At 38.0% G+C, this 435,420-nt stretch overlaps 22 protein-coding genes and 4 long non-coding RNA genes across 102 annotated transcripts; 11 read left to right on the top strand and 15 right to left on the bottom strand.

The window, feature by feature from the left end:
* Nucleotides 1-3,350: 3,350 nt before the first annotated feature.
* Nucleotides 3,351-22,275, top strand: LOC127971054 (spondin-2-like). The gene is made up of 6 exons (XM_052573815.1): nt 3,351-3,447; nt 7,644-7,848; nt 11,372-11,592; nt 17,115-17,306; nt 18,394-18,556; nt 19,837-22,275. Exons 2-6 carry the CDS (start codon nt 7,644-7,646, stop codon nt 20,022-20,024), a joined length of 969 nt encoding a protein of 322 aa, XP_052429775.1. The 5' UTR covers nt 3,351-3,447; the 3' UTR covers nt 20,025-22,275.
* Nucleotides 22,276-23,438: 1,163 nt separating this feature from the next.
* LOC127971971 (uncharacterized) lies at nt 23,439-26,645 on the top strand. Its single transcript, XR_008156980.1, has 5 exons — nt 23,439-23,581; nt 23,755-24,054; nt 25,775-25,934; nt 26,062-26,151; nt 26,325-26,645. It is a non-coding gene; the product is annotated as an uncharacterized LOC127971971 (long non-coding RNA).
* A 4,766-nt stretch (nt 26,646-31,411) lies between these two features.
* On the bottom strand, nt 31,412-34,589 carry LOC127971254 (uncharacterized). Its single transcript, XM_052574150.1, has 6 exons — nt 33,840-34,589; nt 33,030-33,314; nt 32,303-32,918; nt 31,928-32,196; nt 31,568-31,805; nt 31,412-31,433 (listed from the first exon to the last, which is right to left on the bottom strand). Exons 1-6 carry the CDS (start codon nt 34,279-34,281, stop codon nt 31,412-31,414), a joined length of 1,872 nt encoding a protein of 623 aa, XP_052430110.1. The 5' UTR covers nt 34,282-34,589.
* Nucleotides 34,590-37,217: 2,628 nt separating this feature from the next.
* LOC127971255 (uncharacterized) lies at nt 37,218-40,406 on the bottom strand. The gene is made up of 5 exons (XM_052574151.1): nt 39,709-40,406; nt 38,899-39,183; nt 38,172-38,787; nt 37,797-38,065; nt 37,218-37,674 (listed from the first exon to the last, which is right to left on the bottom strand). The coding sequence occupies exons 1-5, from the start codon at nt 40,148-40,150 to the stop codon at nt 37,376-37,378; spliced, it is 1,911 nt and encodes a 636-aa protein (XP_052430111.1). The 5' UTR covers nt 40,151-40,406; the 3' UTR covers nt 37,218-37,375.
* Nucleotides 40,407-43,146: 2,740 nt separating this feature from the next.
* Nucleotides 43,147-52,126, bottom strand: LOC127971256 (uncharacterized). The gene is made up of 6 exons (XM_052574152.1): nt 51,429-52,126; nt 50,619-50,903; nt 44,043-44,658; nt 43,668-43,936; nt 43,343-43,541; nt 43,147-43,168 (listed from the first exon to the last, which is right to left on the bottom strand). Exons 1-6 carry the CDS (start codon nt 51,868-51,870, stop codon nt 43,147-43,149), a joined length of 1,833 nt encoding a protein of 610 aa, XP_052430112.1. The 5' UTR covers nt 51,871-52,126.
* A 2,734-nt stretch (nt 52,127-54,860) lies between these two features.
* On the bottom strand, nt 54,861-63,869 carry LOC127971257 (uncharacterized). Its single transcript, XM_052574154.1, has 5 exons — nt 63,130-63,869; nt 62,322-62,606; nt 55,753-56,368; nt 55,378-55,646; nt 54,861-55,261 (listed from the first exon to the last, which is right to left on the bottom strand). Exons 1-5 carry the CDS (start codon nt 63,569-63,571, stop codon nt 54,963-54,965), a joined length of 1,911 nt encoding a protein of 636 aa, XP_052430114.1. The 5' UTR covers nt 63,572-63,869; the 3' UTR covers nt 54,861-54,962.
* A 2,615-nt stretch (nt 63,870-66,484) lies between these two features.
* Nucleotides 66,485-90,544, bottom strand: LOC127971352 (uncharacterized). 4 transcript variants are annotated; one of them, XM_052574278.1, is made up of 5 exons: nt 89,805-90,544; nt 88,997-89,281; nt 82,408-83,023; nt 67,080-67,348; nt 66,485-66,971 (listed from the first exon to the last, which is right to left on the bottom strand). In XM_052574278.1, the coding sequence occupies exons 1-5, from the start codon at nt 90,244-90,246 to the stop codon at nt 66,673-66,675; spliced, it is 1,911 nt and encodes a 636-aa protein (XP_052430238.1). In that variant the 5' UTR covers nt 90,247-90,544; the 3' UTR covers nt 66,485-66,672. The 4 variants fall into 4 exon arrangements, with proteins under 4 accessions (XP_052430238.1, XP_052430239.1, XP_052430240.1 ...); XM_052574279.1 differs by lacking the exon at nt 67,080-67,348 and adding an exon at nt 76,171-76,439; XM_052574280.1 differs by lacking the exons at nt 66,485-66,971; nt 67,080-67,348 and adding exons at nt 75,659-76,058; nt 76,171-76,439.
* LOC127971354 (structural maintenance of chromosomes protein 5-like) lies at nt 70,685-100,615 on the top strand. Of its 48 annotated transcripts, none has more exons than XR_008156816.1 (12): nt 70,700-70,731; nt 71,002-71,116; nt 71,212-71,294; nt 71,387-71,503; nt 71,621-71,668; nt 71,757-71,836; nt 71,924-72,013; nt 72,475-72,526; nt 72,637-72,690; nt 99,611-99,675; nt 99,742-99,808; nt 100,041-100,615. XR_008156816.1 is itself a non-coding variant. In XM_052574288.1 (9 exons), exons 4-9 carry the CDS (start codon nt 71,484-71,486, stop codon nt 73,644-73,646), a joined length of 543 nt encoding a protein of 180 aa, XP_052430248.1. In that variant the 5' UTR covers nt 70,713-70,731; nt 71,002-71,116; nt 71,212-71,294; nt 71,387-71,483; the 3' UTR covers nt 73,647-73,936. The 48 variants fall into 48 exon arrangements, 11 of the variants coding, with proteins under 11 accessions (XP_052430254.1, XP_052430248.1, XP_052430252.1 ...); XR_008156802.1 differs by lacking the exon at nt 72,637-72,690 and adding an exon at nt 99,316-99,369; XR_008156794.1 differs by lacking the exons at nt 72,475-72,526; nt 72,637-72,690 and adding exons at nt 99,154-99,205; nt 99,316-99,369.
* On the bottom strand, nt 93,160-140,655 carry LOC127971350 (uncharacterized). 16 transcript variants are annotated; one of them, XM_052574271.1, is made up of 6 exons: nt 134,678-134,803; nt 127,259-127,908; nt 114,744-115,028; nt 103,226-103,841; nt 93,759-94,027; nt 93,160-93,646 (listed from the first exon to the last, which is right to left on the bottom strand). In XM_052574271.1, the coding sequence occupies exons 2-6, from the start codon at nt 127,698-127,700 to the stop codon at nt 93,348-93,350; spliced, it is 1,911 nt and encodes a 636-aa protein (XP_052430231.1). In that variant the 5' UTR covers nt 127,701-127,908; nt 134,678-134,803; the 3' UTR covers nt 93,160-93,347. The 16 variants fall into 16 exon arrangements, with proteins under 16 accessions (XP_052430231.1, XP_052430226.1, XP_052430228.1 ...); XM_052574266.1 differs by lacking the exons at nt 103,226-103,841; nt 114,744-115,028 and adding exons at nt 109,097-109,712; nt 120,588-120,872; XM_052574268.1 differs by lacking the exons at nt 93,759-94,027; nt 103,226-103,841; nt 114,744-115,028 and adding exons at nt 102,851-103,119; nt 109,097-109,712; nt 120,588-120,872.
* LOC127971258 (uncharacterized) lies at nt 118,495-133,428 on the bottom strand. Its single transcript, XM_052574155.1, has 5 exons — nt 133,218-133,428; nt 132,491-133,106; nt 132,116-132,384; nt 131,395-132,003; nt 118,495-118,750 (listed from the first exon to the last, which is right to left on the bottom strand). The coding sequence occupies exons 1-4, from the start codon at nt 133,426-133,428 to the stop codon at nt 131,705-131,707; spliced, it is 1,395 nt and encodes a 464-aa protein (XP_052430115.1). The 3' UTR covers nt 118,495-118,750; nt 131,395-131,704.
* LOC127971259 (uncharacterized) lies at nt 136,986-146,827 on the bottom strand. The gene is made up of 5 exons (XM_052574156.1): nt 146,398-146,827; nt 145,589-145,873; nt 138,344-138,959; nt 137,969-138,237; nt 136,986-137,858 (listed from the first exon to the last, which is right to left on the bottom strand). Exons 1-5 carry the CDS (start codon nt 146,825-146,827, stop codon nt 137,560-137,562), a joined length of 1,899 nt encoding a protein of 632 aa, XP_052430116.1. The 3' UTR covers nt 136,986-137,559.
* Nucleotides 146,828-149,851: 3,024 nt separating this feature from the next.
* Nucleotides 149,852-152,454, bottom strand: LOC127971356 (transmembrane protein 109). Of its 2 annotated transcripts, none has more exons than XM_052574298.1 (2): nt 152,233-152,454; nt 149,852-150,474 (listed from the first exon to the last, which is right to left on the bottom strand). In XM_052574298.1, the coding sequence occupies exons 1-2, from the start codon at nt 152,281-152,283 to the stop codon at nt 150,121-150,123; spliced, it is 405 nt and encodes a 134-aa protein (XP_052430258.1). In that variant the 5' UTR covers nt 152,284-152,454; the 3' UTR covers nt 149,852-150,120. The 2 variants fall into 2 exon arrangements, with proteins under 2 accessions (XP_052430258.1, XP_052430257.1); XM_052574297.1 differs by having other exon boundaries at nt 149,852-150,479; nt 152,233-152,437.
* Nucleotides 152,455-153,358: 904 nt separating this feature from the next.
* LOC127971353 (uncharacterized) lies at nt 153,359-164,227 on the top strand. Its single transcript, XM_052574283.1, has 9 exons — nt 153,359-153,597; nt 156,508-156,551; nt 159,569-159,756; nt 160,064-160,175; nt 160,325-160,443; nt 160,737-160,907; nt 161,029-161,252; nt 161,389-161,548; nt 164,025-164,227. Exons 3-9 carry the CDS (start codon nt 159,570-159,572, stop codon nt 164,171-164,173), a joined length of 1,122 nt encoding a protein of 373 aa, XP_052430243.1. The 5' UTR covers nt 153,359-153,597; nt 156,508-156,551; nt 159,569; the 3' UTR covers nt 164,174-164,227.
* A 5,197-nt stretch (nt 164,228-169,424) lies between these two features.
* Nucleotides 169,425-181,630, bottom strand: rnf20 (ring finger protein 20, E3 ubiquitin protein ligase). Of its 2 annotated transcripts, none has more exons than XM_052574872.1 (22): nt 181,451-181,630; nt 178,813-178,985; nt 178,511-178,579; nt 177,591-177,689; nt 177,352-177,499; nt 176,832-177,017; nt 176,632-176,747; nt 176,396-176,542; nt 176,083-176,157; nt 175,666-175,785; nt 174,611-174,790; nt 174,337-174,472; nt 174,117-174,238; nt 173,879-174,035; nt 173,051-173,327; nt 172,854-172,971; nt 172,586-172,735; nt 172,296-172,508; nt 171,712-171,837; nt 171,215-171,355; nt 170,187-170,291; nt 169,425-170,098 (listed from the first exon to the last, which is right to left on the bottom strand). In XM_052574872.1, the coding sequence occupies exons 2-22, from the start codon at nt 178,972-178,974 to the stop codon at nt 169,922-169,924; spliced, it is 3,024 nt and encodes a 1,007-aa protein (XP_052430832.1). In that variant the 5' UTR covers nt 178,975-178,985; nt 181,451-181,630; the 3' UTR covers nt 169,425-169,921. The 2 variants fall into 2 exon arrangements, with proteins under 2 accessions (XP_052430832.1, XP_052430831.1); XM_052574871.1 differs by having other exon boundaries at nt 174,117-174,259; nt 181,451-181,615.
* Nucleotides 181,631-185,092: 3,462 nt separating this feature from the next.
* On the top strand, nt 185,093-188,932 carry aldob (aldolase b, fructose-bisphosphate). The gene is made up of 9 exons (XM_052575233.1): nt 185,093-185,259; nt 185,909-186,021; nt 186,272-186,483; nt 186,689-186,743; nt 187,571-187,731; nt 187,850-187,933; nt 188,020-188,194; nt 188,273-188,472; nt 188,618-188,932. Exons 2-9 carry the CDS (start codon nt 185,910-185,912, stop codon nt 188,711-188,713), a joined length of 1,095 nt encoding a protein of 364 aa, XP_052431193.1. The 5' UTR covers nt 185,093-185,259; nt 185,909; the 3' UTR covers nt 188,714-188,932.
* A 4,640-nt stretch (nt 188,933-193,572) lies between these two features.
* maea (macrophage erythroblast attacher, E3 ubiquitin ligase) lies at nt 193,573-202,093 on the bottom strand. Of its 2 annotated transcripts, none has more exons than XM_052575016.1 (9): nt 201,927-202,093; nt 199,844-200,026; nt 199,546-199,749; nt 199,358-199,480; nt 199,091-199,167; nt 198,855-198,963; nt 198,573-198,706; nt 197,124-197,319; nt 193,573-195,138 (listed from the first exon to the last, which is right to left on the bottom strand). In XM_052575016.1, the coding sequence occupies exons 1-9, from the start codon at nt 201,993-201,995 to the stop codon at nt 195,043-195,045; spliced, it is 1,191 nt and encodes a 396-aa protein (XP_052430976.1). In that variant the 5' UTR covers nt 201,996-202,093; the 3' UTR covers nt 193,573-195,042. The 2 variants fall into 2 exon arrangements, with proteins under 2 accessions (XP_052430976.1, XP_052430977.1); XM_052575017.1 differs by lacking the exon at nt 201,927-202,093 and adding an exon at nt 200,983-201,204.
* Nucleotides 202,094-204,977: 2,884 nt separating this feature from the next.
* On the top strand, nt 204,978-233,835 carry ctbp1 (C-terminal binding protein 1). 6 transcript variants are annotated; one of them, XM_052574210.1, is made up of 10 exons: nt 204,978-205,090; nt 205,199-205,315; nt 217,975-218,129; nt 224,759-224,903; nt 225,026-225,232; nt 227,086-227,300; nt 227,392-227,522; nt 228,896-229,023; nt 229,204-229,318; nt 232,642-233,835. In XM_052574210.1, exons 3-10 carry the CDS (start codon nt 217,992-217,994, stop codon nt 232,826-232,828), a joined length of 1,266 nt encoding a protein of 421 aa, XP_052430170.1. In that variant the 5' UTR covers nt 204,978-205,090; nt 205,199-205,315; nt 217,975-217,991; the 3' UTR covers nt 232,829-233,835. The 6 variants fall into 6 exon arrangements, with proteins under 6 accessions (XP_052430170.1, XP_052430168.1, XP_052430169.1 ...); XM_052574208.1 differs by having other exon boundaries at nt 205,199-205,311; XM_052574211.1 differs by lacking the exons at nt 204,978-205,090; nt 205,199-205,315 and adding exons at nt 213,245-213,755; nt 230,830-230,880 and having other exon boundaries at nt 232,642-232,790.
* Nucleotides 233,836-233,883: 48 nt separating this feature from the next.
* LOC127971312 (serine/threonine-protein phosphatase 2A 55 kDa regulatory subunit B beta isoform-like) lies at nt 233,884-241,892 on the bottom strand. 2 transcript variants are annotated; one of them, XM_052574204.1, is made up of 10 exons: nt 241,483-241,892; nt 240,932-241,028; nt 240,156-240,253; nt 239,271-239,412; nt 239,073-239,185; nt 238,821-238,998; nt 237,530-237,694; nt 237,049-237,218; nt 235,906-235,997; nt 233,884-235,813 (listed from the first exon to the last, which is right to left on the bottom strand). In XM_052574204.1, the coding sequence occupies exons 2-10, from the start codon at nt 240,987-240,989 to the stop codon at nt 235,456-235,458; spliced, it is 1,374 nt and encodes a 457-aa protein (XP_052430164.1). In that variant the 5' UTR covers nt 240,990-241,028; nt 241,483-241,892; the 3' UTR covers nt 233,884-235,455. The 2 variants fall into 2 exon arrangements, with proteins under 2 accessions (XP_052430164.1, XP_052430165.1); XM_052574205.1 differs by lacking the exon at nt 241,483-241,892 and adding an exon at nt 241,128-241,292.
* Nucleotides 241,893-245,591: 3,699 nt separating this feature from the next.
* LOC127971315 (uncharacterized) lies at nt 245,592-251,465 on the top strand. 2 transcript variants are annotated; one of them, XM_052574212.1, is made up of 8 exons: nt 245,592-245,788; nt 246,936-247,079; nt 248,177-248,260; nt 248,339-248,395; nt 248,496-248,576; nt 250,635-250,742; nt 250,829-251,083; nt 251,237-251,465. In XM_052574212.1, the coding sequence occupies exons 2-8, from the start codon at nt 246,981-246,983 to the stop codon at nt 251,261-251,263; spliced, it is 711 nt and encodes a 236-aa protein (XP_052430172.1). In that variant the 5' UTR covers nt 245,592-245,788; nt 246,936-246,980; the 3' UTR covers nt 251,264-251,465. The 2 variants fall into 2 exon arrangements, with proteins under 2 accessions (XP_052430172.1, XP_052430173.1); XM_052574213.1 differs by having other exon boundaries at nt 245,760-246,189.
* A 3,635-nt stretch (nt 251,466-255,100) lies between these two features.
* LOC127970898 (uncharacterized) lies at nt 255,101-258,158 on the top strand. Of its 2 annotated transcripts, XM_052573603.1 has the most exons (7): nt 255,101-255,350; nt 255,438-255,521; nt 255,600-255,656; nt 255,746-255,826; nt 256,050-256,148; nt 257,626-257,868; nt 258,024-258,158. In XM_052573603.1, the coding sequence occupies exons 1-7, from the start codon at nt 255,252-255,254 to the stop codon at nt 258,048-258,050; spliced, it is 690 nt and encodes a 229-aa protein (XP_052429563.1). In that variant the 5' UTR covers nt 255,101-255,251; the 3' UTR covers nt 258,051-258,158. The 2 variants fall into 2 exon arrangements, with proteins under 2 accessions (XP_052429563.1, XP_052429562.1); XM_052573602.1 differs by having other exon boundaries at nt 255,252-255,521.
* On the bottom strand, nt 255,225-256,403 carry LOC127970900 (uncharacterized). The gene is made up of 2 exons (XR_008156688.1): nt 255,463-256,403; nt 255,225-255,344 (listed from the first exon to the last, which is right to left on the bottom strand). It is a non-coding gene; the product is annotated as an uncharacterized LOC127970900 (long non-coding RNA).
* Nucleotides 258,159-258,242: 84 nt separating the features above from the next.
* si:ch211-175m2.5 (uncharacterized protein LOC568697 homolog) lies at nt 258,243-260,762 on the bottom strand. Its single transcript, XM_052573604.1, has 5 exons — nt 260,606-260,762; nt 260,189-260,353; nt 260,009-260,108; nt 259,648-259,778; nt 258,243-259,547 (listed from the first exon to the last, which is right to left on the bottom strand). Exons 1-5 carry the CDS (start codon nt 260,657-260,659, stop codon nt 259,254-259,256), a joined length of 744 nt encoding a protein of 247 aa, XP_052429564.1. The 5' UTR covers nt 260,660-260,762; the 3' UTR covers nt 258,243-259,253.
* A 585-nt stretch (nt 260,763-261,347) lies between these two features.
* LOC127970965 (small integral membrane protein 19) lies at nt 261,348-263,620 on the top strand. The gene is made up of 3 exons (XM_052573680.1): nt 261,348-261,618; nt 261,729-261,853; nt 263,115-263,620. The coding sequence occupies exons 1-3, from the start codon at nt 261,488-261,490 to the stop codon at nt 263,174-263,176; spliced, it is 318 nt and encodes a 105-aa protein (XP_052429640.1). The 5' UTR covers nt 261,348-261,487; the 3' UTR covers nt 263,177-263,620.
* A 42,854-nt stretch (nt 263,621-306,474) lies between these two features.
* egr1 (early growth response 1) lies at nt 306,475-310,353 on the bottom strand. Its single transcript, XM_052574865.1, has 2 exons — nt 309,721-310,353; nt 306,475-308,996 (listed from the first exon to the last, which is right to left on the bottom strand). The coding sequence occupies exons 1-2, from the start codon at nt 309,929-309,931 to the stop codon at nt 307,675-307,677; spliced, it is 1,533 nt and encodes a 510-aa protein (XP_052430825.1). The 5' UTR covers nt 309,932-310,353; the 3' UTR covers nt 306,475-307,674.
* A 22,600-nt stretch (nt 310,354-332,953) lies between these two features.
* Nucleotides 332,954-334,176, top strand: LOC127971780 (uncharacterized). Its single transcript, XR_008156917.1, has 3 exons — nt 332,954-333,193; nt 333,645-333,917; nt 334,081-334,176. It is a non-coding gene; the product is annotated as an uncharacterized LOC127971780 (long non-coding RNA).
* Nucleotides 334,177-334,257: 81 nt separating this feature from the next.
* Nucleotides 334,258-335,812, top strand: LOC127971779 (uncharacterized). The gene is made up of 3 exons (XR_008156916.1): nt 334,258-334,308; nt 334,437-334,501; nt 335,208-335,812. It is a non-coding gene; the product is annotated as an uncharacterized LOC127971779 (long non-coding RNA).
* Nucleotides 335,813-435,420: the final 99,608 nt, after the last annotated feature.

Genomic DNA, 435,420 nt, shown 5'->3' on the forward strand with positions numbered 1-435,420 from the left:
AGTACACTTTCTCCATGCAGTGGTAATACATACCCTCCCATCTCCCAGTAGTAAACAATCTCTGGTATAATCCACAAGTAATCCTCCTGACTCCAGTCCATCAATTAACGCCTTGTGAGGTGAAAAGTTGCATGTTTAAACAAATCCCTGAGCTAGATATTTTAACTTAACTGTTGCTACTGGCCATTTTAACTTCATGAGTTTTTTATTTCATAATGAGCAAATTTGCTTGTCCTCATTCATCACAATTACATTTTAATGGGTTACATTTCTTAAAATGATCACATGTTACCCATGTTTCCCCCCACATTAAGCCTTGATTTCAGTGGCCTTTAAGTGGAAACTCCTATTCTGCAATGCAGTAAGTGTGTGTTTGTGTGCCAGTGACCCAGAGGATTACAGACGAGATGCTGTATCGTATGTCTGCGCTGCACCTCCAGATGAGAAGGTGACCATCTATTATGTCTAAAACTGTTTCCCTCAGACAAGACGTAAAAGTAGGTTCCACTGTTTATGGGAGTCGCTCAGCAGAGAATGACTGTTTATGCTGCACTCTGTCCCCATGTAAATGTTTTCTCTGTAGATGTTCATCTCAGAGTCATTGCCAGTGTACTTGACATGGATTCAACGCATCTACATTTAATCCCATAAAATGATGTCATGCGCCCCGTGTCCCACTGACAAGTTGGCCGGGAAAAAGTGAGCTGTTGAAGGAGCAGACAGCCGTGCTTGAAATACTGAGCAGAAACGACCTTTTTGGATACTAAATTTGTTTTATTGTGCTTAGATGACTGAGCATGAGCTCATTTACCTTGCGTCACCCTTTACCCGAAATGACCCAAAATCGGTCAAATTTTTGGATTACAAAACTTTATGTTGGCTGTTTTGAAACACCAGTTTTTCAAAATGAACAAACAAGTCAATAAATCTTAGCAAAGAATTTCTCTGTGTACTACTGAAATATTGGCAAACAGATCGCCAAGTGTTAGCTGCATTGGGAAGCACTTTGCAACAATTGTGGAAATGCTACACAAACCCAGACACCCTGTTAAGTTTCTAGTAAATTCTTGGTCTCATCGGGCTATCCATTGAAGGATTTATTAAAGTATTTTGTCCAAGAGTGTTTCACATTAAGGTCACTGTGCTCATAACACTCATTGAGACAGAAACCAATCACTTTCTGGGGTCTGATCCCATCTGCGTCAATGCAAACGAATCGATGTTGAGTCTGGCCTCTGATGAAGTGATGGCTATCTTCGCCCTGACGCAGTAAACATTACCTAATTTGATGAATAGATGCTTTTACATGGGTCTTTTCCTGTAAATGCTAGCCTTGATTTATAGTGACTGGTAAAACCTTTCGGCTTTCAGCTGTATTACCGTTAGTGTCTTTTCTTGACGGGCAATCGGTGACAAATGTCTCTTATATTGGACTGACGTGAGCTCTCATAGGGACTGACTGCTTTCTAACCAGATAATTCCCAGATGTCATTCCCTTCTATGAGTGTGTTATTATGAAAGCCATTCTTCCTGTGCTAAAGCTTCTTGTGCGAGTGTGTGAGCTGCTGTAGATCAGCAATATCAGGGCTGTATTTATAAAACATCTTTTGTTATTGTTTGAATATTACACCTAAGTATTGAATGTCATGTCCCAGACTGTTCGTACTATTGATATGGTAAATGGAATTAATTTTGTGGCTCTCAAAATAAATATGGACTGTTTTCTAAGCAGCTTGCTGCTCACCGAAACTGAAGGAAAACTCTGGCATTGTGTTGGTAAGTTTTGCATAGTGCCGGATGGGCTAACCTATAAACTGAAGTAGTGGGAAGGTGTTAGATACGGTACTTCAGTCCAGAGGTTGTACTGCCAAATTCTAAATCCTGAGTACCAATAACGTCCATGCCATTTTTGCATTTTTATGTGTTAAAGGTTAGGATTTTGTATTTGTCAGTTTTCATATTTCAAAGTCAAAGCAATGCCTTTTAAAAATGAAGTCAATATTAAGTCATTTGTAGGCTGATTTCCATACTCTGGTGCTATTGAAACTGTTTATTTGAGAAGCTTGGCATAACAATAATTGCTTAACCAATGGCGTGAGTTTGGGGCAGAGCTCTAGTTTTTCTGGTCAATGGCAAATGGAGGAAGTGTTGGGGAAACCTGTTTGGAAACAAAATTGTGTTTAATGTATAAAAACAAATCATGACTTTCTTGCTGTTTTTAGTCGGCAGTAAATGCTATTAGAGGGAGAGACATTCTCATTTTAAAGAAAATTTGAATAATTGGACACATTTGGTTATACTTCCGAGATGACTAAGCCATTTTAAAGGAAGAGAAAGACTACAGTATAGATCTTAAAAGCATATGTCTGACACAAAAACTGATTATCAACTTTCACGGATTGGAATGAAAAGGATTGTGGGAGATCATAGGCAGTGAAGGATACGTCTGTGTTGCCTTCAAAAATCGTTAAAATAAGGCATCTCAGTAGACAGGATGTGACACGATCACTGGATTCGGATGTGTCTTGTTGCCTGCCTACAAAGGAGGCATTTTTCATTATTTACATGCAGCCTGTATATGAATCGTTTATTTGCACAGTATGTAAAGCTTTGAAGGTTTTGTGTGTAATATCTACGCAGTTATATGTAGTATAAATTTGTGTAATATTAAGCTTTAAGAATCTCGTTGAAAGTATTAGGTCAAACAGATACTTTTCAGATACTTTAATAAAATACTGTGAATTTGGACATGCTCTTTTCACATATCATTTTTAGCATATTTGTATGCATATTTGAATGCATCTGATGACTGTTTTCAGACAGGTTTCCCAAACACTCCCACTCCTTTACCATTGGTAGAACAAACAGAGAGCCCCGCCCCAAACTCACGCCATTGGCTGAGCTGTTGCTGTGTCAGTGTGGCAGCACAAACATAGAGAAATGTTTACACTTTCCAGGAGAAGCAACTTACAAATGAATTGCTTGTGTTACAATGTTAGACGGGGGCAGGAGAAAGTATTTTCACATGAAACAGTTCTGTTTGTAACTGCGTACTTAAGGGATGTTATGAAGGTAATAAATATGAAGATACTTAACAATAACATAGATGAAGTTCCCAGCTACAAACAGAAACCCACGGCTCACAAACTGCTATATGAGTTCCTTAAGGATAGAGTTATTCATATATGAACACATCAACTTCCAGAAAAGAGATAAAAGGAGAGGATTGGAAAAAGAGCAAGACTGAGAGTGTGTGTGTGTGTGTGTGTGTGTGTGTGTGTGTGTGTGTGTGTGTGTTCCCATACACGGAGAGGTGGGGGTGAAGAATGGGAGGAGAGAGAGGAAAGAAAAAAAGAAAGGAGGGGAAAGAGAGCATGAAAGTGAAGTGTCTTGATCTGTAGTGCACATCTCCACAAGCCCTGTCCTGCTGTCTACCATCACAGCCCGGTAAGAGTGAGCCGTTCACTAGCATGTGATCCACTGTCTGTGTGTGTGCGCCTGTGTGTGTGTCCTGCTCTTATGCTGGCTGCTGTGGCAAAGGTTAAGACAAGGGTTGGTTTCTGTTTCTCCACTTTCCTGCTCTGCCTCTATACCGCAACCTTCCCACACTCCTCTTCTGCAGGTTTGACGTCTCTTTGAAGAACAATGCTGCTGTGTTTAAGTATTTTAACACATGTGATACTCTTTACAGTTATTTAACTATCCCCCCACTCTTCTCATTCATTTCTAAACTCTGCCCGTGTGGTTTTTGCGTTTGCATGCAACTGAAATGCAAGGATCCTGACCTCTTTCTGCAGTACAAGCTCACTGCGGCTTCATAATTGCTCTTCCTAAGTGTAAGCTTAAGTGGCAAAAAAAGCCGCAAGCTCTTTTCTTTGGCACTTTTCAGTCGCCCCTGGTTTTATTGTGTCTCATTCGTGCTGGGAGTGGAGATTTGCCGTGTCTTTTGGATGTTTGAGAAATGTGTGTCTTTTGACACTGCGCTGAAGAGGGCAAACACAGGGAGCTTTGCTCTAGGTCAGTGTCGTGCAGCATCTGCAACCACTGGCAAGTACACTTTGTACAAGAACTTTGTGCAAGGTTTGATTTAATTTCACAGTCCAAGACAGAGATAATGTGGAAAACATGGGAATTTGCATTTGCACGTGTACAAAATGAGATCACAATATTTATGAAGTTTTAATAGTCAGCGGATGATGTTTGGGAATGATGACTCCACTGGACAGACAAAGCATTGTTTCTTCAATGCTTTACAGGGTCTCACACGAACAAACAGATCTGTTTGTATTGAGGACAAACAAACTGGCCAATTACCTTTTTCTGGAAAATGCCACATCTGCTGTTCACACAGATTTCCCCAGCTATTTTTTTTTGGGTCCCGTTCACACATCGGCACCATCAGCGCCGTTAAATCTCTGTGATGTAATTTGGTGGAAATGGCTTTTAAACAGCTACGCCACGAATCTAGTATCGCAGACTGTTCCAGGATCATTGGATCAATTCCTTCGTCTACTCAGATGGAGAAAAGCTCTTTTGTTTCAATGTTTGTACGATTTGACAAAATTTCTTTCCAAAATGTAGATAATGGTTTTCATGTGGTGCTACCAACATGCATGAAAAAACTAAGCGTAAAACAGAAATAGATATCATGGAGACCCTTGTGAGTGAGCCCATGTCAATAAGTCTCTTAAAATACCTGATTATTTAACGTTATTTTATGAGAGGGAAAGATTAGTTCAGGCTGTAAATGTCATTGAGTGCAACTCCCCAAAAGACTAATAAGTTATTAATTTAAAAGAAAACATTTTAGCTTAAAAATGATTTTTTAAACTAAGGATTGAAATGTGTACATTCCTGGTTAATTGCGTATTACTTTTATTAATATTACATTTTACCTGATGGTTACACCACATGACAGTTGTAGACTCATTATGGCAATACTTCTTTACTTACCAACATACTTTCCCAGTTGATTAATCCCGGTACATTTGTACATTTGACAGTTCAATTTTCACAGGTTTTCTGAAATGTTGTTTAAATATGCAATTGAAGCATTATCTAATTAAGTATGCACACATTTGCATACATTTCCAGAACATAAATCGCAACATTTGAGTCAACATTTGATAGGTTCAAACTTCTCATTTCCTTTTGTTGACATATAAGAGATTTCGAGAAGTCTGAAAATACTGTCAACAGCCAGAAAGAAAATGTACAAATGATATATGAACAAGCACCTCTATAAAAACCTTCAGAATATAGATTGGAATAAAATGGTGTGTGTAAGTTCTGCTGAAGTGGAGATTATTGGCTCGTTGCAGGAGGAAAAATACTAATTTTGAGAAAACTTTAAACACGTGTTGTAAAAATGTTTATTTTGAATGTTTTCTTCCACACGCCTGAAAGAAGTCAAGTAATGGAAAAAAAGCAGAAAAATCCTCAAATTGACCAATGCATGAAAGGTGTAAATAAGTTTCCAAAACCATCTGAAACCAACATAAACACATTGCATCTGCACCTTTACAAATAGTTTTTTTTATTTTTTTATTTCAGAGCTCCTCAAACTCATAAAAACTCAAGCCATTAATGCTATGGGTTTTTCTCACAAATAGCATCAATATGGAGATGCCTTGGCAAACAAGGCTGATTTGCCGGCATTTCTAATCACACACCGCTCACCTCTAAAGGAAAAAATGCAGTTGGAAAAGGTTGCATTTGTGAAAGTGCTGTGACACTTCAGAGTTTCCAAAAGATGCGGAAACCTGATCTGTTAAATATAGGAGAAAGAGACTGTGAGTTCTGAAGAAAAGGAAAGGAAACCACAAAAGGAGTGCACATTCAGTCCTCGCTCCTAAGATTTGATCCATGTCCCATTGAACCTGCGGTCTAGCCGGCTTTAAAACAAGGAGCGCTTTAGCTGCTTTCTCACTCCAGAACTATGTCCATGAGGTCATTTCTGGTGACTTAAGACCTCTCTCCTCATGAATCCTAATATATCTGTTCATCATGAGCTCTGTTATAACCCAGTCCGCTGCTTCCCCTCAATAACATCAGAGACACCCTCTCAAAAATATGAGCTACGAGTCCAACCTAAACCTACATTATTGACTCCAAACTTTAACAGGCGAGCATAAAAATACCAGAAGCAGGGACGCGGCGAGCCTGTGTCTGTGATCTGCTGGTCTGTCATATGATCGTGGCTGGTTATAAACTATGGGGATCCAGTGGACGGGGCGAGAGCAATACTGAACTTCTGCCCTTTGTCACTTGGGCTCTTTATTAAGAGGCAGTGGCAGACGGTGCAGTATCTCATGCGGTCACGCTCTAAACCTTCTGCCGGGGTCTAAGCTGCTCTTGCGTAATACGCTCAACACTCAATCACAGGCTATGAGGGATGAAAATAACTCAGTCACAACCCTGCTGCTGTGTTATTTTAATTTAGTTGGGAATAAACTGCAAGCCTATGGTTGTTGTGACTGTGGGATTCTTGGTAAATCTGTACCGTGGTGATGTTGAGTTCATCATATATGCCTTCAGCAGCTGTTAACTATGTTTTATTTAAAGCATCTAAAGTCTAGAGTTTTATTAAACTGGCTTTGCAGACTGTTTGACTGTCTGGCTTTGAAGGGATACGGTTCACACAAAAATGTACCTTCACTCTAACGGTGCTCCAGACTAAGTCTAACTTTTAAGAAAAACACATGAGATATATTGAATGTGTACTTATTTTAATTCAATGAATATAAAGCTGGAGTGGAGGCTCTCAGGGTTCCTAAATCACACACAAAAAAAAAAGATCCATAAAATATCATGTATGTTCATGAATTTAAAAGTTTCCATATTTCATCATTTTACTTTTGGGGTCTGCTAGAACTCATTTACATGAGTTACAGTTAACAATATTGTTTTTCTCATACTATACAATGCAGCAGCACTTTTTTATCCCTTTGCCTGAAACGCTCTTTGTCAGTTCTTGTCTTTTTAAAGCCGTTTTCTGAAAAGCCAAGTCTGCTCTGATTGGTCAGCAGGCTCAGTATGTTGTGATGTAACAACTTTAGCACAATCAGATTTCAGCATCTTCATGAGCATCTGTAAACAGCATTACATCTATGGTAACTATGACTTAGGTAGTAAAAGTCCGTTAAATATTTTCTCCTTCAAAGCGAAAAAAAAATAAATAAAAAATGTAATCTCCTCGACACAATGGGTGCCTGTTAAACATGGCACATCAAGACACGTCCCACCTCGGTTTAATGACATTCACTGTCAACTGGTTTACGCATGTCGCAGTATTTTCATATTTGGGTGAGCTATTGTCATCCTCAGATATCCTCATAAGGGTTTCATTGTAAGATCAGCTGGTGAGAGTCTTGGAATCATGCAGTCTTGTCGGAGCAAGCTGCAAATCTCAGATGCCTCCATTGACAGAGGATTAAGGTGTCAGGAACCAAAGTTATGTAATTTCCTCTTTCAATACATATTTGCTGCATGAGTGGATCAGTGTTCATGACAAGGAACTGAAATGGCAAATTATATTATTTCTACACAGCCGTTTCACTAATATTAACAATAGAAAGGAAACAAGCTGTGTTTTCCCTCAACTTGGTTGATGAGTTTTCCTGCTCTGTTTTTCCCTGACACAGATGATGTCATCAGAGGTCTTTGTCCCTGGTTGGCTGCAGCAGCTGCTGGTCGTGCTGCTCAGGTTTGCTCTGACCAATGGGGCGGAGTGCAGCGCTCGAGGACCCGCCTCTTACATCCTGGTGTTCACCGGCCACTGGAGTCCACAGACCTTCCCCAAACAGTATCCCTTATTCCGACCACCTGCGCAGTGGTCAAAACTCATGGGTAAGACATCAAACTTTTGCATAGCTATGACACTGGCACAGTTAGGTAACACTTTATTTAAGGTGTCCTTTTACACCCTAAGCCAAATCCTAATCCAAACCGTATAGTAAGTACACATAGTTAATTAACATTACTCAGTACTTAAATGTAAAATAAGGACACATTAAAATAAAGTAAAACCAGTAGTTAATTTATTTTGTAATTAAATTATGTAATCACTGTGTGCTGGATTTTCTGAGGATGTGCTCTTTGGGGTGTCTATACAGTCCAGCCAAAACATGTACAAGCCAGAGATCCTCAGAGTTCAGACTGTGGATTTGAAGCACTGAGACGATGTCTGTGTGGTTTCTCCTGCCTCCTGGATGGCTTTCCGGCTCTCTCTTTATCCATTTATCACTGTTGTATCGCACTTATGTTCAGAAACCGCACATTTTTGCATGTAATCAAAAGGATTCTTCGTGCATATGAACTCCACATTTGAAGGATGGGACTATTAGAGGAGAGACGGAGATGGAGAGATAAAAGCGCTGGAGATGGTTGCGGTTTGTGGTTTAGCTGATTGAGGTCAGGTCTCTTCAATTTTTCTGTCCAGACGTGTAGCATGGAGAGACTAGACGTGTCAGCGTGCCAGACGTGCTGCCTGCCTTCCTCTCATTCTCACTTATATCTTTTTCTCTCATTCTCCTGCGCTCTCGCTCCCAGCTCCGCGTCTGCCAGACCAAAATGGTTTGTAGTTATGAAGAACGCAGTGGGACGTTAAATAGAGGCTGAAATCATTTCAGAAACATCATCTTAGCTCCTTCCACTTTCAAACCTCTGTCGTGATATCAAGCGCTAATAGCTGAATTATCAAACTAGGCACGTTTAGTTTTGAAACAAAAAATTATAATAATCTGTCTGTATTTAAAGGATTAGTTCACTTCCAGAATAAACATTTCCTGATAATTTACTCAACCCAATGCTATCCAAGATGTTCATGTCTTTCTTTCTTCAGTTAAAAAGAAATTAAGGTTTTGAGGAAAGCATTGCAGGATGTTTCTCTATATAGTGGACTTCAATGGGGATCAATGAGTTTGCAGTTTCAGTGCAACTACAAAGGACTCTACTGGGCAATAAGGGACTAATCTAGTGGAAAGATTGGTCAATTTCTCACAAAAACAAAAAAAAGTATAAACTTTTTAACCACAGCTCGTCTTGCACTAGCTCTGTGATGCGCTTGCGTTACTTCACACAAGATGCATTGATGTTGGAAAAGTCACGTCTGGATAGTTTTTCATCTGTGTACTGTGTACCATCTCATTTTCTCCTCCAACTTAAAAATCATCCAACATTGTTGTTTTAACTTTTTTATAAAGACTTTCTTTGCACGTTTTTGTATAAACTAGGTTGGTACTTCTGTCTACGTCACGTGTGACCTTTACAATGTGACTGTTATTGTGTGATACTGAGCTACTGCAAGATGAGCATTTGTGGCTAAAAAAAAACACATTTATAAAAAAAAGCTGATCATTTTGCTAGAGAAGACCATTATTCATATGTTGGGATTGTGTAGAGCCCTTTGAAGCTGCACTGAATTGGCAATTTGGAACTTCAACCCATTGGCTCCCATTGTTTTCGACTGAAGAAAGAAAGACATGAACGGACATGGATGACATGGGAGTAAATTATCAGGAAATGTTTATTCTGGAAGTGAACAAATCCTTTAAAAATTCTTATGTAGTTCCAAACATTCTGTGTTCTGTGGGAACACAGGAGTAGATATTCGATTTGTTTTTGACCTTTACACTTGCGTCTTTTGCAGCATCTTTCAAAGACAGAGTTGTAAAAGAACAGTGTTCAAGTTAAAAGAAGTTTCTAGACCTCGCAGTTTTTCATTTGGTAAAGATCACACAGAACAGGTTTTCTCCAGTACATTGAACTGTTTCAATGGTTTTTCTGTTTCAACGCACTAGATGGATGTGTTTTACCATTAACCTTTAACAAAAGAAATTCATCAAAGACTTGAGAAAGCAATTTGTCTTGTAACTATAATAAACTTTATAGCAAGATTCCAGTAACCTATCAAACCACCTTTGCATTGACTGCTACTACAACCTTTCAAATCTAGGTGGCAAGTTTTACACAGGCAAGAAAATGTAAAAATCAGAAAATGTAACTCTAGCCTGGTTACACATGACATTCTGGTTTTTGAGAGCAGTTGAACAGATTCCTATTAAAGAAGAGAACGTCACTTTTGGAAAAGAAGTTAAGTCATAAGGTATGATCATATTGGCAAATGTTGTGAAAAAGGTCCATTGTCTATTGTCAATAGTGTAGCGATGCATGAAGCACAGTTCGCTCAGCAGTCTCTTTCAAACTGAGCAACTTTCTGTTGGTAAGTGCTACGAAGCTAAGTGATAAATTGGACCTGCTGCAAAATCTGCACAGATTTCTATTGAACTGACTGGATTTCACCCATGAAGTTCTGCCGAGCGACAGTAAACTCTTAAAAATAAAGCTGCTTCACGATGCTAAGAACCTTTTTTTGTTTAAATGGCTCCATTAAGAACCTTTAATATCCGAAGAACCTTTCTGTTTCACAAAGTTCTGTGTGTTGAAAGAAGGTTCTTCAGATTGTAAAAGGATAAGAAAGAGATGGTTCTTTAAAGAATCTTTGACTCATTTGTTTTTGGCGGGGGAAAGGCTCTTCTACGGCATCGCTTTACTTTTAATAAGCACCTTTATTTTAAAGAGTAAATATGACTGCGCTTGAATTTGTGGTCAGTTATGGAGAGAGATGATAGTTTTTGCTAAGAAATCACAGAAAGCTACACGCAAAGCCAAAAGTAAAAAACCTGAGTGTTTTCCCATCTAACTACTTAAGATTTAAGTTTGTCGAACCCCCTTTGATTGACATGGATGTTTAGCATTTGAAATGCCATGTGACATTTAGTGAACACACTACATCTTTAAATCATAAAAACAGTTTGTGATTGGTCTTCTTGGTGTCTGTTTGCATACCTAAATGGGATTTGTCTTTTTTTTCTGTGCAAATATTTAACCACTTCTTTTTTTAAAGAAATGCAATTGCAATTAACTGAAAATATAATGCGCTGAGTGTCATGACAAAGTCAAAGCAGCTCTGAAACCGTCAATAAATTGACACACTTAAACCTTAAAACATGAAAATCTACTTTAATATATTACATAACAGTCTCGGTCACCCCTGAACTTTAGGTGCACACTAGTAGGTCTGGTTTTTCTCACTGAAGGTTTTGTTTTTAGGTGTTTATTCTCTTGGCATTGGAGGCTTCTGCATGTCTTTATACCACAGCTCCAGGTGTGTAGAGCACACAGAAGGTGGCAGAGCTGTATCTGTGTTTTGTGAAATCTGATGAGCAATAAGAACTCATGGATTGGTAGTAATGTTCGACAGACCACTGCAGAACGTGCCCGAGGAATCACGAGGCCTGAAAGCATGAGCCGTTTAAATGTTTTCTCTGAGTTTACCCTTCACTCATTGGCTGCTGTTACTTCTGTGCAGCCGTGACCCATAATGAGCAGTACCGGCTGTGGCAGGAGGGGGCGCCGGCGAGCGAGGGCATGAAGAGCTTCGCTGAGCAGGGACTCACGGTGGATCTGGTGAAGGATGCCAAGGAGGCGAGGAAGAGGCGAGTGGTGGGGTCCATGTACCGCACAGCCGGGATCCCCTCAGGCTTCGGCCACAGCTCCACAGAGCTGCTCCTGACGCCCAGGTCCCCGCTGGTAAGTTCGACATAACCAAAAAACAGCCCATTGTTTTATAAGTAGACTGCTGCAGTGACGTATTTTGGTAGGCAAACCCAGAAGTCAGCATCACTCTGGTTCCCTTGACAAAAACCCAATAGGATTTTTCTATTGGCTGTTGGATTATCGTGGAAAATAAGATCTGTGACCAGCAAAATATAAATATAATCAAGTACACCACGGTTGCAATACTTAAAAACACCACAATTAAGCTTATTTTGTTTCTTTCAAGGCAAAAGTTTGAGTTAGTATAATATGCAAGAGTTTGATTATAAACACACCGAGGCTGTGAAATTGACAAAAAAATACATTTAATGTCCCCAACAAATTTAGCCACTTAAAAAAGTAAATACATTTATTTCATACTAAGTCTAGTTCAAATCTATTAACAAATTTACTGACATATCACTAAAGACTTATTGGCATAAAAATTATAATGACACTTTGTTTGAAGTACTTGTGCAGAATGCACGTTTCTTTATATTAAGTCTAAAATGTGTTTTAATGTCACTATTGATGAGGATCATATGATATTTGAATAATATTGGTCTTTAAATCCAAGATATTTAAAGTGTAGTATACTTGCAATAGTTCCACTTTAGCACAATCAAATATACTTCAGTATATCTTTGCACTTCTTCCGCACAATTAAAATGCATTAAGTACAAAAGTAGTTTAGCAGACTTCAAGTATAACAGTTTACTATACGAAAATGTGTAAACTGCAATGTGCAATGTGTTTGCAATGTGTTTTTTTAAGTACATGTAAATGTATTTGTAGTATATTAGCATGAAATAAATGTATTTCTAATATATTTAAGTATATTTATGTTTCACTAGGGTTAGCAACTGACTTTTTCAATGCAAGTAAAAGCACAGAATAGAATAGAATAGAATAGAACATGAAAATATCTTGAGTTTGTTTTAAACACAGACCTTATTTCAGACATTTACCCAAAAACTCATTAAAAACCCTATTGATTTCTGGTCAATTGAACCAGAAGCACTGGTCCTTACTCATGTCTAGGTTTAGGCCTAAAAACTCATTGGGAATGCCAATTCATGCATTAATGAAAGAGCTTAGATGTAAAACAGTTTCGGTACAAATAAGGATTGGTTTCATCTGTCCAGTAGAGAAGCAGGTAAATCTGCTTGTGTCAAGGATATGCTGACTTTACATTGGAATCGAAATGAAAACAGTTATTTAGAAATAATGATTTTCTGGATGGCAAGTCAGAAGGGGAAATTCCCCGAAGACATTTCCCATTCCACGGTTTGGACTGCCTCGTTTCAGACATTTTCACTGCACTAAGGTAAAGCCATCAAATTAATAGAGCATTAAACAACCTGAATAAAGACTAGGCCCTGGAAGACAAAACGGAAGTAGCAATGAATGTTTTCTTCTGTATTGTGACGTACATCCGAAAGTTTATTTTAAGGACCAGTTCTCTCTATAAACCAGCGTGCTGATTAATAGCATACAGGCTGTTTTGTAGTACTTACAAAGCACACCTTGTTCTGCATCTTCATTTTAGATCATTAAATCCTACCCCATACCTAAACTTAACAACTACCTTACTTACTATTAAGAAGTGAGCATTGTACCTAGTGTGAGGGATGTGGGATGTGTTTCATTCCATGAGGTCCAAATATGCTTTTAAAAAAATAAAGCACATGCAAACAGATGAATTATTCCCAATAGAATGCATTCAGAAAGGATGAAATTTCACTTCAGACTCACTTTAATGATACAATATACTTATATATTGCACAAAGACAGACTTCACCAGAGCGCAGGACTCCAAAACCACATCCAGAGTCCCAGGACCTCCAGACCACAGCCCTCTCTCCCTCACTTCCGGCTCCTGCACCCACCAGACCTTCAGACAGCGAGAGGCTGGAACCTTTCCTTCTCCCTTTCTGGAATATTTATTTTCCTGTTAGCCACGAGACCGTTGGTTACAGGGTCTAAAGGCAGCGCTGGTGCTGCTGGTGACCTACATATCTTTTTTTGCCAAAGTCTGGAATATAAAGGAGACCTATTAAAAACGGCAGCCACCCTCAGATGCGCCTGGCATTCACTGTTGCTGTTACTGAACCACAGCATGGAGGGACGTCTGCTGTTTTTAGATCCGCATAGCAGTGAGGTTTGACTGGGAGTATGACTGTGGCCTTGGGACGTGTGTGTGTGTGAGAGAGAGAGAAAGAGAGAGAGAGAATCACTTATTATTGATGTTCGGATTGTTTAGGCCTTATAGTATTAAACATATGTATAGTATTAAACTTTGGTGAGTAACTTGTTCTGCAAGACATGAATGATGCCTCAAGTTATGTGGCTTATTGAGGAGAGATGAACAATGACTTAAAAATAAATGATCAATGATTTAAAAATCCCATAAACGTACATTGAAGCAATGTAAAAAAACGCTACTGCAGATTGTTGTAACCGGTATTGGGGAAAGTTACTTTTAAATGTAATGCATTACAATATTGCGTTACTCCCTAACAAAGTAACTAATTATGTTACTTTTTATGGACAGTAACTGGTGTTACTTATTTGAAAACGTAACTTGGATATTTCCTTCTAAATTAAAAAGTAATGCATTGCTTTACTAGTTACTTAATAAAGTAATCTGATTACGTAACTCGCATTACCCCCAATACTGGTTATAACAACATAAAACTTGATGAGATAACTTAAATATCCAACTTAACTACGTTAACTAAACTTATAATTTGAAGTAAATCATTAACACTTACTTCTTAAGTTGAAACAATGCATCATTATTTATTTTAATGCTGGCTTTTAAGTTTTGATTACTATTCACAGCAATCTTTTTTTTTTTTTTTTTTTTTTTAAGTGGGGGACCCAAGATATATCAAAAGCAACTGAAAATGCTGTTTTGACATGCAATTTAAAATCAGAAAACCATTGAACCCGCATTAGCAGTGCAATAAAAACACTGCACAACTCGTGTGCTCTTCAGAAAACGTAAAACTCAGTTTCTTGTTTATCTACTAAATAACATTTTTACCAAAGGATTGTAGGTTTGAAGGCGTCTCGGTAGACAAGCTGTTATACAAACACTGGATTAAACGTGCCTTGATGCCTTCTTACCTCTGTATACTGCCTGTGAAAGCAGCATTTATCATCCTTCTGTGTCATTTTCAAAGACACTTCCTAAATATACTGTTGGGCTACAATTGCAATGTGTTTGATTAAGATCTCTAAAAAACAGACACGGTGTAAAATCTCAGATTCCCACAAATGCATGACCAACACCCTCAAATCAACAGGAAAATAAGTCGATCATAAACAGCAAAGCGCTGGCCGAAATCAAGGTTCTTTTGCATTTAATAAGATCCAGACAGCAGCAGCGATGTGGATTTCTACAAAGACTGAGCTATGTAAGAAACCAGGGCACGTTCCAGCTGTGCATGCCGACAGACAGAGGAATAGATGAGCTGTGTATTATTTTTCAAACCGGGGCATTGGTTTGGCAAATGTGTTCGTGTGACTCTGTGCCCTGAAGAGAGATTGAGCTCTATTAGTGCAGGGCCGGAACAGACAGCAGAGGGATGAGACATCGCTCGCCTCTCACGCCAGAGAAATTGATATAGCAGGAGGTATTCCTGGAAAAGCCACAGAATGAGAAGAGACGAGGGAGAGACAAGAGTAAATCCAGTCTGGGGAAAAGTCAGCTGTAGACTGGATGTTGTCATAAGGTAACAAAACTGGCCCAAATATGGAGGCAAAGAGCAGACTACAAATATCTCTTTTCGGCTTTTAATGTTTGCTTTAGGAATGACCTATTGTGAGGAGTTCACACTAATATATGAGACCTGCAGTCCTAAAAATAAAGGTTCTTTCCCAAGAAGAACCTTCAGTATCCATTGAAACTTACCATTGAACAAAACATTCTTAATTGATCTTTAGAATAAAACCTTCTTCACATTAAAAGAGAAAATGTTCTTTTAAGAACTGGTCAGTGGAAGGTTCTTTGAGGACCCAAAGTGGCTTTGTTTTTAAGAGTGTGATTCTGATGTAATGAGTCTGTATGCTCTTCCGTGGCTCAAGAGGCTTCATGTAGGGATGCTCAAACGTTTTGACTCCCAAGCTCTCATAGAATAAAATAATTAATGGGGATTAATGTTAATCCAGAAGTTTCAAGGTATTCTTAAGGAAAAATAACAGCTGTTGAGAGACAAATAAAAATGAAATGTAGTTTCCTAGCCGAAGAAAATGGTTTTGGGGAGTTTTAACATTTGTTATATCAAATATTTTTAAACATTTTTGACCTTCTGGTTTAGAATGGCAGACTTGATGTATTTTTTTAATTATGCTTTAAGTGTGAATCACTTTGCCTTGAGTGATTCTCTTATAAATTCCTATGAGATATTAAAATACTTTACAGATTACAGAACAATAAAATGGTGGATGTGTTTTTTATTACAGATATTCGGATTGAGACATTTTTAAGATTTCTACTCAAACTCTGGAGAGAGAGACAAAACTAACCAAGCAGGACATTTCATAAAATCTCATTCTCTCTATATTTAATCTAATTGCTGTCTGAGAAAAACAGTTTAGGTATTAAAGAGATTTTTAAGGGATTTTGACACTATTTAACCCAGGGTTATCATTATAAATGCAAGTATAAATGCTGTTTTTAAACTCAGGTAATTTAGACGTTTCACACTTGTAATTTAGAAACGATGTTAGCGCTGCAGGGTTATGAAACTCCTCCAGTTACTGTCAAATATGAATGTTAAGTTTATGAATATACAGTGTGAAACATCTGTTTATTAATACCCAGGATTAAAGTTTAACCCTTGGTAAAGTATAACCAGTGCAAAAAACATTTAGAATAACAAAGGGTTAACTAATTAAGAAAGGCAATAGCCCCAGATGGTAAATCAATGATTCATCCATTCATTCAGTCAATCAAGTGTGCAAAGCCCTAATGTTTTGTGCTAGTAAGCAGCTACCCAGAACACACTTGCTGAGTTTTGCACTTATAGTTTGTTCAGTAGATTTGAACATCTATGTGATTTGGCGAGGTTTGACAGATATACCTTATGTGAACCCGAGCAGACAGGATCTGTTAGGATTTATTGCATGTCTGATGAATCATCGTTGGCTGAATATCAGGCTTGCGCTGGTCCTAAAATAGGCGACGTCGCCCCATGGCTGGTTTCTCTCTGCGATTGCAGGGTGAGGCCATTCCCTCGTCCTGCTCTGACCCAAGGGCTCTTCCTGAATGAGGTCATATTCATAAAGGAAACATTCATCACCATTGAGAGAAGAAAAAAAAAACCAGATGGTCTAACCTAACATACACAGGAAGGAGTGGAAAATACTGGAAATGGCAAGAAAGAAAAGTTACAGATGTGACTTATGAAGCCAATTATGTTAGCAGAGCATGCTGGGAAAAGCAAGTGCAAAGGCATTGGGTAAATCAGCGCTGATGATGACTGATCGTGTTGTGTTTTCTCTCACAGCTGTCTCTGATCGTGAAAGTGATCCCCAGTCCAGACTGGTTCGTGGGGGTGGACAGTCTGAACCTGTGTGAGGGTGGGCAATGGAAACAGGAAGTGACCTTTGACTTGCACCCATTTGATGCTGGCACTGATAGCGGCTTCACTTTCTCCTCGCCAAACTTTCCAACAATACCCCCAGAAAATATCACCATGGTAAGATACGCTTCCCATGATCCAGCTATACACGAGCCTTTAAAAGGTTGGGCGCTGTAAGAAGAAATCAATGCTTTTACGTTAAATTAAAGACACATGTAGTGTTTAGCATATTATAATGATTTCTGAAGGATCATGTGACACTGCAGCAATGATGCTGAAAGTTCAGCTTTGATCACAGGAATAAATTACATTTTAAAAGAATTATTTAGAATATTTGACTGTATTTTTTACTTAATTGAAACATTACAAAACTTTTTTCCAGAAGTGAGAGGACCAATCAAATGTTGCTTGTTCAAAAAAATATATATATGATTTTAAGTAACTGTAAAAGGCTCTGGCATTTTTGGCCAAAGCATTTTTATGGCTTTACCTTTTGTTCATGGTGACTGGATAAGGCTTTTAACAGATTGTAAGATTTCATCAGGTACCAGTGTCTGTAATAAGACAATCATTCTTTGAGATTTTAATCTATTTCAGGGGAGTTTTACATGAATGTATTGGTAACACTTTATTTTAAGAACCTATTCTCGCTATTAACTAGTCATTTATTAACATACATATTACTACTGTTTTGCTGTTTAACACACATATACATTTATTTTTCTGCATGACCATATTTTAGATCCCTTAATTCAAACCCATATCTAAACTGTATCACCTTACGGACTATAAATAAGCAACAAATGAGGAGTTTATTGAGGCAGAACTCTTAACTCATAATGAATGTGTTCCCTAATCTGAAGTGTTACCAATGTATTCACTATCGAAATTTCCATAACTTTTAAAAGATTAGTTTACCCCAAAATGAATGTTTTTCTCACCCTCCTGAAATTTCAAGTCAATATGGAACACAAAAGGAGAAATTTAGAAGAATGTTCACGCTGCTCTCTTCCATATAATTAGAGTGGATGAGGGACCAGGAGCTGTCAAACTCAAAATAGACAAAAAAAAAACTAAATACATTTTAAAAAGCATCATAAAAACGTTTTGTTTTCTAGATTTACATTTAGAAATCAATGTCTTACATTTTGGCTGATGCAAATCCCCACTCTACTGCATCAGCATCTGTTTTCTTCTTATTCAGATCACCTCTCAGAAGCCAAACCACCCGGCAAATTCCTTCTATTACCCTCGGCTAACCGAACTCCCACCTCTGGCCACTATTTGGGTGAAGCGACAGGGCCGCACACAGAACCGAGTGTCCAATCACATCCTGCCGGACACAACCAAACCCCACAGATTCTCAGGTAGAGCTGCACATGTTTGACATTCAGCCGCAGAGTTTTCTGTCTATGGATTGTATTCTTTCAAAAAAGAAGTGCTACGTGCTTCTTGTAGATGTTTTGGTTTACCGCAGCATTGTGCACGATTTCATGTGTTGCAGTGTTTTTTTTTGGGGGGGGTGGGGGGGGGGGGTTAAACAATTGAAATTTGGTGAACCCTAATGCACACCACATGTGGTAAACACTTTTTATTTGCTTCCACAAAATAAATTTTAAGCATGTGTTGTTCCACTAACTTGAACTAAGTTCCACTAAATTTCCATGACTCATTGCTAGTATCACACATGAATTGAGACTTTCAAACTGAATGCATAGGAGTCATTCTATAATTTAGAGTACATAAAAAATATATATATTTTAATGCATTTAGCAGACGCTTTTATCAAAAGCAACTTACATTGCATTCAAGCTAACAATTTTTTCCTAACGTGTTCCTTGGGATTTGAACCCCCAACCTAGCACTTGTTAAGGCAATGCTTTACCACTTGAGCTACAGGAGCACTATATTACATACTGTTGGATTTAATTTATATATTTTTGTGTATAATAAATGTAACTTATCTGCTAGTTGCCAAACTTAGTCATTAAACATGGTTTTGATATTACAAAGAAAAAGATGTTTTGAGTTTTCAGCTATGTTATGGACAAATAGTACGGATTGACAGGTTACAGTCGACACTTTCACCATTTTAGCTTCTTGTTTGGCTATACAGATGTTCTCTCGATTAGATTACAATCATAAAAAATATTGCAAACCATAACTATGTACCCAATATAGGCAGGCGATTAATATACTCCTTGACAATAGGTAATCAGAGATCAACTTTAATAAAATAAATAAATATATATATAAAAAAAACAAGTAAATTGAAATATTTAAAAGAAACGTTAAATCTCAACTACATCAGTTTTTTTAAATAAGGTTTAAGTTGTAGAAATAAATTTTAAACAGATAATATAAACTTAAAAATATCTATTTATAATTTTAAATTTCATTCAAAAAGTGGACATTGCAAAAAAAACCTGAAATTTAAGCAAATTAGACACTGACCCACTAACCTGCTATAAAATAAACATTTGTTGAATTATTTGGTTTATCGGAGCCCCTCAGCCCAAGTACACCAGTGGTCTGTTTTTCTTTAATTGACAATGTATAAACATGCACATAAACATAATCTCCTGACGGATTGATTCCAGACAGCTTTTTTGGCCACTGATCCTCATGATTCCTGCATGTCTTGCAGAAACGCCGCTGGACTGCGAGGTGTCGATGTGGTCGTCCTGGGGCCTGTGTCTGAGGCCGTGCTCTCGGGGAGGCCTGCGCCATCGCACCCGTTACATCCTGCTCAAACCGGCCAACAGTGGCACGCCGTGCCCCGAGCTGGAGGAGCAGGAGGAGTGCACGCCGCACAACTGCCTGGCGTATCAGTGATGCCGGTCACACCGCTGGCATAGACACTTTGACGCTGTCCAAGCGGAGAGCCGAGTTTAACCAATGCTGAGTCACTGCTGCAGAATGTGGGAGAGCCGCCCGACAGGACGTCCCATGAGCTGCATTGGCTCCTCTCCTCACTGGAAAAGAACGGCTCGTATTCTGTTAATAGAGACTTTGATTATGGCTGCTGTATTTGCAGTAATCTCTGTGTATCTTTGCGTAATCGCACACTATTTTGCCAATATAGATTTGTTGAACAGACGACTTGCAGTTGCCCGACCACTGATTTTAACATAACTACATGAATTAACATAAGCTTTCCAATTGAATTCACAACAGTAGCAGCGGTTTTGGGTGATTTGACAGATCACGATCAGGAAGTTGGCCGTAGAAGTCATCTAGTAGTCCATTAGTAGTAGACTTGGAGACGTCCCAGCTCCTGTCTCATACAAGCCTAAATATGTCCAGAGTGCAGTATGCATACACTATCTGGTGAGGAGTCACACAAAACTAAATGTCATGAGTCATTTATCAAAAAAAGTGAAGATGTTCCCGGTCAAGAAAAAGTCACTTATGCACACCAGTTTGATCAAAAGTATAGTAAAACAGAAATCCTGTGAATTATTATTATTATTACATTTGAATGTGTTCTATTTGAGTATATTGTAAAACTTAACTTATTTCTGATACAAAGCTGAATTTTCTGCATCATTTCTCCAAGTCTTCAGTGCCGCATGATCCTTCAGAAATCATTTTAATACGCTGATTTGCAGTTCAATAAACATTGAAAACTGTAGTCTGCTTAATGCATTTGACTCTTTGAAAAACAGCATTCATAGACAGAAATATATTTTGACATTTGTCTCTATTGTCACTTTTTATCAGAGTAATGCATCCTTGTTCAATAGAAGTATTCATTTATTTTCTTTCTTTTGTTTATAATCTGAATTACCCAACCTTTTAATTATAACGCTCTCCACAATAATATTAAACATCACAACTTTTCTCAGTAATGATGCTGAAAATTCAGTTTTTCCGTCACAGGAATAGGGAATTGTCTTATTGATTAAATGAACGCATCCTCGGTGAGAGCAAAATCATAACATCATAATAATTCCAGACTTTTGACCAGTAGTGTATATGTTGCATTCTCTCTTAAATCATCTCCTCCTTGTTGTGTCTTTATGGTAGAATTTCACAATCATTTTCCTTCATAGTATATACATTATTATTAGTAATAAATGACCTGAAACATCATGCTGGATAACATGAATCATCTGATTTCGTGAAGTTAAGACAGCTAAACTTTTAACAGTTATGCTGATCATATAAAGTGGTATTAAATTAGAAAAGAACGACAAATAGGAGCGTTTTCTCTAGTGCTGTTACACATCTGAACTCCAACTCAGATTTTATAATTAGATCTACTACATCCCACATGTTAATGGCATAACACTGTGTGGTTGATTTCCCCTTCATACTATGGTGATGTACTAAATAAAAAGAGTTATAATAATATCACATGGTACATTTATAACAAATCTATTCAGAGACAACTCACAGCTGGGGCAGATGACAACACAAACTCATTTAAAAACATTAGCTGCTCTTATAAATATGATTTGAGTTGATGATCGACCACTGATGTGCTCATGAACTTCATTACTTATTGATGCATATGTCCTTATCTCCTTCCTCTGAACAAAGCAGAATTAGATGGACAGATGATTCAAGGTTTTGGTGGTTATTAACATCTCATCATTTAATTATTTTGGAAAGAACCATGTAACAATGTTATTAAACCAGCTTGATTGTGTTGAAATGCTGTCATCTATTGGAGGAAACAGATTTCACAGTTTCTGGAGATGCTGTATTACCAAATATGAAAAACAAGGGCACGGTTTCTTTAACTTGTCATTCACAGCAAAATGTTAAAACAAACGAAGAAATTGTCCTTTTTTAACACTTTTTATTTTGGTCCTCAACAAACAACTTGTTTTATTACTATAACCTGATGTTCTGATGCACTCAAATCACTATCATCAATACTTTATGAAATAGGTACAGATTTTTCTCTCCATCTTTCAAAAATGTACCTAAAACAATACAGTACCTAATAATGCCAGCTACACTAAATATGAATCTCATGATAAGACTTTGTCTGTTATGACTGACGCTCAGATTTGTTGGTCTTCGAGTTGTTGTTTTGATAAAAGTTCAATAAAATAATAAAATACTTTAGAAAACAGATATGGATGTAGTACAATGATATTTTACATCCACGTGACCTGGCATGTGCTAATGTCTCCATTAATGATTGGTTACCAAAAATGAAGCACATGGCTAATACATTTTACATTTACTGGTTGTAAGGGGACATTAGACAGCCCTAAAATACATTTTGAGTGGCTAAATATTAATATTCAAATTTCTTAGCGTAATTTATAGAGGGATAACATTTCAAGAGTCTCAGTTTAGTTTGAGCTCTTATGATTCAGAAGGTGTCGCGAGAGGAATATATAAAGCGCGGGACTCATCTGTTCACTTCGCGGGAAGTAAGGAGTGTGTTATCAACAGTTTACCGTGAGTTTAGTTGTTGATAGGGTTTTATCGTGCTGCTTATGGGACGGAGGGACAACACTGACACCCACCGACCACACGGAGCCATCTTCTCCTGAGGAGACGCCTGTAGCTGTCGGTGAAGAGGAGAAAAGACGAGAAGAAGAGGCATAAAAAGAGCAGGTTTCTTCTGTTGTTCCTCTCCCCACAAATCCACCAAAGCTCAGAGAGAGCAGGACACTGATGTGTCTCCATCCAGGAGCTGGACTGATGCTAAATCAACATGAACATCTGAGAGTCTGTTCATTGTTCACACACCACCATCACATTATACAAATGCAGTTAAGTGAGTTTTTCCACTACATGTGATACATGTTATATTTCAAGATTGAAGTAACCGAAAGTAACTCCTGAATGAAGAATGAATACGAGGATTGAATGTTTTACTGATATTAGTAGATTAAAGCAAGCTTTTGGTTGATATAGCGGTGTTTAGATCAGACTTCTCTGGTGTTGACTTCTGTAGAGGACACTGATCCTCAGGGGTCTCCTTCCAGTGCTCCTGAAGACCCCTCACTGCAGAGGAGCACATGCGGGACGTCCAGCCTTAAGATCAGGACAGTCCAGTCAGTCCTTCACATCCGAGACATCTGGACTGTGAATGAGGGTGAGTTTACTGTCATAACTAAATATAACACAGCCTCTTCTTTCATTTATTTTAGGGTGTGTATTTATTTAGGAAAATGTATGCTTTAAATAATGTTTTTCTAACTGCAGTTAATTTTTTTTTTAGGTTTTTTTAATTACCATTTGCTTTTTTTCCTTCTTTTTACAGTTCATTTAGTACTGCTGTGTGAACTTAAAAAAAAAAAAAACTTTTACAAATCTTGTAATAGACCTCATTTGGTGGACGTATGCCATCGTTGAGGAGTTGAAGTCTTCAGGTGGCTGTGAAATTCACATCGAAGACAGAAATCTAGTCATATCTCAGCCTTGTGAGTGGTCTGTGTTCTCTCTTTCATTCCTTAATCTGTCATTCACTGTTTGCAATTTACAAGATCTTGGATTCACGTAAAACAGAGTACAGATATTTCAACAGACAAACAGACTGAGCTAAATCCTGAGAAACTACTTCCATCTGACCATCATAAAACAATCTTTCTTCTAGCCTGACCATCCCAGTACAGTTCCTCCAGAGCTGGCTTTGACAGTCACGACCAATCAAGACCCCGCTGTCTCCACATCATAGAGCTGCTGGACTGCAGGAGCATCCCGACCAGCCCTCGTCCTGCATGGACATCACGGCAAGCTCTTCAGTGAGCAGGTGATTGACGCTGATGTCGTTTGCTCTTCCATAGGGACATTAAGATGTACAACCTTGTGTTCAACACAGAGACCATGGAGGTCAAACTGTTCGATTTCAGTGCTGGGGACCTTCTGAAGAGCACGCCTCAAATCTCCTTCAGTGGTATGTACAGGTGCTGGTCATATAATTAGAATATCATCAAAAAGTTGATTTATTTCACTAATTCCATTCAAAAAGTGAAACTTGTATATTATATTCATACATTACACACAGACATATTATATTTATATTGCCTGATATATTTCAAATGTTTATTTCTTTTAATTTTGATGATTATAACTGACAACTAAGGAAAATCCCAAATTCAGTATCTCAAGAAAATTAGAAAATAACTTAAGACCAATACAAAGAAAGTATTTTTAGAAATCTTGGCCAACTGAAGAGTATGAACATGAAAAGTAAGAGCATGTATAGCACTCAATACTTAGTTTTGGCTCCTTTTGCCTGAATTACTGCAGCAATGTGGCGTGGTATGGAGCCGATCAGTCTGTGGCACTGCTCAGGTGTTATGAGAGCACAGGTTGCTCTGATAGTGGCCTTCAGCTCTTCTGCATTGTTGGGTCTGGCATGTCACATCTTCCTCTTCACAATACCCCATAGATTTTCTATGGGGTTAAGGTCAGGCGAGTTTGCTGGCCAATTAAGAACAGCGATACCATGGTCCCTAAACCAGGTACTGGAAGCTTTGGCACGGTATGCAGGTGCCAAGTCCTGTTGGAAATTTAAATCTTCATCTCCATAAAGTAGGTCAGAAGCAGGAAGCATGAAGTGCTCTAAAACTTCCTAGTATACTATGTTGACCTTGGACCTCAGAAAACAAAGTGGACCAACACCAGCAGATGACATGACACCGCAAACCATCACTGACTGTGGAAACTTTACACTGAACCTCAAGCAACATCAATTGTGTGCCTCTCCTCTCTTCCTCCAGACTCAGGGACCCTGATATCCAAAGGAATTTCAAAATGTACTTTCATCGGAGAACATAACTTTGGACTACTCCACAGCAGTCCAGTCCTTTTTGAAGCGAGACGCTTCTGACGCTGTCTATTGTTCAAGAGTGGCTTGACACAAGGAATGCGAAGCTGAAACCCATGTCTTGCATACGTCTGTGTGTAGTGGTTCTTGAAGCACTGACTCCAGCTGCAGTCCACTCTTTGTGAACCTTCCCCACATTTTTGAATGGGTTTTGTTTCACAATCCTCTCCAGGGTACGGTTATCCCGTGACAGCCAGCCTCTTTTGCAATGACCTTTTGTGTCTTGCCCTCCTTGTGCAAGGTGTCATTGGTTGTCTTTTGGACAACTGTCAAGTCAGCAGTCTTCCCCATGATTGTGTAGCCTACAGAACTAGACTGAGAGACCATTTAAAGGCTTTGCAGGTGTTTTGAGTTAATTAGCTGATTAGAGTGTGGCACCAGGTGTCTCCAATATTGAACCTTTTCACAATATTCTAATTTTCTGAGATACTGCATTTGGGATTTTCCTTAGTTGTCAGTTATAATTATCAAAATTAAATGAAATAAACATTTGAAATATATCAATTTGTGTGTAATGAATTTATATAATATACAAGTTTAACTTTTTGAATGGAATAAGTGAAATCAACTTTTTGATGATATTCTAATTATATGACCTGTATTCTCTATCAAACATGTATTTTGGATTTGAACTCTAGTGACCAGTTACAGCATGTCTCAATTAGACGAGGCACAGCCAAATATTAACAAAGCGCTAACAACATTCTCAGAAGAAGAAAAGACAAGAGTAAAGTTTGAAATGTAGTGAAGCAAACTTAGACATTTGACAAACTTTTTCCTCCAGGGACAGCAAATTTCTGTCCTCCTGAGTACTTTGAGAAGTATGAGTACAGCGGGAAGCTGTGTGTGCTGCTGTTTAGCACAATGACCAACCGTTATCTGTACAGCAGCGATATAAAAATGATGCGCCGCTGATGTCTGGATCGAACCCAGCTTCTCAGATGGTGAGATCTTAATCTTAAGGTTAATTATGAAAACAGCAGCTTTATAAGTAATGGCCTCATAGATAATGGAGGAATCTCGCAGAAGTTGAAGGAAATAATCAGAAATTTCTCTCATTTTTCTGCACAGAATGCTGCCGTTTTTTCTTGTGGTTGCCCAAGGAGCATCCCGGAGCAGAGGGTTCATCTGGAGGAGATAGGCTCACATGACTGGTTCAAGGTAAGTCTACACTAGCTAAAATGATTGATTATTTATTTCAATTTGGTTTAATCAGAATCCCTTCTGCAACTGTTCTATAGGCAATCCATATACACTACACAGATATCAAGATATATTTTTATACCTTGTGAAGTATGTTTGTGTATTTTGTATAATTTCTAATTGTGTTTTAGGTCCTGTAGGTCGTGGTGAAGAGGGACAGTCTTGTGTCTGGAGGACATGCCCGTCCTATCCACCATAAAGGCTCCTCTCATGATGGTAAAGAACAATAAAATTGTTCCAGCAAAGTCGTTCCCAGTGTTTGCAGTCACAGCTTCAGTTGGTGTTCAAGGCTGCTCGAGTCCCAGAGCTCCTCTCTCAACCTCCCTGCTCTGAGGTTCCTGCTAAAGCAGCTCTAGTCCAAGAGGATCCTATCAATGCCCCAGTGTTTCCTCTCACTGCTGTGATTCCTCCATAAAGATACTAGACCTGTGAGCAACATTAAAAGAAGACTGATTGTGAAAATTCACAAAAATGTGTCGTATTAATAAGAAAACAATAATCTGGAAAAAAAATAATTGTTACTAATTGGATGCAGTAAAGTAGGTGTTTCATTCAGAAATGGAGGCAGATTTGAACCACATACTGTGACCCGTAGGTTTCTTAAGAGCATTTTTGAAGCTCAAAGTGGGCACACCCAGCCGTCGCAATCTTGGAAGTGCGTCACTCCCGGATAATCACAATATTTGAAAAAAAGTCGGGAGCTGGTTGCTGTAGCCATGCCCACCTAACTCAACACAAGTAGTGGCAATCCACCTGTCGCTCAAGTGGCCACGCCCTTAATTATGCAGATCTTTAGGGCTTAATATAATTTGAATGGATGAGTTATAAAAAAAAATCACCCCCTCACAGTTGTCATGAAGGGTAAAATTTGCTATATAGACCAAAACCACATTTCGCACCATGCTGTAAACATTTTATTTTCTGCTGTAAAGTTTTTACATGGGGCATTTTAACATGGGGAGTCTATGGGACTGACTAGTTTTTAGAGAGAGCCCTTTAGCAGCCAGTCGAAGAATTGCAGTTTTAGTTACTTGTTGGTTTCATGAGAGAGAGCGGGAGGTTGTCGCTTGATTTGAACGCAAGTTTGCAGTCAGAAGAATTGGGAAACTATGATGTCACTTTGTAGATGGATTGGCTGTTAGCATCGAACTGGTTCTCGGCAAAAAGCCAATAGGATTTTTTCATAGGGTTTTGGATTATTGCAAAGAATAAGCTCTGCGTTCAATCATAGATCATGAAACTTCCACATTTTGTCCATCAAGATAAATCTTCACAAAATATAACTTTTATGAAATTTGAAGCCAAAATAAAAGCACCAGAACTTTTAAGCTAAACTTAAGCTATAAGCAAACTACGGCACCTCGGTCGTGCCCCTTCAACATTACCACCACCATGCTTCCTACAACTTTTAAACTTTTTAGCACATTCAGTTAAAAGGATTTAGTCTGTATATGAATTTTAAATCATGCTACATGAACCTTTTCATATAAACTGGAATAAATACAAAACTAGATCCAAACTAAAACTAAATTGAGATTAGTAATAAATAGTATAGTAAACAAGAGAAATAATGAAAACCAATGGACATGAAATTCCAAATCGAACTGAATCATTTTAAACGGATCGCGTCTCCAATACGCATTAATCCACAAATGACTTAAGCTGTTAACTTTTTTAATGTGGCTAACACTCCCTCTGAGTTCAAACAAACCAATATCCCGGAGTAATTCATGTACTCAAACAGTACACTGACTGAACTGCTGTGAAGAGAGAACTGAAGATGAACACAGAGTCGAGAGATAACTAACAACAGACTGACTCATTCACGAGTCAAGAACAGTTTCTGTCAGACGCGTCCGATTCGAGAACCGAGGAACTGATGATACTGCGCATGTGTGATTCAGCGTGAAGCAGACTGACACACAGAGCGTCTGAACCGAACTGATTCTTTTGGTGATTGATTCTGAACTGATTGCTAATGTTATGAGCACGGGTAAACCGAAGGCTTGAATCAAGGGCAATCATCGCCAATGACGCCATTACGTCAAGCGCAAAAGAACCGGTGAACTGTTTTCTTCAACTGGTTTATTGAATCGAACTGTCCGAAAGAAGTACTTGTGATCCGAAAACCGATGCAACCAGTTCTTGACTCGTGAACGAGTCATTATCTGGCTCGGCTCGGTGTTCATCTTCAGTTCTCTCTTCACAGCAGTTAAGTCAGTGTACTGTTTGAGTAAATGAATTACTCCGGGATATCGGTAAATATTCTGATTAATTATCTCCCTCGACTTTATGCCTCCACATCCCCCCGATAGCCTCATAGACAGTAACATATTGCCCGCGAGCTTCTCCTCCTGTCCATACGGTAATTTCTCTACTGTGTGACAGAGAGTCGCTGGTTATGACGCAATCGTTATCCAATTTTTTTTTACAAAAACTGCTTCTACGGGACCATAACGTAAGATACAAGGTAATGGAGCCTTTATACATTTTCGTGTTTCTTTAGAAATAATTAATGGACAAATGGAGTCTTTAAACGCCACAGATGTAAAGTTATTCGCTGTCAAAGTGACGCCAAAATGAATGGGAGTCAATGGAATGCTAACAGCAGGTGGGGGTCCGCTAGCCAATGGCGGCTCCCAGGGGTACTTCAAAAAAAATATGAAACCCTACCCCCCTGGCACAGACTCAAACTGAGCTTGATGACATAGATGTCACGTGAGCAACCTGTCTGACAATTGTAAATCTTCTAATAGCTGTGCCAAGAGAAATATGAATCACTCACCAAATCTTGCAGACGTTGTTGAATAATTTTGTCCCGTTTCTTTTATGGACTCTCTATGGGCTTATGCCTTCCACGTCTTCCCGATAGCCTCATAGACAGTAAAAGATTTCCCGCGAGCTTCTCCTCCTGTCCATGCGGTAATGTCTCTACTGTGTGATTTGCAGGTAATGACGCAATCGTTAACCTATTTTTACAAAAAATGCTTCTACGGGGCCACAACGTAAGATACAATGGGGCCTTTTTATACATTTTCGTGTTTCTTTAAAAATAATGAATGGGCAAATGGAGTCTTTAAACTATTTGCTGTCAAAATGACAGGGTTTCATATTTTTTTGAAGTACCCCAAGACGCCGCCATTGGCTAGCGTACCCCCACCTGCTGTTAGCATTGCATAGACTCCCATTCATTTTGGCATCACTTTGACAGCACAACAGCAAAAGTAATGCAAAAATGTATATATATATATATATATCGTACAGACCAAAAGTTTGGAAACATTACTATTTATAATGTTTTTGAAAGAAGTTTCTTATTCTCATCAAGTTTGCATTTATTTGATCAAAAATACAGAAAAATTTGTAATATTGTGAAATATTATTAAAACTTAAAATAATAATTTTATATTTGAATATACTTAAAAAAAAAAATTATTCCTGTGATGCAAACCTGAATTTTCAGTATCATTACTCCAGCCTTCAGTGTCACATGTAACATCCAGTCTATCACATGATCATTTAGAAATGGAAATAGGAAACAGTTCTGCTGTCTAATATATATGATGAATAAAAGGTTAAAAAGAACTGCATTTATTCAAAATAAAAATCTAATAATATATACTCTAATCATATATTTTCTTTACTATCACTTTTTATCAATTTAACACATCCTTTCTGAATAAAAGTATTGATTTTATTTAAAAAATAAAATCCCAGTAGTGTATATTGTTATTACAAAATATTATATTTTAAAAACAGTTTCTTTTTTTTCTTTTTTTACTTTTTATTCATCAAAGTATCCTACAAAAGTATCACAGCAGAACTGTTTCCAACTTTGATAATGAATCATCATATTAGAATGATTTCTAAAAGATCATGTGATAATGATCCTAAAGATTCAGCTTTGCATCACAGAAATAAATGATAATTTAAAGTATAATACATTTAAAAACAAATATTTTAAATTGAAATAATATATCACAATATTACATTTTTTTCTGTATTTTTGATCAAATAAATGCAGGTTTGATGAGTAAAAGAAACTTCTTTCAAAAACATTAAAAATAGTCTCCAAACTTTTGGTCTGTACTGTGTGTATATATATATATATATATATATATATATATATAAATAAACAAAAATAGTGCACACATATATTTATTTTAGGGTGACATTTCTTGATGTTTTTTTTTTTTTTTTTTTTTTTTGAGATTCAACCAGAAGATGTGTAGATCCAAAAAAGATTGTCTGCTGTAATAACTATTTTAAGTGAAATACTGTTAATGAGTTAAAAGAGTATTTTCTTGTTTTGTTTTTTTTTCAAGTTTATGTGGATGATCCTGAAAAAGTGGACTGGAATGGGAAGTTAATCTCATATTCTTTATCACATCACTTCACTGACAGGCGACATAATAGGGACCTGAATTCAGCAGAGAGACGAGTGTTTTACAGACTTAACTACAAAGGTCAAGAGTTCACTTGACTCTTATAGATTTTTACATTCTACAGCAGCAGCTTGCAATCAACAGTTTAGTGTTTCTATTGCTTTTCAATACAACACACGATAAAACAGACTTATTCAAACTTGTGCCTTGTGCGTGAAACGTGGTTCTAAAAACCCGTCATCAAAGTAAAATAATTTAAACTTTAAAAAAATGTGTCAAACAGTTGATGGGAGAAAATAACCTACAAAACTTTGAATCAACTGAACCAATTTCTTCACAAAATGATTAACTTTTTAGAAGAGCTCAAAACGCCACATGTAGGGAACGCCTAGGGTTTTTCAAGAGCGATATAATGATACGAAGGAAACTGGTATTTATTTTATTTTAATGTATTCTCGTAACACCAAATACTTGTTTTTAGCGCAAACACATCCACCATTTTCTGCACTTTATTTTCTGTTATTTACGTAAATCGGCAAATGAACCGGAAATCCCACACCTTCACGGAAAATAACTTCCACACTGCAAAAATAAAGTGGATAAATTAAAGTTCCTTAGTCAAAAAAGTTATCTAACTATTTCAACTACTTTATTAAAGTAATGTAACTGATTACATTTGATCACTTTTCTAAATTTCCAATGAATGTTTTCAGCAGTTAATCATTTTCAAACATTTAAACCAGACAGGGTTAACCTTACGTACTGTACTCAGCACAGACTACTGTACATAAATAAAATATATAAAATACAATGCTGATAGGATTTTGATTCTATCAGTGCAGATATTCATTTACACTGTAAAGAATAAATACATTACAAGACAAAGCATCTCATTATCAGGACATTATCCATTCATTTTATTGACATTTCTAGATGTGAACATTTTCTTTTATATCTTTTAGTATATTTCTACACTTTTTTTTAGCTGCCATTTTCTCCTCTTTTTGCCTTTTTTTATGTCCTCTAACTTTAGTTTTCGCTTGTTCACAAGGTCAGCATTGAGGAGCATCAGCTTCTTCAGGAAGTCTCTGGAGGGCTGGATGCGTCTCGACTGTATGGCGTGATCAATGGCATCCTCCACCATCATGTCATGGCAGATCATCAGATATGCCAGAAACAGAGTCGCAGAGTGGTCGACACCCTGCTTGCAGCAAATCAACACCTTACCTGAGGAAACAAAAAAGAATTATGGTCAAAAAACTCATTAATAGACTATAACACACTTGATAGTAGACAATATATGGAGTGTGTGTGTGTGTGTGTGTGTGTGTGTGTGTGTCAGCCCTTACTCCCTGGTTTATTCACGGCCTTGTCAATGAATTTTGCAGCTGGCATGAAGCACTTGCTGATGTCAGAACAGTGTCTGTCCGTTGTAGGCAAGCTGTAATAATTGATGTGCAAGCCTCTGTAATATCTGGACCCTGTATTGACTGTTCCTTCTAGATCTTCAACATAAGATGTTCCCAAGAAGTAGTTCAAGTCCTTTTTGGGCGCTGCAGCGTTCAGAATGTGAGTGATGCACATCTCCTGCAGCATATCTCGGTCTGTTGCGGCCTCTCTGCACAAGGACACAAAAGCCTTGGTTAGTCTTTTATAGAAAACTATTTACATTGTAGAATAAATGACAGAACAATGAGAGAAATACAATTGTGTTGCAGACTTACTCGTCTCCGATGAAGACCCTGGGCCAGACATTGGTGACATGTCTTTGTTTGAGCAGTGTACACTGCTTCAAACGATCCTCTAGTTGGAGCATGGTTAAAGGGACGTAGTTTTCCAAACTTGCAAGTTCAGATAACACTGTTGACTCTGGCTCAAGAACGCTTGGACTTGGTGCACCCAAATCCACTGGAGTAGCCAGATCCCATTCAGGTCGTGGCTTGAGAACGCTTGGACCCGGGAGGTACAGTTCCACTGAATCAACCAAATCCTCTTCAGGGTCTGGCTCAGGGACACTTGAACCCGGGGCATATAATTCCATCGAGTCCTTATCCCATTCACGTTCAAGAGGATCATCCAGATCCTTCTCAGAGTCCGGCTCAGGAACGCTAGGACTCGTGGTGTACAGTTCCACTGCATCAACCAGATCCCATTTAGGAGGAGCAACCAAATCCTCAATAGGTTTTGGTTCACCAACATTCAGATCCATCTCAGGCAATGCTGAGTTCGATCTGTCGTTCTGGAGGAAGGTTTTTTTCGTATTCCTCACTGTAGCATATCCTACTCTCTTGGTTACAACGAAGCCATGAACTTTCTTATTCTTCACGGCTTTGGTAGTTTCTGACAAAAGAAGAAAAACATACAATGTGTAATTAGAAACATCTCTCACCAGATTAAACATGATTAATTAGTCCGAATTTTAAGAAGACGTTTCTATTTGCATCTTTTCACCTTTTGGGCTGGCACGTGATTCCTCCGGATCAACCAGATCCAGTTTAGGTTCAGAAGGAACAACAAGATCCACTTCTGGTTCAGGGATACACGATTGCTCTGTATCTAACAGATCCAATTCAGGTTCTGGCTTGGGAGCACTTGGATCTGGAACAAACGATTCCTTTGGATCGAGAAGATCCACTTCAGGTTGCCCGACAGTTTCTGGCATTTTTGTCTGGAAAACTGCCCAAATTTGCTGGAAGATTGCCCCCATTTTCTTGGTTATCTCCCCAACAGTGAGTCCTGAAAAAAAGAAGAAAACAAACTAGATAAGTCTTGTCTGAGAGTTAAATTAAAAAAAAAAACTTTTAAAAGCTTGAAAGTTTGAAAAACATTTCAAACCCCATTAAACATCATAATTAACTTCATAACAATTAAAAACCAATCGGACCTTTACAAACAACTACGAGTCCTCTGCTAGTTGTTGCTAGCATCTATCCAACTATTTTTAGCAGATAGATCGAGAGAGTGGAACAACTCTAAACAGGGCATTACTTTGAAAAGTTTTCAGCTCTAAATGGAAATCTAACAGCGTTTGGAAGTCGGCTACAGGAATTCCATGAATCAGATCATTTAGAAAAAATATAGCAACCAAAATTCAAATCAGCATAAAGGTCGCTGACAAATTTGGCGGTTGTAGCTCGAGAGCTCAACAAGGTGTAGGAAAACAGTATTAGGTCTTTGTCACAGCCAACATATAATAATTTACTATTAGAAACATCTCTAACAACACAAATAAACATGAATAAGACATTTGCATGTCTTCACCTGTTGGACTCTTCTCAGCATCCAGGACACCCTGATCATTGGCCTCTTCCACTGAAGGTCCTGCTGGGTCGCTCAGATCTTCAGAGACCAGCGTAGGACTCTTCAGCTCTGAGATGCTGCCGTTCCTGTTCATCTCCAGCTGCAAATCTTTCACTTCACAGACCGAGATGTTGTCACAAGCATTAACCTCCAGCTGCACACGCATCTCTCCTGGACTGCAGTATCTGCCTGAGACATGATCCACCGTCACAACCTCCAGCTGCACATCTAGCTCTCGAGATGCACTGATAAGGTCGTAGATGTCATCGGTGATCTCAAACTCCAGCTGAACATCTTTATCATCTGATGCCCAGTAGCTGTCACCGAAGTAGAAGGCGTCGTTGACGTACACCTCCAGGAGCACCTCTCTCATGTCTTTGGACATTGTGTCTGTGGTTCTCATACTGACAGATAAGTAATCCGTATCTGGTAATGTCAGTTTGAACTTTAACGTTATCTGATACACACTGTCTGTACAGATAAAATATATCTCGATCTATACGGACTGGCGTTTGTACAAGTGTTGCTAGGTTTGTTTTCGCAGACTTCACTCAGACTAACGTCTCTGTTGCGAACATCGCTCAACTAAAGAGATTCTGCCAGGGCGAGACCTTTTATACTGACTGGGTCTGTGACGTCATGAAACAGTGACGCGTCTTGTTCCAGTTGCCATGGAAACGGATTGTTTACCAACAGCAGCATTTTCGCTGATTGGCTCATTAGGTCAGAAAATAAAGAATTATTTTTAATAGCGTTTTTCAACACTATTTCATATCGCGTTTATGTCCGCGTTTGCTGCGATCCATCTCCAGCAACACGGCATGAAAAAATCACATTTAACATTACTATGTTTGAGTGCAGTTTTACCATCAAAAAAATTATTCGTTTAAGTTAAACAGTTAATTTTCATGCTTCATGATCGCATGGTTTGAATCTGAATCAGTCGGAGGAATCCTTCACTGAATGAACTTGTAAGGCTACTGTAAGTACAAGTATGTTTAGATATTAAGCCATTTTTTGTGTACTGAAGACTCGCGATACTCCACTTATGGTCATTTCTGACTAACTTTACCTTAATTGGGACTGATTTGTTCGATAACAAATACATTTTGAAACAAAGTAATTTTTAATGATTGTAATCATTTTTGTTTGAAGTACGTTAATTTAATTTATAACATTTTTAATAAACGTAAATGCATAATAAAGGGTCATTCCCACAGAACGCGTTTTTGATATCGATCTTGAACGCATTAGCGCGCTCACGCACAAACGCTCTCTCTTACACGCACACACGCGCGCGCGCACACACACACACCAGAGTAGGCTATTTTCATTTCAAGTGATCCCTAAATCTTCTGTTCAAGACAGTATTGTGTGACTGTTTATAGTGGATCCTTTTCATATTTAACGTTATGTTATGAACTTGCAGCGGTCAAACGCATCTGTCAAGCGCAATGCAACAAAAACTCAGGCCAAACATGCATTGAACAATCTTGCAAATGTTTTATTCAAACATGTTTTATTACTAAAATGTTCTTATTCTATTTTTATCTTTTTCTGGGGGAAAACTGGTATGTCAGACTAACTGAGACTTGTCTACTGTTGCCCTCCTATTGGTTTAAATTGATTTTATTTGCTCTTCTCATCTGTAAGTGGCTTTGGATAAAAGCGTCTGCTAAATGATTAAATGTTCATGTTAAATTAATATCTATTAAATGCAATAAGCCAATCATCTAATGCCATGAATATGTAAATGTGTTATTATTTGTTTTCGAGCTTATTTTGTATTAAATAGCTTTGTCTAGAGAGTATTCTTCCTTTTTATTACGTGTCATTAACAATGTCTACAAATTTTCCTAGTGGTGAACAACTGATATTTCGAAGGCTACATAAACCTAAATTACGAAACTTCTACTGAAACCACTGACTCTGGCTGTTTGATTGGGTTTGATACACGATTCTAATCACTGATTCAAAACAAGTGATTCGTAAAGGTTCACGAAGCAGTGTGTTTCTAAAGCGCCAGTCACTGTACCGTTCAGACAGAGAAACTTGCTTAGAAAAACGCGAGCTTTGGAGCGAGAAAACACGCAAGGTTTAAGCTTTTTTAAAAGTTTACCTCCATTTAATTGGAGGAATGACCTCCCCAACTCAATCCGAGCAGCTGAGTCCTTAGCCATCCTCAAGAATCGGCTTAAAACACATCTCTTCCATCTTTATTTGACCCTCTAACTTTAACACTCAGTATTCTAATTCTATTCTTAAAAAATGCAAACACATCTACCATTTTCTGCACTTTATTTTCTGTTATTTACGTAAAGCAGTAAAACAGTTGAGAAACAAATGGGATGTGTAGCCTATTATATTGGATGCATTCATTGTCTCTTAAAGTGACCGCGCTTAATTTAGCTGCTAGCTGCGGTAATGTTAATCCAAGAAAATGAAAGACGGAAAATCACTCACTGCTCTTGACTGAATTACTTCGTAGTTTTAACAAGAATGAGTGCACAGTCAAACCAAACTTTTTTTTTTTTTTTTACATTTTAATAGTAGGTGCAGGACACTATAATTAATGTAAGTGAGTATAGCAAAATAAAGCGAGCTGTGACATACCCCAAAAATCTTCATACAGAGGAGTACTAGTGAAATTGATAGATAAAAATGGGAGCAAAAATTTTTCAGACACTTTGACCCGACCATGTTTTGCTTACGTGTTTTTTTTTCCTGAATTGCTAATGCAACCTTTTCACACCACAGACTGAACAAAATTAAACATTGCTTGGTAATTGTTCAACAAAGTATTGATAGTTGTGTAAATATTGTCATACTAACAACTGTCTGAAGTTTTGGTTGATTGTAATCGATTACACACCTTTCTATCAAAGTTATCTGACATTTTCAAGATGAATTTGTTCTGACACAGTTTAACTCTTGAGATCTTGTCATATTTTATTACCATTTTATAAACTAGAGCAAATAAACTGTGATAATGTAAGAAATGTTGAAGGTGTCTGAATACATTTTGGTTTGACTGTTAATTAAACGTATACAGTGAAGACTATGCAGTGCTATTTTATATTTAATTCTTTGTTTTCTGTACCTGGACACCTACACACCTGAGACAACTTAAACATGAACATATAAATTAAACAATTTCAATCAGGGCCCACTGGTACAACCTTCACCGGGGCCCCGCTGACCCCAGCTACGGCCCTGGCTATGATACTGAAAGATTTTTTTTAATCAAATCTTTGCATAGAAATTATATCACGAAACACTGGCATCTAACAATGCCTCTATTTATTTTTTATCTGTGCACTTATTCATTTGCACTGTAAGCAATTCATTAAAGTACATACATAAAATACATCAAATACAATGCTGATAGGATTTTGATTCGATCAGTGCAGAAATTCATTTGCACTGTAAAAAATAAATATATTACAAAACAAAGCAGCTCATTATCAGGACATTATCCATTCATTTTATTGACATTTCTAGATGTGAACATTTTCTTGTATATCTTTTAGTATATTTCTACACTTTTTTTTTAGCTGCCATTTTCTCCTCTTTTTGCCTTTTTTTATGTCCTCTAACTTTAGTTTTCGCTTGTTCACAAGGTCAGCATTGAGGAGCATCAGCTTCTTCAGGAAGTCTCTGGAGGGCTGGATGCGTCTCGACTGTATGGCGTGATCAATGGCATCCTCCACCATCATGTCATGGCAGATCATCAGATATGCCAGAAACAGAGTCGCAGAGTGGTCGACACCCTGCTTGCAGCAAATCAACACCTTACCTGAGGAAACAAAAAAGAATTATGGTCAAAAAACTCATTAATAGACTATAACACACTTGATAGTAGACAATATATGGAGTGTGTGTGTGTGTGTGTGTGTGTGTGTGTGTGTCAGCCCTTACTCCCTGGTTTATTCACGGCCTTGTCAATGAATTTTGCAGCTGGCATGAAGCACTTGCTGATGTCAGAACAGTGTCTGTCCGTTGTAGGCAAGCTGTAATAATTGATGTGCAAGCCTCTGTAATATCTGGACCCTGTATTGACTGTTCCTTCTAGATCTTCAACATAAGATGTTCCCAAGAAGTAGTTCAAGTCCTTTTTGGGCGCTGCAGCGTTCAGAATGTGAGTGATGCACATCTCCTGCAGCATATCTCGGTCTGTTGCGGCCTCTCTGCACAAGGACACAAAAGCCTTGGTTAGTCTTTTATAGAAAACTATTTACATTGTAGAATAAATGACAGAACAATGAGAGAAATACAATTGTGTTGCAGACTTACTCGTCTCCGATGAAGACCCTGGGCCAGACATTGGTGACATGTCTTTGTTTGAGCAGTGTACACTGCTTCAAACGATCCTCTAGTTGGAGCATGGTTAAAGGGACGTAGTTTTCCAAACTTGCAAGTTCAGATAACACTGTTGACTCTGGCTCAAGAACGCTTGGACTTGGTGCACCCAAATCCACTGGAGTAGCCAGATCCCATTCAGGTCGTGGCTTGAGAACGCTTGGACCCGGGAGGTACAGTTCCACTGAATCAACCAAATCCTCTTCAGGGTCTGGCTCAGGGACACTTGAACCCGGGGCATATAATTCCATCGAGTCCTTATCCCATTCACGTTCAAGAGGATCATCCAGATCCTCCTCAGAGTCCGGCTCAGGAACGCTAGGACTCGTGGTGTACAGTTCCACTGCATCAACCAGATCCCATTTAGGAGGAGCAACCAAATCCTCAATAGGTTTTGGTTCACCAACATTCAGATCCATCTCAGGCCATGCTGAGTTCGATCTGTCGTTCTGGAGGAAGGTTTTTTTCGTATTCCTCACTGTAGCATATCCTACTCTCTTGGTTACAACGAAGCCATGAACTTTCTTATTCTTCACGGCTTTGGTAGTTTCTGACAAAAGAAGAAAAACATACAATGTGTAATTAGAAACATCTCTCACCAGATTAAACATGATTAATTAGTCCGAATTTTAAGAAGACGTTTCTATTTGCATCTTTTCACCTTTTGGGCTGGCACGTGATTCCTCCGGATCAACCAGATCCAGTTTAGGTTCAGAAGGAACAACAAGATCCACTTCTGGTTCAGGGATACACGATTGCTCTGTATCTAACAGATCCAATTCAGGTTCTGGCTTGGGAGCACTTGGATCTGGAACAAACGATTCCTTTGGATCGAGAAGATCCACTTCAGGTTGCCCGACAGTTTCTGGCATTTTTGTCTGGAAAACTGCCCAAATTTGCTGGAAGATTGCCCCCATTTTCTTGGTTATCTCCCCAACAGTGAGTCCTGGAAAAAAGAAGAAAACAAACTAGATAAGTCTTGTCTGAGAGTTAAATTAAAAAAAAAAACTTTTAAAAGCTTGAAAGTTTGAAAAACATTTCAAACCCCATTAAACATCATAATTAACTTCATAACAATTAAAAACCAATCGGACCTTTACAAACAACTACGAGTCCTCTGCTAGTTGTTGCTAGCATCTATCCAACTATTTTTAGCAGATAGATCGAGAGAGTGGAACAACTCTAAACAGGGCATTACTTTGAAAAGTTTTCAGCTCTAAATGGAAATCTAACAGCGTTTGGAAGTCGGCTACAGGAATTCCATGAATCAGATCATTTAGAAAAAATATAGCAACCAAAATTCAAATCAGCATAAAGGTCGCTGACAAATTTGGCGGTTGTAGCTCGAGAGCTCAACAAGGTGTAGGAAAACAGTATTAGGTCTTTGTCACAGCCAACATATAATAATTTACTATTAGAAACATCTCTAACAACACAAATAAACATGAATAAGACATTTGCATGTCTTCACCTGTTGGACTGTTCTCAGCATCCAGGACACCCTGATCATTGGCCTCTTCCACTGAAGGTCCTGCTGGGTCGCTCAGATCTTCAGAGACCAGCGTAGGACTCTTCAGCTCTGAGATGCTGCCGTTCCTGTTCATCTCCAGCTGCAAATCTTTCACTTCACAGACCGAGATGTTGTCACAAGCATTAACCTCCAGCTGCACACGCATCTCTCCTGGACTGCAGTATCTGCCTGAGACATGATCCACCGTCACAACCTCCAGCTGCACATCTAGCTCTCGAGATGCACTGATAAGGTCGTAGATGTCATCGGTGATCTCAAACTCCAGCTGAACATCTTTATCATCTGATGCCCAGTAGCTGTCACCGAAGTAGAAGGCGTCGTTGACGTACACCTCCAGGAGCACCTCTCTCATGTCTTTGGACATTGTGTCTGTGGTTCTCATACTGACAGATAAGTAATCCGTATCTGGTAATGTCAGTTTGAACTTTAACGTTATCTGATACACACTGTCTGTACAGATAAAATATATCTCGATCTATACGGACTGGCGTTTGTACAAGTGTTGCTAGGTTTGTTTTCGCAGACTTCACTCAGACTAACGTCTCTGTTGCGAACATCGCTCAACTAAAGAGATTCTGCCAGGGCGAGACCTTTTATACTGACTGGGTCTGTGACGTCATGAAACAGTGACGCGTCTTGTTCCAGTTGCCATGGAAACGGATTGTTTACCAACGGCAGCATTTTCGCTGATTGGCTCATTAGGTCAGAAAATAAAGAATTATTTTTAATAGCGTTTTTCAACACTATTTCATATCGCGTTTATGTCCGCGTTTGCTGCGATCCATCTCCAGCAACACGGCATGAAAAAATCACATTTAACGTTACTATGTTTGAGTGCAGTTTTACCATCAAAAAAATTATTCGTTTAAGTTAAACAGTTAATTTTCATGCTTCATGATCGCATGGTTTGAATCTGAATCAGTCGGAGGAATCCTTCACTGAATGAACTTGTAAGGCTACTGTAAGTACAAGTATGTTTAGATATTAAGCCATTTTTTGTGTACTGAAGACTCGCGATACTCCACTTATGGTCATTTCTGACTAACTTTACCTTAATTGGGACTGATTTGTTCGATAACAAATACATTTTGAAACAAAGTAATTTTTAATGATTGTAATCATTTTTGTTTGAAGTACGTTAATTTAATTTATAACATTTTTAATAAACGTAAATGCATAATAAAGGGTCATTCCCACAGAACGCGTTTTTGATATCGATCTTGAACGCATTAGCGCGCTCACGCACAAACGCTCTCTCTTACACGCACACACGCGCGCGCGCACACACACACACCAGAGTAGGCTATTTTCATTTCAAGTGATCCCTAAATCTTCTGTTCAAGACAGTATTGTGTGACTGTTTATAGTGGATCCTTTTCATATTTAACGTTATGTTATGAACTTGCAGCGGTCAAACGCATCTGTCAAGCGCAATGCAACAAAAACTCAGGCCAAACATGCATTGAACAATCTTGCAAATGTTTTATTCAAACATGTTTTATTACTAAAATGTTCTTATTCTATTTTTATCTTTTTCTGGGGGAAAACTGGTATGTCAGACTAACTGAGACTTGTCTACTGTTGCCCTCCTATTGGTTTAAATTGATTTTATTTGCTCTTCTCATCTGTAAGTGGCTTTGGATAAAAGCGTCTGCTAAATGATTAAATGTTCATGTTAAATTAATATCTATTAAATGCAATAAGCCAATCATCTAATGCCATGAATATGTAAATGTGTTATTATTTGTTTTCGAGCTTATTTTGTATTAAATAGCTTTGTCTAGAGAGTATTCTTCCTTTTTATTACGTGTCATTAACAATGTCTACAAATTTTCCTAGTGGTGAACAACTGATATTTCGAAGGCTACATAAACCTAAATTACGAAACTTCTACTGAAACCACTGACTCTGGCTGTTTGATTGGGTTTGATACACGATTCTAATCACTGATTCAAAACAAGTGATTCGTAAAGGTTCACGAAGCAGTGCGTTTCTAAAGCGCCAGTCACTGTACCGTTCAGACAGAGAAACTTGCTTAGAAAAACGCGAGCTTTGGAGCGAGAAAACACGCAAGGTTTAAGCTTTTTTAAAAGTTTACCTCCATTTAATTGGAGGAATGACCTCCCCAACTCAATCCGAGCAGCTGAGTCCTTAGCAATCCTCAAGAATCGGCTTAAAACACATCTCTTCCATCTTTATTTGACCCTCTAACTTTAACACTCAGTATTCTAATTCTATTCTTAAAAAATGCAAACACATCTACCATTTTCTGCACTTTATTTTCTGTTATTTACGTAAAGCAGTAAAACAGTTGAGAAACAAATGGGATGTGTAGCCTATTATATTGGATGCATTCATTGTCTCTTAAAGTGACCGCGCTTAATTTAGCTGCTAGCTGGTAATGTTAATCCAAGAAAATGAAAGACGGAAAATCACTCACTGCTCTTGACTGAATTACTTCGTAGTTTTAACAAGAATGAGTGCACAGTCAAACCAAACTTTTTTTTTTTTTTTTACATTTTAATAGTAGGTGCAGGACACTATAATTAATGTAAGTGAGTATAGCAAAATAAAGCGAGCTGTGACATACCCCAAAAATCTTCATACAGAGGAGTACTAGTGAAATTGATAGATAAAAATGGGAGCAAAAATTTTTCAGACACTTTGACCCGACCATGTTTTGCTTACGTGTTTTTTTTTCCTGAATTGCTAATGCAACCTTTTCACACCACAGACTGAACAAAATTAAACATTGCTTGGTAATTGTTCAACAAAGTATTGATAGTTGTGTAAATATTGTCATACTAACAACTGTCTGAAGTTTTGGTTGATTGTAATCGATTACACACCTTTCTATCAAAGTTATCTGACATTTTCAAGATGAATTTGTTCTGACACAGTTTAACTCTTGAGATCTTGTCATATTTTATTACCATTTTATAAACTAGAGCAAATAAACTGTGATAATGTAAGAAATGTTGAAGGTGTCTGAATACATTTTGGTTTGACTGTTAATTAAACGTATACAGTGAAGACTATGCAGTGCTATTTTATATTTAATTCTTTGTTTTCTGTACCTGGACACCTACACACCTGAGACAACTTAAACATGAACATATAAATTAAACAATTTCAAACAGGGCCCACTGGTACAACCTTCACCGGGGCCCCGCTGACCCCAGCTACGGCCCTGGCTATGATACTGAAAGATTTTTTTTAATCAAATCTTTGCATAGAAATTATATCACGAAACACTGGCATCTAACAATGCCTCTATTTATTTTTTATCTGTGCACTTATTCATTTGCACTGTAAGCAATTCATTAAAGTACATACATAAAATACATAAAATACAATGCTGATAGGATTTTGATTCGATCAGTGCAGAAATTCATTTGCACTGTAAAAAATAAATATATTACAAAACAAAGCAGCTCATTATCAGGACATTATCCATTCATTTTATTGACATTTCTAGATGTGAACATTTTCTTGTATATCTTTTAGTATATTTCTACACTTTTTTTTTAGCTGCCATTTTCTCCTCTTTTTGCCTTTTTTTATGTCCTCTAACTTTAGTTTTCGCTTGTTCACAAGGTCAGCATTGAGGAGCATCAGCTTCTTCAGGAAGTCTCTGGAGGGCTGGATGCGTCTCGACTGTATGGCGTGATCAATGGCATCCTCCACCATCATGTCATGGCAGATCATCAGATATGCCAGAAACAGAGTCGCAGAGTGGTCGACACCCTGCTTGCAGCAAATCAACACCTTACCTGAGGAAACAAAAAAGAATTATGGTCAAAAAACTCATTAATAGACTATAACACACTTGATAGTAGACAATATATGGAGTGTGTGTGTGTGTGTGTGTGTGTGTGTGTGTGTGTGTCAGCCCTTACTCCCTGGTTTATTCACGGCCTTGTCAATGAATTTTGCAGCTGGCATGAAGCACTTGCTGATGTCAGAACAGTGTCTGTCCGTTGTAGGCAAGCTGTAATAATTGATGTGCAAGCCTCTGTAATATCTGGACCCTGTATTGACTGTTCCTTCTAGATCTTCAACATAAGATGTTCCCAAGAAGTAGTTCAAGTCCTTTTTGGGCGCTGCAGCGTTCAGAATGTGAGTGATGCACATCTCCTGCAGCATATCTCGGTCTGTTGCGGCCTCTCTGCACAAGGACACAAAAGCCTTGGTTAGTCTTTTATAGAAAACTATTTACATTGTAGAATAAATGACAGAACAATGAGAGAAATACAATTGTGTTGCAGACTTACTCGTCTCCGATGAAGACCCTGGGCCAGACATTGGTGACATGTCTTTGTTTGAGCAGTGTGCACTGCTTCAAACGATCCTCTAGTTGGAGCATGGTTAAAGGGACGTAGTTTTCCAAACTTGCAAGTTCAGATAACACTGTTGACTCTGGCTCAAGAACGCTTGGACTTGGTGCACCCAAATCCACTGGAGTAGCCAGATCCCATTCAGGTCGTGGCATGAGAACGCTTGGACCCGGGAGGTACAGTTCCACTGAATCAACCAAATCCTCTTCAGGGTCTGGCTCAGGGACACTTGAACCCGGGGCATATAATTCCATCGAGTCCTTATCCCATTCACGTTCAAGAGGATCATCCAGATCCTCCTCAGAGTCCGGCTCAGGAACGCTAGGACTCGTGGTGTACAGTTCCACCGCATCAACCAGATCCCATTTAGGAGGAGCAACCAAATCCTCAATAGGTTTTGGTTCACGAACATTCAGATCCATCTCAGGCCATGCTGAGTTCGATCTGTCGTTCTGGAGGAAGGTTTTTTTCGTATTCCTCACTGTAGCATATCCTACTCTCTTGGTTACAACGAAGCCATGAACTTTCTTATTCTTCACGGCTTTGGTAGTTTCTGACAAAAGAAGAAAAACATACAATGTGTAATTAGAAACATCTCTCACCAGATTAAACATGATTAATTAGTCCGAATTTTAAGAAGACGTTTCTATTTGCATCTTTTCACCTTTTGGGCTGGCACGTGATTCCTCCGGATCAACCAGATCCAGTTTAGGTTCAGAAGGAACAACAAGATCCACTTCTGGTTCAGGGATACACGATTGCTCTGTATCTAACAGATCCAATTCAGGTTCTGGCTTGGGAGCACTTGGATCTGGAACAAACGATTCCTTTGGATCGAGAAGATCCACTTCAGGTTGCCCGACAGTTTCTGGCATTTTTGTTTGGAAAACTGCCCAAATTTGCTGGAAGATTGCCCCCATTTTCTTGGTTATCTCCCCAACAGTGAGTCCTGGAAAAAAGAAGAAAACAAACTAGATAAGTCTTGTCTGAGAGTTAAATTAAAAAAAAAAACTTTTAAAAGCTTGAAAGTTTGAAAAACATTTCAAACCCCATTAAACATCATAATTAACTTCATAACAATTAAAAACCAATCGGACCTTTACAAACAACTACGAGTCCTCTGCTAGTTGTTGCTAGCATCTATCCAACTATTTTTAGCAGATAGATCGAGAGAGTGGATCAACTCTAAACAGGGCATTACTTTGAAAAGTTTTCAGCTCTAAATGGAAATCTAACAGCGTTTGGAAGTCGGCTACAGGAATTCCATGAATCAGATCATTTAGAAAAAATATAGCAACCAAAATTCAAATCAGCATAAAGGTCGCTGACAAATTTGGCGGTTGTAGCTCGAGAGCTCAACAAGGTGTAGGAAAACAGTATTAGGTCTTTGTCACAGCCAACATATAATAATTTACTATTAGAAACATCTCTAACAACACAAATAAACATGAATAAGACATTTGCATGTCTTCACCTGTTGGACTGTTCTCAGCATCCAGGACACCCTGATCATTGGCCTCTTCCACTGAAGGTCCTGCTGGGTCGCTCAGATCTTCAGAGACCAGCGTAGGACTCTTCAGCTCTGAGATGCTGTCGTTCCTGTTCATCTCCAGCTGCAAATCTTTCACTTCACAGACCGAGATGTTGTCACAAGCATTAACCTCCAGCTGCACACGCATCTCTCCTGGACTGCAGTATCTGCCTGAGACATGATCCACCGTCACAACCTCCAGCTGCACATCTAGCTCTCGAGATGCACTGATAAGGTCGTAGATGTCATCGGTGATCTCAAACTCCAGCTGAACATCTTTATCATCTGATGCCCAGTAGCTGTCACCGAAGTAGAAGGCGTCGTTGACGTACACCTCCAGGAGCACCTCTCTCATGTCTTTGGACATTGTGTCTGTGGTTCTCATACTGACAGATAAGTAATCCGTATCTGGTAATGTCAGTTTGAACTTTAACGTTATCTGATACACACTGTCTGTACAGATAAAATATATCTCGATCTATACGGACTGGCGTTTGTACAAGTGTTGCTAGGTTTGTTTTCGCAGACTTCACTCAGACGAACGTCTCTGTTGCGAACATCGCTCAACTAAAGAGATTCTGCCAGGGCGAGACCTTTTATACTGACTGGGTCTGTGACGTCATGAAACAGTGACGCGTCTTGTTCCAGTTGCCATGGAAACGGATTGTTTACCAACAGCAGCATTTTCGCTGATTGGCTCATTAGGTCAGAAAATAAAGAATTATTTTTAATAGCGTTTTTCAACACTATTTCATATCGCGTTTATGTCCGCGTTTGCTGCGATCCATCTCCAGCAACACGGCATGAAAAAATCACATTTAACGTTACTATGTTTGAGTGCAGTTTTACCATCAAAAAAATTATTCGTTTAAGTTAAACAGTTAATTTTCATGCTTCATGATCGCATGGTTTGAATCTGAATCAGTCGGAGGAATCCTTCACTGAATGAACTTGTAAGGCTACTGTAAGTACAAGTATGTTTAGATATTAAGCCATTTTTTGTGTACTGAAGACTCGTGATACTCCACTTATGGTCATTTCTGACTAACTTTACCTTAATTGGGACTGATTTGTTCGATAACAAATACATTTTGAAACAAAGTAATTTTTAATGATTGTAATCATTTTTGTTTGAAGTACGTTAATTTAATTTATAACATTTTTAATAAACATAAATGCATAATAAAGGGTCATTCCCACAGAACGCGTTTTTGATATCGATCTTGAACGCATTAGCGCGCTCACGCACAAACGCTCTCTCTTACACACACACACACCAGAGTAGGCTATTTTCATTTCAAGTGATCCCTAAATCTTCTGTTCAAGACAGTATTGTGTGACTGTTTATAGTGGATCCTTTTCATATTTAACGTTATGTTATGAACTTGCAGCGGTCAAACGCATCTGTCAAGCGCAATGCAACAAAAACTCAGGCCAAACATGCATTGAACAATCTTGCAAATGTTTTATTCAAACATGTTTTATTACTAAAATGTTCTTATTCTATTTTTATCTTTTTCTGGGGGAAAACTGGTATGTCAGACTAACTGAGACTTGTCTACTGTTGCCCTCCTATTGGTTTAAATTGATTTTATTTGCTCTTCTCATCTGTAAGTGGCTTTGGATAAAAGCGTCTGCTAAATGATTAAATGTTCATGTTAAATTAATATCTATTAAATGCAATAAGCCAATCATCTAATGCCATGAATATGTAAATGTGTTATTATTTGTTTTCGAGCTTATTTTGTATTAAATAGCTTTGTCTAGAGAGTATTCTTCCTTTTTATTACGTGTCATTAACAATGTCTACAAATTTTCCTAGTGGTGAACAACTGATATTTCGAAGGCTACATAAACCTAAATTACGAAACTTCTACTGAAACCACTGACTCTGGCTGTTTGATTGGGTTTGATACACGATTCTAATCACTGATTCAAAACAAGTGATTCGTAAAGGTTCACGAAGCAGTGTGTTTCTAAAGCGCCAGTCACTGTACCGTTCAGACAGAGAAACTTGCTTAGAAAAACGCGAGCTTTGGAGCGAGAAAACACGCAAGGTTTAAGCTTTTTTAAAAGTTTACCTCCATTTAATTGGAGGAATGACCTCCCCAACTCAATCCGAGCAGCTGAGTCCTTAGCCATCCTCAAGAATCGGCTTAAAACACATCTCTTCCATCTTTATTTGACCCTCTAACTTTAACACTCAGTATTCTAATTCTATTCTTAAAAAATGCAAACACATCTACCATTTTCTGCACTTTATTTTCTGTTATTTACGTAAAGCAGTAAAACAGTTGAGAAACAAATGGGATGTGTAGCCTATTATATTGGATGCATTCATTGTCTCTTAAAGTGACCGCGCTTAATTTAGCTGCTAGCTGCGGTAATGTTAATCCAAGAAAATGAAAGACGGAAAATCACTCACTGCTCTTGACTGAATTACTTCGTAGTTTTAACAAGAATGAGTGCACAGTCAAACCAAACTTTTTTTTTTTTTTTTACATTTTAATAGTAGGTGCAGGACACTATAATTAATGTAAGTGAGTATAGCAAAATAAAGCGAGCTGTGACATACCCCAAAAATCTTCATACAGAGGAGTACTAGTGAAATTGATAGATAAAAATGGGAGCAAAAATTTTTCAGACACTTTGACCCGACCATGTTTTGCTTACGTGTTTTTTTTTCCTGAATTGCTAATGCAACCTTTTCACACCACAGACTGAACAAAATTAAACATTGCTTGGTAATTGTTCAACAAAGTATTGATAGTTGTGTAAATATTGTCATACTAACAACTGTCTGAAGTTTTGGTTGATTGTAATCGATTACACACCTTTCTATCAAAGTTATCTGACATTTTCAAGATGAATTTGTTCTGACACAGTTTAACTCTTGAGATCTTGTCATATTTTATTACCATTTTATAAACTAGAGCAAATAAACTGTGATAATGTAAGAAATGTTGAAGGTGTCTGAATACATTTTGGTTTGACTGTTAATTAAACGTATACAGTGAAGACTATGCAGTGCTATTTTATATTTAATTCTTTGTTTTCTGTACCTGGACACCTACACACCTGAGACAACTTAAACATGAACATATAAATTAAACAATTTCAAACAGGGCCCACTGGTACAACCTTCACCGGGGCCCCGCTGACCCCAGCTACGGCCCTGGCTATGATACTGAAAGATTTTTTTTAATCAAATCTTTGCATAGAAATTATATCACGAAACACTGGCATCTAACAATGCCTCTATTTATTTTTTATCTGTGCACTTATTCATTTGCACTGTAAGCAATTCATTAAAGTACATACATAAAATACATCAAATACAATGCTGATAGGATTTTGATTCGATCAGTGCAGAAATTCATTTGCACTGTAAAAAATAAATATATTACAAAACAAAGCAGCTCATTATCAGGACATTATCCATTCATTTTATTGACATTTCTAGATGTGAACATTTTCTTGTATATCTTTTAGTATATTTCTACACTTTTTTTTTAGCTGCCATTTTCTCCTCTTTTTGCCTTTTTTTATGTCCTCTAACTTTAGTTTTCGCTTGTTCACAAGGTCAGCATTGAGGAGCATCAGCTTCTTCAGGAAGTCTCTGGAGGGCTGGATGCGTCTCGACTGTATGGCGTGATCAATGGCATCCTCCACCATCATGTCATGGCAGATCATCAGATATGCCAGAAACAGAGTCGCAGAGTGGTCGACACCCTGCTTGCAGCAAATCAACACCTTACCTGAGGAAACAAAAAAGAATTATGGTCAAAAAACTCATTAATAGACTATAACACACTTGATAGTAGACAATATATGGAGTGTGTGTGTGTGTGTGTGTGTGTGTGTGTGTGTCAGCCCTTACTCCCTGGTTTATTCACGGCCTTGTCAATGAATTTTGCAGCTGGCATGAAGCACTTGCTGATGTCAGAACAGTGTCTGTCCGTTGTAGGCAAGCTGTAATAATTGATGTGCAAGCCTCTGTAATATCTGGACCCTGTATTGACTGTTCCTTCTAGATCTTCAACATAAGATGTTCCCAAGAAGTAGTTCAAGTCCTTTTTGGGCGCTGCAGCGTTCAGAATGTGAGTGATGCACATCTCCTGCAGCATATCTCGGTCTGTTGCGGCCTCTCTGCACAAGGACACAAAAGCCTTGGTTAGTCTTTTATAGAAAACTATTTACATTGTAGAATAAATGACAGAACAATGAGAGAAATACAATTGTGTTGCAGACTTACTCGTCTCCGATGAAGACCCTGGGCCAGACATTGGTGACATGTCTTTGTTTGAGCAGTGTACACTGCTTCAAACGATCCTCTAGTTGGAGCATGGTTAAAGGGACGTAGTTTTCCAAACTTGCAAGTTCAGATAACACTGTTGACTCTGGCTCAAGAACGCTTGGACTTGGTGCACCCAAATCCACTGGAGTAGCCAGATCCCATTCAGGTCGTGGCTTGAGAACGCTTGGACCCGGGAGGTACAGTTCCACTGAATCAACCAAATCCTCTTCAGGGTCTGGCTCAGGGACACTTGAACCCGGGGCATATAATTCCATCGAGTCCTTATCCCATTCACGTTCAAGAGGATCATCCAGATCCTCCTCAGAGTCCGGCTCAGGAACGCTAGGACTCGTGGTGTACAGTTCCACTGCATCAACCAGATCCCATTTAGGAGGAGCAACCAAATCCTCAATAGGTTTTGGTTCACCAACATTCAGATCCATCTCAGGCCATGCTGAGTTCGATCTGTCGTTCTGGAGGAAGGTTTTTTTCGTATTCCTCACTGTAGCATATCCTACTCTCTTGGTTACAACGAAGCCATGAACTTTCTTATTCTTCACGGCTTTGGTAGTTTCTGACAAAAGAAGAAAAACATACAATGTGTAATTAGAAACATCTCTCACCAGATTAAACATGATTAATTAGTCCGAATTTTAAGAAGACGTTTCTATTTGCATCTTTTCACCTTTTGGGCTGGCACGTGATTCCTCCGGATCAACCAGATCCAGTTTAGGTTCAGAAGGAACAACAAGATCCACTTCTGGTTCAGGGATACACGATTGCTCTGTATCTAACAGATCCAATTCAGGTTCTGGCTTGGGAGCACTTGGATCTGGAACAAACGATTCCTTTGGATCGAGAAGATCCACTTCAGGTTGCCCGACAGTTTCTGGCATTTTTGTCTGGAAAACTGCCCAAATTTGCTGGAAGATTGCCCCCATTTTCTTGGTTATCTCCCCAACAGTGAGTCCTGGAAAAAAGAAGAAAACAAACTAGATAAGTCTTGTCTGAGAGTTAAATTAAAAAAAAAAACTTTTAAAAGCTTGAAAGTTTGAAAAACATTTCAAACCCCATTAAACATCATAATTAACTTCATAACAATTAAAAACCAATCGGACCTTTACAAACAACTACGAGTCCTCTGCTAGTTGTTGCTAGCATCTATCCAACTATTTTTAGCAGATAGATCGAGAGAGTGGAACAACTCTAAACAGGGCATTACTTTGAAAAGTTTTCAGCTCTAAATGGAAATCTAACAGCGTTTGGAAGTCGGCTACAGGAATTCCATGAATCAGATCATTTAGAAAAAATATAGCAACCAAAATTCAAATCAGCATAAAGGTCGCTGACAAATTTGGCGGTTGTAGCTCGAGAGCTCAACAAGGTGTAGGAAAACAGTATTAGGTCTTTGTCACAGCCAACATATAATAATTTACTATTAGAAACATCTCTAACAACACAAATAAACATGAATAAGACATTTGCATGTCTTCACCTGTTGGACTGTTCTCAGCATCCAGGACACCCTGATCATTGGCCTCTTCCACTGAAGGTCCTGCTGGGTCGCTCAGATCTTCAGAGACCAGCGTAGGACTCTTCAGCTCTGAGATGCTGCCGTTCCTGTTCATCTCCAGCTGCAAATCTTTCACTTCACAGACCGAGATGTTGTCACAAGCATTAACCTCCAGCTGCACACGCATCTCTCCTGGACTGCAGTATCTGCCTGAGACATGATCCACCGTCACAACCTCCAGCTGCACATCTAGCTCTCGAGATGCACTGATAAGGTCGTAGATGTCATCGGTGATCTCAAACTCCAGCTGAACATCTTTATCATCTGATGCCCAGTAGCTGTCACCGAAGTAGAAGGCGTCGTTGACGTACACCTCCAGGAGCACCTCTCTCATGTCTTTGGACATTGTGTCTGTGGTTCTCATACTGACAGATAAGTAATCCGTATCTGGTAATGTCAGTTTGAACTTTAACGTTATCTGATACACACTGTCTGTACAGATAAAATATATCTCGATCTATACGGACTGGCGTTTGTACAAGTGTTGCTAGGTTTGTTTTCGCAGACTTCACTCAGACTAACGTCTCTGTTGCGAACATCGCTCAACTAAAGAGATTCTGCCAGGGCGAGACCTTTTATACTGACTGGGTCTGTGACGTCATGAAACAGTGACGCGTCTTGTTCCAGTTGCCATGGAAACGGATTGTTTACCAACGGCAGCATTTTCGCTGATTGGCTCATTAGGTCAGAAAATAAAGAATTATTTTTAATAGCGTTTTTCAACACTATTTCATATCGCGTTTATGTCCGCGTTTGCTGCGATCCATCTCCAGCAACACGGCATGAAAAAATCACATTTAACGTTACTATGTTTGAGTGCAGTTTTACCATCAAAAAAATTATTCGTTTAAGTTAAACAGTTAATTTTCATGCTTCATGATCGCATGGTTTGAATCTGAATCAGTCGGAGGAATCCTTCACTGAATGAACTTGTAAGGCTACTGTAAGTACAAGTATGTTTAGATATTAAGCCATTTTTTGTGTACTGAAGACTCGCGATACTCCACTTATGGTCATTTCTGACTAACTTTACCTTAATTGGGACTGATTTGTTCGATAACAAATACATTTTGAAACAAAGTAATTTTTAATGATTGTAATCATTTTTGTTTGAAGTACGTTAATTTAATTTATAACATTTTTAATAAACGTAAATGCATAATAAAGGGTCATTCCCACAGAACGCGTTTTTGATATCGATCTTGAACGCATTAGCGCGCTCACGCACAAACGCTCTCTCTTACACGCACACACGCGCGCGCGCACACACACACACCAGAGTAGGCTATTTTCATTTCAAGTGATCCCTAAATCTTCTGTTCAAGACAGTATTGTGTGACTGTTTATAGTGGATCCTTTTCATATTTAACGTTATGTTATGAACTTGCAGCGGTCAAACGCATCTGTCAAGCGCAATGCAACAAAAACTCAGGCCAAACATGCATTGAACAATCTTGCAAATGTTTTATTCAAACATGTTTTATTACTAAAATGTTCTTATTCTATTTTTATCTTTTTCTGGGGGAAAACTGGTATGTCAGACTAACTGAGACTTGTCTACTGTTGCCCTCCTATTGGTTTAAATTGATTTTATTTGCTCTTCTCATCTGTAAGTGGCTTTGGATAAAAGCGTCTGCTAAATGATTAAATGTTCATGTTAAATTAATATCTATTAAATGCAATAAGCCAATCATCTAATGCCATGAATATGTAAATGTGTTATTATTTGTTTTCGAGCTTATTTTGTATTAAATAGCTTTGTCTAGAGAGTATTCTTCCTTTTTATTACGTGTCATTAACAATGTCTACAAATTTTCCTAGTGGTGAACAACTGATATTTCGAAGGCTACATAAACCTAAATTACGAAACTTCTACTGAAACCACTGACTCTGGCTGTTTGATTGGGTTTGATACACGATTCTAATCACTGATTCAAAACAAGTGATTCGTAAAGGTTCACGAAGCAGTGCGTTTCTAAAGCGCCAGTCACTGTACCGTTCAGACAGAGAAACTTGCTTAGAAAAACGCGAGCTTTGGAGCGAGAAAACACGCAAGGTTTAAGCTTTTTTAAAAGTTTACCTCCATTTAATTGGAGGAATGACCTCCCCAACTCAATCCGAGCAGCTGAGTCCTTAGCAATCCTCAAGAATCGGCTTAAAACACATCTCTTCCATCTTTATTTGACCCTCTAACTTTAACACTCAGTATTCTAATTCTATTCTTAAAAAATGCAAACACATCTACCATTTTCTGCACTTTATTTTCTGTTATTTACGTAAAGCAGTAAAACAGTTGAGAAACAAATGGGATGTGTAGCCTATTATATTGGATGCATTCATTGTCTCTTAAAGTGACCGCGCTTAATTTAGCTGCTAGCTGGTAATGTTAATCCAAGAAAATGAAAGACGGAAAATCACTCACTGCTCTTGACTGAATTACTTCGTAGTTTTAACAAGAATGAGTGCACAGTCAAACCAAACTTTTTTTTTTTTTTTTACATTTTAATAGTAGGTGCAGGACACTATAATTAATGTAAGTGAGTATAGCAAAATAAAGCGAGCTGTGACATACCCCAAAAATCTTCATACAGAGGAGTACTAGTGAAATTGATAGATAAAAATGGGAGCAAAAATTTTTCAGACACTTTGACCCGACCATGTTTTGCTTACGTGTTTTTTTTTCCTGAATTGCTAATGCAACCTTTTCACACCACAGACTGAACAAAATTAAACATTGCTTGGTAATTGTTCAACAAAGTATTGATAGTTGTGTAAATATTGTCATACTAACAACTGTCTGAAGTTTTGGTTGATTGTAATCGATTACACACCTTTCTATCAAAGTTATCTGACATTTTCAAGATGAATTTGTTCTGACACAGTTTAACTCTTGAGATCTTGTCATATTTTATTACCATTTTATAAACTAGAGCAAATAAACTGTGATAATGTAAGAAATGTTGAAGGTGTCTGAATACATTTTGGTTTGACTGTTAATTAAACGTATACAGTGAAGACTATGCAGTGCTATTTTATATTTAATTCTTTGTTTTCTGTACCTGGACACCTACACACCTGAGACAACTTAAACATGAACATATAAATTAAACAATTTCAAACAGGGCCCACCGGTACAACCTTCACCGGGGCCCCGCTGACCCCAGCTACGGCCCTGGCTATGATACTGAAAGATTTTTTTTAATCAAATCTTTGCATAGAAATTATATCACGAAACACTGGCATCTAACAATGCCTCTATTTATTTTTTATCTGTGCACTTATTCATTTGCACTGTAAGCAATTCATTAAAGTACATACATAAAATACATAAAATACAATGCTGATAGGATTTTGATTCGATCAGTGCAGAAATTCATTTGCACTGTAAAAAATAAATATATTACAAAACAAAGCAGCTCATTATCAGGACATTATCCATTCATTTTATTGACATTTCTAGATGTGAACATTTTCTTGTATATCTTTTAGTATATTTCTACACTTTTTTTTTAGCTGCCATTTTCTCCTCTTTTTGCCTTTTTTTATGTCCTCTAACTTTAGTTTTCGCTTGTTCACAAGGTCAGCATTGAGGAGCATCAGCTTCTTCAGGAAGTCTCTGGAGGGCTGGATGCGTCTCGACTGTATGGCGTGATCAATGGCATCCTCCACCATCATGTCATGGCAGATCATCAGATATGCCAGAAACAGAGTCGCAGAGTGGTCGACACCCTGCTTGCAGCAAATCAACACCTTACCTGAGGAAACAAAAAAGAATTATGGTCAAAAAACTCATTAATAGACTATAACACACTTGATAGTAGACAATATATGGAGTGTGTGTGTGTGTGTGTGTGTGTGTGTCAGCCCTTACTCCCTGGTTTATTCACGGCCTTGTCAATGAATTTTGCAGCTGGCATGAAGCACTTGCTGATGTCAGAACAGTGTCTGTCCGTTGTAGGCAAGCTGTAATAATTGATGTGCAAGCCTCTGTAATATCTGGACCCTGTATTGACTGTTCCTTCTAGATCTTCAACATAAGATGTTCCCAAGAAGTAGTTCAAGTCCTTTTTGGGCGCTGCAGCGTTCAGAATGTGAGTGATGCACATCTCCTGCAGCATATCTCGGTCTGTTGCGGCCTCTCTGCACAAGGACACAAAAGCCTTGGTTAGTCTTTTATAGAAAACTATTTACATTGTAGAATAAATGACAGAACAATGAGAGAAATACAATTGTGTTGCAGACTTACTCGTCTCCGATGAAGACCCTGGGCCAGACATTGGTGACATGTCTTTGTTTGAGCAGTGTGCACTGCTTCAAACGATCCTCTAGTTGGAGCATGGTTAAAGGGACGTAGTTTTCCAAACTTGCAAGTTCAGATAACACTGTTGACTCTGGCTCAAGAACGCTTGGACTTGGTGCACCCAAATCCACTGGAGTAGCCAGATCCCATTCAGGTCGTGGCATGAGAACGCTTGGACCCGGGAGGTACAGTTCCACTGAATCAACCAAATCCTCTTCAGGGTCTGGCTCAGGGACACTTGAACCCGGGGCATATAATTCCATCGAGTCCTTATCCCATTCACGTTCAAGAGGATCATCCAGATCCTCCTCAGAGTCCGGCTCAGGAACGCTAGGACTCGTGGTGTACAGTTCCACCGCATCAACCAGATCCCATTTAGGAGGAGCAACCAAATCCTCAATAGGTTTTGGTTCACGAACATTCAGATCCATCTCAGGCCATGCTGAGTTCGATCTGTCGTTCTGGAGGAAGGTTTTTTTCGTATTCCTCACTGTAGCATATCCTACTCTCTTGGTTACAACGAAGCCATGAACTTTCTTATTCTTCACGGCTTTGGTAGTTTCTGACAAAAGAAGAAAAACATACAATGTGTAATTAGAAACATCTCTCACCAGATTAAACATGATTAATTAGTCCGAATTTTAAGAAGACGTTTCTATTTGCATCTTTTCACCTTTTGGGCTGGCACGTGATTCCTCCGGATCAACCAGATCCAGTTTAGGTTCAGAAGGAACAACAAGATCCACTTCTGGTTCAGGGATACACGATTGCTCTGTATCTAACAGATCCAATTCAGGTTCTGGCTTGGGAGCACTTGGATCTGGAACAAACGATTCCTTTGGATCGAGAAGATCCACTTCAGGTTGCCCGACAGTTTCTGGCATTTTTGTTTGGAAAACTGCCCAAATTTGCTGGAAGATTGCCCCCATTTTCTTGGTTATCTCCCCAACAGTGAGTCCTGGAAAAAAGAAGAAAACAAACTAGATAAGTCTTGTCTGAGAGTTAAATTAAAAAAAAAAACTTTTAAAAGCTTGAAAGTTTGAAAAACATTTCAAACCCCATTAAACATCATAATTAACTTCATAACAATTAAAAACCAATCGGACCTTTACAAACAACTACGAGTCCTCTGCTAGTTGTTGCTAGCATCTATCCAACTATTTTTAGCAGATAGATCGAGAGAGTGGATCAACTCTAAACAGGGCATTACTTTGAAAAGTTTTCAGCTCTAAATGGAAATCTAACAGCGTTTGGAAGTCGGCTACAGGAATTCCATGAATCAGATCATTTAGAAAAAATATAGCAACCAAAATTCAAATCAGCATAAAGGTCGCTGACAAATTTGGCGGTTGTAGCTCGAGAGCTCAACAAGGTGTAGGAAAACAGTATTAGGTCTTTGTCACAGCCAACATATAATAATTTACTATTAGAAACATCTCTAACAACACAAATAAACATGAATAAGACATTTGCATGTCTTCACCTGTTGGACTGTTCTCAGCATCCAGGACACCCTGATCATTGGCCTCTTCCACTGAAGGTCCTGCTGGGTCGCTCAGATCTTCAGAGACCAGCGTAGGACTCTTCAGCTCTGAGATGCTGTCGTTCCTGTTCATCTCCAGCTGCAAATCTTTCACTTCACAGACCGAGATGTTGTCACAAGCATTAACCTCCAGCTGCACACGCATCTCTCCTGGACTGCAGTATCTGCCTGAGACATGATCCACCGTCACAACCTCCAGCTGCACATCTAGCTCTCGAGATGCACTGATAAGGTCGTAGATGTCATCGGTGATCTCAAACTCCAGCTGAACATCTTTATCATCTGATGCCCAGTAGCTGTCACCGAAGTAGAAGGCGTCGTTGACGTACACCTCCAGGAGCACCTCTCTCATGTCTTTGGACATTGTGTCTGTGGTTCTCATACTGACAGATAAGTAATCCGTATCTGGTAATGTCAGTTTGAACTTTAACGTTATCTGATACACACTGTCTGTACAGATAAAATATATCTCGATCTATACGGACTGGCGTTTGTACAAGTGTTGCTAGGTTTGTTTTCGCAGACTTCACTCAGACGAACGTCTCTGTTGCGAACATCGCTCAACTAAAGAGATTCTGCCAGGGCGAGACCTTTTATACTGACTGGGTCTGTGACGTCATGAAACAGTGACGCGTCTTGTTCCAGTTGCCATGGAAACGGATTGTTTACCAACAGCAGCATTTTCGCTGATTGGCTCATTAGGTCAGAAAATAAAGAATTATTTTTAATAGCGTTTTTCAACACTATTTCATATCGCGTTTATGTCCGCGTTTGCTGCGATCCATCTCCAGCAACACGGCATGAAAAAATCACATTTAACGTTACTATGTTTGAGTGCAGTTTTACCATCAAAAAAATTATTCGTTTAAGTTAAACAGTTAATTTTCATGCTTCATGATCGCATGGTTTGAATCTGAATCAGTCGGAGGAATCCTTCACTGAATGAACTTGTAAGGCTACTGTAAGTACAAGTATGTTTAGATATTAAGCCATTTTTTGTGTACTGAAGACTCGTGATACTCCACTTATGGTCATTTCTGACTAACTTTACCTTAATTGGGACTGATTTGTTCGATAACAAATACATTTTGAAACAAAGTAATTTTTAATGATTGTAATCATTTTTGTTTGAAGTACGTTAATTTAATTTATAACATTTTTAATAAACATAAATGCATAATAAAGGGTCATTCCCACAGAACGCGTTTTTGATATCGATCTTGAACGCATTAGCGCGCTCACGCACAAACGCTCTCTCTTACACACACACACACCAGAGTAGGCTATTTTCATTTCAAGTGATCCCTAAATCTTCTGTTCAAGACAGTATTGTGTGACTGTTTATAGTGGATCCTTTTCATATTTAACGTTATGTTATGAACTTGCAGCGGTCAAACGCATCTGTCAAGCGCAATGCAACAAAAACTCAGGCCAAACATGCATTGAACAATCTTGCAAATGTTTTATTCAAACATGTTTTATTACTAAAATGTTCTTATTCTATTTTTATCTTTTTCTGGGGGAAAACTGGTATGTCAGACTAACTGAGACTTGTCTACTGTTGCCCTCCTATTGGTTTAAATTGATTTTATTTGCTCTTCTCATCTGTAAGTGGCTTTGGATAAAAGCGTCTGCTAAATGATTAAATGTTCATGTTAAATTAATATCTATTAAATGCAATAAGCCAATCATCTAATGCCATGAATATGTAAATGTGTTATTATTTGTTTTCGAGCTTATTTTGTATTAAATAGCTTTGTCTAGAGAGTATTCTTCCTTTTTATTACGTGTCATTAACAATGTCTACAAATTTTCCTAGTGGTGAACAACTGATATTTCGAAGGCTACATAAACCTAAATTACGAAACTTCTACTGAAACCACTGACTCTGGCTGTTTGATTGGGTTTGATACACGATTCTAATCACTGATTCAAAACAAGTGATTCGTAAAGGTTCACGAAGCAGTGCGTTTCTAAAGCGCCAGTCACTGTACCGTTCAGACAGAGAAACTTGCTTAGAAAAACGCGAGCTTTGGAGCGAGAAAACACGCAAGGTTTAAGCTTTTTTAAAAGTTTACCTCCATTTAATTGGAGGAATGACCTCCCCAACTCAATCCGAGCAGCTGAGTCCTTAGCCATCCTCAAGAATCGGCTTAAAACACATCTCTTCCATCTTTATTTGACCCTCTAACTTTAACACTCAGTATTCTAATTCTATTCTTAAAAAATGCAAACACATCTACCATTTTCTGCACTTTATTTTCTGTTATTTACGTAAAGCAGTAAAACAGTTGAGAAACAAATGGGATGTGTAGCCTATTATATTGGATGCATTCATTGTCTCTTAAAGTGACCGCGCTTAATTTAGCTGCTAGCTGGTAATGTTAATCCAAGAAAATGAAAGACGGAAAATCACTCACTGCTCTTGACTGAATTACTTCGTAGTTTTAACAAGAATGAGTGCACAGTCAAACCAAACTTTTTTTTTTTTTTTACATTTTAATAGTAGGTGCAGGACACTATAATTAATGTAAGTGAGTATAGCAAAATAAAGCGAGCTGTGACATACCCCAAAAATCTTCATACAGAGGAGTACTAGTGAAATTGATAGATAAAAATGGGAGCAAAAATTTTTCAGACACTTTGACCCGACCATGTTTTGCTTACGTGTTTTTTTTTCCTGAATTGCTAATGCAACCTTTTCACACCACAGACTGAACAAAATTAAACATTGCTTGGTAATTGTTCAACAAAGTATTGATAGTTGTGTAAATATTGTCATACTAACAACTGTCTGAAGTTTTGGTTGATTGTAATCGATTACACACCTTTCTATCAAAGTTATCTGACATTTTCAAGATGAATTTGTTCTGACACAGTTTAACTCTTGAGATCTTGTCATATTTTATTACCATTTTATAAACTAGAGCAAATAAACTGTGATAATGTAAGAAATGTTGAAGGTGTCTGAATACATTTTGGTTTGACTGTTAATTAAACGTATACAGTGAAGACTATGCAGTGCTATTTTATATTTAATTCTTTGTTTTCTGTACCTGGACACCTACACACCTGAGACAACTTAAACATGAACATATAAATTAAACAATTTCAAACAGGGCCCACTGGTACAACCTTCACCGGGGACCCGCTGACCCCAGCTATGGCCCTGGCTATGATACTGAAAGATTTTTTTTAATCAAATCTTTGCATAGAAATTATATCACGAAACACTGGCATCTAACAATGCCTCTATTTATTTTTTATCTGTGCACTTATTCATTTGCACTGTAAGCAATTCATTAAAGTACATACATAAAATACATCAAATACAATGATGATAGGATTTTGATTCGATCAGTGCAGAAATTCATTTGCACTGTAAAAAATAAATATATTACAAAACAAAGCAGCTCATTATCAGGACATTATCCATTCATTTTATTGACATTTCTAGATGTGAACATTTTCTTTTATATCTTTTAGTATATTTCTACACTTTTTTTTTAGCTGCCATTTTCTCCTCTTTTTGCCTTTTTTTATGTCCTCTAACTTTAGTTTTCGCTTGTTCACAAGGTCAGCATTGAGGAGCATCAGCTTCTTCAGGAAGTCTCTGGAGGGCTGGATGCGTCTCGACTGTATGGCGTGATCAATGGCATCCTCCACCATCATGTCATGGCAGATCATCAGATATGCCAGAAACAGAGTCGCAGAGTGGTCGACACCCTGCTTGCAGCAAATCAACACCTTACCTGAGGAAACAAAAAAGAATTATGGTCAAAAAACTCATTAATAGACTATAACACACTTGATAGTAGACAATATATGGAGTGTGTGTGTGTGTGTGTGTGTGTGTGTGTCAGCCCTTACTCCCTGGTTTATTCACGGCCTTGTCAATGAATTTTGCAGCTGGCATGAAGCACTTGCTGATGTCAGAACAGTGTCTGTCCATTGTAGGCAAGCTGTAATAATTGATGTGCAAGCCTCTGTAATATCTGGACCCTGTATTGACTGTTCCTTCTAGATCTTCAACATAAGATGTTCCCAAGAAGTAGTTCAAGTCCTTTTTGGGCGCTGCAGCGTTCAGAATGTGAGTGATGCACATCTCCTGCAGCATATCTCGGTCTGTTGCGGCCTCTCTGCACAAGGACACAAAAGCCTTGGTTAGTCTTTTATAGAAAACTATTTACATTGTAGAATAAATGACAGAACAATGAGAGAAATACAATTGTGTTGCAGACTTACTCGTCTCCGATGAAGACCCTGGGCCAGACATTGGTGACATGTCTTTGTTTGAGCAGTGTGCACTGCTTCAAACGATCCTCTAGTTGGAGCATGGTTAAAGGGACGTAGTTTTCCAAACTTGCAAGTTCAGATAACACCGTTGACTCTGGCTCAAGAACGCTTGGACTTGGTGCACCCAAATCCACTGGAGTAGCCAGATCCCATTCAGGTCGTGGCTTGAGAACGCTTGGACCCGGGAGGTACAGTTCCACTGAATCAACCAAATCCTCTTCAGGGTCTGGCTCAGGGACACTTGAACCCGGGGCATATAATTCCATCGAGTCCTTTTCCCATTCACGTTCAAGAGGATCATCCAGATCCTCCTCAGAGTCCGGCTCAGGAACGCTAGGACTCGTGGTGTACAGTTCCACCGCATCAACCAGATCCCATTTAGGAGGAGCAACCAAATCCTCAATAGGTTTTGGTTCACGAACATTCAGATCCATCTCAGGCCATGCTGAGTTCGATCTGTCGTTCTGGAGGAAGGTTTTTTTCGTATTCCTCACTGTAGCATATCCTACTCTCTTGGTTACAACGAAGCCATGAACTTTCTTATTCTTCACGGCTTTGGTAGTTTCTGACAAAAGAAGAAAAACATACAATGTGTTATTAGAAACATCTCTCACCAGATTAAACATGATTAATTAGTCCAAATTTTAAGAAGACGTTTCTATTTGCATCTTTTCACCTTTTGGGCTGGCACGTGATTCCTCCGGATCAACCAGATCCAGTTTAGGTTCAGAAGGAACAACAAGATCCACTTCTGGTTCAGGGATACACGATTGCTCTGTATCTAACAGATCCAATTCAGGTTCTGGCTTGGGAGCACTTGGATCTGGAACAAACGATTCCTTTGGATCGAGAAGATCCACTTCAGGTTGCCCGACAGTTTCTGGCATTTTTGTCTGGAAAACTGCCCAAATTTGCTGGAAGATTGCCCCCATTTTCTTGGTTATCTCCCCAACAGTGAGTCCTGAAAAAAAGAAGAAAACAAACTAGATAAGTCTTTTCTGAGAGTTAAATTTAAAAAAAAACTTTTAAAAGCTTGAAAGTTTGAAAAACATTTCAAACCCCATTAAACATCATAATTAACTTCATAACAATTAAAAACCAATCGGACCTTTACAAACAACTACGAGTCCTCTGCTATTTGTTGCTAGCATCTATCCAACTATTTTTAGCAGATAGATCGAGAGAGTGGATCAACTCTAAACAGGGCATTACTTTGAAAAGTTTTCAGCTCTAAATGGAAATCTAACAGCGTTTGGAAGTCGGCTACAGGAATTCCATGAATCAGATAATTTAGAAAAATATAGCAACCAAAATTCAAATCCGCATAAAGGTCACTGACAAATTTGGCGGTTGTAGCTCGAGAGCTCAACAAGGTGTAGGAAAACAGTATTAGGTCTTTGTCACAGCCAACATATAATAATTTACTATTAGAAACATCTCTAACAACACAAATAAACATGAATAAGACATATAAATGTCTTCACCTGTTGGACTGTTCTCAGCATCCAGGACACCCTGATCATTGGCCTCTTCCACTGAAGGTCCTGCTGGGTCGCTCAGATCTTCAGAGACCAGCGTAGGACTCTTCAGCTCTGAGATGCTGTCGTTCCTGTTCATCTCCAGCTGCAAATCTTTCACTTCACAGACCGAGATGTTGTCACAAGCATTAACCTCCAGCTGCACACGCATCTCTCCTGGACTGCAGTATCTGCCTGAGACATGATCCACCGTCACAACCTCCAGCTGCACATCTAGCTCTCGAGATGCACTGATAAGGTCGTAGATGTCATCGGTGATCTCAAACTCCAGCTGAACATCTTTATCATCTGATGCCCAGTAGCTGTCACCGAAGTAGAAGGCGTCGTTGACGTACACCTCCAGGAGCACCTCTCTCATGTCTTTGGACATTGTGTCTGTGGTTCTCATACTGACAGATAAGTAATCCGTATCTGGTAATGTCAGTTTGAACTTTAACGTTATCTGATACACACTGTCTGTACAGATAAAATATATCTCGATCTATACGGACTGGCGTTTGTACAAGTGTTGCTAGGTTTGTTTTCGCAGACTTCACTCAGACGAACGTCTCTGTTGCGAACATCGCTCAACTAAAAAGATTCTGCCAGGGCGAGACCTTTTATACTGACTGGGTCTGTGACGTCATGAAACAGTGACGCGTCTCGTTCCAGTTGTCATGGAAACGGATTGTTTACCAACAGCAGCATTTTCGCTGATTGGCTCATTAGGTCAGAAAATAAAGAATTATTTTTTAATAGCGTTTTTCAACACTATTTCATATCGCGTTTATGTCCGCGTTTGCTGCGATCCATCTCCAGCAACACGGCATGAAAAAAATCACATTTAACATTACTATGTTTGAGTGCAGTTTTACCATCAAAAAAATTATTCGTTTAAGTTAAACAGTTCATTTTCATGCTTCATGATCGCATGGTTTGAATCTGAATCAGTCGGATGAATCCTTCACTGAATGGACTTGTAAGGCTACTGTAAGTACAAGTATGTTTAGATATTAAGCCATTTTTTGTGTACTGAAGACTCGTGATACTCCACTTATGGTCATTTCTGTCTAACTTTACCTTAATTGGGACTGATTTGTTCGATAACAAATACATTTTGAAACAAAGTAATTTTTAATGATTGTAATCATTTTTGTTTGAAGTAATTTAATTTATAAAATTTGTAATAAACGTAAATGCATAATGAAGGGTCATTCTCACAGAACGCGTTTTTGATATCGATCTTGAACGCATTAGCGCGCTCACGCACAAACGCTCTCTCTTACACACACACACGCGCGCGCGCACACACACACACACACACACCAGAGTAGGCTATTTTCATTTCAAGTGATCCCTAAATCTTCTGTTCAAGACAGTATTGTGTGACTGTTTATAGTGGATCCTTTTCATATTTAACGTTATGTTATGAACTTGCAGCGGTCAAACGCATCTGTCAAGCGCAATGCAACAAAAACTCAGGCCAAACATGCATTGAAAAATCTTGCAAATGTTTTATTCAAACATGTTTTATTACTGAAATGTTCTTATTCTATTCGTATCTTTTTCTGGGGGAAAACTGGTATGTCAGACTAACTGAGACTTGTCTACTGTTGCCCTCCTATTGGTTTAAATTGATTTTATTTGCTCTTCTCATCTGTAAGTGGCTTTGGATAAAAGCGTCTGCTAAATGATTAAATGTTCATGTTAAATTAATATCTATTAAATGCAATACGCCAATCATCTAATGCCATGAATATGTAAATGTGTTATTATTTGTTTTCGAGCTTATTTTGTATTAAATAGCTTTGTCTAGAGAGTATTCTTCCTTTTTATTACGTGTCATTAACAATGTCTACAAATTTTCCTAGTGGTGAACAACTGATATTTCGAAGGCTACATAAACCTAAATTACGAAACTTCTACTGAAACCACTGACTCTGGCTGTTTGATTGGGTTTGATACACGATTCTAATCACTGATTCAAAACAAGTGATTCGTAAAGGTTCACGAAGCAGTGTGTTTCTAAAGCGCCAGTCACTGTACCGTTCAGACAGAAAAACTTGCTTAGAAAAACGCGAGCTTTGGAGCGAGAAAACACGCAAGGTTTAAACTTTTTTAAAAGTTTACCTCCATTTAATTGGAGGAATGACCTCCCCAACTCAATCCGAGCAGCTGAGTCCTTAGCAATCCTCAAGAATCGGCTTAAAACACAGCTCTTCAATCTTTATTTGACCCTCTAACTTTAACACTCAGTATTCTAATTCTATTCCTAAAAAATGCAAACACATCTACCATTTTCTGCACTTTATTTTCTGTTATTTACTTAAAGCAGTAAAACAGTTGAGAAACAAATGGGATGTGTAGCCTATTATATTGGATGCATTCATTGTCTCTTAAAGTGACCGCGCTTAATTTAGCTACTAGCTGCGGTAATGTTAATCCAAGAAAATGAAAGACAGAAAATCACTCAGTGCTCTTGACTGAATTACTTCGTAGTTTTAACAAGAATGAGTGCACAGTCAAACCAAATTTTTTTTTTTTTTTTTTACATTTTAATAGTAGGTGCAGGACACTATAATTAATGTAAGTGAGTATAGCAAAATAAAGCGAGCTGTGACATACCCCAAAAATCTTCATACAGAGGAGTACTAGTGAAATTGATAGAAAAAAATGGGTGCAAAAATTTTTCAGACACTTTGACCCGACCATGTTTTGCTTACGTGTTTTTTTTTTCCTGAATTGCTAATGCAACCTTTTCACACCACAGACTGAACAAAATTAAACATTGCTTGGTAATTGCTCAACAAAGTATTGATAGTTGTGTAAATATTGTCATACTAACAACTGTCTGAAGTTTTGGTTGATTGTAATCGATTACACACCTTTCTATCAAAGTTATCTGACATTTTCAAGATGAATTTGTTCTGACACAGTTTAACTCTTGAGATCTTGTCATATTTTATTACCATTTTATAAACTAGAGCAAATAAACTGTGATAATGTAAGAAATGTTGAAGGTGTCTGAATACATTTTGGTTCGACTGTTAATTAAATGTATACAGTGAAGACTATGCAGTGCTATTTTATATTTAATTCTTTGTTTTCTGTACCTGGACACCTACACACCTGAGACAACTTAAACATGAACATATAAATTAAACAATTTCAAACAGGGCCCACTGGTACAACCTTCACCGGGGCCCCGCTGACCCCAGCTATGGCCCTGGCTACGATACTGAAAGATTTTTTTTAATCAAATCTTTGCATAGAAATTATATCACGAAACACTGGCATCTAACAATGCCTCTATTTATTTTTTATCTGTGCACTTATTCATTTGCACTGTAAGCAATTCATTAAAGTACATACATAAAATACATCAAATACAATGCTGATAGGATTTTGATTCGATCAGTGCAGAAATTCATTTGCACTGTAAAAAATAAATATATTACAAAACAAAGCAGCTCATTATCAGGACATTATCCATTCATTTTATTGACATTTCTAGATGTGAACATTTTCTTGTATATCTTTTAGTATATTTCTACACTTTTTTTTTAGCTGCCATTTTCTCCTCTTTTTGCCTTTTTTTATGTCCTCTAACTTTAGTTTTCGCTTGTTCACAAGGTCAGCATTGAGGAGCATCAGCTTCTTCAGGAAGTCTCTGGAGGGCTGGATGCGTCTCGACTGTATGGCGTGATCAATGGCATCCTCCACCATCATGTCATGGCAGATCATCAGATATGCCAGAAACAGAGTCGCAGAGTGGTCGACACCCTGCTTGCAGCAAATCAACACCTTACCTGAGGAAACAAAAAAGAATTATGGTCAAAAAACTCATTAATAGACTATAACACACTTGATAGTAGACAATATATGGAGTGTGTGTGTGTGTGTGTGTCAGCCCTTACTCCCTGGTTTATTCACGGCCTTGTCAATGAATTTTGCAGCTGGCATGAAGCACTTGCTGATGTCAGAACAGTGTCTGTCCGTTGTAGGCAAGCTGTAATAATTGATGTGCAAGCCTCTGTAATATCTGGACCCTGTATTGACTGTTCCTTCTAGATCTTCAACATAAGATGTTCCCAAGAAGTAGTTCAAGTCCTTTTTGGGCGCTGCAGCGTTCAGAATGTGAGTGATGCACATCTCCTGCAGCATATCTCGGTCTGTTGCGGCCTCTCTGCACAAGGACACAAAAGCCTTGGTTAGTCTTTTATAGAAAACTATTTACATTGTAGAATAAATGACAGAACAATGAGAGAAATACAATTGTGTTGCAGACTTACTCGTCTCCGATGAAGACCCTGGGCCAGACATTGGTGACATGTCTTTGTTTGAGCAGTGTGCACTGCTTCAAACGATCCTCTAGTTGGAGCATGGTTAAAGGGACGTAGTTTTCCAAACTTGCAAGTTCAGATAACACTGTTGACTCTGGCTCAAGAACGCTTGGACTTGGTGCACCCAAATCCACTGGAGTAGCCAGATCCCATTCAGGTCGTGGCTTGAGAACGCTTGGACCCGGGAGGTACAGTTCCACTGAATCAACCAAATCCTCTTCAGGGTCTGGCTCAGGGACACTTGAACCCGGGGCATATAATTCCATCGAGTCCTTATCCCATTCACGTTCAAGAGGATCATCCAGATCCTCCTCAGAGTCCGGCTCAGGAACGCTAGGACTCGTGGTGTACAGTTCCACCGCATCAACCAGATCCCATTTAGGAGGAGCAACCAAATCCTCAATAGGTTTTGGTTCACGAACATTCAGATCCATCTCAGGCCATGCTGAGTTCGATCTGTCGTTCTGGAGGAAGGTTTTTTTCGTATTCCTCACTGTAGCATATCCTACTCTCTTGGTTACAACGAAGCCATGAACTTTCTTATTCTTCACGGCTTTGGTAGTTTCTGACAAAAGAAGAAAAACATACAATGTGTTATTAGAAACATCTCTCACCAGATTAAACATGATTAATTAGTCCAAATTTTAAGAAGACGTTTCTATTTGCATCTTTTCACCTTTTGGGCTGGCACGTGATTCCTCCGGATCAACCAGATCCAGTTTAGGTTCAGAAGGAACAACAAGATCCACTTCTGGTTCAGGGATACACGATTGCTCTGTATCTAACAGATCCAATTCAGGTTCTGGCTTGGGAGCACTTGGATCTGGAACAAACGATTCCTTTGGATCGAGAAGATCCACTTCAGGTTGCCCAACAGTTTCTGGCATTTTTGTCTGGAAAACTGCCCAAATTTGCTGGAAGATTGCCCCCATTTTCTTAGTTATCTCCCCAACAGTGAGTCCTGAAAAAAAGAAGAAAACAAACTAGATAAGTCTTGTCTGAGAGTTAAATAAAAAAAAAAACTTTTAAAAGCTTGAAAGTTTGAAAAACATTCCGAACCCCATTAAACATCATAATTAACTTCATAACAATTAAAAACCAATCGGACCTTTACAAACAACTACGAGTCCTCTGCTAGTTGTTGCTAGCATCTATCCAACTATTTTTAGCAGATAGATCGAGAGAGTGGATCAACTCTAAACAGGGCATTACTTTGAAAAGTTTTCAGCTCTAAATGGAAATCTAACAGCGTTTGGAAGTCGGCTACAGGAATTCCATGAATCAGATAATTTAGAAAAAATATAGCAACCAAAATTCAAATCAGCATAAAGGTCACTGACAAATTTGGCGGTTGTAGCTCGAGAGCTCAACAAGGTGTAGGAAAACAGTATTAGGTCTTTGTCACAGCCAACATATAATAATTTACTATTAGAAACATCTCTAACAACACAAATAAACATGAATAAGACATATGCATGTCTTCACCTGTTGGACTGTTCTCAGCATCCAGGACACCCTGATCATTGGCCTCTTCCACTGAAGGTCCTGCTGGGTCGCTCAGATCTTCAGAGACCAGCGTAGGACTCTTCAGCTCTGAGATGCTGTTGTTCCTGTTCATCTCCAGCTGCAAATCTTTCACTTCACAGACCGAGATGTTGTCACAAGCATTAACCTCCAGCTGCACACGCATCTCTCCTGGACTGCAGTATCTGCCTGAGACATGATCCACCGTCACAACCTCCAGCTGCACATCTAGCTCTCGAGATGCACTGATAAGGTCGTAGATGTCATCGGTGATCTCAAACTCCAGCTGAACATCTTTATCATCTGATGCCCAGTAGCTGTCACCGAAGTAGAAGGCGTCGTTGACGTACACCTCCAGGAGCACCTCTCTCATGTCTTTGGACATTGTGTCTGTGGTTCTCATACTGACAGATAAGTAATCCGTATCTGGTAATGTCAGTTTGAACTTTAACGTTATCTGATACACACTGTCTGTACAGATAAAATATATCTCCAGCAACACGGCATGTAAAAAATCACATTTAACATTACTATGTTTGAGTGCAGTTTTACCATCAAAAAAATTATTCGTTTAAGTTAAACAGTTCATTTTCATGCTTCATGATCGCATGGTTTGAATCTGAATCAGTCGGAGGAATCCTTCACTGAATGAACTTGTAAGGCTACTGTAAGTACAAGTATGTTTAGATATTAAGCCATTTTTTGTGTACTGAAGACTCGCGATACTCCACTTATGGTCATTTCTGACTAACTTTACCTTAATTGGGACTGATTTGTTCGATAACAAATACATTTTGAAACAAAGTAATTTTTAATGATTGTAATCATTTTTGTTTGAAGTAATTTAATTTATAAAATTTGTAATAAACGTAAATGCATAATGAAGGGTCATTCTCACAGAACGCGTTTTTGATATCGATCTTGAACGCATTAGCGCGCTCACGCACAAACGCTCTCTCTTACACACACACGCGCGCGCACACACACACACACACACACACACCAGAGTAGGCTATTTTCATTTCAAGTGATCCCTAAATCTTCTGTTCAAGACAGTATTGTGTGACTGTTTATAGTGGATCCTTTTCATATTTAACGTTATGTTATGAACTTGCAGCGGTCAAACGCATCTGTCAAGCGCAATGCAACAAAAACTCAGGCCAAACATGCATTGAAAAATCTTGCAAATGTTTTATTCAAACATGTTTTATTACTAAAATGTTCTTATTCTATTTGTATCTTTTTCTGGGGGAAAACTGGTATGTCAGACTAACTGAGACTTGTCTACTGTTGCCCTCCTATTGGTTTAAATTGATTTTATTTGCTCTTCTCATCTGTAAGTGGCTTTGGATAAAAGCGTCTGCTAAATGATTAAATGTTCATGTTAAATTAATATCTATTAAATGCAATAAGCCAATCATCTAATGCCATGAATATGTAAATGTGTTATTATTTGTTTTCGAGCTTATTTTGTATTAAATAGCTTTGTCTAGAGAGTATTCTTCCTTTTTATTGCGTGTCATTAACAATGTCTACAAATTTTCCTAGTGGTGAACAACTGATATTTCGAAGGCTACATAAGCCTAAATTACGAAACTTCTACTGAAACCACTGACTCTGGCTGTTTGATTCAATAATAACCAACTGCGGTTTAACTATGGCGGAGCACACTGTAGAACAAGGAAAAGAAGAAGAGAAAGAAGTAAAAAGAAGTTATATATTTGATAGATGCAACATACTTAACATTATAACGTTACGCTTATACAAGACAGCTCTGTACTGATATATACATATTTTTTTAAAGGAATAATTTTGTAAGTTAGGCTAATATTTAGCAATATCACAGTATCACTTTGTTGGGTTACATATTCATGGTTTGTGATTTAATTTGTTGTTGGCGTTGTATTTTACAGCATTTGTTAAATTTTCTGACCATGAGAATTGCATTAATTGTATTTTATTTCACCTATAGAAGCACATATCGATTCAGAGAGGGTCAGCGCCTTGTTTCTACCATGAGGAAGCAGGTGGAACTGATGTTGTGATGGAGGACAGTACCCCGGCTGCTTCAATGGTTACAACAGGTGGTGAGTGTTTTCATTCATGGGTTAAATGGTGGTAACATACTTTAGAAACTGTGTGGTGTATTTTATTCTGTGTATAATTTATGTCTTCACTGCAGCAGGAATGGTTTGTGACATTAAACAGTTGTCTGCCAGTAGAAGTTGTTGGGATTTCCAGCCAAGTGATTGGCAGTCATCATTGGTAAAATTGTTTGTTTTTATCACACTTTTATTAACACATTTTATGTTTACTGAATGTAATTCTGGTCTCTTTATCTTAATCTGTGGTAAAAGCTTAACCAGATTTTGAGTAAAAATGACAGAGATGAGACAATTGCTCAAGTTGGAAGCATTAAACTGCAGCAGAAAGATTTCTTGACCTTGGGCCTCAATGCAGCGCTTGAGGCAACAGTAAGTGGACAAATAATGATTTTTAAAATAGAAAAATTTACCATACAGCTAATATATTTTTTGTTAGTAATTAACTAATGTTATTATATAACTAATATATAATATATTTAAAAACAGATTGCAAACAGCTGTCTTGATGTGATCGTCATGGTGGCTAAGGAAAAGGTATTTTTGCCTACAACTGTATAACTCATGATCACCTGGAGACGTAATTGTGTTTTGTAATGGATGTGCAAATGAATGTTATGCTTAGGCAACAGATGTGTTTGCAGCAAATTCCTTGTAGTTACCTGGCTACCACCACTTGAATTGGACCCATTTTTATCATTTCCAGTAAGTCCATCAATTTGTATTTTATCTAAAACTGGAACAGTTATAAATTCAGTTACAACAAATGAATGGATCTTATGTTCACCCAAGGATAACATAGGATCCAAGGATTACATTCTGCTCCCTGCTTGGATGCCAGGACACTGAATGCTATGTGTATGTTGTTCCCTTCATTTTTGGGTGAACTAACTCTTTAAGATTATATGGTGATATTAGGATTCAATATACTAACAACTGTATTTCACAGGTTCTTAAGCCTAAAAACAAGGCTATGTATTTTTTTGATTCAACTCACCCCTACGGGATTGGTGATGTAAAATATGTGACTGTCTTCAGGTTGCATTACATATATAAATATTATGTTCAGAGTTCGCAGTTCAAGGTTTGCTGTTCAAAGTTCGTTGTTCGAAAGTTTGCTCTTCATTGATGTTCACTGCTGATTATTCTGTGCATGATGTTCATTTGCATGATGATCTGCATGCTGCATGTTTTTATATTCTAAATTTTAAATGTTGTTTTTGCAATTCAGTCATGGGTAATTTTTTTTTTTTTTTTTGCTTTTGAGTAAATATACTTTGCTTTTTTTGTCCAATTTTTCTGGTTATAATATATTAAAATATTTCTGTTTGATTTTGTTGCAGTAAATTGACAAACAGAATCGCTCCAGGACCATGGAAGCTGATCAAGAACAAGGTTAGTTTTATTAGGCTTTCAAAAAACATAAGCTACTTATATAGATTGTGTTTTTATATGTTTGTCACATCCTTTACAGGGATAACTTAATGATAATTGCATTGTTTTAGAATGTTCCACAACAGCTGACTGGCTCTGTGGACTGTGGGATCTTCATGCTGATGGTGAGGGAAAAAAGGGAAAGTAAAAAAAAAAAAGTTAGATAAATCATAAGAATGAAACCGTTATATGGTTGCCTGAACTTGACTGAATTCCTTTTTGGGGGGGAATTTCAGTATGCTCTGCACATGGTCTTTGAGGCACCCTTTGATTTTACAGCTATAAGTCTTTGTTAAAAATATATATTTTAACTAGATTATATAATCCATTAAGTTGACCTGTTAACACTTTCTCCCCTTATGCAAGTCGGATTTTCCTCTTATTCGAAAATGGTGGTGCCTTATTCTCATGGAGAATTTTGCCATTGAAAGGTAACTCTCCTGCTTTCTCAAGTTTTTCTCTGTCTATAAATTTACTTAAAAATGTATTTGTTACAGGAAACATGCTGCCGTTGATGTGCAGGAGCCACCTAAAGCACAAGAAGACACCGAAACCGGCGACATGGTATGTTTTTATTGTCTCAAACGGGCACATGAAAGAGCATAATTTCAAAACATTACTTTACATGCATCCTGATTAAACCACAATGTATTGTTGAGGACACTTCCAATCTCCCCAGGGACAACAGATGGAAATGAGCTAGCAGCCAAATGTGGTGCATCTCTTCTCTTGTGAGAATAATTCTTTTAAATGAATTAATTATTTCATTATTTTTTTGAACTCTTCTCTCATGAAGGAACCACAGATGGTCAAAGACCTCAGGACCGCAGTTGGATGGCTGCGGGACAACTGCCACTCCTTCAGAGGTTCTGTGCAAGAGCCGTCATATCTGGACCTAAAGAAGGAAGACCAGGAAGAGGCCCTTCTTAAACTTGATCGGGCGGAAAGAAAAGATGATCTGGAACTGGCCAAAAAGCCTTTCATGTTTCAGTTCCAGTTTCAACAGGACATGGAAGTTTTTCTTTTCGAATGTCACGACGAAAGGCACCTCAGAATAAACTCCATGTTTATGGAGTTTTAATTTGTTATTTATTTTTCTCTTGAGAATTATTGATGTAAAATTTGTGCCTGTATAACTTTTATAAGATTTATTTTCTTTGGTTTAATTTGTTTTATATAATTTATTTATCTAGTTTGATTTTGTAATTTTATTTAATTAGAAAACAGCTAGTGTGTGATTTTATTTAAAACTCATTTTATTTAAATTAATGTTTTTTTTGTTTTCAGTCCATTATATTATTGTGTATGGTGGTCTATGTTGTTTGAGTATTTAAAGTTATTTTCAACTGAATAAAATGTTCAAACTCTCAAGCTCTGTTTTCATTGGATTATTTATTTTTAATTTTATGCTTTGTCTAATGTATAATATTGTTAATCAGTCTTAAATATACATTTTCAAATAAATCGTTTAAAACAAAGTCTTAATAATAACAACATTGTTTTAAACTTTAAAAGTTCCAAAACACGGAAGTAGCGTAATTCCTTGCCCCGCCCACTTCCAGTCGGGCTGGCGCTGTCGTCCTCAGACTGTTGTGACGTAATGGTTCTGCGGTTCTGCAGTCAGACCTATCTCGTTTGATTGGGTTTGATACACGATTCTAATCACTGATTCAAAACAAGTGATTCGTAAAGGTTCACGAAGCAGTGCGTTTCTAAAGCGCCAGTCACTGTACCGTTCAGACAGAAAAACTTGCTTAGAAAAACGCGAGCTTTGGAGCGAGAAAACACGCAAGGTTTAAGCTTTTTTAAAAGTTTACCTCCATTTAATTGGAGGAATGACCTCCCCAACTCAATCCGAGCAGCTGAGTCCTTAGCCATCCTCAAGAATCGGCTTAAAACACATCTCTTCCATCTTTATTTGACCCTCTAACTTTAACACTCAGTATTCTAATTCTATTCCTAAAAAATGCAAACACATCTACCATTTTCTGCACTTTATTTTCTGTTATTTACTTAAAGCAGTAGAACAGTTGAGAAACAAATGGGATGTGTAGCCTATTATATTGGATGCATTCATTGTCTCTTAAAGTGACCGCGCTTAATTTAGCTACTAGCTGCGGTAATGTTAATCCAAGAAAATGAAAGACGGAAAATCACTCACTGCTCTTGACTGAATTACTTCCTAGTTTTAACAAGAATGAGTGCACAGTCAAACCAAACTTTTTTTTTTTTTTTTACATTTTAATAGTAGGTGCAGGACACTATAATTAATGTAAGTGAGTATAGCAAAATAAAGCGAGCTGTGACATACCCCAAAAATCTTCATACAGAGGAGTACTAGTGAAATTGATAGATAAAAATGGGAGCAAAAATTTTTCAGACACTTTGACCCGACCATGTTTTGCTTACGTGTTTTTTTTTCCTGAATTGCTAATGCAACCTTTTCACACCACAGACTGAACAAAATTAAACATTGCTTGGTAATTGTTCAACAAAGTATTGATAGTTGTGTAAATATTGTCATACTAACAACTGTCTGAAGTTTTGGTTGATTGTAATCGATTACACACCTTTCTATCAAAGTTATCTGACATTTTCAAGATGAATTTGTTCTGACACAGTTTAACTCTTGAGATCTTGTCATATTTTATTACCATTTTATAAACTAGAGCAAATAAACTGTGATAATGTAAGAAATGTTGAAGGTGTCTGAATACATTTTGGTTTGACTGTTAATTAAACGTATACAGTGAAGACTATGCAGTGCTATTTTATATTTAATTCTTTGTTTTCTGTACCTGGACACCTACACACCTGAGACAACTTAAACATGAACATATAAATTAAACAATTTCAAACAGGGCCCACTGGTACAACCTTCACCGGGGCCCCGCTGACCCCAGCTATGGCCCTGGCTATGATAGTGAAAGATTTTTTTTAATCAAATCTTTGCATAGAAATTATATCACGAAACACTGGCATCTAACAATGCCTCTATTTATTTTTTATCTGTGCACTTATTCATTTGCACTGTAAGCAATTCATTAAAGTACATACATAAAATACATAAAATACAATGCTGATAGGATTTTGATTCGATCAGTGCAGAAATTCATTTGCACTGTAAAAAATAAATATATTACAAAACAAAGCAGCTCATTATCAGGACATTATCCATTCATTTTATTGACATTTCTAGATGTGAACATTTTCTTGTATATCTTTTAGTATATTTCTACACTTTTTTTTTAGCTGCCATTTCTCCTCTTTTTGCCTTTTTTTATGTCCTCTAACTTTAGTTTTCGCTTGTTCACAAGGTCAGCATTGAGGAGCATCAGCTTCTTCAGGAAGTCTCTGGAGGGCTGGATGCGTCTCGACTGTATGGCGTGATCAATGGCATCCTCCACCATCATGTCATGGCAGATCATCAGATATGCCAGAAACAGAGTCGCAGAGTGGTCGACACCCTGCTTGCAGCAAATCAACACCTTACCTGAGGAAACAAAAAAGAATTATGGTCAAAAAACTCATTAATAGACTATAACACACTTGATAGTAGACAATATATGGTGTGTGTGTGTGTGTGTGTGTGTGTCAGCCCTTACTCCCTGGTTTATTCACGGCCTTGTCAATGAATTTTGCAGCTGGCATGAAGCACTTGCTGATGTCAGAACAGTGTCTGTCCGTTGTAGGCAAGCTGTAATAATTGATGTGCAAGCCTCTGTAATATCTGGACCCTGTATTGACTGTTCCTTCTAGATCTTCAACATAAGATGTTCCCAAGAAGTAGTTCAAGTCCTTTTTGGGCGCTGCAGCGTTCAGAATGTGAGTGATGCACATCTCCTGCAGCATATCTCGGTCTGTTGCGGCCTCTCTGCACAAGGACACAAAAGCCTTGATTAGTCTTTTATAGAAAACTATTTACATTGTAGAATAAATGACAGAACAATGAAAGAAATACAATTGTGTTGCAGACTTACTCGTCTCCGATGAAGACCCTGGGCCAGACATTGGTGACATGTCTTTGTTTGAGCAGTGTACACTGCTTCAAACGATCCTCTAGTTGGAGCATGGTTAAAGGGACGTAGTTTTCCAAACTTGCAAGTTCAGATAACACCGTTGACTCTGGCTCAAGAACGCTTGGACTTGGTGCACCCAAATCCACTGGAGTAGCCAGATCCCATTCAGGTCGTGGCTTGAGAACGCTTGGACCCGGGAGGTACAGTTCCACTGAATCAACCAAATCCTCTTCAGGGTCTGGCTCAGGGACACTTGAACCCGGGGCATATAATTCCATCGAGTCCTTATCCCATTCACGTTCAAGAGGATCATCCAGATCCTCCTCAGAGTCCGGCTCAGGAACGCTAGGACTCGTGGTGTACAGTTCCACCGCATCAACCAGATCCCATTTAGGAGGAGCAACCAAATCCTCAATAGGTTTTGGTTCACGAACATTCAGATCCATCTCAGGCCATGCTGAGTTCGATCTGTCGTTCTGGAGGAAGGTTTTTTTCGTATTCCTCACTGTAGCATATCCTACTCTCTTGGTTACAACGAAGCCATGAACTTTCTTATTCTTCACGGCTTTGGTAGTTTCTGACAAAAGAAGAAAAACATACAATGTGTTATTAGAAACATCTCTCACCAGATTAAACATGATTAATTAGTCCGAATTTTAAGAAGACGTTTCTATTTGCATCTTTTCACCTTTTGGGCTGGCAAGTGATTCCTCCGGATCAACCAGATCCAGTTTAGGTTCAGAAGGAACAACAAGATCCACTTCTGGTTCAGGGATACACGATTGCTCTGTATCTAACAGATCCAATTCAGGTTCTGGCTTGGGAGCACTTGGATCTGGAACAAACGATTCCTTTGGATCGAGAAGATCCACTTCAGGTTGCCCGACAGTTTCTGGCATTTTTGTCTGGAAAACTGCCCAAATTTGCTGGAAGATTGCCCCCATTTTCTTGGTTATCTCCCCAACAGTGAGTCCTGAAAAAAAGAAGAAAACAAACTAGATAAGTCTTGTCTGAGAGTTAAATTAAAAAAAAAAACTTTTAAAAGTTTGAAAGTTTGAAAAACATTTCAAACCCCATTAAACATCATAATTAACTTCATAACAATTAAAAACCAATCGGACCTTTACAAACAACTACGAGTCCTCTGCTAGTTGTTGCTAGCATCTATCCAACTATTTTTAGCAGATAGATCGAGAGAGTGGATCAACTCTAAACAGGGCATTACTTTGAAAAGTTTTCAGCTCTAAATGGAAATCTAACAGCGTTTGGAAGTCGGCTACAGGAATTCCATGAATCAGATAATTTAGAAAAAATATAGCAACCAAAATTCAAATCCGCATAAAGGTCACTGACAAATTTGGCGGTTGTAGCTCGAGAGCTCAACAAGGTGTAGGAATACAGTATTAGGTCTTTGTCACAGCCAACATATAATAATTTACTATTAGAAACATCTCTAACAACACAAATAAACATGAATAAGACATTTGCATGTCTTCACCTGTTGGACTCTTCTCAGCATCCAGGACACCCTGATCATTGGCCTCTTCCACTGAAGGTCCTGCTGGGTCGCTCAGATCTTCAGAGACCAGCGTAGGACTCTTCAGCTCTGAGATGCTGTCGTTCCTGTTCATCTCCAGCTGCAAATCTTTCACTTCACAGACCGAGATGTTGTCACAAGCATTAACCTCCAGCTGCACACGCATCTCTCCTGGACTGCAGTATCTGCCTGAGACATGATCCACCGTCACAACCTCCAGCTGCACATCTAGCTCTCGAGATGCACTGATAAGGTCGTAGATGTCATCGGTGATCTCAAACTCCAGCTGAACATCTTTATCATCTGATGCCCAGTAGCTGTCACCGAAGTAGAAGGCGTCGTTGACGTACACCTCCAGGAGCACCTCTCTCATGTCTTTGGACATTGTGTCTGTGGTTCTCATACTGACAGATAAGTAATCCGTATCTGGTAATGTCAGTTTGAACTTTAACGTTATCTGATACACACTGTCTGTACAGATAAAATATATCTCGATCTATACGGACTGGCGTTTGTACAAGTGTTGCTAGGTTTGTTTTCGCAGACTTCACTCAGACGAACGTCTCTGTTGCGAACATCGCTCAACTAAAGAGATTCTGCCAGGGCGAGACGTTTTATACTGACTGGGTCTGTGACGTCATGAAACAGTGACGCGTCTTGTTCCAGTTGCCATGGAAACGGATTGTTTACCAACAGCAGCATTTTCGCTGATTGGCTCATTAGGTCAGAAAATAAAGAATTATTTTTAATAGCGTTTTTCAACACTATTTCATATCGCGTTTATGTCCGCGTTTGCTGCGATCCATCTCCAGCAACACGGCATGAAAAAATCACATTTAACATTACTATGTTTGAGTGCAGTTTTACCATCAAAAAAATTATTCGTTTAAGTTAAACAGTTCATTTTCATGCTTCATGATCGCATGGTTTGAATCTGAATCAGTCGGAGGAATCCTTCACTGAATGAACTTGTAAGGCTACTGTAAGTACAAGTATGTTTAGATATTAAGCCATTTTTTGTGTACTGAAGACTCGCGATACTCCACTTATGGTCATTTCTGACTAACTTTACCTTAATTGGGACTGATTTGTTCGATAACAAATACATTTTGAAACAAAGTAATTTTTAATGATTGTAATCATTTTTGTTTGAAGTACGTTAATTTAATTTATAACATTTTTAATAAACATAAATGCATAATAAAGGGTCATTCCCACAGAACGCGTTTTTGATATCGATCTTGAACGCATTAGCGCGCTCACGCACAAACGCTCTCTCTTACACACACACACGCGCGCGCGCACACACACACACCAGAGTAGGCTATTTTCATTTCAAGTGATCCCTAAATCTTCTGTTCAAGACAGTATTGTGTGACTGTTTATAGTGGATCCTTTTCATATTTAACGTTATGTTATGAACTTGCAGCGGTCAAACGCATCTGTCAAGCGCAATGCAACAAAAACTCAGGCCAAACATGCATTGAACAATCTTGCAAATGTTTTATTCAAACATGTTTTATTACTAAAATGTTCTTATTCTATTTTTATCTTTTTCTGGGGGAAAACTGGTATGTCAGACTAACTGAGACTTGTCTACTGTTGCCCTCCTATTGGTTTAAATTGATTTTATTTGCTCTTCTCATCTGTAAGTGGCTTTGGATAAAAGCGTCTGCTAAATGATTAAATGTTCATGTTAAATTAATATCTATTAAATGCAATAAGCCAATCATCTAATGCCATGAATATGTAAATGTGTTATTATTTGTTTTCGAGCTTATTTTGTATTAAATAGCTTTGTCTAGAGAGTATTCTTCCTTTTTATTACGTGTCATTAACAATGTCTACAAATTTTCCTAGTGGTGAACAACTGATATTTCGAAGGCTACATAAACCTAAATTACGAAACTTCTACTGAAACCACTGACTCTGGCTGTTTGATTGGGTTTGATACACGATTCTAATCACTGATTCAAAACAAGTGATTCGTAAAGGTTCACGAAGCAGTGCGTTTCTAAAGCGCCAGTCACTGTACCGTTCAGACAGAGAAACTTGCTTAGAAAAACGCGAGCTTTGGAGCGAGAAAACACGCAAGGTTTAAGCTTTTTTAAAAGTTTACCTCCATTTAATTGGAGGAATGACCTCCCCAACTCAATCCGAGCAGCTGAGTCCTTAGCCATCCTCAAGAATCGGCTTAAAACACATCTCTTCCATCTTTATTTGACCCTCTAACTTTAACACTCAGTATTCTAATTCTATTCTTAAAAAATGCAAACACATCTACCATTTTCTGCACTTTATTTTCTGTTATTTACGTAAAGCAGTAAAACAGTTGAGAAACAAATGGGATGTGTAGCCTATTATATTGGATGCATTCATTGTCTCTTAAAGTGACCGCGCTTAATTTAGCTGCTAGCTGGTAATGTTAATCCAAGAAAATGAAAGACGGAAAATCACTCACTGCTCTTGACTGAATTACTTCGTAGTTTTAACAAGAATGAGTGCACAGTCAAACCAAACTTTTTTTTTTTTTTTACATTTTAATAGTAGGTGCAGGACACTATAATTAATGTAAGTGAGTATAGCAAAATAAAGCGAGCTGTGACATACCCCAAAAATCTTCATACAGAGGAGTACTAGTGAAATTGATAGATAAAAATGGGAGCAAAAATTTTTCAGACACTTTGACCCGACCATGTTTTGCTTACGTGTTTTTTTTTCCTGAATTGCTAATGCAACCTTTTCACACCACAGACTGAACAAAATTAAACATTGCTTGGTAATTGTTCAACAAAGTATTGATAGTTGTGTAAATATTGTCATACTAACAACTGTCTGAAGTTTTGGTTGATTGTAATCGATTACACACCTTTCTATCAAAGTTATCTGACATTTTCAAGATGAATTTGTTCTGACACAGTTTAACTCTTGAGATCTTGTCATATTTTATTACCATTTTATAAACTAGAGCAAATAAACTGTGATAATGTAAGAAATGTTGAAGGTGTCTGAATACATTTTGGTTTGACTGTTAATTAAACGTATACAGTGAAGACTATGCAGTGCTATTTTATATTTAATTCTTTGTTTTCTGTACCTGGACACCTACACACCTGAGACAACTTAAACATGAACATATAAATTAAACAATTTCAAACAGGGCCCACTGGTACAACCTTCACCGGGGACCCGCTGACCCCAGCTATGGCCCTGGCTATGATACTGAAAGATTTTTTTTAATCAAATCTTTGCATAGAAATTATATCACGAAACACTGGCATCTAACAATGCCTCTATTTATTTTTTATCTGTGCACTTATTCATTTGCACTGTAAGCAATTCATTAAAGTACATACATAAAATACATCAAATACAATGATGATAGGATTTTGATTCGATCAGTGCAGAAATTCATTTGCACTGTAAAAAATAAATATATTACAAAACAAAGCAGCTCATTATCAGGACATTATCCATTCATTTTATTGACATTTCTAGATGTGAACATTTTCTTTTATATCTTTTAGTATATTTCTACACTTTTTTTTTAGCTGCCATTTTCTCCTCTTTTTGCCTTTTTTTATGTCCTCTAACTTTAGTTTTCGCTTGTTCACAAGGTCAGCATTGAGGAGCATCAGCTTCTTCAGGAAGTCTCTGGAGGGCTGGATGCGTCTCGACTGTATGGCGTGATCAATGGCATCCTCCACCATCATGTCATGGCAGATCATCAGATATGCCAGAAACAGAGTCGCAGAGTGGTCGACACCCTGCTTGCAGCAAATCAACACCTTACCTGAGGAAACAAAAAAGAATTATGGTCAAAAAACTCATTAATAGACTATAACACACTTGATAGTAGACAATATATGGAGTGTGTGTGTGTGTGTGTGTGTGTGTGTGTCAGCCCTTACTCCCTGGTTTATTCACGGCCTTGTCAATGAATTTTGCAGCTGGCATGAAGCACTTGCTGATGTCAGAACAGTGTCTGTCCATTGTAGGCAAGCTGTAATAATTGATGTGCAAGCCTCTGTAATATCTGGACCCTGTATTGACTGTTCCTTCTAGATCTTCAACATAAGATGTTCCCAAGAAGTAGTTCAAGTCCTTTTTGGGCGCTGCAGCGTTCAGAATGTGAGTGATGCACATCTCCTGCAGCATATCTCGGTCTGTTGCGGCCTCTCTGCACAAGGACACAAAAGCCTTGATTAGTCTTTTATAGAAAACTATTTACATTGTAGAATAAATGACAGAACAATGAAAGAAATACAATTGTGTTGCAGACTTACTCGTCTCCGATGAAGACCCTGGGCCAGACATTGGTGACATGTCTTTGTTTGAGCAGTGTACACTGCTTCAAACGATCCTCTAGTTGGAGCATGGTTAAAGGGACGTAGTTTTCCAAACTTGCAAGTTCAGATAACACCGTTGACTCTGGCTCAAGAACGCTTGGACTTGGTGCACCCAAATCCACTGGAGTAGCCAGATCCCATTCAGGTCGTGGCTTGAGAACGCTTGGACCCGGGAGGTACAGTTCCACTGAATCAACCAAATCCTCTTCAGGGTCTGGCTCAGGGACACTTGAACCCGGGGCATATAATTCCATCGAGTCCTTATCCCATTCACGTTCAAGAGGATCATCCAGATCCTCCTCAGAGTCCGGCTCAGGAACGCTAGGACTCGTGGTGTACAGTTCCACCGCATCAACCAGATCCCATTTAGGAGGAGCAACCAAATCCTCAATAGGTTTTGGTTCACGAACATTCAGATCCATCTCAGGCCATGCTGAGTTCGATCTGTCGTTCTGGAGGAAGGTTTTTTTCGTATTCCTCACTGTAGCATATCCTACTCTCTTGGTTACAACGAAGCCATGAACTTTCTTATTCTTCACGGCTTTGGTAGTTTCTGACAAAAGAAGAAAAACATACAATGTGTTATTAGAAACATCTCTCACCAGATTAAACATGATTAATTAGTCCGAATTTTAAGAAGACGTTTCTATTTGCATCTTTTCACCTTTTGGGCTGGCAAGTGATTCCTCCGGATCAACCAGATCCAGTTTAGGTTCAGAAGGAACAACAAGATCCACTTCTGGTTCAGGGATACACGATTGCTCTGTATCTAACAGATCCAATTCAGGTTCTGGCTTGGGAGCACTTGGATCTGGAACAAACGATTCCTTTGGATCGAGAAGATCCACTTCAGGTTGCCCGACAGTTTCTGGCATTTTTGTCTGGAAAACTGCCCAAATTTGCTGGAAGATTGCCCCCATTTTCTTGGTTATCTCCCCAACAGTGAGTCCTGAAAAAAAGAAGAAAACAAACTAGATAAGTCTTGTCTGAGAGTTAAATTAAAAAAAAAAACTTTTAAAAGCTTGAAAGTTTGAAAAACATTTCAAACCCCATTAAACATCATAATTAACTTCATAACAATTAAAAACCAATCGGACCTTTACAAACAACTACGAGTCCTCTGCTAGTTGTTGCTAGCATCTATCCAACTATTTTTAGCAGATAGATCGAGAGAGTGGATCAACTCTAAACAGGGCATTACTTTGAAAAGTTTTCAGCTCTAAATGGAAATCTAACAGCGTTTGGAAGTCGGCTACAGGAATTCCATGAATCAGATAATTTAGAAAAAATATAGCAACCAAAATTCAAATCCGCATAAAGGTCACTGACAAATTTGGCGGTTGTAGCTCGAGAGCTCAACAAGGTGTAGGAATACAGTATTAGGTCTTTGTCACAGCCAACATATAATAATTTACTATTAGAAACATCTCTAACAACACAAATAAACATGAATAAGACATTTGCATGTCTTCACCTGTTGGACTCTTCTCAGCATCCAGGACACCCTGATCATTGGCCTCTTCCACTGAAGGTCCTGCTGGGTCGCTCAGATCTTCAGAGACCAGCGTAGGACTCTTCAGCTCTGAGATGCTGTCGTTCCTGTTCATCTCCAGCTGCAAATCTTTCACTTCACAGACCGAGATGTTGTCACAAGCATTAACCTCCAGCTGCACACGCATCTCTCCTGGACTGCAGTATCTGCCTGAGACATGATCCACCGTCACAACCTCCAGCTGCACATCTAGCTCTCGAGATGCACTGATAAGGTCGTAGATGTCATCGGTGATCTCAAACTCCAGCTGAACATCTTTATCATCTGATGCCCAGTAGCTGTCACCGAAGTAGAAGGCGTCGTTGACATACACCTCCAGGAGCACCTCTCTCATGTCTTTGGACATTGTGTCTGTGGTTCTCATACTGACAGATAAGTAATCCGTATCTGGTAATGTCAGTTTGAACTTTAACGTTATCTGATACACACTGTCTGTACAGATAAAATATATCTCGATCTATACGGACTGGCGTTTGTACAAGTGTTGCTAGGTTTGTTTTCGCAGACTTCACTCAGACGAACGTCTCTGTTGCGAACATCGCTCAACTAAAGAGATTCTGCCAGGGCGAGACGTTTTATACTGACTGGGTCTGTGACGTCATGAAACAGTGACGCGTCTTGTTCCAGTTGCCATGGAAACGGATTGTTTACCAACAGCAGCATTTTCGCTGATTGGCTCATTAGGTCAGAAAATAAAGAATTATTTTTAATAGCGTTTTTCAACACTATTTCATATCGCGTTTATGTCCGCGTTTGCTGCGATCCATCTCCAGCAACACGGCATGAAAAAATCACATTTAACATTACTATGTTTGAGTGCAGTTTTACCATCAAAAAAATTATTCGTTTAAGTTAAACAGTTCATTTTCATGCTTCATGATCGCATGGTTTGAATCTGAATCAGTCGGAGGAATCCTTCACTGAATGAACTTGTAAGGCTACTGTAAGTACAAGTATGTTTAGATATTAAGCCATTTTTTGTGTACTGAAGACTCGCGATACTCCACTTATGGTCATTTCTGACTAACTTTACCTTAATTGGGACTGATTTGTTCGATAACAAATACATTTTGAAACAAAGTAATTTTTAATGATTGTAATCATTTTTGTTTGAAGTACGTTAATTTAATTTATAACATTTTTAATAAACATAAATGCATAATAAAGGGTCATTCCCACAGAACGCGTTTTTGATATCGATCTTGAACGCATTAGCGCGCTCACGCACAAACGCTCTCTCTTACACACACACACGCGCGCGCGCACACACACACACCAGAGTAGGCTATTTTCATTTCAAGTGATCCCTAAATCTTCTGTTCAAGACAGTATTGTGTGACTGTTTATAGTGGATCCTTTTCATATTTAACGTTATGTTATGAACTTGCAGCGGTCAAACGCATCTGTCAAGCGCAATGCAACAAAAACTCAGGCCAAACATGCATTGAACAATCTTGCAAATGTTTTATTCAAACATGTTTTATTACTAAAATGTTCTTATTCTATTTTTATCTTTTTCTGGGGGAAAACTGGTATGTCAGACTAACTGAGACTTGTCTACTGTTGCCCTCCTATTGGTTTAAATTGATTTTATTTGCTCTTCTCATCTGTAAGTGGCTTTGGATAAAAGCGTCTGCTAAATGATTAAATGTTCATGTTAAATTAATATCTATTAAATGCAATAAGCCAATCATCTAATGCCATGAATATGTAAATGTGTTATTATTTGTTTTCGAGCTTATTTTGTATTAAATAGCTTTGTCTAGAGAGTATTCTTCCTTTTTATTACGTGTCATTAACAATGTCTACAAATTTTCCTAGTGGTGAACAACTGATATTTCGAAGGCTACATAAACCTAAATTACGAAACTTCTACTGAAACCACTGACTCTGGCTGTTTGATTGGGTTTGATACACGATTCTAATCACTGATTCAAAACAAGTGATTCGTAAAGGTTCACGAAGCAGTGCGTTTCTAAAGCGCCAGTCACTGTACCGTTCAGACAGAGAAACTTGCTTAGAAAAACGCGAGCTTTGGAGCGAGAAAACACGCAAGGTTTAAGCTTTTTTAAAAGTTTACCTCCATTTAATTGGAGGAATGACCTCCCCAACTCAATCCGAGCAGCTGAGTCCTTAGCCATCCTCAAGAATCGGCTTAAAACACATCTCTTCCATCTTTATTTGACCCTCTAACTTTAACACTCAGTATTCTAATTCTATTCTTAAAAAATGCAAACACATCTACCATTTTCTGCACTTTATTTTCTGTTATTTACGTAAAGCAGTAAAACAGTTGAGAAACAAATGGGATGTGTAGCCTATTATATTGGATGCATTCATTGTCTCTTAAAGTGACCGCGCTTAATTTAGCTGCTAGCTGGTAATGTTAATCCAAGAAAATGAAAGACGGAAAATCACTCACTGCTCTTGACTGAATTACTTCGTAGTTTTAACAAGAATGAGTGCACAGTCAAACCAAACTTTTTTTTTTTTTTTACATTTTAATAGTAGGTGCAGGACACTATAATTAATGTAAGTGAGTATAGCAAAATAAAGCGAGCTGTGACATACCCCAAAAATCTTCATACAGAGGAGTACTAGTGAAATTGATAGATAAAAATGGGAGCAAAAATTTTTCAGACACTTTGACCCGACCATGTTTTGCTTACGTGTTTTTTTTTCCTGAATTGCTAATGCAACCTTTTCACACCACAGACTGAACAAAATTAAACATTGCTTGGTAATTGTTCAACAAAGTATTGATAGTTGTGTAAATATTGTCATACTAACAACTGTCTGAAGTTTTGGTTGATTGTAATCGATTACACACCTTTCTATCAAAGTTATCTGACATTTTCAAGATGAATTTGTTCTGACACAGTTTAACTCTTGAGATCTTGTCATATTTTATTACCATTTTATAAACTAGAGCAAATAAACTGTGATAATGTAAGAAATGTTGAAGGTGTCTGAATACATTTTGGTTTGACTGTTAATTAAACGTATACAGTGAAGACTATGCAGTGCTATTTTATATTTAATTCTTTGTTTTCTGTACCTGGACACCTACACACCTGAGACAACTTAAACATGAACATATAAATTAAACAATTTCAAACAGGGCCCACTGGTACAACCTTCACCGGGGACCCGCTGACCCCAGCTATGGCCCTGGCTATGATACTGAAAGATTTTTTTTAATCAAATCTTTGCATAGAAATTATATCACGAAACACTGGCATCTAACAATGCCTCTATTTATTTTTTATCTGTGCACTTATTCATTTGCACTGTAAGCAATTCATTAAAGTACATACATAAAATACATCAAATACAATGATGATAGGATTTTGATTCGATCAGTGCAGAAATTCATTTGCACTGTAAAAAATAAATATATTACAAAACAAAGCAGCTCATTATCAGGACATTATCCATTCATTTTATTGACATTTCTAGATGTGAACATTTTCTTTTATATCTTTTAGTATATTTCTACACTTTTTTTTTAGCTGCCATTTTCTCCTCTTTTTGCCTTTTTTTATGTCCTCTAACTTTAGTTTTCGCTTGTTCACAAGGTCAGCATTGAGGAGCATCAGCTTCTTCAGGAAGTCTCTGGAGGGCTGGATGCGTCTCGACTGTATGGCGTGATCAATGGCATCCTCCACCATCATGTCATGGCAGATCATCAGATATGCCAGAAACAGAGTCGCAGAGTGGTCGACACCCTGCTTGCAGCAAATCAACACCTTACCTGAGGAAACAAAAAAGAATTATGGTCAAAAAACTCATTAATAGACTATAACACACTTGATAGTAGACAATATATGGAGTGTGTGTGTGTGTGTGTGTGTGTGTGTGTCAGCCCTTACTCCCTGGTTTATTCACGGCCTTGTCAATGAATTTTGCAGCTGGCATGAAGCACTTGCTGATGTCAGAACAGTGTCTGTCCATTGTAGGCAAGCTGTAATAATTGATGTGCAAGCCTCTGTAATATCTGGACCCTGTATTGACTGTTCCTTCTAGATCTTCAACATAAGATGTTCCCAAGAAGTAGTTCAAGTCCTTTTTGGGCGCTGCAGCGTTCAGAATGTGAGTGATGCACATCTCCTGCAGCATATCTCGGTCTGTTGCGGCCTCTCTGCACAAGGACACAAAAGCCTTGGTTAGTCTTTTATAGAAAACTATTTACATTGTAGAATAAATGACAGAACAATGAGAGAAATACAATTGTGTTGCAGACTTACTCGTCTCCGATGAAGACCCTGGGCCAGACATTGGTGACATGTCTTTGTTTGAGCAGTGTGCACTGCTTCAAACGATCCTCTAGTTGGAGCATGGTTAAAGGGACGTAGTTTTCCAAACTTGCAAGTTCAGATAACACCGTTGACTCTGGCTCAAGAACGCTTGGACTTGGTGCACCCAAATCCACTGGAGTAGCCAGATCCCATTCAGGTCGTGGCTTGAGAACGCTTGGACCCGGGAGGTACAGTTCCACTGAATCAACCAAATCCTCTTCAGGGTCTGGCTCAGGGACACTTGAACCCGGGGCATATAATTCCATCGAGTCCTTTTCCCATTCACGTTCAAGAGGATCATCCAGATCCTCCTCAGAGTCCGGCTCAGGAACGCTAGGACTCGTGGTGTACAGTTCCACCGCATCAACCAGATCCCATTTAGGAGGAGCAACCAAATCCTCAATAGGTTTTGGTTCACGAACATTCAGATCCATCTCAGGCCATGCTGAGTTCGATCTGTCGTTCTGGAGGAAGGTTTTTTTCGTATTCCTCACTGTAGCATATCCTACTCTCTTGGTTACAACGAAGCCATGAACTTTCTTATTCTTCACGGCTTTGGTAGTTTCTGACAAAAGAAGAAAAACATACAATGTGTTATTAGAAACATCTCTCACCAGATTAAACATGATTAATTAGTCCGAATTTTAAGAAGACGTTTCTATTTGCATCTTTTCACCTTTTGGGCTGGCACGTGATTCCTCCGGATCAACCAGATCCAGTTTAGGTTCAGAAGGAACAACAAGATCCACTTCTGGTTCAGGGATACACGATTGCTCTGTATCTAACAGATCCAATTCAGGTTCTGGCTTGGGAGCACTTGGATCTGGAACAAACGATTCCTTTGGATCGAGAAGATCCACTTCAGGTTGCCCGACAGTTTCTGGCATTTTTGTCTGGAAAACTGCCCAAATTTGCTGGAAGATTGCCCCCATTTTCTTGGTTATCTCCCCAACAGTGAGTCCTGAAAAAAAGAAGAAAACAAACTAGATAAGTCTTTTCTGAGAGTTAAATTTAAAAAAAAACTTTTAAAAGCTTGAAAGTTTGAAAAACATTTCAAACCCCATTAAACATCATAATTAACTTCATAACAATTAAAAACCAATCGGACCTTTACAAACAACTACGAGTCCTCTGCTATTTGTTGCTAGCATCTATCCAACTATTTTTAGCAGATAGATCGAGAGAGTGGATCAACTCTAAACAGGGCATTACTTTGAAAAGTTTTCAGCTCTAAATGGAAATCTAACAGCGTTTGGAAGTCGGCTACAGGAATTCCATGAATCAGATAATTTAGAAAAATATAGCAACCAAAATTCAAATCCGCATAAAGGTCACTGACAAATTTGGCGGTTGTAGCTCGAGAGCTCAACAAGGTGTAGGAAAACAGTATTAGGTCTTTGTCACAGCCAACATATAATAATTTACTATTAGAAACATCTCTAACAACACAAATAAACATGAATAAGACATATAAATGTCTTCACCTGTTGGACTGTTCTCAGCATCCAGGACACCCTGATCATTGGCCTCTTCCACTGAAGGTCCTGCTGGGTCGCTCAGATCTTCAGAGACCAGCGTAGGACTCTTCAGCTCTGAGATGCTGTCGTTCCTGTTCATCTCCAGCTGCAAATCTTTCACTTCACAGACCGAGATGTTGTCACAAGCATTAACCTCCAGCTGCACACGCATCTCTCCTGGACTGCAGTATCTGCCTGAGACATGATCCACCGTCACAACCTCCAGCTGCACATCTAGCTCTCGAGATGCACTGATAAGGTCGTAGATGTCATCGGTGATCTCAAACTCCAGCTGAACATCTTTATCATCTGATGCCCAGTAGCTGTCACCGAAGTAGAAGGCGTCGTTGACGTACACCTCCAGGAGCACCTCTCTCATGTCTTTGGACATTGTGTCTGTGGTTCTCATACTGACAGATAAGTAATCCGTATCTGGTAATGTCAGTTTGAACTTTAACGTTATCTGATACACACTGTCTGTACAGATAAAATATATCTCGATCTATACGGACTGGCGTTTGTACAAGTGTTGCTAGGTTTGTTTTCGCAGACTTCACTCAGACGAACGTCTCTGTTGCGAACATCGCTCAACTAAAAAGATTCTGCCAGGGCGAGACCTTTTATACTGACTGGGTCTGTGACGTCATGAAACAGTGACGCGTCTCGTTCCAGTTGTCATGGAAACGGATTGTTTACCAACAGCAGCATTTTCGCTGATTGGCTCATTAGGTCAGAAAATAAAGAATTATTTTTTAATAGCGTTTTTCAACACTATTTCATATCGCGTTTATGTCCGCGTTTGCTGCGATCCATCTCCAGCAACACGGCATGAAAAAAATCACATTTAACATTACTATGTTTGAGTGCAGTTTTACCATCAAAAAAATTATTCGTTTAAGTTAAACAGTTCATTTTCATGCTTCATGATCGCATGGTTTGAATCTGAATCAGTCGGATGAATCCTTCACTGAATGGACTTGTAAGGCTACTGTAAGTACAAGTATGTTTAGATATTAAGCCATTTTTTGTGTACTGAAGACTCGTGATACTCCACTTATGGTCATTTCTGTCTAACTTTACCTTAATTGGGACTGATTTGTTCGATAACAAATACATTTTGAAACAAAGTAATTTTTAATGATTGTAATCATTTTTGTTTGAAGTAATTTAATTTATAAAATTTGTAATAAACGTAAATGCATAATGAAGGGTCATTCTCACAGAACGCGTTTTTGATATCGATCTTGAACGCATTAGCGCGCTCACGCACAAACGCTCTCTCTTACACACACACACGCGCGCGCGCACACACACACACACACACACCAGAGTAGGCTATTTTCATTTCAAGTGATCCCTAAATCTTCTGTTCAAGACAGTATTGTGTGACTGTTTATAGTGGATCCTTTTCATATTTAACGTTATGTTATGAACTTGCAGCGGTCAAACGCATCTGTCAAGCGCAATGCAACAAAAACTCAGGCCAAACATGCATTGAAAAATCTTGCAAATGTTTTATTCAAACATGTTTTATTACTGAAATGTTCTTATTCTATTCGTATCTTTTTCTGGGGGAAAACTGGTATGTCAGACTAACTGAGACTTGTCTACTGTTGCCCTCCTATTGGTTTAAATTGATTTTATTTGCTCTTCTCATCTGTAAGTGGCTTTGGATAAAAGCGTCTGCTAAATGATTAAATGTTCATGTTAAATTAATATCTATTAAATGCAATACGCCAATCATCTAATGCCATGAATATGTAAATGTGTTATTATTTGTTTTCGAGCTTATTTTGTATTAAATAGCTTTGTCTAGAGAGTATTCTTCCTTTTTATTACGTGTCATTAACAATGTCTACAAATTTTCCTAGTGGTGAACAACTGATATTTCGAAGGCTACATAAACCTAAATTACGAAACTTCTACTGAAACCACTGACTCTGGCTGTTTGATTGGGTTTGATACACGATTCTAATCACTGATTCAAAACAAGTGATTCGTAAAGGTTCACGAAGCAGTGTGTTTCTAAAGCGCCAGTCACTGTACCGTTCAGACAGAAAAACTTGCTTAGAAAAACGCGAGCTTTGGAGCGAGAAAACACGCAAGGTTTAAGCTTTTTTAAAAGTTTACCTCCATTTAATTGGAGGAATGACCTCCCCAACTCAATCCGAGCAGCTGAGTCCTTAGCAATCCTCAAGAATCGGCTTAAAACACAGCTCTTCAATCTTTATTTGACCCTCTAACTTTAACACTCAGTATTCTAATTCTATTCCTAAAAAATGCAAACACATCTACCATTTTCTGCACTTTATTTTCTGTTATTTACTTAAAGCAGTAAAACAGTTGAGAAACAAATGGGATGTGTAGCCTATTATATTGGATGCATTCATTGTCTCTTAAAGTGACCGCGCTTAATTTAGCTACTAGCTGCGGTAATGTTAATCCAAGAAAATGAAAGACAGAAAATCACTCAGTGCTCTTGACTGAATTACTTCGTAGTTTTAACAAGAATGAGTGCACAGTCAAACCAAATTTTTTTTTTTTTTTTTTACATTTTAATAGTAGGTGCAGGACACTATAATTAATGTAAGTGAGTATAGCAAAATAAAGCGAGCTGTGACATACCCCAAAAATCTTCATACAGAGGAGTACTAGTGAAATTGATAGAAAAAAATGGGTGCAAAAATTTTTCAGACACTTTGACCCGACCATGTTTTGCTTACGTGTTTTTTTTTTCCTGAATTGCTAATGCAACCTTTTCACACCACAGACTGAACAAAATTAAACATTGCTTGGTAATTGCTCAACAAAGTATTGATAGTTGTGTAAATATTGTCATACTAACAACTGTCTGAAGTTTTGGTTGATTGTAATCGATTACACACCTTTCTATCAAAGTTATCTGACATTTTCAAGATGAATTTGTTCTGACACAGTTTAACTCTTGAGATCTTGTCATATTTTATTACCATTTTATAAACTAGAGCAAATAAACTGTGATAATGTAAGAAATGTTGAAGGTGTCTGAATACATTTTGGTTCGACTGTTAATTAAATGTATACAGTGAAGACTATGCAGTGCTATTTTATATTTAATTCTTTGTTTTCTGTACCTGGACACCTACACACCTGAGACAACTTAAACATGAACATATAAATTAAACAATTTCAAACAGGGCCCACTGGTACAACCTTCACCGGGGCCCCGCTGACCCCAGCTATGGCCCTGGCTACGATACTGAAAGATTTTTTTTAATCAAATCTTTGCATAGAAATTATATCACGAAACACTGGCATCTAACAATGCCTCTATTTATTTTTTATCTGTGCACTTATTCATTTGCACTGTAAGCAATTCATTAAAGTACATACATAAAATACATCAAATACAATGCTGATAGGATTTTGATTCGATCAGTGCAGAAATTCATTTGCACTGTAAAAAATAAATATATTACAAAACAAAGCAGCTCATTATCAGGACATTATCCATTCATTTTATTGACATTTCTAGATGTGAACATTTTCTTGTATATCTTTTAGTATATTTCTACACTTTTTTTTTAGCTGCCATTTTCTCCTCTTTTTGCCTTTTTTTATGTCCTCTAACTTTAGTTTTCGCTTGTTCACAAGGTCAGCATTGAGGAGCATCAGCTTCTTCAGGAAGTCTCTGGAGGGCTGGATGCGTCTCGACTGTATGGCGTGATCAATGGCATCCTCCACCATCATGTCATGGCAGATCATCAGATATGCCAGAAACAGAGTCGCAGAGTGGTCGACACCCTGCTTGCAGCAAATCAACACCTTACCTGAGGAAACAAAAAAGAATTATGGTCAAAAAACTCATTAATAGACTATAACACACTTGATAGTAGACAATATATGGTGTGTGTGTGTGTGTGTGTGTGTGTCAGCCCTTACTCCCTGGTTTATTCACGGCCTTGTCAATGAATTTTGCAGCTGGCATGAAGCACTTGCTGATGTCAGAACAGTGTCTGTCCGTTGTAGGCAAGCTGTAATAATTGATGTGCAAGCCTCTGTAATATCTGGACCCTGTATTGACTGTTCCTTCTAGATCTTCAACATAAGATGTTCCCAAGAAGTAGTTCAAGTCCTTTTTGGGCGCTGCAGCGTTCAGAATGTGAGTGATGCACATCTCCTGCAGCATATCTCGGTCTGTTGCGGCCTCTCTGCACAAGGACACAAAAGCCTTGGTTAGTCTTTTATAGAAAACTATTTACATTGTAGAATAAATGACAGAACAATGAGAGAAATACAATTGTGTTGCAGACTTACTCGTCTCCGATGAAGACCCTGGGCCAGACATTGGTGACATGTCTTTGTTTGAGCAGTGTGCACTGCTTCAAACGATCCTCTAGTTGGAGCATGGTTAAAGGGACGTAGTTTTCCAAACTTGCAAGTTCAGATAACACTGTTGACTCTGGCTCAAGAACGCTTGGACTTGGTGCACCCAAATCCACTGGAGTAGCCAGATCCCATTCAGGTCGTGGCTTGAGAACGCTTGGACCCGGGAGGTACAGTTCCACTGAATCAACCAAATCCTCTTCAGGGTCTGGCTCAGGGACACTTGAACCCGGGGCATATAATTCCATCGAGTCCTTATCCCATTCACGTTCAAGAGGATCATCCAGATCCTCCTCAGAGTCCGGCTCAGGAACGCTAGGACTCGTGGTGTACAGTTCCACCGCATCAACCAGATCCCATTTAGGAGGAGCAACCAAATCCTCAATAGGTTTTGGTTCACGAACATTCAGATCCATCTCAGGCCATGCTGAGTTCGATCTGTCGTTCTGGAGGAAGGTTTTTTTCGTATTCCTCACTGTAGCATATCCTACTCTCTTGGTTACAACGAAGCCATGAACTTTCTTATTCTTCACGGCTTTGGTAGTTTCTGACAAAAGAAGAAAAACATACAATGTGTTATTAGAAACATCTCTCACCAGATTAAACATGATTAATTAGTCCAAATTTTAAGAAGACGTTTCTATTTGCATCTTTTCACCTTTTGGGCTGGCACGTGATTCCTCCGGATCAACCAGATCCAGTTTAGGTTCAGAAGGAACAACAAGATCCACTTCTGGTTCAGGGATACACGATTGCTCTGTATCTAACAGATCCAATTCAGGTTCTGGCTTGGGAGCACTTGGATCTGGAACAAACGATTCCTTTGGATCGAGAAGATCCACTTCAGGTTGCCCAACAGTTTCTGGCATTTTTGTCTGGAAAACTGCCCAAATTTGCTGGAAGATTGCCCCCATTTTCTTAGTTATCTCCCCAACAGTGAGTCCTGAAAAAAAGAAGAAAACAAACTAGATAAGTCTTGTCTGAGAGTTAAATAAAAAAAAAAACTTTTAAAAGCTTGAAAGTTTGAAAAACATTCCGAACCCCATTAAACATCATAATTAACTTCATAACAATTAAAAACCAATCGGACCTTTACAAACAACTACGAGTCCTCTGCTAGTTGTTGCTAGCATCTATCCAACTATTTTTAGCAGATAGATCGAGAGAGTGGATCAACTCTAAACAGGGCATTACTTTGAAAAGTTTTCAGCTCTAAATGGAAATCTAACAGCGTTTGGAAGTCGGCTACAGGAATTCCATGAATCAGATAATTTAGAAAAAATATAGCAACCAAAATTCAAATCAGCATAAAGGTCACTGACAAATTTGGCGGTTGTAGCTCGAGAGCTCAACAAGGTGTAGGAAAACAGTATTAGGTCTTTGTCACAGCCAACATATAATAATTTACTATTAGAAACATCTCTAACAACACAAATAAACATGAATAAGACATATGCATGTCTTCACCTGTTGGACTGTTCTCAGCATCCAGGACACCCTGATCATTGGCCTCTTCCACTGAAGGTCCTGCTGGGTCGCTCAGATCTTCAGAGACCAGCGTAGGACTCTTCAGCTCTGAGATGCTGTTGTTCCTGTTCATCTCCAGCTGCAAATCTTTCACTTCACAGACCGAGATGTTGTCACAAGCATTAACCTCCAGCTGCACACGCATCTCTCCTGGACTGCAGTATCTGCCTGAGACATGATCCACCGTCACAACCTCCAGCTGCACATCTAGCTCTCGAGATGCACTGATAAGGTCGTAGATGTCATCGGTGATCTCAAACTCCAGCTGAACATCTTTATCATCTGATGCCCAGTAGCTGTCACCGAAGTAGAAGGCGTCGTTGACGTACACCTCCAGGAGCACCTCTCTCATGTCTTTGGACATTGTGTCTGTGGTTCTCATACTGACAGATAAGTAATCCGTATCTGGTAATGTCAGTTTGAACTTTAACGTTATCTGATACACACTGTCTGTACAGATAAAATATATCTCCAGCAACACGGCATGTAAAAAATCACATTTAACATTACTATGTTTGAGTGCAGTTTTACCATCAAAAAAATTATTCGTTTAAGTTAAACAGTTCATTTTCATGCTTCATGATCGCATGGTTTGAATCTGAATCAGTCGGAGGAATCCTTCACTGAATGAACTTGTAAGGCTACTGTAAGTACAAGTATGTTTAGATATTAAGCCATTTTTTGTGTACTGAAGACTCGCGATACTCCACTTATGGTCATTTCTGACTAACTTTACCTTAATTGGGACTGATTTGTTCGATAACAAATACATTTTGAAACAAAGTAATTTTTAATGATTGTAATCATTTTTGTTTGAAGTAATTTAATTTATAAAATTTGTAATAAACGTAAATGCATAATGAAGGGTCATTCTCACAGAACGCGTTTTTGATATCGATCTTGAACGCATTAGCGCGCTCACGCACAAACGCTCTCTCTTACACACACACGCGCGCGCACACACACACACACACACACACACCAGAGTAGGCTATTTTCATTTCAAGTGATCCCTAAATCTTCTGTTCAAGACAGTATTGTGTGACTGTTTATAGTGGATCCTTTTCATATTTAACGTTATGTTATGAACTTGCAGCGGTCAAACGCATCTGTCAAGCGCAATGCAACAAAAACTCAGGCCAAACATGCATTGAAAAATCTTGCAAATGTTTTATTCAAACATGTTTTATTACTAAAATGTTCTTATTCTATTTGTATCTTTTTCTGGGGGAAAACTGGTATGTCAGACTAACTGAGACTTGTCTACTGTTGCCCTCCTATTGGTTTAAATTGATTTTATTTGCTCTTCTCATCTGTAAGTGGCTTTGGATAAAAGCGTCTGCTAAATGATTAAATGTTCATGTTAAATTAATATCTATTAAATGCAATACGCCAATCATCTAATGCCATGAATATGTAAATGTGTTATTATTTGTTTTCGAGCTTATTTTGTATTAAATAGCTTTGTCTAGAGAGTATTCTTCCTTTTTATTGCGTGTCATTAACAATGTCTACAAATTTTCCTAGTGGTGAACAACTGATATTTCGAAGGCTACATAAGCCTAAATTACGAAACTTCTACTGAAACCACTGACTCTGGCTGTTTGATTCAATAATAACCAACTGCGGTTTAACTATGGCGGAGCACACTGTAGAACAAGGAAAAGAAGAAGAGAAAGAAGTAAAAAGAAGTTATATATTTGATAGATGCAACATACTTAACATTATAACGTTACGCTTATACAAGACAGCTCTGTACTGATATATACATATTTTTTTAAAGGAATAATTTTGTAAGTTAGGCTAATATTTAGCAATATCACAGTATCACTTTGTTGGGTTACATATTCATGGTTTGTGATTTAATTTGTTGTTGGCGTTGTATTTTACAGCATTTGTTAAATTTTCTGACCATGAGAATTGCATTAATTGTATTTTATTTCACCTATAGAAGCACATATCGATTCAGAGAGGGTCAGCGCCTTGTTTCTACCATGAGGAAGCAGGTGGAACTGATGTTGTGATGGAGGACAGTACCCCGGCTGCTTCAATGGTTACAACAGGTGGTGAGTGTTTTCATTCATGGGTTAAATGGTGGTAACATACTTTAGAAACTGTGTGGTGTATTTTATTCTGTGTATAATTTATGTCTTCACTGCAGCAGGAATGGTTTGTGACATTAAACAGTTGTCTGCCAGTAGAAGTTGTTGGGATTTCCAGCCAAGTGATTGGCAGTCATCATTGGTAAAATTGTTTGTTTTTATCACACTTTTATTAACACATTTTATGTTTACTGAATGTAATTCTGGTCTCTTTATCTTAATCTGTGGTAAAAGCTTAACCAGATTTTGAGTAAAAATGACAGAGATGAGACAATTGCTCAAGTTGGAAGCATTAAACTGCAGCAGAAAGATTTCTTGACCTTGGGCCTCAATGCAGCGCTTGAGGCAACAGTAAGTGGACAAATAATGATTTTTAAAATAGAAAAATTTACCATACAGCTAATATATTTTTTGTTAGTAATTAACTAATGTTATTATATAACTAATATATAATATATTTAAAAACAGATTGCAAACAGCTGTCTTGATGTGATCGTCATGGTGGCTAAGGAAAAGGTATTTTTGCCTACAACTGTATAACTCATGATCACCTGGAGACGTAATTGTGTTTTGTAATGGATGTGCAAATGAATGTTATGCTTAGGCAACAGATGTGTTTGCAGCAAATTCCTTGTAGTTACCTGGCTACCACCACTTGAATTGGACCCATTTTTATCATTTCCAGTAAGTCCATCAATTTGTATTTTATCTAAAACTGGAACAGTTATAAATTCAGTTACAACAAATGAATGGATCTTATGTTCACCCAAGGATAACATAGGATCCAAGGATTACATTCTGCTCCCTGCTTGGATGCCAGGACACTGAATGCTATGTGTATGTTGTTCCCTTCATTTTTGGGTGAACTAACTCTTTAAGATTATATGGTGATATTAGGATTCAATATACTAACAACTGTATTTCACAGGTTCTTAAGCCTAAAAACAAGGCTATGTATTTTTTTGATTCAACTCACCCCTACGGGATTGGTGATGTAAAATATGTGACTGTCTTCAGGTTGCATTACATATATAAATATTATGTTCAGAGTTCGCAGTTCAAGGTTTGCTGTTCAAAGTTCGTTGTTCGAAAGTTTGCTCTTCATTGATGTTCACTGCTGATTATTCTGTGCATGATGTTCATTTGCATGATGATCTGCATGCTGCATGTTTTTATATTCTAAATTTTAAATGTTGTTTTTGCAATTCAGTCATGGGTAATTTTTTTTTTTTTTTTTGCTTTTGAGTAAATATACTTTGCTTTTTTTGTCCAATTTTTCTGGTTATAATATATTAAAATATTTCTGTTTGATTTTGTTGCAGTAAATTGACAAACAGAATCGCTCCAGGACCATGGAAGCTGATCAAGAACAAGGTTAGTTTTATTAGGCTTTCAAAAAACATAAGCTACTTATATAGATTGTGTTTTTATATGTTTGTCACATCCTTTACAGGGATAACTTAATGATAATTGCATTGTTTTAGAATGTTCCACAACAGCTGACTGGCTCTGTGGACTGTGGGATCTTCATGCTGATGGTGAGGGAAAAAAGGGAAAGTAAAAAAAAAAAAGTTAGATAAATCATAAGAATGAAACCGTTATATGGTTGCCTGAACTTGACTGAATTCCTTTTTGGGGGGGAATTTCAGTATGCTCTGCACATGGTCTTTGAGGCACCCTTTGATTTTACAGCTATAAGTCTTTGTTAAAAATATATATTTTAACTAGATTATATAATCCATTAAGTTGACCTGTTAACACTTTCTCCCCTTATGCAAGTCGGATTTTCCTCTTATTCGAAAATGGTGGTGCCTTATTCTCATGGAGAATTTTGCCATTGAAAGGTAACTCTCCTGCTTTCTCAAGTTTTTCTCTGTCTATAAATTTACTTAAAAATGTATTTGTTACAGGAAACATGCTGCCGTTGATGTGCAGGAGCCACCTAAAGCACAAGAAGACACCGAAACCGGCGACATGGTATGTTTTTATTGTCTCAAACGGGCACATGAAAGAGCATAATTTCAAAACATTACTTTACATGCATCCTGATTAAACCACAATGTATTGTTGAGGACACTTCCAATCTCCCCAGGGACAACAGATGGAAATGAGCTAGCAGCCAAATGTGGTGCATCTCTTCTCTTGTGAGAATAATTCTTTTAAATGAATTAATTATTTCATTATTTTTTTGAACTCTTCTCTCATGAAGGAACCACAGATGGTCAAAGACCTCAGGACCGCAGTTGGATGGCTGCGGGACAACTGCCACTCCTTCAGAGGTTCTGTGCAAGAGCCGTCATATCTGGACCTAAAGAAGGAAGACCAGGAAGAGGCCCTTCTTAAACTTGATCGGGCGGAAAGAAAAGATGATCTGGAACTGGCCAAAAAGCCTTTCATGTTTCAGTTCCAGTTTCAACAGGACATGGAAGTTTTTCTTTTCGAATGTCACGACGAAAGGCACCTCAGAATAAACTCCATGTTTATGGAGTTTTAATTTGTTATTTATTTTTCTCTTGAGAATTATTGATGTAAAATTTGTGCCTGTATAACTTTTATAAGATTTATTTTCTTTGGTTTAATTTGTTTTATATAATTTATTTATCTAGTTTGATTTTGTAATTTTATTTAATTAGAAAACAGCTAGTGTGTGATTTTATTTAAAACTCATTTTATTTAAATTAATGTTTTTTTTGTTTTCAGTCCATTATATTATTGTGTATGGTGGTCTATGTTGTTTGAGTATTTAAAGTTATTTTCAACTGAATAAAATGTTCAAACTCTCAAGCTCTGTTTTCATTGGATTATTTATTTTTAATTTTATGCTTTGTCTAATGTATAATATTGTTAATCAGTCTTAAATATACATTTTCAAATAAATCGTTTAAAACAAAGTCTTAATAATAACAACATTGTTTTAAACTTTAAAAGTTCCAAAACACGGAAGTAGCGTAATTCCTTGCCCCGCCCACTTCCAGTCGGGCTGGCGCTGTCGTCCTCAGACTGTTGTGACGTAATGGTTCTGCGGTTCTGCAGTCAGACCTATCTCGTTTGATTGGGTTTGATACACGATTCTAATCACTGATTCAAAACAAGTGATTCGTAAAGGTTCACGAAGCAGTGCGTTTCTAAAGCGCCAGTCACTGTACCGTTCAGACAGAAAAACTTGCTTAGAAAAACGCGAGCTTTGGAGCGAGAAAACACGCAAGGTTTAAGCTTTTTTAAAAGTTTACCTCCATTTAATTGGAGGAATGACCTCCCCAACTCAATCCGAGCAGCTGAGTCCTTAGCCATCCTCAAGAATCGGCTTAAAACACATCTCTTCCATCTTTATTTGACCCTCTAACTTTAACACTCAGTATTCTAATTCTATTCCTAAAAAATGCAAACACATCTACCATTTTCTGCACTTTATTTTCTGTTATTTACTTAAAGCAGTAGAACAGTTGAGAAACAAATGGGATGTGTAGCCTATTATATTGGATGCATTCATTGTCTCTTAAAGTGACCGCGCTTAATTTAGCTACTAGCTGCGGTAATGTTAATCCAAGAAAATGAAAGACGGAAAATCACTCACTGCTCTTGACTGAATTACTTCGTAGTTTTAACAAGAATGAGTGCACAGTCAAACCAAACTTTTTTTTTTTTTTTTTACATTTTAATAGTAGGTGCAGGACACTATAATTAATGTAAGTGAGTATAGCAAAATAAAGCGAGCTGTGACATACCCCAAAAATCTTCATACAGAGGAGTACTAGTGAAATTGATAGATAAAAATGGGAGCAAAAATTTTTCAGACACTTTGACCCGACCATGTTTTGCTTACGTGTTTTTTTTTCCTGAATTGCTAATGCAACCTTTTCACACCACAGACTGAACAAAATTAAACATTGCTTGGTAATTGTTCAACAAAGTATTGATAGTTGTGTAAATATTGTCATACTAACAACTGTCTGAAGTTTTGGTTGATTGTAATCGATTACACACCTTTCTATCAAAGTTATCTGACATTTTCAAGATGAATTTGTTCTGACACAGTTTAACTCTTGAGATCTTGTCATATTTTATTACCATTTTATAAACTAGAGCAAATAAACTGTGATAATGTAAGAAATGTTGAAGGTGTCTGAATACATTTTGGTTTGACTGTTAATTAAACGTATACAGTGAAGACTATGCAGTGCTATTTTATATTTAATTCTTTGTTTTCTGTACCTGGACACCTACACACCTGAGACAACTTAAACATGAACATATAAATTAAACAATTTCAAACAGGGCCCACTGGTACAACCTTCACCGGGGCCCCGCTGACCCCAGCTATGGCCCTGGCTATGATAGTGAAAGATTTTTTTTAATCAAATCTTTGCATAGAAATTATATCACGAAACACTGGCATCTAACAATGCCTCTATTTATTTTTTATCTGTGCACTTATTCATTTGCACTGTAAGCAATTCATTAAAGTACATACATAAAATACATAAAATACAATGCTGATAGGATTTTGATTCGATCAGTGCAGAAATTCATTTGCACTGTAAAAAATAAATATATTACAAAACAAAGCAGCTCATTATCAGGACATTATCCATTCATTTTATTGACATTTCTAGATGTGAACATTTTCTTGTATATCTTTTAGTATATTTCTACACTTTTTTTTTAGCTGCCATTTCTCCTCTTTTTGCCTTTTTTTATGTCCTCTAACTTTAGTTTTCGCTTGTTCACAAGGTCAGCATTGAGGAGCATCAGCTTCTTCAGGAAGTCTCTGGAGGGCTGGATGCGTCTCGACTGTATGGCGTGATCAATGGCATCCTCCACCATCATGTCATGGCAGATCATCAGATATGCCAGAAACAGAGTCGCAGAGTGGTCGACACCCTGCTTGCAGCAAATCAACACCTTACCTGAGGAAACAAAAAAGAATTATGGTCAAAAAACTCATTAATAGACTATAACACACTTGATAGTAGACAATATATGGTGTGTGTGTGTGTGTGTGTGTGTGTCAGCCCTTACTCCCTGGTTTATTCACGGCCTTGTCAATGAATTTTGCAGCTGGCATGAAGCACTTGCTGATGTCAGAACAGTGTCTGTCCGTTGTAGGCAAGCTGTAATAATTGATGTGCAAGCCTCTGTAATATCTGGACCCTGTATTGACTGTTCCTTCTAGATCTTCAACATAAGATGTTCCCAAGAAGTAGTTCAAGTCCTTTTTGGGCGCTGCAGCGTTCAGAATGTGAGTGATGCACATCTCCTGCAGCATATCTCGGTCTGTTGCGGCCTCTCTGCACAAGGACACAAAAGCCTTGATTAGTCTTTTATAGAAAACTATTTACATTGTAGAATAAATGACAGAACAATGAAAGAAATACAATTGTGTTGCAGACTTACTCGTCTCCGATGAAGACCCTGGGCCAGACATTGGTGACATGTCTTTGTTTGAGCAGTGTACACTGCTTCAAACGATCCTCTAGTTGGAGCATGGTTAAAGGGACGTAGTTTTCCAAACTTGCAAGTTCAGATAACACCGTTGACTCTGGCTCAAGAACGCTTGGACTTGGTGCACCCAAATCCACTGGAGTAGCCAGATCCCATTCAGGTCGTGGCTTGAGAACGCTTGGACCCGGGAGGTACAGTTCCACTGAATCAACCAAATCCTCTTCAGGGTCTGGCTCAGGGACACTTGAACCCGGGGCATATAATTCCATCGAGTCCTTATCCCATTCACGTTCAAGAGGATCATCCAGATCCTCCTCAGAGTCCGGCTCAGGAACGCTAGGACTCGTGGTGTACAGTTCCACCGCATCAACCAGATCCCATTTAGGAGGAGCAACCAAATCCTCAATAGGTTTTGGTTCACGAACATTCAGATCCATCTCAGGCCATGCTGAGTTCGATCTGTCGTTCTGGAGGAAGGTTTTTTTCGTATTCCTCACTGTAGCATATCCTACTCTCTTGGTTACAACGAAGCCATGAACTTTCTTATTCTTCACGGCTTTGGTAGTTTCTGACAAAAGAAGAAAAACATACAATGTGTTATTAGAAACATCTCTCACCAGATTAAACATGATTAATTAGTCCGAATTTTAAGAAGACGTTTCTATTTGCATCTTTTCACCTTTTGGGCTGGCAAGTGATTCCTCCGGATCAACCAGATCCAGTTTAGGTTCAGAAGGAACAACAAGATCCACTTCTGGTTCAGGGATACACGATTGCTCTGTATCTAACAGATCCAATTCAGGTTCTGGCTTGGGAGCACTTGGATCTGGAACAAACGATTCCTTTGGATCGAGAAGATCCACTTCAGGTTGCCCGACAGTTTCTGGCATTTTTGTCTGGAAAACTGCCCAAATTTGCTGGAAGATTGCCCCCATTTTCTTGGTTATCTCCCCAACAGTGAGTCCTGAAAAAAAGAAGAAAACAAACTAGATAAGTCTTGTCTGAGAGTTAAATTAAAAAAAAAAACTTTTAAAAGTTTGAAAGTTTGAAAAACATTTCAAACCCCATTAAACATCATAATTAACTTCATAACAATTAAAAACCAATCGGACCTTTACAAACAACTACGAGTCCTCTGCTAGTTGTTGCTAGCATCTATCCAACTATTTTTAGCAGATAGATCGAGAGAGTGGATCAACTCTAAACAGGGCATTACTTTGAAAAGTTTTCAGCTCTAAATGGAAATCTAACAGCGTTTGGAAGTCGGCTACAGGAATTCCATGAATCAGATAATTTAGAAAAAATATAGCAACCAAAATTCAAATCCGCATAAAGGTCACTGACAAATTTGGCGGTTGTAGCTCGAGAGCTCAACAAGGTGTAGGAATACAGTATTAGGTCTTTGTCACAGCCAACATATAATAATTTACTATTAGAAACATCTCTAACAACACAAATAAACATGAATAAGACATTTGCATGTCTTCACCTGTTGGACTCTTCTCAGCATCCAGGACACCCTGATCATTGGCCTCTTCCACTGAAGGTCCTGCTGGGTCGCTCAGATCTTCAGAGACCAGCGTAGGACTCTTCAGCTCTGAGATGCTGTCGTTCCTGTTCATCTCCAGCTGCAAATCTTTCACTTCACAGACCGAGATGTTGTCACAAGCATTAACCTCCAGCTGCACACGCATCTCTCCTGGACTGCAGTATCTGCCTGAGACATGATCCACCGTCACAACCTCCAGCTGCACATCTAGCTCTCGAGATGCACTGATAAGGTCGTAGATGTCATCGGTGATCTCAAACTCCAGCTGAACATCTTTATCATCTGATGCCCAGTAGCTGTCACCGAAGTAGAAGGCGTCGTTGACATACACCTCCAGGAGCACCTCTCTCATGTCTTTGGACATTGTGTCTGTGGTTCTCATACTGACAGATAAGTAATCCGTATCTGGTAATGTCAGTTTGAACTTTAACGTTATCTGATACACACTGTCTGTACAGATAAAATATATCTCGATCTATACGGACTGGCGTTTGTACAAGTGTTGCTAGGTTTGTTTTCGCAGACTTCACTCAGACGAACGTCTCTGTTGCGAACATCGCTCAACTAAAGAGATTCTGCCAGGGCGAGACGTTTTATACTGACTGGGTCTGTGACGTCATGAAACAGTGACGCGTCTTGTTCCAGTTGCCATGGAAACGGATTGTTTACCAACAGCAGCATTTTCGCTGATTGGCTCATTAGGTCAGAAAATAAAGAATTATTTTTAATAGCGTTTTTCAACACTATTTCATATCGCGTTTATGTCCGCGTTTGCTGCGATCCATCTCCAGCAACACGGCATGAAAAAATCACATTTAACATTACTATGTTTGAGTGCAGTTTTACCATCAAAAAAATTATTCGTTTAAGTTAAACAGTTCATTTTCATGCTTCATGATCGCATGGTTTGAATCTGAATCAGTCGGAGGAATCCTTCACTGAATGAACTTGTAAGGCTACTGTAAGTACAAGTATGTTTAGATATTAAGCCATTTTTTGTGTACTGAAGACTCGCGATACTCCACTTATGGTCATTTCTGACTAACTTTACCTTAATTGGGACTGATTTGTTCGATAACAAATACATTTTGAAACAAAGTAATTTTTAATGATTGTAATCATTTTTGTTTGAAGTACGTTAATTTAATTTATAACATTTTTAATAAACATAAATGCATAATAAAGGGTCATTCCCACAGAACGCGTTTTTGATATCGATCTTGAACGCATTAGCGCGCTCACGCACAAACGCTCTCTCTTACACACACACACGCGCGCGCGCACACACACACACCAGAGTAGGCTATTTTCATTTCAAGTGATCCCTAAATCTTCTGTTCAAGACAGTATTGTGTGACTGTTTATAGTGGATCCTTTTCATATTTAACGTTATGTTATGAACTTGCAGCGGTCAAACGCATCTGTCAAGCGCAATGCAACAAAAACTCAGGCCAAACATGCATTGAACAATCTTGCAAATGTTTTATTCAAACATGTTTTATTACTAAAATGTTCTTATTCTATTTTTATCTTTTTCTGGGGGAAAACTGGTATGTCAGACTAACTGAGACTTGTCTACTGTTGCCCTCCTATTGGTTTAAATTGATTTTATTTGCTCTTCTCATCTGTAAGTGGCTTTGGATAAAAGCGTCTGCTAAATGATTAAATGTTCATGTTAAATTAATATCTATTAAATGCAATAAGCCAATCATCTAATGCCATGAATATGTAAATGTGTTATTATTTGTTTTCGAGCTTATTTTGTATTAAATAGCTTTGTCTAGAGAGTATTCTTCCTTTTTATTACGTGTCATTAACAATGTCTACAAATTTTCCTAGTGGTGAACAACTGATATTTCGAAGGCTACATAAACCTAAATTACGAAACTTCTACTGAAACCACTGACTCTGGCTGTTTGATTGGGTTTGATACACGATTCTAATCACTGATTCAAAACAAGTGATTCGTAAAGGTTCACGAAGCAGTGCGTTTCTAAAGCGCCAGTCACTGTACCGTTCAGACAGAGAAACTTGCTTAGAAAAACGCGAGCTTTGGAGCGAGAAAACACGCAAGGTTTAAGCTTTTTTAAAAGTTTACCTCCATTTAATTGGAGGAATGACCTCCCCAACTCAATCCGAGCAGCTGAGTCCTTAGCCATCCTCAAGAATCGGCTTAAAACACATCTCTTCCATCTTTATTTGACCCTCTAACTTTAACACTCAGTATTCTAATTCTATTCTTAAAAAATGCAAACACATCTACCATTTTCTGCACTTTATTTTCTGTTATTTACGTAAAGCAGTAAAACAGTTGAGAAACAAATGGGATGTGTAGCCTATTATATTGGATGCATTCATTGTCTCTTAAAGTGACCGCGCTTAATTTAGCTACTAGCTGCGGTAATGTTAATCCAAGAAAATGAAAGACGGAAAATCACTCACTGCTCTTGACTGAATTACTTCGTAGTTTTAACAAGAATGAGTGCACAGTCAAACCAAACTTTTTTTTTTTTTTTTACATTTTAATAGTAGGTGCAGGACACTATAATTAATGTAAGTGAGTATAGCAAAATAAAGCGAGCTGTGACATACCCCAAAAATCTTCATACAGAGGAGTACTAGTGAAATTGATAGATAAAAATGGGAGCAAAAATTTTTCAGACACTTTGACCCGACCATGTTTTGCTTACGTGTTTTTTTTTCCTGAATTGCTAATGCAACCTTTTCACACCACAGACTGAACAAAATTAAACATTGCTTGGTAATTGTTCAACAAAGTATTGATAGTTGTGTAAATATTGTCATACTAACAACTGTCTGAAGTTTTGGTTGATTGTAATCGATTACACACCTTTCTATCAAAGTTATCTGACATTTTCAAGATGAATTTGTTCTGACACAGTTTAACTCTTGAGATCTTGTCATGTTTTATTACCATTTTATAAACTAGAGCAAATAAACTGTGATAATGTAAGAAATGTTGAAGGTGTCTGAATACATTTTGGTTTGACTGTTAATTAAACGTATACAGTGAAGACTATGCAGTGCTATTTTATATTTAATTCTTTGTTTTCTGTACCTGGACACCTACACACCTGAGACAACTTAAACATGAACATATAAATTAAACAATTTCAAACAGGGCCCACTGGTACAACCTTCACCGGGGCCCCGCTGACCCCAGCTACGGCCCTGGCTATGATACTGAAAGATTTTTTTTAATCAAATCTTTGCATAGAAATTATATCACGAAACACTGGCATCTAACAATGCCTCTATTTATTTTTTATCTGTGCACTTATTCATTTGCACTGTAAGCAATTCATTAAAGTACATACATAAAATACATCAAATACAATGCTGATAGGATTTTGATTCGATCAGTGCAGAAATTCATTTGCACTGTAAAAAATAAATATATTACAAAACAAAGCAGCTCATTATCAGGACATTATCCATTCATTTTATTGACATTTCTAGATGTGAACATTTTCTTTTATATCTTTTAGTATATTTCTACACTTTTTTTTTAGCTGCCATTTTCTCCTCTTTTTGCCTTTTTTTATGTCCTCTAACTTTAGTTTTCGCTTGTTCACAAGGTCAGCATTGAGGAGCATCAGCTTCTTCAGGAAGTCTCTGGAGGGCTGGATGCGTCTCGACTGTATGGCGTGATCAATGGCATCCTCCACCATCATGTCATGGCAGATCATCAGATATGCCAGAAACAGAGTCGCAGAGTGGTCGACACCCTGCTTGCAGCAAATCAACACCTTACCTGAGGAAACAAAAAAGAATTATGGTCAAAAAACTCATTAATAGACTATAACACACTTGATAGTAGACAATATATGGAGTGTGTGTGTGTGTGTGTGTGTGTGTGTGTGTGTGTCAGCCCTTACTCCCTGGTTTATTCACGGCCTTGTCAATGAATTTTGCAGCTGGCATGAAGCACTTGCTGATGTCAGAACAGTGTCTGTCCGTTGTAGGCAAGCTGTAATAATTGATGTGCAAGCCTCTGTAATATCTGGACCCTGTATTGACTGTTCCTTCTAGATCTTCAACATAAGATGTTCCCAAGAAGTAGTTCAAGTCCTTTTTGGGCGCTGCAGCGTTCAGAATGTGAGTGATGCACATCTCCTGCAGCATATCTCGGTCTGTTGCGGCCTCTCTGCACAAGGACACAAAAGCCTTGATTAGTCTTTTATAGAAAACTATTTACATTGTAGAATAAATGACAGAACAATGAAAGAAATACAATTGTGTTGCAGACTTACTCGTCTCCGATGAAGACCCTGGGCCAGACATTGGTGACATGTCTTTGTTTGAGCAGTGTACACTGCTTCAAACGATCCTCTAGTTGGAGCATGGTTAAAGGGACGTAGTTTTCCAAACTTGCAAGTTCAGATAACACCGTTGACTCTGGCTCAAGAACGCTTGGACTTGGTGCACCCAAATCCACTGGAGTAGCCAGATCCCATTCAGGTCGTGGCTTGAGAACGCTTGGACCCGGGAGGTACAGTTCCACTGAATCAACCAAATCCTCTTCAGGGTCTGGCTCAGGGACACTTGAACCCGGGGCATATAATTCCATCGAGTCCTTATCCCATTCACGTTCAAGAGGATCATCCAGATCCTCCTCAGAGTCCGGCTCAGGAACGCTAGGACTCGTGGTGTACAGTTCCACCGCATCAACCAGATCCCATTTAGGAGGAGCAACCAAATCCTCAATAGGTTTTGGTTCACGAACATTCAGATCCATCTCAGGCCATGCTGAGTTCGATCTGTCGTTCTGGAGGAAGGTTTTTTTCGTATTCCTCACTGTAGCATATCCTACTCTCTTGGTTACAACGAAGCCATGAACTTTCTTATTCTTCACGGCTTTGGTAGTTTCTGACAAAAGAAGAAAAACATACAATGTGTTATTAGAAACATCTCTCACCAGATTAAACATGATTAATTAGTCCGAATTTTAAGAAGACGTTTCTATTTGCATCTTTTCACCTTTTGGGCTGGCAAGTGATTCCTCCGGATCAACCAGATCCAGTTTAGGTTCAGAAGGAACAACAAGATCCACTTCTGGTTCAGGGATACACGATTGCTCTGTATCTAACAGATCCAATTCAGGTTCTGGCTTGGGAGCACTTGGATCTGGAACAAACGATTCCTTTGGATCGAGAAGATCCACTTCAGGTTGCCCGACAGTTTCTGGCATTTTTGTCTGGAAAACTGCCCAAATTTGCTGGAAGATTGCCCCCATTTTCTTGGTTATCTCCCCAACAGTGAGTCCTGAAAAAAAGAAGAAAACAAACTAGATAAGTCTTGTCTGAGAGTTAAATTAAAAAAAAAAACTTTTAAAAGTTTGAAAGTTTGAAAAACATTTCAAACCCCATTAAACATCATAATTAACTTCATAACAATTAAAAACCAATCGGACCTTTACAAACAACTACGAGTCCTCTGCTAGTTGTTGCTAGCATCTATCCAACTATTTTTAGCAGATAGATCGAGAGAGTGGATCAACTCTAAACAGGGCATTACTTTGAAAAGTTTTCAGCTCTAAATGGAAATCTAACAGCGTTTGGAAGTCGGCTACAGGAATTCCATGAATCAGATCATTTAGAAAAAATATAGCAACCAAAATTCAAATCCGCATAAAGGTCACTGACAAATTTGGCGGTTGTAGCTCGAGAGCTCAACAAGGTGTAGGAATACAGTATTAGGTCTTTGTCACAGCCAACATATAATAATTTACTATTAGAAACATCTCTAACAACACAAATAAACATGAATAAGACATTTGCATGTCTTCACCTGTTGGACTCTTCTCAGCATCCAGGACACCCTGATCATTGGCCTCTTCCACTGAAGGTCCTGCTGGGTCGCTCAGATCTTCAGAGACCAGCGTAGGACTCTTCAGCTCTGAGATGCTGTCGTTCCTGTTCATCTCCAGCTGCAAATCTTTCACTTCACAGACCGAGATGTTGTCACAAGCATTAACCTCCAGCTGCACACGCATCTCTCCTGGACTGCAGTATCTGCCTGAGACATGATCCACCGTCACAACCTCCAGCTGCACATCTAGCTCTCGAGATGCACTGATAAGGTCGTAGATGTCATCGGTGATCTCAAACTCCAGCTGAACATCTTTATCATCTGATGCCCAGTAGCTGTCACCGAAGTAGAAGGCGTCGTTGACATACACCTCCAGGAGCACCTCTCTCATGTCTTTGGACATTGTGTCTGTGGTTCTCATACTGACAGATAAGTAATCCGTATCTGGTAATGTCAGTTTGAACTTTAACGTTATCTGATACACACTGTCTGTACAGATAAAATATATCTCGATCTATACGGACTGGCGTTTGTACAAGTGTTGCTAGGTTTGTTTTCGCAGACTTCACTCAGACGAACGTCTCTGTTGCGAACATCGCTCAACTAAAGAGATTCTGCCAGGGCGAGACGTTTTATACTGACTGGGTCTGTGACGTCATGAAACAGTGACGCGTCTTGTTCCAGTTGCCATGGAAACGGATTGTTTACCAACAGCAGCATTTTCGCTGATTGGCTCATTAGGTCAGAAAATAAAGAATTATTTTTAATAGCGTTTTTCAACACTATTTCATATCGCGTTTATGTCCGCGTTTGCTGCGATCCATCTCCAGCAACACGGCATGAAAAAATCACATTTAACATTACTATGTTTGAGTGCAGTTTTACCATCAAAAAAATTATTCGTTTAAGTTAAACAGTTCATTTTCATGCTTCATGATCGCATGGTTTGAATCTGAATCAGTCGGAGGAATCCTTCACTGAATGAACTTGTAAGGCTACTGTAAGTACAAGTATGTTTAGATATTAAGCCATTTTTTGTGTACTGAAGACTCGCGATACTCCACTTATGGTCATTTCTGACTAACTTTACCTTAATTGGGACTGATTTGTTCGATAACAAATACATTTTGAAACAAAGTAATTTTTAGCGAGAAAACACGCAAGGTTTAAGCTTTTTTAAAAGTTTACCTCCATTTAATTGGAGGAATGACCTCCCCAACTCAATCCGAGCAGCTGAGTCCTTAGCCATCCTCAAGAATCGGCTTAAAACACATCTCTTCCATCTTTATTTGACCCTCTAACTTTAACACTCAGTATTCTAATTCTATTCTTAAAAAATGCAAACACATCTACCATTTTCTGCACTTTATTTTCTGTTATTTACGTAAAGCAGTAAAACAGTTGAGAAACAAATGGGATGTGTAGCCTATTATATTGGATGCATTCATTGTCTCTTAAAGTGACCGCGCTTAATTTAGCTACTAGCTGCGGTAATGTTAATCCAAGAAAATGAAAGACGGAAAATCACTCACTGCTCTTGACTGAATTACTTCGTAGTTTTAACAAGAATGAGTGCACAGTCAAACCAAACTTTTTTTTTTTTTTTACATTTTAATAGTAGGTGCAGGACACTATAATTAATGTAAGTGAGTATAGCAAAATAAAGCGAGCTGTGACATACCCCAAAAATCTTCATACAGAGGAGTACTAGTGAAATTGATAGATAAAAATGGGAGCAAAAATTTTTCAGACACTTTGACCCGACCATGTTTTGCTTACGTGTTTTTTTTTCCTGAATTGCTAATGCAACCTTTTCACACCACAGACTGAACAAAATTAAACATTGCTTGGTAATTGTTCAACAAAGTATTGATAGTTGTGTAAATATTGTCATACTAACAACTGTCTGAAGTTTTGGTTGATTGTAATCGATTACACACCTTTCTATCAAAGTTATCTGACATTTTCAAGATGAATTTGTTCTGACACAGTTTAACTCTTGAGATCTTGTCATGTTTTATTACCATTTTATAAACTAGAGCAAATAAACTGTGATAATGTAAGAAATGTTGAAGGTGTCTGAATACATTTTGGTTTGACTGTTAATTAAACGTATACAGTGAAGACTATGCAGTGCTATTTTATATTTAATTCTTTGTTTTCTGTACCTGGACACCTACACACCTGAGACAACTTAAACATGAACATATAAATTAAACAATTTCAAACAGGGCCCACTGGTACAACCTTCACCGGGGCCCCGCTGACCCCAGCTACGGCCCTGGCTATGATACTGAAAGATTTTTTTTAATCAAATCTTTGCATAGAAATTATATCACGAAACACTGGCATCTAACAATGCCTCTATTTATTTTTTATCTGTGCACTTATTCATTTGCACTGTAAGCAATTCATTAAAGTACATACATAAAATACATCAAATACAATGCTGATAGGATTTTGATTCGATCAGTGCAGAAATTCATTTGCACTGTAAAAAATAAATATATTACAAAACAAAGCAGCTCATTATCAGGACATTATCCATTCATTTTATTGACATTTCTAGATGTGAACATTTTCTTTTATATCTTTTAGTATATTTCTACACTTTTTTTTTAGCTGCCATTTTCTCCTCTTTTTGCCTTTTTTTATGTCCTCTAACTTTAGTTTTCGCTTGTTCACAAGGTCAGCATTGAGGAGCATCAGCTTCTTCAGGAAGTCTCTGGAGGGCTGGATGCGTCTCGACTGTATGGCGTGATCAATGGCATCCTCCACCATCATGTCATGGCAGATCATCAGATATGCCAGAAACAGAGTCGCAGAGTGGTCGACACCCTGCTTGCAGCAAATCAACACCTTACCTGAGGAAACAAAAAAGAATTATGGTCAAAAAACTCATTAATAGACTATAACACACTTGATAGTAGACAATATATGGAGTGTGTGTGTGTGTGTGTGTGTGTGTGTGTGTGTGTCAGCCCTTACTCCCTGGTTTATTCACGGCCTTGTCAATGAATTTTGCAGCTGGCATGAAGCACTTGCTGATGTCAGAACAGTGTCTGTCCGTTGTAGGCAAGCTGTAATAATTGATGTGCAAGCCTCTGTAATATCTGGACCCTGTATTGACTGTTCCTTCTAGATCTTCAACATAAGATGTTCCCAAGAAGTAGTTCAAGTCCTTTTTGGGCGCTGCAGCGTTCAGAATGTGAGTGATGCACATCTCCTGCAGCATATCTCGGTCTGTTGCGGCCTCTCTGCACAAGGACACAAAAGCCTTGGTTAGTCTTTTATAGAAAACTATTTACATTGTAGAATAAATGACAGAACAATGAGAGAAATACAATTGTGTTGCAGACTTACTCGTCTCCGATGAAGACCCTGGGCCAGACATTGGTGACATGTCTTTGTTTGAGCAGTGTACACTGCTTCAAACGATCCTCTAGTTGGAGCATGGTTAAAGGGACGTAGTTTTCCAAACTTGCAAGTTCAGATAACACTGTTGACTCTGGCTCAAGAACGCTTGGACTTGGTGCACCCAAATCCACTGGAGTAGCCAGATCCCATTCAGGTCGTGGCATGAGAACGCTTGGACCCGGGAGGTACAGTTCCACTGAATCAACCAAATCCTCTTCAGGGTCTGGCTCAGGGACACTTGAACCCGGGCATATAATTCCATCGAGTCCTTATCCCATTCACGTTCAAGAGGATCATCCAGATCCTCCTCAGAGTCCGGCTCAGGAACGCTAGGACTCGTGGTGTACAGTTCCACCGCATCAACCAGATCCCATTTAGGAGGAGCAACCAAATCCTCAATAGGTTTTGGTTCACGAACATTCAGATCCATCTCAGGCCATGCTGAGTTCGATCTGTCGTTCTGGAGGAAGGTTTTTTTCGTATTCCTCACTGTAGCATATCCTACTCTCTTGGTTACAACGAAGCCATGAACTTTCTTATTCTTCACGGCTTTGGTAGTTTCTGACAAAAGAAGAAAAACATACAATGTGTAATTAGAAACATCTCTCACCAGATTAAACATGATTAATTAGTCCGAATTTTAAGAAGACGTTTCTATTTGCATCTTTTCACCTTTTGGGCTGGCACGTGATTCCTCCGGATCAACCAGATCCAGTTTAGGTTCAGAAGGAACAACAAGATCCACTTCTGGTTCAGGGATACACGATTGCTCTGTATCTAACAGATCCAATTCAGGTTCTGGCTTGGGAGCACTTGGATCTGGAACAAACGATTCCTTTGGATCGAGAAGATCCACTTCAGGTTGCCCGACAGTTTCTGGCATTTTTGTCTGGAAAACTGCCCAAATTTGCTGGAAGATTGCCCCCATTTTCTTGGTTATCTCCCCAACAGTGAGTCCTGGAAAAAAGAAGAAAACAAACTAGATAAGTCTTGTCTGAGAGTTAAATTAAAAAAAAAAACTTTTAAAAGCTTGAAAGTTTGAAAAACATTTCAAACCCCATTAAACATCATAATTAACTTCATAACAATTAAAAACCAATCGGACCTTTACAAACAACTACGAGTCCTCTGCTAGTTGTTGCTAGCATCTATCCAACTATTTTTAGCAGATAGATCGAGAGAGTGGATCAACTCTAAACAGGGCATTACTTTGAAAAGTTTTCAGCTCTAAATGGAAATCTAACAGCGTTTGGAAGTCGGCTACAGGAATTCCATGAATCAGATCATTTAGAAAAAATATAGCAACCAAAATTCAAATCAGCATAAAGGTCGCTGACAAATTTGGCGGTTGTAGCTCGAGAGCTCAACAAGGTGTAGGAAAACAGTATTAGGTCTTTGTCACAGCCAACATATAATAATTTACTATTAGAAACATCTCTAACAACACAAATAAACATGAATAAGACATTTGCATGTCTTCACCTGTTGGACTGTTCTCAGCATCCAGGACACCCTGATCATTGGCCTCTTCCACTGAAGGTCCTGCTGGGTCGCTCAGATCTTCAGAGACCAGCGTAGGACTCTTCAGCTCTGAGATGCTGTCGTTCCTGTTCATCTCCAGCTGCAAATCTTTCACTTCACAGACCGAGATGTTGTCACAAGCATTAACCTCCAGCTGCACACGCATCTCTCCTGGACTGCAGTATCTGCCTGAGACATGATCCACCGTCACAACCTCCAGCTGCACATCTAGCTCTCGAGATGCACTGATAAGGTCGTAGATGTCATCGGTGATCTCAAACTCCAGCTGAACATCTTTATCATCTGATGCCCAGTAGCTGTCACCGAAGTAGAAGGCGTCGTTGACGTACACCTCCAGGAGCACCTCTCTCATGTCTTTGGACATTGTGTCTGTGGTTCTCATACTGACAGATAAGTAATCCGTATCTGGTAATGTCAGTTTGAACTTTAACGTTATCTGATACACACTGTCTGTACAGATAAAATATATCTCGATCTATACGGACTGGCGTTTGTACAAGTGTTGCTAGGTTTGTTTTCGCAGACTTCACTCAGACTAACGTCTCTGTTGCGAACATCGCTCAACTAAAGAGATTCTGCCAGGGCGAGACCTTTTATACTGACTGGGTCTGTGACGTCATGAAACAGTGACGCGTCTTGTTCCAGTTGCCATGGAAACGGATTGTTTACCAACGGCAGCATTTTCGCTGATTGGCTCATTAGGTCAGAAAATAAAGAATTATTTTTAATAGCGTTTTTCAACACTATTTCATATCGCGTTTATGTCCGCGTTTGCTGCGATCCATCTCCAGCAACACGGCATGAAAAAATCACATTTAACGTTACTATGTTTGAGTGCAGTTTTACCATCAAAAAAATTATTCGTTTAAGTTAAACAGTTAATTTTCATGCTTCATGATCGCATGGTTTGAATCTGAATCAGTCGGAGGAATCCTTCACTGAATGAACTTGTAAGGCTACTGTAAGTACAAGTATGTTTAGATATTAAGCCATTTTTTGTGTACTGAAGACTCGTGATACTCCACTTATGGTCATTTCTGACTAACTTTACCTTAATTGGGACTGATTTGTTCGATAACAAATACATTTTGAAACAAAGTAATTTTTAATGATTGTAATCATTTTTGTTTGAAGTACGTTAATTTAATTTATAACATTTTTAATAAACATAAATGCATAATAAAGGGTCATTCCCACAGAACGCGTTTTTGATATCGATCTTGAACGCATTAGTGCGCTCACGCACAAACGCTCTCTCTTACACACACACACACCAGAGTAGGCTATTTTCATTTCAAGTGATCCCTAAATCTTCTGTTCAAGACAGTATTGTGTGACTGTTTATAGTGGATCCTTTTCATATTTAACGTTATGTTATGAACTTGCAGCGGTCAAACGCATCTGTCAAGCGCAATGCAACAAAAACTCAGGCCAAACATGCATTGAACAATCTTGCAAATGTTTTATTCAAACATGTTTTATTACTAAAATGTTCTTATTCTATTTTTATCTTTTTCTGGGGGAAAACTGGTATGTCAGACTAACTGAGACTTGTCTACTGTTGCCCTCCTATTGGTTTAAATTGATTTTATTTGCTCTTCTCATCTGTAAGTGGCTTTGGATAAAAGCGTCTGCTAAATGATTAAATGTTCATGTTAAATTAATATCTATTAAATGCAATAAGCCAATCATCTAATGCCATGAATATGTAAATGTGTTATTATTTGTTTTCGAGCTTATTTTGTATTAAATAGCTTTGTCTAGAGAGTATTCTTCCTTTTTATTACGTGTCATTAACAATGTCTACAAATTTTCCTAGTGGTGAACAACTGATATTTCGAAGGCTACATAAACCTAAATTACGAAACTTCTACTGAAACCACTGACTCTGGCTGTTTGATTGGGTTTGATACACGATTCTAATCACTGATTCAAAACAAGTGATTCGTAAAGGTTCACGAAGCAGTGCGTTTCTAAAGCGCCAGTCACTGTACCGTTCAGACAGAGAAACTTGCTTAGAAAAACGCGAGCTTTGGAGCGAGAAAACACGCAAGGTTTAAGCTTTTTTAAAAGTTTACCTCCATTTAATTGGAGGAATGACCTCCCCAACTCAATCCGAGCAGCTGAGTCCTTAGCCATCCTCAAGAATCGGCTTAAAACACAGCTCTTCCATCTTTATTTGACCCTCTAACTTTAACACTCAGTATTCTAATTCTATTCTTAAAAAATGCAAACACATCTACCATTTTCTGCACTTTATTTTCTGTTATTTACGTAAAGCAGTAAAACAGTTGAGAAACAAATGGGATGTGTAGCCTATTATATTGGATGCATTCATTGTCTCTTAAAGTGACCGCGCTTAATTTAGCTACTAGCTGCGGTAATGTTAATCCAAGAAAATGAAAGACGGAAAATCACTCACTGCTCTTGACTGAATTACTTCGTAGTTTTAACAAGAATGAGTGCACAGTCAAACCAAACTTTTTTTTTTTTTTTACATTTTAATAGTAGGTGCAGGACACTATAATTAATGTAAGTGAGTATAGCAAAATAAAGCGAGCTGTGACATACCCCAAAAATCTTCATACAGAGGAGTACTAGTGAAATTGATAGATAAAAATGGGAGCAAAAATTTTTCAGACACTTTGACCCGACCATGTTTTGCTTACGTGTTTTTTTTTCCTGAATTGCTAATGCAACCTTTTCACACCACAGACTGAACAAAATTAAACATTGCTTGGTAATTGTTCAACAAAGTATTGATAGTTGTGTAAATATTGTCATACTAACAACTGTCTGAAGTTTTGGTTGATTGTAATCGATTACACACCTTTCTATCAAAGTTATCTGACATTTTCAAGATGAATTTGTTCTGACACAGTTTAACTCTTGAGATCTTGTCATATTTTATTACCATTTTATAAACTAGAGCAAATAAACTGTGATAATGTAAGAAATGTTGAAGGTGTCTGAATACATTTTGGTTTGACTGTTAATTAAACGTATACAGTGAAGACTATGCAGTGCTATTTTATATTTAATTCTTTGTTTTCTGTACCTGGACACCTACACACCTGAGACAACTTAAACATGAACATATAAATTAAACAATTTCAAACAGGGCCCACTGGTACAACCTTCACCGGGGACCCGCTGACCCCAGCTATGGCCCTGGCTATGATACTGAAAGATTTTTTTTAATCAAATCTTTGCATAGAAATTATATCACGAAACACTGGCATCTAACAATGCCTCTATTTATTTTTTATCTGTGCACTTATTCATTTGCACTGTAAGCAATTCATTAAAGTACATACATAAAATACATCAAATACAATGATGATAGGATTTTGATTCGATCAGTGCAGAAATTCATTTGCACTGTAAAAAATAAATATATTACAAAACAAAGCAGCTCATTATCAGGACATTATCCATTCATTTTATTGACATTTCTAGATGTGAACATTTTCTTTTATATCTTTTAGTATATTTCTACACTTTTTTTTTAGCTGCCATTTTCTCCTCTTTTTGCCTTTTTTCATGTCCTCTAACTTTAGTTTTCGCTTGTTCACAAGGTCAGCATTGAGGAGCATCAGCTTCTTCAGGAAGTCTCTGGAGGGCTGGATGCGTCTCGACTGTATGGCGTGATCAATGGCATCCTCCACCATCATGTCATGGCAGATCATCAGATATGCCAGAAACAGAGTCGCAGAGTGGTCGACACCCTGCTTGCAGCAAATCAACACCTTACCTGAGGAAACAAAAAAGAATTATGGTCAAAAAACTCATTAATAGACTATAACACACTTGATAGTAGACAATATATGGAGTGTGTGTGTGTGTGTGTGTGTGTGTGTGTCAGCCCTTACTCCCTGGTTTATTCACGGCCTTGTCAATGAATTTTGCAGCTGGCATGAAGCACTTGCTGATGTCAGAACAGTGTCTGTCCGTTGTAGGCAAGCTGTAATAATTGATGTGCAAGCCTCTGTAATATCTGGACCCTGTATTGACTGTTCCTTCTAGATCTTCAACATAAGATGTTCCCAAGAAGTAGTTCAAGTCCTTTTTGGGAGCTGCAGCGTTCAGAATGTGAGTGATGCACATCTCCTGCAGCATATCTCGGTCTGTTGCGGCCTCTCTGCACAAGGACACAAAAGCCTTGGTTAGTCTTTTATAGAAAACTATTTACATTGTAGAATAAATGACAGAACAATGAGAGAAATACAATTGTGTTGCAGACTTACTCGTCTCCGATGAAGACCCTGGGCCAGACATTGGTGACATGTCTTTGTTTGAGCAGTGTACACTGCTTCAAACGATCCTCTAGTTGGAGCATGGTTAAAGGGACGTAGTTTTCCAAACTTGCAAGTTCAGATAACACCGTTGACTCTGGCTCAAGAACGCTTGGACTTGGTGCACCCAAATCCACTGGAGTAGCCAGATCCCATTCAGGTCGTGGCTTGAGAACGCTTGGACCCGGGAGGTACAGTTCCACTGAATCAACCAAATCCTCTTCAGGGTCTGGCTCAGGGACACTTGAACCCGGGGCATATAATTCCATCGAGTCCTTATCCCATTCACGTTCAAGAGGATCATCCAGATCCTCCTCAGAGTCCGGCTCAGGAACGCTAGGACTCGTGGTGTACAGTTCCACTGCATCAACCAGATCCCATTTAGGAGGAGCAACCAAATCCTCAATAGGTTTTGGTTCACGAACATTCAGATCCATCTCAGGCCATGCTGAGTTCGATCTGTCGTTCTGGAGGAAGGTTTTTTTCGTATTCCTCACTGTAGCATATCCTACTCTCTTGGTTACAACGAAGCCATGAACTTTCTTATTCTTCACGGCTTTGGTAGTTTCTGACAAAAGAAGAAAAACATACAATGTGTAATTAGAAACATCTCTCACCAGATTAAACATGATTAATTAGTCCGAATTTTAAGAAGACGTTTCTATTTGCATCTTTTCACCTTTTGGGCTGGCACGTGATTCCTCCGGATCAACCAGATCCAGTTTAGGTTCAGAAGGAACAACAAGATCCACTTCTGGTTCAGGGATACACGATTGCTCTGTATCTAACAGATCCAATTCAGGTTCTGGCTTGGGAGCACTTGGATCTGGAACAAACGATTCCTTTGGATCGAGAAGATCCACTTCAGGTTGCCCGACAGTTTCTGGCATTTTTGTCTGGAAAACTGCCCAAATTTGCTGGAAGATTGCCCCCATTTTCTTGGTTATCTCCCCAACAGTGAGTCCTGGAAAAAAGAAGAAAACAAACTAGATAAGTCTTGTCTGAGAGTTAAATTAAAAAAAAAAACTTTTAAAAGCTTGAAAGTTTGAAAAACATTTCAAACCCCATTAAACATCATAATTAACTTCATAACAATTAAAAACCAATCGGACCTTTACAAACAACTACGAGTCCTCTGCTAGTTGTTGCTAGCATCTATCCAACTATTTTTAGCAGATAGATCGAGAGAGTGGAACAACTCTAAACAGGGCATTACTTTGAAAAGTTTTCAGCTCTAAATGGAAATCTAACAGCGTTTGGAAGTCGGCTACAGGAATTCCATGAATCAGATAATTTAGAAAAAATATAGCAACCAAAATTCAAATCAGCATAAAGGTCGCTGACAAATTTGGCGGTTGTAGCTCGAGAGCTCAACAAGGTGTAGGAAAACAGTATTAGGTCTTTGTCACAGCCAACATATAATAATTTACTATTAGAAACATCTCTAACAACACAAATAAACATGAATAAGACATTTGCATGTCTTCACCTGTTGGACTGTTCTCAGCATCCAGGACACCCTGATCATTGGCCTCTTCCACTGAAGGTCCTGCTGGGTCGCTCAGATCTTCAGAGACCAGCGTAGGACTCTTCAGCTCTGAGATGCTGCCGTTCCTGTTCATCTCCAGCTGCAAATCTTTCACTTCACAGACCGAGATGTTGTCACAAGCATTAACCTCCAGCTGCACACGCATCTCTCCTGGACTGCAGTATCTGCCTGAGACATGATCCACCGTCACAACCTCCAGCTGCACATCTAGCTCTCGAGATGCACTGATAAGGTCGTAGATGTCATCGGTGATCTCAAACTCCAGCTGAACATCTTTATCATCTGATGCCCAGTAGCTGTCACCGAAGTAGAAGGCGTCGTTGACGTACACCTCCAGGAGCACCTCTCTCATGTCTTTGGACATTGTGTCTGTGGTTCTCATACTGACAGATAAGTAATCCGTATCTGGTAATGTCAGTTTGAACTTTAACGTTATCTGATACACACTGTCTGTACAGATAAAATATATCTCGATCTATACGGACTGGCGTTTGTACAAGTGTTGCTAGGTTTGTTTTCGCAGACTTCACTCAGACTAACGTCTCTGTTGCGAACATCGCTCAACTAAAGAGATTCTGCCAGGGCGAGACCTTTTATACTGACTGGGTCTGTGACGTCATGAAACAGTGACGCGTCTTGTTCCAGTTGCCATGGAAACGGATTGTTTACCAACGACAGCATTTTCGCTGATTGGCTCATTAGGTCAGAAAATAAAGAATTATTTTTAATAGCGTTTTTCAACACTATTTCATATCGCGTTTATGTCCGCGTTTGCTGCGATCCATCTCCAGCAACACGGCATGAAAAAATCACATTTAACATTACTATGTTTGAGTGCAGTTTTACCATCAAAAAAATTATTCGTTTAAGTTAAACAGTTAATTTTCATGCTTCATGATCGCATGGTTTGAATCTGAATCAGTCGGAGGAATCCTTCACTGAATGAACTTGTAAGGCTACTGTAAGTACAAGTATGTTTAGATATTAAGCCATTTTTTGTGTACTGAAGACTCGCGATACTCCACTTATGGTCATTTCTGACTAACTTTACCTTAATTGGGACTGATTTGTTCGATAACAAATACATTTTGAAACAAAGTAATTTTTAATGATTGTAATCATTTTTGTTTGAAGTACGTTAATTTAATTTATAACATTTTTAATAAACATAAATGCATAATAAAGGGTCATTCCCACAGAACGCGTTTTTGATATCGATCTTGAACGCATTAGCGCGCTCACGCACAAACGCTCTCTCTTACACGCACACACGCGCGCGCGCACACACACACACCAGAGTAGGCTATTTTCATTTCAAGTGATCCCTAAATCTTCTGTTCAAGACAGTATTGTGTGACTGTTTATAGTGGATCCTTTTCATATTTAACGTTATGTTATGAACTTGCAGCGGTCAAACGCATCTGTCAAGCGCAATGCAACAAAAACTCAGGCCAAACATGCATTGAACAATCTTGCAAATGTTTTATTCAAACATGTTTTATTACTAAAATGTTCTTATTCTATTTTTATCTTTTTCTGGGGGAAAACTGGTATGTCAGACTAACTGAGACTTGTCTACTGTTGCCCTCCTATTGGTTTAAATTGATTTTATTTGCTCTTCTCATCTGTAAGTGGCTTTGGATAAAAGCGTCTGCTAAATGATTAAATGTTCATGTTAAATTAATATCTATTAAATGCAATAAGCCAATCATCTAATGCCATGAATATGTAAATGTGTTATTATTTGTTTTCGAGCTTATTTTGTATTAAATAGCTTTGTCTAGAGAGTATTCTTCCTTTTTATTACGTGTCATTAACAATGTCTACAAATTTTCCTAGTGGTGAACAACTGATATTTCGAAGGCTACATAAACCTAAATTACGAAACTTCTACTGAAACCACTGACTCTGGCTGTTTGATTGGGTTTGATACACGATTCTAATCACTGATTCAAAACAAGTGATTCGTAAAGGTTCACGAAGCAGTGCGTTTCTAAAGCGCCAGTCACTGTACCGTTCAGACAGAGAAACTTGCTTAGAAAAACGCGAGCTTTGGAGCGAGAAAACACGCAAGGTTTAAGCTTTTTTAAAAGTTTACCTCCATTTAATTGGAGGAATGACCTCCCCAACTCAATCCGAGCAGCTGAGTCCTTAGCCATCCTCAAGAATCGGCTTAAAACACAGCTCTTCCATCTTTATTTGACCCTCTAACTTTAACACTCAGTATTCTAATTCTATTCTTAAAAAATGCAAACACATCTACCATTTTCTGCACTTTATTTTCTGTTATTTACGTAAAGCAGTAAAACAGTTGAGAAACAAATGGGATGTGTAGCCTATTATATTGGATGCATTCATTGTCTCTTAAAGTGACCGCGCTTAATTTAGCTACTAGCTGCGGTAATGTTAATCCAAGAAAATGAAAGACGGAAAATCACTCACTGCTCTTGACTGAATTACTTCGTAGTTTTAACAAGAATGAGTGCACAGTCAAACCAAACTTTTTTTTTTTTTTTACATTTTAATAGTAGGTGCAGGACACTATAATTAATGTAAGTGAGTATAGCAAAATAAAGCGAGCTGTGACATACCCCAAAAATCTTCATACAGAGGAGTACTAGTGAAATTGATAGATAAAAATGGGAGCAAAAATTTTTCAGACACTTTGACCCGACCATGTTTTGCTTACGTGTTTTTTTTTCCTGAATTGCTAATGCAACCTTTTCACACCACAGACTGAACAAAATTAAACATTGCTTGGTAATTGTTCAACAAAGTATTGATAGTTGTGTAAATATTGTCATACTAACAACTGTCTGAAGTTTTGGTTGATTGTAATCGATTACACACCTTTCTATCAAAGTTATCTGACATTTTCAAGATGAATTTGTTCTGACACAGTTTAACTCTTGAGATCTTGTCATATTTTATTACCATTTTATAAACTAGAGCAAATAAACTGTGATAATGTAAGAAATGTTGAAGGTGTCTGAATACATTTTGGTTTGACTGTTAATTAAACGTATACAGTGAAGACTATGCAGTGCTATTTTATATTTAATTCTTTGTTTTCTGTACCTGGACACCTACACATGAGACAACTTAAACATGAACATATAAATTAAACAATTTCAAACAGGGCCCACTGGTACAACCTTCACCGGGGACCCGCTGACCCCAGCTATGGCCCTGGCTATGATACTGAAAGATTTTTTTTAATCAAATCTTTGCATAGAATTTATATCACGAAACACTGGCATCTAACAATGCCTCTATTTATTTTTTATCTGTGCACTTATTCATTTGCACTGTAAGCAATTCATTAAAGTACATACATAAAATACATCAAATACAATGATGATAGGATTTTGATTCGATCAGTGCAGAAATTCATTTGCACTGTAAAAAATAAATATATTACAAAACAAAGCAGCTCATTATCAGGACATTATCCATTCATTTTATTGACATTTCTAGATGTGAACATTTTCTTTTATATCTTTTAGTATATTTCTACACTTTTTTTTTAGCTGCCATTTTCTCCTCTTTTTGCCTTTTTTTATGTCCTCTAACTTTAGTTTTCGCTTGTTCACAAGGTCAGCATTGAGGAGCATCAGCTTCTTCAGGAAGTCTCTGGAGGGCTGGATGCGTCTCGACTGTATGGCGTGATCAATGGCATCCTCCACCATCATGTCATGGCAGATCATCAGATATGCCAGAAACAGAGTCGCAGAGTGTTCGACACCCTGCTTGCAGCAAATCAACACCTTACCTGAGGAAACAAAAAAGAATTATGGTCAAAAAACTCATTAATAGACTATAACACACTTGATAGTAGACAATATATGGAGTGTGTGTGTGTGTGTGTGTGTGTGTGTGTCAGCCCTTACTCCCTGGTTTATTCACGGCCTTGTCAATGAATTTTGCAGCTGGCATGAAGCACTTGCTGATGTCAGAACAGTGTCTGTCCGTTGTAGGCAAGCTGTAATAATTGATGTGCAAGCCTCTGTAATATCTGGACCCTGTATTGACTGTTCCTTCTAGATCTTCAACATAAGATGTTCCCAAGAAGTAGTTCAAGTCCTTTTTGGGCGCTGCAGCGTTCAGAATGTGAGTGATGCACATCTCCTGCAGCATATCTCGGTCTGTTGCGGCCTCTCTGCACAAGGACACAAAAGCCTTGGTTAGTCTTTTATAGAAAACTATTTACATTGTAGAATAAATGACAGAACAATGAGAGAAATACAATTGTGTTGCAGACTTACTCGTCTCCGATGAAGACCCTGGGCCAGACATTGGTGACATGTCTTTGTTTGAGCAGTGTACACTGCTTCAAACGATCCTCTAGTTGGAGCATGGTTAAAGGGACGTAGTTTTCCAAACTTGCAAGTTCAGATAACACTGTTGACTCTGGCTCAAGAACGCTTGGACTTGGTGCACCCAAATCCACTGGAGTAGCCAGATCCCATTCAGGTCGTGGCTTGAGAACGCTTGGACCCGGGAGGTACAGTTCCACTGAATCAACCAAATCCTCTTCAGGGTCTGGCTCAGGGACACTTGAACCCGGGGCATATAATTCCATCGAGTCCTTATCCCATTCACGTTCAAGAGGATCATCCAGATCCTCCTCAGAGTCCGGCTCAGGAACGCTAGGACTCGTGGTGTACAGTTCCACCGCATCAACCAGATCCCATTTAGGAGGAGCAACCAAATCCTCAATAGGTTTTGGTTCACGAACATTCAGATCCATCTCAGGCCATGCTGAGTTCGATCTGTCGTTCTGGAGGAAGGTTTTTTTCGTATTCCTCACTGTAGCATATCCTACTCTCTTGGTTACAACGAAGCCATGAACTTTCTTATTCTTCACGGCTTTGGTAGTTTCTGACAAAAGAAGAAAAACATACAATGTGTTATTAGAAACATCTCTCACCAGATTAAACATGATTAATTAGTCCAAATTTTAAGAAGACGTTTCTATTTGCATCTTTTCACCTTTTGGGCTGGCACGTGATTCCTCCGGATCAACCAGATCCAGTTTAGGTTCAGAAGGAACAACAAGATCCACTTCTGGTTCAGGGATACACGATTGCTCTGTATCTAACAGATCCAATTCAGGTTCTGGCTTGGGAGCACTTGGATCTGGAACAAACGATTCCTTTGGATCGAGAAGATCCACTTCAGGTTGCCCGACAGTTTCTGGCATTTTTGTCTGGAAAACTGCCCAAATTTGCTGGAAGATTGCCCCCATTTTCTTGGTTATCTCCCCAACAGTGAGTCCTGAAAAAAAGAAGAAAACAAACTAGATAAGTCTTTTCTGAGAGTTAAATTAAAAAAAAAACTTTTAAAAGCTTGAAAGTTTGAAAAACATTTCAAACCCCATTAAACATCATAATTAACTTCATAACAATTAAAAACCAATCGGACCTTTACAAACAACTACGAGTCCTCTGCTATTTGTTGCTAGCATCTATCCAACTATTTTTAGCAGATAGATCGAGAGAGTGGATCAACTCTAAACAGGGCATTACTTTGAAAAGTTTTCAGCTCTAAATGGAAATCTAACAGCGTTTGGAAGTCGGCTACAGGAATTCCATGAATCAGATAATTTAGAAAAAATATAGCAACCAAAATTCAAATCCGCATAAAGGTCACTGACAAATTTGGCGGTTGTAGCTCGAGAGCTCAACAAGGTGTAGGAAAACAGTATTAGGTCTTTGTCACAGCCAACATATAATAATTTACTATTAGAAACATCTCTAACAACACAAATAAACATGAATAAGACATATAAATGTCTTCACCTGTTGGACTCTTCTCAGCATCCAGGACACCCTGATCATTGGCCTCTTCCACTGAAGGTCCTGCTGGGTCGCTCAGATCTTCAGAGACCAGCGTAGTACTCTTCAGCTCTGAGATGCTGCCGTTCCTGTTCATCTCCAGCTGCAAATCTTTCACTTCACAGACCGAGATGTTGTCACAAGCATTAACCTCCAGCTGCACACGCATCTCTCCTGGACTGCAGTATCTGCCTGAGACATGATCCACCGTCACAACCTCCAGCTGCACATCTAGCTCTCGAGATGCACTGATAAGGTCGTAGATGTCATCGGTGATCTCAAACTCCAGCTGAACATCTTTATCATCTGATGCCCAGTAGCTGTCACCGAAGTAGAAGGCGTCGTTGACGTACACCTCCAGGAGCACCTCTCTCATGTCTTTGGACATTGTGTCTGTGGTTCTCATACTGACAGATAAGTAATCCGTATCTGGTAATGTCAGTTTGAACTTTAACGTTATCTGATACACACTGTCTGTACAGATAAAATATATCTCGATCTATTCGGACTGGCGTTTGTACAAGTGTTGCTAGGTTTGTTTTCGCAGACTTCACTCAGACGAACGTCTCTGTTGCGAACATCGCTCAACTAAAAAGATTCTGCCAGGGCGAGACCTTTTATACTGACTGGGTCTGTGACGTCATGAAACAGTGACGCGTCTCGTTCCAGTTGTCATGGAAACGGATTGTTTACCAACAGCAGCATTTTCGCTGATTGGCTCATTAGGTCAGAAAATAAAGAATTATTTTTTAATAGCGTTTTTCAACACTATTTCATATCGCGTTTATGTCCGCGTTTGCTGCGATCCATCTCCAGCAACACGGCATGAAAAAAATCACATTTAACATTACTATGTTTGAGTGCAGTTTTACCATCAAAAAAATTATTCGTTTAAGTTAAACAGTTCATTTTCATGCTTCATGATCGCATGGTTTGAATCTGAATCAGTCGGATGAATCCTTCACTGAATGAACTTGTAAGGCTACTGTAAGTACAAGTATGTTTAGATATTAAGCCATTTTTTGTGTACTGAAGACTCGTGATACTCCACTTATGGTCATTTCTGTCTAACTTTACCTTAATTGGGACTGATTTGTTCGATAACAAATACATTTTGAAACAAAGTAATTTTTAATGATTGTAATCATTTTTGTTTGAAGTAATTTAATTTATAAAATTTGTAATAAACGTAAATGCATAATGAAGGGTCATTCTCACAGAACGCGTTTTTGATATCGATCTTGAACGCATTAGCGCGCTCACGCACAAACGCTCTCTCTTACACACACACACGCGCGCGCGCACACACACACACCAGAGTAGGCTATTTTCATTTCAAGTGATCCCTAAATCTTCTGTTCAAGACAGTATTGTGTGACTGTTTATAGTGGATCCTTTTCATATTTAACGTTATGTTATGAACTTGCAGCGGTCAAACGCATCTGTCAAGCGCAATGCAACAAAAACTCAGGCCAAACATGCATTGAAAAATCTTGCAAATGTTTTATTCAAACATGTTTTATTACTGAAATGTTCTTATTCTATTCGTATCTTTTTCTGGGGGAAAACTGGTATGTCAGACTAACTGAGACTTGTCTACTGTTGCCCTCCTATTGGTTTAAATTGATTTTATTTGCTCTTCTCATCTGTAAGTGGCTTTGGATAAAAGCGTCTGCTAAATGATTAAATGTTCATGTTAAATTAATATCTATTAAATGCAATACGCCAATCATCTAATGCCATGAATATGTAAATGTGTTATTATTTGTTTTCGAGCTTATTTTGTATTAAATAGCTTTGTCTAGAGAGTATTCTTCCTTTTTATTACGTGTCATTAACAATGTCTACAAATTTTCCTAGTGGTGAACAACTGATATTTCGAAGGCTACATAAACCTAAATTACGAAACTTCTACTGAAACCACTGACTCTGGCTGTTTGATTGGGTTTGATACACGATTCTAATCACTGATTCAAAACAAGTGATTCGTAAAGGTTCACGAAGCAGTGTGTTTCTAAAGCGCCAGTCACTGTACCTGTTAGTGAGGTATTCTAGCAGGGCTAGTTCGTCAAGGGTTTTAGCCAGTAAACAGGATGGTGTATCGATCAGGACACAGGAATGAAGACGAGGAGATGTAATTTCTTCAATTAACTGTATTGAGATCCAGCAGTGTTCATCAGAACATTCCAATATCCTGCATTGTCATTATAGTCTGAATAAGAAACAAATAAATCACCATTAGGTACTGATTACTATGCAACATAAATAATAAATCCACCCAAATAATACAAATAAGATTCATCAAACATAAAGATATCAATAAGCATTGCTATGTCCCTTTAAACATAATATACTATTACGTAATGAGGATATTATTTCCTTCACATAATAGCTTCACCTCCTAGATCACTGACCAGTTTACCTAAACTATATTAAAAAGGGATTTACAGAAGGAGAAATGGCGACATCCTCTGGCCAGAAAGGCTACTGCACAACAGCGTCTGCAAGTGGTCTCCTGAGCACGATATTAACTCTTCTTAATTCAATGTTATAAACGTTACAACGTAATTTAAACATCAGAAAGCTCACATCAGGTAAATTAGTATTTCCTACAGTATTTTACAGCATAAACATTGTTCTATCGCTATACATCCCACTCATCACGCTGGGCATGGTAATGCATTGTAATTCTACAGTGTAGAAACACGAACACAATGAAGTGACCACTTACTTTTTGTCATGAACTCAACACATAAATATTGGAAGCTGGATCGTTCAGAACAGATAAAGAAAACTACACAACACATGTATGTAGGCTGAACTATGCTGCTGAACTTGAACACTTTCCCGAACTCACTATAACCACACTAACTACACACTTCCTCCCCGTAATCACCGAAGAAGAGTCTTAAAGCGGCAGGCACCCAGAAACGTCAGAGCCTTTTATACAGTACCGTTCAGACAGAAAAACTTGCTTAGAAAAACGCGAGCTTTGGAGCGAGAAAACACGCAAGGTTTAAGCTTTTTTAAAAGTTTACCTCCATTTAATTGGAGGAATGACCTCCCCAACTCAATCCGAGCAGCTGAGTCCTTAGCAATCCTCAAGAATCGGCTTAAAACACAGCTCTTCAATCTTTATTTGACCCTCTAACTTTAACACTCAGTATTCTAATTCTATTCCTAAAAAATGCAAACACATCTACCATTTTCTGCACTTTATTTTCTGTTATTTACTTAAAGCAGTAAAACAGTTGAGAAACAAATGGGATGTGTAGCCTATTATATTGGATGCATTCATTGTCTCTTAAAGTGACCGCGCTTAATTTAGCTACTAGCTGCGGTAATGTTAATCCAAGAAAATGAAAGACAGAAAATCACTCAGTGCTCTTGACTGAATTACTTCGTAGTTTTAACAAGAATGAGTGCACAGTCAAACCAAATTTTTTTTTTTTTTTTTTACATTTTAATAGTAGGTGCAGGACACTATAATTAATGTAAGTGAGTATAGCAAAATAAAGCGAGCTGTGACATACCCCAAAAATCTTCATACAGAGGAGTACTAGTGAAATTGATAGAAAAAAATGGGTGCAAAAATTTTTCAGACACTTTGACCCGACCATGTTTTGCTTACGTGTTTTTTTTTTCCTGAATTGCTAATGCAACCTTTTCACACCACAGACTGAACAAAATTAAACATTGCTTGGTAATTGCTCAACAAAGTATTGATAGTTGTGTAAATATTGTCATACTAACAACTGTCTGAAGTTTTGGTTGATTGTAATCGATTACACACCTTTCTATCAAAGTTATCTGACATTTTCAAGATGAATTTGTTCTGACACAGTTTAACTCTTGAGATCTTGTCATATTTTATTACCATTTTATAAACTAGAGCAAATAAACTGTGATAATGTAAGAAATGTTGAAGGTGTCTGAATACATTTTGGTTCGACTGTTAATTAAATGTATACAGTGAAGACTATGCAGTGCTATTTTATATTTAATTCTTTGTTTTCTGTACCTGGACACCTACACACCTGAGACAACTTAAAGATGAACATATAAATTAAACAATTTCAAACAGGGCCCACTGGTACAACTTTCACCGGGGCCCCGCTGACCCCAGCTATGGCCCTGGCTACGATACTGAAAGATTTTTTTTAATCAAATCTTTGCATAGAAATTATATCACGAAACACTGGCATCTAACAATGCCTCTATTTAGTTTTTTATCTGTGCACTTATTCATTTGCACTGTAAGCAATTCATTAAAGTACATACATAAAATACAATGCTGATAGGATTTTGATTCGATCAGTGCAGAAATTCATTTGCACTGTAAAAAATAAATATATTACAAAACAAAGCAGCTCATTATCAGGACATTATCCATTCATTTTATTGACATTTCTAGATGTGAACATTTTCTTGTATATCTTTTAGTATATTTCTACACTTTTTTTTTAGCTGCCATTTTCTCCTCTTTTTGCCTTTTTTTATGTCCTCTAACTTTAGTTTTCGCTTGTTCACAAGGTCAGCATTGAGGAGCATCAGCTTCTTCAGGAAGTCTCTGGAGGGCTGGATGCGTCTCGACTGTATGGCGTGATCAATGGCATCCTCCACCATCATGTCATGGCAGATCATCAGATATGCCAGAAACAGAGTCGCAGAGTGGTCGACACCCTGCTTGCAGCAAATCAACACCTTACCTGAGGAAACAAAAAAGAATTATGGTCAAAAAACTCATTAATAGACTATAACACACTTGATAGTAGACAATATATGGTGTGTGTGTGTGTGTGTGTGTGTGTCAGCCCTTACTCCCTGGTTTATTCACGGCCTTGTCAATGAATTTTGCAGCTGGCATGAAGCACTTGCTGATGTCAGAACAGTGTCTGTCCGTTGTAGGCAAGCTGTAATAATTGATGTGCAAGCCTCTGTAATATCTGGACCCTGTATTGACTGTTCCTTCTAGATCTTCAACATAAGATGTTCCCAAGAAGTAGTTCAAGTCCTTTTTGGGCGCTGCAGCGTTCAGAATGTGAGTGATGCACATCTCCTGCAGCATATCTCGGTCTGTTGCGGCCTCTCTGCACAAGGACACAAAAGCCTTGATTAGTCTTTTATAGAAAACTATTTACATTGTAGAATAAATGACAGAACAATGAAAGAAATACAATTGTGTTGCAGACTTACTCGTCTCCGATGAAGACCCTGGGCCAGACATTGGTGACATGTCTTTGTTTGAGCAGTGTACACTGCTTCAAACGATCCTCTAGTTGGAGCATGGTTAAAGGGACGTAGTTTTCCAAACTTGCAAGTTCAGATAACACTGTTGACTCTGGCTCAAGAACGCTTGGACTTGGTGCACCCAAATCCACTGGAGTAGCCAGATCCCATTCAGGTCGTGGCTTGAGAACGCTTGGACCCGGGAGGTACAGTTCCACTGAATCAACCAAATCCTCTTCAGGGTCTGGCTCAGGGACACTTGAACCCGGGGCATATAATTCCATCGAGTCCTTATCCCATTCACGTTCAAGAGGATCATCCAGATCCTCCTCAGAGTCCGGCTCAGGAACGCTAGGACTCGTGGTGTACAGTTCCACCGCATCAACCAGATCCCATTTAGGAGGAGCAACCAAATCCTCAATAGGTTTTGGTTCACCAACATTCAGATCCATCTCAGGCCATGCTGAGTTCGATCTGTCGTTCTGGAGGAAGGTTTTTTTCGTATTCCTCACTGTAGCATATCCTACTCTCTTGGTTACAACGAAGCCATGAACTTTCTTATTCTTCACGGCTTTGGTAGTTTCTGACAAAAGAAGAAAAACATACAATGTGTTATTAGAAACATCTCTCACCAGATTAAACATGATTAATTAGTCCGAATTTTAAGAAGACGTTTCTATTTGCATCTTTTCACCTTTTGGGCTGGCAAGTGATTCCTCCGGATCAACCAGATCCAGTTTAGGTTCAGAAGGAACAACAAGATCCACTTCTGGTTCAGGGATACACGATTGCTCTGTATCTAACAGATCCAATTCAGGTTCTGGCTTGGGAGCACTTGGATCTGGAACAAACGATTCCTTTGGATCAAGAAGATCCACTTCATGTTGCCCAACAGTTTCTGGCATTTTTGTCTGGAAAACTGCCCAAATTTGCTGGAAGATTGCCCCCATTTTCTTGGTTATCTCCCCAACAGTGAGTCCTGAAAAAAAGAAGAAAACAAACTAGATAAGTCTTGTCTGAGAGTTAAATTAAAAAAAAAAACTTTTAAAAGCTTGAAAGTTTGAAAAACATTTCAAACCCCATTAAACATCATAATTAACTTCATAACAATTAAAAACCAATCGGACCTTTACAAACAACTACGAGTCCTCTGCTAGTTGTTGCTAGCATCTATCCAACTATTTTTAGCAGATAGATCGAGAGAGTGGATCAACTCTAAACAGGGCATTACTTTGAAAAGTTTTCAGCTCTAAATGGAAATCTAACAGCGTTTGGAAGTCGGCTACAGGAATTCCATGAATCAGATAATTTAGAAAAAATATAGCAACCAAAATTCAAATCCGCATAAAGGTCACTGACAAATTTGGCGGTTGTAGCTCGAGAGCTCAACAAGGTGTAGGAATACAGTATTAGGTCTTTGTCACAGCCAACATATAATAATTTACTATTAGAAACATCTCTAACAACACAAATAAACATGAATAAGACATTTGCATGTCTTCACCTGTTGGACTGTTCTCAGCATCCAGGACACCCTGATCATTGGCCTCTTCCACTGAAGGTCCTGCTGGGTCGCTCAGATCTTCAGAGACCAGCGTAGGACTCTTCAGCTCTGAGATGCTGTCGTTCCTGTTCATCTCCAGCTGCAAATCTTTCACTTCACAGACCGAGATGTTGTCACAAGCATTAACCTCCAGCTGCACACGCATCTCTCCTGGACTGCAGTATCTGCCTGAGACATGATCCACCGTCACAACCTCCAGCTGCACATCTAGCTCTCGAGATGCACTGATAAGGTCGTAGATGTCATCGGTGATCTCAAACTCCAGCTGAACATCTTTATCATCTGATGCCCAGTAGCTGTCACCGAAGTAGAAGGCGTCGTTGACATACACCTCCAGGAGCACCTCTCTCATGTCTTTGGACATTGTGTCTGTGGTTCTCATACTGACAGATAAGTAATCCGTATCTGGTAATGTCAGTTTGAACTTTAACGTTATCTGATACACACTGTCTGTACAGATAAAATATATCTCGATCTATACGGACTGGCGTTTGTACAAGTGTTGCTAGGTTTGTTTTCGCAGACTTCACTCAGACTAACGTCTCTGTTGCGAACATCGCTCAACTAAAGAGATTCTGCCAGGGCGAGACCTTTTATACTGACTGGGTCTGTGACGTCATGAAACAGTGACGCGTCTTGTTCCAGTTGCCATGGAAACGGATTGTTTACCAACAGCAGCATTTTCGCTGATTGGCTCATTAGGTCAGAAAATAAAGAATTATTTTTAATAGCGTTTTTCAACACTATTTCATATCGCGTTTATGTCCGCGTTTGCTGCGATCCATCTCCAGCAACACGGCATGAAAAAATCACATTTAACATTACTATGTTTGAGTGCAGTTTTACCATCAAAAAAATTATTCGTTTAAGTTAAACAGTTAATTTTCATGCTTCATGATCGCATGGTTTGAATCTGAATCAGTCGGAGGAATCCTTCACTGAATGAACTTGTAAGGCTACTGTAAGTACAAGTATGTTTAGATATTAAGCCATTTTTTGTGTACTGAAGACTCGCGATACTCCACTTATGGTCATTTCTGACTAACTTTACCTTAATTGGGACTGATTTGTTCGATAACAAATACATTTTGAAACAAAGTAATTTTTAATGATTGTAATCATTTTTGTTTGAAGTACGTTAATTTAATTTATAACATTTTTAATAAACATAAATGCATAATAAAGGGTCATTCCCACAGAACGCGTTTTTGATATCGATCTTGAACGCATTAGCGCGCTCACGCACAAACGCTCTCTCTTACACACACACGCGCGCGCACACACACACACACACCAGAGTAGGCTATTTTCATTTCAAGTGATCCCTAAATCTTCTGTTCAAGACAGTATTGTGTGACTCTTTATAGTGGATCCTTTTCATATTTAACGTTATGTTATGAACTTGCAGCGGTCAAACGCCTCTGTCAAGCGCAATGCAACAAAAACTCAGGCCAAACATGCACTGAAAAATCTTGCAAATGTTTTATTCAAACATGTTTTATTACTAAAATGTTCTTATTCTATTTGTATCTTTTTCTGGGGGAAAACTGGTATGTCAGACTAACTGAGACTTGTCTACTGTTGCCCTCCTATTGGTTTAAATTGATTTTATTTGCTCTTCTCATCTGTAAGTGGCTTTGGATAAAAGCGTCTGCTAAATGATTAAATGTTCATGTTAAATTAATATCTATTAAATGCAATACGCCAATCATCTAATGCCATGAATATGTAAATGTGTTGTTATTTGTTTTCGAGCTTATTTTGTATTAAATAGCTTTGTCTAGAGAGTATTCTTCCTTTTTATTACGTGTCATTAACAATGTCTACAAATTTTCCTAGTGGTGAACAACTGATATTTCGAAGGCTACATAAGCCTAAATTACGAAACTTCTACTGAAACCACTGACTCTGGCTGTTTGATTGGGTTTGATACACGATTCTAATCACTGATTCAAAACAAGTGATTCGTAAAGGTTCACGAAGCAGTGCGTTTCTAAAGCGCCAGTCACTGTACCGTTCAGACAGAAAAACTTGCTTAGAAAAACGCGAGCTTTGGAGCGAGAAAACACGCAAGGATTAAGCTTTTTTAAAAGTTTACCTCCATTTAATTGGAGGAATGACCTCCCCAACTCAATCCGAGCAGCTGAGTCCTTAGCCATCCTCAAGAATCGGCTTAAAACACAGCTCTTCCATCTTTATTTGACCCTCTAACTCTAACACTCAGTATTCTAATTCTATTCTTAAAAAATGCAAACACATCTACCATTTTCTGCACTTTATTGTCTGTTATTTACGTAAAGCAGTAAAACAGTTGAGAAACAAATGGGATGTGTAGCCTATTATATTGGATGCATTCATTGTCTCTTAAAGTGACCGCGCTTAATTTAGCTACTAGCTGCGGTAATGTTAATCCAAGAAAATGAAAGACGGAAAATCACTCACTGCTCTTGACTGAATTACTTCGTAGTTTTGACAAGAATGAGTGCACAGTCAAACCAAACTTTTTTTTTTTTACATTTTAATAGTAGGTGCAGGACACTATAATTAATGTAAGTGAGTATAGCAAAATAAAGCGAGCTGTGACATACCCCAAAAATCTTCATACAGAGGAGTACTAGTGAAATTGATAGATAAAAATGGGAGCAAAAATTTTTCAGACACTTTGACCCGACCATGTTTTGCTTACGTGTTTTTTTTTCCTGAATTGCTAATGCAACCTTTTCACACCACAGACTAAACAAAATTAAACATTGCTTGGTAATTGTTCAACAAAGTATTGATAGTTGTGTAAATATTGTCATACTAACAACTGTCTGAAGTTTTGGTTGATTGTAATCGATTACACACCTTTCTATCAAAGTTATCTGACATTTTCAAGATGAATTTGTTCTGACACAGTTTAACTCTTGAGATCTTGTCATATTTTATTACCATTTTATAAACTAGAGCAAATAAACTGTGATAATGTAAGAAATGTTGAAGGTGTCTGAATACATTTTGGTTTGACTGTTAATTAAACGTATACAGTGAAGACTATGCAGTGCTATTTTATATTTAATTCTTTGTTTTCTGTACCTGGACACCTACACACCTGAGACAACTTAAACATGAACATATAAATTAAACAATTTCAAACAGGGCCCACTGGTACAACCTTCACCGGGGCCCCGCTGACCCCAGCTACGGCCCTGGCTATGATACTGAAAGATTTTTTTTAATCAAATCTTTGCATAGAAATTATATCACGAAACACTGGCATCTAACAATGCCTCTATTTATTTTTTATCTGTGCACTTATTCATTTGCACTGTAAGCAATTCATTAAAGTACATACATAAAATACATCAAATACAATGATGATAGGATTTTGATTCGATCAGTGCAGAAATTCATTTGCACTGTAAAAAATAAATATATTACAAAACAAAGCAGCTCATTATCAGGACATTATCCATTCATTTTATTGACATTTCTAGATGTGAACATTTTCTTTTATATCTTTTAGTATATTTCTACACTTTTTTTTTAGCTGCCATTTTCTCCTCTTTTTGCCTTTTTTTATGTCCTCTAACTTTAGTTTTCGCTTGTTCACAAGGTCAGCATTGAGGAGCATCAGCTTCTTCAGGAAGTCTCTGGAGGGCTGGATGCGTCTCGACTGTATGGCGTGATCAATGGCATCCTCCACCATCATGTCATGGCAGATCATCAGATATGCCAGAAACAGAGTCGCAGAGTGGTCGACACCCTGCTTGCAGCAAATCAACACCTTACCTGAGGAAACAAAAAAGAATTATGGTCAAAAAACTCATTAATAGACTATAACACACTTGATAGTAGACAATATATGGAGTGTGTGTGTGTGTGTGTGTGTCAGCCCTTACTCCCTGGTTTATTCACGGCCTTGTCAATGAATTTTGCAGCTGGCATGAAGCACTTGCTGATGTCAGAACAGTGTCTGTCCGTTGTAGGCAAGCTGTAATAATTGATGTGCAAGCCTCTGTAATATCTGGACCCTGTATTGACTGTTCCTTCTAGATCTTCAACATAAGATGTTCCCAAGAAGTAGTTCAAGTCCTTTTTGGGCGCTGCAGCGTTCAGAATGTGAGTGATGCACATCTCCTGCAGCATATCTCGGTCTGTTGCGGCCTCTCTGCACAAGGACACAAAAGCCTTGGTTAGTCTTTTATAGAAAACTATTTACATTGTAGAATAAATGACAGAACAATGAGAGAAATACAATTGTGTTGCAGACTTACTCGTCTCCGATGAAGACCCTGGGCCAGACATTGGTGACATGTCTTTGTTTGAGCAGTTTGCACTGCTTCAAACGATCCTCTAGTTGGAGCATGGTTAAAGGGACGTAGTTTTCCAAACTTGCAAGTTCAGATAACACCGTTGACTCTGGCTCAAGAACGCTTGGACTTGGTGCACCCAAATCCACTGGAGTAGCCAGATCCCATTCAGGTCGTGGCTTGAGAACGCTTGGACCCGGGAGGTACAGTTCCACTGAATCAACCAAATCCTCTTCAGGGTCTGGCTCAGGGACACTTGAACCCGGGGCATATAATTCCATCGAGTCCTTATCCCATTCACGTTCAAGAGGATCATCCAGATCCTCCTCAGAGTCCGGCTCAGGAACGCTAGGACTCGTGGTGTACAGTTCCACCGCATCAACCAGATCCCATTTAGGAGGAGCAACCAAATCCTCAATAGGTTTTGGTTCACGAACATTCAGATCCATCTCAGGCCATGCTGAGTTCGATCTGTCGTTCTGGAGGAAGGTTTTTTTCGTATTCCTCACTGTAGCATATCCTACTCTCTTGGTTACAACGAAGCCATGAACTTTCTTATTCTTCACGGCTTTGGTAGTTTCTGACAAAAGAAGAAAAACATACAATGTGTAATTAGAAACATCTCTCACCAGATTAAACATGATTAATTAGTCCGAATTTTAAGAAGACGTTTCTATTTGCATCTTTTCACCTTTTGGGCTGGCACGTGATTCCTCCGGATCAACCAGATCCAGTTTAGGTTCAGAAGGAACAACAAGATCCACTTCTGGTTCAGGGATACACGATTGCTCTGTATCTAACAGATCCAATTCAGGTTCTGGCTTGGGAGCACTTGGATCTGGAACAAACGATTCCTTGGATCGAGAAGATCCACTTCAGGTTGCCCGACAGTTTCTGGCATTTTTGTCTGGAAAACTGCCCAAATTTGCTGGAAGATTGCCCCCATTTTCTTGGTTATCTCCCCAACAGTGAGTCCTGGAAAAAAGAAGAAAACAAACTAGATAAGTCTTGTCTGAGAGTTAAATTAAAAAAAAAAACTTTTAAAAGCTTGAAAGTTTGAAAAACATTTCAAACCCCATTAAACATCATAATTAACTTCATAACAATTAAAAACCAATCGGACCTTTACAAACAACTACGAGTCCTCTGCTAGTTGTTGCTAGCATCTATCCAACTATTTTTAGCAGATAGATCGAGAGAGTGGAACAACTCTAAACAGGGCATTACTTTGAAAAGTTTTCAGCTCTAAATGGAAATCTAACAGCGTTTGGAAGTCGGCTACAGGAATTCCATGAATCAGATCATTTAGAAAAAATATAGCAACCAAAATTCAAATCAGCATAAAGGTCGCTGACAAATTTGGCGGTTGTAGCTCGAGAGCTCAACAAGGTGTAGGAAAACAGTATTAGGTCTTTGTCACAGCCAACATATAATAATTTACTATTAGAAACATCTCTAACAACACAAATAAACATGAATAAGACATTTGCATGTCTTCACCTGTTGGACTGTTCTCAGCATCCAGGACACCCTGATCATTGGCCTCTTCCACTGAAGGTCCTGCTGGGTCGCTCAGATCTTCAGAGACCAGCGTAGGACTCTTCAGCTCTGAGATGCTGTCGTTCCTGTTCATCTCCAGCTGCAAATCTTTCACTTCACAGACCGAGATGTTGTCACAAGCATTAACCTCCAGCTGCACACGCATCTCTCCTGGACTGCAGTATCTGCCTGAGACATGATCCACCGTCACAACCTCCAGCTGCACATCTAGCTCTCGAGATGCACTGATAAGGTCGTAGATGTCATCGGTGATCTCAAACTCCAGCTGAACATCTTTATCATCTGATGCCCAGTAGCTGTCACCGAAGTAGAAGGCGTCGTTGACGTACACCTCCAGGAGCACCTCTCTCATGTCTTTGGACATTGTGTCTGTGGTTCTCATACTGACAGATAAGTAATCCGTATCTGGTAATGTCAGTTTGAACTTTAACGTTATCTGATACACACTGTCTGTACAGATAAAATATATCTCGATCTATACGGACTGGCGTTTGTACAAGTGTTGCTAGGTTTGTTTTCGCAGACTTCACTCAGACTAACGTCTCTGTTGCGAACATCGCTCAACTAAAGAGATTCTGCCAGGGCGAGACCTTTTATACTGACTGGGTCTGTGACGTCATGAAACAGTGACGCGTCTTGTTCCAGTTGCCATGGAAACGGATTGTTTACCAACAGCAGCATTTTCGCTGATTGGCTCATTAGGTCAGAAAATAAAGAATTATTTTTAATAGCGTTTTTCAACACTATTTCATATCGCGTTTATGTCCGCGTTTGCTGCGATCCATCTCCAGCAACACGGCATGAAAAAATCACATTTAACATTACTATGTTTGAGTGCAGTTTTACCATCAAAAAAATTATTCGTTTAAGTTAAACAGTTAATTTTCATGCTTCATGATCGCATGGTTTGAATCTGAATCAGTCGGAGGAATCCTTCACTGAATGAACTTGTAAGGCTACTGTAAGTACAAGTATGTTTAGATATTAAGCCATTTTTTGTGTACTGAAGACTCGCGATACTCCACTTATGGTCATTTCTGACTAACTTTACCTTAATTGGGACTGATTTGTTCGATAACAAATACATTTTGAAACAAAGTAATTTTTAATGATTGTAATCATTTTTGTTTGAAGTACGTTAATTTAATTTATAACATTTTTAATAAACATAAATGCATAATAAAGGGTCATTCCCACAGAACGCGTTTTTGATATCGATCTTGAACGCATTAGCGCGCTCACGCACAAACGCTCTCTCTTACACGCACACACGCGCGCGCGCACACACACACACACACACACCAGAGTAGGCTATTTTCATTTCAAGTGATCCCTAAATCTTCTGTTCAAGACAGTATTGTGTGACTGTTTATAGTGGATCCTTTTCATATTTAACGTTATGTTATGAACTTGCAGCGGTCAAACGCATCTGTCAAGCGCAATGCAACAAAAACTCAGGCCAAACATGCATTGAACAATCTTGCAAATGTTTTATTCAAACATGTTTTATTACTAAAATGTTCTTATTCTATTTTTATCTTTTTCTGGGGGAAAACTGGTATGTCAGACTAACTGAGACTTGTCTACTGTTGCCCTCCTATTGGTTTAAATTGATTTTATTTGCTCTTCTCATCTGTAAGTGGCTTTGGATAAAAGCGTCTGCTAAATGATTAAATGTTCATGTTAAATTAATATCTATTAAATGCAATAAGCCAATCATCTAATTCCATGAATATGTAAATGTGTTATTATTTGTTTTCGAGCTTATTTTGTATTAAATAGCTTTGTCTAGAGAGTATTCTTCCTTTTTATTACGTGTCATTAACAATGTCTACAAATTTTCCTAGTGGTGAACAACTGATATTTCGAAGGCTACATAAACCTAAATTACGAAACTTCTACTGAAACCACTGACTCTGGCTGTTTGATTGGGTTTGATACACGATTCTAATCACTGATTCAAAACAAGTGATTCGTAAAGGTTCACGAAGCAGTGCGTTTCTAAAGCGCCAGTCACTGTACCGTTCAGACAGAGAAACTTGCTTAGAAAAACGCGAGCTTTGGAGCGAGAAAACACGCAAGGTTTAAGCTTTTTTAAAAGTTTACCTCCATTTAATTGGAGGAATGACCTCCCCAACTCAATCCGAGCAGCTGAGTCCTTAGCATAGACAGTAAAAGAAATGGACACAGCGACCCCATTGGAACTCAATTGAGACAAATGAAGCCCAGTTTTTTGCGTTTTTTAGCACTTCCGTTTCTGACGCGCAGACTCAAACGAAGCTTGACGACGTCAGCAACCTGTCTGACAGATGTAAATCTTCTAGTGGCTGTGCGTGAAAACTGCCATCGTTAATCTTGCAGAGACGGCGAGCTTGACCGGGGAGTTCTTTGGCGTGAGTGAGCAGGAGTAAGTATTCTGATTAATTATTTTGTATAGTATTTTAAAATGTAACGCCAGTACGCCATATTAAGTTAATTGCCTGCGAGCTTCTCCTCCTGTCTGTACGGTAATGCGACAGAGAGCCGAGTGGTTATGACGCAATCGTTAGCCTATTTTTTACAAAAACTGTTTATACGGGGCCATAATGTAACATAGAAGGTAATGGAGCCCTTTATACATTGTCGTGTATCTTTAGAAATAAATAATGGACAAACGGAGTCTTTAAACGCCTCAGATGTAAAGTTATTCGTTGTCAAAGTGACGCCAAAATGAATGGGAGTCAATGGGAATGCTAACGCAAGTGAAGTTCTGCTAAAAGATGGCAGCCCCCACCCGACTTCAACTTCCGGTCGAGTTCCTTGCCCCTTGGTCCTTAGCCATCCTCAAGAATCGGCTTAAAACACAGCTCTTCAATCTTTATTTGACCCTCTAACTTTAACACTCAGTATTCTAATTCTATTCTTAAAAAATGCAAACACATCTACCATTTTCTGCACTTTATTTTCTGTTATTTACGTAAAGCAGTAAAACAGTTGAGAAACAAATGGGATGTGTAGCCTATTATATTGGATGCATTCATTGTCTCTTAAAGTGACCGCGCTTAATTTAGCTACTAGCTGCGGTAATGTTAATCCAAGAAAATGAAAGACGGAAAATCACTCACTGCTCTTGACTGAATTACTTCGTAGTTTTAACAAGAATGAGTGCACAGTCAAACCAAACTTTTTTTTTTTTTTTTTACATTTTAATAGTAGGTGCAGGACACTATAATTAATGTAAGTGAGTATAGCAAAATAAAGCGAGCTGTGACATACCCCAAAAATCTTCATACAGAGGAGTACTAGTGAAATTGATAGATAAAAATGGGAGCAAAAATTTTTCAGACACTTTGACCCGACCATGTTTTGCTTACGTGTTTTTTTTTCCTGAATTGCTTATGCAACCTTTTCACACCACAGACTGAACAAAATTAAACATTGCTTGGTAATTGTTCAACAAAGTATTGATAGTTGTGTAAATATTGTCATACTAACAACTGTCTGAAGTTTTGGTTGATTGTAATCGATTACACACCTTTCTATCAAAGTTATCTGACATTTTCAAGATGAATTTGTTCTGACACAGTTTAACTCTTGAGATCTTGTCATATTTTATTACCATTTTATAAACTAGAGCAAATAAACTGTGATAATGTAAGAAATGTTGAAGGTGTCTGAATACATTTTGGTTCGACTGTTAATTAAACGTATACAGTGAAGACTATGCAGTGCTATTTTATATTTAATTCTTTGTTTTCTGTACCTGGACACCTACACACCTGAGACAACTTAAACATGAACATATAAATTAAACAATTTCAAACAGGGCCCACTGGTACAACCTTCACCGGGGACCCGCTGACCCCAGCTATGGCCCTGGCTATGATACTGAAAGATTTTTTTTAATCAAATCTTTGCATAGAAATTATATCACGAAACACTGGCATCTAACAATGCCTCTATTTATTTTTTATCTGTGCACTTATTCATTTGCACTGTAAGCAATTCATTAAAGTACATACATAAAATACATCAAATACAATGATGATAGGATTTTGATTCGATCAGTGCAGAAATTCATTTGCACTGTAAAAAATAAATATATTACAAAACAAAGCAGCTCATTATCAGGACATTATCCATTCATTTTATTGACATTTCTAGATGTGAACATTTTCTTTTATATCTTTTAGTATATTTCTACACTTTTTTTTTAGCTGCCATTTTCTCCTCTTTTTGCCTTTTTTTATGTCCTCTAACTTTAGTTTTCGCTTGTTCACAAGGTCAGCATTGAGGAGCATCAGCTTCTTCAGGAAGTCTCTGGAGGGCTGGATGCGTCTCGACTGTATGGCGTGATCAATGGCATCCTCCACCATCATGTCATGGCAGATCATCAGATATGCCAGAAACAGAGTCGCAGAGTGGTCGACACCCTGCTTGCAGCAAATCAACACCTTACCTGAGGAAACAAAAAAGAATTATGGTCAAAAAACTCATTAATAGACTATAACACACTTGATAGTAGACAATATATGGAGTGTGTGTGTGTGTGTGTGTGTCAGCCCTTACTCCCTGGTTTATTCACGGCCTTGTCAATGAATTTTGCAGCTGGCATGAAGCACTTGCTGATGTCAGAACAGTGTCTGTCCGTTGTAGGCAAGCTGTAATAATTGATGTGCAAGCCTCTGTAATATCTGGACCCTGTATTGACTGTTCCTTCTAGATCTTCAACATAAGATGTTCCCAAGAAGTAGTTCAAGTCCTTTTTGGGCGCTGCAGCGTTCAGAATGTGAGTGATGCACATCTCCTGCAGCATATCTCGGTCTGTTGCGGCCTCTCTGCACAAGGACACAAAAGCCTTGGTTAGTCTTTTATAGAAAACTATTTACATTGTAGAATAAATGACAGAACAATGAGAGAAATACAATTGTGTTGCAGACTTACTCGTCTCCGATGAAGACCCTGGGCCAGACATTGGTGACATGTCTTTGTTTGAGCAGTGTGCACTGCTTCAAACGATCCTCTAGTTGGAGCATGGTTAAAGGGACGTAGTTTTCCAAACTTGCAAGTTCAGATAACACTGTTGACTCTGGCTCAAGAACGCTTGGACTTGGTGCACCCAAATCCACTGGAGTAGCCAGATCCCATTCAGGTCGTGGCTTGAGAACGCTTGGACCCGGGAGGTACAGTTCCACTGAATCAACCAAATCCTCTTCAGGGTCTGGCTCAGGGACACTTGAACCCGGGGCATATAATTCCATCGAGTCCTTATCCCATTCACGTTCAAGAGGATCATCCAGATCCTCCTCAGAGTCCGGCTCAGGAACGCTAGGACTCGTGGTGTACAGTTCCACCGCATCAACCAGATCCCATTTAGGAGGAGCAACCAAATCCTCAATAGGTTTTGGTTCACGAACATTCAGATCCATCTCAGGCCATGCTGAGTTCGATCTGTCGTTCTGGAGGAAGGTTTTTTCGTATTCCTCACTGTAGCATATCCTACTCTCTTGGTTACAACGAAGCCATGAACTTTCTTATTCTTCACGGCTTTGGTAGTTTCTGACAAAAGAAGAAAAACATACAATGTGTTATTAGAAACATCTCTCACCAGATTAAACATGATTAATTAGTCCAAATTTTAAGAAGACGTTTCTATTTGCATCTTTTCACCTTTTGGGCTGGCACGTGATTCCTCCGGATCAACCAGATCCAGTTTAGGTTCAGAAGGAACAACAAGATCCACTTCTGGTTCAGGGATACACGATTGCTCTGTATCTAACAGATCCAATTCAGGTTCTGGCTTGGGAGCACTTGGATCTGGAACAAACGATTCCTTTGGATCGAGAAGATCCACTTCAGGTTGCCCGACAGTTTCTGGCATTTTTGTCTGGAAAACTGCCCAAATTTGCTGGAAGATTGCCCCCATTTTCTTGGTTATCTCCCCAACAGTGAGTCCTGAAAAAAAGAAGAAAACAAACTAGATAAGTCTTTTCTGAGAGTTAAATTTAAAAAAAAACTTTTAAAAGCTTGAAAGTTTGAAAAACATTTCAAACCCCATTAAACATCATAATTAACTTCATAACAATTAAAAACCAATCGGACCTTTACAAACAACTACGAGTCCTCTGCTATTTGTTGCTAGCATCTATCCAACTATTTTTAGCAGATAGATCGAGAGAGTGGATCAACTCTAAACAGGGCATTACTTTGAAAAGTTTTCAGCTCTAAATGGAAATCTAACAGCGTTTGGAAGTCGGCTACAGGAATTCCATGAATCAGATAATTTAGAAAAAATATAGCAACCAAAATTCAAATCAGCATAAAGGTCACTGACAAATTTGGCGGTTGTAGCTCGAGAGCTCAACAAGGTGTAGGAAAACAGTATTAGGTCTTTGTCACAGCCAACATATAATAATTTACTATTAGAAACATCTCTAACAACACAAATAAACATGAATAAGACATATAAATGTCTTCACCTGTTGGACTCTTCTCAGCATCCAGGACACCCTGATCATTGGCCTCTTCCACTGAAGGTCCTGCTGGGTCGCTCAGATCTTCAGAGACCAGCGTAGTACTCTTCAGCTCTGAGATGCTGTCGTTCCTGTTCATCTCCAGCTGCAAATCTTTCACTTCACAGACCGAGATGTTGTCACAAGCATTAACCTCCAGCTGCACACGCATCTCTCCTGGACTGCAGTATCTGCCTGAGACATGATCCACCGTCACAACCTCCAGCTGCACATCCAGCTCTCGAGATGCACTGCCGCTGATAAGGTCGTAGATGTCATCGGTGATCTCAAACTCCAGCTGAACATCTTTATCATCTGATGCCCAGTAGCTGTCACCGAAGTAGAAGGCGTCGTTGACGTACACCTCCAGGAGCACCTCTCTCATGTCTTTGGACATTGTGTCTGTGGTTCTCATACTGACAGATAAGTAATCCGTATCTGGTAATGTCAGTTTGAACTTTAACGTTATCTGATACACACTGTCTGTACAGATAAAATATATCTCGATCTATACGGACTGGCGTTTGTACAAGTGTTGCTAGGTTTGTTTTCGCAGACTTCACTCAGACTAACGTCTCTGTTGCGAACATCGCTCAACTAAAAAGATTCTGCCAGGGCGAGACCTTTTATACTGACTGGGTCTGTGACGTCATGAAACAGTGACGCGTCTCGTTCCAGTTGTCATGGAAACGGATTGTTTACCAACAGCAGCATTTTCGCTGATTGGCTCATTAGGTCAGAAAATAAAGAATTATTTTTTAATAGCGTTTTTCAACACTATTTCATATCGCGTTTATGTCCGCGTTTGCTGCGATCCATCTCCAGCAACACGGCATGAAAAAAATCACATTTAACATTACTATGTTTGATTGCAGTTTTACCATCAAAAAAATTATTCGTTTAAGTTAAACAGTTAATTTTCATGCTTCATGATCGCATGGTTTGAATCTTCACTGAATGAACTTGTAAGGCTACTGTAAGTACAAGTATGTTTAGATATTAAGCCATTTTTTGTGTACTGAAGACTCGCGATACTCCACTTATGGTCATTTCTGACTAACTTTACCTTAATTGGGACTGATTTGTTCGATAACAAATACATTTTGAAACAAAGTAATTTTTAATGATTGTAATCATTTTTGTTTGAAGTACGTTAATTTAATTTATAACATTTTTAATAAACATAAATGCATAATAAAGGGTCATTCCCACAGAACGCGTTTTTGATATCGATCTTGAACGCATTAGCGCGCTCACGCACAAACGCTCTCTCTTACACACACACACGCGCGCGCGCACACACACACACCAGAGGCTATTTTCATTTCAAGTGATCCCTAAATCTTCTGTTCAAGACAGTATTGTGTGACTGTTTATAGTGGATCCTTTTCATATTTAACGTTATGTTATGAACTTGCAGCGGTCAAACGCATCTGTCAAGCGCAATGCAACAAAAACTCAGGCCAAACATGCATTGAAAAAACTTGCAAATGTTTTATTCAAACATGTTTTATTACTGAAATGTTCTTATTCTATTTGTATCTTTTTCTGGGGGAAAACTGGTATGTCAGACTTACTGAGACTTGTCTACTCTTGTCCTCCTATTTGTTTAAATTGATTTTATTTGCTCTTCTCATCTGTAAGTGGCTTTGGATAAAAGCGTCTGCTAAATGATTAAATGTTCATGTTAAATTAATATCTATTAAATGCAATACGCCAATCATCTAATGCCATGAATATGTAAATGTGTTATTATTTTTTTTAGAGTATTCTTCCTTTTTATTACGTGTCATTAAAAATGTCTACAAATTTTCCTACTGGTGAACAACTGATATTTCGAAGGCTACATAAGCCTAAATTACGAAACTTCTACTGAAACCACTGACTCTGGCTGTTTGATTGGGTTTGATACACGATTCTAATCACTGATTCAAAACAAGTGATTCGTAAAGGTTCACGAAGCAGTGCGTTTCTAAAGCGCCAGTCACTGTACCGTTCAGACAGAAAAACTTGCTTAGAAAAACGCGAGCTTTGGAGCGAGAAAACACGCAAGGTTTAAGCTTTTTTAAAAGTTTACCTCCATTTAATTGGAGGAATGACCTCCCCAACTCAATCCGAGCAGCTGAGTCCTTAGCCATCCTCAAGAATCGGCTTAAAACACATCTCTTCCATCTTTATTTGACCCTCTAACTTTAACACTCAGTATTCTAATTCTATTCCTAAAAAATGCAAACACATCTACCATTTTCTGCACTTTATTTTCTGTTATTTACTTAAAGCAGTAGAACAGCTGAGAAACAAATGGGATGTGTAGCCTATTATATTGGATGCATTCATTGTCTCTTAAAGTGACCGCGCTTAATTTAGCTACTAGCTGCGGTAATGTTAATCCAAGAAAATGAAAGACAGGAAAATGAAAGACAGGAATGACCTCCCCAACTCAATCCGAGCAGCTGAGTCCTTAGCCATCCTCAAGAATCGGCTTAAAACACATCTCTTCAATCTTTATTTGACCCTCTAACTTTAACACTCAGTATTCTAATTCTATTCTTAAAAAATAATAATAATCTAACTACCTTTCTAATCTTTTTGTATTCTATTTTCTTTTCTTTCTTTATGCAGTTTTGTGTCTGTGTGTGTGTAAATACCTCTAACACTAGCTTTGTTCTATTTTTTTTTTATCTGTTTTCTTTTTATTAATTATATTATTTAAAAGCCCATGCTACGTGTACTGTGTTAACCTAACTGAGAGTTGTTATAGCACTTATATACATAGCATTGCTCTTTTGTTGTTTTTGATTGCTTCCACTGTCCTCATCTGTAAGTCCCTTTAGATAAAAGCGTCTGCTAAATGAATAAATGTAAATGTAAATATGTATTGTTATGTACTTAACAAATAGTACAAATAACAAATAAATAGACTTTGGATCGTCTTTAACCAAAAATGGTTATTGACAGCAGTCTTCAGCTTTAAATTATATTTACATTAATTGCAATATACAATACATTTGATTATTAACAAATGTATGATAACAAATGTAGCTATGTACTTTAAAGACCATTTTTGACATTACAGTGCACTCATACTTTTCTGTACTTAAGTGTGTTAACTTTTCTCTCTTAAGGTACATTTACTAGGACATTTTATTTCATCAAATGTATATTATCTTTTTATGTAGAGTTATTTTAAAATATACTTATAAGATACAAGTAAACCACAAGTGCAAGCTTGTCTAATTACAGATGAGGTTGGAGTACATTAATATGTCCAGTTATAAAGTTTCTAAATATTTCCATACACTCATATCGATGCGTTTCCTTTATCACCGTCTTCATCCCGTTGCTTTTGTATTGTTACAGTTTTTGCAAGTGTGAGCAGCTGAACTTAAATCGTGTTCATGCAATAACAGTCACAAAAAAATTACATGAAACAATCAAGGAAAACTTTAATGGTAGCACTTTAAATTCTCTAGGAGCTCTAGGATGACGCTTTTTCTTCTTGCTTTACATTTTAGTTAAAACAATAAGGGAGTAGTCTCCGTGGCCTTATGAATTATGAAACATATTCAAAACAAGAAAGAACTGGCAAGATCAGATATAAATACTCCTAAGGCTGTTGTGAGTTGATAAAACACTTCAGATGTCATCTCCCAGTTATCATGAGTCCGCATGCTTGTTTTTTGCTGCTCCTTACTGTGTTTTCTTCTGTTCCAGGCCTTTGACTTGTCCCTCCAGTCTTCTGATTCGGGTTTCAAGACTGCCTGCTGTCCCACCGCAGCTGCTCGTAGCGACTCCAAACACTGCACAGATGAGCACTAGTAGAGTCAGTCTCGCTGTAGTGTGTTCAGTGGAGGCGGCGGGGTCAGAGACGATCCGCACAAACAGCCACAGCACCACGACTGCCTTAATCAGCCAAAACACTTGCCGCACAAGCCCCACGGTGACTCGAAGCAACAAGGACAGGAGCCAGTATCCAATCAGAGCCAGCAAGGCCCACTTGGTCACAGCAGACACGCCCTCTGCGGTGAAATGAGGCACTGATATCTTCTCTTTGAATAGGACACAGACAGAAAGAAGAAAGAACAGATGTCAGTTCAGTGTAGCAGTTTCTAAGGTGTTTAAAGTGGTTGCTAAAGAGAGGGGTCGGTTGATGTTTTGGGTGGTGCTAGGGTGTAAGTCTATAGCATTTTTTTGCGCCATTTTCCTGTTAAAAAAATTAAAGATAGTTCACCCAAGATGAAAATTAGCCCATGGATTAATCACCCTCAAGGCCTCCTAGGTGTATATGACTTTCTTCTTTCAGACGAATCCAGTCAGAGTTGTATTAAAAACTGTCATGACTTATGATGGCAGTGTGAGTGTTTCTGTTCAACAGTCCAAAAGAAGTGCAATAGAGCACATCCATCCATAATAAACAGTGCCTCAAAGGGCTCATAGGGGTGAATAAAAGCCCCCTGTAATGGATTCATGCATTTTTGTAAGAAAAATATCAAACATTATAAACACTTTTCTATTATTTTTTTTTTAAATAACTCTGATTGGATTTGTTTGAAAGAAGAAATTAATATGCACATAGGATGTCTTGAGAGTAAGCATGGGCTTATTTTTATTTTTGGGTGAACTAACCCTTTTAAATCTGAACAGAATGATAACTAAAACTATATCATCATCCTCTCCAACAAAAGGTAATTTTATGTTTAATATAAGCTTTAAAAGCTCAAGCTCTTTAAAGTCAAATGGGTTCTGATTTTCTGCGAATATCTGTCTCAATTCAGAGGTTGCATACTTCGAAGGGAGGATTCAAAGACCTGATATGTCACAGGGGTTGTCCCAATTCGAAGGCTCCTTCAAATACAGCCTTGAAATGCATCCTAGAACTGATGGATCCTCCAAGATCCCAAAATTAACTGCACGCTGATGACGGCAGGAAGGTTTTTTTTATTTTATTTTTTTTGGACAAAAAAAAAACACTTAAAAACCCCAAAAAAAACACTTAAAAAATGTTGACATTTCTTACTTAGATGCCACTTTATAGATAGTTTATGCTATTTATTATGTGCATAAATGGACCAAGGTGACAATGTTAAGACAAGTTGTTAACAAAGACAGTTAAATATCACAAAAGTATAGTAATATTCCCTTAATGAAAATGAACCATGGTTTTACTACAGAAATACCAAGGTTGCTGTAGTGAAACCATGTTAACCACAAATAAAGCATGGTTTTGCTACACTAACAATAGTTTAACCATGGTATTATTAGTAAAACTGTGGTTATATAAATAGTAATCAATCCACCAAAAAAAGGAAGACAAAGACATGGTTACTGCACTTTTACTGTGGGGGTCACTAGGCCATTTTTAGGGGGGCTATAGGTTGACTGTAATCCAATACGTACCTTTCTATCAAAGTTATCTGACATTTTCAAGATTAACTAGCTCTGACACATCTTAACTCTTGAGTTCTTGTCATTTTATTACCATTTTCTAAACATTGTGTAAATAGCACAAATAAATATGAATAGAATCAACATAAAAAATTGAACAATTTCAAACAGGGCCAACTGATAAAACCTGCACTGGGGCCCGGCAAACCCCAGCTACGGCCCTGCTCATATGTTTCTGAGATGAATCAGTCATTTATGTCATTTTCTCTGTTAGTACTCTTCAGAATTACAGCTTAAGCTTGCCAAAAAATGGGAACGCGTCATGTGGTTAATCTTTGAGAATATGCATATTTAAGTTGAACATTTTTGAAAGGATTTAGATTTAGATCTAGGCACCTGGAGATGACCTTTACTCACCGTTGACTCCAGTTGCTCTGAGAATCTCAGATAAATACACAGCAATGACATTCAGTCCACTGGCAGCTCCTTCAGCAACAAACTGCAGCAACATTTCGACAAACTAAAGAAAAAAATCAAGGAAGAGAAAAGTGATTTGATTTCAGAACTTGTTTATGTAGTGCACATTCCTTTTCTTCCAGAGGGCGGTCTTTATCTGAACTCAACTCATAGATCACTGGCCAAAGCTAATCATTAACCAATACTGACTGACAGAGTGACGCAATGCACATCTGATTTAATTAAAGCAATGATTCAGGGTTCAATGCAAATTCTATAGACAGCGTATGTGACATGCTGTTGGTTGATTAATGAAATCATGTTTTCATTAATGCACCAACAATGTATATCTACAGGGCACAACACCGTATCATAACAGTAAGGTTTTTAGTAAGTGGACGGTTGCAGTTCTGTTCTGATGGAATCACAGACAGCAAGGAAAACACTGCAAATTATAAAATGCAAATAACTTTATGATCATACATAGTTAATAAAATTATATAGGTACATTAGTTTTTAAAAGGGAGGAATTCTTTTCCTAAGAAATCTCCTTTTGTATGGCAAACTGCTTACTATGGATTTCCTTTCAAAAATTATATCCTTTTCATTTTCATTATAATCTCAGGACATTTGAAGTGCTACTCCTGTGACCTGTCCCTGAACCCTCAGGCGCGCTAGCGCACCCACTCGCTAAGCAGACAACCACGCCTCTACTACCGCGGACGTTTTTTTCCACATTTTTTTTAATTCGAATATTAATTTTCACCTTCGAAATTCTTTTTTTTTTTAAACTATTCGAATACATATTCGAATTTTGAATATTCGTTGACAGCTCTAATATATATATATATATTATATATATGTTTTATATCTTGATTTATACCCCTGAAAAGACGGCCTTTCCTCTGAGACTCAAACATTTAGAGACAGATTCCAAAAAAAAAAAAAGCATTTGATTCATAAAATTTCAATGTAAACCTGATAGGCTAATGCTGAACAACAGCTTCTTAAACAGGTTAATCCTCTCCAACGTGTGTAAATATGTGAACTAGATCAACTTTTATCGGCGGGTGAGTTGATTTCCCCCCACACAGCAAAGGAGTCCGTGGCGGACCCGCCCTCAAGCCGCCAGATCCGCCTGACTGTCAGATTCGTTTTCGCTGCGCTAACAGGATCGGCCCCGCCTCCAAGATCGGCCCCGCCTGCGCTTTTAATCAGCGGACCCAGAACGAATCACATACGGATCCGCACTTCGGACGCGCCTTCTATAACGTACGCCGTGTGGGAATTAGTCGGGATCTCCTTCTAGTGAAGTTCGGCTGCCAAGTAAGTGTAACGTTAAGATATATTTTATTAATGTTATATCTGTCATTGAAATATAATCTATCGGTGTAACCTGCTTTGTCGAAGGGTTTGGTAAAATGTTCGTGGATTTTGGTTGCCATTTTATAAGCAGTTGCAGTAGGCTTCAGAATAGCTTGTGTAGCATAAAGTAGCCCATGCCTGATTTTAATTCCCATTACCCATATTCGAGCTCTATCGCGGCGTCCTATGTTAATTTGTTTTAATTTGGGAAAGTATGTAGTCTAATTCATTGCAGTAACTTGGTGCTAGCTTGGTGCTAACGTTAGTTCTTTTGGACGGACAATCTGAACGTAGCCTATAGAGCTCGGGCGTAGACGTCATGGAATGGTGCATTGTGGGTAACGGCGGCCATTTTAGAGGTATCGCAAAGCAGGTTTGTAATCATCATAGACAGTAAAAGAAATGGACACAGCGACCCCATTGGAACTCAATTGAGACAAATGAAGCCCAGTTTTAGCGTTTTTTAGCACTTCCGTTTCTGACGCGCAGACTCAAACGAAGCTTGACGATGTCAGCAACCTGTCTGACAGATGTAAATCTTCTAAGTGGCTGTGCGTGCAAACTGCCATCGTTAATCTTGCAGAGACGGCGAGCTTGAGCGGGGAGTTCTTTGTCGTGAGTGAGCAGGAGTAAGTATTCTGATTAATTATGTTGTATAGTATTTTAAAATGTAACGCCAGTACGCCATATTAAGTTAATTGCCTGCGAGCTTCTCCTCCTGTCTGTACGGTAATGCGACAGAGAGCCGAGTGGTTATGACGCAATCGTTAGCCTATTTTTTACAAAAACTGTTTATACGGGGCCATAATGTAACATAGAAGGTAATGGAGCCCTTTATACGTTTTCTTGTATCTTTAGAAATAAATAATGGGCAAACAGAGTCTTTAAACGCCTCAGATGTAAAGTTATTCGCTGTCAAAGTGACGCCAAAATGAATGGGAGTCAATGGGAATGCTAACGCAAGTGAAGTTCTGCTAAAAGATGGCAGCCCCCACCCGACTTCAACTTCCGGTCGAGTTCCTTTCCCCTTGGTAATCATAGACAGTAAAAGAAATGGACACAGCGACCCCATTGGAACTCAATTGAGACAAATGAAGCCCAGTTTTAGCGTTTTTTAGCACTTCCGTTTCTGACGCGCAGACTCAAACGAAGCTTGACGACGTCAGCAACCTGTCTGACAGATGTAAATCTTCTAGTAGCTGTGCGTGCAAACTGCCATCGTTAATCTTGCAGAGACGGCGAGCTTGAGCGGGGAGTTCTTTGTCGTGAGTGAGCAGGAGTAAGTATTCTGATTAATTATTTTGTATAGTATTTTAAAATGTAACGCCAGTACGCCATATTAAGTTAATTGCCTGCGAGCTTCTCCTCCTGTCTGTACGGTAATGCGACAGAGAGCAGAGTGGTTATGACGCAATCGTTAGCCTATTTTTTACAAAAACTGTTTATACGGGGCCATAATGTAACATAGAAGGTAATGGAGCCCTTTATACATTGTCGTGTATCTTTAGAAATAAATAATGGACAAACGGAGTCTTTAAACGCCTCAGATGTAAAGTTATTCGCTGTCAAAGTGACGCCAAAATGAATGGGAGTCAATGGGAATGCTAACGCAAGTGAAGTTCTGCTAAAAGATGGCAGCCCCCACCCGACTTCAACTTCCGGTCGAGTTCCTTGCCCCTTGTTTGTAATAAGATAATAGCCAGTCTCCAGAAAAAGTTATAGAACGTGACAAAAAAGTTGCCTATACCTATACGGACAAACTTAATAATGAAGCCAAACAACGCTACTTAAAAAAAAAAAAGAGGTTGTAGGCGGAATCGATCCCTATGAACACATGAAAGTTTACCAAGCCTCAGTTTCCCTGATAATTTATCCTACCGGGTCTGTGGAGTGAGCGCTTACACCTCCGATCAATTTAAAAATGTCACTTTCACTTTTTAAAAAGTCACTGGAGGCTCACCTGCAGATCATAAATGGATCTGCAAATTAAACGTGGAGAAAACAATATTTTTCACTAAGGAAATGTTAACATTAACCAAGCATCAGTGGTGACACACACACACACACACACACTTATCAGATTCTGCGAGCTATGAAGCTTGTCTATGCGGGTTTGTTACACTTCAGGAGTAATTACTCACCTATCATAGCCTACTTGAAAAAATCCACTGTTTTCCTCCGGTAGTTCTGTAATCCGGTATAATATTGACGTACATTCACCTCAGACACAACCCACCATTCACCAAAACAAGACGCTTAACTTCCTATTTTGAAGTTCGTTCCAGTTTTTTTTTTTTTTTTTAACAAGTTGTTCAAATTTGTTAAATACAGTCAGCACAAAAATATCAAAAAGCAAATTAAGTTCAGGATTGGGTCAAAAGAAAATGTTTAAACAAAAAATACAGACACTAAACTGACTCCCTTACTGGCCAAAAACTAGAGAAAACGTAATGTGTTTGTGTCTGAGTTTGTGTGTGTGTATGTGAGAGAGAGACCATACACAACATGTCTCACCATAACTATGTATTATAATATTATCGAAGGTGATGGTTTCCCTCCGTACAGTGGCGACCCAAGCCATCTGACGCCTCTTGGTGATTTCAGACACCTTGTAGGAAAATGTTGAAAACTAATATGATTCACGAGGCGTTTGCCCTGTCGATCATGAAACCGATTACAGCAGTTCACAATACAGCAATACTGAACCATTTTCCAAAAAATAATCAAAATTAATGACCAAATGACCAACGTTACCTAATGCCTACTATACAGTACATCTACTTCTGTACCGCGATTCCCACAATGCATCACTTGCAGTCTTTATTATTATTTTCTATTTATTGACATAACATAATTCTGTTTTCTTTGCAGCTTGTTATTGGATCTTGGGCTGAGGACTGTTCCACCTGTGTGAAGTAAGTTACATTTAGGATATATCACCAATTGCATTGTTTCATTGTAGAAGCATAAATAGTGACATCACGGTTAAATGCTAAGGTGTTGATATAGACCCTTTCAACAAGATAAACAAAAACAATGCTTGAATGTTCTATTTTGTTCCCAATCTACTTCCTCTGCATTAAGATAACATATGGAATGTTAAAACAGAAGCCTTGTGGGAACAACTATGCTGATAATGCAACTCTCTTGAAATGGTCTATTGGGCTGGGTTTTTTTTTTACAGAATCCTCATGTCTTGTCTAGTTAATGACAACACCAGTTTGATGATGCTCTGACTAGTAATGTAGAGCAAGAAAGTAAAGTTTTCTTATGCCCCCATCTGTTAGCGTTAGCTGGCAGTTTGCAAAATTCGGTTTACGTTGTACCAAATGCTGTTGTTCTTCTATCTACCGGCAGCACTCGGTAGCTTCAAAGAACAGGGATATGGGCTGATGGACTCCAAATTACTTGAAGCAGCATTTAAAAATCTGGTTGTTTAACCCCTCACTGGTTGTTGTCTGAAATGTTTCTTTAGAGGAAATGAACAGAAAGACTGTGCCAGTTTCCAGCTCCACCATAAGACGGAGGACACATGTAGATGTGGGAAAACGACTTGAACAAATTAGGGATGAGAAAGACTATCTCAGTCTGACTGACATGGACACAGATACAGGGCTAAATGACAGGCATGAAAATGACAATGACAGTGTAGAATTGTTAGAAGATTGTCTCAGTTGTGCAAATGATACCTCAGGTATTGAAGCAGGAACAGTCTTTCATGAAGAGGAAGGTGGCATGGAGTTTGAGTCAGACTATACTGAGGGTCTCTTAGCTAGTGGCAGTGATAGTTCCGAACCTGAAGATGAGATCTATGAGATGTCCTTATCTGACAAGATTGCGGACTGGGCCAGACACTTTGGAATTTCATTGGTTGCTCTGACTGCCCTACTAGGCATCCTTTGCCTCTCCCATCCTGATCTTCCAAAGGATGGCAGGACCCTCCTTAGGACAACAACTAAATATTCCATTCAAGAGAAGGCAGGGGGAAAATACTACTATTTTGGCATCATCCATTCACTTAGTGCTACACTCCGCGGGTATGCACACACGCTAACTGATGGCTTAACCTTGAGGCTACAAATAAACATAGATGGGCTACCATTATTTAAAAGCTCAAGTGTTCAGCTGTGGCCCATCCTGGGTCTCCTGCTCAGTGTCCCTATGAAAGAGCCTGTAGTGATCGCATTATACTCTGGAGAAAAAAAACCTTCATCAGCAAAAAAATTCCTCGAAGACTTCACCAGAGAATTAGTTCATCTGGAAAAGGGTTTCTGTTTCGAGGGAAAGACTTTGACCCTTAAACTTGATACAGTAATTTGTGACACACCGGCAAGAGCATTTGTGAAACACACCAAAAGTCACAATGCCTACCACGCCTGCGATAAATGCACAAACCCTGGTAGACATGAACAGAGCCGAATGAGTTTTCCATGTAAAGATTATGCACTAAGGACGGATGAGTCTTTCAATGACAGGTTAGATGAGATACATCACCATGAGGGGCCACATGCATTTGAGGGTACTGGGGTTGGCATGGTGTCACAGTTTCCCCTAGATTACATGCACCTTGTGTGCTTAGGTATCGTTAGGCGCTTGCTCAATATGTGGCTCCGTGGTCCTCTGACTGTCCGTGTCCCTGCAACTATAGTTGAACAAATGTCCGCTAAATTGGTATCCATGAGGCCTTATATTCCGGTAGAGTTTGCCAGAAAGCCGCGATCTCTTAGAGAATTGGATCGCTGGAAGGCTACTGAGCTAAGGCAGTTTCTTTTGTACACTGGACCTGTAATGCTGGCCAGTTTTCTGGACAAAGACCTGTATCAGAATTTTATGCTTCTCTTCTCTGGTATCTCCATCTTAGCAAGCCCAACATTTTCCTACCTCACTGATTACGCTGACACTTTACTGAAGTCGTTTGTGCAGCACTTTGCTACACTTTATGGGAGACACAACGTTGTGTATAATGTACACTGCATAACCCATCTGGCAGGTGAAGTTCAGCAGCATGGTCACCTTGACTCCTTCTCTGCCTTCCCATATGAAAATTATCTGCAGAAGATAAAAAAACTGGTTAGAAAACCAGAATATCCTTTAGCACAGATCATTCGTCGTCTGTCAGAAGTAAAAATTCGGGAGGTTACATTACCTGGCAGCACTTTAAGACGGCAGCATTTTGTGGGCCCTATCGTTGGGGGGGATGGCCATCAAGGCACAGTATGGCGAGATGTCCACTGAGAAGTGGACTCTCAGAACATCGACTGGTGATAACATCTTCAGGCTTGGAAATGACATTGTCTGCATCCAAAATATTGTGGAATGCATTGGGGGGGGGCATTTATGCAATATATAAGGAATATAGAAGGAAGTCATTGTTCTTTAGCTACCCATTTAGCTCGGATACACTGAATATTTACATCATTTCAGAAAAATCTGAGATCATCAAGGCTGCCAATGTTTCAGAGCTGGATGGGAAATGTGTCGCCCTGCCCCACAGGGAAGGTTTTGTGGCCTTTCCTCTCCTGCATTAACATGCAAAAAATGCATTTCAATCAGTTTATTAGTTCAGACATTAATTAGTTAATTACTTCATTACATTAACATTAATTGATAGTTTTTGTTCATTGTTTTAGTACCAATCATAATCATAGCATGACTAGTTTAGATCAGGGTCTCAGGACTGACCAAAGTTTGACTTGCTGGCAGTGGCTGCATCAGAAAACGGGCTGATAAGTTGCTGTAAGTACTTTGCTGAAGTTAATCATCTTTCAGGTGTAAACTGTCAGTATCAGTGTTGTGCAAGTTGACACTTCATATGAGCCCCTATATTATCAAAATCAATAAAAACAAAATTTCAAAGCTTTTTCCACTAGATCTTCTTACTCTGAATAACTGCGCATTCACACTTGTTTCTTTTCTTGTCTTCTCCATTAAGGATGTTCCATGTAGTTGAATTTGTCACCAATAAATCCGTAGCAGTCGTGCCCCAAAGCTGGTACGAGGATGGTTGTGCATCGTGGCCAACTTATAACAGTGACGAAAGAATAAATAGGGCAGTAAAACATGGAGAGGAGCCACAGGAAGACTGGCAGACACATGATGTCAGAATCATCAAATCATCTGGTATGCCAAATCTCAAAGTTGTTTCATGGCAAAGTGGTTTTTACAAATCCTACACCTACAAATCCACTGCCACCACTGTTTAAAAGAATATGCCACCGTTTTATGGAATTGGGTTATTCACTCTCCCCTTGAGTAAGATAAGTGAGCAAAAACTTTTGTCACCTGCCGGACTAAGACAATGCATGCACGGAGACAAAAATGTTTTTGCGCACTTATCTAACTGTAGAGGAGACCATGAATAATTAATTTCATAAAATGGTGGCATGTTCCTTTAAGACTCATGTCAAGCTCCATGTTTACCTTTCAGATACTTACATTGAGGCACGTCAAATCCTGAAGAAGGCTCTGACATGTAGCACCTCGGACCTCCAAACTGAGGATGAACAGGAACGGCCTGGGAGAAGGAGAACAACAGCGAAGTCAGTGTTTTTCCTTCATGTTACACATACAAACACTAACACCATATACTTTTATAACAGAGATCAATGCCATGTTCAACCATTCTCTGTATGCGTTAAATGTTGATTTACATGTAGATAAAGATCTTTTTTTTTTTCAATTTAAACAGACATTTCTTTGGTGACACCGATACAGAGGAGGACTACCGACCCCCAAAGATTTCCAAATTCGGGTCATCTGCTGGGACAAGTCACCAACTCCCTGCAAATAGTCCAGAGCTCTGTCAAAGTAAGAGTCAGAGAGTATTCCTGTCCTAATAATTTTTAAATAAGAAAAAAATATACATATAAATTAAATGTGTTTCTATTTCTCCACAACAAAAAAAACTAATACACAAACCACAAAATGACCCCCACTCACTACACGGAAGAGCAAGTTTTTAGCTTTATCTGCTCTATGCATACTGAATATGTAGTCATCTTACAGTTGTCCTCTGTGAATGTTTCTTAAGTCTGTGTGACTGTGTTGTGTATGTTGTATAAGATTGACACCAATATAACCCCCCCCCAACAACAACACAGTGTTTGGCAGAACTGCCCCTCCCCAACCACTACCACCACTACCACCACAAACACTCCTCTCTCAACCTGCACATTGCAACCAGCAACAACGGGGGCCAGAGGAGCCAAGCCAGGTCTACAGACCTACCTGGAGAGGTGGGAGACATGGCCCAGAAACCATTCCCTGCTCTGGTAAGAAATAACTTTAACTACAAGCTATAATACCTTGGCTTTAACCACGGGGGACACGGGGGGACTTAAGTGCATGGAATGGAGGGGGAATAACTATTCTATAATACTATGTATTCAACAGCTGCTCAGGTCCACATTTTAAGCCTGCTGGAGCACATTAAGCAGCAGCAGGACCAGCTGGTGGCCAAGGTCAATCACCTGAGCAGCAGGGTGCTCAACACCTCAACACCTCAAGAGCCAGAGTGTCCTGAATGCATTCAGCTGCCCATCGAATCACTGGAAGCGGTGGATGAGCTTGAAGCATTCCTGAAAGACGCTGCCAATGCAGCAGCCAAACAAAGAATGGTATGCTCCTGCCAGTCACTCAACTCTAATTGGTAAAGTGCTGGGGTGGAGGTGGGGCAAAGATTGTCGTACAAGTTATTACATCAGGGCTTTATACCTTGTCTGTATTTTAAGATGTTTTGTGACTTACTTTTAGATTTCTTCTTTGGCCACGATTGGTGGCCAAGATGTGAAGAGAGTGGCGTGGAACATCCTCTCTCGGATGTTCACAGAAGAAGTGGCCAAGACCATAAGCTGGAAGGGAGCAAATGGCAAGAGGGCATTCATTCACATGTCATCAAAGACACTAATGTACCGTAAGTCACTTTAAGTATTCAGCTGCAGGGAAGGGAAAGGAAGTGTAACGGCTCCCACACACAGCTGCGTGCGGTGCAATGCTGGGATCGGCTGAAACTGTAAATGGTGTTGCCAGATTGGGTTGAGTGATTTACGCCCAATCATGATCGAAAACCCGCCCCCTTCATCAAAAAATCCGCCCCAACAACGATTCTGTCACAGATAAACAATTTAAGTCCAATCTGCCCTGCAATTTAACTTTATCTGCCCGCCTAAGCCAGTGTTACAATATATTCGGTTCCTGGAATATCTGATTCCAATGGGTGGAGCTACCATGAATATTCACAACACCATAGCGTGGCGGGGCGACAAATACAAGCGAGTGGAACATATTATTAGAGCTTCAGATGGTGTTTTGTTCTAAACTACTTCTAACTGTTCGTTTCTCACGAATGACTGAGATTAAGCTTTTTAAATGTCTATTATTGCATGTTTAAATAAATATTTACAAATATGTTCTTGTGTTTTGATTCTGTCTCCCAAAGTTGTCTGTAGGCTATTATTGAAATAGCTTTTATATAATAGGATGATAGCTCAAGACAAATTAAAAAGTATTCTCATTTAAAGAATATAATATATATAATTTTTATAATGTAAAACAATATGCATGAAGTTATACCTGTCCTAAATACGATCTAGATTGTTTAAAATTGATAAACAAAAACATCTGCCTCAACATATTTCTGTGTAAAAATTGATTTTTTTTAAAGCATTCATTCATTAACTCGAAATTACTTTTAAAGTAAGATACAGTGTCTTAAAATTACATATTTTTTTCATATTCATCTGTAACAATGAGAGTGTTAGACAAGAGAAAAACATGGGATCAAGGACAAAATTAATAAAGCAGGACCAATAAAATATTTACTATATTATTCAAATATGTATTTATAAATGTACCTTTCCTTAATTTTTGTATACCCATGCCTTCTACACCAGTGTTTTTGTGTTCACTTGTTTACAAAAAGATTACATAAGAATCATAACATTACCAAACTGATAAGATGTAGGCCTAATTTTTATGATTAATGGTTAGTCATTATTATCAATTAATTTGACCAACGTTCTAAAGCATTGCTAGAGAAAACAACTGTTAATGCATCTGAAAGCTTAACATTTATGACAACCTTTGATAAAGTAAAGGTTGTGTATCAAAAAGATTTTCAGTTGAGTCAGTATAAAGCAACATCCAAAGCATGCAACATGCAACTCCAAGGTCTTATGTTGACTTAAACAATCAGCCTATAATTTAAAGGCTATTTTAATAATATGCAGAAAACTTTGGGAGACAGAATAAAGACACAAGAATTTAATATTTATTTAAACAGCAATCACACACCTTTTAAAAATACTAATCTGTCATTCATGAGAAACGAACAGTTCTATATCATAGAATGTCAGCAACAACTAATTTGGAAAATTTGGAGAAATTTAACCTTAAACCTCTAATGTAGGTCTTCCAACGCTTCCTACAGGATCAGGTCTGTAATTCTTCAGGTAAACTCAGACATCCCAACCTGCAAAAAGTCATTTCAGGGAGGTATTTTTGTTTTCATGTAGCCTTGGCAACTAGCCTGAATAATATGCAGATGAAATGAAACTTGTCAACTCACCTCAACATGCCTTTTGCAATCATTTAACCCGCCATGGGCAATGCTAGAGCAAGACTGTAATTATGTTTTACATCTATAAGACGGGTACTTTTTTTTTTTTTTTTTGGCACTCTCCCTCTGCCATGGTGCTCCTGTTTCTAGATAGACATAACTGATTAATTTTGTTCGGGAGAAGAGATAAAAGCCCGCCCACACTGACAATTGATTGGTTGATTTGCAGAAACAGGCCAATCAGGATGCTCTCTGTCTGACATGCGCTTCGCACACACGGACATTAGCACACATACGCCTCTCGCTCCCTCTCCCTCTCTGCCGTGCGCGCGCTACACGGTTTGAAACACAGTATCTGTTTCGCATGCGCGCTTTTGCTCGCTCGGTCTAGATTCTGGGAGATTTTAACTGATTTGCGGGTCTCAGGGAGCCGCTTTCAATATGCGGGAGACTCCCGGAACTTCCGGGAGATTTGGGATGTCTGAGTAGTTAAGCTTAACTTCGTTCAACTTTAATACCAGTTTGAAATAAATAATCCATAAAACAAAACGAGGCGCTCACGCTAATAATTTCTGTTCCACTCACTTGTATTTGTCGCCCAGCCCATGCTATGGTCTCGTGAGTATTCATGATAGCTCCACCCATTGGAACCAAATATTTCGGGAACCGAATATATTGTAACACCGGCTTATTTTCCCCAGCCGATGAAGTCAAAAGATGCCCAATCTGGCAACACTGATTAATTCCAGCCAATAACTGGGCAGCCCATGCTTAAGTCATAAGTAGCCTACCAAATGCATGCTGAATTTAAAACCTCATTTTGTGTCTACAGGTGCTGTACGTGCAAATAGTTTGTGTCGCACAGCCACAGACACAGACATTCAACGTTATGCCATAAGATGGTTTAACTTGGCTGCAGACCGTGGTGCGGCAAGGAGGCGCCTGACCAGCCGGTCTAACCAGGCTGAGGCAGATGATTAGGCTACTTATGGTCATGTTTTCTTTTGTTAAATAAAATGTTTTATTTGTTTCAAATTGTTTCAGTTTTAATTTAAATAGTCTGTCGCAGGCTACATGTTGTTTTCCAATTCAGAGACCATGCCCTTTACAAATTCCATTGGCCTGGAGCCCAGTGTGTTTAAACCCCACCCACGATCAACTGCAAGATAGAATACAACCAACTTACTGCTCCTTTTCAATAATCCGACTTTCATTCCAATACAAAAAAAAAACGTATGTTTGCTACTTATGTCTCATGTCAACTGTAAATGGTTACATACAACTTAACAGATATAAAACACATTCCCATTTCCCAGAATTTCATTATAATCAGAAAACATCTCCTCTTGTAGTACTTACAACTAGTCTTCCTGATCCTAGCACTTAGAACTGACACTCTGTTTAAAAACAGCACTCACTGATGCTCTTTTTGTACTCTACATTTTATATATATATATATATATATATATATATATATATATATATATATATATATATATATAATTGTTGAGAGAATTGCCTTAAAAAGAAAACTGTGTAGGCTAGCATGTTAGTCGCTTTGGTTAAAAATGCGTCAGCCAAATGTAATGCAGCCTAATGTATCACATACCAAAACCCAGAGACACTTCAAGCCTCGGATTTCACAGCTATTTCTTCTCCTGACATCTTTAACAAGGCACAGTTCAATCACGTTCACACACTGGATTCACTGCATGAATTTTGGATGAGGAGGATGTTATCAGGCAGTGTGGTGGAAAAAAGTGGCATTGCAGACAGAATTTTATGAACGGGTCCAAAACGGACCCGGGCCGGATACGATGCTCATATGACCGGGTCCAAAACGGACCCGGAGCGGATATGCGGCTCATTCGCGGATCCAAAGCGAAGCCGGGGCGGATGTACCCATTTATGTACGGATACGCAAAGGGACCGCAGCGGTGTCGGACCGGATCCGCGAGCCGCCACCGAGGCGTATCCGCCGCGGTGTGCAAGTGGACGCAGTTTCGGATCCGCTTTCTGGATCCGTTACGGAGTTCACTGTACCTCCGCGGCGGATGCGTTTCGTAGTCAGTTTGCTGTCTGGGCCACGACAGCCGGCCATGCAGTTTTAAATGCTAAACAAAGAATGTATGAACAAAGTCAATATATAAATATTCACACAAACCGTTTCAAGATGAAACCAAGAAATGAGACCTTACGCTTTCACTGCTGCTCCCCACAGTTTCTCAAATGTTTGTATTCCTCAGGATAAGCCCCTTTTAGGGTTAATATTAAATCTGGATCTTGTAGCAAAATAGTTTAGAACCACTTAAGACAACAACGTAGACAACTTTATAGCTCAAATAACATATACTTGTATGGTACAATAAATGTAAGAGTTTTAAGAGATCTGAGCTGTGCACTTCTGGTTTTAAACCGTCCAGGATTTCATATTTCCTCAGTGTTTTGCATATGTTTTTCAGGTTTTTACATATGGAGGGATGAGCTGAAATTACATTCTGAAAAAAAAGCATGCTAGGTACACAGCGCTATATTTGTACTGAACCTGAAACATTATTTTTAAACAGCGAGAACTGTTCAGATCATTTGTGAACATTCAAACAAAGGATGCAAACTTGCAGGTTTGTTAAGGAAATATAATAGTATTTGTGCAGTAGCACATCACAACACAAATAGAGCAGCGCGTGCACATGTATCTGTGTGTATGTGCAAGCAAACCTGCCAGAATGACAGCTGGGCATCCACATAAACTTTGTCAATCACAGACATGCACAGCTATCACACATACATTACTTGTGATCAAATAGACACATATGGAACCAGGTCACCTTATTTGGCGAAGGATAAACACAAACAATCAGAAACAGTGTGCATGACATAAAGCAAGTCAATAAGAAAATAACCACTATACAAAGCAGCATTGTTTGCCATTCTGGGCGTGAGCCACCAAGCACTTGCGCACCTGTTATGGCATTTTTCTTCAGTAGCAGTTGCGGCTTTCATACAGACGGTCGGTTACACACACAAATGAGCTTGTGCATGTCAAAACAAGTACACATATCAGTCCGTGGGACACTTTTACTTGTTCTTACCATTGCAACAGAATAGATATTCTCGGGCCAAACACTGAGTCAAGGTACAACACAGCATTCTGGGTCAAAGAGAGACGAGGGGCGGATGGGTGAGAGGACGGAAGCAGAGGGAATTAGGCCAAAGAATGAGTGGAGGAGTGGAAGGGGTTAAAAGAGGATAAACAAGTCAAGGGGCAACACGAGAGAGGGATAAAAGTGGGTAGAGAAATGTGAATACCACATACCACAATGAGCATGCATTAGGGAATAAGAGAAGTAAAGGTCCAGTAATCTTAATATTGATAAGTGTGTGTGTGTGTTTATATATATATATATATGAAGAGTTCAGATGCAAAAACCTCTAAATGCCATCTGAAATTTTCATCTAAAATTAGGATTTTTATCAAGGTCCTATGCTTAGGTTGAGTCATTTTACTTTAATTGTGATGTGCAGGTCCTTTTCCAGGCTAGTAAAGTGAAATAACTGAATATAAATATAGGAGCCTGATAAAAATCCTAATTTTAGATGAAAATTTCAGATGGCATTTAGAGGTTTTTGCATCTGAACTCTTCATATATATATATATATATATATATATATATATATATATATATATATATATATATATATATATATATATATATATATTCAAAATCACATTTTTTTCTTCTGGATGTCTTTGGTTTGCATGACGTCACATGTTTCTCGGATGTTTCTCCTGAGGCTGTGTAAAGTCGTGTTTCTCCTCTAGAGTCTTAGTGTGTGCTCAGATTTGCCAAAGCACCAAATTCTACGAACCTGATTTCAGTATGAACTCCTACATTGCTCATCCAATTTTATTTATATCAGCAAATCTTACATTATTTTTTTTTTTTGTTTGTCTGTTCTCATTAAACATCTGAGGCAAAGTTGATACTTCAATGAAAACTAATCAAGACCTCTGTTAAATAAGTAGCCTATATGGGAGAGCAGCCTTTATGGGATATTTGTGAACAAATTTGAGCAATGCATTCCTGTGTGAAGTGATAAATGAGTCATTAAATAATTTCACAAATAAAAAAAAAAAGTTACCTGAACGCAAATCTCAATCACATGGGTGCCAACAATGGACTCCACGTATGTTCTCAACCCGTCCAGAGGCTCCAGAATAACAGACCCCAAACCAGAAGTGAACTCTTCAACAAACCCGTGACACAAGACCGACCGAACCAGAACCAAAAACCCGAAGAAAAGCAGCTTTTCAGAACCTCTCGAGACAACACTGTGAACAGACATCCTTAAAACCCCGGATCTACGAAAAAAAAATACACGGAATAATCGATGTGTAACTATAATAACAGATCGGGTTTGTCTAGCGGTCGTCTTTGCGTTTCAGTAACCTTGAAAAAAATAATTAATGAATGTACTACGGGTTCTTGATTGAGAAAACTAAATGGCTGAACAACACAACCAAAAAAAATTAATAAATAAAAAACTGTACAATTAGATGTCATATGCTCAGTTTGTCATATATATTACTATAATTAAGTTCTCAAGCATGCTCTTGCCAAGGGGCACTTAAAAATAGCGCCTCGATTACTGTATGTGGTATCGTACAACAAAGCGTTAAGTCGATAAAATAAGATACCATTTAATTTAAAGAAACAATCTAATGCAAAAAATATTGCTTTTTAAAAAAAACAAACAAAAAGTCTATTTATTGGCGTTTCTTGAGCGAGTATCCGAGCTTGATCCGGTTTGTGAGGATCTGTGGATGTTGAAGGTGTCTGAGGAGCTGAGTGCCCCCGCCTTCTGCATTCCTGCGCAGGCAAGAGAAACCCGTTCACACGCTGCTTTAGTTTAAGACACGAGGTGTTTCAGTGGTTTAGACACGAGCTGATAGATTTACAGAAGAGCTGAGGGGCCTGTGGATCTGCACTCCTGGGCATGTGCCTTTAACTCACATTGAAGACCAGATATGACGAGAATGAATGAATGAGGATATAAACCAACTGTTTAAATGAGCCTACGTCTCATCATACATCAAAATATAATGAATAACATTACACTCACAATTATTAGATTAAACACTTAATTTGTCGGTGTCCTTGTTACATTTAGGCTGTTTATTGTATTGTGTAATTTACTCTAAAAAGTAATTGATTACTAAATAATTATCTTTGCGTCATTTGATTACTGTACTCATACTGTCTCTTTAAAAAGTGTTGGATTGCTTCTTACCAGTTACTTTAGGTAACACTTTACTATTGGGCTATGATAACAATAAATTATGCATAATTACATGCAAGTAACCCTAAGCCGAACCACAAAGCAAGTACATGTAGTTATTAATATTACTCCTATTACTTCAATGTATATTTACACTCTAACAAGAACACCTTAAAATAAAGTGTAACCTTACTTTCTAAATTCCAGCTATATCAGCCTTGGCTATTTGAACAATACACTGCTCTTTTAATTCAAATAAATATATATATTTTTAACTAAATAAAAAGTTGCATAATGTATTATTCTTGAATGACCAAAGGATTTAAAGGAAAAGCCCTACATATGATTAACATAAGATTTTAAATTTAGATGTTAGATTTTGTTAAACACACCATTGCTTTATATAGAATTATTCTATGGTTTATAAAGAATTTAATGCAATTAAATCAGAACTAATTTAATTTCAGAAAAACAGTGTAATCTCTTACTTTTAATTGGTAATAATAACAATGAACTATGCATGCAACTAACTCGAATCCAAACCCTAAGTTTAATTATTACCCAGTACTTGTACTAAAGGACACCTTAAATTACAATGCAACTACAAATCATATTAGTGTTTTTTTACTAGTCAAATTAGGTTTTTTTTTTCCATTTTGCTTTAAATCATAGAAATATAGTTTTTGTTTTCTGCATTTGGCCTACTGTTTCTTACCTTATTGAACGTCGTAATGAACACTTCTGCAAATTATGATCATACCATTTAAAAACAATGTGAAAAGAAACATGGTTGCAGGTTTGAACTCCACACGGTTTGATTTATAAACTATCATCACTGCATAAAATGCTTAATCAAACATAAATCCAGAAGAATATACTATAAAAACTGTTTTAAGCATCAGCTAAATCACATTAGTGACGACTTAAATAAAGCTTGAAGAAATAATGTCAATACATTTCAATATTTTAATGGGTTTCAATAAAGCAGTTGCACAACCATCACTACAGGCAGTCAAAAAAAGAAGACGGTACAAAAATCACAACACCAGCTGATCAGCAAACTGAACGCAAATGAACTATTGCCCAGTCGACTAGGCAGTTTGTCTTCAATGACAGGTCTCTCTTACGTGGATGGGTTCACACTGGCTCTAGGTTGTAAATGCAAAGTTGAGGTGGAATGGGAGATCTGGTCGAGGCAGTTTTAACTTAAAAGCGAACATTCAGGACACTCCTGGAAGCAAGAAGCAGCATTTGTTGTAAGAAATGTTGGCTAGGACAAACCTGTGGAATGCGATCAGGTTAGTTCTGCTAAACCGACGCTAGAACATTTTGAATGAAAAACAAGTGGAATGTTAAACTGTTGATGTTCGCCCAACGCTACAAGACGAAAGCCGGCCTCTGAACAGTGTTGAGCAACTGGACCAAACAGATGCAGATGAATCGTGAACCTCATCCGATGTAGATGCGATGGAAATCGTTGGCACCAAATGCGGCATTGCACTTTGGGCACTTCCTCTGACGGGTGTCGTAGCGCGTCTTCACGCACTCGAAACAGAAAACGTGGAAGCACTTCGTCAACACGGCGTCCTTTACGCGTGAATTGCAGCATGGACACGTCAGCCGGGCCTGTGAAACAGAGAAATACAAAGATCCTTCAAAGACATGAACACAAAGCTCTTTCTGTTCCTCTATTCAACTGGACAACGCAAATGACCTTGTAGTCATTTATTTCTTCATTCAGGATCTCGTCTCCATTTCGGATGTTCTCCGCAGGCTTCTTGGCCTTCTCGATCTTCCTGCGAAGTTTGGATATGTCCTCCTATGAGGTCAAAGAAACATCAGTTTATACGAAATTTGCACAGAATAGCCATTTTTACTCAATAAAACACAAAATACATCACTTTCTATCGACAGATGACAAACATCATTAAACACTGCCTTCATATTTACTGAATCAAATCCGATATGTGACCCTGGACCGCAAAAAAACTGTCAAAAAGGTCAATTTTTCGAAATTGAGATTTATATATCTGAAAGCTTTCCATTGATGCATGGTTTATTAGGATCGGACAATATTTGGCCAAGATATTTTGATATTACTAATCAAAAATTAAGTTTTAATATATTTACAATAGGAAATTTACTAAATATCTTCATGGAACATGATCTTTACTTAATATAATAATAATTTTTAGCATAAAAGAAAAAAAGATAGTTTTGTATTTTTGGCTATTGCTACAAATATACCCCAGTGACTTCAGACTGGTTTTGTGCTCCATGGACACATATTTGCTTCTTATTAATTTTGGGGTGCGGTCACTTTTATTACAAAATGCAATACATTTTTAAGCATTTTTGTCATTTGTAAAGTGAAAATGTCTTGTATTATGCCTTAAATCACCAGGAAAACTGCCACAACGACATGATTCCTATCTTCCTTTGAGCCAGGATACAAGTATTTGTTCAGTTCTCAGATGATTTTAATATCTGAAGACATGATTTAGGACAAATCCTGATTTTGACTTTTTTTTGTCCCCATATTGTATACTGTAAGCACATGTAGTGATACAACTGGAATACTTATTTTTGTCATTAAATCTAAAACATTCAACATTAAAGTCAATACAAACAAACATTCCTATAGCCAGATATCAGATATCTTTGAACCTAGTATCATCAGATGATGTTATATTAGGTCAAGTATGCTGGCCTGTTACACATGACATGTAAAGCTGTACCCACCTGTGCACGTCGGGCATTGAAAGACTCCTTTTCTCGAGAAATGCTGTTTTCAATCACCTCCTCTCTGACTGAACTCAACCTCTGCTGCACCCCTTCCAGCTGAGTGCGCACCTCCTCCGAGAGCAGCACCGACTCCTGCGCCTAAAACAGAGTTAAGAGATTTTTAATTGATACTTTCCCCCCAGATAGTATTTATGACTTTGCACGGACACAAAGACAAAGAAAAGGAGAAAGAGAAGGAGCAGAGAGAAAGAGAGCGGGTGACTCGTGGGAGTACTAGAGGCGTAGCAGTGAAAGAAGAGCGGGAGAAAGCCAGCACCAGCAGCAGCCAATCAGAAGACCTAGCAGCTGAACGCTGCGCTGTGATTGGAGGACCCAAACGCAAGGAGATGGAGCAGCTCAAAATAGTGCGAGTGGATCTAAAGTAAGTCATTCTGCTTGATATATTGATTATTATGGTGAAAAGCAGTTCATCTGCAACTGGTATGTGGTTGTACCTTGCGTTTGTTCATCTCTAAAGCTTGTGTGCGGAGCCCCAGCTCCCTCTCCGCAGCGTTGATGGTGCCCTGCAGGAGGCGCTCTTTCTCCTCCAGCTTCCGAACCACCTGCAGCTGCGCATCCACCTGAGAGCAAAATACATTTTTTAATTAGACATTTTAAATATCTTATAAATATATATATTTTTTTAAATTTGACAAAAGATGACACTTTTAATAAAGTTAGAAAAATGGCATTACAAAGGTAACTTTAAGGAGTCAAATATCACCCCGTGATGAAAAGGCTAATTTTAAATCATTATTTGTAATTATTATTTAGAAGGTGCACCTTACTGTGCTCCTAAAAAAAGCAAGCATAGAGCCCTGATGGGGGGGTCCTTTACATTCAATTAAATCTCTTTGAGAAATGTAGATTCCCTAAACAAATTTCCATATAAAACTGATGTAACACTTTCATGTAAAAAAATAAATAAAAATAAACACCTATGCAACTTGCCAAAACACCCGGTCAATCTGAAGACCATAAAAACAAATCACTGTCCTCAAAACAGTTGACTCGAAGATGAAGCCACCTCACAGCCCACCTGTGTTTTGAGTGTGAGCAACTGGTCAGCCAGCTCCTCTTTCTCTTCCTTGAGGAGCTTGTGGATCTGGTTGGATTTGATGCGTTCGCTCATGAGTTTGAAGTTGGCGTCATCTTTCTCTCGGAGCTGCTGCATCAGACGGATGTTCTGCTCCTGCATGTCCTCAAACGCCTGGCCAGTAACGTCCATCTCACTCAGCAAAGCGTCTTCCTCCTGAGAGAGAGAGAGAGCGATGATTGAGAATTTTCCAGAGTGTTTGTCGTTCATTACTCAGTAAATCACAGCTCTACCTGTTTAGCCAGAGAGAGTTTCTTATTGAGTATATCGATCTGCTCCTCCACCGAGCGGATCTTTCTGAGCGCCTCTTCATCGGCCATCTTCTTTCCTTCCCTCCTCTCCCTCTCCTCCAGCTCTCGCAGTCGCTGACGGAGCTCCTCGGCCTGCACAAACACACACAATATGAGAATAAACAGGTTACGGCTGAACTACTTCGATATATGATTCATCTGTTGATCATTTCTTCTGATATTCTTAAACAATGTGCTTCCGACAGTGTACCTCTGACTTGGCCTTCTTCTCCGCAGCCATCAGTTGTACTTTATCTCTCTGTTCTTTTGGTGCGGAGCGGTACATATCCAACAACAGCTTCATCTCCCGCTGGGACTCTTGGGCTTTCCTGTATCATAATCACATCATTATTAGCACTTCCCACAGCCATTTTCATAATAATCAATATATCAAGCAGAATGACTTACTTTAGATCCACTCGCACTATTTTGAGCTGCTCCATCTCCTTGCGTTTGGGTCCTCCAATCACAGCGCAGCGTTCAGCTGCTAGGTCTTCTGATTGGCTGCTGCTGGTGCTGGCTTTCTCCCGCTCTTCTTTCACTGCTACGCCTCCAGTGCTCCCACGAGTCACCCGCTCTCTTTCTCTCTGCTCCTTCTCTTTCTCCTTTTCTTTCTCTTTCTCTCGTTCCTCCTCTTTCACTACGGTCTCAGTGTCTGTACCTGGTTCAGTCTTTACGGTTACACCTGAAGAGAAAACAATTATGTAAATAAGCCTGTCGATAAATCAATTAATCGCACAATTAAAAAAAATGAGCTCGATAATTTTTTCAGACGCGATAATTTATTTTTTCAATTTTTATTTATTTACACTATGTTAAAACAGGAGGATTTTCTGCTATTTACACTACTTGATGCAAATAGTGGCACTCATCTGTATTGTAGCACATTCAAAAATAGTATGCAATAAATACGTACTGAGTGTAAATTACAATACATCCCCTCCTACACCTACTCTAATACTACCAACTTTTTGATCATCTCCATCATTTTCATTGAAAATAAATGCCTTTCCGTTGTGATCTGAGATTTGAAAAGGGAGAAAAAAACAAATGTTGTGCAAAAGGCGGATTTGAGCTCGGGTCAATCGTGTCAAAATGCCTACAGCGCGTGTTTACCATCTACACCACTGGAGCTGTCGTCACATGACTGTGGTTTGTTGTGTTGACCACCCTAATCACACGTTAACAAGGCGGCCTATTTGCACCTAATGTAAACCTAATGTAAAGAGTGTGTACCGGTGGTGCTGGGTGTGGCAGAGCCGCTCTCTGGCTCAGTCTTTACGGTAACGTCAGCCGTCGGGGCAGGAGTGTGTGGGGAAGCGGTCTCCTCCTTCACATCCATCTCTGTGCTGGACTGGGATTGGACAGCAGCATTACCTTTGGCAGCACGCAGCTAAAAGAGAGGACAGAAACCTCAGCAACTACTTATATTTGAAACTTAAACATATTAAAGTCAATAAGTTTGTGGTGTAACCTGGCTGAGCTCTTGCTGCGCCTCTCTCAGTCTGAGTTTATATTTCACCACCTCTCCCTTCAGCTGCTGGTTATGAGTCTGCAGTGTGCTGATCAGATGTCTCATCTCCCGGTTTATTGGGCCTGAGAAAGAAGCAAAGAGTACTACACACGGTCAATCAAAAAGCTGATCTGAGCAAAAAGAGACCAACATCATTACCAAGAGACCAGAGGAAGTTTACCTGCTTGTTCATTCGCAGCTAATGTCTGCTCGAATTCGATCCTGAGCATCTCGTACTCCTTGCGCACCTGTGCCAGCGTGTCTTCCAGCTGAATCACTTCGGTACGGACCTTGCGCTGCAAGGACACCTCGTCATTCTGAAACAGACACACATAAGTTATCATCTCATGACAATAACATCCTCAAATTGTGACAGCCAGCCAACCTCTGTATATGAGCCTGCCTCGTCTAGCATCCCTGAATTCACTGTTTACACACATCATCACTCCATGTACCTCCATGTGGTCCAGCTGGCGCAGGCGGGCCGTCCTGGTGGTGTTGAGTCGAGCTTTGGTCTCGTCCAGCTGAGATTTCAGCACTAGTGACTCATTATAGAGCACAGAGAACTGAGACTGCAGACAGCGATACTCTGCGCTCTCTTTGGCCACCTCCTCGGCCCTGGACAACAGCTCCACCTGACGGAGAGAGAACAACACACGGCTTCTCAGTGATCATGAATGACTCCGACAACATTAGAAAGTGCTCTACCCTTCAGACGTTTGGGGTCAGTGTGATTTCTCTCATCAAGAAATCTCTTACAGCTACATGTATGTGAATAAAAACAGTAATGTTGTTAGTATTTTTAAATAATTGTTTTCTATCTGAATACATTTTTAAAATACTATTTATTCCTGTGATACAAAGCTTTACTTTCAGCATCATTACTCCAGACATGATCTTCAGAAATCATTCTAGCACGCTGATTTGAAGAAACATTTCTTATTATCAGTGTTGAAAACAGCTGTGCTACATAATAGCTTTGTGGAAACCATTATTATTTTCTTTATTTCAGAATTCATTGATGAATAGAAAGTTCAAAAGAATAGGATTTATTTTAAAGCATCCTTTCAAATAAAAGCATTCTATATAAATAAATAAATAATCTTCCTGACCCCAAACATCAACTCTTGTGCAGTTTATTTGACTTGGTGGCATTAACATCATGGTCTAATCAACCTGAGATATATTTCATTATTATATTACCGCTACCACACAATTTGTACATTCTAATTTTTAATTTCATTAAACAATTTCATGTTTATTTTGAATAATCTTTTGTTCTTTCTATTCTACAATTATTTTTCGTTACAGGAAGCTGCAGAAACTTCCACTGAAACTAAAGAAGTGTTTTGCTCTGTTCCAGAGTATCTGTGTCTTCAAGCGTTAGCCTCTGAAGAGTTGACTGCTTCTGAACATCATGTTTAATCTGGTTTTGCCTGAGCAGGATCCAACACTCACAATAAACAAACATAAGATGGATCTGACAAGGTAATGTGTATGCAGGCTTTACCTTCATGTTATTGTTCTCCTGGTACACCGTCTGCAGATCCTGCTGGAGCTTCTGCAGCTCACTGAGCCGATTCTCCGCCAGCTCCCTGTTCTGCTCCAGCTCACTGTTCATCTCCTCAAACTAACAAGAGACCAGAGAGGATTTCATGCTACATTACACATCAGTGTTAGACACTGCACAGATACCCTTATGTGACAAACAGAACAATAAATGACCAACTTACATTACAACTTTTGAATGATCGTGTACATTTACTAGAGCCAAAAACATATATTAAAAAATATATGATGCGTCTGCTTGAAGATTAAACAAGCCTCAATACTCAACTGAAGGATACTACAGCGTGCAAACAGCTGCTTGCTTCAGGTTTACAGTGAGATTCATTCACACTAAACATGCACATGACTGGTGGTTTACCTTTCTTTTGTTAATCGTGATGGTTCCACATACGCTGCTTGCCTCGCCATACACCTTATAACCTTTACTGTTCACCTGGTTATGAGGGAAGAGCACAATATCAGCTATGACACATTGTAAAACAATAAAAATACTGTATCTTGGGTTTACTACTCCAAATAAGAGCATCTTGATATATGGCAGTGGCTTTTTCAAAAATCCACTGTCCTTTGCTATTATTTGCAGGAACCTAGATTACTGTAACTGACATTAAATTACTGCTTAAAGTCTGTATCATCCATGAAAGTTGTCTAAATCAGCAAGACCCACTCACCCTTTCCAGCACCTCTACAAGGTGTGCGTTGAGCCGATTCTCTCTCCGTCTGATCTTCTCCATGTCCCACTGCAGCTCCTCGATCAGAACCTGCAGCTCACTGATCCTGTTATCAGCACGATTCGCCGCACGGCCCAGCGGACGAGACTACACACACACACACACACACACAGTGTGAGCACTCAATGAGGTGACACGCTTCCCAGATAAAACATGTCCACAGATCAAGCACCAACCTCGCTGGTCATGTGACTGTGCTTCTGCTGGAGGCTGTCGGTCAGCTGGCGCAGACGTTCATTCTCACTGGTCAGGAGCGTGTTGAGGCGGACAGCGACATCCCAGAGACTGCCATCTGAAGGAATCAACAAGAATATGCACATTAGACGTGACCCGTGATAAGTTTTTTTCGTTTAATTTGATGGACGGTTTGTCTCGCCTGTTCCAGACTCCACATCTTTCTTCAGTTGGTCGACTGTGTTCTTCAGGTTCTCGTAGATTTCGACCACACGCCTGGCCTGTTTGCAGCTGGACTCCAGTCGCTCCTGCAGCTCTGCGTCGATCTCCTCGCTGCTGCTGCTGGCCAACATGGCCAGAAAAGAGCTCGCTGCCTCCCCCTGTTGACCTGTATCAAACATCACTGTTATTAGCAAGTGTCTCAATTTGCACATTGTTAATGTTACTGCTGCTGCTGCTGCTATTATCATCATATAGTTGCATTCAATCAACATGTTACTGTACTATTATTTTGCACATAAATTAATACTGAACACTTGCACGTACAGATGTACATAGTCTATATTTCTATATCTACATAGTTTATATTTCTACTGCATAGATTTATTTTATTGTTTTTTATATTTGTCAAGCCAAGACTCAAGATCCAGATCAAGACATTAGGCAAATTTTCCCCCCCAAATAGTAAGCAGTTGATTTACATCTATAACAGTTTCTGGTACCTCTGTCCTTTGCTCTCTCCTGGTTTGAGTCTCCGTCCGGCTCCGGTGTTCCAGGTGTTACGCTCCGTCCTTCAGGAGGTTGGCTTTCCACAGGCTCGCTCCCGGATTGGTCGTAGCGACGCACAATTAATCGCACATTTTCATCGAACTGGGAGAGAAAGGAGGAATAGAAATCAAGATTAAAAATGGCTGTATTTGAGAGCGATGTAACTCCAGATTATACAGACTGTAAATATCACCTGGTTCCAGTATCTGTTGAGAATCAGCAAACTGGCATCATCTGTCGCCTGACGAGTCTCCAACCTCTCAACTCTCTCTCTCAGTTCATCCTCAATCACCTACAGCAACACAAGCATACATGGATTTATGTGACTGAATCACTGTTTCTGCACCATTTTCAGTGGAAAACTCAATCTATAACAATAATGGTTTAATATAGTCCATTGAAAAGTTTGGGGTTGATCAGGTTTTTGAAAAAAAGGCTCTTAAACTCATTTATTTGATCAAAAATACAGTAAAAACAGTAAACCAGTTAAATATTATCATGCTTAAAAATAACAGTTTTTTAAACTATTTATTCCTGTGATCAAAGCTGAATTTTCAGCATCATTGCTCCAGTCTTCAGTTTCACATAATCCTTCAGAAATCATTCTGATATGCTGATCTGATGCTTAAGAAAGATTTCGGTAACACTTTAGAATAAGGTTCCATTAGTTAATGTTACTTAATGTATTAATTAACATGAACAAACAATGAATAATACATTTATTACTGTATTTATTCATCTTCGTTCATGTTAGTTAATGAAAATACAGTTATTCATTGTTAGTTCATGGTAATTCACAGTGCATTAACTAATGTTAACAAGCACAACTTTTGATTTAAATAATGCATTAGTAAATGTTGAAATTAACATGAACTAAGACTTATAAATGCTGTAGAAGGATTGTTCTTGCTTAGTTCATGTTAATGAAAGTAGTTAACTAACATTAACTAATGGAACCTTATTCTAAAGTGTTACCAAGATTTCTTCTTATCATCAATGTAAAAAAACAACAGTAATTTCAGGATTCTGTGATTAATAGACATTTCAAAAGACTCAAATGTATTTAAAATAGAAATCTTTTGTAACACTATACATATAAAGGTCTGTATCTACCTGTCTTTGGTCAAGGGCCACTCCCAACTTCTTGTTTTTGATCTGCAGAGCTTTAATATCTTGCTCTTCCTGCAAGAACGAAATACAGTGTCAATGGGAACCAAATGACAAGAAACCAGTTTTAAGATCCACAATCCATAAATGAAAAGATTTAGAATGAACTACTCCATAAAATAGTCAAACTCTCATATAACAGAGATTCAGATGATTCACACAGACAGGCTCGGGACAAAAAACACTGGGGCACCACAAAAAAACCAGACAGCTCAAATTAAGCACGAAGATCCCAGGAAGCATCTGACCTGGTTGGACCCTCCTCCCAGTTTGATGACTGTTTCGACAGCGGTGCTTCCTCCAGACGCAGTGCTCATCCCCTCTCCATCCTCACCGCCCTTCTTCTTCTCTGGAGGAGCGCCGAGGGGAGCAGAGCTGCCGGCGTCACTGGGGCGCTTCTGACCTGACATCACGCTCCTCACTGTGGAGCAGGGCGAGAGACCTTCAGTTATTAAAACAGGTCTAAGTTTACATTTAGTCATTTAGCAGAAGCTTTTATCCAAAGCGACTTACAAATGAGAACAACAGAAGCAATGAAAATCAACACTTGCTAACACAAGTCTCAGTTAGCTGTACACTTATCAATTTTTTGTGTGTGAATTATAAAATAAAAAGTAAACAAATCGATAGAATAGAAAAAGGACACAGAAAAGGCCTTTTTTAAAGAAAACAAGAAGTTAGAAAACAATTTTGTTAATTATATAGTAAATAAAAAGAAAACTAATAGATAGAATCGCAAAAGAACAGAGATAGCTAGTGTTAGAGGCTTTTTTAAAAGTTAAGTGTTTTTTTATTTAAAGAAAACAGATAGACAAAATAGAATTAGAATAGAGAGTGCTAGAGTTAGATGGTTAAAGGGTTAGTTCACCCCAAAATGAACTCGCTGTCATTAATTACTCACTCTCAAGTCGTTATAAACCTGTAAGACCTTCGTCAGAACATGAATTAAGGTATTTTTGATGTAATTCGTGAGCTCTCGGACCCTCCCATATACAGCAACACAACTGAAATGTTTCCGGGTCCACAGAGCAAACGTAGCAAGGACATCAATAAAACAGTCCATATGACATCAGTGGCTCATTTTCAATATTACGAAACCATGAGAATACTTTTTGTGCGCAAAGAAAACAAAAATAATAACTAAATTCAACAGTTCTTCTTCCCCGAGTTACTGTCTTCCACCATTTTGGAGAGTATCACAATGCATACGCAATACTTTACTCCAAGTGTAAACAACAACGATTACACAGATTACGTTCATGCGTGCGCTTTCCCCCTCGAACGTAAATAACGATGATTATGTTCTTGGATACTCTCCAAAATGGTGGAAGACGTAACTCGTGGAAGAAGAACTGTTATGCTATTAAATTATGCTATTTTTGTTTTCTTTTAGGGCTGAACGATTTTGGAAAATAATCTAATTGCAATTTATTTTTATTTTTATCCAATATTGTGCTTTAATATGCAATTATTTTTTAAAGCTCTTTATGTTCTGTATTAGTCAACCAAGAAAAACTATAAATCATTGTATAGTTTATGACCAACACAATATTAGAAAGATTAAACAGAAAAGTTATTTTCTGTAGGCCAGGCCTTTGTTACAATGAAATTAGGTTATGCATGAATTAAGATAAATGAAATTTTTATTAAACAAATACAATCACAGTAGTGTATTAACTGATTTGTTGAACTTTGCAACACTGTCACTGCTTGAGTAATTTTAAAGTGCCGTTTTAAAGTACGTTCATATTATACGCTTTCAAACATTTCCGAGCATAGCGTGCCAGGGTTGCTACTTGTGCTTTCTCTTGCCTTACTTTGATATCTACAGCGATCGAGTCGAACACTTCTCTTTACTCTCGTGTCACATGACCAAGTGGAATCAGCCTCTGTGGTTGAAAAATCATGTTTTTCATATCGCGATATTATCGCAAATGTAATTAATCATTCAGCACTATTTTCTTTGTGCACAAAAAGTATTCTCGTAGCTTTGCAATACTGAAGATGATCCACCGATGTCACATGGTCTGTTTTATCAATGTCCTTGCTATGTTTCTGGACCCGGAAACATTTCAGTTGTGCTGCTGTCTATAGAGGATCAGAAAGCTCACGGATTTAATTAGAAATATCTTAATTTGTGTTCACAAGATGAACGAAGGATTTACAGGTTTGGAACGAAATGAGGGTGAGTAATTATTGATACCATGTTCATTTTGGGGCAAACTAACCCTTTAATTAAAGATGGAAGAGATGTATTTTAGCCATTTCTTGAAGATACAATACACTGGCTAGTATTATAATAGTAATAACAGTTGTTGCTGTTATTACTGTATTATTCATGTTGCATTACAAACGCAATGGATGAAATCATAATTATTGTAATCGCATAACAAAACTAACAATATTTTAACCCCTCAAGTTACTAATATTTCAGATTTCAGTCTTTACTTCTAGTATAGTTTAGTTGTTTATGTTTTAATTATTATCAACTATAGTAGTAATATAACAACATTTTTATTAGTAGTAGTATTAAAATATCTCTAAACATTACACTAAACCTAAACTGATTTAATTGATTATATCTGATGGTAACATCATGGAAGCCTGCCTTAATAAATAACATGGTACTGAATGGTTTACATACTACTTCAGAAAACAGAATGGTATTTTATTGTTAAAGGGATACATTAACACATGTAGCCGTCATTAATAACACGTCCATTACGCAAATTTAAGAAAATATATGATTTGTAGTTAAACCGCGTCGAGCCGCGACAGCGATCTACGAAAACACTGCGATCTGACGCCTCTCAGCGATAAAACTCGATGTGGATTGTTTAATAACGCTCTAACGGAGCAGGTTTTGCACTTGTGTTAATTTCTTACCTAATTTTGATTTCTACTGACTGAGAAATGGTTTTGAGGATGTAGCTGTTGCACTTCATCCATCGGCCGAGCCCTCGCCGGAAACACTTCGCTGCTTCTCTTCTGCTGCTGACGCTGTCTCCAGAACTGCAGCGCCGCCACGCGGCGGAGGGACGAATCACAGCGCCACAACTCCGAAAATCTAACTGCAAATTACAACACAACTTAACCCCAAACGTTTTTTTATTGCATTAATTAAGAGGAGATGTGGCTTGGATTAATTTAGCATGAGATGTTAAAGGAAATCAATATTTTTTTGTAGCCTAAATAGACGCTGCATTGTCTGTATTATATTCATCAAATAATCTGAATCAAATCAGTTTCCACAACAAAATCTATTTAGGCAACTGGTAAGGTGCTGATCATATGATTAGAATATCATCAAAAAGTTGATTTATTTAACTTATTACCATTAAAATGTGAAACTTGTGTATCATATTCATTCATTACACACAGATGGATATATTTCAATTGTTTATTTCTTTTAATTTTAATGATTATAACTGACAACTAAGGAAAATACCAAATTCAGTATCTCAGAAAATTTGAATATTGTGAAAAGGTTCAATATTGAAGACACCTGGAGCCACACTATAATCAGCTTATTAACTTAAAACACCTGCAAAGGCCTTTAAATGGTCTCAGTCTAGTTCTGTAGGCTACACAATCATGGGGAAGACTGCTGACTTGACAGTTGTCCAAAAGACGACCATTGACATCTTGCACAAGGAGGGCAAGACACAAAAGGTCACTGTAAAAGAGGCTGGCTGTTCACAGAGCTCTGTGTCCAAGCACATTAGAGAGGCAAAGGGAAGGAAAAGATGTGGTAGAAAATAGTGTACAAGCAATGGGAATAACCGTACCCTGGAGAGGATCGTGAAACAAAACCCATTCAAAAATGTGGGGAAGGTTCACAAAGAGTGGACTGCAGCTGGAGCCAGTGCTTCAAGAACCATTACACACAGACGTATGCAAGACATAGGTTTCAGCTTCGCATTCCTTGTGTCAAGCCACTCTTGAACAGAAGCGTCTCGCTTCAAAAAGGACTGGACTGCTGCTGAGTGGTCCAAAGTTATGTTCTCCAATGAAAGTAAATTTTGCATTTCCTTTGGATATCAGGGTCCCAGAGTCTGGAGGAAGAGCGGAAAGGCACACAATCCACGTTGCTTGAAGTCTAGTGTAAAGTTTCCACAGTCAGTGATGGTTTGGGGTGCCATGTCATCTGCTGGTGTTGGTCCACTGTGTTTTCTGAGGTCCAAGCCAAGGTCAACACAGCCGTATACCAGGAAGTTTTAGAGCATTTCATGCTTCCTGCTGCTGACCAACTTTATGGAGAAATAGATTTCATTTTCTAACAGGACTTGGCACCTGCACACAGTGCCAAAGCTTCTGGTACCTGGTTTAAGGATCATGGTATCCCTGTTCTTAATTGGCCAGCAAACTCGCCTGACCTTAACCCCATAGAAAATCTATGGGGTATTGTGAAGAGAAAGATGCGATATTCCAGACCCAACAATGCAGAAGAGCTGAAGGCCACTATCAGAACAACCTGTGCTCTCATAACACCTGAGCAGTGCCACAGACTGATCGGCTCCATACCACGCTGCATTGCTGCAGTAATTCAGACAAAAGGAGCCACAACTAAGTATTGAGTGCTGTACATGCTCATACTTTTCATGTTCATACTCTTCAGTTGGCCAAGATTTCTAAAAATCCTTTCTTTGTTTTGGTCTTAAGTTATATTCTAATTTTCTGAGATAATGATTTGGGATTTTCCTTAGTTGTCAATTATAATCATTAAAATTAAAAGAAATAAACATTTCAAAGATATCAGTCTGTTTGTAATGAATGAATAAAATATACAAGTTTCATCTTTTGAATGGAATTTGATTAGTGATATAAATCAACTTTTTGATGATATTCTAATTATATGACCACCACCTCTATGTTAAACAACAGAACAACAAATTAGAATGATTTCTGAAGGATCATGTGAAAGAGTAATGATGCTGAAAAACAATTAGGCCTACATATAAGCTATTATGGAATAGATAAACGCAAGTAAGATTAAAATGTAACAAGTTAAAGCATAACATTTCTAAATAAATAAAAAAATGTACTTGTTATTGTAAATAACTGAAAGAAGTAGTGCTTTTTCCAGATTAACTGGTTTGCTGTGTTTACTACAGCATCCTTTTCTTTATGAGTTTGTGCGTGTGCTGGTTTGACCTAGATTATGAAAAAGTCTTCACAATGTGAGAAAATCTGAAAGAGACTGTCCCTGTAATGCATACGGCTAAATGAAATGCGAAACATTTACTGAAAATGTAAACTAGCAGAAAGATTATGAGGGTTGGGGGATAAACAACATTATTAGCTCAGTATAAAAACCATAAAGTTAATGGAAACTCCTGATAATGTGTGGGAACTTTGACTCAAACTACAGTTATTAATATGTGTCATGCTCTGTGCACAAAGTACTATTTGGACTCTGTCCTTGAGCATGCATTTGATCCTCTTGGATTTGAATGCAGAGTTCATGTTGTGAAATCTCCTGATTTTTGCTCTCTTGGTTCAAAGTATCAGTGCACGTCTTTGTCTTCATCATGCAAAAAGTTTATCAATGGCCTGACTGCGCGAACCCTTTCATCAGACCACATCTTGCCTATCTGCCAAAATGATTATATCAACTGCTATTGATGTAATTCACCCCAACCAGCACTCAATTTCTGAGAGAGTGTGTGTGTGTGAGAGAGAGAGAGAGAGAGAGATTCCCCAGGATTAGAAACTTCCAGACAGCAGTGATTTGGAGCTGGATGGAGTTACTCTGCAGAGCTGTGGCCCTCCAGGAATTGAGTTTGAGACCACTGATATAGAGAGAGTAATTATTTGCATATGGTGTTATACCTTTGGTGCATTATTTACATCAAGTGCCACATCTGAGGGTGTTCTCCTACTGAAAAAGTTTTTGAGGGTATGTGTCACAGCATGCATTTTATAGTTTAAAAGCATCAATTGAACGACACATCCCCCACTACCTCTGCACATCCAAACTGTTAATAGTTCATACTATCAACTTACATCTGTTGGTCTTGTATGATGTCATACCTCTGTCTTCAGAATCTAATAGCATATATATATATATATATATATATATATATATATATATATATATATATATATATATATATATATATATATATATATATATATATATATATTTTTTTTTTTTAATTAAGAGAATTACTGTCACTGTTTTCTTTAAGTTTTGTACATTGCAGTGGGACATTTCACTTTCTCTGCCAGAAGTGTGGCTTTCACAGAAAGGTTGCAAACTGAACATACTTGTGTATTATAGGCTAATACGGAAACTAAAGAAACCTGAAAATCAACTCTTATCTCAGATCGCACGTTTCCAGCCCTGTGCTTCACACTTGATTCAATGCTTTCCAAAGCTTCTGATAACTTATTTTCAATACGTTTAACACTAAAGCCAGGGAAGGCTGTATTATGGGACTTTTGGAGTTAAAGCCCTTCTTCCAAAGTCCAAACAGGCAGATATTCTCCCACACCCGTCCGCTGTCCCAGCCAATGGTGTTGCTGGAGGCAGAGCACGCCCGTTCACATCCCTCGAGTCCAGCCTCTGCGCGCGGATAAATACCGACTCGTTCGGATCGCTCGGTCCCGATTCACTACAGCCACCGGCGTCAGAGGAGAGCCACTTCAGCTGTTAGTTTACAGTGCTACTCGCCTTCACACCGTGCAAGCAAGTATGGGTTTTAACGGGTTTTTTTTTGTTCGTTATCATCGCATCACTTCAGTATAAATAGTTATTTTGAAGGGTAGAGTAAAACAAAAACTTACCTGTATCAAAACGTAAACAAGTAGAACTGAATTCACGAGCTGCAAATATGTCAATGCAATGATTTCGCTAAGTATTATTCAGGGTTTGCTTTTTAATGCAAGTTATAAACCACTGTAAGAATATTCCAAATATTTCTTTAAAAATGTAGAACTTGGATGTTTGTTGGTGCATTTAGCAAATTATCTAATGGTATGAATGCAGGCACTCCATTTTGCAGCTTTTATAAACGTATAGAATTTTCTTTTCGGAGGCAATCTTCTTTCATACATGTTCAGTGTATGAAAGACACTTTTGTGCAGTTCTTAACGATATTGCACAATTGTAATATTTTGCACATATTCATAAGGAAAACAGCAAAATGTTTAGCAGAGGACTGAACCCTGGACTTGTTTGTTCAGTGGGAGGAGCCAGTGTGTTTCTCTTGACTGAAGTTCAACAGTCAGGGCAAATATTTACAGATAGCAGTGAATAACACAGTGATCCAGATCATAAAAGTTCAGTAAATTACAGATTTGGGTATATTTTCTGTAATGTTTTTTCTGCTCTTTTCCCAGAATGACACATCAGTTTCCAGCTCTCTCTACGGAGCAGAAGAAGGAGCTCGCCACAATTGCCCAGCGCATTGTGGCTACTGGAAAAGGCATTCTGGCTGCAGATGAGTCTACAGGTAATAATTAGTGGTGTTTTGTATGGAACCGAGTACAAACTATATGCATATATTAATTGATCAACAGTAATCAATACAAATATTTAATATGTTGTGGAATAAATACTATTTTAAACTTTTTTTAACAGTGTTGTCTTATTTTATGTCCTCTATCAGCTTTATGATTGTAGAAAAAATTTAATTGTATTTTTGAAGACGTAGTGGTAAGCTCACATTCCAGGTGTTCTTCGATGTGTGTTTCATATTTTAGGCACCATGGCGAAGCGTTTTCAGAAGATAAATGTGGAGAACACTGAAGAGAACCGTCGCAGCTTTCGGGACTTACTCTTCTCTGTAGACAATTCAGTGTCTGAATATATTGGTGGTGTCATCTTTTTCCATGAAACACTGTACCAGAAATCAGCCCAGGGAGTTATGTTTCCAAAAGTCATCAAGGACAAGGGCATCGTAGTTGGTATCAAGGTGAGGTTTAGGTGCACTCTTGAAGATTTCTTCTATAACTTAATGTAAATGTTTATGCATTTTATTTGCTTTATTGCCCTATAGATAACCAAAGCACTGCTTGAATACTGTGGAAGCCTTCTTTCTTTCTGCATACAAACACAAGGGCTTTTCAGTAGTTTTGCCATGTAATGTTATAAATAAAAGCTGTTCTTTGTGTCTGAAGGTGGACAAAGGCACTGCAGGACTGGCTGGTACAGATGGAGAGACAACCACACAGGGTACATTTTTACTTAAAGGGTTATGTTCATCCAAAACTGAAAATTCTGTCATTAATTACTCACCCTCATGTTCCAAACCCTTAAGACCTTCGTTGATCTTTGGAACACAAATCAAGATATTTTTGATGAAACCCTCTATAGACAGCAAGACAACTCAAATGTTCCCAGACTCAGAAATGTAGCGAGGACATCTGTAAAATAGCCACTGATGCCACATCTCAACTTCAGTTTTGCAAGGCTACGAGAATACTTTTTGTGCACAAAGAAAATAAAAAATAATGACTTCATTCAACAATTCTCTCTTGAGTTAGTTAGTCATCTGCCATTTTGAAGTATACCATGATGCATGTGTGTGCTTTTTCCTGAACCTAAACAAAGCTGATTACGTTCAGGGGAAAGCTTGCGCATTCATCATAGTATTCTGCAAAATGGCAGAATACGGTAACTTGTGGTTGAAGAATTGTTGATTTTTTTTTTTTTTTTCTTTGCACAGAAAAAGTATTCTTGTAGCTTTGCAAAATTGAAGTTGAGCCACTGATGTCACATGGTCAGTTTTACAGATATCCTTGCTACGTTTCTGGGTCTGGGAACGTTTCAGTTACTTTGCTGTCTATGGAGAGTCAGATAACTCTCTCTTCATCAAAAATATCGTAATATGTTCTGAAGTTGAGCGGAGGTTTTACGGTTTTGGAATAACATGAGGGTGCGTAATTAATGACAAAATTTTCATTTTGGGGTGAACTATTCCTTTTGAATGCATCTTAACATCTTTCCTGACTTGTACCCATTTTAAAGCAAGCTATTTTTGCTTGATCCATTTCACTCAGGATTGGATGGTCTGTCTGAGCGCTGTGCCCAATACAAAAAGGATGGTTGTGACTTTGCAAAGTGGCGTTGTGTGCTTAAGATCTCTGACAGCTGCCCCTCTGCTCTTTCAATTGCTGAAAACGCAAACGTTCTTGCCAGATATGCCAGCATTTGCCAACAGGTATGTCTGACCGAATGTGCTTTGTTTATGGGATCTTTTATGTGACCATAGATAATCTTCTTCACAAACTGTCCACAAAATCCTTTTTTCCTCATGAACTCTTCCTTCGCTCCTGTAGAATGGCCTGGTGCCTATTGTAGAGCCTGAGATCCTCCCTGACGGAGATCATGATCTGCAACGGTGCCAGTATGCCACTGAGAAGGTATGCTTCCTCCCAGAATAACCAATAAAAGCAGAGCAAAGCCAAATTATCCATCAAAAATAATTCCCAACAATTTGCATCCAAAGGTCCTGGCGGCAGTGTACAAGGCTCTCTCTGACCACCATGTGTATCTGGAGGGAACTCTGCTCAAACCAAACATGGTCACCGCTGGACACTCCTGTACCAAGAAGTACACCCCTCAGGAGGTTGCCATGGCAACAGTTACTGCTCTCAGACGCACCGTGCCAGCTGCTGTCCCGGGTAAGACAGTCCTCCACTGGTCCTTTAGAGGATGGCGTTCATTTAAATGCTCTTCAACATGTCTCTTCTGATTCTCAGGGATCTGCTTCCTCTCTGGTGGTCAAAGTGAGGAGGAGGCCTCTCTGAATCTGAATGCCATGAACCAGCTTCCTCTGCACAGACCCTGGAAGCTGAGCTTCTCTTATGGCCGTGCCCTGCAGGCTTCAGCTCTCGCTGCATGGAAGGGACAAGCAGCAAACAAGAAGGCTGCACAGGACGCCTTCGTCACACGTGCCAAGGTAATCAATGAAGTTATGATTCAAGCTTAAAATACTGCATGTGGGCAATAAAGTCACAACTAAATTATATTGTGTTGTCAATTTATAGGCCTACTATATCAGCTAAAGCTGCATATATTGATTTGTGGTTTTTTTTCCCCTTCAGATTAATAGTCTTGCATCAAAAGGTGAATACAAACCCTCAGGTCAGGCTGACCAAGCATCTACACAGTCCCTCTTTTCTGCCAGCTATGTCTACTAAACTAACAACAGCAAGTTGTGCTGTGAAGTACACAATTTACATGCAAAGGATATTCAAGATGGCGTCAACATGAGTACATGTTAACTGTAGAAATTAAACATGTTCATGCAGTTCTACCTAGAATGACACAACTAGACTCTGTTAACCCTGGATTGGTTTAATACTTCATGCATATGCACCAACTTATGCTTTACATTTTGAAATAAATGATAAAATGCCTGCTTTGAGTTGATTTCTTGTGTAAACATTAGCACTCAGAATTCTTTACTAAGAATTAACTTGGTTTTTAAGGTATAAAACTGGAAAATAATATCAGCTGGTCTGCTTGACTAGGTCCTACACAATAACGTGCTGAAGGGTGAGTTACAAAGAGTAAAGTTGATTGAAGAGCACCACAATGTCATGAAGATTTTTTTGTCTTGCTTCATCTTCTGCTGTCCTTCCCCACATATTTCTATTCTGATAAGGAAAAGACAAACCATACATGTTACACACTGCAGTTACAATTTACAGCAGAAGATGTTTTCATAATGAATAATAAGACCAAAATCTGCATTTATCATACCTCTGGGGTGGCGCCATATTCAAGAAGTTTGGACACCATGTTCTTGTCCCTCTTCTCCACTGCTGTATGTAAAGCGGTCTGTCCATTATAATCACTCTGGTTCATGTTTGCACCAGCTAAGTACCACGCTTGCAGAAGCTGACAGTCTTTAGTCAGAACAGCCCTAAATGAGAGAAGACTGCTGAATGCAAATGTCTACAACAGTCTGACAAGTTCATTTGTAGTTTGAAAACACTGACTTGATAAGTTCCATGCCAACTCGCACAGGATTTAGACTCAACGTGGCTCCTTCCACTATCAAAATCTTGATCACGTCAAAGTGCCTGCCATATGTAAGGCAATTGTGTAATATATATACACACCAATATTTAAATCTGCTCAAAATCTTACTTGTTTCTTATGGCAAGATGAAGAGGTGTGCAACCAAAGCGGTTTATCAACTGGCTTGCTGCTCCAATAGACAGTAAATATTTAACCATATCAGTTTTACCCTTTTCACAAGCTCTGTGCATGACAGTGTTGCCATCATAATCACCAGCATTTACATCCATCTGAAGACAAGATGAGGTATTTAAAGCAAGGATTAGGAATTATATAACAGACGGCCACATGAAAGAGTAGAAAAATAGTCAAAAGCATTCTACATCTTCTATGCATGATCGTTCGTACCGTGACAAGAATCTCTTGCAAAGACAGTAAGTCGTTGTTGTCTATGCATCTGGAGGCGAATGAGGGCAGCAACAAGGCCACAGTTGCATTGACATCCTGGGTAAAAAAATCATATTTGACGTTACATCACTTAAATCAATTCAGTAAAATAGCAATTAACCCTAAAACTGGCAATGTGTTTCCTGTGGGATACACACATTGTAGAGGCTGTGGGGAGAGGCAGGGAAAGTGGAGGTCTCATTTCTTCAATTCATGTTAAAACAGTGTTTGTTGTGAATATTTACATATATTGACTTTGTTCATACATTCTTTTTTTAGCTCACGAGCAGCATTTAAAACTGCATGGCCGGCCTTTAGTGGGAAGTCTACTCACCCTCCGATAAAAGTTGATCTAGTTCACATATTTACACACGTTGAAGGGGACTAACCTGTTTAAAAAGCTGTTGTTCAACATTAGCTTATTAGGTTTACATCTAAATGTTATGAATCATGTAATCTTGACAAAACAGATATCGTTGGAAAAGGTTCCATATTTGGTGACTGTTCTGTAATTAGAAGTGATATCGTGACAGAAAATAATTGATTTGTGACAGAAAACTGGATCAAAAGAATTCAATGGAGTGTCACCCAGTGGTTAATTTTGGTATTTTGCCCAAACAAAATCTCACAGAAACCACAATTTTGATGAAATCAACTTCAAATTTGTAACATAACTTGGTTAAACATCTGGGGCCGGATTCACGAAAATCTTCTTAAGAAATAAATTAAGAAATTTCTTAAGATAAATTCCACGAAGTTCGTAAGAATGTTCTTAAGTGCAATTCTTGAAAAATTCTTAATAAGTTCTCAAATATTTTCTTAAGAACATCTTAATTTTTTTCTTAAGAAGAAAATAACAGCCGTTATCTGGATGAATACATGACGTGCTGCTAAACTCACACTATTGTCTTCTTGCGCTTCCGGTAGATTACCCTAATAATCATAATAAGCACGCACCATAGACTGTATATTTTCGTTCAGGCTTTGACTGGCGCTCAGCTTCACCTTTTTAATGCAGCCTGTTTTTGAACAGTTACTTTTAAAATAGTCTGTCTCAAGCTGCAGCGATATGTTTAATTAATTTTGTGCCGTGTTTTTGCACTCTCATCTGAGTGAACGCTTCCGGTATTTGAGTCCGCGCTTCTACAGCAAATGCATTCTGTGCATTCATATGCGCTGAATACTGCCAAAGATTATGTATTTTATACGCTAAAAAATTTACGGCGTTCAAATAAAGCTCCCTATCTGACTCGTTTTTGAGTTGCTAATGAGTTTTGATGTCAGCAAAAAGCAGTGTCACACACAGACTAATCATGAGCGATCATGTATACATCAAGTCATCCCTGTCCCTTCACAAAACTTGTGCACAATAGTCCTCCTATGTATTATATGTAGCTGTTAAATGCTAAAATATAACAATTCATTTGAAATAACCCAATAAATTCATTAAATAATAAAGTTATTTACGATTATTTTTAAGAAGATTCTTTTCAAGAATTTGAATTCTTCTTAGGTTTTGTCTTAAGAACAATCTTAAGAAAAAAGATAAGAACATTCTTAAGAAGATTTTTTGGGGGAATACAAAATATTCTGATCTTTTTTCTTAAGGTAGAAGAAAGATAAGAAGAAATTGGCAGTTAAAGGTACAATTTGTAAGATATTTGTAGTAAAATATCCATAAACCACTAGGCTAGTGGTTATATATTTTGTCCAGCTAATTACTAACAATATCTCTAATGTTTTCAACTACTTGTAAATCATGAGAAAATTTCCATTATAAACAGTGACACGGACAATGCAGTCGCCTGTTAATGACGTTAGTTCTTCTTCTTAGTTTTATGGCAGATTGCAACCATGGCTTATCAGGTGCATATCGAGTATGTAGCATGGCTATGAATCTAATGATGTTAGTTACCCTTTGTTACCGCCTTTCCTGATGTAGAAACCACATGACAACAGTGTCATGGACAAATACGGAAGTAGCTTCACGACAAACTTTAACTAGAAAGAGAGGCTGATCTCGCTTGTGTTTTACTCGACAGGTGAGTTGTTTTGACTAGTATCTTTACAGAAAACCTATGCTATTATAACGATCAACAAGATTGGTATTATGGGGCATACACGCCATACACGCCAAACGGGGGGATCTGGGGATCTGGATCGCGTCTCTAGACCTGCGTGAGGACGCGTCTCATCCATAGTCTGATCGCATCTTTGCATTGACTTTGTATGTAATCTACTCTCGCAAATCGTTAAACTCACGTTAAATCCATGATTTATGTTTCCGTCTGATTTGTTGGCCGTCAGCGGTTGGGTAGAAGACAACAAATCCCATCATTCCACGTTCCTTCTTAGCGTCATTAAACCACGCGATTGTTATTGTTTTGATAGTGCGCCCTCTAATGGCAGGTCCTACAACCTGTACCTTTAAGAAGAATTTTATTCTTAAGAATGTTTTGTGAATCCGGTCCCTGGCTTAGCAATTTGTTAGCAATTTAAGTGCAACATATTAAGTATTAAGCATTTTTTTTTATATAAAAAATAATATACTTATTTAAATATTATAAAATATAATATACTTTTTTATACTTTTATATATACTTACTTTTTTTTTTTTTTTACTTTCACTTCAGCAATAATTTGCTATGTGTTTTCTTTAAAAAGAGACCAACTTTAGGTCTGTATTCCTAAGCATTTATGAATAACAACCATGTTGTAAGGTGCACTGATAAACAAGTGTTCTGTGTTCAGTTCATTTATACCCACAAAATGGCAATGTATCCGTTGGGATACAAACATTTAAATCAATATTAAGTTGTATCATTTGTGTCCCAATAAGATGGAAATTAGCAATAAATAAATTTTCTGATGTATCTTTATGGGTTTGCCATTTTTAGGGTTAAAAAAGAAGAGGAAGGAGAAGATGCCAAGCTTATAATCTCACTTCAGAGGTCTTGTATTTGAGCCAGCCGAGACTGAGCACCTCGCCCACGGTGCAGAGGAACCGTCGCTCTCGCGTTCTAGCGCCCAGTTTAGTTAATGGGAGAAACAACGGATCGTATGGCTCCTCTCGTTTCTCCTTGGTCTCATCTATGAATGTATAGGTATACGTAAAGGAAAATTTAAGAATTAAAAATACATGAGATAAAAAACACCATCAATAATTTTAAATAGATTATAATTACAGGCTATTTTATAGAACTGACAAAATGGTCATAAACGTTGGTGATATATGTTGAATTTTAATAACGTTTTTTTTTTAATTATTATTATTACTTACAGTACATTTTGAAGATATATTTATCCTGTAAAGCAGTGCTGTAGCGACCGTTAAAATAACCTCAAAGCTCCCGCTCCTGACGCGCGCTCAGTCACGTCATGAGAAAAATGACACTGACGCAAAAAGCTGTTGCATAAATTATAGTAATTAAGTTGCACACTACTGCTATACTCATAACTATTTCTGATACGTAATAATAAGTAATATTAGTGTTTCACTTTCACTTAAATGTTAATTTGTAAGAAATTAAAATTTACGTTTTTCTTTAGTGTAAGTTCACCTATGTGTTTCAGGGAGACAACAATACATAATTAAATCAATCTTTATTGGCAATTGGACACAAACAACCCATCTACCCTACCAAAATACACAGGCATGCGCAGTTTCTAAGCAAGTCTTTCCACAGTTACAATTAAACATATACTTGGAGAATCATTTCCAGCAGGAACAGATGTTGGTGTACTTTAATGAAACTAAAAGACCAGAGGGCCTTTCAGAGATCCCACTCATTGATTACCTGCTGTTGATCCTGTGAAACCTGAGACTGTGTGCATGGGGAACATTAACAAAATGTACTTTATACTATTTTCTGGTTTGAAAATTGTGCTCAAAACCACTCTACAGATTACTTACTATGAATTTGCAAATTCTAAAAATGTAAAACTTTTTGCAGCAGAACAAAACTCACACAAGTCATTTACATCACAAAATGAGGGTATCAAGGTTGGATAATTACAAATTTGAACAATAATAATAAAAAAAAACAGTCCATGTAATAAAACTGTGTGCGATTTGAATCTACCGTGAGATCCAAAACAAAAACTGCTTTAAGTTTGCTATTTAACCTTCAGTCACAAAACAGCACTTAATGCAGCATGACCTTATTGATTACCATATATGATATTGTTTATATAACAAAATACCATTAGTTTAAAAAAATTGTTCCAAATTTAGGCATAACCATCTTAATGCAATCTTGCATACTTGTCCTAAAAGGATTTTGGTCATACACAGAATGTTTTATTAGATGATGTTGATGATATAAATCGTCTGTATTATGTGAGTATAGTATTTTACTGTTGAAGTGTAAACTAATGTGATTTAAAAAAAACAAAAACAAAAAAACACCAGCCTGACACCAAATAACTAAGTCTAAGTCTGTACATCCACAGACTTCAGATAAAGAGCAGTATTGCTATAAAAGCTACTTTTTTTGTTTTTTACATGTTGCCTCAAACAGAGGATGTCAGTCAAAAAATATCACATTAACATAAATGCAAGTTGTCGCAGATTTCACAGGTGCAAAAGCAAGGCATCGGAGAGTGTTCTCTACAACTAACCTACACACAATCTATCTAAAAATAATGACCTAAATGGGTGCCCTTGTTCAAAAAACCAACAATGAATAATTCATTTTCTTAACACACTACAAGGCAGAAGAAGCTCCTTTGAGATCGATATGGAGTCGTGTTGGTTTGTTTTACACTACTGAAAATAAACCATTTAAATAAATTCTAAACTATCAACCTTTTAAAAACATCAACAAAAAAAGAAATCCCTCGTCACAATTGTCCGTTTAGCGACTCCATTGTGAACCATCAGTTCAGTGAAGGTCTTGCAGGCCAGTTGAGGGCAAGGACATCTGTCAATGAGATTCACTTGCATGGAACAAGGGCTGAAGGATTGACGCCCTTTGACAAATGGTGTCAATGTGAAATTCGCCCAGCCTACAATGGCACCACAACTTTATGTCCCAAAACTTATGTGGAGCTCCCATCACATTATGTAAACCTTCTCAGCCTGGGAAAAGTTGAAAACCTCTTTGGTCCTGGGGCATACCACCTTGTCATCTTGACGAATTGACAAGAGAGACTGAAAACCAGAGGCAAGGGAATGTTAATCACTATATATACACAGGAAATAAAATATTATATACTGAATATATATATACAGAATTTCAAATAGCATACACTGGAAGTATACAGTGCCTTTCGAAAGTATTCATACCCCTTCATTCTTTTACGTTTTGTTATGTTGCTGCCTTATGTTAAACTGCTTTAAATTACGTTTCTTCCACATCAATCTACACTCCATACACCATAATGATAAAGCAAAAAAACAAAAAAGCGAGGTTTTTAACATCTTTGCAAATCGATCATGTTTACGTTCTGTAGATACTCTCCAAAATGGTGCTACTGTGACGAGGAGACGAATTGTTGAATAAAGTTATTTTTGTTTTCTTTGTGTACTAAAAATATTCTCAAAGCTTTGTACAATTACAGTTGAACCTCTGATGTCACATGGATTAACTGCGTGTAGAGGTCAGAAACATGTTTGCATCAAGCCACACATCTGGAGAAGAGTTAAAAAAATAAAAAATAAAACAGTTGCATTGAATGTTCAAAGAAGCATGCAGTCTCTGTTACTCTTAATGGAAGAAGTTTGAAACAACCAGGTCTCTTCATAGAGCTGGCCTCCTGAGCAACTGATGCAGAAGGTTTGAGTGGTGAACAAGAACCTGATGGTCACTCTAGTTCCATGCTCCAGGATCATATGTGGAGATAGGAGAAATCTACAGAAGGACAAACATCACTGCAACACTCCACTGATCTGGGGTTTATGGCTTTGTGGCAAGACTCAATCCTCTCTTCAGTGAAGACACACGAAAACACGCTTGTAATTTGAATAAAAAACCCCAAAGGACCCTCAGACTCTGAGAAACCAGATTCTCCGGTCTGATGAACCTCAATTCTAAGCATCATGTTTGAAAGGAAGCAGCTCTCCTCATCACCTGCAGAGTAGCATCATGCTGTGGGACTGTTTTTCTGTAGCAGGGATTGAGGGACTCGTCAGAGTAGAGGAAAAGCACAATGCACCAAAATACTGAGATAACCTTATGGCGCTTTTCCATTACCAGTAACAGCTCAACTCAACTCGCTTTTCGCTCCGTTTTCCATTGCAGATATTACCTCCACAATAGCACCTGGTCGTAATAGCGACACCGCAGGAAAATGCCTTGACGTGATCTTCTACGCGACACACACCCGCTACCCACACACACAGGACAATGGAGGAAATCAAGTGTATGCTGTTTTTGATCCTCGGCATGTGGCTGTTTCTCACAGCAAGACGACAAACATCGTTTCTGGAGAGGCTGAGGGCAGCATAATGAAATGTTGAAAAAAAAAAAAAAAACCAGGAGAGTTTACTCCATCTGGCGCTTGCAATGATGACGCAGTGAATGGTCACGATTCTCTCTGACCAATCAGCAGTCTGCCGTATTTCCACCTCACATTTTAGTATCACCTCAGCTCGCTCCTAACTTCGCCAGAGGTGATACGAAAAAAAAGGTACCTGGAAGCAGGTACAGGTACAACTTTTACACAGTGGAAAACCAAACAAAGGCGAGTTGAGTCGAGCTGGTACCTTGTAGTGGAAAAGCGCCGTTACTGAAAACCCAGTCCAGCGAATTCAGAACCTCAAACTGGGCAGAAAGGTTACCTTCCAAAAGGACAATGACCCTAAACACACAGCAAGAGTGGCTTGTAGACAACTCTGTAAATGTCCTTTAGTGGCCCAGCCACAGCCTGGGATTGTTTATTAATTCTTATGCAATGGGTCTATTTCAGTTTTTTATTTTCAATAAATTTACTAAGTTGTGACAATTCTGTTCTTCCCTTGTCAATATGGTATATGGAGTGTAGATTGATGTGACAAAAAAAAAGTAATTTAAAGCGGTTTACCATAATGTAACAACATAAGACGTGAAAAAATTAAGGGGTATGAATACTTTCGCAAGACACTGTATATACACAGAGTACCGAAGAGCAGAACACAAAACTAGCCTCAAAACTCACATTGTATCCATAAACATAGCCATTAGGCAGCATCATGGGTGGGTTGTTCTCATTCATGACCTCGCCAGAGATTTTGCACACCAGCCTTGAGTTTGCACAGTGGGCCATTGGAAGAGGTTGAGCCAATTTGTTCAGCGACTTACTGCAGACAGGACAGTCTGGGTTTTTGGAAGTGCCATCTTCTTTGTAACACTGCCTGTAAACTTGGAATTAAGGTTACTTAACTTACTCAACAGCCTTGACGTTGCTTAAAAGAACAACATTTTGTGTATTTCATGTAATGCAATGTGTTTATGTGGTTTTATGTGGTACACATTTTCCACCTACTGTGCATAATTTGTTCTCCTCTATGCCCCACCTTTCTGAAACATGTCGATTTTTACAAAGCTCATCGTTCTGAAAAGTGAGGTGTGCTCTGATTTGCCAGCTATCCAGTGTGTTGTGATTGGCTGAATATTTCAAGCATGTGACGGAAACGTTACGCCCCATACCCTACTGTGATGCCATGTGTTGCGACGTGATGAGACAAAACCAATAAAACCCATTACAAACAAGCTATTTGTAGCATCCGTTGGGGATATAATTACTGATTATAATGACATACACTGTCTTTTTACACGCTGAGTATCATGCTGCGTAAACATAAAACCATGTCTGCATTTGTGATCGGAGAAACGACAAACAACAAGACTACTCTGCACTGCTCAAAACTCATGGTTGAATCATTAGGGGCTTATTCTTTAAAATATGTAAATGTGCTTACAGTCTGTCAGTCAGAAGCGCCAGACTGTACTTGCAAAGTTGGAATTGCCCCACTTTATAGAAACAGACACCGTCATTTTACACAACTCTCACAGGAAACAGTCCTCGTCTTCCATAAAATGCACTGCACACATCTGAATATTAGGGTTGAACTGTTCTGGAACAGTGTTGTAAATACAACCTAACCACTGATTTCTAGTTGTGTCCTCTTTTGGAAGGCCTAACAAAGTAGCTTCGTTTTCACATCGAAAGACAGTGTCTTCACAAAATGGCGCCAGGCGGCAACAGCGTGAATAAAAGTTACGGCTTCTTTCTTTGCGTGAACATTTGGGCAGCGTTATGCAAATCTTCCCACATAGTGACGTGGAGATGTGGGGCGTGTTTAAACGAGCCGCTTTATGAGGGAGTGGACAAGTCTTAATTTTATAAAGATTAACTCTTTGGATTTGAAACTTTAGTCTTAGCAATTTTACAGATCTTCTTTATGCACCAAGAGCTTGTAACACTTTTTAATCACATCATACAACCCCTTTAACAGTAATGTAAAATAATGACCTTTGTTTCTATTGTCACTGTATGTTAAAATCACCCAACATTACTAAAAATCCAGAGTTTCATATATGATCTGGCTGGACGTGCAAACTGAAAACCCTAAGGATGGTAATTGTTTTTCTGCAGAGAGGATACGGGGTTTTGATGGCAGACAGCCCTGCCTGCAGGGTAATGGTAAACACGGAGTTGTTCCCCAGCTGGTGTAATCTGTAGTTGTCATATCTGAACTGCTGGATCAGCATTTTCCAGCGAGCTGGATCCAAAAGATCCTGGGAGAAAAGACGAGAAATGTTACAGACCACTGAACTTGTACCTGCTACGATGGCATATTCAGACACAATTAATGATCAATTTCAAAACAGGTCCTTGGAGTGGTAGACATATTTCAGATAATATAGAAACAGAAAGGCAATTTACCTTATACGGTGAAATGTGTGTGTCTGAGGGAAACGCCAGCATGCCCATCACCTGCCGTACCTCGTCCAACTGCCCTCCTTCTGCTTGGCTGAAGTGTTTGCGTGCATGTCTAAAGGACATTCATTTTGATTTATTAACACCAACTATGCTTTGTTTAACAATAAATTCAAGTAATTCAGAGAAACTTGGAATGGCAGTCATGTCAAGTCCAGCCATGAAGACCTAGCATCTCATACCTTACTGCGTCCATCCGTTTGTTTTGTCGAATGAGTTCAATAAATTCCTGGATCCTTAAACTGAACTCCAAACAGCTCTGAAAATTTAAATAAATTGCATCGTTTTCAGGCAATGGCAAGATGAAAAATGAAACATCAGCCAATGAAAACCCAGACTGCAAGAAATATAACCACAATGTTGCTCCATAATGACAGTATATATTATAAGTAAATATTTGAAAACGGCAAGTGAGAGAAAAACAAACCCAGCTGAACTCAGTTTCTTACTTTCATTTTCCGTAAGCGAGACTTGTTATCGTGGCACCAAGCCAGACAGGTAGCTGTTTCCCGATGCTCGAGAGATTCTTCAACTTCTTTCGCAGTAAGGAACATTTCTATGTTGACCAAATCCTACAAAGACAAAACATCGCATGAGAAAGAATCTTCCTCGACGCACAGAAAAAGTGGCGACGCACCTCAATCCCGCTTTGTCTGGCTAGCTTGACTGCGGTGTTGTAGTAGCCACAGCGTAGCAAGTGCTCGACCATCATGCGGTCCATGCGCTTCTTCTTCCAAACATTAACACTGGCCGGCTGATCACTGCTGTGTTCCTTCAGGTGCTCTATGCGCCGCTTGCATAACTTGGCGCTCTCATCTTCTGCTTGGATAGACTCAGCAGCCTATCAGATACGAAACCATTTCACTCTTTACTGTAATTGGTACGAATGCACTAAAATTTGAACTATTCAACTTGATGCTTCAGCTGCAGCATACCTTTCTCTTGAGGGCACTGAGCTTCTCAACCACTCCGTCCAGGAGAGAGACCACGGTATCCACCACCGGAAAGCTACTGAGTGTTTTCTCCAGCTCTGCCACCACCATCGTCACGTGACTGGTCTCCCGGTCTATATTCTTTTGAGCTGCTCGGAAGCGCTTGTTCAAGGTTTCATAAGGAACCTGTTGAGATAAAGAACTGCATTACATTACCAGGCACAGATTCGGTAAGCTCAGAAATATCGTTCTTTATGGTGTGGGTTCACAAAGCACTTCATCCATCATTACATTCTCTCGTGAGGGAATCATTTCTGACAGTTTACCTGAAAATATACAATTCTGTCATTTACTCGCTCTCATGTCGTTCCAAACTCCTAAGACTCGCGTTCATCTTCCACACACGAATGAAAATATTTCTTTATGAAACCAGAGATTTCCATAATCTTTCAAAAATATAATTGAGCAGTTTTATTAAAGTTTTCTGAGGAGACATGATCATGTTTAAGAGTAGATAAACACTCTACATCAGTCAATGCTATTTTGCAGCTATGACCTTTGTTGGATTAAAAGGTGAAACCCAATTTGGCAGGAAAAAGTGAATATGAGCCAGAATATACGCAAACAACTGAAAAAAGCACTGATGCATAAATGAGCCGGCAACTAAGCCAAACCACATCAAATCATACCATACCAAATATTTCATTTCAACTGTAAGATATTAAAGAAAAATAATAATTATGCATTTAACAGACGCTTTTATCCAAAGCGACAAACCCAACCTTGCACTTGATAGCACAATGCTCTACCAATTGAGCTACAGGAACACAATATTAATTAATATTAATTAGGAACAACATATATTAATTTCTTTCATTATCAAACAACAGAAGATAAACTACTGTTCTTGTGTGCCTATACACATAACCTTACAAATGTACAAACCTGGCTGTCAAAAAGAAAAATGTATTGCTTCACAGTTGTACACAATTTGCTTGCATACATGAATGCCAATTTGAATGATTTATGACTCTCTAAACTTAAGTATTACAAGAATCAGTGCATTGGCTTCCAAAAAATAAATGGCCCATGCATATACATTTTATTCATAATTCAATAATCCCTTAAGATTTTACACAAACCTAATAAAGTGACTAGTTCATCATGATGCAGTGATCAAGAAGGTAACGTTACTGGAAATCATTCCCGAAGCTGCAAGACAAGCTCAGATGCAACATGCCCTTGACATACAGCAGTGAAGACCATATATTATTGACATTCAGTGTGCGTGTACATAAACAGGCGTCATTTTACAGGAGATGCACGAGCTCATCGGGTTACAAAGCATTCAACTCATCACCAAACGATTCACGCGATCGTTCAACCAAACCCAGGCCGTCAATCGGGAAGAAATCTGTGACGCAGAGAACAAAGGTGCTGTGTGGCCAAATATTAAATAATAAGCCCCTCATCGAGCACCCACACCTGAGCTATAAACGTGCTCACAGCTGACACTGATCAACATAACATGATCCTAATATGGTGCCCACCGAGCTCTGGTCATGTGTGTGTTCCTCCGGGATTCATCTAGACACACGAAAATAATCTGGATCACAGCCTCCGACGACAGCGTTCAACTCCAAATCAGAGGCATACGAGACTGACCAGTAACTCACTCGATTATAAAGCAGCTATAAATCCGATACGATTCTCGTCAACCTGCCTTAAACTGCACTCGCTGGTTACACTAGTGGACAAACCTGTGATGGGATCAAAAGCGCTTTAATAAAACAAGACTAGTTGACAGGCGTCAGACTGACGTTATTGCTCTCATTTATAGATCCGTCGATATACAGCTGTACAGCCGATGTGTGTCTGCGATCACCTCGGTGAGATCTGTTTGTGTTGGACTTGTTTTGCTAAGTTATCTAGCCCTAGAGCTAACCAGTTAACTGTCTAAATGCAGTCAAATACTTTTCATCTGATCGATCGTTTCCGTTAGACGTTCTGTTTTGACGGTTATATAACGCAGATGGGATCTGTTCGACCGCACGGTTAGAGTATAGAGAAGAAAGGCTTGACAGACCTTTAAAGTTGGGTATTCCTGCACCTTTAGGGCCATCGAGAGTTGAGCTGCCGTCTCCTGCACCGCCATCTTGCTTTGGGGAAACTGAGGAGCGTTTGTTCGTCTTCTTCTCGGCTTTGGTCTTCATCAGACAATGACGACAGATTGCTCAAAGCTGCCTCCTAGTGTGACGGTGCGGTTCAAAACCTTCGAAGCTAGTCCATTTTGTTTTTACTTGAAAATATGCAATCTTTAGATTAAAGAGATACTCCACCCCAAATTGAAAATGTTGTTATTAATCAATTACCTTCATGTCGATCCAAACCTGTAAAGGTTTTGTTCGTCTTCAGAACATAATTTAAGATATTTTGAATGAAAACCGGGAGGCTTGTGATTGTCCCATTGACTGCCAAGAACAATTGTACCAGGAACTTTTTCCCCAGGAACTATTTTATCCCCAGACCTGTTGCTTTCTGTGTTTCCACCATGGTCTAAAGTACTGGGAAGATTAGGCAAATAGTCTTGTGATGTAGATTTGCGCGCGGTTCTCAACTCAAAGTACGCAAATTTCGGACTCACATCCTTAGTAGTTTGGACTTTGCACATTTGATTTCAGAGCGTGATGTCCGCGGCGACGAAATCCGGTATTTCTGCAAACAGCAGCGTACTTGATAACATCAGTCAGCTCGCCTTGACTACTGCAATTTTCCTCACTGTATATTTACAATAAAACAAAATAGGATATCAAATACCACTGCCTCCTTTCATTTTCATTTAAACATAATAATAGCCGCAGAAATGTACTTCAGGGAAAGGTGTTTATATACAGCCATTACAATGAAACAAAATATTATATCAATTGCCTCTTTTTAATTTATTTTAACATATAGATAAATTGAATAAAGATCAAAGATTACCTGTTAGATTTACCCAAAACTAATTATATTTTATCTTTAACCACTAAAGAGACATCAGAGCCAGCGGCACACATCAGAAGGACTAGCTGAGTAGAGGCTGCCCTCGGTGGATAAATGATCACTGAGCTCCCACTGATCGCGTGGAGCTGATCGTCTCCGAAATCAGTGAAACACATTTTAAATAGGCACTGTCAATATAAATAAACCGCAGAACATTTTAAACCACTACATTCTTGCCTGAAATACTTTTAAAATAACATTTCATGGCAATAAAATTTGAAAATGATCCGAATGAATGGAGGTTAAAATCACAATGCTGCGTGAACTCAACCAATCAGCATGTTTAGCGCACAAGTCCCGCCCCCAAAAGTTTTGGAACTTTGAAAAAGTACTACCTTAAGAGCAGGGACTTTCTGAGGGGCATTTTTTACCTGGAAATTTAGTTCCTGGTTCCTTTGGTGGAAACACACAGAGTACCAGTCCAAAGTCCCTAGTTCCTGGGTAAAGTTGCGGTGGTGGAAACGCGGCTTTACATTGTCAAGGTCCAGAAAAGTATGAAAGACATTGTAAGAATAATCAACCGTAACGTTATGAAGCGACAAGAATACTTTTTGTACATGAATAAAACAAAAATAATGACTTTGTTCAACAATTTGTCTCTTCTGTGTCTCTCCGCATCAACGCAAATTGTGTACGCTCTTCTGTGTCAGTTGCGCCACAAGGATAAGTTTTCTATGTGTATTTACGCTTTGATTGGAAAGAAAACAGTGCATTGTTGTGGTGCGGCTAATACAGAAGAGTGTACGTTGCCTGCGTTCAGCATATATTTTTCAAAATGGCGCTACAGTGATGCAGAGAGACACAGAGGAGACAAATCGTTAAATAAAGTCTTTACTTTTTCATTTTATTCGCGTACAAAAAGTACTTTTGTAGCTTCATAATGTTACGGTTGAACCACTGATGGCAGATGCACTATTCTGACGATGCTTTTCATACTTTTCCGGACCTTGACAGTGTAAGTTCTTGGCAGTGACAAGCCTCCTGGTTTTCATCCAAAATATCTTAAATAGTGTTCCGAAGACGAGACATGTAGGCTATATTAGTTAATTTAGGGACTTATAGACTATATTTACCACAATAAATAAGCTATAAATATCCATCTTAGCACTTTTTTTTCTTTAAATAATTATTTATTCTTTAAATGATTACCATGGGCTCTGTATTACAATTAAATAAAATAGTATGGTTTGTACTTTGTAGCACAACCAAACTGCAGATTCATTTAAAGTTTTTTTAAATAATTTTCAGCTAAATATTTGAATGTTATGTTGGTGTGAGAACAAACTTTTCAAGCTGAAACACATCACTGATTCTATTCCTACATACAAAACAGACGACAAAACATGTCACAGGAACACTTTTTCTGACACAGAAAATATAAGCATGTATATGTGCAAATATATACATTAAAAATTCTAACTATAAAACTCACCAGGAGTGTGTGTGTGTAAACCTACTGACCTCATAGCAGCTTCCAGGATATAAAGCATTTTAAGAAAAAGCATGGTTTAGATTTTTTTCATTTTTTTAAATATTTGACAAGATATCTGCTGACAAGAAGTAGTAATATTATTAATATATTTATTTTTAAATATTTATTTATGTATAATTTATTAACTATAAGTTACATTTATTGTTCACTCAAAATGGAAATTTATTTAGGCTTCATCCTCAAGTTGATACAAAACTATTAATTTTTTCTTCTGCTGAACACAAAAGATTATATATGAAAAATGCATAGAATGTAATCAAAAAGTTTCTGGTCACCATTGTATAGAATGTGTATAGAAGTCAATGGAGACCAGCAACTGTTCACCCATTTCTGAAAGATATGCACTATCCCATTAATAATGTGTTTATCAACAGAATATTCTAGTGATCTTCAGTAAATTATTTCAAAGTAGAAATGTTACTATTCATGGATTTCAGCACTATTTTATAAAAAGTTATTTTCCACTCCCTAACCATCCCCCCTCACTCTCACTCTCTCACATCGCGCTCACGTTTCTGTTTCCTGGACCCTCCCCCATCCCTCTGCGTCCGCAGGAGCAATGAGCCTTGACTTGATTGGCTCTCGTCCGAGCGTAGCCTGTGCTGATTGGCTGCCTCTCCGGTCACACGGCTCCGATTGGTCGCATTTTCATTACATGTTTTACCCGAATCCCGGGCACATTCGGGGACTTTAGCCTTCAAAGCGGGTGATGCAAGGTTTGTGATTGTTTTGCGTTTCTCTTTGAGCTGGGTGTGTGCTTGTCAGTAGAAGCCGAGCCGCACTGATAGAGCCTTGTTTTCACATGCTCTTTCTATTTCTGTCAGGCAGATGAAGGCGCCTGTGGAGCGGCTTTGGAGCGGCGGGCTTTCTTAGCTAACACACTTGCATTTAAGGGCACTTAGTTGTCAACACTGTGGCTGAATTCGGGTTTCTATGAGTAAGTGAGTTCACAGTCACTTGATATTATAAATTCAACAGTCTTCTTTAATGAGTAATCCCTGAGGACATGGTAAATACAATCCCGACAATAGCTTTAAAAGTTTAGCTATTTTTGCAGGAATCCAGCTAGCATTAAATACGTAAATTACACACGTGTATATATTTCTGTGTGTGTGTCCGTGTAATCTGCATATATCGTTATTAATTTAAAGGATTGAAGATTAATATATAAAATATTGTAAATATATCAAAAATGAATATATAAAGATCGAACTGGACTGCGGATGAGCTTGAGTTTTACATTAACGTTACTGAATGTCAAACTGGAGTTTAGTCATTATATATTACCTGTGTTTTATACCTACAAAGTTACTCCTTATAAATATTTGAATACATTCATAAATACTTTAATCCTCATAAATATTTGTATATGAAAAAAAATCATCAGTATTCATGGGCAATCGGAAGTGTAGTACAAATAACATTCATAAACTTTCAACATCAAGAGATTAGGTTAAAATGACACAAAATATGTATTTATAATTGGACGATTATTGGAAAAATAGCTTTCACTTTGTTTAACCATTCTATATATATATATATATATATATATATATATATATATATATATACACCATTCTATTCTATTAAATCCTGTGATGTGACAAATTATTTTTGTCAAATGTAAAATATTCCACGTAGTCTAAATTAATATGAGGTCATGATAGTGTAATAAATAAAAAAAAAAGCACTTTAGTTTTAGAGGAAATCTAGCATGGTACACCCATAGACTGTGTAAAGGTTAGACCACATGTCAACTTCCTCAAAGTATTGTCACCTAGGTGTCTAGTTACTCTAGTCTACCTTCATAGTAAGTCAGCTCTTATATTTATCTGTTTATTTACTCTGTGTGGTTTACTCCGGTCGTATTTTTAGTGTGTGTTTGGCGTGTAGTTGAGCAGAACATCAAGTGTCTTTTTAGGATCCTGTACAATGTTGTCTGTTGTTGAGAACACAGTCGACTGGAAGCACAGCTGCACCAATAGCGTAATCTTGAACGAACCACTGCCTGTTCTCTCGCATTCACCATCTAGATATTCCTTCGACACGATCTGTTAATGGGCTTTGATCTAATGATGTACTGTTAGGTCTCTGCGGGTGTTTCAATGAAATTCTCTTGCTTCTGCACTCCCCGTTTGCAGCCAAGTTTAATAGGAATGCGTTCAGTCACACTGAATTTATTTAGGGAAATGTTATCCGTGCACCCCCTTCCCTTCAAGATAGGCAATGTGAGGGAGTTTACCCATTCGCCACGCTGCAGTGTGTGTGTGTGTGTGTGTGTGTGTGTGTGCGCTGGCAGGGAGGCGGCAGCAGCAGCAGTGTGTATCTAAAGCAGTGTAATCTTTCTTAGAGGCATCTTTCTTATACTCTTTGCCTCTCCCCACTTCTATTTTTCCCTCTTTCATTGTCTTTTTCAATGGGTTTTTGAGGTTTTCACTGGTGTGGTTTGAGATATTCCTCATTCGTCATAGATCGTGTCCTCTGACAGGCTCTTTTCCCAGCTGTCCTCTTGAATTGATTCGACTGTGGTGGATGTGCGGTCTGGTGTTGAGATGGTTTTCACCTTGTTATGTCCTTGCGCTGTTTTACAACGAGGAAAAATGCCTGGTTGGGTTTAGAGAAGATATATTCCTATTAGGATTTTGCAGTAGCAAAGCCGAGCAGCTCTTTATGTACGTTAGTTCAATTCTGACTTGCTTAATGACATGAAAGATGGCTTTAGAGAACAAGTTGTACCACAAGTTTGTGTGGTGTGGCGATTATTTTTATTACAGATCTGTTATAACTCGTTAGATAGCATTTTCTGTCGTCTGGCGTCTGGAATGTTATGTTAAGTAATAAAACTAGTTACTTTAGGTTTAATGAGTTAGCTAGTCAAACCTGGCTTTTTCTGAACAAATCATGGATTTTCCATTCATCTTCCTTTTGGATCAATGCACGAGCGGCCGTTTTATGGTGCAGGAGTGATTAGCCAGCTTATTCAGTGTGGCCGAAGAGCTCGGATCACATACTGTGCGCTTCACTTGCCAAAACCAGCGCTCCCCTGAGGTCCTGACCAGCGCTAATGAATTCATAAAGAATGGGGCTCTTCTGCTTGAGTGCCAATCCATCTGACTTCTCCTCTGGAGCACACACACACAAGATACAGTGTGTCTGTTTTCCCAGCCTGGCTTGTTATTCACACAGAGCAGTCGAGGCCTGGCAGATAGCAGAAATGTAGTACAGTACATCACTCAACATACAGTATGTAGCCTTCAGCCTTTAGAGGTGGAGTGAGTTAACCTACAAATGCTTTGTGAAAACTCGGCGATTATATAAGTATTTTTTAACCATTTGTTAGTGATGGGAATCTTTAGGCACCTCAAGATTCTTAAAACGATTCTTGATCTGTTTTTTCTTACTAATTAATGAGTTTACTGATGTTGAGTCATTTTAAAATAAGTACAAATTAATAATAAATTGTAATGATTGTATGTTAAAAGGATAGCTCCAAACCTGTGTGAGTTTCTTTCTTCTGTTGAACACAAAAGAAGAAAAGTTGATGGATTCCATATAGTTTTTCCATAATATTTTTTACATTTAAATGCATTTATTTATTTAGGGTGAATTAAATATAGCTTCAGAACAGATCGTTGCAAATATAAAGTAATCGATCAGGGCTGTTTCCCAAAAGCATTGTAAGCTTAAAGGGTTATTTCACCCAAAAATCATAATTATGTTATTAATAACTCACCCTCATGTCGTTTCAAACCCGTAAGACCTTCGTTTATCTTCGTAACACAGTTTAAGATATTTTAGATTTAGTCCGAGAGCTCTCAGTCCCTCCATTGAAGCTGTGTGTACGGTTTACTGTCCATGTCCAGAAAGGTAAGAAAAACATCATCAAAGTAGTCCATGTGACATCAGAGGGTCAGTTAGAATTTGTTGAAGCATCAAAAATACATATTGGTCCAAAAATAGCAAAAACTACGACTTTATTCAGCAAGGCTTGAATCAAGGGCAATCATCGCAAATGACGTCATTACGTAGAGTGCAAAAGAACTGGTGAACTGTTTTCTGTTTATTGAATCGAACTGCCAGAAAGAACTACTGGTGATCCGAAAGCCGATGCAACCCGTTCTTGATTCGTGAACGAGTCATTATCTGGCTCGTCAGTGTACTGTTTGAGTAAATGAATTACTTTGGGATATTGGTTTGTTTGAACTCAGAAGGAGTGTCAGCCACATTAAAAAAGTTAACAGCTTAAAGGGGCTTAAAGGGGCAGTCACACTAGACTTTAAACGTGCAAAATTATTTCGGACACCGCTGCGAATATGGGCGGGAGCAAGATAAAACGGTCTCTCTTCGATTATCACAACATTAATATGTGCTTGTACTGTGCCTTTTGCGACGGCGTCGAAAGCTTCTATTATATTGTACTCTCTGTATCTCTCTTTCTATAAATATATACACCCTAAGCAATAAAAAATTATACAACTGCCTCATTCAAATGTACCATCTGTTCCTGTTTCAACGGACACTGCGAACCATGCAGCTTCTTTTTTATTTTATTTTTATAATCTTTTAAATATGTATTATAGAAAATAGGACTCTGCGCTACAGCTAAAGTTATATAGCGCTTCCTTCATTTTTGAATTTCTGTACAGAGAGGTCACGCAGTGACATATCGATCTTCTACTGGTCCCACATCTTCACGTGATGCAAATTCGCAGGTCAGATTTCACCAAACTTGAACGTTGGAATGCAGCGAAATGCAAAATTTTTCGCATGAGCTTGCGTTTCCGGTCTGACGCATTCGCATGCGTATGAATGGAAGTCAGTGGAATGAAAAGTGAGTTGTGACCGACCCATAAGTCATTTGTGGATTAATGCGTATTGGAGATGCGAACCGTTTTTAAATGATTCAGTTTGATTTGGTGAGCTGGTTCAAGATGATCCACTTAGATTGAGTGATTCGTTTGCGAACCGGATATCACTAAACTGCAGTGTTTTGAACTCTCTCACAACAGACACGGAGGAGAAGACAATGCTGAATAAAGTCGTAGTTTTTGCTATTTTTGGGCCAAAATGTATTTTTGATGGTTCTACAAATTCTAACTGACCCTCTGATGTCACATGGACTACTTTGATTGTTTTTCTTACCTTTCTGGACATGGACAGTAGGGCCCTCAAAATTGCTCAAAAATAACATTTGAATATTCCCTATAAAAAATACACGAATATTCGAACTATTCAAACATCTGTTTGTGCATGTTGTCAATGACGCGCATTATGTCAATAACAGGAAAAAATAATACAAAGAGACGTAACTAATTGTATAGGTAGTCTATTTAAGTTTAAACATATATGACAACGTATTACCTACACAAAAACAAGGAAATCAATGGCCAAGACTGTAGACCTCAAGCTCTTTCACCCTCACGCTCTCTGCGCATAATGGTTTAAATGAACAAACACATTTTTGTGCAAGCAATCTAAGGTCGCGACTGTTGTCCCAAATATAGCAGGCTCCATTCAGTGATTGAAACAAATATTATTAATATTAATTGAAGTTTTACAGCATATAAAACTGAAATTGAATGCTCAGAGCGGGCTGTGCTGTGGTAAACATGGACCTTTTCCTTGACATGAAACGATAAATAATCAAATCTCGGATCCATTGCTTGACAGAACTCCCCGAAGCGTGCCCCATCCGCGATACTGATCGGTCTTATGTCCTTACATGTCCATTATGGCCTCTTGTCGTGTTGCAGACAAAGAGCTGACAAAGATGCAAAGTAACGTTAAGTGTCAAGATGTGACTGTTTAGCTGGAGTTCCACACATTATTCCATCCTCATTTGGGTGCACATTTTTGAGATGTGACCTCATGTTGCTGGTGGTCGAATGGTATGCTAACTGTATCTTAAATTGCTTGCATACAACTTTATCTCGCGGGTCAACAATTTTACCTCATTTTCTCTGCTGCGGTCGAGTTGGGCTCTGCACTTGCTGGCATCTTCCATGAAGACGCGTCAACTTTCATCAGTGATGCTGTGCCAGACAGTGCGACTCCTGTGACCTGTCCCTGAACTCTCAGGCACGCTAGCGCGCCCACTCGCAAAGCAGACAACCACGCCTCTACTACCGCGGACGTTTTTTTCCACATTTTATTTTTAATTCGAATATTAATTTTCACCTTCGAAATTCTTTTTTTTTTAACTATTCGAATACATATTCGAATTTAGAATATTCGTTGACAGCCCTAATGGACAGTATACCGTACACACAGTTTCAATAGAGGGACTGCGAGCTCTCGGACTAAATCTAGAATATTTTAAACTGTGTTCTGAAGATAAACACAGTCTCACTGGTTTGGAACAACATGAGGGTGAGTTATTAATGACATAATTTAGATTTTTTTTTTTTAACCAATGGAGCTACGATCAATTTAAGCTTACGATGCTTTTGGGAAACACAGCCCAGGCGGATTGGCAGCATCTCTGATTGCCACAGAAAAAAGTTTTGACTGATTACTAAGTTTTTAAAAATCAAAAGCAAACATGTTCATGTAGTGATTATCTTGTGGTGGAAGTCTTATCTTATCTTATTCTAGTATAAATGTTCAAATAATTTTTTTTGAAAATATTACTAATATGTACTGTGCCAACTGGTAGACATTCAGCTGTACTGTTTATACTGCAATTTATGTGTGATTTAATTAATAACTCATTTTCCACACTGAGCAGAAATCTATTTTGCAAATTAGCCGGCTACTTCCAGTGTAGAAAGCTTTGTTGGTTTTAATGGGAGCCATGTAGTTTTGAGGAGCCGTGCCACACATTTCGAGAGTAATGACGATGTAATAGTTGGTTACAGTTGCAGAGCAGCTCCATGACTTGTTGCATTAGTTCAGAATATGAATATGTGTGCATATATTTACAACAGCCGCCAACACCACTCATTTAGTCATAACGTGTTACTGTTTTGTGGCTGACTAAAGTGTTTCATAATGTAAACCTGTTTTTTTTTTTATGCTGCAGCAGTGAAAGACACTCAACAGTTTCTGTTTTAGAACTTAAAGCAAATGACTCATTAAGCAAAAGGCCAAAATGACTCTTGAAAACGTGAGAAAAGTTGTAAAATGGTTTCGAATTGACATGTTCACACATTTGTGCTGATTAACATTTTGTCTATCCGCTGCTGTTTTTAACAGAGTGACTTGTGGGCCCCGACCCTGTTTGTACTTAATTTGTCTCTATTTATTTTTGGAGACATCTCTGAGCTGCCCGTCAAGACTGTAGGATTCAGTAATTGGTTTTCTGAGAGCTAAATAACCCAGAACCATGGCTGTCAGGGGCGTTTAATTAACCATGAACATTCATCTACTGTGGGAAGTGACAAAAAAAGAGAAAACCACTCAGTTTGTTTGTTGCTTAATAATTTCCAGTCATTTTATTTCCATTCTAAAAGACTATCATGCATTTTTAATAACCGGAAATGCACAGCCAGATTTCCTTCCCCCGATCTCGTTTTTCTACCGCAATTTTCCATTATCCTTTTTTTCTGTTTGCCCCCTCTCAGGAAACAAAAGATCAATTTTGCGAGAGCGCAGGCTCCACCCCATTCCTCTTCAGTCTTTCTTGTAGCCACCTCGCGCTCGTTTCTCTCTCTCTAGCTCGCTCGCTCTAGCTCTCCCACTCCCATAAATGCAGTCACACTTGCATTCTGTGTGTGCATGCGTGTTTGTCCGAGTGAGAGAGTCGAAATAGAAAGTGAGAGAGTGGGGGAGAGAGAGGGAGTTAGAGAGGAAGAGAAAGACAAGGAGGGGTGGGAGTGAGCGCGTGTTTGTCCTTAAGCTAGCTACTCACAGAAAAGAAGGAATAAGAAAATTGAAGTAGCCGCCATATGCTGAGGATTTTGGTGAATGCCTTGCTGAGGAGACGCGCTCGTTTTTCTGGCGGATCCTAAGAGATGGGAAGCTCACATTTGCTGAACAAAGGCTTGCCATTAGGTAAACGTTTCCCTTTCCTTCTGCATGGGACCACAAGTGAAAGTCTTGTACGGATATCTGCAGATATTTGAGCGTTCGTTCGGCTGTCGTACAGTGTTCTGGCTTCCCCTCCCCCTCTTCCTTTCCTCCTCCCCTCCTCTCTGCTCGCTTTTCCCTCTTTCCTATTATCTTTCATCTGAACCATTCATCCACACACAATTGCTTGCTCTCTGCTTTCTCTTTCCCGTTCAAAGACAGCATTCGTCAGAGAGCCGGGGCTACGGACCTCTGATGGCTCGCTTTATTAACTGCATTAATCTTTCCGAGCTCTAAAGATTAAAAAAAAAAACACACACACACTATGTACTCTGGAAAATTTGAGGGGTTGGCAAGGACATGACTCTCTCTCCTATGGCCCTCCCTCACATTGTGCAGTGGAAATGTGGCTTCCAGTTCCGGCCTTGACTTACTTCCTTAAATTTAGTCTCTTCGAAGGAAATTCTTATTCTAGAAGAGTCCAAAAGTGGGAACAGGGTGCATGCTGCTAATGGGCAGCTATTTAATATCTTAAAATAAACATGTATTCGTAAGAGATTCCTGATCATGAAAAAAGCACATTTTCATTGTCTCATTTTTTTAAGAGGAGATCGACTAGTGAAAGTTAAAAATCTCTATGAATGTCATTACAGTGTTCAAGTGACTCCCTTTCCACCTTTTTGAAAAATCCAAAGTGCACATTTCCTGGAAGTCTGGGTTGAGAACAATGCATTGGCTTTCCACCAATTACAAAAAGCAAGCTTCACAACACTCTGACGAACTAAAGCGTGTCATTAAAAAACAGGTTTTGTTCTTGTCGCACGGTGAACGTGAGGCTGGGATTTGAAATTGGCTTTCATTTTCGCCAGAAGGCAACAAAGGGGGGATGTCAGCTTGAATTATCGCCCGCGGGCAGTCGAGGTCTTTAGACGCCGTGTGCGACTGACCCTGTTGGTTCTTGTTGCTATGAACTAGCTAATTCAAACAGATCTAGCTCACCCTCGGGGCAGGGCAATATGAACAGAGCGCTGAGGGATTTCGACAGAACTGCCGTGTGTGTTTTTGTTTTCCAATGCTGGCATCTTGATTTACCTAGCTGTGGTTTTACATGCAAAGATGGAGCTTTTTCTTGATCGCAGGATTTGATTCGAGATCTGCGTGCTTGGATGCATCTATTGCGTGTTGTTGGCAGTTTGTCCTAATCGGAAATAAAAGAGATAACAGTGGCTGTGTTACAAGATTACTGGATGCTGCTAGGATGGTTTAGATGTCACTAACACATAATTTAAGGGTGTAAAAGTTCATTACAAATGGAGAAAACAGCTGGTTCTGTGTGGGAATGGATACATGGAAGCCAGGGATCTCTTCACAGAGGTAAAGAGCTCTTGTTTGTGCATAAACATGTGTATTGAGTGTGAAAGATGAGGGTGGTGCTGATAGAGGTGGGTGTGTCTGTGATTACACCATGTCTGCACTTGCCAGCCTGTATATGGTAAAACTGGGAGAGGTCACAGGTGCACATATTGTACTTTTGTTATGTATATTTGTATTAATATATATAGTATATATTTGTTATATATTATATAGTAATTGAAAATAAGGGTTTTCTATGTGGATATATTATAAAATGTAATTTATTTCTGTGATCAAAGCTGATTTTTCAGCATCATTACTCCAGTCTTCAGTGTCACATGATCCTTCAGAAATCATTCTAATATAATGATTTATAGTCAGTGTTGCTAACAGTTGTGCTGCTTAACATGTTTTGAGACCTGTGATAATTTTTTTTCTCATAATTTTTTGATTAAAAAAATCAAAAAAAAAAAAAAAAAACTGTTTTCTGTTTGGAAATTTTGGAAAATTGAAATTTTGTGTTACAATATACAGTACTTTTCAAACATTTAAGGTCAGTTCATTCTTTATTTCTTTTTTAAAATAAATTAATTTGTTTTATTCAGCAAGGATATGTAAAATGGATAAAAAATTACAGTAAAGACTTATATTGCTAGAAAATATTCCTATTTTGAATAAATGCTGTTCTTTTGAACTTTTTACTTATCAAAGAATCAAAGAAAAAGGTATCACAGCCCCCCCCCAACAGTTTTACACTGATTATAAATCAGCATATTAGAATGATTTCTGAAGAACCGTGTAACACTGAAGACTGGAGTAATTTGCATTAATGGAATAATAAAAAATATTATTATTAATATTAATTAAAATATACCTAAATAGAAATAATTTATTTTACACTGTAATAATATTTCATTATATAACTGTTTTTACTGTATTTTTGATCAAATAAGTGTAGCTCCAGTGAACATAAGACACTTCTTTCAGATACATTTCCAAAATCTTTCTGAACTTTTGAACGGTAGTTTACAAAGACACTTGGACTTTCCATTGACAAGTCCGTTGGTAGATGATTCTTTAACTGACACTAGGCAGAAAGCCAGCTTCTGCTACTCAGCCAAGCAGTGCACTTATCTCCAATGTCAATACAGCGCAACAGTCACTGCCCACCTTTTCTGCAGCCTTGCTTCCGGAAGTACTTTTCCCATTCATTTTCTTCATAGGGACTTAAACCAACCAGCTGTGAGATGAATCAACATTACAAACACTGCCTTTTCTTTTTTTACCTGTTAAACCGACATCCCCCATTTTGGGTATCACAGCTCAAAATGACCTACCTAATTTAAAATTGCAACAGTTCCTGACTTAAGTGTGCTACACACACAATTTTAGTGTCTTTGGAAAGAAGACCCTTTAGGCTTTACTGTCCATCCAGAGTTGATAATGGTCAAAAAAAGATAAAAAGTTATAGACACTGAAGTGCATTGAAACATTTTTTCCATATAAAAATACATGAAATCATTACCTGGAGCAAGTCATGGGTTGAAAGTCACATGTCTCATGAGTTTCTTTTTCAGATCTGAAGATGATACCATGAAAAATTACATTGCTGCAACCATTTTTCTGAGACTACATCTAGTTCCCAACACCCCCTATGTAAATATTTACCAAAAAGCTATACCAAATATATTGAAGGGTTCTCCAAAATATTTTAGTCATTAAACATACCACTGCATAGTTTTTCAATTATAAAACAATAGACAGAATCTTAGACATCGTATGAGTGATTTATTTGAGAATAAGAATAAGAATTAAAAAAAGAGTAATAAAAATAAATAAGAAAAACTATAATTAACTCTATATGCCAATTACAGTACACCCTGGGATTGCTAGAAATACAGCATTCACATTGATAGATGCTCATACAGTCAGTAATCACATGCTGATGGCCGGTTGTACAGATGATAATCATACAAATGCCCCTTAAAGTCAATAATCACACTCTGTTCATATAGACTGCATTCACACACAATACACACATTAATCACACAATGATTTGCGCTGATAGAGATGGTAATAATGCAGATACAACCCCATTCCCCACAAAGCACCCACACATATATGAAAAATATTGAAGAAAAGAAAGAATTGTATTATTTGTGCAAAAAAGCCGATCACTAAATTACACCCCCATCAGAGGACGGGTGCACAGATCGCGTCACAGCCGTCACGAGAGAGCGGCAGAATTAAAATAATCAATATTCTGCATATCTTCACTTTGTTTGTGGATGGTCTCATCCTGTTAGTGACACTGGCAAGGAACGCAACAAAATCAGGGAGACGCCACACAACTGCTTAATTTGCAAAAACAAACATTTATTAAACTATAGAAAATAAACATGAAATGTTTATTAGTCAGTATAAGTGCATAGTCAGTGTGTCAGCATGCATGTAAGTGATACAAATGTAACAAATTCAAACTAACAAAACCAACGAAAGATAATGTCCAAATATCCGATCTAGGAAAGGCGGATCATACAAAAACTCCTCGAGTGCGGCGGTGGTCTCCCGCAACCTCCATAACCCTCGAGAACACCGGTAGCTCCATGAAAGGCAAACAAACGCCAACTAGCACCAAATCTCTCTCCGCCATCAGTTCAAACAAGTCCTTTTAACAGAGCGTTGATTCAGTGCAGGTGCAACACCACGTCATCCAATCTGCCAATCACCTGCAGCTAAGACAAAAGAGACGTCATAGTATGCTACAAAACCATGCTGTTTTTTACTACCAAGATGCAGTTTTTTTGAGCGTAGATTATTACATAACGGACACAAGCAATACTGTCCCTGAAGAGTGACAGTAAACAAAGGAATAACCATGAGACGTAAACAAAGGAATAACCATCCATATTACAACGTTATTGCTTCGTTGGACTAAAAGTGCTCTTTGGGATATTGTTCAGTGGACCCTTACCTTTCTAACTAAACTGGGATTTAGAGCTGTGGATGTGTTTATGACTCATTATTACGATGAATCTGGTACGTACAGAGTTTTGATTATGCATGTTTTTATGTGTACTGCTTACACAAATGTAGCAAATACATTCCTTATAAGCTTTCCATTGAAAAACAGCGATCTGTCGTCGATCCTTGAGGCTTAGATCTTTAGAATGATATGTAGTTTGTAAAGATTAATTTTGTCCCGTTACATTTAATCTATTCATAAATACTGACATGTGCAAACAAAGAGCGTACAGAGTGCTGGCGTCCAGGTGCCGTTAATTAGTTATTAGTGCTAGTTAATTATCATTGATAATACACAATACAATACATATCATTTTAGGTTTATTTCAATATATTCAAATATAACCATATATAAGTAGTTTGAGAGTGTAGTCGATTACATTATTCACAGTGGTTTATGTAATCGGTCTGTCCTTTTGAAGTGGGTTTTATATGGTAGCATCAACATATTTTGGACTTCAGTGAGAATTTGGCTTGAAGTCGATTAGCTTGGCCAGCGTATGTTGGGTTATCACTATGAACTGATAATTCAGGTCTGAAAATGTTTGTAGTCTTAGACCAGAAAATGGCACAGTTTGAGATACTGGAGCTGCAGTGAGATCATTCATTCATTGTTTTCTCCTTTAAACAGATTCTCTGTGTAGCTATTTCATCATAATTCCATCAGTCCTCTTACAAAGGGATTGATATCAAGACTCTGGCTGATTATATATATCTACACAATCTAGTTATCACAGTTTTGTTATCATAAAACCATTTAGCAAATGTTACTGACTAGTAATTGACAAGCTGACATCATCAGTGTTCATAACACTCAATGAATATTTCTTTGTTAGAAAGGGTAAGGAGATAACAGCATTAGTCCGTTTGATGTGTCTTCTATTAGAGGATATAAAACCCACAACTGCTTTTTGTTTTACTGTATCAGCAGTTGCAAAAATTGTTTTAATATTGAGCAATAAATCCAGGAATCATGTGACTGCTAATAAACACTATTGTCTTTTTCTGTGTTTTTGAGTTGCTTTATTTTAACCATTCTAACCATATTAACTAATATCTGTGCACCTCCTTGAGCCAAATCTAGTATTGGGTTTCATCATTTGGAAGTAGTCTCACAACAGTGAATTTCTCTTTACCTGTGCAGACAAAATGAGATTTACACAGTCAGCGCTCACAAGATCAAGACGTGTAACGTGTGATTTCTGTCTCTCTGCAGGCATCAGGCCTCCCATAATGAATGGCCCCATGCACCCTCGTCCTCTGGTGGCGCTGCTGGATGGCCGGGACTGTACAGTAGAGATGCCCATCTTAAAGGACGTGGCCACCGTGGCCTTCTGTGACGCCCAGTCCACCCAGGAGATCCACGAGAAGGTATCTAGCACTTAACGTCACTTGCTGTTTTGGTACAGTAGCACTTTTCATCTTCGTTGTTGTGTTATTCTCGTTTTAAATTACTACGGATAAAGCATCGGCTAAATAAATGTAAATTTCACAGTTCAGAACGAAGCCAAAAATGTTCAAATGTAACTTTCTCCACCTTTGAAATGTCTTTTCTGTTGGCTAAAACAACATTAACCAATAATATCTCAGCCTGTTTTTCACCAATCCAATCCAGATGAATAAAACAAACTCCTGCTCATGAATTCCCACTGTTTCACGAAGGAATGTCGCGTCACACATGTAAAATGCATTCAAGATTTATTACGACTGTGTGGAGTGGTGTTTTTTTCTCCACTGGTTCGTACAGATGAATATATCATGTAATGTATGTCAGAGTATGATTCTGCAATACATCATAGATCCCACTGGCTCGACGTGATGGAGCCTCTTTGGCTTTGTTACATGGAAAAAGCACTTCATCTCGCAGGCTAAAAAAGTAGATTGCACAATGGGGTAATATTAATGAGGCTGTGAGCGTTTTTGCCAGAAGTGAGTAGAATGATTCATTAGATGAATTCACTGGGTAGCATGATGAAATCTCACAGCCATCCTTCCCGCCGTACTTCATCTGATTTATTTATTTCCTTCTCAATCTCACTTGCTCGCGGCCATTGATCAATCATTTTCTCTGTTGAAGTTAGATGTGCCGAATCAGATCTGTCGTGTTCTGATGTTTCATCGTGAAAAAACTCATTTCTCTTTGTCATCTGTTAAGAATCCTGTGTGACATGTTTCTCAGCAAAGAATGAATCTCCGACGCTAGTGTCATATGGTCAAAGATAAACCATAAACTAAAGATTTTTAGAATGCAAGTTATAATGACATTTATAATTAATCTAATTTATGTATATGTTATAATGGTCTATTTATTTATCTGAAAGATGAATAATTTAGCTTTTCATTGATGTATGTTTTGTTATGATGGGACTATATTTGGCCGAGATACAACTATTTGAAAATCTATAATCTGATGGTGCAAAAAAATTTAAATACTGAGTAAATAGACCTTTAAAGTTGTCCAAATGAACTCTTAGCAATGCATATTACTTATCAAAAATTAAGCTTTGATATATTTATGGTAGGAAATTTACAATATATCTTCATGGAACATGATCTTTACTTAATATCCTAATGATTTTTGGCATAAAAGAAAAAATTGATAATTTTGACCAATACAATGTATTTTTGGTTATTGCTACAAATAATCCCCAGTGTCTTAAGACTGGTTTTGTGCTCCAGAGTCACACATTGAACTATACTTAGTATGAAATAAATGTATTTTAAATATAATTACAATTTCAGTTATTGGAAAAAAAATTAAAATAAAGAAATACATCCAATATTAATTGCTTGCAATACTCCAAATCTGAAGGATACAATAATACAAATAAATAAATAAAATGTTACTTTTGGCCAGTAGTGGGAAACAAGCACTATTGACCCATACAAGTGTATGTGGATTAAATAAAGATCAAATATAACTGGCTGTAAAAAAGAGCAAGTGCAGCGTTTGATGGTGTGTTTGTTGATTTTCTGCTGTCAGTATTATCAAGAGTGACAGTTTTCCTTTTCACTCTACCCATGAACCTAAATGAAACCCATTTGCTCCATCCATTCAACTGGCTACACACCAAAGACCAGCCATCGCAGGCCGCCATAAATCATTCACTCAGTCTCAACCCAGTTCACTTAATTCCATCTCATAAAAACATTATCTCCCTCGCGCTGCGTCCGTGCTCCTTCAGAACGTGGCATGTTTTCTGCTGATTTGTCGATTGCTGTTGGCATGTTTTGTGTGGTTCTGGGTGGCTGCCAGGTTGATTCTCGATGAACACTCCCCAGGCTGCACAGACAGATGGCACTGCCTTTCTGCCCCTTCCCACAAACCTACAAAGAGCCTCCTTATTTGACTGCTTTAACTGGACAGAATGGCTGTTGAATGGACAGAAACTATAAAGAGAAAAGAGCTTCTGATAAGATAGAAAATCAATCGTCTCTCTGGGAGAGTGGATGATAAAGTGACGTGAAAACTGTCTTCTAAAAATGGCTGTACAAATCTCTGTTTCATTCTGTTGCAGCTCATAAACGACACTGATTGCTTAATGTGGTGACTTTTCTTGATGGGCGTCAAACCGAATGGTGTTTTTCATCATCAGCCACAGTTATATTGTGATAAATCTGTTTATGTTGTGTATTACTCACAGATTATGCCAAGTGTTTTCAAGTAAACTGATTTATCATCATGAACCATTTGTTAGTGAAGTTATACAGTAAAGTGTTTTTTGGTCATCAGCAGAAAACTAAATATGTTGAGTCAAATTAACAGCAAATCATGTTGCAGGCTTTTAGTGTTTGTCATAATACTTTCCTCTAAAGAGTTTCCCTCCACCTCAGGATTTTCTAATCAGATTAACAATGTAAAAGCGTGATCCTGGAGTGCATAATTAGTTCATAACAATTTAACACATCCCCACAGTCTCAGCTCTCACCAGGTTATTATCATTTTTATTATCTTTTTCAGCTAGTCGCCAAAGTAACATTTTTCAGTTAGCTTACATTTGAAGTAAAATAACTAACTAAAAAGTAAATATTAATAAATCTATATAGTAATGTTTTTAAAAAAGGCAAAAAAAAGGGCACCAAAATTAATAATAAAAAATAAAGAAATGTAATTAAATCATATTTTTTTCTGAACTTCTGAACATATCCATATGTGTACAAATAAAAATGCAAAAAACATATAATGCAAACAATAATATAATATAATATAATTTCATTGCAGCTTCTTGACCAGTGTGAGCCTGTGATGCTCTGCATATTAATACTATATTATGAGATAATAATAATGAATTAACTCACACTATCAGCATTTTAATCTATTAATAAATATATAATAGAGACATGACCTATATTTATATTCATTATCATGTTATTAATTTCTTCCCTCGTTTTAGTTAAACTGTTGTGCCATATTAAGAATCCATTCCCTTGTTTTAGTTAATTGTGGGCATATTGTACTACTTTGTTCTCAAATTTTTTTTTTGAACAGTCTTTTTATTGTTTTAGTTTCAGTTTCACATTTAAATTAACACAGCAACAAAGAACACCCATCCCCCACCCCATACTGGATCAATAAGAGATGTAAACAGTAGTCAGGCCTCTAGGTAACATCATACAATTCTTAACAAAGGTTTGTGTAAACAGTTATACAAAATTGTCAGGTGACACACTTTCAAAGTAAGACATAAATGGCATCCACGTGTTATAAAACTGCTCAACCGACCCTTTTACAATGTATCTAATCTTTTCCAAATGTATATAACACATGACCTCTCTAATCCAGTCTCCATATGTTGGTAGGCATGAATCCTTCCACCTACACAAAATTAGTCTTCTAGCTAGCAAAGAGCAAAAAGCGATCATGTTCACCTGGTACCTGCTAAAAGAAGCATCCACCTTGATCACCCAAATAATGCAGTCAAAGGGCATGGGTGCACAGTTTTTCCACCATATTTTGGAAAATGCATCAAAAACAGATATATAGCCAATATCCATGAAGTTTTGAACAAGTCCAAAACATGTGAAGAAGCGTAGCAGGGGTTTGTTTGCTAAGATCACATGCAGGATCCAAGTCCAACTTTATCTTGGACCGTTTGTCTTTGGACCAATGCAGATGGTGTACCACTTTAAACTGAATAACAGCAAGTCTCAGACACACCGAAGATGAGTGAATGTTTTGTATGACCTTTCGCCAGACCACGTCCGATATGTCTTCAAGTCAGATTCCCACCTGTGTTTCAGAATGTCCAGACTGGTCTCATGGTATGAACTGAGCAGTGTGTAAATCCGGCTCAAGACCTGTGATTTTCTTTTTTAAATATTACATTTCTCTACCAGTTGTTCAAATGAGGCAAACTTATTATCAATGTACAGATTATAAAGTGAACGTAGTGCGTTCAAAGCACAACTATTAAAAGCCTCATCAGTTACCGAAGGGATAAACATGTGGTTATTTGACACAGGGGCAGCAAACAATCACCCGGTAAAACCAAAAGACCATCTACATTGATTCCAAATCTTAACTGTGTGGACAACAACTGGGTTAGAAGTTTATATCATCTCGCTTTTCTGAACATTAACCTTTATAGCCAGAAATTCTCCCAAATTTACCAATTAAAATCAATAACTCAGGGATACTAGAGCGTGTGTCATCGGCATAAAGAGAGACCTTATGCACAAAGCCCATACGATTTATACCTTTAATGACTAAGCTCTGCCTTACGGCAATAGCCAAAGGTTCAATCGCAAATAAGAGGGGCGAGAGCGGGCATCCCTGCCGTGTACCTAGTTGTAATTCAAAATAGCTGGATATATTATTATTGGTACGTACCGCTGCCATTGGCGAAGAATAAAGCAATTTTATCCATGATATAAATTTAGAGCCAAATTTAAATAAGTCTTAAAAAATGAACCCCACTCAAGCTGGTCAAATGCTTTTTCAGCATCAAGGGAAAGTATCACCTCATTGTCTTTGTGGCTGGGCGAAGTGGGAGCATACAACACACCAAACAGTCATCTAATGTTAAAGGATTGTCGATTGAAACAGTGGGAACTACCCTCTCAAGGCGCTTTGCCAAAACCATTGCGAAGATCTTGGCATCCGCATTCAGAAGTGACACAGGCTGGTATGAACTAAAATTTTGAGGGTTTTTATCCTTTTTAAGTAGTTAAGAGATGATAGCTTGATGCATAGATACTGGAAGTGACAAGGTTACAGAAGACTCATTGAAAACTGACAGTAATAAAGGAGACAGCGGTTCTGAAAATTTCTTGAATAATTAAGCCGGAAAGCCATCCGGTCCAGGGTATGCATGTCTCTAATTGCAAAAACTATCTCAGTTACCGAAATATCTTTTTTCAATTCATCGGCCAGATCCGGACTTACAGAGGTTACTTTTATACCTTCAAAGAAGGTCTCCAAATCAGACTGATAAGAGGATGATTCAGAAGAGTACAGTGACTGGTAGAACTGACTAAAACATGAGTTAATTTTCTCATTGTCTGAACATTGATTACCTTGGTCATTGATTATAGCTGGAATATTTTGAGTAACTGATCTCTGGCGTAGCTGATGTGCAAGCAGACGCCCCGCCGTCTCACCATGTTCATAGTACCCATGCCTTGACTTAGAAATCAGGTACTTGGCCTGCTGGGTAGACAGAGTATTAAATTCAGTTTGAAGTGACATACGTTTCTTGACTAAATCTGGCGAAGGGGAATGGCTATATTCCCTCTCCACAAGTAATATCTCGTCTGTCAACAATCTTAACCATTCAGAGCTTCTCCTTTTCTTGTTGGCACAATATGAGATTATCTGACCCCTTAAATAAGACTTTAAGGACTCCCAGACCGTAGAAAATGGCATTTCTGGGGTTTGATTAACTTAAAGGAAGAATTAAATTTCTGCCCTTAAAAAAAAGACAGAATTCTCATCTGAAAGTAGTAAAGTGTTAAATCGCCATGGGCGGTATATTGATTGTGAATCTGAAAAACACAATTTCATACTGGCCCATGGTCTGAAATGATTATGGCGCCATAGTCACATTCCCTGACTAAGTGTAGAATTCGATTGTTGATGAAAAAATAATCAATTCGGGAGTACGTCTTATGAACAGAGGAGAAGAATGAATATGCCCTCGAGGTAGGATTGCGAAAGCGCCACACCATACGTTTCCAGAAATGATTTGATTGACTGAGCAGACTTAGTAAGGGTTGTTCCCCTTTAGCTCCTTTAGTTCCGATTTCAACTCACCCACTGTACTCTGTAGGGCGACAACTCTGTAGGTCATCCGACCAATTAGATAAACCACCCTCTATATTGTTGACACTCGCTTTGACTTGGTCTAACTCTGAGTGAAGCACCATTGTGCTGTTTATTATTTCAGATATCACCGCTCGTAATTCCTTCTTAAGAAAGTCAAAGTCTTCTGCAAGGGCATCCTTCAGTTCTGATTTAATCACAGCTGAAATATCAGACCTCAGTGCGAGAAGTATTTCAGACTTAAAACCAGACGTATCCATTTCGCTGGGATTTTGTGAGGGTGGAGCCGATTCACTCATGGACTTACAAACATTCTGGTCCGAGGAGACATTCGGCCTATTGCTCGCAGGCCCCGTGTACTTGTAATTTCTGAGATTTGTCGCCATTTTCATAGTTTTTAGAGTCCACTTAACAAGAGGGTCCAATACTAAAGTTTCTGGCATCGAGTTTTGAAATAATACTTTAAGAAAACAACACTAAATTAGGTAAGCATGCCAGGAGCCCTGCCAAACACGTCCTACTGCTTTGCCGACATAGTGTGCCCCCCATCTGTTCTCTCATTTTAACCAGGCACAACATGCTCATGATTTACTAAAACGGGGTAACAAATATTTATGTTGCGGGAACAAATTCTTAATTTTTATATTTAAGAAGGCTCTAGGAGATGGTTGGACTTTCTCTCAGTTTGAGAGCTGTCTTCTTTGCACAGACTGACTGTACTTTGTGTCCCCTCTCTCAGGTTTTAAATGAAGCAGTGGGTGCTCTCATGTACCACACCATCACCCTGATGAGGGAGGACCTGGAAAAGTTCAAAGCTCTTCGTATAATTGTCCGCATTGGGAGCGGCTTTGATAATATCGACATAAAGTCTGCTGGAGACTTAGGTAATGGTTAAGAAGGTTTTCTGTGACATCCCACACATTGCACAACAGTGTGTGTGTGTGTGTGTGTGTGTGTGTGTGTTTGGTGTATGAAGAGTCTGACTGTAACCCATCCTCATCCGCAGGAATAGCAGTCTGCAACATGCCAGCAGCTTCAGTCGAGGAGACGGCAGACTCCACCATGTGTCACATCCTAAACCTGTACCGACGCACCACCTGGCTGCACCAGGCTCTCCGGGAGGGCACGCGGGTCCAGAGCGCAGAACAGATCCGGGAGGTGGCGTCTGGGGCAGCCCGGATCAGAGGAGAGACGCTGGGGATCATTGGTCTAGGTGTGTTGTCTCACATAGCCAGACGCTTGACTCTAGACATGAAGTCTGATCCACTTCACTGTGTATTCTGGCCAAGAACCGCCCACTTAGACAGAAAGAGATCCTCTGAACGAGCTATAAAGTAACCAGCTGCTGTTTGTTTTGTTCTTATGTGCTGTTTAGGGGTGAGTAAATCTGAATACACTGATTCAGACAGAAAACCCCCCCAAAACATTTCAAATTATGTTTATGGAGCTGTCAAGATAACAGAGAGGAAACTATTGTTAATGTGATCTACATTTCTGTCATCATTACAGAATTCATCTCTCATCAATTAGGATTTTTTTCTGCTGGTCTGTGGACTAATGCAGCCTAGAGCCCTGCACGGGCCTCAAATCTAGGCCCGAGCCCGGCCCTGGCCCGAGACGCTCAGGTCCTAGTCCGACCCGTGTCCGACAGCTCATCAGAATTATCAGCCCGAGTCCGACACGAGCCCGTGTTTCTATTTATTTATTTTATTACACAGCGGAAGCCTGCCCTATTTGCAACAATTAAAAAATTGGTCAGTTTTGTGTTATGTTTCTTTTCATTTCTTTATCAAGTTAATTTAGAAAAATGTTTGGAGCATTTTTTTTAAAAATGACGATTAATGTTAAACAGCCGAGCCGACAGCGAGTAGCCTAAAACATATTTAATCAATTAAGCCTCTCAAATTAACGCTAATACTTTACTTGGCTACAATAAAATCCATATATATAACACTTCAAGCATATCACACAGACCGTTAGTTTAATAAATGTTTATTTATTAAACCACAGTGAGTAAAATAAAATACAAAATTTAAATAGCTACTGAGGCAGGCTCGCAAACGAAATGAGAAATATCCTACAATCTGAACAAATTAAATTAATTAAAAACAAACTTGCAGGTTATCTTACCTCAAAAATGCACCACAGAACATGTCCATTCTTTTTTCCAAAAAGCGTGCGTGCGTGAGACTGTCATGTCAGTATGTCAGTTTAATTATAACGGGTTGAATTATCAGATTATGAAAGTTATGAGGTTATGAAATGTTATGTTTGTTTTTCTATCGTCGACATCAATTTCTCATTTTTTGATTTCATGTCTAAAAATATAAATAGAAGGATAACCCAAAAAAGGCAGAGGCCCGGCCCGGATGTGAGCTATAACGTGAAAATTGGCTGAAATGCAGGGCTTTAATGCAGCCACTAAAATGATAATTTATATAATCTCACAGAATCATTAAAATATTAAGCAGTACAACTGATAATAATTAAAAAATGTATAATAAGTAATATAATGTAATGATGCAAAAAATTCAGGTTTGCATCGCAGGAATAAATTACATTTTAAAGTATATTCAAATAGAAAACCGTTATTTTAAATTGTAATAACATTTCATAATATTATTGTTGTTTCTGTATTTCAAGTGAAATAAATCCAGTATTGTAGAGCACAAGAGTCCTCTTTCAAAAATCTTAAAAAAGTCTTCCTGAGCACAAACTGTTACACAGAAGAAATAATGCATAAAACAAGCCGAATCAAATAAAACGGCTAAAATATAACTCAATTAATTCCTAAACACCCTTTGCTTAAGATTTCAAATCAGAACAATAAAAGAAAGCTCACAGAGGCTCATGAGGACTCATACAGTAATATTGGGATTTTTAAATACTCCACCCTCCTCCCCAGGCTGTAGGAAAATTCACATAATTACACAAATTTTAATAAAACCTGTTTAGTTTTTTTTTTTTTTTTTTTTGTAGAATTGTAATTTTGGCATGACAGTGACTGGCATTGAACTAATGTAATTCAAAAAGGTCCTCTCACACAAGTGATCTGTCTGCTCTCAGGGCGTGTTGGACAGGCGGTGGCGCTGAGGGCCAAAGCATTCGGCTTCAACGTGATCTTCTACGACCCGTACCTGTCTGATGGGACGGAGCGAGCCCTGGGGCTGCAGAGAGTCAACACCCTACAGGACCTGCTCTTCCACAGCGACTGCGTCACCTTACACTGCAGCCTCAACGAGCACAACCACCATCTCATCAACGACTTCACCATCAAACAGGTGAAGGCCGCCTGCAGCCACTCACAAGCACAAGAGCATACATGCGCTGGAGCCACAACTGTGTATCATCATTACTGTGTGTTGACCGTAGATGCGTCAGGGCGCCTTCCTGGTGAACACGGCGCGTGGAGGTCTGGTGGATGAGAAGGCCCTGGCCCAGGCTCTGAAAGAGGGCAGAATACGGGGAGCAGCCCTGGACGTCCATGAGACCGAGCCCTTCAGGTGAATAACAGCAGCATGGGATGTTTAACAATCGTGTTATTTTGACATTAGGATGGATCGCTTGCTCCAAACCACATTTCTGTTCCACACCCTGTTTTTTTTTTTTTTTTGCATTGTTATTTGGTTTCAAACCCACAAAACATGCATCTGTTTGCTACAAATATCTGCAGAGAGTGCTAGTTGTTTCCCAAAGGCAGTTTCAAATGAGACAAGCAGCAATAAGAAAGTACCCCGTTAAAAAGTGGTACACTTTCGAAAATTAGGTAAAATTGCTCTCATACCAATTGTGAAAGCCAGTGTTATTTAAGTATGTTTATACTATTATAGTTTTCACTAATATTTTAGTATCAGTTTCATGCTTAATGTTTAATGCTTTTGTCATTTCTATTAATGTTTTTTTTATATTACTATTTATCTTTAATTTTAATTTTGTTTTATTTCATTTCATTGCTTCAGCTTATTTTAATAATAATATTTATATTATTATTACATTAATTTATTTAATTATTCAGTTGCCAGTTAGGTCTGAAATGCAGTTAATTATCATATGCTCTGATTAATTAGTCTTGATTTATTCTAGGGATGCACAATATTGGATTCACACTCTCCTGTGCAGAGATTATAAACAATGTTTTTTTTAATATATTGTTGCTCAGAGACGCACAACAGTTGCACTTTGGCTTTGTTTGGAGCAATATATCTTGGAAAATTGAGCAAAAGCAGACAATACTATGTCTAAAATGTAACAGAATTAACTTCTTGTTTATTGTACTGTTGTATAGATACTCAGACAAAAGTAGTACTCTTGCTTGGGTGATATTGATAAACTATAGGTAATTATTTGTCTAGTCTATTAGAACGGCCTTAAAATTCAACATCTGAGGGAGATGTTGAATTTTAGGGCCGTTCTAATAGACTAGACTGTTTGACAGCAACTGCATGCAATGTAAAATGACATAAAGGTTGCATTAAATGCGCTGGGTAGTAACTGATTACATGTTTTGTCTGGATAACAAAAATCAAGTACTCGTAATTAGTATTATAGTATATTTTATCATGCTTATAATTACGTTAAAGTTATTCACTTTAAAGTTTTTCATGGATTACATGATTACATACTATTCACACAGTGGCAGTAAATCATTGAGAAATTATCTCATTATCCTCATTATCTACACACACATATATACATATACACATATACATATATATATATATACATACATACACACACACACACACACACACACACACACACAATGGTGTAAAAAGTGTTTATTTTTATTTTTTGCATATTTGTTTCACTTGTGAAATGTTCTTACACTGAGGCTGTTCTCACCTCAGACTCTTATACAGCTGTATCTGTGTGTCAGTTTTAGCCAAGGTCCTCTTAAAGATGCGCCCAACCTGATCTGCACCCCTCACGCGGCGTGGTACAGCGAGCAGGCCTCCATTGAGATGCGCGAGGAGGCGGCACGTGAGATCCGTCGGGCTATCACCGGTACGTCAGCACATGACACTATCAGCAACACTCTCTACTGCATTTGTCTAATGATTGAAAAGCGCTGGGTGTCTAACCTCTTTCATCAGCCGAGTAAAATCCTCGTTCTCTCACTGCAGCTTGATGTGCTGTGATCAGTGACTCAGGGTTTGCTGTAATGAAGGTGTTTTCCTCCTCCAGGTCGTATTCCAGACAGCCTCAAGAACTGCGTCAACAAAGAGTTCCTCACACAGACCACGCACTGGGCCGGCTTGGACCCCACTGTGGTTCATCCAGAACTCAATGGAGCCTACAGGTACAACAAACTACCGAATAATTCATTCATATTCATAACTGTATCCTACATTCGTAACATTTGTAACTGAATGTAGGATACAGGTGGTGCTGTTGTTTTGTATTTGCACAGAAATGGTTCAAATCAACACTTTGGGATACTCAATACATGCTCCTGGTCTTATTGCATGTTATTAGAAAACTCTTCTAATCTTTCTTTAATATATGTGACTCTGGATCACAAAACCAGTCTTAATTCGCTGGGATATATTTGTAGAAATAGCCAAAAAAAATGTATGGGTCAAAATTATTGATTTTTCTTTTATGCCAAAAATCATTCATGTTCCATGAAAATATTTTTTACATTTCCTACCATTAATATATAAAAACGTAATTTTTGATTAGTAATGTGCATAGCTAAGAATTCATCTGGACAACTTTAAGGGCCATTTTCTCAGTATTTTGATTTTTGCATCCTCAGATTCCAGATGTTCAAATAGTTGTATCTCTGCTAAATATTGTCTGATCCTAATAAACCATTCATCAATGGAAAGCTTATCTATTCATCTTTCAGATGACGTTTCAGATGAAAAATTGACACTTAAGACTTGTTTTGTGGTCCAGAGTCACAAATGTCATAACTTGCAAAGTCTCTGAAAAGCCTATGCCATGCATGTTGGGAAAATAATCCGTTAATTTAGCAATAAGGGTTCATCATTGCCCATTACGATATCTAGAGTGCAGAGTGGACGGTAGCCAGTACTAATTATGTTTACTGTATATTAGGGGTGTAACGGTACACATATATTTGGTATTGTTACTTTTGAAATGAAACAAAATCTCCCCTTTGAAATTACGTCCATTTTACAGGAAATCTCAACAATAAATTGACGCTCTTTCCTGGGGCTTAACAGATCGCTGTTTTACGCCTCAAATGGCAGTGCAGAGCACGATCGTCCCTTCCTCTTTACTACTAGTTGTAATGTGAAATAAACATGAATGAACATCTCGGAGCGTATGTCGTAATCGCACAATCAGTCATTTAACCGCGGAAACAAAACGTCAGGTACCATTTAATTTACCTCGGGCAAGCCATCAGTGTCCACATCTTGTTAGTTTATTAAGTCTAGAGAAGAGCATTTTGAGAAAAATTAGACTCTGTTCTCATTATATTTTACTTTACCTGTTAAAAATGTCTTAATTATTAGTTTGTGTTATGAAACAAGTTATGACAGCCACTGTGTAATTGAATATATTTCAACAGCAAATAGAAATGTAGAAGTTCATTTAAAAATTGCATTATGTGAAATTTATGTTTGTATACAATTTGAGTGTTGATTTATTATATTTTAAAATAAATAGAAATTAAATGTAGGTTTGGACTGTTGTTAATTGTATGTAAAAGGGCTCCTATAGTTTAGGCAGAGATTTTTTTCGCCTAGGAAAGTTAAAATGTATAATTCAGTTTATTTAAAGAAAGAGCAATTTGTTCAGTGAACCACTGTTTAATAAAAAAAGCAATTTTATGTTTAGTTTTTTCCCCCTGCTGTACTGAAATCATACTGAACTGACGTCAAAACCGAGGTACGTACCGAACCGTCTTGTTTGTTTACCGTTACACCCCTACTATATATAATAATAAATAATAACGGAATAGAATAACTATATTCAAGAAATTAAACACAGACACTGATATCTACTGACAAAGTCTTTAATTTTTAAAACAGACACAGGGCATTTTTTGATATTTGATCCTTTTATGATTACTGGATAAGAAGTTTTGAAATAGATTTGATTGCGACTAATGAATCATTAATGAATCATTGAGACCAATATGTGAATATGTTCAACTGATTATTTGAAAGAACCAATTCAAGTGAACAACTTGCTCATGAATCAGTTTGATATATAATTATTCTAGAGTCATGAGTATAACAATAATGCATATTCACGATAGAAATGTTTGAAATCATCATTACTTTTACCTGTTTTTATAGAAACTTTTTTTTTTCCCATGCCATGGTAAAACCACTGTGACACACAGCTTATAAAATACACACACGCAAACGTAATGTTTAGTTTTACGGTTCATTAGCTTCACTGTTGGGTGTTTACGGTTGCTGTGCAAGTTGCTGCATTAATATACACGTTCAGAATTTTGCGCTAACATTTTTTTTATATTTATGTTTTTGAAAGATGTCTCTGATGCTCACCAAGTCTGCAGTTAGTTAATCCAAGATACCGTAAAAACATACAAATTTTGAAATATCATGACACTTTTGAATAGCTGTTGTCTTATGCAATATATTTTAAATTGCAATTTATTCCTGCGATGGCAAAGCAAATTTTTAGGGTTCTTTACTGAATATACATTTCAAAAGCATTTATGTGAGTGAAATAGGAATTTTGGAAAGTTATACGTGTCTTTACTGTCGATCAATTATTTAATGCATCCTTGCTGAATAAAAGTATTTACTTCAAACTTACTAACCCCAAAAGTTTAAAGGTACACTTTTGAAAATAGGCACATTTTCCAACTCCCCTAGCGTTAAACAGTTGTGTTTTACCATTTTCGAATCCATTCAGCCGATCTCCGGGTCTGGCGGGAGCACTTTTAGCTTAGCTTAGCATAGAGCATTGAATCTGGTTAGACTGTTAGCATCCCCCCTCAAAAAATGACCAAGAGTTGTTTTCCTATTTAAAACTTGACTCTTCTGTGGTTACATTGTGTACTAAGACTGACGGGAAATGAAAAGTTGCGATTTTGTTTAGGCCTGAAAATAGTTCCCAGCTTGTTTATGTAGTTGCAGAGTTACCAGGGAATATTTTCAGTCACTGTGTAATATCATTGCGGGAGTACAGTTCCTAGCCATTTCAGCCTAGAAAATTGCAACTTTTCATTTCCCGTCAGTCTTAGTACACGATGTAACCACAGAAGAGTCAAGTTTTAAATAGGACAAATATAGAAACTCTTTGGTCATTTTTGAGTGAGATGCTAACGGTGTAATCAGATTCAATGCTCTATGCTAAGCTAAAAGTGCTACCACCAGACCTGGCTAAATGGATTTAAAAACAGTAAAACTCAACTGTTTAACTTTATGGGAGTTGGAAAATGAGCCTAAAAAAAGTGGAGTGTTCCTTTATAAAACCGATATTATAGAAAATAATGAATCACATCAAATGTGTGATATATTTAAATGTGACTCATCCAATCAGATTGCAGTAACCCTCCATATATATTCCATACTGATAAAAATAATTATGTATAGCCTGAATGCACTGTAAGTCACTTTGGATAAAAGGGGTCATTGCTGTGCTGTCGTTAATGTTATTCCTCTTCCTCAGGTACCCCCCAAGCGTCGTGAGCCTAGCTTCAGGGGGTCTGCCTCCTCCAGTGGAGGGCATCATGCCAAGCACCGTGCCCATCACCCACAGCCTGCCCACCGCAGCCCACCCTCCACACGCCCCGTCACCCGGCCAAACCGGCAAAGCCGAACCCGATAGAGAGCAGCACCCCAACGAACAGTTGTAGCCCCCTCTTCAAAGGCTCTCCGTACCACTATAGAACTCTCCTGGTCCTTCTTTACCCCAAAGAAGAGGAGCACAAACAGGCTCCCGGGCTCAGAACCAGCCACTAAAAACAACCACGACTCTGAAGTAGCCAACTCTTAGACTGGTGGTGGACTGCGCTCTCTGACGTGTCTAGTGGGGGAAAAAAACAACAAAAAAAGAGAAAAACTTGTGGATTTCAAACTTTTCCCTGATGCAAAATCCTGCTGTTTTAGATAGTAGTCTGTCCAAGTGCAGTGGGCGATCTTTTATCTGTTATTTTGTCTGTCTAATGGGTTTCATTGTTAAAACAACAGTAGCTATTACATGAATGTAACCTGTTTGTGTACAGTTTTTAGGACATGATCAATGGTTTGTAGATGAAAAAAAAAAACTGAAACAGCATTATGGGAGGCATCTTACCACCTAATTATAGATATGATAACAAAAAGCATATTAGTTTCGCTCGTTTGATTTTAAAAGCCCCGAAAGAGGCAGGATTTGCACACCCTCTCAGGAAAATTGATTTCCCCCCCTCCCTTCCTTTTAAATTAAACCACATAGTGCATTGTTTTTTGTCTTTTGTAGTCAAAATTCAGTACATCACTTTAAAGAACTACACTCAGTATGTTTTTATTTTAGGAGCATGTATTACTTATGTGTTAAAGGTTAAAAAGTAAACAGAAAAGTTCAGTTTTTGAACAAAATGAAAAAAAAAAAAAAAAGTGTCTTGTGCAAAGCTGGCGTAATGCTTGCCTGTTTGTGTGTGACTTGATTGTACCGTGTTTTCCGAGGATGCCGGGATAGTTGCAGCTTTCCATCGCCTACATAGTTTCCTTCCTGGTAAAGTGGTAGGCTAGCAATATACATACTATATATACTATGAGATATTCATATTTTTTGTTAAACAGAATCCAAAAAGAAATGTTTGTGACTGTATGCATTTGTATGAATTATTTTAAATGAAATAAAAGTCTGAGTTAAACTACACGGCAGCGTTTCACTAAAGTCATGGCAGGACAACAGAAACAGTGCAGGTTCAGTTCAGGTTTCCTTTGTATTTGAACCCATTTCAGGATAGAAACACAATCACTGTGAGCGCACGCTTGTGGACGCTACTTCTGTAATATGCAGATCAAAAGGTACCAATCAGGCAACATGCATCATGAAATACTTCATACAGTAAATTGGGATTTAACTCAAAGCTGTGATCGAGCTCACTCTGATGAATCTGTATTAAAGGATTTGTTCACCCAAATTTGATGTACCCTCACTCTCATGTTCAAACCCATGTGAAAATGGAGAAATTTTAATTTCTTGACCAAATTGTTTGGTGTAATAACATGGATTTAGAAAAGTAGTTTTCATGCCGAATGCAAATTTTGGATGAAATTTTAAACACTTCGAGATCTGCCACTATCAAGCGCACAGAAACAATTCACACCTTATTTTTGTTCGATAATCGACTGAGCCCCACACATGACATGCAAGAAAAAATAAATAAATAATGCACTTTAATAATTCGTTCCCTCGATGTAATAATATGTGCACATTACTATTTCGTTCTCTCAATTCACTAATTAATTCTCTCGTTTTATAAATCGTGTGCACAATTTAACAAATCGTGGGAACGAAATAGTAAATGGTGCACACGATTAAGCCTACTATTTTTTTCCTGTATGCCATGTGTGGGGCTCCGTACGTTTCACACCAATGTACACACACACACAAATTTAAATACACATTCAAAAAACAAGATTCTTCTTCTATGGCATTAAAATCTCATTAATACTCGCACATAGTAGGTTTTGACATCATCAACGGCAAACTACATTACACCTTGCCTGTCTCGTAACTGATATATAGTGAAGATACTATAGGTTTTCATTGTGTGGAAAAGAGCAGCACGAACATTCCGCTCAGTTTCTCTCTCTGTGTTCCACAATAGATCCATGAGGGTGGGAAATTCCTTTTTCATTTTTGGTTGATCTACTTTAACACACAAGACAAAACCATCAAACCAGTGCACTAGCTAGCAAGCGCCTGTAAGTACGTGGTCAGAAGCGTCGAGTTGAGGGAATGTTCTTTACACATTGCGGTGAAGGAGGTGATGACTCGGCATCGAAACTGATCCCTGCGCATGCAATGTCTCTCAGCAGACCTCCGTAGTTCCTTCATCCTGTCCTCTGCTTGTTCTGGATTTCGTTTTGGTGCGTTTTGCCATTGAACATAAGAAGAGGCCTTAGAGAGTCCCTGAGCAGTTTGTCAAACCAAAGAAAACGAATGGGCACTTAATTCTACACAAGCACTGCAGAGCGTTAGAAAGCATCTGATTCGTTTACAATCGACTTTGTTAAATAAGCCCTGTTCAATAGCTTTGTAAACATGCATGTGCCATCTGAATGTGTCAGGGTGGCTTCACATCATCTAACCCGAGTGTTCATACTGCATGCCATGCGCTAGCATCTGAGCGATACATTCTCATTCGGACCACAGTTATAGTTCCTATTATTCAATTTTGGGGGATATGTATTTTCATAACAGTTTGTTGTGATGCTGGCGACACTGAATCCAAATGGGTAATGTGATCATAAAGGGCATGAACTGAATTTAGTATGTGGGAGGGTTTGCTTGCGTCTGCCACTTGGGAGGTGCACTCTGTATTTCGGGCGTGTTGTGATGTCCATTGGGCGTCAGTCTGTCCTGAAAAATGTACAGGTTGTTGCTGGCCGCAATGGCGATGATGTTTTCTTCGGGATGCCAGGCGGTATGGAGGATTTTCTTCCTGAAGTCCAGACTGTCCACGCTGACGTCCGTCTCTTTCCGTTTCTTGCCCACACACACCCGCCGCGGCTGCAGGACGGCCCGCCGCTTACACACCTCCCGGCTGGCCTCCAGGGTCACGTCACGCAGACTCGCCCGGTCAAACATTCGGAAGTAGTTGTTGTAAGCCCCTGTCATGATCACGCTGCAGAGGAAGAAGAGAGGGATTGAGAGGGAACAGATGCTGGTTATGGTTCAAAAGGTCAAAGGTGATGTTTTGAGGGTGACTGGCCTCACCTGTCCGTTCCGTTCCAGGCACATTCAAACTTGTCAAAAATACAATCGCTTTCATACAAAGAGCACAATTTGGTTCGCAGGTAGTCGTGGACCTAAAAACACAAGCAGACATGAGAATTCTGTAGAAAAACATTAGAGTAAAGGTTAGTCATGTTTAGTGTGCAGTCAAGCTTCTTTATATATAACCGTATAACAGGAATGATGCTTGTAGCTGTAAAAACCGTACTGTTCCTGCTTTCCAATAGAGAATGAAAGGCATTTTTAAAGATTTGTACCTTAACTTTTGTCTAACTGCATCAAATTCTTATACATTTCATCAAAGTGGCTGGATTTATATTGTAAAGTATATTATATATATATATATATATACACACACACACACACACACACACACATACATATATACACACACACACATCACTAAAAACATTCAATAAATAAAAAAGAACAATAATAACAATAATAATAGAAATATGTAAGATTTACCAAATTGTAAGGTAAATCTACTTCATTTAACATTATATCATGTGCATATATCTGTGTATATGTATTTTAGTATAACTGATATACTATTATAGTATTTAAGATTTTACCAGCGGTTATTTTTTTTGGTAAAGTTTTAGTAATTTTAGTCATCTTTATTTGTATATATTTGTGTGTATTTTATGTTGTTTTAATTATAACTATATTGAGTTTTAGTCATATCAGTACTTTAAACTTATTTTGAAGTTTTACCATTTAATATTAAGATGTAGTTGTATTTTTTTTTAAATTATTTAACAACAATTATTTTTAATGATAACGTAATTTAATAATAACAGGTTTTAGTTTTATTTAACAATAGGTAAAGGTAATTTTCTTTTTTAATATTATCTTTAAATTATATTTATTTTTTTAAATAATAATATATTGTTAATAGAAGGCAGAAACTTTAAACGTAATACAAAATAAATAAGTTCCACATATTTTAAGAGTTTATTTCAGCTTAAGTGCAATAAATATATATAAAATCCAACATTTTATCTCCATAATTTCACACCTATTTCTATTTTTACAGTAATGAGTCTCTTAGTGAAGCCAAACCCTCTTCACGTGCATTGAGAAGCATGTTTTCTCATATGAGTGAGTGCATAGGTGAGAGACCTGGTATGTTTCCACTGGTTTATTTTCCATGTTGATGTCCCAGACTTTAACGGTGAGGTAATCTCTAGTGAGCAGGTATCGACCGCTGTGACTGAACTTCACATCTGACACCGAGGAAACGATCTCGGAGAAGAAGGACCGCCGGGATGGATCCACTGCTTCTTCAAACACTAATGGAGTTTGCACATAGACACATGACATAACAACATACCAACTATTAGGACATTCATTCAAAGTAAAACACTTTACATTAAATTCTGGCAGTGGCAAACTGGGTTTCAATTCTGGAACTTTAAGTGATTTACTTAAACTTAAGTAACATTTTATTAAACCTAAAAAATATATATTTCTTTTTAGAAGTCTTGTAATGTGGGTGTTTTAGTGGGTATGTTCCTGGATCAAACATCTTTGTAATCTTGGAACGTGGTTATGCTGTTGCAAGACCAGCAAAGAATGTGCAGAATGCGCATGCGCGGCTCACGCTTGGCGTGCTGGTCACAGAGTGCGCGCGCTCTCATGTCGCAGAGGCGCGTGGTTCCTGTGCTGCTGCTGAAGGCCAGCAGGTGGCAGTGGTGAGGGTGAAACTCGGCCACCGTGATCACCTCACTGAGGTCCTCCATGTTTTCAGGCTTCAGATCCACAATATCTGAGAGAAATTCACTGAGGAAACCCAACACGTCTTTTAAAGGCCAGTTCACAGCAAGGATGATTCATATAATGATACATTTTTAATAATCATACAATGGACTGGGAAATTTACACAACAATGAACTACAACAATAAAATCAGAGAAAATATATTGTTTTTCATAACTATTTTTTTTCCAGCTGATGAACTATAAAAACCTAACACTAACCGGAAAACAAAATCTACTGGACTTTTAATGGCATTATTTTTTAAGGGCATTAACTTTTGAGGACGGTAGCCTGTTGCAGCCAAAAAAAAACAAACAAAAAAAAAACAAGGGCAGGCCTACTGTCACAATTTAAAGACTTTTTTCTTGCAATTGCAAATATAGTTTCAGAATTACAAGATACAAACGCACAAGTGTAAGAATTATGTGATATATACTCACAACTGTGGGAAAAAATTAGAATTGCAAGCTTTTATCTCACTTTATTTCTCAAAATTATGAGTAGTCTATATAACACGCAATTTTGACTTTATAATTCGCAATTGCAAGTTTACATCTAGCAATTCTGTGAAAAAAGTTGTTGCAAGATATAAAAAAAACTCACAATTTCTAGATATACACTCACAAGTGCAAGAAAAACAATCAGAATCGTGAGATAAAGTCACAGATAACTTATTTTTTGACTCAGTGGCAGAAATGGGCTTCTAGTTAAGGCCCATAAACAGCATAAAAGACACCTATATAATGATAACAATCATTATAATGTTTTAATATTCATTCAAGTTCTATGAGAATTGGGAAATCCCCACTACAACTATATTATGATTACGACACAAAGCAACAATATTGTTAGAACAAGTATCAAACTGATTTCTTTCCCCAGGTGATGAATGACAGAAAACATTCAAAGCCAATCAGAATCCACCTGACTTTAAAGAGCTCGTGCATTTAAAGCAACAAGCGAACAACTGCAGTGAGTGCTTCGAATAAACAGAGCAAAATGCTTTCTTCTATATTTCCTCTGAAAATATTTTTGGTGACAATATGTCAAAAACTACATTTTTGCTTAATAAACACAATTATAACACCCCATATCTCTCTGTGTAGTTCTGTCTTACGGTGCGAAGCATGAGGATACTGAAGCTGCGGTCAGTGATGTTGAGGTGCCACAGGTTTATTCTCAGGTCGTCGGCAGACAGGTACGTCTCACAGTCGCTGTTGACACTGATGGAGTTGATGTGATATGCATGAGCGTTAGCAAAAACACGCCGTGGAGACGCCTCCACCAGGAGATCCATCGGCCGCAGGACTGGCACCTGGACAATGCAGTAATTCACATCAGGAAACAAACTCAAACAGAGAAGGAAACAGAAGGAGAAATGCAACACACCTGTAGAGTGGTGACTGTAGAGAGGTCCTTCAGTCTGCCCTCCTCATCTCTCAGATTATAGCCTTCGGCTCGCTTATCTCTCTCACTCACCTTCCACAGCTTTATGGTCTTGTCTGGAAAGAAGTAGAAAAAGTATGTTATTCTTAAAGAAACAGTACTGTGTTTCAGCGTTATGTTAGCAAGGGTTTCAGCTCTTACCATTGGTGGCGAGGAGGAAGTGGGCGGGGTTATGCAGAGGCAGCCAGCGAATCTTATTGATTTTCTCCTCAATCTCCAAACTTTTCAGGTAATCGAACTCAGGCTCATGACTCTGAAATGTACTATAAACATTATATTCGCCCTAAAAGAGAGAGGTAAGGGGACAAGATAACAGAAAATAGTCACACTGTTTGCATGAATTAATTAACTGTGTCCACAACAGAATTAATGGACTTTTCACATTTCCAGAGAAGTGGAAGTTATACAGTATCTTAGGTAAGTAAACCTCTATAGTGGTGAATGGAAACTACAAAAAAAGTCTAAAAGTCGGGTAGGTATCTTTGAGAATTTGATGTTTTGCATTGAGTTGATATCGCTTATGTAATTGGCATAATACATGTTTACATCATCATACATGTTACAAAATAAACATTTACAGGATACGCGCATTTACCATTTATTGGGTCTCATTGTAAAAACATGAGGGGAATAAACTTGGGTGTAAATCATTCATAAAACACTTCTTACACAATCTGTCAAAAGTGACAAGATCCGTAAAGCAGATTTTACGAGTCATTTAACTAGGCCTTCGTTCTGCTCTTGTGTCATCCATCTTTTGGGGGTAGTTAGACAGTTTTGTCCAATAAAACATTTTCTAGAATGATAATGTATCCTCCCAATGTATTATAAACACCACCTGCCTCCAACTCACAACAGCAAGACAATAATGGTGTCACTGACGTAAACTGAAAGTTACTGACTGACAAAAAAGAAGATAACAATCAAACAAAAATGCTTCAGTGTCCTGTTCTAGCTTCCTGTTTCAAAAGGAAGTTTGTGAAAAAGGGAACATAAATCAACGTGTTAGTCAGAGATTTGTCTAACCTGTGGTTCTCTCTGAAAGATGACAACTCTCCCACCCCTATCACCCGTGGCCAAGAACTCTCCGGACTGGTTGAACTCCACCGTAGAGATGACATCCGCTGGATCACACACAAGAATCAAATCAAGAATAAATCCTGCAGAGGCCTCTATCTATTGTTTAAGATCAGATGTGCCTGACACTGCTTTGCCAAACTAAACAAATACAATGTCAAAAACAGGGTTACACCAGGATTATTATAGTTAAATGAAAAAAAAAACACATCTATACATATACAACTTATACTTGTTTTATTTCAGCTAGTTGCTAAGGAAGCATTTCTCATTTTCATAGTGTAACTTTATGTACTAAAATGACTAATAACATTAATGAAACGAATATATAAAAAAACTACAAAAACAGGACAAAAACACTACTAATGAAATTAAATAAAAAAATTTAAAAAATAAAAATTAATCCAAATGATTAAAAACTTTAATAGTCTCGCTCTAATGCTTGCTCTCTCTCAAAACCTCATGAGTTATCATCATGGGATGGTTGTAAACAGCATTGAACTAGTTCCCACTTGTTGGACTGTTTCATATAAAGATGCTTATCATGGTCTAGAAAAGTAATTTCAAGCATTTCAGCAAAGCCCTTACAAGGAACAAATTCAGTCAAGTGTGTCCAAACATTTGACTGGCAGTGTAGCCACTGTGAGTGTATTGTAGCGTGTGATTGTGTGTGTGTGTGTGTGTGTGTGTGTGTGTGTGTGTGTGTGTGTGTGTGTGTGTGTTACCCTCTGTGTACTCTGGCTCCAAGGCTGCGAGATCGGAACAGAGAACTGGGCTCAGCATTCTGAGACAGAACGGGGCGGGGCTGCAGCTCTACCAATCCTGCAAAGAGGCGGAGTCTCATGATCAGCCTTAAAATCTGAGAGGAAGGGTTATGACATGATACCGGTGTCTTGATGTCTGCCAGAGAGACTCTCTCACCTGCTGGAACGATTCCAGACACTGATATTCAAACATACAGGTCACATGAGCGCCAGCAGAGATAAACCACAACCATCCAGATTATGTACAGTATAGCCCTGATGTATTGCAATGGGCCTAGATTTGAGATTAGTGGATGTAATCCTGTTCTACATCAATAAAACATCAGATCATCAGGGGATGGGGGGGGGGGTGGGGGGGATCTGCCACATATGTATATTAACATCTCCATCTGTTCAATAAGCCATTAAAAGGGATCACAAACCACATTTATGCATGTAAACATCCAGACATCATGAATGAAAAGGAAAATTCAAATGAATAACACGAAATACTTAGAAAAACACTCTTTTACCTTCTGTCACATTGCTGTGCTAACAATCGTGTTCAGCTGCTGATATATTCATTCAGTTCCATTGCGGTGTTGGTTTGTATAAGAGGTGTCTGTGAAGGTGCGTGTTTGTTTGATGGATGAGCAGCACACCATCCATTTTTCAGCCATCAGCATGAAGGTCTGCTGCAAAGCGTCATGGGGTTTGTGAGCAGTAAGTCCACACGAAGAGGCAGATGATATAGAGGCTGAAGAAAAAGCACAATCTCTTGGCTCAGCTGGGACGCATCTACACTCTTCCGGTTAAATCATTCTTGTTGGGTTTTCCTGAAATCAGAGGTAAACACATGACAGCTGGACTTGTGCGTAGGCATACTGATGTTTGTGCAAAAGAATGAGGGAGGGGTGCAATTCTGTCTGTTCTGCTGCATAGACTCCTCCTCCAAAGCATATCACAGAGAGGGAGACACAGAGATGCTGAGGGACGTGCTCTCGTCCAATGGGGACACTGGTCAGGGAGTCGTGGCCAATGAGAGAGCGGCTCAGCATCACATTGAGCAGCATCCCCCCACTCCAGCCTCTGATACTGATATAGCTACAAGAGCGGTTGCTTGGTAACCGCATCTGTCTGTGAGAGTCAGGGAGGAAACATGAGAAACCTTATCTGTAAGACTGACTGAATGGACTTAAAATAACTGCTTTCAGGGTTTGTTTGTTGACAGAAGGGGACAGGACTAGAGCAGGTGAGGTGGATCAGTCAGGGTTTGAAACTGTCAATGCAGAGCATCCTGAGAAGCCAAACACCACAGCAGAGCAGATGGAGGGAGGGAAGGAAGTTGATGGCTTGAGTATCCACGGAGAAGGCGATGGCAGGATGAATAAATCTATCGTATAGATTTTAAAATATTGCTTATTACATATAAAGCCCTGAATGGTTTAGCACCTCAGTATTTGAATGAGCTCCTTTTACAGTATACTCCTCTACGTCCGCTACGTTCTCAAAACTCAGGCAATTTGATAATACCTAGTATATCAAAATCAACTGCGGGCGGCAGATCCTTTTCCTATTTGGCGCCTAAACTCTGGAATAACCTACCTAACATTGTTCGAGAGGCAGACACACTCTTGCAGTTTAAATCTAGATTAAAGACCCATCTCTTTAACCTGGCATACACATAACATACTAATATGCTTTTAATATCCAAATCCGTTACAGGATTTTTAGGCTGCATTAATTAGGTAAACCGGAACCGGAAACACTTCACATAACACCGTACTTTCTACATCATTAGAAGAATGGCATCTACGCTAATATTTGTCTGTTTCTCTCTTGTTCCGAGGTCACCGTGGCCACCAGATCCAGTCTGTGTCCAGATCAGAGGGTCACTGCAGTCACTGGAGGCCCATGGTGGAAATAATGGGGGAACCATCACTAGAGGCGGAAGATGTTTATGGGTGGGAGTTGGGGGGGAAGCTGTTTCTCTTCCAATCCTCTTCATCCAGACATGCTAATACTCATCACTGGAGCAACATTAGCTGCAATTTCCATGTATTTTCTAGGTCCAGTATTTGGTCACATTTAAAGTCCAGTGAAGATGAAGACAGGCAAAGTTTCAGGCTAGTATTTTATTAAGAAGAATATAAAGATCCATATACAGAGGTCCAGACACAGAGATTCAGTAATAATTATTTTTTTTTTGAATGGCTAAACATTGAAACTTTTTTTTTTATTAGCCTATTTCATTTTTTATATTAATGTCAGCATGAAACTGAAGTTGTGACAGTCCTTTTGCAGTAAGGGTTCAGTGGCAGCCAAAAGTCAGTTGCTGGCAGCTGCCAAAGCTGGAGGATCAGGACATCCAGTCAGAAAGTGGCAGCAGTGTCCGCAACCAATCAGATGCCTGTGATGGGCAGTATGCATCCATACGTCTCCTGCTGCTAGAATAATATAAAAAAGGTTGTGTTCACTTATTACAAGAACCAATTCAAACCTCTTTCAGTTACCACAAAGTGGAGCAAGTAAAGAATTTATAGTCCATGAAATCTCATGTGGAAAAACATTTTTCCTTCACTCTGGGCCAAATTCCCTTTGTTTTTAACCCAGCCCCATAGGCAGCCAAATCACCCTGCAGCCCAAAACTGGTCGCCTACTGAAGCTAAGCAGAGTTTAGCCTGGTCAGTACCTGGATGGGAGACCTCCTGGGAAATCTAGGTCACTTAGAAGAGGTGTTAGTGAGGCCAGCAGGGAGTGCTCACCCTGTGGTCTGTGTGGGTCCTAGCACCACAGTACAGAGATGGGGATACTATGCTGTCAACAAGCACTGTTCTTTGCATGAGATGTTAAACCGAGGTCCTGAATGGTCATTAAAAATCTGTGGTCTGTGGTCATTAAAAATCCCAGGATGTCTTTCAAAAAGAGAAGAGATGTAACCGCGGCATCCTTACCATATTTGCCCATTGGCCTCTGATCATCATGGTCTCTTAACAATCCCCATATCTTCTGATTGGCTTCATCACTCTGTCTCCTCTACACCAGTAAAATTCTGGCGCACTATGGCTATGTCGCGTCATCCAGATGGAGTGCCAGTGTTGGGGGAATGCATTACAAATAACGTGAGTTATGTAATCAGATTACTTTTTTCAAGTAACTAGTAATGCATTACTCTTTAATTTACAAGAAAAAATATATATATAAAAAAAGTATCACCAGTTACTTTGTTTTCCCATTTATTGACATACTAAATGTGAATTTATTCTTCCCACTCGCAAAAAACAGATTTAGTATTAATCATAATTAAATAAAAAAGTGAAATGCAAACTCAGAATATGACACAAACCTGCAATAATTAAATAACACAAATCTAATCTCATTTTATTAACTAATGTATTTGCGGCTGACCTTTGATGATCCAGTAAGCAAAAATGACTTTAAATAAACTAACAATTGTGCTTCATTGTTTTTTATTGCTGAAGAGTGTTGAACCTTCTTCTCCTAGTCAACTAAACACAAAATAATAAGTATAACTAAAAGTTTGTTTAACTTAATATATGCACGTGCAAGTTTATGTTGATTAAACATGCACAAATGTTTGTACAACTTATTGACCTTTAAGTTGAGTAAACTCAAAAATCTGCTGAAGCTGGTTGCCTTAAAATCTTAAGTTGGTCCAACTTATGATTTTTTACAGTGTGTGTTCTACTGTATAGACGTGAATTTACTTTTCCTTCAGCCTGAGGCTTATTCATCACACTTTTTGGTGTGAAAGGGCTTTCACATTTGCTTTAAATAGAACTTCTCATATTAAAAAAATTCAAACCCTGATCTTATTTAAAAAGTAACGTGAAAGTAACACAAAAGTAACATAATGCATTACTTCACCTTTATTTTTATTTATATAGTGCTTTAAACAAAATACATTGTGTCAAAGCACTGAACAACATTCATTTGGAAAACAGTGTGTCAATAATGCAAAATGATAGTTAAAGGCAGTTCATCATTGAATTCAGTGATGTCATCTCTGTTCAGTTTAAATAGTGTCTGTGCATTTATTTGCAATCAACTCAATGATATCGCTGTAGATGAAGTGTACTTCATTCCATAACTTGCGTTCCTCCATTTTTAGGGAGTAACACAATATTGTAATAGATGACTTTTAAAAGTAACTTTCCCCAACACTGGATTTTGCACACTGGTAATGGATGAAGAGATACCCCCTGAAAATGTAAAGCGCTTTGAGTGTCTAGAAAAGCCCTATATAATTGTAATGAATTACATCCCAATAAATTTAACATTGTATATATATATATATATATATATATATATATATATATATATATATATATATATATATATATATATATATATATATAACAATAATAATAAACCGACCTTGATGTCACGGTTGTGCAACAACCAATCACTGTTCCACTGTCACCACATTCCCAGAGCGTTTTTGTTGTGAACTATAAAATTACATCAATCCAAAATAAACATTAGCCGCTTCTTCTTTGCAAACACACACACACACACACACACACGGCTTCAGTAATTTTATGCTGCACTTTTGGCTACAGACGATTCACTTCCTGAATAGCACATTCTCTTAAAAGACTGCTTACCGACAGATTTTAATGTTTAGCAAAATTTCAACTGATATGATGGGGATTTTTTGATTTTGATTTATTTATATATTTTGGAGTTCCAGATAAGTTGACTGCGTGCAATGACACGCACTAGCTGGAGGGGAGGAGTCTGTGTTCACGCAGACAGACAAACACTAGATGAAACTGAAAATAAGAAGATCGGAGACAAGAGCGACATCATCTTTAGGTAGGCTAATAAAGCTCGTTGTTTCTCAATACCGTGTTTTATTTGATCTTTTTACATATTCCCTTTACATACATATGTAGAATGGCATGGAGGCTGTAGAATGACGGTTGAGAACTAGCTACTTTCTCCTAAAGATGAGCTGAGCTGTAAAGGTTGTGTGTGAGGCAGAGGTTTGGGAGAATAACTAGCTAGACGTGAGGTACAACACTTTGGCACATGTATAAACATATCCTGACTGTCCCCGAGAATGAGTTACTCAATCATTCGCTCAAGTGATTAGTTGAGCAATTCTGATTTATTGAGTAAAACTGTGTGCCCTTATTTGGTCGATTCTGCGAGACGATCTTTTATTCAGATTAGATTTGAACCGCTAGAGGAAACGACGTACAAATATAAGCAACGTAAGTTGGAATACTTTCGGACTGAAAAACATTTACACTAAATATACACCAATCGCTTTATTATTATAACTGAGAAATGCTGATTGGATGGCAAAAACAGATCTTAAATGTCACGTCACCTGGATCTTTGGGTATTTTTGTAATCTTTTCATTTACAGAACAAGTGTCTGAGCATAAAATAGCACATGTAAACGAATTATGACGGTGTCATAGACTTGCATTCAGAAGATAAAAATACATTATTTCATATCCTTATCTAGGCTTTGTAAATATACATTTGAGAAAATGTACAGTATGTTCAAAATGTGATCAATGTCCCACATGAAAAAAAAAATACTATTGTAATTTATAGTAAATACTGTAGTTTTTTAACCATACTATAGTATATGTGTAAAGTAGTAAAGTGTATTATGTTGTATATATTGTAATATTTATAACACTTTGTTAATGAATGCTAGAGCATTCTGTAGTATTAACTAGTTAACTGATAAACTAATAAATACTGTAGTATACTTTAGTTTTTACTACAGTGAACTGTAGTGTATTCTAGTATTATTACTGTATACCCTATAGTTGTAAAAAACCTAGTACAGTATTGGGGTAAAGTCATTTGTTTATATTACAATAGTTATATTACCACAGCAACTATAGAATTACTACAACAAATTAATTGATACTTTACTATAGTTTGGTTCAAAACTTCTATTGTATTTACTATAGATTAATATAGTATTCTCTTCCTGTAGGCATACAATAACCTTGGAAGAAGACGTGTACAGATACTCTCCAAGATGCCAGAACCAACTGTTGCGATGATAACCACGCCATTTTACCAGCAACAGCAGTATGAAGTCTCCAGGTTCCTGAAGGTCAAGCCACTGGCTTTGGGGGTAAAACAAACTTGTCATGTTCTGTGTTGGTTTTAGGTCCTGTTACTCTTTATTTCCTGTGTCCTTTGTTTCCATTATCATCTTGTTTAAAGGGACACTTCTCCCTAAAAATAAAATTTTGTCATTAATCACTTACCTCCATGTCGTTCCAAACCCGTAAAAGCTTCGTTTGTCTTCATAACTCAATTTAACATATTTTGGATGAAAACCGGGAGGCTTGTGACTGTCCCATTGACTGCCATGTAACTTACACTGTCAAGGTCCAGAAAAGGATGAAAGACATCGTCAGAATTGTGCATCTACCATCAGTGGTTCAACTGTAATGTTATGAAGTGACGAGAATACTATTTGTACGTGAAGAAAACATGAATAAGGACTTTATTTAACAGTTTATCTCTTTTGTGTAGCGACATTTTGGAGAAACGTATGCTCTTCCATGTCAGCCGCGCTGCTCAGATGTGCTGTTTTTGTTTAAATCAAAGTGTAAATACATGTAGAAAAGTATCCTTGTGTTGCGGCTGACACAGAAGAGCATACGCAGTTTTTGTCCAGCTCAAATTCTCCAAAATGGCGATATGGTGATGCAGAGAGACATAGAGGAGAAACATTTTTAATAAAGTCATTATTTTAGTTTTTTTTGTGTGCTAAAAGTATTCTCGTCGCTTCATAACATTACAGTTGAACCACTGATGGCAGATGCACTATTCTGATGATACTTTTCATCCCTTTCTGGACCTTGACAGTGTATTTTACTTGGCAGTCAATGGGGCAGTCACAAGCCTCCCGGTTTCATCCAAAATATCTTAAATTGTGTTCGAATGACGAAAGAAGCTTTTAAGGGTTTGGAACAACATGGGGGTAAGTGATTCATTTCTTTTTGGGGTGGAGTATCCCTTTAAGTCTTCATTTATTTTTGTGAAGTATTGTGTTTATTTTTGTATGTAAAGTTATCTGGTTTCTGTCTCCTCCTGGGTTCATCTCTGTGATTTTGTTAAATAAACCAAGCTGCATTTAGATCCACATCTCTTCTTCTTGCCTCGCCGGTGTTCAGTGTGTATGGATTTACTGGCACTATATCTTATGTTTTTGTATTGCAGATTTTGGAAATATTGATAACCTTATTGAAACTCTGTTTGATAATCTGGAAAAAGAATTTTATCCTTATCTGGTCACCAGTCATTGTAAGTTAATCATTTCTGTATCAGTACAACATTATACAGAGAACAAAAACTAATTTCTGTTCCATTTCTATTCTGCAGTTCTTCATAATTGGAGCTATAACAGTCGCAGCTGCACACACACGTAAACCGCGTCTGGTAAGTGTCTACGTCACTGTCTTGAGAAGAAGCAATAGGCCTATGTTTAAGAATGCAAACATTAGGGGAATTTTATTCATTTGTTTGTTTTGTATTGTAGGTCAAAACCTCACAAATGCTCAGCTTTGTGAATTGTGCGGTAGTTACTTTCTCCCTCCGTGTTCCCTTTATTTTCCGTTGGGTAAGTGGTTACACTAATACAGTATGTGTGTGTCTAGTAGGCTGGGTATTTACACAAATTTCAATTCAGTTTCACAAGCTTGCGATTTGATTCCAATTCAAATTAGATTCAATGTCGATTCATTTGGATATACACTCACCAGCCACTTTATTAGGTACACCCCTTCAACTGCTCTAGTCAGCAGTTGAATTATCCAAATGAGGGTAATTTAAATGTACAGTGGGTATGGAAAGTATAAAATTTTCTTAAAATTTTCACTGTTATATTGCAGCCATTTGTTAAAAGCATTTAAGTTCATTTTTTTCCTCATTAATGTACACAGCACCCCATACTGACAGAAAAACACAGAATGGTTGCTGAAATGTCACATGATCCTTAGTATTCAGAAACTTTGCTCAGTATTTAGTAGAAGCACCCTTTTGATCGAATACAGACATGAGTCTTTTTGGGAAAGATGCAACAAGATTTTCACACCTGGATTTGGGGATCCTCTGCCATTCCTCCTTGCAGATCCTCTCCAATTCTGTCAGGTTGGATGGTAAATGTTGGTTGAGAGCCATTGTCAGGTCTCTCCAGAGATGCTCAATTGGGTTTAAGTCAGAGCTTTGGCTGGGCCATTCAAGAATGGTCACGGAGTTGTTGTGAATCCACTCCTTCGTTATTTTAGCTGTGTGCTTAGGGTCATTGTCTTGTTGGAAGGTGAACCTTCGGCCCAGTCTGAGGTCCGGAGCACTCTGGAGAAGGTTTTCGTCCAGGATATCCCTTTATTTGGCCGCATTCATCTTTCCCTCAATTGCAACCAGTCGTCCTGTCCCTGCATCTGAAAAACACCCCCACAGCATGATGCTGCCACCACCATGCTTCACTGTTGGGACTGTATTGGACAGGTGATGAGCAGTGCCTGGTTTTCTCCACACATACCGCTTAGAATTCAGCCCAGAAAGTTCAAGTATCTTGGTCTCATCTGGCGAGAGAATCCTTCAGGTGTTTTTTTTTGCAAACTCCATGCGGGCTTTCATGTGTCTTGCACTGAGGAGAGGCTTCTGTCGGGCCACTCTGCAATAAAGTCCCGACTGGTGGAGGGCGGCAGTGATGGTTGACTTCCTATAACTTCCGACTAGGAAGGGTTCTGGTCGCCCCAAACATCTTCCATTTAAGGATTATGCAGGATACACTGTGCTCTTGGGAACCTTAAGCGCAGCAGAACCTTGGCCAGATCCTAGCCTTGACACAATTTTGTCTCTGAGCTCTTCAGGCAGTTCCTTTGACCTCATGATTCTCATTTGCTCTGACCTGCACTGTGAGCTGTAAGGTCTTATATAGACAGGTGTGTGGCTTTCCTAATCAAGTCCAATCAGTATAATCAAACACAGCTGGACTCAAATGAAGGCGTAGAACCATCTTAAGGATGATCAGAAGAAATGGACATAACCCTGAGTTAAATATATGAGTGCCACAGCAAATACTTATGACCATGTGATATTTCAGTTTTTCTTTTTTAATAAATCTGCAAAAATGTCAACAATTCTGTGTTTTTCTGTCAATATGGGGTGCTGTGTGTACATTAATGAGGAAAAAAAATGAACTTCAACTATTTTAGCAAATGGCTGCAATATAACAAAGAGTGAAAAATTTAAGGGGGTCTGGTTTGAAGTGCTTTTGGGCTTGATACTATCATGTCAGTATGGGCCAAAATCTCAATATTTCCAGCACCTTGTTGAATCTGTGCCACAAATAATTAATGCAGTAAGGCAAAAGAAGCTCCAACCCTGTGCAGTGGAACAGTGGAATATAGTGCAAAAATGTATAAAACTGCTCCTCTCCAGAGTAGTCTATTTTTTCCAGCTGAGTAACTAGTTTATGGCCATTGGCTTTTCTGAGGTAATCATTACGTGATATATTGTTTACAAGCGGTTTAGTTACCTCGTGTATATTGTGACACTGATAGTCTACAACCATTTCACAGTGTCTAATCTGTCTTTTAAACTCTTTAGAACTGCCAACTGGTTTTTGAGTCATATTTATGATTATATTAATCCCTGTTTCGCTATTAATTAGGTTACTTCAGATGTGTTCTTCTACATCCCTGTCATCTGTGATATCCTGATCTTCATCTTATCTCTTGTTGTTGCCGTAACCTCCTGTTCCTGTTGCTGCAGACCAAAGGTAAACATTATCAAAGGATTAAAACATGCTTTAAAAAATCTGATGGAATAGTTTGTATAACTGACATCATGTTGGTTCTCTCTCAGTCAATCCCTGTCATGGTCAGTTATATGACCACAGATTTGCCTGTCAACCCCATCATGCCGATGGGCCAGCCGGACGCCTATGCTGTGGCCCCGGTCCCACTGGCGCCTCTGCCAAATCACGGTCACGTCCCCAATGCATCTCCACCAATGTATAGTCCAGTACCAACTACACCTCCATCCAACTACGAAAAAGTCTCAGATGCACTTCCACCAAACTACAGTCCAGTCCCAAGTACCCCTCCACCAGCATATGAGGTAATTATGAGCATTTCTAAGTAAGTGCAGACCTACTAAATCAGAAAATATATTTAAAAATGGTTAATACACACAAATAATCTCAACCTCTGATTATATTTGCTGTATTTGCCGTACTGCACAGCTCTGATACACTGTGTTCTGTTATTGCAGCATGAAGATTTTCAGGCCAGAAGATGAATAATATCTTCGGAATGTTTGACGTTTGCACAATTTATGGTGTTGGAAAACCAAAGATTATACTTTAGAAGTTTGTAAATCGAATGGATGAGAAACATGCCTCAGAGTCTTACGTTTTCATTATGTTTCATTTGTTGTATATTTCCCCAAATGACTGTTTTGTTTGATTTGATTTTATATAATAAATTGGCAGTTTTCTTAATTTATGTGCATTTTCTACTTTTTAATTCAACACAGTAAACGGCACACGATTGATTTACAGACAGACTTAACATTTAAAATCTTATCTTAGTGTTCAAAGTGTACTTTAAATTAAATAGTAATGTTGTAATTTGCATCACTCAAGCAAGTGGTTTGCACAATCAAGTTATAAATTGACTATTCATTAATTTTTAGAATTATGGTCTGAAGATAGAATGACAATTTTAGATTCTAATTTGTGTTTGACCTGTGCTGTCACAAAATACTATTTCCAGCCCTTAACTTCTAGTACAGCATAACCTGTTCAGAAATATTTCAGAAGACCTGAAAACAAAACACTGCATATTCACATTAACACTTCATTTCAGCATGAAGATGGGATTAGATGGCCAGAAAACTACTCTGTGGGTCTGATTACCTGCTCTATTATTTAGTTCAGATCACAGCTAATAAAATCAATGAAAAATGTTAGAATACTGTAATTAAATTAATAAAGTAGATGAATATCTGATTGCATAGGACAGCCTTTCATGCTAATTTATTTCAAACAGTATTCTCACAACTGCGTTATAGTGTTTTATGAATGCATTTGTGCAACTAGATATTTAGATCTCTCTCCTTTAAATTAATAATCAAAGCCTAACAAATTTATGTTCTGTTAAGCTTATTTCCACCACAGAGTAAAGAATAAAAAAGCATATTAAGAGATACAAATACTTTTTTCTTACAATTGTGAGATTATATTTTGCAATTTAGATTTTTTTTTTTCCTCAAAACTGCGCGTTTATATCAATTGTGAGAAATTTATCTCAATTCAGACTTCATGACTCAGTTCTGACAATAGCTTTTTTCAGAATTGTGAGATAAAATGCAATTATGAGTTATGAAGTTCATACAGATATACAGGTTCTGGTCATATAATTACAATCAAACAGTTGATTTATTTCACTAATTCCATTCAAAAAGTGAAACTTGTATATTATATTCATTCATTACACACAGACTGATATATTTCAATTGTTTATTTCTTTTAATTTTGATGTTTATAACTGACAACTAAGGAAAAACCCAAATGAAGTATCTCAGAAAATTAGAATATTACTTAAAGCTGCAGTAGGTAACTTTTGTAAAAAATTTTTTTTTTTTTACATATTTGTTAAAGCTGTCATTATGTCCTGACAGTAGAATATGAGACAGATAATCTGTGAAAAAATCAAGTTCCTCTGGCTCCTCCCAGTGGTCCTATTGCCATTTGCAGAAATACATCGCTCCCATTAAGAAGCAACCAATCAGAGCTGCGGTCCGTAACTTTGTTTGTGTTCAAAATGTAGAAAAATTTATATAATAAGCGAGTACACCATGAATCCATTTTCCAAACCATGTTTTTAGCTTGTCCTGAATCAATAGGGTGCACCTATAAAAAGTGTTTATATTTGGACTATTTTAGATTGCTTCGGGGGTACCGCAGCAGAGTAACCCAGTACCTTCGTGATTCTTCATAGACATAAACAGAGAGAAGTAGTTCCGGCTACGATGTTCTTCCGCAAGCAGTTCTGTTTATTAACCGCTAGAGCGTCAAAAGTTACCTACCGCAGCTTTAAGACCAGTTCAAAGAAAGGATTTTTAGAAATCTTGGCCAGCTGAAAAGTATGAACATGAAAAGTATAAGCATGTACAGCACTAAATACTTAGTTGTGGCTCCTTTTGCCTGAATTACTGCAGCAGTGCAGCGTGGCATGGAGTTGATCGGTCTGTGGCACCTCTCAGGTGTTATGAGAGCCCAGGGTGCTCTGATAGTGGCCTTCAGCTCTTCTGCATTGTTGGGTCTGGCATATCACATCTTCCTCTTCCCAATACCCCATAGATTTTCTTTGGGGTTAAGGTCAGGTGAGTTTGCTGGCCAATTAAGAACAGGGATACCAGTCCTCAAAACCAGGTACTGAAACCCATGTCTTGTATACGTCTGTGTGTAGTGGTTCTTGAAGCACTGACTCCAGCTGCAGTCCACTCTTTGTGAATCTCCCCCACATTTTTAAATGGGTTTTGTTTCACGATCCTCTCCAGGGTACGGTTATCCCTATTGCTTGTACACTTTTTTTCTACCACATCTTTTCCTTTCCTTCACCTCTCTTAATGTGCTTGGACGCAGAGCTCTGTGAACAGCCAGCCTCTTTTGCAATGACCTTTTGTGTCTTGCCCTCCTTGAGCAAGGTGTCAATGGTCGTCTTTTGGACAACTGTCAGGTCAGCAGTCTTCCCCATGATTGTGTAGTCTACAGAACTAGACTGAGACACCATTTAAAGGCTTTGCAGGTGTTTTGAGTTAATTAGCTGATTATAGTGTGGCACCAGGTGTCTTCAATATTGAACCTTTTCACAATATTCTAATTTTCTGAGATACTGAATTTGGGATTTTCCTTAGTTGTCAGTTATAATCATCAAAATTTGAATTTGAAAATATATTCATTTGAAATATATCAGTTCACTTTTTGAATGGAATTATTGAAATAAATCAACTTTTTGATGATATTATAATTATATGACCAGAACCTGTAGAATTGTGGGATAAATAGTTGCATTTACTTTTTTATTCCATGGGAGAAATAATAATCTGCAATTGGTGATGAATAAAAAAACATGCAAAACATGTTTAAACTGAGTTTCTCTTACACTGACTGGAGGGGAGGAGTCTTTTCATATTTATTTTACAAAGATGGACCTACTAGATAACGTGAGAATGAAAACAGCAAGATTCAAGAGCAACACCAACATCAGGTAAAGCAATCTCTCGATATAATAATTCATGTTCAGGTTTATGATCAGCTCCATGGTTTCTATATATATATTTGAGCGCTACATTCTCTTTAAAGAAAGATTGTGTTGGGCTGGCAGAGGATGGCTAGAGATGAGTAAAACTTCTATTCAACATATCTTTTCATAGCGTCACATGACAGATTCTTTTAACAATAGGCTTCTGTTTTAAAATTTCCCAAGTTTCCTATTGTTTTTTTTTTAGTCAAATATAGTGGCTTGGAAACAGATGGATAACTGACTACAACAGTAGCTTGTACTACTAAAGTTTAGGTGTAATTTTCTAGTCGTCTATTTATTTTGCATACATCTTAAGGTGGTAAAAGGGGATTTGTTACACGTGTGAATAAATAAATGTAATTTGCTATATCAATCTATAGACTACTCTTTATAAACCATATAAACACACCTATTTTGCCACTTTTCCCCGGACCATATTAGTAGCCTATATTCTGGTGATGTTGACTGGATGGACCAGCACCAGCCTGGTTTGACTATGGGCACACTTGGCACATTTTCCAATATGAAACAAATTTAAACGTGATTTAATAATTAACCCCGGCTGGGACATAGTGTCCAAAGATGAAGAAACACCCAGTTACAGTTACATAATCAATTCAATTGAATTAACTCGTTTAATGAACTGTTGTATAAAAGCAATGTCATATCTATATGTACATACTGTATTATGAGCCAGCCAGGCTGATGTTCAGACCTGCATTCTTTGGTCATGTGTCGCTGGGTAAACCCATGGGTTATGATTGTGATTGACAGGATAACGTTGCAGCCCTCTACATTCTTTAACACCACAGGAATGCTTTCTCTTTGTTGTTAAGCAGCTCTTCAGGTAAATCCTGACTCCCTTCTTTGAGAAGGACAGAATGATCAGTGAAACCTTGTTTCTCCACACTCAGTAAGCTTTGGGTGACGAGAAAGACAAGACGTGCAAAGACAAGATACTCTCTTTATTTTCAAAGATGCCAAAACCCGCTGATGAGATGCCAACCGTGCCAGTTCACCAGCGAGGGCAGTATGATGTCTCCAGCTTCCTGAAGGTCAAGCCACTGGCTCTGGGGGTAAAAACACACTTCTGTTCCACATCAAGAGAAGTATTCAGTGTTCATGAAGAAACAGGCACTCAGTCTTATGTTTTTGTCTCACAGATATTGGAACTATTGCTAGCCTTACTGGGACTCTGTTTGACAATCTGGAATGTCCGTTTTTCTCTTCTCTGGTCACCAATCAGCGTGAGTCGATCATCTGAATACCAAAATAATATTATACAATGAACAAAAACTGAATTCTGTTCCATTTCTGTTCTGAAGTTCATTTTAACTGGAGTATTGACAGTCTCGGCAGCAAGAACATGTAAACCATGTCTGGTAAGTGTCAGTTTTAATAAAACGTGTAATATTTTTGCTTGAGGGCAACTTCATGGGTTTTATCTTAAAACAGATCTTCTGTACCATAGGTCAAATCCTCACAAATGTTCAGCTGTTTCAATACGGCAGCAGCTGCTGTGTCTCTACGCTTTCATTTTTATTACAGTTGGGTAAGTGGTTGCTTTGAATCTCACACATGTACAAATATATGTCTAGATTCAAACTATTTCTTGTGTTACCAGACATAGATGAAACTTGCCTTGCCTTATATATTGTGATGGAGATAGTCTACAACAATGTGTCATAGCCCATCCTCTATACTGTTTAGATCTGGCAACCGGTTATTGATTCATATTTTAGTTCATAATCACTGTGTGTCTATTATTTGATCAGGGTGTGATCTGTTTTCTCCTGATGGCCTGTGATACTCTCATCCTCATCTTCTCTGTCACTGTTGCTTTATCCTTCTGTTGCTGCTGCTGCAGACCAAAGGTAAGATTCATCAAGAGCTTAAAGGGTTAGTTCACCCAAATAGCAAAATTATGTCATTAATAACTCATCCTCATGTCGTTCCAAACCCGTAAGACCTCCGTTTATCTTTGTAACACAGTTTAAGATATTTTAGATTTAGTCCGAGAGCTCTCAGTCCCTCCATTGAAGCTGTGTGTACGGTATACTGTCCATGTCCAGAAAGGTAAGAAAAACATCATCAAAGTAGTCCATGTGACATCGGAGGGTCAGTTAGAATTTGTTGAAGCATCGAAAATACATTTTGTTAAAAAAAATAGCAAGAACTATGACTTTATTCAGCATTGTCTTCTCTTCTGGGTCTGTTGTGAGAGAGTTCAAAACACTGCAGTTTGTCATATCCGGTTCGCGAACGGACTATTCGATGTAACTGGATCTTTCTGAACCAGTTCACCAAATCAAACTGAATCGTTTTAAACGGTTCGCATCTCCAATAAGCATTAATCCACAAATGACTTAAGCTGTTAACTTTTTTAATGTGGCTGACACTTCCTCTGAGTTCAAACAAACCAATATCCCGGAGTAATTCATGTACTCAAACAGTTCATTGACTGAACTGCTGTGAAGAGAGAACTGAAGATGAGCCGAGCCAGATATTGAGCGAAACATTGACTCGTTCTCGAGTCAAGAACTGGTTGCATCAGTTTTCGGATCATCGGTTGTTCTTTCGGACAGTTTGATTCAATAAACCGGTTGAAGAAAACGGTTCACCAGTTCTTTTGCACTCAACATAATGGCGTCATTGGCGATGATTGCCCTTGATTCAAGCCTTCGGTTTACCTGGGCTCATAACATTAGCACAGAAACAGTTCAGAATCAATCACCAAAAGAATCAGTTCAGTTCAGATGCTCTGTGTGTCGGTCTGCTTCACACTGAATCACACATGCGCAGTATCATCAGCTCCTCTGTTCTCGAATCGGATACGTCTGACAGAAACGGTTCTTGACTCGTGAACGAACCGTTTAAAACGATTCAGTTCGATTTGGTGAACTGAATGAATCGTTCGCGAACCGGATATCACTAAACTGCAGTGTTTTGAACTCTCTCTCACAACAGACCCAGAAGAGAAGACAATGCTGAATAAAGTCGTAGTTTTTACTATTTTTGGACCAAACTGTATTTTCGATGCTTCAAAATATTCCAACTGACCCTATGATGTCACATGGACTACTTTGATGATGTTTTTCTTATCTTTCTGGACATGGACAGTATACCGTTCACAGCTTCAATGGAGGGACTGAGAGCTCTCAGACTAAATCTAAAATATCTTAAACTGTGTTCCGAAGATAAACAGAGGTCTTACTGGTTTGCAACGAAATGAGGGTGAGTTATTAATGACATAATTTTGCTATTTGGGTGAACTATCCCTTTAAAAATGTCCCATCTTGAAAAAACTAATCCTGAAGATGTGTAACAAATATAACTTTGGTTCTCTCTCAGTCAAGACGTGTCGAGATCAGTTACATGAACGCAGATTTGCCTGTCAACCATGTTGTGTTCATGGGCCAGCCGGACCCGTCTGTAGTGGTACAGTCCTTTAGTTCAGTCATGTATGTGCTGGCTGCACCTCTGCCAAACTACAGTCCGGTCCTAGATATACCTCCACCAGCCTATGACCAGATCTCAGCTGCACCTCCACCAAACTACAGTTCAGTCCCAAGCGCTCCTCCACCAGCATATGAGGTAACTATGAGCATTTCTAAATAATGCCAGGAAATCTATTCATAACTTATAATGGTTCATACCAATTTAAAACCTTTAAACACTCAGAATTACTTGCTAACATGCTTTAACTGTTGTACTGCACCGCTCTGATACACTGTGGTTTGTTATTGCAGTATGAAGATTTACAGACCAGAAGATGAACCAGATCTCAGTCGGTGTTTACACATTGGATCATGGGAGATGGAAAACCAAAAAATATTTGTATAAATGTGTAAATTTATAAATAATATTACGACGAAACAAATAAATTATTTTTGAAAATCAAATCTGTGAGTGCTTGTTGTAAAGGAATGTTGTCACATAAAACCTAATAAAACCAGTGAAGTCAAAAGTCACGCAAAACTGTTTAATGTTAAAGTAAGACTATTTTAAAAACAACTACATAAGTTTAATGTGCATGAGGGGTTTTCCATTTTATTACGATTGTTTTTCTCTAAAAATGTTTAATGGTAAATTAGGTTTTTAATGGTAAAAATAATTCATTGTTGGCCTGATCTGCAGCTCTATTATTCACTTAAGCTAATAAACTTAACTGCAACTAAAATGTGTACATAACCTATAAATTAGATGATTATCTGAATCATGTATAACCGTATCCAAACTAAACAGTTATTTTACTATAGCTGAGATACTATTACAGTCATTGTTAATATCTTGAATTCATGTTTTCGTTTTAATTGTAATTTAAGCTTTTATAGCTTCAGTTAAGTTTCGTTTTTGTTTCCGTCCTTTTTGGTAGATTTTGTTGTTTAAAAATTGTATTGTCAACATAGTTTTCATTTGAGATAATTTAGTTTGATACTTCAGTACTTCAAGTTAAACTAAATGAAAATAATAAAAGAAGTTCAAGTTTAGATATATCATATCATTTTATTTTATTTCAGCTAAAGCTCATGTCCAACATTTCTAATGTTTTATCACGGTTTCATTTTTAGATAATAACCCCGCTCACAGCTGTATGTCTACATCTTAAGGACCACAATGGAAATAAGCCTATGGGCTTTTTGTGTTTTTATCCTTTTGAACACTTCGTGTTGATTGTTGTTGTTCAATAAAGTACTCAATCAAAAAAAAAAAAAATGTTATAGATATTTGTGATATTCAGATCTCTCTCTCTTTTTAATAAATATTAACTAATTTAAGTAAACTAAAAAGATACATTTCTCATTGAGAAGACTAATGGAAAAAACAGTGTGTATCAAAGAAGCTTAAAAGCTAAGCGTGCAAACATTTGTTAAAGGGTTACAGAAAGAACTTTGGGTGATATTTAGCAAAACAGTGTTTTAACAATCCTCTTAATGATTATTTAATACTTTTATATTATAGATAATATAACTAAGAGTCTATTTGTCCTTGGCTTGCCCATCAGAGGCTTTTTCTTTGTCTCTCGGCACTCTCCCCATGTTGTAAAACTCTGCGTTAGGTCTCATGTCAGTCAGATGGGCCATGCGGTTCGACAGAGCAAAGAAGGCAGCAATGGCAGCAATGTCCCAAATATCCTCTCGGTCAAATCCATGAGCCTCCAGCGTGCTGAGATGTTCTTCAGTTACGGTTTCACTCCTGCAGACTGTCAGAGCAAAGTCCAGCATGGCCTTCTCACGCGCGCTCAGCTCCGCAACCCTGTAATTAACTGCAACCTGTGCGACCAGACACACATTATCTATAATATTCTAGGAATACTGAGTCTGAGAGGGTGGTGAACAGTTTAACAGTATGTTTTGCTAAAGTTTTAGGTACCTGATCAGCCAGCATAGGTTTTTTGGAATAGATGCGGTGCAATGCACTGTGGGATACCACACAATACAAGCAGTGATTGTGAGCACTGGTCGCAACAACAATCAGCTCCCGGTCCGCTTTTGACAGACCACCTGTAACTCAAGTAAAATAAACCACATTATTATCACACCCTGATCCCTTAAAGCATTAAGTTATCTACATATAACATCAAATTTGAATTAAAAGCAATGAATGAAATAAGTTCTAGACTGTAGGTCTCCTATCTCACCATGTTTTTGAAACTAATAAGAAACTATAAAAACTGATTAAATTTCACTGAAAAATCTACTAGTGACCATTAAGCATGGATAAAAGGTCATACCACTTTCTTTGTTCATGAGGGCATTATAATAAGAGAAGAAAGCCCGAAATTCAGCAGGACGATGGGCGAGAACCTTGAAGACATTGGGCAAAAACCCTCCCTGTAGATGAAAATGGACATCTTCTATTAGTACTGACACAAACGTCTTCATATTTTTTGAGTAAATTAAGATATGTAAACCTTCTGTTCGACCTCCTCCATCAGCTCCACGATATCAAATGGCAGGTTCTTCTTGTTTGGCACTGGGTACCGGCTGATGACCTCTGACCCTCTGCTGCTGCTGCTGTGTCTTGTGTGACTCGCTGCTGTTTTCACAACTACTCTGCTTGCTGGGGAAAGTGAGTACTGCGAAGGACAGGGCTTGTTTTAATAATGTTACATGTATTATATCATTTCATACTAATAAACAACTTGATGTCAGTTTCCAAGTTCAACTCTTCAGTGCAGAACGATATGTATGTTTATGATTATAATGCAGTGACAGACAGATGTACAGCTGCACGCATGCTTTCTTGCATGACATTAGATTTACTGCTGCTTTGAAGCGATATCTGAATAATTCACAGTTCAGAGTACTAGCTCATTTAAAAACCTTACCAATAACCCCAAATTTGAGCGGAGGCTAAGCTTCAAAACGCTTCGTAACGACATTGTTAAACTTTATCGTATAAAGGACGATGTGTTCCGTGTGTTTATATCTCGAGCAGTGGCTGGTTCAGAGTCATATGCGCTAAAAGCGCAACCAATCAGAGAGTCATATTCTGACACGCCTCACGAACATTCGACCAATGAAACCATCCCGTGGAGTTACATTTTATTTCCTGTTTACACCGCTGAAGGAAACGAGAAGCAAAGCATAATAAGAGACACCACGGAAGTGTAGCGTCAAAGTAAAAGCATCTTTATGCGTGAGAAAGAGAGAAAGGAAAATAAAATAAATAAATAAAAAACATTTTAAAAACACAAAAGATCTCGAATTATTTTTATATTCAACTGTAGAAAACATATAAATAACATGTATAAAAATATGACATTGTCAATAAAATATTGCAATTTTGTTATTTGATTAATATTTGTAAATACAAAATAAGAATATAATTATATTAATCAAGCTTTGAAATAAAATAATTCAATTAATTTCAAATATTTTAACATTAATATAATATATCGTTAATATTGGATGCTGGAGAATTCAGTTGCTTAACGCTAGAGCCGAACAACAACAACAATAATAATAACAACAATTAATAACTGTTGTATTATTATTCAGATATATAAAAGTTTAATTAATTCCCTAGTGATAAAAGGTCTGCGCAGGGACCTTTATTTTGAAGTTCTCTTCTTCTTTAAACGCACTCATGCGAAACTGACTGTAATGTTTTTGGGGGGTTGCCGTTTTCTGTTAAATTCTTATCCATCTTATATTAGAATTTCTTCGGCATATTTTCACATTTTATATAAACGCACACTAATCTGATTATGGGTGGCCACGGGGTGATGTCAGATGAGGTGTCTCTGGATTATTCGGTTCATGAAGCCTGGAACGAGGCCACTAATGTTTACCTGCTGGTCATTCTGGTCAGTTTCGCCCTGCTGATGTACGCCAGAAAGTAAGCGTGCATTCAGTTTCATATTCATTACTAACACGATAACAGTTGAACTTGTAAACACCAGACGTCTCCTCTAATGTTAACCATGAGTGTCTTCTGTTTTCATCCAGAAACAAGCGGAAGATAATGCGGATCTTCACTCTTCCTCCAGCAGCGAGCAGCTCCTCGGAGCACAACTTCTACGACAGTCTGCAGAAGGTCCGGCTCAGACAGCAGCTGGAGATGTACTCACTCGGTGGGCTGAGATCATCTCTATTTCTGTTTAAAAACTGTCCGTCTTTTTGTCCTTTGGAAAATATACCATGGAACATTTATCATAGTTCCTATCACAATATCACCAAGTTGGTACACTTATTGTTGCTATACACCAAATAATAAAAATAAAAACAAAACCCCTATTAGATAGAGACAGCTTCTGTGTGAAGGATATACTATATTAAATTGTTATTATAGACCTTCTACTGTATATGCATTAGGTTCTATTAGTTAATTATTAATATCATTTTAATATCCTTTTGAAATACATCAAATATAAAATAATAACATTGTTGCATTTGATCTATCTATCTATCTATCTATCTATCTATCTATCTATCTATCTATCTATCGCTCTCTCTCTCTCTCTCTCTCTCTCTGTCTCTATTAGAATATTTTAACATGTCATTTATTCCTGACTTTTCATCATCATTGCTCCAGTCTTCAGAAATCATTGCAGTAAGCTGATTTGCTACTCAAGAAACATTTATTACGGTGTTGAAAAACATGTGCTGCTTAATATTTTTGTGGAAACCATGATACAGAAGATTGGAGTAAGTACAATAAAAAGAAAGATAGAAATAAACAAACTTTTATTCAGCAAGGACACATTAAACTGATAGTAAAGACATTTATAATGTTTCAAAAAATGTATTTGAAAGAAATGCTGTTCTTTTAAACATTATTCATCAAAGAATCCTGAAAAAGGTGTGTGACTGTTTCCACAAAAATATTATGCAGCAGAAATTGTATTTAACATTTATGTAGCAAGAACCACATAATAAAAGCCATAATTGATAACTGAGCATAAAATCAGCATATTAAAATGTTTTCTGAAGGACCATGTGACACTGAAGACTGGAGAAATGATGCAGGAAATTCAGCTTTGCATCAGAGGAATAAATGACATATATTAAAATATATTACAATAGAAAACAGTTATGTTATAAGCAGCTTTGGTGAGCACGAGAGACTTAAAGCATATATATAAAAAATCTAATTATGCCAAACTCATTTCACACTTGTTTATCACGTGTCCATTTCTCAACAGGTCAGGGTTTGTCAAAATTGTGAAAATTATTTGGAAACTTTTTTTAGATGAAGTTGATCTGTGCAAAACATTAATTGAACAAAAAACCCTGAAGAGAATATCATGACACGGTTAATTTTTTGTTTTAATAATAGGATTGTACGATTGTTACCAATATTTTTTTTCAAATGCTTCTTTTGTGTCTTTCCAGCTCGTAAATATGAGCAGCAGCAGCAGCAGCAGTCAGACAGTGTGCAGCTGTCGATGGAGTGATCTGACCAGAGGAGGCGCTCTTCACACACTAATGCTCACTTCATACCTCTCAGTCATTCAGAAGTGCTGTTTTTATCACCTTGTGATATGATTTTCCTTTAAGAGCATCGATGGACTGTGAAACAGACTGCTCTCTGGTGTTGGAAGTGAAATAGGATGTATAATATTTCAGTGTTTCATATGAGTGACAAACACATTGTGTGCCATAAGGTTGATCACTGTTTGGGATCTGCATCCAAACACTTTACCTGTCCTCAAAAACATTGTTGCAAAATTCTATTTAAGCTTTTGAAAGTGAAGATGTTGAGAATACCATACTCTGATTCTAGGTACCTTTTTTCAGATGTCTCATATTGCCCTCTAGTGCTAGATGACATGCATGTCAGTTGTTATAGGCTGTAAAATATGAACCTGCTTAAAATAAAGATGTTAATATTAAAAACATATTACTGAGTCTTAATTTTTAACATTTGCCAGTATGTATCCATAGCAAACTGTGGTAAGAAAGCGCTTCCCCCACTCTATATTAATACATTATTAACTGTAGTCGATACAATGTTCTAGAAATAAGTTCCAGCAGCTTTAAACAGCTTTAGTGTGAAGGTTGTATCAGCAATGCTTTGTCCTGTCCTGACCGCACTTCACTGGAAGTAGTGATGACATGCACTAACATGGGGGCAAAAATCCCAAAGATTTACATTTAAGGAAGTATTTGAATTATATTCATAAATCAGAATATCATGGAGCATGGAGGAGGGGAACGTCATATGATTTGGGATATTAAGTAACCACCTAGCAACTGTCCAAAACACATTAGCAAACATATAAAATGCCATGGGATCATTCTGATGACTCTTTTATGGGCAATCACCTCTCACTTTTTGTTTTTTCAAGTGTTAAAATGTAGTTTCTTTTCTCGTTTCAAAAACATCGGATGAACTAAGTGCAGTAAACGAGTCCAAGTGATAGAGAAGTGCGAAATGAAAAACATGGAGTGAGAAATAAAAAGTTAAAAGGTGTGAGAGAGAATCACAATCCTGGCCGGTCTCGCTTTTGTTTTAGTTGCTTTAGTTCTTTTTTTTTGGTCTTTCTTTCATGTCACTCATCCATCATCCTCTAGCTTCTGATCCGCCGTGCTATCATTTCCCCAGATGAATCACAGAACGCTAAAGAAATGATGCCTTAGTCATCTGCCTCCCCCTCCCGCTGCTTCCTCTTGTGCTTTCCCACTGGTCTCTATGGAAATAAGATGAACAAACTCTTCTCTTTATCATTTTTCAACCTACAATAATCCTAATTTTATTCTACAGGATATCTGCTTTTGCCTTTTCTATTAAACCCTGAGAGTCTCGTTGCCAAGTTTGCGCCGTTAGAACACAAACAGAGAGTTTTAGAAGAATCTTCACGCAGCTTTTTCCAAACCGGCCAAGCATCAATAAGCATCATAACAGCAGTCCATATGACTCATGTGCTATATCCACAGTCCCCTGAAGTCAATAGCTGGTGTGAGAAAAATAACAAAAGCTCGAAAAACAAATAAGGAATAAGGTGACAGGTTTGACGCCACTGATGTTTGGTTAGAAAACACAAGAACCAGTGGTGGTTATCGGTGCCACTAACGTCAAAAAGCACCTTATTTGATTCGTCCAGTAGCGCATGCGTCATGCGGATGGTTTTATGAAGCTTTTTTGTCTCTTGACAGACATATAAATGAGCTGTGGGAAGATTCTTCAAATTCCTCTTTTTGTTTTCCACATGGGTTTGGAACGACATGAGAGTGAATAGAGTTTGGGGCGAACTGTTGCTTTAACACTTAAATAACACATTGTCCCTCGATCTGTCTCTCTCTTTCCTTTTTTTTTTCGGTCTCACCCCATCTATTGTTTAACAAACACACAGACCGCTGAATTCCAGGTACTGACGCGTGACATGCATCAACACAGATCTTAACCGCTCGTGCTGCATCCATTTGCAAGCTCAAACCAGAAAAAAAAGAAAAAATCAATAAACCAGAGGAAAAATAAACCAGCAGGATTGAGGAGCAACGTTCATGGCCGCTGGATTTCAACACGTTCATCAGCGTATGGTTGATGTTTACAGTCTGGGTGTCGTCCTCTGCTCTGTCTCAATCCACAGTGCTGTTCTGAGACCTGTGGCTGCTTGAAGCCCAGACAGATGTAAACATGGCCTGACCGCATGCACTGGCTCCAGGCCAGCAGCTGACAAAAACAGCCTGGAATGTCAGTGCCATGGCCCCCGTCTCTGGCCCACTGCCACAAGGCCCACAAACCGGTCAATGTTAAACAGAATCACTTTATTTAAAGGCACGACACAAGAAGGTTGTGATCTGCTTATACAACATGCTTATGAATAGTATAAACATTTATAAATGCTGTGAGTAAGCAACATTTGAATTGGAATAACTGTTTATGAAACCGCAGCACACAGAATTTGAATGCATTATGCTGCTTTCTCTTTAGAGTACCATCCAGACCTGTTACGATTATTGTTATTATTTAATGTGGCTGTCCCCTCTGCTTTTTATAAAGTTCAAAAAGCTTCAGACAGCCTCCAGTCTTGGAGGTCGCATATTAGGTTACATCTAAACTTGTAGTGCACAGTTCGATCAGATACCTTATCAGGACTACATTTTTAAATTAAAAATTAAATTAAATTTATGCATTTAACAGACGCTTTTATCCAAAGCGACTTACAATGCATTCAGACTATCAATTTTTTACCTAATATGTGTTCCCGGGGAATCTAACCCACAACCTTGCGCTTGATAACGCAATGCTCTACCAATTGAGCTACAGGAACACTAATTTTAAGCATGATTGTGGCATTGTTTTTATACAACAGTTCAATCAAAAAGAAACTACATTTTAGACACAATAGTTTTGATCAGGCAATGAAAATAGTTCCAAACAAACAAACCCTCAGCATAACATGAATGACTCATTGGTTTTGAACAAATCCGTTTAGTGAATGATTCATGACTCGCTAAAAAACCTTCAGCTGTTTCATTTATGAATGAATTAATTTGCATTATTTAATGAATCAGTTGAGTGAATGATTCACTCATAAAATCTGTTAGCTGTTTCATTCAGGAATTAATTTCCATTTTTTAAAAACTGATTGAGTGAATGATTCAGTGACTCACTCATAAAGACTGTCCGCTGTTTTGTTCAGGAATAATTTCCATAAATATAAAAAAAGTGAATGATTCAAGTCAAGTCAAGTCAAAACACCTTTATTTATATAGCACTTTAAACAAAATACATTGCGTCAAAGCAACTGAACAACATCGATTAGGAAAACAGTGTGTCAATAATGCAAAATGATAGTTAAAGGCAGTTCATCATTGAATTCAGTTATGTCATCTCTGTTCAGTTTAAATAGTGTCTGTGCATTTATTTGCAATCAAGTCAACGATATCGCTGTAGATGAAGTGACGCCAACTAAGCAAGCCAGAGGCGACAGCGGCAAGGAACCGAAACTCCATCGGTGACAGAATGGAGAAAAAAACCTTGGGAGAAACCAGGCTCAGTTTGGGGGCCAGTTCTCCTCTGACCAGACGAAACCAGTAGTTCAATTCCAGGCTGCAGCAAAGTCAGATTGTGCAGAAGAATCATCTGTTTCCTGTGGTCTTGTCCCGGTGGTCGTCTGAGACAAGGTCTTTACAGGGGATCTCAATCTGGGGCTCTAGTTGTCCTGTTCTGCACTGTCTTTCAGGGCAGTAGAGGTCCTTTCTAGGTGCTGATCCACCATCTGGTCTGGATACGTACTGGATCCGGGTGACTGCAGTGACCCTCTGATCTGAATACAGACTGGATCTGGTGGCCACGGTGACCTCGGAATAAGTGAGAAACAGACAAATATTAGCGTAGATGCCATTCTTCTAATTATGTAGAAAGTACATTGGGTGTTATGGGAAGTGTTCCTGGTTCCGGTTTACCTACTGTAATTAATGCAGCTTAAAAATCCTTTAACGGATTTGAATTCCTCATAAGGACTGTCAACTGTTTAGTTCATGAACTAATCAGCATTAATGAATGAAATGTTGGGTGAATGATTCAGTGAATTACCCATAAAGAATGTGCACTGTTTAGTTCATGAACAATTTAGTGGTTTTAAATGAATTGGTGAGTGAATGATTCAATGACTCACTCATAAAGACTGTTCACAGTTTAGTTTGTAAACCAGTCAGCGGTTTTAAATGAATTGTTGAGTGAATCATTCAATGGGCCCTATCTTGCACCCAGCGCAATTGACTTTGTACACCGACGCATGTGTCATTTCTATTTTGCACCTGCGCAAAGCGCGCTTTTCCCTCCACAGAAGCACGTCGCTAAACTAGTGAATGAACTTGCGCTCCCTGGGCGGTTCAGCGCAAAAAAGGAGGCGTGTTCCGGCGCAAACAATCCCTGGTGCTATTTTGCTGTTCCATTAAACAATTGCGCCACTGACCAGAAAAAACCTAGTCTAAAGTCAGTGGCGCGTTGCGCGTTGTTTATTATGCTATTTTAAGGGCGCATGCTTGACCATAATGTATAGCGTGCACAACGCGCATACACTTTGCTCATGTAATCTACACAGATGCAACAGTTATTTTTGCATATCATAAATTGTTACACTAAAAAAAAATATTAACACATGAGATGACGGAAATCATTGTGGTGTATTTTGGGTGGGTTTCTCCCATCCCCATACAACACAACTTCTCTGTCTTTCACTGCTCTTACAAGAACATCAGTCTCCTCGGCTGTGAACCGCTCCTGGCGTGCGCCTGGTAAATACGCCATAATAATAGCAATCCATAATGGAACTTGCGCACCTGCTTTTAAAGGGAATGTTGGATGACGCTCTGATTGGTTTATTTCACGTTACGCCCAAACCACACCTATGAATAATGAAGCTACTTCAGACCAACCCATTTTAGATTTGCGCTGGGCGCAAGAGCCATTTATCCCGCCGGGAAAATAGCAACAGCGCCGAGACCCGCCCACAAAGTTACTTGCGCTTCGCGCTTTGACGCTTGCGTTTCAGATCGTTTAAATAGGGCCCAATGACTCAATGACTCATGAAGACTTATAGCTGTTTTGTTCAGGAATGAAGTGTCACTTTTGAACAAACTGGACAAACGAATGATTCAATGACTCACTCATAGAAAGATAGCCACTTGCTGCCACCTATTGGCATAAAAATCTAATCTGCACTGACAAACCCCCACCACTTTTTGACATTTTTATGTATTTATTTATTTATTTTTATACGGAATTTGCATGAAGGTGAAATATTTTCCAAACAAATATTTCAAAAGATTTTCAAATTTGTCAGACACATTTACAGCGTTAATCAGCAGAAAGCTACTAGGTTTAGAAAGATTTTGAACAAAAATGTATGATTTTTTGCAACAACGAAAAAAAGAAAGAAAAAAACCCCATGACAGTCCAGTTCTAAACCTAACCCTTTGTTAGGCGCAAGCAAATTATACAACAAACAATAGCTATTTGTCTGTTAGTTAACATTTATCATTAGCCCACACAGTTTATATGGCTCCAAAAACCAACCAAATTTACTGCCATAATACATGTTATATATTTCTCTCTGAAACAGATGATGACATGATTTCATTCATCATTAAATGATTGGACTGTGAAAAGTGATTTCTAAATGACAGGTGGTTGGAGGGAAGGTGTAGAAAAATAAAAAGGCTTGGTGACGTCAGCCGGTAATTAAAAGGAGAATTATATATTTTGTTTTCTGTGAAGTAACATGCAGAAATGTATTGTACACGGTCACAAAAGGAAGTAAATAGAGTAAATTATTTAGACTTTGCTGACTTTAAAGGTACTTTACGCATTTCTGATTCCCTTACAGAAATTAGAGACTCATTAGGATACATCTGTGTTTGAATTATACACCGGGACAAATATGGGTCACAATGAAATCCCCAACACTGCACCGAAACCTGAGCTTCTCTCTCCCTCCCCGTTTCATTTCTCCACATCGCTTTCTTCTTTCAAAGGCATCGGCGTCGCACAGAAGCGCAAGTCTGTGTGTGTTTCCATGCTGCGTGTCTCTGGATCCAAGCACAGATGAGACATGACAAGCTCCTTCATCCTCCCCTCCGCTCTAGCGTTGTGGGGCCAAGCGCTTTGCCTTTCTCATCTTCATTCCACCATTCTTTTCTCTTTTTTTCCACACTTTTTCTTTATGTCACAGGTGGAAACAAGACACGACTGGGAATGAAAGAGAACAGGCGCTAATTAGGGAAGGGGGACTGGGACAAAGAGACTGGAATAATAAGACGTTTAAAACAGGGAGCTCTAATCTGGGAGGATTGGAAACGAGGCTGACTGGTGGTCGCTTTCTTTTCCTTCTCGCAGAGCAGGAGGATCAAAAGAGGAACACAGCTCTTTTCAACTGTCTTGTTTCCATGTTTTTCTTTTGTCAAACACAGAGACCCTTTAAACCAACAGAGTTGAACAAAACGAGAGTTGTAGTCTCGTGCGTGTCCTTGTGGTATCCATAAGGATTTCAGCATCAGGTTCGTCAGATAATGAGAGTGTACGAGGGCTGTTTTGGAGCTGGTTCCTCTTCAGGGTCTTGGTACAGTTGGTCTGTTTCTTCTGAAAAGAAGTGATTGAGAAAGCGTCTCTGGCTCTCACCATCTCTTTGAGGTCAGCTGCTCTTCACACTAAAGTTCCACAAAGCCTCCTAAAGCTCAGAGCTATTAGTCATGTGTGTGGTTTCAAGAAGAGCCCCTCGGGGGCAGACGGCCCCGGTCACTGGCAGAGAACAGTCCAGGTATGACCCAGGTTTCTGTCTGACCACCAGCCTCTGTGGAGCCAAGCCCTGAACAACAAACACACGAGACCCAGGCTGAACCTCCTCTCTGGCCCCCACTCAGACTGCATCCACGGAGCCCGTCATCACACGTATGGACCGCCGTATGGATGCGAGCCATGGCTCCGCCGCAGGGTCCATTTCACCTCAAGCTTTCTGCAAGAAACAACAAGAGGAGAATTGAAAAGCCACAGTCACTTATGGCAAGCCAAAAAGACAGCTCAGTCAATATTTGCATCAGCTGTGAAATGGACACAAGAAGGACAAACTCAGGACATGTTAATCTGATGAAAGCCAGACATTTTTACTACCCAAGAGATGATAGTTTGTGTGTTTATCTATTACTACATACATTGATAATTCAGTAAAAAGCGTCAGTAAATAACTTTAATTTATTTGCTGTTAATGAAATCAAATGGTGTTTATACAGGTAATGTGAGTTCAGGTTTTGCTCACGTCAGTAACAAGTCCACTCCCCGAATTTACTTTCTGCCATTTCCTGTTTATATATATATATATTTTTACACACACACACACACACACACGTTTGTTTTTGTGTGAAGTGTGTTCATCCCATAGGTGTAATGGTTTTTATACTGTACAAACTGTATATTCTATGGCCCTACACCAACACTACACCTAACCCTAACCCTCTCAGGAAACTTTGAGCATTTTTACTTTCTCAAAAAAACAAATTCTTTATGATTTTTAAGCGTTTTGAAAAATGGGGACATGGGTTACGTCCTCATAAGTCACCCTCTCCTTGTAATACCTGTGTCATACCCATGTCATTATACAGAGTTGCCTTGATATGATACAAAAACAAGAGCACACACACACACACACACACACATATATATATATGCATGGCAGTTTTTAACCCATGTTTTACCCTAAAACCCAAATTCAACAAATTCTCATAATTTGCTCTTTTGCTTGTCCTCATGACTATTTTCACTCTGTTTTTCCTTTCTTCGCCTCTACCCTTAGCTTTCACGGTTTGAGCTCTCTCTCCTGTAGTTTCAGAAGTGTGGTGTGTACTGTATTGACACAGACAGACTGCCTCTTGTCTATTTGTTGTTAGTGGTTTCTGTGCTTACTCTTCTAACCTCAAGTATTTCTTTGGACAGTGCTAAAAACCTCTCTCAGCTGCAGTCGTGTCAAGAAGAGCGACAGAGTTTTCTCTTTCTGTGGACACTGGTGCAGTCGATGAGAGACGGGTGGTCGTGTGGTCATATAGAGGTCAGCGCCCAAAATCAAGCTTCTGGGAGTTCCAGAGGTGCACCGGACCAGGGAAACTACAGCTGCTTGACATTTTCAAGCTTGTCGTTGGAAATTTCCCATCAGTTGCGAGTAGCTCTTTGTAGATTGGTTTTGTGGTTCTGATGATGGTTAAAGAGGGTAAAGTCTATCTCACGTATACACTACACTAAATGGCCTAACATACACAAGTGCAGGTGAGGCCAAGGTATTGGCAGTTCAAATTCAAAAATATAAAATCTTTTTAGCATCATTAACCCTTTGGTGTTGTTTGGTCATTTTAGACAGAAAAAAAAGTATAACTTTTATGGCAGTCGCTATGTGCCCCCCCCCCCCCCCCCCCCAAAAAAAATCTTGGACTTGATTAGAAAAAGCTAAATAGTAGTAAAAAACAATTTAATAAACTTGTGTTGTTCACGGTCAAAAATGAGTTCGCAGTTTTAGCATTCATCTTTGCTTTAATTGATTTTCCAGATCTGAGGTAAACTATCTGTTGTTGTTTTCAGTATGGCTCTAAAGGTCTTGAAAAATGATATTCAAACTCACATTAGACATGTTTAACTTTGAATAAAGCACAAAATTACCTGAGATCATCTACTGTCATATAGTTTGTATGTTGTTGCTCCAGCCTTGACGTTGCGAAAACAGAAACCGTTTCTAAAATAGAAATTTCACGTGTAATCATCACGGCTAGTTAGGGCAAAGCCTCTGATTAAGATGGAAAAGATACCTGTTATCGTTGCATCATATGTAGTTAGGACACAGTGTTAAGGTCCAGATGAATACCAATTCAAAAGTATGGGACATGGGAATTGAACCACTGTCACTTGGCATAGGAGGTCGACAGGCTAACAGGGATGCTAAAAACTGCAGCCTGTAGTGTAATAACAATAATAATTTATGCATTTAGCAGACACTTTTATCCAAAGCGACTTACAGACCTAATCAATATAATCCATCCTCATACCACTCTTACCACTCAGGGGTGTGTTTTTCAAAAAAACATCACTAACCAACTACGGTCGCGCGTTCTGTCATTACTAACTCATCACAAACTTGTGTGGTTGAAACTACAGCTGTACACATTTGGTTAGAAGCAGAATTTCTTGCTAGTACGAAAAGTTCATCATGCTCTTGAGCAAAACAAGCAAACTAACATTCAATACAATCTATATATTCAATTCCATCTGTAACATATATACATTTAAGTTTATATACTTCAACGTGTAATAATCAGTGTTTTAGAAAAGTACAGGTGTACGGCCGTACGGGAACAGTTACTTAAAGGACTAGTTTAACCAACAATTTTAATGTTGTCATTAATTTCTCACCTTCATGTCTCTCCAAACCCATAAGACCTTTGTCCATCTTCGACACAAATTAAGTTATTTTTGATGAAATCTGAGAGCTTTATGGCCCTGCATAGACAGCGATGCAACTACCACATTCAAGGACCAAAAATGTTGTAAGGACATTGTTAAAATAGTCCATGTGACATCAGTGGTTCAAGATTAATTTTATGAAGCCACTAGAATAGAAAAGAAAACAAAAATAACTTCATTCAACAATTTAATTCTCTTCTGTGTCAGTCTCCAACACGTGTTGCATACATACGTCGTGGTACTCTCTCCTGAACGCGCGGCAGAGATGAAATCATTGAATAAAGTCATTTTCTTTATGTTAACATGATGCAGTATGCCAGTTACATACTGCATGTTAACATTATTTAAAAAGTGAATGCCATTTTATTTCTGTTTCATGTTGATTAATTATCAGAAGTTACTCCTCCACCTACATGTGACGTCACTAATGATAGTCTTATATTTTTGAACCAGCGTGGTTCAAACCATGTTACTACAGTACTGATTAATCACTTATTCATTTTTCAAACAATGCATCCTATTGTGGCAGATAAGCTAAAAAACACACCCCTGAGCAGGATTCACATCATGGTCAAACCATATGTAAGGGCTATTTCCCGCGTGTCTTTGTAATTCGTGCACATGCCTGGAATCGACTGCACTGATTTGTTGGTCCACTAAGTGGCAACACTCAAAGTTTGGTCACTGCATTTAAAAACGATATGAAGAAGAAGATTGAAAATACTATTGAAATGAAAAAACAACAAAAGACAAAGATGTGAGGAGGTCAGAAGGAACTGGACTTTGCATTTGAATTTGAAAACATATAAAGCATGCATTTGAAAAGAGTAAATGACTGGCTTATTAAGAAAAAGGAAAACCCATGTATAGAAACGTTTGGGCGTGTATTATGCTAATTGCAAACTGTGCACATTCTCTGGATTTATGAACATTTGAAGGAGTGTAATAAATCTGCGCTGCTTTTGGGTGTTTTCTTCACAAATACAGTAAGTAAGAACATTTGTATGAAATAGTGAATGAGACCCTTTAAGCTTTGAGGCCCAAGCCAAAGCCATGTTCATGTGTTTTTTAGTGGTTTCAGGACCAAGACGTCCAGATTTAACAGGGTGGAATGGGCGCTTTGCCAACGAAAGCCCCATACTGTATCTAACCCCATATGTGATCACAAAATCTGCTGCTAATATTTGTAGCATGTGTCACTTGAACGGCTCAATGAAAGACCACATCTAAGAGGACCGCACCCCCTCATGACAATCAAACCCGGATATCCTGTCGTTATGTTTTACACTTCCCTCATTTGTGCTGCACATGGTTCAGTTTCTGATATTCAGGTTTCTTCTGTTAAGAATCCTTTACAAGCACCAGTGGCTCATTAAAAAACAAATGTTGGTCCACTTCCTGTACGGTTCCACCTGTTTTATTGGAAGCGGTGAGTGAGAGGCAAAAAGGCACTTTGAGGGTTTTCCACTCCAGTGAATGTGTCCAGGGCGGGTTGAGGATCAGCCGGACAGTTGCAGGACCGTCTAGGCACTTTTCAGTTTGCCCCACTCTTTGATTTAGAGCCACTCTGACGGCCATGTTTCTTTGATGAGGCCTGTCGGTACAGTTTAGCTCCAGCCAACTCTGCTTGACAATTGATCCTGTCCTCAGGGCACATCCCTGGTCTTCAACATGCTTTCAGTCACACAGCTGTTTACGCTGTGAACTGACTTGGTCTCTCGGTCCGGGGGCAGGAATGAGGATGTGAACCAGAATCTTTAACGGTGCTGAGAGAAGAAGAAGCAGGAGATGAGTCGCTTGGTGAAGTTTCGTCTTGAACCCACTAACTGTTAAGCAGACATGCTTTGCCAAGACATCTGTGAATAAAAGCATCATCTGGAATGCATTATGTTCTATTTTAAGTGTCATATTTGTCTACAAACATCTGATAAACATCTGCACTGGCGCTCTAAAAATATGCGTAAACAGCGTCCTAAACGTTTTGTTCTGTTCACTCAAATCACTACTGAGAATCACATGTGACCACACTGCATTTGAAGTGTAAATTTTAATGATAATTACGACTATTCATGTATCATTCACTCATTTATCCCATACACAAATGTAATACAAGTACATATATTATATTTCCATATATCAAGTATATTGTCATAGGAAGTAAAACATACTATAAATTGGAACAACTTTATATATTAATACATGTATGTTGCCCACACAAATATGAGGTAACAATGTTTTTGACATATTTGTCACATACATAAAAATGTGTGTGTGTGTATATATATGATATGTTTAATGTATAATAAGATCTGTACAGATAAGTCATGTATTAAAAAAATGACAAAAACATATATAAACAGATTTTATAAGGAAGTTGCATATAAAATATTTATTGTTGACTGATATGGTTGCTACATATTATACTATATACAAATCATCATATACGTATATTGGCAGTAAATATACACATTTTACTGAGGATTTTATATATGTTATTAATGAATCGTGAATTATATATCACATATATGGCAACATTACATTTCCATACAGGATTACAGAAAGAAAAAACTGGATGTATAAAATAAAATAAAATAAAATAAAATAAAATAAAATAAAATAAAATAAAATAAAATAAAATAAAATAAAATAAAATAAAATAAAAATTTTATACAGGATAAAGCTTTAAAATGTGTATTCGAAATATTTTCAAAAGTTGGGGCTTATAAGATTTTTTTATGCTTAACAAAGTTTCACTTTGAGGAGAAAAACTGAAGGAATCTGATGAAAATTCCCCTTTCGGTGAAAAACAGGGCCGTGCTGAAGGCGCTCTATAAATAAAAGTGTGCGAGGTGAGTGTGGTTAACCATAATTACCAGCCTCTTAAACTCTGGCTCGGCTAAACTATCTGCCTGCTGCCCCGCACACACACGAACACACTCCATCGAGGATGTGAACTGTGTTTTTCACTTCATTTTCACAACACTTAAACGTTTAAACCTGTTACATAATACCGTCTCTTTTAAAAACAGCTTGTTGTTTCGGTTGCACAAGTTTACAGACAATAACTTTTCTGTAAACCGTGTTTTTCAGACAGACGCACTTAATAACGTCAGATCCGCAGAGCCAAGACTTCCAGAATTGGAACCATTTATTTTGGTTTTTCAGCGAGCTGATTATCTCAGTATGTTTATGGTGCATTGAGTAACTTCTTTGAGGCTGATTTATTGCTTTTGGACAACAGACGTGTGTGTTTTACAGTACATCTATTTCAGTGTTACATATAAACTCCTGCCCTTCTTTAGCGATTAATAGTGTGTGTGATTGTGAAGAGAGAAACAGAGAGAGAAAAAAGAAGACAAATACATGGCCAGTAACTCACACTACACAAGATCTGTCTGGAAACACAGGCCTTATTTCTGAAGAGAATTCGTGGAATTGTTGGAGATTATTTTTTTTTTCTCTTAAGTACAACATGTCTGGTTATATTTTGGAATCTGGTTTCTTAGAAATGTCTGCATCATTATCTCATAAACAAAACATATAATTGTCCATTTGTCACAGTTTTGCCATGAACTCTGCCTTTTTGTCATTGACAGATTGCCATTGAGATATTTATTAATTTTCTATTAAATCTTTAAAACAGAAACGTTATAAAAACATTTTCATCATTGATGTATAAGTTTGTATAAGTAAAAAAAAAAGATTTTGTTTTCATGAGCACAGAAAGTATTCAGCATGTCAAACTTCATTAAGGAACATTAAAAATAAAAGGGAAACTAAGTCTTTATAAAACATTGTTTCATGGAGTTATTGAACACACAGACCTTTTATGACTCCAAATACTTTGTGATATCATATAGACGAGCCTTGATTTAACACGCTTGTGTTTGCTTGTTTACCCAACAGCTTTTACAAAAATATGACAATATTGGAGGAAGGACAGAATCAAAACATTGAAATTCAAGCCAGTTTTGAACACGATGTTGGAAAACATCATACAAATTCACTGCCAAAAATATTGGTGTCATTGGATGTTTGGCTAAACTCAAGGCAGAAGTACGTTGTTTTCTGTGAATGACTTCTGGTTCATTAGCCACTGTAGAGAAATGATAATAACAAAGTTGAGTAAAGAGTGAAACTGTTTGTGCTACAAACCAGTCCGTTCTTAATTAAAATAATACAGACCACAGCAAAACCAGCTGCTTTTACAGCTAAAAATAGCAGGAAACGGATGAGACTGGAAGCTAGACACATTAAATGTACAAATGGCCATGCCCACTCTTACGGGAAAAATAACACTGAACACTTTTGACCACTTCCTGTGTGACAACTTGCCCCACTCCCTTGTGAAAAAGAAGTAGCCTTCTACACAGCATATACGTTCATAAAGAATATGGAAATAGTACTTAAAAAGAATTTAGGCTACTTAAGTGTGAATTGAACTCATTGCATGTTATTTACAATCAAATTAAAATCTGTTATAGTTTAAATGTATAGTAAAGGCTGGACTTTATTTGGAAGTTTATATGGAAGCTATTTTTGACTCACTTAAGTAAGACTAAAGGGCATATGTGACCCCGGGTTTCAAAACAAGTCTTCAAAATTGCAGAATCTGCAATTTGCAAAATACATCCATTGATGTATTTTAGGATCTGACAATATTTGGCAGAGATACAACTATTTTAAAATCTGGAATCTGAAATAATGAGAAAATCACCTTTAAAGTCGCCCAAATCAAGTTCTTAGCAATGCATATTACTAATTAAAAAGTTTTGATATATTTATGGTAGGAAATGTACAATGTATTTTCATGGAATATGATCTTAACTAAATTTCCTGATTAATTTTGACATAAAAGAAAACGTGATCATTTTGACCCATACAGTGTATGCTATTGCGACAATTATACCCACATTCTTAATAATTACTGTGAATGTACTGTACTGACAAGCTTTTAAACTAAAATATACTATACCGTAATCTCTGTTGAAACATATTTGAACATATTTGACACATTTGTATTGATGAAGCTGTATTTAGTACATTTAAAATAATTTTTTGCCAAATGTCAAATGTCAAATAACACATTACAGTTAAAATGATAATCAAGTACTTAAATCAACACGTCAAAACAAGCGTACTTTTTTAAACCATGACAAAAGATTATTAACACAATGATTTAAAAGGGCACTTGAAGTACAGTAAGTGTACTTTAAGAAAAACAGTCAGTCACTTAAGTGGCCTTTTATTTCAGTAATCTTATTTTATAGTACAGTTAAAAAATAAAATAAACTAAAGATGCATTTTTATTTTATTTTATGCAAAGGACTCACTAATACCACAACCAATTCATATTGCTCTCTGGCAAGTTTAAAGAGAAGTATTATCTCTTCTACAAGAAAATAACACCACTTTACTGCTAAGTGGCTTAATTTAAATAATACATCTATATATATTCCAAAACTGTGATGCAGCCCTTGGAGCGGGGTCTTTACGAGAGCCTCTTGTTATTTTACACGTCCTGCCTCACTTCTCCCTGGAGCCGCTGGTTTAGGCTGGGCTCAGACTGAGGTCAGATAGACAGGGGCCGGGCGTTTCTGTCTGTTTGTCTACACTACACACATTTCTGATGTTCTCAGAAGGCTGTGCCTGACTGCTATATAACACGCTCTCATTGGTTTATAATAGCACACGACACACTCGTGCTGTGTAGCGTTTGGACGCTGTTACCTGTTTTAAAAGCGTTGGTTTCTGACGATGCAGTGCTTCGTAACATTTGCCATCACGGTTGTGGTCTTCGTTGTTTTGTGCTGCATGCTGCTTTCGAGTGTGTACTTTGCACTGTGTGTGTGTGTGTAACTTCACAAGGCTTCTCAAAAGTCCACTTCTTCAGCTGTTCACTACAGTGATTCTGGGATCAAAGTGCAAAGCCACTGACTGCTCTGCTTCATGTGTGTCACAGCCGTTCCTTTCCCTTCTGACAAGCGCTTCACACAGTGCATGATGTGTTCTAACCAAATCAAGATTCTGTCTGAATAAGGAGAGACGTTCTGCTCAGAGTGGGTCTTTTAAATGGCAGCGAGGCGTTTGGCACTTTGGGAACTATTATGGAACTAGGTTTTATGATGTAAGGGCTCCTGAGTAAACCTGGCCATCATCGTGCTGGGGTGCTGTGGTTGTCAAGGTGTTTTCAGCGCTTGTTAGCCTGTTGCTATGCAGATGACTCTAATAAGTAATTAGAGAGAGAATTCTTACCGATAGAGAGCGTTCCCTATGCCCTGCTTCCTTTGAAGGGCAGAGCTCTTGAAGTGAGTTCTTTGAAGGGTGTAGGGCATTATTGTCTCGTGGAAGCAGTAGGAATTCCGTTGGAAGAGACTGACCAAATGCTACCTTTACAGTGCAGAATTCAGCATTTCATCGGTTGCTGCAAATAAACATGTCTAATTGCGTCTTATTCACTTTTAAACTGTTAAAGTTGATGTGAACATTAACCCCAACTTCGCTTCAAAATTCTTTACGAGAACAAAAATGCCATTTGGAATTCACTGAGAGTTTCTCCAAACTGTAAAAAAAAAAAGAAAAAAAAAAGCATTCATGATTATATTTTGAATCAAATATTTTTGCAATAGTAGTAATAGTAGGAGAAGGAGTAATCATCATCATAATCATTATATTAAATAATTTCTACAAATTCATACTTTAAATTTAAAATGGTAATCGAATATTTTTAATAACAATAATTATTATTTTATTTCTACTAATTTAATTTACATAACAACATCAACAATGTTACTCATGTAATATTTCATTCAATGTTTATATTATTAACAAGAATTATTCTTACTGTTAAATAAAACGAGTCGAAAATGTAAATTATTTAAAATGAGTAGAAATATAATAATATTAACGATTTCTACTCATTTATTTTTTAACCAAATATTTGGGATAATACTAATAATTATTATTGAAAAAAAAGGTTTTTTTATCATGTCTGCACATTTTCTAATAACATCTACTTTTTTCTTTTATTTAATTAGAGACCACATATTTTGAATAATTAATAATAAATTACCATTATTAATATTTTATCTTGTCTGCTAATTTCAAATACATGAATTTAACTATTCCCATGGAGTGAAGTGACATTGGTTTGCATTTTCCCTTTTGGGGTGGGCCAGACCCATCTGTGACCAAACCTGATTCTTTTAAAGATCAGGGGGGGTTTGTTCAGATCTCCAGTTCAAACAACAGTAGTAATGTTGTTACTGTTGTTAATACAAATACTTGCCTTAGCAAACACCACGTATAACTGTTCTTCTCTGTAAGACTAACTGACTTTCACAAGCCTCCTCTGTTATACCAGTCCACGCGTGCACTGCAGCATCTCAGTGAATGAGGAACTGAAGGTTCACCCCAACATTTACTGTAGGTGTCAGCAGAGCTGTGTGTTACCATGTGGTCTGTCTGGATGCTGCTGCGATGCGGTCATGACAGCCGAGGCCATCACCAGCTGTCAGTCATTTGGACATCTGTGAATGTACCGTGTATGTTTGCTCAGTGTAGAATATCAGGGCAGAGATGATGTGCAGCTATTACGCAGAACTATCAGTCTTACACCCGCTGAAAGCTTCATACGAGTTGCTGTGGAGACTTTTGTGCTTCTGTCTGTGATGATTCATTGTGTTTGCAGCAATGCACAAACACCGCTCAACAAATGCACACACAGAGCATCATCTTTGTTTAACCTTCAGCTGTGCCATTTTGAACCCGTACAAATGGATGAAGGCAGAGAGGCTTTCTTGAATGTTTGGGCTTTTATAAAGAACCTTGAAGTTCTTTTGAAGCGTTCTTCTCATCGTGTTGACTATTACCCTCCATGAATAAAGCAAAACTGTGAGTTGGTCAACCCTAGACTGACTTGGAGGTAAACAAAACCTCGAAAACATCTCATGTGTTCTTGAGAAGCGTGTTTGCACACACGGCAGCACACAAACTTCACTACAAAAATGTTAAAAGTCATGCAATAAAATGCCTTTGATTATGTAACATTTTTATTGTGTATGCATTTTTGCAACTTGCATTGCTTTTACTCACTGTCATTATCATGAAGTCAGAGGTTTTTTAAATTGCATTTGTCAGTAAATAAATGAACTTAAATAACAAAATAACACACAGTACTTGAAAAAGCAGAGCGGGAGAAGAGATTTAGGGTCAGATTCAACCACACAAACCATCTTTTGACATTAAAAATCTACTGCACAAGATTCAAACAAAGTGCAATTGTGAAGACGTGATCTCAAAAGAACTATGTTATGTTTTTTAACAGCTACAAGTAAATGCATTTATGGTAACACTTTATTTCGAGGTGTCTTTGATTCACATAATACATGTCCTTACAATTATAATATCAATAAATGATGCTTAATTACATGCTAGTAACCCTAAGCCTTATGCTACCCATATAATAAGTACATGCAATTCATTAATATTACTCAGTACTTAAATGCATAATTACCCTGTAACAAAGACACCTTAAAATAAAGTGTAACTGCATTTATATTATGTGTTACTTGTTAATCACTTGTGTTATGAGTAAAGTGTTTACTTTAATGCATTCTTCTGGTCTTGGGTGTAAAGTGTTACATGCATTAGAAGTTGTACATGTAACGCCCCCCCACACTACTGCACTGCATTTAATGTTCAGAAAGAGAAAGCAGAGGTGATTTGAGCTGTGCCTGACCAGGATGTTTGTCAGTGGCACTGCAGGAGCGCAGGTGTCCCCCTGCAGACCGTGAGTGTGTATTGAGAAGGGAGATGGAGAACAATGGGATCGCTGCGGCGGCCGTGCTGCTTCTCTGGGGCTTGCGCTGTGCTTGCTAATTGCGGCTCTGGATGTGTTCAGATCTCTTTGAAGTATGTCTGAAGAGGATGCATGAAAGACCGGCAATTACAGCACATCATGTAATTGCTGTGAGACAGGCAGCCGTATGAGAGAACTCGCTGCTTTCTCTGAGAGAGTGTGTGTGTGTGTTTGCGTGTGTTTATACTTTCTTGAATTAATGGAGTAATACTTTACAATATCTGTGTAAGAAAACATCAAATCAAAGGGATTGGAAGCCGAGCAACAGGGCGGTTTGAGCTTGTTTGATGTGCGATTTGTACAGAGTTTCATAAAACGGGATATGCTTATAAACTTAATCTCATTTACATCCATAGTGTGTTTTGAGTTTTTAAGTTCCATCTGTTTAAGTGATGATTTCGATAAGCATTAAAGTTACAATGAAATCAACTATTCTTAGTTTTTAATGGAAAATTGCAGTGTGTATTGTAAATTATTTATCATTATGGTTTTACAATTCATGTGCCTTTGTAATCTTTAATTTAAACAAAACAATGCTACACTTGATTGGTTCACATGCACATGCATAAGCATTTATGTAGTATGCGTTACTTGTAACATACGTAACATGCATTACAAGTTTACTCAACAATGGAAAACCTTTTGTGTGTTGGCACATTTACACATTAATTTATACAAAATGGTATTTTGGGGGCCTAAAAACAACTTTTTTAAAAGTTTTGGAAAAAGATACTATTTTGGCGAATTATTTTTTACGGGAATTTGTGAAAACGGTGGCAACATGGACATTCATTTGATGTATTCAATCCATAATAATGTGTATAGATGCATAGTGTTACTGTTTGTGCACAGACATACAGCATAAAGAACATCGCCAGCTGCTGGCCTGGCATGTTTAATACAGCATTTTTAGTCACTTTCACATATACGTGTGAACAGGATTGCTTTGACAAGGTTGTCATCTGTACACAAAACTTTTTTAAATAGAAAAAATACAAAATCATTGTTTTGTAAACATAAATAGCTTACTTTTACACACTACCTTCAGTGTTGGGTGGTATTGTAAGTTGCAAAATATGTTAAAAGTTGTAACGTTATAACGTCATGTGTAGAATTTATATGAACCATGCATTGCAAATTGTAAATTATGTTAAAAGTTGTAAAATGTTATAACGTTACGTGTAGTCTTATATATGTACCATGCATTACAAGTTGTAAAATACATTAAAAGTTGTAACATGTTTTAACGTAATGTGTAGCATTATATGTACCATGCATTATAAGTTGTAAAATGTTAAAAGTTGCAACATGTTATAACGTATTTATGTGTAGCATTATATGTACCATGCATTACAAGTTGTAAAATATGTTAAAAGTTGTAACAAGCTATAACATGTAATAACGTTACATGTAGCGTTTACTGCACACTGGTGTTAAAAAAAAGAGAAAGCTGAGATGATATCAAGTTAAAACCACTGCACTTTATTAATTATACTGTAATTTATAAAAATTGAAGTATTTTTATGTTTGGTTTAACTGATAATTAAGAAATAAAGAAAAAAAATCCAGATCTTTTCTCTGTTTTGGATGCATCTCAGCATTCTGGATGTGCATTTAATCAGACCTGGAAATGTTCACACCACAAAGTGCACACTGGATATATAATTGATGTGGCCACATCTGCTCTGTGCTTGTATGTGGATTTGCATGTGTGTGTGTTTCAGTGTGTGAGAGAGGGAGGGAAAGGCAGAGAGAGCCGTGTGGATGGCCGCCAGACTCCTATGGAAGTGTTGGCATGGACAGCCGTGGTGTTTACCTGAAGGTCACACTGCATCTCAGCACTAACCCTGAGCACATCTCATCACAAACAGACACTGAAAATCACATACAGAGTCAAGACTGAACTCAGGGCGCAGTAACCAGAAGAAACCTAATTCAATATAGAAATATATTTTAACAAGATCAACAGAAGTGAGTGTTATTGCTTCTCTTTTATATTATATCATTGTATCTCGAATATATTTTTAATATAAAGTGCAGGTGGATAATCCTGCTCCTAGAGATCTGCCTAGAGACTTTTCCTGCAAAGTTCAGCTCCAACCCTAATCAAACACACCTGAAGCAGCTAATTAAGATCTTCAGGAACATGTGAGGATAATTACAGACAAGTGTGCTGGAGCAGGGTTGGAAGTGACGATAACTCAGGCTTTTACAGATTAAGGGACCTTTTGAGTCACAAATACTAAAGCTGGTTACACACTGTAGCTACTATTTATAATAGTTCTTTGTGATTGTTGTAATCGCAGCTATAAGCCACATCACTCTGTGGGATCTCAGTCGTCAAATCATTCATGTTCCCCTGAAAAACTTACTCACAAAAGCACTGAAATCATTTTGGTCACACTTTATTTTAGGGTCCAATTCTCACTATTAACTAACCATTAACTATGACTTTTACCTCAATTAACTCCTTATTTGCTGCTTATTAATAGTTTATAAAGTAGTTGTTAAGTTTAGGGTATTGGGTAGGATTATGGATGTCATGCATTATATGTACTTTATAAGAACTGATATACAGCCAATATGTTAAAGGGGGGGGTGAAATGCTATTTCATGCATACTGAGTTTTTTACACTGTTAAAGAGTTGGATTCCCATGCTAAACATGGACAAATTTTCAAAAATTAAGTTGTACGTTTGAAGGAGTATTTCTGTTCCAAAAGTACTCCTTCCTGTTTGTCACAAGTTTCGGAAAGTTTTTTTCGAGTATGGCTCTGTGTGACGTTAGATGGAGCGGAATTTCCTTATATGGGTCCTAGGGCACGTCTGCCGGAAGAGAGTGCGCTCCCGTATAGCAGAGCACTGAAAGCAGAGGCATTCACTGATCAGAGCGAGAGCGTCGCAAAAAGTCACAAAAGAAGTGTGTTTTTGGTTGCCAGGGCAAGACAACCCTGCACAGATTACCAAAAAAAAAAAAACAGCATTAAGGGACCAGTGGATGGAGTTTATTTTTACAGAGCATCAACGGAGTTGTGCAAGTGTTTTTGTTTGTTCCCTGCATTTCGAAGATCCTTGTTTTACAAACAAGGGCCAGTTTGACGACGGATTTGCGGATCGTTTATTTCTTAAGGAAGATGCAATCCCAACGAAAAAGGGTCACGATCGTGTGTTGGAACCGCAGGCAGTGAGTAAAACTGCTTCAAATATCTCTGCCTCCTTGTTAGTGCGTCCCCTCCCATGCCGGAGACCCGGGTTCGAGCCCCGCTCGGAGTGAGTCGTTGCTGCTGCTGCTCTCGTTCAGTTTCAGCCCCGGGATCTGATTCTGTATCATAAATAAACGGCTGAATCTGACTGTTAGCCATGGTTTGTTTTGGATGATGGTTTTTTCCTCAAGGTAATGTCACAGCTTCCAAACGCTTTCAAGCCTACTGGCGCTTGTGATTCTTTAGCTCCGCCCACACATCACACCTCCAGCGGCTCGTGTTTTTCCGGGATAAATCGGTACAGACTGTCTTTCTTTTATGAATATAATAAAACTAAAGACTTTTTGGAGTTATGAAGGATGCAGTACTACTCTATAGGTACTCAAGATTAACAGGATATTGAGTGAAAACGAGCATTTCTTCAGTGCGTAAAGTTTTTTGGGGGAGCGCAATGCTTTTGAGAAAGAATGCAAAATCATTTCAATATATTTTTTATTTACCATCACCATATCTCTTTGAAGGGCTTTGGAAAAGTTTAATGTAAATACATGTTTCTGATCCATTTTTACAGCGTGATATTGTATATAGTGATCAAAATGAGAATAAAAAGTTCCATAAAAGGGCCATGAAAAGTGGTTTATACAATCAAAATGCTGTATTTGAAGTCTTTTGAAGACATATAATAACTTGGTGATCAAATGATGGCTGAAAATTAATTTTACCAAACATTTTTTAAACTCCAGGGGGAATCTTTTAAAAATATTATTTAGTACTAAAATGTATTTTAAATGAAATGTATTTTAACTCTGAAATTGGTAATTGGTAACTGCAATTGGACTCAAAACGTTAAAGATTTATCTTGATAATAGTGGGTCCCTGAACCATACATTGAGTTTTATTTTTATTTTTCAGAACGTGATTTGGAGTCACATCAGTTTGAGTATCATATTCATTATGGTTCAGTAAATAGGTAGAATTATATTTATATTATCTGCAAATGTGGCCTCTTTAATATCTCATACATTTTTTCCTAGATGAAACTATGATGAAATGGTGATCACAAGGAGAGTTTTGCTGAAATTGGGTAAAATTTTAGGCACTTCAGGGGAAGACAGTTTTGAATACTTAAATTAAACAAATACATTTTAATTATTATAATTCATGGATAAGTAACTAAAGAATTGTATTTTGTTGCACTTAAGCACCGACGTTCTTCAAACAAGGCCAGAGGAATCAGTTTCATCCGGTTTGTGATGTCAGTGTTGGATCTGCGACGCCATTGGTCCAGATCTCAGCAGGCCATGATGTCAGCAGCTCAGACGAGGTTGTGGTTGTAATGGATTAGTACGGCTATTGGTGCAGGACAGTGCATGTTAGGACGTGTGATGTAAATGTGTGTCTACTAGACCTACATGAGGAAAGTCCTATTTGGTTTGCTGTCAGAGGGAAATTGTGATACACTGTCTGTGCCATTGCAACATTATTTTAATATATTATTTTAAAGTGCTTATAAATCAAACTAGTATTTGTTGCACTGCATTTAATTAAAAATATGGTAATGCTAGAAATATTTATTGAAATCAGCTTATACCTACATAAAGCCTGTTGTATTCCTGTTTGATACATTTTCTCCAAATTATCAACATTATCAAAACTTTGCTGAAATCACTGTTTCACACAATCTAGTACATGCCTCTGATTGATAGTTTTCTCTAGCTCATAGGTCTCTAGCTCTAGCTTCAGGTTGTGTTTTTTTAAGCTGTGAAAAAATGAATGAAAGAATGAATGAATAATTAAATTAACAATGTAAGAATAACTTTAATTGTTAGTAATATTTTAAGATGAACTAAAGCAACAAAAGTTTACCTGATTATCCATACAACATTTAATTTAATTTAATTTAATTTAATTTTGAAAGAAATGTATAAAAAAATTTGAAATCAAATTTTATCAAATAAAATCTATCAGTCTTTTGAGGAAATAATTGTATTGCAATGCATTTTTCTCTCCACAATAAAAACGACAGAGGTTTTGATCATAACAATTTAAATATGTTAATAAGACATATTACAGGAATATATAGGGGGACAACTGATGCTTATATGCATTTTATGCAAGTGGCTGCTGTATTTATAGGGATCTCATATATTTACATTAAGAGATATCAGAATTTAATCTTTTCATCATATACTGTCAATATGACAATGACACCACATTGCATAATAAAAAGGTGTTTGTTTCCTCAAGTATGAAGTAATATGAAATATGATACTCATACTCAAACTACTCTGACTATTATTACTTGTTTTTTATAAATGACAGTATTCAAAGTTAATATAACAAATACTGCTATAGTTTTAAAATATTTTGAAGCTTTCCAGCATTATATTTTAAGTATTATATTTACTTTTAAAAAAAAAAACATTAATTTAACATTCACCTACAAAATAAACTTTTACATTTTCTTCAACTTTTAAGATTTTTCTGGTTTTATTTTGTAATATGTCTATGTCTAATATGTCTCCCTAGTCTAAACCCCACACCCTGATCTCACATGGTGTTAAGATAACACACACACACATACACACACACACGGACACACGGACACACGCACACACACACACACACACACACACACGACTGCCATTCCTTCACACAGCAGCAATCAGTAATCAGAAACCTCTGGCCTGCTTTCCACACACGGAGAAAAGGCAACTGCCAGAGAGAGAGAAAAAAAGATTTCACCCAGCCAGTTTACCAGGGCAGACAGCCAATACTGAGAAAGAGAAAAAGAGTGAAAGGGCAGGAAACTCCATACATAGCCAACAGGAAGACAAGAGTTGGGGAAGGAAGTGCCTTGTATGGTCACAAAGGTTTCCTGGCTGGCCGTGAGAGACCATATTTCTTTAGCTGGTTGGCTCCCTAAGCCCGGATCACATGACACGCAGCGGGAGAGGAGAGATTTGAGGGCCTGGGCCGCAGCGTGTGTGTGTGTGTGTGTGTGTGTGTTCGGCGGTGCTCAAGCCACTCCCTGCTCTCCTGAGCTCCAGCCCTGCTGCTCGGTGACTGGGCTAAGCTAAGCTAATCCTTCCAGTTCAGACTGTGCTTATGTATGCTTTCAAAAAACAATCCCTCAAACAACTACTCAGGCTGAGCGAGTAATCAAACCACACATTCCTTCGGTTTCATCATCGTCTTTAACACAAAACAAAACTGTTCAAACTTGTCTTATTAAATGAGGAAAGTGAAACAGAATAAGGAGCAGATCCGACGGAGCTGCTAGCTTGAAGCGTTTGACTGCAGTTTGACCAGGATCTCTGTTACAATACTCACCTGTCTTATCTTAGAGTAACATTTTCTATATGTAAATATCCTGCATTTATCGAAAGCATGAGAGTCTGGCCAGATTTGAGGATTCAGGTTGTTTTCACACCTGTTTTGATCGCTTCGTTCAAACCTGAGTTCAATGTCCTCCCCTGCCTTCACACATCCCAATTCACACTGAATACAGGGTAAGATGGGACACTTAAGCATAATAAGCACAATTAAGAATGAACTATCATTATGTGCAGTTTCTTCCATTAAAATGGCATTGATCATAGTTATCATTATCACCAAGTGTCTGACGTTCTATTGCTGCATTTAAGTATTTGTCCCTTTGGATTAAAAAAAAAAAAAAAAAATATATATATATATATATATCTATATATATATCTATATATATATCTATATATATCTATATATATATCTATCTATATCTATATATATATATATATATATATATATATATATATATATATATATATATATATATATATATATAAACACACACACACACACACACACACATATATATATATATATATTTAAGGTTTAAATCAAACATTTGCATGCACAAATAAGCACAATCCTTTGCAACAGTTTAAACAAATGGGTTTATACTCAGCAGTCGAAAGTACGTAATGTACATTATTTAAATCTTTACTGTAGTGTTTTTTGGGATATTACATTTAATATATGAAGAGATCAGATGCAAAAGCCTCTAAATGCCATCTGAAATTTTCAGCTAAAATTTGGATTTTTATCAAGCTCCTATGCTTAGGTTAAGTCATTTTACTTTAAATACAATGTGCAGGTCCTTTTCCAGGCTATGAAAGTGAAATAACTGAACATAAATATAGGAGCCTGATAAAAATCCTAATTTTAGATGAAAATTTCAGATGGCACTTAGAGGCTTTTGCATCTGAACTCTTCATATTTTAAATTTACTTGATTGTAACTTCATTACAAAAAAGTATTGAAATATATGACACGTTTCAATATCAATGATGTTAAAGTCATCATAAATGTTTGTCACTACATTCGGAAGAAAACTTATTGAACCATATTTTAAAGACGATTGGGGTAATTATGAGTTCAACTAATTGCATCTGATACAATTTTAGACTGTGACACATTTTGAACAACTAATGTACAGTTATAAACGTATATTTAAAGTATATTATTTCCATAAGTACTCTTTTATAGTGTATTTCTTTTTTAAAGGGGAAATCTAGTGATAAACATATGTTTTTTTTTTTGCAGTGATATGAAACATGCAAAGAGCCAGTTATTCAGTGAGAATTGCATGAACAATAGCATGGAAAGATGCAAACTGTACGTCATAAATGGCAGTTTATTTCATGATTAAGGACAGTTTGCTTTTATTATGGAGATAAAATAAAAAAAAAGATTTTTAAACCAACACACAATCCAAATTCTGACATCAAATGAACCAACGCACCAATAGCAGACAGTACAAAAATCAGATTGAAAGGGACACAACTAATGATGTACATCAAAAATATTCTGTATGCCTTAAGAAAAAACCTTCTATGAGTGGCTACAAAACGCTTTGGTAATGCAAGCTCTCTGATTGTTGGTTCTCAAACAGGATTTCTACACAAGGCTGTTTTACCTTATCAGCTCATGTGCAGGGCAGCGTCTGACCTTTTAGACTGCACTGAGAACAGCAGAGTCGATTTCCTAGCCTTTGTGCTGGTGAGCGTTTGAAAGAGCGAATCTGAGAAAGAGAGGGAGAGCGGACACAAAACAGAATCACACAGATTTGAGGGTTTAAGCCGCGTCAATGTATCGACAGCAGCTCTACCAGATGATTGACAGGTTGATGAGTAAAAAATCAATACACTCTCATTCAATTACATCAATTGCTGCCGTCAGAAAGGATTCGGTGTAACCGCATGTTTATTTCAGTGCATCACAAATCATCATTGATTCAGAAAATAAATGGGTCTATTATATTATTAGCACAGATGTTAGTGTTTGTGGAAGCATGCATATCTAGGCTGGATGTTATACATCAGAACAGCCTTTGTTTAATTTCAAAGAAAGTTTAGGAGCTCCTTGATTCCTGGGAAAATTGACATAATATGTAGATAAACATAGCAGGTGCATGTTTGCTTAATAATAAAACATATTGCTTTTTAACATTGAAAGAGGCTCAGATGCATCCCGGGACATCATGAGCTTTTTAATACAGACCCAGAGAGTTGTGTGTGTTATTCATAAATCTTCTTTGCTTGTGACACATGTAAGTCCATACAGCTGCTGTAGTGTCGTATAGCAAAAGATGATGGATGGATGTGTGTATGTGTGTGTGTGTTTGTACACACAGCAAGGGATGGGCTGTAGACATAGACATGGGGCAGTGAAGCATACATACACGTTCTGTATATTCATAAAAATACGTTGAGACTTAACTACACACCTGCACTGTGTGAATTCAGAGAGCAAGTTCTTAGAAAAACACAGGTGATGGATGTAATGTAAACATCGAACAATATAGTAATGTCACAGACCTAGAAAGCAACCTTTTACCTTCAGTCGCTTCAGGAATGCTACCATACCAGAAAAAGGGTCCTCCTGAATATTGCACCACACTTTAAGAAAAAAGGCTATTTTCAGTCCAGAACTTTCAGTGGTTGAATATTTACACCTTAATAAAGGTAATGTGTTGAAGAGTACACCCTGATTTGGAGCTTATCACCAAATATTGCATGTACTTCACTCTTAGCAATAAAGGTTTTAGAAGGGGGTTTTCTCAGTGATGCCATAGAAGAACCATTTTGGGTTAATTATACATACATACACTCAACGGCCACTTTATTAGGTACACCTGATTGATTGGTAACACAAATTGCTTATCAGCCAATCACATGGCTGCAAAACCATCTCTAGGGTTTACAGACAATGGTTCAAAAAATAGAAAAGATCCAGTGAGAGGCAGTTGTGGGGACGAAAATGCCTTGTTGATGTCAGAGGTCATGGGCAGAATGGGCAGACTGGTTCGAGATGATAGAAAGGCAACAGTAACTCAAATAACCACTCGTTACAACCAAGGTATGCAGAAAACCATCTTTGAACGCACAACACCTCAAACTCTGAAGCAGACGGGCTACAGCAGCAGAAGACCACACCGGGTACCGCTCCTGTCAGCTAAGAACAGGAGGATACAATTCACACAGGCTCACCAAAATTGGACAATAGAGGATTGGAATAATGTTGCCTGGTCTGATGAGTCTCGATTTCTGCTGCGACATTCAGATGGTAGGGTCAGAATTTGGAGTAAAGAACATAAAAGCATCGATTCATCCTCCCTTGTCTCAACGGTTCAGACTGCTGCTGCTAGTGTAATTCTATGGGGGATATTTTCTTGGCACACTTAAGGCCCCTTAATACCAGTTCAGCATCGTTTAAATGCCACAGCCTACCTGAGAATTGTTTACTGATCAAGTCCATCCCTTTATGACTACATGTCATCATGTCACAAAGCTCAAATCATCTCTGACTGGTTTCTTTAACACAACGAGTTCACTTTACTCAAATGACCTCCACAGTCACCAGATCTCAATCCAATAGAGCAACTTTGGGATGTGATTGAACAGGAGATTTGCATCATGGATGTGCAGCTGACAAATCTGCAGCAACTGTGTGATGCTATCATGTCAATATGGACCAAAATCTCTGAGGAATGTTTCCAACACCTTGTTGAATCTATGCTATGAAGAATTAAGGCAGTTTTGAAGGCAAAACCAGGTACTGACAAGGTGGACCTAATATATATATTTCATCCTGAATTGAAATTTCAGAAATTTCAAAATCATCTTCTGGCAATCCGAAATTGTTTGTTCATTAATCAAAACAGATTTGTCGAAATTTAGCATTACACCACTTTCTCACCAATGGATCCTCTGCAGTGAATGGGTGCAGTCAGAATGAAAGTAAAAAAACTGATAAAAATCCTCAAGTAATCCACATCACTGCAGTCTATAAATGAACGTCTTGCAAAATGAAGTATAGCATGTTTAAACCGTCATTTCTGGCCAAAATACCAAAGTCCATAACCTTCAGTAACATAATCCGTCCTCTGTTGTCTTTTCACATCAAAACCAACATACATATTTGTTAACTGTGAAAAATTGACTATTTTCATTTGTAAACTGCGTAACATTTGTAATATATGTTTTATTTATAAACAGTGGTGGCCAGTTTCACCAGCTAAAAGATGTTTTTATGTCAGTTATTTGTGCTGACTCAATGCTGCTGCAATTGTTGAGGCTGTATTGTTGCAGTTATCTGTGAAGTGTCCATCTGTCTCCGTCATGGAGCTGTGGCCTGAGCTATCATTATTTGGAGACGTTGCACTCGACTCATTAGACATTTTTGCACCTGCAGTTCGGTCTCTTTGGAAATCTGTTAGCTGCTTAAAACCAGAATGCATTGAAAACCTGAACTAAGCTATATATTGACAAGATTAGGAAAATGTTCTTACCGAGCGAAAGTCACCACCACATTGCTCCTGTGTGTTTCCAGGTGATTATTGGGTGTTTCTACAGTATATTGGTAATAAATTGTTCAGATTTATTTTTGTGTGTTTCTAGGTGGTTTTGAAGGTGCTGCTACATTGCAACACTATGTACATACTAAGTTGCTATATATATATATGTATATATATATATATATATATATATATATATATATATATATATATATATATATATATATATATATATATATATGCTATATTTGTAGGATGTCCTGACTGGTTGTTTTTGGGTGATTTAAAGGTTGCTAGGTTGTGGCAGGGTTTTGCTGTACAATATGTTTTCGAATGCGTTCTGTCAGGAGAAATAGTTTGTTAGAAAAATAACAGCACATCTCTCTTCAACAAGTGCTGAGTTAGGCTTATTCAAATCCCTAACCGAAATCAATAGTAATAGTGGCGTTTGCTTAACTAGTACTAATTAGCACTAATTGTCATACAGTACCTCAGCTGCACTGCTAATTAGCAATCTGCCTGTCTCATTTTTTTTTTTGCAGATGTGTGTTTATTAGTGATGTTGTTGCTTTAAAGTTTAAATCCTTTTTTCTTATGATTTCTTTTTTTAATCATTTATCCATCCACCGTGTATGTGTGACTTCCTGACTCGACTGACTCCGACACATGCACACACAAACATGGCTTGGCTCAGTGTCACAGTAAATAATGGGCATCCCATAGGAGGTTACTTCACTCAGCAAGATTGTCAGGGTCACGGCAAGAGCCTTTTCAGTGTGGGACACATGCGTGGCATTGCTAGCGTTCTTCTGGCTGGAGGAATGTGTGTTCCCTGCATTCATTTGTTATAAGATTTCCCCAGTCGAAGCGCAGAGGCAGTTTAGCTGAAGAACGGGACACTTTTGGACCCGGCAGATGTCACTGAGCTAGAAAAGTGCAACTGAAGGAAATCTGCTTTAAAGCTTTTGGGTTAAAATACCTCCTTCTGTCCCAGTCCAATATGCAGCAACATCTAGGTTGATTTTAAATCCATTTCATACTTTTAAGTGTCCACCAAAAAGGATAAGAAACAGGTAACACATCTGTTATGTTAAAAAGTAAATTATATATTAGCTGTATGTAATATGACCTATTTTCAAACTTTTTATTTTGTCATATTATTCGCTAATTGTCCTCCTGGGAAATTTGCATTTACAAACTGCATAGGAAATCATAATTACTACAATAGCTGAGTTCAATTCAATTGGTCAGAGCAAATTCTGCTTCTACAAAATGATGAATAAAGAATGTGCATCATTTCCTTTTTGATGTTTTTATTCAGTTTAGAAATGTGCTGTAAATTTAATCATTAATTAATAACTATTTAATCCTAAACAATTTAAACAAAGGTGCTGAATTCATTGAATCTAACATGTTTTCTCACTGACATTTTCCCAACTCTGAAACTCAAAACTTATGTCGTCTACTCGTGCTATCAACACGTTCCTGCTTCCCACTTCTGAATTACGGGTTTTTTGCATTTAAGTGCTTTGTTGTTGAAAACAACAACAACAGCAACAAAACAGGAATCATGGTGAAAAGCCCATTCATGAGTTAATTCTTGTGTATCTCTTGGGGAAATCCTATAAAAGCCAAAAGATATTTAGCAAATATCTAACAGATTTTTAATAAAACGTAGCGTCCCATTTATTGGTAACCATGTACACATTGACATTCACAAATGGCTATTTATATACAAACATATACATGACTGTAACGGCAAGAGAAAGCAATGTAGATGATAAAAACTACAGCTATATTTCTTCCCTTCCATCATGATTCAAGTTTATGGCTTGCCCAACTTGGAAACTCAGGTATCAAAATGATCTCAGAGTTTCCCAGTTGTAAATATGGCTTGAGAGGTCCAATTTCCTACTAGGGAACTCGCATTTACGATAATTCTGATAGTAAATGAATGTGGCATTAAGGAAACTTTTCCACTCCTAATTAGTTGGTTTGGTGTTCATGTGTGTTCAACTTGTAAATATGATCTTTCATACATGTCTTGAGTGTACCATAAACCCCCAGTGAACTTGCCATTTCAAAATTGGCTCAACCAATGGTGTAAGTTGGGGTTGGACTGCCTGTTTGTCCATCCAATGGCAGACGGGTAGCATGTACGAAAAAAGCGTGTTTAGGAAAACTCTCTGGAAACTGTCATTACTCTTGCAATTACATTAGGTGCAGCTAATGGCACAGAAATTACACAGTGCACTGAAAAAAAGTGTGTGGGATTATATATGTGTGTGTGCGTGTGTCTAAAAATGCATTTATCACTTACCTCTTCAACCTCAACATGCACTGATAATTGCTTTCTGACATCCATTAATGTCAGTAAGCTTTTGATGAGAGCTTGAGAGGGAAGTTCTCCACTTCTCCATTAAAGTAAACAGAATTTCGATTTTCATGTGCAGGAGTGCTATGCCTGATCATAGAAAACGGCCTTCTGACAATACAAATTACATTTCAAGCGTCAGATCTGATATTTTATTTAAATAGCATGCGCTGTAATTCAGCATCTTTCATGCTCGTGCAGTTTCTATCTCAGGGCATGCAAACATCTCTCCTGACCTTCGATAAACCAAGCGTCTCTCGGCTGCATAAAATTCGTCAAAGAGTTACACTGCAATGGACACTGTGACATATTCGCTGAGGCTCTTTTGAAATCAGTCCTTTCAACAAATTCCCGAGGACGTTATGAGCGAGCGATAAGTTACATCTGCTTTAAAGGCCAATATAAAGCAGAGGAGAATGGCTGGCGAACTGAAGCCGACAGGTAAAAGCTTAGCGCTCATTTCCATTCTTATGCGAGCTTTTACCCTGTTGAACCAGATGGAATAACAGCACGGATCGGAGGGTCATTACTCACAATGGAGTTCTATTAGGGCGCATCAGGGTCCACGGCTGAGCCGCAGCCGGCTGGTGTGAATAACACTTAACAGAGCCCGTATTTCTAGCAGGGGGAGAGGGGAAAAAAATACCTGCGAAGTACTCTTTTGTAATCCGACGCAATTATCTGAGGCTTCACGTACATTAGAGCCAGAGAATAGAGCGGGTTAGAAGTAGGGGAGGTTAGAGGGGGTTATTGTGTATTTATAGCGCTGCGGCTGCTTGACAGGCCGGGTCTGCAATCCAATCACGGCTTAACGCTGTAATGAGGATGGGTGTCGGAGCAGCAGGGTTTTTAGGGAAAGCGAGTGTGTTTTTCTTTTCTTTTTTCCTCTAGTGATTTTGTGTTTAACCTGGAATAGCTACAGGTTAGAGTTGTGAATACCCATGAGTGTCGCTGTAATGGACAATAACATGTTAAAAGCACATGAGATGTATTACATTAGCACTTTACATGGCATGTTTGTATGTGGACTGCCCTCAGGATACATGTCAGAATGTAGACTGTATATGATAGCAATATATGTATAAAATGAAGAAAAAAATAGTACTGGTTTAGTTGGTGTGATAGGTCTAATGGAGAAACAACAGCTAGTTGGTTAAGACTAGTTAGTGAGCTTCTGTTTACACGACAAAGATGTACTAAACATGGAAATGTTTTTGAAATGTTTTGTGTACGGATGACAATGTCGTCGAAACAATCCCTGTTCACATGGATCTGCAAAAACATTGAAAAACACTGTATTATGCATGCCAGGCCAGTAGAAGGCGATGTCACTTTGTATAGAAACACTACATGAACAAGTAATACACATGGGCATGATGTCACCGTTTTCACAAATTGAGACTTTTTAGTTTATACTGAGATGATAATATGTTTTCCAAATTTGCATTAATTGAAAACTGTGTCATGCAAACGACCCTTTTGGTTTCAGACAACAGTAGGATAATTAAGTACAAACTACAAACATTTTTAAAAGAATGATTTTATTTTTTGCATATTGACAAGCAAAACACGAACTGACAACTGGTCTGGAACAGATATTGTGAGTACTGTGTTATAGAGCAGCAGAAATATGCCACCCTGCTCAACTGTAACTAATCTTCTCCAGCGCCATTCCAGGTTTTATTGCATTTTCCCATTTTTTCCACTTATGAAAGAAACCCACTGTGAGCGATCACGAAGTAAGAAAATTTGAAACTTATTAGAGTATCACATTAGCCTAGGAACATGTGTAATGGCTAACATTATTACTAAAATCTATATAGGATAGCTGAGTTATATGTACCCACTAATGATGTACACTTATTACTTGGTCGTGCATCGATACATTATTTATAAAGAACTTAACCTGGATGACAACATTTCACTATTATCATCAATTATCAAGAGAGACACTGTTATCAGTTTTCTGTCCAACACAAGGCAGTAATTGCAAAAAAGAACTTCTTATAATAGCTTATAATAAATAAGAAACTCAGATATAGTGAATATCTATTATCAAAGGCACAAAAAAGCAAAATGTACTGAAAACAGCATTCACGGGTACAGAGTACACATTCAAAAATGTAAAATATATACTTGTTACATTTTATTTATAATATATTATAATGCTTTAAAGTTGTAATTTTGTCATACATATTTACTGCTTTGATCTGTTTGCTGTGGTTACTATTTCAGATTTTTCGTTGTGTGATTTTTGGGGAAATGTATTGAAAACACTTCCAGGCACTGGAACTATATTAAAATGAATCATATTACTATTCTTATAATATTTAAGAACAATTGTCACAAATATGCATCACATTGATGAGATTCCAATGATATTTTGATCACTGAACTAGCATTGACAATAAGGCAGCATTGACAATATGTAATATATTAATAAAATGGATGAAATGTGGATGTTGACGACATAGCCAGTCTGTCACTGTCCTCACTCTCACTTGAGAAGCCAAATCAGTTCTTCACAAATCTGCACCCTCTTTTGTGTTAACGTGATTTGAAAATGGTTGACATTTAAACAAATCTATAGAAATGTGAGCGCATGTAGCTGATATTCAGTTCACCAAACACATCTTCACTGGTCAGTGTGCAGCTCAGAAATCCACTGGAAGCAGATTCCGCACAGCTTATATTAGTATGTAATTTGTATTGCTCTAATTTCTGGGTGGTAAGAGACTACACATTTTCACAGCAGGTAGCCCAGCATCCCTGCCACATGCCCACGCACCCTGGTGACATCAGCCTCCATAGAGAAGAGAGATTGGTTCCACCTCATCACAAGGATCCTAAAAATACCGCATCTTCTTTCACTGTATCAAAGACGACCGTGGAGGGGGCACAGAAAGTGAAGGGTGCCAGGCATTTTGACTTGAACAAACAAGCACGCACGCACATGGTGGTCCTCGTCCTTTCTGTCTTTTCAATAGATAAAATTCTCTTTATCACCATGCTGGCTTCAGTTTGCACACCTTGCATTGTATGGATCTGTGGCCTTGCAGCTATGTAAACACCGAGCCGGTATTCACTTCGTATCCTGGTTCTCTTGTAGCCGTACCTATTACAAAGACTGTCACCGAGCAGTATCTGAATTCCCAGTGTCGCGTCCCTGCAAGGATGCCTGTGGCAACAGTGGCAAAGAAAACAACTATGCTATGACACAACAACAACAGCAACAAATTATAATCCCTAGGCATTCATGCAGATACAAAATATTACACTACTAATACAATCAAAAGAAGAAGAGGTAGTTTGATTTGTTTAATTTTGTTTTACCGTATTGTTGTTTGTTTGGTTTAGCTTTTTCGTATTGCCTTGTATTTGTTTTGTTTCCTGTTTGAGGGTTGTCTTGTTTTTCATTTTCTATTTCTTTTTTTGGATTGTTTAGTTTTATCAAATTTTGATTTGTTTTTATTTATTGTTTGTTTTGTTTTTCGTCTCTTGTTTTGTGTTAACTTTTTTTGTGCTGCCTTGTGTGTGTTTGTTTTGTCTTGTTTCGTGTTTACGTTTACTTTGCTTTGTTTTGTTTTCTGTATGGGGTTGATTGGTTTTTCATTTTTGTATTTTTTTAGTTTTGTCTCATTTCTTTTTTTGCTTTGTTGATTTTTTTTTGCACTTTGCATTTTTTTGTGAAACAAAATTTGACTGTTATTAATAACCTTTCGTGCCATACATATATAAACAGAAAACAAGCCAAACAATAGACAACATGAAAAAGCTAAACAAAACAAACAAAAATACACTTAAACAAGTCAAAGATGTCTAGAAAGTTTTTATTTTATTTTTTTACAAAAAAGGACTGTTCTTAAGGTCTTTTGATTATATATATAAAAAAATTAAATTTATATTTTATTTCAGGATTGTCTTTTCAGGATCAATCAGAATTGTTATATATATATATATATATATATATATATATATATATATATATATATATATATATATAGTTGTGATTACTTACACAGACACATAACATTTAGATCTAACATAAAAAATACTACTATGAAATATATCTAATAAATGAACATACAGTCTTTATATGATGTATAAGTTTGCTTTTGATGACTGTTTAACATCACAGCTGATAGAGATGTGTTTCATTACATGGCAATGTATTTCTCATTTCGACACCAGCTTTCCTCATTTGGCATCCATTGATGAAGTGGTCATCATCCTACTGGCATGTGCCATTAGTCAGTGGCTTTAGCATGAAGAAAGCCATTGTTCAGTTGCGTAACTAAATGTTTCATTCATTTCACTTATTGCATTATTTATCACAGCTAAAGTTCACACATGATGGCATTACCTAACAAGTGGCGTGATGGATTTGTGATGGCACGTAGCCACGGCTCACTCTGATCAGATCAGGCCATGAGAAACTTGTGGTGTCATACCAGCATGCATGTGTGTGAATGCATTGCTTTTTACTTCCATTACAGATGTTAGCATTACTATGATGACATCAGCTTGATAAATCATAGAAACTAATTAAATGCCTGAATAATGGTCATCTAGCGAGGGTTATTTGGAGTGAAACACAGATGGACAGTTGGTCGTGGTGTGTATCTGTGTGCGTCAGGGCAGGTGTCAGCGAGAAGGCGAGAAGCTGCTCTCACTGTAATTGACAGGTGGTGTGTGTTACCGCTGAAGTGAAGTGACATCACTGGCATGAACGCAGCAGGTGTAAATGACACAGGACATGCGGAAAAGTGCCGGAACATTCTGCCCAGAGCGCCCATCTTATCCGAAAGCAGCAGGACAAAATATAGACAAGGGTTGCACGGCTTCGGCTCATGGGTCATTCTATCATTTACAGTACATTTCACATCAAGAATGAATAAAAAACAAAATGCTTTATCAATAAAACAATTTTGGTTTCAGTTGCTATGCTATGCTATCTGGTAGTTGCCAGCTTAATCATTAAACACCTTTTTGATATTACAAAGAAAAAGACGTTTTCACTGCAGGTGAGTTTGTCAACTGTGTTAAAGAAAAGCTGTATGGACTGACAGGGAACATAAGTTAACAGTTTCACCATTTAGACTCAAAATGACAGCTATGATTGTCTAACCAAATGTTATTTTCTTTGATCAGGTTAACCTCAAATTTTAATGTTTATTTGAATTAAAGTCTGAAAATACTGCAAACCATAACAATGCACTCAACATACGAATTAATCTACTCCTTGACAACAGGTGACTGGAGATCAAATAGATAAAAAACTTAAGAGCATGACATCACTTGACATGATACTGGTCACATTTCACCATCATGATACTTTTTTAGTTTGTCAGTTTGTTTTGTTAGTAACATAGTTGACAGAATGTTCGGTGGAACAACATTCCAGGCAACCAATCAGAATTGAGATACAACTTTTCAGGAAATATCTGTTTTAGGCTTACAATTATGGTTAGGTGCTTCCACACCTTTTTAATCAGCTATCATTTCACACTGATTTTAGGAATAAATCATGGGTAATGTTAGGTTTAGGGGTAGGGATTGGGTTGAGTCTATATTATCTTCCCCTCTGTATCTAGCATATATGAGATGCTTTAAGTCTGATGCCCCTCCTGTGCAGCAAAATGAATGAAGTTACTGCTATCTAATGCAGTTTAGCATACGATCACGATCACAGATGTGGTTTCACATCTGTACAGCTCAGGTCGCTGGTAATTTGACACATACTGGCTTAAGAACGGATCGCATCCTGTTCGCTTTTCTTAAGAAGTGTAAACAATTAAACATTTATCAATCTAGCATATGCTTTTCTACTGAAGAATCCTGCAGTAAATTGCACAAGGCACAAGCTTTGTGAATTTTTGCTTGAAGAGGCGGTATCTGTTCTGACTGTTCTCCACTGAGGAGCAGACTGGATTCTCGCAGAAAATCAGCATCCCTTTGGTTTTTAAATGGACTTTTTGAATACAGATCACAGTTTTTTCCACAAACCGCACACACAAAAACGACTTTTCATCCAATACCGCCAGGCAGCATATCTAGAAATGGGAGTCAGGGTGGGGCAGAGAGTAATAAACTTGAGTAATAATGTTCCTGCTGAAGTTGATGCCCGTTTCCCAAAACTACATTAGTGCCCAAAATGTTGCACTGTGTGGAGCACCTTTATATAACAGATGGATAGCTTTAGTTTTTAATACAAACCCTGCAGGAGGAAAATGACTTTTTGCTTTATACTAGTCATGACCAATGTGGACAGCTTGTAGTGAAACAGCTGTGAGTGTTCATGTAATAGCACATGGTTCATTGGCAGATAGGAAGTGCATTATTGATGAGGCGCTGAGCAGGTGTATACTTTTGGGGTTTGGAATCGGTGTATTACAGCGCATGACGTATCTGATGACTGTAGTCTAGTTAGGTGGTTGTAAATATTCGAAATGTTTGTGGGAGGAATTTAGGAGGCTTGTCATCAGGGAAGGATTGACATCAGTGTTTACCAAGGGACAAGAAAAATGTGAAAGTCAGTGACTGCAGCTCTGATATCTTAAACCAGGAAATAAACACTGCTTAGTTATAAAAGAAGGGCACTATGAAATCCGTTTAGTTTTTTCAGAATTCCATTTTCATTTTTCTGGATTCGTTTTTTTCCATTTTCTTTTTCTAGGTCTGTTTTAATGGCAAATTAAATCAACCAAATCGAATGAATTGAAATTTAACAGCAATTTTTTTAAACTCTTAGCAAAAATGACATTTTTAAGGTCCAATGAATTTCCCCCCCTTAAATTTTTTCATTTATTTGTCTACCAAATACTGTGTTTTCCATTATTTTTCTGGATTCCATTTGAATGGTTTCATTAAATTGCAACAATAAAAAACATCTCTATTTATAGGCTTTTATATAAAAATGTTATTTAGTTTTTCTCTTTTTCTTTTTAAATTTTTTCTGCTAAATAAATTATTGTATTTTTTTTCTTCTTCTAAATATTCCTTAAGAATTATGTATTCATAATAATGATCAGAGGCTGAAAATACTGTGAGCTTCAGTATGTGTGTAGTAAAACCACGCGTGTGTGCCATTCATTCACAAAGAGACACACAAAACATGCAGGATTCATATTTAAATAGTCATTTTACTGCTTAATATTCACAGACAATAGTCCATATTGTGTTTTACATACCTACTTTTGATTTATCCATACAAAATTTGGCAAATTCCGTCACATTCTGTTACATAGACACTACATTCCATTTTTATGACTGGATTCTGTCCATGTTTTCCACAAATTATAGGGCCCTATAAAAGTGATGCTGGAGATGCAAACATCACTTATACTACTCTAGATTTCTTATGATATTACATGAATCATACTTTTATTTTTATGGTTTGAGCCTTAAAGCAATGCCCTGCCAATCACCCAGAACAACATAACAATGATTCTAGTAACTACCCCATAACAACTGTTTAAAATTCCTAAGGAGCAACCCAGAACACCCTAGTAATGGCACTGCAAGCACCCAGAAACTCTAAGTAACCACCTAGCAATTACTCAGACACCCTAGCAACTGCAACTGTAGCAACACAGAACATCAGAGTTCAAAGTCTTACGTTCCCTTCAAACAATGTTCAAATCTAGTCTAATCACCAGTTCTTAAACAATGTACGCCCTGGAAATAATTTTCACAAAATACCTCGAATAATCAGGAAGCCTAATCATTTTAATAACACTGCTGTTACACCGGGGCGTGAGAGATGATCTAAAGGGTGGAAGCACATCCTCCTGCATTTCATCTGGAGAGAGGTGAGCAGATTTCCGAGTTGAAGTGCAAAGCTCCATGCCTCAACATCATCAATTCTCTCAATTCTCTCTTTCTTTAGAAAAGTCTCTCTCTGTCGCCGGCACATTAAAGTCAAGCCCTAATCACTGTGGGGACTTAGCCAATGATGTGCTTATCAAACGGCATATTTCAAAAAGGGATCTTAAAAGGCCTGAGGGCAAAGATGCAATAAGAAAGCATTTGTAGTTGGATGAAAGGGAGAAAACGACAGAGAGAAAGAGATCGAGAGAGGGAAAGAGTTGCATACGGACCTTGCATCAGAAATGGATGGAGCTTATTAGCATATGCCATTTAACTGGGCGCGAGGATCGAGGGAAAGACAATGAGAACAAGCTCTAGCGCCTTTCGTTCTTTTCTTTTTCATTTCCTCCTCACACCCTCAAAAAAAAAAAAAGGTCCAAAAAGAATAAGAGAACAAACACTTATTCCAACAGGCAGAGGCCTTGAAGTGGAGGCTCATGGGAGAATTGGTAAGGTGGCTTTATTGTGAGTCGACGAGTGGGGAAATGAGCGATGCATCATCTCGCTTCCTCCGTCTCCATGGCTGTCATTCTCCAAAAAACTGAGGGAGGCCTCCGTGTCAGCCGGTCGACTTTGATATAAGCAAAAGCAACTAAGTCGCTACGAAAGCCAGCAAAGGGAAAACATTATCAACACATCCAGCGCTCTTGAAAGAGCTCTTTTCTGCTCTAAAGTTGGGTGTGAGGGGCACGTTGTCACAAAGTTGGCTTTAAACTTGTTGTGGGACGGCGCTTTGAATTCCCGCTTCCCTAAGGAGTCTTCAGATGCTGCTAGCACTCGACTAGCACAGCCCTGTGTGATGCCTGCTGAATATGAAACTCACACCTTTCTGAAATGACCACGGATGTGGGGATTGGGGTTTGTTACCACGGATGATTCAGAGGAGATCAACGTGAAGGTTCTGCCTGTAGTGAAGAAAGAAAGAGAGAGCGAGCGATGTGCTTTAAAACATAGATCTTTATTTACGTGGATTTTATCTTACTATAGCTTGAAAGTATAGTTCATGGAAAACTGAGCATAATTATGTATTCAAGTCATACCAAACCCACAAGAAGAAAAGTCGGCTTCAGTGATGTTGGTCGACCATTTTTTAATCTCTACCCAAGACGTAAACATTTTTGCATGAACTTCTCAGTTAACCAGCAAGACTTCCTTCCTTTCAGCAATAGTGTACAAAAAAATGCTGGTTAACCATCATCTTTCTGGTTGACCAGCATTTTTTAGTCGACTGGAGCTAGACCAGCATCAAACCAGCATTACCACACTGGGGTGTGTTTCTCTACAACATCATAACTCGCTGCATAACTTCATTACCATGTTGGATATAGGAGAAATTAGCTAGTAAGTCAATTTCCAAAAACTGTAGGACACTGAAAAAGGTGTAGATACTACTTTCAGTCAGAAATAATAACCTTTGTTTTACTTACAACCTTGTGGATTGTTAGTATAGGATTGTCGTCAATGAAGCAGTAATTGATTTAAGTTTGAATTAATACTTTCCCAGTCAGCTGGGAAACTTCATGCATTCCATTTTTTTCTTTTATTATTAACACTTGAATGTGGGCAAGTACCATTTTGAACAAAATCTGAGAAAATAGCATTTTCTTCAAAGACTACGTCCAGATCTGTTTCAGAGCAATAATATAAACATAGACTGAGCAAATCAACACTCCCAAAGCTTGCACAGTCATATACCTTTCAGTGGGTTCAACATGTCATTCAGTGATGTTAGGCAGTTTATATTTATTTGCTGTTGAATGTTTGATGATCACATTAGCTTACGCATGTAAGCAATGCATCTATCGCTTATTTCTGCTTCTTCTTTGCTTGTTTTTGGATTTGGGGATTCTGTACTATTTCAGAAAAGTTTAAGAATGTGTAAGAATGATGACTGGTTTCAGGAAAAACTACATATTTGATGTTGGTAAGGCTGAAAATTGCAACCATAGCGGAGTTCCAGCTTTTGGGGAAACACACCCCTGAATCAGCATGGAAATTGTTCTTGCTGGTCTAAACCGGTGGTTTTAGCGGGGGAGTTTTTTTTTCTCTTCTTCTTGAGACCCTCAGGAGACTGTGTGAATGTCTGTTAAAGTGACCCTGCGAAATAAAAAGTGTGTATGAACAAGCGAACGGCGCTTTCTTCATTGTGGTTCATTGACATCTGATTCAGGCAACGCTGTCTCACTGAAGACATTTGTAGAGAGTCAATTTGGGATTATGAGACCAATTACCCTAATTACTTTCCTTTGTGTTGTTCTTTCCCTTCAACTCGCTCTGTCTCACGGTTGTTATTCCTCTTTTAGATGCATTCGAATCTGGTGCTGCTCCTTGGCTTCATCTTTTGGGCTGATATTGCCTCATAGTTTGGGAAAGTCCCCCTACACAAACAGGCCAATTTTTCCATCCCGGGGATGCTGACACACCCTAAAAGTCTGAGATTTTAACATATTCAGCAGAGCTTCAGTTGGTCTGACTATCAGTGTGATGAAAGAAAATCATTTAATTTGTTTCTAATCTGTTTACCAATATGGTTACGTTGATATGGAGTAATAAGATAATAAACCTTTATGGTCTTTGGCTTTTTACAATGATAAATGAAGAAAGAAATGCATAGGCATGCCACACATTTACATTTACTCCCACAACATCTGTCACATTAAATCTGTTCAACTTGTATCTTGCCCATCAAGGCAGTTTAACCGAGCAATAACAAGCTCACAAAGCACATACAGATGCCAGGATGGAAAGAAACAGAGAGCATTTTTTTTTACATCTTTTTAGTGGCAGAGAAATTAGTATGAGCAGATTATCATTATCCTTTTACTCAAGACATTGATGTTGGAAGGTAAAACACACAATAGAGCAAAAGCTGCCTTACTCTTAAAAGCAACTTCGATATTGAGATTTTTTTTCCCCTGACAAACTCAATAGACGCGGAAGCCCATTACAAGGGTGTCTTATTAGTGTCGACTGATTTTACAAGATTGCTATCTATGTATAATTAAGCCCCAAGCGCATCCAGTCACATTCGTACATGCTATCTTTTGATAACATATTCTCATGACGCCCAGGAGCTCTTTTGATAAGTAATAAAGAGAGACAATCTGATCTGCCGTGTCAACTCCATGATTGGCTTCTCGGTTTGCCGAACTTCTGAACAAAAGAACGCATCAGTACATATATTTTTGATGTCAAGTTTTTATTTATTAATTTTGTTAGCTCTTTTCTTTTCCTTTTTTGCTCTAGGTTATATTGCAGTTTTGATATCTTTTGTCATGGAAGACGTGACTTGTTCAACTGAAAGCTTGGATGCTTTCAAATCCAAGCAATTGTGAAACTTTACAATAGATTAAGCACATGCATCTTTGAGGATGAAACATAGTCATTATTAATCTGAGCCACTGAAATTATTCATTGCAATCAGCTACTCTGTCATTTTAATCACATAACATTTTATTTTGAATCTATGCTGTCAGGTGTATGAGAAAATCTGGTAAGGATTTAAATTTGGTAACTTGAGACCAAGAACTAATGGCTTTTAATGACAATTAATAGTTTTTTAATATGCAGTGGTGTGTGTGCGCGTGTGTGTTCACTCTATAAAGCAATATTCATAGAGACTTGTTGCTAAGAGATGAAAAGCACGACAGGGATTCAACACATATATTTATATATTTAGGTTTTATTTATAGTTCTGTTCTTGAAGGATATCTTGCACACCAAATATCCCATTGGCAGTTAAGCGCATTCAATGTGTTTAGAAGCCATAAACAGTCACTTTTTCGAACAAACACAAATACAAAATGAAAATAACGACAAAATAATGGACCGCATGTAAATAACATACAAAAAAATCCCATGCCTACTCAGTAGGTAACTACAGCATTCCAACTCCTCAAGATGTAGATATGTACATTTCCGTTACAAAAATATAGTTTATAGTTTTCTTTTTTGCTTACATCCCAAAGAAATGCAGTGCCCTCAAATCCTTTCCCTTCTTTCCTTGAAATGACTTTCTGAATATAGAAAAAAGAAACGAGAAAACAAAATCCCTTACACCTTAAGGCTAGATGCAATGCATCCACACGCTGATATCTGTCAAAACATCTGCAAGGCTTCACAAAAGGCACCAAAAAAATTTTGAAGATTTGTGGTTGATTCTTTTCTGATGTTTTCCCCCTCCATTTAACAGGTTCTTGTTGTCACATTTGAGAAAGACAAAGATAGTACCAGTGGATGATATTTACAAAATAAGAGAAACTAACATCACTCTTCCACATGCGTCAGAATACTTAAGTGCTTTTAGTCAAACAAGGTCAAGAACTTATCACAGCATTTTTACTACTCATTACAGAATGTATCTTATAAAATATGGCCCTGCTCAAGAATAATACAATGCAAATATTTAAATCAATTGTCACAACAATGGTACTAAAAAGTAAAAACAAAAAGGAAACATGGCACATGTACAATATACTGTAGCTTATGTATATTATTCAAACGTCTTTTGTAACTGTACACCTGTCGAACCTGAAGCCCACAGGCTTCGTTAACGTCCTTTAGTCGTTCTGTGTCGCAAGTACGTCTGTGCACGCACAGTCTGAGGGAAAACTTGCTGAAGCCTGTCGCTTTTGTTTGTAACTTTGAAAGGATCGTTTGAAAGGATAGGATTCGAAGGGAGAGAACAACACAAAAATCCCTTTTGTTTTCAAAAGTCTTTGCCGAGTCCATGACTGTTTTGTAACCGAGCCATGTGGGGAGCATGGACAGAAAAGTGCTTTTTGCAGAGGGGACTTAAAAGTCACTGATGCTTTCTGTTCCTTTGAGTCAAGCCTGGAGGTCTGGGGTGGGTGTCAAAAGTCTCAGCAGATGTCGGATGTCCGAGGGGAAAGCGTGGCTTGCATGTCGGGCAGTGGGGTGGTGACGGGAGAACTGTAGATGTTGCTGGCCACTGAGGTCGGGAAGGACGTGGCCACCTGGGTCTGGAAGGTGCTGGTCGCCGAGGGGTAAGTGGTTGCGATTGAAGGGGAGGGGTAGGAGGTGTGCACCGGTGAGGAGTAGCAGGAGTTCACTGGGGACGGGAAGGAGGAGACCGGAGAGGGGTATGAAGTGATAGGAGAAGGGTAGCTGGACACCGGCGAGGGAGCTGAGATGGATATGTTTGCAACCGAGCTCTGCACTGCAGTGCTGCCTTTCTCCACCTTCTTGTCCTTCTGCCGCAGGTGGATCTTTGTGTGGCGCTTGCGCTCGTCGCTGCGGGCGAACTTGCGGCCGCAGATCTCACAGGCGAAGGGCTTCTCGCCCGTGTGTGTGCGGATGTGGGTTGTCAGGTGGTCGCTGCGGCTGAAGTTGCGCATGCAGATCCTGCACTGGAAGGGCTTCTGGCCGGTGTGGATGCGGATGTGGCGCGTCAGCTCGTCCGAGCGTGAGAAGCGGCGGTCGCAGGTCTCAACGGGGCATGCGTAGGGGCGCTCGTGTGGAGGTGTCTTGCTTGGCCGGTTGGGGTACTTGCGCATGCGACTGGGCCTGATGAGCTGAGACTGGTAGACACTCTTTAGGTCCTGAGAACCCGTTTGGGTGGCAAAGGCCTTGATTGTGGACAGCGGTGTCAGGGAGGGCTGCTGCCCCGCTTGTGTCTGGAAGGGCTTCTGGTCCGGGGCCACCAAGCTGATCTCGCTCTGCTGTTGGGGAAACAGGTAGTCGGGGATCATTGGCACAGGGAAGCTGGTGCTACAGGGCTTGCTGTTGGTGTATGACGAAGTGGGGTACTGCAGTGAGGTACCCACTGTGGTGGGGAAGTTTGGGCCAGATTCAGGGAAGATATCTGGGCTGGCGCTGGAGTAGGTGGGAGCCGCTGAGTAGATGGGGTTAGGCTCACTCATGTGGACGGAGCAGCTCAGGCTGGCGATGGATGTGGATGACGGAGTGGAAGAGGGCATGGAAGACGAAGAAGAGGAAGAGGGGGGAGCTGTTTGAGAGGTCGAGGACGGAATGGAGGTGGGGGGCGGGTTGATGCCCACCAGCCCGCTCACCAGACTGAACAGAGGCTCAGCCCACAGACTGTTACTGCAGTTATGGGCAGGTTCGAGGGTGAAGCGGCCCGTGTAAGAGATGGGGGGCAGCCGCTGGGTGGAGTAGGTCTGATCTGCCATAGGTTTATCAATGGAGATTTCTGAAAGCGTGTCTGCAAAAGCAAGCACAAAACAGAGAGAGTGGATTAGAAACCATAGCACAGCTAGTTAGCTCTAAATTGTCTTGAGCTCATCTGAGTGCACATAAATGATCCCAAAGGTGCTTTAGTTGGGGGGTCCTGCTGGCTGTCAAGACTGTGTTTTCCCACAATCCCAGACAGAGCAGCAGGTGCTGATGGAGTGCAGGGGCACCCCCCCACCAAAAACACACACACACACACACACACACATACACACATTTGCCGATCTCCCTCGGAGACAAGAGCCAGCACAAGCTAAACCATCTGCATGTGCGCTTCTCTCAGCACTCTCTTTCTCATTACTGTCATCCTGATCTCTCTTTCTTACTTGCACAGCATATAGCTAGCTATTCAATCTGCACTTTCAATGATTCAAAAATTGGATTTAAAATTAAGCTGTTCTGCAAATTCTAAATATCTCATTCATTCCAATGATTTTACTTAGTAATAACAACTTAGTATTTGCTGTCAGCTTTAGTTAAAAATGTTAAACTTTACATCAGTGCAGTTTAATTTAAATACATGTTATTATAATAACTCTTAAATGTAAAAGTTCACATTTAAGCATAAAGACACATTATTATTAACTACTGAAAACAACTGCATTTTTTGCACAACAATGCTCGCAATTCTCTGTATGAAAGCAGCATGCAGCTTGCTTACCATGCAATTAAATCAAGAGGGATTTAGTGCTTACCTCCAGCAAGGTGATCAAACTGCTCCCCGGGATCCCCAGAGCCAAAGCCTGTGCCTTCAGGTGCCGAGGCATTGAGGAATGGGGTCCCTGCAGAGTTCAGCATGATCATCTCCTCCAGCTTGGGGTAGTTATCCATGGGGGAGTGAGGGAAGCTCAGGGGGTCGGAGATCTGCAGAGCAGGCAGGAGCATCTCTGTCTTGGCTGCAGCCATCTCTCTCTGGAGTGTGCTCGGAGAGGAGAGAAGTGCGCTGGAGAGATCAGCAGCTAAACCCCTCTGGGACGACAAATGTGAAGATGCTGCGATGTCTGTCTCTCCTTTTTTCTGTTGATCTCCTCACTCTCACAGTTTGTCTTCTTGTTGTCTTCCGTCTTCTCCGTTTTTCACTGTCCAAAGATGCAGAACAAATCCACTACGCCTCAGACAAAATACGTGAGATTCAGAATGTCCCTTCTGGTCATTCCCTAAATGTCACTTTTTCAGCAAATTAGATCGCTGTTTTGTTTCTGTTGTTGTTTTGAATTGACTTGTCACATTTATTTAATGTGTTTGTTAGATATATCGCAACGTGTTGCCTATCAGTTGTCTGCACTAGTGCTGAATCGCTTGGGCTCTCTAAGCTCTTTCTCAGCTCAGAGAATCCCTACTCCTTTATATATCCTCTTGCCGTGACGTAGATGTCCATATTTGGACTGGAGGAAGCCCATATTTAGGCACTGCAGTGGAGGACACATGACGTTTGCCTAGACGAAAAAAGCAGATTGGGGAGCTTAAACATTAAGTCCGTGCATTAAATGGAGGGGAGATGCCCGTTCCTCCTCCACAGCAAATCAATGCGTCGTAAGCGCAGTGTCTCGCTGAGAGAAAGAGAAGCGCAAGTCTGCCTTTTCTCCTTAAAACTCTCGCTAACATTTCGGGTTTCCCGTCTGCGCTGTAGCAGAGCCCTGGCCGGAAAATCCTGCTCCGCCATGCCATATAAGGTCGTGACTACATAAGGCTTGATTCCGGTGGGTTTCCACTTCCATGCCCTTATTTGGAGTTTCCTGATGTCGCGCTGATCGGCGCTTGGCAGTGAAAGGGAGACTTGGGCTCTTGAAGTCCAGAGCTCCGCACAGTAACTAATGTCAGCACTATGCTGCCTCGCCCGTTCCAAGATTTACGAGAGAGAACTTTTTTCTCAACACTCCTCCGGTGCAGAAATATTAACTTATTTCAACATTAGCACAGGCGCTTTAATTCGTAACAAACTCTGTTTTTTCTATAGCTGCGCTAATTATATTTACTACAAAACAAATGCTTTACTATAACACATGCATGAAAAGCTTATTTATTCCGACGTACTGATCTCATTACGAATGCATTCCCCATACAATAACGCAGTTTTTTTCATAAGTGGAGCAGCACTAGCAAGCAGCCTTGCTCTCTGTGTTTTGTCTCGTGCAACTCGTTCATTTGTGAATTTAGACACTGTTACAGATCTAATAGCCTATCATCATGACTCGTTGTAACTCTATGATTGATGTTTCAGTAATTATTAATATTATTATTAATATTATTACTACATAATTTTAATGTGTTGCTGCCCCCCCCCCTCAAATAAATAAAATAAAATAAAATAAAATAAAATAAAATAAAAAATGATCAATTTATTTTTCAGCATTATAAATGACGTATTAAATTGATCTAATATATGTTACTCAGTTAAGTCTCTATATATGTTTTTATTTTTTTTTATTTTTTTAAAAAATAGTCTTATATTTAAGATTCGAATTGAACCCGCTTGCTTGTTTTGATGAAGAAGCGACACTTGGCTATTCCGGGCACGGCCGGCGCGCTGGCACTGATGGATGGCGGGTGCTGACAGAGGAAAGAGGAGATCTGTTTAATTGGGGGATGTCCCGGACTCGATACACAGGGATCCTCTCTGTCACTCAACGCCAGACACCCATGCAAATAAGCGCTGCAGCACGCTCTCCGGACACTGGTGGTGTACCGATGCTCCGTAAATTAAGGAGAAGAGCAGAGTGCGCCGTGGCTTTGGCAGAGAGATCGATGGAACTTTGCTGACTCGATAGACTTTAGTCAGAGCAGACGCCATTTTAAATTAACGTGAACGAAAACGTGGCTGTGAGGGACAGAACAACAGTTTATTCAGTGTGTTGGACTGTTGTCCAAAACTCTCCATGTAGCCTACACACACACACACACACACACACACACACACACACACACACACACAAATAAACAGTACAACATTTTCACCAATCATATAATGGCTGCTGAATCAGAGTTTGAGGCTACCTGTTGCAAAACTGGGGTACGTCTGATAGACTGTTGGCCTACATTAATATAACTTTTGTCACAATGTACAACAATAATGACTGTTTTTGCATTATTGTAAGAGGTAGGTGTAGATGTTAATGAAACACAATCTAATAGGTAGAAATGTAATTTAGTGTTAACTTTCGGTTTTTACTGCATCCATTCTAGCCCTTCCAGCTTCTAGGCTAAACCTGTAGTCTAATCTAAATGTAAAATGCTAACAAAAATGACACGATGGACAGGTTAAAGATCTGTGTGTGTTTATTTATGAGCTATTTCCACACAAAAACATTTATTAAGAAGTTTTTGTGAGCCAGAAAAAGAAAGCCATTACACGTGCAGCGGGTTATTACATTTTGATGCACAAATATTTAGACATATTTTACTTTAGAATAACATGTAAAATCATGCACAGTTAGACCAAGATCTTCCAAGCCATTTTGTTTTGCAAATCAATAATGCACCACGTCTTCTAAAAATCTTCGACACATTTTGATTAATGAGTGCTTGCCATAAACTTGATGATAATGAAAGAAAAAAATGATCACGAATAGGCTAAAGTATTGCACAGGTGTCTCGAAGACAGATGTAGGCGAATGTCATCCGTCTAATGATCAACAACTTTATATAACTAGCACCTCAGATCAGGAAACGGGGTGGCAGTTGGTGACTCACTTATAAGTTTAACAAGAGTATGTGGGAGGGTGTTCCCTTACTAGGGAATGGGGGTGGAAGAGATGGGACAGCCTGGGTAGCTTGTCTAACCTGATGAGTTATTGGCTCGTGTTTATATATATATATATGCTCATGTGGAGGGGTTTCTCCTTTTCCTTGTTATGAAAGGCCGGTTCTCCCCGCACCTACGCCGAAGCCCACGTCTGTGTCTGTCCTCGCTCGCTCGGTCTTTCTCCTGCTGGTTAATATTTCATTAAGATCTGCCAGAGAGAGAGAGAGAGAGAGAGAGAGAGAGAGAGAGAGAGCGCTTCACACCCCCACATTCAGAGGCAAATACCAGGCATCTGCTGGAATTAATCACTGGCTTTGGCTGGCAGCCCTGATGGAGATGCTCTATCTCTCTTTCTCTCTCTCCTTCGCCCACCTCTGTCAGCCCCCCCAACCTGTGCCATCTCTATCTTCAGCATAAAGGTGAGCCCGTCGGGGGTGGCCGAGGAGCAGACAGGATGACTGGCTGATATATGAGTATTTGACAGTCTATTACATGATTTAGGGAGGGTGGAGCAAAAGAGCAGTGTGTGTTATTCTGGCTTCAGGAGAAAAGTGTGTGGAGATCATGGATGTTGTAGTGGTACACGTGTTAATTAAGTAAGGGTCTGTCTTGATATAGATAAAAAACTCCTGTGAATAGTTATGGTCTTGGTATTGATCAAAGACAGTGGCATCGTGAGATATGAGAATTTAGACGCAAATTTATCTGCATTATTCCTAATGCTGTTTTTATCTTCCATTTAAGTAGTGTCTTGCTATATATAGATATATAGAAACTTAGAAGCACTTGCAATAAATATGTTTGCAAGAAGGAGATAATGTATTGATATGTCTGGCTCGATAACCTTTTACAAGGGTTTGCTCATTCTGGGGTTCTGCCTGGTTAGGCCTTTCAACACAGCAGTGTAAATCATTATTGCTGTGAATCACTAAAGGCTTTAGTCGAAGAGTAGTTAGCGAAACATGGTTTTCAATATGGGTGTCAACTGATAAGATTGAACAAGATTATGCACTTTTATGAATTATTCCAAAAAGTGTAGCCAGCTAAATTGAAATCAGAATTGATTGTAGGTACTTTCTCAATTTACGTTGTTGGTCTTGTGCATGAATCTTTAGGGGCCGTTTACACGACAATGTTTTCAGACAACAACGAGAAAGTTTTTCATGTGTTTTGACTGTTCGTTTACATGTCAACAGCATTTTGTAGACTGAAAATGCATATTTTTCAAAACTGGATTTCAAAATGCAAGTTTTTGAAATAGACCATCGTTATCGTTTCTGTGTAAACAGCCAGTATGGTAATCTTTTAAAAATTTTGACATTATGCACATGCGTAGTACGTGTTAAATATGTAGTACAGAGCCCCGTACATGGCATGTAAAAAATAGGCTAAATCATGTGCATGATTAATTATTTTGTTCCCTCGATTTATAAATTGTGCACCCGATTAATAAATCGAGAGAATGAATTAGTAAACTGTGCGCACGATTTAGCAAATCGGGGAAACAAAATAGTAATCATGTGTACGTTTTAGTACATCGAGGGATGGACTTCGGCCGTTTTCACTGGTATGTGTAAAGGTGAATAATTTTGAAAATGTTGTGTATATCTCTGCAAAAGAATAAAATGGGTTTCAGTGCAAGTGTTTGGTGTACATGACCTTTCCAAAGTTTGGGGTCTTATTTTATTTTCCCCCAAAATTAATATTTTTCTTCAAACAAGGATGCATTAAATTTATAAAAAATTACAGTAAAGACATTTAAAATGTTACAAAAGACATCTATTTCTACTAATTACTCTTCTTTTTAACTTTCTATTTATCAAGAATCTTAAAAAATGTATTACAGTTTCCATAAAAATATCAAGCACAGTTTTGTCAACTTCACCAGAAACTGAAGAATGGAATAATGATGGTGAAAATTCCGCTTTATCATCACAGAAATAATGCCATTTTAAAATACATTAAATTCGAAAACCGTTTTTTATAAAAGTGTTCTTCAAAAACGGACTCCAAACCTCTGAACAGTTGTGTATATAGTGTGTTTATGAAAACTAAGATATGCATTTGTATGTATTCTAGATATGTTTCATTACATTATTCTGGCCAACTGAACCTGAGGATAATTGTTTTATACCCATTTACATCAGGCATTAACCACAGCGTTTGTCGTGTCTGTAATGTAGGCCCTAAAGCGCGACTTACAGTATGTCCTGACATCTGATGCACACATTTGTGTCATTAATATGCCAAATACCATGAAGCCATTGCCCTCTTGGGATTTTTAGCCAGCTGAAGGTTACAGGCGACAGGAAAACAATTACCAGAGCCCACGAGGCAGCGACAGAAAGCCAGCCTCTGAGACCTGCCCCCAACTGAGTCATTGCCTGCCTTTGTGCTCTGTTTGATGTGTACAACAAAAGGAGGTTCAGCTATGTGTCAGAAGACCAGTACCTGAGGCCTATCTGTTACATTTAAGGGGACTTCCTGAAAAGAGCTGCTGCACGTCTAGTTTGCTAATCATAATAAATATAGAACTGCCTAAATGGTTCTGAAAAGTCTGAGATGGAATCAAGTCGTAGTTTTACACCATGAATGGTTAGGCCACATGTATGAAGTATGAGTAAGATATAACCATTTACAGTGGAATAAATGTCTAGCTAATTTTAGTAGCTGGTGTGAAACAACAGAGAAGTGAAACCGAATGACTTGCATGGGTGGGTACAGTTTTTAATGGATCATTGCCTTGTTGTTTCTTATGCAAGAGTCTTTCCGTCTGTGTTTGGGTAATACAGAGAGTAAACTGGGAGTGCATTGGTAAAACCGGCCGGCTGGATTTTCTTTGAGAGTTTTAACTGGGTATGATTTCACATTCATTTGAAGGCAGACACTTCCAGATTTCTGCTATGCTCATATTTCACTTTTTGCTGCTCTCAGTTCTACATGAGCTACCACATTTCCCTTTTATAGTCTTTTTTAGAGATGAAGGATGTTCTCCAGTAGTAAAAAATTTTAATTTTATATAGAAAATGTAAGGTGCTTTCCCAACTCAATAGCCTTCATGCTAGCGTGCTGTGTGTGGCTAAGGAGTTCTGAGTGATTGTTAGCACACACACACACACACACACACACACACACGTTTGTTTTTGTGAAAAGTGGGGACATCCCATAGGTTTTTATACTGTACAAACTGTATATTCTATGGCCCTAGACCAACCCTACACCTAACCCTAACCCTCACAGGAAACTTTGAGCATTTTTACTTTCTAAAAAAAACGAATTCTGTATGATTTATAAGCGTTTTGAAAAATGGGGACATGGGTTATGTCCTCATAAGTCACCCTCTCCTTGTAATACCTGTGTCATACCCATGTCATTATACAGAGTTGTGTCTTGATATGTCATACACACACACACACACACACACACACATGGTGTAAAGTCACTTCAGTTAATAAAAGCCTCTGAAAAAGGTTAATGAAATGTGTCAAAAAGGCATTATAAGCAATATCATTTTCTCTTAATCATAGATGCAGGTTTATTAAACAGCCCATTGTCATATAAATATTGTTATATTTATTAATATTTCACAGCAGTTTCAAAATTTCCAGTGACTGGCACGGAATAGGGTGTTCCATTTTCTGTGAAACAGTTAAACATGACAACATGTGGCAACAGTTCATTATGCTGGTTAATGCTCTATATCAGAAATGAAATGTCTGGCGAGCACCCATAAAGGTTCAAAATAGCATGACACCTACATTAAACTCTACCCTAAAACTAAATGATAGTGTTAACAGAAGCAAATGTGAGATAAAAACATTTGCTGAAGCATCCATTCTAGCTTTCTTCTACACATCTTTGAGCTCTTTTATTATGCGTTTGCATTTCACAGGACTCTTTGCATCACAAATACAATGCTTTACAAGGTGCGCTACCAAGCAACTTTACTACATTAGAACAGACAGCATATTATGTCAGAATGTATTAGTTTGCAAATCATGCAATATAAAAGTGCTTTGAGGTCATAATAGATAAAATGTCTTAATTAATCAATAATCTGCCCCTGTAATTATAATTTGTTTGAAAGGTAACAATTGTTTAACTGCTACAGTGTTCATTTTAACAGTAAATGGATATGCATATACTGTATACTTAAACAAACATGATTACATTTGAACCAATAAACAGGTTCTGTTCTTTAGAAGTTTACTTTTCCTCAAGATACATTGTGTATATCAACCTGTTACTGTCTACTCAGTGGACACAGTGTCAAGTGAGGTTAGGCTCGAACGCTGGACCACAGGATCTTGTCGATTCAGGATTGCCTGCAGGTAACTCACCAGCGTTTGCAGCCCGAAATGGGGAGGCATTCCAGAATCATGCAATAATCATAACCACTGGAACACAGCATGTCATGAAAGATGACAAGCAAGAGGGAGATTTGAACCCGAAATCATCCCGACAAACAGCACAACAACAGTGGTGAACCTGAGCAAAAGAGTGAATAAATCAGAAGGCCCTGTCAGAACAGCTCCAGTCTGGATCTCAGTGGTGAAGTAGTTCACTATAGTTCAGTGAGATAATGTTGAGGCAAAGGTCTCCACGGTCTCTAATTGGATTAAGAGAAGATTTGCAGGTCATTCAGTTCGTTAGATATAGGTTACATCCCACGTCGTGATTTAACACAATCTTAAACTTTTTATGGACAAGACTCTAATATTCCAATGAATATCATTTTTCACACAAAGTGCATGAAGGGTGCAACTTGGGTTACATTCGATTTTTTTCCGCCGATATTATTGCAGTGCATAGTGGAGTTGCACTTCAGGTTATTCACTATGACTATTTTTAAAATTGATGAACTGTGGATTTTTCGCAGAGCTTGTTGAAGTGTATTCTGGGATTGCTTTATATGTGAAGGAAGGAAACATACAGTACAATGCTGTGCGGTATCTAAGAAGACAGCATAATTATACACTTCCTACAGTTTGGAACAGCCTTCACTTCAGGAGCAAGTCTGTGACACCTTAAAATACTGTCTGGGAAGACAGCTCTACGCATGGAGCAGAGCACTAATTGACAAATACAGTTAGTATTGATCGAATGGTGAATTGGAGGCCTAGGCTACGAGTATAATGTTCAGAAATTGTACAGATGGCATAGTTTTTTTATGGGATGCTAGCAGTCATATATCATAATGCAGATTTGAGACAGCTGTTTGGGTTATGTCACTAATATCGTTCCAACCACCGCTCCAAAAACTGATCAAGGTCTATTTTGCAGCTGAGGCACGCTCTGGTTTTGATATTAAACTACATTCATATTTTTGCATGAACAAATGCTATTTGCCATATGAAAGTTATCATCGAACCATGCAACCAAAACCTCAGACATATTTATGCACATGCAACCTATAGTTGAAGACTAGAAGAGATGTAAACAGCAACACTATAGAATGTGCGCTTGTTTTGAACTCATAAAACAAGGTTCTCTGTTAATGGGGAAACCGTGACTTCCTTTTTGTTAGCATACTACTGTAAAAGCTGCTACCCCGGACTTGCTAGGGCACAGACTCGACAGCTCCTTCAAATAAATCGGTCGATGAAAGATGAAAGCATACACATTACATCTCTTATGGCACACCTCTTCAGTGACCTACGCACAGGCATCACTGTGTTTGAAAAAGTGGTGGGAGCAGCCAATGTACTTTACCTTTCATCACATATTTAGTTAGATAACTTCATTCATCTTCCTTTTTTGATCCTGAGATTGTGTAGGTGACTGGATAACCCCTGTGAAAAAATTGCATACTTTTAAAAAGAGTAGTTATTATGGAAAAATACTCTTTAAAATATACTTAAGTGCAAAGTGAATGTAATGTTTTTGGAAATTGAATTACTTGCCATTAAGTAGTTGTACTATAGATTGATACGTTTAAATGAGACTGAAGTACATCTTTATGTGTAATTTTATAATTATTTCTATTGCATTTTAAATATAGTTAGAGAGTACTACTTAATGTATTAGCAAGCATTTATGCTAAACTAATATATATATATATATATATATATATATATATATATATATATATATATATATATATATATATATATATATATATATATATATATATATATATATATATATATATATATATACTGTGTGTATATATATATATATATATGTATATATATATATATATATTTTTTTTTTTTTTATTGTAATTTCTATAGAAACCTGAATGTCATGTAATTAAATATATTTGTAATTACACATTCGTAATTATGAAATGTCCAATTCAAAACATTTAAAAATTAGCGATGAATAACAGACTAGAGTGTATTATACTTGTGCTTTAATAAGTAAGTCAACTCAGTAAAAAAAAGTAGCTTCTTTAAAACACGATAAAAGGTTACACTTTATTTTAGTGTCATTGTTACACATTACATGCACTTACTATAGTATTAACAGTAATTATGCAGAATTACAAGTGATTAACCCTAAACAAAATACACGCAATATGCAACAGATATTACTAATGTTATAGTCATACACTGTCACAGGGTATGACTTAAAATAAAGTGTAGCCAAAAGTGTTAAGATACGTAGTCATGAAAGATTAGAGGCGTTAAATTCAATTAAAGGTACAATTTGTAAGATATTTGCAGTAAAATATTCAAAAACCACTAGGCTAGTGTTATATATTTTGTCTGATTACTAACAACATCGCTAATGTTTTCAGCTACTTGTAAATCATGAGAATATCCCTATTCTAAACAGTGACACGGGGCAGTGCAGTCACCTGTTAATGATGTTAGTTACCCTTTGTTACCGCCTTTACTGACGTAGAAAACACATGACAACAGTGTCGTGGACAAATGCGGAAGTAGCTTCACGGCAAACTTTAACTAGAAAGAGAGGCTGATCTCGCTTGTGTTTTACTCCACAGGTGAGTTGTTTTGATTTGTATCTTTTTTTCAGAAAACATATGCTTTTATAACGATCAACAAGATTAGTATTATGGGGCATACACGCCAAACGTGGGGATCTGGATCGGGTCTCTAGACCTGTGCGAGGACGCGTCTAATCCATAGACTGATCGCGTCTTTGCATTGATTTTGTATGTAATCTACTCGCGCAAATCGTTGAACTCGCATTAAATCCATGATTTATCTTTCCGTCTGATTGCTGGCTGTCAGCGGTTGGGTAGAAGACAACAAATCCCATCATTCCACGCTCCTTCTTAGCGTCATCAAATCACGCGATTGTTATTGTTTTGATAGTACGCCCTCTAGTGGCAGGTCATACAACCTGTACCTTTAAGTAGCCTTTTATTTCATTAATATTATATTATCTTGTAAGTAAAGTAGTAGGATGCTTGTGCCTGCCTGTAATACAACCTCACTGTTTCATCTCAGATCTCAGATTTACCAGAAGCACGTATCACATCTGGCACACTTTCAGATACGTCATACTTTGTTAAGCCTCAAACAAATCAATCAACATTTTCCTTGAGCAAAATATGTCAGCAATGCCAAATGAATCACATGAACACAGTGAAGGAAGAAAACAACTGAGGGCATTTCTGCCTTCATCTCAGTCACATGACCCGAGTTACCCTTTAACTCACTGTTAAATGCAGTGCATACAAAAGCCTCTTTCTGTCGCCACAGGAAATTAACACAAGCTTTCTCTACATGCAGTAGATACCTCACTCTCTTCACCCTGTGTGTGTGTGTTTGCTTTGCACTCCAGTGTTTGAGGAATACAAGAATAGGAGAAATGCAGGGTAGACAAACATACACCCACATGTGTGCATTTACACATATACGTGAACTTGTACGCACTTGTAGAAAGGCAATAGAATCCTTAGCTAAAGAAGATCTGTCTTGATCCGTTTGTTGATATCAAGACCTCTAGATTCAAAAGACGTGATAAAGCTTGATGTGACATGTCCACTGTTTACTGATGAAACCCAACAGCGCAAACAATAATGTCCAATAATAATACACATGCTCTGTGTTTAGAAATATACTGAAACGGAAAAAAACGGTGAACAACGTACAGTGCCAAACTACATTAACCCAACTTTATTTGGCCGCACGCCTGGGCATTTGCTCGAACTATTTCTTTATTTTTTGTCGTTGTTATTTCACAGGAAGGTTTTTAGATATAATGGTGTGAGATGTAAAGTATGTTGAAGCACAGAAGCGAACACACTTTCTGCATTCTTTCACAGAACGTGTCGGCGAAGCCACATCACTGCACGGTATCTCAGCACACAGTTGCCATGGCAAAGAAGTCCTTCTGGTCTCCAAGGTACCCAAGCCTATTGTCTTTGCTTTCTTTATTTAGATGAAAACATGATTTGTTGTAGAGGATACTGGTCTGCTTTGCTATGAAACTGGCAAATATACATACATATATGTTTATGCATGTACATATATCTAATATCGGATCATATGCCTTCATTTACTTGGAGTTTAAAGAATATTCTAATATAAGTGCCATCTTAATTAGAATAACATTAAAAAGTATTATATCTTACATTTATATAAACTGCAATTAGCTGGACTTTAGAGTACTTTTTCGAGTAGATTTTTACATGCAATTTCATAATTATGAAATAATTTTATTGTCTTTGAGATATGGTTTAAGTGTCTCACCAAATGTACTTTTCCATTGAGTATTAAAATATTTATTTTTAATTACACATTTATAATGATTTAGAATATATGATCTTACATGATATATTAGCTTTAAATGTAAACACTACAGTTAAATTATAATTGAATAATATACGCACACTCAAGTATTTATATACCCATAAGTCTAATATCAGAATAAGTGTCTTTAATTTATTTACTTGGAGTTTAAAGACTATGCTGATGTGCAAACACTAATTACTTGCCAACTGCATCAATGCATTATAGTTTCAGTTCATATTAAATGGAATTAGCTAATCTTTGAAAAGAGTTTTCATGTAATTTCATAAATGTATTTGAGATATGGCTAAAGTGTACTTCCTTTAAAGCATAAAGAAAAAAAACGTATACTTTAACTTAAAAATTTCTATTGAAACTTGTATGCCATATTTAAATGTATTTGTATTATTTTTGATGAAATACATTTAAAATATATTAGCTTTAAACGTAACAATGAATAACAATACAGATTAAATTCTGATCGAGCAATACAAACACAGTCATTTAAAGTGTTCTTATCATTATACATATATGTTCAATATTCAGTGACTTCATCTTGTATATATATATATATATATATATATATATATATATATATATATATATATATATATATATATATATATCAAGTGGCAAATGCGACTGTCAGTAGGTGACACTTTCCATCACACACACCGTGACTTCATCTTACAGATATATATACATATTTATATAAGCTGTGTATTTTTCCAGCAGTGACGGTCAACTATCAAGTGGCAAACGTGACTGTCAGTAGGTGACACTTTCCATCACACACACCGCAGGAGTGAATGCTTACTCTCCAGTGCTGTGGCCATTTTACTATGCAAAACCGTCCCGTGAGGTTCCCACCTGTGGTCTTAGTGGGGTGGAAAGTACAGTATACAGACTGCTGTTTGTTCCACACCTGTTTTACATAAACCGATCATATATCCTGAATTCAGTTCCCTTGATTATGATAACTATTCTATCAATAGCTCATACATAAACACATGCCTCACTTTTAAAACTCCTGTGATTTTATCTTGTAGATTTAACCCAAAAGCTTTCAAACACCCAGTATGTGACGGTGTGTTTTCCTACATATAAGAAACAGGACACATTTAAGCCTGTTGTTAGAAAAAGGCATGAGATGCCAATAAAGCGACACGGTTATGAGGCTAACCTCCAACCGCTCTCGTATATCTATTTTCCAGCGCCGCACAGCTGTCATTTGTCGTCTAGCCCACAATTACCAGGGCTCACAAACAAGGACGTGATGTCACTTCCTGTGCTCCGTGATATCACAAACCCAGAAATGGAGAGTCTAATGCTGACGCGTGGAAAGCGGAAACAGCTCTGTCTCGCAGACAATGCCGCAACAAGTCAGATCCTAAAAAAAACAGCCATGTGACCTTGCTTAAAAGCAGACAAACCGAATAAAAAACACACTTATCTGACAAAAGCTGCTTTTGATGGCTTTCCACCACTGCTACTTAATGTTATTTTTTTTTTCTAAGGAAATAGATCTGTGCATAGATTTAAAAGTTCAAAATGACACCTCCAATAAAATCCTGCCTTTAGTCATAATCTAAAGCACCAGAGTTGAAAAGGAATATTCTGTCTCCGCTTTACAGTGATACTGAACATCATTTCAGCTTGTATCTCTTAATGTTGTGCAACTTTAAAAGTACCAAAGAAAAGTCTTTAGGGCAAATAATGCTATACTATTAGCTCTGTGACGAAAGGCCAAGGTGACTAATAGCTTTAGAGTGTGGAAAATTTGACGTGACAGAGGTGTAATAGTCGTCTGACTGGTTGTGATTGGATTGCAGTGAAATGCAGGACAAGTGTCTACATGCTCTCTGGTCCTACATGTCAGCAGGGCTGTCTCTCCGCAGGCCTGAAAGGCTCATTATTTCAGACAAATACTAATCTGAAACTCAACAGGTGATGGTGATATAGCCTGCTGTTTAAGCGCATTCCAGCGACTGGACGTGAACGTTAAAAAGTTACGTATTTTCAGAAACACGTTTGCTTTTGAGTGTAATTCATATCAACGTTGTTTCACAGCCTAAAGCCCTTTACCGCCAATAAAGCGGCACGGTGTAGGGCAATATCAGTCAATCTCCGTGGTGTGAATATAAACGTCCCCACCAGACCTAGCTATAGCCCCCTCTGAATTAGACGGCAAATCCTTGTATAATTCTTGCAGAATAAACGCCCACCAATAATATCCCGCCGGCTCACGCTCTTTATTGGCATCATATTTCCCTCTCTGATTACGCAATAATCTCAGATAGAGATTTATGATGGCTGGGAATTGGCGCTCAGTTGAGAAGTTTGATCTAAAACCCTGTGTTTTAGTATTCCCTGGAAGCATGCTTGCTGAGTACTGTTGATTAAAAAAAATCTGAAAATTCAGATCTGAATTTGGAAATGACACACACACACACACACACACACACACACACACACACACACACACACACACATATATATATATATATATATATATATATATATATATATATCATAAAAAATAAATATATGAATAAAAAAAATACAAAAGAAAGAATCAAGACAAACAGGTAGCAGATGAAGACTGCACAAAAGTAAAACACAAATAATAAATATTTTTAGAGTTTCAGACTTTTTTGTGCTTTTTTAATATTTAAGATATATTTCACAAACTACTTCAAACTTCGATTCCAACATTTTTCGATTTAAAAGTATGAATATTATTTTTACCCAAATTTTAATATCAAAGTACAGTGACTGTGTCAGAAAATAAAACCATGACACTTTGATATATACCATGGTACTACAATTAACATATTCATGCAACATGGTATCTACTTCAAATTAGACTTTTAAAACAATTAAAATAACAATTAAGGATATAAAGTCATTTTTCTTTTAAAATAATTTTATATTATATATATATATATATATATATATATATATATATATATATATATATAATTCATTATTATAAATAATTAAACTTGATTTTTTAAATTAATTGTTATTATTTAAATTCACTTCACTTAAATTAAATTAATTCTTAATAATTGTTGCTGGACAGCAAAGATATGAGATTAAATGGAGAGCAAAAGAAGACTTTTGCTTTGTCCTTTTCAGACCAGTCTCCCTTGAAAAGCAATATTAAATGTCTAGAGTATCATTATAATTTTAATAATATCACTAAAATATAAAAAAACAGATGGTTTCAAATAATCAAATTCTCCAAAGCACAAATAATCTTATAGTTGCTTTTCTAGTTCTGTATTCTTAATATATTTCAACAAATCTCTCATTCACGATTTTTTCTTTCTTCTGTGCAGTTTTTTAAGAAACATCAGAAACATAACTGAGAACTGCAAGCAAAACAATTTGCCCCTTGGGATGGATTTATCATGGTACATCGTAAAGCAGTGTTGTTATTTTTTTTTTTATTGGATGTGTTCATGGTTATAGTTTGGCAGTTGCTTAGTAAAACGTAGCTGGCTCTAAAAAGGCAAGGTCAAAGGTCAGAGGTTAAGTTGTGAACTCTGCTGGTTGAAAGCATAAGCAATGGCAGAGGACTTTGGAGGAAAACTGAAGAATGGGATGCACAGGAGAGAATGAGAGCGAGAGCGGGAGACAGAGGGAGGTGGGGGAGACTGGAGCACGTCCAGGGGAAATCCAGCTCCACATGGCAGAGCTCAGCCTCGGCTACAGTCAAGCAAACACATGGGGAATTTAATACAGTACACTGTTCATCAGCATAAAACAGCCGCCTCATAGACCAATAACAAATTAAAGTCCTCTATAAATATGAAACTACCGAAACTATCTCAGTCCATATTAAATCTTAAATGGCTCGAGGAGTAATTTCGCTGTACGCCGTTTTGCTGGCTGAATTCGGTAACAGTGTTTAATAAAATTTGTGTGTTATAGCAGTGAAGCAATAGCCTCAAGATTGCAATGGCTGTTTAGAGACTACTTTAACCAAGGTTATTTTTCATTGATACGTAATATGTTGACATGATGGATACACTGTCACAGCGTGTTTATGAGGAGACTCTCAAGAGTAAACAATCTAAGCTGCATTTGAGGTACCTTAGCCCTTTAAGTGAGCTTGGACCATTCCAAATGTCCTTGTAATAGGAACATAGCATGCCATAAAATAAAAATACACTGCTGAAAGATCTTTTCAGAAAGAGTTCACCCGAAATTCACAGCAATTTAGTCATTATTCGGTCAGAATCACATCTGATTTATACGTCTGAGTATTTAAAGTTGAAATGGCAAGACTTGCCACATGCCAGGTTTGCTCCAAACAATAGAGTAACACCAAGTTCAACCCATGGACAGTTCGAATGCTATGAAAGTAGCTTTGGTTGAAAATATTAGCATTTTTGAACAACTTTACATTTGAAAATATGCAAATTAGAGTTGTGGAAGAGCATAGGGTTTTCAGCGAATGACGCATACATTATATATATATATATATATATATATATATATATATATATATATATATATATATATATATATATATATATATAGTACATAACTTTTTATTTACAGGCTTTAAGCACAATTTAAAGAGTGAAACACAAAACTGATCTCAGTATATTATATTTTGGTACATTTTTAACATTTAAGTCAACATACAAAACACTGCTGAGAAAACACATTTGTGTATTTGAACTTTTGACTCAAAACCATGATCCCTTGAGTCAACTTCCTCTGCACACACAAACACACACACAGATGGCCAGATTCTCTACACATTTATCCTGAAAATTTTCATGATTCAATCCACTTTATAGTTTCCATCACATTTCTTGCGATTTTCATGATCAATAAAGCATAAACATAAAATCCCACATGTGTTGAAGTGCACCTATGCAGATAGTTACAGAGTCTTCAGTTCTCTGAGTGATCAGAGAGACTAACTAACATGCCAAATCTAACCTCAACAAACAAATCTACGACATGTTTTACACTCCCGGTGGTTAAAAACCCCCAAACACCATTGTTTAAACTATTTATTTTAGTCTTTTGAAGCCCCTATATTTAGACACTGTGGCTTCAGAACAGCATGGAAAAGGTGACTGAATTTGTTTTTGCTGCAACATTTCCTGTGTGTCGTGAGGAGAGGAAAACCACACGCGCAGTGACGCTGCAGCTGAGAAGACAGAAAGGGCAAGTCAGAGGCGTGGAAAACTAGATAGCAGGAAGTAAAAAAAAAAAGAGAGAGCGGCAAACTGAACTCAGCTCTTGTTTTATTAATCTGGTCTAAAAAGGACACTCCCTTTTAAAGTGAGAAGCCAGAACCGGACAGGACACGGCAGATAACGTTTGAATGGATTCAGAGAGAGTTACAAAAGATCATCTTTTTCTAGACATGCTTGAAAAAGAACTTAAGATTTGTAAGCTGAACCAAGAAACAAAATGTTCAATAAAATTAATTAGATGAATGCTTCAAATGAGAAAATAATTTGCTAATGTATTAACAAAAATACAGTTAATTCAAGGTGAAAATAAGTCATCATATTGGTCCAATTCTAGCTATTAACAAACCATTAACTAGAACGTTTGCATCAATTTTCTGCTTATTGATATTTAGTAGGGTAGTTGTGAAGTAGAGGAATTGGGTAGGATTAGGGATGTAGAATATGGTCATGCATGCAGAATATGTGGTTTATACAGTAAGTACTAATACAAGACAATATGTATAATAGGCATGCTAATAAGCTAATAGTGAGAACTGGTCCCTATACTAAAGGGTTACCAAAATATCTTAAGCAATCTTCATTGACAAATTAATCTTGTTTTAAGGATGTAAAAAAAAAAAAAAAAAAAAAAAAACAGGTTAAGATTTTTTTTAGTAAATGCAATAACAGGATATTTTTGTCTTAATAAATAAACCACTATCTACGCAATGCAGTTTCACGTCCTCACAGAATGTGTCATCTCTGAGTAAACATCAAACAAGGCCAAACACTGTCAAACTGTCTTTCTTCATATGCTTTTATCTGAAACAAGATTTGACCTTGCTGACCCCTCGCTCCCCAAACAAAAATAGATTTAAGAGAATTAAAGGAATGATCAGAAAGTTTTAGAGCAAGTTATATCAGTGGGTCTAGTGTTTGTTTTTAACAGTATTATTTCACTGAAATCTAATGTATGACAATAATATGTCCTATTTTTCAGCAAATAAGTCAGAAAACATTAAATCAATCAATCAGTCAATAATGACAATGTAAAATACAGTTTTGGTTGGCATAATATTTACAGCCTTGAAAATTAACTGCTTTAAAACTAATTTTAGAAGTTAGGAACGGAAATTTTAGACAAAGTTCTGGTATGAAACTCTAGATGGCGCAGTCCAATATAACTCAATATGACATAATGACATCATCATCACGGCACACCTAATTGGTTTTCTCCTGTATCGATAGTCAATGAGCTCGGTGCTCAACATTCAAATATTTGGCTAATGTTTGTGGTTACAGCTGCAGCGCATGTCAGAATCCCTCCACCTTCCCCAGCTCCACCTGTATAGATCTGCTATGGGGTGATTCATGTACGCTGTGGGGGTTATACAGATATGTTATATGTGCAGCAGCAGTATTTCTTACATGCTCACAGCAGCATGTTGTGGATGTATTGGCAGTAGCAAGTCTCGGCAACAGCGTAGCAGATCTATTCCACCTAAAATACATTGATATTGTCATGTACATTACCATGCCAGTCCCTCCGAGAGCTGTCATGACAGAAGTTGATTTAACAGAGGCACTAATGTACTGTACTGTACTACTGGTAAAATATTTTTGATAAAAAAAGTTATTGGATAATGTATTTACTATAAGATATTGGTCACAGGTTATATACAGTTCTCACTATTAATTGACTATTAAGTATGACTTATTCCTTAATAAACTGCAAATTTTCTGCTTATTAATGGTTAGTAAGCTAGTTGTTACATTTAATTATTGGGTAGGATTAAGAGATCTTAAATATCGTGTAGAATAAGACATTAATATGTGCTTTATTACTAATAAACAGCCAAAATGCTAGTAATGTGCATGCTAATTAATAGTAAGAACTAGAGTATTTCTACTTTAAAATTGAACTTAAGTGTGTTACTTGGCACTTCTTTTTTTTAAATGTACTTACAACTCTAAAAATAGTGAACATTGTTTCTCAATAATTTATTGTTTCTGTGTATTTTCTTTGTCTCTTTAGAAATGAGGAAACAAATCAGCTGACTTGTGTGTCTCTCAGTAGAAAATCACCAGGGTGAAACCGAAAGATGCGCGCGTGTGTGTGTTAACATGCTTTATAAGGATATGGTCTAATCAATCAGGAAGTAACAGTGGAGCACATCCTCATAGCACAGGCAAAGAAAAGAGACTTTCCATTGGCTTGTGTTTCTGCAACAGACATTTTCCACATCTCATTAACCACTGACCTCTTTCTTCAGGATTTCCTTGTGATGAACCAGGCCTTCTCTACAGAAACATCCACAGAAGCTCATAGAGAACTAGTATACTGATTAGCAAGGTCACTGTTCTTGCCGTTTCATTACAGTGCCTCCAAAAATGATTTGAACACACAAGTCAAAAAACATGTGAATTTCATTACATTGGATAGCTGGATATCTTTAGATGTCTTCATAATGGTAAAATCTGCATCCATAGGGTTGCTATGGGGACAAAAGCAGAGCTGCTTCCATAAAGAGAAGCATCTAAAGAGCGTTGCTGGCAATGTTTGCAAGTCCCAAACCTCTTATTCATTTTCTCACTCTGGGGTCACTATAGGTCACCTGCTTTTTCATTGCAGCTGCTGTGGTTTTGGTGTTTCATCTGTTTCTTTTCTGCTAAATGTGTGCCCTGTGGACTCTGTCCACCCTGGTAGGGACCAGTCGCTCCTCCTCGAATCAGCTGTGATGTAGTCAGGCCTCCGTACGGCTGGAGGTCGTGAGGCCACCTCGGCTCAGGTGAAGTGTTCCCGAGGCTGCTGGCGAGAGCTGTTCAATATGGCTGCTGTATTTCTGATGACACCTGAGCATGGTAGTGATAGTGAAGCAGTAGACAGTGATGCCCAGGGGAACGAGAGCAGCTGGATGGACGTCAGGGCTGTGTTTATACACACACACACACACATTGCTGCCAGCGCAGGTCACTACTACTCAACACTGCCTCGAAAACATCGAGAAGAGACATCAAACTCAAGTCTAGAAAAAAGACTTTTCTCAAGAAACTGTGAGCGTCTGCTTCTTCAAAAAAGTATTTTTTTCTGTTATCATCTAATGCTTTTCTAAAATGTTATTTTTTTTTTTATTTTAAGAAGTTGATACTTTTATTTAGCAAGCATAGAATTAAATTGATCAAAAGTGACAGTAAAAATACAGAAAATATTTCCGTTTCAAATAAATGCTGTTCTTTTGAACTTTTGAATCCTAAAAGAAATTGATTATGTTGTTCACAAAAATATTGAGCAGTACTCTATGTTTGCAGCACTGATATTAATAAGCAAATCAGCATATTAGAATGATTAAAAATCAGGTAATGTTAACCATATCATATTTTATTGAGAAAAACATATAAAAATGTAATACTGTAAAAAATATTAATTGGAAGAACATTTGTTTGAAAGTTTACAATTAATTATATATAATTTACAATTCAATGAGAAAAATCCACATACTTTTACACTGTTATTTTTATTTAATTCTTTTAAAATGTAAAACAAAAATAGGTATTGAGTAGGATTGTAGGATGTAAAATACGGCCATGCAGAATATATGCATTATAAGTACTAATTAACAGCCAGTATTTTAATAAAAGGCTAATAAATAACTAGTTAATATTGAGAATTGGTCTTTATACTAAAGTGCTACCAAGAATTCTTCTGTATTTTTACTGTAGACGCCTTTGAAAAAACATGAACAAATCTTAACCAACCCAAACTTTTGAATGGTAGTGTGGGCATTATCAGTACTTATTCACTCTTGCATAAACATGTGGGACGAGTTACTCATCAAAGTCTAATATTTAGTGGTGTATTGGCTTGGTGCATTTGGATCCCCATGACTCAGATTATTATGTTTTAGCTGTACCATGCTCTCGTTTGAAGAAATAAACCATCTTTTAAGATCTTTAAAAGAAGCTCAGAAGTGATGCAGAATGAAGAGTTTTTTCTAACCCACACCTTATTCCTCACACTGAAGTTAGACAGACACTTCAAGTGACCTCCTTTATTTTATCCTCCTTTTTTTAATGCATGCCATTACTTGCTAGATGCAGCTCCAAAGCGAAGATTTGATGTTTACAAAAAGGTGAGAGATTAAAGCAGACAAACATCATCTGACTCACTTGAAAACTCAGACAAAACAAAGAAGTTTTTTATTAAAATAAAACACAAGGAAACTTGCAGTAAGCGGACATGGAACCCAGGCGCAATAGCACCAAATATGATAAACGCAACAAAATGAAGGTAAGAGAGTGTTTATCTACTCAGCTTTAACACCTCAACATCTGAGAGGAACATTAAAGGATCTTAATATCAATTATGAATTGAACATTAACATGACAAATGAAGATGTTTTGATATTTCACACTATAACACGGTGGCTTTGTAGGTGTTGACCTTTGGGCTGGGAACATATGAGGAGGAGGAATCAGCATACAATGCAATATTTAATTATAAATAAATAAATGTCAAGTGCATATTGCAAAAGTGAGTCATGCAGAAATGGAAGATTTACATATTGCAAAGCACAAAAATGAAAGGCCAGACGATCTACATGCAACACGCAAGTCATCATTATTTTTGGAGTTGGAGGAAGGTGACATGGTTGAGGTTCTTGATGAAAGCAAGACCAGTTAGTGCCTTGGCTTCTTGTTCCACATCGGTTACAAACCTGAGTTTAAAAACACAGCTATACGTACCAAACGAGATCTGATCTTGAAAGTTAAAAAGGGGGTGGTAGAAGCAATGGTGGTGGGTTTTGAACTTACCTGTGACAGCCGTGAGTTTTGCAAAGAAAGTTGACGATGTGCCTTATTTCTGTCGGAATAAATTTTCCTCCTGGATCTGCACACACACAACTCTCTAAGTAAAACGTCAAGGTGCATCTTTTATGCTTTACGACTGATGTTCCTCACATCTCTGAGACTCTATCAGCAGAAAGCTCACAAGAACTACAGCATATAGTGCAAGAGTGAAACACACGCTCGCACATAAATGGATCATTGTCTTTTATCGGTCGATTGATTGATAGGTTCTGATAAAAGTCTTTCTTTTGCATCATTTTCCTGTGAACGTGAAGAGTAACCCAGCAAGTCTAAATTTCTCCATGTCTTTGTTCCTATTTAAAAACACTGTGCCGAGAACAGCAAAATAAAAGGGAGTATAGCATTTGAAATATTGAAGAAGACGAGGAAAAAAAAGCAGTGTTGTCAATAATTCATCCGCTTGATACAAAAGGAATTTTGTGTTAGAGAGATTTATGAGCTATGACTAAGGAAAGTACAGATGTTTGAAGGAATGTTGTGGACTTCAGTATGCTATAGATGGCATTTTCGTGTAAAATACATGCCAATAAGTAGATATTTTAAAAAAAATAATTGGAATGTCCAACTGGCAAGTCATTTATATATCAGCGGTAGATAATCGATGTCATTAACGTTCACTCAGAGTTTACCCCATCTTGACATTGTAGTTTCATAGTCCCACATCGCTCTGAAAAGGTCAACCCATGAGTCACTGTCCACCAAAAGCCCCACATCTAAAACAATGTGCTGTGTATTTTGGTTTTATGTATACAAACAATTCGCATGTCGCCCACAATGAACAGCTAATCTTGTGTACCATGGCTGTCAGTCCAGTGGTGCGGCAGGAAAGTGGCAAAACACACCCACCTGGGGAAAGTTTGAGTCCTGCTGTACACTGATTACCTGCAATACTGTGATAGTGAGAGTGTGTGGGTTAAATGTGACAGTGTGCTACATTCAAAATGCTGACTACATCTATCTGTCTATTGAGTTAAAATATAATATTGTCTGTCTGTCTGTCTATCCAACATCCAATCATCATCCATCCATCCATCAATCCATCCATCCATCCATCCATCCATCCATCCATCCATCCATCCATCCATCTACCATCCATCCATCCATCCATCCATCCATCCATCCATCCATCCATCCATCTATCTATCTATCTATCTATCTATCTATCTATCTATCTATCTATCTATCTATCTATCTATCTATCTATCTATCTATCCAACATCCAATCATATCTATCTATCGATCCATCATCCATCCATCCATCCATCCATCCATCCATCCATCCATCCATCCATCCATCCATCCATCCATCCATCTATCTATCTATCTATCTATCTATCTATCTATCTATCTATCTATCTATCTATCATGGGTTTGGATGGTGGTTATGTGTTTTGTGCAGCACTACACTCTAAAAAACGCTGGGTTGTTTTTTCAACCCAACTGCTGGGTTGAGGCCGTTGGATAGGACTTTGGGATGTTTTAACCCAAGTTTGGGTTGAAAATAACTCTCTTTTTTAACCCAGCGGGCTGGGTTGAGGACGCGGACGTGAAGGAGAGCACGCACGTCACGTCAAAATCGTACGTCTCCAGTGCGAGCAGCCGCCATTTTCTCAGCGTGATAGAAGCGAGAAGCGAGTGAAAGACTATGGTAAGTAAATATTCAAAATGTAAAGTTATCTTTTATTGTTTACCCGGTTGTATGAAAGGCGGAAGGTTATATGAAAGGCGGAAACAAAGGAGCTTAACGTTATATATATATATTTTAAAAAAAAAACGGACGCGGTTTTCGCCTCAGACACGGAGGTCTTAACTGCCTCATATAACGTTACTGAACGGAGGATGTACTTTTAATATAACGTCTGTGAATGTATTTTGTCATATTTACATAAGATTTTACTTTATCTGTTCTCTTTGAGGCGTTAACAGACGGTTATGGTCACGGTTACGCTCATGTGAATTTGTCTTTTTTTTTCGCGGTTAAACTGAATGTATGTTTTTCTCATAAAGGAAACGGCATTGTGTAGTAAAGACTAGCATAATTATTTTGAGGCTGTTGAAGCGGTAACTGTTAAAAGTATGTTTTACATGTAATATTTCAGACTTGTCCAGCTCCTGTCTTCATTGTCCTCGCGCTGAGAGTTAAAGACACTGAAGCTGTTTGTGTGAGGAGTCACAGACCTGTGTGAGGATGAGGAGGAGGAGGAGGAGGAGGAGGAGGTGTTCTTCTGAAGAGAGGGACAGACGGTTTAAGGAGAGTAAACTTCAGAATAACATCAAGTTATCTTTATTTTTACTAAGACTAAAATAATGTGTGTGTTTTTTTTAGATGTTGAAATCCAGAGACAAGATAACTTCATTCTTTTGAGACTGATGTAAGTTAAATTATTATTACTTTTTTTTTTTTTTTGAAAATTAATGTTTCTGTTGTGTCCTGCCTGTTAACTTCACATTTTGATGCAAAAACAGTGTGATTTTATATATGTATGTATGTATATGTTAATATTTTATTGAAACCATTTATGTCCCTCTTTGCAGAACTCAAACTAACTGCAGTTAAGGACACAGAAGTCTGCTTGTGTGAGGAGGTGGTTTTCTCAGCTTCTTCTGAAGAGAGGGAAATATCGTTTAAGGCAAGTAAACTTCATAATTTCATGTTATCAGTTGTTGTTGTGTTTTACTAAGAGTAAAATAATGTTTGTTTTTTGTTTTTGTAGATGTTAAAAGCAAGAGACATGGGAGAGCATCATTCCTTTGAGATTTTATGTAAGTTATTTTTAGAAAATAATTTTTTCTGTTGTCTCCTGCCAGTTTACTTCACATTTTGATGCAACAACAGTGTGATTACGTGCTCATTTCATTAAGACCATTGATGTCTGTGTTTTTTATTGCAGAACTCAAACCAACTTTGGAGTTGTCTGATTTGGAGAGTCATCATTCTTGGTCTTCGCTCTTAAAGGTAAAGTTCACACAAAAAATCATTTACTTGCCCTCAAGTCATTCCAAACCTATAAGACTTTTGTCTGTCTTTACAACATAAATTAATATATTTTTAGTTTTCTCATAATATTTGTTAATCCATTTATAGTTTAGATAATCAGTATTTTCAAGCTTCATAAATATAGAGTTATTGTAGAAGTAAATTCTGATATTTATATATGAATACATCTTAAATTATATGATAGCAAACATGTATGTTCAAAATAAAATACTGATCTCCCAGACCAGCAATGGAGGACACAAAAAGAGAATATTAAATATATTCATACGTTTTCCAAAAAATGAGCAGAGTTTGTATGAGTCTGGAAAAACATGGGGAGAGTAAATTATGACCATTTTAATTATTTGGTGAACTAACGGTTTGAAGAGCAGCCCTCCATGTACATGAATATTGTGAGGTATGTGAAGGTCATGTCTGTTTTAATGTTTCAGTAAAGAAGCTTTCTGAAAGCAATATTTATTCAAACAATATCGCATGTCCTCACACTAGTGCTGCCATTATAGCATTCTGGAGCGCTGTGGTGGACTGAGACATTAAACAACCACACAAAGTGTTGAAACTTTAAAACCGATTATTTACCTATCCTTACAGATGTGAATACACCTCTACCTGAAAATGGATAGTTTAATTAAATGTTTAATTTTTTCAAATGTGTTTCTCTTAGGCCACTGATGAAGAGCAGGCGGTGACTGGGATGAATGCTGGTCAGAGAGGAGAATCTTCTTTCCCCTAAACTGATGCAGCACTGGTTTTAAAGGAGGACGCTGCCCTGGATGATGTAGAAGATGTCACATGCTGTGCTGATGGGGTTTCTTCATGATTACATCAGTTATGCTAAAGAGATTATGAAAATTGACCGTGATGCATGATCTGTATTCATGGACTATGAAACAAACTGTAAGTGTATAATTTGTTAAAAAAAAAAAAAGTTAAATGCTTTTTCTGTGTTGTTTAGTAGAAGAGTTTACACTCTGTCATTCATACACCTGTCACTTTCTTTCACACACACACACACACACACACATGCGTCTGTTAAATGTTATAATATCAAAGTTAATGTTGTGATTTATTTGTGTACTGTCATGCCAGAATAGTTGGAAAAAAACCTAACTAATTGTTAATTTATTGTATGTGTTTTCGTATATTTTTATACAATATATACAATTGAACAAAGTCCAATTTGATCTTAAGTTATATTCATCAAATGTTCAATGCTTTGTTTATGAACTCTGTAGCTGTTAATGCCATCCTTTTCTGCATTTCTTCTAACATGTTACTTTTTGACTTTTTTCTTGTTTTTAATAAATATTTTCCTTTTGGTAATTATTATTTGTGTGTAACAGTGATGTTTAAAATGAACAACATTTGTAGGTTTAATGCCTAGCTCAATTTGGGTTAATTTTAACGTAGAAATGCATTGTTTCCCCACATGGCTGCACTGCGAGTTTATTTTCTGCCAGCAGGAGGCGCTAAGAGCGGGAGAGGTAGGTTTCTCCGGTAACGGCTGCAGAGCGGTGCTGAGCTCACAAACGCTGCCTTATCAAGCACATGCGAAATGATATCGAACATTTTCTAAATGCAGTAGTTTTCCTTCTGAAATACAGTGATAAAAAACACCCGCTCTGTTTTTTTTAAACCCTGCAATATAGTCATTTTAAACCATAAAAAAGGCAACCCAGCAGGCTGGGTTAAATATGATAACCCAACTGGTTGGGTTAAAATAACCCAGCGCTGGGTTCGTCCCTTTTTGACCCAGCGCTGGGTTGTCAAAATAACCCAAATTGGGTTGTTTTCAACCCAGCAGTTTTTAGAGTGTAGTGGTTATGATGAACACTCAGATGGTGATTGGTAGCTCTCAAGCAAATCATATCTGCTAATAGCCCGAGAGTGTTTTTTATGAGGTTATATAAATTGAATGCTTTTAATGACTTATTTTCTGCTGTCAATGATCTATTAAATTACTCATTCCATCCTATTGCTGTCCTCCCGTTAATTGCAGCACAACATAAATTTCTACTATGTCATTTCTGTCCCAGGGGCATGGTAACAAGCTGTGAAATTAATCATGACTTGTGTAGTTTAAGCAGAAGTGGGGATTCTGTTGGGCAGGCTGAGCGTTAGTGTCAAAGTCTCTTGCTGGGTGAGACTTTCCTCTCTAGTCTTGCATAGTTTTTTTTCTACTTCTAAAATCAGGACAATATCCCAGTTTCTCATGTGATTGTTTGAATTAATAGCAGATAAGATATTTCCAGACAAGCTTCTTCTGACTTAGGCATTCAATTATAAGTTAAGCAATAACCTTAAATATGGTAGCATTGAGGATCTTGTGCTGTGTTTTAGTAGAAGGAGCACCCCCTATTGGTAAGAGGACATGTTTTGATGTGCTGGTTTTTCATCTGCCCCTTTTAGATTGATTGCTCATTGAAATGATACCTACCAAATCTGTTGCTCCAAAGCCATAACTGAATACATTTTGCCATGCAAAATCAACACAGCAAATCAGTGAGATGAAATGACCAAACCAGCCAAACATTCATTATAATGCAGGTGTTGCACAGGAAATCCCATATCTGGAGTTTAGACTGATACGACTGATCATGTTTCAGGGTGGGTGTGCTAATTGTGTGAAACCGCTCAATGGACTCCAGATGCATGTTAAATAATATGAAATAACGTGAGTCTCCATGTGTGTTTCTAGCGCTCGCAGATGTTACTGATAAAACCTGTAAGTGCTAAATAAAGCATGGCACATGGATACTTTTGTGTGCTATGCAAAAAATGCTTTGCTTCAGTAATATATATTTAAATGACGTATAAGAAGGCTTATAAAATGCATAGCCGTGGTTCCTAATGCTGATTAATATAGCCATCCGCTTGTGCTAAATTAGTCATGACGCAAAACACCTGTTCAGCACCTACTGTATAGAGCCAGATGTTAGACTCAATTGACATATTATTGTTTTAAATTAACATATTTTACATTTTGATTATTTTTAGTAAATCTCTCAAGGTATGCATTTTGCTTTTGATTTCATTGAACACATTCTTTGGGGATCAAAATCATAACATGCTGCTAACACCATGCACTGCAAACTGAGCTATAGTACAATGCGCTGTAATTATTGTATACTATACAAAAATATCCACAATTCACAATATACTTTTTTTTTTTACAGTGTCCGATGCAGGTTTTACAGCTTGCAACAAGGGTTATGGTTCATGTCTTTTGTATGTACTTTGTTAAATATTGAGCTGTTTTACTCAAGATGGCTTTAAAGGAGATACTAAAGATGATCATAACCAAGTAGATTAATATCTGAAAATTTCAGTTTTCAATTTCAAATTTCATAAAACAACAGTTAAAATAGCTAGCTATACTTTTAGGGGAAAAAACTGTATAAAAGTGGTCACTGTGACAGTGCCCTATAAAAAGGTACATATTTGTGCCTATTAACCTTTAAAGGGAGAATTTTACCATCTTAAAGGTGCATATGTGTACCTAACGTATACATATGTAACAGAGGCCAGTAAGAAGCTTATCACATTTGACAGTTCAATTGAGGCATGATTTCATACTGTATGTCAAAAATGCAATTAACCAATGACAGCTATACCTCAGTAAAGAGTTGTAGCTTATATTAACATATCTGTGAACTTCTGAAAACACTAGACACATACATTAAGTGTGGTGCAGAGAAGTATGACGTGACAGACAACGGAACTCTTCTCACTGTTAACTAGTTGATTATTTACTCCCTTACTAACTATTAATAAGCAGCAAATTAGGAGTTTATTTCAGCAAAATTCCTAGTAAATGGTTTGTTAAAAGTGTGATTTGGACCTTAAAATAAAATGTGATCCAGACATCTCATTGTCCAGTACGGTTCCGTTCACAGCAGAACCTTGCTGGAAATACAATTGTGAGTCGTGAAAACGTACAGCCGTGAGTCCGGTTATAGAATGCACTTGTCACTCCCGCGAATAACCAAAATGTGTGTGAATGCAACCATATTAATGAAGCATTGCCTGTAAACATTACCTTCAATATAGGCCAAGAGCTGTCAGTGGCATCAGAGTGATTATTAACACCTCCACTGTCGTGTTTGGTCCTCATATAGTGCATCGGTTTAATTAGTAAAGAGTAGTATCTCGTTTAGAGCTGGGGCAGCTACTGGGGTTAATGTTTATCTTAGCTCATAGCTCCTCTTCTTCTCAGGCATGTTAATGATGCTCTGCACTGAAATGATCCAAAGGATAACCCAATTAGGCCTGGACCTCAGGGGCAATGGCCTCTCTAGAAAAATCAGCATAACTCGAACGCGGAAACCGTGCCTTTGTACAAATTAATTACAATGTTTGTTAAAAAGTTGCCGTTGAGTCTTTATTCTTTGACAGCTCTGCATTTTCTAGCCTGAGGAAGTACGCTAGGGTGCCAACGTCTTTTATCATTAGTGACTCGATCTGACTTCAAAGCATGGTGCTAACTTTAACCTCTGTTAGACGACGGTCAAAAAAGCGATCTACGAACTCTTGGCGAAATTACATTCTGACACTTGCAGCTCTCTCTCCGTTCCTTGACTGACTGAATGGAAAGCAGGCAGGGTGGAATGAAGACATTTCTTGTGTGAACCTTTTGTCCTGAGGGACTGACTCACTAAAGCCCGTCTCATCTCCCTGTCCTTTGCGCTTAGTTGCCTTGGAAACCCAGAGGTAACTACTCCGAGGCTCGGAAACAGGCGCGCGATATTGACTTGGTGTCGGAATGCTCTACACAAGATCATCAGTCACATCACATGCCTCCAAACACAAACTCAATGGCCTCCATTATTCTTTCCCTCTTCAAATCGCACGGCTTGCTTGAAATAAGTCACCGACTGTTATTTTTCACGTGGAAAAGCGCCAGGTTCTGGCAGCACAATGTTCAGCATGACTGAAAGAAATGGAAAACCCTGAATGTTCATCCTTTCTAACAGTTGTTCTTTAGAGCTTGAGGGGAAGGCGCACATGTTTTATTGATTTACCGCTAAAACACACATGCATGTGTTTCATTGTAACTCGTCCTCAGCCGTGCCATCACAGAAAAACTCGTGTTTATGATGCGTCAAGAACCTGTCGCCCAGCCTACTGTCGGTTCTGCTTCAGCGGTGCAGGCGAGGGCAGCTGAACTACCGTAATCGCTGCATCAATTACATGCATCTGCGGAGAGCGCTTGTTACTCAATATGTATGAGATTAGAGGCCTGAGTTCAATTGCCTTATTCATGTTTGTGAGGGAACAATGTCAGGAGAAATTACAGAGTGCACTACTTTTTTTCTGTACTTTTGTTCTCCTGCTCATGTCTGGTTTATACGGACACAATTAGACTTTCTTTTCACCTGCTGGAGAAGCTGTTGGGTCTCACTGTTATGATCTTAAACGTTGCTTCATTATGTTGCATGTGCTCATTTTTCATGCGGGGTATTATGCTGATGCTGGCTTTACGGTTTAAAATATGCATGTATCTTTGACAAGTATTAATTATGGCATCTTACATCGTGCACTCTAGCTCTGCATCTGTTTATATGTCTACTGTTGTCTGCATTCTTTGAACTCCACCAATGAAAAAGTAATAGAATTTTTCCATCTTTCTTTGCAAAAAAGGCGAGCCAGTAGTGTAGATCAAATGCTGTTGAAATATGTGTGTTTATACTCTAAACAGACATGAGTGGAATATGATTAGCCAAAAATCCTCGTGTCACTTTTTATATCATCTGGATGCGAGTAAAACACATCCAAAGGAATTTTTTATATATTTTGGATTCTATAAGTTGTATCTCTCAAGATATTTTGCTTTATTAGGGTATACAAAGCCAAAGGCTTCAATATTTCCGTGTTTTATTTGATGCAAAAGTGTGTGATATTTAAAATAATTATGCATGTATGACGTTTAAGTGTTCTAAATATTAGGAACCTAAACTCCTTGCATCTTCACAGTTCATCTTTATCCTGCGTAAGTCCAATGCTATCTCACAGCCAATTTGTTCGTATTTTACGAGGTGGCTTTTTCTTACGAATTTGTACGACCTCACTCGTACGATTTTGTACGATTTGTCTAAACCCCAGTGACGGTTAGGTTTAGGGGCGGGTTAGGTGTAGGTCATTCGTACAAATTCATACGAATTGTGCAACTCGTAAAATATGTACGATTTGGCATCAATTATTTGAATTTGTACGACTTCGTACGAATTCGTACAAATGAGCCACCTTGTGAAAAATTTATGAATTGCTGTGAGATCGGGTGGGTAAGTCTGGCTTGACAACTACTGTCCTGTGGAGTTTAGCTAAAGCCCTAATCAAACACACAAGCCTGTTATTGAGGTGTGCTTGATAATTAGGGTTAGGATTAACTCTCCAGGATGGTACCCTTCACCCATAAAATGAGCTAAATTAAATGGTCTGCAAGAAAATATCTAGTTAAAATGCAAAGATGTAAATATACTATCAGTATAGCATATTGCTATTAACATATACTAAATTTTGTAACCTCAAAAATGTAAATATTGTGGATTAAACTTTTTAATATGTTAATATGATCAATTATATTTATTTGACAAAAGAAAGGTAACTTTAAAATACAGTATTAATTACTTTACTCAAGTCAGAATGTCTGGAACCATGGCCAGTTGGGTTGATTTTAGGTTAGCCTGACTAAATGATCTCAGAAAACCAAGTCATGCAACTGACATACTCAGACAGACCCAATTACTATGATAAATGAGGGTTGGGAGTTCACTCCACTACTGAGTATGTTCACTAAAATATGAAATTTAATGTATTTTTTTCTTAATCTAAATATTTTATCTTAAGTGACTTTAGTTTAAAGTATACGTTGCAACAGTTCATGCATTTCCTGGGAATCAAACCCATGACTTTAGCAGCTCTAGCGCCACTATCTAACACTTTAATTTAGAGGCTGATCTCACTATTAACAGGATGCTAATTAGCATGCATATTACTAGCAAATTGGCTGTTTATTAGCAATTATAAAGCACATATTAAAGCCTTTTTCTACATTACTAAATTTTAGATCTCTTAATCCTAACTCATACTGTAACTAAATTTAACCCGTGACATTACATGTTTTCTTCTAATATTAGGATTTAAAGCACTTTTTGATCGCATGTAGAACCAATAAGATTGAATGACTCAAACATGTTTGTCTGTAAAAGGTTATACTTAAAGAGTCTTTCTAGAATCAAGCTTCAAATGTGACAGTATATAGTATATTTTATCCATATGCCATCCCTTATATCCCGTTGTCAAGAAAGAACAATATCCAGAACCCATGTTTCACCTCTTTTAAGCCATCTTCTCCCAGCAGAATGTCTTCAGCCTTGTTTCTGTTTCAGCAAGCTTTACCTCTTGAGCTGCACATTTTGAGCTTGTTGTCAGGTTGCTGGTTGCACATGGACTCACGGGAGACGCCAGTGACTGATCTGAGGTGACAGCCCAGCACGGCAGCAAGTGAGCGAGAATTTATGCCCCCCTCCACATATACACTTTGCTGCGACACGGCCCTGCCAGTGTCCCATGGGCCTCCAGTCACTAGAGTCATGGGAGATGGTGAGACCCCTGGGTTCATAATTTAATTATTTATAAGAGAGAAAGAGAGAGAAAGTAGGGTCTGATAGCACACGACACATTACTTAAAACCAAAAACACAGTCTTGCCCCCACCGCATCACTCACACATATAAACACACACACAGAGCTGTCTGTGGAGAGGAATGGTAGAAGGAATTACATTAACATGGCTATGAGCTGAGGGGGGTTTGATACTCATGCAACCTGATTGCGGCAGGAGGAGCGTGAAGGATGGGGATGAGCGCCGGCGCTGCTGTCCTCTACCCTGCGGAGATATTTATCCAAATGAGAGTAGAGAGAGCAGCAGCACGCTCATACTGAGGCCAAGATGCCTTCCTCAGACTCTGCATTGGTTAAGCCTGCTGGGGAAATGTTTTCTGTCTCTCTACTTTTGAACAATTATTCTTCATAAGTTTCTACACGAGTTGTGCTTTTCTCGCTCGGTGATGCAGATGGTGAAAATTAAGCTGGTGATGACTGAAGCTGTGATGATAATGATAGTCATATCGAAGGTGATGGTAAAGATGGAGCTGGTGATAAAAGTGATGGTGATAACAGAACTGTGTGGCTGCTGCTGCTGATGGTGTTGGTGGGGGTGACCATCATAACTGTGATGATAATGATGACAGTGATGCTGATCATATTGTAATGATGATGGTGATAATAGTGATGGTACATTGACAGTGCTTTAGTGGCCATTATGGTGATTATCATGGTGATGTTAAAGATGAAGCTGGTGATAAAAGTGATGGTGATAACAGAATTGTGTGGCCATTATGGTGATTATTGTGAGAAGTGATGATACAGTGATGATAACAATGAACAGTGTAGTGATGATTGTATGATGATGAGAATGTGATGATTTTGGTGATAACATCGGTGGTGATAAGGATAATGATAATGAAGATGATAGTTACTGCACAAAAAAATAAGATGATGATGCACTGGTGATGGAAATAAATGTGGTGATAACAGTGGTGGTGATTATGATGGTGATTACAGCAGTGATAGTGATGATAACAGTGATGATGATGATTAACTGTCGCCTCTGGCTTGCTTAGTTGGGGTCACTTCATCTACAGCGATATCATTGACTTGATTGCAAATAAATGCACAGACACTATTTAAACTGAACGGAGATGACATCACTGAATTCAATGATGAACTGGCCTTTAACTATCATTTTGCATTATTGAGACACTGTTTTCCAAATGAATGTTGTTCAGTGCTTTGACGCAATGTATTTTGTTTAAAGCACTATATAAATAAAGGTGATTGATTGATTGATTGATTGATTAAGCTGGATGAACATTGGGGTTTCATCATAATGGTACGTATGATGGTGATAATGTGATGATGGTGATAACCGTGTTGATGCCTATGATTGTGATGAAAGAGATGATGATGAAAATAGTGATAATACTGTTGATAATTGTAATGATATGGTGTTGAACAGTGTTAGTGATCATCATAGTGATGATTATGTTGGTGATAACTGTGAGGATGGTGATGATAGTTAATGCATAACAGTGACGATAATGATGATGGTAGTGGTGATTCTGAAAATCAAGCTGCTGCGGGTGGTGTTCGTGGTAGTTATATAAAGTAGGGATGATGGTGATTACAGTCGTGATGGTGATGATAACAGTGGTGATGATAAAGATAAAGCTGGTCTTAGCAGTGAGGTTTTCATGATAGTGATGAGCATACTGGCAATAATGTGATGGTGTTGATAACATTGGTAGTGACTGAAGGTACTAACAGTGATGATGCTGGTTATAATAGTGCTTTTGTGGTGATGGTGGTGAAAAGCATTGGTGAACATAATAATGACAATGCGATGAGGTTAGTGACAATGGGTTGTAATTATGATTTGATAAAATGATTAATAATGACAATGGTGCTGATGATATCGGTGATACTGATGTAATGACGGTAGTGGTGAGGATGATGGTGATGATTATGTAGAACTCATAATGTGATGATACGGGTGGTAACAGTGCTGGTGATTATGATGGTGATAACACTGGCAATGATCCAAGGTGTGTTATCATGAATTATATTTCCACTTCACTTTGGTTTACAATACTACACTCACTATAAAGTATCTCTACCACTCTTTGAAATGGAGAGCTAAGAATAAAAATCCATCTAAATCCACAAATAAAGCCAAAGATGTCACTGGCCATAAGGTAGGAATCGACTGCTACAACTGGCCCAAGGCTGTTCCACACCACTGAAACCCACATTACCACATCAGTCGCTACAGCTACTGCTGTAGTACATCACAATGCTGTATTATACATTATACACACACTGAGCTGTCCATATTAAACAAACACTAGATCTTTAACAAGGCTTCAATAAAACAGATAGTAAATTACCCAGTGCTAATCCAGACACAAAACACTTTGTGGCCCCTTTTCAGCAGCCTCATCCATATCCCATCAGCCGAAGCCTCGAAAAACCAGACAGTGAAAACTCACTGACACATTGAACAGTGTTTATTTCTCAGGGACAGCTGGCTGTCTTCAGTCTGTGAGAGTGGTGGACAGCCACAGACAGCAGACAGAACTGGAATAATGGAGAACCAACATTCCAGCTGCTAATTTTAGAAAAGGCATCTCATCTTCATCCCATTTCATGGCACCAGAGGATTTTGTCTCAAAATTGTAGCATGTGATATAGCAGTGATTTGTCAAGTATCACATTGGAGCAGAATTCTCAGTGAGCAATGAATAGCATTGCAGTAAATCACAAATGGAATGTGGGGAATATACAAATGAGAAGGCAGGGGAAAAAGTAAGAAAGATATAGACTAGGTGGGAATCTCACATCAAAGAGAGGATACTTTAACTTTCCCAAGGCAAGCCTCCAGCTTAACCTGCTGCTTTTCCTCATGGAGAGAGTTCATTCTTGGTGCAGTGAGAAGAGGGAGAGAGAGGGGAGGGAAGGGAGAGAGAAACCAGGAAGAACAAGCAACATCACTTTACAGGAATGCCTAAGAAAAAGCTATTGTTGGCACTACAGCGATTTTCAGTGTGATAGTTGGGTAACATAATAAAAAGCATAGAGTTACAAGCCTAGATGTTAATCCACATGGTTTAATAAGAGACCTTGTGTTCATTTGGACAACCTATGTTTGAAATGTGTAGTGCAACAGTTCTATTTTTTTCATATTTCTTTGGTGTACTGATAAATAATAATGACAAAAACGAAACAAAATTGGTGGTGATTAAGATGATGTTGACAGGAGGGGTAATGATAATGACAGGGACGACCACAGTGGTTGTGATGATGATGTGATGAACAGTGGTGGTGATTTTGATGATGATGGCCATTACAGTAGTGATGGTGAAGATGATGATAACAGTGGTAATGATGAAGATGAAACTGGTCAAAGCAGTGGGGTTTTCATTACAGTAATGTACGTGGTGATGATAATGGCAACAACAGTGTTGGTGATTGTGAATGTAATAAAAATACAATACTACCTATCATGATGATGATGGCGGTGGTGATTACGTTGGTGATTATTCTGAAGGCAATGATGCTTATGATAATTGTAATTATGATGATGACAACAGTGGTGGTGATTATGATTGCTGGTGTTGGTTGTACTGGTGGTGTTTATGATGGTGATTACAACAATAATTGTATTGACAAAGACGCTGATAATAATTGTGATCATGATGGTGATAACATTGGAGGTCATTTTGATAATAATAAAAGTGATGATTATGATGATAATAACTGGTGGTGATTATGATTGTTGTAAAAGTATAATAATTGTGATGATGATGATGCTGGTGGTGATTATGATGGTGATTACAATGGTGATGAGTGCTAATAATAATTGTGATTATGATGTTGAAAACATTGGTGGTCATTATAATGATAATGTGATGATCTTTGTGATAATGGGTGGTAATTACACTGACCAAAATCACTTTTGCCCCCCGCCCCATTTTTCATGAGCAGAACAAAAGGATCTAAGACTTTTTCTATGTACACAAACGGCCTATTTCTCTCAAATATTGTTCACAAATCTGTCTAAATCTGAGTTAGTGAGCACTTCTCCTTTGCCGTGACAACCCATCCACCTCACAGTTGTTGGCATATCAGGATGCTGATTAGACAGCAAGATTATTGCACAGGTGTGCCTTAGGCTGGCCACAATAAAAGGCCACTCTACAAAAGGCTACACAGCACAATGCCACAGATGTTGCAAGTTTTGGGGGAGCATGCAATTGGTATGCTGACTGCAGGAATGTCCACCAGAGCTGTTGCCCATGAATTGAAAGTTAATTTCTCTACCATAAGCCATCTCCAAAAGTGTTTTAGAGAATTTGGCAATACATCCAACCGGCCTCACAACTGCAGACCACATGTAACCACACCAGCCCAGGACCTCCACATCCAGCATCTTCACCTCCAAGATCATCAGAGACCAGCTAGCTAGACAGCCGGTGCAACAATCAGTTTGCATAACCAAATAATTTCTGTACAAACTGTCAGGAACAGTCTTGGAAGCACATCTACATGCTTGTCATCCTCATCGGGGTCTTGACCTGATTGCAGTTCTTCGTCTTAACCAACTTGAATGGGCAATTGCTCACATTCGATGGCATCTGGTACTTTGGAGAAGTGTTCTCTTCACCGATGAATCCTGGTTTTCACTGTACAGGGCAGATGGTAGATGACAGCGTGTATAGTGTTGTGTGGGTGAGCGGTTTGCTGAGGTCAATGTTGTGGATAGAGTGGTGGTCCATGGTGGCAGTGGGGTTATGGTTTGGGCAGGTGTATGTTACGGACAATGAACACAGGTGCATTTTACTGATAGCATTTTAAATGCACAGAGATACCGCAACGAGACCCTGAGACCCATTGTTGTGTAATTCACCCACGACCATCACCTCATGCTGTAGCATGATAATGCAGGTCTCATGTTGCAAGGATGAGTACACAGTTTCTGGAAGCTGAAAAACATACAAGTTCTGTCATGGCCAGCATATTAACTGGGTGGTGTTGGCGCAGTGGATAAGACACATGCCTTTGGTGTGAGAGACCTGGGTTCAAATCCACTGTGCAACACCAATGTGTCCCTGAGCAAGGCACTTAACCCTTAGTTGCTCCAGACATATATAGCAATTGTAAGTTGCTTTGGATAAAAGCGTCAGCTAAATGAATAAATGTAAGTTCTGTCATGGCCAGCATATTCTCCGGACATGTCACCCATTGAGCATGTTTGGGATGTTCTGCATTGGCGTATATGACTGTGTGTTCCAGTTCCTGCCAATATCCAGCAACTTCACACAGCCATTGAAGAGGACACAGGCCACAATCAACAACCTGATCAACTCTATGCAAAGAAGATGTCTTGCACTGCATAAGACAAATGGTGGTCACACCAGATACTGACTGGTTTTTGTACCCCCTAGACCCCCCAGTACAGCACAGCTGCACATTTTAGAGTTGCCTTTTATTGTGGCCAGCCTAAGGCACACCTGTGCAATAATCATGCTGTCTTATCAGCATCTTGATATGCCACATCTGTAAGGTGGATGGAAACAGTCTTGGAATGGATTGGATGGATTATTATTTTGGCAAAGGGGAAGTGCTCACTAACAGAGATTTAGACAGATTTGTGAACAATATTTGAGAGAAATAGGCCTTTTGTGTACATAGAAAAAGTCTTAGATCTTTGAGTTCAGCTTGAGGGCATTTGCCCACTCAGTTCAGTGATCATGACTGGTGAAAATTTAATGATGTTGGTAATAACAGTGATGGTGATTATGATGGTGATAACAGTGATGATGATGATGAGGATGATTCATAGCCCAGCAGTTAGTCCACATGTTCCAACAGAGTCATTCAAATTTAGTGTGTAACAGTTCTGATTCTGCTCATCTTTATCTGCTGTACTGATTAATAATCATGGCAAAAAGGCCAAAATTAAAACAATATTATGCTTTAAAATCTTAATGTAATAAATAAAATAAAAATAAAATCATAACAGATTAAATGTGTTTTTTATTGCAAATTAAAATATTAATTAATGCACACTATTTTAAACTCCTTTGGAATATAAAAGCTTGTTGTTTACTTCACTGTCTTCAAGCTTTGAGTCCATGGTTGTTACTTCTTAAAGTGAAGAAATAAACTTAAATAAATGTATGCATTTAAAATCAATTACATTTTTTACTCTTCAACCTCTCTCTATCAATCATATATGACTTTGTACCAGCCATTTCCTCTGCACTGCAGTCTGAGCTATACCTGATACACACCATTACTGACACTCAGAGGCAATTACTGTGTGTCCAGTCTGCATGTGCTGCTATGGGATCTCTGTTTCCCCTCTCTCTCTTTTACATTCTCAGTCTAAACTTGTTGTTCCTTGTATTGGACCTTGTCTAACAGCTTCAACTCTCCCTGCTGACAGGTTTGAAGCATAAGGAGTTTGCAGTGTATGTGCATGTATAGATGTAGGCATTTGCATATGTGTTTGCCCCCATGTGTGGGTTTGCGTGTGGACAGGGAATGTTGTCTGCTTCCAATATAGGCAGCTTCTTTTCAAGAAGGCATCCAGACTGTCAAGTGACGGATTTGGAATGTTGTACATAAGCAGCAACTCTATGCATGACACAAACAGCATAATGCTTGGAAGACTGACAAGTGATACTTTTGCTAAATACAAAAATTCAGACTTGTGGTGCAGGATCACGTTAATTATTTTTATAATAGTAGTTTTATTTACTAGCAGTAGGATATTCTATTTCTATATTCCTGAAGGTCGACAAATACAGGAATATGAATGCAGCCTTAAACCTTAAACCTTTATTCCAGTCCCATTCTCCATGTGGCCTTGTCCTCCATCACAAGTTCAAGAAACTAAGCAGCTAAACAGACACCTTTCAAAAGAGTGTACATCAGCGCTTTAAATGTGCACTCTATCTATAAATTCATCCCCTGCCAATTAGCCTCACAATATAATTTTAATTACAAATTTGAATAAGCACAAACAGTGAGGGCCAGCGAGTAAGAACTAGCATGGCTTGCAAGATCTTAATTAAGAGCGTGTTTGGATGAATCTATTTTGTCGGAAGCATTGATCAGACAGAACGAAAGCACAATCTCTATACTGACACATGAATGATGATTATCTGTCATTTTTTTATGCTTCATAGGTATCAAATGCAGTTGTTTTAGGGTTTTTCTTCTTCTTCTTTTTTTTTCAGTTCTATGACAGACAAGTTCTTAAGGACAGCGTCAATATTCTTAATCATTCTGCAAAATTAAAATTTGCTTGTTGACCAATGAATCCCCTGCAGTGAATGGGTGCCGTCAGAATGAGAGTTCAAACAGCTGATGAAAACATTATAATAATGTAATGCTTAATTATGTAGAAACTTACCCATCTACATTTTGGATGACCTTTATGGTGAATATATATTTTTAGCAAATTTTCACTTATGGGTGAACTATTCCTGGACACTATAAGGTAGTATTAAGTATTAACTCTAACTTTATCAATATATCTTGCTAAACCTTTAATGCCATTCTAAATTACAAATAGTCAGTAACTGAGGCATTTATTTATTTTCAACATTGGGAATAAAACTAATGGTAAAGTCATTCATTATAATGTAATTTTCAGGTTCATAAAGAAAAATGGCAATATGAATATGAAATCATTGCAAAATGGTATCTCATTTTGATAATAACATTATTTTAGTAATATTACTGCTATAATATTATCAGTAAATTATTATCAGAGTCATACAATCAAATTAATATGAACTAGAACATGTATAATATCACAACAATAGAGAGACTCCTAATCAGCCACAGGGTTAATCAGGCGAGATAATAGACTGATCTATTTTTGATTGTTATAGTTATCCTTTCACAGTAAGAGGTTAGCATTACGAGAAAATTCCCCTACGTCACAGTATTCCCTTGTCATCCACAGAGACCCAGAAATAGAGCGGGGGTTAAGTGTACCATCTGGGAGTAATTAATACTTAATTAGTGTGTGAGGTGTTGAATACTCGTTAAGGGGGACATTTGGGAGCACCTTCCATCTCCTAAAAATATCCAGTGTTCTGCCAGAACTGACTATGCGCAAACAGCCTCGAAGCCTCTTGCTGACATTTAAACACGTGAAGTGTCCACAAGAAAACTGAATCATTCTTTTCAGTAGATGATATTCAGTTTAATCAAACAAACATTATTGCAGAGATGTTTATATTTTTATTTTATTTTGTATTTCATTTGAATAATTCATTTCATAAAGTATCTCTAGATTTACTATTCATTACCTACACTCCTTGGTGCCCAGTTTTACACGTGCAAAGCATCCGATGAGTCAAACTAAATGTTCAAAGTAGACATCACAAATGACTCATGGCATATTTGGAAAATGTTAGAGAACTGGAATGAAACATTAATGAGTTGTGTTCTTAATTATATCAATTCAATAGTTCTGCTTCTAGAGAATATTCCACATTAAAATGTAAAAAAAAAAAAAAGGATGAGTAATTTCATTTGTTGCTGGTGTCAACATAAAAACACGAGTGTGTTGAAGCAGTGGCACAAAGCGGAACATTTTGCTCATGCCATGTAAGGAGCTGTTGTTCTCAGAAAGAAACCAATTTATATTCTGATCTAAGATGAGTCCTGACCCTATTCTCCCTGTGTGTGCATGTGTGTGTGTGTTTGTATGTGTGTGCCAACATTGTCTTGTCAGCTGTCCATAATAAAAGCCAAAAGCCATTAAAATAGACAATGTGTTAAAACCCACTTTATTTTCTAATATAATATAAAATCTTATATAATCAACATAACAATTTGAGTGAAAAGCTGCATTTAAAACATTTTACATTACTGTTAAAAAGTTTGGAAAAATTAAGATTTACCAATGGATCCTCTGTAGTGAATGGGTGCCATCAGAATGAGATTCCAAACAGCTGATAAACACACCACAGTAATCCACATGACTCCAGTCCATCAATTAACATCTTGTGAACAGCTACGTGTTTGCAAGCAATAAATCTTCGAATCTCAAAAACAAGTCCGTAATCCATAAAATCACTTTCTCCAGATTATTGTGGTGTTTTTATCAGCTGTTTGGACTCTCATTCTGACGGCACCCATTCACTTCAGAGGATCCATTGGTGAACATGTGATGTACTCTAATGCTACATTTCTCCAAACCTGTTGTAATGAACTAACAAACCCATCTACATCTCGGATAGCCTGAGAGTGAGGATATTTTCAGCAATTTTTTATTTTTGAGCGAACAGTCTTTAAGTAGCAAAACCTGTTCACACCATTACAGTCGCTTTGGCACATTTCTCATATCATCCTTAATATTCCAAAGAAGTATGTGCATTTCTCAAAACAATTCATACAAATGGCACCACAAAATGGATAACCTGCAAAAAACTGTTACTTACTCCAAATCTTCAGTTCATCTCTCAAAAGTATATATTTATGCCAGTGAACATATCAGTGCCATCAGAATGAAAAGTCCTTGTGTCATTGTTCACAGAAAAAGATGTCAAAATGCTAAGTCATGTTGTCAGTATGACAGTACACTCTGTTAATAATACTTAATGTAAACTATGGCAACAGTTTGGATTACTGTATTGAAATGCATAAGGCTGCACTTCTTATGCATACCATATGTACATTTTAAAAGTACAAATTTACACACTACTGTATGTAAGTTTTTTATTGATTGAAAGAGACTGGATATGATTCACAGTTACCCTTTTTACTAGTAAAAAACACAATGTTACTGTGATACATAAAAGAAAAAGAAATATGGGCACTAAGGTGAAAATACAAAATTAAAAAGGCAAAGACAGGAAACCCACCCAAACCAACTCAACCCAGCCACCCCAGCCATTGTAACGCCATGATTGACGGCCTCACTAGATCTAGATCAACCATTTTGCATTTAATTACTCATACAATTAATTAATGATTGGATATTTTGGGGGGTAAGACCAAATTCTATTGCACATAGAATTAATAATACATTTCAAGCAACGTGACATTAGCAACTAATAATGTTGGAAACTGCTGATAAATGTACATAATCAATTGCATGAATGTACCAAAGCAATCGCAACTTGTTCAGAAGAATGAGAAACTGCTTTTATGATTTGCCCAGGTGACTAGGTGATGTTCTATTAACACACTTCAGGAGGAGCATGCGCCAATAAGTAACACGGTAAATTCATCATCAGTAATCACATCCATCTATCCAATCAGCGCATGAGACAACCCCTATAAATAATCAAATCAGTCCTAACTTCATTATTTCTAGTCTTTCAGCATTCAGTTTGCTCCATTTGCCATCTAGTCAAGTCAACTCAAGTCACCTTTATTTATATATCACTTTAAACAAAAAATATTGTGTCAAAGCAACTGAACAACATTAATTAGGAAAACAGTGTGTCAATAATGCTAAATGACAGTTAAAGGCAGTTCATCATTGAATTCAGTGATGTCATCATCTCAGTTCAGTTTAAATAGTATCTGTGCAATCATTTGCAATCAAGTCAACGATATCGCTTTAAATGAAGTGTCCCCAACTAAGCAAGCCAGAGGCAATACCGGCAAAGAACCGAAACTCCATCGGTGACAGAATGGAGAAAAAACCTTGGGAGAAACCAAGCTCAGTTGGGGGGCCAGTTCTCCTTTGACCAGACGAAACCAGCGGTTCAATTCCAGGCTGCAGCAAAGTCAGATTGGCAGAAGAATCATCTGTTTCCTGTGGTCTTGTCCCGGTGGTCGTCTGAGACAAGGTCTTTACAGGGGATCTCTATCTGGGGCTCTAGTTGTCCTGTTCTCCACTGTCTTTCAGCGCAGTAGAGGTCCTTTCTAGGTGCTGATCCACCATCTGGTCTGGATACGTACTAGATCCGGGTGACTGCAGTGACCCTCTGATCTGAATACAGACTGGATCTGGTGGCTATGGTGACCTCTGAATAAGAGAGAAACAGACTAATATTAGCGTAGATGCCATTCTTCTAATGATGTAGCAAGTACATTGGGTTTTATGGGAAGAGTTCCTGGTTCCGGTTCACCTAATTAATGCAGCCTAAAAATCCTTTAACGGATTTGGATATTAGAAGCGTATTAGTGTGCTATGTGTAAGCCAGGTTAAAGAGATGGGTCTTTAATCTAGATTTAAACTGCAAGAGTGTGTCTGCCTCCCAAACAATAATAGGTAGGTTGTTCCAGAGTTTAGGCGCTAAATAGAAAAAGGATCTGCCGCCTGCAGTTGATTTTGATATTCTAGGTTTTATCAAATTGCCTGAGGTTTGAGAACACAGTGGAAGTGGAGGATTATAATGTAACAAGAGCTTGTTCAAATACTGATGTGAAAACCATTCAGGGCTTTATAAGTAACAAGCAAGATTTTAAAATCTATACAACGTTTGATAAGGAGCCAGTGCATTGTTGACAGGACCGGAATAATATGGTCATACTCCCTGGTTCTAGTAAGAACTCTTGCTGCTGCATTTTGGACTAACTGGAGTATTTTTTTAATTAAGTATGCAGAACAACCACCCAATAAAGCATTACAATAATCTAACCTTGAGGTCATAAACACATGGATTAACATTTCTGCATTTGACATTGTGAGCATTGGCCATAATTTAGATATATTCTTGAGATGGAAAAATGCAGTTTTACAAATGCTAGAAATGTGTCTTTCTAAGGAAAATTTGCTATCAAGTAGCACACCTACTGTAGGTTCCTAACTGATGACAAAGAATTGACAGAGCAGCCATCAAGTCTTAGACAGCTTTCTACAGTGAGTTTTTACATGCAGAGTTTTTAGGTCCTATAATTAACACCTCTGTTTTTTCAGAATTTAGCAGTAAGAAATTACTCATCATCCATCATACTCATTTTTACTCACACTTCTCCATTTGACATAAAGCTGGTTCTCCAGAAGCCGTTGGAGGACCTGGCGCACATGCTGAGTGTGTACCTGAGGGGAAAGAGAAAAGATGAGAATTTCATCAAGGTACACAAAGACAAAACTGTTAATCATGTCTCCCAACACCCTATTGACCATGCCCTGGAAGACAGCCGGAGCATTAGTAAGCCCAAACAGAATGACCAGGTATTCATAGTGTCCCGTGGGGGTATTGAAGGCTGGCTTCCACTCATCGCCCTCACCAATACGGATGAGATGATAGGCATTGAGGAGGTCTAATTTAGTGAAGACCTTGGCTCCCTGCAAAAGTTCAAAGGCAGATGACATTAATGGCAAGGGGTACCTGTTCTTTATAGTTATGTCATTTAACCCTTGATAATCAATGTAAGGATGTAGAGAGCCATCTTTCTTCTCGAAGAAGAAGAACCCAGCGCCAGCAGGGGAAGATGAGTGGCAGATAAGTCCGGCTTTTAAGGATTCCTGAATGTATGCGTCCACAGCCTCTCGGACCTGACAGGGAAAAAAGGCGACCCCGGGGCGAAGAAGTGCCTGGGAGGAGATCGATGGCACAATCAAACGGCCGGTGAGGAGGCAGCGAGGTGGCCCGGGACTTGCTGAAAACCAGCCGCAGATTGAAGTACTCCGCCGGTTACCCCAGTGAGGTCAGAAGCCTCCACCTCCTACACAGGAGACACAGACATAGGAGGAGAGGCAGGACCAAGGCAACATGCATGACACGACTGACTCCTTGACACAATCTGACTGCGGTAACAATCCACATGAGGGCTGTGCTGAGCCAACCAAGGATGCCCCAGAACAAGTCTGGCATGAAGGGACTCCAGAAGGTACAGTACAACTGATAAATGGTGATTGCCCGAAACAACAAGACTTACACACGGAGTGGTGTGGATGATGGTGGCTACCGGCTGATCAGAAAGACCCCAGACCGTGACAGGAGAAGGTAAAAGAAATGGCTGGAATGTCCCAATTCTTAGCCGTGCAGTAGTCCAGGAAACTGGCTTCAGCGCAAGAATCAATAAGTGCCTTGCAGGAGTTAACTGAGCCCTGGTACTTTATGGAGAGCTGGGTACGTGACTGAGGGGAGATAAGAGGAGAAATGCCCACCTGGACTCCCCGGTTGACTAGTGGGCTCTGGCTTTTAATGGGCACGATTGAGCAAAATGACCTGACCCTCCACAATACAGACAGAGGCCCTTCACCAGCCTATGTTGTCTCTCCTGGGCAGACAAATGAAGTCGACCCAACTGCATAGGTTCAGAATCCATCTAGGATGATTGGGACGGTTGTTGAGCCTTGAATGGCTGGGTATTCTCTAGCCCCCAAGATGGACGGGAAGTCAAGCGTCGTTGACGCAAATGAAGATTGAATGGCCAGATCAATAAAGCCCTCCAGGGTCTTAGGTAGCTCATGTGTCACAATCTCGTCCTGTATGTCAAAGTTCAGCCCCTCCCGAAACATCGCAAGAGGCCGCTAGAGTCTTAAACTGAATTGCATACTCAGTCACAGAACGTCCACCTTGACGGAGCCATGCAAGTTTAGAAGCAGCCTCATCCCCCTTCACGGAGCGATCAAACAACTTCATCATTTCACAGCGAAATTCCTCAAAGTCCTAGCAAAAATGGGCCTTCGCATCCCAAACGGCCGTTCCCCACTCGCAAGCTTTTCCTGTCAGCAGTGTGATGACATAAGTGATCTTCAAACGCTCTGTAGCATAACGACGCGGTTGCAGCTCGAACACCAACTCACATTGGGACAGAAACGCTCGACATGAATTCGGATCTCTGTCATACAAGGGCGGATTATTAGCGTGAGGCTCGGGCTCGAGCTGAGCTAGAGGCTGGGGAACCACCGGTGCGGCGGACGACAGAACATTTTGTAGTTCACGGAAGCGATCACTTAATTCAGCCATTCGGGCAGTAAGTGTCTCTACCTCCTGAGCGGTGGACGAAAGCTGGCTGGCTTGGTGGCTGAGGAGGGCGCAGACCGGACAAACTCCCCTGCTGGATCCATTTCTGGTCAGTCCATACTGTCAAGAAAGGGAGCATGATCCAACTACGGTTGAATGAATGACACGTTTATTGATAAAACTCAGAGGACTTAATCGGCTGGAGCACGAGACAGTCAGCACTCCGCAAGAAAGAACAGCTCGGTGATCTCTTCGGTGACAGCCACACAGCAGAGGGGAACAGGTGGCAGATCAGCACTGGAAAGCCATAGCCGGAACTAACTAACCCTTCCACTTTCCCATTGCCTACAAACAAAGCAGCCGAAGCAAGCATGAAGCTGCTTCTACACAGGCCCCCACATCACCGTATTTTCATCCTGTTACTTCTAACCACCTTTTTTCCTTTCAGTGGCCTCCAGCTCCCGTAGCAGATGTTAGAATGAGGCTGCCTCTGCTAGCAGTGCAGGCTACACAGGCTCTTGGGGACCCCAATCCCCTTCGCACGGCCTACAGCTACAGCAGCTAAAGCAATTGTGTGGCTGCCTCAATTTGTAACACATGCCCACATCTCTTCCACTCATGCAGAGCATGCCTCCACTAATTGCCCCTCCGCCTGCCATCCCCCCCTCCGCCTTTTTTTCATGAGCATTCCAAGGGTGAACATGCCTCTGCTAATGGCGCAGCCCCTGACACCGCCATTGCCCCTATCTTTCCTCCTCTTTCTTCCACTACCGGAGCTGTCCCAACCGTGAGCACTCCTCTGCAAGTGGCTTCAGCGGCTATCTTTCCTCCTCCTCGAATGCTCGCCCTTCTTTCTCTCTATCTTCTGCCACACCCCTACTCATCCCTCCGATCACTCTCACTCTAGCCAGCAACATCAGGAGACAGATTTTATCATAAGGCAGAGGACATCTAGACCTATGTGTGGGCAGATTGATTCCATATCAAAGAAGCTCACCAAACACTCATCAGCCAACCCCTTTAATGCCAGTCCATCCCTGTTCACTCGAACTCCTGACCCACCATAGCTAACCCCCTTTAACATCCCCTTATCCATCTATAACAACCCATCCCCACTCCAGCCATCCCAGCAGCATCCCGTTCCTGCAGGAGCCTTTTCTATATTTCCCCACTGCCGCTGCAGTTTCTGCTCCTGAAAGAGCTCTTCCATATCTCCCCACTGCCTCAGCAGTGCTCGCTCCTTCAGGAGCCTTTTCTGTATTTTCCCACCGCAGCAGGTTCCCACTTCCTTTTCTGTATTTCTCTACTGTCACAGCAGTAGCGGCTCCAGCAGGAGCCTTTTCTGTATTTCTCAACTGCTGCAGCAGTGTCCGCTTCCGCAGGAGCCTTATCTGCCTTTTTTCTTATTTTTTGCTCTACTGCCGCAGCAGTGACAGCTCCCACAGGACACTTTTCTGTCTTTCTCTACTGCCGCGAAAGTAGTGTCTCCCGCTGGATCCTTTATCGCTCTCTTTCAGCAGTGAACACTTCCAAAGAAGCCAAATTTTCTTCCTAGATAGCGTTACAACAAACGCATACCAAATGATGTTCAGCACCCCTCTAATATCAAGCTTGCTTTTTTTTGGGTTAGGGCAAATATACGTATCTTGTTGATGTCCTGTTCTAATTTTGGGGGAGTGTTTGCCTCCAGGCTAAATGCCAAACTCGGACCCCTCTCCCCGGACAGGAGGAGTACTCCGGTCTCGGGAGTACGTACCGAGCTCGGAGCCCTCTCCCCGGACAGCACACCAAATAGGCATAACCCTTTACTCTATTTATTATATGTAAGTGTGAACTCATGAAATGATGTGGAGGTTGTACAAGTAGTTTTGAGAATTTCATTTCTGATCTGAGAAATGCACCAAAGCGACTGATAAAAACTTTAAAAATAAGAACCTTTCTTAATAGCTAAGCACCAAATCAACATATTACAGTTTTTCTCAGTCACTTTAGTGCATTTCTAGAATCATCCTTAATATTTGCAAGAAGTATATGCATTACTCAAAACAATTTGTACAAACAGAACCACACAATGGGTTACCTGCAAATGCCTGTAACTTATTCAAGATCTTCAGTTCATCACTCAAAAGTAACTATTTATGTCAATGAACATATCAGAATGAAAAGTCCTTGAGTCATTGTTTGCAAATGAGAGACAAATGCCTGTCAATATAACAATCTACTCCTGTTAGTATTACTTGATGTAAACTATGGTAACTGTTCTGAGGACAGATGCTATATTGAAATCCAAAAGGCTGCACTTCTTATGTATAATATATATTTTCATTTTAAAAATACAAATGTACAATTGACTGTATGGATATTGAATGAAAGACACTGGATTGTCATACAGCCTTGTCATAATTATTCCAAACTCTTAAATAGTAATGTGTGTGTTTGTGTGTGTGTGTGTGTGTGTGTGTGTGTGAAACCAAAATAACTCAGCACACTAAAAACACCATCAACCTCAGATGTTATCGGAGCTCAAATCACTTCATCACAAAAGCAAAAGTGTTCTGTGCTTCCATCAGTTTCCCGGGCCTTTGCATAAGCCCCTCAGATCTTCTCTCAGTTCAAAGAGAAAAAACAAAACAAAAAAAAAGCACATGGCTCAAGACAGCTTTTAGCTTCTCTGTTTCAACAGCTGTGTGCCTCTGCATCTGTTAGGATGCACGTTTCGGGTTTTCTCGCCGCTCTTTTGGTTTTCCTTTCTTTCCGTGCCAAGAGTCAAAATCCCTTTCATAAAAGCCGCAGGCGAGCAACTACCTCCGCTGGTGAGAGACACTTAGTAAAACAATACAAGACAACCTTTTATTATCGCGGTACCTCATTACATTTTAACGAGTATAATCCTAACATGCTACTACTCATGAATAATTTAAGGAGGAGAGCTCACCCTGGAGTGACAGGAGAACAGGAGGGAAAGTTACAAAGAGCGAGTTTATGACTTCAGCTGCGGCACTTATAATTAAAATCGCTTCATGAAAAGTACCTTTTAATTGCACCATCATTGATCCACGGGAAAGGTGAAGCAAAAGCCTTTGATAACTAGTTAATAACACAGTGACATGTACACGGGCATCGTCAGCCATGGCTCGTGCCCTTTATAGTGCTCTTTGAATTGCCGGTGAAATGGAAACCGCACTGATAACTCTCTCTTTTAGTCGTCTGTCATAAGAGACGGTTGCAGAGTACAGAGGTGTCTGGGTTCACCTTGCACTCATTAAAATCCAATACAAAACAATTACTGTTTCACTGACTAGATTTAGCTGTAAAGGGATGAGATTATGAAGGTAAAGGTCTGGAGGGGAAAATGTTTGTTTATCGACTGCGTTGTTATCATCTTGGAAGGAATGTGATTTTGTGATGGTTTTGGAGTGATGGTGGGACACCTTTGCATCCCCGAATACAGAAGATGTTGTTTTCATAAATGACTTAAAGGCCTTATGGCTCTGAAACCAATGAGTTATCAGGTGAGCTGAGATATCGGGGTGAATGTGTTAAGTGAGGACACGAGGATAAAAGGAAACATTAGTACTGTGAATGTGGAAAGCCTCGGGCTGGATGCTATGTTTCGAAGAACTGTTTTACACAGCTTGTTTGGGTACATTAACTAGCGTTCAAGCCACATATGAGAACACTTGCTTTCTTTCCAAAGCTGTTTTCATACAACTGCATCTGAATTGGCAGATACTATATATATATAAAAAAAAGTGTTTAATGTTACACGAATGTCTGATAGTCGGAAAATCTTTGGTCAGGGTTGCCCTAGTGGGTCACAACTACAGGAAACAATGTATGTTTTTGAAGAAACACTGTGTATGGTTTAAAAGACGGCCTAATTCATTGACTAAGTTAGCAAAACAGAAGGAACATTTGATTCTGAACCTCTTAGCGCACTGGTCAAATAGAAGTCAAATGTCTATGAAAAGGTAAAGACAACAAGAAAAAATGTGAAATAACGCTTCTTTCAAACAGAGCCAATTTGTAAAAGTGAAGCATGTTAGTTATTTGGAACAAATCCATCCTCTCACACCCTCATTAACCTCTCTCTGAGGAAAACAGACCAAAGCAATTTCCTTCTGGATTCATCATTATTCATGCATTCCTAATTCAGTTTAGCTCTTTTATTATGTGATTATTTAATAATATAATAAAGGGTCAGGATTGATGGATAAATTATTCTTTTAATTTAAGCATTATTGCAATTTGTAACTTCACACAATAAAGTCGTATAATGACAAATGAATACTGAAACTCAAAGTACACTACCACTGAAACAAATTCTGTAAGTGTAACTTTTAATTAAAGTAACTATGAAATAAAACAAATGAAAAATGGAAATCATCCTGGGAGGATTTTAAAATTATATTATTTTATTATTATTCAAATTATTATAGTTTTTATTATTATTATTATTATTTTTTTTCATTTGAATATTTTCATTTGAATTCATATTATGGTCATGTTGAGCAGTTTTGTAATTTTTATTTGATCTTTTTTCATCACGTTATTGAAATGGCAATGTTTTTGAGAAAAGTATTTGCAGTAATAATTCCATTAGTTTCAGTTAAACATTTATTTTATTTCAAGTAACAAAATGGCTTTTCATGGTTAAGTTTAGTCTTAGTTAACTATAACCACCCGTGTATGTTGGAAACTTCATCACTATCTTCTCCATTTCATTAATTAAAAGATATATATAAATAAAAAATAAATAAAAACTTTATGTTTGTCTACAGAGCAAATTATAAAGCCTTTCCCCGATCATGAGAAACATAAATTCATACAACTTAAGAAGTTCCCACCCCTTTGGCACTCAACTTATAAGGCACCATAACGCAGCTTTTCAATATGACAAAGTGTTTTCATGCCAATATATTAAATTACCTTAAATGTGTTATTATAAGACACTTTGGGAAGGGATACAATAAGGCAACATCCACAGAGAGCCACTCATCACCATCTAGCACACGACTCTCTTTGGCCTGATAAAACATTTGAGCGACTCATTGGAGCATGACTTTCCCTCGAGGCACCAAGAGTCCCCAGTGTGGAATGAGATCATTAAAATAATCAAATTACGGCCACTATGAAAAAAATCACCAATGCCTAAAGTTGTTTAAGAGTATTATAAATAATGGCACTAATGTTGCAGAGAAGGAGAGTCATTTAGAGAGCTTAAACAGACCTTGAGCACTCCACACTTCACAATAACAGACACGATTCAATCGCTCCCATACTAACGTAAACGTATCGCCATGAAAGATTTCGGCACTTTGCAAAGACAAATGTATGAATTTACATTACGAAGGTCAGTTTGATGCTGATTGCAAGGTGCAAAACAATAAAAGCATGCCTTTCTGGCCGACTAAATAAACATCAAGCAAACTATAAAGGCAAAGTTTTGTTCACGCAAAATAAACATCTTAACTTTAATTACAAATCGTTTAATTTCCCTTTCCTTCGGCACGTATAAAAAATATCTCCTTTGAGGCAGTCTGTTATGAAAATGCCTTTTAATTTAAAGGAGAATTAAAACAGCAGTAATTACTTTATCCTCTCATCTGATGATCTTTATTGTTGGCTAAAAAAAACAATATTTCATTTCCCAAGAGAGTCTGAAAATAAGACTGTATTTCCCCTGCCTCCTCATCAACTTTGTGCCAGCTTCAGGAAGACGAGCAAAAATTGTTCTCATTTGAACCAATAATCTCCTTGTCAATGCCACTTATCAAAAAGCTTCCAAATTAATTACTGCAAATGCACTTCTTTTTTTTTTTTTGCATCGGATCTGTGAAACTGCAAGCGTGCCATCAGTTAGGAACGACTCTGCAGTGATTAGAGTTGATTTTATTTTCTTTAATGAATCTAATGTTGCCTTTTTTCTTCCCTCCTTTTGGTTAATTGGATTATAATGTCTGTCTGCTTTAATGTTTGGGAAGAATGAAAAGCGAAAAGAAGTCTTTGCGCTCGTATCTATAATGAAAGTTTTCTCTTGGTCCCAGATGATTAAACCAACTTCTTTATTTGTTCAAAATCTCACTCTTGACACAGAATGATAGGAAATGAAAGGGTGACAAGTGATAACTGAAGCATGCATTCTTTTGTTCTGCTTTGATAGTGCAAAGTCTGCAGAAATAATGAGGACAGGGGGGTGGGGGAACAAAAATAATAAAGACGAAAAAAATAAAATAAAGACTCAGTTCGCAATGACTCATTTTGAGATGTTGTCCAAAATGATCGGTCTGCCCTAAATATAGAGGGATGTGAGAACAAGGCAATAGTATGGAAGACACTGTGGCAGAAATGGCGAAAACATGCTACATTCTCCACACTTCTACACCAGCCAGTCAGTGTCATCGCTGTACAGTTTCGGTGGACAGCAGAACATCTGTGCACTGAACATTTGATTACGTTGTTTTTATTAACTTAATACTAAACAGTGCTAAAGACATTCAAGTGACGGCCATAGGAAAGTATGATGTATACTGTGATGTATAGCACAACAACCATCTGGGCGAACTGAGTTTAGCTCATGGTCGTTTACCAATCATGATCACTTCTCTTCTTCATCTTTTGCTCTTGCCTAATCTGTCAATATGCATACTGCATATTTACTGTGTTTCAGTTAAAACAGAAAATGTTTGAATATAGTTATAGTGGCGAGTGAAAGTTTGGGAACCCCTTGCGGAATCTGTGAAAATGATGCATTAAGAGGTGGGGGTGAAAACTTTTGAACAGGATGAAGATGTCAACAGTTTTTCTTATTTTGTTGAAATATCTTTTTTTTTTTTTTTTTTTTTTTTAGTACTGCCCTTCGGAAGCAGCAAAATATACTTGCATGTTTACCGGATGACAAATTAAGTAAAGATTTCCTCGATCTTCAAATTCTTAATGCCTAAATTGATAAATGTATTTAATTTGCTGTGATAATGTTATTGAAATTTATTTTCGCCATGATAATCAAATAAATCTTTAACTTAAAAAATTCGGTCATTTGGTTAAACACATAGTAATTTTTATAATCCAGTTTAGACATTCAACTAACTACAGTACATGGAAACTACCAGTCATTTATTTGCAACTACTTGTCAACTAACTCTATTAGTACACTGTTAGGTTAGGGTTAGCGTTACCGTTAGTAGACATGCACTAGTAGACTGGCTTGCTTAGTTGGGGTAACTTCATCTACAGTGATATCATTGATTTGATTGCAAATAAATGCACAGACACTATTTAAACTGAACAGAGATGAGATAACTGAATTCAATGATGAACTGCCTTTATCATTTTGCATTATTGACACACTGTTTTCTTAATGAATGTTGTTCAGTTGCTTTGACACAATGTATTTTGTTTAAAGCGCTATATAAATAAAGGTGACTTTGTCTTTGACTTTGACAATGCAAAACTTTAAATGAATAGTTTTATATTTCTCCATCATTTTTAATTTGATTATGTCTCAGTGCTTCATATGGGACTGTACTGTAGTTCGTTTCCTCATCAAAGCAGATAGGTACACAGTCTTGTACCTTAGTTTTTTGTGTCATTTTCCTATATGTTTTTGCTTTAAATGAAAAGGTGTAATGTTGTGGTTCTCTTCATAGCTAGTTGGTTTGGTTCTGGGCCTAAGGTACTTTCAAAAAATTCCTATTGGAAATATAAATGGGGGGAAATAAACACACTGAACCAGTTGCTTTCCACTTATGCATTCTATATTCTAGCATATTTATTTCAGAATAAACAAATAGATGACTATGATCAACTATTGAATACATTTTCATATAATCATAAAAAAAAAAAGAAAAAAAAAAGAGCCCTACTAAAATCATGGAGTCCACTGCATCTTCTATGACAAAACAGGTAGTACACAAATAAAACTTGCCTCAACTCGACTTGAACGCAGACTTCATGCCGATTGTGAAGTCCAACTGTTGGCACTACTTAGCGGTCATCACTGTCGAAGTTATTCCTCTTTGTCAACATCCTTAAGTGAGGAAGTGAGTTCGTCTAGTTATTCAAAAGTACTTCACGTCAGATGTGCTGGAAGTGTCTACCTGATGAAAGCAAAGAAAAGAAAGGAGATACACACAGTCTAAAACATGTTTCCTGTCTGAGACAACCCGAAGACAAGAAAGAGAGGAAGTTTGCATTTAGTCTAACTAGACAATGGCAGTGAGAGACAAACCTCTTCCATTTTTCACTGTCAAAAAGACCTGATTCCTGCCGCATAGACAAAAGCGAAAACAGCGCTGTAAGGATCTAACAGTGTATTGTGTTAAACCGAGAGAATCAGAGAAGTGAGACTGTGTGTGCGGGAATGTATGAAGCTGGTTTGAAACACCAGGAGGTATTTCATAATGAGCAGGGCTGAGGAAACCGCTGCGTCCTGTGAAGGAATTAGGTGTGCGAGGCATCGGAGCGGCGCAGCACTGTCATTAACGCACTTCCAAAATCACCATTTTTGCTGTATTAGTACCCTTTAGTTACACACGCATATTTTCTTTTTCTTCCGACAAAACGAATACAAGAGCAAGGAAAGAACGACTTGTCAGTTCCATGGCAATTTCAGAACCATTTCAAGAGAAATTATGCTAATAGGGTGTAGCCGCTAGCAAACGTATAACTATTCCATCCAAACCCGGTATGAAATAAATGACTTCCTTACAAAGGGCCTACTGAAGAACGAAACACCAGGGTCTGAAAATCAAGGCAGAATCGGCCTGGTTTGAATTAACGAAGGCCATTTGTGTTTCATCTTGCAGTTCCCTGCTGCTTCCCACCAGGCAAATTTGATAATTTGGTTGGAAATAACATTAGTATTTATTTATTATTTCCTTGCTGACCACTTGTTAACATAGCTGTGTACTGCTGCCACTGACTGCATGCTCACACACATAAAACACCTGTTTATAAATTGTGCTTTTAGCTCCTGTGTCTTTAAAGGTGCACAGATGTACATCCGTGTGCACACATACACATACACCGCTGAGACGACTGTGGGAAAAGGGTGGGAGTCCTTGTGCTCCACTAAGTGGAAAACTCGATCTTCTTACCTCAGCAGCTTCATACAGGGGAGAGCAGAGGACATATGTGCCAGAGAGAGGTCTTATGTTGTTGATTAGCAGTTTGCATGGGAAAAAACTAGCAGACTTCTCTTAATAAAACATCAAGCTCTCACAGAAACTGGTGCACGGCCAGCATTCACTGGGAATGTTTATATGGTCAGTGAATCCACTATGAATCACACTTTTGTCCAGCTGTATGTCATTACAAAACGTTGGATACCCAATAGGTATTGGGTTGGGATAAGGAATATGTAATATGGTCATGCAGAATAGGACATTAATAAGTGCTTTATAAGTACTAATAAACAACCACTATGCTAGTAATATGCATGTTAATAAGCAACTAAAAATAAAGTGTTTCCTCTATGAAATTACTCAAAATGAGGAGTCTTTTTAAATTCAGTGTATTCAGTGAATGGGAACTAAGGCTGTCAATCTCCAAAAGTGGCAAAAAAAGCACCATTAATATAGTCAACTGGTGACTTTATTCCAATTTCCTGTGAGGACATGGACAAAATTTTAACTGTTATTCGCTAAAGGCTAAAGTAAAGAGAAAGATTGGGAGAAAGTGCAAGGTGCAATATGGAGGAATTCTCAATAAAAGAGCCAATCGCCAGTAGGTACAGTCATCATGTCACTGCAGCCATTTATATGAAATAAAATGTAAGTACATACAGCACTGGACGTACAAAAGGAATCCTATAGAAAACATTCAGATTCAAGTTTTTGTTTATTTTTAACCTGTTGATCAGCTTATTTTTAGGTCCGACCCTTTCCATTCAAATTTCATTCAGATCGAGCTCAACCAGGTTGATTGAAGTGTAATCATGTAAATAATGATAGAGTAACAGTCATTCTGATTTTCGACTTGGCTGTGTTCCATCTTTCTTCTGTCCTCTCAATTTGACCTTTGACCTATTTGTACCTTTACATCCAACTTAAGTTTAGGAGTCCGTGAATCCCTCATAATGATGTTAACTGGCAGTCTTCCTCATGCACATCCACTTTTCTCCATCTCAGCGTTGTGTGTGTGACTCATTCAGGGAGTCTGGATGCAGGTATGAAAATGTTTATGCAGCACAATAACTTTCCCTTAATTGCATTGAGTGTTCTCCAACACCTGAGATCCATAAACCTCCTTCGTCATCACTTATTACCCATCACTCTTGCCGTTCTTAAAGATTTTTTTACGATGTTAAAATACCTTCTCCTATCCCAGTTTAATATGCAGAGAGGGCTATAAATGAGCCATTCATAAGGCCTATTCGGATGGGACGAGTTTTCTAAACTACACTTATACGTCTTATTACAGTACATCTGTGATTTTGTGTACCAGTTCACATGGGACTAACATCTCTGTGTTTATTACACAGATGGGAGTGTGTGTTTTCTAGATGTGGCCATTACAGAAAGTCGTGCTGTGGTTGAATGTATCACATATGACATTTAATGAATTTTTTTTAGTTAATATCAATTCTAATTAAACTACACATAAATTCATAAAAGTGTGATTATGATAAAGCTTTTTAAATGTTTTATAACTGATGTTGATATTAAAATAGCCAGTCAGAAGTTTTTGTGATTTGGCTTTTGTCAGAAAAAGTCATATGAATTTCAATATTTCAATATGGACTTTTAAAACACATGATGAGAACTGATAGGATAGTAATATATCAGCAATCACAGACAACATTCACATTTAGAGGGGATCAGATTTCTCAGAGGACAAATGAGTTTGCTGAAAAACAGTAATTTGCTCTGGAATTTTTGTGTGAGAAGAACACAGAGTTGGCAGATTTGGACGAGATTCAAACTGCAAAGTATGTCTGTGTTACACAAATTTCTATAATGACTTCTGGGAAAACTAGTCCCTTCCAAATATTACTATAGACTGATTCCAGAAAACTGTAAACACTGTGGCATGTTCAAAAAAATCGTCTGTTAATTTAAGTGGCCTTACAAGTCAACTTCTATAAAACGGGTGAAATAAAACACTGACATCATGCAGGGTTCCTGTAGCTCAAACTGCAAATGTGGTGCTAGCAATGCAAAGGTCACGGGTTCAATTCCCAGGGATTGGATAAACTGTAATTTTTTGTAACACTTTACTTAAGCCCTTCATGTAAAATTCATTATAAAATTAATTATGCCTTGTAATGCACCTTATAATGCATTGTACAATCTCATTAATAATTATGATCACGGTTAGGTTTAGTTCACCCAAAAATGAAAATTCATCAATGTTTTACTCACCCTCGAAGCATCCTAGGTGTACGTGACTTTGTTCTTTCCGACGAATCCAATTGGCATTATATCAAAAATTGTCCTTGCTCTTACGAGCCTTTCAATGGGGGTAAGCATAGTTTGTTGTTTGTTGTCAACAGTTCAGAAGACATCAAATAAAGTGTGCACATAATAAAACATCCCTCACACGTCTCCGGGGGATGAATGAAGGCCCACTGTAGTGAATCCATGTGTTTTTGTAAGATAAATAACCAGAATTCAAACTTACAATAACACATTTTTCTCACATCTGCTGACTGTTGGGAACCGGAAGATGTGCAGGCGGATGTTGTAGTACGTCAGAGATGAATTATTTGCATAACACAAATATAAGTGTAAATAAGTATCTATCTAGATATCTAGGTACCATACACCAGAATCTACAGTCATGGCCAAAAGTTTTGGCAGTGACATACATTTTGTGTTTGCTAAATTTGCTGTTTTGGTGTTCATTCACATTATTTCCAGATTATTGTGTAGAGCGATCAGATGCATTTTAAATAATTGCTAAGAGGCTAAAATATTAACTTTTCACAGACAATAAATAAATAAATAAATTCAGAGTTTTTTGATCCTAACACAATATGACTAGTGGACATTAATTAACTATTCATATCTGCAGCACATGTGAAAGTGCGAATGAGTACTAGTCAGGTAAAATCACTATCATATTAATTAGATTGTAAGAGCAGACTGATTGCTATAAAAAAAGGGAAGAATTGCTTCCAATCATTGTGTTCTTGATAGTAATGGTTACCTCCAAAGAAGCACGTGCAGCCTTCAACACTTTGCATCAAAATGGTCTCACGTGCAAGGAAATTGCTACCAAGAATATTGCACCTGGAAGAACCATTTACTGGATCATCAAAAAGTTCAAGGAGAGAGGTCCGACTGCAGTGAAGAAGTCTTCAGGACATCCCAGAGAGAGAGTTGCTCAGGAATGGCAGCAGGTTGGTGTGAGAGCATCTGCACGCACAGTGAGGCCAAAACCTTTGGACAATGGCTTGGTGTCAAGAAAGGCAGCAAAGAAGCCACTCCTCGCCAAGAAAAACATCATGGACAGACTAAAATTCTGCAGGAAGTACAAGGATTAGACAGCAGAAGACTGGTGCAAAATTATTTTATCTGATGAAGCTCCCTTCCGACTGTGTGGGACATCTGGAAAACCAATTGTTTGGAGAAAAAAAGGTAAATGCTACCATGAGTCCTGTGTTGTGCCAACAGTGAAGCATCCTGAGACCATCAATGTGTGGGGTTGCTTTTCAACCCAGGGAGTGGGCTCTCTCATAATTCTTCCCCAAAACACTGCCATGAATAAGACTGGTCTCAAAACGTCCTGCAAGAGCGACTTCTTCCAAAGATCCATGAGTAATTTGGTGATCATCTGTGCATTTTCCAGCATGATGGAGCACCATGTCACACAGCAAGGGTGATAAAGAAGTGGCTCGAAGATCATTACATTGAAATTTCGGATCCGTTGCCAGGCAACTCCCTGGATCTCAATCCCATAGAGAACCTGTGGTCAGTTCTCAAAAGGCGAGTGGATAAGCAGAAGCCCACAAATTGTGATCAACTCTGAGAACTAATAAGGCAAGAATGGATCACCATCAGTCAGGATTTGGCCCAGAAGCTAATATCCAGCATGCCAGAGCCAATTGCAGAGGTTATGAACAAGGGTCAACACTATAAATATTGACTCATATTTATTTATTTTTTTGCCAATAAAAGCCTGTAAAACTTATGATATGCTTATCACTGTTTTTCAGTATACCACAGAAACGTGGAAAAATTATCGACAAATACTGAAGCAGCAAACTTTGCAAAACACAACATTTATGTCACTGACAAAACTTTTGGCCATTACTATACATTTCATTTCTAAAAAAAAACAAAAACACTTACGGTTGGAGTTTCCCAACCCTGTTCCTGCAGGCACACCAACTACCATTTTCAAACTTTTCCAAATCAAAAGAAAGGGAAGGATGTGAGGCCAAGTAGATGACCCATACTCAGAATTTGTACTCTGCATCTAACTCATCAAAGTTCACATACACACACAGCATTGAACAAACACACACACACCTGGCACCCGGGGAGCAGTTGGGGGTTCATTCCTCAAGGGTCTCATATCAGTCGTGGTATTGAGGGTGGAAGAGAGCCCTGGTCATTCACTCCCCCCACCTACAATCCCTGCTGGTACTCAATACAATTCTGACTCTCTAACCATTAGGCCACAATTCAAACACACCTCAATCTTTTCATCAGCTCATGAGTAGAGACTCCAATACCTTAAATAGATGGGTCAGGCAAGAGAGACATCCAAAATGTGTACTTTTGGTGTGCCTCAAGGAACAGTGTTGAGAAACATTGGTTTATCCCATTAGTTAAAGATCTGGGAGGGTTAGGTTGCAGGTTCAAGTCTTTTAAAGATGATCACTCAACAATGTGCAAGTGGCAAGGCAATTAACCCCAGGATGCCCTTGTAATAAGTCTACTGTAACACATTTGGGATACAAGTGTCAAGTAAATGTAGACTATCAACCACACAAGAGGATTGATGCTGGGCTTCACAACAATGTTAAGTCAGTCATCAGCCTTCAACTTCTTATGTCAAGTTCATGACCATGACTAATTAACATTTTCTAGAACTTATTAAAGACTCTTCAAATAAAGTGTTGCCTTGGAAACAATGACATCACGGGCCTGTCATGCCTTTATACTAGATGAGACTATGTGATTATGAGTGTCAGGCTCCTCTATAAAATGGGTGGATCAGTGCCATACTCCGACAATCAGAATTATTACAGCAGAATGACAAGCCACAGTACTGCCATTCAGCACTGTCGAAAGTAGTTATTGTGCCTTGAACCCCTTGTGAGCAAGTTTATATATAGTAAAGCACATATGCGACATGTTACAGAAGGGGAACGGTAATTAGTGAACAATGAAGTGAGTGACTGTCTCGTTCACTGGTCAGATGACAAGCACTGCTTAGCAATACAGACCGAGGTCTGTACGGATGCTTGAGGAGTGAAGGGGATGGGGATGGGTGTCACATAGAGCAGATGAGACTCATGGGAGCTGACACACTCTCAGAAAAAAAAAAAAATTGCAAGAATTGTACCTTTAGGGGTACAACAGATTGTCACTGGGGAAGTACCCTCAAATGGACACCTTTGTACCTTATGTATCCCTAAAGGGTTCAAAATAGTAAGATAAGTGTACATAATATTACTACTCTAAGGTATTAATAGGCACCCTTTAAGGGTAAAGGGTACAAAAGTGGCCCTTTGAAAGTTTTGCCCCAGTGACAAGCTGTTGTACACCTAAAGGTAAAATGTTTGCACATTTTAGTGGCCATCAGCTCACTAAATGGCTAATCAATTTAGACAGCCCTGAATTAGTACTTCAATATATATATATATATATATATATATATATATATATATATATATATATATATATATATATATATACAGTGGGGATCGAAAGTTTGGGCACCCTTTGCAGAATCTGTGAAAATATGAGTGATTTTCAAAAAATAAGAGAGATCATACTAAATGCATGTTATATTTTATTTAGTACTGTCCTGAGTAAGATATTGTACATAAAATATATTAACATTTAGTCCACAAGACAAAAAAAATGCTGAAATTATTAAAATAACCCCATTCAAAAGTTTGGGAACCCTTGGTTCTTAATACTCTGTGTGGTCATCTGATGATCCTCGACTGTCTTTCTGTTTTGTGATGGTTGAGCATGAATCCCTTGTTTGTTCTGAACAGTTAAACTGAGCAGCGTTCTTCAGAAAAATCTTTAAGGTCCTGCAGATTCTTCAGTTTTCCAGCATCTTTGCATATTTGAACCTTTTCCAGCAGTGATTTTATGATTTTGAGATACATCTTTTCACACTAAGGACAATTGATGGACTCAAACACAACCATTTAAAAAGATTCAAACATTCACTGATACTCCAGAAAGAAACAAGATGCATTAAGAGCTGGGGGGTGAAAACTTTTGAACATGATGAAGATGGCCAAATTTGTCTTATTTTGTTGAAATATAATTTTTTTCCATTTAGTTCTGCCCTTCGTAAGCAACAGAAGATACTTGTATGTTTCCCGGTACACAAATTAAGTACAATTTACATTGATCTTCAAATTCCAAAAGTTTTCACCCCCCAGCTCTTAATGCACCTTGTTTCCTTCTGGAGCATCAGTGAATGTTTTAATCTTCTTAAATAGTTGTGTTTGAGTCCCTCAAATGTCCTCAGTCTGAAAAGATGTATCTCAAAATCATACAGTCAGTGCTGGAAAGGGTTCAAATATGCAAAGATGCTGAAAAACTGAAGAATCTGCAGGACCTTAAAGATTTTTCTGAAGAACGCTGCTCAGTTTAACTGTTCAGAACAAACAAGGGACTCATGCACAACCATCACAAAACAGAAAGACAGTCGTGGATCATCAGGTAACAGAACACAGTATTAAGAACCAAGGGTTCCCAGACTTTTGAGTGGGGTTATTTTAATAATTTCAGCAATTTTTTTGTTTTGTGGACTAAATGTTAATATCTTTTATGTACAATATCTTACTCAGGACAGTACTAAATAAAAAATAATAGTATGATCTCTCTTATTTTTTTGAAAATTACTCATATTTTCACAGATTCTGCAAGGGGTGCCCAAACTTTCGATCCCCTCTGTATATATATATATATATATATATATATATATATATATATATATATATATATATATATACGAAGCCAGAGCTTTAGACACCTTCAAACTACCATTGGTCCAGGGTGAACATAGGTGTACTTTGGGGCTCTACATTTTTTGAAAAGGAAATGTTCTTCTGAATGATAAATGTCTGATATGAAAATGTTAATGTTAAAATAAAATACTAAAACTACAATCAATCATGTTAAATATGAAATTATCATGGAAAAAAAAAACGTTTTAAAAACTATAATATTGGCCTGATATGGCTCATATAGTATTGATATATATTTTGCACTTCTAAATTAAAGATATTTTTGTATACACTGTAAAAAAAAAAGGTTTCAAATTTAATACCGTAAAAATACTGTATTTTTTTTTTTTTTGGTCAGTAAATTCTATGAATTATCATATCAGTGAAAAAAGTATAAGGACATTCCTTGCATGACAGATTTATTTTTGTTTTCAGTAATGTACATTGTAGTCTTTATGGTTTATTTTATGTTATTTAGTTAATGTTTACTGCAATATTTTAGTGTTGAGTATTATCTAAATATGTATTTTCTATTTTCTAGTCATATATAATGAAGTCATTCATTGTGTGGCTTTCTTTTGTGCAAATTGTATTATCATGGTGGTTATCAGTTCTTTTTTAGGTATAAAGCAGTTTTTGGCACTTCCAATAGATTGGAATATTAAGAGTATGCATACAACTTTTGGTTGTTGATTGTAAAATAAGCAGGCACCAACATGCCACCCTGTAATCCTTGAAAAATATCACCATATTTTTACAGTGAATATGTGGCAACCACAGCTGCTTATATATATATATATATATATATATATATATATATATATATATATATATATATATATATATATATATATATATATATATATATATATATATAGGATATTAGGATATTTTAGGATATTTCACAGCACTTATAATGGTAGGGTCAAATGATGATCAAATAAAAAAAGTAGAAATTAGATACAAAAAACATAATTATCAGACACAATTCATTCATTACAGTTATTTATTTTTTAGCGTGTGTGTGTTTCCGGATGCATGCGAGGAATCCATGGCTCATTATCACCTGCTCATTGTAGTGCGAGTGTGTGTGCCGGGAAGGTAATTTGAGAGTGCATTGAGTGTTTGAGGATTGCGTCTGTGTGATTTGTTTCTCTAAACTGAGTTTACTGCTTTCTAATCGATACCATTGTGCTAGAGCTCTCAGCATAACAATACAGTCCCCTTGCCTAATCACGAAACACTTATATATCTCCTCCCTCTAGTGTAAAAATATGAGCATTCATCACGCTCAAGATGTTTGCCATTTCGCCGTGCGCTCGCAGTTCCTGCAAATTTCGCGTTCAACCTCCACAACCGCGCGCGAGGCCCCAATCACCAGCCCCGCACTTCTATTCAAACCACACCTGCATAATTGCCACATCTGACCTTTTCCAACCTGTCTCAGGCAAGCGCGAATGCACAATTGAGCCGCGGTATAAATAGCAGCTCATTTCATGCTGCTGAGGCATAAAACAAAGCTTGATTTTCATACCCACTTCATCTCACCAACTCAGAACTGAGCCACCAGGGCCCGTTTCCTGTAATGATACCGACTGAAACCAACGGTGCAGCCAGCGAAGAGTCACGGGATGTTAAAAGACAGTGTAAATATGACCTTGTTGTCGTTACGTTATCATACTGCTTGGATTGTGGAATCAATTCAATGGCATAATTCGATTCTCGCCAACCCTTGTGAATTGGTAATGGCTCTCTGGATGACTAACTTCGATTACTGACAGCCGTTCTCTAAGTAGGGCAGGAAAAAAAAAGTTTTGATATTAAAAGCGGCTCATAGGCTTAATCCATAATTATCCTTAAAGCTCTCCTCTGTCTAGGAGCTGTTGTGCCCCTGTATTGATTTGCTGGAGATTTCTTCAGCGTGTGAGCGAGCATTAGAGCACAGATTTGCAAGCAATGCATACATGCATAACAACATGCAAAGCACGCGAGTCGTATCTTCTTTACCAGCTCGCCGCATACATAGTGGAAAAACGGCATCTTGATGCATTCAATAAACATGACCCTGATGTGTTGCGGATTATGCTTTTGTGTTCTTGAGGCACGATTACAGAAGCTTTTGCTTTTGATCTCATTACAACAGATTTACAGGATGTTTTATAAGCTTAATAATTCATCGGATCAGATTTGATCATTCTGAGAAAGATCATTCCTTTGAGAAAGGCTTTCCACATATGTGACTGCTTGATATAAATCTGCTTGGCGTCTGCTGTGACGGGAAAGCCAGAAACAAAGGACAGAGACGACGCTGGCCTAACACAAGAGGATCGCTTTTAACGCACCACAGACAACTGCGATAAAATTACATGGAAAGCGGGTCTTTTCATGTGAAGTAGAAAATGCGATGAAACAAATCTTACACAATCACTGAACACAGAAAACCAGAGTAAGAGTATTCTTGAAACTCATAAGTGAAGTAGAAGAATGTGGGTGGACGGGGGTGGGAGTTAATAGTGAATTAATGAAAGAAGAGCACACTGGATGAAGGGATGAATGTGGAGCTATGAAGGAAAGATGCAGGATTAGCCAAGAGTGGGGGTGTTTTATGTGGGAGGGATTTTCCTGTTAGAAAAGTAATGGGATAGGGATCCCTCTGGAAACTGAATCCCACACACAGATAGCCACACACAATGCATTAGACATGCAGTTCTGTTGTGGACAAGCAGGAGCGCTAGACCTATTGTTCTTATATTTAGGTTGAAGGCTTTGTTGAAGAAGTGTTAAACTAACCCATCTTACGCTACAGGCATGAATGGTACCTGACATGAATGGGGAGAAGTGTTCTATTACTTTTCTAACAGATAAGATTTCAATTTTCATCAGCTGAAACATAAAATAACCGAGTTATTATTTTAGAGACTTACAGGTGGGCTCTTTAGATTGGGCCACTGACCAACTGCCAAGAGGAACAGCCTAAAAACTTCCCTGAACACCCAGCAACTGAAACTGTTACTGTAACTGTTCTATGTAACAACTGCCCAGAACACCCTAACAACTGCCCAGAACACATTAATAAACTGCCAAGAGCTCCCTAACAACTGTACAGAACACCCTAACAACTGCCCAAAACTCCCTAACAACTGCTCAAAACACCCTAACAACTGCACAGAACACACCAACAACTATACAGAAGACCTTAACAACTGCCCAGAATACTATCTATGTATGTTCTATGTAACAGCTGCATAGAGCACCCTAGCATCTAACCAGACCAGCATTCAACTGCCCAGAACACCCTAACAACTGTAAAGAACACCCTAACCACTGCTCAAAACACCCTAACAACTGCCCAGAACTCCCTAACAAATGCTTAAAACACCCTAACAAATGCCCAGAACACACCAAAACTGTAAAGAACACCCTAACAACTGCACAGAACACACCAACAACTGTACAGAACACCTTAACAAATACACAGAACACCCTAACAACTGTACAGAACACCTTAACAAATACACAGAACACCCTAACAACTGTACAGAACACCTTAACAAATACACAGAACACCCTAACAACTGAACAGAACTCACCAACAATTGCTCAAAACACCCTAACAATTGCCCAGAACTCACTAACAAATGCTCAAAACACCCTAACAACTGCCCAGAACACCCTAACAACTGCTCAAAGCACCCTAACAACTGTCCAGAAGACCTTAACAACTGCCCAGAACACCCTAACAACTGCTCAAAGCACCCTAACAACTGTCCAGAAGACCCTAACAACTGCCCAGAACTCCCTAACAACTGTCAACACACCCTAACAACCCTAACACACCAGCAACTGTACAGAACACCCTAACAACTGCACAAAACACCCTAACAACTGCCCAGAACACACCAACAGCTGAATAGAACACCCTAACAACTGTACAGAACACCCTAACAACTGCACAAAACACCCTAACAACTGCCCAGAACACACCAACAGCTGAACAGAACACCCTAACAAATGTACAGAACAACCTAACAACTGTACAGAACAACCTAACAACTGCTCAAAACACCCTAACAACTGCCCAGAACACACCAACAGCTGAATAGAACACCCTAACAACTGTACAGAACACCCTAACAACTGCACAAAACACCCTAACAACTGCCCAGAACACACCAACAGCTGAACAGAACACCCTAACAAATGTACAGAACAACCTAACAACTGTACAGAACAACCTAACAACTGCTCAAAACACCCTAACAACTGCCCAGAACACACCAACAGCTGAATAGAACACCCTAACAACTGAACAGAACACCCTAACAACTGTACAGAACAACCTAACAACTGCTCAAAACACCCTAACAACTGCCCAGAACACACCAACAACTGTACAAAACACCCTAACAACTGCTCAAAACACCCTAACAACTGCCCAGAACAGCCTAAAAACTGTACAGAACACCCTAACAACTGCCAGGGACACCTTAAAGGGTTAGTTCACCCAAAAATGAAAATTATGTCATTAATAACTCACCCTTATGCTGTTCCAAACATGTAAGGCCTCCTTTTATCTTCGGAACACAGTTTAAGATATTTTAGATTTAGCCCGAGAGAATCCGTGTATCATTCGTTCTTTTCATATTCAATTAAGAAAACAAATTCTGAAAATCAAAAAATGACTCGTTATTTCCTTTTTCGTTTACAAATACAATATTTAAAAAACAAATAATGAGTGATTTTTTGTATTTTCGATTACATGCTCAAATTGAAAATGGGAAATATGAAAAACGCCTCCAGCAAGAAATCTGATTTTGATATTTAGTTATCCAACTTGGTCCGTGTATCTTTTGGTCATTTGATTTTCTATTTAAAAATAAATACACATAAATGAGAAACGGTTTGATTTTGTTTTTTTTCGTATTGTTTAAGAAACGCAAAACGAAACTTTATCTGGATTTTTCGTATTTTTGTTTGTGGGTAAAAAATGAGATTATGCTTTATATTTTGTTTGAATGTGTGGGCGCTGCTGAAACGCCCCTTTCATCCCTTCTGTACTGCACCAACAAGCGGCAACCGCGAGCTCAGTTAATTTTCACCAGGAGAGAAGCGGCAGACAGTAGAGTATACTAATCCTGCGGATTCTTTGCTTTGATGACTTTGAACGAGTCAGTCTATTGTTCGTTATCAGAACACTAACAACTGCTCAAAACACCCTAACAACTGCAGAGAACACCCTAGCAACTGCACAGAACACTAACAACTGCTCAAAACACCGTAACAACTGCACAGGACACCATAACAACTGCACAGAACATCCTACAACTGCCCAGAACACCCTAACAACTGTCCACTCCAGAATGCTGAGCAACTATATGAAACCAATGCACAGACCAACCTAGCAACTGCTCAGATCAGCCTAACACCTGTACAACAACACTGTAGTAGCATGTTGTGTATGGTCAAGCTCCACTTACATTTTTTTTATTATTATTCAAAAATCTAATTTTACATGTGCAGATTAATATTTATGTGATATTAGAAGAATGCTTAAGCCTTTGAGCAATATGCATACATTTATCAACTTACAGTATATTACCCTGTAGGAGCAGCAGGATCTGAGTAAATTGTAAATGCACGTTATTTCCATGTTAAACCCTGGGAAGTACACTGAGAATTTATATCAGCCTCTAAGTGTTGCATAATGCAGATGCTGATGAAATGCCCACAGAACAGAGCTTTATATCAAATAAGAAAGGCAATGTGGTTATTTGTCTTATGCTTCCATCTTTCATTCGTATTCAAACGTCAAAACATCTGATTAACATTCATGTGAATGGATGCATGTGGATAGGTTTAAACATGGGAAAGATCTACACTAGCAGTCAAAAGTCTGGAATGATTATGATTTTGAAATGTTTTTGAAATGTCTTTTATGCTCACCAAGGCTGCATTTATTTGATCAAAAGTACAGTAAAACATTATTATTGGGAAATAAATATGATTAAAAATATGGTTTTGTATTTGAATACATTTTAAAATGATGCATGATGCACTGGGCATTGCCAGTGTCACCAGATATTTGAACTCTATCAAATAGAGTTACTTATATCAAATACATCAAATATACTTCTATGTGATGAAGTGTGTATTAATGGTTATTTTCAGACAGATTTCTCTTAAACTGATAGTCCCAGCTTAAACTTGCTGCATTAGCTGTGTCATACAGAGCTTTTTTTTATTCAATATGCAATTTAAGTAGACAAGTCTTCAATTTAGGCCTAATGGCTCTTATTGTATACTTTTTATGTGAATCAGCCTTTAAAAGGTATACTTATAACTGAATATTAAACAGCGATACAAGCTCTGATAATGTTGCAGTCTTTGCATATGTATAATACAACAGCATGTGTACTTATACAACAAGTATCTAGTGTTTGTAAAATAAAGTTGCACAGCTGGCAATCTGGGGAAGCGACTCAAGAGCTTATCACAGCAACAAGTCCTCATGTCTCGCACTCAGAAGCTAAGTGTGCCGTGCTTCTCCAGGTGTCTCCTCTGGGCAGATGGGCTGCGCGACCGCCATTTATAGAACAGCAATTACTCACATCTGCCACAGTGATGGAACCTCAAATTATACCGTGGAACCCAGCAGGGGGCTGTAGGTAGGAGATGTGGGTTTTCAGCATGGGAGGGCGGAGAGGGACCAACCCACCAGGTGTTCCGCACACTGAAAGTCTCAAGGGAGCGATTGAGAAAAAGTTGGGGAGGTATTCAGTTTAGCTCATTTAGCCTCAACAAAACATTAACTGCACGGCACCCAGCCTGGCCAACACAGTTTGAAACGCTAAGTTATGCATTTGCATCATAAATTAATACATAAATGATAAATAGGACCACATATTGGCGAGATTCAGCTTTTAAACTCCTAAATATAGACTAGTCATATAGCTCCTATGGCCTGCCTCTCATCTATATTCATGCTTTTCCATACTGGAAAGGTCTATGCATCTCAAGCTTAGCTGTGAAAAGCACTCCTGCTGCAATTACTGATTAATTACAGGGAATTAAAGCAATTAAGGCTTTTGAAATATACAATTAACTATCACATTTCTTGTTACAGGCCTGAGATTATAATGTATTCATATCTCATACCACCGTAGCGTCAGTTTCAAATGCTTTCGCCTTGAGCAGGTCAAAAAAGTTTCAACAACAATATGGATTTGAGCAGCGCGTGAGATGACATATGCATTCACACGTTCATTATTTAAATACAAGTGCTTTGGCATGCAGAATAATGCTTGTCAAGTGTTCGTCGACATCGAATCCACCCAAAACTAGGCGGGTTACCAAAAAAAGAAAATGAAATAAACAAAAAAAAAATCCGAAAAGAGAACAGAAATACGAATATGCAAACGCTTGCTTCTTTCACAAGTAAACAAATAAACATAACAATAGTTTGTGTTGTCAAATCACGATTCAGCTTTCCTCAAACCTCAAGGAAAGAGCGATGCTTTTTGACAGATGAGGCACAAAGGTATAATAGAAGCTAGGAACGTGGCTCCTCTCCCAGGTACGGTGATGATGGTGTGACTGATTGAAAAACAAAGAAAGGAATTTGAAGATTTGTGAAAGTAAGAGAAGGTCTTACGGGGCGCCGTCTCGGCACCGCTCTCCTGCTTTACGCCAAACGGGGCATGTTGCCTGGAGTCTTGCCTACGGACATCAGCATGGGCACGCACACACTTTCTCCTGTTTTGTGCTTTTTTTCAGTCTGTTTACTAGCAGCATGGCGTGCATTTGCATGAAAACAACAAGATGTCTCAAAAGATTTCTATTAAACTTTTCAATGTGTCATCTGTCTCCACACGTTTCTCTGCACTTAACTTTAGGTGCCAAGTCATTTCGAACTGAATTCTTAATATCTGGAGCAGACAAATGATTTGAAAAGTTAATTTGAGGGGGGGGGGGGGGGGGGGACACACAAAGCATGAATATTGGCAATCCTTGAGTGAGATGAAGATGGCTTGGCTTGCAGTCGGAGATTTGACTGTTTAAATTCTACCTTGATTCGCTTAATTAATGAACTGACATTTTGTGTGGCAGCAGGGACTGCAGTGTCCAGCAGTTTGACATATTACATAAAAAATTTTTTTTAACAATTATTTAATCACAATTTTCAACATAACATTTTTGTAATTCTTTTATAATTATTATACCTGTGGTGACCTTAAATTAATTGACTATTTTAGTAACATGCTAAAGGAAATGTTGAAAGGTTATGAAAGGTTATTAAAAATGTAAACCATAAAAGAAACTCTGATCATTCTAAAAGCATATATATATGTTTGTATAGTAATAAAGGATTTTTATTTCAAATACATTTTTGTATTCTATTTTTCTATTTCTGTTGTATATCTCTATATATTCTATATTGTCTAATATTCTCTCAATATATTGCAATATAATTTCATATATCAGAGTTCATTTGCAAAAACAGATAACTCTGTTAATAAAAATGTTCAAAAATCATGTTGTTTTTTTTTTTAATCCTGTATTCCAATTAATATCAATCAAACTGCATCTGGGTTGTTTTGATTAAATAATAATAATAATAATTATATGTATATATTTTAATATAATTGAAAATTTCTGAATTTTCAGCATCATTACTCCAGTCTTTAGTGTGACATGATCCTTCAGAAGTCATTGTAATGTTCTGACTTATTGCTGATTTTTTAATAATGTTTAGTATCAATATATATATTATCTTTTGAAAACAGTTTCGTGCAAACCTTTTTTTTTTCAAGATTAATATTTCAAGATTTAATGAACAGAAAACACAATAAATATTTTGTTACATTATAACTGGTTTTACTATCACATTTGAAAAAACAAAAACAAATGCATAATTTAATTTATAATTAAGAGATGAATATTAAGAAATATATAATGTGTGTGTGTGTGTGTGGAACAAGTGAAGTGAAAGTGACATACAGCCATATATGGTGACCCATACTCAGAATTCGTGCTCTGCATTTAACCCATCCAAAGTGCACACACACAGCAGTGAACACACACACACCATGAACACACACCTGGAACAATGGGCATGCATTTATGCTGCGGTGCCTGGAGAGCAGTTGGGGGTTCAGTGCCTTGCTCAAGGGCACCTAAGTCATGGTATTGCCGGCCCAAGACTCAAACCCACAACTCTAGGGTTAGGAGTCAAAACTTTAACCACTAGGCCACGACTTCCCCACTATACACACACACACACACACACACACACACACACACACACACACACACACACACACACACACACACACACACACACACACACACACACACACACACACACACACACACACACACACACACACACACACACACACACACAGGTGCTGGTCATATAATTAGAATATCATCAAAAAGTTGACTTATTTCAGTAATTCCATTCAAAAAGTGAAACTTGTATATTATATTCATTCATTACACACAGGCTGATATAGTTCAGATGTTTATTTATTTTAATTTTGATGTTTATAACTGACAACTAAAGGAAAATCCTAAATTCAGTACCTCAGAAAATTAGAATATTGTGAAAAGGTTCAATATTGAACACACCTGGTGCCACACTCTAATCAGCTAATTTACTCAAAGCCTGCACATATATATATATATATATATATATATATATATATATATATATATATATATATATATATATATATATATATATATATATGTATGTATATATATATATATATATATATATATATATATATAGCTTCAAGAGTGCAACACAGTTTTGTTCAAATGTATAAAAATGTCCCAAAACAAAGTACAAGTAAAAATAGCTGAAATAATTCCATTATTGTAAATATAAGGCACATAACTTGTGCAATGTGTTACTTTTTTCCAGCAGTGCAGTTCTGCTTGTAGAACAAATTCTGCCTCTTCTTGCTGCTGGAGCCTCGGGACTAAAGGCCTGAAAGAGGAGCTTACACTGTGTTACCCGGTGTCATGAATCTTTCATAAAACTGTCACAGGAAAGATGGAGCGCTCGATGTAGCCATAATTCCCAGTGCCGACACAGTCCCAGTAGAAAGTGTGTTATGAGGCAGGTGGATGCTTTGAGTCTGTTGTGTTAATTGAGATTGGCTGTAATAACATTTTACATTAAGTCACTATAAGAGCGTCATGACAATTTCAGTGTCAAGTTAGTATAGAAAAACGACTTTCTATATCTCTTCTTTGTTCTTAGTTCTTTGCTCTGTTCCCGTTCTAAGTCTTTCTCTGTATTTTCTTAAATGTGATGAATTATCCATTCCTCTCTTCAGGAAACTCTCTCTGCCTCGCTAAAATAAGAGAGATTGCCTTCTTTTGCATGCTTAGATAAATGATCAAATATTCATATGCATACATAGTTAGCTTGTGCTTTTTTGTTCTATTTTCTTACTCTGGAACATTCCTCTGCACTTTATTGTTTTTCTTATTCATGAAGAGCACAGCAAGTGTCCTTATATCAGCATTATGAGTCATTTAAAGGCTCTGCTTGGGAATTAACTCCACAAACCTTAACATTTTCACTCCCATACATGCATACACGCAAATCCTCGTACGACTACACTCTAAAACCATTGCTACGACAACACAAAGACCGTTGCAACTGCAGCATGTACCAAAACTACTCAGTAATGGATGTTAAATGAATCCATTTAAGACCGACAGTCACATTTGTGACCAAAATGTAGCTCTGAAAATGTCTGAATGAGAACCTTTTCACATGACTGATTCAAAAAGTCACATGGCAGTTTATTTACGTACAGCTTAATATTTGAGACATAGGGATATTTAAATCTTCTGTCAATAATGCTTCAATTGCATTGCTCCGTTTTTCCTCACATAAATCATGATCATAATGTATAGTATAGTATAATATATGTTTGCTATACAATATAAAATTGTAAATTTCAGCGTAGTGAAATGACCTTTCATTTGCTTTTTTTCTCACAGTTAGGTTTTATTGACCATTTGGCAATTTTTATAGTGACTAAGATTAAAGATTAAACTCATATCAACATCTTAAAAATAAATGTTCATGTTGCATTAGTGGCTCCATGGAGAACATTTAGATCCATGTTACATTTCCTTTTTATAAATAAAACTTTTTTTTTTCTCATAATGGAAAAAGTTTCTTCAGATAATAAAAGTTTCTTTACAAATTGCTTAGTGAAAGGTTCTTTGGGGAACCAGAAAATAAGTATTAGTATTAAGCTCTCAATATCGGAGCTTAAAAGCAATATAGTTTTATCTTTATCACTAATTAATAATTATCTTGTTTACAAAGACTCATTAACAGACTTTGATTGAAAAATAATAATAATAATAATCAGCCGATTCCAGAATTATTTGTGCGTTTCCTTCACTTTCCACTTCTCCGTGGAACACTTCAGCAGATAATGACGAAATGCTGTCTGCACCAGCTCTAGTAATGACATCTAATGTGTTGAGCTGGGATAATGTGCATTACAAGTTGCATTTGCGTTGAGTTTGGAATATGCCTCCACGCTTTAATACCGCGCTGCAGTGAGAATCCATTATGGTAATGCAGCACCTGAGGGAAGCAATGGGAGAGATCAGTCTTCAAGTGCTTATTACCAAAGATGACTGTGTTTAATGAAAGCCTCCCTGTGTGAGAAGGTAAGCCTTTCCCTTTTCTCTTTCTCTTTCTCTCTCTCTCCCCCCCTCTTCTTTTTCCATTTGTCCTTTCAAACTCAGCTTCCAAAGTGGATTCTCTCTGCCGCCCATCCAGTGCTGGGGAAGCTATTTTAAAGCTGTAGCTTGTCAAGCTACGAGCTACTCATAATTTGAAGTAGTTAAACTGCAGTCAAGCTACTCTTTTAAAAAATTAGCTACACTACAAGCTTCAACAAAGTAACTAGACCGAAAGGACCAATATTTTGTTAAGCACATTGGTAGAGTGTTTGGTTAATATATAATTTAATCAGATCCATATTCTAAAAAATAATGATTGTTTTTCAATTAAATAAATCTTAATTAGGGTCAGGGCTTTAAACTTGAACATATACAGTAACTGTATAACTACATTAAAGGGGTGATTGACCGTGCTTTTAATTTTTTATTTTTTTTTAAACTTTTTTTTTTACTTTAGTTAGCGTGTAATGTTGCTGTTTGAGCAAAAACAATATCTGCAAAGTTGCGATGCTAAAACTTAAATGCAAACAGAGATATTGTCTTAATTACAGCTGGTAGGGACTATAACAAGCTACTTACTGGGTTGGTGACATCACAAACCCTGAAATATACAAAAAAAAAAAAAAAAACGCCTCCAGGAACATGCAACAAGTGGTCAAGGCTATGTTGTGTTGCCTTAGGATATAATCAGGATAAAACCATATATTAAAAGCTAACATACAAATAGTATGTACGTAGTACAAATAACAGCATATCTAAAAGTATGAGACAACAACAAACAAAAAATATACTATTCTGAAACATCCTGTAAGATCCATACTTGCACAGGTTCTTTGCGATCCTCTTCACTAATATTCTCTGGGTCTCAATCGGGCTCAAACTGATTAGCAATATTGACGACGCATTGTTCACAATACCGCACCGAGGCACATGCAACTAAGGTGAGGGGCGTGGACATTTGAGCCCATTGCATATTTCTGAGGGAGGGGCTTCCTAATACCAGGAAATCATGAGACAGTCATAAGAGAAGGGACAGAGTGTTGTAGAATAAAGGTAAATTCAGTGAAAAATAATGATTTTTTTTTTTTTTTTAATGAAGCATTAACACATTAGACTGCACCCCATAAACACAATCAAGCCTAGAAAAAGCAGTAAAAAAGGCATAAAATATCATGCAGGGATAAGGTGAGTGTGTTTGATTAATTTCACTTATCTTACCTTTCTTTTAGACAACAGAGCATAGCACTAGCCACACCAAGGCCATGGATTTAATTCCCGAGAAATGCATGAACTTAGGTGGTGTAGATTGAATGTAAGTTACTGATGTACTAAAGGAAACACACAGAATCACTAAAGCTGCTGGCAAAAATTACATTCAAATAACATCACACAAAAATATGCAAAAAAATAAAAAATAAACTTAAAAATACATGCTGATTGGAAACATGTGCCTCTGCTTACATTATTGCAAAAATGTCGCTAAACATACAATTCAGAGTTTCAAAATGAAGTTAATACTAGCAGCAGAAAAAAACTGGTAACACTTAATTGTAGGGTCTCTTAACTCTTTCCCCGACATAATTTTTGAAAAAAGTTGCCAGCCATCGCCAGCGATTTTGATGGTTTTCACTCAAATTTGATGGATGTACGAATATTTGAATATGCAATACACCCAAATAAATCAGTATCACGTTGTTGTGCAAAACAAAGCGCACGACAAAGTATAACAAAAGATTTATTTTAATATTCCACAAGAGAGAATGGGCACAACCACAACCAAAATCCAAACAATAGCAGACAAAGGAACATAAGCGAACACAGACTTAAGTAACAGAAACTTAATTGGGAGAACTGAAACAGGTGTGGAGCTAGTTAATCTAACCATAGAAACAAACAAGACAGGAGAAAGGAAACACAGAAAACTCAACCCAAAACAGATTATACATGTGACAATTTGCCCCCTCACGGAAACAAAAATAGTCCAACTGAGGAGGGAGGTTGGGGGACCAGGAGGCAGGCGTGGAGCAGGCCAAGGAAAATAGGCATAGTTCATAGGGGGGAGAAGATGGAGGGAGGAATCAGGGCGGAGCCTGTAGCCAGGTGGAGATCCAGAGGCCAGCCAGGATAGCAGCGCATGATGGAGTCGATGGCGGGAGGAGCCATGGTGGACATAGGGCCGACAACACTAGGGGGGCCGACTGACAGAGACATCGCTGGTGGAGTAGGAGCCCAGGATGGAGCAGACTCAAAGACTCAAAGGCTGAAAGCAGAGAAGCTGGCTGGCTTAAGAGGATGTGGGAGAGGGAGGCTGGGAGGAAACAAAGGAGAACTTGAGCTGGGCAGAACCAACAGAGATGCAGGAGATTCAGGGCTGGACGGAGCCAGCAGAGACACAGGAGAACTGGCAATTACCTCCCCAAACCAGTCTATTAAGTCCATTTGAAAAATGTCCATTAATTCCTCCAATATGATTCCCAGGAACCAGATGCAGCACACCCTCATTCGCAGGAGTGTGCACTGGGCTCTCCTCCAAGCCCTCAATCTCCATCAGTATTCCCACGATGCATGGTTTTGCCGGCTCACGCACATGGTCAGTCACGCTCTCAAGTCCTAGCTATGCAGCTACATTACAGTTTTCATTTATACACTGTTTATTGCTGATAATCACATTATTTTTTATATGCATCTGTTTACATAAGAGATCGCTCGTTTCTCCGTCCTGTTCAAATGTGTTTTTGTTCGGGAGGTTTTCAGCACCCCTGAGTGTATAGCTATGAAAGCTTGAAAAGCCGTAAAAATGGTGGTGTCTTCTAAAAGACGAGATAACTCGTCAATGGTGGGGAAAGAGTTAACTAGTTGCTTATTAGCATGCATATAACTAGAATATTAACCATTTATTAGTACTAATTAAGCAAATATTAGTGCCTTATTCTACATGACCTTATTCTACATCCTTAATCCTATCCAATATCTTAACTAAACAAATACGTAATAAGCAGCAACTTAGGAATTTACTGAGGGAAAAGTCATAGTTGATAGTGAATATGTCACATTACGCTGCAGGAAGGAACACGGAGTCGTGGATAATCAAAAGAGTCTTTAATAGTATCCAACACAGGGAAAAGGAGGTAGACACAGGTACATCACTGGTAGACCCGACAAACACTAACTGAACAGACTGAGGCTTATGAACACAGGATAACAAGGGGACAAAATGGACACAGCTGGAATCAAATTAACACAATTAACACAAGGAGAAACTGGGTCACAGGGAGCAAAACACACACAGAGAGTCCAGAACCCTCACATTATGCCCCCTACCGGAAGGTGCATCCTTACACCATAGAAACCACATGGGGAGGAGTGGGTGATGAAGGGAGGAGCCAAGGGGGAGACAGGAGGGATACGGAGCAGGAGGAGCCAGGAGAGACCCAGGCCACAGGGACCCATTGTGGAGCTGACAGAGGGAGGAGCCATGTAGGAGGAATGGTCGCAGAAGGAAGGAGCCCAACGGAGGCAGAGGGATGGTGCGGCGAGGCGATGGTGGGCTGACACCTGACCAAGGTGAAGTCGGAGGGACTAGGGAGTCTGTTGGAGCTGGTGGATCGACAGGTGACGGTGGAGGCGAAGGAGCAAGGAGCTGAGGTGGAGCTGCTGGGTCTACTGGTGAGGGTTTCTCCAGCCATGGTAATGCTGGAGGATGGCAGACCAATGGAGCTCGCACCGTAATCATGGTGGGCTGAGGGCAAGCAGAGGGGCTGCCAGATGACAGAAGTGGAGGAGGCAGTAACAGGTAGGAGGTTTGGCATTTGTGAGCCTTCGGGTATTCAGGGCTAAACTCTGGATCGGGATCCCCCACTGGGCTGAATACAGGAATAGGATGGCGCTCTGGAGGAGCGGACACTTGAGGGTGCTTTCAAGAAGCAGGCACTAGAGGGCGCTTGCGGGGACTGGAGCTGGCTCTCGCACCTGGTCTGAAGGGATTGGCTCTGTATCCAGTCACTCTGCTTTGCGCTGGCTTATTGATCGCGGCGGGATTAGGCTCTCATTGGTGGGCTTGGGCTGATGCTACACACCGCTGGGAGATGGTGGGCTGGGCACTGGGTCTGGAATGAATCTGGCTAGATCATCCATGGGCAGGTGATGGATGGTGAACACACAGAGACAGTCTGTATCAGAAAAATGAAAATATGTATTGTATGTATAGAATCCTGACAGAATAAGTTTTCCCTATTCCAAAGTGTTACCAAACAACTTTTATTCGTTTTTACATAATTACTATGGTAGATTATAAATTAATAAATTCATATTTTCATTTGATTCCTTGCACAACACTGTTTTGACCTCAACACATTTTTTACCACAGTGCATGATTTGTAAACCAATACAATTGGACATTTAATTAACATAACCAGCTCCATATGTTTGGATTTTCAGGTTTAGTAAACTTGCTCAGTAGCACACCTGATACAGCATTACTGTTGCAATGTGGAGCATCCGGGTATTAGCCATGTGAAATGCGAGTCATAATAAAAGAGCTCAGTGACTAACATGTTAAGATTACCATGTTTTTATCTCACGTTTGCTTTTGTTAAGGGGTCATGAACTGAAAAAACAAAATTTCCTTGACCTTTTGACGTGTAAAAAGGTAACTGTACTATAAAAGCATCCTATAGGTTTCACTCAAAACTCAAAACTTTCTCAGTCTAAATCAGCTTATATTGAAGCCAGTTTGCCAAAACGATATGTGGGATGTACCACTTTATGACATAATAGTGTGGATAAGCACCGCCTCCATAGAAGAAGATATATTGGATCCGACAGTAATGTCGCAACACATAAGTGTGAGCAACTGTTTTCATTACACGATCACTATTGCTTTGTTCTCTCAGGCAGCATCCATCTGTGAAGGATTCAAAATGTCATGAAAAGTGTCACGTAATGTGCAAAAAAGTAAAATAATATAATTTTGTAGAAATGTTGCCACAGGTAGATTTTTTTTAAAAATAGCAGTTATAAGTTTCTTTTCAGGATTTTTCAGTTAATAAGTATTCACTTTCTAGAGTAAACAAACAGGCAGTTGGCTCCTTTAATTCCAAGGCATAACCAATTTGTACAATAAACCATATTAAGAGTTAGGCTACTATTTCTCCCATTCATATGTGTATAATTGGTCTCCCACAAGTGGCTTTTAGCATTATTCCCCTTATAATATCTCTGACCACACTACTGAAGTAGGTAGTTGGTATACTTTTAGAGTTTGTACACTGCAGCCATCACAATTCAGCAGCTTCCTTTGCTCTTCCTTGTCCTCCTCTCATGTATCACCATCTTTCGCTTTACCTCCCCTCTCTCATTTGTCTACACCAAGCAGTGACAGCTTATGTAACAGCTCCAAACTTAGCTTCCTATTTGAACGGCACGTTATGCTTCTGTTTTTTTCTTCCATTACATGACTCATTTTAGTTATTACCCTTTGACAAAGAGAACAAGATGAGGGGAGGGCTGATCTGGTAGAAGCAAGAGAGAACGATCGAGAATAAGACGAGAAATAGAGAAGTGGAAGAGAAAATAAGGGTTTAATTATTTAGTCTCTACAGAGTGAGTCTGACCCAGATGAGGATTTTGGTGCTATTCATAGGCCAGAGGTGCATGATGCTTCATGGGTGCTGCCCTGGGACAGGGAAACGACAAAATCAACATTTTGAGCAGGTAACATGAAGGAGGAAAACGTGAGAGAGAGAATGAGTGATGTGAAAAACAAGCACAAGAGAAAAATGGAAGGAGCACTTAGTCATTTGTCTGCCTTAGAAATATCCTGATCTTCCATGAGACTGATTCCATGATCAGTCACATGCATTAGGAGGGTGAACCAACTCCAGGGTACGGCTAAATGCAGCCAAATGAATTAAACCTCATAAACCTATCTTTTTAGGCAGGAACCCAGACATGGGTGTTATGTAGGCTAATAAAATATGTTTAATGGGACTGAATTTGTATTTAATGTGATAACAATTGAATAAAAACATTGTGAGTTCAGGTACACTTTGTTATAATATACACACTATCGTTATGATCACTGTAGATGTATACACTGTGAAATGGAATTATCTTACAAAGAGTTCCGAATTCTGAAAAAGAACGCACGTGCATTCAACAAAACTAACGAGTTTCAGTGATGACACATCTGAAGCTTTGGATTTTAGTTGTGTGTGATTGGTTAAAATGCACAATACTGTAAAAACTCCTAAAATGAAATATGGTGCAACATGAGCAGATCTTAATTTAATGTCGCAATCGACACTGTCTATTTATTTTCACTTCGTTAACAACAGATCTAATATATTTCATTTGTTTGTGCAGGGGCATTTTTGTCCAATTTAGTGGGATTTTTGCCCCAAGTCCCCAACCTTATTCTCTCTCTGCCTGTGACCTATGTTTTAAATTCCCAGTTTTGAAAGTAAACACTGACAAAAACTGATTTATCAGTGCTGCTTATAAGAAGTTTCAGCTTCACATTACAACTTCTCACCAACCAAATAAAAGTTTGTGTTTACATAATATACAGGTATGTTTGTGTACTGTATAAATTTATATTTATAAATAAATACACACATACTGTACATTTATAAATTTAAGAAATTTATCTAGTATATATTTATATTTATTTATAAAATAAATCATATATAAATACATGTTTAGATGTAAATATTTCTTAAATATTTACATGTATTTATGTGTTCTTACATATACATATTACTATACACAGTGCACACATATATTATGTAAACAAACTTTTATTTTGGATGTTGTTAATCAAGATTAATTGATCTGACAGCTGTCCTCTTCTATTTTCAATGTACATTAGTTTCCACTGTTATGCTGATGATGCTCATCTGTATATCTCAATGAGACCAGGTGAAACTTCTATATTATCTAAGTTAACAGAATGTGTTTAAAATGCAAAAGATTAGGATTACCAATAATGTTCCTATTAAATTAAGATAACTGGACCCCAAAATAGTACACATATTCTCGTAGATTACCATTTGCAACTAGACGGATGTACTGTTACTTACTCTACAGTCATAAATCTGGGTGAAAAATCATATTTTTCTTTTGAAAATCATATTTCCCATGTTACAAAAACAGCATTCTTCCATCTTAGAAACATTGCCAAGCCACGAAACATGTTATCTGTTTAAGCTAGTTCTTAGATGGTTTTGGAGGAATTCCTTGAGTTGTCTTATCAGGTGAGCTGGCATGATGCTGTTCTTGGTGTCTGTTTCCAGATGGGTCTGCATGAGGATATGATCCGTTGTAATTTCCCTACATGTGAATTTCCCTTGGTCGAGTTAATTTATCTTATTCTTTATTAAGGTTTATTAATTTTGAGGTACAAGAAATAAATGAAAATTTGAATCATCCTCATCTAGCCTCCTCTGTGACACACAGTGCCTCTCGAGCTCATCCCACACCAGGAGCCTCCATATGCCTAACCAATGGTTCCGATCACCCTTCACCTCCCATGTAGCCCGAGCTCGAAGACAGACTTTGATCAGGGCAGACCCCACATACCATTTGGGCTGGTCAGCACTCAAATCCATTTTTCCGTATCCAGTTCCGAGCTCCTTCTCAGTCCTCAGCCCTAAAACAGGCACTGTTCAACTCTCAAACCCACCGACTGCCCCACCCTCGAGTGATAAGATAGCGACAGTAGTCTCTTTAACCTCAAACCACATGAGGAGGATGAGGAGAAATGGAATGTTTTCAACCCTGATCCTCTCTACAGAATCTGCTCCAGAATGCTCTCCAGAGCTCAACGGGGAACCCACTCTCGTCACAGAGCTCAACCAGGAACCGACTCAATATACAGAGCTCAACAAGTCACCTAGCTCTCCTTTGTCTCCTTCATATCTGCTGGTCCTGTCCAGCCATCTTTCATCTCCTGTTTCCATGTCATGCCCGGAGATGGCTCCTGTTTCCACGTCTGGCACAGGGAGGGCCACAAAACCTGAGTCTAGCCCTGAGAGGGCTCCTGTTGTCACGTCATGCCCAGAGAGGGTTCCTGTTCCCACATCTGACCCGCATGTCCTGATTTTGCCAAGTCCGATGTGTTCCTAGGTCAACATATTTTGTTGACCCTGGAACAACATTTTACTCCAAAAATATATTCTTAACCATATCCCTACACCTAAACCTAACCTTAACCATGAGTAATCCCTAAAATCAGAGGAAATGATAGATGAATGACACTGATGTACAAGCACCAAACACTGATTTTAAGCATAAACTTCACAAAATCTATAAACTGGTTCTTCAGATCTGATTGGTTAATCACAATGTTGTTCCAGGGTCAACTACGATGTTGTCCCAGGAACATGTCTCACTTGGTAAAATCAGGTTAGGCTCAATAGGGAGGGCCACAAAACCTGAGTCTAGCCCTGAGAGGGCTCCTGTTGTCATTTCAAGCCCAGAGAGGGCTCCTGTCCCCACGTTAGGTCCAGGGAGGGGCTCAAATCCCGAGTTAAGTCCATGGAGGGCTCCTGTTTCCACGTCAAGCCCAGGGAGGGCTGCTGTTCCCATGTCTGGCTCAGGGAGGGGCTCAAATCCCGAGTTAAGTCCATGGAGGGCTCCTGTTTCCACCTCAAGCCCAGAGAGGGCTGCTGTTAACACGTCTGGCCCAAGGAGGGCCACTGATCCCGAGTCTAACCCAGAGAGGGCCCCTGAGCCCAGCCCAGAGCCAAATCCAGCCAGGGGATCCGGAGTCTTCACCAATATTTTTTTGGCTATACGAACTACCTGCTTTAACAAGGCTCCCTGGACTGCCTGTACCACCATGGCCCAATGAACTGCCTGCTCTGACATGGTTCCCAGAACCGGTACCGCCTTGCAAGGTGCCTACCCCCTTCCCCTCTGGAAGTTAAGTGGCGTAAGGATGTGCATTTCAGGAGGGGGAGGTAATGTAAGACTTGTGTTCCTGTTTTGTTTTGTTTTTCTGCCCATGTGCTCCCTGGGATGCAGTTTCTCCCTTGTTTGATTGTATTCATTTGATTCAGATGTGTCTCTTCTATTACCCTTGTTTAGTTTAGTATTTAAAGTGTTGTCTGTTGAATGGTTCCTTGGTCTGGTGTTAAATGGGTGGTGTTGTGTCTGGTTGTGGGTGGTGTTAGCGCAGTGGATAAGACACATGCCTTTGGTGTGAGAGACCCGGGTTTGAATCCACTGTGAGACACCAATGTGTTCCTGAGCAAGACACTTAACCCCTAGTTGCTCCAGAGGCATGCGACCCCTGACATATATAGCAATTGTAAGTTGCTTTGGATTAGAGCGTCAGCTAAATGAATAAATGTAAATGTCTAGTGGTGCTACATGTGTCTCCTTCCTGACTGTGTTTTTCCTTGGATGTTTATTAAAGACAGTTTGACATTATCCCTCATCTCCACGTTCCTTGCTCCTCACAGTAAGCAAACGTAACAATTATGTTCTGCTATGAAATGTTTATTATTAAAAACTTATTTATATATGTTTTTTTTGTCTTTGTTTAATTAGAAATACATTAAAATAAAATAAAACTGTGAAAATGCAATTACAATTTGAAATACAAGTTTTGTATTTAAATACAATTTTATTTATTCTTGTGATGCAAAGCTGATTTTTCAGCATTATTACTCCAGTCTTTAGTGTCATGTGATCCTTTAGAAATTACTCTCAGCTTATTTGCTGCTAAAGAAACATTTCTAATTATTATTAATGTAAAAAAACAGTTTTGCTTCTTTTTGTGAAAACCGTGATACATTTATCTTTGGATTCTTTGACTTAAGATTGGATTCTTAATTATTAATTTTTCAAAATTGAGATTTGTACATTATCCGCAAGCTGTACAAATAAACTTTCCATTGCTGTATGGTCTATTATGATCGGACAATATTTGGCCAAGATACAAATATTTGAAAATATGGTATATGAGTGTGCAAAAAAATCTAAATACTGGAGAAAATCGCCTTTGAAATTGTCCAACTGAATTCTAAGCAATGCATTTTACTAATCAAAACTTAAGTTTTGATATATTTATGGTAGGAAATTTACAAAATATCTTCATGGAACGTAATCTTTAGTCAATATCCTAATGATTTTCGGCATAAAAGAAAAATCGACAATTTTGACCCATACAATGTTTTTTGGCTATTGCTAAAAATATACCTCAGCAAATTGCTTTGTGGTCCAGGGTCACACATCTAAAATAAGAAATTTTGAAAAGAAATGAAGATGCATTATGCACACTCATATAAATAAATGTGTGGCACTTATTGGTATATATCTTACGTCCATATATAGATTTTTTCTGCTCAAATCTGCTCAACCCAACTGTTTCAAGTCTGTTTGACAAAGCTGCATGCAAACAAATTTAGTGAACATCTACACAAGGTTTAGTACGTTAGGATCAGTGTACGTACACTGCGTAGGGACCATGTGAATTGAACAAAGTTACATTAAGGGAAAGTGGAGGCCATTTCCATATACAGTGAAATTCCCCAGATAGTTCCCTTACTTTCATCTTTCATTTCCTCGGGGCAGACAACAAACTTGAGAGAGCAAGAGAAAAAAAGAGGTAGGACAAAAGAGAATGTGCAACAAAGCTGTTATCCCCTTGACTTTATTCTATCATTGTTATATTACATATAAATAAATCTAGGAATTTCTTAAAGTGATTAAAGTAGGTCAGACTTCCATGCTATTCTCTGCATCCTGAGCTTTACATATGAGTGTAAACAGTGTTGATATTGGCTTTCTAATAAATGCTTAGAGGCAGGAATTTCTCAATCCAACCCAACTAAAAATACAACTACAGTTTTCCCGGAATATCAGAAGCCAGGAGAGGAAATGCTTTTGTTGCTGTCTGACTGAACTGCCAGGAACAAACATTAGAGAAAAAAAGTACTACAACTTTGTCCTCTTCCTCTCCTAATTGCCCTTTTTTTAATACCGTACACTGCGCTCCGCTCTCTCCACGCTCATCTCCTCATTCCACTTATTCCTCCAACAGATTCCGTCTGCTCCAGCGCACGGGTGAATCAGCGCTCTGCACAGCCACAGCCACTAAACTTCCGATAAAATCAATGTTTAATTCACATCGCTCGAGGCCATTGACAGAAAGTGGAAGCCTTTCATCTACAAAGGGTTGCATAGAGGCTCCTAGTGTTAAAGGAATCTTGCAGAATTAGTGCAGTCATCACAAGTTGTCCCATTTATATCTCTGAGCGTGTGCTCTCACTGACACTAAGAAGATCTGAGGGGCCCCAGAATGAGACACGTCCCGTTCACCCAATGAATTGCTGGAGTGAATGTGGACAGGGTGCAAAATGTACCTTTTAGTACTTCAAACAACAGACTTTTATGCATAATATTGCTTTGTAGTGGACATTATTTAAGGTTGATCTTCCTACCTGAAGGCTATGGTGCAAGGCCGGTGGTTCTTAATCCTGGTATTGGGGACCCTCCGCTCTGCATGTCTCTCTTTTCAGTGATGTGCAGCTAGTACATCTCTTCCCATATATAAAAAAAATGCGTTCTGGGGTTTCATGACCCTTTAACACACTTGATTCAGATCATCTCCATGAACTGAACTGAGTGTCCCCAGGACCAGGATTGAGAACCATTGTGCAAGGCAGGTGGGAAAATTTTTGTCCCAGGCCCTCAATGTGTCATTTTGTCACAGAGCACATGAATTCAAGTAATGACCCTGCATGTGTATTTATGAATATTCATAAGTATAAGACAGTGAAATCACAATACTTTAAACATGATAAAAAAATAATAGTCATAGAAAGACTCTATATAAAAATTATTACTTTATGGTATATGGACTGCATTTATATATATTTCAACTGACCCATGGCCATCCAAAGTGCTTTACAAGTTGCCTCACATTCACACACTCACTCATTCACACACTGACGGCTGTGGTGTCAGCCACGCAAGGCTCCATCCAGCTCGTCGAGAGCAGCTGGGGTTAGGTGTCTTGCTCAAGGACACCTCGACACTTGGTCAGGTGGAGCTGGGGATTTAACCACCAACCCTCTGGTTTGTAGACAACCTACATGAACCACTGAGCCTGGTCTGGGCTGGACTCTTGCTTTATTATTTATCTATTTATTTAAATCGGAAAAACTCATAATTTTGTATCTTGAATATATAAAAAGTTGTACTGCAAGTTCAAGAGAAATTTCAAAAATAAATTGGTACCAAAATATACATAGGTGTTCTTTGAAGTACCATTTTAAATACCAACAACCAAACTAACAGGTTACATTCTTGAACTTTGGCTTACATACTGTTTAGGTATTCATTAAGAAAGATTCTATTAAAGGGGTCATATGATGCTTTTTTAAAGATCATTATTTTGTGCATTTGGTGTAACAGAATATGTTTACATGCTTTAATGTTCAAAAACATTTATGCCCCAGCTCTCTCAAACGCATAGTCTTCTACAGTCCCTCCTTCTGACAAGCGCAGTCTGCTCTGATTGGCCAACTGACCCAGGGCATTGTGATTGGCCGGACAACGCAAGCATTTGCCGGAAATGTAATGCCCCTTTCCATAGTTGTGAGCTTCATCTTTCAAAATAAATGTAAAGAGAGTTAATAATGTCCTTAGTTTTACCATCACTTGAATCCCGAAAGAGGAACAGAGCGGCATGACAGACAGTGATGAAGCTTGTATGTGTTTGCAGTACACAAAACACGGTACGGTTAAGACACCTGACTCCACTGTGTGACCCTGTCTCTCTCTCTCTCTCTCTCTCTCTCTCTTTCCCCGTGCAAGCACACAGACACACACACACGACACGCATTTTAACAGTCAATAGCAAATACGTAACCTAATAACAAAAAATACTTTCAGAAGCGCCAGATTATCGTAGCAAAGTCAGTTAAAAAAGTGAATTACCTCCTCTCCTGGGTTCACAAAACGGTCGTCCATAAAATGCGTTGCTGTTCTGTTGTAAGTAATCTTAAGGATTCCTAAATACATCTACTTTCTGAAGGCCAAATAAAGTGCTTTTGCTTTCGTCTAGAATAGATACACACAGCATCTCCCTGACATGGCTGCTTAACACTAACTGTGGTTACTGAAACAACACCTTCTTTCTTTGCGTGAACTTTTGGGAGGCATTATGCAAATATTTCCACATAGTGACGTAGACATGTGGGGGCGTGTCTGAATGAGCCATTTTAGGGGGGGCGTGGCAGAGTTTTAACCTTTATAAAGAATATCTCATTGGATTTGAGACTTAAGTCTTTGCAACTTTACAGATCTTCTTCATGCAACAAGAGCTTGTGACACTCCAAAGAGAAAGGAAAAATTTAAATCGCATCATATGACCCCTTTAACATTCATTTAGTAACATCCATCAAAACATCCATCTGGTCTTGTTCTCAAAATGCTAGCACATTGAAAAAATAAATTCTGAAACGTTTTAGTTGGATATTCGTCTAACTTTTTTTTTTTATTTCACTACTGATTTCAGAGTGTTTAGGGAACATACAGAACATCAGAAGCATAATTGAATATTTTCTGCCATGCTATGTTATATCTCTCATGGTCAGCGAGCTGGGGGCCGCAAACCTCCATCCACCGTAATGCCACCCGAAAGCTCCTCGCCTGGAATTCATTACTTCAAATGGGCCACCTACAAAGCCCTGTCCACGCTGCAAGCTGCTATGCCTCGCACGCTCTGCCAAACACTAATTCTAATTTGTCAACCTTTTGGAAATAGCTTATTTATGTAACCCCCCCTCCCCCTTCCACCAAAAAAAAAGAGAAGATAAAAAATATGCTTGCTTTCGAAAAAGCATAAATAATTAGCATTTTGTTAGTGCAGAGATGGCTTATTAAACAAAGCGAGAGCTTAGTGATGGAACGGCGTTTGAAGTGCTTGTGAATAATCCAGCTGAATATGTACTTGCCCTGCAGCACTGAAGACACGGCCAGAACCATCACACCGTACAGAGACACTGACACGTGACTCACTGCTAAAGCTTATTGAGACATGATCTTCAGCAGCAACACATGGAAAATCTGCCATGCGCTAAACCCATTCCTCAATAGTTTCTAAAGATGTTTGTACCAACCGTCAGATGCCCATAGGCAATGACCTATCAGTTCCTACGCTGGATGGCACTTTCCATGAATAAACTACACTTTGATCTTCCACAAGTCTTTTTAAAGCATTAGAGGCACAAATATCATGTTTACTTGTTGTTGATGATGAGAGAACTATTAGATAGCTTTGTTGCAACATAAAATTAGTCAATTAATAGAACAATAAAATTTATATATATATATATATATATATATATATATATATGATATGAATTCCATTTTCCACAAATTCTTGTGTTATAAATTATTTGCATTCATTTATACCTTGGTTTATATATGTATATATCTCAAAATAAAAATAAAATTATAGATTGCAGGTTAATATAAAAAACAACAACTTGGTCCCAGCTATCTAGAACCCACTCAGTAACCCAGCTATCTAATCTGATTTTTATTTTTATTTTCATTTCATTCAGTTTCATTTTAAATATTTTTTTCTATTTAATGTATAATGCTGTAAAATGGTGAAAGTACACAAATCAGGGTTTTAAACATTTTAATTTTGGATAGCTAAGTTGCGAACTAAAACCGCTCATACAATATTGACAATCATTATTTTCTGGAATTTAAGGACCTTTCTTTTGAACATTTCTTGAAAAAAAATAAAATAAAAATTACTCTTATTCTTATATAAAAAAGTACTCAATTAGTCATAGAGAATGCAGGTCTTTCATTTAAAACAATATATTCCAGTATAAACTACAAGTTATGTAGAGCTTGAATTGAAAACTGGGATTATGGAGATTCATACAGAGCAAAACAATCAAAAATAACCTCCACCTGATTTTAAGAGGTGTTCTACAAACTGACAAGCGTCTCTAAAGGATCTCTTGAACTTTTTTGGGCTGACGACATGTGACTCATTTGAAACTCATTTGCTGATAGTGATGGACAGAGACAAATGTCAGACCTCTGACCTTTCGATGTGAACCTCGGGCAATGGTTGTGCCTTTCACTGACCCCTGCAAGCGTTCTTGTGAAAACAATATCACAAATGTAGCTGAAAATACAATAATGAGTGGTAAATATCTATCTAGCTCTAACTTATTTCTCCTCAAACTGTTTCACTACTCTGGAAAAAAAAAAAAGCCACAGAGATACTAAAACATACAGAATAAAAAGGTTATTCCATGACTTGATGCCATAAAATGCCATACTTTTAGACATTACCATAACTTTAAAAGGAATAACGAAGGATTGAGTATTTAAAAAGCCACTTCAGTTGTGTATACAACAGTTGTTTGTCTTTGACACCAACAGTTGGTGTATAAAGTCCTCAAACTGCTGTTTGTGTGTCAAACAGAAGCCATCAACCCACACTCTTCAAAAGAGGCTAAAATCATTTTTTCTGTATGCATTTACTTCATACGTTTACACAAGAGTTTGCAGTTATGACCTGGTAGGTTCCAAGAGCTCTCAGAAATAGTTTCCAAACAAGTGATTCTGACTCACCAACACCTTTAGCTTAGTTTTGTGGTCATGTTTGTGCATCAAACATCACCTTTATAGCTCCTCAAAGGTGACCGTCATGCTCCAGAGCGAGCAGCAGAGATGTGGGTGTTGACCTTTGAACCGGTGACCTTAACTGACCACTGCTGCTCTGAACACAGTACGCTGGATTGAAAGAGAAAGTTCAGGGCTGGATGCTCACCAAACATTTCCTTTTAGCCGCAGAGATGGAAGAGTTTTGCTTATAAATAAAGCAACTAATTCTGACTGTTTAGAGACAACTATTATAAGGCTTATTTTGGGAAATGTTGCTATTACTGTCTAAATTAATAACTGCTGATATAATTATCACTATCACAGATACTGAAAATCACTTGAGGGATATGATCCTGTATATAGTGCAATAAAAAGGAAATGATCATAAAAATATGTTAAAAGCAAAAACTATAATAAAAGAATTGTATTTTTATTTTATTATTTGAGAAGAAAGGCCCATTCTTAGGAATCGGTGGCATTTGTGTCTTGATGACTTAATGCTGATACATTTAACAGAAAAAAAAATCACAGATACTTAACAATATTTAAGAGATATAACCCTGTATATAGTGCAATAAAAACTAAAACATGTTTTAATATTATTATAAACAAATAAATTATAATAAAACCTACCATAATAAAATTATTTTATTATTAAGAAGTCTAATTGTTGCACATTCTTACCTCACAGAACACATATAAAAAATACATACAATAAAGATAATAATTTATGCACTTCATTCATTAAATTTCATTTTTATTATGTATGTATTTTTTTTTAATCACATTATATGTGTATAATTTGTGGCTTTGGACCACAAAACCAGTTATAAGGTTCAATTTGAGATTTATACATCAAAATCTGGAATCTGAGGGTGAAAAAAAAAAAAAAATATATATATATATATATATATATATATATATATATATATTGAGAAAATCGCTTTCAAAATTGTCCAAATTAAATTCTAAGCAATGCATATTACTAATCAAAAATTAGGTTTTAATATATTTACGGTAGGAAATTTACAAAATATCTTCATGGAACATAATACTTAATATCCTAATGATTTTTGGCACAAAAGAAAAATCTATAATTCTGCCCCATACAATGTTTTTTTGGCTATTGCTACAAATATACCCCAACCGCTTAAGACTGGTTTTGTGCTCCAGGGTCACATAATAATGCACATAAAAACGAAGGTTTTTGGCAATAATGGTTCCATGATAAAAAAAAAAAAAACTTTAACATCCATAGAAATTTTGGCAAAAAAGTAGTTGTTTTAGCCTATATCAGAACATCAGCCAATGTGTATATTTCTTAACCCTTTGATGTCCTTAAGCCCATGAAGCTTCATCTACACACCTGTCCTGAAGCCACCTTCACCCCCCTGCAGTCATGTCAGGGTCTCGTGTCAATGATAGGCTCAACGGAGCGCATGATCCAAAAGACAGACTCATCCACCTGCCTGAAGGACTCATTAACCCACAACACTTCTGAAACACAATGACATTCTCGAGCAGGGGTCAGACTTGATGCTGAGCAGGGTTCCCATCCCCAGCCGTGACTCTCATACTGCATGCGTGAAGAGACGCAGCCTTCCATGCAGGACAACATACTGATTTGGACAGGAGCGACTTATCCTGAGCTCACCTACCAGTCTGGGTTACAAAACATTGCACTGGGGAGAAGGGATAGGATGGCAGAGAAATAGACCTGCTATGAAAGGGTTCCTGGATAAACACAGTTCACTGCCACTGCCTTGTTTAGTCATCGACATTCATGTAGACCGATATGTTTGAAGACCAGAAAAGATCAGCACACCATTGTAGATCAAGACAACAACTTTCACAAAAACTCTTTGCTATATTCCTGATATTGATTCTCTTGATGGTCATTTGCACATTGACCCATACTTGAGTTGCAGCAGCAAGAAGACTCGCTAAAGCCTGTCCTTTGAGGAAAAAAACATATTATTAAGGTATCTTCAAGATGTTCTCTGGCAATAATCATTTTCCTAAGAATGCTAGATTCTTCTGATAGAAAAACGGTGGTTGTTTATGTTCCATTAATAGGTTTCGCTGTATTTCCAAGAAACCAGCAATCTTTTATCTATTTTTGGAGCACTTGGCTTCATTAATGTCAATGAAAAATAAGAGTTTTGCATCAACAACGATTATGCATTGTTTCTTCAGTTTTATGGAAAAAATATTCCAAGTAATATAATATAATATGATATGATATATAATATAACATACTGAATTGTAAGGAATATATATGAAATTTTGAGTGGCGCTAGAATGTTAACACTCTGTTGTATTTGAAAATAACTTTCATGACATAAACCTGACCCAAACCTCAGGTGGATGTGAGATAAAAATGCATTTGCCAATGCCACATCAGAAAAGCCATACATATATAGAGCTAATTGTGTGATGCAAAATCATGCACTATGGTAAAAGCATTCTGAGTTCATAACAAGTAAACACACAAAAGGTCTTTATTAATTAGAAAATATAAAAATATAATTTCTTACATCAACTGAGTTGTATGATACAGCTGTTCAACTCTCTGTAAGACATTCTGCCAAGGTACTGTATGCCAGTTGAACCTCAAGTTTAGATATTTGCAGGAGATACACCCCAGGAACTTCTCAAAGTCTGAGCCCTCTAGACAGGTCAGGTCACTCTCCGACTCCGACAAATCTTCCCCATCTCCTTGTTTACCTCCTCTGACCTGATTTGAGTCTGGCCCTTCCCTGGAATAGCAGAAGCAACTCTAATCCTTCCTCAAGACCTTTTCCAAGTCTTACCGAGCAGGAACAACCCCAGCCATCTGTGTGTCTCTCTATTGATCTGGCTTCCCTGAGAAGATTCTGGAAGGCTGGAAAATCACCCCCACCGCCAACAGACTGCACCGCTCAGCGGCCACCATTCATCAGGTCGGCACGTGCTGTTCTGTGGCCTTACTGAACATAAAGGCACGTCTGGATGTCCATCTCCTATTAGACTCATGGACGTTACGTCTCTTCAGAGATCCGCAACAGGAAGTTGTTGGCTCAGTAGGGTCTCTTGTTTCATGTGACCATCTCTGTCTTTATGGAAGACCTTTCACACAAATGCACTTTTTCTTTAATGTGAATGCAATATTTTTTTTTTCAATGTGAAATCCATCTCAGACTTATACTAACACCAATTTAACTGAGCACAATCCCATAAAAGTGGCGATGGTTGTGGGAAGTTCTGTGTGTTATCTACTGACAATACGCAAATGAACAAACACAGATGCAGCCAGATCATTTCCATCATGACCAACACAATCTAACATGAGCAGCACAAATTAGACGAGGGTCACAAACAAACATGATGATTCGATGATAAGGCCCATCATGGGTTAAGAAATCTTTGGCCGTTAAACAATGGCAAAAATACCAGTAAACCGACTACCGAAAACTTTAGTAAATCACATTGCATGATTCATTTAAGTACTCTCCTCCGATAAATTTTGCCTCTGAAAGGGAAACTCTTACAAATACATATGTATTAAGGTGAGCTACAAATGTAACTGTGTCCATGTCTTTCCATTGCTACAGTTTCACGCATGTCTCGGCAGTAGTTTTTTAATGCCAAAAGAGTGTTTGCGCTGGTGCAAGCTGTTAGTAAATCTGCCCCCTAGTGGTGTGGATATAGCATCGTCAAAAATAAATAGTATTTGGTAACCAATTCCAATCCGATCTCACAGGAAAAAAAACTATATTGTACTTTGTACGAGATGCCAGGTTTGCGCGAATTCATACAATCTCTATGGAAACGTGGTTTTTAGAAAAGAAAAGTAAGAATACATATCCTTAATCAAACCATCAGTTCTCATAAGCAGGTATACGAAAACGTCTAAATAAGATCATAAAAATGCATACAAATTATCCACCAGTTTGTGAAACTGTCACTTACTGGAGGTTAAGGAGATAAAATGAAAAAGTATCCAACTCAGGGTTGCCAGGTCTCTGTAACAAAACCAGCCCAACCGCAACTCGATTATAGCACAATCATGTCTAAAACCAGTTAAGTTGCGCTCTGGATCAAATTGGCTATTAAAAATCACTCCAAAATCACATTTGGTGGGGAGGGGTCAAAAACTTTTGCTTCAACCCGTAGATTAAAAACACAACCAGTGGGAAAACCACAGACTTGGCAAATTATTTCAGAATATCGGTTCCAATGATATGTTCCACTATGTAGACATAGTTTTACTAAGCTACATTTAATAGGATACATATAAGACTGCAGTCTTGAATATTAGTGTATGACTTTAAACAGATATTTTTAACAAAATACTCTTCGGTTCTGTAAGAAACTTATGGCAGTGGAATGTCTTTTTTTGGTCTGTTTATGGGCATGTTTACACATTTGCAGAGACAAGTGATGCACGTGACTGGCTGAGGCATCCCTGACTGCTCGGACAGTTCGACCTTCTGCGGCGGAGGGGGGCTGAGGGGGGAGTCCCCGTTCCCTGCCCTGCCCTACAGAGAGGGCCATCTGTGCTAGGGAACCTCACGCCGAGGTCCTGGCCATGTATGCCATGCCCTGTGACTCAAACACACACACATAACATACACTTTTCACTGAGAGCTTCTGTCAGCCCTCATGCCACTCTCCATCTAACCGTTCCGAAATGATCACAGGGAAATGATACATAACACTTTTCTGATGTGTGGGTCACCGCTCTCACCTACCAAATTAACATCACATATATTTCTGATGTACAAAAGCCGTTCTGTCATGGCTGGGACATCAAACATCACCTGAGGGGAATCATTAGGAGCTCGTATATGTATTGCGTGCTGCAAAATGTGATAACAGAGTAAGTGGCAGCACTTTGTTCTGGTCTCATTTGAGGAGCCGGTGAGCTCGTGGCAGTACTTAAACCTCCAAACCATCTGTGTGAGGGGCACAGTACGGGACGAGCCAGGAATATTCAAAGAATATGTGACGTGGAAAAGCATTTTCAGGTCAGTAAAATCAAAAAAGACAAACAGAACGCGAGAGCGGATGCAGTGCTGAATGTAAAGCCATGCACATCGAATTCAGCCTAATATGATTTTGTGTTCTGTGTCTATTCAAGTCAGCCTTGATTTGGTTTCCAACACTAATCGCATCATCCAAGAGATTTGCATGGGCTTTTTTTCATCTCAGCCTGTTTTTTTCCTCTCCTCTCCTGCCTTATTGAAACTCTCATCAGCCATTGTCACATAAATCCCCCCGATAAATTAAAAATGATTGATTCAGAGGAGGAAACAGCACCATAGGGGTTGGGGGGAGGAATCTATTGGCAACGGAGGACAAAAACGGAAACATAATTGAGTCCACATTCATTTGAGCGTGAGAGTCAGGCCCTGTAATCACCTCAGGAGTGAGTTTACCGCAATCAGTCCGCCCCTCGCTTTAACCTGCCCCGCTTTTTAGAGCGCTTTGTCAATTAAAATCAGCTAGATGCAAGAACCTTATTTTGTATTGAATTTCAGCATGTGATAAAATAACCCTGGTCACTGTTTGTGCTAATGGGCCAGTCTCTGCACGCGCTGGCTTTCCCGTCTCAGAGGAAAGTGATCCTGTAATACATTTAAAACATCAGTCTGAATTGCTCCCAGGAAGATTATGTTGATAGCTGAGATGTACAGTTCTGCAAAATAATACATGCATTTGAACATATTTTTTATTTATTCACTTTTAAAAAAAATAATTGTGCTATTTGTCACCTAAATGAAATTCTGTCATAATCTAATAAAATATTACCTTACTATCTGACAAAAAACAAATGTTTAATGATGTGAACAAATCTTCTGTGTCTAAAATTGTTCAATGTTCTGTGCCTGTTCTCTGTTAGGACATACTAACATGACATTAAATTACTCCAACCATCTATAAAATCCTTTATAAAATCTTTAATTTCTTAAGTAATTAAACTAGGACACATTATGTCTCAACACTACTACTACGTTGTGATATTTTTTATGTTTTATTATCATCATATGGTCCCACTAAGTACACAACTTATTCGTCAAAATGTAATTTTAAACTTTGAAAATTGTTAAATAAAAGTTCGATATCAGCCTCACAACATCACAGACCTGTAATTTTGACATTTAGACATCAAAGTTGAATTTGCAAAACAAACATATTAATTGAATCCAATATAATAATCCACTTAATAGCAGGAATTTCAATGCCTTAATGAGATATTAGCAAAAAGTGGATAAAATGGTATTTATGTAATATATATGAAGAGTTCAGATGCAAAAGCCTCTAAGTGCCATCTGAAAATTTCATCTATAATTAGGATTTTTATCAAGCTTAGGTTGAGTCATTTTACTTTAATTGCGACGTGCAGGTCCTTTTCCAGGCTATTAAAGTGAAATAACTGAACATAAATATAGGAGCCTGATAAAAATCCTAATTTTAGATGAAAACTTCAGATGGCACTTAGAGGCTTTTGCATCTGAACTCTTCATATATATATATATATATATATATATATATATATATATATATATATATATATATATATATATATATATATATATATATATATATATATATATATACTGTATATAGCCATTAAATTAACTTTGAGATTAGTATAAAAAAAGTGAATTTAGTTTTGAAAAAGCTCCAGCATCATTTACAGAATTTGCATATGCCAGATGCTTTGAAAGTTTGTTATATGATCACATTAAATTCATACATGCAACCTAAGTGTCTAAACCATTTTTTATCACTGTATTTAACTGGATTCTATAATTTCATTAATAATCTGTCTGTTTTTATTGCTTTTATGTAAGCAGAGAAAATATTCGACTACTAAAATAGTTTCAAGTATGTATTTTTTTTTCTTTTTAGAAATGTACTATAATTTTATGCTGTTTACAATTCAACCATTGTGATATAAAATCTGAAAACTTCTTTTCAGCACATCCTGAGGTCAAAAAGGCGCTGCACACAAAGAATGATCCGGATGGTGTTGTTGAAGCTTTACACAGACTCCTAGCATAATAAAACTCTTTATTATTTTAATTAAAGCAATTTGCTGCTCTGGCCAGTTCTGAAATATAAAAGTGTTTTCCGCACACACACAGGATGAATACCAAATTAGCTTATATTTAAAGTCCTGTTTTGATCATTAATGCATTAAGTTGATGACAGTTGCACTTGCACAGTAATTTAAATCAACAGCCCTATACCACAACAATTTCCTCAAATGCGTGCAAATAAAGCTGAGAAAGTGTGAATGAGAGAGAGAGAGACCGAGAGAGAAAGAGAGAAAGAGAGAGAGAGAGTTTGGGTGTAGCGAACAATGTCAACCTCAGACGCAGCGATGTGCGTCTACAAATAAGCCTTGGTCCCAGTCACACTCAAGAGTGTATTATCATTGTTATTAACATGTTTCGCACAAAGCTGATCTTATTTCTGCCCAGGTTTCCCTGCACATACCGTGCACACATACACACTGCTCCAATTAGGAGAGAGTGTTGTGTAGCGTCAGTGTCGAGGGATTCAGCTTTCTTCTGCGCTGTCAGGTCCCATCAGAAAGGCGGCTCATTAGTGTCAGGTTCAGCACTGCCACCGACTTTCCCTTCTCTCTTGCTCTCTGTCACTCTCTCTCTCTCTCTCTCTCCTCCTTTTTCCTTTTTTGCACAAACATTTCAAATGAGCCTGCCGTACGCTTTCATATCTATATCATCAGAGCACGGCCTTGTATTTCAGCCCCTCTAAATGATCACTTGTCCACCGGAAGAAGTGAAACACATCCAGAGTGTGAAGAAGGGTTACAAATGATCACGTGTTGGCTTTACTTTTATTAGTGAATCTTGTGAAACCTGTCAGAAAGATGTCCCCGTCATATTGCCCCCCAAAATCAAACACGCCTGTATGGAATTCTCCATTCTGATTGGTCAACCACACCATTCCCCAATCAAACAGCTCTTGACAATGATGCTGCACTATATAATATTAATAATTAATGTCCATTTTATTTAATTTGCCAAATAGCTACACAATAAGCAGGACAATTTGCTTAACTGTCAATTTTAACCTTGAAAATGCAGAAATAAAAATCTTAATGTCCTTTAAAATGGACATTTCCTTTATGCAAAATACATTCTTTAGTGAGATTCACACTCATATTTCATAACTAACGTCACACAGCCTTACAGATGGGCGAACTGTGGGATTTAAAACAGAAAGCGCTGGCATTAGGCATTACGGAGTATTTTTATTCTCGTCAGCAGGAGAGGTGGCAGAGGCAGACTGGCAGTGAGAGTAGAAGGAAAGCACTAATGGTCTCAATGTGTCAACAGGTTTTCGCCAAGGACTCCATCTGCAGCCACACACACACACACACACACACACACACACTGACACACACATAGCTCTACACAAAGAAATCTTCAGGATGAATTTACACTCCACACACTAGATAATTAATCCTAATCTGTTTATTTTTGAATCTCTGTTATGCCTACAGTGGCTTAAATGAGTCTGTTATTGCTTTACACACATCACTGCACGCTTGTCAATCTTGTGTATACTATAAACCAGGTAAGAGTCGTACTCAGAACTTGAATTCCGAATCTCACAAAAGAAAAGCAATGCTGTTTAGGTTCGGTTTAGTTTTTTCCTCCAGAGAGCCGTTTAAAGGTGGCGATATGAGAGAGATTACTGTGGTGTTACACTTAAAGCAAAGCTACTTATCTTAATACCGCTGCCATCTGAAGCAGCTCCAACATATCATTTCAATCACATGCCAGAAATAAGCGGCGGACTTGGAAATGTAGCACAAATGAACACAGCAAATATTCTAAAACTTATCTAAGCAAGGCTTAGATGAAAAAAAAAAATAAAAATAAAAAAACATAACTTTTGTTTATCTCAAGTCTCATCTTCCCCATCGTCTATCCCCCATAATCCTCTCTCTCTCTCGTTTTCTCTTCAGGCAGCCCAACCCCATTCCTATTAAACCCTTTAATTAAGAAAACAAGCTTTGAATTCGACTGTGCAACCCCATCTCCGGATGCCATGTTGGGGAATATTCAAAACTCCATCTCTTTCCCATTCCATAATTTTTTTTTTTTTACCGCTTTCTTTCTCTCATGCCCTGAGCCCCCTTCACTCTCTTTCATTCTCTCGCTCCGTCTGCACACTTCCACTATCAAAGACATGATAATTAGTCACAGAGGTTCATCTGGAATCTATTATACTTCTTTTCTTTAATTAATCGCGCATTATAATTATAGAGGCGCGCGGTAGCATGTACGAATGCACGCTCGCAACTTTGAACCGTACTCTGGAAATGCCACACAGATAAAAGCCAGCAAGTGTCAAAAAGCAAGCAAACTTTTTCTTCCCTCCTCTCTCCACCACTTTCCCTCTCCTCTTCCCTTCTCTGCGGCGTGCGTCTTTTCATGCCATTTGTAGCGACCTAATGAGGACATTTCTGTCAAAAAATCAATCAAAGGCTCGGCTGGGAGCGTGTTATAAGTCACAGGTATCTGAGGTGCCTCTTTTCCGGGCGGATGAATAATAATAAAAATAAAATAAAATAAATAAATAAGAAGTGTGTTTAATTCTGTGACACGGGGGGCTGCTGGCGAGGAGGGGGGGGGGTTGAAAGAGGACATGCTGGGGAACAGACGGCGGTTGGATTCCCTAATCTCTGAGATGGCATAAAGCGAACATGCCAAACACCTTCGAATTGTAAAGAGAAAAGTGTGACTCATTTTTTCCCTTCCTGTTTTTATTTTTATGTTTTATGCCGTTTCTGTTTTAGCTCCATTAAAAGGCTTTAAAGCGAAGCGTTTTATGCAGGAGCATGTAAATAAACATAAGGAAGAGATGCACAGCAATGGGCAGACCTCCAGCGCATCCAGAATGCCTCACTTTTAAACTTATCTCAGCGCTTATTAAACCATGCTTTTTAAGCTCCTGCATGCCTTGTTTTGAAAAGCAAATCTCTTTATGCCACAGATTGACAGAGCAAACGCAGGGGGAAAAAAATACATGTAAGGGAGAAGAAAAATTCTCATTTGACTCAAGCATTGTGCGCGTGATTACTTGTTTTAATGCGGACGCTTTGAGCTCGAGCGGGATCCTGGGTTGCCTCTCATGTAGGGCTTAGCACTGTATTCTCTCAAAGGGGTGCTGATCTCTTAATTATTTAGCAGGCTCGCCCCTCTCTGATCAAACAATGGTGTGATCGAATGTTTCCACATGAGCTGAAAGTGGCTTATAATCTCGCTTGTTCCAAACCGGAGCAAAAAAAGGGATGAAATCCGGCCCTGACAGGTGGCTGAATGTTAGCGCCCTCAGAATGTGGAAAACAGTTTGGCTCCAGCACATCTCCATTATGAAAATGATGCAGAGGAAATTGAAAAGACACTTTACGATGAGAAATCCCAGAAGGATACTGCTAACATAATATCAACATAATGCTGATATTTAATTTATTAAATTAAGGCAATGGAATAGCGGATATTGTGTGAAGTACAAGATTGCACAGCGCAATCTCAGTTTCCAAATTAAGAATGCTTAATTATTTATCATAAAGGGCAATTGAGAATATTGAGGTCTAAATGTGCTGCACTGAATAGTTTGAGCAAATTATTCTATAATTACACTAAATTATAGTTTAGCACATAAGGGTTTATGAAAGAAATATGTTGAATCAGCCGTATCACTGTTAAACATACTGTGAAGTAGCATTCTGAAAAAAAAAAACATATTTGTAGCATATGCTGTGAAAAATATGAGTTTATTATTTTTGCATGTCTAATTAAACTACTTTTTTCCTGCTAATTAGTTTGAAATTTTTAGATAAATTCTGTAATATTCTGTAATTCATTTTAAATTAAAATAGTTACAGTAATAATATTAAATAGTTTGTATATATATATTTCAAAATGGTCTTTTTTACCACAGTATGTGGTTGTTGGTTGTGGTTGGTTTTATGCATGCTGTTCTTTTTCTTAAATTATTTTTTTTTTTTCATGTTGCTAGGCAAGTCAAAAGAGCAAGTCTCCATGACATTTTGTCTTGAGATATGGCTTAGTGCATTTCTTATTTTGTTTTATTATCAGTTATGTAAAAATCTTAAGTCTAACTGCTTCCACGAGACATCAAATCAGTAACACAAACAAAGCAGGCCAAATTTTACTGCTAAATTCAATATATCAGATTAGATATTTGTTCAAATATGTAAACATACACTGTAAAAAGTTGTAAATAACAGGATTTTTATATGCATGCACACACACACACACACACACACACACACACACACATATATATATATATATATATATATATATATATATATATATATATATATATATATATACTGTATATATACTAATTCACTATTAATTTCTGAGTGAAAATAGTTCATTATATTTTTTCAGGTAAATATTTTTCAGTGTAGGAAACAGTAATAATGAAAGGATGTAAAGTTGTCACATTTACTTAAGTTCTATAACAAATACGCCAAAATTATGATTGTGTGGAGGAATTCACATAAACACATTCAGTTACGTCTTTAATGAATGTAAACAATAAGGTAAAATCAGGCCATGTGTTGGTATATTATGTCTGTGCATTAGGTCTTAAAGTGACAGCAGCCGAATAACCCTGCTGCTGTCTGTGTCTTTAATGTTAATCGAACAACAAAAGACAAAGAGAAAATCCCTCACTGTGAAGACTAGTATACAGTGTTTTAATATATTTGATTGTATTTCTTTCTTTGTATCTTCGTCTGGTTGTTTGTCCTATTGTTAGTGATTTGCTCCATTTACTTATTTTAATTATATATATATATATATATATATATATATATATATATATATATATAGATATATAGATAGATAGATAGATAGATAGATAGATAGATAGATAGATAGATAGATAGATAGATAGATAGATAGATAGATATATGAGATATACTGTTATCTTAAAACTTGAAATTAAAATTCACAGATTGTGTTAAGATTTTGGTGATGTTTTGGTTTTGTCAACTGTTCAGCTGGCAAAATATTATAAAAAAAGAAGAAGAAAAACAAAGAAAAACATAGCCAGAAATCTATAAAACAGTTGTGAAAACTATGTTACCTAGGGGCTTTATACACACCGTGCCATCATAAAAACTATGTCTCTTCCCCAAAGCCTCGATTTCATCAACATTAAATTGAATATGGCATCTAACCTGACTATGTCCTATAGATGAAGAACCCTATGTTTTCGCAAAATGTCACCAAATGAGGCAAAATAGTAACGCAAGCTATATATTCACAAAATCAGTTTGATTAATATATATAGATATAAAAAACTTTAAAAGATTGTAATAAAAGCCTTTGTTTTTCTCCATCTGTATTCACTCATTATGGTGAGAGGCTGATGTTTGCTTAAACACATCTCCACAGCAGCACTCTTGAACCCTCTGGGTCAATTACCGAATCTTAATAACCGTAATTGCTGAGCTTGGAAAGTAGCTGAGCTATTAATTCTAGTGTGGACCACTGGAGAATCGAGGGCCGCTTCCAGAAACGACATATTCAAGCACACACACATAACACACTCACGTCAAAACCGAGGGTTAACAAACACGTCAGACGGCGAGTTTAACCACCAGACAGACCGTATTGTCATATAGGCTATGTATGTATATGTCGGTTATTCATCAGCCTCTGCCAGCGACAAGGGCTTCTGGGATAATTAGCGAGACACTGCACCCCTCGGCCCTCTTTACTCTGTTAACAGGTCGAGCGCAGAGGAATCCCCAGTGCACAGGGGAGGATCAATCGATCCCCGTGCGAGAAGATTGATCCAGGAACCATCCCACTGCCTTTAATGAAGCCGTCTGCCAGGGAATACTGCTCTCACAATATTACCCAGCAGCCCTTTCACCACAGGAGGCCCATATCAGACTACAGCTACTATGCGAATTACAATGTGAGAGAGGAAGGGGGCACATATTAACACACTTGCACAATCATCTCAATGCGACGAGGAGAGGTCGGATCCGAGTGCAGACATCGGAGGTGACCCGAAATCAATAGTGTTATACTAAAAATAGGCAGGAGGGAAATGTCAGCTGTCATTCTGATACTTAAGACCAATTCCTGGTGTAGTGCAGAAAAACGATCCGCGCGGAGAGACTATTCATCAAACCTGCGTGAAAACTAAACTTGCGATCCATCACCGGAAAGATAAAAGACTTGTGTGATCATGTACTTCAAGATAAAATAATGAATGTTTTGCCAAGTAGCTGCCATAACTGTCTTTTCATTCTCTGGCTGAATAACACACCTTTTTTTTTTTTTTTGAGTGATATCACTAGATCCTGAAACATAGTGTATCCTGATTAATGGACTGATTTCTAAAAGTGGCCAAAGAATTGTAATCTGAGTACATGTAAACAAAAATGAAAATTAGCTGGTGTTTTACTCACCCTTGAGGTATCCTAGATGTATTTGACTTTCTTCTTTCATACAAATCCAATTGTAGTTATATAAAAAATATCCTGGCTATTCCAAGCGTTATCATTGCAGTGGGCTGGTGTTTATGTTGTCAGTAAGGGCTACAAGATATTGGAAAAAAAGTTTGTAGCAATGTTTTATTATCATTTATATTTATTTATTTATTATATAATGATTTTATATATTTGTTTTTTTTATAGGGGAGTTCATCCATCTGCCAAAAAGGGAGTGAAATGTTTTTTTTTTATTTCAGACGAGAACTTTTCTTAATACAGCATATTCAACATGTATACTTCCCACATTTAAACTATTTAACAAACATTTTATTATCAAAAGTTAATTTATAAGCAGACAAAATGCATATTTCATTTCCATTATACGCAAAAGAGTGGACTGTAACAAAGTTACAAAGTAGTACTTTGTACTTGTCCTTTTACTCAAGTAATTTGAAAATGAATAGGCCCACTTATAATTTTAATATCAAGTAACATTTCATTTACTTTTACTCAAGTTCTTGATTTGTGGGCCCCAGCCTGATTATTATAGTGACTATTTGCGTATAACTGTTCAGTATTATTTATTTCATAGTTATTTTATTATAACTAGTAGATCATCAATAGTAGTTCTTCAGGAGGTATGACAGAATTTATTAATTACTGATTAACTTACTGTTACTTAGCACAAAACATAACATACTGATTAGTTAACACATCTTCATAAGTAGTAAACAGTAGTGTGTTAAGTGTTAATGAATAATCACCTGTTTGTTCTTCAATAATTCCTTATTAGTTATGCAGTAAGAAAGAAACAGTATTCTAAAGTGTTGGAGGATTTCTACAAATAATCCAAAAGGATGTTTTTCTTTGCTAAAGTAAGGAAACTTTGTTTCCTTTGCTCATGTAAACAAATATTGGTTTTAGCGAAAATCACAAGCGCATGAGCTACTCCTAGGAGACGGTCTCTTGTGAATGTGCATACGACAGTTAGCAGAAACTACATAAAACTGATTATATATTGTTTATAGTTTTCTTTTTATTTATTTTTACAAAAACGAATCGATTCACTACAGGAGGTCTTTATTCACCCCCCGGAGCGGTTTGAGTCAGTTTTAATATGGATGGATGTGCTTTATTTGACTACTTTAGGACTGTTGAACAGATACACCCACCTACTACAAGGATAGATCTTAGAAGTGCCACGACAATTTATACAATATCATATATATTATATAACTCTGACTGGATTTGTCTGAAATAAGAAAGTCATATACACCAACTGTAGGATGTCTTGAGGGTGAGTAAAACATAGACTAATTTTCATTTTTGGGTGAATTAACCCTTTAAACTAGCACTCCCATTATTTTTGACACATTAAATATGACTATAAATAATAATTATGAATTGTATTGTTATTACCATTAAATAAAAATATTAAACAAAAAAAGAAATATAAATTGTGAAATAACAAATGAGTATTTTTTTATAAATATTTATATAAAAAATACATTTTATCTTTAAATAATTTTAAGTTATTCACATCTTAATTTCCTCATTTCCCCTTCATTCATTTTGTGAATGAGCCGAACTGTTCTGAGCTCCCAGGTGAAAGAAAGAGTAATCTCAATAATATAGTTAAAGGGTTAATTCACCCAAAAATTATTTTTTTTTTTTTATAATTAGCCTGGTTTTACTTCTGGCACTTTTAAGCTCTTTTAAACAAAGGCCAATTTTCATTTTGGGGTGAACTAACCCTTTAAAGTGCTCTGTTATTGTGCACTAATTTTTACTTAATACACTAACAAATATTCTTTAGTACTTCTTAAGATAAACTTCAGATCATCCACTTGTACTCAACCGTGTTATTTTTGGATACCATGATAATGAACTAAAATACATTTAACATACTATCTCTGTATTTAATAAAATTATTTTGATACCACTTGTAGTACACTTGAACCATCTTTCTTCAACTCTTACAATAAAGTGTACTACAAGTGGTGACTTAAACCATATCTTAAATACAGAGGACACTTGTAAAGGAACATAATGCTGTGCTTCACACTGAAACCCACAGCGCATTCATTTTATTTTTTTATCACAACGTTGGATAATCACACTAAGCCAAACTGCTGTATTTTTTCTGAGCTATTATTATTATTTTCGCCAATATTTGTATGTACTCTTTATTTTAACCTTACTGGAGTATCACATCCTTATCTTAGCAACATGCACATGTCAGACTGTATTGGAATCAAATTAAGGATTTTGAGTCTCCTGTACACTTCACTAGGAAATGCCTTTTATAATGTGGGCTCCAAATTAGTCACAAAAGGTGAGATTTCATTTAAGATACTGCCTTAGAATGGAGCTGCCTATGTAGATACTAGGGAGCAATGCAAATTTTGGAGCAGAGCTAAACTGTTTCAAAGATGTTTGTGTCTGTGGATCATATTCATAGTTAATGTGATTCTCTACACCTGTGGTTACTCTGCTTGACTCCTGTATGAACTTGAGGAGAACTGACTTCATACATCTATTAAAACCACCTTGCTGACAACTGGTTAAAAGTCATGGCAGTTCTGAGAAAACATAATATCTCATTTCTTTTGCTTGCAGATGCCACTTGATATTGTTTTCTACTATAACACCAAAACATTTTCTATTATTATTATTATTATTATTTATTTTTTTAAGTTTTGGTTCCATTTTTTATGTTTCATTGTGAAATTTGACATGCTGAAAGTGAAAACCACATTACTTTTTTGTGTATCATTAACAGTGCTCATGAAAAATGAAAAACATACGTTGACAACTTCTACAAGCTAATCGGTTATTACTCGTGCATGAAGAATACATGATGCATGCATAATACTGAGCTTACAACCCTTTGACATAAACAGTTAGCTAAACCAATGTTTCATAATTGATAGTAATAATATAAGTTCTAAAATTTACCTGACCTAATATATATAATTAGCACCAAAGAAATACAGAAGAGTAATATTCAGTGTTGGGGAAACAACTATGCATTAAATATTGCATTACTAATTTATAATATACAATCATAATTTGCATTACTGTTACTTAGTTACTTTTTATGAAAAGAAATGCATTACATAACGTTTTTGTTACTTTTTGTCGGTCTGGGTTTGCTTATTTGTCTTTTAATAATTTGGCAACTCTAAAGGCCCTTTCACACTGAAAGTGAATTGAACAAACCTCAGGGTGACTTCCGATTTCTCTCAACAAGGGGGACAAGAAAGGTGTCAGTAAATAAATAATAAATTGGGAAACAAAGTAACTTGCATTACTTATTTTAAAAAAGTAGCTCTGATATTTTATTGTAAATTTGAAAGTAATGCGTTAGTTTACTAGTTACTTGTAGTAATCTGATTACATAACTAGCGTTACTTGTCACCCCCAACTCTGGTAGTATTTATTTTGGCCTCAGCGCCTAAGTAAGATTTTGGGTCAGTAAATAAAAAACTGTATCTTTTAGATTTCGACAACTGCTCTTGATATCCTCAGGTACAATATACTCAAATAATACCCAATCTAGATAAGTATATCTGTGAATCATGTAACCCCAGTCTCTCTGTGAGCCCATTTATTAGACATGTCAGTATATAATGGTGCTCTTTAGTTCTTAAGTATATAGAGTGTGTTCAGAGGCTCAGGCATTTGTCATCTTAATGACAGTAATTTCCTCTTCTGTTATCCTGCCTGCTCTAGCCTCAAGTGATCCCGACACCCGATACTGACTCCGGGCCGTCTCCGCTAGTGGACATCCGTCACGCTGACCCGCGTCACAGCACATCTCGTCTCATTGTCAACCCGTGTCTGGCACGCGGTGGCACAGGCACGTCGGCGTTAATGCCAGCATGCCGTCCTTGGCAAGATTTACACATTTACAGACACACTGACCTATTCCTTTAGCTTTAGCATCAATGTCAGTGTATGCCCGCGTTGCATGGCAAGGCACGTTGCTGTCACGAGTGGAATCAAGCTGACGTTGAAACGACGGCCCTCTGTCCGCTTCCAGCTGTGGCCTCCGGATATGACGTTTTAACCCTGGGAGCGGGAAGACTCCCAACACGGCTGGAGGACGGGAAGCATGTGTGCATAAGAGAGAGAGAGACAGAGAGAGAGAGAGAGAGAGAAAGAAAGAGAGAGAGAGAGAAGCGCGGGCGGCTCGAGCTCGGGCTGCAGTGGTTGTCATAGAGACAGATGAGGAGTGAAAGCGAAGCAAAGGAACTAAAATAAGAAATGGCCACAGGTAATCAGCGGCGAGCTGTCGCAATAATGTTGACATCTTGCTCATAACTAGTGACTGAGGCAAGAGCTGAAAAGCCAGTGTCTTATTTTGTAATGACAGGGATAGGTATAGAATCACAAAATGAGATAAAAATTAAAGTTTGCCGGAGACCAGGCCTGGGAAGTTTGTTGCAATGAGCTGGATTCAAACTATTACAAACTAATGTTGTGCTTTAACTCCTTACAGGGTTAGTTCACCCATGTTGTTTTAAAACTGTATGACTTACTTAATACTTTGATAAAATAAGACTGTTTGAGATTTTTTTCTATGCTTCTACTTCTCTATATAGTGCATTATTATAAAATAAATTCAGTTTTTCTTATATTAGTGTTATTATATCTCTATTGTGATATTCCCATGTATTTCTGCACTTCATGTATGTTTGCACTATGTCCGTACTTTCTTCTGCACTGAAGGCTCCAGTTGTCAAATCAAATTATTTGTGTTATACTTGGTAATAGAACACTTTCTGAAATTGTAAAAAAAAAAATTAAGCGTATAAACAATTTTCACCCAGAGATTGCTAGGAAATTTTATATATACAAAACATGGCAAGAAATGCTCAAATAAATGTCAAATTAGATTATTTGCTATGATGGTAGAAAGTCTACACATCCTGATAGCAATGACTAAGTTGAGTGCTCTAAATGTATGTATATATTATCTGTGGAAGGCATAGAACCATCAAATGTTGTCCAAGGGCTACGACGGGCCTGTCAACATATGTATGTATATATATATATATATATATAGATATTTCATCACTGAATCCTTTCATTGTGGCATTGTTTCAACAAGATTATGCAAAATCACAACATTTATTTCCATCAAGAGTTGCATGAATTTTTGGCAGAGATCTTTTATTGACAATGGGAGAGTCCAACCAATCTGTAAAGTCAACTCCAGCACATCCTAAAGACTTTTAATAGGGTTAAGGTCACAACTTGGTGGCCAATTTATACATGAAATGCTTCCTCATGCTATCTGACTGAACCAGTATTTCACAATTTCAGCCTGAGAAATCTTTGCATCGTTGTCCTGGAATATCTGCATGGGCATGGCTTCAGTTGCGGTTGTTTGAGAAGTAAAAAGCTACACACTGCATCAGTTTGAGTTAAAAGAATTGTTGCCAAACATACAAAATGACAGAAACATATTAATCACAACAACAATTATCCAATCCAAGTTTGCTTATTTAAATCCCACTGGCAGTGTATATAAACCTAAAGGTAAGGTAATATGGATAATGTGACTTCACATAGTGATGCAGATAATTGATATCACATGCATATTTAACATACATTGTATGGTGTGAATATAAAAGAACCATCTACATACCATGGTATATGAAGATGTTAATTAAACAGCAGTATTACCCTTCTTGCACCATGGTACCACCGCAGTGCTTTTTGTAGCAGGAGAGAGAAATGAGAACACAAGTGGTTGCTATGGCAAATAAAACTTTTTCAGCATGAACAGCAAAGCTGAAAAGATAGGGATGAAATTAAGGTAAAGAGAAAGAAGCGAGCGAGTGAGATGGACATGAGGGGAGATGTGTAATATTGAGCGATGCAGTCAGGGGCACAATAAAACCAGCTCTCAGGAGAGCGCTGCAGTCAACAGCTCTTATGAGCCACTCAAGACATCTCCGTTGTGCAGGTATTGTGTGGGCAAAACTTATTCACTGGAGCGCTGGCGTTCAGCCTGTTTTAATCCACACCGTTTCCGACCTAAACTGCACTCTAAAATAGAGCACAATATCAGTTTACAATGCCAGGCAAAGGTTTGAAGATGACACGTTATCCAGGAAGAGCCGTGGAGGAGTCTCGGATTAATCCTCAAGCCTCATTTACATGGACAAAACCCAAACTTACAAAAGAGAGAGTGATTTTGGATCACTTATTTATAGCCTCCACCTTTGAGCTGTTTGTGCTTCACTGGTGCGAGTGTGTTTGTGGGTGTTTGTGTAGATATTTGATCATGTCTGAATGGTAAGAAGTAGGCGGACGCCTGAGGGTTTTGCTCTCTCTCTCTCTTTATTTTCTTCCACTGCTCCTTCATCCCAGAGCAGTGGTTAAGCCCGTATTATCCCGCCTTACCCGGGCTTACATTATCATTATCATCCCTGTGTACCAACACTATTGTTACCACAGGGCAGCACTCCAGTGTGTTAAGAGGCAAGCTTAAAATCTCTTAAAGAGCCAGCAGATTACCACCATGCAATATTTCTTACCATTTCCATATTCTGCACTGTTTCCGGGTCTGTGCTCTGCTGGTGAAAAACACTTTTTTTTGAGCTTGTTTATTCCTGAATGTTTTTATACTTAAAAAAAACATACATAAAAAAAAAAAAAAAACGAAACCTCTGTGTTATACATAACTATTAAACTTTATTCTGTACCTAACATTGTGCTATGGAATGATACATCAAATCGTGTGGCTTGTTGAGTTGTGTTTTTCCTTTTTCTGAGCAATAAGAAAAAAGCCAATAGGATAATATAGACAAAAAAAAAAAAAAATTGTTTTACAATGAAAGAGGACTTGAGTAGGGTTGACAACAGGTGTGCCTCACACATCCTGAAAAGTGGATCAGAAACATTTGGATTGCCATCTGGTGGCTGGTTGCAGTATAGGTCTTAAACCTAAATAAATAAATAAATAAATACATTTAAACTTCGAATAAGATGGCTTCCATAATTTTAGGTACATGTTTTCACATAGATGTATGTATACAGTCTATGAGCCGAACCAATATAGTGCAGGACAGTTTTACAAAGCGATATACTCGCAGCAAAGTTATTTTTCATTCTTTATTTAAGGGTAAAAGATAAGTTCTATATACGCAAGCAGTGGTTAATGCTGAACATCCCAACGCTGCTGAAAGTGGCATTTAGGTGAATATGTAAATATATGCTGTGTGCTTTCCTCTCAATAACCAACACAAAACAAACATGGCTGTGTGGGAAAACAGCAGTTAAGAAAGCATCTGATCATACTGATGGGGATGTTTGCACAAGCACTGCAATCAACACTCAAGACACGTCAAGTTTATTTTTATATGCAGTAGACTATTTTAAAGCAAGCAGCCTTTCAGTTTTAGACATAAAAACTGTCAGTGCTGCGTTCAATTAGAATTACAACTTGACTTTGTGCTAAAAGGCATATAAATAAGTATAGAATATGTATAACACAATATTTGAACTAAAGCAAAAGCTGAATAATCCATCAATGTCTACTGATTAATCAAAGTTAAACAATTGATGATTAAATTAATTGATTATCAAAACAATAATTGGTTGCAGCCCCAGATTTAAGAAATGCTATAACTAGCAAAGAGGGATGGGGGTAGTAAGACGTTATAGATTATCAGATTAATTTTTATCAAGTAACTAGTAAAGTAATGCATTACTTTTCAATTTGTGACAAAAAAAATCGAAGTTACTTTTTCTCGAAGTCACTTTGTTTTCCTATTTACTGACTGACAGCTCTCCTATGTTTTACGAGAAATTTGGAGTGAGGTGCAGAGACACTTTCTTTAGCCTGAGCCTTATTATTTTCACTTTTGGTGTGAAAGGGCCTTTAAAGTTGCCAAAACTATAACATTTGTGGGGGGTTTTGTTATTAGAAAGCAAATAAGCATGCCCAGCTCAGGTGACAAAAAAGTAAGGCAAAAGTAACGTAATGCATTACATAAAAAGTAACAAAATAATCCAATTGGTTTATTGTCATAGAGAAATATTGTTACATATTACTTTTATAACGTTCTAGCATTAACCACCTAACAACAACTAATAGTGATCGACATCTTGGCAATTACATAGCAATGCATTAAAATCACCTTTGCCTAGAAACCACTATGAACATCTTGGCATCCACAAAATAATGCAATATAAACCACTCAAGACACTTTAGCAATAGCAACCACTCAGAACACCCTAGCAACCACATGGACATGTGTTAAAACCCGTTCAAAACAGCCTAGCCACCGCTGAGCAATACCAAAGCAAACAACTTGGCAATATGCTAAGACCCACACAGCAACAAGCAGCCATAACAACCTATCATTAGAAGTGAGTGAGTTTCACATGCACAAACACCACTCACGTCTCCTTGAGATATAGAAATTGTATTTACTAGTTCTATACTGAAGCTTTATGCAACAGACCTCATGACTACAAACAGACCCAGATCACATGGAAACCGAACGGCCAGTAAATGTAGCTCTTTCGACTTTTGCCTTCCCTGAACTGCGTGATCCATATCTTGCTAAGGAAAGGTTTGCAGCTTTGTTCTGAGCGTCCAGCTACCCTCATATTAATATAGCCGGCACGCAGGTGGAGGGGAGAGAGACCAACTCTCATGCCATTTACAACTAATATGATTTTCACCACAGAGCAGCAGGCACAAAGCACAGAGGTTAAAGAGCGCGTTTATATATATAAAAAAGCACATACGCACTTAACTCTGAGGTTTTTACACCCTTTCCTGCAAAAAAAAAAAAAAAAAAAAAACGGCCTGTAACACTATTCTATGTCAGGTCATCAAGGCCAATGGAGAAAAATACAAGTTGCGTATAAAGCTGAAAGCAAAAAAGGAAGGAAATGCAACAGCAACATAACCTTAAAATTGTTCCATGGAAGAACCTTTAACATCCATGAAACCTTTCCATTGCACAAAGTGTTCCTTATAGCGGGAATAGGGTTTTCAGACTATTAAAATTAAAAACATGGTTCTTTTTAAGAATCATTCACTGAGAGTTTCTTTACACTCTTAGAATTAATGTTTTTTAATTGGCATCAATGATTCCATGTGGAACATATTGTGTAAAGGTGCAGTACGTAATATTGACAGCAAGTGGTTGAAACACACAGTTCAAAGTGAAATAACTGGCCGTAGCATTGTTGACTTAGCATGTGTCCTAAATATCTGCAAGCATCATGGTTTTTATGCTTTAATACAGTCCAAAATTACATACCTACATACAATCCTTTAAGATCCCTGGAACTTTTCCACTGCACAAAAGACTCTTTAGAGTGTAAAAGGTTCTTCAGATTGTTAAAAATCTTATTACAATCTTATCTTACTTTTACAAACTATTCAATGAAAGTTTGTTTGGAGAACCAAAATGGTTCTTCTACGGCATTGCTGCAAACAGGAAGTATTACTTAATTATGTTTGAGCCTTTTTATAAGGAAATACATCAACTTCGCGCTGTGGATCGCCGGGTTGGCTTTCACTGTGTAGGAAGTGGAGTCCAGCCCAGAGTCGTAACATGTGGTTGCCACAACCCCTGGCCGCTCCTTTGTCGAATCCACCGGCCGTTCCTCATTATAGCCACTGGCTGCTACTCACTGAAGCCCCAAGCTGTTCCTCACTCTTTGCAAGGACAGTCTGGCGCTTCTGACTTAAGGTATGTAACTAGGTTTACATATGTAAAGGACTTGCCACTGATGATTCAAATGTGAGTTTTGAGCAGTGTAGATTAGCACTTGTTGTTCGACATTTCTCCGATCACAAATGCAGACATGGTTTTATGTTTACATGGCACGATATGCAACGCAGCGCATATAAAGACAGTATAAGTCATTATAATCAGTGATGTTCCCACTGGATGCAACAACTGCCTCGTTTGTAATGGGTTTTATTGTTTTTGTCCTATCATGGCGGTGTTCTGAATGGGACACACAATAACAGTATATATTGAGGGATGTAACATTTCCTTCAGATGCTTGAAACTTTTGTCTAATCACAATGTACTGGATAGCTGACCAATCAGTGCGCACCTCGCTTTTCAGAAAGATGAGCAGTGTAAAAATCAATGCATTTCAGAAAGGCGGGGCATTGAGGATAAATAATGATGACATTTTTAAACCTTTAACTGCATAAACACATTTCATTACTCCAAATACACAAAATGTTATTTTTAGAAACATCAAATGACCCCTTTAAGATATAAATTTATCCCAGTCATGAAACAAACGGACAATAAAGCAGACTTGACTTGACTTGTAAGATCACATATGGCATGAATGGTACTGGGAACACAGAGGAGGAACATGCAGCACTTTCATGCATTTATTCCACAAGGTTTCGACCTGTAGAGCAGAGGCTTTATTGGCAGGTGAAGAGGTTGTCCCTGGACTGCGTTCGGGGGCGGAGGTGGAGGTGGAGGGGACTTTCTCCTGACAACAGGCTGGGGAGACGGAAAACTCCATCACTAGCAGTGGCCATCCCAAATCGCCCCCTCGGCAGCGCTCCGGAGCTGTAACGGGAGAGCCAGCAGCCTCCTACGCCAGTGACACACACACACAAACCAGCGCTACTCCTTTCAAAGCAAATGCTTTTGGCTCAGCTTTGAAGATCGATACGTTCTAACCTTCTTTTCATTTATTTTAAAAACAGTACGTGCCCTTTTCTTCCTCTGTGTAGGCATATGTAGCAAAAGAACTCCATTAAAAGTGTTTCCAATAGAATTGTTCCACTCAGGAGGATATAACTTGGATACAAAGCGATGGTTATTATTATCAGGTTAGGTCAGGTTTGACTCAAACTTTCTTTGCTTCTAGATTAATGCGGTTTATGGTACATTTCTCCCTCGCAGCGTGAATTATGGTCTTTTTTCCACCTGCGCGCTTCAATCTCTGCTGCTGCTGCTTTCACTTAGCAGACATTTCACAAGTCATTTCAAAGCCAGGTGTTGATGACACACTCCGCAAGCGGCTTTTCAAGGACGTTGAGCTAGGCTCGGACAACATCTTCACATATTGAATCCGCCACAATAGTGACAGAGCATGTGTCTGAGAATAACTCTCAGGTGCCATCGCAACTCTGAATCTTCCATGTTTAAAAGTCTCTGGATCGCTGTGCGAGCGCGCAGCCCGTGGATGATTCATTCTGTAAACTCTCCGTGCATATCAGAGATATTGACTGCCGGAGAAAAGCTTTCAGACGTAATGGAGATTCATTTTTCCGATGGCGTTAAGAGGAACATATAGCTCATATTTGCACTGGCCTTCTCCGCTGTGTGCTATGAGATTTCAAAGAGCCAAAGAACGAGTCGAAAGGAGACGGAAATATGACACAGGCATTGATCTGAAAAACTCCAATGAGAGAAATGTTCGGAGAACGCAGCCTTGGAAACCTTAATGCAGTTTGTATGTATTAGATGCAACAGTTGCAATGCAAGTCTGGAAAAGCTGGAGTCTAAATCATGTTCCACTGTACCTGTTGTAAGTAATGGAAGACTACAGGCATAGAAACAATTGCATGAGAGCTGTAGCTCTGTCGTCCATGACAACACTGAGTGGGACGAGTTATAGCCTTCAGGCTCTCCACAGCAACCGGCAGCACAATTAAAAAAAAGCAAACAAACACAAAATGAAACACCCACCCTCCATCTCACCTCCACCCGCTAGTCGAATGTGCATGCTATCCTTCACAAAACAAAACACACAATGGAGAAAACACACCAGAGGAGGAACATCTATTATTTATCCTTAAATACAACATAATGCATGAAGGTAGTCCTTAAAGTTACAGTAGATGCATGCTAGTGACCTACGGACTTGAATTTCACACTCCTTCACACGAAACTCTTCCTTTTAAAGGAACAATTGACAGTCATGCATTTACAATGAACATGGGGAACAATATCTGCCGTGAGAATATTTCTGAATACACATTTATATTACTGTTAATGCACAAGGAGACACATTAAATTAGCGTGACTAATTACATATAAAAAGGTATCTATATTTTTTATAAAAACACCCTGATCATGGTAGGATGACATTAATTTGCATACATAAAATAATGCATTGACTTTGTTAAAGACACCTTTTGTCTAGTAAATGCATTTATCTAAAATAGTAAAATAATAACAATAACAATAAGAATCTTAATTTTACACATGCATACACACTATTGTGCATATAACCACAGTAACATGGCACTGATTAATTGCTTGAACATTAATGGAGATGTGTATGTTCAAACACGCATGCACAGAACATTAGTTTAAACTTGTTTCAGAGGGTACATTGGGTTTGGCGCCTGTGGAGAGAGCGCACATGCCATTCAGGAAACTATAACTTAGGGAAAACATTAGCGTCTGATTATTGATGTAATATTTATGAAGTAATATCAGGAGGCTGTTGTTCCATTATTCCGAGCGATGGAGGGAGCAAGGAGTGGAGGAGGAAACAAACGGCTGGTGTTAAAAGACTCATGTGCAAGCTGCAGGTGGGTGGAAAAGGGCTTCCCCGGTATTACTGACGCACAGCTTACATAAACACACTCACATGTTCTCACTTTCACAATGTGACCAAGCCATAACTTACACACTTACTGAATTACAAAACAGTTAAAATGACAACAAAAGCCATCTTTCTAAGAAACATAACACATTCAAAACATTTGAGAAGGTGGATGTAGCCTCAGAGATGTTTGGGGGACTTTTGTACATTGAGAATGTCTTATTTTAGAAAACCATTATAAAATTTTATGCGATTCCCCATTAAAGGTACAGGTTGTAGGACCTGCCACTAGAGGGCGTACTATCAAAACAATAACAATCACATGGTTTGATGACGCTATGAAGAAGCATGGAATGATGGGATTTGTTGTCTTCTACCCAACCGCTGACGGCCAACAAATCAGATGGAAACATAAATCATGGATTTAATGCGAGTTCAACGATTTGCGCGAGTAGATTACATACAAAATCAATGCAAAGACGCGATCAGGCTATGGATCAGATGCGTCCTCGCACCAGTAAAGGCTGTAACAAAGGGTAACTAACGTCATTAGATTCATAGCCATACTACATACTCTGATACAGTAGGTGGCGGTATGCACCTGATAAGCCATGGTTGCGATCTACCATAAAACTAAGAAGAAGATGAAGAACTAACGTCATTGACAGGCGACTGCACTGCCCCGTGTCACTGTTTAGAATGGGAATTTTCGGTAACACTTAATAATAACTGCATGCTATTAATCATTAGTTAAGCATTAGGAAACAGTTAATTCATCATTTATAAAGCATTAATAGACATTTATAAGCAGTTTATAAGTACAGATATAAATGCTTTATACCTGATTTAAAAGCATATCTATAATGTATTTAATAATAGTTTTTTCATACTTTATTAATGATCAATTTATAATCTCTAAATTATGTATAGCATTATTTACACACCAGTTATTAAGGAGTTGTCTGTGGTTCGTAAGATCACTTAGAAATTGTAAGTAAATGATTAATAAACTATTTAAATGTGCATTCATACATCTTTTTATTCAGACATATAGTAATAGTTACTTATAGTGTTAATAAATGGTTTATTAACATATGTTTTATAACTACCTGAATTACAGTAAAAATACATGTAGTTGTTAGTTAACTATTTTTGTGAGCTCATCTAAAGTGAGGACTATTTATGCCTTGTAAAACTTTTACAAATTAGATTTAAAGGCTGTTAACATTTCTATGTTCTGTATCACTGTGTCGTGTTTGTTTCTGTTTTTTGTTTAGAAGATAACTGAGCCTTTAAATATCCTTTATAAATGCTTTACAAAGCATAACTAGACTCACTTTAGATGAGCTCACATAAATAGTTAACTGACCACTACTAAATGCTTTATAACTACCTGAATTTACTACATTTCACAACACTAGCCTAGTAATTTACTGTAAATATCTTACAAATTCTACCTTTAAGCAAAATTACTTTAATTTCTTTATTACTTTGGAATATAAACATTATTATTATTTATTTATTTGTTTTAAATGCGGCAGCCTCAGTGAGGTATGCCACCAACAAAGGTGCAGCCCTTTCCCAAATAGCACACTTAATGTGGCATTTGCAGACTTACTGGTGTGTAGGGTATGCCTTTTGTCATTTCAGGTTGAAAAGGGGTGCTTGCAAGTGCCACCTTTGCTCCTTTGCTGTAGAGTCAATTGTGACTGTCACAAAAGTCATTACGTCACAAAATTGTTGATTTTTGAGAAAGGCCAGGACTTCGGGTTCCATTTGGGACAAAGCTGAACCCATGTCAATTCCACAAGCCACACATTTATATATATATATATATATATATATACATATATATATATACATATATATACATATATATATATACATATATATACATATATATATATATATATATATATATATATACATATATATACATATATATATATATATATATACATATATATATATATATATATATATATACATATATATATATATATATATATACATATATATATATATATATATACATATATATATATATATATATACATACATATATATATATATATATATACATATATATATATATATATAAAAGAGAACTTGTGAGTGCACAAGTTGGTTTGTCAGGTAAAAATATGTGCAAAATACCATAGCTCAGTAAATATTGTGTGACAAAAATATGCTAGTCTGGTCATAAACCATATAGCTATGCGATAAAATACTAAACTGCAAAATGATTAAAATTATAAATACATATCTATAATAAAGAATATTTATAACGGTACCTATACAGTATATAACGTCAACGCACTAACAGGCCGTCTAATTCTTTTTATTCTACACGCATACTTCATGTTTGAGAATGGTTTATTATTTGACTCGTTCTAGTTGTGGTGTATTCTGTTGGGTCAGAATGAAAATTTGACTTAAGTTTGTGGTTACAGTTATCGTTTTTGATGAATGTTAAGTCAATTTGTAAAAAATGTATAAAAAATATTTTGGTGCAGGTCAACAACACAAAAACTTTTTTTGTGTCTAACTAAATGCGGTCGTGCGATCAGAATAAATGGCAATGAAGGTTTTGATTATCATGAAATCATGAATCATCACTTTTCCCTCAGGAAGCTGTTCCACTCAAACCATTTTCTCTTTTGAATATAGGACTAGTTTAGTCACGTCACTCACGCAAGATCTGCTTTTTAAATATAGGCCAATTTATCCCTCGAAGTCTAAAACCACATTCGACAACATATTAAAATTAAATAACTTGTAGATTAACTTCATGGACCTGGTGAGGTTGTTTTCAAAATGCAATTAATGCACTTGGAAGGGGTTTCTTCAGCGCCTGTAAGTCAGACAGACGTAAATAATAATAATAATAATAATAAACCCAATTGCTAGTTTTATTTAATCATCTTTTATCTTCTTTAACAAGTGATTTTAAGAAAGATGCTCGTGTTCCCTAGTGAAAATAAAATATACTTAAAATGTATTTGAAATAGATTTCTTTCATGCTAAGTATACTATATTACAAAAACATTTTCATTTTTATGTACTTGATAAAATAGCCTGCAATTGCACTTTTAAGATACTAAACTATGGTACACATAAAGTCTGCTAAATTGGAACAACTACTTTTATACTTAATACATTTTAATTGTGTGGAAGTATTATTGAAGTCCAATTAAAGATATACTTATAATATTTGATTGTGCTAAAGTGGAACTATTGCAAGATACTTTAGGCACACTTTATATACATTGCATTTAAAGACCGATATTATTAAAAGATCAGAGAATCCTCTTTAAAAGTGACATTAAACACATTTTAGACTTAATGTTAAGAAATGTGCATTGTGCACAAGTAGTATGCCAAATATACTGCTCCCAAGGCGCCGCAGCATAATGGCTGCCCACTGCTCCGGGTGTGTGTTCATTGTGTGTGTGTGTGCACTTTGGATGGGTTAAATGCAGAGCACAAATTCTGAGTATGGGCCACCATACTTGGCTGTATGTCACATAACTTTAAAGTTTAATTAGAATTTTTATATCAGTAAGTCTTTTAGAGTTATATGTCAGTAAATATGTTCATAGATTTGAACTATACTTGATGTATTTTAAATATATTACTTTTTTACGAAGGTTGCACTGCAGAATGTTCTCCAATCACATGTGACTGACCCCTGCACAGCAGCTTCCTAACCTCTCTGGATCCCTCTCCGTAACTCGAGCAGGATGTCGGTGAGGACCTCCGCATCACTATCAAGCCTGCTTCTACGGATGCGGATTTGTATATTTATGAAGTTTGGATCCATCCAGCTCTAGTTCCATCATGACATCGCTGGAGGGGAGACGAGAAGTGCTGCTGTATTGTAGTGACACCACAACACGATATACAACAATGTGCCACAGGGACTTCTCTCTCTCTCCTGCTGTCTGTGTTTTCCTGCGTTTACTTCTCTACATTGTTTCCTGTTTTCCCTCCATCCCCTCTTTCATTTTTCTAGCATTCCCCTCTCCTCCTTCTTTCCTGTGCATGCCCACAGACCTGCTGCTGTCAGTTTGGTAAAGCGTGGCCTCAATGAGCCATAGTGACTCACTGCGCGTGTGTGTGCGCGTGTGTGTGTGCGCTCATCAATCTAGGACGGAGAAACAAATAGGTTTTTTTTTTCCACTGATCTCCCTCCTGCCCTGTGAGATCTTCCAGGCGACTGTCAGAACACTCCTGTGTCATTCATGCCCCCTTAAGCAAACACACGTCCGTGTGTGTGTGAGTGTGAGTGTGTATGCTGACATATTTCCAAGTGCATGTTCTTATGTGTGATTTGTTCATTGGGGAGAGACAATGAATTTGGTCATGTCTCAGTATGGATGAATGTGTGTTTTGTAAGTGAAATTAGAGGCGTACAAGCAGCGCTGTGAAGTGACTGCACAGGGGGTTACAGACAAACGCTGCCTCGCTGGACAACCACAGAACACAGAGTGCTCTGACATTCTCAGAAACATTTACTTCTCGCTCATCACCTATTCATTCAGTCCTCGCTCTCGCTGTGGCTCTAGTATCGCACCCTGTAAGTCCGGGGTTCCCAGCATCTGCTGAACCTCTGCTGAACTCGTATGACCTAAATTATTTACTGAAGTAACTACTGACATTTTAAGCAAAGTTTGAACCTTTTTCTAAACACAATTAATATAATTATAATATGGTAAATGTAATATATATACACACACACACACACACAGTGAGGAAAATATCTGTTTGCCCACTTACAAAGAAGTGAAAGGTCTGTAATTTTATGGTACATTTATTTTGATGGATAGAGACCCCAAGAACACCATCCCTACAGTCAAGCACGGAGGTGGAAACATTATGCTTTGCGACTGTTTTTCTGCTAAGGGTACTGGACGACTAAACTGCATTGAGGGGCAAATGGACAGGGCTATGTACTGTAAAATCCTGGACGAGAACCTCCTTCCCTCAGCCAGAACACTGAAGATGGTTCATGGATGGGTCTTCCAGCATGACAATGACCCAAAACATACCGCCAAGGCAAGAAAGGCAATTTCTAACCTTTAGACAATGTTTTTTTTTTTTCTGGATTTTTTTGGTTAATTTGGTAAGTTTTCATAAAAATTACAGACCCTTCTTCTTTCTTATGTGGGCAAACTTACAAAATCAGCAAGGGATCAAACATATATTTTCCCAAATGTGTGTGTGGGTGTATATATATATATATATATATATATATATATATATATATATATATATATATACATACATATACACACACACAAACACACAGTTATTTTATATATATATATATATATATATATATATATATATATATATACACCTAGTATTCAAATCTCAGATTGTCGCTTTTCACTATGCAAATTCCACAGGTGTGTCCAAGTTACTTTTTTTATGCATATGCATGGTTTGAAGCTTAAAGCAGAGCACCGAGAATGCATTAGACTGTATATATTTAGAAGAAAAATGTAGAAATGCCAAACTTGTCAACATACGCCAAATAGCACTCCAGATCTGTCTAAATAAGCACTAATTAATAAAGAACGAAGCCTGTTTTAAATATAGCACTTCATTTCCCTCTCTCTCTCATTAAAAGTGCTTGTGGATTACAGAGAGCTTTCAGCACCATGGAGAGCTCCAGCAGCCACAATCCAATGAGAGCGGCATCTGATTATGAGAGGACATCTCCAGCCATGCCTTTTATCACCTGCTTTTGTATGTGTTTGTGCATTTGTGCTCATATTGTGTGCCACTGTTTAACGGAGTGTACATCCTTCAGTTTGTGCTTGTATCTCAGTGTGTATGCACGTATGGGTGTGTGTGGTGGATGATGACAGCACACCAGGTGACCCCTCAGCAGGAGCTGCACGGTTAACATCAGTTAACAGCGAACCTGCTGACGAGCTCTGACCTTATCCACTCCTCTAAACTAAATCCCACCATCCCTCTGTCTCCCTGTAAGCATGCATGCTCCGCATCTGTCTCTCCTCAGCAGGGCAACTCCAATATTCATCTGCCCACATTTGTCAAAGGTAGGATGAATCCTTTATGCAGAGCAGAGGAAATGTGTGTGTGTGTGTGTGTGCCCTATGGCAGAATAAAAATATGATGAAGCAAAATGAATGAATGAATGAATGAAAAAAAATTAAGTAGAGTGAAAAGAATAGAAAGAAAGAAAGAAAGAATATTATTGCACTGTTGGATTTTTAATTTATTATTACATTTATTTAATAGAATAGTTATTTAGTATAATATAATAATTTCTTCTGGAGAAATAATCTTTCGATTAAAATTCTTAAACTTTTAACTTAAAGGTTTTAAAGAAGTCCCAGAAAATTCTGGAGTATTCGTAACAAATTAAATATATTTTTCATAACAAATGTCTGTAATCAGTAAAAAAAAAAAAAAAAAAAAAAAAACACAAACAGCATATACATCTCTCTCTCTTTCTCTTTCTCTGTATGCATATACACTATATTTTATATTACATTATATATAAACTGCTATATATAATGCTCAGATGTACTTTATAAAACCCCAAAATGATGTAAATATTAATACATATGGTGGATTGTACAGTATATTATGTTATGGTTTATATTACCAAATTTAGGTTTAACTTTTAACATAAAATAGTTATTTAGTCATTTTTACTGATGATTAAAACTACAAATGTTTTAAATGTCATTTAACAATGAAATAACATCTACTTTTAACAACAAATATATATATATATATATATATATATATATATATATATATATATATATATATATATATATATATATATACCGTATATGGGGTATGTTAGTGTTTTTGGGTACATGTAGCATGATAATATTGTATTTTGAATATGGTGCCGTACTCATAACATGTTTCGGTAACACTTCAGTATAGGAACCAGTTCTCACTATAAACTAGTTGCTTATTAGCATGCTTATTATCAACATACTGGCTCTTTATTAGTGCTTATAAAGCACATATTCTGCCTGACCATATTCTACATCTCTAATGCAATACCTAAACTTAACAACTACCTTACAAACTATTAATAACTAGCCAATTATAAGTAACTGAGGCAAAAGTTGTAGTTAATGGAATTAGAGAGATAAGTGTTCCTCCCAGTAGAGAGCAAGGTAATCTTGGCTGACCGACCTCGACCAAATTAGATAAATTGACCCTCACCTTTGTAGAGATTCATTTGTCTGTTTACTCGGATGCTGAGAGAGCCTGGAGAGCAGGAAGGTCAAACCCTCAACCCCTGTGTGGATGCCAGCTGTCTGATAGAGCGAGACAGAGAGAGAGAGAAAGAGAGAGAAAGAGAGAGAGAGAGAGAGAGAGACAGCTTCACTCGGAGGGGCTGCATGGGGAAGTTTAAGCTAAAGGTAAAGGTAAGGATGGATGGATGGAGCAATGGATGGATGGATGGATCAGCAGGTCCACTTGACCCCCCGATTAGCTGAGCTCGCTTTAATTAGCGCTGAGCTAAGTGCCAGTAATTAGCCGCATTGTGTCACCTGCCAGAGGCCCTGCACCATGGCAGCACACGTTGCTATGGCTACCGGAGGACAAGAATGGAGGGGCGGAGGAAAGAAAGCAAGAGGAGAGGAAGAGAGAGAGATGGCGCCAGCGTTAGGCATGATCCAAACAAAAACAGCATGCGGCGTGGACACGGATGAAGATTTGGTTTTTATTTTTCAGTGAGAGTCCATCGCGATACAAAAGATTAATAAATGACATTAAAATCAGTCGTGCATGAAAGGCTGGTGAACCAATGAATAAAATAAAGGTGAACACCGTGAACTCCACCTTTTAGTGTGGCTTGATGCTTAAAAATGCTTTCGAGTTCCGACATCATTTATTATTCAAAAAAATGAGACAATGACACATTTTGATGCATGGCAACAAACTTCCTCCAACAGCGCAGCATTTTTCAGTCGCTGCTTTAAGAGAGCTCCAAGATCTAACTAGATTCCTGAAGGAAGTGTGGGTTTTGTTTTGGGGCTTGTGAACTTTCTGTGAAACTGAAAGTCTGTTTGAAGATTGTTGCTCAGGATCTTATTAGAGATGGTGAAATGCAAAGGATCGTGTAGAAACCAATGCAAAAACTATTGTGAGACTTTGAATGGTGGATTTCATGTTAGGTTTTACAAAAGCAAGCACTGTAAAAACATGCTTTATGTACTGTTTATCAATACACCGTACTATACTATATGATCTCATTATGGTCATATGTTTGAGGGGTTTATGCTTTTTTTGTTAATAGGACATGATATGAAAGGAAAGCTTAGGGCAACGAGAGGGGAATTGCTTACGCTGGTGTGTGTAACAGAGCAGAAACTAAACATCTTGTACTTTGTATATAAAGTAAATGACACATTGTTCCTTAATTGTGCCTCAACAATTGTACCATTAAAATATCATTTGTTTTGCTAAAGAATATAAAGAACAAAATATCAAAACTATTGGGGTATTTGAATGTAAAATGCAGGCGGTTCTCGTTCGTGACCCTCAACCTTCAAGATCTTGAAGGATGAAAATGACAGAAGCTGCTAAATAAATGAGCTGAAACTTCTCCAGCAGGAAAGGTGTTTGGAGAGCTGCATGGAGACGGACGTCTCTGTCTTTCTTGATCAAACAAGGCCATCTGCTGGTCATGAAGAAGAAGCCACGTGCTTCCGGAGACGAGTGAATGGGGTTCATTTAATAATCTTACACTTTAGGTCACCCTAAAATATGGACACATAAGTCACAGTTAAAAATTTATCCGTTTCAACCTAATCAAGTGACAACTGCAAAAACATGCTGAACTAACTTTTGCCTTTAACCTTTAACCAAAAGCTCTAGTAAGATCAATATGACCCACTAATGTTTGACAAGAACAGAAAGAACCAAAACATCTGATGTCTTCATTTTGAATATTGTTATATCATTTAAAACCCACACAAACTTAGTTGTGCATTAATTTATTTATTTTTCCTTGAGTGCATCTCTTATACTATTTATATAAATGAATACACATTTGGGGTTGGCGAGATTAATAATTATTTTATGCTCACAAAGATTGCTATTATTTGATCAAAAAAAGACAAAAAAAAAAAAGATAATATTGTTACATAATTTTAAAATAACAGTTTCCTATGAAAATATATTGTAAAATTGAATTTATTCCTGTCACAAAGCTGATTTTCCAGCATCCATAATGCTGATTTGCTGCTCAAAAACATGCTTATTATGCTTAATATTATTATGGAAACAGTGATACATTTTTTAGGATTATTTTATATGAATGTCATTTCTCTAACTTTTGAATGGTAGTGTAAATTACACTTAGAATTTTTTTTTTTTATAATAATGCAAAAACATTTATTTTTAAATGTTGTTCAAGCAAGCCAGTACTTTCTAGATTAACTGCATACATCTACAATTCCTTACAGCGGAGATCTTCTGAGCCAGATCTTACATTGTCACACTTGTGCACGAACACACACCTCCTCAAAAACAAATTCATGGCAACAAATGTGCAGGGTAGATAGAAACGAGAGACAGCGCTGCAGTGGGAGAGAGGCGTTACGTGGGCCCCTTCGGAGCCCAGCTGAGGCAGAGTAACAGGGTTTCTCCTGCTGACGTCAGCACAGTCCGTGTAAACTCCACAGTCTCTGGGGAAGGAAACAGAGAGAGCAGAAAATAGCCAGAGAGCAGAGGAGACAAACCTA

The sequence above is a fragment of the Carassius gibelio genome, chromosome B14, assembly GCF_023724105.1.
Source record: "Carassius gibelio isolate Cgi1373 ecotype wild population from Czech Republic chromosome B14, carGib1.2-hapl.c, whole genome shotgun sequence".
NCBI classification, from domain to species: Eukaryota; Metazoa; Chordata; class Actinopteri; order Cypriniformes; family Cyprinidae; genus Carassius; species Carassius gibelio.

Excerpts from the sequence above, each read along its gene's own strand:
- LOC127971255 (XM_052574151.1), bottom strand. The coding sequence starts at position 40,150 with ATGAGAACCACAGACACAATGTCCAAAGACATGAGAGAGGTGCTCCTG. Across the intron at positions 39,184-39,708 it reads TGCTGAGAACAGTCCAACAG|GACTCACTGTTGGGGAGATA; the intron begins GTGAAGACATGC and ends TCTTTTTTCCAG. Across the intron at positions 38,788-38,898 it reads ATCACGTGCCAGCCCAAAAG|AAACTACCAAAGCCGTGAAG; the intron begins GTGAAAAGATGC and ends TTCTTTTGTCAG.
- LOC127971354 (XM_052574287.1), top strand. The coding sequence starts at position 72,193 with ATGTTCAGAGTTCGCAGTTCAAG. Across the intron at positions 72,216-72,474 it reads TTCAGAGTTCGCAGTTCAAG|TAAATTGACAAACAGAATCG; the intron begins GTTTGCTGTTCA and ends ATTTTGTTGCAG. Across the intron at positions 72,691-72,931 it reads GTGGGATCTTCATGCTGATG|TCGGATTTTCCTCTTATTCG; the intron begins GTGAGGGAAAAA and ends CCCTTATGCAAG.
- LOC127971054 (XM_052573815.1), top strand. The coding sequence starts at position 7,644 with ATGATGTCATCAGAGGTCTTTGTCCCTGGTTGGCTGCAGCAGCTGCTG. Across the intron at positions 17,307-18,393 it reads CCCCAGAAAATATCACCATG|ATCACCTCTCAGAAGCCAAA; the intron begins GTAAGATACGCT and ends CTTCTTATTCAG. Across the intron at positions 18,557-19,836 it reads CAAACCCCACAGATTCTCAG|AAACGCCGCTGGACTGCGAG; the intron begins GTAGAGCTGCAC and ends CATGTCTTGCAG.
- LOC127970965 (XM_052573680.1), top strand. The coding sequence starts at position 261,488 with ATGGGTGGCCACGGGGTGATGTCAGATGAGGTGTCTCTGGATTATTCG. Across the intron at positions 261,619-261,728 it reads CTGCTGATGTACGCCAGAAA|AAACAAGCGGAAGATAATGC; the intron begins GTAAGCGTGCAT and ends GTTTTCATCCAG. Across the intron at positions 261,854-263,114 it reads GCTGGAGATGTACTCACTCG|CTCGTAAATATGAGCAGCAG; the intron begins GTGGGCTGAGAT and ends GTGTCTTTCCAG.
- LOC127971259 (XM_052574156.1), bottom strand. The coding sequence starts at position 146,827 with ATGTCCAAAGACATGAGAGAGGTGCTCCTGGAGGTGTACGTCAACGAC. Across the intron at positions 145,874-146,397 it reads TGCTGAGAAGAGTCCAACAG|GACTCACTGTTGGGGAGATA; the intron begins GTGAAGACATTT and ends TCTTTTTTTCAG. Across the intron at positions 138,238-138,343 it reads AGGGTCTTCATCGGAGACGA|AGAGGCCGCAACAGACCGAG; the intron begins GTAAGTCTGCAA and ends GTCCTTGTGCAG.
- LOC127971254 (XM_052574150.1), bottom strand. The coding sequence starts at position 34,281 with ATGAGAACCACAGACACAATGTCCAAAGACATGAGAGAGGTGCTCCTG. Across the intron at positions 33,315-33,839 it reads TGCTGAGAAGAGTCCAACAG|GACTCACTGTTGGGGAGATA; the intron begins GTGAAGACATGC and ends TCTTTTTTTCAG. Across the intron at positions 31,806-31,927 it reads GGCCGTGAATAAACCAGGGA|GTAAGGTGTTGATTTGCTGC; the intron begins GTAAGGGCTGAC and ends TTGTTTCCTCAG.
- LOC127970898 (XM_052573602.1), top strand. The coding sequence starts at position 255,252 with ATGCCAAAACCCGCTGATGAGATGCCAACCGTGCCAGTTCACCAGCGA. Across the intron at positions 255,522-255,599 it reads TTCTCTGGTCACCAATCAGC|TTCATTTTAACTGGAGTATT; the intron begins GTGAGTCGATCA and ends TCTGTTCTGAAG. Across the intron at positions 255,827-256,049 it reads TTCATTTTTATTACAGTTGG|GGTGTGATCTGTTTTCTCCT; the intron begins GTAAGTGGTTGC and ends TTATTTGATCAG.
- ctbp1 (XM_052574206.1), top strand. The coding sequence starts at position 213,692 with ATGGAGAAAACAGCTGGTTCTGTGTGGGAATGGATACATGGAAGCCAG. Across the intron at positions 224,904-225,025 it reads AAAGTCTGCTGGAGACTTAG|GAATAGCAGTCTGCAACATG; the intron begins GTAATGGTTAAG and ends CCTCATCCGCAG. Across the intron at positions 227,523-228,895 it reads CATGAGACCGAGCCCTTCAG|TTTTAGCCAAGGTCCTCTTA; the intron begins GTGAATAACAGC and ends TCTGTGTGTCAG.
- LOC127971356 (XM_052574297.1), bottom strand. The coding sequence starts at position 152,326 with ATGTTGCTGCAGTTTGTTGCTGAAGGAGCTGCCAGTGGACTGAATGTC. Across the intron at positions 150,480-152,232 it reads CAGAGCAACTGGAGTCAACG|AGAAGATATCAGTGCCTCAT; the intron begins GTGAGTAAAGGT and ends TCCTATTCAAAG.
- LOC127971350 (XM_052574271.1), bottom strand. The coding sequence starts at position 127,700 with ATGAGAACCACAGACACAATGTCCAAAGACATGAGAGAGGTGCTCCTG. Across the intron at positions 115,029-127,258 it reads TGCTGAGAAGAGTCCAACAG|GACTCACTGTTGGGGAGATA; the intron begins GTGAAGACATTT and ends TCTTTTTTCCAG. Across the intron at positions 94,028-103,225 it reads AGGGTCTTCATCGGAGACGA|AGAGGCCGCAACAGACCGAG; the intron begins GTAAGTCTGCAA and ends GTCCTTGTGCAG.
- LOC127971352 (XM_052574278.1), bottom strand. The coding sequence starts at position 90,246 with ATGAGAACCACAGACACAATGTCCAAAGACATGAGAGAGGTGCTCCTG. Across the intron at positions 83,024-88,996 it reads ATCACGTGCCAGCCCAAAAG|AAACTACCAAAGCCGTGAAG; the intron begins GTGAAAAGATGC and ends TTCTTTTGTCAG. Across the intron at positions 66,972-67,079 it reads GGCCGTGAATAAACCAGGGA|GTAAGGTGTTGATTTGCTGC; the intron begins GTAAGGGCTGAC and ends TTGTTTCCTCAG.
- egr1 (XM_052574865.1), bottom strand. The coding sequence starts at position 309,931 with ATGGCTGCAGCCAAGACAGAGATGCTCCTGCCTGCTCTGCAGATCTCC. Across the intron at positions 308,997-309,720 it reads GTTTGATCACCTTGCTGGAG|ACACGCTTTCAGAAATCTCC; the intron begins GTAAGCACTAAA and ends TTGCTTTTGCAG.
- rnf20 (XM_052574871.1), bottom strand. The coding sequence starts at position 178,974 with ATGTCAGGTCAGAAGCGCCCCAGTGACGCCGGCAGCTCTGCTCCCCTC. Across the intron at positions 172,972-173,050 it reads ATAGTGCGAGTGGATCTAAA|GAAAGCCCAAGAGTCCCAGC; the intron begins GTAAGTCATTCT and ends ATTATGATACAG. Across the intron at positions 170,292-171,214 it reads TCAATGCCCGACGTGCACAG|GAGGACATATCCAAACTTCG; the intron begins GTGGGTACAGCT and ends TTGACCTCATAG.
- LOC127971315 (XM_052574212.1), top strand. The coding sequence starts at position 246,981 with ATGCCAGAACCAACTGTTGCGATGATAACCACGCCATTTTACCAGCAA. Across the intron at positions 248,577-250,634 it reads TTCCCTTTATTTTCCGTTGG|GTTACTTCAGATGTGTTCTT; the intron begins GTAAGTGGTTAC and ends GCTATTAATTAG. Across the intron at positions 250,743-250,828 it reads CCTGTTGCTGCAGACCAAAG|TCAATCCCTGTCATGGTCAG; the intron begins GTAAACATTATC and ends GTTCTCTCTCAG.
- LOC127971256 (XM_052574152.1), bottom strand. The coding sequence starts at position 51,870 with ATGAGAACCACAGACACAATGTCCAAAGACATGAGAGAGGTGCTCCTG. Across the intron at positions 43,937-44,042 it reads AGGGTCTTCATCGGAGACGA|AGAGGCCGCAACAGACCGAG; the intron begins GTAAGTCTGCAA and ends GTCCTTGTGCAG. Across the intron at positions 43,542-43,667 it reads GGCCGTGAATAAACCAGGGA|GTAAGGTGTTGATTTGCTGC; the intron begins GTAAGGGCTGAC and ends TTGTTTCCTCAG.
- LOC127971258 (XM_052574155.1), bottom strand. The coding sequence starts at position 133,428 with ATGCCAGAAACTGTTGGGCAACATGAAGTGGATCTTCTTGATCCAAAG. Across the intron at positions 133,107-133,217 it reads ATCACTTGCCAGCCCAAAAG|AAACTACCAAAGCCGTGAAG; the intron begins GTGAAAAGATGC and ends TTCTTTTGTCAG. Across the intron at positions 132,004-132,115 it reads GGCCGTGAATAAACCAGGGA|GTAAGGTGTTGATTTGCTGC; the intron begins GTAAGGGCTGAC and ends TTGTTTCCTCAG.
- si:ch211-175m2.5 (XM_052573604.1), bottom strand. The coding sequence starts at position 260,659 with ATGTCGTTACGAAGCGTTTTGAAGCTTAGCCTCCGCTCAAATTTGGGG. Across the intron at positions 260,354-260,605 it reads GCTCAAATTTGGGGTTATTG|TACTCACTTTCCCCAGCAAG; the intron begins GTAAGGTTTTTA and ends TGTCCTTCGCAG. Across the intron at positions 260,109-260,188 it reads TGGAGGAGGTCGAACAGAAG|GGAGGGTTTTTGCCCAATGT; the intron begins GTTTACATATCT and ends TTTCATCTACAG.
- LOC127971353 (XM_052574283.1), top strand. The coding sequence starts at position 159,570 with ATGTTCCATGTAGTTGAATTTGTCACCAATAAATCCGTAGCAGTCGTG. Across the intron at positions 160,176-160,324 it reads AGAAGGAGAACAACAGCGAA|ACATTTCTTTGGTGACACCG; the intron begins GTCAGTGTTTTT and ends CAATTTAAACAG. Across the intron at positions 161,549-164,024 it reads ATCAAAGACACTAATGTACC|GTGCTGTACGTGCAAATAGT; the intron begins GTAAGTCACTTT and ends TTGTGTCTACAG.
- LOC127971257 (XM_052574154.1), bottom strand. The coding sequence starts at position 63,571 with ATGAGAACCACAGACACAATGTCCAAAGACATGAGAGAGGTGCTCCTG. Across the intron at positions 56,369-62,321 it reads ATCACGTGCCAGCCCAAAAG|AAACTACCAAAGCCGTGAAG; the intron begins GTGAAAAGATGC and ends TTCTTTTGTCAG. Across the intron at positions 55,262-55,377 it reads GGCCGTGAATAAACCAGGGA|GTAAGGTGTTGATTTGCTGC; the intron begins GTAAGGGCTGAC and ends TTGTTTCCTCAG.
- LOC127971312 (XM_052574204.1), bottom strand. The coding sequence starts at position 240,989 with ATGCTGAGCCCAGTTCTCTGTTCCGATCTCGCAGCCTTGGAGCCAGAG. Across the intron at positions 239,413-240,155 it reads TCTTTCAGAGAGAACCACAG|GGCGAATATAATGTTTATAG; the intron begins GTTAGACAAATC and ends TCTCTCTTTTAG. Across the intron at positions 238,999-239,072 it reads CTACAGTCACCACTCTACAG|GTGCCAGTCCTGCGGCCGAT; the intron begins GTGTGTTGCATT and ends TGCATTGTCCAG.
- aldob (XM_052575233.1), top strand. The coding sequence starts at position 185,910 with ATGACACATCAGTTTCCAGCTCTCTCTACGGAGCAGAAGAAGGAGCTC. Across the intron at positions 186,484-186,688 it reads GCATCGTAGTTGGTATCAAG|GTGGACAAAGGCACTGCAGG; the intron begins GTGAGGTTTAGG and ends TTGTGTCTGAAG. Across the intron at positions 186,744-187,570 it reads TGGAGAGACAACCACACAGG|GATTGGATGGTCTGTCTGAG; the intron begins GTACATTTTTAC and ends CATTTCACTCAG.
- maea (XM_052575016.1), bottom strand. The coding sequence starts at position 201,995 with ATGGCGGTGCAGGAGACGGCAGCTCAACTCTCGATGGCCCTAAAGGTG. Across the intron at positions 198,964-199,090 it reads AAACGGATGGACGCAGTAAG|ACATGCACGCAAACACTTCA; the intron begins GTATGAGATGCT and ends AATGTCCTTTAG. Across the intron at positions 195,139-197,123 it reads GCTATGTTTATGGATACAAT|TCTCTCTTGTCAATTCGTCA; the intron begins GTGAGTTTTGAG and ends TCTGGTTTTCAG.